This window comes from Panthera onca, chromosome A1, assembly GCF_046562875.1.
Source record: "Panthera onca isolate mPanOnc1 chromosome A1, mPanOnc1 haplotype 2, whole genome shotgun sequence".
Lineage (NCBI taxonomy): Eukaryota > Metazoa > Chordata > Mammalia > Carnivora > Felidae > Panthera > Panthera onca.
The window spans coordinates 100,867,176-101,443,891 of record NC_138339.1 but is presented as its reverse complement, the minus strand read 5'-3'; the positions used below and the strand labels follow the sequence as shown (position 1 = coordinate 101,443,891).

Below are 576,716 nucleotides of genomic sequence, written 5' to 3'. Positions count from 1 at the left end.
ACTGTGCGGGCATTCGTGCAGTCCCAAGTGGGAACACCTCTGCCCAACTCTCAGTCTTGAGCAAGAACTTTTTGAGTCCTGGCAGCCGAAATGGACTGCCTGGAGGACAAAGGGGCATTTTCTAGACACTGCAAATGAACGTTTCCTCGGTAAATCACGGCAATTTTCTCAGCCCTGGTAAGGCTGGGCTGAGGTTTGGGCGAGCAGTCTGTGGGGAGAGGGAGGGTGCTCTGTATTGGAGAGAGGCAGTCCAGCACGGGCCCGGTGCTTCCCTGTATGTCCTTGCCGAACGTGCCAAACTGCTAGGCTAACAGTCGTCCGACCTTGTGCCACTTCTGTAGCTGTAGCTAGTCATGTAGACAATTATGTAGGTCAAGGTGACTGCAGGGTGGCTAGTGTATTGTCCACTTGCTCCCTGGTGGAGTGGGGAGTGGCTTGCTTACTGCTTGATGTAAAATGTGCTGAGCTCCTGGCCCTGGGTTCCTTCACTGTGGCTACATGCATAGCTACCTTCTGGGACCATCACATCTCCCCAGGGGACCTAGGGATAGGGAATCTGCTCCATGAGAGTCGCTCCCTGCAGATCTTGCTGTTTGCGTGCTGTCAGTGATAAATTGACTTGAGTCTCCCTATCTACTTGCAGTACCTTTGGAGTTGTGGCAAGCCAGCCTACTTGCTTGCTGTATTAGTCTTCTGTTGCTGCTGTAACAAATTACCACAAATACAGTAGTAACACAAATTTATTATCTTACAGCACTGGAGATCAGAAATCTGAAATGAATCCTATGGGGCTAAAATCAAGGTGTCAGCAAGCCTACCTTCTTTCTGAAGTCTCCAGGAGAGAATCTGTTCTCTTGTTCCTTCCAGTTTCCAGAAGCTACCTGTCTTCCTTGGCTCAGGGCCCCTTCCTCCATCTTCAAAGTACATTACTCTGACTTCTGCTTCTAACATCCCTTTTTCTGCCTCCTTGATCTTGCCTCCATTTCATAGGCACCCTTGTGATTATATCGAGCCCACCCAGATAATACAGGATAATATCGCCATCTCAAGATCCTTAATCACATCTGCAAAGTTCCTTTCACCATGTAAGGGAACATATTCACAAATTCCGAGGATTATGACATGGACATCTTTTGAGGGCCATTATTCAGCCCATTACAATTGCCTTGTCGTCTCCCGTGGGATCTTGCTACTTCTTGCCATTCTCTAGAATGTTACTCCCTGCCTAATACTCCAGAACCCAGTGCTGATAGGCAGCACACACTCAAGACAAAGCAGGGGAATCTTTCATGCCGGGCTTTAGTCGATGATGTGGTAAAAGCGTCGGCTGAGCCAAACTCAGAGGCCTGGTACATATCAAATGAAGATCCACGAGGGCAGAGAACCTTGCTTGATTTGTTTACCAATCAGCCCCCATGCCTCGAACTGTATCTTCTGGAACACGTAAGTGTGTAATAAATATTTGTTGAATGAACGCATTTGTTCAACTTGCTTGTTGCCAATTGTCGATGTCTACTCATACATAAAGTTTTAAAATGACTCACCGCAGAAAACCCCTTATCTATGTGACGTCTCTGCTTCCCCAGCCTTAGGTCTCAAGGTGGGGTGCCTGGTGGTGCCTTGATCAGAATAGACAACAGGGATGAAGGAGCGGGTTTTGAAGGAAACTAGGTTATGTTTTGCACTCACTGAGTTTGAAGTGCTGTTAAGTCAACCAGGTTGAAATGTCAAATGGGAAGTTGGAAGTGTGGCAGAGAAACATGGCAAGGTTAGAAATATATGTATAGGAGCCAACCATGGAATAGAAGTAGATGAAGGTATAAGATTGATGAAGCTGCCAGAGGAAAGGCTGTAGGGAGAAAAGAGACCTGATTTGGTTAATTCTTCAGCATCTTAATTCTAGATTGATGGTCAAGAACATTTTGGGGTAATATTCATACACTTTAATGATCACAGCCACTGACACGTTTTCAGGTTCAGGTCATATTCCTTAGCCATGACACCTTATTTCCTGTCTCCTTCTAGCTCCAATCCGTCTGCCAGGACAGAGGTTCCCTGTGTTTCGCTTACCCACTCCCACTTTAAAAATCTTGCCTGTGGGGTGCCTGGGTGGCTCAGTCGGTTGAGCGTCTGACTTCAGCTCAGGTCATGATCTCACGGTTCGTGGGTTCAAGCCCCGCATTGGGCTGTGTTGACAGCTCAGAGCCTGGAGCCTCTTCGGATTCTGTATCTCCCTCTCTCTCTGCCCCTCCCTCACTCAAGCTCTGTCTCTGTCTCTCTCAAAAGTAAATAAACATTAAAAAAATTTTTTTAAAATCTTGCCTGTGATTCTCATCCCACCTTGTGACTGACTTGAGCAGTTGTCCACCTGTTCCCTTCTCTTCTTGCACCCTCTGCCTCTGCCACCAGTCACACCGCTGGGCTTTGAGTGACCAAACACCAGATTGCCAGACTCAGACAGCTTCTGCATGGCAGTGTTTGCTTGGATTTACAACTACCACCACCCCAACCCCAACCAGACACCAGGCTGTGAACTGCACGGGTCACTCAGTCCAGATTTCTATCTGTAACTATAAGCAAAGAGTTTTTTAATCACAGATTTCATTGAGACAAAATGAATTGGCGAATACTAGCCTCATGATGAAAACGAAACTATGTGTGGTGAACGTGAACACACTGCGAACAATCATAGAGAAGGGTCCTGCTACTGATTCCACTCCTCAAAAAGGGAGCTGGCAAAAGCCCATAGCCAGTGTGGTAGCCAGCTTTCAAGATGGCCTCCAATGATCCTTACCTCCTGGTCTTCACACTCGTCTATTGTTTCCTTCCACACTGTAACAGTGTGAGTCTGTATGACCAACGGAACATGGCAGAGGAGGTGACATATCATTTTCACTACGAGGTTATAAAAGGTACAGAGGCTTCCATTTTAATCTCTCTCTTGAATCATTCACTCTGGGGAAAGCCATTGCCATGTTGTGAGGATACGCTGTAGAGAAACCCATGTGACGAGGAACTGAGGCCACCAGCGAATAGCCATGGGAGTGAGCCACCTTGCAAGCTGCTCCTCCAGCCCCAGTCAATGACTTGACTGCAAGCCAGAAACACCAGCTAAACTGCTATTGCATTTCTGACCTACAGAAACTGTGAGATAATAACCGTTCGTTGTTAAGCCATTAAGTTTTTTACAAGCTTATTTATTTTGAGAGTTGGGGGGTGGGGCAGAGAGAGAGAGAGAAATTCCCAGTGGGGCTCCATGCCCAGCTCAGAGCCCAAATCGGGGCTGAGTCCCATGACTGTGAGACCATGACTTGAGCCGAAACCAAGAGTCAGATACTCAACCGACTGAGCCACCCAGACACCCCAAGCCATCAAGTTCTGAGGGCAATTTGTTGAGCAGCAATAGGTAATTAATATAACCAGGAATGGAGACAACTCCTGACTTACTCCTCCTCTGGAGGTCCTAGTCAACTAACTTTCCTCTCTGCCTCGCTGCTCTTGCCATAGGATGGTCTATACTGAGGTAGGAGCATCTTTGCACCAAAAAGCTCAAAATTTTTGAGCCTCAGTCCCTGGGCTTGAATGTTTCAGATGGAATCAAATGCAAATTGCTTACAAGATTTGAAAAAAGCCCAGCTATTTTAACTGGTAACCAAAGTAGATTCATGCTAACACGAGACTCTACTTTTTTACTGATCAGGAAAAGTAAGGCTTAAAAAAAATATTCATACTTCATGGTGAAAAGGTGGTTCAACTTTTCTGAAATGTACTAAGGACATTCAAAACTTTTCATGCTCTTTGATGCAGAGTTGGTTATACTTCTAGAACTAGATCTTATGAAAGCAATCTGAAACGTATAGCTAAAGATGTTTCCTGAAGCATTTATAGTAGCAGAACAGTAGACACAACCTTTGTCCTGTATTAGAGGATTTGCTTTTTTTTTTTTTAATTATGGTACGTCCACTTCATTTGAAATTGTGTTACTATTAAAAAGTAAGCTTATAAAGTTTTTTATTATGTGGGCCAATGTTTAAGTAGAAAGGCGGGATACAAAATTATAAATGCAATATACTTTCTAGTCTAAAAATGTAAACATAGGGGCGTCTGGGTGGCTCCACTGGTTAAGTGTCTGACTCTTGATTTCAGCTCAGGTCATGATCTCACAGTCATAAGATCGCTCTCTGGCATCAGGTTCCGAGCTGGGCATGGAGACTGCTTAAGATTCTCTCTCTCCCTCTCTCTCTCTCTGCCCCTCCACCACTCATGCATGCTCATGTGCTCTCTCTCGCTCTCTCTCAAAAATATAAATAAATATAAATAAATATAAATATAGATAAAAGACTGGAAAGAAATGTGCTAAAATATTATCATCACCTACTGTTTGAATACTCCATCCAGGCAAGGATTTGGGATAATTATTTTCATCTTTATACTTTTAGAATTCTCACTTTAATAGGAATTAGTTATTATGCCAAGAAAACAAAATGTTTAAAAATTGCAAATGTAGTAAAGATTGTGAAAGAAAGAAAGAAAGAAAGAAAGAAAGAAAGAAAGGAAATATAATCTTAAAGCCTCTAGCATTTTTCATTGCCTTTTATCCATAAGCTACAATACTTTGGGTGATGTATGAACGACTCATTGAAAACTCCTGGCCCATGCATGTTCACATTTCCTCTTCTTTCAGGTAGGGGACTAAGGGACATTCTCCAATGAGACAGTGGAATGGGAAACAAGTGCGTCATGAGACCACAAGAGTCCTTGTGGCATTCCAACGACAAAGTACCCAGGGTGAGGTGCTCTGAAGGAAGCCCTGTTAACTCAGGATTCTGTTTTCTTTATGTAAGGATGGAAGTAGGAAGATATAATGCAATTATAAAAAGTTGGTCATCGACTCTGAAAACGACTCAAATTACTGACAGCTTAAAGCAATCAACGCTAGGAAAGCCATAATTATCCCAATACTGTAAAGGTTTGGGGTTTAAAAAAAAAAAAAGAAAGAGTTCTTGCAATCTATGTCTTTCTGTCTGGATCTCTCTGGTTACATAACTAGAAAAGGGCCTGCACAGGAATGAATCGCAGATGGCTCTGCTCAGTGTTTGCTTTGAAGTCGGTTCAACTCGATTTATCTGGTCCGTGGTTTGAGGATGGGTGGAAGGCTCCAACAACACAACAGTGTCCGGGCCTCAAATTAGGGACAGAGCAACCATTTCCTGGGCACAGTGTGTGACGAAAGGATTTTCCCTTTCGGGGTGCTGATTCTGATCCTGCTAGCTGTAGGAGAGGGGTGGAAGGTATTGCTTCCTTGTCTGCTGGTCCTGGAGCCTAGAGGCAGCTGAGACAGCTTCTTACCCTGCTGTGGGAAGGCTGCGGCTCTAAGCATGAACCAGGCTTGGCCAGACTGGTCCCTTCCAACCAGGGAGACATCAAGACCACTCTTAGCAGGACAAGGTCGAGTGGGGCCTGGGGTTCAGCCTCCATTGTGGGTCTCCGTAGTTACAGCTTGTTGCTCTGTTCATTTTCTCTCGGGTAGTTAATTATATCATTTCTCTCGGCAGTTTTCTGAAGGGAATAATTGACTCAAGAAGCCGGAGTGTCAAATATTTGTGGAGGGCGACGTGAGGTGACTGTGGGAGGCAGCAAAAGTGAGAAGGCCCCATTGAGAATGGTGGACCCACTGAAGGCCAGGACCAGGAAGGCAGCAGAAGTCACCTAGTTCAGGAGCCACGGATACAGATGCCCACAGTGACAGAGTAGGTCACCTAAAAGCAGGAACTTGGCAGGTCTGATACAGCCTGGAGCAGAGGGGGGCTATGGATTGGAGAATGCGTACCCTTTCTAATAGCATACAAAACAAACAATCTTAATAAACAAATTACAGGTCAAAATAAACACAGTTGCAGGTTGGATTTGTCCCAAGGGTCAGCAACTTGATATTCTTGGGTGGTCACACCCCTTTGATGTACAGATAATAAACAGGTCTGGGGAGACAACTCATTCAGTCAGTGATGAGCTGGCCTCAGAACCCAGGTTTCCTGGCTCCCTGGCCAGTGGCCTTCTGGTCCGAATCTCTGCAGAGAAAACTGCCTTGATGGCAGCCCCCCCCCACTCCCCCATAAGGGTCAGGACAGCAATTTGATAGCAAAACTGCACCCTACCAACCTCTTTCTGGAAATGGCCAGCCTCAAAAAACCCTCTGCCTCTAACATGAAACAATCTTTTTTTTTAAATGTCCCCACAGCTCACTTGCTACCCTGCAGCAAGTGAGCCAATGAAGGTCCACCACATATACCTGAAGACCAATTAGAAAGTCTCCTTGAGGGTTGCCTGGGTGGCTCTATTGCTTAAGTGTCTGACTTTGGCTCAGGTCATGATCTCACGGTCTGTGAGTTTGAGCCCCACATCGGGCTCTGTGCTGACAGCTCAGAGCCTGGAGCCTGCTTTGGATTCCGTGTCTCCCTCTCTCCCTGCCCCTCCCCTGCTCACGCTCTGTCTCTTTCTCTGTCTCAAAAATAAATAAAGATTTTAAAAAATGAAGAAAGTCCCCTTGCTTCCAAAATTCCCACCTTAACAGAACACTTGCCAATCAGAGACTGTCTCAGTATCTCCTCTTTCTACTCTGTAAAGCAACTGTCCTTTCCTACTACCTTTCAACCCCTGCTGAAAAACAAGCGACCTGCAGAAGGGTTCCCTTGCTGTAAGTTTATGAATCAAAACCCTGAGTTCATTTTGTCCTGGCCTTGGCTTTGTCTCTGACAGCGTTGTGTGACTGGACTGGAGCCCTCAGGGATTTTGTCCCGTATCTGTCTATTCCTGGCAGAGTAGATAAAATCGGTCCCCCATCACCAGCAAGCTTTCCAAAACAGTCCACATTCCTGGGATGCCAGCTGGCAATTTCTGCTTCCCCCTGTCCTGGAGCTGCAGAAGAGGCGCCTGAGCCCACAGCACCCTGGGAATGGCGTCGGTCCCTCGGGCTTTGCACAGAGGCTCCTATGCAAAGCTCCTCCTGGAGCCCCACCACACCCTGGCCAGCACTACCCCCTCATAATCCTCGCCTGGGACCTGTGAGCCAGCCAGTCACATAACCTCTCTGCACTGCTGTTTTTCTTCAACTGTGAGAACAAAAATGCAGCCACTCAACATCTACTCACTAAATATTTTCTCTGGTGCTCAAGCTGAGTAAAAGCCTTAGTGATCAAGACTCCCCGCCTCTCCCTCGCCTGTGAGAAACTGCTGAGGGTCACAATTACATTTATTGAGCACTTACTATTTCCCAGGCACAGAGCTAAGCACGTGATACTCTTCCTCTCACCTGATTCTCATGAAAACCCAATAAGCGAGGCATTCTTGTCTCCTTTGTGCCAGTGATGAAACTGAGACTCAGAGAAGTTTAGCGAGTCGCCCAGGATCACACAGGGGCAGAGTTAAGATTTGAACCTAGGTTTAAGCTGGATCCTTGACCACTTTCCTATATGGCATAACAGCCTTTCTCGGGGACGCTCAGCCTCTCCCCTACCTCCATCCTACACCACGGACCACAGTTCCATGTCACTGCCTTCTTCTAAACCCAGACCAGCCTGGTATGAGGCTCTGGGGTGTGGAGAGAGAACAGAACCTTTAAGTCCTTTGTAGGTCCTAAGACATGTAACTTCTAAAGGTACCACTTCAATGACAGCAACTATATTAAAATGTTTCCACAACCCATCTTAAATATAAATGCCATTAAAAACATTCTGAAGGTAATTTTATAAGTTTTCTTTTGAAATCATTTTTTAAATTTTTTAAATTTTAATGTTTATTTATTTTTGAGAAGCAGAGAGAGACAGAACACGAGTGGGGGAGGGGCAGAGAGAGAAGGAGACACAGAAGCCGAAGCAGGCTCTGGGCTCTGAGCTGTCAGCACAGAGCCCGATGCAGGGCTCAAACCCACGGACTGCAAGATCATGACCTGAGCCGAAGTGGCAAGCTTAAACAACTGAGCCACCCAGGCGCCCTTTTTTAATTTTTACTTGGTCATTTTATTTTCTTATTTTGAAATCAATTTAATCATTCATTCTGAAACATTTTGCTTGAAAAGCCCTAGGCACTGGGCTTATAGAGTACTTAAATGACTTAAATTTTTTTTTTAATGTTTATCATTTTTGAGAGAGAGAGAAAGCAGGCGAGGGGTAGAGAGAGTGAGACACAGAATCCAAAACAGGCTCCAGGCTCTGAGCTGTCAGCACAGAGCATGACATGGGGCTCGAACCCACAAACCGTGAGATCGTGACCTGAGCCAAAGTTGGACGCTTAACCGACTGAGCCACCCAGGTGCCCCTGAAGTGACTTTTTAAAAATTCTTGGGTTGTGGAGAGAGTACCTCCATAGGGTTCCATGCCCTCACCAATGCGTGAACTTTTGAGTCAATTTCCAGAAGCATTATTTTTGCCTCCTGAGCTGACGGCACTAAATCCTTTCCATGAGTGCCTTCTGGGAATTTCTGCCCGTCTACTGTTTTGGAGTTTTTTTTAGCCTTTTGGTGCTGTGGGAGGGGAGTAACTGAAAACAACCATGGTTTGGGTGGTGCATCCCAAGTCCTCCGTGACTGCAGCCATGGGCGCCCTCCTCCCTGAGGGAGGGTCAAAGACTGGCAAGGATGCATTTTGGAGACACTGACACTACTTTATCTCTGGGATGGTGTATTCGCTGGCTATAGCAAAACACCACAGACTGGGCGGCTTACAGCACAGAAATGTACTTGTCCACAGTTCTGGAGGCTGCAGGGCAGAGATCAAGTGGCTTTCTCGAAGGGCCATGAGGGCAAGACCTGCTCCAGGTGTCTCTCCTCAGCTTGCAGACGGCTGCCCTCTTGCTGCCCTTTACCAAGTTATCCCGTTGTTCTTGCACATCCCCAGTTTCTGTCTGCTTGTCCTAATCTCCTCTTCTTACAAGAAGGACACCAGATTGGATTAGGGTCGCTCTAATGGCTTCATTTCGATCATCTCTTTGAAGACCCTATTTCCAAATATGGTCACTTTCTGAAGTACTGAAAGTTAGGATGGTAACATATGAACTTGGGTGTGAGGCACAGTTCAGCCTATGACAGATGGGGTTTGGTTTAAAATGCCCTGATGGTGCTCAGAGGCATTCCCTCTACCTTTGCCTAGACCTCAAGAGAAGGCTCCACCCCACTCACATCAGAGCTGGAGTGAGTTCTAGAGCTTCTGCCCTGTGTGTGCTTATTAAGCTCTTGGCTAAATAAATGCCTTAACTCAACATCCAGTGCTGTGGTTATTATCCCCACTTTGCACATCAGAAAACAGAGAGGTTAAGCAATCTGCCCAAGATTAGTCAGCTAATAAATGGCAGGGCTAGGACATGAAATGAAGCAGGCCATGCTCTTAGCCTCTACAGTATGTGGGTTTGTAAAAGCCCTTTATGGGCAGGGAATAGCCTTTCATTTGCAAAGGATTTGGTTTGCTCATGCTGTGTGTGTGTGTGTGTGTGTGTGTGTGTGTGTGTGCGCACGTAATGGAGAGAGGTGATAAACAACTTCTTGTTTTGTGTTTTGTTTTGTTCTATGTAGAGTGGTTCAGAGACTTGCCCAAGAGATCACCCATAGTCAGGCCTTTGGTTTCAAAGATGGAGGCCAGAGAGGCAATTTGGCATGATGGCCTAGCAGTAGGGAGGTAATAGGGACTGTGAGCTTGAGGTTAAGAGAAAAGGGCCCTCTGCCCAGGACTGCCTCCCAAGATCTGGAAGGGGTCGGTACAGACAGCATCAGGGTGGGTAGAGGCTGAACCCACTCACATACTCAGACCCCAAGGTGGAAGGATCAGGATGCCCAGTGCCTATGGAAATAGACACTGATTCCTGTGACTCTGGAACCCTACACGACAGTCCCTGAGGCCAAGCCTGGCATAAAGGGAAGCATCTTCAAGAAGAACCACCCTCCTTTGAATGCTGACTGACAGATGAGGATACATCCTCCTGTCTCGCAAGCCCAAGGGTTCTGACCTAAGAAGGGGGAGGGGGGGCGGGGGAGGAGACACAGAACCCTGACAACTGGTCCTGGGATTCTCCACATCTGGTCAAGTGGGTTTGTGTATAGCAGGTTTATTTTGATTTAGAGAAATAAATGTGACATTTCTTATCATTCGAGTGCCATGACGCAATTCACATTGCACATTTATTCTGGCTCCTTTCCAATTTTTCCCATCTTGTTCAAGCTGTGGGATCCCAAACTGGGTGTGACAGATTAGTGAGGAGTGTGCAGAAAGGGGCTTAGAATTCACACTGACCAACCCAACTGTTTCCTGGTCCGATCACAGAAGTAGCTAATATGTGAGTGTCACCTGTGTATTTAGCGGTCTCATCAAAATGTGGTCATTTCCCAAACCAGGCATTAGGCTTCTCCTAAATGGAAACCAGGGCTTTACCTCGGCTCTCTCACCCCATCTTGTAACAGCCCAGAGCCCAACGCCTGGAGAAAGCTTCTATGTGGAAAGACAAATGTGTTTAAGATTTGAATGATCTTTGTGCACAGGCTTATTTTCTGGGTAATGACGGATCTGCCCCTACAATGGGCACTAATCCCAGCCAACTGTGATCTAACCAGGGATTTTAGGCCAGAAGCATCATAAGCAGAAATTATCTGGCATCTCTCAGCAGGTGCTAGACAAGAAGTACCGTGGAAGTTGCTGGCAGCTTTCTACTTATCCCTGACTTGCCAGACTCTCACCTGGCTCAGTGGAGAAAGGACTGCTTTACAAACCAAAAGAGTTGGATTTTGAGTTATTTAACCTTGGATGAATTCCTTGAGCAAATTACTTAGCCTCTCTTAACCCTGTTTCCTGGTTTTTTAAATGGGGAAAAGAGCAATTCCTTTAAGGCATTTCTAAGAGGATTAAATGATGTCACTTATGCAAAGCCCAGTCATCATTGGCTGCCCTACCTCATCCTGCTGCCCCCCCTCCGCCCCATCCATTCCTCAGGGATAAGACCAGCATCCAGAAACACTTCTGAGAAGAAAGTAAGCACTGGAAAGCATTCGTAGAGGAAAGATAACTGCTTGGAGACTCTGGACCTCACACCGAAGAAAGGGCACAAAGATTTGGGACGAGGAACGCAGCCCATTTGGGGATTGGGAATTGCGTCTGAGAGCCCCAGGCTCTGCTTACCTCCACCGGAGAGCCATCTAGGTGAAAGGCAGCTCAACAGTGCAGGCCTGCATGGGGCAGCATGGCAGGCTGGTTGAGATCATAGACCTGAGTTTAAATCCTCACTCTGCCGCTTACCACCTTATGACCTTGGATATGTCACGTAACCTATCTGAGCTTACGTTATACCCTGTAAAATAAATAGTTTGAAACACTAGCACAGTGTCTGGCATCTAGTCGGCACTCAGAGGCATTTTGGTGGTTAAGAGCTTGGACTTAGGAGCCTGGCTCTTCCCCTCACTGACTTACTAACCATGGTCAAGTAACCACCCTCTCACTGCCTCAGTTTCTTTCTTCGCAAGACAGGGACAGTAATACTACCTAATACTCTTAGTTTGGGTGTCTCCAGAAGCTCTGAGACCATGATTTGAGAGCAAGGAGTTTATTTGGGAGGTGCTTCTAGGGAACACTGGTAGGGAAATAGAGAAGTGAAACACAAAAGGAAAGGAAACTAGCAAAGGGTTAACCTCTGTGGTCAGCTGGAGCTTCTTAGCACTGGGGAGATGGGAGAGTGTAGAATGTCACCCCAGATATTCCCAACCAAAGGTCAAGGAAGCTTGGGGCGCCTGGGTGGCTCAGTCAGTTAAGCGTCCGACTCTTGATTTCAGCTCAGGTCATGATCTCACAATTCGTGAGCTCGAGCTCCCCGCTGACGGCATGGAGCCTGCTTGGGATTCTCTCTCTCCCTCTCTCTGCCCTCCCCCCATTTGCACTCTTTCTCTCCCTCTCTCAAGATAAAAATAAACAAATAAATAGGCAAGGAAGCTAGAGTGTTTATCCACCAAATGTCCATCGGTCATTGGTTGAAGGCTGTTTCTGAAGATCTTAACTCTCAGCATCCCCAGAGTCTTGCGTGTGAGTTAAGTGTGCTCCCCAAACCAGGGGAAACAAAGACTATTTAAGCAAAGAATTTCAGGTGCTTGCAGCAATAGTCTGCAGGATAGGGGAGAATGACAGCAGATATGGTCAGGGCACCAGCAGCATCTGCTATCCTACCTCACAGGGCTGTTATCATGATTTAATAAAATAAACATGTAAAGTTCTTAGGACAATGCCTGGCATGGAGTAATGACTCTCCCAGATGACATGCACACTAAACAGGTTCAAATAATCTTTCACTTAAATACATTTCAAAGTACTTGTGAATATTCTTCATTGTTTCGTATTTAATGGAAGGGAATAATTAGGAAAAAATAATTAAGTTCAAAAATATTTATGCACCATCCACCGTGCCTGCGTTCCCATAATAATCAATAGAAATAAAGACTTTAGACATCTGAGGCAAGGCTTTACTCCTATCACCTCTTCCTAAGCATATCCTTTTGCTTGTTATCCTTTAAAAAATGTTTTCTTTATTTCTGACTTCTTCCTGACTTCATTTTGCAGTTTGCATGCGGGGTTGTTGGTAATCTTTGAACCACCATGGAGTATATGAATCGCCAAAATCATGGAGACAGGCAAATCCCACTTTTCAATTCGATGAATAAAGGTGTCAAAGAAAAAATGGTCACAAAGAGCTCTCAGCAAGCCTACTCATCAGCAGGAAAGATTCACACTCTTCTCCCATATTATTAACCTAGTCCTTCATCGTTAAATATGAACAGACCATCAAGAACCAACCGATCTTTGGGAGAAAAAAAGTCAATGGCACAAAAGAGGAACAAAAGGAGCAAATAGAATAATCTACACAGAGGGAACAGACAAAATGCAGGAAATAACAGGACGTCTACAACTGCATATTCATATGTTTAGAGAAACTTGAGAAGTCATTGTAAGCACAAAACAAGAACAAGTTGCTATAAAAAAGGAAGGAAAATAATGAACAGTAACAAGAGTGCTTGGATATTAAAAAGATACTTAGATGCAAATCTAGCAAAGCATATGCAGGACTTGCAGGCTAAAACGCAGAGTGCTCTATGAAGCATAAATTTAAGGAGTCTTGGGCATCACTATCACTATGAAAGAACTTAGACCTGAGATGGAAACTTGGTGTGTCTAGAGCTGTGAGATTTTGGCAAATTCATCTCAAATATCTACCACAGATGCATTTTTGTCATGGCTGAGTCGAAGCTGTTGCCAGATAATTCTAACATCTCTATCATCTCAGTGTTGGCGTCTTTTGCTTGTCTTTCTTCATTCAGTCTGAGATCTTCCTGGCTCTTGTATGCCAAATAATTTTCAATGGAAACTTGGATGTTTTTGTATTATATTATGAGACTGGGTCTCATTTATACCTTCTGCTCTATCTACCCCTGCCCCCCCCCCCACCTTTTTAAACACTATTCCAGCAGGTAAAGGAGGTGAGGGTACATCGCCCTGTTACTTACAGATGGAGGGAGGAGTCCAGGTTCCTCATGTGGACTCTAGTGACATGGGGAAGGGCCTCTTCTTCACTGCTGTGTGGGAATGGGGATTCTGGGTCCCCATGTGGTCTCTACAAACACTGAAGTGGGGGTGACCACGTTGCCTGTAGCAATTGTGAAAGTCCTGACTCTCTACTCTCTACTAGGCCTCCTCTGACCCCATCCCAGTGGGAAGGAGGGGGGGATGTCTCATTACTGCCAGGTGGGGTAAAAGTCCAAGCTCCCCATGTGGTCTCCACGGACACCGCAGGGGTGGAGATTAAAGTCCTAGCTCCCTATTTGGCCTCCTCTGACTCCATCCAAGAGGGTTTGGGGGATGCCTCAATACAGCCTTGTAAGAGTGGGAGTGTAGGCCTTTGGGTAGGGTTGGGCCCCGGTTTTTTCTATGTTGTTTGGCTAGAGTCGGGTGGTTACTATCCAAGTTTTCTCTTTTGCTAGGCTGCACCTTTCCTGGTCCTTCGGCTAGACAGAGCAGGAGTTTGTTGGGGTCTTTTATGTCCGCACCCATTGGCATTTCTTTGGTGCCCCAAGTCTAGGATGTATAAGGGAATAAGAAAACTGAGCTAACTCACTTCTGTGTCATTCCTGGGTCCTCGTGTCCCTAGCTGGGCTGCCTTTTCTCCTCCACCTTTCATAGTCTCTTTGTGCTCGTTTCATATAGAATGCCAGGGTTTTCGTTGCATTTAGTATCAGGAACAGGAAAAAATGCATCTGTTCTATCTTTCCTGATATCCAAGTCACTCAGTTTCCATTTTAAAGTAACTAGTATAATTAAGAGTTTCATTTCAAGGGCACCTGGATGGCTCAGTCGGCTAAGCGTCTGACTTTGGCTTAGGTCATGATCTCGCGGTTCATGAATTTGAACCCTGGGTCGGGCTCCAGGCTGACAGCTCAGAGCCTGGAGCCTGCTTTGGATTCTGTGTCTCTCTCTGTCTTCTCTCTGCCCCTCCTATGCTTGCGCTCTGGCTCTCTCTCTCTCTCAAAAATAAATAAACATTAAAAATTTTTAAATAAAAAAAAAGAATTTCAGTTCAAGGCTTAGAAAATCCAACTGCTAAGAAATAGTCATGACTTTATGAGAACCCATAAAACTGGTGTTTGGGGGCCAAAACTAACTTTTCGAACAGAGAGAGACTCTATGTAAGTTTTCACGCAATGTTATTGTTTTGTTTGGGGGACCACTTTTGACCTGTGATAGATACGACATGTCATAAAAAAAATATTAAAAGGGCCAGGTCGTCACTGTGCTTTAGACGATCTGATGATATAAGTAAAGGAGGTTTTATTATATTTTGGAGTACTTTGAGGTTTTAGGATTCTATTGCCTGGATGCTTCGAGTCGGAGGTAGGTTATTCTAGGCCAGGCACACTCCATCTGAGTGGTCTGCTTCATATCCCCAATCAATTAGGTCATTGACATGTGTGCGTGTCAGGAATAAACACTGCCAGTCTCAAAGAGTGGGGGGATAAAGTTCCCTAGGTCACCCTGACATGGAACGGCTTCCATCTGGTTTGGGTTAGAGACAAACAGCTGACTAGATAGCTTAATGAACCCCCAAGATAGTTCCATAAAGAGAAAGTGATGATCAGGAGGTTCAGTTTCCATTCTGGGATTCCCACAAATATTTCAGAAAAGATCCAATTGCTTTCTGAAGGTTGCAGAAATTAAACCTTCTCTGTTGGAAAGGCCCCCTCCCCACCTTTAAAAAAAAAAAAAAAAAAAAAGCCCTCTGGGACTGCCGGGGTGAAACTCAGATTCGGATGATGACGACGAAGAAATCTCACGCTCCAGTCAATATTTTGCTGGTGCTGTTCTGGTCCAAGGGCTCTGTGTACTTGAGCAACGGGTGTGAGTCCTGGGACAGGGGAAAGGGAAGGAAAATGAAAAAGCAACCCAAAGTGCGTTCCGCCAGAGTTGACAGCAACTCTCCTTGACACACATCGATTTTCCTCCCCAAACAGTCCTGACAGAGCGTTTTAGCATCAACTAGATATTCCCAGAGAGTGCTTATAACCCTTTAGAGATCATTGTTTTCTTATGTCAATATGCATATTACCGGCAAAGACCTCACTTGCTCAGAAAAAAATGAAGTGCTGTTCACCCTCCGAGCAGCTGGCTCTGATTTTATTTCATAAGGCGCTAGTTTCCAAATCTTATGAAATGCTGCATCTTGGCGATGCAGGAAAATATCGGTGTGTGGATTCTCAGTTCCCATACACCTACCCAATGGCACAAACAATGGGTTTAAAGATATGCACACCAAGTGGGCCAAGTGGGTAGTCTTGGTAGCAAGATCCTTTCCTAACAAGTAGCTCCCTGGCCAGGATCAAGCAGTCCAAGCAAATGCAAACACTGACATTCCGAGATTCAAAGGGCAGCCCCTTCAGCAGTCTTCCTATCCTTGCCAAACAGGTCTCTAGTAACGGGACAGGACCACATCCAGAGGATATGTGCAACACTTGACTTTATGTTTTGCTATACCTTCTTCAAAGGGAGGCCAGTGTTCTTCGAGTTTCTGAAGACAGCGTAAAAACACTACAGTATGTAAAATAACACGCTTTCTACTCTCAAAGAGCAGACTCCCAATGTGAGTGATGATACAAGGAAGGAGCATCCAATAAGACTTAGAGGAAGAGAACAGTCGATGGGCAAACACAACAGCATGTGCCGTTTTTGTATTTTAATTTTTTTTAATGTTTGGTTATTTTTGAGAGAGGGAGAGCACGAGCGGGGGAGAGGCAGAGAGAGCAAAGGAGACACAGAATCTGAAGCAGGCTCCGGGCTCCAAGCTGTCAGCACAGAGCCCGAGGCGGGGCTGGAACTCGGGACGGCAAGATCGTGACCTGAGCCGAAGTCAGATGCTTACTGGACTGAGCCACCCAGGCACCTCCTGCGTGTGCCGTTTTTATAGCAAGGTGCCGGTAAGTGTGTAGAAGGAGACAAAAATGAGCCAGACGGCAATCTATGCACAGTGAACCAGATCTCCACGCCATCACACATGATAACTGAATATTCCCTCCATGGCCTACAGCATTTACCACTTGCCAAGGGAGAGAAGGTGGAGTGGTGGGTAAAGCACAGCTCTAGAGGCAGGCAGACTGCTTTTGAATCCCAATTCATTACTTCCTAGCTATGGGAAATAGTGCTGGTCGCCTAATTTCAGAACCTCCATGTTCTTATCTATAATATAGGTATACATGCATCCATGTAGCATTTATTCAATGCCTATTGTGTGTCAAGGATTGCACTAGATCCCGTGTAATACAGAAATGAATAATACTTCTGGTGTGTTCTGATTTAAATGAAATAATATACAGAAATGCTTAGGCACTATTACTTCCTTTCTCTTTCTTAATCCTTTAAGGGATGTAGAAGTAGTTTATTCCCAAATAATCACTTGTTCATTAAAAGATAAATTACAGGGGCGCCTGGGTGGCTCAGTCGGTTAAGCATCCGACTTCGGCTCAGGTCATGATCTCGCGGTCTGTGAGTTCGAGCCCCGCGTCAGGCTCTGTGCTGACCGCTCAGAGCCTGGAGCCTGTTTCGGATTCTGTGTCTCCCTCTCTCTCTGCCCCTCCCCCGTTCATGCTCTGTCTCTCTCTGTCTCAAAAATAAATAAAAATGTTAAAAATTTTTTTTAAAAAAAGATAAATTACAGAGATATCTACCTCTAATACACAAAGAGCTTCAATCCATGGACTTCTCTTGGGGAAATTTGGCATCTCAAATGTCAGGACCTGTCACCAGGGCTTGAAATGAAGGGATGGAGGGAACTCTAAAGGCTTCCCATCATCCACCTGCCCTGACCACTCCCAACTCTGAATCTAACTGTGGCCTGGCAGCGGGGATAGAGTACAGAAAGTGGAGGAGGTGTTGGGTCACTTCCCTGAGCTATTAAGTAGCCATGTGATGGAAAGGAAGTCATTTAAGCCAAAAGTAACAGCAGCCATCACCTACCGAATGCCTCAAAAGTGCTCCCACTAGACTACAAACTCCTTGAGATAAGGACTTACTTATTTGTGTCCCTCCTTCAGTGACTACCAAAGTACAAATAGCTGGCACTCGAACCACATTTGCTGAACGTAAATTGGGATCATTTTGCCTTGGCCATGTTGTAGGGTTTTTATGAAGATCAAATAAGGCCATTCCTACAAAAACTCTTTGAGGTTGTAAAATACCATGCAGATGTAAGGAATTAATATCTGCCTGTTTCGGGCCTGAGAAGGAAGTAGCAAAAAGGGAGAAGAAATGGGAAGGATGAAAGGGAGCTGGGGGTGGGGCGCTTGGATTTGAAAGCAATCCGAAGCCGCTCTGAGCTGGAGGTTTCAATTGCTTCAAGAATAAGGGCTGATTCCCACACAGCCTGACTGTCTTTCAGTGGCTATGGCTGAAGACCTGCTCAAAGATACTCTATCCTATGACCAGTTTTGGGGTATTGGGAAAAGGAATTACGACAGTCATATAATATGATGGAATACCACATTTCAAAGGTCATGCTTCAGGGAGACTGTGAATGACATAAGGAGATGATTAAGAACAAATTAAGTCTTTTAAAAAATAAGGCAATTAGAATCTTAATTTTAATAAAAATAAATGAATAGATGAAAGCATATGGAAGCAAGGAAAAAAACACTGAAAGGACGTATACCAATAAGTTAACAGTAATACATTATTACAAATAGTCATAATAATTATAAAGAATCTTCTTGTCTTATTTATACTTGTATATGTTCCACATAACCTTCAATAAACTCGTATGACTTTTATAATTGGAAATACATCTGTGCGTGTATACATGGATATTCTCTTCTTTGTTGGTTCTTGCATCCCTTTCAGGAACTGATTTAGATCCAAATCAGTTGTTCCAGGAACCAAATCATCAGGAACTGAATCAGACGTTCCATCCAAGTCCCAGTTGGCAAAAATGAAACCCATAACTCAGCTTCTTGATTTTGTCAGCTGCAGGCTAGATTGGACTTGCTCCCCTTTCCCCTGGAAGTCGGATGCCTGGGTTCTAGTCACAGGTCTCTCCAAACAGCTGTGCATCCTTAGGTACATCACTGCCCATCTCTGGGCTCCGCTCCTCCTCCGTCAAATGAAGAAGCTGGACTCTGGGGATCTGGGGATCTGGGACCACCTGGACAGTTTTTATACCATTTACCACCTTTTCCTAGCTTTTCCTCTATGCATATGTGTTCCATTTCACTCCCCCTAACAGTTCTTCCACAGGAAAAGAAGCAAAGCGCAGAAGAGGCTTGTTGAGTGTTTCTTGACACCTGCCATTGCCGGTTGGAAGACCTGGTTGGCTAGAGCGGAGGGCTCTGCTTGTTGGGCAGGTCAATAAGCAGGAGCCGGCCCCGCTCCCACTCTCACCCCACAGTCAGAGCCCTGGCATCAGAATGGCAACCCACATTTGGTTCACGTGGGACACACTGTTAGTCAGGGAAAGGCAAGCATGAATACAAAAGGCCTCTCTTCTATGAGCCAGCAATAGCACTGCTAGGAATCTACCCAAAGGATACAGGAGTGCTGATGCCTAGGGGCACTTGCACCCCAATGTTCATAGCAGCACTTTCAACAACAGCCAAATTATGGAAAGAGCCCAAATGTCCATCAACTGACGAATGGTTATAGAAGATGTGGTTTATATATACAATGGAATACTACTTGGCAATGAGAAAGAATGAAGCCTGGCCATTTGCAGCAACGTGGATGGAACTGGAGGGTGTTATGCTAAGTGAAATAAGTTAGAAGAGAGAGACAGATACCATATGTTTTCACTCATATGTGGATCCTGAGAAACTGAACAGAAGACCATGGGGGAGGGGAAGGGAGAGAAAGAAAAAAAGTTACAGAGAGGGAGGGAGGCAAATCATAACAGGCTTAAGGACTGAGAACAAACTAAGGGTAGATGGACGCTGGGGGAGTGGGCAAAGTGGGTGATGGGCAGGGAAGAGGGCACTTGTTGGGATGAGCACTGGGTGTTATATGGAAACCAATTAGACAATAAATTATATTTAAAAAAACAAAAACAAAACAACAAGGCCTCTCCTCCAAGAGGCCTCTCTTTCCTCCAAGCATGTTTGAGTGTCTGCTTTTGGGTCTGTGTCTGTCTGCTGTCTGTAGTTGGCAGAGCTGGTCTTGGGGAAGGCCTGGCACTTGTGACCAAAAGGTCAGTCTCCTTCCTGCTCCAGGCTAGAAGCAGCACAAATTGTTCTGATCAAGGAGCAATAACATGGCATGACCCCAGAGCCCCCCGCCCCCCCCCACCAGCAGCCTGAGGGGGGCACCCAGTCCTCCTCTGCCTCCATCGTCATGGCCTGTGGCCACTCGGCCTCGACAGCCTCATGCCTCACATCTCCCAGCTCTGGCCTCCTTTCAAAGGCCCTTTATTAAACCACCAACTATTTGCTGTCGAGACATTTAGGATGAAATCATTGTGTTAAACAAATAAACGTAGCTTCGTCCAGATTTCTGCTCTGGGGGCAGAGTAGGAAAATAATTTCTGTCTGCTCGCCACAAAAGCGGCTGGAAAGGCCCAAAGAAAAATATTATTTTTACTCCATTGTGTGAAATATTGTCCTGGGGATCTGACGCACTGAGCGTTTGAAGAGTTTGCGCTGGCAGGTTTCAAGGGTCCCCTGGGTCGGCCCCCTGGGATTGTTTTCTGCATTAATAAACTTAGCATGATGTGTGTTAAAAGGAATATTCTGTTTGCTTTGTAAATAAGGGATGTCAAACAAGAAGCAGAAGCCTTACAGACATTAGGTGATGTGTTCTCAGAGCAGGGAGAGGAAGGCAGGGAGGGAGAGGCACCCTGGAAAAAAATGGGCATTACTGGGGCTCCCTGAACTGGGCTGAGGCCATGTTGGGAAAACAAATCAGCCTGTTTGAGTCCAAACCAGGCCATTTCCTCACTGATCCTGGTGGGAAAGCTGCACACTTTGCCCTGAACCAGCAGGATACAGGCTTGGGAAGGAAAGTTCTCAAGTGTCTGTCAGCTGTGTGGTGGAGGGGAGATGATGGCGCCTGGCAGAGGCCCTCCCCCAACCCACACCCACCCCCACCCCTCGTAGAGAAGTTTCTTGGCTTGTCAGGATCTCCCAGAGCTGGCGGGCAGGAGGGGGTGGAGGTTAAAGCCATATCTTTGGGGATGATGATCTGACTATCGCTCCCTCTATCTCTCTCATATGCCTTTCTCAGATGTCACTGCAGCCCCTGAACTAGTTCCCCTGTCAAATTCCTGACAGGCCCTCAGGGATGCTGACATCGTGGGAGACACATCACCCTCGCCCTGTGATCCCTGCCTCTGTGGGGAACCTGAAGGAGGCCGGGCAGGATGTGTACCGTCTCTGGCTCAAGTATTTGCTATTTTCACAGGTGCCTCCCCCTGGCCCCACAGCCCCCTCCGTTGTCCAATGCAATGTTATTGAAGGCTCCCCAGACCTCCCAGGCGTTTTCATTTCCACCCGCTGCCCTGCTGGCCTCTTCTCTTTCTCCCTAAGTTCTCCATCTCTCTCAGCCGTGCAGGGAGGACTCCCTGGAAGCGCATTTCTATTCTGGAAAGTCCTGATTCTCTCCTGCTTGGAAGTTCACGCCGATTCTTGAGACTTTGGAGGAAGACGAGGGCAGACGATGCAGAGATCTGTTCTGTGAGAATCACAGACTCAGAGCCCTAAGGGTGCAGACACAGACACGAGGGGGGCTGGATCCCCAGAATGAAGAGCTTTCACCGTTGCGGCTTTCCGAGCCCACCCCCAAGCCGTTCTACTGGAGTTACTTTGGGGTAAGGCTCAAACCTCGAAACGTTTCTAAGGTTTGGCGAGTCCGATGGAGGAGATTCCAGGGCAACAACTAAGCCACACAGTGGTCTCACCCACACGCTTACTTCATGGAAGAGTAACTCGTGTGTCTGCGGTCCCTGTATTAGTTTCCTGTGGCTGCTGTAACTAACGCCGCGAGCTGGTGACTTAAACAACACAAATTTATTCTCCCAGATTTTGGCAAGAAGTTCAAAATCAAGGTAACGGCAAGGCTATGCTCCCTCTGCAAGCTGCAGGAAGGCTCCTTCCCTGCGCCTTCCAGCTTCTGGTGGCTGTTAGCATTTCTTGACGGTGGCTGCCTCTCTCTCTGCCCTGTCTTCCCATGGTCTCCTCCCCTGTGAGGCTCTCTGTGTTCTCCTCTGCCATCTGTCTTTCCTCCTTTTGTGTCTTTCTTATAAGGACATTTGTGATGGCATGTAGATCCCATCCGGATACACCAAGGTAAGTTCCTCCTCTCAAAATCACTAATCACATCTTTTCCTATATAAGGTAATATCCATTCTTCTACTATATAAGGTAATTTTCTCAGGTTATGAGGATTAGGACATGACATACCTTTTGCAGGGGGCCACCATTCAGCCCACTACAGCCCCTCGGTCAATGGCAGAGTCAAGACCAGAACCTGGGTCTTTTGCTTTGCCACAGAACATGTTTACTACTACATCAAGCCTCTGGGCCACACACAACCCTTTGAAGCAGCCTAGTGTAGAACTTATGTTCAGAATTTAAAGCAACAGACCTGAGTTTGAAACCCCAGCATTTACTTAAGTTTACTACTGTCTCCAAGTCTGTAAATTGGGGATAACTGTATAGCCTTGTATGAAGGATTAAATAAGAGAATGTGTATAAAGCACTTGGCAGCATCAGGCACATGGTAAAGGTTTAATGTTAGTTATCAATAGTATTTTTGTTCTGGCAGGGGTTAAATATTTTATCATTAAAAATTATAAGAAGGAGAAAATATTTGCAAATCACATATCTGACAAGGGAGTAGTATCCAGGATATATAGAGAACTCCTAAAATTCAACAATACAAATAAACAACCTAATTCAAAAATAGTCCAAGGACATGAATAGACTTTTCTCCAAAGAAGATATATACAGGTGGCCAAGAAGCACATGAAAAGATGCTCAACACCATTAATCATTAGGGAAATGCTAAACAAAACTACAAGATACCACCTCATACCCACTGGGATAGCCATTGTCAAAACAACAGAAAATAACAAATGTTGACAAGGATGTGGAGAAACTGGAACGCTTGCACGTGGCGAGGCCGCTGTGGAAAACAGTCTGGTGTTTCCTCAAATAATTAAAAATGGAACTACCATAGGATCCAGCAATCCCATGTCTGGGTACATACCCAAAAGAATTTAAAGCAGGGTCTCAAATCGATATTTGTAAATTCACATTCGTAGCAGCATTATGAACAATAACCAAGCCATGGAAGCAACCCAAGCGCCCATCAGTGGGTAATGGACAAGCAAAATGTGGTATCTACATACAGTGGAATATTATTCAGCCTTAAAAAGGAAGGAATTCTGACATTTGCTACAGCATGGATGACCCTTGAGGACATTATGCTGAAATAAGCCCGTCACAAAGAGATACACACTATATGATTCCATTTATATGAGGTACGGAGAACAGTCAAATCCATAGGGATAGAAAGTAGAATGGTAGCTGCTAGGGGCTGGGGGAGAGAGGAATGGGGAATTATTGTTTAATGGGTATGTAGAGAGTTTCAGGTTTGCAAAAGGAAAAAAGTGCTGGCGATGGATGGTGATGACGGTTGCACAACAATGGGGGGAAGAAAACAAACTACAAATGCAACAAGTATATTGCTAATGCAACATTAGCAACCTATGAACTTGACTGAGATTGAACAAGGAAGGTAAAGGTCCTGGAAGCCCCACCTGGGAGGTAGGGGGAGATGAGCCACACCGTGAAAGTTCCTCTCTCTGGCTTCGTTGCTAAGTGGCCTCCAAGGAGCTGGGCTGCCAGCTGCACAGCATTCCTGTGACCCTCAGCAGTAGCCACGCCAGCCTGCTGTTCTCCCACCGCTAGCCTGCTTTAGGACCATCCACCTGGCTGAGGAGGATGAGCCGAAGAAAGGCAGAGAGACCTGAATGGTACCCTGAGAACTGTCAGAAATGAGAGGTTGTATCATCCAAGAGCTAGGAGCTAAGACACTGAAGGATTTCACGTCACTTTTGAAAAACACTGTCCCATGGCCAGTATTAAAGGGAGAGTTCCTTGTGGCCAGAGTTCAGAACAAATCTCTCAGCATCATGGGGTTGTGACCTTCCCCATCGTGTTGCCGTTGTTGGCAGTCAGCATGATCATACTGAAAGATCTATGTTAAAAGGTGACCAACTCATGTCCTTGTCTCCCCCTCTGACACTTCCACTATGCAGCCCCCCCCTCCCAAACGCACACATACTGCCAATGAGTCCCCCAGTGAAGCCCCAGCAATTCATCTGAAAATACTCTCGGCTATTTGCTTCTGTTGGAGCTCTCACGATGGACAGAGATCTCCAACTTGCCCACCCATAGCCCAGAGAGAATTTGAAAACTGCAGAATGCCATGCAACACCCTGACTGAACATGCAGCTTCCCTGAGATAGACGAGGTATGAGCAGGCCACCCAAGTACTTCACATCCGGGGACCAACTCCTGTGACCTGGTGGTCTGCCCTATGGTCAGAATAAACCAGGCAAGGAGGTAAAAGCAGCTTTGGAAGGCTCAGGAATCTTCCTGCAACTGTCTCCCACGGTTTTCTTTTCCTAATCTTGCTCCATGAGCAGCGGGTTACCAGAAATCCAATCTGGCTCTGGAGGAAAGTTCAAGATGGTAAGATAGGGGAGAAGCCTGAGTGTTAGGATCACTCCACCTACCCTCACAGCTAGAGAAAGCCAGGCTGGTTTCAGCCTCTTTCCCAAGCTTCATACCAGAAGGCAGCCCGCACCAAAACCCACGCCCAGAGAAAGCTTGTCCTGTGCACATAGTATATAATCAAAACAGAGTAAAAACATTCTCCCTCTAGGATGTTGAATATAGGTCCACTTTCCACTTCTTTTCCCTTCTCTCTTTAACTGGTTGTCTTTTCATATAAATTTCAAAGCTGTAGCCAAACAAGCTTTAACACCATACCAGTAAGGGCTCTTAAAGATATTGTGGGAAAAAGAGACCAAGACTCAGTAGTTTCCAGGCTCTATCATATCATCTTCATGCAGCTACCTTTAATGATGCCTCTGGCTGTTCTCTGCATTGCGGTCTCTGCCTACAGGCTAACCAAAGCTTGGCCACTGCAGGAGTAATGACAGCTTAAAGTAGCTTGAGCTTTGGATGTAATCAGAATCATGATGTGGTGACAGTGTTTCCAAGCTTGTTCAAAATAATGCTAGAGCACCATTCGGTTTCTTAAAACTGCCGCAACCTTCCCTGGGGATCTTGCCTTCAGCGCACCCTGGAGGACGGGAGTTTTAGTCATAAAGTATTCAGGGGCGAAGTGGTTCCAGCACCAAGACATGGGTTAAACTGGACCAGTTCTAAGAAGCCTTTCAAGTAAATATCTGGGGGCGTATGGATCTTCAGTTTAAACGGAGGGAAGGCTAGGGGTCACACTCAAGCAGCCTCCGCCAGGGAAGGAGACACCCAAGGGATGACCAGATCTCAGGGCTCAAGATTTCCTGTTTGCAGACAGCGGAACTTTTTTTTCTTCTCTATATATCTAGCTTTATTTTTTTTATTAAGCAGGGTCATAAATTACGCATAACAAAATTCACCCTTTTAATTGTACAGTTTTGAATGTTTTGACAAGCACACCAATTAGGTAACCACTACAATCAAGATATTAATCAGCTCAATCATTCCCCCCACACATATCTAAAATTCTCCCATACCATTTTGTAGTTGGTCTTAGTCTGTTTGGGCTGCTATAACAAAATACCAGAGACTGGGTGGCTTATAAACAACAAACACTTGTTTCTCACAGTTCTGAAGTCTGAGAAGTCTGAGATCATGGCACTGGCAGATGTGGTATCTGGTGAGGGCTTCCTGTTTCACAGATGGCCATGTTTTAACTGTGTTCTCATATGGTAGAAAGGGGCAAGGTAGCTTTCTCAGGCTGTGTTTTTTTTTTTTTTTTATAATAGATAAACTCTACCCCCAACGTGGCGCTCAAACTTATGACTCCAAGATCAAGAGTCACATGATCTACCAACTGAGCCAGCCAGGTGCCCCTCAGGCTGCTTTTATAAGGTCACAGTCCCATTCATCGGGGCTCCACCCTTATGACGAAATCACCTCCCAGAGGCCCACCTCCAAATACCATCACCTTGGGAGTTAGGTTTCAACATATGAATTGTGGGGAGTCATAGACATTCTGACCATAGCAGTAGTCAAACCTCTTTTCCCACCTCCAGGCCCTGGCAACCACTGCCTTTTCTGGTACATCATATGAATAAAATCATACATTATGCCGTCTTTTGAGTCTGGCTCCTTTTGCTTAACATAAGCATTGAAATTCACCCACGTTATTGCGGGACGCCTGGGTGGCTCAGTAGGCTGACTGTCGACTCTTGATTTTGGCTCAGGTCATGATCTCATGGTTCGTGTTTTTAAGCCCCGAGTTGGGCTCCACGCTGACTCCCATTTTCTGTCTCCCATTCTCTGTCTCCCACTTTCTCTGCCCCTCCCTCATTCACTCTCTCTCTTTCAAAAATAAATAAATAAACTTAAAAAAAAAAGAAATTCACCCACATTATTGGCAGTTTCAGTAATGTGTTATTTTTAATTTTTGAAAATAATTTTAATTATGGAATTATTTGTATTATTTGTATGTTTATTTTTTCACCAGTTGAAGGACATTTTTTTCCCCTAGGTTTTGGTGATCACGAATAAAGCCACTATAAAAATTCATATACAGGTTTTCGCGTGGACATAGATTTTCACTTCACTTGGGTAAGTATGTGAGAGTGAGGTTACTGCATCATATGGTAAAAGTGTATTGAACTTTAACTGAGGGGCTTTGAATTGAATTGAATTGAATTTGAATTGAATTCAAAACTGCCACAGGGCTTCCCAAAGCAACTGTTCCCCTTTTGCATTCCCAACAAAAATGGGTCAGAGATCCATTTACTATATATGTTCGGCAGCACTCAGTGTTGTTACTTATACTTTCTTTTAAACATACAACAATCCTATTCTTTACCAAAGGAAGGCGAGCCAGCAAGAATGTGTGACTTATCCAGCTGACCAAATAGCCAAGCTAGAATTTGAACTCAGAACCGTAAACAGTTCTAAACTAAGGGTACCCAGTATTTTAACTTGCTTTAATCTCATCTCCTACATAGCTCCATGATAGTCAAATAACTCAATAAGAAAAAAAAATAGCTCAATTAAAAAATGAGCATGGAATTTGAATAGACATTTCTTCAAAGAAGGTATACAAATGACCAATGAGCACTTGGAAAGACGCTCAACATTGTTAACCATCAGAGATGCAAGCTGAAACTACAAGGAGGTATCATATCATATTAGCCAGGATGGCTATAAAAATTTAAAAAAAAAACACAGAAACTAACAAGTGTTGGTAAAGAAATAGAGAAATTGGAACCTTCGTGCATTGCTGATGGGAATGTAAAATGGTGCAGTCACTTTGGAAAACAATATGGAAGCCCCTCAAAAAGTTAAACACAGTTACTCTATAACTCAGTAATACCCACTCCTAGCTATATCCCCAAGAGAACTGAAACCAGATCTTCACGCAAAAACTTGTACACGAAAGTTCATAGCAGCACTATTCATAATAGCCAAGAAGTGGAAACAACCCAAGTGTTCCTCAACAGATGAGTGGATAAACAAAATGTGGTATACTCGTGCAAGAAAATATTGTCCTGCCACGAAAAGGAATGAAGTTCTGATACATACTACATGAGTGAACCTTGAGAACAGTATGCTAATACATCTCAATAAAGCTGTTATTAAGAAAAAAAGTGTTTATGTGTCAATATCCCAACTTGAGGAAAAGCATGGGGAGAGGAACCAAACTTGGGGATGAAAGACTCAACTTCACCCCTTATTTGCTCTATGACCTTGTAAAAAATGCCCTTAACCCATTTGACGCTTGGTTTCCTCATTTGAAATATAGGGAAAATGAATCCCCCTCGAAGTGTTTTCTGTCAGAGAAGATACTGTCTGTAAACCTACAGATTGCTATTTCATTGTTAGCTGTAACATGAAGGTCTTGAATTTTTCTCTGAAATGGTAATTCTCTTTCTGTAAGATCTGAGCTGCTTAAGAATAGCCGAGTCAGTTTTGTAGATTCTGTTCCTTGCCACCGGCCCTCAGTGCTTAACAGTGTTTAGTAGAGTAAATACTCCATAAACTTACTCACCCGTTGAGCAGCAGTTGTAGGCCTGGGTTATAAACATAAACAAGACTTAACTGTCCCCTCAGGAAGGTCAGTCAATTGGGGGAGGAATAGGAGACCAGATATCTGAATTTATAACTATAAAGCAGGTACATGTTATTGTAGTAAGATGAGCAGGTGATTATGTGTGCACATCCAACCTTTCCAACATATGTCTCCTGGAAATAAAAGTTGAGGACTTTGATGGATTGGGGAATCTGTGTCTCTCGCCGTTGAATCCCACATATTTCCAACAGAAGGAAAGGGTTGAACATGGTTCAAAAGGATTTCTAAAAATGTATGATGTTAGCTATTTAAGGAAATAAAAACATCACTAACATATGATTGCTAGTAGAATGGGAACTTGAAAAATATCATATTTCCGCAGCGAGGGGCCATTCTTAGCTCACCCGCTTTCCTGGTAACCTCTCGATTATTTTGTCTTAAAAACCCTAATAAAAACATCATGTAATTCCTTCCAATAGTGGGTTCAAAGCAAAGCAATGGAGTGGATCAGCTATGTATTTTCTCGGTTATTCATAGGGCTAAAGCCCCACGAGGGAGGCATTAGATGGACCTACTTCTATTAGGTCATATGTTGTTTATAATGAGTTTCTGAAAATCCAGTTGTCTTTTCTCAGGACCCCAGGATGTTATTACCAAAAACATACATTTCAGAACCTCTCCACCTCCCAAACCCTGCTCAAAAGGAGCCTTGCTGTATCTCTGGAGTCTCAATATTGAAATATTTCCGTTGATGAGTACTTGGCATAGCAGGTTTCAAAACCTTGGTGTTCGGAATCGCTTGCTAATGTTTTCTTAAATTACATCCTCTTGTGGGTCCATCAAATCCTGTAGTTATTACAAATAAATAAATGGAGTTTCTCTTCATGATGTAAACCAGCTTTCAATGAAGTCATCGAGGGGAAGTTTAGTTTGGATGAGAGCGTCGCCTACCCAGGGCAAGCGCTGCTTTCCGCTCGCTGGGAGCTGGAGGCGCTGGTCAGCAGCTGCTCTCAGGCGACCGAGTAGAGCAAACTCCTGCTGTTTCATTTCTTGTTGTAACTTCCAGCAGGGAATTCCGTATTTTCAAATGCTCCTTTTCCCAAAAGTCCTGTGTGTGTGGTGACCACGGCCCAGCCACCCTGGAGCTGCTTGAAGACAGACAGTGTATTGGTGCTCACTCCCCACATCTCCACCCCAATGTGGACCATGCTGGAGGCCCTAGGGCAATCCTACAGCGTGTAGGTGCCCCCAAAGCTGATGTGTCTTGCCCTAAGCCACAAGGCCCCAGTCTTCCCCAAGCACAATGGGAAATCCATTATTGAGGATGAAAGGGAGGTGGGATAAGAAGGTTGACTCCCAGGAGAGCAGCAGAGACTCTCGGGGCTCATCCTAGGTACACTTCTGGGACACCACCTGGGAGGTAGACATTCTGGTGGACCCACCTCATGGGGAGTGGTAAGCAGGCAGTGTCCTGAATACCTGCGGGCAGCCCCACCCTCCACGGTGGCACGAGGCAGAAGGTACCCCCATATCGGCGTGGAAGTAATTCCCACTCACGGACACAGTTTGGGTCTGGAGAGCTGTCTCACAGTATTTCTTGGCTGGATAATTTCCTTTTCTGCTTCTTGAAATGTAAGGCAGGGTCTCCTCTGTGCAGGGCCTCTCTTTCCCGCCTCTCCCCCACAAAAATGCTTTCCCTATGTGCCTAGTAATAGGGAAATATACTTCTTAAATCATAATAGAGAAGTGTTGTCTAGGATTTGGGGCATAATTGAGAGCCAGAAATATAAGGTTAATGCTGTTGCTTCAGTGATATGTATAGATTGTTGTTGCGTTTCTTCATTCTTTTCCTTATTCATATGGTGGAAACTGCTACCTTATAAGGGTGTCAAACAGCTCCTGGACTCAGGGTCTTGCCTTTTGATTGCCTTCAGATTTGCATCGGTAGCTAAATGGAAATTAATCAGAGCTAGATAGCTTAAGGCTATCAAGTGGCTTCAGAGTAAAAGGCTGATTTTAAGTGAGGAGTTTGCTATTGTGTTGTTCCATAACCAAGTAAGAGAAAGAGAAATGAAAATGCCGAATTCACCAGTGCCCCTATTCTCTCAATATAAATGCGCCTGCTGGGATTCAATAGAAAGCGAAAGGCAGCACAGTGCAGTGGTTAGGAACATGTGCCCTGAAATCAGAGAGATTTGAGCTCAAATCCCTGCTCTGTACATTTACCACCATTTATCTTGGGAAACTCACCACTTTGAGCCTCAGATTGCACATCTCCAAGACCAGGATCAACACTACCTACCCCACATCAGCAGGTAAGGTTTGATAGCGTGCTTATAACAATTGGCACATGGCAGGCTCCCAGTGATCAGTCATTAAGCTTCGCTTCACCTTGAAGTTCAGCTTTGCCGCCTACCCAGGAACCAAGGCTTCACACCATTATACACATTGTCTTCCCCCCTCTGGAAGGTAAGACCCGCAAGGCAGAGATTTTCATTTCCTTTATTTATAACCATTTCCTCAGTACCCACGACAATGTTCGAAACCTGGGAGGTCCTCAAGAACTAAATAAATTCACTCATTCGTTTGGTTTCCATGCAACAAATTTTCACTGAATACCTACGCGCCAGGCAACGTGTGCTAGACAATGTGCGCGACTCAAAATAACAGGTCCCTTGAGGGACGATGAGATACCATCTCGTGTAGAGATGTGAGGCTCAGGCAAAAGAACTAAAGGTTGCTTTCAGGGAGTGCCCAAGAGCAACACTGGGTGGTGTGAGAGCCAACAGAGACCTTCACACGACAAGGGGCTGGTGGGATGAGCGGGTCAGTATGGGCTTTGCATAGAAGCAGGTGTGGAGTTAGGGCTCCAGCCTCCTCCTAAAGAAGGCAACACCAGGGTACATCGTAGAGGGCTCAGTCAGGTACCTGGGTCTCTTTATGGGTCCAGTAAGACTAGTTCTGAGGGCTGGTAATATGCTCACAAGTTTTTGAGAAATGATTGGAAAGCAATTAGTAATTCTATTTTTTATTCCGATTGCTAACAAAAGAAAAAGTTCCACGTCTTGGTAAATACTGATCAGCAATCCCATAAACTCATAAAAAACAAAACTCTATTTCACATGACAAGTTTTCTGCCCCTGGAAAATTTGCAGAATGACCAAAGGAGAGAGTAAACTGATCTTGAACTTCATGGGCTCATGATCCACCAGTAAACGTACTGGCATTTTTACAGCCCCAAGCATCCCTGCCCCTTGTTGGTTTTTAGAATGTTCCCGCCTTCACCTTATCAGGTCTGAGACCTGACAAGCTCCTTCCTTCCTTCCTTCCTTCCTTCCTTCCTTCCTTCCTTCCTTCCTTCCTTCCTTTTTAAGATTTATTTATTTGTGAGAGAGAGAGAACAAGAAGGGAAGGGGCAGAGAGAGAGAGAGGGACAGAAGATCCGCAGTGAGCTCTTGCACTGACAGCAGCGAGCCCAACGTGGGGTTCAAACTCACGAGGCATGAGATCATGACCTAAGCTCAAGTCAGAGGCTCAACCAACTGAGCCACCCAGGTGCCTCTGACAGGCCTCTTTCTAATTTTCCCTGATATGAGATGCTTGCCTTTTGCCTTGATTCTTTGATTTCCCTCCTTTTCCTGACAAGAACATCACTGGGTCCCAAACTCCACGGGCTGAACCACAGGGTGAGTTGGGGCTCAGTGGGCTAGAGGCATTCCTGCAGAGTCCCTTGTGTTTCCTGATGGCCTGCCTCCTTTCCCCACAGCCCTTTGTCTCACCTCCACATCTGAGTGATGGCCAGGGCAAAGCCCATGATGCCTACATCTACATTTACTGCCTGGGTGCTTACCCATCACCCCAAGAAGCCAGACGTCCCCAACGGCCCTCTCACTAGGACTCATCCCCACAGAGCCAGGTATATTTCCACTTGAGCCAAGTATATCCCCCCAACTCCCCACCTTGCACACTCCCAGACACCTTCACCCGATGCTCTCTGGAATGCACAGCCAATCATCAATAGAATCCCCCAAATCCTCTATTTCTCCTCTAAACGTTCCTTCACCTTCTGCTTCAGGTGGGAGCCTGATCCCCTCTAAAGGAACTGCTTCCCTACAGCTCCCTCAGGGGTTCTGACACAGGGACAGATGTCTTCTTCCTTTCCAGAGGACTGTCTCTTCTCCTTCAAACATCAGACTATGGCCTCCAGGTCATTCCTTGAAGATTCTGCCCCAGGTTCATGATCTCTCTCTGCAACATCACTCCTGCCCTGATTCAATGTCCTGGCCCCTTAGTTATTTGATTTCTTTTCTTCCAGTGATCTTGTCCTATGCAGACCTCCCATATTCTCGATTCCAACCTTCCCCCACTACCAGTTACCACTCCTATATTTCTAGCTCACTCCTCTAATCTTCCAACACCAATAAATCCTGGAATCCACCAGGATCCCCAACTTACATCCCTTCTTACCACCCTTCCTCTGCCACATAGCATCACCTCCCTCCTTACCCAGCACAGAGCCCATGATCTGTTGCACATCCTAACTCCCTTCCCCCTCACCTTGCTTAGGGCTCAACAGGAAAAAACCCAACCCTGTTAAATCCAATTCTCCACCCACTGATCATCTGCTCTCAAGCACGTAAAACATGCCATACTCTCTTAGATTTTATTTTCCAATGAGGAATATCTTAGACAAGGATTGCAGCACAAATAGTATTTTGGGAGATGATCCTAAGAAACATCAGAAGAGTCAGGAAGTAAGACAGGGGATGAAAGAAAACCAATAAAGGATCACTAATAAGCAAGTTATCTCTGTGGACAACTGGGGAATCCCAGTGGGGAATGCTGCCCAATGTGTTGAACACGCCTCAAAACTACCCCAGCTGAATGCTGTGGGAGCTGGCGTATTTATCCACCAAAGCCCTGTCCATCATTGGTTGAGAACTGCTTCAGAGGCACAGTAAGTCTTTAGCGCACCCTGATTACGCAGTGTGTAGGCAGCGGCATGCTCCCATAGCCAGAACAAAGCCCTCAGGCAGCACACTGGAAATGCATGCAGTCATTGTGGGAAGGTGAGTGCCTGCAGGTCACCCCCCACCCCAAGCAACGTCTGCACTTACTGACCAGTTTCCACCTGAGATAGGCCATTAATGCTACCTGACAATCTTGCATTCCTCCAGGCAACTACGTCCCTCTCTCACACGCTCCTGGAAAACTCTTTCTCACTTCTTCCTCGCTCCTTAAACTTCCAAGCTCCCCCAGCCTTTGACCTTGCTTCTTCCTTCATGGAAATAACCAAAGCCATCAGAACACAAGTGCATCCCCTCCCACCAGCACACCCACTCTACCTGCCCCTGTACCTATTCCTTCTGCCATCCTCCTATTGACCGTGAATGAGCTCAGCATTATCATCTCAAACACTGAGCCCTCCACCTGGGTGCCATTAGCCCCATCCCTTCTCCCTACTCAAGGTCAGCACCCCTGTATTTGCTTCGCCCTGCCTGCCTCATCTGTGTTCCTGTATTAGCATCCAAACCTTCTGTAACTTCTCCCATCTCAAAACAAAACAAAAACGAAATCCAGAGACCAATCCAGGCACTGCCCATTTCTTTACTCTCCTTTACAGCAAAACTCTTGAAAAAATTTGTGTATTCCTGCTGTCTCTAATTCCTTTTTTCCCATTCGCTTTATCTAACTTAGAAACAATTTACCATGAAAGTTTTCAATCATACATAAAAATAAAGAATATTATAATGAACCCCATAATCACATCACCCAAATTTAATAATTATGAATGCGATACTTACTTGCTTCATTCTTTTTTTCCCTTGCTGAAGTATTTCAAAGCAATCACAGATAACATGACATTTCACTGTTCAATATTTTGAAATACATCTGTAAAGACATGAAAAATTTTCTTACATAACTTTAATAGTAGGTAAGAACAATGAGGTAACACCATTGTAATATATATTGTGTAACAATAATTACGCCTGTTCTCTCCTAAAACCAACCCTGCCCAGGTTTTTTTGTCCCCACTATTCCACACAAACTTTCTTACCTTAACATTCATGACCAATAAGCCCAATGGCCATTTCTCCCTGGTAGGAGAAATGCTTGGCATTTGCTTCGCATTAGGCACTCCCTTAGAACACAGGACTTTCAGTGCTAAGACACGGAGAGGCCTGGGCAAATCAGGACAGTTGGTTGCCCTATTTCTCAGTTTTTATCCTCCTCAACTTTTCAGGAGCAATTGACAGAGGTGATTACTCCTTTCTTCTTGAACAACACTCTTTTCTTGTCTACTGGGACCCCACTCTCCCTTGGCTGTCCCACTCCCTCTCTGGCCTCTGTGCACCTGTCCGACCTCTGAATGTTGGCACAGCCCAGAAGTCTCTGTTCACAGGCCCTTTTCGTCTTTCCTCACTTTCAAGTCTTTAAATACCACGTACACACTGATAACTCGCGGTTTTCTATCTCCAACCCAGACCTCTTGCCTACATGCAGACTCTTATTCAACTGACTCCTTGGCATCTTCCCTTGGAAGTCTCAAAGGCATCTCAGGCTTCGGAGTTCAAAACCAAATTCTTGATCTCTCTTTGAAAACCACCTCTTCTTACAGCCCTCTTTATGACAGTAAATGGCAAATGCCTTCTTCTATCTACTCAGAGTAAAAATCTTGGAGTCATCTTTGACTCCTCTCTCTTACGCTTACTAAAATCTACTAGCAAATCTTATTTTCTTTCAAAAATCGGTGACAGTCTAAGGACTCACTTTCCCCATTTGCTCAAATTATTGCAACAGTCTGCTAACTGGTGCCCCTCTGTCATTCATTGATCCCTTTTACCATGCTAAGATGTTCTGAGTTTTATGTCCTTATGTTAAAGCTTGAGAAATGTAAGAATCATGTATTAATAGAGGTGTGAAAGTATTTCCCCATGATTCTATCCTAGAGGGATAAATTGGGTCATAGGCATAATATTGACGCTCTTTAAACATTTGATTTTACAAAGAATCTATCCTAGGCTGTGTCTAGAGAGCCATAATTAAAAGATTGAGTTGTCTAAGACTGTGGAATACTTTTTCCACATTTCTCTATTTTTTAGAAGAAGCTATATTGCACATGAAACAAATAACTGGGTCATGTCCATTTCAATCCTGTTTTACTGACACAGACTTTAATAATTTTTAGAATACTTTATAAACTTGTATTAAAATGCACATTTCTCATATTAAGAAGCCGGAGAATATGAGAGGAACCCAACTGCTGGCCTCTATTCAGTGTGCCCACCCCTTGAAGCCAAATTTTCTGGAGGTAGGGGTGCCTAACTGTAGCAACTATTCTTATGTTTTAGCTCTTCATTACGAATAGTGCCTCTCACAAAGTGATTTCTCTGCTGTCCCAGCAGATCATTAATTTTAGCATTGCATTGCGGTCTCTATTTTAGAAACCTTTCTTTAAAAAGAATCACTCCTAATTTTTAGAGGAATTCCTGAAAAACTAACATGACAATTGTTTCATTGCCATGAAAAATAATATGTTTCTAATTATCTTTCCCCAGAAGCTCCCCAGCAAACACAGCTGTGATTATTCATAATTCTCAATAATCAATAAAATATTGGCCAAGCACTTTATTACTAGGATTACATGCAAAGAGGCATGGAGAATGTTATCTGTGGTGTAGCCACCAAGAGTTCTAATGGAATACCTCCTGCCACCACAAAATCGTGCTGAATACTATAGAGACAGACTTCCCTTCTCCTAAAACCGTGCTGACTTGCTCTGCACATATAAAAAGCCGAGTTAATCGTCCGAGAAACCAGTGGGGAAAGAGCAGCTCCTTGAGGCAGGCTGTGTCTTCTGTCCGGACCTCCTCCCTCCTCCTTCTGGAGAAAGGGCAGACTGTGCCTTGGCCGTCACACTTCCTCCATTCTTTCCAATTCCCGGAAGTCACAACATGCCTCCACGTGCAGTTACCCAGCTCCTGATCATGGAACTGGGCTCAGTCTTCCGAGGCTGTCACGATAACTGTGATCTCTTCCACAACGTGAAAGGACTTCCACCAATTCCTAACTGCCCGCGGAACTCTTCCCTGGGTTTCTTCGGCCATATGTCCTCAGGGGGGCCTGAGCCGTTGGAAAACTTACAATGTGGCCCAGCAGGACCCGTGTCTTTGGTCCAGCGTGATCACGGAAGACTTTTTTCAGCCATCGGGGTTCAACACTGTTTAGAAAAACGCAAGTGGCAAGAGAGGCCACAGCAAAGCAAACAGCCCACTGAATGATGTCGCCTGACACGCTCTCCCCAGGACAATGCAACTGGCTGCATGTGCAGGATGGTGGGCATGTGCTCATGGGAAACACATCCTCTGTAGATGCTGATGAATCACACAGAGGTTCTGTGCCACCCTTCTCATACCTGAAGCGCTAATCACCCATTATTATCTTTTGACAGGAGAAAATGGCTGAAGACCCCCCCCCCCCCACACACAACTAAGAAGGTTTACGAAGCCTGCCTTACCTAATTTGACTCAGATTCACTGTATAAATACTCCATGTCACTTTCTCTCCACAGAAACAATCAAGTCTGGGGTGCCTGGGTGGCTCAGTCTGTTAAGCACCCGACTTCGGCTCAGGTCACAAACTTGCAGTCCATGGGTTTGAACCCCGCAACAGGCTCTGTGCTGACAGCTCAGAGCCTGGAACCCGCTTCATATTCTGTGTCTCCCTCTCTCTCTGCCCCTCCCCCACTTGTGCTCTGTCTCTCTCTCTAAAATAAATAAACATTAAAAAATTTTAAAAAAAAGAAAGAATCAAGTCTGCATAACCAAACTGAGCCAGACAGCTAGTAGCAGTTTCAGATATTCTTTTTTTTTTTTCATCTTTTTTTTTTATTTTTGAGGGAGAGAGAGAAAGTGGGGGAGGGGCAGAGAGAGGGGGACAGAAGATCCAAAGCGGGCTCTGGATTGACAGCAGCAAGCCCCATGCAGGGCTCGAACTCATGAACCATGAAATCACAACCTGAGTCGAAGTCAGACGCTCAACCAACTGAGCCACACAGGCACGCCTTCAGATATTCCTTTGGCTCATATTAGATATCACCTCTGCCAGAACTCCCATAAAATTAAGGTTTCATTGTAAATACACAATCATTTCACTACAGATAACTGGACACCCTCTTTCAGAGAGAAGCTATTGTTCAGTTTAGTTTGTTTCAAGTGAGTTTCTGTATTTCAAAGGAAAGAAACAGTGGCTGATTTTTTGTCTACCTAGCATCTGTTCCCTTTTCCTAATTAGCAGTCTGATTTCTTTTTTGGGAAATAACTCTTTCCCCCGTGTGTAGTTTGGGTGGGACTACTACCTGCTGTCACAGAAGCTGAGAGACTAAATACTATTTTCTCCTATGGCATATCCTCGATAAAAACCCAACCAACTGGATGCCTCTTCTCAAGACCGTGACTCTTGAGTGACCCAAGGGTGGCAACCTTGCCTTATCCAGACCATTACAGCTATGGCATCATTCCCAGACCACAGGCTTCCTCACTCTGGAGCAGTCTTGGTTTCCACCTGCCTCCATGCCCGTTTCTTCAGGCTCCCCGTCAACCTGGGAACACCAGAGAGCTGCTAAAAAATTCCCATTCTCTTGGGTCATCCAGAATTCCTGCCTCTTGCCTACACCACAGCACTCTGACTCACCCACTAACACAATTGAGGAAAACATACTTCTGACCCCACAAACACCTTCTCTTCGGCCTGCGGGCAACAGAGAAGCTCAGTGAGCTGCTGATTAGTAGGGTTACATGTGTCCATAAATGTGCAGATAGGTGGCTGGGCCTGCTCTACTGGCACTCCGTGTGGACCATACGATGGCAGGGCTCTGATAGGAATCACTGGAATATTCTTAACCCACTTGACCGACCCGGGCTCTGCTTGTCAGTTAAAAAAGTAAATCAAGAGCCTTCGTTTATTATTAACCAACCTAAACTACGTGGGTCCGGTTGAGACAGCACAACTTAGTGGCATCAGACTTTCAGCACGCCTGCTTACGAGCCTTTGGGGGGTTGAAATTTCCCTTTCCCTCCCAGAACTAGTATTATAAAAGGCTTCCCATGTTACCTGTCCTTCAGGGTCATGCGTGGGAATAAAAATGTTCCTGGACGTGCTCATCTGAAATGGGTGAAAGGTTCGGGAATACCCACGTGGTAGGCAGGAAAGAATGCCATTCACCAAGGCAGCAAAGCACAAAGTCGTGAGCGGGAGGCGGGCATGGAGGGACATGAGGCTCACGGCCAGGAGTCCTCAGCATGTGGCCACAGTGAGTGCCTGAGCGGCCACTTATATGAGGTTTATACCCCGAGAAATCCTCACACCTCACAGCTCGATAGATGTGTGGATTCCACACCAGGCCACTTGTGTGGCAGTGCCTGCTGAAGAGGGGACAGGCCGAAGAAGGGCAAACTGAGGGGTCCTATCTATCAGATGATAGAGGCATCTCTTGGCTCAAGGCTTCGGCTTATGACAGCAGCAAAACAAAACAAGACAAACACACAAAAACAAATGGCCCAAGTTGGCATTTTGCTGAGCCTTATTCATCAGTCTGTGCCTCAAACCAGCCGCCCTGGTGCTTTCCAACAGTTGAGAAATACGGCTCCCACAGGGAGTGGCTCACAGGACCAGTGTTGCCAGAGACAGGGTGGGGATTTGAGATCTCTGTCTAGATCAACCAAACCCCAAAGACCAAATACGTAGTGCAGGCACGTAGAGGAACATTCAGAACTGAATACCCATTGGAGTCTCGACGAATGGACACTGAAGCACAGAGATGTGGCCAGAAGGTAGGAGAAAAGATGCACCAATAGGTCCGTCCAAACCGCGGGTCTGAGGTGTGCAAATATTTGAACAAGGTTCCCAGCTGGCTCAGGGAGGGAAACAAGAAGGAAATGGGGCTGTTTCCTGGAGACTTGAGTTCATTACTTCTTTTTTTTTTTAATTCCATTTTTTCATGGAGATAAAATTCACCGTTTTAAAGTGTACAATTGAGTGAGTTTTGTATACTCTTAATGTTGAGTAACCATCACCACTAATTCCAGAAAATTTCTATCACCCCAAAAAGAAACCCCATGCCCACTAGCAGTCATTCCCCCATGTTCCTCCCCCCAACTCCAGGCAATCACAAATCTACCTTCTGATTGTGTGAATTTGCCTCTCTGGGTATTTCATCTGAATGGAATCATACAATCTGTGGCCTTTTGTGTCTGGCTTCTTCCACTGAGAGTGCTTCCAAGGTTTGTCCTTGTTCTAGCACATGTCCACACTTACTCTCTTCACAGCTGAGTAATATTCCAGTGCGTGGACATACCGCATTTGTTGCCCCATTCAGTAGTTCATGAACATACGGATTGTTTCCACTTTTTGGCTACTGTGGATAGTGTTGCTGTGAACATCTGTGTACAAGTTTGATTGTGAAGATATGTTTTCAGTTCTCTTGGGTATATACCTAGGAGTGGAATGGCTGGGTCCTAGAGTCCCTTTACATCTTAAAACTCTTATCTTCAGGGAAGGAGTATGGGGAAAAATGGCAACAGTGCCGTCCTTGGCTGCCACGCTCTTGGATGTGAGGCCAGAGGTGCAGAGGGAGGGTGCCATGTGACGGTGTGACGTGAGCCCTTGGTGCCTGCAGGAGTGTGGTGGTGACCACAGTTTCTCCCTGAAAAGGGCAAGTAGAAGGTGACGTGGCAAAGGAAGCCAGGTGAGAATCCGAGCGAGGACCCTTGCAGGGAATATCCACTGCCTCCTGCTTGTCAGCTCAGCTCCTCCCAGGGGTCTGCTGTCCTATCCACATTCCTTCCACTGCTGTTCTTTCCAGAAGCAGCAAAACATGGGTCAGGTAGTCAGGGGAATAGGTGCAAAGAACTGATAAGATTTTGTAAGATACCACCCTGATGTCTTCGTTGGGCTGCTAAAGCCAACTACATAGATTATGTGGCTTATAAACAATAGAAATTTATTTCTCACCATTCTAGAAGCTGAAAGCCCAAGGTCAGGGTGCCATCATGGTGGGGTTCTGGTGACAGTCCTCTCCCAGGTTGCAGACCACCATTTTCTCACTGTGACCTCACGTGGCAGAGGGAACGTTTCTTCAGTCTCTTTTACAAGGGCGTTGATCCTATTCGCAGGGCCCCACCCCGTGACCTAATCTTTCTTCCCTTTGTCATTATGCTCTGTGGTGACAGTCCAGAGTTTGGACGCCCTGCAAACACTCTGCCTTGGTCCAGCTCATGTCCAAATTTCCCTTCTGACACAAGAGCAATTTAGTGATGTTCCTGGCACCTTGTGAAACAATGCACGCTATGACATTTCTGACCTAAAACAATGCTCTTCTGTGCCTTCCCCTTCCTTCCCTCTGCAAACTGCTACCCTGGCCAAAATTGGCCAGAAGAGAAGGCACACCTTTCTGCCAATTCTAAGTTTATCTTCTTCTGACTTGTCAGGTTATTTGAGTTCCTTTCCTCCTATAAATCCCAAAGGCACCGTTGCAGTAGTTCAAATGGATTCTCACCCTAAAAGTGCAGATGCCGAGGAAACCCACAGGATGACGACAAGGCTGGTCTTCTGTTGTGGTGGTAGTGAAGACTGAATGTTGTTTGTAGAGCTAATTAAAATGAAAAACAGAGAGTCTCCCTAATGTTAGGTTTGAAGGTAGCTGTCTGGGGGGAGATTTGCCTTATCGTGCGCCTCCAGTCGGCACAGATCTAGCCTAGGTGGCTCACAAAGCTGGAGGTAAAAGGGCCCTACTCATTTTAAACACCGTTTTCCAATGCCTAACTTTACATGGTGGTTGCTCTGCTAGGAGAAAGGGATACAAAAGTGATTAAAACACTATTCTTGTCCTCAAGGAATTTATAATATTAGTAGAAATATGTGAGGGAATCTGGTATGTCGGGCAAAAGAGAAAAGTTGAAGATTCCAGGGAAGATTTTGGGGAAAAGGGGACAGAGCCAGTACAGGCCAAGATCACTTAGCCTCATCGAGCTCCCTGAGGCTGGAAAGTCAGCAAGCCATATTCCTTCTGCTTTGACCACTGCGGTGGGAGGGGGAGAGGGAAGACTAGTTCTGTGGATCTAATGAGCCCACCTGCACCTTTCCTTGTGGCCTTAAACTCCGCAGATAGTCCCCTCTCTAAACGCTACTAAAACCACAAACCCTAGATAATTCCTAGGGTGGAATTATTTGCTTGGAAGGCTAGTGGCTTCTTTCAGAAAAGTGTCTATCTCTATACTGATTGAATCAATTGAATCCCTGCAGTCTATGGTAGGGATTCTACTGTATTCTAATTCTAAAGGCATTGATGACCCAAATATTTATATATCTTTTAAAATTTTTTAAAGCTTATTTCTTGTTGAGAGAGACAGAGACATCATGAGTGGAGGAGGGTCAGAGAGAGAGGATCCCAAACAGCCTGCATGCTGCCAGCACAGAGCCTGATGTGGGGCTCGAACTCAGGGAACCGTGAAATCATGACAGTGAAATCAAGAGTCGGACGCCTAACCAACTGAGCCACCCAGGCATCCCCAAATATTTATATTAATACATTTAAGCAAGAGGGTGCTGGGGTGCAGTAAGAGCGTCTATAAAAGGCAGTTCCCTCACAGGCCCCGCAGCAGGAAGAGCACAGGGCCAGCCTGGAAGGGACCACCACAGCGTACTGTAGCTTGGAGGCATTTCTTCTACCAACAGTTGGGACTTCAGCAAATTTTTCAGTTCCTTGTCAAGTGCTCTGAAGCATTTCAGTCCCAGAGCCGTGTCTGGGGTCAGCTCTGGTGCTGTCCGCTGTCGGTCTGGGAGACACTATGGGGATGACGGGCCATCGGGGAAAAGGTGCTTTGTGAAGGACACAGCACGTCGTCACTGACTGCTTTGGAGTAATGTTTTACGTCCTTGGGAACGTTCATCTGAAACTACCTGGTAAACATGGACCTTCTCGCAGCTGCTGGAAGGTAAGCATCCCTCTTTGAGGAGACTGAAGGAATTCTCCCAGAGTCTGAGGGTGAGCTCCAGAGGCAGGACTGGAAATCCATTCGTGGCCCCAGTTTCTTGAAACGCTGTTCACTTGCTTCACACCCTCATCCTCCTCTTGGAGAAGCAGGGAAGGCAAAGCCAGGAGGCTTGCACTGCTTAAACTGTTAACTAGCATTTTCCCGAAATGTGTTTCTGGTTAGTTTAAAGAAGGATAAACAAGATTTAATAGCTGGCAATGAATCACATTTTTTTTTCTCCCTAAATGCTATTTGGATCCACTCAAACGCCTGTCATTCTACTTTTGTACAAATAAATAAATCTCCTTTTCTTTGGTGCATTTTTCTCTGTCCTGCATTTCCTAAAATACAATTTGTTTGACGGATGAGTTAAGCAGTTCTGAGGTTTGTTTTTGGCTCTGTAGGCAACTGGGTTGTTTTCTCATCATAATTCAGTAGGACAAGGTTACCACCCCACAAACACTAACACCTCATTTAGAACCAGAAGCACCCACCCCCCCCCCCCCCACACACACACAGAAGAAAGCAGTTGCTGGTGTTCTTGGTATAAGTTTCCGTTTACATCTGTAGTTTCCTTGCATCGACATCTCTGCCCTGCCCCTCCCCTTTCCTCCTGTTTTAGTTTTGCGGGGGGTTCGGGCATGCACACACATTCTGAAGTGTCACTGCAGACAGACAGAAAGTAAACTTGAAAGGAAGGACAAGGAGGCCCGTCATGTGCTCAGGCTTGGGGTTCTGGACCAGAAACCTGACAAATAGGGACCAACCTCACTATAACCTGAAAGCAAAATTACCCAGAGTATTTTTTTTCTGCAACGCAAACCACATAATCATGATTTTTTCTTTACGTGAAAAAGTTGCACAGGAACTAACCTTATGTGTTTTTGAAAGTCATTGTACTGGAGGGAAACAAATGTTCTCCGCATAGTCTCAGAATCAAGGTGACGTTTCTCTTGGTTTCCAGTCACCAGCTGAACAGAGAAGTGCCTTTTAAATAACTGCCCATCATAAGAAAAGATGAGCCAGGTCTAGAAAAGTATGTCAAAGTTCTCGTTTTTAAGTTCTCACTAGTGCAGGGTCTGTGAGCCTGTTTCAAATGATCTATCAGTGCTTCTCATAATCAGAAATGTCATTGCCCAGGAAAGAGGCAGAAGATTCCAAGAGAGGGAGGCAAACCCAGAACCCAGAGGTGGGCTCCTTTTTCTGCTGCTTTGCTGGGTGGCTGGGGAATGAAGAGGAAGGAGCAGGTTTCCACCCAAGAGTTGCCCTGCCGACCTCCCTCTCTCCCATTCCAGCTGTCCAAGCTTCTCCACAAAGTCTGGAAGCAATATGGCCTCACCTGAAGATTATTTCCCCAAGGTTTTCAGATTTTTTTCAATTACAATACTGTTTGAGTCTGCTTTTTAGTACTTGCTATATTGTATTGCAATAATCTGTTCGCAAGCCTATAATTATCTCCAGAGTAAGGACATTACCATCTTTGGATCTCCTGGTATCTATCACAGAGCATGTAATAACACAAATGAGTGGGGGCATGAAGGAAAGAATACTCAACAGCACTGACTAATAATCGAGTTCCTAAAAAATGGCAATAATGAGATGTAATAGTCCATTTCCCTTTCCAACCGTCATTTATCAGCCATCTATAATGAAATATGTAATTTTTAAAAAGTAACATTAAGGCTATGATTCCTAGTAAGTTTCGTGAAGTTTTGAAAACTGCTTCATGGGATGCCCACTGGGCCTGGGGTTTAGGAAATGCAAACTAGGAGTTCTTGGCCCAGGCCAGTCATTCTCAAACTTGAGTGTGCATCAGAATCACCCAAAGGGCTTCTTAGAACAGATTGCTGGGCCTCACTCGCAGAGGTTCTGGTCCAGTAGGTTTGGGGAAATGCTGATGCTGCTGGTCTGGGGACCACAATTCGATGAGAGAACAAGCAGGGGTGGTGGGTGCTGAGTCTGTAGTTCTTATGCTGACCAAACTGCATGACATCTAATAGGCCATTCGCCCATCTCGTGGTGGCTCGGGTAGGTGGGAAGGACAATGAATGGTATCTCTAACCCACAGAGTACTTCAGAGCACGAACGCTGGGTCACTTACACAATCACGCCTTTCTCAACCCGTTTTATAGGGATTGAGGCTAATGGTGGGAAAAGAAGTAAAAATGATGATGCTTTGGAAAATCAGAAGTACTACACAGAAATGTGCTGTTTTAACCTCGCAAAGATCTTCACTTTGTACTGGGCTTTCCCACTGGGGCTTGCCTGCATTGGCCTTCTTAGCATAGAAATACCGACGTTAATTTAGTGGAACAAACTCCCTGCGTTAGGAAACGTGAAAAATGGCTGAAAACATTCACGTACCGGGGTTTACGTCCTGGGGGAAGTACACAATTTTCCGGGTATTCTATTAAACTGATACAGAAGGACTGGCATCTGTTCAGTATCTGTGCATATGTCTCTACCCAATGATGCTACAGCCACCAGGGTTGTTTCCTGGGGATCTGCTGGCAGCCCTGACTCCGACATTAATCAACTTGACATCTGGAACCAACCTGAGGCACCCCATCTGATTGTCACAGATGCCTTTACTTTTCAGCTGTCAGCGAAGAGATTATTCAGTTAAGGATGCCAGGTCTACACCACACAATCTGTGTGGAGGAGGGCCGAGTGGTGTATTAAAAAGAGAGCTGAATAATCTGGGAGTGTGGGCAAGACAAAAATTTCCCTCGGTAATCTGTCAACTCAGACCTACACCAGGAAAGCATTTTGCCTGCAGCAGCAAAATTACTGTGGTCGGGGAGACCAGGCTAGATTATGCTCTACATATCCTTGGAGTGCATATTTTGCCCATTTTTGCAAACTACAATCCTCCTTGAGCTAACTAAATAACAGCAGCAGCTACTTTCAAAACCGTTTAGCCCCCCTTGGTCTGTTGCAGCCAGGCCTGCATTCTTCAGGAGTCTGGGGAAAGATGTGGACACCTCTTCTTGGGTGAGTTTCAAAGAAGACTGGACACTGCTTAGAGACTAGCAACCTAGTCACTGTCATTATCACGACAGCGGCATGGGATGGGGCTGATAGGCACAATCTCAGTTACATACCTTTTTGATTTTAGCATCCCACGTGTTCTAATATGGAAAATGAGGCCCAGGACATTATCCAGAAGAACTGCTTGTTGGCAATTGCTCTGTGATGTGTTCGGATGAAGCAGGCAATAAGGAGTCAAATTTCACTTCATGAGGGAGAAAAAAAAAAAAAAAAAAAAAAAGCTCTGTAGATAACACTGTAAATCAGCCAGGAGACAAATGTCTGCCTGGATTGTCACCCACCATTTCACAGCATTGATTTCTCAAAGCCTGAAACCGTAAAGGACCCAATCCAGAGCGGAAGGGCATCTTGGCGTCCCATGTTTGCTGATTTAATTTTCCTCTCTGAACACACGCAGCCCCATAATTAGAACATTTACCAACCATAAATACAATTTAAACTCTGTACATGTGTGCCTACATGTGCGGAGAAGTTTAAGCCGAGATACGGTTTCAATAAAAACAATCCTTCTGCGCTGATTAGAATGTGTAAAGAGGAAATCTGTTTATACCACAATCTACTCAAAACTTGTGTTGGCAGCAACACTCTTGGCTAATAAATGTCAATAGCAAAGCTACATGGAGAGTATGAATTAAACTGCTCACAATCTGGAGATTCAGAGCTCAGTCTAGAGTGATATGTCCAACTAATTCCACTACGTCTGTCGTGAAGAAATGCCATCCATAAGCCCTTGGCGAAAACACAGACTGCTAACGGACGGGGCCTGCTTAGCGATGTTTGTCCTGCTGTTGAGTTCAAGTCCACCCTCAAAAGGAAAGGAGTTCTCAGAGGAAACTACAGAGCCCTGCAATGTTTTGGAAGGGGGTTCATATTTATTCACCTTCTCTTAAAAATAACACTGGTAGCACGAGGAATGAGATTATCAGAATGATTAAAAACCAACAGGGCATTTAATTTTTTTGATCCTCTATTTCTCATTTCCTGTTGATTTTATAAGAATTAGCAATCGGGGTACCTGGGTGGCTCAGTCGGTTGGGCGTCCAACTTCGGCTCAGGTCATGATCTCGTGGTCTGTGAGTTCGAGCCCCATGTTTGGCTCTGTGCTGACAGCTCAGAGCCTGGAGCCTGCTTCGGATTCTGTGTCTCCCTCTCTCTGACCCTCCCCCATTCATGCTCTGTCTCTCTCTCTGTCAAAAATAAATAAACATTAAAAAAATTTTTTTAAAGAATTAGCAATCGAACACTGTCCATTGAGTCCATCTACACACCTATTCATCCGGAAAAATAGCAGCCCTGGTCTGATCAGTGCAACATCCCCTGACTGTCGACAGGACTCAGGACAGCCCTTCATCATACTCAAGAACTGGAAGGGAGAGGAAAAACACAAGTCGAGGAACTGAAGGTGGTGAAAAATCACAAGGGACTAATGGGCACCATATGCAAGGGTAGAGTGAAGGTGTGGGATGAGACAGCCCCCTGGGAGGGGTAAATGTGTCCCTACTGTAGCGAACTTTTAAAGAACCACCTTAGGATAAAGTAGGCATGACCAGCCATACAGGTGAGAGTCATAGAAAGATTTCTGGGTGATCAACAGCCTTCTCCTTCAGGTTGGCTAGGGAGTAATCTACATTTTTTGAGCTGGAAGGAAAGGAGTGGGGGCAGCTTACCTGTAATAATGATAATAAAAACAACAATAATAACAGCAAATATGTGCTACATGCCAGACACTGTTCTAAGCCCTTGACATTTATTAACTCATTAAATCATAACAAAAACAACCCTAGGAAGTATTACTACCACCCCCATTTTACAGATGAAGAAACCGAAGAACTGACGTGCAAGAACTTCCCAAGGTCATCCAGTCAGTGAACGGTGAAAGCAGACTAAGGCAGCTCATTCAGAGCCACATGCTTTAGCTTGAGTCTCTGCTGCCTCTCGAAAGCGCTGATACCCAGTATATTGAGCACTGTTCTAAGCAGTCTCCAGATATCCTTGCTTATAACGAGCACTCCATTCTGCCTCTTGACATGGCTGACAAAAGTCAACTGAGTATACCATGTCCCCTGTACCCTTTGCTTTTGTCCCGTTACGCTTGCTCTAAGTCTGGAGTCGGCCAGAAGCCCTGTTACACTCCAGAGTGACTAAGTTTGTATTTGTGTGGCCCTAGCCTGTCAGATGGAATGCAAATGCAGCCCCACCCTCAGACCAAGTGCCTATCCTTCTCCAGGTTTTTCAGGCATTCACTCAGATCTGACTTGCGGTTGAGGAAGGCTGTGTGCACCCATGGAAAGACAAAGACAGAGTACAGGCAATTTTTTTCTGGTAATTCAGATTCAAGAAAACCTCCAGACAGCAGTCAGGTCATTGACAGAGCACTTGCAATATATTTAATCGGTTCTTTCACTTGTGTTATTTCACTTAACCCTCATAACAACTCAGTGAGGCAGCCAATGTGATCTCTGATTTTAGTGGGAAAAAGACTTAAGATTCAAGAAAAGGTTACGTGACTTGATCATACATCAAGTAAAAAATACAGCTGGGACTCAAAATCCATGTCTATATCACGGTGCTGAACTCAAAACAATCTTTCCTTCAGCACTTTGTAAATAACAACAGCAGCTGTAACTAACTAATCTAACTAACCAGAGCCTTGCCCTCAGCTGATAGGATAAGAGCAATTAGTAGCTGGAATGGACACCTTGGCTATATTCGTTCGGGCAGCCAGGACGTCCACACAAGGTGGGGTAGGTTCCACGTAGCTTCAGGCCCATAACCCCTCTTCTAGGATGAGATCTGTCTCCACACCCCGCCCTGGAGTGCATTTCTAGGGAGCTGGAGGCAAAGGGTCTTCAACAAGGGGCCCTCCTCTGTAAAATACCATTCCTCTTGTTCTCCTGAAAGCCCTGGTTAGCTGACCTTTCAGGCACGATGAAAGATAGCTTTTTTTGGTTTATTTTCCCCAGACAGTTGGAGGAATGTTGTTCTGGGCCAGTGTTCAGTGGGTTTGTGTTTTTGTTGCTGTGTGGTGCTTTGCTATAGTGGTATTACCATATTTTGGAAGTTTTCTAAACCACTGCCCATGCACCCAGGGGTGACTATTAAAATGATGAGAACATTTTTATAAATCATAAAAATAAATACATGTACAAAAGCACAGTTAGTAAAATGGACAAAGCTAACTCAGCTTAAAAAAAAAAAAAACACCTGAAAGTATTTCTTTCAGAATCTGAGTTTTGTGCCTAAAAGGAAGTCCATGGGGAAAAAAGTATACATTTTAAGGGAAAAAAAACAAGTGAACGTGAATAACACGATAAATGGTAAATGCTGACTTGGATTGTATATTTTATCTTTGTATCTAGATGGAAGAAATACAGATATAAAAAAGCAAGCATGTATGCATTAAGAATAACTATAATGCTATGTCTTATTTATGTATAATCATTCTTTTGCTAGAATCAAACCATGCATGACAATTTTTTTCTTTTTAAGTTGCTTTTTAAAAAATGCTCGTTTTGTTCTTTCTCATCCAATAGCTATGATCTTTATCATATCTGAAGGCCTATCAGCATAAGAGATTATGGCCAGAACCTGCTAAGAACATTCAGAAGCTAGAACTTCTGGACTGTCTGCTCACCCCCTCTTTCTCCTTCTCCCATCCACTGCTTCCACCCACGCCATCCACTGCTCTGCCAAGATCTCAGCCTCTACTAGTTGAGGGCTTCCCTGGCTGCACATAAACCAAATCCTTGTCTCCCTGGACATCCCTGAAAACACACATAAGTGGTTTCCCAAAACAGAAGAAACTGATTGCCAAATACTCCATGTGCTGGGCAAAATTTCAATGAGCAAATGAATACATAGAGGAAATAAAAATTAAGTGCTTAATAGTTCATTAATGGGTAACTGTTTACAGGTTGACAGTCATTTTAAAACGTCTGTTTTCCTTTAGAGATTTTAGGGGCAGGCAGGGCTTTTGGCCTTCATGTGGGGAGGGGGAGACCGGAAAATGAGTGTGGAGAGCTTCTCACTTGTGGGGCTCCTCCAGGCTCTTTAAGGCTAGCCAACTAGTAGTGCTGACCCTGGCCTGGGTTCCTGTCTCCTAGCACAGGGGCAGGGCAGATTCAATGGCATAGGGTCATTATGGATGATTACAGTTATAGATCTTGGGCAAGATCTAAGGAAAGCAGGCTTCAGACCAGTTGAACTTAAACTAGCTTTGTTCTCAATGCCAAAGTAGATGGGCTGTGAGAGTCACCCTACTACATCCCACATTGTTAGTGGTGGGGGAATGTCTTCCCACAGTGTAATACTATGCAGAGGCAGGTGGTCCTAGAGTGAGCCTTCTGCCACCTATAGAATTGATAAGACTATGATCACTAATGGAACATTCAGTTCTCTGTGTGTGTGGTCTGAAAAATCAAACCAAAGCCTGTGTTACGGGGAGGTGGGGGGAGAGGGCCGACAGAATCAAAACAGCAACTGTAACCAAATTTTTTTTTTTAACTATGTCAAACGCATGTGGAGTATTAGAATCAAACAGTTTTCTCAAGGAGAAACAATTATTTTGCTTTCAAACACCAACCAGGTAAAAACAGTCTCAAAACCAATTAGAAATGCAGGGGCTTTTCCACCGTGGTTATTCTTTCCAGTCACATACAAAATTACAAGTACTTTCTAGAAATTACTCACACACAATTAAGTCCTTTAGATTCATCCTGTGATGGGGGCAGTCTTATTGGGCAATGTTTGTCCTGGAACAGCTGTTGAGATCCTAGCAGGAGAAAAGCCCACATGATTCTTTAGCTCATAATCCGGTTAGTTTATTTTCTCGAGATTACCTGTGGGCATCATGTTGATGCAAATAGTAACACAAGTAGCTCCTGGATGACAGCCAGAAAATGGAGCTCCCCCTAACCTCACCACAGGTGGAGAACGATCAGACAATATATTTGGACTTTCCCTCCCCACCACACTCCTACAAACACACAGACATACACCATGAACTCCAGATTTGCCCTTAATGTCATCTCCTGGTGCCACTGCAAGCACAGAAGGGGCAGGAAAAGAAAGACAATAGCTGAGCCACACCCCGTCTGGCTACTGACTTCCTAGCCTCCTCTTCTAGCTTTCTCTCTGACAGGACCTCAGCATCACTTGGGTCTTGGGAAGCTGGTGGCTTCCTCATTCTGTTCCCTCAGCAATACTATGCAAGCTCTTCCTACTGCCTCCTACTCCTACTTTCTGCTTCCTACTAGATAAGGATATTCTAAGTTTTCTAAGTCTCTTCTCCCGGAGCAAATTAGAGGCTCCAAAAGGGCAGGCAACACATCTGTTCCTTCTGTGCCCATCATTATTGCTAGTGCAGTACTAAGCAAGAGCAGTCTCTCAAAAATAAACTGTGTGAGGAGTCTCTCTGGTGTAATTTTTGGTCAGTTGTACTTGATGGATAAGAAGGACAAAAGAAAACGTCAGGGGATGCCTGAGTGGCTCAAACAGTTAAGCATCTTGATTTCGGCTGAGGTCATGATCTCACAGTTCATGGGATCGAGCCCCACGTTGGGCTCTGCACTAACAGCACAGAGCCTGCTTGGGATTCATTCTCTCCCTCTCTCTCTCTCTGCCCCTCCCTCACTTGTGCTCTCTCTCAAAACAAATAAATAAACTTAAAAAAAAAAGAGGGGGGCCTGGGTGGCTCAGTTGCTTAAGCAACCAACTCTTGATTTCTGCTCAGGTCATGATCTCACGGTTCGTGAGTTCGAGCCCTGCATTGGGTTAGCGTCAACAATGAGGAGCCTGCTTGGGACTTTCTTCCTCTCTCTCTGCCCCTACCCTCCACCCCCCCCTGCCCCCGTCTCTTTCTAAATAAATAAATGAACTTTAAAAAAAGAATTAAAAAAAGAGAAACATCAAGAAAGACAGTAAGTCAGCCACTACTAAGAAACCCTGTTAAACTAAAACCCTGTTTTTATGATTTCCCTGAATATGTGAGCACTGTACTCTCAGATAATTCTGTTGTCTTTCCTCATGCTTCATGGCTATGCTGACCATGAATACAAAGTAGAATTTTAACTTTAAAATCATTCCTTTTCAGGACAAACCTTTCAGTCCATCTTCATGAATTGACTAAAACTAGCTTCTAGAGTTGGGATCTTTTCAAACTCTCTGTAGATTTATTTTCAGTAAAAGGTACTGAAAATGCCACAAAATAAAATGCTCAAGGATCTCAAAAGAGAGCCTGTCCCCTATAATTCAGACCTATATCCAAGTAGTTATATAAATTCTTGCCCTTTGTCACAAATCAGTGGATTATTTGGTTTTTTTGAGCTTTAAGGGGTGGAGTAGGTTGGGATTTTCGCTCCTTTTACCCCTGGAATATTTTGATTCTTAAAAATTTTTCAATTATTCATCATCAGTTTCTGCATAAGTAAAATGAAGTAGGGAATTGACCATGGAGTAGGAATTCAGGGCTTGCCAGCAGACGGGGATGGGGGTGGGGAGGGCTTATTTCCTTTCACCTTTGGAAGAGATGGACACTTTATCTGTGGGGACACAGGTTCTGGCCTTAGATCTCTGTTTTCCCACATTTACCCAGGAGCAGGCCTCCACCCTAATAGAGTTAGCAAAGGTCACTTCTCAAATCCTTAACACTAAGACTTGGGTCTTCCTTTGCAGAGGAGTCATTTACTGATTTTTATGGCCTCCCACAGACAACTATGACAGTTCCTCATACTAAGGTTAAAAGAACAATTGAATATTGCTCCCTTTACCAAAACAGCCTCAGTTACATTCTCCACTGTTTGTAAAACATTGCAGTTGTCTCCTCTCCCAACTTTTCCTCCCCTTGAAAGAGTAAGTTAGCATGGGATGCAGAGGAAATGGCTGATTTCTGCCGAGACACTGGGATAATAACCCAAACCTCAGACGCGAGCCCTGACCAGTCACCGCACCCTAACCTGGGCTCGGGGCCTGCTCCGCAGACCAGACCTGGAAGAAGCCTGGCCACGGGAGATGAGGCTGCCACCAACCTGCGGCTTTTCACCGCCGGCATGGATTAAGTAACACCCGCAAAATCAGCATTTGCACACATGCCAGGGGCTGATTACCAGCCTCTCCGCCAGGGCTGCGGACTCGATTTCAGAGCAATTTCTCCCATTACTCAGCCCCAGGACAGCCGGCCGCGTCTCCAGGCACACTCCCGGGCGTGCGGAGGCCACTCCGCAGCCACCTCGCGGCTCTGGGCTCCTCGCCCCCCACCCACGACGGGCACCTGCAGGCGCCCAAGGCGGGTCTAAAACGAGACCACCAGCCACCGGCACCGCGTCCCGCCGGCGATTCACGCGCCCTGATCTCTTTCCGCGCCCCCCAGTCTTGGGAAGGAGACCTCGCCTTCCTGGGAGCACCAAATCGTCTCCCTGCCGCCCGCGAAACGGCCAGATGGCCGCTGAGCCTTCTGCGCCTCCATCCATCCTCGATCTGCGAAACACGCCGTCAGAGACCTTCCCACCCAGGCTCCCGCCACTTCCCTGCGGTTTCGCGGTCTGTCACTTGGGAAACAGGGCCCGCAGCTCGGGAAGGCGGTGCAGACAAAAGAGACGCAAATTCGTCTTCCGGGCAGGAGGAGTGGCTGCTGGGGGTCACCCGCTGTCAGACTAGCCCACCCCGCGGAAGCCAGAAGGCGGCAGGGCTTCCCCCTAGTGCGACACGACTGCTCCCGCGACCCGCGCGTCTGCGTCTGTGGCCATCACCAGAAACCAATTGGTTTTCAAACAGTTAAGATAAACCTAGGATCTTAATTTCCTTTATGGGACCGACCACGCGGCTGTGTAAATGTCTCCTGACAGACGTAATGGAGGGTTATTAGCAGTACAAAGCCTGTCGGACCCGTAGCATTAGTTCAAGGGGATACTTCGGTGTTGCACCAAAATTGCTGTGCATGTAAACCAATTTCCCCGACAGAAGGGTAAACACAGACTCGTTTGAACCGCGAGATGAAAACAGATGGGATATCGCAAACAGTTCCCCCAAATACAACAGACTTCTGGGCCAATTACACGTGGTTAGCTCTGAATGACAGAGGAAATAGTTTTCTTTGCTGCTGAATGTCACAAAAGTCACCTAAAGGCACAGAAGGAGGCCGGTTTGTTTTTGCGAAACTTGCTAAAATTAATCTGTGCTGGAGTCACTTGTGAAACGCAGAACCACCGCCCCCCCCCCCTCCCCGCCGCCTTCGTGAAGGCCAGACCCCCGTGTTGGGATCCCGAGGCTAGGACTTCGAAGTGTGCCTCCGCCACTCGCCACTCGGAAAACTGGGAAAGGGAAGGAAAATCGAGCAGGCGCTTGCCAACCCAGAGGGCCTAAGGAGTGCGCTGGAGGGGGGGGGGGGGGGGTCCTAGCCTCCTCCCCGCGGCCCATCTCGCCGCCCCCTCTCTCCACCCCCCGGGTGTGCACGCCTCCCTCGGCACTCCCGCCTCGGGCCTGGCAAAGCAAGAAAACAGAACAAGAAGTGTGCTATCGATCCTGGCCGACCGGGTCAGGGCTGCGCCACGTGCTTCTTAGCACGGAGCGCGGCCGAGGGCTCAAGGGACCGGCCGCCAGCCGAAACCCTCCCGAAACATCCCGAGCGACCACCAGAGCAGGCCACCGGGCTGGGGGGCAGAGGCCTGGCTCCAGCGGGTTGGGGGTGGGAGGGCGGCGCGTCGCAGCCGGGCCTTTCCACCGCCCGCCCCCGCCCCCGCCCCCGTCCCCACCCCCGTCCCCGCCCCCGCCAGCCCCGAGCTCCGGGCCCGCGCGGGGCGCGGAGACCGAGGGAAGGCGGCGCGCAGGGCCGGGCCTGCACCCCAGTGACGGAATCTCGAGGACGGAAGGCCACGGAGACCCGCTGCCCGGCCGGCCTGCGACGCCTGCGGGCTAATGCCGGGGCGGGGGTGGAGGAGAGAGCGCCGCGCGGGGTGCGCCTACTCCCGAGGCCCGGTCTGGCGCGCCCAAGGGCCCGGGTCACCGCGCTGCCGGGCTCCGGAAGCCGTGCTGGCGGGGCCGCAGGGCGGGAGGCCGGGTCCTGGGGCCGCCCGGCCGGAGGAAGCGGCTCGGGTCGCGCCGCCCCGCGCGCCCGGGAGCCGCGTGCAGGGTTCAGCCGTGTTTCGGTTGCCCTCTGACCTGACCCTGGGCGCACAAAGGCCTCCTGGGTGCGCAGCCATGGCCCAGCCTTCCAGTCGCTGCCAAATTAATGAGCCCACGTCAGGTTGGGTTTACAGCTCGGCCGGGACGCAGCCGAGTGGAAAATGAGCCCGGGGCCTCTCGGGAGGTACCCGCACTAGTGCAGAGGCGGTCTGGCGTCCTTGAGGCCGGGGAAGCCGCGGCCCGCACGGTGCCGCCTTCAGCTCTCTACTCAGCTGCTTTCGCGGTCTCCTGAGGAAACAGGCCCGCCCCTGGGGAAACCTGCCAGCGTCTCCCCCGCTTTATTAAAACAACACAGAGCCCACATTTAACATCCCAGCAGCACAGGCCAGGCATTCTGGACACACGTCGTTGGGTTGTGGCTTGGCGACCCTTTGGTGTCTTTGCGGCGACCTTGGCTGCCAGGCTTTGGGAACCGAGTCTGCCTTCCCGGGAATGAGTTCCTCCTGGAGGTCCCGGGTGCCTCTCATGAGTATAGGTATATGCCCCAAGAGAGCGGGGAATGCTTCCTCTCTTCCAAAAGCAAGGCTCTTAGGGGAAGCATTTTCAATGGCTGTTGGATGCGGGTCTTAAAAGCCAAAGATGAGTCGAAAAGGGATTTGGTGTTTGAGCACGAGTCCATCTGCTAGTTCATCCTGAAGTCTAGGAGACTGGCTGTGCTGAGGGCTCTGTGTTCTTATTGGTCTTTAAACGCGGTGGGGGGGATGCAGTTCAAGAAAAATGACTAAACCTGAAGCTGATAAGGCTTAAGTCATTGATTTACCGTATTCCTTCCAGATTTTTCAAATATGCTAAAAGAAAGCACTTTTATTTAAAAATACTCAAAAGGTCAGAAGAGTGATGCTCTTCAGAAGCGCTCTTTCCCTGCAGCTTTGTCTGCTGTTGTCTGCTGTTGAGAACCAGGAAGGTTAGGAACTGGAAAGAACTGGGTGGCTTCTCGCTGAATCATGCCACTCCTGCAGCTTCCCCATCCTTGCTTCAGAGAGCATGCCTTTCAGAAGGGGGGGGGGGGCTGCTACACACCCCTTTTCTTCATACACCCCTCCCCACCTTAACCATAAGTTCCTTGTCTCTATTCCACGCACAGCCCCCCTGCACCCATCCTGTGGGCACTTCACAGCCTTGCAGACCTGGCTACCCTGTCTAAGCCCATCCCTTCCTCAGAAATCTCAGTGTACGTAGGTCAAGTTGCCTTTCTGATGGCAAGCAGCCATGACCTTTAAAGTGGCAAGTATCTCAAAGAGCGCACGCCAATAAACTATGATGTACTATAATTATCTTTTTTTGGTAAACTGTTTCCTCAACTGAAATTTAACAACTTGGGGACAGGGACCAAGACCAGGTGTTGGTATTGTGTCAGTACAGAGTCAGATCAAGAAATGTTATCTATCTTGGGGTGCCCGGGTGGCTCAGGTGGTGGGTTAAGCATCCGACTTTGGCTCAGGTCATGATCTCACAGTTCTTGAGTTCAAGCCCCGCGTCAGGCTCTGCGCTGACAGCTCAGAGCCTGGAGCCTGCTTCAGATTCTGGGTGTCCCTCTTCTCTGCCCCTCCCCCACTCACACTCTGTCTCTCTTTCTCTCAAAAATAAATAGACATTTTTTAAATTTTAAAACAGAAATGTTACCTATGTTGATTCCACAGTTAAAATTAATACAGTCCCCTCAAAAATGCTAATAACTACAGTGGTGATAGTGAGCAGAGGCACCCAACTTTTCCCTCACCATTCCTACTTGATTCTACTTTATGTCAGCAAACTTGCTTCTCTTCTGAACCCACAGTGAGATAGTACCGCTAGAGAAATGGAAATTTTGATTGGAGGAGGCGAGAGGGTGTGGGGAAAAGGAGAAGAAACTTAGGAAGCAGGGGATTTTGAGAAATAATAGGGATGGGCATCAATACAAAGTGAGGGTCCCTAAGGAAACAGGAGGGCACCAAGGAATTGGGGAATGAGAAGACCACCCAAAGGTGGGCCAGAGAGAAAGAGATGTGGACCAATACCAAGAACAACTTTCACCAACCTAAAGGCAATGGTAGTATTGTGGCTAAGAGCTCATGTTTGCTATTCTCTGTCTGTATGCCCCTAAACAGGTTATAAAACCCTATGAGCTTTCGGTTTCTTCACCTGTGAAATGAGGATGGTAATAGCACTTATATCACATAGTTATGAGGATTAAATAAAATAACATGCAGTTTCACCTGTGGCCTCATGTCAGTCCTTTCTGCTTTTATGTTACAACTTACCAAATTGGCAGATTATGAAGTAGGGGAAAGTAGTCTTTCCCCTTGAAATATAAGAAAGTGAAGAAGAATCACCCAGCTATTTTAAGGAAAACCTTTACCAAATGATAAAAACCAAAATGGAAAAATAAGTAACTGGGAGAAGTTGGAGAAAGTTTAAACACACACGCGAGTGCACACACACACACACACACACCCTCCAAGTAAAATCCTTGGAGAGATGAGAGAAAGTATTTCATCCACGGAATTAGAAAAGGATATTGTAAAAGAGAAACATTAAGAGAACAAGACAGAAATTTCAGGAATTAAAAATACAGTAGCAAAAACAAAATCAGTAAAAGAGTCTAGAAGAAGCTGAAGATATCTTTCAGGAAAGAACAAAAAGACAAAGAGATGAAAAATAGGGGAAAAATGGTAAGAAACCTAGAAGATCAATACAGTAAGTCCAACATTCAAGTAATTCCAGGAAGAAAGTACAGAGATAATAGAGAGGGATTTTTAAAAAATGTTTATTTATTTTTGAGTGAGAGAACACGAGTGGGGGAGGGGCAGAGAGGGAGACACAGAATCCAAAGCAGGCTCCAGGCTCTGAGCTGTCAGCACAGGGCCTGATGCATGAACCGCGAGATCATGACCTGAGCCAAAGTTGGATGCTTAACCAACTGAGCCACCCAGGTGTCCTGAGGGGGATTTTTTCCCCACAAAGAAACAGCACAAGAAAATTTCCCAGAACTTACTTGGGTAAGTTCTCAGACTAGAAGGACTAGCTGGGTCTAGCATAAGAAATGATGAAAGATCATACCAAAGGACATATCATGAAATTTTAGAAACTCATCAATAACTAGAAACTCCAAAATTCTTCCAGAAAGAAAACCAGGTCCCATACCAAAAACCAGTGATCAGAATGGCATTGAACTTCTCAAAAATAACACTGGAAGTGACTAGAAAATAGAGCAATGCCTTACAATTCTAAGGAAAAATTTCTAGTCTAGAATTCTATATCCAGCAAAATACCCATCAAGTGTGCTGATAAAGACATTTTCAAACACGCAAAATTCTCAAAATTTTATCTCCATGTACCCTGTAACACACATCGCTGACCCACCCAACAGCCATCTCCAACTTTCTTTCATATTATTTTTTAATCATATAGCCATGTGCTTCTGGGAAACCAAATCTCTACCCAGCCCCAGAGAGAAGCCTTGAATAATTTAAGCCAACAACTTGTAATTTCCTACTTTGGGTCAATAACTGGCTTAGAAATGGGCATGTAACCCAACTCAGGTCAATTAAATCTGAGGAAAAGTCTACTGGGGTATAGGAAGATTTTCTTCACCTTAAAAAAGGGCGTATGGAAAGGACTTAACTCTTTCAGCCAGCTTCTTTGTGAGGACCTGATGCTCTAGGTTGCCATGGTTATCTTATCAAAGAGAAAATCCAAATGCCAAGGATGGCAGAGAAAGTGAAAATAACCCAGGTACTTGATGATGTCATTGAGCCACTGCATTCATCAAACCTGAAACTAGCCAATATCCAGACCCTTTGTTATGTGAGTGCCAGAATGCAACTCTGTGTACTCTGTGTGCTCATCTCTCAAGCTGAATTGTATGCTAAAAGCAATATTGGGGTGCCTGGGTGGCTCAGTCGGTTGAACATCTGACTTCAGCTCAGGTCATGATCTCACAGTTTGTGGGTTCGAGCCCCGCATCGGGCTCTGCACTGATGGCTCAGAGGCCGGAGCCTGCTTCGAATTCTGTGTCTCCCTCTCTCTCTGCTCCTCCCCTGCTCATGCTGTCTCTCTCTCTCCTTCAAAAATAAATAAAAACATTAAAAAAAATTTTTTAATTGAAAAAAAGCAATACTAACTAAGAAAAATACCTACCACTGATTGAGTAGTTAGGTATTATTCTGTGATCTTTTGATTAATGGCTATAGTAAGCCAGTGAAGCAAATATATTACGCCCATTTTGTAAATGAGGAGATATAGGCTCAAACAAGTAGGTGAATGAGCCAGATTTGTACCCAACACTTTCTGACTCTAAGGCCTGAGTAACTCTGATGCTATGCTCAGGATTTATCAGATGATACTCAAACATAGGATTGGCACCTGTGTGTATCAGACATGGAAAAATATTGGGAAACAATACACTGATCTCAAATTGCACTTAATAACCACTTTTAGTTCACTCAGTTACTTGTCAGTATAGTTCAGGTTTGTGGTAACCAATCCCCAAGCTAGCCTCCACCAATCCTCACTTCCTAGTGTACAAGCTTCTGTGCACTCCACTCCCATGATGAGCTGGCTAACCAACAGAATATTGCAGATATGACAATGTGTAACGCAACTTCCAAGGCTAGGTCATAAAAGACATTGTGGTTTCTCTCTTGCTTTCTCTTGGATCATTCAATTTGGGGAAGGTCAATCACCAAGCCATGCGCCCTGAAGAAGACCTATGGCAAAGCCCATGTGTCAGGAAACTGAAACGTCCTGCCGATATCCATGTGAGTAATCCATCTTGGAAGTGGGTGACTACAGATGACTGTAGCCCTGGCCAACCCTTTTTTAACATTTTTTTTAATGTTTATTCATTTTTGAGAGGGAGAGACAGAGACAGAGCGTGAGTGGGGGAGGAGCAGAGAGAGAGGGAGACACAGCATCCAAAGCAGACTCCAGGCTCTGAGCTGTCAGCACAGAGCCCAATGTGGGGCTCGAACCCACGAACCATGAGATCCTGACCTGAGCCGAAGTCGGACGCTTAACCAACTGAGCCACACAGGCACCCCGCTGGCCAACATTTGCCTACAATTTCATGAAAGACCTTAAGCCAGAACCATCCAGCAAAGTCACTCCTAAATTCCTGACTCACAGAAACTGTGAGATAATAAATGTTTACTGTTTTAAGCTGCTTAGTTTTGGGGTGATTTGGTACACAGCAATGGATAAATTAACACACTGAGTACTTAAGTAAATGTTCTCTTAACTTTAAAGGCAAAAGGGGATTAGACTTGTTTATTACTTTCTGTTTTTCAAGAAGACATATATGGTCCTCATTACAGCTCTGTGGAAAAGGCAGGGGAAGTGTCATTTCAGAAAACTGATCATCAGACACACTTGCTTAAGGTACTTAAGTTATCCAGGTACAAAACTAATAGAAAAGCATTCTGGGTCTCTTTCACTAAGCCTTTCCAGTATCCCTGTTTAGAAGTTGGCTTAGTCTGAAAGAGCCTAAGAATCAGCACAAAGAAAAAATCCCCAGAGGGTCCCTAACTTTAAAATCTTTCCTAAGAGGCAGCTGGCATTATATAACACTCCTGCCGCTCCCAGCCTCACAGCCTCTCTGGTTCTCAAAGCATAGAAGAGTTTATGGTCTTGGATCTTGCCCAAAACTGTAGATAGCCATCAATTTTGAGAACATTTATATATTCTGAGCAGTGAAACTGTTAATGGCTATGGTGTTTATGGCTCGGGCTTAAATAGGAAACTAATAAAGATAAAATCTCTGCTTGATAAGGGTGCTCAACCCCCCGTCAGTGGCAAGTTTCCTGTTGCACAGTGAGGTCTAGGAGTCCATCTTTGAGCCCCGGGTCCAGTCACAGAAAATGCAATTAGGAGGGTGTCAAAACTAACGTGGCTAATGTGTTTTTCACAGAACCAATATTGAGATGGTGGTAAGTGCTGCTTTTGGACAATAATGAGTGAGTGAGTGAGTGAGTGAGTGAGTCTGCTTTTTGTTAAGCATAAGCCGTATAGAGTTTGTTTTGGTTTCCTGTTGACTTTGAAAGAGCAAGCAGTATCTCTGGGGCCAAAATGGCTCTGACAGAAACGTCAGTTGCTGACCTTGGCTTGAGTTGGGGCAAATCTTTGCAAATGAAGTCTTCTCTTTGCTCCAGAGATAGTAAAGTTGTCATACATGCAGACTTTTAGGAGTAATCATCTACAGCAGGGAACTTGGCACAAGGGAAGCCCAAGTTTGTTTCTTAGAAGTGATCCGCCTGAAAGTCTAAAATGGACTGCAAAGCACATACCCATCTGCAGTAGATGTTGCTACAGGTGTAGGATGTTGTGGTTTCTAACATCTTACACGTGTTCTCTAAACAATACTTCAAGTGTCTTTTTGTTTCTGGCCTGTGTGGTTTCCTGCCTTTCCAGCAGCTACTCCTATGTAGAAGGGCAGCTGCCTGCAAAGTATGACTGACAATTCTGTATAAAGACGCACACGCAGAAAACGCTGCTGTCTCTGAAAGCAGCTCACCCTGAACTTGGAGTATGATGGAGCCTGCAGCACTTGTCCAAGAAGCTGAAATAAGCACAGTGTTATTGCTGTCCGGACCTGGGTGGCTTCCGGGCACCTGGAGGACTTCCTGCAGTTCCCGAGCCCTTGAGCTCTGCAGCAGACTGAGTCGTAGAAATCTGAATTCAAAATATCAGAGGGCAGAGGGGAAGGAAGGCCCCCCTTAGGTGAGACCTCTTGCCACCACTTCAGAGCCCATGCAGGGAATGTCCAGGGGTTTCTGTGTGAATCATCCAAAGAACACGTCAGGCGAGCTTCGGCTCTGGAGCTACAGTCCTGGGAACCAGAGGGATTGCTGGGACACAGCTAGGTGACACATGCCAGGGTGGAGCTTAAGATACTAGACAGTCAGGTGGTACCTTAAAAGGCAAAACACAGGCAATCCTGAGGCCTGTGTACATAGTCGGTTCATTAAAACTTTCATCCTACATCTGCCAAGGGTCCTCCTTTCCCTTCACCATATAAATATCCACTTGAGACTACTCAACTCCCTTGTGGGGACTCCTTCCCATTTCAGGTTTGCAGGATACTCATTCAGGTCTTATCTGCCTTACATAAAAGCTTCAAGGGGAGTGTGTGTGTGTGTGTGTGTGTGTGTGTGTGTGTGTGTGCATGTGTGTAAGCAGGTAGCTGGTAGGCCCCCCATGTAAACTTCCCTTTTGAGAACTAACCCTGTTGGGAACTCTTAGCTTTGAAAACTTTACAGTCTTTTTTTCTCTTTCGTTCCCTTGCAAAAAAGTGATGGAAATGGGAGGCACATTAAACTATCTCCCTGCAGGGATATGGTCATCCACTGGCTTCTAAGAAAAGTGACTTGGCAGAATTCTCATCTCTGACCCATGGGCTGGGCAGTCCTTACAGGACTAATGAAATGTGTGTTTCCCCCTTCGTCCTGGAGTTGTGAAGGAAACCAGAGAAAGGAGAGATCAAAAGGGGTAGCTGGTGGGAGGGGTGGGTGCAATTCCTGGCTGTGCCACAGGGTTACCGAGGGTGCATTTATTAGAGTTTCAGGTCCTCCACTTCCATTCCCAGTCAGTGTCTTTCCCTCTCCCACTTTTAGGCTCTCCATTGTTACCCAGCAAGCAACGACAAACGAATAGGGTGGAGTGATATACTGAGAGGCTAAAATCCTTCCTGAGACTCTTGGATTGTAAGTATAGACCCAAGGGCAGAGGACTTCCTTAGGACCTCTAACCAATACGGCAGTGGTATGAATCAAGGATTCAACCTACAGATCAGATATTAGAGGAAACTGACAAAGGTATCATTTTCCTTTCAATTTAGCAACTTACAGTAGGTCCTAGACTCTATTCATGTCAAGCACTCATGGAAAGTTTTCTCTGTAGAACAATTTTTTTTTCTTGAAAAAATACATCAGATTACGTGGATTTCCAGTTTAGAGTAACCAGCTGAATACACAGATTTGCCTCTACTCCCTCCAGACACTCCACTAAAGGGACAACTAAGGGATTAAACATAAGAACAAAAAGCAAAAGTAAACAAAGAGAAAAGGGGAAACAATAACTACATTTCAGAAGCTGGAAAGCATTTTGAGGGGTCGTAATGATTTAGCAGACCCAAGAAAGTAGGAAAAAGCTGAGAGGGCATCTAATTTATATCCATGGAATCCCCAGAATGTCCAAGAATTGACAGTACTGGTTACCCCTGGAAATGGAGACAATGCCGGGGCTAAAATCCAGAGGGTTGGGGAGCCTGGGTGGCTCAGTCGGTTGGGCGGCCGACTTCGGCTCAGGTCATGATCTCGCGGTCCGTGGGTTCGAGCCCCGCGTCGGGCTCTGTGCTGACATCTCAGAGCCTGGAGCCTGTTTCGGATTCTGTGTCTCCCTCTTTCTCTGACCCTCCCCTGTTCATGCTCTCTCTCTGTCTCAAAAATAAATAAATGTTAAAAAATAAAATAAAATCCAGAGGGTTGGTTAAGTTTGTTTAAGCAGCGGTGAGACACCCCATGTCTCCTCCACCACCTGAACAGAAACCCAGGAACTCATTCCCTGAAGAGAATAAGACCAGGATGTGTTGGACTTGAGAACCACAAGAACAGTTGGGATGGGAAAAGCGTCCTGAACATAGGGTGACTAAGTGAAGACTGACACGGTGTTGAAATCAACTTCACAGTATTTTGGCCTCCTAATTAGAAAAGACTCCTCTGGGGAATCTGGCAAGCTCAAGAGAAAAGACCCACAGACTGACATCAGGGATCTGCCTGTGAAACGGCCTAAGCAGAACACCACACTGACAAGCTCAGTCTGACAAATCCTGTCTTGCATAGAGGGTTTCCTATCAGCTTTTGTAGCGCCCTAGTCTTACATATGGACAAAGAGCCAAGATCACCGGCATTTGAGAAAGACTTTTAATAGGAAAGAACGAGGCCAAATCAACAAACCAATATACTTCCAGCTTGGAAGAAAATCATGCAGGGAGATGAAACCTTAAACAAATTATCACATACCTAAAACAAGAACAAGATGTTATATGTAAAAATCAGAACATTTGGAGAATTAAAACTGGGAAGGAAAAATGAAAATCTCAGTAAAAGGTTAAAAAATGAAGTTGAGAAATATCCCTGAAGGTAAAACAAAGACCTAGAAAATTGGAAAGATATAGAAAGACATTTAGAGGACCAGCCCGGGACATCCATCTTCTGATGAGTAGAAGTGCTGGAAAAAGACAAAGAAAACAGAAAGAGATCATCCAACAGCTCATTGAAGTCAACAGAACTAGAGACCTATCAGGTATTGGCCACAATGGATAAAAATAGATCCACACCTAGGCTTATCATTGCGAAACTTTAACACTTTAGGGCAAAGCAAAGATCCTAAAATACAGGCACAAAGTACCAAGAATCAGTATAGAATCTGATTTATCAACAGCAACACTAGAAATACGAAGGCCGAAGAAATATCTTCCATTCCTGAGAGAAAATTATTCCCAACCTAGAATTTTCTACCCGGTCGCAACATTAATCAAATAGAGTAGTAAAATACATATATGCAGTTCAGAAATGCAGAAATGCAGTTCTCAAAATATTTACCATTGACTTTCTCAGAAAGCTACTGGAGGATGTATTCCGCCACAACAAATTAATAAATCATTTGAAGGCATGAGGTCCAAGAAACAGGGAATTCAACATGAGACAGAGGCTAAGGTAACCCCCAAGTTCATTAATGCCACAGTATGTTGTGGAGAAAAGGAAAAGCAATCATGGTAGACTATGATAGTAGTTGTAAGCTATTGACAGCACTTTAAATGATCATAAATTGGAAATGTACACATTGATCTAACTAAACGTCTGTGAAACTATTTGGGAAGACGATGGGTCCTGTAAACCTGGGTCATGGGAGGCAGGGAGAAACAGTGTTAGATCCATATCTTCCATTGTAGGAAGTCAACAGATGATGTTTAAAAGTGAAAATTCCGTAAGTAGCAATAAAATTGTGTGCTTTAGAGATACGGATGCAAATTGCACGTAACTGTTTGGAAAAGGCGAGTGGGTTTGCCCTCCGAAGGTGGGATGTGGGAGGGACAGAAAGGCTTCTGTTTTTTGTGCCAGTCTTATACAATCCCTTGCCTCTCTACATGCGTGCACATGGACCTTTGATGAAAGTAAAAACTAAATACAAAGCAACATCATCACAGGGCTTCTGGATACATCCCTGAAGACTGCTTGATAGTGAGCCCAGATCAACAGGTCCTGCTCTCTGAGAGCCATGGCGGTCTCAGGCATCAACCTGTTTTTGTTCTAACGTGAAACTCGTGTTACTTCCAGGACTTCCTAATCCATTGTGATGCTCCTCCATCCTCTGCAAGGCGAAGCTAATGAGTAAGAGATAGCGCTGGAAGGCACAGCGCTGAATCTCTTCCCAGAGCAACAGGAGACAGGCCAGTGAAGGCCTCTTTAGCAAGGAACAAGGCAGCAATGGTGGGCAGCTGACAGCATCATAGTCTGAGTTCAGGACCTCTTTTACTTTCCACGTTTTCTTATGAAAGTTCTCACATTTAGTAATCTTATCCCGAAAACCCTGCTAACGATTTAGACTACTGCTGACTCTTTCAAGCATTTTCGACTCATTTCAGCAGTCCGAAATATCTCACTCAAAAGCACAGTCGCTATGAAGTTGTCCAGTTTGAGGTACCACAGGCAACACACCCAGACATAAACAGTCCTGACGACAGTGCGGTGAGGCCTCCAAGGATGGACTTCCAGACTCATTTCTGGTTCACCTGTCAGGATGCAGCCACTGAACAGCTGCCCCAAGGAAGCACCCCTTTCCCAGAAGTGATAGAAACAGAGTAACTAGTGGGAGTATTCCAATCCACAAGGCTTGGGGAAATTGAAGGAGGGTGTCTTTTGCTTTCTTTCAAAGAGAAAAATGTAGAGGGAACACCCAAAAACAGAGCCAGAGGAAAAGTTTACTTTTTCTTTAAGAGATTTGAAGGTAAACTTCAGGGGAAAACCTTATCCCATTTTGCAAACAAATTTGGAAATCCTATCCTGTTTACAGAATCTCCCTGACACCAAATTTTTGCAAGACATTGTGCTGATTACTCTGGGGAATGTAAAAATGAATTGAAAGGGGACTTGCCTTTAGAATTTTACCTGGTCCAGGGACGCCTGGATGGCTCCATTGGTTAAGCATCTGACTTCGGCTCAGGTCATGATCTCACATTTCGTGAGTTTGAGCCCCGTATCTGGCTCTGTGCTGACAGCTCAGAGCCTGGAGCCTGCTTTGAGTTCTGTATCTCCCTTTCTCTCTCTCTGCCCATTCCCTTGCTCTCTCTCTCTCTCTCTCTCAAAAATAAATAAACATTAAAAAATAATTTAAGAATTTTACCTGGTCTGAAATTCCTATGAGAGAAATGGATTTTCTCTCAATGTAGATTTTAGGTAAATACTTTCCAATTATGTGTAATTTAGATGGACATCTCCATCACCAATGTCTCCTTTGGGCTGTAAATTCATTCTGATATTGGGAATACTTACAATGTGATTAGGTGTGAATGGCCTTTGTTGGTTTAGAGAGATGTTGAAGATGATTAAAATAACAGAGAACATGATTTTCCACATGCACTAAGTAAAAAGATAAAGTCATTATCTCTAAACACCCCATGTGATAGTCTAGATCAGTTTAAATGGGCACACTTTGCAGGAGCATTTCTAGAAACTAGCCTCTGATTTCTCCCGTTGTCCTTCTCAGGGCTACCACGTGATGCTACGTGGTTGGAATAATTTTAGATGATCACTTTGGCTTTAAATTTGCAGTCTACTGCATCCTTCTCCCTCTCTGTTAAAACAAATTTTCACATTTTTATTTTCTAATCAGGTCATTTGATGGAGATAATAAGTATAATGAAGTATAAATATGAAGATAATGAAGTATAAGCCTGAGACGCATAAATAGACTTGACTTGTTATCCTGCAGTTTATGGTCCAAATTCATCCTTGGTGAGGACACAAAAAGTACTGTGCTACCTCAGGGCCTAATTCACAAAGGCAAAGCCTATGACCCTGAGGACCCAGATTCTTCTGCAAGTTTATCTTCCCGAGACATCTCCGACATCTCAGACTTTGTGCCCCATGGGCAGGCAGTGCAGAGTAAAAGTATCTAGGTTCATTTGCCTATAAATGGCAAGTGAAATCCCAAGCGGAAACTCTGGCTGGGATGTTTCCAATGAAAATCCACTAGAGCAGGGGAAAGGAGGGTTTGCTCCTGTGCTTGCGGAGAAATATCTGGCAACAGCCCCCACCAAGTGCTCTCGGAGAGGACTGCTCTGCTCATGACTAGTTCTGTCAGCACAGAATACATGCCACCTTCATGTCCACATAATAAATGAAATGTTACTGTGCTAGGGGGGTTTGGAACTCAGACTGAGTCAGTTTCCAGGCTGTGGTCAATGTTGCTGTTTTAAACTGTAAGAGACCAGGGTGCCTGGGTGGCTCAGTCAGTTAAGCATCCGAGTTCAGCTCAGGTCATGATCTCACAGTTTGTGGGTTTGAGCCCCACCTCGGGCTCTGTGCTGACAGCTCAGAGCCTGGAGCCTGCTTGGGATTCTGTCTCCCTCTCTATCCGCCCCTCCGCTGCTCACACTCTGTCTCTCTCTCTCTCTCTCTCTCAAAAATAAATAAACATTAAGAAAAAAAGATTTTTAATAAAGTGTAAGAGACCAGGAGAATTCTTTGCCCTGTCCTCTGTCTGCGAGGTTTGAACACAGTTTTGTTTGTTTGTTTGTTTTTCCTTCTTGAACCTAGAGGAGTATTAGTCTGGATTTGTGAGACAAAATGTCAAGTTGTTTACATTTTTAATTCACAAATAGAAGATTTGTACTATAAATTATTGGAACTAGAAAATGTAAGCAAATGGCATATATACTTACGAGTAACTCTGCACTCATTTCTAGTTTAAAACCGTTTCTTTAAACCTCATGCCTTTTACATCATGTTGTTCATTTGTTTGAGCGGTATTTTAATGTTTCTAACTGCCAGGGCTGTTTCTGAAGGGCCAGAAGTGTTGTTTCAACAGAGTTTCTCCCCGGGTGGTTATGAAAGTGAGCTAGGTTTGTAGTCTCCCCAAAGCTGACGGGTTAGGGGGCCTCACTTCTGTTTAGCAAGGAAGGCTCGTGTGGAACATTCTGCTGATATGTAGTATAATCTGATGTGAAAGTTTAACAGCTACCAGGAAAAAGAAAGTTTTATTGAGTGTTAACAGCAGTGCTGTGGGGTTGTATTCTCAGCAAGGAATTTTTAAAAACACACACGGTAGGAAGATCACAGGAAGTTCTCCAACAGATCCAGTAGTAAGACAGCACCGACTGGGTCAGGAATCAGGCCGGAAGCTCAGGCAGAAGCATCTAGAACTGGGCATCTGACAATGCCCACAGCAACACAGCCTCCACAAAGTGGCAAGTTTTGCTGAGGCAAGCTCCTGAACAGTGGCAGTTGGTATTTAAACCAATTTGTATCCAAACTGGAGGGAGACAATGATCCCCACCTCCCTTTCTCCATAGGTCTGTTTTATTTTCATGCAGGTATTCATTCACTCAACAAACACTTAGGAAGCAGCTGTTATATTCCAGGCACTGTTCTAGGATTGGGCATTCAGTGATTGAAAGAAGCCCCAACTCCTGCCCTATGGCACTTATATTCCAGGGGCACGAACTCAGAGAATGTCAGAACTAGAGGCAATCATGTTCAGAAGTTACAAACCCAAATGGCTACAGGGGCCAAACGTGGAGTAAAAATGCACAAAAGTAATAGGAAGGGGTGGTAAGTAGCGAACCAGAGTGTATGTCCCCAAAGGCATCCAAATACAGTACAGTTTTTTTCTTTCTTAGTACAATGTACAGTCCAAACAAAATACCTTGGAGCAGGAGAGGCCTCTCATGGCTGCTATTTGACTCTCAAGCAGCCTCAAACCAGAAATCAAAACCCAGAAAGATATGTGCCTTACTCAAGGTCACGTAGCCAGGCAGTGGCAAAGCTAAAGCCAGAACTCAGCCGCCCTGGTCCAGTGCTGGTTCACTACGCCACGCTCCCTCTGGTTCCACAGCTCAGCTCCTTGAGGCATCTCAGAAAGTTACTGGCATCTGACATGGTCTTGGGGAACAACTCATTCACTCTCTCAATAATTGTCTATAAAGCTCAAGAGTGTTGAACAAGACCAACATCAGAAATGGGCCTCAACCTCCCAGACCTTACGAGCATGCTGCTTCAGCAAACTACACGTATAATCAGCAGGAAACAATAAATCCCTTTTTCTCCTTTGAGCACTTCTGAGGCAGTAGTTATGACTCCAAGCCCAGATACACACATGTGCTTAACCTGGAGAAGAAATAAATGTAATATCACATAATTGATATCATGTGTCCTTAAAATTAACCTAGCTCAACAATTGGTATACAAAGATTTATTGTAGAACAGTACCTAGGTACGTAGCAGTCGATCAATACAGGCTTGTCAGCCGTAAGTATTCATGTGTTACGCACTCTAAACTGCTAAGCAGATACATAAACTTGTTCCCCATTTGGCTACTTCCTAACAGGTTCAGCAGTTGCACAATCAAGTGCCAGGACTACCCATTCACTGCACAAATATTGATGGAATGCCTGCCTACCATGTGTAAGACTTTGTGTTAGAGGCGCCTGGGTGGCTCAGTTGGCTAATTGTCCGACTCTTGATTTCAGCTCAGGTCATGATCTCAGAGTCGTGGGATGGAGCCCTGTGTTGGCTCTGTGCTGGCTGTGGAGACTGCGTAAGATTCCTTGTCTCTCCCTCTACCCCTCCCCAGCGCTCAGCTCTCGAAAGGAAGGAAGGAAGGAAGGAAGAAAGAAAGAAAGAAAAGGTAAAAGAGAAGAGATTACATGTGTTATAGTGCACTTGTAAGTGTTATGGTATTCAAGGATTAGTGTTTAGAGGTGCCTGGGTGGCTCCATCAGTCAAGTGTCCAACTCTTGATTTAGGCTCAGGTCATGATCTCATGGTTCATGGGATCGAGCCTCGCGTCAGGCCCTGTGCTGACAGCTCAGAGCCTGCTTGCGATTCTCTCTCTCCCTCTCTCTATGCCCCTCCCCTGCTCGCACATGTGTGCATGTGTGCTCTCTCTGTGTCAAAATAAATAAACTTTTTTTAAAAAGGATTAATGTTTATGAACCAAAGGTAAGTTGGAAACTATTTTTTGCTAAAAGTTTCCAAAGTGTAGGAGAATCCTTTGGAAATTGCTAAAGTTAGGTCTCCTAGGCCAGCAATTCAGTTCGTACCACCTGCTACAACTGGAAGTAGAATGGCCAGAGAGGTACGATCCACAGTGATTCATGGGCTATGGCTGATGGTTTGGGTGGATGACCAGGGACTTGCAAGGAACATGATTGGAAAATTGGTGACAAGGAGATCTGAGGAAGAAGTATGTGGACAGGCTTCTCTGAATGGCAGAGGGTGAGAGATATTTGTATCTTATGTGAATGCTCACAGAAAGGTGACTTCAGGTGGAGAGGATAACCCATTCTGTGGACATCAAGCAGCATCATTCTCCAGCCACTCGTGGCACTGCCCAATGGGCTCCTGAACAACATGGCCACAGTAGGAATGAAAGGAGGAAGGTTACACGTGGACTCAGCAACATGAACTTCCACCTACCAAGCTGCTGAGTGCCCAAACCTCCAAGAGCCCTTTAGTTCCTAATATGCCACAAATTCCTCAGGGGAATCAGCCAGATACGTGATGATGAGTTAATTACATTGGACTATTTCCATAATGCAAGGGGCAGCACTTCATTCTTCTGAGAATGGATGCTTACTCTACCCGCCTGTGATGTTTCTTTCTGAGCTATTATCCACTTACAGAGCAACTTATCCACTGCCATGACATTCTAAACAGCATTGTTTCTGACAAAGGAATTCGTTTCATAACAAATGATGTTGCAGCAATGGACACATGCTCATGATATTCACTAGTCTTGTCATGCTCCCCATCAGCTTAAAGTAAGTAGTTGGCTTAATGAAATAGTAGAATAGCCTTTTTTAATTTTTTTTTTTAATTCCAGTATAATTAACTTACAGTATTATGTTAGTTTCAGGTGTACAATATAATGATTCAACAATTCCATACATTATTCAGTGCTCATTGTGATAAATGTGCTCTTAATGCCCTTCACCTATTCCATCCATCCCCCTACCCACCTCCCTTCTGGTAACCATTGCTTTGTTCTCTATAGTTAAGAGTCTGTTTTTTGTCTGTCTTTCTTCCCCCTTTATTTGTTCATTTTTTTGTTTGTTTGTTTCTTAAGTTCCACATATGAGTGAAATCGTGTGGTATTTGTCTTTCTCTGGCTGACTTCTTTCACTTAGCATTATACCCTCTAGATCCATCTACAGTAAAATCTTGGTTTGTGAGCATAATTCATTCTGGAAACATGCTTGTAATCCAAAGCACTTGTATATCAAAGCGAATTTCAAGAACCACTGGCTCAGCTGTGATCAAGTGACATTCGGCATCGTGTACTACTCATATTGCAAGACATTGCTCGTTTCTCAATTTAAAAGTTATCAGAAATGTTTGCTTGTCTTGCAAACCATTCACAGAACAAGTTACTCGCACACCAAGGTTTTACTGTATGTTGTGGCAAGTGGCAAGATTTCATTCTCTTTAATGGCTGAGTCATGTTCCGTTGTATAGCCTTTTGAAGAGGCTATTCCATCAGTTGTGATGGCAGGTAGGTAATAATGCCTTGCAGGGCTGGGACAATGTCCTCCAGGATGAAATATATGCTCCAAATTGATGTCCAATATATGATGATTTTCCTCCCCTAGTCAGGATTCATGGGTCTGGCAATCAAGGGGTGGGATTATCCCTAGTGATTCACTAGCAACGTTGCTTTATTTGCACCCCTGCAATTGGGCTCTAGTGGTGTAGGAGTTTCAGCTCAAAAGGAACTAAAGGTGGAAACTGCTTCCACCAAGGGACACAACAATGATTCTACTGAACTAGTAGTTTAGACAACCACCTGAACACGGTGTGTTCCTTGTGCCAGTGGCTTAACGAGCAAAGAAGAGAAAAATAGAAACATCACTTGAGCACTGTACTGTCTCAAGTGATCGATCCTGAAAATCATGGGGGAATTTGGATTATTATACCGTAGGGATATAGGAGATGCTCTGGGGGTACCTCTTACCGTTCTTATGTCCTAGGATTAAAGTCCACAGAAAAATGCACGCCAAGTCAGGCAGGACCACTAGTGATCCTGAACTTCAGGAAAGAAGGTTTGAGTTCCCTCCACCAGCCAGGAAACCACCACCAGCTAAAGTGCTTGCTTAGGGTAAAGGAAATGGGTAGTGGAAGAAAGAAATGATATATCAGCGATGACCAGGTGACTATTTCATAAACGAGGATTCTCATGGTTTGAGTGTTTCCTCCTCACCTAGATATGTTTGTATATTTATTAACCAAACATTTTTGTTTTCTTGCCCTCTCTCATCCCCATAGCACCTGACCTACAACGTGCTGTGCAGTAATTAACTTTATACACCAATATTTAAGTTACGGGGATTGTGTATCAGCTTTCACCCCAAACCAAAAGAGGGACTTGGCATTCTCTTCCGAGGGAAGTATTACCATGCTTTGGTTGTATGTGCAATGGTGGCATCATGCCAGGCCGAAGCACAACTTCGTTGTGGTTTTCTTTTTAAAAATTTTTTTAATGTTTTATTTATTTTTAAGACAGAGAGAGACAGAACATGAGTGGGGGGGGGGGCACAGAGAGAGGGGGAGACACAGAATCCGAAGCAGGCTCCAGGCTCCAAGCTGTCAGCACAGAGCCCGACGTGGGGCTCGAACTCATGAACGGTGAGATCATGACCCGAGCCGAAGTCGGACGCTCAGCCGACTGAGCCACCCGGGTGCCCCTGTTGCAGTTTTCATTTGGAGATAAAATATGGCTTAAGGAGCTGTGAATCATGCATGTGAGCTGACAAAGGGTTGATTGAGGTGGCTTCGTAATGTGTCAATGTGGCTACACTGACTTCTCTTTCCCAGAGGCTCATCCCTGCATGTTTCCAGTTAGACTGTGTCACAAGGGAGATTCTTGGGTGAGATTTGGAGGCCAGAAGTGGCTGCCACTGTTGCTGATCTCCTGGTTCGCCCTGTAGGTGTTCACAACAGCCAGGCCTGCAACTAGTCCAGCCTTCCCTGACTCTACCTCTCAGCTTCTCTGACTCCTGGGTCACGCGTGTGTTAGGTCCATGAAGAACATCAGCTTGTCCTGCACACACTCCTACCATCCAGGCCAGAGGCGGCCAGAAGGGCCAGCTTGTGCTGTGGGTTCTGCCTTATCCAGCTCTATTCCACTGTGCACCCATCTTGCCTTTCCAACTGTCCACTCTTTGGACTTGAACTTCTAGCATCAGTCGCCAAGATGGCCCTATAAAACCTGCTTAACCAGCTCCCACAATTGCTTAAGATCAAATCTCTGTAACAAATCCCTTACCACTCATATATCATCTTGTGCTTTTGCTTCTCTGATTGAACCCTGACTGGTACAGTGGCTTAAAGAATAGGGGAGTGTATTTTCTTCACATGTAACCGTTCAAAGGTGAGCAACCCAGGTGGGTGGCCCAGCTTTGCTTCACATGAGCATTTAGGGACCCCAATTCCTTCCACTGTTTTGTATCATCATCCTAGGACACTGTCTTCACCCACCCGGCTACAGCTGTCTCCACACCCAAATTCCAGTGAGCAGAAAGAGACAAGAGGGTATAAACTCAACATATAAGACCTGGCCCTGGAGGTGGCACACATCACTTTTGTTCACATTCTGTAAATGAGAACTTCATCACATGGCCTTACCCAACACCAAGGAAGACTAGAAAATCTAATCTACTGAAGTGGTCATGTGCCCAGAAAGAAAGAGAAAAGGTATTCTGATGAGCAACTAACTTCTTTTACTACATGTATATAGACTAGTTTTAATTATGTAAATATTACCATGTTTAACAGATAATATTAACATATATATTATAAATTATATAATAATATATAATACTATATATGCTACGTACAATAAAAATACATAATAAAAAGTAATAGATAGTATTACGTAATGTGATGCTGACCCCCAAGTCCTAAAAATAGAATAAAAGAACCACTAAAAATGAGCTGAGTTACACTGCAAACCAAAGCCAGGAGCAGCCAAGTGCAATGAAAAATTGAATTGAATGCTTCCAGATTTAAGCTTTTTTGTGCCAATAAATAAATAAATAAACTACTACTATAACAACAAACCCCAGGATCCTTCCCAACTAAAAATCATAATTGATTACAAGTTGTTGCCTATAGTATTGAATTACATTTTGCCTTACCAACTAAATGCCTCAGTAGTTAAAATGATTTTGTTTGAGATTCACATGGATTAAATAGCCTAGAACACATCCACCCTAGACTTAATCTAAGAGAGAGGAGATTTGGTTCAAATGTTGCTTCTCAGCATGTCAGGAAATGTTTTCTTCAATTAAGTAATCTTATTTTAGAGTTAACTCTGTGCCAAGAAAATAAACAATATATCTTTCATGAACACATCCACTCTGTTGTATAAAAACTTTTATTTTCTGGGAGGCTGCTCTTGGAATTTGTACACATAATGAGATCAGAGCTGGAAAAATCCTGTTTTCTTTAGTATTTAATGGCTTTAGAAACTATAAGGGAGCCATGTGACACAGTATATTGACAGAGCTCTGTGAACAAGTGAATATCAAAGATCAACAGATAATCTCCCCCCCCCCCCAAAAAAAAACCCCTGCAGTTTTACAGTAACACTGCATTAAGTACAGTGGGATGTTTCCACTCAATCTTGAGCTGCGTAAAAATTAGTTTCAAGAGAATCTGTTGCTGATCACAGACCAAATGCTGTTATGCTTTCAACACATTTTAAGGGATTAAGCATTATGGCTATGGACTTCCAAAGATCAAGTTGCAAGAAGGGAAGGCAGGCAAAACCCTGAGGATCCAAGTGCCTGCCTGCCTAAAGGATGGCACTGTGGAAGGCAGAATGCTAAAGGACCCTTTATTGGAGGTCTCTGCCCCCACCCCCTAGGATGGTTCTCGCCGGAGGCCTGGAGCAGGAGTTGACCCTCCTGCCCCACCTCCTACTGTTCCCAACATCCTCTGTTTCCAACACACTCTGTTATGCTCCAGCAATACCAAATGATTCACACATCCCCAGATGTCCAATGCAGCTTCTCTCTTCCACACTCATGTCTCTACTGTTCTCCACCACGAAAACTCCTCAGTGTCCTACCACCACTCAGCTCCAGAATCACCTCTTCTGTGAAGGCCAGGCAAGCTAATTATACTCTCTTCTTCAATGTTTTTTTCAATGTTTTTTTTCTTCCACCTCACACCTGTCAGAATGGCCAACATTAACAACTCACGCAACAACAAATGTTGGTGAGGATGCAGAGAGAGAGGATCTCTTTTGCACTGCTGGTGGGAATGCAAGCTGCTGCAGCCACTCTGGAAGACAGTATGGAGGTTCCTCAAAAAATTAAAAATAGAACTACCCTACAACCCAGCAATTGCACTACTAGCCATTTATCCAAGGCATACAGGTGTGCTGTTTCAAAGGGACACACGCACCCCCATGTTTCTAGCAGCACTAGCAACAATAGCCAAAGTATAGAAAGAGCCCAAATGTCCAACGATGGATGAATGGATAAAGAAGATGTGGTATGTATATACAATGGAGTATTACTCGGCAATCAAAAAGAATGAAATCTTGCCATTTGCAACTACGTGGATGGAACTGGAGGGTATTATGCTAAGGGAAATTAGTCAGAGAAAGACAAATATCTTATGACTTCACTCATATGAGGACTTTAAGAGACAAAACAGATGAACATAAGGGAAGGGAAACAAAAATAATATATAGAAACAGGGAGGGGGACAAAACAGAAGAGACTCATAAATATGGAGAACAAACGGAGGAATACTGGAGGGGTTGTGGGAAGGGGGATGGGCTAGGGTACTAAGCCCTACTAATGGGTACTAATTAGGGTACTAATGGGTAAGAGGTACTAAGGAATGTACTCCTGAAATCATTGTTGCTCTATATGCTAACTAACTTGGATCTAAATTTTAAAAAAACTTTTTTTTAGTAAATAAATAAAGTAGGGGCGCCTGGGTGGCTCAGTCGGTTGAGCGTCCGACTTCGGCTCAGGTCATGATCTCGCGGTCTGTGGGTTCGAGCCCCGCGTCGGGCTCTGTGCTGACGGCTCAGAGCCTGGAGCCTGTTTCAGATTCTGTGTCTCCCTCTCTCTGACCCTCCCCCGTTCATGCTCTGTCTCTCTCTGTCTCAAAAATAAATAAACGTTAAAAAATTAAAAAAAAAAAAAAAGTAAAATAAGACTGGAAAAAAAAGAATGGAGTATACACCACAATTAACCTATATATAAAAATGATATGTGGAAGGGTAGACTCAAACATGGCAAATATACAGAGGATTTTCAAATAAAAATTCCTAAGAAACAACAAAAAAAAGTGTTTTTTTTAATCTTACTGTCCTCCCTGCTAATGAGCTTCTGAAAAGCAAGAAGCCCTTTTGATATTGTTTCTCTTCCATTCTCTTTGCCTGACAGAGCCAGACTCATGGTGGATACATAGTATGTGTTTGTGAAATAAACAAGGAAATGTTAAATCTACAAAAGTGGGATGAGGGAACTTCCTGATTAGCCAAATGTGGCTCTCTTTTTGACATAGTAAAGGGCCAGCCCTAGAACTCACGGAGGAAGAAGGAAAGAGAAATCTCTCTGATCTTTTACATTCTCTCCTCGATCTGTACCTGGGTCAACCAAGACGAATAGTTAGCTTCCCTCATATTTCCTTGGTCACCCATGGAATGCATTAATAAGCATTTGCTAGTAGGAACTACCCAGCAAACCCTCCCTCCTTAGAACCACGGTGGTACATTGCCTTTAAGGACACGTGCCAGGGTAAACACTAGGTGAAATAGCAGCACAGAAGAAAACTTTCTCAGACCTTCATGGAAGAGCTTTAATCTCTTCAGAAGTAAGAGTTGACTTTGCTTTGCCTAGTTTTTTTGGTTTTTTGTTTTTTTAAGCACAGTTTAGCCGGAAAATTGGGACAGAGCATGGGAGGTCCAGCCATAACAGACTCATCAGGCCCATATGCACTGTTCCATCACCCCCAATGACTGTTCCATGGACCTCTCCAAGAGGTAGTGACCAAGATGAAAAGCAAAGAACCCTGGGATGTGGATCAGGAGAACTGTGGCTAAGACCCGGCTCTGCAACTATGTGTGCAACCTTTGGCGATCCTCTTACTTCCTTGGGCCTCAGTTTTCTCACCTTTGAATGGGAGCTACAATATCCAATCAACTACTTGATCATGAGGTGCTCAGCTTTGAAAAAGTTAGCTCCCACCAAATCTTTTAAAATTTAAAAATGCCATACCACTGCAAGGCTTGTCTCCTACTTCTCCCTTGTGAATACTCTACCTGTCAGCCACCTGGACTTTTCACTAGCCCATAAACACACTGTGTTCACCCACACCCTGCCCCCTCAGCTTCCTTTCACCTATGGAACACTTTTCCTCCATTAAAATTCTCCTGCTTGGCTAACACAGCCCACGACATCATGCACACATCAGGTATCCCCTGACATGGTGTGATCAAAAGGAACTCCTCTGTGATGTCCTTTCCCAGAACTCATAACTCTGTTCTACCACGAGAAAAACATCAGACAAACCCAGACTGGGGGACACGTCATGTGGCCAGTACTCCTCAAGACTCTCAAGGTCGTGAAAATAAGCAAAGACTGAGAAACTGTATCAGACCAGAGAAGACTGAAGAGCCATGACAACTAAATGCAATGTGGTCCCCTCACATGGATCCTGAAACAGAAAGAGGACAGTGACAGAAGAATTGGTGACATCCCTAAAAGTGTGGCGTGTCGGCAATAGCGACGTATCGATATGTCAACGTATCAATGTTGGCTTCTTAGTTTTATCAAGTGTACTGTGGAAATGTAAGACGTGAAGAATGGGGAAAACCAAGCGAGACATGTGTGAGAGCACTTCGTGCAATTTTTATAACTTTCTGTGCATTTAAACTTAGTCTAGAATTTAAAAATGTATTAAATAAAATTCCACACTTCCCCTTCGAGCTTCATCCAAATATCCACCCCCCCTCGTGGTGCCTTACTGAATCCTCCATTTAGCTGTGACCTTTCCTTCTTCTAAACCCTTCTGGTATGTTGCTTCCTCCTTAAACGACATTCTATACGTTACAGTGTTTGTGTACTGTTCAACCCCCCCCCCCATACTCATAAATATGCACATACTGATTTGCAAGCAACTTGAAGGTGATTTTTTTTTTTAATCTGTAGGGCCTAGCAGAGTTCCTGACATGTGATAAATATCTAATGAGTGTTTATGAATGGATGGATGGATGGATGAACTGCAGCGGCCTATGCCGTGAAAGTGTCAAGTTACTGCAGCATTGTCCATCCTACCCAGGCTTAGCTGGACGAGACATTTTCTCAAAACAGGACTCACTGTGTGGACGCAGCCAACGTCTGTGAATAAAGGTATGGCCATATATTTGCAAAACACTTGCATTCTAGACTTTTAAAGCGATTGAGAAACCACGACTTCTTAATCTTCACACACCGCCTGCCCCCCTCACATGAGATGCTTTCAGCATAATTTAGTAATCCAAACTGTACATACCACAGGAGATTTGAAAAGTGCCTAATTAAAGACACAATGCTGTGCTCACCTTATCCTGGGCTTAAATCCACTGAAATCAGTGAGCATTTGGATTCAGAGAAGGAAGAATTGAGGCATTTTTAGAGCTGTGGATTTGAAGGGATTTGGGGCATCAGTACACTAGGCTCGAATGAGAAAAACAGGCTCAAAATCAGGAATAAATAAGATGGTTGGAAGCCAAACAGGATGTCAGAATTAAGAAAGAAAATTGGAAACGAATGAAAGCATTACGCGGAACCCCTAAATCAAGGATAGAGGAGAGGCCAGCATGCAGGGAGAGGGGTGGTATAACTGAAAGAGATAGAAAAAAAATGTTGTCTTAGCCTAATTTCCTCCTTTCTAAAAAGCAGAGTTTCTGTTAAGTTTCTCAACAGAATTAACAGAAGACCGTGGGGGAAAGGGAGGGGGAAAATAGCTGCAAACAGAGAGAGAAGGAGGCAAACCATAAGAGACTCTTTAAATACAGAGAACAAACTGAGGGCTGATGGAGGGGGGGCGCGGGTGAGGGGGAAAAATGGGCCACGGGCAGTGAGGAGGCCACTTGTTGGGATGAGCACTGGGTGTTGTATGGAAGAGATGAATCACGGGAATCTACCCCCAAAACCAAGAGCACACCGTATATACTGTATGTTAGCCAATTTGACAATATATTGAAAAATAATAATAATAAATAAATAAAAAGCAGAGTTTGAGACACTGCTTTCCATGCAGGTGGTTGACTTTTTTTTTTTTTTAAACTGGGTTTACTTTCAGATGTGAACCCAAAGAAGAGGAATGGAAAACTGAGAAGCATGGACCTGGGCGGTTCGTGTTCTCACTGTGCAGAGAACTGAACTTTGGATGTAACCTGCACGTGATCATGAGACGTGGCTATTATAGTCACGCAAGTGGTAACGGTTAACGGTGGTTTAGCTAATTTTTATATGTTTTAGAGAAGAGCTTCAAAAGCAAATGTTATAGGTCAGGAAATTCTGGGACCATGAGGAGATGGTAAACCGCGCTAACCAATGCACTCCTCCTGTGACTTGGTGCTGCTTGAAAGGCTGCCTTCTCTGCCAGCCAGCCGGGCCCAAGAGGCAGCCGGACGCCCACAGCGAGCATCGTCACTTTCACTCCTCAACTGACTCAAGAAAAGCACAAGCCTTGGAAAAACAGCAACTGCTACCACTATGGTGTTGGTGGGAGGGGATCCATGTGTCCTCCCAGATTCTCGTATGTCACAGTGACCTGCTCTGTGACAGCTACCTTGCAAAAGCTGATTCCGCATTACACGATTGTAACGATTGCTTGATTGCGTCGCTTCAGCCTTTTCCTCTGAGCTGTTCATCCAGACATGGTGAGATTAGGGGGCTTGAGGCTTCAGAGGTCAAAAAAGAACTCCAGCTGTCAGAAACAGAACTCTTCAGAGACAGCGGGTCCGGACCTCTATTAGCATCACTGCTGCTGCTATTGTTTCTGTGGTGTGGTGGCCCAGACTCTCAACGTGCCTCGGGGCCATCAGTTCTTTTTCTTTTGCGGTCTGCAGCCGTCTTCTTGGTGCGGGGCGATTGGAGAAAGGTGATTTGCTGGAGTTCTCCGCGGCTGCTGTAGCAGCCCGAACCCAGGCCGGCTCAGAAACACCGCCCCAAGGTGTGCGTTTGGGGCCCCCAAGGCACTGGGAGTCAGTGCTAGCAAGTAGTTAGTGCCACTGGGCCTCAAGGTTGACCAGAGACCCCCTGCCTTTCCCAGGACCTCCCCACACGTGCACACCCTGGGAAAGAAGCCTGCACTTGGACTCAGTGACCCATTCCTGCTTCCAAATGGCCAAGCGACCTCAGGTAACTCATCATCTCCTCAGACCTCAGTTTCCTCGTCTATAAATTGTGAGTGGAGGATTAGAAGGTCTTTCGGCTCCAAGATGTTATGATGTAAAACTCTTGCCAAGACAAATGTCTTAAGTTTGTTTTCTTGTATGTCCACACCTCCCTCTTCTATATTTGTTCCACACACGGAAGATATCTGATGCCTCACCCTTCCTCGCCCTCGCCAGACACTTGAGAAAATCTGGCATGTTTCGTTTTTAAAAGAGCTTCAGCCGTATTTTCTACACAGTTGACACCCCTTTGCCAGTAAAATCCCTCCCACTTCTTCAAATCATAGGAATAAGCATTGCATCTGGAAGATAGCTGATTCTCATCAGGTTCCTTCAATCTTGTATCAAATTCGGTAACCTTAGACATCTTTTTCTCTGTGGACCAGGAGATGGACGCCAGCCTATCTATCTCTGATTTACATCAAGGGAATTTGAAGTAGGATGTTTCTCATGGGGGAAAAAAAATGTGCTTTGAGAATTCCTTTGCCTATTCTGGCCCAACAGAATTTCAGGTGACAACCTGTGGGCAGAGTTGCAAACCTACATTTTTATTTCCATAGATGTTATTTATCATCGGGAAGTTGTGGGAAGTTGGTCGGGGACAGTGGTTAAAAGCATATCCCAACCAGGGGTGCCTGGGTGGCTCAGTTGGTTAAGCATCTGACTTTAGCTCAGAACATGATCTCACAGTTTGTGAGTTCAAGCCCTGCATTGGGCTCTCTGCTCTCATTGCAGAGCCTACTTGAGATTCTGTCTCCCTCCCCCACTCATATTCTCTCTCTCTCAAAAAAAAACATTTTATTTAATGTTTATTAAGTGCTTTATTTATTATTAAAATAAGCATCTCCCAACCAATCTTAAAAGAGAGTTAAGGGGCACCTGGGTGGCTTAGTCGGTTGAGTGTCTGACTTCAGCTCAGGTCATGATCTCACACTCCGTGAGTTCAAGCCCCGTGTCGGGCTCTGTGCTAACAGCTCAGAGCCTGGAGCCTGCTTCAGATTCTGTGTCTCCCCCTTTCTCTGCCCCTCCCCTGCTCATGCTCTGTCTCTCTCTGTCTCAGAAGTAAAAATAAAAACATTAAAAAAAAAAAAGAAAGTTAAAAATGAACTCTTGAAGATAGCTCTCTTCATCTAAAATCCACCAGAAGTATGAATCCTGATGGCCACATCAGCCTGAAGATACAGAACATCACAATGACACAGGATGTTTGCCAGTTTAGTGAGAATGCTCCTTGAGCTGGTTTCCTCTGAAACCTGTGCCTGTTTGGAAGCCTTAGAAATGGCCCCCTACTGCTGTGCTCAGTTCTGATGTGTAGTATTATTTGCTGCTTGGCTGGTGCTGAACTGATCTTAATTATCTTCTTGGCCACGCAAGAAGAAAAGTGCAGTTGTTAAAATTAATCCATTATCACTGGGACAGCACCAACAACGAAGGTGCATAGAGCAGGACAGTCGGTTCGTCACAGCGTAAGAGAGGGGATTTAGTTTGACTTTCTGCGGAGACGTACTAACAACCTGGCTCTTTGGGATAGGAAACAACGCATGTGCACCAGGATGCCTTGACTTCAAAAGAGCTGAGGGCTAATGCAGAAGTGAGGAAAAGTAATATAGCAGCCAGGGATTTATTTATTTGTTATTTATTTTTTTAAATGTTTATTTACTTTTAAGAGAGACAGCATGCATGCTAGCTGGGCAAGGGCAGAGAGGGGAGAATGGGGGGACAGAGGCCAAGCAGGCTCTGCAATGACCGCAGAGAGCCCAGCGCAGGGCTCGAACTCACAAACTGCGAGATCCACGACGTGAGCCAAATTCGGATGCTTAATTGACTGAGCCAACCAGGCACCCTGCCAGTGTTTTTTTAGAAATGAGCACTGGGTATTATATGCAAGAGATGAATCACTGGGTTCTACTCCTGAAGCCAAGACTACACTGTATGTTAACAAACTTGAATTTTAAAAAGGGAAAAAAAGAAAGGAGTTGAAAAATCAGTGTGAGCTCTTCCTTATTTGTGTCCCAAGCATGTCCAGAACTTCCTTCCTTTTGGATTCTTTAAAATTTGTTTTGGCCCATGGATGATGCATGAAGAAGTTTCTTTTCAATACGAAAGTGAAAAAGCATTTCTCTGTGTTTCGACACCCTGAATGTGAATTCATTTTGTAGTTTCAACCCAGAGGAGCTGGTTCTATTCCCGGCTCCAGTAAGCGAGACATGGAACTTCCCTGGACCTTATTTTGTCATCTGGAAAAAACACAAAGGGTTTGGAATAGACCCTCTTTTGCAGCACTGGCTACATAATTTGCAGGTCCTGGTATAAAATGAAAATATAGGGCCTAATGTCCAAAAATGATTAAGACTTTCAAGAGAACAATAGAGTATTAAACCAAGTGTAGGGCCCCTCTATGCATGAGGCCGGGTTGACCAAAGAGGTCACACTCACAGGTCAAAGCTGGCCTTGATTTTTTTCTGGGCCTTGTCCAGCACCTAACTTCTCTGATATCAAGGCATTTTTTTTTTTTAATCTCCATGTGCACAGTCCTCATGCAAAAACAAAACAAAACAAAACAAAACAAAACAGAAAAGCAAAAGCAAAAACCTTGAGTTGCATTTTTTTGCTTGAAATCTATCTCACTTTTACTTTTTATGTTCCTTTGACCATAAGTTGTACCTCAGCCCTTCCTGACTTCGTTTTATTCTCCAAGATGGATTTTCTTCTTTCCTGTCTAAAACATCCAAATGACCTTTGCTTCGGGCTTTTTCTAAATCACCATATGTTAGATAATTGTGCCCAAAGGAATTACTTCCAGAGTGGCCTAAACACAAAAGAAAAACACACAGCCAACTTTTTCTCTAGAGCAGTGCAAACATTTCCTTAAACCTAAGTGTCTCAAGAGGAAAATTGACAGAGTAAACCTTTCACCCAGCAAGTTGCCTGCATAGTGCTTGTACAGAATCCTTCTCGCATTTTTATATCCTTGATTTATCTACTGTTTTGCCAATAAAAGCAGTCATGTTCTTTGATTTAAGTTTTTTACAATGGAAAAGTGGCCAGAGAAAATGACTCAGTTGAGTGTTTTATTAACGGAAAGAACTGATACACCAGCAACAATCCAAGTTCTCTGCCCCTTCTCTATCATGTTACACCATAATATAGCACCTATCTGAGAAGTACACCATAATATAGCACCTATCTGAGAAGTAGGAGATTCCAAATTAAATGCTCCCAAATCAATAACTTTTCAGATATTAGTTCACTAAAATGCCAACCATAAAACAGATAGAACTTACAGCATTGAGAAGTGAAATCTACTCATATAATTTAACAAGCAACTACCAAAAAAGGGGATTCTCTTAACATCTTATAAGGAAAGAAGTTTGTTTTCTTGCAGGAGTTTTTCAGCTAGGTTCAAAAGACTGGAGTATCAGCCAACGAGATAAACTCCCCATACAAAATTTCACCATTACTTCAAATCACTGAAAAATCAGATGTATTCCTTAAAGTTAACTTGTAGAGGGGCGCCTGGGTGGCTCAGTTGGTTGAACATTGGACCCTTGATTTCGGCTCAGGTCATGATGCCAAGGTTGTGGGATTGAGCCCCATGTTGGGCTCTGCTCTGAGCGTGGAGCCTGCTTAAGATTCTCTCTCTCCCTCTGGCCCTCCCCCTCTCACAATTGCTCTCTTTCTCTCTCTCTTACAAAAAAACAAAACAAAACAAACAAACAAACAAAAAAAACCCCAGAAACTCAACAGATGAACATAGGGGAAGGGAAGGAAAAATAAGATAAAAACAGAGAGAGAGATAAGTCATAAGAGACTCCTAAATACAGAGAACAAACTGAGGGTTGCTGGAAGGGAGGTGGGTGGGGGGATGGATTAAATGGGTGACATGCATTAAGAAGGGCACTTTTAGGGGCACCTGGGTGGCTCAGTTGGTTGTGGCTGACTTCAGCTCAGGTCATGATCTCACAGTTTGTGAGTTTGAGCCCCACATGAGGCTCTGTGCTGACGGCTCGGAGTCTGGAGCCTGCTTCTGATTCTGTATCTCCCTCTCTCTCTGCCCCTCCCCCACTCCTGCCCTCTCTGTCTCTCTCTCTCTCTCAAAAATAAATAAACATTAAAAAAAATTAAAGAAAAAAAAGGAGAAGGGCACTTTTAGGGGCACCTGGGTCACTCGGTTAAGTGTGACTTCGGCTCAGGTCATGATCTAACAGTTTGTGAGTTCGAGCCCCATGTCGGGCTCTGTGCTGACAGCTCAGAGCCTGGAGCCTGCTCTGGATTCTGTGTCTCCATGTCTCTCTCTGCCCCTCCCCTGCTTATGCTCACTCTCTCTCTCTCTCTCTGTCTCTCTCAGAAATAAACACTAAAAAAATAAAAATAAAACATCAAAGAAGGGCATTCTTTGGGATAAGCGCTGAGTGTGATGTGTAAGAAATTAATCACTGGGTTCTACTCCTGAAGCCAAGACTACACTATAGGCGAACTAACTCAAATTTAAATTTTAAAAAATTCAATAATTTAAAAAAAAATCAAAACAAAAAAGTTAACTTGTGGAATTTTAAGAGGAGAAAGTGACTTCAAATCTATTCTGACAACTCAACCTCACAATAAATTTATTTGCTGTTAACGTTTGAGAAAACAACAAAAACAAAAACAAAGTTTGCGGTATTCTATTTATGATAAAAAATAAGTACATTTACTTTTTTCTTAATTATATAAAAATCAAAAGCCCTGTTGTCTCGAATATTCAATATCTGTTTTAAGGGACAGTTTAGGGCAAGGATGTTATAAACACTAACACAACCATCATCTAGTTCATGACAATGCCAAATATTTGAATACAAATATCCTTCAACATAGGAGCAAACAAGTCTACAAAACAATAAATACCTGTATTGAGAACTCAACCACTTCTCTGCCTAATGGCAGGATTGTATCTAAACTCCTGTATTAGTTGCCTAGGGCTGTTGTAACAAAGTACCACAAACTGGATGGTTTCAAACAATAGAAATTGATTTTCTTATAGTTCCGGAGGCTAGATGTCCAAAACCGAGGTGTCTGTGGGCCATGCTCTCTGAAGGCTCTGGCCCAGACCCTCCCTTGCCTCCTCCAGCTCCAGGGGTAACTGACCAGCCTTGCCACCCCGTGGCTCACAGCTGTATCCCTCCAATCCATGCCTCCCTCGTCACAGGGCCTTCTCCCTGGGTCTCTTCTCTATTTACAAGGACCAGTTGTGTGCGTCTGTGTGTTTGAGAAATAGAGCAGGGAGAGGGGCACAGGGAGAGGGAAAGAGAATCCCAAGCAGGCCCCCCGCTCAGGCCCTGGGCTCCATCCCACAACCCTGGAATCACGACATGAGCCGAAATCAAGAGTTGAAAACTCAACCCACTAAGCCACCCAGGCACCCCAAGGACCAGTTGTATAAATTTGCCCAGGCTGCTATCACAATATATGATTAGCTGCGTGGCTTAAACAACATTCTTTCTCACGGTTCTGGCTCTGGAGGCTCAAAGTTTGACATCAAGATGCTGGTCTATTCGGAAGGACATGAATTTGGAGGGACACTTTTTTTTTTAACTTTTTTAGTGTTTATTTATTTTTGAGGCACAGACAAAGACAGAGCATGAGCAGGGGAGGGGCAGAGAGAGAGGGAGACACAGAATCCGAAGCAGGCTCCAGGTTCTGACCTGTCAGCACAGAGCCCCATGCAGGGCTTGAACTCACGAACAGCGAGGTCATGACCTGAGCCAAAGTCAGATGCCTAACCAACTGAGCCACCCAGGTGCCACAGAGGGACACTTTCAACCTAGTACATCCCCCTAAACAAATGATCATCTCTTCTCTGTTTAAATGAAGTAAAATAAAACCAAAATGCCTTTATGAGGTGTTCCACAAAAGAAAAGCTCAGTGAATCCCCTGCACATCCATTCCATTCAGTCATCCACCCTATCATCACATTCAAAGTGTGATGTAGGGACCGCTTGGCCCAGTTCAACTTTGGGACGGGCTGATAAAAAATGCAGACGCTTAGGCTCCACCCCAGAGCCACCAAGTCAGAACTGTTATGTGTAGTGGCCAGGAACTTGCATTTTAAACAAGATCCCAAGGGTTTTGTGCACACTAAAATTTGAGAACCACTGATCTGTAGTGTCAGAAAAGTCTGCTTTACGTTTCCCATGGTGCCTCTTAAGTTCATTCCTTTTTTTTTTTTTTTCATTCTTTTCAGGTGAAATTGAGAACAGCTGGTCAACAATTTTTTTTTTTAATAGTTGAACACCATCCTAAAGGTACTTCTCATTCCTATTTCCCCCATGAAACCAAATAACACAAACTCAAACAATCTTCCTTTAGGATGTGTTCTCTAATCATGAACTCATTCACACGCTCTGGTCAAATTCCTGTCATCTCCAGAATCACAGACAATGCCTGTGGCCGTGGAAAGAGCTACCACTAATCATATTTCAGATTAGAAGAATTTGAAGCCCAAAGAGTCACACTGAAGCCATCCTATTCAAAGTTATTTCTAGCCATGAAAACAGGGTACGTAGGTAAGTATTAATAGCCCACGAGGTAGACCGCCTCTAATTCCTCCTTCCTTCCGGTCAGCCCTTTGTGTCAAATTTTATGAGTGGGAAAACAAACCTACCAGCGTATGGGCTGTCTGTGTTCTGAGCCCTGTGGTGGGGCATCAGGAGGAGATGAAGGCGGGAAGCCTGGGAAAGGGGGTCACCGGGGAGACAAAGGCAACTTTTCATCCGAAGTGGAGCTCTGGCAAGTCTTAAGAACCAGTCATTTCTTCTTGAGTAACACAAAAATAGCACCCGGGGAGAGCCAGGCACAGCATTCTGATTCTGCTGGAGCCAGAAGGTTTGAAAAAGTCTACTGGTGATACCTACTACTTCTCAGCCTTCAATTTTGCTCTCACTTGAAACAGAACTCCAGGGGGCGCCTGGGTGGCTTGGTAGGTTAAACGCCTGACTCTTGATTTTGGCTCGGGCCATAATATCATGGTTTGTGAGTTTGAGTCCCGCATTGGGATCTGCGCTGACAGTGAGGACCGCGCTTGGGGTTCTCTCTCTCCCTCCCTCCCTCTCTCTGCCCCTCCCGCACTCTCTCTCTTTCTCTCAAAACGAATAAAATAAAAATAAAAATAAAAAAAGAAATAGAACTCTGGGCTGCTCCTCCACATATGCATTCATCCAACATCCATCAACATCCCCCTGAGTACTCACAATTTAGACATGTAAAACCAGGGTTCCAACAGGTACTATGAATATGGGAATTTCCAAATAAGAAAGAAATTCGAAGAGTTAGGGGGAAGGAGGAAAATAGCAAGTGCTTTTCAGTTCTTCTAAAACCACATTCACCAGGGAAGAGAAATGATTCAAGTGAGCCCCTGTGTGTGTTTGGGGTGGTGGGCGGAGGTCAGATCACCTAAGCTAATGCCATTCACATATTTCCCATTCTACAGACAATTGTGACATTTTACTGAGAGGGTCTTTTTTAGTCTGACTAGAAAAGTTAATATTTTAATGGCTTATTCAAGCCAGAAAGCATTTATTAAGCACCCGTTATGAGCAAAACATTTTTTTAAATTAAGAATTGATTTAAAAATTAGAGGACACCATCAGCTTTTGAATATTTTATAGTTTATTTAGGAAAGAAGATACTTGTACTATTAGAGAATGCTATAGAAATTCAAGTTATCACAAATGAAAGATGCCATATAAACGGTATTTGCTAATTTGACATGAAAATTTTACTCTATTAATTTAAAAAAAAGGTTAGCTCCTCATATTAACAGAACAAGATTAAAGGTAAATTTCTTAAACATTATCCAGAAAAATAACAAGATCCTAGTATAACAAGTATCGATTTCTGGCATTTCACCTTCATATAAATGAAGTTATACTTCATCATAGAGTATGATTGCTCCTGGGAACCACAATAAGGAAGATAGTCTAGAACCTAGTCTTGAGGGAAATCCAGGATGATGTTGACAAGACGAGGAGAAACTTACAAGGAAGAGTGAGCTATACAAGCAAACGCACAGCAAGAAGGCTCAGGTGTAAAGAAGGCTGTAGGAAATCTGGACAGACTGCATAAAGAGATCATTTGGTAGAGCTGGAACTGCAAATAAAAACGTGAACACAAGGAGTGAAGTTCTTTCAAGACCAGATGAAATATTAGGTTGACCATATGAAACTTCCACTTGTTTGTAAGGCAGTTCAGCCCATTGTTTGGAATTTCATATGGTTCAGTGGAACTATGGAGTGTCTGCAACAATGAAGTGAAGAAACTGATGTCTGGGGAAGATTTATCGGGAGCAGGATTTATCTGAAGATTATGAAGCAGGAATGTGGCTGTACTTGAGACTGGGAGACAATTAGGATGTTTTCTAGTAACCTGGGCATAAGGTGGTTGGAATTTGGACCTGGTTTGGCTGTGAATATGGAAAGGAAGAGACAAATCTCAGAGGCAGCAGACCGTGTGAGACAATTAACAGTCTCTGTCAGAGTTGTAGCCTAGTGGGAAAGTCTCTTCTAAGTGGGAAAGTTCATTTTGTAAAATGAACAGTTGTTTTGAAAATAATAACTAAGGGAAAATCCAGATTTTCAAAGATCAGGTTTTCTGCAACCACCATATATCTACAAAGGGAAAGGAAGGAAGAAAATATCCCTTTTCCCCAAACTGTGCTCTGGCCCCTGGAATTTGGAAGTGTTCAATGAGTCAGGGAGGCACTGAAGACTTGTTGTGTGGGCAGACTGGTTGTGGAATCTTAGAACTGGAAGGTATCTTGCAAGAGTACTGTGTATCTTATTAAACATAGTGTGAACTGAGAGACTTTCTGGAAGGAGATTTCTCCCAGTGAAAGAAGTGATTGTCTAAGTGAATCTTCATTTCCATCTCTGTCTCCAAACCCGAGACATCTCCAGAGTTGCATCTTCTCCTGGAAGTATCACTCTTTGATTCCAACAGCCTTTGCCGTGCCTGGATCCCTGGAGCACTCTGTTTCTCCTTTACAATTCAGCCGGGGCACAAGTAAACCCTGTCTCTTCAGTGTCTCTTCATGCAGGTAAGAACAGGCTGTCATTCAGAAAGGATTTAGCTGAATACGATGGGAGTACCCAAACAGAATATAGGCAACATCATTCATAGTCAGGTTTTCAAGGCATGCAGAGAACTGTGAGTCAACACGGATAACAGTGGGGGAGGGGGGCTAGCACTACATCAAAAACACCCTCCTGCCCAGTGTCCTGACCATCTTTGCCAAGGCATAGCTCAGGGCAGAGCTGTGTCCTAACCTCCGGGAGCCTGGCCCTCTCCTACCAAAGTGGAGCTTCTAAAGACTGAACAAAAGACACTAGTCTCCTGAGTCAGGCGCTGGGGGGTTCCATGAACACTCGCTATTAGCAGAGGGTAGAGTCTATTCTTCTTTGTTGTCCCCTTGCCCAACATAGTACTTGGCACATGTTGGGGTTCAATGTAATGTCTCCTGGGAGGAAATTCCAAACTTTTCCTCATACAAGCAATCAGAGCGAAGTCTTCCCACTTAATTCCAGCTTCAGATTCGAAGGCCATACTTTTCTCAAATTGTTGGGATTGTGATGACGGGCTTCATGACTTGAGTTAGCTGCCTCACCCACTTCTGGAGCACTGCAGGGCCTTTCTCTTAGGAAAAGCTCCTTCTTCATAACCTGGACAATTCTGCTTATCAGAGTTCTACAACCACATGTCCACGAAGCAGGAGTCCCCACACACTCCGAAAACAGGGGCTGACTCAGACTCCGCCCGAGATCAGCAGACCAACCTCTTCACTTGGTAAGAATGAAGCCGAGGCCCAGAGAATGAGGAGTAACTTTCCCAGGCTCTCATGGCTGGTCAGTGGCAGAGATGCACCTGGGGAACAGCCAGGTCTGTGCTTCACCCCACTCCTCACTGTTTTGCTCCTCTACTCGTTTTTACTAGAACAAAGACCTCGGGGAAGCTATGGGAGGCTGCTTTCACCTGGGGCCCACAAGCGGCCCCCACTCTCCCTCTCCTGACCACAGAGTCTGATGGGCCTCTTCTCAGTTCCCAGATGCTGGACCACTCCTGTGTGCTCACCCAGAACCCTTGCATTTTAAGATGAAAAAACAGATACTGCCCAAGCCTGGGCTCACCTGTGAAGGCCTCTGGGCCCTGGAAGAACGTCAAGTTGTTTTCTATGGGGTCCCAGAGTATCAGAAAGCACCTGTTGAAAGTAATGCTGTCTTATTTGTGTGTGTATGTTTGTATTTTACTGTTTTCTGTTTCACTTGGGTTTTCCCTCCATTGGCCCACCTCCACCTTCCTGAATAAATATAGACAGGCCCTCTGAATGCCTGATCCCTAGGTTTTGAACACAGAGACCAGAAAAGCCTGTAACACTATGCCTTGGGGCTACCTTTACTGAGTATGGGCCCTGATACGTTGAAATTAGTGCTTACCTCAAGAGGATCAATATTGTATTAGAAAAACCTTTTAATACTTACTCATCCAACTCTAAAAATAACATATGCTTCTTAGATCACAATTAGGGGACTGGGGTGTATGAGAAAAGGGAGATAAATATAAAGGAGTCTTTAAAATATAATTCTACTGCCACTGTTAATGTTTTAGGTTATTTCTTTTTCTATCTTTCTTTAAAGTTCATTTATTTATTCTTAGAAATAGAGAGAGAGGGGGAGGACAGAGAGAAAGAGAAAGAGAAAGAGAGAGAGAGAGAGAGAGAGAGAGAGAGAGAGAGAGAGAGAATCCCAAGCAAGCTCCACACTCAGTGCAGAGCCTGATGTGAGGCTCTCTCAACCGCAAGATCACCACCTGAACCGATATCAAGAGTCGGATACTTAACCGACTGTGCAACCCAGGTGCCCCTCTTTTCTATCTTTTTAAACACACACACACACGCACACACACACACACACACACACTCACATACACACACACACAGAACTATCATACAGTTTCAGGGAAAGTGATAGTTAAGAATGAATCCAAGTCTCAGGTCAAGAATAGGCAGAAAAAGAGGCTGGCACATCCCAGGAACTGTTAGCACATGTATAAAGATAGGAAATGAAAAAGCTTCATTTTTAAACTCGAATAAGGAAACAGCATGTGGTATTCATGTTATCATTGTAACTGACTCTTCTCAGTGGGAAAAAAAAAAAAAAAACGGTATCAGTTAGCTCATTGGTTAGGATAAAACTCAGCGAAGCCGTGGCTCTGACTATATAGCCAGCTTCAGTTCTTTCGCTTGGGGTGGACCATGCCCCTTCTAAGGGTCATCGTGCTTGTCAGACGGGGCCATGGCAGAGGCCAGGGCTGTCGCTGTCTGAACACAGGAAGTCACATCTGAAGGGGAAGCTCTGGGCTGGCACAAGTGTGCTAACCTTTCGTCCATGTCGTCGGGTTTAATATGTTAACTTTGTAGTGACAGTTTCTTCTTTGAGCTCAGGGTTCATAAGAAGTGTTACTGGTCCTTGATGTTCCCAGTCGAGGATAGTAAGGAAAACAGAGCCCTGAAAGCTCACATTGAGTGAAGCAAAGACGGCGCTGGGGGGTCAAGCCAGGGCCCCACCTCCTCCCCAGCTCGACAGAACTGAACGGCTATTCATAGCGGCTGGAGCACTTCCAAGCTGTGAGTGTAAATTTACTTGTATCATCTTTGCAGAGAGGAACTGTGTAGTCCCTCGTGCCTCCCGGTTGATTCGGATCGACTGTTTATTTGTTTAGTCCTGTAATGATATTATCCACAGGGCTAGAGCCACACAGGGCGGAGGAGGAATTCCTGGAGGAGGGAGGCTGCCTGTGTTTACTGCCCTGTCAGCCCTTCACGACAAAAGACAAAAGTTGCTGTAATTTGTGTGTTCCCACACGCACGATCCATATGGACAATATCGAGTCTAGGTGCTGAGGAAGAAAAAAAGAGGATTCCCAGAAATCAAGATGCCAGCTGCCTTGTGAGAAATGCAGGGGCTCAGCGTGAGCCTCTGATTACACACCACACTTCCAGAGCTGGAAGGAATTCTGAGATGTTATCCATAAGCAGAGGAAAAAGGACCCATCAACTCTTGACTGACTTAGGCTTTGTGTTGTCTTGGAGTTTGAGCCTTTTTTTTTTTTCTTTTTTTTTCTCAAGCTCAGCAGGTTTCTCATGGCAAGGCCTATTTGGGGGGGGGGGGGGGAGGAACCATGATTTCCCTTTTCCTCAGTACATTTATTTATAGCTTAGTTTCAATGCAGCACTTAGCTGTGGGCGTATTATCAGCGCCAATTCTAGTTCATCTCCTCGATGTCAGACTGAAACCCCTCAAATGTGCTGCCAGTTGGTTCCTGATTGCTTTTCTGGAAGCTCTGCAGCTCTGAAAGCTTTTTACCTCAGGAACGTGCTCTCTCCATCCAAGAAACACACTACTTGAAAGGACAAAATGAATCAACACAGTCAGCATTGTCACTCACTGGGCTGGCAAATGGTACTCTGCTGAAGGGCAACCGTGCCCAACGTCCTCGACGACGGTGGGCCCGCTCTGGCCCTGCCACGTGGATGCTACCATCACAGTTTGATCGGTGCCACCTGAGAGTGTCACACAACTGACTGATGCTCCGATGGTGAAGGGCCCTGTGGTGAGGGCCGAATGGAAAATGGGATGGATGGCTGCCACAGGCCTTGAGAAACAGCACTTAGGGACATGCCCAAACCACCTCGGCAGAGTGATGCAACACTGCTAGGTGCCAGGGGACTGATGGCACAGCGGGCAACCTCGAATGACCCGAGCCCATGTTGAGTAATGGGCACGGCAATCGCGGATAACAGATCACAAATAGTAGCGGTCCCCGAAAGTAGCCATCTGAGGCTCCCAAACAATGGAGACATTTCATGACATACGAGACAGAAAGGAATGTGAAGAGCCCCCCTCTGTCTTCCTGGCTGCAGTATTCACCAGAACAACCTCCTCCAACCGACACAGACACCTTCATTCTTTATCTAGTGAAAGCCAAACCGTGTATATGGAATAGGATGGGATAAAGGGAAAAAGTGCTTAACAAGTGACCAAAGGTCCATTACTCATTCTTAGTGCCCCACAATTCATAGAAGAGGTAGTGGTTGAGAGGCAGATGCGTGACCGGTTTTAACGTCAGGCTGGTACCCACCAGTCTCTGCGTAGGAAGGAAAACCTGGAAAAACCACCTCACTTTGCTTACTGGGTGTGCTTGGAAGGCAAGGATGGGAGGCGAGGGGAGAAACTTAGCCCAGAACAAAGCAAACAACCCTATTAAACAGAGGGGCTGTTAATAAAAGCGAAAGAGAGACAGCGCGTGTATTTTTAACGACCAGGACTAGGGTGCCCTGTGCAAACATAAACAGCTCCCTGCCTGCGGGGCCTAGACGACCTCCAGTCCTGGACTTTGGGTTCCCGGCCACCCCCTCCTAAGGGTGCCCGGTCCTGCCAAAAATCATTTACAAATAAAGAGCCCTCAGAAATGTGCCCTACCTTCGGCCAAAGAGGAGAACCTCTTTTCCAATAAATATTTGGCCGGCAAGGGGGGAGGGGAGCCAAGAGTAACAAAGGGAGCCAGCGGCCCGGGTTTGTTTGGATTGCCCGGCCGGCGCAGGAGCGGCCGGGCGCAGCTGACCACGGGTACAGCTAGGTTAATTTCCACATGGAGCTGCAGAAACCCTATCCGCGGGTTGCGAAGCGTGGGTCAGCCAAGGCATGTTAATCTGTTTAGCATGTGCGCCGCGCGGAGGAGCCAGACCACCGGGGCGCAGGAGGCGCGGCCGCAGCCGCGCTGCTCCGGGGAGTTAATAAAGAGCTGAAGGCAAGGAAGGGTAGCGGGGTTGTGGCGGCTCGGAGCCAGCCGCGCCCGCGGGCCCCGGGGAGGGCGAGGCCGCCTGCTGCCAGCCGCTCGCGGCCCGCAGGCCCTCCCCGGCTCCGCGCGCCCCAGAGGCTGAGCGAGCCCCGGGCCCGGCCGAGGCTGGGCGCGCAGCGGCGCGGGGCAGGGGCGCGGGGACCCGACCCGCAGGCCCAGGAGAGCCGCGCGGGCCACCCCACCCCCCCACGCCCCCGGAGCGCGGTTAGGGGGTGGGGAAGCCTCTTCTCCGCCCTCGCGCCGGTGGGGAGCAGGGGAGCGAGGGGTTAGCCGTTTAGAACATTTTTAACTAATCAAAATATTTGCTGATGAGTATTTATTTTTACAAGAACTCAGTTTGGCTGCAGACTTCCAGAGCAACAATATGGGCTGCCGTATTAGGTTTGTGCCGCAGCCAAGTGCGGTTGGGCTTGTTGAATCTGCGCGCCAGAGATCACTCGCGCCGGAGATGTTTCCCTGTTCTGGGGAAGAAGCTTTCCCAAGACCGTCTTTCTGCAGATGGCGTTTAGAACACAACCACATGTCTCCCAAAGCACGGGAGGCTTCGTGGATTAGGTTTGGGCTGAATGAGAAGAGGAATGCACGCCCTTTCCTAGCCAAGCAACAAAAGGGGAAACAGAGGGAAATGTCCCAGCCTTGAGAAAGTAAAGCCAATGGCCAGAGGTTCCAGTGCAAACACAAACACAAGTGGATTAACACAACACGTCTACCTCAATACAGCCTTCTAACGTGCTAATCTTTCCCATCTCTTTTTCTTCCTCCCAATACTCGAGCAAGACTCACTTTTCACTTTACTGAAGTAAACTTGTTGAGTCTAGTCAAAATTGATTAAGCCATCTACTTCATTCAAGTCATTGCAGAGCGACTGGCCACTATCCGGGAGAAGTCATGAAAGGTTGAGGTGAGTCAAGTTTGAAAACGGACTAATGAGCGTTCATAGTACACAGCCTTGGATGGCAAAGATATCTGCAAAAGTACTGGACTATACTTTTTTAAATGCTCTTGACTGAGAACTGGATTGAAATCTCCCACTTCATAGCAGTAATTAAGAAATTGGACTTATAATGAAGAAAATGGGCTGCTCTTGCGCGAACTCCTAATAGTTAACGTGAACAATTTAACAATCCATTTGAGAGTGCTTCCTAGAAAAGACTCCTCAGTGGCTCTGCCTCCGGGAAGTTGGGCAGAGGTTTTTCTGGAAGGGGACCTGTAGGGAATCCCTGCCAAAAAGTGCCTGCAGAAAGTATAAATGAGCAGATTTACGTGAAGTTGGATCAGAGAAGCAGAAAGTAAATTTGCCCGTCATGAAGAAGACAACTTCCCAAGTGCAGGATGGCATAGGACTGGTTGGAATGTATATACAGAAGAAAAATATCTGAAAAGTTCTAGAGATTCTAAGCTAAGTATCACTTGCCAATGCAATCTGGTAGTTTTCAGAAGCAAACAGAGTACTAGGATGATGAAAGCAAAATAAACTGTTAGGAACCAACAACCCACGTCTCCCTTTCTTCTGTATTAGAGTTTCTTGTTCAGTCTGGGGAGCCACAACCAAAGAGATTTGGCGAACGACGATGGTCTCCTTTCTCTCCCTTCTCTCTTCTCTACTTCTTTCACTGGCTTGGTTTACACTGGTCATTAAGTGTCAGTGTCCTGATCTTAATGACTTAATGACAGTTGCCACCTAATTTTGGGCCAAATACTCGACAAATCAAAGTAGAATCATCTATGTCTCCAAGAAGTGTGAAAAGAGCCTGTGGCTTCTTTTGATCAAAGAGATCCATGGCCCTGAATTTTAAACAGAAATGGGAAGACGGCACTAATAAAAATTACCTGCACTTTAGAGTATTTTGAAACTGGTTGGCAGAGATGAAGAGACTAAGGAAAGTACATTTCAGAGAGAAAAAAAATTGTAGCTGAGGAAGTTAAATTCTTCAGAATCAAAGAAGTGAACGGGTTTCAGTATTTCCAACTCAGATTTCCTTTACTCAGCGACCCCAGCCAAAAGAGGACACTTTGCTCCTGCCAGTCAATAAAAAGATATCGGGGCTCTTGGGTGGCTTGATTTTGGCTCAGGTCATGATCTCAGGTTTGTGGTCGAGCCCCAGGTCAGGATCCTTATGGAGTGTGAAGCCAGCTTAAGATTTCTTTCTCTTTCTCTCTCTCCCTCTCTCTCTCTCTCTCTCTCTCTCTCTCTCTCTCTTCCTCCCCTGACCCCCACCCCCCATGTGCCCCTCTCCCCCACTCCAGTGTGCACTCTCTCTCACTAAAATTTACAAAGAAAAGAAAGAGACATCAATACAGTGCCTGGATGTCCAGTAAGCCAAAGAGACTGCCTATCTGGAAAGTGGCATATTCCTATGCCCAAGCTGAGGCTTCTGATGCCCCCTTCTGCTCCATATGAGAGTCAGACTGGGCTGCTATAACAAAATACCATAGACTGGGTGGCTTCCACAAAAGATATTTCTTTCTCACAGTTCTGGAGGCTGGGAAGTCCAAGATCAAAGTGCCAGTGGATTCAGTTCCGGGGGAAGGCCCCCTTCTCAGCTTACAGACTTCTCCCTGTGTCTCCACATGGACATAGAGAGTGAGTTCCAGTCGCTTTCTCTTCTTATAAGGACACTAACCCATCACAGGGGGCCCCCTCCTCATGACCTCATCTAAAGTTCTGTAGAGGGCAGCTGTAGAACTGGCAGGATGGGGCACAGGCTGGCAATCTCACCCTACCTTCAAGGCACAGGCCAAGACCCAACAAAAAGTCCACCTCCCTCTTTGAAGCTTTCTCTGTCTTCCTTTTTGAACCCCTCATTCCTCTTTTAAAATCTTTATGGCACTTATTTTTGTCGTCCTTGTTTATTTCCCAGCATAAGCTACTTTGGATTAGTTGTGTGTTTTTTTTTTTTTTTTTTGTTTTTGTTTTTGTTTTTGTTTTTGTTTTTTGATGAGTGATATTACATGGCCCCAACTGGAATGTTATAGCAGTAACAGCAGTGATATGATGATGACAGTAGTTAACATCGACTAGGCCTGTCTCTTGTGCCAGTGCTTTCCATGCATCGTATCATATAATTTTCACAATAAATCTATGAGGTAGGTATTATTAGTGCCCTTTCACAAATGAGAAAAACTGTGTTTTGGGGAGGTTAAATAGCTTATTCACCAGGTTAGTAAGTGGCAGAGCTGGGTCTCAAACCACTGGCCTCCTGAGCCTGAGCTCTTAACCAATGCACTGTCATATAAACCCCCCCCCTCTCTTTTTTTTTAATTTTAGAGAGAGAGGGAGGGAGAGGAGAGAGAGAGAGAGCTAGCACAAGTGGGGGAGGAGCAGAGGGGGAGAGAGACAGAGAATCTCAAGCTGGCTCCACACTCAGCAAGGAGCCCATGCAGTGCTCAATCCCATGACTGAGACCAGGACCTGAACCAGAATCAAGAGTTGGACACTCAACTGACTGAGCCACCCAGGAGCCCCTAAGCCCCTTCCGAAGCACACAGTGCTCCCACCAAATGTTTCTGGAGGGTGATAATGTAATATTTCATTTCAATTCCCCTGAGATTAAAAAAAAAAAAAAAAAAAACGAAAATTTGGGGATATTGACTCATTCCTTACTTAGAAAAAAAAAAAAAGCTGTATTTCCAGTCTCTACAACATATTAATTCTTGTCCCCTCCCATTTTTTAAACTAAGGTATTTTTCCATCACACATGACTTGATTCTGTTGTGCACCTTCCCCGAGCCTGCGTCATTCTGTTTTGCTGCAATGAGTGATTGATAGCTTTAATTTTTAAATGTATTAAACACCAGACTGGTGGGAAAATTTACTTACCCCATTTGTCATCCTAAAAAATTTAAGGCTGATGAAATACAGAAAAAGAATTAGGCTTACATGGAACTGAGTTTCCCAAGGCCCCCAGTAGGTAGGTGGACGGGGGCAGGAAATGAACCCAAGGCTTCCTGAAGAGCTCCAAGGGAAGAGAGTGCAGAAACCCAGTTAAAATGCCCAATGGGTCTGGGAATGACCTCCTACTATAACAGTCCTTGGAGTAAGGGTTGAATAACCATCAATCAGAGAGAAAAGAAAAAAGAACGGGTCTTGATTAGCTCATGGGTCTCACGCCTATAAAATGGAACTGGTAAGACTGGTGCTTCTCTTCTAAATAAATATGCTGTCAAACTGAGGGGTAAATCTGGTCAAGTACCCTGGAGGCCTCCAAGGAAAGCAGCATGGAAAAATTCTTTTCTAAAATGATGACGTCTCATTCCATCACCAGAAAGTATTTCTTCCTAAATAATGTGATTGGTGAACTGAATAGCTTTCACATCAGGACAGATTCATGTCATTCAAATACGCCATTTGTCTAGGGCTCCAAATAGAAAAGCGGATCAATCCTCCAGAATTTCTCCAACACCAAGTGCCCTTATGTGGGCCAAGCTTGCTTGGAAAGGAGAACAGAATGACGTTGCCCAGTGAATCCCCCCCAGCTTCACATTCCGAAAGTGTCCTATTAAATGAGCCCAAGCAGTTGCTTCTGAAATCATAAATTCCAAAGACAATGAAAGTTGCAATCACAAGGGGTAACAGAAGCCAAACACATTAGGAACATGTTCCTTGAGCAAATAGCATAATTCCGGACACGCGGGAACACATGGTTTGCCTCAAACATGTTTCATTTTGTCATCGCACTGAGTGCACAGTATTTCTCTTTGGGTGCAAGAGTGATTGATTTCGTTGGGAGAATTGTTTGCAAGAACATGAAAGTTGCCAAAGCAAACACGTTGGAGGGAAGTGTGGAGAAGGGGAGTAAGAGTATTTGGAGTAGATCTGGGTTTGGGAAGTTCATGCAGAGGTGAGACACTGAGATGTAGAACAAATAAAAACATTCTGCACACTTCATCTACATAAATTATGTTCAGAAATCCATTCTGTGTAGACATTAGCTGTGCAGCTACAACTCTCCCTAGTGTGCCTCCAGAATGTGGGCACAAGGCCAATTTTTAAGTGAATGATTTGTAACTTTTCCTCCACATAAATTAATCTATTAATATTTAAATCATCCTGATTTTAATCCACAAAAGTCATGTAGCCATTGTAAAGAAAAAAAAAAACCCTATAATCTATTTGTCTTTTATGATAGAATTCTATTACTGACTTGTATTAATAGATAGTCTCCAGTTATGTTGACAAAATGGAAAACGTTAAGAATATTTCCTTTGATCTGTTTTTCTGCTATGGAAAAAAATAAAAAATAAAAATCTACCTACATAATACACAGCACCATTTACAACCATGTGATTTTGAAATATTCCTTTTGGTGATTTACTTTACATGCAAATGTTATGTTAGACATGAGAAATTTTTTTAGCTCTTATCTGCCTCTAGGTATTAGCTTCAAAGGGGTGTAAATGTGTTATACTCACGCGGTCACATTACAAACCAGCAGATGAAATTTTTTGTTTACTCCATTAGCATTTTCTTTTTCATATAGCTATTCTTAGAGTGCAAAAAGACAACTTCTGAGAATTAGCAACAGACTATCTGAATAAACATTCTCATTTAAAGCTGATACTCTAACTACAAAATAAATCATTTTAAAAATGGGACTAGAGACTTTTGAAGTGACTCTGTAAAGACCCAGCACAGCTCTGTGCACAGGAAGGTTCTCATCACTCATGTTAAGGCACCGTCTCTCTCCCACCTCTTGTCCTTCCGCCCAGCTAGTACCTCATGGAAGGGCAGGAGGTCACTTGTATTAGCTATCTATTCCTGCATAACAAATTACCTCCAAACTTAGCAGTTTAAAACAACAACATTTATTATCCTGCAGTCTGTATAGGTTGGGACTCGGAGCACAGCTTAAGTGGACCCTCTAGCTCTGGATCTCTCACGTGGCTACAATCATCTCCAGGCTCAACTGGGAAGGATCCACTTCCTAGCTCATTCACACGGCTGTTGGCAAGATTCAGTTCCTTGCTGATTGGTGGACTGAGGCCTCCCTAAGTTCCTCCCCGTGTGGGCCTCTTTGTTAAGCATGTCACAACATATCAGCTGGCTTCAGCAGAGTCAGCAAGCAAGGGGGCAAGAGAGAGGGCCAGCAAGAGAGAAAAAGTACCAGCAAGATGGAAAACACAGTCTCATACCCTGAGCATGGAAGCGACGTCCCATCGCTTTTGCTGCAACCCCTTTGATGGAAGCGCGTCACTTGGGAGATTACATCATTGAGAGCAATGTCAGAAGCTCTGGACATATTCCTGGTGACTATTAGGGGTATACTTTGCTTGTATCTTAGGCCCCACTTTATAGTCTCGAACAGTGGTTCTCACAGTGTGACTCCAGAACCAGCAGCATCACTTGGGAATTTGTTAGGATTACAAATCCTTAAGGCCTGATTCAGTCCTATCGCATCAAACAGTCTGGTTGATTCCAAATGATTGTGAGCACGCTAAAGTGTGAAAAGCATTGCCTTTAAAATGAAGGAAGCAGAACTCATTTGGACCTCCCAAATTCTCTCTTGTAAGACCTAGATCTCAGTGATGTTAAGGTCTGCCCACATTGTCAGCATACTCATAGCCGCTGATGGTTTTGTAATGATGGTGATTTGCAACATAAACCAGAAGACATCTTATAAGGTATGGCATATGGCCTAGCCAGAAGAGTTCTTTTGGTTTTTCTTTATCTTGGATTTCAGTGTTTCAATGTATTGCACCTAACCCCACAGGCTGGTACTTTGTAGGTTCTGGAACCACGGGGAACTGGCCCACTTGAACAAAGCTTCACAACAGCTAATCCACGAAAAACAAACAAACCAAAAAAACCCTCATCTGGTTGTTTAAACACCAGATTTTTCAAGCACGTTGATTCTCTAAGCGAGTTCTTCTTAAACTCTGTACCTGCTCTCAAAAAGAAAAATGTTTTAGTGGCCACAGGTGTGCTCCTAAAGTCTGAGGAGGTTAAGAAGGCTAATTCTATATTCTGGGTACTCCTAGTAGGAGTGCAGTCTCTGAGGTGAGTGAGCATCATAGCTATGGACTGCTGTGGCAAAATCTCCACTCTTCCCCAGTCATGTCCATTTGGTTTCTCTAACATCCCCTCAAACTCATCATCTTTGGGAGGCCTCCATGCATTATGGAAAGAATATAGACTATGGGCCTGGAAGATCTGGATTCAAATCTAAGCTCTGCCACTCAGTACCTGTGTGATCTCAGGCAAATTACTTAACCTCTCAGAGCCTTTATTTCCTAATGTAAGAGGCCAAACACCTATCTCCTTGGTTTAACGTATAAATTAAAAGCAAGAGGATACAAAAAGTTCCCAGAACCTAGCAAGTATGTAATAAATGTTATTCTACCTTCACCTCCCTTTGCTTCCCCTTAGTGCCTCGCATAATGTGTTGTACATCTTAGGCTTTCCGTAAATGTTAGAGAATCCAGAGCTGTGTCCTCAGACAGGCTGGGCATTTTCAGGAAGTAGACAGTAAAGCACACAGTTAGCCAACAAATGTACTAGTCCACTGATGATGCACAGAGTGAGCAGATTCTTAATATCTTTGTAGGAGAGATTCGCCTAAAGAATCATTCTGATTGTTTACATGATGTATTGAATTTATTAATGTGAATAGTTAACTCAACAACCCTATGGAATTGTATCGGTGATAGTGTCCTGTTCCATACAGCAGAGTAATAATGCGTCTAATGACACCTCCATGTAGTAATGTCTAAGACCTCAACCGCTCCCTTGGCACATGGGTGGTGAATATGGGAAATGAGCTCCAGTGTTATCACCTGACACCTCTTTCCCAGATTTCTATGGATATAACTGAGTTTACCCCCCTACATATACTCTAATTTTGAAGAGCATGGCCCTATTTGGGCAACGATATGGCCATATGCTGAAGAAAAAGCCAAAATGACAGCTATTCCAATCCTATGGACTTACCATAAGTTAGTTGTATCAGTAAACACACACACACACACACACACACACACACACACGCCAAAGTGATAAAAATAAAAGAAAACACAATATGGCAAATCTTCTAGTCCAGTTCTACAATATTCTTAAATTAAAAAAAAAAAAGGTCTTGTAGTATCAGTTCCCTGCCTTATAGAGAACTTTAAAGTATCATAATGTCCCAAAGACATATATTCACTAGTTTTCAATTATTAATTTGTAATTGTATGGGTGTAAATTTTGCTTTCTTAATAGAAATCAACTTCTGGGAAGCAAATAAATGAGAGTATGAAGAAAAGTATACTCAGTTTGAATCGAAAGGCCTTACAAAAATCATGTGCCAGCAACTAAAATAAGGTCTTCCCTCATGTCAAGTAAACAGAGATTATAGATACATCTACATTTGTCTATGACTTTTGGTCAGACTAATCAATAGGTATCCAGCATAGCAGTACAAATGTCAGATATCCGAGAGTATAGGTTATTATAACTCTTCCATTCTAGTTGAACAGTGTAGACACGTTAAGCTAAATTTTATGGTTACAGCAGTCTCTCACCTTTACTGGTTTGCCCACCAACTCCAAATTATTTTACCTAGATTGTTCATCTGGTAGATTGGCCAACTTATTCATAAGTCAAAAAATATTTATTGAATGCTAATTATGTGCGAGGTGTTGTGGGTAAACGAAGAATTACAAGGCATAGCCATACTTTTAAACAACTTAAAACACAGTGGATACTTAATAGTCGACACTTCATAAAAACTCCTATGGAATTAATACAATTAAGTAGTACTAATAATAAACTCTTCAAGTTTAGAGAGAGAAATCCTTCACTGAAGGCAAGGAAGAGTAATGGAGCCCAGATTCTAGAATCAGAACCTTATCCTAGCTCATCCACTTACAATATATGATAATGACAAATTGCTTAAACTTTCCATACTTTAGTTTTCCTCTGTGAAAAACAGGGTTATCCTCCTGTAGGATGTTTGTGAGAATTAAATGAGATGAGTTACATAATATATTTAGCAAAGCACTTAGCACAGAGTGCACCATATGGATTAACTATGTAGTAACAGTATTCATTCATGGAGTATTTGTATTCACGGAGAGGAGAAACAACTCAGCAGGGTCATAGGATGGAGACTACGGAGAGAAGAGGAAAAAGATATTACAGCTATGGAGAATGATATTATCAAAAGTGTGAAAGGCCCAGGTGTGAAAGATCGTGAACAAAAGGCAAACTTAATACTTCATTGCAGAACCAATAAAGAGCCACTTCCAGTTCTTGAGCAGCAGTGCGACACGATTAAGAGGTCTTTGTAAAGTTCACCTGCAGTGTATATTGGGCAATGGGGATACTGGCAATAAGGAGGCTAGAGTGGAAAAAGTATTTCAGTGGTATAGACACAGGGCAATAGGGACCTGATCTCTGATTGTAACAGTGGGAGTGGATAAGGGAGAAAAGGCAAGTCTTTGCAAAGGAAGGATTGATCAAGTGTGGTGAATAACTGGGTGGGAGAATTAAGGTGATGGCAGAATAAACGATGATTCTGAAAATGGTAAGCCTGGATTAATAGGAAAATGGAGTATTATGAATGGAAGCAAAACAGTCAAGAAGGGAAGCCAATTCTAGAATGATGCTGATCTTACAGAAGTAAAGGTTGAGGCTTTTAAGTGGATCGGTCGAGTAAAGTTGAGAATTTAGTACCACAGCATGGAGAAGATGTCTGTACGTGGTACCCTGGTGCACCATCGGAATTTGTTCTCCCTGTGCCTCATTCATTACCTTCTTCACTTTTCCCAACTGGCCCCAGAAGGCAGTCTTGCCTTCTACCTCTTTATCCCCTTCCACCACTATCCGGATGGAAATTAAAAACATTCTGCAGATGTCTGACCTGTCTCTAAAACCACATTCTTCTCCTTTCACCATTCAGAAAGTTATAGCTCCCACAGAACTTTCCCATTTTGGAGTCAATATAATAGAAATACGCTGAAACATGCTTCAACAGCTAACCACATAACTCAACTGAAAAGACCCTTAGTCCACCTTTTCCTTCCTCTTTACATCCAAAATGGTTCTAGGCACGGCCAAAGAAACCTCAGATTTGGTAATCAGACAAGGAGTGTCTGTTGGTTACTTTATATGCATTTGGCTGAGTCCGTGTGATGAGGCTCCAGTATTCATTTACCTGCTCACTGAAAAAAATTCTGCCCTTTCATGCTGCTATTTTTAATACATTGTATTCCCATGTATATATAATTTTTCTTCCTTAAGATTCATGTCAAGCATTACTTCTCCAGAGGCTTCCACGACCCTTCCACACATAGTTATTTCTTTCTCTGTGATCTTCTACTAATCAGTTCACACTTCTATTAAAGCACATCACATAATATTTTAATTAATATATATATCTTTGTTCACCCCCCTCCCCAGATATATTCTTCTTCTTTGTACCCACAGCACATTGCGCCATGACTGGGACACGGTAGATGCCCACCACATGCAGGATAAATAAATGAATGAATGATCAGGTGTAGGTCTTTGGCTTCCCTTGATCACTTGTTTTGGTTACAATATCATATCTTAATGTGATTTTTATTTGTATTTTCTTCAAATCGTATGCCATTTTATGCCTGTACTGCAATATAGGCCCAAGTATCTGGTAACAAATTCCCAAGTTTTGACACTTTAAAGGCATTTCACAGGAAGCGGTTTTAGTTTGTTATAAATTTTTTGTGTATTTTGTTGAATTTAAAATAAAAATGCTCATAATTTCTTCAAGAATTTCTGTTCAGGGGTACCTGGGTGGCTCAGTCTGGTTAGGTGCTCAACTTCAGCTCAGGTCATGACCTCGCGGTTCATGGGTTACAGCCCTGCATCGGGCTCTGTGCTGACAGCACGCAGCCCACTTCAGATCCTCTGTTTCCCCTCTCTCTGCCTCTTTCCTGCTGGCTCTCTCTCTCTCAAAATAAATAAACTTAAAAAAAAAAGAACTTCTGTTCAAACTGAGCAAAGCATACCCCAATGTTTATAGCAGCACTTTCAACAATAGCCAAATTACGGAAAGAGCCTAAATGTCCTTCAATTGATGAATGGGTAAAGAAGTTTGGGTTTATATATACAATGGAATACTACTTGCCAATGAGAAAGAATGAAATCAGGCCATTTGTAGCAACATGGATGGAACTGGAGGGTGTTATGCTAAGTGAAATAAGTCAGGCAGAGAAAGACAGATACCATATGTTTTCACTCATATGTGGATCCTGAGAAACTTAACAGAAGACCATGGGGGAGGGGAAAGGGGGAAAAAGTTACAGAGAGAGAGGGAGGCAAACCATAAGAGACTCTTAAATACTGAGAACAAACTGAGGGTTGATGGGGGGTGGGAGGGAGGGGAGGGTGGGTGATGGGTATTGAGGAGGGCACCTGTTGGGATGAGCACTGGGTGTTGTATGGAAACCAATTTGACAATAAATTATATTTAATATAAAAAAAACAAATTGAGCAAAGCAACATGTTTTAAGTTGCTTTAAGATAAACTGCAGGCAAATCAAAAAGTGAACAAAAAGTTAATATTAATTACTGGAGACTTTTTTTACGATACACCCAGATTTTTGTCAGACACCCATGATCTGGTTCCTCTGTTCAGCTCTCTTCGATTCTGTGTGGTCCCTTCTGGCTTATTTAAAAAGTGAGAGGCCCATCTATGTGAGCAGGTAGATGAATGGGTGAGTAAAAGAAGCCAGTCTCTCTCTCCACATACAGATCTCCAAAAATAATAGGATACATGTGTGTAAAAGTGGTAAACCACTAATAATATTTAGAACTCCACAATTCCTAGTGGAAATAAAATAATAAAGCAGTAAAGCATTCAAGAATAAGAACAAGTACCATGGTTAAAACATTGGCATCAGAACTCAAAGCTTGTCTGAAACCCAATCACTCATGATTTGGTCTGCTTACAGTAGGAATTTAGATTGCTTTTGTGTCATGGTCCACTCAGAGATAAGCAGGCCAGACCTCCTGGCCAGGATCTGCATTAAGACTGTGCTATTAATTATGCGCCTGCTGAACACACTCATTGTCAATGGGAACTTTTAACAACTGAACTACCAACAGAATTGGTTGAGTCCCCCTTATGCTTTGGTAGGGGGGGTAAGAAAATTGCAACCATGTCTAGAGTTAACAAATATCTCACTTGCAATAGCTCAAAATTACAAAATAGGTAGGGTAATGTGTCCTGCTTGGCTTAGAAGGACATTAATAAGTGCTACTCTTTAAACACTCAATACTTTGTTTAACATACTATTTCCAAAATAAGGCACACATTTCCAAGAACCATCCTTAAAGCCTGACTCTAGAAATAAGCCAAATTTTTTAAACCTTCGAGAGAGGGTCGCCTGGGTGGCTCAGTCGGTTAAGCGGCCGACTTCGGCTCAGGTCATGATCTCGCGGTCCGTGAGTTCAAGCCCCGCGTCGGGCTCTGTGCTGACTACTCAGAGCCTGGAGCCTGTTTCGGATTCTGTGTCTCCCTCTCTCTCTGACCCTCCCCCATTCATGCTCTGTCTCTCTCTGTCTGTCTCAAAAATAAATAAACGTTAAAAAAAATTTAAAATAAAATAAAATAAGATAAACCTTCAAGAGAACTCATGTATACAAATGAGTGTTTCCCTCTAAGCAATCACTCGGGGAGGCCATATCAATACCAATGATGCTATCATTCCCAAGAACATTTTGAGAAATCTCCTTTTGTAACTAGTTTATTCAAGATGGTAAATCTTCAGGGACATTTTGTTGTTTTTCCAAAAAAATATATCTGACCCAACTTGGTCATCTGTTTTATTCACCGTATTTGACTGTCAGTGACATTTGGCTAATTGAAAAAATCAAATCCACCCTCAAAGAATGAAATCTGTCTAAAAACGGGCAATGTTTTAAAAATTTATTTCAGAGAGAGAGAGAGAGAGCACACAAGTGGGGGAGAGGGGGAGACGGAGAAAGAAAGAATCTTAAGCAGGCTCCACACACTCACTGTGGAGCCATTTGTGGGGCTTGATCCCACAACCCTGGGATCATGACCTAAGCCAAAATCAAGAGTCAGACATTCAACTAACTGAGCCACCCAGGTGCCCATCAGGCAAAAACTTTCCTGTTCCAAAAAGTTTTCAGCATTGGGCCTATCAATAGAAAATACAATTTTAAAATGATCAGTCTTTTAAACATCACATTTAAAACACCTGTTGGAAGGACAGAGCCAAATTCATTGCCATAATTAATTATGAGAAATCGAACAATGAAAGCTCTTGTCACACCCAGAGAGTTTTATTAATGAAATACTGACTGATTGCTTATTTTGTACTGATTTTTTCAAATTTTTATTAAAAAAAAAAGTAATAGACTCACAAGAATTTGCGAAAATAGCACGTGAAGTTCCACATTCTCTTTGCTCACCTTTCTCCAATGGCAATATTTTATGGAATTGCAGTACACTATCAAAACCAGGAAAGTGATGCTGTGTAACACTGTTAAGTAGGTTATATAGGAAGACTTTATGATGTTCGTGTGTGTGTAGTCCTATGCAATTTTATCCCATGTACAGATTCATGTAACCACGATAATCAGAGTACGGAACTCTTCCATCACTACAAAAAGAACCCCCTCTTGCCACCCTTTTATATATGACCCTTCCCTAATTTCCCTGTTGTAGGCAACCACCAATCTGTTTCCCTCTTGACCGTTTCGTCATTTCAATAATGTTATACAAATCATATCATACAGTAACCTTTTGACATTGGCTTTTTCACTAAGCATAATGCCTTTGAAATCCAGTTTGTTGCATGCATTAACACTTTATTCCTCTCTGACGCTGAGTATTCTTCCATTGTATGAACATCCCAGAGATATTCACCCATTGAAGGAAATGTAGATTGTCTTTATTTTATTTTTTTGTATAACAAATAAAGCTGCTATGGACATTTTTAAAGATTTTTCTGTGAACATAAACTTTCATTTCTCTGGGATAATGCCCTAGAGTATGTGTGCTAGGCTCTATAGTATGTACATATTTAGTTTGTAAGTAACTGATAGACTATTTTCCAGAGTAACTGTACCATGGTATAGTCATACCAGTAACGTATGAGAGATCCAATTTCTCTGCATCTTCACCAGCAATTGATATTATTGTTATTTTTTACTTTAAGTGTGTAGTTCCCTTTAGTTTTTTATTTAAAAAAATTTTAGTATTTATGAGAGACAGAGAGAGACAGATCGTGAGTGGGGGAGGGGCAGAGAGAGGGAGACCGAATCCAAAGCAGGCTCCAGACTCTGAGCTGTCAGCACAGAGCCCAATGCCGGGCTCGAACCCACGGACTGTGAGATCATGACCTGAGCTGAAGTCGGAGGTTCAACCGACTGAGCCATCCAGGCGCCCCAGGAGTTCTCTTTCTCATTTTCAGAAATTACTGGTCCAGTTTATATGACTGGTACTATCATAATTCAGGAGGGATAACTTTGTCTTCTAAATGGCTTCCTGAGTATGAACTTCTAGATTCATTTTATATTTATATTAATTTTTAGATTTAAGATCATAAAAATATGTTTTCTCTACTTCAAATTTACCTGTGTCCAGTAATAAGCAATCGAAACCTCACTTCAGTCACTTCCACTTGGTCTCGTAATTTCTCCCATGGCACAAACATACCCATACCTAAAAATGCTGTCTTTCCTGGGAAAAAAATCCTACTAGCTGCACTGTCTTGCTTTTACTGGGGGAGGAGAGCACTGGTTGCCTCTGGTTGAATTCATGAGAGAGCTGGCTTTGTGGCTGGATTGCTGGGGATGCTGGGAGAGAGCAAGACAAGCGAATTCTGCAGGTTTGCTGTGCTTCCTTCATTTCCAGAAAATAGCTTTTCTCTGGTCAACGTTAACTGGCCTATATAATGATCCATAAAAAAAAAAAAAGAGTATAGACTGCTAAGTTAGTTGCAAAATGAACACTTTACTTCAAACAGAATTCAAAGTGCACTTGACAGGCTGTTTCATTAAGTACTTGCCTGTCTAAGGTAGAAAAAACTAGATGTAATTCACTTTTCCCCTCAAGTTCATGCCATTCTTTGTGAAGAGGCCCAAAGTACTTACTTACTACTAGTATTAGGGGCTAAAACAGCAAGTAGGAAATAGAATCCAATCACAAAAGCAGCATATGGCTTCTGCTCTCCTTACACGTACCCACAACTGCACACCGAAAATTACGTACCTGAACGTTACTACAGTTAAAACACTTCATCATATTTATTTACTTCCTTGTAATCGTAAAATTACCTCTGCTGGTTGATAATGATGTGTTTTGGTGGCTGTTGGGAGTTTTGGGGAAGAAAGAGTGTTTGTTTTTAATTTAATTTTGTTTGGTTTTAATTTCAGAGTAGGGTAAAACTTTCTAGTCTGCCCACGCTTCCTGACCTATACAATTTGACTTACCATTTATATTGTCTTATAAATAAAAGTTTGAACAGATGAATCTCAAAAACTTGCTGATGCGTAAGAGAAGCCAAACAAAAGACCACTATACACTGTGTGACTCCACTGATAAGAAGCTTGAGAACATTTAAAACTAACCTATGGTCACCTTTTGGGATGAGCACTGGGTGTTGTATGGAAACCAATTTGACAATAAGTTTCATATATTGAAAAAATAAAAAAAAATAAAAAAATAAAAATAAATAAATAAAACTAACCTATGGTGATAGGAATGAGCATGGTGGGTGGGGGTAGGGTAGTACTGACTGGAAGCAAGCATGGAGAAGTTTTCTGGGATGGTGAAAGTGTTCTGCAACTTGATCTAAGTAGTGGTTACACAGGTGTGTGTGTGTGTGTGTGTGCACGCGCGCACGCAATCACGTGTGTACACACACAAACTTCACCAAGTTGAATGCTTAGGACTTGAGCACTTTACTACAGAATTCTTTAATTAAAACATAAATTAGCAACTGAAATGAAAGAATAAGAGGCTTGATGATAAAAATCACAGAATAGATTTTGGTTTTTCATTTCAAAGACTCCAAAATTTTTTTAATTTTGCAAATTATAATTTTCCTCAATGCAAGTGAGCCATGCTTCTCATCTCTTTCTTCTTTTCTGCCTCTCCCAGCTTCTTAACTAGTTAGATTTATGTTGCTAAGTCATGCATATTGTAACTGTTAAATTAAAATATTGTGAAGTGGGGTGTGGAAGCAATAAAACTCTATTAAGATCCGTTTAGGCCTTTAAAAATTCCATGATTCCTTTCACTCACATGACATCTTTCATTCCTCTTTTTGAAGTTTGGATCCAAGGAATTTTGCATGCTGTGGGCTGGCATTTAGTTAATAGCATCTTTAGCTGAGGTTCCATTTTCTAAATTAACAAGATCAAGAACAGTGACCTGATATTTCTTTGTACATCTGGCTCTTTTCCAAAAAGGAGGATTAGGGAGCAAAAGATAGAGAAAGTGAGAAAGTGAGGAAGGAAGGGAGGAAGGAAGGGAGGGACCAAGGGAAGAAAAGAAGGAAGGAAGAAAGGAAGGAGGAGAAAGAGAGAGAGGGAGGAAGGAAGGGAGGGAGTGAGGAAATCTAACCATTTTGGTCACCTTTATTCTAGGGCAGAATGTGTCTCAAATTTTTTGTTAAATATCACATTTTTGACCGTCTAACAAAATGTACAAACAACCTCACACACATACACACAACCTGTAGTTGCAATATACCTTCTATTTCTCATTTCTCTTGTTTCCCTAACTTCTTGTGCTTGAATCCATGAAAAAAAAAATAATAAAGAAAAGAATTTCCATATAAACCATAGGGATAGAATCAACTGCTTGCTTAAGGAGTTGAGCCAAGTCAGGTTTAACTTCTTAAAGACTATTTAGAGATGGGCAAAGAGGGCAGAAAGAAGGCTGAAAAGTAGGGGAAGAATCGGTCTAGGCACGTAGTACGTGCTCAATACATATTTCTTTAGAAAAAGACCGGTGACAAACAAATACAAATTATTTATGCAAGTAAAGAACTGCTACAGCAAAGTGTGAGATCAAGACAGTGGATCAGGAGGGCAGCTGACACCCCCATTCCCAGATGCTCCACTTGGAAATTTCATGTTTAAAAACTGGGTGGGGAGACGTAAGACCAAGCTATTCATAGGCAATGTGAGAAATAAGGAGAGACAGATGGGGAGAAAAATATGGAGCTTACCGAAAGCACAGGGGTGCTTTCCAAGCCGGGAAGAGGGAACTAGGAGCCTCTTTCCACTTGGCTGCCCCCAACTTCTCTGCTGTGCTGCGCATTCTAACGCAGTTGGCTGAGCCTTCGGCGTGGGACGCGGGCGAAGGGGCTAGGGACGGGTGGGAAAGCAGGGCCGGGCAACAGGTGGGGACGTGGTGGACTTTTGTCTCCGGGAAGGAAATCGGCTGCACTGAAAGGGCGGAAAGCAGTGGCGTGCAGGACTTGAGTCTGCGGGGTCCCGGGCGTCGTCGCCATCACCCCGGGCTTCTCTAATTAGAGAAGGGATGCAGGGTGGCATTAGTTCCCAAACGTTTTAATCGAGCCTCTTTTCAATGGCCAGGGATAAATGTAGCCACTGTTACTCTGTGCTGAATGGGTCGCAAAGGCTCCCGCCCGGCCCCCAGCGTGGCCATTCAGGGTTCTTTTCACAGCCTCTAAGCGTTTCAGTCCCCGGGCCTAGCGACACTCCAGAGCGCTCCTAATTAGTCTAATTAGAAAGGTGGATTGATAAATGGAAGGAAGACAGAGTTGGGTTAGGAAGATGCTCAATGCTGCCAATCTCGGCTGGGTCGTCGCTTATTCTCTCCGGAAAGAAAAGAGCGCAAAAAAGAAGGTTGGAGCCGGAGCCCGCCCGCCCGCGCGAAGGTTCGGCTCTGGCCGGATCCGCGGGCCGGGCGGTCCTTGACCCCGCGCTTCCCGCCCACCGCCCGCCGGAGCCCCGCAGCGGGCACCACCGCTTCCCTTAGGAGCGCGTCAGAGCCGCGGCCTTCCAGCCTCCGCCGCGCAAGACCCGGAGGAAGGACAGCGGACGAGCGGCGCACAGCCTCCCGCCTCAGGCCGGCGCCTCTCGGCCCCACCGGGTCCCGCGGCCACCCCTTCCTCGCCGGGAAAACCGTGCGGAGGCGCGGCCTGCGTGGCGCAGCTGCGGGACCCGCGAGGGTAGCGACTGGAAGCTCCGCGCGGGGCCTCTGCGTCCGGCCGCGCCACGTGGCCGCTCCCGCGCCCTCCCGCCACCGGCCATGCGTGTCGTGTGAGAAACGCCTCATCCCGATGAAGCCGGCACCCCAAGAAGGAAGTAACTTTGGTTTGGGGACGAGGCTTCACTGCGCGCCGCTGCCGGGCGTCGGGCGGTGTGCGTCCGAGGTTTCCTTGCGGTTCTCCGGAAGCAGGCCCCTCACCCGCGCCGCCGCCCTCGGGGTCCTGGGCGCGGCCGCGCGCGCCGGGACGCCGGGCACGGACCGGCCCCCCGGCCCCGCGCATTCCTGCGCTCGCGCGGACGGCGGGAGGCCGGGAAGGGAGCAGTGCGGGTGGCTTCAAGAACACTGAACCTTTAATTGGGCTATAAATCAGGCAGGGGAGTGCGGTGGAGTTTGTGCAGGTGTAAAAACAGAGGGGAAAGCCCGGGCCGAGCAGCCACAGCGCCCGGGCAGGTCAGAACCTCCAGCAAACTAACATCTTGATAAGTCCGCTGACAACAAAATAAACAGTGGAGAGGGCCGGGGAGGCGGGGAGCGCTGTCAGCCGCGGTCCGCGCGCAGCAGCACAGAGGCTGTCTGCTAGGGGAAAGCAGGCCTCTCTTGGTTTTTGTCTGGGGCTTTGGCGGGGCGGGGGGGGTGGGGGCGGGCTAGGGAGGAAGGAGAAGCAAAATTCTCTCCCTTCTCGCCCTCTGGATTTCAGCATCGCATCTTAGTGGACAGAGGGCCCCGGGACTGTTAGACGGTGAAGGTTTGGGGAGTGCGCGCTGCCTCACCGACTGCCGCTACGTCCGGGTGCCTGAGCTGTCGGCGACCGCGGGCCTGGCCGTGGCTCGACGGACGCGCGGCCCTGTGCGATCGACAACGGGTCTCTGTGCCCCCTCCCAGACGCGGCGCCACGGGGAGACGAGCCACCGGCTCCGGCTTCATTTCAACGACTGACGTTGGGAAAACACTGCCGCGCCCCTGGCCCAAGGAGGTAACACACCAAGTAGAAAGAGCGATCAAAAATTAATTCGGTGCACTGCTCGGGAGCAAAACCCTGTCAAAACCTTATCGAGACGTTGGCACAAGCAGCAAACGGATTCACAGGCAAAGGAAAACAATACAAGTCTCGTTAGATCGTTTTTCTGGACATTGTTTAAAGTCTGAAAGGGACCAAATCGTTTCAAAATGTTGCCAGTAAAAATTATCCTATGTGGAATGCAACTAATCCTTTTAGGTTCCTGTCAACTGTTTCCACAAAAGGAATCCGATTTTTCAAATCAAAGATCCAAAAGTCTTTGGGGAGAGATTTATTACATGCCAGAGCTTTAGTTACAGAATAGAGTTACAATAACAACTCGCACCCACCAACTCCCTAAAATAAGGGATCCCTTCCCAGATAATCCTAAAGAAGTGTGGGGGATGGCTTGCTGGAGCCCTGCTATGTATTGGGGGAGGGGAGGGAGATGGAGGGGAAGAGGAGGAAAGCTAAGAAATCTTAAATTCCTGACATAGGAAAACAGAACACACAGTGCCTCAGCATTTTATTTTTATCCTCTCTACCCCTGGTAACTTTTGAAGAAGAAAACAAAACCCAAACTTGGTGACTTGCCCTCCCAGTTCCTTGGTGATGACAACTTAAAGGTGAGGTTAATGCTTGAACTGACTACGGAAAAACTCTGGGGTGCCTAGGCACCCCCAGTGGTGTGGAATCTGGACTCTCTGGGTTTGCATATTGATGTGTCTACAATTTCTGCAAGTGGAAAAATATTTATTTTAAGGTTTGTAAAAGAATACAAGAAAAATAGACTGTGTTTTATTTTTTTTAATTTTCTTTGATTTGTAATAAAATGGTTAAGCATGTGAAAAAAAAGGGTCTGAGGGTTTTTCACTGTGATTCTATTTAACTCTTCACAAACCCATGTGAACATAAACTCATTCCATGTAGGTCACAGTCTCAGTTCACAGGACTATGAGCATTTTGTGATGTGCGCCTCCTCCCTTTAATTTCTTCTTCTCTTCACAGAGAAGAAATAGTGGCTGAGGATACCACTACTAGGTGATCTATTAGTAAAAAGCCTTAAAAACTTGGGAGGAAACTCAAATTTATATTTATCTGCACGGAGGAGTTTGGCACTCCAAACCACATGGACACTTAATATGCTTTAGGTGTTTTGTGAGTAAACTGCCAAACTAGAAAGATACTGTCAATAACCAGACAACCTCTGTTTCGTTTACAGACTACCAAGTTTGAAAGAGTTATGTTAAATGAAAAAACTGAAAGAAAATTATCTTCCTACTCTTCCCTTCACCTTGCTGTTTTCCTGCTGCACTGGCTTGCTCCTCTTGTTCCACGAGTGTATGCTTATGTGGTGGCAGGAATTCTTTCATTTAACGTGGGAATAAAGGGATTTGCAATGAAGCAGGTGCTCAATAAATACTGCAGACTAATCCCACTTTACCAAGGCTTAGAGGTTAAAGAGATGATCAGTAGATACGCAACTAGAGAAAAGAAATAGAGCAAGAGACTAGAAGAGTGGATTTAAAGCACTACTGGTTTGTTTATTTTAGAAGGGAGGAGACAGTCATCTCTACAAATACACAACTGGCCGAAGAGAAAACACAAGGCCATCTCTTCTCATTTTTTCCAGAAAGGCTTAGGTAACAATTGATTTCATACATAGAGAGGGGATTTTGAAGAAAGAGGAGTTTTTACAGATAGCCAAAGATTTCTCTTAAGTAATTTAAGAATTTGGGTCTCCTCCAAAGTTTAGAAGTCTTACTTTTTATTTCCGGGAAGAATAAGGAGGTCGGAAAGAAGCCTTAGAGGAATCATCAATCTATACAATTGTATAGGTTTTATGTTCTCCAAAATATGTTCCCATAAATGGTCTTATTGTAGTCTCACAACCTATCCTCAAGCTCCCCAAAACTACAAATGAGTGTAAAAACTGATCTAACATTTAGTTTCAAACTAGTCTTATTTATTCTGTTGTGGGATTTGGAGAATTTTTTGGTTTGTGTTCCCCCCCCCCCTACTTCATAGTCAATCATTAAAAATCTCATCATGGTAATTTTCATATATATGAAGCTTTGCATTAAAATGGTACAAAGCAGAAATAGAGAACCAAGTTGTTTTTCATTCATAATAATACTTCATTGTTGACATTTCAGAAAATGTGTTGTGTCCTTTTATTGCTGAAAATCTCTGCCTTTTACTTATATTAATGGGAATTCCGAAACAAGTGTATACAGAGGCTTCTGCTTTCGGCCATAACTAATATGTGCCACTGCTGTGTCTTTACTAGTCTGTTATTAATCAGTCAGTAGTTGCAAATAAGAGAGAACCCTCAATTTGTGCCTGGCTCCCTCTGGGACAGAGAGGGCCAGGCAAGGCCCCAGGGCCTCTGATCCACCACCTTGGGCCTGCCCAGAACCTCCCCTGGTGCTCAACAGACTCACTGGGCCTATGGACACATTCCATATATAGCTTGCATTCTTAACACATTAGACAGATTCTCCTTTAACTGTAAGATCCTAAATGCAGGGAAACACCCCAATGAAAAATCAAGTCAGTTTCAAAAAAATAACAAAAATAATCTCCCAAACTGTCTCCTGATTTCAAATTCAGGACCAGAACTTTCCAGGTTCTCTAAATATTAACTGCCTGCTTTTATTCCTGAAATGGGATTTTGTTATCTTTTACAGTGTAAAATCTAAAAGAAGAACTGTTTCTGGTTTTACAAAAATACTCCTCTAGAAAATCAATGTTACCTTCCATTAAGCACTGTCCCTTGAAAAGACCACTATAAACACTGTCCTTTACAGTCTGCAGCTCACTGTTAGGTGCAATCCTTGCACTGACTCCAGCTTGGATGTTCTCATAAGGGACAAAGCATTGGCCCCAACAACTGCCCGAGGAGGCTAGGGTTTAATAATGCTTCTGGTGGCAACTGGCAAGGATGCTTTGGCATCAAGAAAAAGATGTGATTCCAGCAGGTGGTCTGGAATTCCCTCCCCGCCTAAGCATTTTAGGGAAACCTCTGGCCAGGCAGTTCTGAGCTCCAGGTGGGATTGTCCCTCAGGAGGCTCCAATGCAGTGGATTAATTGTGCAAGGGCTAAAAGGACTGGCTTAGCCCACATCATACACAGCTGTTCAAAGACAGAAAAATCTTCAAGAGTGTGTCTGGACAGAGGGGAGAGGGTACATTCTGAGAAAAGTGATTTTCTTTCTCATTAAATGTTAAATCAGTTGATCTGACTCTTATTCTTTTTTTTTCCACTTAGAGACAATATGACCTTAAGTGTGGTTCTAAAGACCTGCTTAGCAAAATTTCTGTCAGTGTGGCAGAATTTCAACCATTAAAAATTAGGGAGAAAAGCAGAGGAAATGGGCAAATAGTACAAAGGTGAAAAGGTGAGGTAGGTTTGTGTGTGTGTGTGTGTGTGTGTGTGTGTGAGTGATACTTTAAGGGAGATTGCTAATGCACAAAAGATTGGAAGAGTGCTGTCATGTGGCACTAGGTAGAGGAAGCTGACATTTCTGAAATAACTTGACTGGAGATTGCAAATGTATCTACATGAAGGGGCTGGGGTATCTCCTGAGTAGAGGAAGGAGGGAGGAGGATCTAGCAAGGAAACAAAAAGCGCATAAAAAACAAATGGCTCTTCTACACAGTGACCTCTAAGGCAATTGCCCTGCCACAGTGGGTGTTTAATAAATCACAATGACGGCCACAAAGTGGCAGTGTGATGTGAAGGGCATAAAATGGGATTTAAATACTGAAGTCCCAGTAGCTGTGACCTTGGGCAAGTCATTTCATATCTTTTCAACCTTAATATCCTTATTTGTAAAATGAGATCAGTAATAATTCTTATTGTCACTATTTCAGTGTGGTTGAGAGAAATACTAATGAAAATCCTTTTTAAACGCTAATGTGTGCTGAGGGTAATGACTGGAATAGATGGGCGGTTCCTAAGGAACTGGTGATACCCGCTTCTTGATCTGATGCTGGTTGCAAGGGTATGTTTGCCTTGTGAAAAGTCATTGAGATTTGTGCATTTTTCTGTATGTGTATTGTACTTCCTAAAATGTTTACTTTTTAAAAGTGAGAATAGCTCAAAATGGCTTTTAAAGTCAGGATGATGATGATAAAGAGCAGGAAATGATAAGTGTGGGCCAGAAACTCAGAGGCTTTATCTCATTTCTCTTCTGAGCCATCTTACCACACCTGGAGGCTCAGAACTCAAAAAGGGAATTGATGATAATAATCCATTATTTTCTATGTGTGTTTACTTGTTACTGAATAGTGTTTTCCTGGTAAAGAAGCAAGAGGAATGAACCAAGAAGCTTCCTGCGTGCCAGAGCGGTCAACAATAAAAAGAAAAGAGCCCAAGCTGTTCACGTCAAGGGAAAGATGTGATTAGAGAGATGTGACATGCAAAGAAATTATCTGAAAAGTGAATTCAGTTGGGAAAGTACAAGTCCCAAAGAGCCATGAGCAGCTGGTCATGATCAGATTCTCCATCTTCCTGTCAAATGTAATCGTATCCAAATTGGCAGGGTATTTATTGCTAAAGTCGAAGGGCCAGATTTTACACTAAACATATTTACACATTTACATTCGTGGCCCTATAAACAGTCCACATTTCACTGGCCGTGACATCAAACACATTTACCAACAAAAAGCATATGCCTAATTACAAAATCATAGGGGAGAAGAGAGGCAAGTGGCAGCTGATGGGCAATGAGCGGTCATGCCTCTGTGTGTGTGTGTGTGTGTGTGTGTGTGTGTGTGTGTGCGCGCGTGAGTGCGTGTGGCCCAGCTGCAACACCAGGAAACAGGGAGAGACAGGAATGGATGCTGACAATGCCGGGCCCACTTTACTTATCCTCTGCTTCCCAGGCCGTTCCTTGTCTGGTTCAGTTCTAAAGGGGGCAGGGGATCCCTGGCACGCCAATGTGTCCTGCGGTCATCCCCTTGAAGGATCCCAGAGAGACCATAGTGACTGCTGGGCAGATTTCTGATTTGGATTGAGTTTGATGTAGATATGAACTTAAAGTTGTCCCCACATGACTTTTCTCAGTCAGTAATAAAAATAAGTGTGAGCAAAATGTGTAGCCAGCAGAAAAATTTTAAACGAAAACTAGAGTCGTTAACTCCTGGCTCTGGGTACTAAGATCTGATCCTTACTCATCTATAGCAGTTATAATAACACAGTTAGCTGCTCCAAGCTTGGTCTTCGGTCAAGCAAGGAAATCAGAGCCACCAGGGCCAGAGAGAGAAAAACAAAACAGGCACAGCCGCTGGCCTCAGACAGCCTTTAATAAATGACACAGGCTGGTAGTCCATCAAAATAATCACCTTCCATCAGAAAAAAACACCTCCCCCAGCTCTCTCAGAGGACAGGGTACAGGAAGGAATGGTGGGCTTTCAAAAAAAAAAATAATAATAATAAAACCTGAAAGGCTGAAGCTTTTCCCAAATGGATGCTTATTACATTCACTGTAAGAATTTTGATAGTAAATATACCCCAAATACAGTTCCACCAGCAGAAAGTTTGGGCAGGAAAGGCCCACTGAGTAGGGGACCGGGAAGGAGAGCTGAGCAAACATCCAGATGCCTCAGTGAGAGAAAATGGGAGAGGTTCTGATCATTTTTTCCTTCCCCTCCCCAGTTTCTTTTTCTTTTCTTAAGAGGAAAGGAAGTGGCTCTTAAATAAATGCACAGGATGCGGACGGAGAGGAAACATGTTGTTGAGCAGAAGCGCTAGCTTCTTATTTTAAAGAAATAAAATAATTACCCAATAGAGAAAAAAAGAAATCAACCAAGAAACGATCTAAGGTCATGACATCATGTGTGGTACAAGGAGCAATTCAATCCATAAGGGCTTCATTACCCCGGCAATAGATAACATTTGGCTAAATCTAGCTGCAGAGTAAATCTCCGCAGCACAACAGAGCCCTGAATGGAGAGGCTCCTTTTTGTGTGGTCCTTCTCCGGGAGCTGCCTGAACCATTAGCCCCAATATATCCCTCTCCCTATTAACTGCAATTCCCTCCCGACTGAGCTTCGGTCATTTGTCTCCAGGCTCTACGGGGGCGTTTGATGAGCAGAGAAACAAGGCGAAGGGGAGAAAAGCGTCGGGTTAATGAGTTGTAGCAAATCCACACTTTGTAGTTGGGAGGAGGAGAGCTGGTGGCCAATGTTTGTCCAACCGGTTTATTTTTCGAGACCCAGCCTATTGAGGAAGGCTTGTTCAAGCAAGCTTCGTCCTTACAAACACACAAACATCCTTCTGTTTGCCTTCAAAGAAAAGAGGACCAGAGCTGGATTTGCATGCGAATGAGGAGCCCCGGGAGGAGACGTCCTTGCCCATCAAAGGCCTCCGTAGCCCGGCAGCCCCGCGGCCTTTGTTCCAGCACCTGCTCGTCCACTCAGCCAACCGGGCGAGCCTCGCGTTCCCGGCCGCCCGGTAGTCCGCCACCGCTCACTCCCTGCCCGGCTCGCCGCCTTCGCTCCCCACTATCTCGTCCGTCTCCGGGCCAGCAACACCTACCGTGGAAGCCCAAACCCGGAAGGTGATGAAGCAAAACGCGACAGTGAGCAGGCCGGTTGAGCTTACTTTTTCTTAGGGTTCAGGGGCGCACCACAGGCTTGCGGTCTCTCTAGCTGGCTTGGGTGATGCGGGACCCCACCTCCAGACGCCAAAGGAGGCCAGCGCTGAATTGCACAGTGCCTTGTTACCATTCTCTTAAAAGCGCGGACAACCTGGGGGCGGGGGAGGGGGTAGAGTCCGTCCTGGCACTTTTTAGAGTTGCGGGAATTTGAACAGAGAGAAGGAGTAGCTGGGATTCCCCGCTGTTCGGGACATCCAAGTATCATGCAAATAATAGTAATACCCATGGCCCCGTTCTTTCACTCTCTCCTCCAAATGACTTTCAGCTCTAAGTTTCAGATCTGTGACTTACAGAAGGCTGCGAGGCATGCGAGCGGTGCCTGGGCCGTCTGGGTTCCGCCTGCTAACTCGTCTCCACCCCGGGCAGCTGTGGCATCTGGACGTTCTCGGTTCCAAAGTCCTCTCTCTTAGCCGTGCTAGGGCAAACGTAACTTTTGTATATAAGATTTTGATCTAATAATATTTCAGTTTGTATCTATATACTTAGTAGTAAACTATGAGGGTATGTTTAAACTCTTAATCTATTCCAAATATTTGATAGGAAAAAAACCCAGAACTTAATTTTTGAGGCTGTGAGAGTCCATTTTTTCCCCTCCCTAAAAGGGGACAAGAGGACAGGGCATCAAGAGTGAATGTCACTGCAAAAATATTGGCCTATAAGTCAGTCTTCGTTAACTTGATTGGTTAGTTGTGCAGATCTTCAGGTATATACCTGTCCAGATTTTTTGAAAAATACCTTAATAAACATATTCAACCTCCTCTGCAACTCACTAATATTATTTAAATTACATATTACATATGCTTTACTTTTATTTGGAGCCTACGATAACATCTATAGTCATCAAAACTAGAGACTCACGTTTTTTCAAAGAACTAGAAATTGCCTGCAACACGTAGTTATTGAAAACACTTAAAGTTTGAAAAAAGATAGCCTAAGTCATGAAAATTGTATAAATACCTCAATAAACACCTGATACATTTTCATTTTTATTCTTAGTGTGTACTACCCTAAAATTGAAGATTTCTCTTACATACCTTAAGTTAAACATTTAAATTAGAATTTCAATGTTAAGTTTGCCTTTTAGAATAAAAATTTCCTTATTCAATTCCTGAAATCCCTTCTGTCAGGAGAGTGGTGGTTTCAAATACAATTTATTTTATATGTGTAAATATTCAGGACTTCAAAGCTACTTAAGTGTTGATCATCTCTAAAAATTTTAAACTAAAAGTTACCTATTTGCTTGTGTTGCTTTCATTACAATATAATGTGTTGCAGAGCTTTTACAGATATATGCAATATTGTGCTCAAAAGCGAGTGGAAATCAAATGAAGTGGGAAACTGACAAAGTTCCATAAAATTATCTGAGGGTAACTGTGGCATTAATTTTAAATAGCCTCAATGCTCTTCAAAATGGGATGGAATGAGATTTGAAAATGTATACCAAAGTAACTTCTTCAACTTGTAATCATTTAGAAGTAGTTTCTGGTTTCTTGCAATAGCTTTGACCTAGGAAGTATAACTGAAAAATCATGGCATGATGCTTTTGTTAAATTCTCTTTGAAAATAAAATGTCCTATTCTATATTGGGTTCCTACACAACTCCCATAGAAATTTCCTTAACAAAAGAGAAAATAAACTAAGCAGGGGACGACTGAAGCCAACTTTTTGGTGGATTTTCTTTGAAAATTAAGCATTTTATTTCTGAAAAAGTGTAAAAATCTTACATTAGAATAGTACAATAATAATTGCCAGTAAAATTTACAATACTCCTTGTAAAGAATACGCAGTAAGTACAAAATAAAAAATCCGCATGTCTATTATGATACAAAACACAGGTTAAAATAAGAAATGATAATTTTGACTTTTTTTCCTTGTGTAAACATGTTAATCATTTTTTCCTTTTCATGAAAAAGTACACCAGACAAGTGTCCTCAAATAAAAACTATTGCTTCGCTGGCACTCTTCAGGACCTTTACTGTTTGTGTATCATTCTTTTGAACATTACTGATATTTTTAACGCCTGGACCTGAGAATCTCTAGACCTCAAAAAGGCTTAGATTTTTTAGAGAAACGTTTCCCACAAGTCAAGGAAGCCCCTTGTGCCTAGGCCAAGGGAGTGCCCCCACCAGTACCCTCTTCCTCCGCACCCCGGGTCGGGGCCTGCAGCATAGGGCGACTTTGCATAAATAGAGGGACCCGCAGAGCCAAAAAGCGCGTCCCCGCTGCTGCCAAACTCAGTCTTGTCTGAGAGTCCCAAGCGGCGAAAATGGGGGCGCGAGGTCGGGAGGGGCCGCGCCGGGAGAAGTGTACCAAACGCCAAACCAGCAAGATGAAAGAAAAAAAAAAAAAAAAAAAAGAGCCGGGATTCCTACCTTCTCTTTCCCAAGCGCGCTAACATAGCGTTATTAACAATTTGAAATCCTAGCAGTAAAGTTCTCGACACTGGACAGGGCAGTCCCTTGGTGCAGAGTCCCCAGCGCGGCGGACGAGGAGACCGAGGAGGCGGCGGCGGCCGCGGCGGCCACGAGGGAGCGGGTGAGCGCGGCGGCCGGGCCTACGGCCGCCTGAGCCGCGCAGCCGCCGCCGCCGCCGCCGCCGCCGCCGCCGGATCCCGGCGCGGGCGCGGACGGGGTCCCCGCAGAGGGTGAAGGCGAGGCCTGCACGGCGACGGCTGCTTGCGCAGCGGCGGCGGCGGCGGCCGGGCCCAGGCTGCCTCCGATGATGCTCTCGATGGAGAAGGGCGAGCGCGCCAGCGCCGAGGCGCCCGGGCCGCCGGCCTTGGCAGCCGAGGCCTGCAAGGGGGCGGGCAGGGCGGCGCCGAGCGGGTGCGGCCGGTAGCCGAAGGCGGTCCGGGCCAGCTCCGCGGCCGCGCCGTGCGGCGGCGGGGGCGGCGGGGGCGGCGGGGGCGAGTGCGGGTGGAAGGCGGCGGCGGCGGCGGCGGCCGCGGCGGCGGCGAAGAGGGCCGAGGGCGGCGCGTAGGGCGGCAGCTGCAGGCCGTAGCCGCAGCCGTAGGGGCCGTAGCCGTAGGCGTGCGGGGGCGGCGGGGGCGCGGGCGGGAAGAGCGCCGCGGCCGCCGCGGGGTCGCCCGCGCCCGCCGCGCCCCCTGCGCTGCGCAGCAGCAGCGACTCGGCGGCCGCGGCGTTGGGCGGGAGCAGCGGCTGCCGCTTGAAGCGCTTCCTCCGGCGCAGGAAGCTGCCGTTGTCGAACATGTCGGCGGACTCGGGGTCCAGCGTCCAGTAGTTGCCTTTGCCGGGGTTGCCGGGCTCGCGGGGGATCTTGACGAAGCAGTCGTTGAGCGAGAGGTTGTGGCGGATGCTGTTCTGCCAGGCGGGGAACTTCTCCCGGTAGTAGGGGAAGCGGCCGCTGATGAACTCGCAGATCTCGCTCAGCGTCAGCCGCTTCTTGGGGCTCTGCAGGATGGCCATGGTGATGAGCGCGATGTACGAGTAGGGCGGCTTCACCAGGGGGTTCTTGGCGCCGCCGCCCGCGGTCCCGCCGCCGCCGCCGCCGCCCGAGCCCGAGCCCGCGCCGCCGCCCCCGCCGGCCCCGGCCCCCGCCACTGGGGCTGGGCCCGGGGGCGCCGGGGAGGCCACTGAGCGCGGGGCCAGCAGGATGTCATCGTCGTCGTCGTCCTCCTCCTCCAGGTCCTCCAGCTCGTCCTCTCCGGCGTAGGAGCGCCGCCGCCGCCGCCGCTGCGCGGGGACCGCCAGGCGGGACACGCCGCCGCTGCCCTCGTCGTCGTCCTCTTCCTCGTCGTCTTCGTCCTCGCCCTCCCCTACCACGTCGATGTCTGTCTCCTCCGCGAGGCCGGAGGCATCGGACATCTCCGTGCTCAGGGTCATAGCTGTAGCGCGGCAGCGGCGAGGCGGCGCATAGGGGCGCCGGGCTCCGGGCTCCCGCCGCGCCCCAGCCCGGGTCCCGGGCGGCGGGCCCGGCACGGGGGCGCCACGCTGGGGGCGCCGCCGCCGCTGGAGCTGCGCGGGAGCTGCCGGGCTGCGGCAGAGGCTTTTTGCGCCGCGACTTTGTAACTCCTGCGCCGCCGCGAGAGCCGCAAGGTCTCTGCACTCGATGGACTCCGCGCGCACCGGTCCCAGGCGGGGGGACTTGACCTTCCCCTTGCGGAGCGGGGCCTCGCACGATCAGTGAGGAGGGGGTGGCGAGGCCCCGGGCGAGCAAGTCAGAGTGTCGGGCGCCCGGGACGGTGCGGGACGGGTGAGAGTCTAGGGACCGAGCTCGGCGAGGCGAGGGCTGAGTCCAGGAGAGGGCGGACCTTTCCTCGGCTTATAGCAGGAGGCCTGTCACATGGTGTGCACGTCAGAGCGCTACCGAGGGAAGGGAAAGAAAGCCTAGGAAATCAGCCCTGCTCGGGAGAGAAAGTTTGCCCGTAGGAGGGAGCAGCAACTGAGAAGATGGGGGGAGGAGAGAGGACCCCACCACTCTTTACTACTTCTTGTCAAAGGGGTTGGGACCCGAATTACGTGCTGGCCCGCGGTGCTCTGGACCTAGGGCCACTGCACGAGTTGGAATTCCCAGGCTCCTTCCCTTCAATTAGCCCTCAATCCTAACTTCACAAGCACTCCCGTGACGCGACAGTTTGACCAGTCAGATGGCCTGTAGGAGACGTCCAGCCCAGAGGTAACTCCCCTCCCCCAATCGTCCGAGGTGGTCCCTGGGGAATGGCTCTGAGATCTGTTGGGTTGTCCCATCTCCCCCAGATTGGGCCAGCAGCTCCCCCATCGAATCTGTAGAGAAACCCCCCCCCCCCCCCAGTTTAAGCACAATAATAATTGTTTACTGACCTTTTAACCTGTCCCCTTCGGTTCTTCTCCAAAGACGTTTGTTTTCCGCCATCTGTTAATAAAAATGTGGTTAGGCTGGCGTTTTAGTCACTTATCTGCAACTGAATGCCCTAGAAACTTGACAGCTAAACTAAGCCCCTCTAATGAGAGGATCTGACAAATTTCATGGGAATAAAGAAAGTAATCATTGAATGCAGAAAAGAAATAGAAAATGTTAGTGAAAAACAAAATACATTTTTAAAAACTGCACCCTAGGAGCAACTCATAAAAAGCTCTTTCATAATGGGTAAGGGACTCTAAAGTTCTTAGTAAGAGGAACATTCTAATCAACACTTCACAGTAATCTCAAAATACTTAAATAACTACAACATATACACATAATCAGGCTTAATAGGAACTATATTAATTAAAACTTTCAAACCAGCTTTAGAAATGTTTTTGGGAAACCTAAATATTTCCAATAGCTACTGCTGAAAAAGAAACGAAATAATATTTTAAAATAAGATTCAAGTTCTTTTCAACCCAATTTTCCTTTTTAGGTCACAAGGTAGTGGAAATAATTTAAATATGATATTATTTTGAGTATACCCATCTTTGTCATCAACTCTAATCATTGTGGCTGGTGTAAGAATCCCAATAGCTTGTGGAATTCACACTCACATAGCCATACTTTTTCGATATTTGCATTTCCTAAAACACTTCTATTTCAAAGTAGGGACCTGCCTCCAAATTACAGCTTTCTGATTAAAATAACCACTTGACAAAAACTAAGTATCAAAAATCAATGGCTTTTTGTAGGAACAATCATCAGCTACCTTTGTGTATATCATTTTATCCACCAGGTTTTTCACATTTTCAAACGTTTTATTACTCCCCTTATCCATCACAGAGTCTCAAAAATAAACTGTCCCCCCCACCTAAGACTTATTTTAAAATCGAGTTTTTGTTGCCTAGGAGAGCTAACCACCAGTTACACTTACAAATGACCCATAAAGTCCATCATAGATCTTTGACAGATCTACGAGAACGCCTCAAATTGTAAATAAATTATTTTCCACTGAGTCTCGTTTGAAAAATGATTGAACCATTTAATTATTGTAAGGCGCTCAGCATTAACCTGAGCCAACATTAATCAGCACTATTAATCAGGCATCACATTGCTTTGTTGATGTAGCCAGGATTCCTTACCAAGGCGTTCACTTTTACATTAGGAAGTTTAAGTTTTATAAGTACCCAGTCAATAGCTAAATAAACACCATGATTTGCACTAGACTGAGGATTGGTGTGTGGCGAGGTATTTGAAGGTAAAACGGAGGGGAGGAATTTGTTCGCAGACCATTAGTTACTTTAGGTGATCAGACCCCATTCCCCTACCCTGAACTTGTCTGGCCAAGGAGGGCGCTGAGATTGACTTTGCGTTCCGTTTGTACCTTTGTCCAAAGCTCCCTCCCCGAAGGGTTAAAGGGATCTTCCCTGGAAACGTTTGAAAAACGTGGCAAATTATCTTCTGGCCACTCAAGGATAAGTGTTAGGATTTAAAGAAGGTCAGAGCTGAAGATCAACCCAGGAGGAGTGCTGCGGGGACAGTGTTAACAGAGATTTGGGTGAGCTTTATACTCGAGCCCCAGATTTGGACGTGTCACTTGCTTTGTTTGCTTTAGTGAAACTACACTTTTGTACGCGGCCTGTAGCTCCCGGCTCTTTAAATTCCCAGAGCGCGGAAACCCAAGTGTTTCATTTCCCGCGTGGTCCTCCTTTGCGCCCCTCGTCCCCTCCCCGCGGGCGTCCCTCCCAAACGTGCTCCCAGCTCTCAGCCCCGGCTGGGGAATATCCACCGCCACGCTCTCAAGCTGGCACAAGGGACGAGAAACTATTCTGTGAGGAGGGCTGGGGGCGACGCGGCGATCTCCCTCTCGTGTGCTCCGCTGGCGTGCACGCTGAACGCGCTGGGCGCCCGCCTGGCCGGGTGGTGCCCACGTGGGGGAGGGCTGCCCCCTGGCGGCGGCGCAGCGCCCTGCTGACCGCGCCGCAGGCCCGGATCCCGAGCTGGGAGGCAGCAGGCGTTTTGCGAGTGTGGCTAGTGGGCTCCGGGCCTTCCCTCCCACTGGCCGTCGGACGGCCAGGGTTTTTGTTTCTTGAGGCCCCACCTTTCCTTCTCGGGAGCGGCCGAGCAGGAGCAGAGGCCTTTCCCTGAACCGCAGGTTTCTGCTGTTTTCACTTGGATGGTTTGGGCGCTCCACAAGTCACCCGCCCGAGAGAGCCGTTATTGGGATTGTGCGGCAGCAGGAATCGGGGAGGTGGCGGGACCTTCCACTGGTGGGGGGGGGGGGGGGTCGGCGCCTTGCACTCGGTCCCCTCACAGAACCTCCTTTTGTGGGTGAAGGCTAGCAGAGACCTGGGGGAGTAAACTCCCCATTTGGGACCTTGGACTCCAGCTCTCTCTGCCCCAGAGCATCCCAAGAGTTTACCCATGAATGTGTATACGAACGTGTTTCCCAACTCGGCGGACGCTTGGGGCTGCGTCTCTCCTGGAATCATTCCACAAGTCTGTACTGAGATACCACTTTGTGCCTAGAGCTCTGGTTCTGGAGAGAAAGAATAAAACTGGAGTCCGTGGTGTGAGGGGTCCCGTGGGGGAGCCAGGTAGATGGGCAATTGTTAGGCCCAATGACAAGTGCTTTCTCAGTCCCTCGGCCACAACAGCGGTGCCTGGGAGCCGTTCTTTAACCGGACACTGTCCTTCCCCGTGGCTCTACGCATCTTCCTTTTCTGGAACCTCAAACGTCTGGAGGCCAAAGGGCATTCTATTCCTCGTTGTTTTTTTTTTTTAATTGTTTTTTTTAAATTGTTTTCCAGTGTGTGTTAAAATATACATAGCATAAAATTTACCCTTTATTTTTACTTTTTAACTTTTTTTCTTGTGACTAGGCTCAGAGCCTTATATGTATTAAGTAATGTATAACATGAATATATACACAAACATCCCATCGGTGGCATAGCACAGTAGTAAAAATTTACCACTTTATACAATTCAGAGGCATTAAGTCACGTTGAGGCAACAATCATATTATCCATTTCCAGAATTTTTCCATCATCCCAAACTGAAACTCTGTACCCATTAAACAGTAACTTCAGGGGCGCTTGGGTGGCTCAGTCGGTTAAGCCGCCGACTTCCGCTCAGGTCATGATCTCACGGGTCAGTGAGTTCGAGCCCCGCGTCCGGCTCTGTGCTGACCGCTCAGAACCTGGAGCCTGTTTCAGATTCGGTGTCTCCCTCTCTCTGACCCTCCCCCGTTCATGCTCTGTCTCTGTCTCAAACATAAATAAACGCTAAAAAAATTTTTTTAAACAGGAACTCCGTTCCTCCCACCCAAACCCCAGCCCCTGGCAACCATGATTCCACTTTCTCTATGAATTTGAGTATTCTGGCTGTCTCACAAAATAGAAAAATACAGTGTTTGTCCTTTGTGACTGGCTTATTTCACTTACAGTATCTTCAAAGTTCATCCATGTTGTAGCATGTATCAAAATGTCATTCATTTTTAAGGCTGAATAATACTCTTTTCTATATATACACATTTTGCTTATCCATTCATCTGCCAACGGACATTGGGTTATTTTTCTCCTTTTCTGTTCCTTTTCAAATCTCCATGCACCTAGCTCTTTGTAACACCATGCATGCAGTGGCCATTCAATAAAGGTTTGTCATTTTCCTACACCCTTTTCACCCCAGAAATCCTCAAAGGAACCCCATTGTCCTAAGAAAACACACACATTAGTGAAGTCACAGCAACAGTCTTCCCACACCCTTCTAGATTTGTAACCTCACCTTGCTCACGATTTTGAGACTTTCTTTTTTTTTTTAAGATTTTTTTAAGTTTATTTATTTATTTTAGTGGGGGAGGGGCAGAGAGAGAGGGAGATAGAGAATCCCAAGCAGATATTCTGTCACCACAGAGCCCAACGATGAGCTTGAACCCATGAACTGCAAGATCATGACCTGAACTGAAATTAAAAGTCGGATGCTTAACCGACTGAGCCACCCAGGCACCCCAACGTTGAGACTTTCAGATTCACACTCTGCACATTATCTTCAATTTTAAAGAGTTTTTTTTTAAAAAAGTAAGAGTTAAGACTCCACCAGAATTGTGAATATTTCCCCCTGATGCGTGCGTGCACGTGCACGCACACACACACACACACACACACACACACACATTTTATATCCCTTTCCTGCCTTCTTACCTGTCTTAAAGCCTTAGAGGCCCCAGATGATCTTGAAATGTTTCTCTGGCTGTCCAGGTCCTTCCACTTCAGCATTCTCTAGTGGTTTAATATTCCTTCCATGAAAAAGACCTCTCTGACCTCAGCCGTAGCAATCTCTTACTCAACACATCCCCAAAGGCAAGGGAATTAAAAGCAAAAGTGAATTACTGGGACCTTATGAAGATAAAAAGCTTCTGCACAGCAAAGGAAACAACCAACAAAACTAAAAGGCAACCAACGGAATGGGAAAAGATATGTGCAAATGACCTATCGGACAAAGGGCTAGTATCCAAAATCTATAAAGAGCTCACCAAACTCCACACCCGAAAAACAAATAACCCAGTGAAGAAATGGGCAGAAAACATGAATAGACACTTCTCCAGAGAAGACATCCGGATGGCCAACAGGCACATGAAAAGATGTTCAACGTCTCTCCTTATCAGGGAAATACAAATCAAAACCACACTCAGATATCACCTCACACCAGTCAGAGTGGCCAAAATGAACAAATCAGGAGACTATAGATGCTGGAGAGGATGTGGAGAAACGGGAACCCTCTTGCACTGTTGGTGGGAATGCAAATTGGTGCAGCTGCTCTGGAAAGCAGTGTGGAGGTTCCTCAGAAAATTAAAAATAGACCTACCCCATGACCCAGCAATAGCACTGCTAGGAATTTACCCCAAGGATACAGGAGTACTGATGCCTAGGGGCACTTGTACCCCAATGTTTATAGCAGCACTCTCAACAATAGCCAAATTATGGAAAGAGCCTAAATGTCCATCAACTGATGAATGGATAAAGAAATTGTGGTTTATATACACAATGGAGTACTACGTGGCAATGAGAAAGAATGAAATATGGCCTTTTGTAGCAACGTGGATGGAACTGGAGAGTGTGATGCTAAGTGAAGTAAGCCATACAGAGAAAGACAGATACCATACGGTTTCACTCTTATGTGGATCCTGAGAAACTTAACAGAAACCCATGGGGGAGGGGAAGAAAAAAAAAAAAGAGGTTAGAGTGGGAGAGAGCTAAAGCATAAGAGACTGTTAAAAACTGAGAACAAACTGATGGGGGGTGGGAGGGAGGGGAGGGTGGGTGGTGGGTATTGAGGAGGGCACCTTTTGGGATGAGCACTGGGTGTTATATGGAAACCAATTTGACAATAAATTTCATATATTAAAAAAAAATATTCCTTCCATGAGGGTTGGTTCATACATGCCACTGAGCTAATGTCAAGGTCACAACTGGTGAAGTGGGTACCATATGATGGCTGCGGAAACAGCCATGGATAGTTGCCTCTAGTTGTTATAGAGGCCACGAAGGCAGAGTGGAGCCCTCCATATTCATGTCGCAGTTCCAGAAGCCTCTCCCAACAAAGGACTCCATGGGCCAGACTCTTTGCACCCCCTAAATCTGCTTCTTTGGAGCCAGTTACGTAGTCTGAAAATAAGTTCAAGGCAAGGTGTTACTGGCTGAGAGTAGTTAGTACCTCTCCTAAGGGTAGGTACATTTTAACAAAAAACATTTGATAAAATGTCATAATCCAGTTTCAAATGGGGGTCTTCACGCAGTGTAGTTGGAAGTTAGAGTCCTTTGTGAAGAAGGTATTTTAGTGGCCTTCTGGGTCTTATTAAGCAGTCTTATGCTTGCACAACAGCTCCTTAAACAAGCATTTCATGTCCTGAGCAAGATTCAGAAATCCTCAAGAATTCAGAATGTCAGCAAAGGTCTAAATCTGTGTTTTATAACAGCAAAATTATTTATACTGACTTAGGAATTTTCATTACCGCAGCTAACCTGGACTAGCCCTCCTGCCCCAACACACACCAGCACAGAGACTTATTTAGCTCTGATCTCAGTGGCTTGAGGCGGCACGTTTAAATTTTGTATCCCAAAATGAAAACTTCAGAAGATATTTTTATCAGGAATTTAACTGCAAAATACACACATCTCCATTCCAGAGAGGACTCCTCCTTTGGGGGGTTACCTTCAATACAACACTCTCAAGAGAACATGTTCATAGCATCACCTGGGTGGCTCAATGGATTAAGTGGCTGACTTCAGCTGAGGTCATAATCTCGCGGTTCGCGAGTCCAAACCCTGTGACCAGCTCTGTGCTGACAGCTCAGAGCCTGAAGCCTGCTTTGGTTTCTGTCTCCCTCTCAAAAATAAATAAACATTTAAAAAAAGAGAATATGTTTGTAGCTCTGTAATCTTCTCATGTTTACTTACATTGTTTAATAAGTTAATTTCTTGGAAATAGACATGTTATTTTTAATTCTAACATAAGAATTAAAAAATAGTATTACCATATCTAGAAAGAATGCATTTATTATTATTTTTTATTTGTAGGTCACCCAGGGGCTCTCTGTGAAGAGAAATCTCTCTGCTTGGGAAGAATGGGGCTCTTTAAAGTGATTTTAGGGATGCAGCATTGAAAATAAAAAGGATCCTTTATAAAACCATGAGAAAGCCTTGTCACTTATTACAATTTTTTGTGTGTTTAAAATACATAGTGACCAACCGTAGCTATCGCACACACGTGCATGCACACACACACATGCACGTGCACACACATACACTCTATTGCTTGGTGTCCAGGCTTAATCCAAGACTGAACTATCATCCCTCTGCTTTACATATGCAAACACACCAAAAGATCTCAATATCCACCCTCAGGGGCAACCCTTCACCTGACACCACAGTCTGGCACCAATGTGGCGGTGGGGGGTTAGTTGCCGTGGAATACAAACATAGTCCCCTGTGCAGAAGGTGGTCTTAAAAGTTTCCACTAGAGGAACATGTGAGCAAATTGTCTTTACTAGAAAGCTCTGATTGGCTAACTTTCTAGAGCAGAAAAAACTGAGAAAGGATCTGAACCCAAAATCTACAGAAGAGTAAAGAAAAATAATGACCACTGGTAATAAAAGACATGCAAATTGGAAAAAGGTGAAATGCCATTTTCCTCGGTCAAATTAGCAAAGAACATGAACATGATGGGTGTAATGGTAAGAACTCAATCATACACTTCCTGTGTAAAGTGTAGTGACACAAAACTTCTAGCAAACAATTTGGCAGTTGTATCTTCAGTGCCCATTCTCTCTGTTATCATTCATTCTAGGGCTCCATCCTAAGAAAACAACCAGAAATATAAACAAAGATTTATGTACAAGATTGTTTGTTGTACTGATTTTTTTAAGGGAAAAAAATTGGGAACATGCTAAATGCTCAAGAGTTCAACGTTTTACTATATATCCTTAAAATGGAATCATTTGCAATCATTAAAAATTAGGTCTGTGACTGGAAGTCCTAATCAGAGCAATCAGGCAAGAAAAAGAAATGAAAGGCATCCAAATTGATAAGTATATGTGCTGCCGAAGCGAGCACGTCCAAATTGATAAGGAAGAAGTAAAACTTTCACTCTTTGCAGATAACATGATACTATATATAGAACCCCCTAAAGACTACCAAAAAAACCCCAAAACTACTAGAACTAATACATGAATTCAGGAAAGTTGCAGGATACAAAATTAATATACAGAAATCCATTACATTTGTACACACTAATAATGAAGCAGCAGAAAGAGAAATTAAGGAAACAATCCCATTTACAATTATACTAAAAATTGGGGCACCTGGGTGGCTCAGTCAGTTAAGCATCTGACTCTTGATTTTGGCCCAGGTCATGATCTTAAGGTCGTAAGATAGAGCCCCATGTGGGGCTCCTCACTGAGCGTGGAGCCTGCTTAAGATTCCCTCCCTCTGCCCCTCCCCTGCTTGCACTCTTTCTCTCTTAAAAATAAAAATTAAATAGGGGCGCCTGGGTGGCGCAGTCGGTTAAGCGTCCGACTTCAGCCAGGTCACGATCTCGCGGTCCGTGAGTTCGAGCCCCGCGTCAGGCTCTGGGCTGATGGCTCGGAGCCTGGAGCCTGTTTCCGATTCTGTGTCTCCCTCTCTCTCTGCCCCTCCCCCGTTCATGCTCTGTCTCTCTCTGTCCCAAAAATAAAATAAAAAACGTTGAAAAAAAAAATTAAAAAAAAAAAAATAAAAATTAAATAAATAAAAGTAATTTTTTAAATTTACAATTGCATCAAAAATAACAAAATACCAAACAAACAAACAAACAAACTACCTAGGAATAAACTTAACTAAGGAAGTGAAAGACCTAAAATCCAAAAACTATAAAACATTGATTAAAGAAATTGAAGATGACACAAACAAATAGAAAGATAGTCCATGTTTGGGGCGCCTGGGTGGCTCAGTCGGTTAAGCATCTGACTTCGGCTCAGGTCATGATCTCGCGGTCCGTGAGTTCGAGCCCCGCGTCGGGCTCTGTGCTGACAGCTCAGAGCCTGGAGCCTGTTTCAGATTCTGTGTCTCCCTCTCTCTGACCCTCCCCCGTTCATGCTCTGTCTCTCTCTGTCTCAAAAAAAAAAAATAAACGTTAAAAAAAGAAATTTAAAAAAGAAAGATAGTCCATGTTCATGAGTTGGAAGAATTAAATGTCCATACTACCCAAAGCCATTTAATGCAATCCCTATCAAAACACCAACATTTTTCACAGAAACTAGATCAAGTAATACTAAAATTTATTTTTTTTAATTTTTTTTTTGACGTTTATTTATTTTTGAGACAGAGAAAGACAGAGCATGAACAGGGGAGGAGCAGAGAGAGAGGGAGACACAGAATTTGAAACAGGCTCCAGGCTCTGAGCCATCAGCCCAGAGCCCGACGCGGGGCTTGAACTCACAGACTGTGAGATCATGACCTGAGCCGAAGTCGGACGCTTAACCGACCAAGCCACCCAGGCGCCCCAATACTAAAATTTATATGGAACCACCGAAGACCCTGAATAGCCAAAACAATCTTGAGAAAGAAGTACAAAGCTGTAGTAATCAAAACAGTATGGTGCTGGCAACAAAATAGACACCTAGATCAATAGAGAACCCAGAAATAAAGCCATGCTTATATAATTAATTAATCTAAGACAAAAGAGGCTAGGATATACAACAGGAGAAAGCCATTCTCTTCAACATTTGGTTCTGGGAAAAGTGAACAGAAACTAGACCACTTTCTTACACAGAAATAAACTCAAAATGGATTAAAGACCACCAAATGTGAAACCTGAAGCCATAAAACTCCCAGAAGGAAACACGGGTGGTAATTTCTTTGACATCAGCTGGAGAAAGATTTTTCTAGATGTCTCCACAGGCAAAGGAAACAAAAGCAAAATTAAACTACTGGGACTACACAAAAATAAAAAGCTTTTGCACAGTGAAGGAAACCATTAATAAAACAAAAAGGCAACCTACTGAATGGGAGAAGACATTTCCAAATGATATATCCAATAAGGGGTTAATATCCAAAATAAATAAAGAACTTATACAAGTGGATATCAGAAAAACACACAATTAAAAAATGGGCAGAGGACCTGAATAGACATTTTCCCAAAGAAGACATACAGATGGCCAACAGACACATGAAAAGATACTTAACATCTCTCATCATTAGGAAAATTCAAATTAAAACCACAATGAGATATCACCTTACAACCTTTCAGAATGGCTAGAATCCAAATGACAAGAAACAACAAATGAGGATGATGAGGATGTGGAGGAAAAGGAACCCTCGTGTACAATTGGTGGGAATGCAATTTGGTGCAGCCGCTGTGGAAAACAGTATGAAAGTTCTTCAAAACATTAAAAATAGAAATACTATATTATCCAGTAATTCCACTACCAGGTATTTACTCAAAGAAAATGAAAACGCTAATTCAAAAAGACATATACACCCCATTTTCATTGCAGCATTATTTACAATAGCCAAGATATGGAAGCAACCCAACAGATGAGTGGATAAAAGAGATGTGGTATATATGTACAGTGGAATAATACTCAACCATAAAAAAGAATGAAATCCTGCCATGTGTAACAAGATGGAAGGACCTCGAGCATATAACGCTAAGTGAAATAAGTCAGTCAGAGAAAGATAAATACCATATGATTTCACTTATACGTGGATTTTAAGAAACAAAACACAGATTCAAAAATAGAATAAACTTTGGTTGCCAGAGGGGAGGTGGATGGGAGAATGAGTGAAAGAGATAAAAGGGATTAAGAGCACATACTTTTCTTTTTCTAATCCAAAATGTGTTTAATGGGGGGGGGGGGGGTGGTTGCCAGGCTGTCTTGGTCTGTGAAGCACGTGACCCTTGATCTTGGGGTTGTGAGTTCTAGCCCCACCTTCAGGGTAGAGATTTTACTTAAAAATAAAACTTAAATGTTTTTATTGGGATGGTTTCCCATCATCTTGATTCTGGGGGGTTATTAGTGTGCTACTTCCGTCTGAAGGAGCATCCTTCTATAAGTCTTGCTTTTCCTCCTGTAGGCTGGCAATGGAAAGTGGAGCAGCCAACACGCAAAACTACAGTTTGTGCATGGGCTAAAGACAATCGCGATTTTATGAGCATTTCACATCCATGAAGTAGGAATTGGGGCTACGCACCAGGCACTTCTTCTTCCGCTTCCTCTCCTCCTCTCCTGGGGAGGGGTGGAGGAGGTCCTTGGAGAGAGGCATGTTTTCGTGGGGAAGATGTCCCTTCATGAAAGGCAGAATACACTTATCTTGATGAGCATTGACTAATGTATAGGATTGTTGAAGTGCACACCTGAAACTAATATAACACTGTTTGTTAATTACACTTCAATAAAAACATTAGGTCTGCAAACAATCTTAATAACTTGAAAAGGTCTTAAGACTAATGGTAAAGGAAAAGTTCAGATAGAAAATTACACATAATATCTTACCAATTTTTAAATATGCTATACATGTAAATAGTGTGGCTGGAAGGAAATACAATAAAAGGTCAGTTGGTTATTTCTGAGAGGTGGGATTATGGTGATTTTTATTTTGGTATTTATATTTTACTTTTCTATCTTTTCCTCATTTTTCACAATGAGCAATCTCCAAATTGCTGAGCTGTGACCTGAGGAGCATAATTAGTGTAAAAGAAAGACTATAGTCTAAACAGTTTATATCATCTGACGGGTGACTATTGGAACAGACACTAAGAATTTAAAACATTTTTTTTTATTTTTTTTAACGTTTATTTATTTTTGAGACAGAGAGAGACAGAGCATGAATGGGGGAGGGTCAGAGAGAGGGAGACACAGAATTTGAAACAGGCTCCGGGCTCTGAGCTGTCAGCACAGGGGTCCGATGCGGGGCTCGAACTCACGGACTGCGAGATCGTGACCTGAGCCGAAGTCGGCGCTCAACCGACTGAGCCACCCAGGCGCCCCAAAACATTTTTTAATGCTTATTTATCTTTGAGAGACAGAGAGAGACAGAGCATGAGTGGGGGAGGGGGAGAGAGAGAGGGAGACACAGAATTCAAAGCAGGTTCCAGGCTCTGAGCTGTCAGCACAGAGCCCGATGTGGGGCTCGAACACACGAACCGTGAGATCATGACCTGAGCCAAAGTCGGACACCTAAACAAATGAGTCACCCAGGCACCCCCAGACACTAAGAATTTTAAATAAACATGATAAATATCTTAAGGAGAAAAGGGAAATTATTAGTAAGATCAAGCAAGAAAGAAAAATAATTTTCGAAAAACCCTAGTGGAAATATTAAGTATGAAGAATGCAATAGATGAAATAAAGAACAAAGAGATGGAATAAATAGCAGAATGGAGACAGCTGAAGTATGGATTGGGTTTGAAGATCAGTGTGAGGAAGTCTCCCAAAAGCAGCTGGAAAGGACACAATTCTAGCTCGAGGCGCTTTGTAATTTTAGCAGGAGAGAGACAGACCATAAGAAATAAACAAAATGAATACATGAATTAATGAATGACTTCTCTAGTATGCTAGAAGTTAATAGATGTTGTGGGGAAAACAGTGAACAAAGACTGGAATAATGATACAGTTGGGTATTTAGGGAAGGAGAATTCCAAGCAGAAGGAACGATTAGGGCAAAAGCCCTGAGGCAGGAACATACCTGGTCATATTTAAGGAGTAGCAAGTAGGCCAGAGCAATCTAGTGGAGTGAGCAAGGTGGGTAGTGGACCAAAATCATAAAATAGGAAATGAGGTCAAAGGGGTATGGGATGGGAGGAGGAGATCATGTAGGTAGGCATTATAAAGACTTGGGTTTTTACTCTAAATGAAACAAGGAGCTGTTGACAGAGCAGTCACCTGCTAGAATTCATCCTTAAATCCTATAAAGGATTCATCCGGTTGCTCTGTTAAGAATATCCTGTATCAGGGGGTACCTGGGTGGCTCTGTCAGTTAAGCGTCCCACATCGGGCTCTGTGCTGACTTCAGCTCAGGTCATGATCTCGCGGTTTGTGAGTTCCAGTCCCATATCAGGCTCTTTGCTGACAGCTCGGAGCCTGGAGCCTGCTTCGGATTCTGTGTGGCCCCCTCTCTCTCTGCCCCTCCCCTACTCTCTCTCTCCCAAGAGTAAATAAACATAAAAAAAAAAGAATACCCCGTATCAGGGTGCCTGGGCTGAGTGTCCAACTCTTGATTTTGGCTCAGGTCATGATCTCAGGGATTGTGGGATCAAGCCCCGCTTCTGGCTTCACACTGAGCATGGAGCATACTTGGGATTCCCTCCCTCTCTCCCTCTCTCTCTTTTCCTCTGGTCCTCTCTCTCTCAAAAAAAAAAAAAAAAAAGAAGAAGAAGAAGAAGAAGAAAGAAAGAAAGAAAGAAAGAGAGAAAAAGGAAAAGAAAAAGAAAATCCTGTATCAAGCAAGGGAAGAAAGCCATTGCAGCAATGCGGGTGAGACCCAATGGCAGCAGAGCATAAACCAGGTGGGTAGCAGCAGAGAGGTGGTGAGAAGTATCTCGATTCTGGATGTATTCTGAAGATGGCGCCTACATGACTTCCTGACATATTGATTACAACCTGTATTCAGATGTTAAGGATAATCACCCATTTGGTCCTTTTGCGACATTTTTTATATCGCTCCATCTTAACTTTTTTTTTTAATTCTTTTACCTTCTGTCATCACCTAAATGTTGGCGTTCTCCAAGACTGTGTCTACAACTCTACTCCATTCTATATTCTATGCCTTGGTGAGACCATCTACCCTCATAGCATTATCTGTTGCTATCATCAAGTCATTTGAAAATTCCTATCCCCTTCCTAGTCTTCTCATGTTCTGCCGGGTCTTGCTTCTAGCTGTCTGCTGGACATGTCTACCTGAACTGTGGGCTGGGAACTCAAATGTTCTTTTCTGACTCTGGAACCCCCTACTTCTATGTATGCCCAATAACTTCTTTGTTAAGCATCTTGCCATTCTGCCAGCAAGAACGGGTCAAGACATCCAGTTACCATGGACTCCTTCCTCACTTTTTTTTTAACATTTATTTATTTTTGAGAGAGAGAGAGAGCACGCATGTGAGTGGAGGAGGGACAGAGAGAGAGAGGGACACACAGAATCCAAAGCAGGCTCCAGGCTCTGAGCTGTCAGCACAGATATGGGGGCTCAAACTCATGAACCATGAGATCATGACCTGAGCCAAAGTCCGATGCTTAACCACCAAATGAGCCACCCAGGCGCCCCTCCTTCGTCACTTCTTAATGTCCGCTTTGCTACCAAGTCCTTTCAGTTTTACCTGCTACAAGGCCTGGCTCAAATGCCACATCCTCAGTGGAACTGGACTCGATTTCAATATTTTAAAGTAGCTTCTCCTTGCACTTTTATAGTTTTAGGCTTTACATTTAGGTCAGTGATCCATGTGGCATAACTGTATGTCGCATGTATGTGGCATGCGATTAGAGGCTTATTTCTATTTTGTTTTGTTTTGTTTACGTATGTATCTCCAATTGTCCCAGCACTGTTTGTTGACAGGATATGTACTGAATTTCTTTAGAATATCTGGTGAGAAAGTATAATGGTACAACTACTTTGAAAAACAATTTGGCAGAATCTTTAAATGGAATATTACTTGGCAATCAAAAAGAACAACATCTTGCCATTTGCAACAACGTGGATGGAACTATAGGGTATTATGCTAAGTGAAATAAGCCAGTCAGAGAAAGACAAATATCCTATGATTTCACTCATTTGTGGAATTTAAGAAACACAACAGATGAACACAGGGGAAGGGAAGGAAAAACAAAATAAGATAAAAACAGAGAGGAGGCAAACCATAAGAGACTCTTAAATACAGAGAACAAACTGAGGGTTGCTCGAGAGGAGGTGAGTGGGGGGAGGGGGCTAAATGGGGGATGGGCATTAAGAAGGGCACTTGTTGGGATGCACACTGGGTGTTATATGTAAGTGACGAATCACTGGGTTCTACCCCTGAAACCAGTACAACACAGTATGTTAACTAACTTGAATTTAAATAAGTAATTTTTTTAAGTCAAAGGTACACCTGCTACATGACCCAATGATTCCACTTCTAGCTATGTACCCAAGAGAAACAAAAGTATACAGCTATTTAAAGACTTGTATATGAATGTTCCCAGCAGCTTTATCAGCAATAGCCCAAAACCGAATGCCCATCTCCAGGTAAATGAAAAAACAAACTGTGGCACATCTATACAGTGGAATACTACTCATCAATAAAAAGGAATGAACTAACGATACATGCAACAACATGGATGCATTTCCAAATCATTACGACAAACAAAGGCAGCCAGACAAAAATGAATTACATTCTGTATGACTCCATGTATACGAAACTCTAAAAAAAAATGCAAACAAATCTAGAGTGACATAAAGCATATCAGCGGCTGCCTAGAGATGGTGGGGGGAATGGAAGCAGGGATTACACAGGGACACAAGGAAAATCTGGGAGTAATGAATATGTTCACTGTCTTGACTGTGGTGATAATTTCACTGATGTATACATGTCAAAATGTGCCAAATTGTACCTTTTAAATTCATCTCTTCTGAATCTTTTTTTTTTTTTTTAATTTTTATTTATGTAGGGGCACTTGGGTGGCTCAGTTGGTTAAGCATCTGACTCTTAATTTTGGCTCAGGTCATGATCTCACAGTTCATGGGTTCAAGCCCCATATCGGGCTCTGCACTGACAGCGTGGAGCCTGCTTGGGATACTGTCTCTCTCCTCTCTCTGCCCCTCTTGCTCTCTCTCTCTTGCTCTCTCTCTCTCTCTCTCTCAAAATAAATAAACTTACAAAAAATAAAATAAATGTTTATTTTTGAGAGCACGCGAGCATGCATGCACAAGTGAGCAAGGAGGGGCAGAGAGAGAAGGAAAAAGAGAGAATCCCAAGCAGAAAGAGAGGAAGAGACAATGCCAAGCAGGCTCCACACTGTCAGTGTAGAGCCTGATGCAGGGCTCGAACCCATGCACCGTGAGATCATGACCTGAGCCGAAATCAAGAGTCAGATGCATAACTGACTAAGCCACCCAGGTGCCCCTCTTCTGCATGTTCCGTTGCATCCATAGTGTTCTGACTTGGGTGAGATATAGGTGACCTCTTTTAGAAGATATGTAGTAGCCATTTTTGTATCCATATACAGTGTTTAACACATTTCCGGCCATGCTGTGTTTCGCAAGGCTTTGCTGATATGAAACAAATACAGATAAATCAATGGCTCTGCTGTAAAAAACTGTAATTAGCTAGATGGGGATAATGACTATTGTAAGGAAGTTAATTTTTCTTGGATACATTTATGAGTTTAATGCAATGTTAATAAAAATTATCACGGCTTTTTAAAACTTCATTCAGACTATACCAAAGAATAAATGAGTGAGAATGGTCAAGGAAGCTTTGGCAAACAAGAGTGGCAATGAAGCTTGTCTTAACAGATATTACTAAGTAGCTGCAATAATCAAAATAATGGGGATCTCACATCAGAGTAAAGCAACGGTGCAAACTGTTATGTCCACAAACAAGCCCTAAACTGTGAACACAGTCTTAGTATATGACGCACATGTGGTACCACAGGTTAGAGAGGAAAGGAAGGAGTTATTCAGTAAATGGTATAGGATAGCCTGATTAACTTCTCTTGAGTGAAAAAAAAAAAAAATTAGGTATTTTGCCCATATACCAAAGTAAATTATAGGTAAATTAAACTGGGGGTTATTTAGAAGTAGGTACAGGAGGACGCCTGGGTGGCTCAGTCAATTAAGCATCTGACTCTTGATTTCAGCTCAGGTCATTATCTCACCAGTTCCTGAGATCAAGCCCCCAGTTGGGCTCTGTGCTGACAGTGGGTAGCCAGCTTGGGATTCTCCCTCTCTCTCTCTCTCTCTCTCAAAAATAAACTTAAAAGAAAAATAGGCAATAAACATTTGAAAACTGTTTCATCTTGTTTATAATTTAACGGCTAGTAATTAAAGAAATTCAAATTAGGCAGATATTATTTTTCCACCAAATGGGCAAAAAAGTTACGTAAGGCTGGCCAGGAATGAGGAAATAGGCACTCCCAAGGTTTGCTGATGGGACTGAAGGGCAATTGGCAGGATGTAGAACCAGCCTCGGAGTGTCTATACTGTTGTTTGCTCCGTGATTCCACTTCTAAGGATCCATTCTAAAGAAATAATCATTTATATTCAAGGTGCTTTATCCAAACAATCCCCCCACAGGAATGTGAGCTCTGTGGAGGCAGGAATTGTATCATCTTTGTTTACAGCTATATCCCAATGATAAAGCAGAGCCAGGCACAGAGAAAGCACCCCCAAAATATTGTTGAATGGATATTTTCACTTTCTAAAGTTTTTATTATGAAGTATTTTAGGTAAATGAAAAAGGTATATATTTTTTAAACGCATTAGTGATTTATTTTGGCAGGTGGGAGGAGAGGAGCAGAGAGAGGGAGAGAGAGAATCCCAAGCAGGCTCCAGCTGTCAGCACAGACTCCGACTCAGGGCTTCATCTCATGAACCATGAAATCATGCCCTGAGTTGAAATTAAGAGTCAGATTCTTGGGGCACCTGGGTGGCTCAGTTGGTTGAGCATCCGACATCAGCTTGGGTCATGATCTCATGGTTTGTGAGTTCGAGTCCTGCATCAAGCTCTGTGCTGACAGCTCGGAGCCTGCAGCCTGCTTCAGATTCTGTCTCCCTCTCTCTCTGCTCCTCCCCCCACCCCACTGTCTCTGTCTGCTTCAAAAATAAATAAACATTAAAAAAAAAATTTTAAAACAGAGTCAGATTCTTAACCGACTGAGCCACCCAGGTGCCCCCAAAATGTATATTTTTTGAAAATACAAAACACCCAAGTATCCACTGCTTGATTTAGAAAAGAAAACATTACCATTATGGCTGAAGTCCCCTGTTGCATGTATTAAAGTAGGAAAAGGACAAAAATACAAAGCAAATTCACCATAACCTTCTGATCAGGCCAAAAATTCTACACAAAATGTTCCTTTTTCTCTCGTTTTTTAAATAAAAAATTACAGTGAAACACACATAAACATAAAATTTACCATCCTAACCAATTTCAAGAGTACAGTTCAGGGGCATGCAGAACATTCACATTGTTGCGTCAAGGTTATCACCATCCACCCACAGAACTCTTTTTGTCTTGCAAAACTGAGACTCTGCATCCGTTTAACAGTACTTCCCATTCCTCCCTCCCCCAGCCCCTGGTAACCACTTGTTCTACTCCCTCTGTATATTTTATTACCCCAGGTACCTCATATAAGTAGAATTATACAATATTTGTCCTTTTGTGTCTAGCTTTTTTCACTTAGCCTATCCTCAAGATTCACCCATGTTGTAGGATATATCAGAATGTCTTTCCTTTTTCAGGCTGAGCAATATTCCATCGCGTGTATGTACCACATTTTGTTTATCAATTCATCTGTGGATGGACACTTGGGGGTGCTTCCACACTTTGGCTACTGTGAATAATGCTGCCTTGAATGTAGGTATACAGATATATCTTTGAGTCTCTGAATTCTTTTGGGAATATACTCTGAGGTCGAATTGCTAGATTAAATGGTAATTCTGATTTTGGTTTTTTAAGGAACTGCCATACTGTGTTCCATAATGGCTATACCATTTTATAATCTCACCGACAGTGCACAAGGGTTCCAATTTCTCCACATGCTCACCAACACTTGTTATTTTAATAGTAGTCATCCTAACAGGTATGAGGTGGGAATTCATCCCTTGTGTCTCCTGCACAATGCCTATCAGTGTGGACAAGCACGTGCTTGAAAGAAAAACTATACTCAGGAAGTTTTCAGGTAACAGAACTACAACCTCATGAGGTCTTTCCAGGGAAGTCAAAAAAGGGCTTGTAACACACCCACACCCACCCACACGCACCCACTCACACACCATTAAACAGAACCTCTTTCTTGTTATCTGGAAGACTTCTTCAGCAAGCATGGTGGCCATTACCACTAGGGACAATATTCTTCCCAAGCAAGGCTGAAGTGTGGGGAATAAAACTCCCCCAGCCCTTAGCAGGACTTGAAAGGACACAGGCAGGGACTTAACAGGACCACGAAACTTTTGGGAATAACGTATACGTTCACTATCTTGATTATGGTAATGGTTATATATCAAACTGTACATTTTAAATATGTGATTATATTGGATGTCCACTATTCCTCAATAAAGCTGTTTTTTTTTTTTAATTCCCCCAGTCCCTAACAAAATTTAGAATTGCTCAAAATGAATTTTATCAAAAAATAATGAAAGGTTGGGGTGCCTGGGTGGCCCAGTTGGTTAAGTGTCTGACTTGATTTCGGTTTAAGCCATGATCTCATGGTTCATGAGTTCGAGCCCCATTTTGTGCTCTGTGCTGACAGCTGGAGCCTTCTTTGGCTTCTCTCTTGCCCCCTCTCTTTACCCCTTCCCCACTCACAAGTATGCATGTGTGCACTCTCTCTCAAAATAAATAAATAAACATTAAAAGAAAACAATGAAAAGCAAAGCACAAAACTGAGAAGAAGAGCAAGCTAGGAAATAATTGGGCAGATTTACAAACTGCATTTTCCTTACGTTTGATACCTTGAGCCTGAATAAACACAGCTCCTCAGTGCGGGTTGGTCCATGCCTCCCTTTCTGACCCTGATTATGAGGTATTCAGACATGTAAATTGTGGGTTACCAGTGCTGCCTAGTTTGGTTGAGATTTCACAAGCTGCCTCAGTCTGCTTCCCAATTCCTTTTTCTGGAACAGCCAATACTTCCTGCCCCCCACAACAGGTTGGCACTTTTGCTTTATTTTTTCCTGGATTCTGTGCCCCAGATGAGGAAAGTGTTGCCTTTTGGGATTCAAAGATTCCTTCTCTGCTCCAGGAAAACCGCATTAACCTTGCTAGTAAACTCTTACTCACCTCAGAAGTTGTTCCAAAATTCCTACCCTCACCCCTGAGCCACTGTTGTCTGTCCTGTTCAGTTCGTCTGAAACTCACCCATTCGTGGTCTATTAAATTGACTTATGGCAGGGCCACCTACTGCTCCTAATATCTGAGCCTAATGTCATGAAGGGTCAGGAGAAGTGGTGACCATCATGCAGAATCTAAGGTACCTAATGGTTTCAATAAAATACCAGCCACATAAGGTACAAACATTTTGTGAAAAAAGATAATTTTAAAGACACGTTGCCAACTACTATGTAGCAAATTACCACAAAATTCATTAGCTTGAAACAACCTTTTATTATACTCATGACATGTGCAAGTCAGAAATTCATACAGGGGTTCATAGGTCTCTACTACAATATCCAGGGACTCAGTCGGAAAATTTGAAAGCTGGGGTGACCGAGGGCTGGGGACAGGAATCATTTGGAAGCGCGTTTATTTAACATTTCTAGCAGCTGATGCTAGCTGTCAGCTGGGATTGGCAGTTAGAACACCACCATATGACCTTTCCAAGTGGCCTGAACATCCTCACAGCTGACCAGTCTCCAAGAGAACCAATGGAGACTTTATTGCCTTCTGTAATCTAGCCTAGGAAGCTATATAAGTAGTCACAAGTCCCCCAGATTCAAGGAGAACTGTATTGCTTTGTTAGGGCTTCCATAAGAAAGCATCACAGACTGGAACTCGAACAACAGAAATGTATTGTCTCACAGTTCTGGAAACTAGATGTCCACAAGGTATCAGCAGGGTTGGTTCCCTCTCCAGGTTGTGAGAGAAAGATCTCTTCTAGGCCTCCCTCCTTGGCTTGTACATGGGCATCTTCTCTCTGTGTCTCTTCACATCACTGTCCCTCTTTGTGTGCCCGTGTGCCCAAATTTCCTCCTTTTTATGACACTAGTCATACTGGATTAGGACCCACCCTAATGACTTTAACTTGATGACCTCCATCTCCAAATAAGACCACATTCTGAGGTGCTGAGGATTAGGACCTCAACATAGGAATTTTGAGGGAAACACAATTTAATTTGTAAGAGGAATATAGACCCCAACTCTCAATGGGCAGAGTGCCAAAGTCACCCCCTAAAAAGTGTGCGTGGGAGATATTATTACTACCATCTTTGGAAAATACAGTCTAACACATCATGATACATAATGCTTAATGATGAGAATCTATGAGAGTTTATGTTATTCGTTTCATGTAAGTCAGCTCACAACATAATAAAACAATGATTTGGGGGAGAGCGATTTTCATGTGTTTCATATTTTTATGACAGTCAGAGAGCTCAAATGCCAAGTGTTTGGTTCCAAACAAGACACCTGGAAAATCTGTGGCTTGACTTTTCCAAGGCAATGAAGGCATGTGCTTCAAAAACTAGTGCTTCCCAACAGAATTTCTGGCAAATTATTATTTCTGGCTCAAGGATTTGCTCCACTTTAAGCTCCTTTACTGATGTGCTTATTTGTAGTAGACACTCAGTATTAGTGCCTATAGTTCACCCTTGACCAATCTTGTCTTCACTCAGAGGAATTCATGCCTATCCATTTTATTTTCCAGTAATTTTAAAGTAAATTTAAACATGTATTTTTATCAAGTTTTAGGAAACACATATTAATAAGTGCCTACTATAACTGTAAATCTTATCACGCCTCATTTGTTGCCACTATTGTTACTACGTGAATTGACTTACAGTGCAAAAAATCAGGTGGGGCTTCTGCCAAACCCAGACTGGCAGTGATAACACTTACTGGCCCAATGCACATCAGCAAATGTTCTGCAACAAGTATTGAATAAAGATTGCACAAAAACCAGTCTCGAAAATCTAAACATTCCTTTTGAAAGTGGGGAAGACACCCAGTTACTCCACAATCCACTGGGCTAGTCTCCAAATTGCTTTTCCAGAACTACCCACTCTTGCCACTTCACTCTTCCTAGCCTCTTTTCTCCTGGTCAGCCTCTCCCTCCCTGCCCACCTGGGCAGCACACATCACAGGGCCCACTCAGACCTACTGAATTAGTCCAAGTTCCCCAGGTAATTCTGGTCATCAGCTAGGTCTGCCAACCACAGATCCGTGTGATCAGATTCAACTTCCTTAAGCTTAGCCTAAAAAGCTGTCACCTCTGCTCAAGCCACTGTCACATCCTCTGCCACTCCCCATCTCATGATTTACCCCCTAACAATACTCAGTAGGTTGCTTCCCCCCAGCCCCCACCTCAGACCCTGCCTAGGTTGAAACCCTCCACCCACCTTGACAGCCAAACAATCTATTTCCCCTCCAAAATCCAGCTCCAGTGTCTGCTTCCATGAAGGCTTCTCTGACCATGAAGCCAACCCTCATCCAGTGTTAATCCTTCTCTGCATTTCCGCTGCACCGAGTATACAAACAGCAATCAGCACAGTGTAGAAATATACTTGCTTGCCTTTCTCCCCTGTGAAAGTATGATCCACTTGAAGGCAGGTTCGATGTCATTTCCATCTTAGAATTCCCAGCATCTAACCCGGGGCTGAATTGAATCAGAATAAACTGGTTTTATGGGAGTACACAAAGAAGTCCTTTGTCAAGCAGGTCAAGTCTCCTTTGTACAAACTCCTTGATGTTACTGTGTTCAGTTAGGCTGCTGTGTGTGTGCTACTCTGCCTGGCTCTGACATGATCAATTCTTTCAGTATTTAACACAGTACACACAGGCTCTTTTCCTTGGCAAGAAGCAAGTCCCTATAAAGACGTTTAAGGGCACTAGCATTTAAGGAAAGACTCCCAAACCAGGGCTCTCCTGGTTTCTCCTAGCACAGACCCTTGAGTTCCATCCTCTCCCCTCATATTTCATGATCTTATTTCACATCCCAGACAACAGGGATCAATGTTTGCTTTACGTTGCCTGCCTCCTGCTAGCTCTTCTTTGCTTAGAATTTTGACCAAGATTGCAGCTGCAGCCTGTTAGTGACACTCCCAACTTGATGCCATCAATTTCCAGCCAACAAAAACTTCACAGATTATATAAAAACTCAGTCACACCAAGAATTTTGGCATTGCTCATCTAGAAACTGGGGATTTGGTATTGCCCAACATTCAGAGGACTGAAGTCCTTGCTTCTTAGGCTGGATGGTCTCTGGGAAGATGGCAAACAGAACCCTCAGATAACAGCCAGGATAACACAGTAGTGTTTCTCTGAGTTCAGGGTCCATCCAAGTCCCAGGAGGGCTTGTTACAACACAGATTGCTGCTTGTTACAACTCAATTACTGATTCAGGGCATCTGAGGTGTGGCCTAAAAGCTGCATTTCTAAAAAGTTCTCAGGTGGTGCTCATGGTGGCTGAGGGAATACGTTTTGAGAATGTGTGGTAGAGAATGTCTGGAGAGGAGGACGAGGCCATCAATCTGACTTGTTAAATCCAGAATAGATTTACCTGCATATTAGACATAGTAGGATCACCTGAGAAGATTTAAAAACTCTGCCCAAGCTGCAGCCCATTCCAAATCAGAATCTTTGAAAATGGGACAGAAGTATCAGTATTTTTTTTAAAACTTCCCAAATGCTCCCAGGGTGCAGGCAAATTTGACAACCACTGATGTAGACCAGCAGGTCTCAGACCTGGTTGCAAATTAGAGTCGCATGGGGAGCTCGTAAAACATATTCCTGCCAGGAACTTACCCTGAACCAATTAAGTCAGAATATCTGGGTGTGAGGCCTGGGCGGGTTGCCTTCATTCCTTTAGCCCTTCCTTCCTTCCTGTCCCGTTTTCCAGATTTTCCTAAAGTTTAAGCAGTGTCGGGGATTGAATTCTGGATGTCAATGTACCCCTATTAGAAATTGTCATTTCTGTTGCAGTTGATAAATCCCTTGTCTTAAACAGAAGAAACTGAGATAATGATTTTTATTTTTTTGAAACTAGAGAAGACTGGTCTGAGTGGCAGGAGGGAGGAGAGGAGAAGGGGAACAAATTCACCTTCAGGGTGGATCCCCTAGCATCAAGGCCACACCCTCTCTAAAAATTACCTAGGGCAGCAACACCTGTACGTGCATCAACAGCATCACTTGGGAGTCTGTTAGAAATGCATTCTCAGGTCCCTACCCCAGGAATTCTGAGGGTGGGGCTTTTGAACCTGTGCCTCCAACAAGCCTACCAGGTGATTTTGAGGTAGGTTAAGGTTTGGGCACCTCTGACCAGGAAGATAGCAGTGGGTGATTAAGATCTTAAGATTCTGATGTCGATTATTTTTTTTAAGACCGAGAACTCACAAGGGCATAAGTCGGGGAGAGGGGCAGAAGGGGAGAGAGAGAATCTCAAGCAGGCTCCATGCTCAGCATGGAGCCCGACACGGGACTCGATCACACGACCCTGGGATCATGACCTGAGCAGAAATCAAGAGTTGGACGTACAACTGACTGAGCCACCCGGGTACCACTCAATCTTTTTTTTCTTTTTCTTTTTTTAAACACACCACAGTACCTCTCAAAAGACAAGAGCGACATAGCAACAGCCATGCCAGGAGCCACCTGACTCAATGCCATGTGTCTCAGTGTGAGATGGAACCATCGAACCTCCACCATGCCCCTGCTGACTGTGGGTTTCCATCCCTGACCTTTTGGTCCAGAAGGTCCAGAAAGAAACTGGAAAAAAATTAGTGTATAATAAAGGTGATAGCTTAAATCAATGAGGGAAGTATGTACACATGGTCCCTGACTTATGGGGGTGTGACATAACAATTTTTTCAACATTAGAAGAGCCTTAACATGTGGTTTTGTGTTCTTACTATGACGGTCACAGGTAATCCCCAAATTTGAATAGTCATTTGCATTTAGTAGATGACTGCCCTTCCAATTTGATTAAAGTAACTTAGAAGGCTCTTCAGGGCTCCTGTTTGCCTGCCTTCTGTTCTCCATTTCCTCACCAGATGGGGTCATATAATCTCCAGTTGTTATGCAAGCCATAGCACATGAGCCTGTGCAGCCAGGAAGATGGAGGGCAGCCCTGCTGGACTGAACCCATCAATGTTGTACCAGGAGCCACAGCCTTCCTCTCAGCCCGGAGAACAACAAAATAGGAAGCAGCTCATTTTTTAAATTAATTTATTTTTGCCCAAAACCCTTTATCAAGGGTTAGCAAGACCCTCAGGCAGTATGAGGCCTCAGAGCTTGTCTGGGATGGAAAAAAGACCACATATGAAACGAGTAGTGACACCTGTAACTAACTGACCCATTTGCTGCTGTTCTTAGCAAAGAAGAGAACCTGCTTTCATTGAGCACATACTCTCAGGATTTTACATACATAATTTTCCTTCCAATAACATTGTAAAGTTAAGTGGTATTACTCTTACAGAAATACAAACATATAGGAAAGAAATTCAGAGAATGAATGATGTTCCTGAAACCCCACAGCTAGTAAACTGAGATTGGAAGCTCTCACTGTTACCCTGCCCTGCCCACAAGGGGTGCCTGTGCTATCTGCACAACACTTAAATGTCAGTCCTGGCTTCTTTCTATCACTGCATTACACTTCTTGATGTAAATGTTGAAAATAAACACAACTTTTAGGGGTACCTGCATGGCTCAGTGGGTTAAGCATCTGACTTTTGGTTTCGGCTCAGGTCATGATTTCACGGTGAGATTGAGCCCTGTGTCAGGCTCAGAGTCTGGAGCCTGCTTGGAATTCTCTCTCCCCCTCTCTCTCTGGCCCTCCCCCATGCTCACTCTAAATAAATAAGTAAGTAAGTAACACAATTTTTAAAAAGAAACCAGTATAAATGTGTGCTGGGTAATGAGTTGTTGGGATGCTCTGTAGAAATCAAAGGCATGAGCAAAGAAGAATTTATGAAGGGAAATGTAGCTGTAATGGCATCAGAAATCACTCTTTCCTAGAACCTTCTGGGATCTGTTTTCCCCTTGTTCTCCTGCTGTCCACCTTCCTACCCCAAGAGAACTTTCATCAACTCTCCAGCAAGGCCAGGTAGGACTAACATACCCAACCTCTTCGGGCACTGTGCTCTCCACCAATGACTGTTCCACCCCCTTCTCTCACACCCCATCCTAATTCCCACCTGCGCCTGAACAATCCATTTGACACGAGAGTGCCTGCTTCCCCAGAGCCCTGCCAGTATTGAGCACCATATTCTTTTTAAAGTCTTCACCATTAAAACAGTAAAACTAAAAATCTCATTATTTTAATTGGCATGTCCTTAGTCGCTGTTGAGGTTGAACATGTATATCCAAAAAATATTTGATTTTTTTTTCCTTTGCGAATTGCCCTTTCGTTTTTTTCTAAGTTTATTTCCTTTGAGAGACAGAGTGCATGTGATTGGGGGAGGGGCAGAGAGAGGGAGAGCCTGACTCTTGGCTCAAACTCATGAACTGTGAGATCCTGACCTAAGTCGAAATCAAGAGTCAGATGCTTAACCGTCTGAGCCAACCAGGCGCCCTGCCCTTTCACCTTCTTCACCCAATTTCTTTTGGGGACTGGTTCTTATTGATATATGAGGACCTTTATTTACTAAGGACATTCATCTTTTCCCATATATAAGCAAAGACTTTGTCCCAATTTGTATTTTGACTAGTTTCTGCAGCACTGGGGTTGTATGTGGTCACATCTATGGTTTCTTCATTCAGGGTCATTTTTAGAGAGATGTTCCCCATGCTACGATTTTTAAAATATATACTCATACCTTATTATATATAATTTGTATGTCTCACTTTTTACATTAAATCCATGTGAAAATTTTTTGTTCAGGTATGGAAAAGGATTCTAGACTTAACTCTCCTTCAAACGAATAGCCAGTTTGTTCTAATGCCATGTACTGAATGATAGACATCTTCAACTTCCAGTAAGGTTATGTCCCAATTACAATTTCACCATAAGTTGAAAATATCGTAAGTCAAAAATGCACTGAACACACCTAACCTAAGGAACATCCTAGCTTACTTAGTCTAGCCTACCTTAAATGTGCTCAGAAGACTTACATTAGCTTACAGGTGGGCAAGTAATCTAACACAAGGCTTATTTTATAATAAAGTGCTGAGTATCTCATGTAATTTATTAAATACCATACTGAAAGTGAAAACTGGGATGGTGGTTAGCACCCTTGAGATCAGGTGCCTGACAGGGAGCTGCAATTCCCTGCTACTGCCTAGCAGCACAAGAGAGTGCAGTACTGGGTACCATTAGCCAGGAAAAGATCACTATTCAAAATTCAAAGTACAGTTTCTACGGAATGCTATTACTTTAGCACCTTCTAATGTTGAAAAAATTGTTATGTCACACCATCATAAGTCAGGGACCATCTGTACATACTTCCCTCACTGATTTAAGGTATCACCTTTATTATACATCAACTTTTCTCATGTTTCTTTCTGGACCTTCTTTTGGTCTTTTTAGACCTTCAATTCTCATGCCCATACCACACTGGTTTAATTTCCGTAATTTTATGTTGGGTGGTATCTGGTAGAACTATTTCAATCCTTCTTTATTAACATTTAAAAAACATTTCTAGGGGCGCCTGGGTGGCTCAGTCAGTTAAGCATCCAACTTTGGCTCAGTTCGTGATCTCACAGTTTGAGAGTTCGAGCCCAGCATTGGACTCTGTGCTGACAGCTTGGAGTCTGGAGCCTGCTTCAGATTCTGTCTCCCTCTCTCTCTGCTCCCCTCCCTCCACTTGCAGTCTGTCTTCCTCTCTCAAAAATAAACATTAAAAAAATTAAAAGAAAAAACATTTAAAAAAACATTTCTAGACTATTGCACATTTATTTCTCCAACTGAATTTTGGAAATATTTTGTCAAAGCTTTACTTTTCCACTTACTGTTGTAGGAATACTTCTGTTCATCTCTCTAGCAGCTGTTCTTTCCATTATTCAATAATCATTGCCTGTGCCTACTGTTAACCTGGCAATGGGCTAAGCACTGGGGATATAAAAATCAGCTTGATGCAATTCTTGCCTTCAAGAGGCTTAAAATCACAGGTAGGAAAAGAAAATCAATGAATTTGGGTTATTCAGTCATGATTTCTCCTGTTGGGGAGTACTTTAAGGCTAAAGTCCAAGAAAAGACATTGATGTATCTTCTGAGAGAAGTGGCAGAAAATGAAAATAGCAAGAGGTGGCCAGCCAGTGCCTCACCACTGGGCCTGGTAAGTGACCTCAGGAAGGGTCCATGCTTACTGTGTAACATTGGAACCCTAAGATTCCAAAGATATGTTTTGGGAGTCTTAAAAGTCTACATTCCCTCTTAGCACTATCCAGTGAAGTCTGCATTTTCAGTTTCCCTATCCCATGCTAAAGCCTCCTGTCAGATTATGTTTCACCTGCTAGCAAGAGTGAGTATCCTGGTCTGTTACACAGCTCAAACCAGCATAAGTCAGGGACCATGTGTGCACATTCTTCTCACTGATTTAAGGTATGACCTTTATTATACACTGTATTTTTGTGTCTTTCAAAGCATTCTTTGCCTGTTTATATAATCCAAAATCCCCTACAGTCTTGTGAGGTGAGCAGATATCATAATTTCTACTTGAAAGGTATATAAATGGATGCTTTGCAGAGCTAGCACGTAAGTTACGTGATCTGCCCAAAGTGCTGGGTACAGAGCCAAACCTGGAAGGAAAGTTTCAGGTTCCTGGGCCAGTTCTCTTTCTAGCATACTCTATGGCCTACTGAGTAAGCCCAATCTTTCTGTTTAAGGCGTTTCTAATAGCACTATTCAACCTGCAAATGCGTAGGTCTAGAACTTCATTATATCTCTCCTCTACCCTTCACCCTCACCACTGTAAAGAAATGGGGGATCCCCTTGCTTTATACTTCTGCATCTAAAACAAGAGGTTGGGAAGAAAAGGAAAGATGCTAGAACAAGATTAGGGTGAGGATCTAGATGGAGGCCAAAGAAGTGGAGCAGAGGGGAAATGGGCCTTTCGGGGACCCCAAAAGGGTTGAAGGAGTTGAAGCTGTCACAGTTTCCTGCTAATTTATCTTCAAAGGCTCCCTGGTTAAATCCCCAGTCACTCCAACTCACTTCCTTTTTCACTGAGACCATTAGTAGCTTCTGAGCTTCTGAATTTCTCTCCTTCTCTGGGCAACTAAAGAATAGAATTCAGACTTAGTTTTTCACTTCCATAGATATACCTTTTAAAAATACACATACAGGGGCACCTGCGTGGCTCAGCTTGTTGAATGTCCAACTCTTCAATTCAGCTCAGGTCATGATCTCCTGGTCGGTGAGTTTGAGCTGCACATTGGGCTGTGCTGGCAGTGGGGAGCCTGCTTGGGAATCTCTCCCTCTCTCTCTCTCTCTCTCTGCCACTTCCCTGCTCCCACTCTCTTTCTCTCAAAAATAAACATTAAAAAAGAAGAAAGAAAAAAAGAAGAACTGGGACAGAAGATTAATCTGCAGCTCTTGCAACTGGGCATTTCATTACTGCAGCTGAGACTTAAAGGGAGGAGGAGCTTGGGGTTAATGTGGGGGAAACGGGCTGGATGCTGCCAAGACTAACATTAGGGATGGGTGGGGGCTGAGAACAGCTGTGGGGGAGTGTTCTTCCTTACCTCAGCATGGACCAGCTGGAGGGAATGAAAAGACAGAGGAGGTGGGGATCTGGGCCAAGGAAGGGGAAGGAGAAATATTAAGTCAAGCAATTGGGAGAGAATTACTATAGCAAATTCTAGGGTCAGAGGAGGGAAGGTTTGGCCTCTCATGCATGTGTGTGTTGATGGGGGGTGGGGAGGTGGGGGTGGTGGCAGTTAAGTGACCTAGGTAACTGAGCAAAGTCAGGCTTGTAAGCCACTGCAAAGCCTGCTCTTGCAAGTAATGTGTATACCATCTGTCTCTCTGTGCCAGGGGAAGCACTAATAAATGTTACATGTTGAAACTTTTGCATAGCTTGTACATAAAAATTCCATATGCCAATTGACTGGACTACATGAACACATCTGTCAAAAACAGGTCTCTTAGGCACAATTTAGGACATTCCAAAGCAGCTTTATAACCGTTTCAACCTCCAAATGGTATGAATTAACTCTCACAAGCCAGGTCCATTCTCTGAGTGGAGAACTGGGCTAAACGTCCAAATAATTCAAGTCAGAAACACTCTTTTGCCTTCATTATAGAGAGTATCAGTAGCAAGGTCTTTTTTCCCCCGAATTATACTGTTGATTGACTCAGTGTTTGATGTCACATTGTTAACATATGTTAACATGGCCAGAATGATAAAATACTTTATGTATAATGGGCTTCAAAAGGACGCTGTTTTTAACTTCTACAAGATTGTTACTCCACTAACATCTACAATTTCCAACCCACACTGACACCAGTAGGTGATTAGATCTCAGGTGCCAAGGAGATTTATTTTGAAAAAGCCATTATACAAGAATTCCTGAGATGACCCTTTTACATACAAGAATTCCTGAGATGACCCTTTTACATCCGTTCTCTCCCTGCAACAGGAGACGCATGAAGGAGGAACACAGCCTCTTGGGGGCAAAGCTTAGCTGTGAACTTCATGTGCTCAGTCTCAGCACTCATATTAACTCTAGGAACTGGAAACTTTTCTTCTTTTTACCTCATAGGGACTTTTGTTTCTGTTCTTACTTTTATGAAAGTATCTTCAGAAAAGCAAGTGTAAGTAATGAATGAATGGATGGGATGGATGAATGAACTAGATAATAGAATCAGGATCTTCAAATGTCTCAACATGAAGGAATAAGTGGAAGAGCCCAAGAGGACATGTAATAGGTGTGAATGAAAATCACACGTAAGTCTCAGAAAACTAGAACTGGATGGAGGAAGAACTCAACCTACCAACAGGACCTGTGAAGAAAGGCTTAGGGATTTCCGTTTATTACTCAATAGGTATCGGCAAGCTAGTCAGGCTGCCCTGGTGACTCTGCTAATAGGTGAACACCATCCAAAACAGGTGAAGAGATTGCCTTCCTCGATTTGGGCTCAGATACTATGTTCAGATAGACACCTAAGTTTAACAACAAATTGGAGTGGATCCAAATAGGGCAACCAGACAAGACATAGGGCCTGCCCCTAAAGAATGTGTGCGCAATAGGGGAACTGAGTCAAATGAATGGCAGTTCAAGGAACCTGTGGTTATGTTTAGCCTCAGAAAGGAAAAGCTTAGAGAAAGTAGTCAGTATAGAAAGAATAAAATTTCAGTTATCAAATACTTGAGGATCTGTTATAAAAGAGATTAAGTCTGTTTGGTATGGAAACATCGGAACCAATTAGTAAACTTCACTGGAAGATAGAGTTCACCTCAACGTGAGGGGGAGAAAGCTGCTTTTCTAAAAATTTTTTTTAATGTTTTATTTATTTTTGAGACAGAGAGAGAGCATGAACAGGGGAGGGCCAGAGAGAGAGGGAGACACAGAATCTGAAGAAGGCTCCAGGCTCTGGGCTGTCAGCATAGAACCCGACGAGGGGCTTGAACTCACAGACTGTGAGATCATGACCTGAGCCGAAGTCGGACGCTTAACCGACTGAGCCACCCAGGCGCCCCGAAAGTTGCTTTTTAGGCTACATGTTAGCATATCCACTCCCAGTGGGAGTGATAGTGCCCTCAAGAGACGTACTGTGCAAAGTATGGGATTACAAGGGTTTCAGGCCTTTCAAAGCTCCACCCTACTCAAGAAAAAAAAAATCTTTTTTTTGATTCTCAAAGGGTTTATTGGGGTTTCCTGGGTTAGGAAAAGGAGGGGACTCTTTTTGCTCCACACAAGGCAAGTTCTTCAGACATCATCTCCCTTCCTCTCCCCTCCCTCTCTCTTTTCCTCTTCCTCCCTCCCTCCCTTTCCTCCCAGTAGTTCCAAGAAAATCTTATTCCTTAGTATATAATTTCTCTTGTTGAGCTTTATTGGGCATCACGTGTGCAACACAGGCATTAACTTGGAAGATACACAAATGGATGCCAGATCAGTACTACATGGTGAATAGGGGGCTGTGATTTGAAGACTTTCTCTCAACTGCTCAATCTCAAAGTCATATTGTGAGTGGTGGCCTGCTGTACTGTTGGCTGCCATTGGCTGCCTTGAGGATGTTGTCTATGTTGGATGCTCGGTGCTAGTGTGTGACTTGAGCCTTGAGAAGCTTAAAAAAAAAAAAAAAGGCTTGTATTTCTTTTAAAAAACGGCTTGTATTTTGGGCCGCTTGGGTGGCTCAGTGGGCTAAGCGTCCAACTTCAGCTCAGGTCATGATCTCACAGTTCATGAGTTCGAGCCCCACATCAGGCACTCTGCTAACAGCTCAGAGCCAGGAGCCTGCTTCAGATTCTGTGTCTCGCTCTCTCCCTGCCCTTCCTCCACTCATGCTGTCTCACTCTCTCTCAAAAATAAATAAACATCAAAAAAAATTTTAATGGCTTGTATTTTACTATTTAATCCTACAAAAGTTAGTCAATCATCATTCACTATGCCAAGGGCTGAAAAGAAGTGTCAACAATATTTGAGTAAGCATCTAGCATCTAGTTAAAAGACATTTTCTCATATCAAGCAAAACTTAATACCTAGGAAATTTAATTTTCTTCAATTGTTACTGTTTTGCTGAAAAAAATAACCATTTTGAATGATTTCTTTTTAAATTGATTACATTGCTATTATTATATACTTCTAAAATTGCTAATATGTATATTGATTTGATACATTACAGTTTCTAAGTAAACTATATTAAAAGTTACTCAGCAAATATAGTTATAAAGTTAAATGCTAATAGCTTTTTCTTTTTTTAAGATTTTATTTTTAAATCTCTTCACCCAACGTAGGGCTCGAACTTACAACCCTGAGATCAAGAGTCACATGCTCTACCAACTGAGCCAGCCACGCGCCGCTGATTATCAATTTAACTAAAATTTTAACTTAAAATTTTACTTTGTTGTTCTTAACCCTGCATTAGTCAGCTTTATACTTACTCTTCTTATATATAAAGCACAAATATGCATATAGTAAATAAGCATACAGTGTCTGTGGTGTTTAAAATCTCATGGGCAGGTGATTAGGCAAAAACATGTCTGAAAGGCTCTTTAGAGGAATAATTGTTTTTGAATAATTTTTTAAAAGTTGAGAAACTGTGAATTAAAGGCATCGTAGGCTTTTTGGCATGAAAACATTTTGCTGTTGGTTTGCCAGGATGAATCTCAGCCAAAATTTGAAATGAGTTTATTCATCTTCTTTTCTTGTCCTCGTGTCCCCTTTCTTGCTTTTGTTCCACCCCAGGTTGTTGTCTATCTTCTAAAGACAGAATCCCATTGCTTAGCTCCAGTGGTGGTAGATGATCCAGGCTTGTCCAGCAGTGGACATGGCACTTGAGTCAGGCCAATCACAGTTAATCCTGGGACTCTTGCTGGAACTGAGAAGAGATCCTTTTCTGTTAAGAGTTACATTTGCCAGGCTGTGAGCCTGGAGCTGTGAAGTCTCTCTTTGGCATAACCTGTGCCAAGGCTACCAGAGAGTAAAACCAAAGGAGAGAGGCAGTATTCGGTGGTATCCCTGAAAACCTAGATCTAGCCAAGCCTGAAGCTATCATAGGAACCCCTGGAGTTCTTGATGTCTTTTGTGGCTTAAGCCAGATGGAGTTCTGTCTCCGTTACCAGCAACCAGAAGCGTTTTCACTTTGTAAAATCAACACTGCCCAGTTCATTAATTCCATGACTCTCTATCCAGGGTCCAGGAACCCCTCTTTGGTTTCTCACTCAAAGCTGCTTTTCCCATTTGGGGACTTAACCCATCACCTCTCCCTACTCAAACTCCACTCTCAGGGAGACTGTTATAGTTCTTGCTGGTTATGATTTTGCATCTGAGACACTAATCTTATAGCAGTATTTTTAGTGCAACTTTTATTTTCTTGGTTAAATTATGAATTAGTGTTTATTTGAAGAAATGTGTTTTATTTCCTTTTTGTAATGTTTGCTCTATATGTAAATATACATAAATTATGTGACATTCTATCATCAGCTCACCAGTCATTAAGTATGTACCATTAAGGTGCTACACACTGAAAGGCCATAAACTTAAATCTACATGAAATTCTACTCTGACCTCCCCGAAAAATGTCTATTGTTAATTTATGACAGATAAACAGAAGGTGAAACTGATTTGGTAATTTTATTATAAAGCATGTAAATACAAAAAAATTTTTTGTGTGCACAAGTTAGGGAGAGGGGGAGGGGGAGAGAGAGAGAATCTTAAGCAGTGTCCATGCCCAGCATGGAGCCTGACTCCGAGCTTGATCTCACCACCATGAAATCATGACCTGAACTGAAATCAAGAGTCAGACACATAACCAACTGAGCTACCCAGGCGCCCTAAATACAAATTTTTAAAAATTGAACTTTGGTATAGCAGCCAATATATTTTGGAATTTGTAAGGTTCTAATTAGTATATTCACAAGCAATTAAAGCTGTTCGGTATTCCTCATGAGTATTCCATTTAATAGTCCTATCCTCAAAAATCTGAAATTTAGTGATCTTTTTATTTTCAACAACTCCAATCCCAAAGGGTTTCCAAGGAAGGAAGGGAAATTTGGAAGCAACAAAAGATGGCTTCTTTATTCTGTGGGTGCACAATCAATTAACATTGTTCATCTTTTTGTGGACCCAAATCGTTGAAGAGCAGACCAAATAGCCTGGAGTGTGTCATTTTATCAGCCTCAGAAACTGATAGCCAAAAATGGGATTATTTAAAGAGATTTAATTCACTAGGAAGATTTAAGTTGGGTTACATTACACTTGAGGACAACCAAATGGATTCAAAAGGCATCTGAAAATATAGAATGGGGAATAAGGAGCCAGGATTTGTGATATAAATTCAAAAGTCAGCAGAAAGTCAACTGTGGAGGCTCAGAAAATGGCTGAACTCTTTGGCTCCAAGAGAGAAAAGGAGAAGGTCCTGTGGAAAGTCTAAGGAAAAGGAAAGAAGGAGAGCCTAAAAACATTTTTATTTTTTATTGTTTGGTTTTTGAGAGAGAGAGAATGAAGGTGAGTGGCAGAGAGGAAGATCTCACAACCATGAGCTCATGACCTGAGCTGAAATCAAGAGTCAGATACTTAACCTCCTGAGCCACCCAGGAGTCCCCCCGTAAAAAGATACTTGAAAAAATAAGGCAGGCCAGCATCAAGAAAAAAACAAAAAAACCAACCAAGAGCACAAGGCCATTTTGCCAGGGCCCATATCTTCACAGCTATTGAGAAGGTGAGAACGAAAGGCTTATAATTGAGATTTTGCTCAATAGGCAACAGGGCAATCTTTGCTTAGGTTATATGTTACATGTTAAGTCATCTAGTGCATAGGACTTCATTTTGATCCTGGTTGACGGAAGACAGATGTCTGGCATCTGGTTCTATGACCCAGCGTGGTCACTGTTTAGAGCCCCTGGCATTCACTCTTGGCCCAATCTCTGTGGGAACCATGACTTGACAAGAGTTGTGCACCCAGATGTTGGGGGAGTGGGCAGTAATATGAAATATTTCACTCAAATTACATGGAAGAAGATTTTTTTAAATTTTTTTGAAGATTTTATTTTTAAGTAATCTCTATATTCAACATGGGACTCAAACAACCCCAAGATCAAAAGTCACACGCTCTACTGGTCGACTGAGCCAGCAAAGCACCCCCCCTTTCGTTTTGATTTTTAATGGTACATATTTTTGGTACCTATTATCAGAGAGCAGTAATTTTGCTATACTCCAAATTTCTTATAAAAATTTTAGCGTGGAATATTACCTCTGTAACTAATAGTCTGTGGAAGTGTCATGCTTTATATTCTTAAACTAGCCATTTCGTTCATACCCAAGCTGCAGCTATCAGCTAAGTGGGGCCGAAAGCTCCTAAAGTGATCAACCTCACCCTCTTCAAAGTCTCCACTGATTTAATGAATAGACAAGTCCATCAAGAACAGCTCTGGATTATTTTTAGCCAAACCTATGTGTGAATTCCCTCTACCTCTCTCCCCCTTACCAGCCTCTTCACTTCACTCTGGCATTATCTTTTGTGGCTTTTTCCAAGTCTAACTTTCTCCTGTTTAACATCTTCATGACACCTCCACTCACTTTATAATAAAACTCAAGGTCCTTAGCATTGCCTCCAGGTTCCCTCATAATTGCTTTGTCTTTGTAGCCTTACCTCTTGCCACTGACCTCCATATTAAACTTCAAAAATTCATTCATATACTTTGCTCACAATTTTTGGCATACTCAAGTAACAAATGAACTAGCTATTTAATATTTTTTATATAGATCAATTTTAATTATTCCAATAGATTATTTTAAAAAGGAAACTTTGTATTTCTACCAAAAAGTCAGTTAGCAAGTTACCTTCAACTGCCATATAGCGAAGATAAAAGTTTAATTCTACCTAGATAATGCTGCCAGCTGAAGCTCTGAGATTAAGACAACTTTCCTCTTTTTTTTTTTTTTTAATGTATGTTTATTTTTGAGACATAGAGAGATGGTGCAAACAGGGGAGGGGCAGAAAGACAGGGACAGAGGATCTGAAGCAAGCTCTGTGCTAACAGCAGAAAGCCTGACGTGGGGCTTGAACTCACGAACTGCGAGATCATGACATGAGCAGAAATCGAGGTGGCCCCTTAATTGACTAAGCCATCTAGGTGCCCCCAAGGCTACTTTCTTTAAAAGGAAATTAGCAAATGTTACAAAGCTGTTACTTACTAGAGCCAGCCAAAAAAGATGTTCTTCTTACAAAAGATGCAGAAAAGAATTGGGAGGAGATTTCTATCACTATGTAATGACTTATCCACCATGAACCACCTAAATCACTAAAATCTGCTTAGTGAGGGAAGTGTCCCATGGTTTGGGAAATAATACTCTAGCTTGTCAAATTCCTTGTGGTTTGTGCCTCCTTATTCTTCTGTGCCTAAAATGCTCTCCTCTCACTCTTACTCAGATGATTCCTCTAACCCTTCAGACCAACGAAATACTCCCTGATGTGCAATTCCAGGAGAAGTGTGATGCCCTTCCTTCCTGCTGCCTCAGCATCCCATCTGTTTCAGAGCACAGAACACCACACTGCAATTAACAGTTTGTCTCTTCCACTAAACTGAGAACTTTTTAGGGCAGGGCTGCTTCTGTCATCTCTGAGGTCTCAGCACTACATGACCATTCCTAGCTAGTTCATGTTTCTTTATATATATGTGCACATAAATGAATAAATAAAATGTATGAAGATCAATCAATCCATAGAAGCATACTAAGACAATAGTTCTCAAATTTCTGGGGAAACTTGATAAAAACACAGAAGCCTAAGCCCTGGCCCCAGCCTCCTTCAGTGAGCGTGGCCCTCTAGCTACATTTGTTTCTTTGAGCTCTCCCAGAAATTGTGACTCACAGTCAAGTTTGAGGACCTTTACAGGTAAGCAAACAGGTTCAAATCTATTTGTCCAAGGACTGCAGTCGAAATGAAACTGGAATAACTGACCATAGTTTGTGAAGATTTCCTATTCAGTCTTTTAAAAAAATTGGGGGTCGGGGAGGCACCTGGTGGCTCAGTCAGTTAAGCGTCTAACTCTTGATTTCAGCTAGCTCATGATCCCATGGTTGGGAGATCGAGCCCCACATTGGAGTCTGCACTCAGGATGCAGCCTGCTTAAGATTCTCTCTCTTCCTCTCCCTCTGCCCCTCCCCCACTCACACTTTATCTCTCAAAAATAATAAAAAAATTTTAAAAATTTAAAGAAAATATGGAGCCCTTCACAAATTCGCATGTTATCCTTGCAGAGGGGCCATGCTACTCTTGTCTGTATTGTTCTAATTTTAGTTTAAGTACTGACGAAGTGAACGCTCAATTCAGTCTTGATAATGTATGTGAAAAGGCTATTTATAATGGAAATATGAAGCCATGATTCTGTTTTAGTGAGTACAATCAGTTTTATATACTGATTTGTACTCCTCCTCATTTGTTTGAATCAACAGCGAAGAACAATATCTAAAAATTAGCCACAGGGGGAACCTGGCTAGCTCAGTCAGTTAAGCGTCTGACTTTGGTTCAGGTCATGATTTCGTGGTTCATGGGTTCAAGCCCCACGTGGGGCTCTGTGCTGACAGGCCCAGAGCCTGGAGCCTGCTTCAGATTCTAGGACTCCCTCTCTCTCTGCCCCTACCCTGTTCACACTCTGTCTCTCTCTCTCTCTCTCTCTCTCTCTCAAAAATAAGTATTAAAAATTTTTTTTAATAATAAAAAAAATAAAAATTAACCATGATACTCAAATTATAACCATGATTTGTGCTTTCGACACAGATTTAATGCCAATGTCATTCTCTTCATGTATTCAGCAGATCTGAGCTCAAAACAGACTGTATGCTCAGAGAAAATAAGGGAGGATAACATTGAAATTTTCAGTTCTGTAAAACTCAGGAGGGTGAAAAATATTACTACCACCTGATTAATATTTTATAGCAAAAAATATTTATTATTGGAACAGAGACCCCAGAAATAAATCTACAATTATATGGTCAATTAATCTATGACAAAGGAGGTAAGAATATACAATGGGGAAATGACAGTCTTTTCAATAAATGGTGCTGGAAATACTGGACAGCTATAGTAAAAGAATTAAACCGGCCTACTTTCTAATAACATACCCAAAATCAAGCTCAAAATGGATTAAAGACCTCATCATGGGACTTAAAACCATAAAAATCCTCGAAGAAAACACAGGCAATAATTTCTCTGACATCAGACATATCAACATTTTCCTAGATATGTCTCTTGAAGCAAGAGCAACAAAAGCAAAAATAAACTATTGGGACTACACACACACACACACACACACACACACACACACACACAAAACTTCTGCACTGCAAGGAAAGCCACCAATAAAACAAAAAGACACCCTATATCAAATGAGAGAAGGTAATAGCAAATGACACATAAGAAGTTACTATCCAAACTTACATAAGTGAATATCAAAAAAACCCAAACAATCCGATTAAAAAAATGGGCAGAGGACCTGAATAGACATTTTCCCAAAGAAGATATACAGATGGCCAACAGACACATGAAACGATGCTCAACATCACTCATCATTAGGGGAATGCAAATCAGAATCACAAAAAAAATATTACCGCATGCCTGTCTTGTCAAAAAGATGAAAAACAAGTGTTGGTGAGAACGAAGAGGAAATGGAAACCTTGTGCACTGTTGGTGAGAATACAAACTGGTGCAGGCAATGTGGAAAATAGTATGGAGGTTCCTCAGGAAATTAAAAATAGAAATACGATATGATCCAATAATCCCACTATTGGGTATTTACCCAGGGAAAACAAAAACACTAACTTGAAAAGATCTATGCACCCCTATGTTAACTGCAGCATAATTTACAATAGCCAAGACATGGATATAACCTAAGTGTCCATCAAAAGAAAAATGGGTAAGGAAAATGTGTGTACACACACACACACAGGAATATTACACAGCCATAAAAAGGATGAAATTATGACATGGAAGGACCTAGGGTATGATGCTAAGTAAGTCAGACTGAGGAAGACAAATACCGTATGATTTCCTTCATAAATGGAATCTTCAAAAAAATGAATAAACAAACAAAAAGCAGAATCAGAACTATAAATACAGAGAACAAAATGATGATTGCCAGAGGGGAGAGTGAGTGGAGGGAGGAGAGGTAGGCAGAATGGGTAGAGGGGAGAGGGAGATAGTTATAGAATGAGCAAGTCACAGGATTAAAAGGCACACCATCATGAATACAGTCAATGATATTGTAATAGTGATGTAAAGGGACAGATGGTAGCTACACTTGTGGTGAACAGAGGGTAACATATAAACTTGTCAAATCACTAAGTTGTACACCTGAAACTAATGTAACATTGTGTGTCAACTCTACCTGAATAAAAAAAACAATAAGGGGTGCCTGGGTGGCTCAGTCCGTTGAGCATCTGACTTCGGCTCAGGTCATGATCTTGTGGTCTGTGGGTTCGAGCCCCACATTGGGCTCCCTGCTGTCAGCCTGTCAGTGAAAATCCCCCTTCCAATCCTCTGTCCCCCTCTCTCTGCCCCTCCCCCAAAGTAAATAAACATTTTTTAAAAATAACAATAAAATAACTGAAAAGGAAAACCTGAGATACAAAAATGTTGAGGAAGGGGCCCCTGGGTGGCTGGGTTAGTGAGCCTCCAACTTCAGATCAGGTCATGATCTCGCAGTTCGTGAGTTCGAGCCCTGTGTCAGGCAATGTGCTGACAGTGCAGAGCCTGGAACCTGCTTTGGATTCTGTGTCTCCTTCTCTCTCTCTGCCCCTCCCACATTTGCCCTCTCTCTCTCTCTCTCCCTCTCTCTTTCTCAAAAATAAACAGTTTTAAAAATCTTTTAAAAATTATGTAAGTAAAATAAATACGTAAAATATTTGAAATAATAGTGGTGCTATATTCACGGTATAAGGTAGCCTGGCACTCAGCATTTATTCAAATTTCTTTTAAGCTTACTTTCTGTACTATAAATGTTGAAAAGTTAAGAACTACATTTCCCAGATATCCTTGCAGTTAAGTGTCCTAGAAGTAAATGATTTCTGCCAATTAGGTACATGTAAGTAAGATCTGGAGTGTGGAAAACCAAAGCCTTCTTCCTGCTGCTTTGTTTTTTGGATGGCAAGCATGGTGGTGAATATAGGAGTTATTTTCTGCAGCAGCTTTTTAGAGCACAGTCATTGGCTTTGTGGGCGTTGAGTATTACAGTATCTTCTTGATTCTTACATTGTAGCTATGGTAGTCCATCCTTAACACTGATAATTCTAGTCCTGGGGTCTTGATTCTCCATCCACCTGACCGGTAGGGGCAATAGCAACAGCTCCCTTAACAGTCTAGCTCTGATATACTATCCTAGGACTCATTTCTGATGGTCTAGGCTAAAGTCCACTCTTCCAGCCTTTTAAATAATATTCTAAGCCCCAATTCCCTATACTAAATCCCTATATACTTAAAATAGCCAGATCTATTTATTGCAACTGAGTGCAGACTCATGCAATTAGCAAAGATATAAAAGCATCCCAATTAATCTATAGAATCTCAATAAAATTTTAAAATAATTTAACAAAACCTAACATGTATATGGAATAGAAGCCTGCAAATAGGTCAACTTCAAGAATGAAAAAAAGACAGTCATCCTACCATATATTAAAAATATTGAATCTATCACCCAAATGCAAACAACGAAATAATTATTTCTGATTTTTTTCATTCTTTTACATCAGTGATAAATGATACAGGAATATACAAAATGAAACGTCCTCTAGGTTTAAAATATGGATAGTTTTATTAACCAAATGAAGTTACTAATTATATGTTCATCTTTTAAGTTATTTTCTACCCTGACAACTTCTGTTTTGTCTATAAATAAATAAATAGTAATATATAAGCAGTATGACATATCTGACAAACAAATAGTGGGTGTCCTGACAGTTAATGTGAAGGGTGTAGACTTCAGGACAGCCCTTCAGCCAAAAGAATGAAATACCCCTGGGGGTGTGTAATGATCCTGGTTGGCACTAGACTGGAGCTTGGGAAAAGATCAAGTACTGAAACAAGAAGCTGAATCAGTTACAATTTGGTAGTCATGAAGTTATCCCAGAGTTTACATTTTAAAGTGTTTATAGATTTGGCTTCTGCAGTCAGATTGCTTTCTTTGAGCAAATAAAATCTTTTAAAAATTTTTCCCCAATAAATTGCAGAGTATATCGTTAAAGGTGCTAAAACGTAACCTAAAATAGAAAAGGCAAAACCACTTTTTCTATTAAAAAGTTAAGCTCTGCTGGCATTCTCTACCAGAAACACTGCTTCAAACTGTTGAATGATTTATTTACTTTTACTTCCTAAATTTGTGTTAACTCCACCCACTTCCCAGATATACCTTTAGAGTTTAAAATTATCCTCTGGCTCTCTGTGTCCTCTTCTCAAACCAAAGTTTAAACCACTTTAACCTGTAATACCTCTGCAGCTCCAAAATGATATAAAATGCACACAGTGTCAATCTCCTACATCGCCTTCCTTCTTCCTACTACTCCTTATTCTCTAAACCAAGAATACAAGTTCAGGGGCACCTGGATATCTCAGTCGGTTAAGAGTCTAACTTCAGGTCATGATATTGAGGGTTCCTGAGTTTCCTTTCTCTCAAAAGTAAACATTAAAAAAAAAAAAATACAAAAAACAAGTTCAGACTCCCAAGAAGAGCAAACAAGGATGTTGGATGTTGGCAAAGTTAATAAGTATTAAATTACAATATTTCTTTAAAAAGGGTATCAAGGGGCACCTGGGTGGCTCAGTCGGTTGAGCGTCCGACTTTGGCTCAGGTCATGATCTTGCGGTGTGTGAGTTCAAGCCCCGTGTCGGGCTCTGTGCTGACAGCTCGGAGCCTGGAGCCTGCTTCAGATTCTTTGTCTCCCTCTCTCTCTGCCCCTCCCTGCTCATGCTCGGTCTCTCTCTGTCTCAAAAATAAATAAAAACATTAGAAAAAATTTTTTTAAATAAAAAATAAAAAGGGTATCAAGTTTCCATTACTTTCTTGTTGGCAGTATTTTCCAGCCACTTAAAAGATACACAAATAAACAGTATATATATTTTTTCTGCAGGATTTTAGTTTCCTTGAAGTTCTCTATACTCCTGTTCTTTATATGCCAAGTCCTCTCCTGTCTTTATAAATTACAATTCCACAAACTCACTAAAGAAACTAAAGTTTACCAGTTTGCCGCTCCTCCTCCTCTTGTTGCCACATCAGTTTTAATACCAAAATGCTGAAAATAGCAACAAACTCCATCAGCCATACTGATGCACTGTTACTGTAGCACTTGCTTCTACTCTAGTAGAAGATACAATTCTCACTTTGATTTATCCTATTCACAAGAAGGCCCCTACTGAATCATCAGCATATAAGCATAGAGAAATTGAAGTACAACTAATAAATACTAGCAAATGTTGCAAGATAAAATGAAAGAAAACTGGCCTCTATAAAGCATTATTATCTTAAGGAATTTGAAAGACTTCATGAAGATAATAGAATTGGGGAGATTTACATAGCTGTGAAAGCCCTTAAAAATATTTTAGTGTGTTTAACAAACAGTATGCTAAATAGATAATCAGCAAAATTTGGATAACGTAGACTTCCATGCTTTGCTTTCATGACTCTCCAGGAGCTTCCTACCATTTATCATCCTTGTTTGACTGCAGACAATACATATTCTGAGAGCAACTTATTTTCAGTGGGCTTTTTTTCCCCCCAGCAATTAAACATTTAAAGTATTTTTTTTTTTTTTCTTATAAAAAAGTAATTGACCTCCTTGGTTCCACTCTGGTCTCAGAAATACAGACTATATTAGGTGACTGAGATTTTTTTAAAAGATGCTTTGGTGGCGCCTGGCTGGCTCAGATGCAGGAACATGGACTTTTGATCTTGGGGTTATGAGTTCCAGCTTCACATTGGGTGTAGACATCACCAAGAAAAATAAAAAAATAAAAAAAAAAAAAACAAACAGAAAGATGCTTTGGACATCCCTACGACTTCAGTAAATCTTTCCTTTTGAAGCACACTTTCCTCTCCCCATGTTCACTCAACTGCTTCTGTACCAGGGTTCTCTGCGAAACAAAAAAGCCCTCTGTTCCTCCTCCTCCTTTTCCCAGCACTCAACTTTCTGTATCTTTCTTCCGGAGAGACCTTATATATATAGAAGTTTTCTGAAACAAAATTCAGAATAAAATCAAAGTATGTATGTATTAATTTAATAACTGTTGATACTGTGCAATGGTTTGATAGAAGTTCACTTTATTATTTGTACTCTTATGTACTTGAAGTTTTCCACAATAATGTAAAAGGAATATTCAGTCTGGTATTCAAAAAGTTAGGGCTGGAATTATAAATTTGGGACTCATCAAACTAAAGATGACATTTAAAGCCATGGGAATGGATGAAAATGTTTAGGGAGAGTACAGGCAGAAAAGAACATAGGACTAAACTGTAAGCAACTCTAATATTTAAAAGTCAGAGAAATAAGATAAAGCAAAGCAGACTGAGATGCAGTGAGAGGAAATCAGGAAGTGAGAGGTTCTGGGAGCCTAGAGGAAAAAAACAAGTTTCAAAAATGTGGAACCAGCCAAGTATGTCAAATGCTACCTGAAGACTAAAATAAGAACTAGGAATCTACCTTTTGGAATTGTCAAGATGGAGGGTTAGACAATTCATTGGAAAGATTTTGCTACAAAAGCGAACACAAAAAGTAAGTAGTGGCTGGAGGGGAAGAGAGGTCAAAAAGAGTCTTTCATTTTCTTTTCTCTTGAGATACATGATAACGAGGCATTTTAGTGTGCAGGGAGGATGATCCAGTTCAAAGGGGGGGAAAAGAGATATAGGAGGGGATGCAACAGAAGAATCAAGGTCCTGAATGAAATACACAAAAGTACAAGTAGAGGGAATATTCTCCTGTGTGTAATAAGAAGGCAGGCAATATTTATAGGTTCAGATATACAGAGATGGTAGAACTGATGGAGGGAAGATGAGGTCATGTCAATCTTCACATCTTGATTCTCTACACTTTAGTTAGATGGCCAAAAATAAGTAAAGTAATATGGGAAGAACCTACCTCATAAGAGCACTCCTAAGAGTTCTTTGAGGATCCAGCTGCTAAAGAGCCAACACTCGACATTAACCTAGTAGAAAGTGTTATTAAGATTCCTAGTTGAATTATCCATTAACTCAACAAAATTATCAAACCACCATTTGCATTTAATAAAGTACCACAACTAAAAATAACGATGGAGGTAACTTAATGGGGCTGAGGGTGTGAGAGAAGGCTTTCCTGAGACATTTAAACCAAAAGCTACATGAGGTACAGCCATTAACTTGACAAAGGTGAGTTATATTAGAAGTTCAAGCAGGTTTAGAAACAAACGAAAAAAAGGTCCATTGTGGCTATCAGTCAATGGCCAGATCACAAAGCAACTAGAAGCATGGGAATAGTTATTCTCAGCGATTTCCAAGATCTCTTGTGGGTCAAAATGCGATCTTAATAAATATTAAACAAAGTAAATATTTACCTCTTGCTGAAGCTAACTTAAATCCAAGAGAGGTGAAAACAATTCATGGACTTTGATTAGACCATAAACTATAAACCAAGGAGAGCAAACAGGTTTCCCCCTTCTTACCTGCTCTATTGACAGAGGACATGTTGAATGCTTCAGTAAATGAGTCTTAGGTTTGTTCAAGCTAAGCAGTTAAGTGTGGGAGCCAGTAATTTTTATTTGCCCTAGACATCATAAATTATTCCTTTGTCAGCACTGATTAAGATAGTAACTTAGTAACTTTTTTTTGGAGTTAAAAAAAAACCCTTTCAGTTACTTTTTTTTAAAAGCCTTGTATATAAATATTAGCAGAATCTGAATTTCCTAACCATTCACAAAATAAGCAAATGTAGCAGAAGTCAAAATTCAAAATGTTCTTTTCTTACTATGAGGGCATCTTTCATATTTTTCAACATGATAAAAGTCTTAAAAATTAGAAAAGTACAAGACAGAAACATGGGAATCAAAGGAAAATAATAACCTGGGCTACTTCCAGAAAACAGGTGTCTAAAAGGTGAATCAGGTGACAGGCAGAAGAATCTTGGGTTTATGTAAATGCTCAGAAAACACTGACTTTGGCTCAGGTCATGATCTCATGGTTTGTGGGTTCGAGCCCTGCATCGGGCTCTGTGCTGACAGCTCAGAGCCTGGAGCCTGTTTCGGATTCTGTGTCTCCCTCTCTCTGTCCCTCCCCCATTCATGCTCTGTCTCTCTCTGTCTCAAAAATATATAAACGTTAAAAAAAAAAAAATTGAATAGGAAGTTTCAAATGTCCTCAATGTAACATGGAAGAAGGGGAAAAAATCTGTTCCTGAACAAAGACGTACTTTCAAAAAGGGGACTATTTCTATATATTTTGTAATATTTCTATAGCACTGACTGATGTTTGCACTGTCATCTTGACCTCTACAGTAACCCACATAGCCTAATAGTACATCTTTTTCTGTACTAAACTTGTCTTATATAGGAGCAACATTGTTTTCTAAGAAGATATCAACTGTTACAATTACCCTAACAAAGCAATACAGATGTCCTGTTTTCTTAGAGACACCACATTTTAACAAATGTACAGGTGAGAAGTATACAAAAAGATTCATCTTAATTAGAAATCTGCACCTACACAAGTTTCCCTGCTGTATAAATTGTATTTTTCTTAGAGATTTGGGACTCATTTTTGACCCTGCGAAGGCTTTTCATAGCTAAGACCACCAAAAGGCTGACCAGATAGCATTCTGACTTAAATCGCCATTTTAAAATATAAGTAGTTTGACGTTAACGTTGTCTTAAAGCTCGTCCTACCGTTCAGGAAATTTTAACTCATACCAAAAGTCTCTGTAAACACACTGGGCACAAATTCTCCCTTGATTGCACTACCTAGTTCAGAAACAAAGTTGGTTCAACTGTGAATCGCTAATTGTAAAATCCGTGCCAAATAAGGATCAAGGAGTCAACTTTTTGTTAAAGAAACGTAATCAAGTACAGGGGTCTCAGGTGAGACCTGCTACGCTTGCTGAAATGCAGATTACCCGGTTCCATCCCCAGTCCGAATGAACCGCTTTTGAGGAGTGAGACTCGGGGATGCATTCTGAACACTCAAGCCAGAAAACCTGTGAATCACGGTCCTGCAACCTACCCAAACCTCCTCTTAGCTTATTTTGACAACGTTTGGCCAAAATGTCTTGTCAAAGGCTTATTTCTACCGGAGGGTAAATTCTAAAACATTCAGACGACTGCTCCAATCTACACCATCCAGCGAGCGAGAGCGACCAAAGAGGTGAGCACACTCTGGGCGCCCCAAGCGTTTCCGCAGATGGGAAATGCCCTTTCTTCTGAAGGTAAAGAATTTGGGGATCGGGGCCGACTTACTCAACCCTAACTGTGCAAAGAACCGTTCTTTCTGACTCCTTTATGGCCTTTCCCAGGACCACTCGCGGTGCCTCCAGCACAGAGTCCCTCGGGAGGTCTCAACCTGGCCCGCGCTGACGAGAAATGTGACCCACGCGACCGTCACAAACGCCTCGGCCTGCAGCCGCGCGTGCGCAGCGAGCAGCTGAGCTCGCAGCCAAGTCCGTTTCCTGACTCTAGGAGGAAGCAGTGTTGCATCACTTCCGGCCTCCCTCTAGCTGCCATCTTGCGTCCCCGCGTGTGTGCGCCTAATCTCAGCTGGTCCACCCGAGACCCCCTGAGCGCCTACCCTAGTCCCCCGCGCGGTCCCATTTCCGCTCCAACAAGGTACAAAAAGGCTCTGGACGCCGGCGTGGGAGGAGGACGGGAACGGGGGCGGGAAGTGCCCGGAAGGAGCGAGACAGGGAGGGACAGGGCTGAGGAGAGGAAGGCGATGCGACGGACAGGCGCACCCACTCAGGCTGACTCTCGGGGGCGAGGTCGAGCCAGGGGCGGCTGCCCTGGGGGCGAGGCGACGCCGTCTCTTCCTCCACCTCGCGGCGGAACCCGAGGACAGGAGCCTCAGGTACCGCGAGGCTTGCGGAGAGTGGCCGGGCCGGGCCGGGCCGGGCGGGCCCTGGCTAGGCCGAGGCCGGGCCAGGGCCGGGGGTGGGGGGCCGGGGGTGATCAGGCATGGGTTAGCGCCCGTTTTTCGGGCCTGCAGGGAGGGGGGGAGTTGTGGAGGAGGGGTAGGAAGGTGGGTGCCCTTTGCGCTCCCCCAAAACTGAAATTGGGAGCTTTGCGGGGTGGATTGGGGATTCAGGCCTCGGCCTGTTAAGGACGTTTTTTCTTCTGCTCGTGTCTTGGGAAATAACGAGCGTAGAATGGTGGAGATAACTAGACCTTTTCTCGCTGAGGGTTTCCTGTTTTTCTAGATGAAAGAAACTATCATGAACCAGGAGAAACTCGCCAAACTGCAAGCACAAGTGCGCATTGGTGGGAAAGTAAGTTTTAATAATTTTTTGGGTGTTTTTTTTTTTTGTTGAAGTTTCCAGGTTTGGGTTTTTTTGGGGTTTGTTTTTTTGGTATTGTTGGCTTGTCACTGTCTCTAGAGGGCATTTCATCGAGCTCGCAAAGTGGGGTGGGGAGGAGGAGGCGGGGTTAAATGATACACAGTAGAGTGTATCAGTGGGACACGCATGTTGTATAGTAAAAAAAAAAAAAAGTGAATCTAGGTGAAGAGACCACTTATAAACATTTCTGTGAAAATGTTTTCATTGTTACAGTGTTTTAGTACAACAAAATGTTTTCTAAGTTGATTAGTAAGAAAATGTGTCATTTCAGTTAGATAATCCTTGTGGCCCTCCTACTCCTAACTTGTTTTGGCCTAAGTTGTATACCTTCAGTGCTGTGCTGATGCCTTTTTTTTTCTTTTTTCTTTCTCTCTCTCTCTCTCTCTGTTTTTTTTTTTTTTTTTTTTTTTTTTTTTTTTGTAAATAATTAAGGTAACTCTGAATTTAAGTTCCACCTGTCTTTTGAACTGCAGTTTACAATGTCAGGTTCTGGATAATTGTACTTGACAGGTAGAAGTTTGTGTTCCCTGCACATTAAGACCTTTCTGTAATGCTTTCTTAGCTAAATGCATTCCAGAGTAGTTGTATATTTTCTAGGATATTTGGAAGATACCTTTGTTAGAGGTACATCACAAAATTTAAGAGCAGTGACTATGGATTTGAAACTACTACCTAAGCAGATAAGCTCTCAATTTTGACTTTGTAAATATGCTAAAACTGAGAGAATGAGAATGATTGCTAGGTTTTTAGATAAGTTTTGGTTAATTGGGTTTTTTTCTGCTTGATACTGATTTTCAAGAGTATTCTTTTTTGAACTTGGAAATTTTTAGATTGTTTTCTGAGTAATTTACTTAAATCAGTAATTTACTTAAATCTGTCTCTAGACAGAGATCTACTTAGTTGTATTTTGCATTGTGTTAGCACATTCCTAGTATTTAACAAGGTGTGGTAGCTTGTCCCAACAGAGCGTGTCTTTACTTGGTAAAACTTGTAAAGCTTCCCTGCTACCAAGCTTGTTATCTATTAGTTTTTCCCAACTTTAAACATTTGCTTTCAAATAGAGTATTCTGTGAAATAGCCAAAAGTTTCACTTAGACTTAAATAAGGAGATGTGTATCTGTTAAATTCCTGGACTTTGCCAGCAACGAATGTGTCCTGATTTTTTTTTTTTTCCTGAAGCGGGTAGTCTTCAGGATCTGCACCTGCCAATTAACAAATAGTAGGTGTTTCTTGGCCGCCTTAGCAATTGTTAAAAGCTAGGTGTGGCCTTCAGGTCCCAGAGAAACTCATTATAGCCTTTGTGGGTCAGTGTTTGGATATTCTTACATTGGTGTTTTTAACTATCATTTCTTTTAGTACGAGTTTCACGAGAAATAACTTGAATAATGGGCTTGCGTGCTATCTTTCTGTGGTTACTCTGATCCTGTAAAAATGCTGTATTCAGTATCTGATCAGAACATTGATAATGACTTAATTATATCAGTAAAAATGGAACTCTACACATGTGAAGTGTGTGGAATGTATAGAAGGTGTGTCCATTTTGTTTTTATAATCTTACAGTAGCGGTTAGAGTGTCTTTTAGAGAGATTTAGAGACAATTATTTGGAAACCAGATAGCTACATGACTACATCAAGGTGAGGTCTATTCTTAAAGGCTTTTTTTGGGTCTGGTAACCAGTATTTTTTGTAGCTGTTGGTATTTTATTTGGTTTAACTATCATTATTTAAGCCTTTATTGTGCTCAGTCCTGAGAATATGAAATTTAAGAAGTTCATGGTCCCTGAGGGAGCTTTAATGGTAGTAGGGGAGATAGGCATCTTTTCTAAAAGAAAGATCTGTTTCATAGTGTAATGTACATAGTTTAGTAGAAGTGTTTCCGAAGTACAAGGGTGGGAATGATTTTGCTTGGGGACAGTTAATTACAGAGGTTTGGGAAGGCCTGAAAGAGGTTGGAACAGGGTTTTAAAGGACAAATAGGAACTGGTATGGAGGTTGGGGTATATTGAGGTAGGTGGGTGGTAGCCTTTCCCTAAAGAGCCTTATATACCGTGTAAAGGGTTTAAACTTTTTTTTTTTTTTTTTTTAAACTTTTAAATTTTTTTTTTTTTTCAACGTTTTTTATTTATTTTTGGGACAGAGAGAGACAGAGCACGAACGGGGGAGGGGCAGAGAGAGAGGGAAACACAGAATCGGAAACAGGCTCCAGGCTCCGAGCCATCAGCCCAGAGCCTGACGCGGGGCTCGAACTCACGCACCGCGAGATCATGACCTGGCTGAAGTCGGACGCTTAACCGACTGCGCCACCCAGGCGCCCCGGGTTTAAACTTTTTATAGCAGTAAACAGAATGGAAGCTTACATTCTAGTGAGGGGAGGCAGACAATAAAATGCATTTCTCTCTTATAGTAATATTTGTTATGAAGAAAAATAAAGCTGGATAGATAGAAGACGATGGCTGCTGGAGTTACTTTTTTACATGGGGTGGTTGGGAAAGGTCACTGATAACGGTGCCAAAAGAACAGAGATCTGTAGTAAGGGAGGAAGCCAGTGCAGATGCTAGAGGAAGAAGGGAACAGTATGTGCACAGGCTCTTTTCGGTCTGTTTAAGGAACTCAGACGAGGTTTCTGTGGCTGAAGATGAGAATACGTATGTGATAGAGATGTTGTCAAGAACAGCATAATAGGGGCAGAGCAGATCATGTAGGGGCCTTGTAGATTAAGATAAGAATTTCAGATTTTACTATTAGGTGTTACAGAAGTCTATATACAGACTCATTTGAATGTGTCATACATTGTCTTGCCTGTGACTATTAATGGATGTTGATTTTTCATCGGTTAATGTAAAAAAACCGAAAAGGTTAATAGTTCTGAATATGGAGCTTTTAATGAGGCCTAATTTAGGTTCATAATGCCACCTCTTTATCTGCTCTTCTGGAGCACATAATCTAAATAATAGGATTTTGAAAAGATAATTTGTTTATATCTGACAAAACGAGAAGTTATTAAGGATTTGTTACCCTCTTTTGGCTTCTGTCATTGCCTACTTGCTGCCTAAAACTTTATACTTAGAGTAATTTTCTTAAACAGACCAAAGGTCAGAAAGGAATTAGAAACTGTTTGTTATGATGTTTATGTGTGTTATCTTCTCCTCAATCAGGGAACTGCTCGCCGAAAGAAGAAGGTGGTTCATAGAACAGCTACAGCAGATGATAAAAAACTTCAGTTCTCCTTAAAGAAGTTAGGAGTAAACAATATCTCTGGTATTGAAGAAGTAAGTGTCGAATTTTATTTTTATTTTTTTAAGTGTATTTATTTTTTGAGAGAGCATGAGCGGGGCAGAGAATGAGAGAGAGAATCCCAAGCAGGCTCCTTGCTGTCCACCCTGAGCCCCATGCAGGGCTTGGTCTCATGAGCGTGAGAACCTGAGCCACAATCAAGAATTGGATGCTCAACCTAATGAGCCACCCAGGTTCCCCAAATTTTATTTCTTTATAGAACAAGATGTGGGTAGAAAAAAAATTTAATGCTCCTGAATTAAATGATTTTTTAAAATCTTTCACTCCATTAATAAATAGGAGGGAGATTGCTGAGTCTCAAAGTGATTAGATTGCACTTTCCATTTCAGGCAAAATAGCACCTGTGCTTCACAGTGGAATAGTGGATTACTTAGCCAGACTTCAGCTTTTGCTTAATAGAATGTTTGGCTTCAAAGGAATATTGGTGGGTGTTGCTAATTAAAACTTTTTTTCTTTAGGGGCGCCTGGGTGGCTCAGTCGGTTAAGCGTCCGACTTCGGCTCAGGTCATGATCTCACGGTTCGTGGGTTCGAGCCCCGCGTCGGGCTCTGTGCTGACAGCTCAGAGCCTGGAGCCTGTTTCAGATTCTGTGTCTCCTTCTCTCTGTGACCCTCCCCCGTTCATGCTCTGTCTCTCTCTGTCTCAAAAATAAATAAACATTAAAAAAAATTAAAAAAAAAAAAAAATAGAATAAAACTTTTTTTCTTTATAGGTGAATATGTTCACAAACCAAGGAACAGTGATCCACTTTAACAACCCTAAAGTTCAGGCATCCCTGGCTGCGAACACTTTCACCATTACAGGCCATGCTGAGACAAAGCAGCTGACAGAAATGTTACCCAGTATCTTAAACCAACTTGGTGCAGACAGTCTGACTAGTTTAAGAAGGCTGGCTGAAGCTCTGCCCAAACAATGTAAGTTTCCTAGTAGTGGTTTTGCCTAGCGTTACTGATTTGTCAGTAAATTTCTAAGATTTCAAGTAGATGTGAGTATCTTTACATTTGGACATGCCAGTTTTCCTCTAAAAAATAACGATTGTTACACTGCTTTTAAGTGTTCTTAGTGTGTTCAGTAAGTTAACTAGTATGCTGTGATTGATCATTAATACTTGATTCAGTGGATTGTTTTCTAACTTTCTTGCTTTGGATCTTAGAGTTAAAATTTTTTACCTTCATTAGCTGGAAATGATGAAAATGTTAGTTTGGGGCATTTTTGATAACTGACAGTTTAGAATTGATTAAAATATATTATAAATTATCAAATTTTTTACAACTGGTATCACCAGTAGTTTTAATAACTGGCCTGGCACTATTTGGGTATTTTTAATTATAATATAGGGATTTTGTTCAGGACTGAAAATCCTGCAGTTAAATAAGTGCATTAAGAAATGTAGGTATTTTATGCTGTGGTCCTTTTATTAAAATTTTGAAGAAAGTGGAAGCAAGATAGGCTTATGTGGTCCATTATTTAGTCATCCATGTTTTTCTAGACATTTTGCTAGACCTTTTATGTGTGTGTGTGTGTGTGTGTGTGTGTGTGTGTGTGTGTGTGTTTGTATAGAGAGAGGTGTGTGTGTATATGTATATGCTGGGGGAGAGGGTATCACAGTGAGAGACTTAAGAAAGAGGTTCTAGAAAGGCTTTCAGAGCTGAAGTAGGTTTTGGAAGTATCCCACTGAAAATCTTACAGGGCTAGTACTGTGAGGTCTCAACTCCTAAGTGTAGTTTACTTTTTTGTGTTTTAAAAAGTGGATGCTTACCACTAATCAAAGGCATTTAATTTTTTGATCCTTTTATGTTCATTTCAGTAAAGGTTTGTTGAGCATCTCCCTTATGCCATGAACAAAACAGCATTTGAGAAACAGCTTCTTGATTTGTCTCCCATAAGAAATTTTACCATGATTTGGTATATGGGTTTACCTCTACCCTGGGGGCATTCTGTTGTTCTCATACTACCTCAGGGCCTGTGGTGGCCAGAGGGCTTGAAATAAGGGTATGGAATTTGATTTGTTGGCTGTTAACAACATTCTCGTTCATTTGTAGACTGCCATGTTAATGCTTGTACTTAGGGATGAAATCCCAAATGTCACTGTTGTAATCGTGAATATAAACTGTAACAATGCTTGGCCTTTCATCTGTTTTTCTGGTTGATGTTTATTAAAAACTTAACAAGTATGTAACATATATATTTCGCTTTCACAGCTGTGGATGGAAAGGCACCACTTGCTACCGGAGAGGATGATGATGATGAAGTTCCAGGTAGGAACCTTCACTTGTGGTTAAATTAGAGAATCTTAGCAAGGAAGAATGAAAAATCTTTATACTCTAGGAAAGTACCTTGTCGGGGGAGGTAATAAGGTAAAGAACAGAAAATGTAGACATGAACCTCACTTCTTCAGAATGGAGAAAATAATTCAGAGTTATTTAACTAGGAGTTAAATTTGTAGACTTGGTTTTTTCTGATTGGAATCCCAAGTAGGTATAGGTATCTAACTTTAAATATTGAATAAAAAATGTATGTTGTCACATGAATATAATAACTAATAGATCACAAAAGAGACCCCTGTTTCCTACTTCGAGATCAATAAATTTATGAGAAGGCATGGAGAAATCGTTCAAGAGTCTTGGGGGTATGGTGTAACTATTCTAAAATCAGAAAAACTCTTGGCAATTAGGAGGGGTTTTTCTGTCTTAGCTGTTACTTGGTAAATCTCTTTAAAATCCATTGATGTGTAGGTTTGGCTTTTTTCAGAGTTTCTACCTTTTTCTTTTTCTAGATCTTGTGGAGAATTTTGATGAAGCTTCCAAGAATGAAGCAAACTGAATTGAGTCAACTTCTGAAGAAGATAAAACTTGAAGAAGTTACTGGGAGCTGCTATTTTATATTATGACTGCTTTTTAAAAATTTTGTTCATGGATCTGATAAAATCTAGATCTCTAATATTTTTAAGCCCAAGCCCCTTGGACACTGCAGCTCTTTTCAGTTTTTGCTTATACACAATTCATTCTTTGCAGCTAATTAAGCTGAAGAAGCCTGGGAATAAAGTTTGAAACAAGATTAATAAAGTTCTTTGCCTAGTATATGGTTTCATTTTTTATTTCACGGACACTAATTTGTACACAGAAAGCAAAGTTATTCATAGCTAATCATGGCATGTAATATGACTGGTAATCTTTGATGAAATTTGATTAAAGATTTTAAATGGCCATATAATGTAACACAGGTGATATAAAGTTATGTTTTAAAACTTTTCTCCAATCCTCAGGGCTACAGTGGTTTATGTAATGGGTATAACTATAAAATGAGAATGAAATACTCCTTTGAGCATGAGTTTTTTCTCTTAATACGGTCTATCTCTTAAATGTATACTAAGTGCCTTTAATATATTATTGCACTTAATTTTCTCTCATTTAATCCTCAGTCTATGAAGTAGGGAGGAGTAGCTCCATTTTTTAGTTGTAACTCAGTTACCTAAAAAGGAAAGGAATCTCTTAATAACCCTTGTAGGATATTCTGTAAGACACATGTAAAAAGTAGTGTTTGTATTAGGAATGCCACCTTATGTTAATTAAATTCAAGTGGTAACACTGTGGTAGGGCTACTTTTTTCTCTTTAAAAAAATTTACTGTATGTATTTATGTATTTTTTTATTTTAAGAAATCTCGGCACCCAACGTGGGGCTCAGACTTACAACTCCCAAGATCAAGAGATGCATGCTGTACAAACTGAGGCAGCCAGGTGGCTCCTCCCATTTTCTTTTTAAAATAACACAGTAAAAATGATGTGTACAGTTGCAAGAGATTTAACAAACAATACTTGTCCCTGCACCCCAATCAGGACATCATCCCAAAAATCTGTCTCAATGTAAGGCTACTTAAATTGTATTAGCAATCAATGTTGAAGTAACTTAAAATTTTACAAATGGCATTTAAAATAAATGTCATCTGCTTTAAGGCCAGATGAAAAAATAGTTTTAGCTTTTTCTTGCAACAATGAGAATGTTAAATTTCCATAATAATTTGCAAGTACCTTGTGAGGGTACTATGCAGCTATATCTAAAAGTCACTGTAAGTAAACTACAAAAATGAAATGCTTGTGTAGATAGTATTTGCATATTTAAACATTGTATTACTTTCCAAGGATGTGTCAGTCTTGTTAAAGTCCACTGCTACAGTAACGGACTCTGCAGTCTCCATGGTTTACAAAATTACAGAGAAGTCCATGTTTGCAGAGTATTGTGGGTCAGGTTAGGCTCTGCTACAAAGTTGCAGGTGCCAGACTCAGGGGTAGCCTCTATCTGGAGCATTTGGCTTCCCAGCAAATGAGAAAATGGGTCATTTGCTGGCTTTTAACACCGTTACTCAACAAATTTTGCTTGTATGTAACTGACCAAACAGAATGTCTAAAGGAGGACAGAAGATTGGGAAAGGCTAGAGGAGGCCTGAGGGTTTTCATTTCTGATCTACTCCCAGGTGAGTCTGATGCTGCAGGTGCATTGGCCATACTTGGAGTAGATGAGATTTTAAGTTAGTTTCCCAACTCATCTCAAGAAATGGAGTTGAAAGTGACAGGCTGACTTAGGCCTGTGAAGAATATGCTACTACCTGAATATCCTCCCAGGTGTTTGCCCAAGATCTGTACAGGAAAGGGGCTAAATGAGGAAATGCAATCGGTTTCCAGGCCAGGCCTACACAGGGCAACTTGCTTCTTTTAACAGATGCTGGGTAGGGTTAATTCTGTTGTGCCTGTAGTCAGAGACTCTCCGACAACCTCAAGAAAACTTCTTTGGTCCATTTTTTAAATGGTCTGGTGTGTGTTAGTGGCTATATAATAATAAGAAAAGTTCTTGTAACACCTTCACTATCAGGATTATGCTACAGTTACAAATGACTATTTTACTTGCTACAAAGATTTCTCTGTCACTCTTGATACGTGTGCTTTGCCTGCGGCTGGGGTCCACTTTACTGCAAGAACAGCATCTGATCAGAACATTGCTAGTCTCAGGACAGGGAAAAGAGAGCAAACAACCATCTGGCTCTGAAAACTTAGGAAGCGACGCACGTCATGAATCAAATTTCATCAGCCGGAGCAAGTCATGTGCATAGTCCAATCTGAGGGTCACGAGGCCTGGAGAAATGTACTCCTTCAGAGCAGGACAGCCAATACTTTTGAACAATACTGCAATCTACCATATCCTTACAATTTTTCTTTAATTGCCCACAGTTCTGGCGGCTATTATGTGTTAGGCTCTGTACCACTTGTTTTATATAATCTCATTGGTTATCATAATAATCTCGCCCCCCCCCCCCCAAAGAGCCATGTGGTACAGATAAGGAAGCCAACTTCAAGAGGTGAAAATAGTTTGTCAGATCAACACAGCCTGTTGTGTGGTAGCACGAGAGTCAAACCTAGGTCTGCTCTTTTGACCTCAGCAACTACTAGAAAGAATTTTAAGTCTTGGCTGGCTTAGAGGGGCAGATGATTCTCATCTGGTTGATCTTCTGGATGCTGTCACTACATGCTGGCAGGTGTCCACTAATTTTAAGACTAGTCCTGGGCCAAACTAGCTTTTAGCTGCATCAGAACCAAGGCTCGGCCAATGAAGAGATAGTGATCAAATTTTGATCTGAAAACTCTTGGGATTAATACCTTTTCTTTGTTGAAGTAGTTAAACTAGAGTACAGTTGTGTCGTCCTCCCAGTAACCCTGTGGTGCACAGGACAGAAAGCTACATTCTAAAATTTGGAAACAAGTTTAAAATGGGCTGAAGGTCACTAAAGGTTGGGTCTGATTTCTACTAATCATTTTTCTCCGTTACATAACACCGGATTCATGCTTTAGGAGGCCCCTCTGCCCAATAAGATACATATGTCAATTTTTTCTTTTCTTTTTTGGAGAGAAGTCTTAAGGTAACTAATAACAGGTTTTTAAGGCTTTTCCAAAACAATGATTAGAAAAGTCTTCTATTCACATAAATTTTCATCACTCCAATCAGCACGGTCTTGAATGCCATTTTTGCAGCATGTTTGGGGAATGCAGGCATAGTCAGCAAAGAAAACAGTATCACATCTCTAGGCTGAACACTTTGTGCACTGCAAAACTAGACAATTTTATTTATTTTTAAAATCGTTACTGTTAAAATGTCAAGGCGGCCTGGAAAAGATGCTCTTGGAAAAGAAAAAGCCCTTTGGGTCCTAAAAATATGAGTGAAAACTATCCAAGGGGAAAATTGCAGATGTCTATTAAAGATTCTACATGTTTTGGTGAAAGAATTCGTACTTTGAAAAGCCAAGAAGAGTACTGCCTCTCTCCATCGGTCTGAAAATAAACATACTGACACACTCCATAAATAAGGAAGGGGCCATATGAGTTTATGTGCTCAGTAAGCAGGGAAGAGAATCAGTGTTCGCTAATTGGCAGTTAGCAAGAAGACAAGGATCTGTTTATACTCTTGCCTTTTATTGTCAGTGCGTTGTTAGATAACACGCAACTCCCAGGAAGCGTTTCTGTTTCTACCTTCCATAATGGCCAGACAAAAGGTAGGAACGGATCTATTTAGTGAACGATATTTCTGATAAGTCTTTTACCCAGTGACCGGGGCATGAGGTATTAGAATTGTATCTACCACCATGGTTTCTAGACAAAACAGCCTTGCCAGTTTGTAAAGTGATGGGGTGCTGCAGTGTTTAAACCACCACGGAGAGCACCGCGGGAGGTAGAGAGGAGAGTGGTAGAGGAGGAGGAGTGAGGAAACACCCAAGGTTAAACAAACAAACAAGAATCTTTGAGACCCAAAGTGTTCAACAGACTTGCCTTTGATCTTTACCAAAATTTCCAAAGAAATCCAAAAGGAATTTGGTAACGGACAAGAGTTGCCCATCAGGATTATTTCCTTTGTTGAACTTTGCAAATCTGACTGTATTTGCTTATTAGGTAGAGAACTAACCTGCTTTAAAAATGCAAACTCCTGGACATGATGGAACTGCTTAATCACGGGTGTAAATATCCTTAGGAAGGTTTCTAAGTATATATTCATGTAAGTAGTTGAAATGCAAAGGTAGCTACTCCAAGAACTCACTAAAACATCAATTAAGCCAAAGTAATTTTGAGAAAGAACAAGCTGGAGGCATCAAAATCACAGATTTCAATATATACTTCAAAGCTATAGGAATCAAAACACTACGGCACTGACACAGAACAGACACATAGATCAATGCAACGGCATAGAGAACCCAGAAATAAACCCATGCTCATATGGGCAATCTACGACAAAGGAGGCAAGAATATACAGTGGGAGAAGACAGTCTCTTCAACAAATGGTGCTGGAAAAACTGGACAGCTACATACAAAAGAATGAAACTGGACCACTTTGCTTTTACGCCCTACACAAAAATAACCTCAAAATGGATTAAAGACCTAAATGTGAGACCTGAAACCATAAAACTCCTAGAAGAAAAACATGGGCAATAATTTCTTTGACCTGAAGCATAGAAACATTTTTTTAGATGGGTCTCCTGAGACAAGGGAAACAAAAGAAAAATAAACTATTGGGACTACATCAAAATGAAAAGCTTTTGCACAGTGAAGGAAACAAAAAGGCAACTTAATACATGGAAGAAGAAATTTGCCACCCAGTAAGAGATTAATATCCATAATATATAAAAAGAACTTAAACAACCAAACACGAAAACAAAACAAAGAAACAAACAAACAAAAAAAACAAACCACACACAAAAAAACAAAACAAACAAAAAACCCAATTTAAAAATAGAGGACTAAATAGACATTTTCCCAAAGAAGACATACAGATGGCCAACAGACATATGAAAAGATCCTGAATATCACTCATCATCAAGAATATGCAAATCAAACCCACGATATCACCTTACATCTGTCAGAATGCCTAGTATCAAAACGACAAGAAATAGGGGCCCTTGGGTGGTTCAGTTGGTTGAGCATCTGACTTCGGCTCAGGTCATGATCTCACAGTTTGTGAGTTCAAGCCCTACGTCAGGCTCTGTGTTGACAGCTTGGAGCCTGGACCCTGATGCAGATTCTGTGTCTCCCTCTCTCTCTCTGTCCCTTCCCTGCTCACGCTATATCTCTCTCAAAAATAAACATTGAAAAGAAGAAAAAGAAAGACGAGAAATAATAAGTGTTGGCAAGAATGTGAAGAAAAACAGAACTCTCATGTATTGTTGGTGGAAATATAAATTAGTGCACACACTGGAAAACAGTATGGAGGTTCCTCAAACAACTAAAAATAGAAATACCATGCCATCCAGTAATTCCACTCCTGGATATTTACCCAAAGAAAACAAAAACACTAATTCAAAAAAGATATATGCACCCTTGTGTTTGTGGCAGCATTATTTACATTAGCCAAGGTATGAAAACAACCCAAGTGTCCATAGGCAAATGAATAAAGAATATGTAGTATAGATACACAATGGAATATCAGCCACAAAAAAAAGAATGAACTTGTCATTTGTAACAACATGAGTGGAGCTAGAGGGTATTATACTAAGTGAAATAAGTCAGATAGAGAAAGATAAATACCATATGATTTCACTTCTGTGTGGAATCTGAAAACAACAAATACAAGTGAAATCTGAAAACAACAAAAACAAGTGAATAAACAAACAAAAAGCAGAAACAGATCCATAAATAGAACAAACTGATGGTTGCCAGAGGAGAGGGGGGTTAGGGGGATGGGAAAATGGGTGAAGGGGAGCGGGAGGTACAGGCTTCTGGTGATGGAACGAATACGTGTGGGGATGAAAGGCACAGCGCAGGGAGTCCGGTCAGTGGTGTTTTAAAAGGGCTGCATGCTGACACATGGCGGCTACACTTGTGGTGAGCATAGGAGAACACGTAGACTTGTGCAACCCCTCTGTTACACACCAGAAACTAATGTAACATTGTATGTCAAGTATACTTCAATTAAAAAAAAAAAAAAAAAAAAAACTTACAGCGAGAGGCGCCCGGGTGGTTCAGTTGGTTGAGCATCCGACTTCTGTTCAGGTCGCGATCTCGCGGTTCCTGAGTTCGAGCCCCGCATCGGGCTCTGGGCTGACAGCTCAGAGCCTGGAGCCTGCTTCGGATTCTGTGTCTTCCTCTCTCTCTGCTCCTCCCCTGCTCATGCTGTGTCTCTTTCTGCCTCAAAAATAAATATATAACATAAAAAAAATTGTTTTTTGAATTAGAGCAAAACAAAACAAAAAACCAAAAAACCTGTCAGTTATCATATATGTAAAGAGTGGGAATTTCCACAATCATGGAAATATGCAAACTAAGGCAATTTTTTTCCTCCTGAAACATTGTTTTGGCTACATATAAAACATTATCAGTTAACTTCATCACATAAATAATATCAAATTGGATGTTTATATCACCATAAAAAACCACATCAAGTACACCTATTGTCAGTTTTAGGGGATTCATCTGAATGATCATCACAGCCGTTTCTTGTGTCACACACCTTGTCCATGTATGTCCAAGTCTTCTGGTTGGAATATCAAGTTTTGTTGGAGGCCAATTAGATGAAGGCATTATTTCTAGTAAAAAGAATTCCTGCATGATAATGTTTTAAATATAATTCTGAATTTTAGTTATTAGTTGCTGGTAACTGTTCTTTAATTCTTTTTAAAATTTCTTTAACGTTTATTCATTTTTGAGAGACAGCGACAGAGCGTGAGCAGGGGAGGGGAGAGAGAGAGAGAGACACAGAATCAGAAGCAGGCTCCAGGCTCTGAGCTGTCAGCACAGAGCCCGACCCAGGGCTTGAACTCACGAACCGCAAGATCATGACCTGAGCCGAAGTCAGACGCTCAACCAACAGAGCCACCCAGGCACCACCCCCCCCTTTATTAAACTGTTCTTTAATTTTGACTATTTGGCCAGCTCACCCCCAGTAGGTAGCAGATTCCTCTTCACCATGACCACGAGCCGGCTTGCTGTTCCAAAGCAGGGAGGATGGCAAGCAGGTAGCGAGGTCTTCACACAAGAAGTCAAGTTGCAGAGAGGCTGTTTTACGTTGTCGATATGGCACATCTCGACTATTTGTAAGACAAGTGCTGGAGGAAGGCATATACATCCATGACCACGCACATCAAGCTTTCGTAATATAATAATAATCTGCTTTCTCCTTCCCCTTCTGCTTCTTTCCATGGGTCCTTTCCCCAGTATTTCTTCTCCTCGTTTTCTTTCTTTTTTTCTCCTCCATCCTCCAGACCTCTTTAGGCTTACTTAGCTTGCATGTCTTGCAATACTACTGGCGTTTGAGCAAATGAGTGTGGAGTTACTCCCGCCTGAGAAGCTATCAAAGGTGATTGAGAGGGAGTCAACACACCTGGGCTCTGGTTTGAGCTTTGCCAGGGATTGGTTCTGCGCAGCCCTTCCATTATTTTCTCAGCTAGAAATGGGAACAAAGAAAGCTCGCTGCAACAACTTCAAGGGGACATTGGTAAATTGGTATCATTGTGTGTGTGTGTGTGTGTGTGTGTGTGTGTGTGTGTGTGTGTGTGTGTGTTTCTAATTGGTATAGTTGTTTAAATGCAATGAATCAACTCATTCAAAAAAAGGAGTGGGAGGGGCGCCTGGGTGGGTCAGTCCATTAGGCGTCCGACTTCAGCTCAGGTCGATCTCGCGGTCCGTGAGTTCGAGCCCCGCGTCGGGCTCTGGGCTGATGGCTCAGAGCCTGGAGCCTGCTTCCAATTCTGTGTCTCCCTCTCTCTCTGCTCCTCCCCCGTTCATGCTCTGTCTCTCTCTGTCTGAAAAAAAAAAAAAAAAAAAAAAAGGAGTGGGAGGGGCGCCTGGGTGGCTCGGTCGGTTGAGCCTCCGACTTCGGCTCAGGTCATGATCTCATGGCCGTGAGTTCGAGCCCCGCGTCGGGCTCTGGGCTGACGGCTCAGAGCCTGCAGCCTGTTTCAGATTCTGTGTATCCCTCTCTCGCTGCCCCTCCCTTGTTCATGCTCTGTCTCTCTCTGTCTCAAAAATAAATAAACGTTGAAAAAAAAAATTTTTTTAAAAAGGAGTGGGAGCTTGTCAGAATACTGTGATGGTTTTTTAAAAAAATTTTAAACTATAAAATGTTGAAGTTCTGGGGCGCCTGGGTGGCTCAGTCGGTTAAGTGGCCGACTTCAGCTCAGGTCGTGATCTTGCGGTCCGTGAGTTCGAGCCCCGCGTCGGGCTCTGTGGTGACAGCTCAGAGCCTAGAGCCTGTTTCAGATTCTGTGTCTCCCTCTCTCTCTGCCCCTCCCCCGTTCATGCTCTGTCTCTCCCTGTCTCAAAAATAAATAAACATTAAAAATTTAAAATAAATAAATAAATAAATAAATAAATAAATAAAATGTTGAAGTTCAGATGTAAATAGCAGAAGGATAACCCTTGTATCCCCAAACATAGCTACACATAAAATAATGTATCTCCAGAAAATTCTGGTTTGGTGTATGACATGGTACACAGGCTGGAAATACTTTCAATTTAGGTAGGGAGTTGAGGGCTTTGTGAAAGTGCGTCTTGCAGCTTGAATGTTTTGTAGCTGAAGTGTGTTGATAATTAAGGGGCAGACAGTCTGCAGTTTGTATCCCTTAGTCCATAAGGTGCCTGGCATTGTGATTGTAGCTCACTTCTCTCAAGTCACTAATGATATTTAACACCCCACTCCACCTAATTTAATACTAAATTATACAGGAGCGCCTGGGTGGCTCAGTCGGTTGAGCAGCCGACTTCGGCTCAGGTCATGATCTCGCGGTCCGTGAGTTCGAGCCCCGCGTAGGGCTCTGTGCTGACAGCTCAGAGCCTGGAGCCTGTTTCAGATTCTGTGTCTCCCTCTCTCTGACCCTCCCCTGTTCATGCTCTCTCTCTGTCTCAAAAATAAATAAATTTTTAAAAAAATTTAAAAAAGATACTAAATTATACACTCTTCTGTATTGTTCACCATTTCCCTAGTCTCCCTAATTCCAACGGAAACTTCTTGAAGATAGAATCCACGTTCTGTGTGAACTTCAGAGTTGGGGAGAGTTGGAACCTTATCTAATCGTTTTACCAGCTCTCTGATCTGGGGCAAGACTTTCTGAGTCTCTGTTCAGAATGGTTATAACAACCACCTCTCAAGACTGTTGAAAAGAACGAAATAAAGATGAGATATATTTAATGTTCAGAGCAATGGCTGGCTCACACCACAAACCAATTGCCCTCTATCAGTAGACTCATCCCCAAATCACCCGTACTGGGAGACTCAGCCATTTTGGAAATAGATGGGGTATAAATACATTCTTGTTTGTTGAGTTAATAAATTGACATTGTTGAGTATGATTATTGGCCTGCCACATAGGGGACACAAATACTTGCAGATTTTATGAGTATCCCAAAAAGGGTCCCCAGACCAGTCACAGCAGCCATAACTCTGAGTACAAAGAATGCCGTGCAGAAAATCCGGAGGCACTGCCCAGTGGGAGGCCAGCCAGCATTGCCCTGTCACAGCAAAACACACAAGCACAAAGAACAAGTCTTCATCTCAGGGCAGAGTCTCATGTTGAGGGCATTGTTGACTAGCTCTGTATTGTCCATGGTTATCTTAGTGTGAAAGCAGGAGCCAAAATTACAGGACTTTAAACGTATGCTTTGAGTTAGAGTGGTGTTTTCTGTGTCTACAGTTTCTAATTTGATCTTCTGGGTAAGCAGCCTTAGGATTATTTTTTTTGATTTTACACTTAAGTGATCTCTACACCCAACATGGGGCTCAAATTTAAAACCCCAAGGTCAAGAGTTACATGCTCTACCAACTAAGCTAGACTGGTGTCCCTGTGTAACCAGCCTTACGATGAATGAGCATCGCTCTCCCAGTTGTGAAAATGAAGTTTTAAAATAAAGGAACAGATGAGCACCAGGTGATAAATGGGATTGTTGAATTACTATATTGTACACCTAATTTAACTAAATAAACTGGGGCACCTGGGTGGCTCAGTTGATTAAGCATCCAAAGTCAGCTCAGATCATGGTCTCATGGTTTGTGGGTTCAAGCCCCACATCGGGCTCTGTGCTGACAGCTCAGAGCCTGGAGCCTGCTTCGGATTCTGTGTCTCCCTCTCTCTCTCTGCCCCTCCCCTGCTTGTGCTCTCTCTCTCTCTCTCTCTGAAAAATAAACATTAAAATGTTTTAAAAATAATATGACTAGATAAACTAATATAACAAAAAGCTAAACTCTAAACTACTATAACAAAAAAATAAAAAAACAAATACAATGAAGAAACAGAGCCAGTGAGGTGAAATGGCTTCATTTCACCTGGTTTATGTTGATATAAATGGAATGATGTCACCTCAAACCCGGGCCTTCTGATTCTCTGCCCAGGACTACTTCTACTATGCTAGTGTTTCCCAAACCCTGGTTTTCAAACTATCTACCTCAGACTCACTGAAGGAGAGGCAGGTTCCTGCCCCCACCCCAGACCTACAGAATCAGAATGTCTAGTGAACGGGGCAGGGAGTCTGCGTATGACTGAGCACGTCAGGTCATTCGCATCCACACCAAAGTTTGAGAACCATGGCTCTGTGCCAAAGATGACACGCAGACCTGGGTCTTGGGTTCCAACCAGAAGTTCCAAAGGCTGGCACTTGGTGCTTTGGCGAACCCCAGGATCCTGCAACAGAAAGGCGGGAGATGCAAGCTGCCGCCCTTCAGAGTGGCCTGGCACCGTGGGAACTTGCCTGACTGGTTTTATTGGCACCTCATGAAGAGAAAAATAATGTTCAGACTGCTCTGGGTCATTTTTGTCAGAGTTCAGCAGCCCTACCTTCCCCAGACAAGGAGAGCCTTGGTATTTCTGAGGTAGGCCCTTGGCCAGGGTTCCTAAATATCTCTGAACCTTCTTCAGCGTCCTGAGGCTGCAGTTGTGACATTTCTGGGTCCCCACTGACAGAAGTTAGCATCCAAACCCCCTGTGGGAAAATAGTACATTTTATTTTATTTTTATTTAAAAAAATTTTTTTAATGCTTATTTATTTTTGAGAGAGAGAGAGAGAGAGAGACAGAGCATGAGTAGGGGAAGGGCACAGAGAGAGTGGGAGACACAGATCAGAAGGAGGTTCCAGGCTCTGAGCTGTCAGCACAGAGCCTGACACGGGGCTCGAACTCATGAACTTCGAGATCATGATCTGAGTGGAAGTTGGACCCTTAACCGACAGAGCCACCCAGGTGCCCCTCGTACATTTTAACAGAAGATAGATGGGATGGCATCTTTTCATGGGAGCAACTCCTAGACTCTAAGACTTCTGTCCCTTTGGAAGTAAATCAAATACAAATATTAATTCTTTTCTCTCCAACACCTAATAGTGTTAACAGTGTCAGGTAGCTGTGAATAGTCACATTATTGGTAAAGAAACTTAACCTTAGAGTCTCAATGTCACAGACAGTAAGTGGTAGAAACAGACACTAGAACTCAGACTTCCTGGTCCACAAAGCTCCAGAAGATTCTCTCTGCCGGATCACAAAACCCCTGTCAGCCCTTCCTCATTAAGCCAGAGTCTCCACCTCCTGAGTTCAATGTGAATTTGTCCTTCCCAAGTACCTATAACCTTTAAAATGTCCTTACTCTTGGGGCACCTGGGTGGCTCAGTCCGTTAAGCATCCGACTTCGGCTCAGGTCATGATCTCACAGTCTGTGAGTTCGAGCCCCGCGTCAGGCTCTGTGCTGACGGCTCAGAGCCTGGAGCCTGTTTCAGATTCTGTGTCTCCCTCTCTCTCTGACCCTCCCCCGTTCATGCTCTGTCTCTCTCTGTCTCAAAAATAAATAAACGTTAAAAAAAATTTTTTTTAAATGTCCTTACTCTTTGATTTAGAAATCTCACTTCGAGGACTCTCCCCCTGTGCATATAATAGGATATATAGAATAAAGCTGTATGTAGGAAGACTTTTTTTACATACTGTAATTTGTAATAGGAAATACTAAATGCTAAACAATGCTAAAACACTTCATTGACTTTAAATATTAAATACACATTTACTAAAGTGACTTAAAAACTACTCAGTTTTATATATGATGGGTTCTCAAAAGCATAAACTATTATATAAAAACGTTAAGGATGACAGGGCACCTGGGTGGCTCAGTCGGTTAAGTGTCTGACTTCAGCTCAGGTCATGATCTTGCACTTTGAGTCTGAGCCCCCCGTGGGATTCTGTGCTGACAGCTCAGAGCCTGGAGCCTGCTTCAGATTCTGTGTCTCCCTCTCTCTCTGCCCCTCCCCTGCTCGCACTCTGTCTCTCTCTCTCTCTCTCTGTCTCAAAAATAAATAAACATTAAAAAAAAAACAAAAAAAATAAATAAAAATAAAAACATTAAGGATGAAAGCAAAGGCTGGAGGAGTTACCTGTGGTCTTCTCCCTCCCGACTGTGGTTCATTTTCTTATCATTCCTTCATTGAGCAAATGTTCATGGAACATCTGTGTTGGGCAGTGTGCTAGACCCTGTAGATACAACAGTGAACAAGACAGATTGACAGAGTCCGGCCCTTGGTGAGCTTACAGTCTGGAGAACAATGTAATTTTTGGCAAGAGAGTTTGTATCAGAATCATGAGGAGGTACTTTTGAAGAGTTCACATATCCCATGCCTCCCTCCTGAAGACTGGCTCACTGAGTCCAGGATGGGTTTGGGGCACGGTAAAAATTTTTGAAAAGCTCCCTTGGTGACTGTGAAACACAGTCAGGATGAATGGGATGATAAATACTCTTCTAGAATAGAGACTTCCAAACTTTTACGATTGTATATGCCTTCAGTAACAAAATAAATAAATGAAATAAAATTGTCATTCCCCCATGGCATGCAAATACTTAGTGATAAATCTATACGTGTGCTAGTCCACCAAATATTATATGTATTGTAAAGCATTGTCTAAAATTAAAATTTAAGAAGGGTGAAATTAAATATACTATATAAAAATGAAAGTTCTAATTTTTTTTTTTTCCCCTGACCCCACTGGAGTCTCTTGCATACCCTGGGTGGTTCATTTGGAAATCACTTCTCTACTCTAAATGATAATGAGGCCGTGAGTGGCACACAAGAAAGGAAGTTACTTTTAAAAAGTCAGTGCTTATTTAGTGTGACAGTCCTGAAAGGTATTCAAAACCTAATGCAAAAACTAATCATTAAAATAGAATTAGACATCGCCTTAGATCAGTGCCATTACAATGGAATTAGAACAACACAGAATGCCTTCATTACCTCAGTGGCTGCTGCGTAACTGGAAATCATTCCACCGCAGGTCAGCAGAGGTGAGGGAACTTTCTCCCGGCCCTAAAATACATCGTCTTAACTAACAACCAAGAGGGAGGGAGAAGGAATCGTGCAGACTGAGAGATGAACAGAGGGGCTTACGTGAGGCCTGGACGCCTGAGGGTCTGCAATCACTCAGGACAAGCCTCGGGAAGTGGGCTTCTGAGGAGGTGGGGTAGGTGGGGAGAGGGGGCGCTGGAATGTGGAGATGGGGTGCCCAGGACAGTGGGCGTGTGCATTTCCTCGCTTGAGGCCGACTCCATGTGATGCAAGACCAACTTCCATACTGCAGAGGGCAGCAGAGAGCAGCAGTGAACCGGCCCTAATTCCACAGGAGGGAGGTGTTTTCAGCCCGCTAACCTGACGATCAGCACCGTAAGTTGCTCCGAGGTGGCCCTGACAGGAAGGACCAGAAGGACCAGGAGATACTCATGTCTGTCCCGTGCTACTCAGGAATGACTGGCTAGGACTTTTCAAGCGCCTGGGGGGAAATCTGCAGCCACTTGCCCCTGCCCCTGTGATTGTGTTTTCTCCTTTTGTAAGCAGCATGAGCGTTGTTTAAGCACCTTCCAATACGCTGTCTCATCAACTTTTGTGGGGAGTCTGTGAGGTGAATGGGATTTGTAGGACCATGTTATAGTCGAGGAAACAGATGCCCAGAGATGTGAACACCTGTCCAACCATCGAAAGCTAGTTAGTGGCAGAACGGGACTTAAACCTGAGTCTCCTAAAAGCAAATACTGGTTAACTTCTGCTCATCTCGCCTCCCTCAGAGTTCCTGGACAGTTTGCCAAGGAACCTGCAAATACGTCCTCTGTGAGAATTTAAATGTTTGTCTTCATTGTGAGGATCATCTGTAACGGTCATTATAAAAGCACATTCTGAATCCTTTGGACGGACCACAACCGAGGAATGGAATGTATCCCCAGAATCCTTATTTTTATTCTGCAATCTGTGTCTGTCTTTGAGTTGACACCAAGGGAAGTTCAGTGGACTTCATGGGGTGTTCTGTCACTGAGATAGAAACGTGGTGTCCTCTGAGGACACACGAAATACAGGCGTGTCAGGCTGAAAAGTAACTCACCCCATAACATCCACGTCCACGTTTCCAGTGGATGCGCACTGTGGCTCACTCTTTGAAAATATCAACTTTAAATATTGATTTAAAAAATCATTTTAAAAGGAAGTATGACCTGAAGAATGGTTCTGTACCAGAATACAACAATAATTGGCTTAGTTGCCCACTGAATACACACTGGTATCTTCAAATGAAGACAACGTTAGAGTTTTCAAGTGACATCTGCGTTGTCACTTAGAGTGTTGGTTAAGTGAAAGGTGTGTTTCTCCTGAACTACAAACAAAGGGATGTATCAACATTCCTGTTTTGTATGCAAACAGGTGTTCTCAGGAGTTGTTTTCAGACTCACCCAGACTATAGGACGCCTGGGTTGCCCAGTCGGTTGGACTGCCGACTACAGCTCAGGTCATGATCTCACGGTCTGTGAGTTCGAGCCCCGCGTCAGGCTCTGTGCTGACAGCTCAGAGCCTGGAGCCTGTGCGCGCGCTCTCTCTCTCTCTCTCTCAAAAATAATAAACATTAAAAAAAGAAAAAAGAAAAAAAGAAACAGACTACATTATAGGACCCAAAACTGAGCTAACATTTTTCTACCATTATCCCCCAATTGACAATTGTATCACTCATTCACTTACCCATCACTTTAAATTACTGTTACAAATCTGAATTCTACTACCTTTCTGGCAACTGATTTCTTTCTTTCTTTCTTTTTCTTCAGTTATATAGTCATCTATCACCCTGGAGTTTATACATTGTTTCATGGTTGTATGTGTTGAAATAACGGTTTAGTAAAAATTAAAATGATGGTAACCTGGTGAGAGTTGGGGCCTGCAGTAATTTTCCAAGTGTGCAGAGGTTCCTTCAGTACCCAGGTTGGAGGAATCCACCCCAGAGAGAGCTATCCTATCTCCCTGTTGCACGCCCTTCCCACTCCACGATGGCTCGCCTCTGAGAACTGCTTACAGATCTCTTTCCTTCCTCTTTTTTCTTCAGTGCAGTCAGCCCTGACTCCTCTCTTACTGTAACTCCACTCTTAGCTCCTGTGCCCGTCAGGGGCCTCTCTTTCTTGGGAAAAGTGTTGAGATCCTACTCTAGACTAGTTACCTTGTTTTACACCTGAAGACGCTGGGGCCTAGATGGATAAAGTGACTCTAGTTCAAGGGTAGTGGAGACTACAGCTGGCATTCCTGCACAGGGAAGCAGCAGTCATTACTCCCCATGGCCTGCTGGTCTCCTGTTCCTAACGTAGGAGGGAGTCTCGTTACAGAGTCTAGTGACGAAAGGCACTATGAGGAGAAAGTGATTACTGGTTCAGTCGACTCCTCGCCCGCCTGCCGACACGGTGCCCGAGACTTTCTTTGTCCTCCAGCAGGCACCTGTGACTAATGGCACAGTGGGCATAGTGGCGGCACCGGGCTGGAATCGTGAACCTAGGCTGGGATCTGCTAAGGCGGTCGTCAGCAACCTTGTGTGAGTCACCGCCCCTTTACAGGCCTCCATTTCCTGTTCTATAAAATGGTCAGGATCACAGTAGAATTCCGATGTCTCCCAATCTTCTCTAAATATGAGAGTCCCTTGGAGTGTTTCTTAAAAACCCAAATTCCTGGGCTCCGGCCCAGATCTGGAATACCCAGGGGAGATGCCTGGCAATGTGTGTTTAACAAGGGCTCCGGCTCATTGTTATCAGCAGGAAAATGCAGAACCAGATGAACCCTGGGGCCTCTGCCAACTTCAAGATTCTGTCAACAAAAGCCTCCAATTCACTACAAGTGTGGCTCTGAGAGGAAAGGCCTGCACTCAGGGTCAGCTCTCGCCCCTAACAGGATTGCTATCGGAGCTGTGAGTGAGTCAGCCAGCAGGGACTGAGGGACTAAGAGAACAAAATGGGTGAGCTTAATCAGAGGGATTAATTGAGAGAGGGCAAAGGCAGGCTTGCAAGGAGGGACAGAGGCTAGGGTGAGGAGCAGAAGTGAGCTTTTCTGGGTGACGGGTGGTGCCGGCTGGCCACATGGAGGAGGTCTGGCCTGGAGGGAGCCAGCTGCACTTTCTTCAAGGCTTTCGGTGTTTCCGTTTCAGAAGATGGGTATTTGTCCAGTGTGGCATGTAGATTAGTGGTGGCTGGGCTTCAGGGGGATCAACTGGGCTGCCCTGGTGACCTGTCCTAACTCTCTGGGACACCAAGTTCCATTTTCTGTTTTTTTTATTTTTTTAAGGTTTTATATATTTAAGTGATCTCTGCATGTAGTGTGGGGCTCGAACTCATGATCCTGAGATCAAGAGTTGCATGCTCTTTGGACTGACCCAGCCAGGTGCCCCCCATTTTCTGTCTTTATGGGCAGTGACACCATTCAGTCAGAAATAGACATGCAGAGGGGGCCCTTAGGTGGCTCAGTTAGTTAAGCCTCCGACTTCAGCTCAGGTCATGATCTCGCGGTCCGTGAGTTTGAGCCCCGAGTCGGGCTCTGGGCTGACAGCTCGGATCCTGGAACCTGTTTCAGATTCTTTGTCTCCCTCTCTCTCTCTGCCCCTCTCCGACTCATGCTCTATCTCTCTCTCTCTCAAAAATAAACATTAAAAAAAAGAAAGAAAGAAATAGACATGCAGAGATAAAGGGCATAAAGGAAAACTTATTCTGACACTTGTTAAAATGGTAAAGAAGACTTCATTTGAGACTATTTCAGTAGGAAGAGAGAGTGAACTCAACTCCACCTATAAGCAAAGACAACTGGGGATGTACAGCCAGTGAGCAGAGTGAGGGGGTCTATGGATGGAAAGTTACTAAGAGGAACTTGATTAGCCATCAAGGGTAGGGGGATCCTTGCTAATGCAGGCCAACATGACCAACTATCAAGGGCAAGGGATTCTTAGTAAACTGGCTTAGGAGATTTGTGCCAAGACTGGACTCAGCAGGCCAAGGTCAAGGGCAGTAGACCAAAGCCAAAGTCAAGGTCAAAACAAGAAGAGGGCTCAGAGGAGCTTGACTCAAGTTTGGTCAGGGGGTGAGATCTCCCATGGTTGAGATGAGGTAGTAAAAAGCTAGCAGGATTTGTCTCTGTCAAGCTAAAGAAGCTGACTGAGAGGAAGAACCATCCTTATGAAAATATGCAGGATTGAACTGGGGGCTGGTGTTGCTTGATAGAGGTAATGTTAATAATAATATAATAGTAATAATTATAGCTCTCATTTATTATCATGTGCTAGTGTGAACATTATCTCAAATCTTTAGAAAAACCCTCAGACAGTATTAGTTTTTTAATTTTTACAGGTGAGAAAACTTGGGCTTAGGAAAAGCATTGTCAAAGTCAGGAGTTGAATCCGGGTTCATCTGATTCTGAAACTCTCTTGTTTTCACTATGGCATAAATCTTATATAGAGCAGTTTGTAAAGTGAATGGATTTATAGAGTGAATGAATACATGAACACATGCACTTTTTTCCAGTCTAAAATAGTTCTCCAGATGAAAACATTCTTTTTGTCTCTGACAAGCCTTAAAAACTGCATGAGCCTCTTATCCACCCTAACTTGGCCTCTCTCTGTCACTGTCACGTGGCCTCAGCTTCAACAGTGTAGTTTTGTTTTGTTTCATGTGACTGAGATGCCTAATGGGTGGGGTTAACGGACTCGAAGCCTGGAAAACTCAGTGCACAGCTGAGCACATTGGAAACCCTGAAAACTGACGAGGACTGAAGGGTAGAGCGCAGATCTCCTTGGTGTGCGGATGCCCTGGGGTTACTACATCCTTTTGCCTGTTTCTGACGAAAGGCCACTGGTCAAAGTGAGAGAGAAGCCTTGTGACTTCTGCATGGAGAAGACTTCGTTCCTTTGTTCCTGCTGTCTGTGGTGAGACAGCTTGTCGCCAAGAACGCACCGGTGATTTGAATACCCCAATGGCTAGAAATATTAAGAGCTAATCCAAACCATCAGAATTGTTGGCTCCCACTCTAGCAAAGAAGGATAAACAAAATCTTTCTCAACTGGGAAATGGTTCAGGATTAATTTTCATGGCGTTTCCAGCCCATCAAAGATAAGCTTTCAACACCGGAATGTTTCACTCAAATTATGTTTCACTCAAATTTTTCTCACAGGCTTCATTGTTTTGTTAATCAAGCTTATCACAAGGGTAGCATCTTTGTATCTGTATTGCTAATTAGATTCTTTCAAACCATGTTGACATTTTGGTCGTTTTGAAACAATCTTTTTTTTTTTTTTTTTTTTCTTTTCATGCACTAGGTCATGTCTTATTAACCTTTTTGAAGATCTGGCTGTCTTTTTAGGGATGTTTGAATCATACCGATTTGTGTGCTTATAAAATATGCAGTGAGGACAGATCGACAGAAGGCTGGAATGGAGAAGAAGGAAATAAAGCGCGTGTTGTTAAGTTTCTATCTATGCCACAAACTATAAAAGGTCACACACATAAAATAATGGTATGGGCTATTACACCAGTTGTTTTCTGTTAGTCTCAGCTGATTGATGGTGATCCTATCAGCTAGGAATGCCTGCACCCTTTTCGATCCGTGGCAACCCTCACGGACATTTCCCCCACCTGCACCTACCGCGCCTGCCCTGGGGCTCCTATTATGTCTGCAAATTACAGCTCAACTACAACCACCAGGGAACAGCGAATAAAAACAAGATTTATTACTCACAAGTTCTGGAGGGTACATGGCACACCTGGGCTCATATGACCAGGTCAGTAGGAGAGAGAAAGGTAAAGAGAGAGAGCCTTCTTCATTTATGGGGTTGAGGATGCTGCCTTGTGTCTCAAGGCTTCCCTCCTGGAGAATTCTAACGCTAGAATTAAAATATAACCTAGTTCCTGGCATTATTATCTGATCCCCATTTAAAATAAACTCTTGTAGTTATATTTTGCTTCAAACAGGTCATCATTTATTTCACCAGCTCCTAGGTGTTTTTGAGGTTGACAGATTCTGGATCCTTTCTGGAGGGGTCAGTGTCACATTCGTACTGCATCATGACTGCCACTTGGCGGCCAGTTATTGTATGACACATCTCAGAGCATCTGATTGGTTAAAGCTCCATAACACACTTGCACTCTAGTCGCCAGGGGAGGCTGGGGTAAGGAGGGTGGGGAAGCTAAGGAAGAACGCACCCTGACTTGTTTGCTTCTCTAAAGGGAGGCGATTGGAGACATTGTCTTGGGAGCACAAAGGTATTGGTGAATCTAACTACACAAAATAAAATATATACGCTCTGAAAAAATTAACATAAAGCCCAAAGCTAGAACCCAAATGACAAATCAAATCAGTTTTGGGGATACACTGGAACACTATAAGATGAATCAACTGGTCTTCTGTTTACTTACATCTATGCCCAAAAGAAGAGAAAAAGAGTTCTAAGACAGTTATTTTTAAGGAAAAGGGAATAACAATTCATATTTTCTACTTACAAAGCTCCATGTGAATGCAGTTACCCATGACTACTAGGCAGCATACAAAGTTTTCAGATATTAAAAAGCTGTGTTGAAAAGGCATTGTTTCTCCACTGAATCGCAGCGGTAACTTCGTCTATATTAGCTGACACACAGGTGCAGATCCTTCTTTAGACTATATTCTATATCATTGGTTTATTTGTTTTGTCACTGCCTGTGTTAACTGCTGTAGCTTTATATGGTAAGTCTGGATATCTGACCATTTTACTCTTCTAACTTTGTTCTTCTTCAAGAAGAACTTCTTCAAGTTTTGTCAATTTTAGGCACCTGACGTTTGAGATGCCAATATTAATGTGGCCAAATCAACATCCTTTTGTTGATGTTTATGGTATCTTTTCCTAGTTTTTTACTTTCAATCTATCTTCATCCTTATATTTAAAGTTTGTTTCTTTAAAATAGCAAATGGTGATTCTTGCTTGGTTTCCTTAGTCCAGTCTCTCAACCTTTGTCTTTTCTTTGTTTTGTTTTTGTTTTTTAAGTAGGCTTCATACCCAGCATGGACCCCAATGCGGGGCTTGAACTCATGACCTTGAGATTAAGACATGATCTGAGATCAAGAGTCAGACACTTAACCAACTGAGTCACCCAGATGCCCACATCAACCTTTGTTTTTTAACTGTAATGTTTAGTCCTTGTACATTTAATGTCGAATTTAAGTTTACCATCTTGCTAGTTGTTTTCTATTTGTCCTATCTATGTTTCCATATTTCTTGCTTCCTCCTTCTTTCAAATCAATCAAGCATTTTTTTATTATTCCATTTTCTCTTCTTCTGCTTATCTACTTATGGCTCCTGGTCAGGGCTCTCCATAGGTATTGTGTTTGTTCCCCTTTTCCCCCTTCTTTTTTTTTATTTTTTTTTATTTTTTTTAACATTTATTTATTTTTGAGACAGAGAGAGAGAGAGACAGAGCATGAACGGGGGAGGGGCAGAGAGAGAGGGAGACACAGAATGGGAAGCAGGCTCCAGGCTCTGAGCCATCAGCCCAGAGCCCGACGCGGGGCTCGAACCCACGGACCGCGAGATCGTGACCTGAGCCGAAGTCGGACGCTTAATTGACTGAGCCACCCAGGTGCCCCCCCTTTTCCCCCTTCTTAACAGATGCTGGTGTTTCTCCCCACTCAGCCCAAGTGCTACAGAAGATACTGGCTCTCAGTTGAGTTGGGTATGACTGGTAGATGCTCAGCTAGTCTTAATCTCCATAGCTGGTTCAGGAACGAGCATGTAAGCCTGTCGTAAATGAGACTAGAGGAGTGGTTTTCTGGAAACTTCCGGAGAAGTTCTTCCTCACTCTTCTGGAAGGGGGATGGGACACCTCCTTCTCTCATTGAACTAGACAGAAATGGAGAAGCATATGGCCCTTGTTATTAGACACCACACCATGGCCCACCTTTAGGACAGGGCTGAATTGTGGCCCACAGAGTGCAGAGACCGAAATAACCTGGGTCTTACTTGACATTGTTGCTTTGCTATGTCAGCCAACTTTCAAGTCCTCCTAACTCCGGACTTCCTCCTATGTGAGCAAATACATTTACTTATTTGTTTAAGCCACCTCAAGTGGGTTTTATTTTACACCTGAAAGCATTCTGACAGATATGAGAAGTACACGTTACTTTTATATTCAGAAAAAATAAAGATAAAGGTCAGGGATTCTGACCTTGGCTTCCTGAAGCCACGGAAGTAAGTTTCTTTCCCAAATCAATTCCTATTTGACATCAACTTTTCTTATCAATTACTTCATATTGCGTTGAGGTTAGTGAATTTGTACTGCATTCTCTCCCTGACTAGATCCTGAGGTGCAGGGGCCGTGACTTCAGCACCTGGCACAAACCTTGACATTTGTGTTCTACTGTTTCTCATAAGCCAACAGCAGCTGCTGTATTTGACTTTTCCCCCATGTAGGAGGCTGTGTGAAAGCTGACCACACACAGTACATGGTGCTTTCTTGGGGAGGGCCCCAGTCATCTTATCGACACAGGGAAGGCAACAGTATCTTCTAAGAAGAACCTAGAATGGCACACAGGGAGTGGTTTATTCTCTGAAGGAGGAGGTAAGGCCAAACTCTGGCCCAAACGAGCTCTTCGCTAAATACCACCGACCTGTTCCTGCAGTGGCTGAAGGACCTCAGAGGCAGGAGATCACTGAGACAGGGGTACATGTGATTGACTTCATTTTTGTTGACAGTCTCCTTGGCAGAGGGGCAAACACAGCGTCACCACGTATGAGAAGATCAAAGTTTTCATAACAGGCACACATCATGGAAGAGGGTTACCCAGCCTTGTCCTTGTGGAGGAACCCATGAGCCAGTGTGAATTCTGGATGGCCAGTGCTTTAGTCAATATCCGTGTCCCGAAGGAAATCCTAGAACAAAGGAATAACAAGTTCTTTGGCATTTGTTGGTAATAGACTACTGTCCCGGGTGTTCAGGGCTCTTTTCTTATCCAAAACATAAGCAAAATAAGTTAACAACTGTATGGCATCAGAAATGCGTCTTTCAGAAACACAAATTAATAAAGGATGTGCAGTTATAACTAACAGCTCATTGAAGGACAAAAGCCGAGTTATTCATGTGTTATTCATGTTTACCTTTATAAAAGAGAGCATCGGGGCGCCTGGGTGGCGCAGTCGGTTAAGCGTCCGACTTCAGCCAGGTCACGATCTCGCGGTCCGTGAGTTCGAGCCCCGCGTCAGGCTCTGGGCTGATGGCTCGGAGCCTGGAGCCTGTTTCCGATTCTGTGTCTCCCTCTCTCTCTGCCCCTCCCCCGTTCATGCTCTGTCTCTCTCTGTCCCAAAAATAAATAAAAAACGTTGAAAAAAAAAATTTAAAAAAAAATAAAAATAAAAAAAATAAAAAAAAAAAATAAAAGAGAGCATGTACCAACAGGCTAGAGAGAAAGGATAAGCTAGGTTCTTTCTTAACATTACTTTGTAGACAGGGTGGCAATGTGAAAGGCAAATGTTAGAATGTGGTTTGGAACATGCTGGTTCTACCAGCCACAGCAAGGTTGGCACTCTTGGCTGTACATGAGAATCACCCAGGAAGCTATTACATGCCCCCTCTTGGCATCCCAGACGAATAAAACAGATTCTCCGGGAGACCCCGGCCTTAGCATTTTCAACCGCCCTCCAGATGATTCCATCGTGCATCCCAACTTGAGAACCAATTGTCCTTAGAGTGGAGCCTCTGCTACTCTCAGATCCTCTGCCCTCTGTTTCTCCTCAGGACATAGAGGGTTCTGTTGTGTCCATAAGGAGGACTAATGTGGGGACACAGCAGGACAATTAGTGTGTGATAAACCCAGTACCAGGCATTTTAGGGCCTTGAACATGCCTCAGTTAACCATTCATTTAAATTTATGTTTATTTTTGAGAGAGTGAGCAAGAGCGAGCGAGTGAGCAGGGGAGGGGCAGAGAGAGAGGGAGACACAGAGTCTGAAGCAGGCTCCAGGCTCTGAGCTGTCAGCACAGAGCCTGATGTGGGGTTCGAACCCATGAACCTTGAGATCATGACCTGGGCAGAAGTCCAATGCTCAACCAACTAAGCCATCCAGGAGCCCCGACACTTGGCATTTTTAACTTGTCCTCAGGATGTGTGGGACAACAGGAGATGATTTTGAACAAAACCAAACTCGCTGGGAGGAGTTTTGGGTTTTTTTTTTAAGTTTAAGAAAGAAATGGAGCACGTGTACACACACACACACACACACGCACACACACACACACACACGTGTGAGTGGTGGAGGGGCAGAGACAGGAGAGAGAGAATCCCAAGCAGGCTCTGCACTGTCAGTGCAGAGTCCGACTTGGGCCTCAATCCCATGAAATGTAAGATCATGATCTGAGCCCAAAACAAGAGTTGGACCCTTAAGTGAGCTGCCCAGGCTCCCCAGAGGCAGATTCTAAGTAAGATCTTCAAGGCAGGGCGGTGAAAATGTCCCTGTGGGGCCCCACCATTGCATCTCCTGAGTCCAACCCAAATCTAACATGGCGTATGAGCTCAATAAATGTGTATTGAAGGATTGAATGTTGAGGGGAAATTTTTTATTTCAAATATTTAACCTTTTGGACAAGAGACAGTGAACAGAAGACGGACTGAGTACCAATAAGGACTTTATGACACTTGCCATGAATTGATTCTGGTATATGTAATAGTTCCGACTATTCTCAGTGGATGTGAAAAAGAAACATAATGGACACATGTAAAATGTTGAGATGCTTTCCAGGTCCACAATGTAATATGAGCAAATATGTCTGAATGGAGAGCAACTTCACTGAATTTATGAATAAAAAATAAAACATGGGGCAAAGGTATCAAACGGTGGTCTATCCTTTTCACAGGGACAACTCAGAAAGCAATGGGTTTGGGATGGTCTACTGTGAATGTAATAATTATGTATCCAATTGCAATTTCAATTCCATTAAATATAAAATCACCAATAATCAAGTTTCTTGTTCGGAGTCACTGACGAGGTTATGCAGGTGAATTTTATTCCTGTGCACACAGCTAGCATTACATAGCTCTCACTCCAGCAAAAAGGCTTAACTGTCTTAAGAGGAAAATCTGTACAAAAAAGAAGGTTCCTTTAACCAAAGAATATTTATATAGTTCTCTTTAGGTTGTAGCCCTTTTATTAAATGATTGTATTTTCTCTCTAAATGTACATCTAAAAGGTTTCAATCATGTTACGGTCCTTTTTTATATCGCGGTTATCTTTTATTTTAAAACCAATATATATATTTATAATACTCCTTCAGTGGAATTAAAGAGCATTTAATTGACGTTTATTGAAGGGCTGACTTTTCTTTCATGGAGGACTTTTCCTACTGAAAAACTTATTTACAAGAGAAAAATATTCTAAATATACTTCTAAAAATGACAATCAAATCTTTGTTGATTGACTCACATTTGATTTATTTTAATTATACTGTTTGATCTAATGGAGTATCCTAGCAGGACAGAAGGGTTAAACCAAAATCTTAAAGTAATTCCTCAATAATCTTATAAAATTAAAAAAAAAAAACTAGCATGCAAACAGAAAAAGTACTTTATTTATAACATCATTTTGTAAACAATCACACTGTGCATTTTTGAATTCAACAATAACAAATTTTTTTCTATAGATTTATAGCAAACCTATGTGAAGTCAATGAGTTAATACAAGAGTGAAGACAAATAGGGTAGAATAACTTTTGAAACTGTTAAATTACAGCACTTGATACAAAGACAGATAACTATCTGTACCATAAAAATTTACATGCCACAAAACATTAATTTATAACTTTAAATATGCAGTAAAACACATTTATAAAAAAGCATCAATATTAATTTTATTATAAACCAGTGAATTGCTGAGAGGAATATTTATTAAAACTTACCAAAACCAGTAAATTTTGCAACTGAGGTAAAAATTTATAAGTAAACAAAACTATCATTTATAAGAGCCAAAAAGTAAAAGAAAGGGCAGACGACACTTCTTGATGACTGTGTCTACTCCTTGATATTCTGAAGCAGCTTCAGCAAATGTGACTCAATAACCTGTTGAACTAGAAGAGATAGGTTATCAAGACCACAGCATGCTGATTACACAATTTTAAACAGAACTATCAAATTCAACTTAACATCAACTTTTTCTTTTCTTTCTTTTACATTTTTTAAGTGTTTACTTTTGAGAGAGAGACAGAGAGCGAGTGGGGGGTGGGGCAGAGAGAGAGAGGGAGACACAGAATCTGAAGCAGGTGCCAGGCTCTGAGCTGTCAGCACAGAGCCCCACGTGGGGCTCGAACTCACGGACCGCGAGATCATGACCTGAGCTGAAGTTGGCTGCTTAACCGACTGAGCGACCCAGGCACCCCCATCAACTTTTTCTTAAAATAGTTATTCATCATATTCTGAGGATATACCCTAGTAATATATACTCATAGTCTGAGGGTGATACGATTGCATGCAATACTTAACGCACTTAAAACTTAGTCTGTCATGGACTTAGTAATTGTCTAAGTTACTGGATTCTGTTCTTGCACAAAGTTTGTTCTAAAGAACAGAGAAAGGGCAACCAGAATGCATTTTGTAAATAATTTGTTACAAAATGTTAAACAAACCTTGTACATAAATAGGTGTGCACTCTAGCAACTAGTTATTTGGGTTGGTGAAAAGTAACAGTAACAAACTCTTTTTTTTGGTAAGAATTTGTTGATTTTGCCCATAGTTAAAAGTATATGTCAGGAGTTAGGATAACATGTCATGTTTTAGGACAAGTGATGAAAATGGTTTAGACCACAGTTTGTACTATTTATATAGCTTTACTAACTAAAATACAATCTGACAGGGGCGCCTGGGTGGCTCAGTTGGTTGAGCAGCCGACTTCGGCTCAGGTCATGATCTCGCGGTCCGTGAGTTCGAGCCCCGCGTCGGGCTCTGTGCTGACAGCTCAGAGCCTGGAGCCTGTTTCAGATTCTGTGTCTCCTTCTCTCTGACCCTTCCCCGTTCATGCTCTGTCTCTCTCTGTCTCAAAAATAAATAAACGTTAAAAAAAAATTAAAAAAATATATAATCTGACAGTTCTAAAATACTTACCACCTCTATAGCCCAAGGCTACAGCTAAATCCATAGAATTATACCCAGAGTCAGTTTCAATTGTGGGGTCAGCTCCATTTTCTGTATCAAAACAGAAAAATCTGCATAAATAAAATGAAAATGTAGACATGTTTGTCTATTACTGGCTCATGTGCAAACAGCAGGACAGATTTTCAGCAAAGTGGAGGGTATCTTCAGGATGGTCTGACAAAGTACGAAGGGCAGAGATTTCACTTCGGTGGGTCAGAGGGAAGACACTTCAAACAAATAGGCATCCTCTCCAAAAGCTGAAACTCATCAACAACTACAGCGAGAACTTCTGCATAAAGACGCCACGGGTCGAGGAAACAACTGTGGATTCACACGTGATCCTCCAAAGGAAAGCAACAAAGACAAATGCTCCAAGCACAGGTGTGCGGTGTGCTGGAGCTGCTTCTCACACGGGCAACTCTCTGGTAGCACGTGTTCCAGAAGGATTCACGTGTTTAATAGTAATTAATGATTCTCCTGAGTAATACCAAGGGAGGCCGCCTTGTAAGAAGTTAAAATAAACCCCTCACATGGTATTTTCTAAATATTTTCACTTTTAAAAATGGCTTACCTAAGAGCATTTTTACACATTTAACATGATTTCCATGTACAGCATAAAGCAAAGGTGTTCCTCCATTCTGCAAAAGGAAAAGGTCATTTAGTTTTCAAGGTGAGCAAGATTCGAGTAATTCAATGTTGCCGTTGAGGAGTTTTACTAAGAAATGGACATGTAAAAGTAGTTTAAGGCAATTTTCATGTTTTGTGAAGAATACTTAAATCAGATGTCACAAGTGAGTTTACACCATTAACTTTTTCTTCCAGGTGTTTAAGTTAATGATTTTTCCAAATGTTTAGTGAAATGTATTATGTCTCTCCAAACTAAGTAAATCCTAGAGTTTATTACAGTATTTTAAAATCAGTAGCATAAACTCACCCAATCATATTCATTCACATCAACTCCACAATCAAGCAGCATTTTGACAATATCTGTGTAGCCTTTACTACAGGCCAATGATAGTGCACTTTCTCGACCTTTTCCTAAAAGCTGGGGATCAGCACCCTGGAGTGGTAAGTGGAGAGAAAAGACTTTTCAATTCATGTAAACAAGAATACTGTTGTTTCTGTCACTAAGAATTCAGTTCAATACTTTGGTCAGGTAACGTTCTGGGGTAAATAACGTAAATTTCTACTCATGGATGCCTTCCTTCCTCCCTTTATCTCGGTCCTAACTGTCCTTCTGCTCTGGAGTCAAATTACATCTCCTCCACGAAGCTGGTCCTAGAGAGCTGACGGTACTTTTGCTCCCACTGTACCTCAAGGGAGTTGGGCATTAAATTCTCTCTTGCTGTTTCACGTACGATTGGTCTTGTCTGCCCAGCTAGATCCAGGTTCCACAAGAACATGAAAAGCATGTAAAATTGTTTTGGATCCTCTACCATTGCATCTAGTTGGCTGAAGATACAAAATCTTTACTACAGACTTAAGTAACTGTACATATACATTTTCTGAGGCATTTTCCTTACATTCTGAAGTAGAAACTCTACCACAGCTATTTGCCCGTGTGCTGCAGCCCACATCAGAGGAGTAAATCCTTCTTCATCCGTGTGATTGATAACATTTTCTATTTAAAAGAAAAGCAATTTTTGTCATCTAATTTAACAACCAACTATTAATATCATTAAGAAAATACTGGCATTCTAAAAAGTTGATACTACTACTCACTGAAGTTCACTTTCTGCCGACTTATTTGCTGAAGTCCTATTAAGTGTTGTTGCAGGGTGCAGTGTGAATGTATTAAAATGTGCTTCGGTATACACAGCTCAGTTCGAACAGCGTGTTTCTACTGCACATGACGTAACGCTAGGTACAAGGCAGTCCACAAAAGACTGGACTCGGGATCAGGAGACCATAGTCTGAATCCTGCCTCTGTCACTTTACAGGACTATGATTCTGGGCATATCATTTAATTTCTCCAATACATGGAATAATACTTTGCTTATCTCAATGAGTAGTTGGGAGAAACACAATAGAAGCGAGATTATATAATAGCCCTTACAATTATATAAATATATATTATAAAACCTCCAAAACCTTATTAAAATTATCTTCTACTCTATAGCTAACATTGATATTTTTTTCATTCTTGGTGGTTTACTAACATAATTGGGATGAAGACAGAATAATCTGAAACACAGTCCCATGCAATTCTACCTTGAACCCCATTTTGTTTCCTAGATTCACCTTACTAGTTATAAAGTCCACAGGTTTCCCCTAAGTTTATTTAGTAGACAGAATGAAACCTTCAAATATTTATGAACAAAAAGAAATATAATACTGAAGTATGTCTTATAAGAAAATGACATGATGAAAAAAAACCCACCTCTTTTATCATGCACCCTGTACTCAATCAGTAATGTTGGGATAACTGGCTAACTTTATGAAAAAGGAAAATAAAAGTAAAGCTTGACCTTTACCTCCTTATACCAAAACATTCCATATGCGTCAAAGATTGAAATGTGAAAAAAACCAAACCACAGAAATTGTAGAATAAGATGTGAGTGAATTTATTTGTAATTTTGAAGTAGAAAATCATTTCAAAGCAGGATATAAAACTCAAAAGTTGCAAGGAAAAAAATAAATTTACCACTACAAAATGTTAAAATTTTGTTTGAAAACATCAGAATCAAAGGAAAATGACAAACTAGAAAAAAAAATGCAACATAAACAACAGAGTGAATTTCTTTAATTTAGATAAGAGTTCACATAAATCAACACATATCAGGCAGTTCACACACAAAAAAGCTTAAATAGACCATAATTTAAAAAACTGAAACAAAACCAGTATGAGAGACTATTTTTTCACCCATGAGATTAGCAAAGATTAAAGTCTGATAATATCTTGTGTCAGGGTATGGGGAAACAGAAACTCTAACTCTGGTGTAGGGACAGGACAAATATCTGGCAATATATATATAAATAAAAATTCACATTTCTTTTGACCCGGCAAATATACTTGTAGGAATTTACATACTTAAAAGGAATGTAAGCAAGACTATTATTTAAGAGCAAGAAATTGGAATCACCTCCAAGAGGATTAGTTAAAAAATAAAAACATGCGGGGCACCTGGGTGGCTCAGCCGGTTAAGTGTCCGACTTTGGCTCAGGTCATGATCTCGCGGTCTGTGGGCGTGAGACCTGTGTCAGGCTCTGTTGCTGGCAGCTCAGAGCCTGCAGCCTGTTTCAGGTTCTGTGTCTCCCTCTCTCTCTGCCCTTCCCCTGCTCATGCTCTGTCTCCCTCTGTCTCTCAAAAATAAATAAATGTTTAAAAAAATTAAAAAAAAACAAAACATGGTACATATGTATGCAGCAATACAGTGCAAAATCATAGACCTGTTAAACTATTAAAAAGAATGAAACAGATCTTTATGTGCTTATATGGAAAGATGTCCAAAATATTAAGTGAAAAAAAGGAAAGTGTAATACGGTGTGTACAATACTTTCCCTCTTGTGTAAACAACAAAAAAGCACATATATATTCTCATACAGAACTCCAAAAATAAACAGAAATGTTTTCTAGAAAAGTTTCCTGAAAATATAAGAAATTTATAATATTTGCTTTTGGGAACAAGGCTGGGATGGTATGGGAAGCTGTGACTTTTATACTTTATATACTTTTTGTTTGTCTGTTTTTTACTACCTATTGGGTTATCTGCCTGGTGAGATTATGCAACTATTTTTTTTGTCTTTATACTTTCCTGTATTAAAATAAAACAACAAAAATCTAATAAACCCTACAAAATTTAAGTACGTTTAAAAGAACAGGCTATTACCTTGTTCAATCCGAGTAGCTAGGTAAAGCATCTCTCCCTGAGCAGCCAACTGGTGAACAGATAGAGCTGAAACAATACCATAAAAAGCTTCACAGTTTTCGACTTATAGGGTACACTTTCATCACGTCAGTATTCATATGTGTGCAGCAATTTTCTTTTCTAAAATAAAAACTCTCATTTTATTGTTTAAAAAAAATGTAACTTAAAATATACCTATATCTGAGGATCGGTATGTGTTTAAGGCAATTCTGACAGCTACAAAGTATTATTAGCAATGAACAGGCAAATTGTTATGATCAACTATTAATGCAAATCGCCACTGATCTTATCAATCAAAGAAACAGTTTAGGTATTTAATTTTTAAAATGCTAACTCAATATCCAAACTTAGGAGGATGTTGGGTCTAAAACCACACAAAGATATACCTTCTGTCTCTTTATAGACTGAATCCTCTGAAATCCCAAAGACCGTTATTTCAAGACTCCACGGGTTTTCTTCTAACCCATGGGAATTAGTAAGTTGAAAACTAACTTTGAGAGTAAATTCTTGAATGCAGACTTCATTGTGGCTAATCAGCTGTGTGACCTTGAGTAAATAATTAAATGTTTTTGTCTATAAAATGAGGGAGGGGAACTGCATAATCTCTAGGTGTTTCTTTTTAGCTCAAAAATAATATGGTTGGACTATTTTAAGACAATATCTTTATTTCATTCATTCATTCATTTATTTATATTTAAAAGTTTATATATTTATTTTAAGAGAAAGAGAAGGGCAGAGGGAGAGAGAGAGAGACAGACAGACAGACAGACAGACAGAGAGGATCCCAACCAGGCTCCTCAATATCAGTGCAGACCCCCAGGTGGGGCTTGATCCCGTGAGTGAGATCATGACCTGAAGTCAAGAGTTGGAAACTTAATGGACCCACCCAGGCAACCCTCATTTATTTATTTTAAGACAACATCTTTATTTTACAACAAAACTAAACAGGCACTGTTCTGTGAGAGTTCATCTTAGAAATTAGTATCACTTGATCCTTGACTTCAGTAATATGACTGAGTGGCCTTAATAGAAAGGAAAGCAATTAGAAAGCACATGGAAATATAGTAAGTAGAAACTTTGGCTAATAGGTGAAGTAAGAATCATGGACTCCTCCTGCTTAACTGCTAGGGCATGCCATTCAAAATTAGGAGAGATACAGTGTTTCCAAAGTAAAAACAAATATTTCACCATGCTTTAGAATACAGATGCATTTACATTACATATTCGATACAGTTCCTAACGTCAAACTGCTAACTGGTTTTCTTTCATTAACATACCCATACTACATTTTTCTGATTTGTATAGAAAAGCTTCATTTTATTTCCTCTAGAATGATTCCATTTTTAAAAATTGTGGCTTCAAGGTTTTAAAAAGAGAAATTTCATATTCATGTTATTATAGTCAAATTCTAAATTACAAATCACTCAGCTTTTACTACAAATCACTTGCTGATCACTGATCTAGTTTAAAAGTAAAATGTGAAGTAAAAATACTCTCTTACTTTGCACATAGTTCAGAATAAAAGATTGTTTTTTTATAGTTAAACTATAAAGGTTTTAATAGTGCCTGGGTGGCTCAGTCGGTTAGGTGTCTGACTTTGGCTCAGGTCTGATCTCGTCGTTCCGTGAGTTCCAGCCCCACGTAGGGTTCTGTGCTGACAGCTCAGAGCCTGGAGCCTGCTTCAGATTCTGTGTCTCCCTCTCTCTCTGCCCCTCCCCTGCTCACACTCTGTCTCTCTCTCTCACACAAAAATAAACATTAAAAAAAAAAACTATAAAGGTTTTAAGAATGAAAACCTGTAAAAATCTGTATGTGTATGAATATAAACCTGTATTTGTATAAACCTATACAAAATCTGTATTAAAATCTATACTTTTTCTCAACATAGAAATATAAAACATGAAATATGTGACTCTGCAGTAATATTGTGAAATTTTAAATTACTAAAACTATCAAGACATCACTTTCCAAATAGGATATGCATTTAAAGAAAATAATGTTTCAAGGCCAAACTCTTGAAAGCATTATACCAGTAATAAGAATATTTTAACAACTCAGTGGGAAATACTTACAATTTGCTAAGAGAGGTGTGGTCGAGACCTCATTTCCTCTGTGTTTGTTGGTTAAAGTAGTTGATTGTTTTATGGGTGAGAAGTGCTTTGTTGTAGAGGGAGTGTAGACATGCCTTACTTGAATTCCCGGAGAAGGAGATGTATGGATATTGCATTCAGCTAAGTAAAATAAATTTAAACACATTAACACAATATTTTAATGATAAAACATTTCAGAGTTCTATGTCAATGTTTACATTAAAAGAGAAATACACGAGGTACATCTTCAACTGTTTCTCAAGTGATATTAAATTATTCTTTGCTATTAAAAAATCTATATCATCATAGTGAAAGTTCCAGGAAAAATCTGTATTAATTTTGAACAATTTTATTTTGAAATTAGCTTTTTTATTCAGTAGATTGTTATAAAAATAAATCTACAATATGATGGCAGACTTCACTGCATTAATGCATGGGAAACTGAGGCCAATCAAATATTCATGGAAGAGGGAATATTAAGCTAATTCATTTCTTAAAAGGCACGAATAATTTTTCTTCTATCATTTAAAAAGGTACAAATAAGAAACTTTAATTTCTAAATAAAGGTTAAGCTAGAAAATTTTAAAAAATCAACATACACTATAGACATCACAAAACATGAAAATTATTTAATTTCGGTTTCTGTGAGATTCTAGAAAATCATATTAAAAGATGACTTCCAAACTCTCTTCCCAAACTCAAAATCTCATGATCAGAAAGGAAAAACCAAAACAAAAAACAAAAAAAAACAAAACCATACACAAAAAACACAAAAAAAACAAAAACAGAACAAATGCACATATTTATACCATAACTTGCAACCTTTAAATAGGACAGATGCCACTTCCAGGTCAGAGTTAACCTGATCTTGAATATTTTTACTATCCTCTTCATTTAAGGACTTCACAAATCGAGAACACACGTTCATATCAAATCGGTTAGGTAATATGAATTTCATTCCCATGGCAACACCCTGAGCTGATCCTTCCTCTGCATTTGAGTCCAGCTGATGTTCTATTTTAATGTCTGGCGTGCCAGTTAGACTGTAAGTGCTGGGACACTCTTCCACTATCAGCTGGGCTCCAATATCCAGATTTGTTGATGTAGCCATGATTTCAACTGTAGTTTCAATGATTAAAACATTCCTTCATGATTTCCTCTTTGTTTTATAGGAGTGGTATCCAGTGTGTTCTTGGAATTTAGATATTGAAAAATCTGAAAGAAAAAAATTAAAAAGATTATATCAACTTAGGTAATAATACACAAAATAATCATTTTTCAATCAAGTATGCACATAGTGCTCTTACAAGCCCCTATACATAACAGTAAGCATACAATGTTTGGAGGCAGACACCGGAGTATGAATCCAAGCTTCACCACTTCTTGGCTGTATGAACCTGTACGTTTTTGTTTTTTTTTTTTTTAACATTTTTTATTTATTTTTGGGACAGAGAGAGACAGAGCATGAACGGGGGAGGGGCAGAGAGAGAGGGAGACACAGAATCGGAAACAGGCTCCAGGCTCCGAGCCATCAGCCCAGAGCCTGACGCGGGGCTCGAACTCACGGACCGCGAGATCGTGACCTGGCTGAAGTCGGACGCTTAACCGACTGCGCCACCCAGGCGCCCCGAACCTGTACGTTATTCAACCTCTCTAAGTCTCAGTCTCATCTGTAAAATGGGGGTATCGCCACTAATTGCATAGGATCTTGGTAAAGACCAAATGAGATACAGGCATATTTTTTACCTTCATCACCAGGTTCCAACACGTTTTACTCTTTTCTCCCTTCTCCTATTCCTCAACATTGGTAAGTGGACAGAAGATCAAGCTAACAATGAAAATAAACTTTCATGGTTTTTCACCAACTTAGACCAAAAAGATGAAAGCTATGAACCACGAAGAGGGCTCACACCAGAACACAACCATGCTAGCACCTTGATCTTGGATTGCCCAGCCTTCAGAACTAACCGAAGTTCCTGCTACAGGCGAAGCCCAGAGAAGGGTGGGAGGCACTTCATCAAGATGGAAAGAAGCTAGTTTCTGTTGGGAGAAAACCTTGTAAAAAATTCTCACAGCACCTTTCTCTCAAAAATTGGGCATTTGTTATTTTCATAGTTCAAGTGGGTGACCTTTTCATTGACTGATAGATTTAAACAACCTTCTAAATTTATTTATTAGATTTTTAAGTGCTTATTTATTTGAGAAAGAGAGAGAGAGAATGACAGGGGAAGGGGCAGAGAAAGGGGGATAGAGGACACAAAACGGGCTCCATGCTGACAGCAGAAAGCCTGATGCGGGGCTTGAACTCATAAACTGTGAGATCATGACCTGACCGGAAGTCTGACACTTAACCGACTGAGCTACCCAGTAGCTCCAAACCACTAATTTTAAACCACTTCTAATTTTAAAGTGCCAAGACTTCATTCCATAAACTAAAACGGCTAAAACATTAAAAAAATTTGATGTGAAAACTTTAACCTCTTACCTGTAGTTCATTTTTTAACATGCTATGTTTATAAGTGGTTCTCAGTTTGAATTTAAGATAAAATTCATTGTATCCATGTCTATTGGCATCTATAACACCTGATTCTTGGACAGGTAAAGGCTTTACAAAGCTTTGGTTATGATGTACTGAAGATACACTTCTCAGTTTTTGTTTAGTTAAAATGTTAGCAACTTAATATAGGCTCTTATGAAAATTTCCTGAGGGACGACCCATCTCCCACAGACTCCTACCCAGAGCTGGCCTAAATGCAATCCCCTGAGCTCTCTTAGCACACTGCATTTATTTCCATTTTGGCATTTACCATTCCTTTGAATGTTTCCACTTAAACTCCCAAGAAACTGAAAACTTCTCTAGGCTGGGGGCCACTCTTACTAATCTTTGCATACAAAACAGAGCTTGATCCCATCAGGTGCTCCAGAAATGTTTTCTGATATGAAGTTTAACACTGTTTCATATTATTTCCTATCCTAAAATGACCCTGCGAGATGCCCAACAGGGGCTTGCTAATTAGATCTGGCATTCTGGTCTCAACATCACTACTAGCTAGCTGTGCAACAATGGAAAGACAAGTCATATACGTTTTCTGAGACTCGTTGTATTAATCTATACAACGAAGACGGTTGAAATAGGCATCTCTAATATTCTTTCTAGCTCCAAACATCTTCCATGTCATAATATAGGCGGAATTACCCTCTTCGAGAAGGGGAGAACTGGGGCGAGGAGGGAGTGAAAACAGAACGCTGGTCCTGCCAATACGCTAGACGAGATGAGCCAAAATTGATGGGTTAAGCTAAGATTTTGAAGACTTGGAGAAGGAGAGGTGAAAATAGGATTGAGAGTAAGAGGCAGTGAGAAGAAGACGATGGCCAAAGGAGAGCTCGGATCACCTCGATGGGTCAGAGCCCAGGGATGAAGGGAGAAAACCTAATGAGATACACATTCCGCAGTGGATCCTAGTAACAGGTGTCCCTTGGCTCTTCCTACTCCTGAAACTGTCCACCAAGGAAAGGAAGGTGCTATGAAAATGACACCTCACAGGCGACAGGTGTCCCAGGGCAGAAGCCCCGTGAAAGGGACACTGTAGGGAGGGAAGTCCGCTCGGGAGCCACCCGCCAGCTCGGCCCGAAAAGTCGCTCAGGCGGAAACTCTGGTTCACCCCCGGCGGGAGGGTCCGGGGGACAGGGGCCGGAAGACTACTGGATGGGCGCGCAGGGCCTCGCGACTACCTTCGACAGCCGACAGCCAGTCGGGCCTTTCCATCTGCGGCCACAGATTCACTGCAGGCCCCCAAACCCCGGCTTGTTTTGACCGCGACGTCACTTCCGATTTCTTCTTTCGGGGTTTGGCCAAAAAACGTTCCGCGTCACCGCAGCCGAGAGGACTTCCAGGTTTTTTCCCCCGCCGCTGCACAGTCTTTGCTGCCCAAGTACTACGGACACTGGGTCACTTCAGCAGGAACCGTCTGGGTCTCTAGAGCAACACCCGTCCAGTACTGGGATCACGTCTCCTCCTCCCCCATCGTCCCGCCCCCCTGACCCGCCCCTACGACTCCTGGCCGCGTAAGTCACGTGAGCATACGCCCTAACGTCACTTTTGTGCGACCGGCCAGGTAGTTCTGCCCTCTCTGTGTCTCGGCGGCGCCGTGTAGAGTCCGCGTGATCTTCCGCGAGTGAGCCTTAATAGTCCGGGTGGGGGCTGGCCGAATCCAAGAAATTCTCCTTGGACACAAAGTGCCCCGGCGGACCCGCGGGGCCTATCGGAGGTAGGTGAAGGCAGCTCCTGGTGGGCGCAGTCCGGACTCACGTCGGGCCTGCTTTGCTATCTCGCGTGCTCCTCTGGGGCTTCCCAGTCTTCGCAGACGGGCTGAAACTCTTTAACCAACCTCTCAGGATCCTCACCGCTTAGCTTCGACCCATATTTGCCCCTTCTACGACCACATTCTCGCTTGTGCACCGTTATTAATCCGCATCCCTCCGAGGCAGTGGGCAAATTTCCATCTCTGTCTTTGCTAATGATGTTCCCTCGGTTTCGAATGCTGCCCTCACCCCGTGTGCTTGTGCTCATCTTAAGAGGTCAGTCTATTTTGATCTTATACGTCAAGGCCGAGCTGAAATGCACTGTGAATCTTTCTGGGAGCCTCCCGGTTAGAATTAAAAATCTTTTTTGAGCGCTTAGTACTTTCTACGTTACTTATAGCATATATCTGTTATTCTGCGTCGGATTGTAGTAGTGTCTATTCATTTAGTTTCAGTTTCTCAGGCTCTGACCTCTCCCTGATCATTTTCTTATTGATTTTCACATCATTTCTTGCCTGCATGCCTTTGTATTGTGTCGTGTCCCCCCTCTCCCTCTCCTCCAGTGCTGTATCTCACTTTTATCTGGCAAACCACTACTATTCCTTACTTGTAAACATTTAAAGCTTTAAACTGTTTCTCTCGAGGCAGAGTTAGGTATTCCTTTGCCGATATTCTAGTAAGGGATGGCTTTGCCTGTATGCCAGTAAGGGAAGGAGCCACAGGCTAAATCTGGGCAAGTGATGGTTTCTTTTCGCCTGCCAGTGAGCCTAGAATTGTTTTACAGGTAACTTTTTGCAGTCTGATGCTAGGAAGCACTTTGAACCCGAAGTGAGTAAAATGTTATTCCCCGCCTCCATAAATCTCATTCTTTTCATTTATAAACATAAAATTGTACTCATAATTATTTGGGAGGCGGTTAGTAAAAAATTGGGATTTTTTTTCTTGCTTGCTTTCTTGTAACCAATGATTCTCCATTTTGCCTGTTGGCCAGCAAAGCTTAAGATACTTATCTTCTGGTTCCTTGCAGAAGAAGTTTGTTGACTCTTGCTGTGTAGTAATGTTCATATTACAGACACCATTTGTGATTTTAATTTCGTGTTTTTCCATAGAACCCAACACAATGCTTTCTTTCCTTCCTTCCACAAGTTTTCTTTGAGCACTTAAAAAAAAAAATCTTCCAGGTACAAAATATTCAGTTTAGTAGGAAAAAGAGATCATTACAAATGCAATTTTACTATGCACAGTGACAGAAATATGCAGAGTGAAGTAGGATTAGTTCACAGAAGGTTTCCTGGGGGATGTGATTCTTGAGTTGAGCTTTAAATGATAAACAGCAAGTGGGTAGATGGAGATCATTCCTGGCAAAAGAGGACAAATGAGCAAAGAATGAGAGAAGAAAGAGAATTCTGTGTTAAAAGGGAGTAACAAAGAAGTGAAGCTGGAAAGGTAAGCAAGGGCCAGATCACATGCCATGTTAGGGAGCTTCGACCTTTATTTTCAGGCAAGGTTGGGCTTTGTAGCAAAAGCTGGATCTTGCTGATGGCTATTTAAAGGATGAATGAGGGAGTCAGGAGCCCTTATACTGCACCATATCAGTAGATGAGAAGATCTGATTAGGGCAGTGGAACTTGGTAGAGTGGACATGATGGAGGTTTAGAAAGATCTGGGAGGTAAACTCATCTTAACTACTTGGATGTTAAAAGTGAAGAGGAAGGACAAGTCAAAGCTGATTCCATAGTCCTAGATTCTGCCAATCACCACCTAAAATGGAGAATATTGGAGTGTGTGAAAGCACTGACCCATATCTGTTTTACTCAACATAGTATCTCCAGAGCCTAGAACAGTGCAGGTACTTGAATGAACAGAAACGTTTCCTTCCTTTGAATCATTGATTGCTGTGTTTCATCAAAATAGCCTTTAGCATATGCCATCCCTATTCATTTTGGTATTACTCATGCACTGTTACCAGGCTTTTTGGGATAGACAATGAGTTGCACCACTGATAACATGAATCTCTTTTACAGCTGAATAGTTCTGGAGAGATGTTTTGGCTTAATTCTATGTTAGTTAAAAGTTTTAATTCATTTTTATCCTACTGTTTAAAAAAATATTTATTTATTTCTTCTTAGAGATGGGGGCAGAGAGGAGAGAGGGAGACAGAGAGAATCCCAAGCAGGTTCCCCTGTCAGCACAGAGCCCTTTGTGGGGCTGAATCCCAAGAACCAGGAGAACATGACTTGAGCTGAAATCAAGAGTTGGACACTTAATGAGTCAGCCACTCAGGAGCCCCTTTTCTTAAATTTAATTTTAAGCTTCTCCGGGTTGTCTGGGTGGCTCAATCAGTTAAGCGTCCCACTTTGGCTCAGGTCATGATGTCACCGGTCGTGAGCTCGAGCCCCGCGTCGGGCTCTGTGCTGACAGCCCAGAGCCTGAGGCCTGTTTCAGATTCTGTCTCTCTCTCTCTGCCCCTCGCCTGTGTGCTCGCTCTCTCTCTCGCAAAGAGTAAATAAACATTAAAAAGGAATTTAAAAAATTTTTAATTTTAAGCTTTTCCATTAGAATACTAACTTTGTTTTCCTTCTTGGTATTTCTAAGGCTTTCAGGAAGTCAAGACCTTAGACTGTGTTCTTACAGATTGAATGTTATCTTAAATTTGGTTTCAGGAAACTTTTCTATTTGCAGTTTCACCTTAATGCTTTCTGTTGTTAAGAAATAAACAATCCAAGCCAGTGCACTTCTGCTTTGGCTACTGGATGGATGGTTGAGCCAGACTTACTTCCAAGTGTTGTAAATTGGCTGGTTAGATGTGAGAATATTTGTGTACAGCTTCTGTGTATAGCTGAGTAGAGGGTGCACTCTGGTAGTCCTATCTGTATTCTACCTGCTTCCTTAAGGTTGTCTCTTCTGTGTTATAGTTAAATGGTTTATTGGTCACTAATCCTATAAGCTACCACACAGCCTTTTGAAAAGACACAAAGTGAAAGTTATACAGGTTTAAGAATAACGTGTATTTAAAATGTTTTCTTTTTCAGACATAAAGCAGAGTCACTGTAATTATTTCTAACATCAATTTCAAACTATTTATTCTTGGATAACAGCCCAATTATAAGAAATTATGGCTGGTTATAAGCCTGTAGCTATTCAGACGTATCCTATACTTGGTGAAAAAATCACCCAAGACACACTGTACTGGAACAACTATAAGGTAAGTGGAGACAGTAACGAGGGGGTTGTACTGATGCTCATTTCTCCAGCATATGTTATACTTTGGATACTCTAATAGAGAGCTAATAACTAAAAGGAATCAATCACCAGTTCATAATTTGGGTAGAAAATTAGGTAGCTGATGTTTTTGCTTAGAATTTTTTATAAAAGTCCCTACTGTTTAATCATTTTAATCATACAAGGACCTAGCGCAGAATAGATGATTAATGAATGCCAAATGAATTAAATCTTAGAATTTGAATCTCATGTGAGAAAATTTTTTTTGCCTTTGCAAAACTAAGGAGAAAGTGATGCAGAATTAATTCTGCTAGACTATCTATGAAGCTTGAACATTATTTTTTTTAAAAGATGAACAACTAAATAGAAAAGTGGAAAAAGATTGGGATTGGGAGGTTAATGGAACAAGAAATTTAAATGACCAATAAATGTATAAAAGAGCTGTGGTTTCACTCATAAAGAAATGTCAGTTACCACAATAATTTGGATACTACTTTCATCTGTTATATTGACACAAATGAAAAATTTTGATCACTGCTACTTGAGGGAGGAAAATTGATACAGACTTTCTGGAGGGCAGTTTTGCATTATCTATCGTGATAAAAATACCTTTTGGCCATGTAAGTTCCACAGTTTGAAACTTACCCAAAGATTACAGTCCCCTAAATTTGCTGAGATACAGGTATATAGTTGTTGATTAAAGTATTATTTGTAATGCTAGAAATTCTGGGAAAACCTATGTCCCTTAGTAGTGGACCGGTAAAGTAAATTATGATGTACCCTATAACGGACGGCAAATCTATTGATCATATGAAAAATTAGCTGAGATGTGTAATTGAGTGAAAGGAAGTGAGGTTCAGAATAGCCTGCATGGTGTGATCTTTCTGTCAGTTACAGAATACATGGTTAAATGTATGCTGGCATAGGCATAACGTTTTCTCCCCAGTAATAATCACAGAAAACTCCACAACTGAAGAGAAAGAGTGGAGTATGGTTTTCCAGCCATATAGTTATTTACTTTAATGACAGCCAGGATGGTCTGGGTGATGTTATTTGGACCTTTTTTGCCTTTTCATACTTCTGTATTAGATACAACCTAGCAAATGTTACTAAGAACAAAGTGAAACGATTGAGTAAGAAATTATGTAATGCTTGAACAGTCTTACCAGTTGTAACTCTGTTAATACTTTGTATTTTGTTTTGTTAAGACCCCTGTTCAGATCAAGGAGTTTGGTGCAGTGTCAAAAGTAGACTTTTCTCCGCAGCCTCCATATAATTATGCTGTCACAGCTTCCTCGAGGGTAAATATAATATTACATTTATTTTTCTTTTGTGTCTTTGTATGTACGACTGATCTAGAGGCGTTTGGTTAAGTACTGTGTTTTTATCTTTTCATAGATTCACATTTATGGCCGATATTCTCAAGAACCTATAAAAACCTTTTCCCGATTTAAAGACACAGCATACTGTGCGACTTTTCGTCAGGATGGTAGACTGCTTGTAGCTGGCAGTGAAGATGGTGGAGTTCAGCTTTTTGATATAACGGGGAGAGCTCCCCTCAGGCACTTTGAAGGCCATACTAAGTAAGAGCCAGGGTTGAAACATTTAAAAACAACTTTTTTTTAACTGAGGTATAATTAACAAAACATTATGTTAGTTTCAGTTGTATGTTCGATGTTTGTGTATGTTGCAAAATAATAAGTCTAGTTAACATCTGTCACCATATTGTTACAGACAGTTGGTTTTTATGTGTTCTTTGTTGTTTTGTTGTTGTAAGCTTTTTTGGTTTCTTTTTTTGGGGCTTTGAATAAAAACATAGAGCAGTTCTGTGAAGATTATGTACCTGTATGTACTTTATTTCATGATTGTTCAAGGACAGAGTGCTTAATCTAGGCCAGTCCTATGGTCCAGTTTGATGGGGCTCATGAATTCTGTAGAATTGTTTGTGACATTTGAAGAAATGTATGTTTTTCCGGGAAGATTTCCTATAGCTTTCATTTAATTTCTTAGTGACTTCTGTGATCAGTCAAGGTTATAAACCACTGATCTAAAGGCACCTCACAACTATGAATGAGAACTCTATAGGCTGAACTATAGTGGAGGTTCTCATTTTGAAGGCAAGTTGGAAGGTTGATTGTTTCTTCTTGAATTTAATATTTTCCCCTTGATAAATGGTCAGGGCAATTTTATATTATAACTTTATATCAGAATTACCAATTTCAATTCTGACATTTGTTACTGATTTAAAAATCTGAAGTGTTTTTTACAGTGTATTATCAGAAAGGTCTTTTCTCATAAGTGAAACATTTAAAATATAACAGAAATTCACTTAACATGATCCTACTTAGTGTCAAGTCTTCGAATTTTGTAAAGAACTACCCATTTTGAAATATTTTTTTAAAGTAAGTTTATTTATTTTGGGAGAGGGGGGAGACAGAGAATCCCAAGCAGGCTCTGTTGCTGTCAGCACAGAGCCTGACGTGGGACTCGATCCTAGAGACCGTGAGGTCATGGCCTGAGCTGAATTCAAGAATCAGAAGCTTAACTGACTGAGCCACGCAGGTGCCCCTGAAAATTTTTTTTAAGTGTTTATCCATTTATTTTGAGAGAGAGAGGGTGTGAGTGAGCGGGGGAGGGGCAGAGAGAGCATCCCAAGCATGTTCTGTGCTGTCAGCGCTCAACCAACTGAGCCACCCAGGTGCCCGTCCCCCATTTTGAAAGTTTTTAAATTAAAAGTACCTTTGCTCCAACATTTAGAACGTTTACCTTTATTGAGCAGTTTTGTAGAATTGTTAACATATAGAAAATAACTTGTAAGGCTGTTGAATATTATTAACTTCATAGTGTAAGGGTATTTAGAATTTTAAATTGGCTTAGGGACGGATATCTGTTTTAAAGATTTTTCTCTCATGATTTCCCCCTACAATTACTCCCTAAAACTGAGCTTTTTTTGTTATTTGGGGAAAAGCAGAGTTTTATGTTTTATGTTAGTTTTTTTCTTGCTATTTAACATATTGATCCTTAATTTTTTAGAGCAGTTCATACAGTCGATTTTACAGCTGACAAATATCATGTGGTCTCTGGGGCTGATGATTATACAGTTAAATTGTGGGATATTCCAAACTCCAAAGAAATTCTGACATTCAAAGAACATTCTGATTATGTGAGGTGTGGATGTGCTAGCAAACTGAACCCAGATCTCTTTGTAACAGGTTGGTGAACTATTTTTCCCTCCTGAAGTTGATCGTTTTATTGCGATATAATTTGACGCTGCTTTGGGACTCTTTTGGGATAGAGCAATGTAAAAAATTTTATAAAGGAATATGTTTCTGTCTATCCAATTCTTTTCTTTTTCTTCTTTGGTGATTGTTCTTATTGTCTTCCAAGTGTGTTTGGAAACATAAGGCTTCCTTGAAAACATGAGTGTCGGAACTCTGGTTTAGTACTCTGGTTTTCACAGAGCCTCCAAGCAGCTGAGAAACAAAGATAATGGAGTTCAGTCTTTGTGGGTGCTTGTGCAGAGGTTCCCAGCTGATTGAGTAGTGACAATAACTTGAAGATGGGAATAGTTTAAGGTCCTATATGATATAGTATGGTATAGTAATGCTTTTTCAGAAATAATCAGTGGTCCCAGAGTTTGTAGGTACTTTGTCATCATGAACATACATAGGTGTCTTTAAATTTTATCTAAGCCCTTTCTCCTTTTCAAATTTGTTTGTATACACACACGTATATTTAGTTTTTGTTGATTTGAGTAACGAAACTCACCTAATACCAAAATTGACATTTTAGGGTCATACGATCATACCCTGAAGATGTTTGACGCACGAACCAATAAGAGTGTGATCTCTGTTGAGCATGGGCAGCCAGTGGAGAGTGTCCTGCTCTTTCCCTCTGGAGGTCTTCTGGTATCAGCAGGTATTTTAAAAATTGCTTTTACCTATATAGTTGGTTTTGAGTCACTTATGTCTTTATCAGTTACTTTTTATAATTTAATATTGTGCACTTGAATTACATACCTAGGTTTTGCTCAATTGATAAACAGGACAAGCAAGCAGTTATTATTTATTGACTACCTAATGTGAGCCAGGTACTGGGCTCTTATATACAAATTATTAAGCCTAGAAGTGAGTGAGTTTTCTCCCTATTTTGCAACTAAGGAAATAAATAAAAGTTTTTAAAGTAATTGGTCCACGATAGAGTGGCAGATCTGAAATCCCAGAACTCGAGAGCCTGCATTGTGTATATAAGCCAGAAATCCAGGTTGTATGCCTGTTATTCCTACCTAAGAGATCTTAGGTTGAAAGAGATCACAGTTCTTTCAATTCTAGGATCAGGCTTGTCTTTTTTTATGTCTCTTTTGACTGAAGTGACTTTGTCCAGAAAATAGCCAGTAGTTCTGGAGGAGGGTATAATGTGGCGTTCAAAAGGGGTCTTGGTACGTTTTTCATCAAGCTGGAACTGAGGCATTTTTCTGTAATGTTGATCCTAGAGCATTTTCAAAATGAGAATGGAAGAAATAAATCGGCTTCTTTGATTTATCAAGTCAAAGTTAATGTGTTGACATTAGAATACAAAGGTGGTGTGTATAATTCATAGCACGTATATGGCTGTGTGTATAGATTTTTTTTCTTAATTCTAAAACCCGAATAGAAATTACCCTGTTTTGTACTTCTTCCCCAGTACCTGTTTAGTTTCAAAATAAATTGATGACATTGTCAGATGTATCCATTTTTCTTGATGTTATTTTGAGAAATGGAAACAAGCTGAATGGGGAGAATGGACACGTGTATGCTAATCTCCACTGTGTCACTAGCTAATTGTATGACCTTGGAAAATCCCTTAACTCCTGTAGACTTTGAAAATGAGAGTTTGGATAGGATCACTTGTTTTAAACTGTGCTCTCATGAGCTGCCACATGCAGTGAGACAGGGACTATGAATTGGCTCACAGGCCCGGTTTCCCAGTCAGGATAGGTAAGATCTTTGCTCCCCCCTCTCCAACTCATTCTTCAATTTTACCTTCTAGACTTCTGTGTAACTTTTCATTGAAATAGAAGATGCTATAGTAAAAGAATTCTTTTTAAACTATTAGATTAAATTGCCTTTAAGGACGCTTCTAACTCTTAGAGTAGAAGTGATAGGGAAATTTTTCAGTTTTGTTGGGATTCACAAACTTTTTAGGAAATAAAACTTTATTATTCATTTCTGTAGTGACACATTTCTTTTGCAGAATGATTTTATTACAATTTTCTTAAAATCCATTTTGGTTATACTTTTTATTTTGTAGGCAGTTCTGTGAACTTTACAGGTATGCAATAATTTTTCGTTGTAACAGTTCTTCGTGGTAGGAACTATTTGTTATCATCAGTTACAAACTCAATAAATGATAGAGACAGCATTGAAACCAGGCAGTTTTGCAGAACCCTTCACTTCACCTCCATGCTGTGCAGTGTCTAGTAAAGAATGCTTTTCAAATCTTGAAAATATTGAATGTATAGGCAGAATTTCAAACTAATGATTATTTCTTTCTATAGGAGGTCGTTATGTTAAAATCTGGGACATACTAAAAGGAGGACAGTTGCTAGTATCTTTGAAAAATCATCATAAAACTGTGACATGTTTATATCTGAGCAGCTCTGGACAGAGGTTACTCTCTGGGTCACTGGATAGGTTAGCATTTTAATTTTCTTTCCTTATCATTGGTATTGTAGAAATATTTACTGCTTGAGAAAATGAGTTATTTCTGCAGTATTTGTAATGAAATAAATGTTCTGTCAAATGATTTCTTTGAAAATCTATTGAGTTGAAAATAGTTTTGACCTTTTATTTACAATACAGTAAACTTATTTTCTCACTTGACAAAATTTAGTGCGTTAACTTGCATACTTAAGGAATTTTATTGAACCATTTGAACGTTAATCTTTAAAATAGTCTATGTTATTCTGTGGCTTTAAAAAATCCTTTGTGTATATATTTGTATATTTTAAAAGATTTCTTCTGAGTGTATGTATATATTCTAGCATATATTCTTCAAAAGTTAAAATTGTATGTGAAAATTTGTATACTTTAACGTGATTCAAATATTCCTTTTTTATATAAGCTGTAGTATTCCATTAGTTAAAGTTCTAGAACAGTGCTGGCCAACAGAAATAAGATGTGGGCTACATATGTAGTTTTAAATATTGTAGTAGCCACAGAAAGGCAAAAGGAACTAGGTAAAATTAATTTAATAATAAATTTCATTTAGTTCAGTGTATCTAAAATATCATTTCAACACGTAATCCGTGTAAAAATTATTACCGAGAGACTAGAGACAAATTAAGCATCCAATATGTGCCCTATGATGTGGTAATTTATAGTGATTAAAGTGAAATATAGTTTTGTTTAACAGAAAAATGTTTTAATACTGCCTCAGTTTTAAAATTAAAATAAGTTAATTAAAATCAAGTAAAATTGAAAATTTGGCTCTTAATTTTCATAACCACCCTTCAAGTGCTCAGTAGCATGTGGCTAGAACTATGGCACAGTTCTTGTAGTTACTTACATTCGTTTGTTTTTGGTCATTTTGTTTCCATATTTCCTATTTTCACTATTATGGAAAGCCTTGGTTTTTCAGGATGCTTAATACATATTTTAAAAGCTAGAAAATATTTTAGACAGAAAGGACCTATTTATTATGTAAATAGGTAGCAGATTCTCTGAAATGGTGTTACTAGGCAATTTGGGACTCGAGTTTAAAAAAAACTTTTTTTAAATGTATGTTTGTTTATTTTTTTGAGAGAGAGAGAGGGAGAGACAGAGACAGAGACAGAGACAGTGCAAGTGGGGGGTGAGGCAGAAAGAGAGGGAGACACAGAATCTGAAGCAGCCTCCAGGCTCTGAGCCGTCAGCACAGAGCCTGACGCGGGGCTTGAACTCATGGATTGCAAGATCGTGTCCTGAGCTGAAGTCGGATGCTTAACCAACTGAGCCACCCAGGCGCCCCTGGGACTCAGGTTTTAGATGTGTCCCTCAAAAATCAAGTGTGAGTTGGCTCTGTTCACGGTTCTCAGCCCACAGTGACTTGTGTCTCCAAGAGGATGCGCGGCAGCAGCTGGAGACATTTTGGGTTGTTGGCACCAGTTGGGAGTGGTGAGCTGCTGGCCTGCAGTGGGTAGCGGTTCAGGATGCTGCTGAGCTTCCTGCAGTGCACAGAACAGCCTCCACAACAAAGACTGATCTGGCCCATGGTGCAGAGCATGCTAACGTTGAGAAACCCTGCTCTTTTGACTTCCAGTGGGCTTTGATACTTTTTCTTTACTCTCACGTGTCATCTTCAGGCTATGTTGGTTCGCGGTCTGTTCTTCTGGTGACTACTCAGGTCTTTATACAGACATGGCTAGTACCAACAGTTCAGTTGTAAAAGATTCAGTGATGAATTAGTTTGCAGTTGATATTATTAATCGTTATTTTCCTTCATTGATGTGTAAAATATAATAGTTATATATTTCTAAAAAGTAGAAAATTTGCATTTATACTCTTTTCCAAGGTGATTTATGACAAACCTTTCCTTTTTATCAGGAAGGTGAAAATATATAGCACGACTTCCTATAAAGTAGTCCACAGTTTTGATTACGCAGCTTCAATTTTGAGTCTTGCACTTGCAGTAAGTATTTTTAGCCCTTTTTAAAGCTGTCACTAACATTGTTGAGTGAAACTGAAATGGAATTTTACAGTTTATCTTTGTATTTGAATAAATCTTATTTTCTTCTTGCCACATGAAATAGTTAAGACAGTTGCTATTATATGACTTGTCCCAGTAATTTAGTATGAATTGAGATTTAGGTCTTGTTCACCATATAGCTTCAAACCGAGTACAGCTGTAGGCATTAACTCTAAAGACAGGATCTGGGAAATTGTTAAATCTCTTTTCAACACATTTAACTTAGGGTTAACATACTCTAGAAAGTCACATTGGCTCTCTGAGGGGGATAAAAAAAGAGGAGAGAGAGAAGGAGATAACAAAGTGAATGTGCTTGTCTTTGTTGATGCTCTTTCTGGAATGTCCACTGTCAAGTTTCATGAGCTGTGGAAGAAGAGGAAATTTGAATACATCATATAGAAATCTGAATTAGAAGAGGAAAAGCTTATTATAAAATATTCTCTTGGCCAGACTGTGGAAAGTCATGCCATCGCACAATCCTTTTCCTAGTAAGAGGATGTAGGAAAAAAATTATTTTAGAAGTTCCCCAAGATGTCATTAATTCTGTATTATTATACAAAGTGCCAGTGTAATTTACACTGGATATAACGTGTTCTATCAGTAAAATCATATCCTGGAAGAAAAAATGATTTGTTCTGACTTTTTGCATAGATCATTGTTAGGCAAAGTATCTCTATCTGAATGGAACTCTTGTGAAAGTGCGGATAAGCAGAAAACGCTTTATAAATGGTGTTTTGAAGAAAAAGTAAGATAAATGATGTGTTAGGAATAGACTAACTTATATTTCTAATTGCTTTTAGCATGAAGATGAGACAATAGTTGTGGGAATGACCAATGGAATACTAAGTGTTAAACATAGGAAATCTGAAGCAAAGAAGGATTCTCTTCCAAGGAGAAGAAGGCCTGCATATCGAACTTTTATTAAAGGAAAAAATTACATGAAGCAACGGGTATTTGTATATTTCTTACTTTTTTTTTAGATGGTGTAGTTTGTTAGAGTAGCCAACTCCGTCCCTGCATGTTACTGGAACATGTAGTTCACATGGCATTTAGCTTTATTTTGCTTTTGTCTACATTAGCTCTCTCTCCAGATTGCTAGATTGGGAACATTATTAATAAGTAGTGGGGAATAAGGAGTACTTTAATATCCTGAATCATTATAATGTTACAGTATTTTACTGTATTCAAAAATAATATCTTTCATATGGTATCTGATTGAATGTCCTAAACAACCCTGAACAGTAGCAGAACCAATTATGTGCCCATTTGGCATCTGAGGAGATGGAGATACAAAGAAGTTACGATCTATGTAGCATTTCGTTACTAGTTACCAGAGTTGTTGGGACTAGATCTGTTTCTCACATCCTTGGTTTCTCTTTCTGCCAGGTCACGTAGGCTGCCACGTAAAGAGAACTGAAATGAGTAATATTTGCCCAGAGTGAGGTGTTGTGTATATGTTATAAGTTAAGTCATAGGAGAGTTAATAATACATTGATGTGGCAAAGTATTCCATTTTCAATTAGTCTGCATTCTTGGCATATGCCTGGTATTTATTACACAGTTCAGGGTCACCCTGGTGTAAAAAAGTACCACTATGAAAAAATTTGTTTTCAATGCAACTCTATACAGAAACTGATTTTTCTTTATAAATTTTCTTTGTAATATAGGATGACATTTTGATCAACAGGCCATCAAAGAAACACCTAGAATTATATGACAGGGATCTGAAAAATTTCCGGGTCTCTAAAGCACTTGACAGAGTCCTTGAGGTAAGTGAGGAGCATGTATACATACATACAATATGCTGTGTGTGTGTGTGTGTGTGTGTGTGTGTGTCTGTGTGTCTGTGTTTTAAATTTTATTTTTATTTCTAGTAAGACTTTAGTTTTTTAGAACAGTTTTAGATTCACAGCAAAATTGAGGGAAAGGTACAGAGATTTCCCATATATTCCCTGCCCTACACATACATAGCCTCTCCTATTACTAGCATCCCCCACCAAAATGGTACATTTGTTACAGTTGATGAACCCGTAAGGAGCATATTTTTAAAACACTCATTTTATTACTTGTCTTGTGCATTACCATTACTCCAAACTGTAAAGATAAAAACCTATTTAACTTCGGTAATTGTTATTGAGTTCCAAGACTATGATCTTTTTCCTTTGATGTCTTATCTGCTCATGTTGACTCTGAAAATTTTTCTAGCCTAGTTGTACAATAAAGACACCTGAGATTACAGTTTCCATCATAAAGGAGCTAAATCGAAGAGGAGTCCTTGCAAATGCCCTTGCAGGCCGGGATGAAAAGGAAATAAGTCGTGTTCTTAATTTTTTGATACGGTATGTTTTATGTCATGAAACCTGTATTTTGCATCGGAAATCCTTCTTTATCTCAAATGAGAGACATTTACTTTTAGATTGACCTTTGTAGACAACTGAAGGAACAATTCAGTAAATCTTTTTTAAGGATTTTTTGGGAAAGATTGCAAGTTTCAGTAAACAATTTTTGCTTTTTAGGAATCTTTCTCAGCCAAGATTTGCCCCTGTTTTGATCAATGCTGCTGAAATAATTATTGGTGAGTAGTTGTTAAAACCTGAAAAATCCAAGCATGCTTGCAACAATAGAGGTGTCAGATAATGAAATCAAATAGATTACAATATCTTGTTTTATCAATTCTCCAGTAGAGATTATCATGAAGAAAACAAACAACATTAGCAAAACAATGCATTTTAAAGGAAGTAAAATGTTTACAGTTGTTCTGAATTGCTGAGAATAATTATAATTAAAGAACTTTTGTCTTTGGGCGCCTGGGTGGCTCAGTCGGTTGGGCGTCCGACTTCAGCTCAGGTCACGATCTCGTGGTCCGTGAGTTCGAGCCCCACGTCGAGCTCTGGGCTGATGGCTCGGAGCCTGGAGCCTGCTTCTGATTCTGTGTCTCCCTCTCTCTCTGCCCCTCCCCCATTCATGCTCTGTCTCTCTCTGTCTCAAAAATAAATAAACGTTAAAAAAAATTAAAAAAAAAAAAAAGAACTTTGTCTTAGACATCACTAATGATGACTATTTTTTAATGAGAAAATGAAATAAGAACCTCTACAATTTACTTTCTGTAATTATTTCTTTTTGAATATATTTATTCAGTTGGACTGTTTACTTTCTGTAAATCATAAATTGTAAAATAAGTACAGATTTTTCAGTACCTTTGTAGGTAATATTTTTACACTTTTCCTAAACATTGGCTATTCGTTTATTGTTTAGAAAGATACTTACCATTAATGTGTTTTATTTCTCTTTCCAGATATATATCTTCCTGTGATTGGTCAGTCACCCGTAGTTGACAAAAAGTTTTTATTACTTCAAGGACTTGTAGAGAAAGAGATTGATTACCAAAGAGAACTACTAGAAACCTTGGGGATGATGGATATGCTCTTTGCCACTATGACAAGGAAAGAAAGCACTTCTGTGTGGCAGCATGCATCTGATGGATTTCTAGAGAACAAGAAGATGGAATCATAGTGTCTGCTTAAAGAGACCTGTAAGAACTGCTAATTTGAAATCGATTTGATTCTATTAATTATTTGAAAGAGAATCTCTTTGATAGATTAAAAACTACCCCAAAACTATTCACAGAAGGAGTTTTATGGAAGAGACCTGAATAACTATAATTGGAAAATAAGAACCTATTTTAAGACATGGTTTACCATGGTTTACCAAATATGTACTATATTTTGAATTATTCCATGGCATCTTCTGCTGGAAGATCTCCGTTATCTTGGTCATAGTGTAGTGTTCACCTTGGACAAATTGATACTAATTTTAATACAGCGAAGTGGTGTATGAACATCTGGGCAGGCATTCAGTATCTGGAATGGGTTTCAGCTGGAATCCTGCTAAAGGAACAGTGCTTTATTTTGTATTTCTGTCCTGGAAAAACAACAACGGCAACAACACAACAAATGGCAACAACAAATAAATTCTCTCTTCACTCTCATCGGTGCCCTTGGGATTTTCAGGCTTGGCTCCGTCTGCTTGACATCATCATTTATCATGGGTCCCATGTTCTGCTTCCACTGGTAGTGGGACTGCCTCTGCTCCACTTGCAGCAAATCAGTGGCCAGCTCTGAACAGTTTAACTCTGAACTAGTTAGATATGTATTCAGAAAGTGTGAGGAGGCAGCTTTGATACCTAACAATTGTATTCTCCATTCCACATACTCTTTTTATTCCGTGAATCGTGACCATCCTTGTCAGAACAAGGTCTCCAGATCTTAGTGGACCACGTTTTCTTCCATCTCAATATGTTGTTTTTCTACCCAGTTTTCAGCTTGCCTCAGGTCAAAGGAGTGATAAAATTTGTCATTTCTCTTGTAAGAATTAGCCTTTCATCTTGTTGTATATGTTTGGAGCTTATCCTGTAGCTCACGACCCTTCTGAAAACCATTTTCTCTGATCTGTATTTATATTTTTATCCCTCAATTTCCATATTCATCTTGTGCTTCAGAACCCAAGCTAGAGTAGCTTGCTTTGGAAAATAGTTGTATTTTTTTTTAAGTTCAATGTAAGTCACGTTTTTTTATAAAGATATTCTTATTTTCTTCTTGTATTTCTGAGATGTATCAATTCTTGATGGATAGTTCCTGGCTAGTGAATGCTGGCACACACATTTCACACTTGCTACCTCTCCCGCCTTCCCATTCTTTTTCCACCTCATGTGTTAATTATCTGTAAGGAAACATGCCTTGGGTTAGAAGGACCCTTAGTTAAAGGAAGATTCTATAATGGGAATCTCCTCTTAAAATTTAGTTCTGTGAATTCAGATTTTTTTTTTTTTTAAAGCAGAAAAAAAAGTTTCTGTGGTCTGGTAAGAGCATGTGCTTAAAAATAAGGTGTAGTTTCCCTTTTATGAATTGACTTATGTAAACATACAGCACACTGGCTTATGAGAAACCAGGAGTTTGCTTCCCTGAGTAATTATGAGATTAGATGAGGTCAGAAACTGTCTTCATGTTGAAATAATTTATTTAAATAAACATCATATGTAAAGGCTTTTAAAAATACTTCTTAAGTATGGTGGTAATTTGTGTACTAGTAAAAATTGAGAGGATGAAATTCTGTCTAAAACTAGCTGCCATCAAGTGTGTGACATGTGATAAGGGTTTTCCCATATATTATTAGTTTTTAAATGTTTATTTATTTTGAGGGGCGCCTGGGTGGCGCAGTCGGTTAAGCGTCCGACCTCAGCCAGGTCACGATCTCGCGGTCCGTGAGTTCGAGCCCCGCGTCAGGCTCTGGGCTGATGGCTCGGAGCCTGGAGCCTGTTTCCGATTCTGTGTCTCCCTCTCTTTCTGCCCCTCCCCCGTTCATGCTCTGTCTCTCTCTGTCCCAAAAATAAATAAAAAACGTTGAAAAAAAAAATTAAAATGTTTATTTATTTTGAGAGAGAGAGAATGCGAGCAGCGGAGGGGCAGAGAGAGAGAATTCCAAGCAGGCTCTGTGTTGTCAGCACAGAGCCTGACGCGGGGCTCAATCTCACAAACACTGAGATCCTGACCTGAGCTGAGATGGGGAGTCAAATGCTTAACTGACTGAGCCCCCCAGGCGCCCCTCCCATAAGTCATTTTATTCAGTTCTCATCACAACCCTTCCACTGTTGGCGTTCTCATTTAATGCTGAATTAGCTACAGTAGTTAACCTACTCTTAAATTCCCCAAGCTTGAGTTCCTCGTCCTCCTGGCACTGTGAACTGGCCTGGCCTCTGGCCCAAAACTACTGCTTCCCTTTGAGAGGACTTCACTGAGTGCTGCAGTTCTTAGATGAAATATATAGTGAAGGTGAGTTTTTACATTCATTGGGACAAGTTAGTATTTGTTATTTAAAGTATTTAAACACAATTGGCATGTTAGCCATATTATGGTATGTAACATTGGCCTTTGGATTCTAATTTAAAATGCCTAAATGATCTTAGACTCCTGAATTTTAGTTTAAAAGTACTTTATTTATTTTTTTTAATTTTTTTTAATGTTTTATTTATTTTTGACAGAGAGAGAGAGAGAGAGAGAGAGAGACAGAGCATGAGTGGGGGAGGGTCAGAGAGAGAGGGAGACACAGAATCCAAAGCAGGCTCCAGGTTCTGAGCCATCAGCACAGAGCCCGATGTGGGGCTCGAACTCACAGACCGTGAGATCATGACCTGAACTGAAGTCGGACACTCAACCGACTGAGCCACCCAGATGCCTCTAGTTTAAAAGTACTTGGGGCGCCTGGGTGGCGCAGTCGGTTGAGCGTCCGACTTCAGCCAGGTCACGATCTCGCGGTCCGTGAGTTCGAGCCCCGCATCAGGCTCTGGGCTGATGGCTCGGAGCCTGGAGCCTGTTTCCGATTCTGTGTCTCCCTCTCTCTCTGCCCCTCCCCCGTTCATGCTCTGTCTCTCTCTGTGCCAAAAATAAATAAAAAATGTTGAAAAAAAAAAAAATTAAAAAAAAAGTACTTTAACATGTTACTAAGCCTGCAAAAATATTGACATGTTCCAGAGAATTAAGGAAGTCACCGTACATTTAATTTATTATATTTATAAGAGGTACTTTGGAGAGCTTTGCTTGTTGGGTCAAGCATTTGAAGCGCTGTTTTCAAGAAAAATCTTTTAAGTGTATAAATGTTGTTAAGTCGTTTAAAGGAATTTGGATTGTAAATGGGTTTGTTTAAAGAAATTTAAATTTTAGTCTGTTCCACTTAAGTCTGCTCTCTCAAACATGAATTAAAGGCCCCCTTGGAAGTGATTATTAAAATGTACTAGTCTTCTGGATGAAGTTAAAACTTTAAGAAAAGTTTTCAAATGCTTGACTTTAACAAGTAACTATAAATTGTCTTTCCTAGGAACAAAATGCTCCCTTCAGGCACTAAAAGATACTTAATGGTAAATAGGCTACATGCCTATTTCCCCTGATTAAAGTAACTAGACTAGGTGTGGTGTATTTGGCTCATTCCCTGTGTAAGCAGGGGGTTGTAATTAGGATTTATAATCAAATTCTTGATCTAAGAAAATGTGGGATTCAAAGAATGCTGTTGGGATTATCAGCAGAGAAAGCTGGTCTGCAGAGAGAAAGGAGAATGAAACCTAAGTCCAGAGAAAATAAGCAAGACAAGGCCATCCTGCCTCAGCAGTTCAGGCTAGAGAAGAGAGAAACCATCATTGTTACCAGCAGTTTCTTTTTCCCTTCTGGCTGTCCCTTAGGGGTTCCCTCAAGAGTCCGTGAGAGTCTTTGGAATCCTTCTAATAAATTCTTTTTGTTTAGATGAGTTTGAGTGGTTTCCTTTATTCACAACCAAATGGTTCCAAAGACTAATTCACTAATCCTGAAAACTTATTGAAACACGTACATTAGAGTCAGGGAATTGGCAGATATAGCCATGAGCAAAATAGACAAAATCCCTATTCTCTTGGAACTAATATTCTACTTGGGAGAGGCAGATGTTCAGTAAACAAGTAAAATATGTCACGGGTCAGATGGTGATAAATGATCCGGAGAAAAATCAGGCAGAAGAGGGAGATAGGAAATGATATGTGTGTGTTGGGGGTGAGTAGGTGGGTTGCAGTTTTAAACAGAAGTGAGGGAAGGCATCACCAGGGTGGCATTTGGGCAAAGGCCTTAAGGAAATGGAGAGATCCTTACTGACATTTAGGGGACAGGGTGGCAAGATCCTGAGGCAGAAGCATGCCTGGTGAGTTCAGGATAGCAAGGTGCTGGCTTAACTGACATGAAGCAAGGGAAACGAGTTGTACGACAGTCATCAGGAATGAGATGATGCATTTAGGCAGCTCTTTGAGGGAACTTTACCATTAAGGGGAGCAGAAAAACAGATCGGCTGGAGGGATAGGAGGTCAAGGCAGTTTTCTGAAAAAATTAATGAGGTCTAATTGGTATGCTATAAATTGCACATTTTAAAAGTTCAGTCTTAACGTGTTTTGACCTGTACACCCATAAGACCATCACTGCAAGCAAGGTAATGAGTATGTGTCACCCTCAAAAATTTCCTCCTGCCCTTCTGTGAACCTTAGGTCCCACCCGCTCAGACAACCACTGCTCTACTCTCTGCCACTATAGGTTCATAGATCAGTTTGCATTTGGTACAATTTTACACAAATGGGATCATAGAATTTAGGTTGGGGCGGGGCTGGCTCTCACTTAGCATAACTGTTTTGAGATTCGTAATTCATTTGAGATTTAAACTTGAAAAAAATTACAGAATGTATGCTGATGCAGATAATCCGGCAGACAAAAAAACTAGTGTTCTAGGAGAGAGGCAGGCCGATTGCCGGGGCAGTGTTTTGGGGAGGGACTTGGGGTCGAGGGCCCAAATGGAAGGACTGGCTTAGATAAGAGAATGAACAGTTCAGGCCTGGTTCAAGAGGAAAGACAAAACATGGGCACAGATGCCATTAAGTGTGTAGATGTGATGATGTTTAGGGTTTGTGGAAATTCCTTACTGGGTACCTTTACTGGAAACAAGATAACCAATAAAAAAGTTTGGAGGAGGAAGTTAGAGGAGAGAACAGAAGATATGAAATACTCCTAGAAATCGCTCAGAGGGAGCCACCTGCCTAGGTTTGAATCTTGGCCACTCACTACCTTTGTGACTTTGAGCAAGTTATTTTACCATTTTGTATTCACTTCATCAGTTCATCAGACAAGATCACAGGGAGTGGTTGTGAGAATTAAGTGAAAGTACCTGGAATATTTCTGTTGTTAGCTATTATTATTTTGGGGAGAATGGGTGGACTACAGAATTAAGTAGGATTACCAGCAGCACTAAGGGCCTACGTGAAGTTAGTGTCATGGATTTGAAGCAAGGCCAACTGGCATGGTTGTGTTTCTCTCTTCACGTTTGGCTAATAGGATGCAGATGCGGGGTGCCCTGAGACACGGACTCAGCCAGCATTGAGGTTTTCATTGGTGAATGCAAAATAATAGAGAAAGGGACAATAGCTTTTGAGATTTATGTCGTGTAGTTATGATGGACCACAGATGCAAGATGGGTAAGGAAACGAAGGAGTGAGGATAGTGAAAACATAACTGGATCACTGGGCTATTTGTGTGGAGTTGAAGAGTTACAGTTTGTTTGCTGGAGGTGGTGAGATAGACACATGGAAGGTGGTGGTCCAAGAGCCAAGAATTATAACAGGAGGAATGTTAAAGAAAGTGACAGAAAGCCAGGAGCTAGAATGTTCAAGAAATGGTGGGGAGTGGCCACTGATCAGTGGTGACCAACAAGGGGGAGGATTAGGTCTGCAGTCAGATGGCATGAAAGTCAAAGGTGAGGCTTTCTTGGGGGAGTAGTGAGGGAGAACGATCCAGAAACCGCATTGAGGATCACCCACCCACCCACCTGTTAGGGCTGCCATAGGAGGGGTCTGGGAATATGAGTAGCACTTAGGCAAACTATAGAGGAATCTTGCTAAAAGTAACACACAAGCAACTGGCCTTCCCCTCACTCCTGCCTTCCAAATCATGTGTGAATATAACTAATTGGTGGAACTCAGTTTTGCATCCAGAGCACTATCTACAAAGAAATCTGGGAAATGTGGTTTTTAACTTTCCAGCTCTGTAGCTCTGAAGGCACCCCAGAAGGAGGACGGAGCAGAGGATAAGGAAGGCAATCCCTACAATATTCTTCCCTACCTGTTCTGCACATCTTTAAATATACAGGTACGCCCTCACTTCTAAACCAACAGGACCATGCCACACTTGCTGTCGTGCATTTCAGTTTTCCCCTTTGTGTCGCAGACTGCTCCATCTTGCTGCACATAGTTCTGCTGTGTTCCATTTTATGCTGGCCTCCTATATCACTGTGGATATAGACGTGTCATAAGCAATTTAACCAATGGATACAAGCTACAAAGGTTATGTTATTTTTCTGATATCTCCAACTCAGAAGTTTTCTGCAAGCTGTCTTTTTTGCCTGTTGAGAATTTTAATCAGGTGAACTTGACACTGCATTAGGACAACTTAACCTAGCTCTCCCTTAGTCCACGAGGTGGCAGTATTATTTCGAATACCATGAGAAACCCGTTTCCACAGTCCTTTCTCTGAATCAAGCTGGTGTTCCTAGGTAGAAAGGTGAGTTCTCTCAGAAAACAACCAAGCTATTTGGCTAGTGCCATGTTGACAGAATGACTTTCAAAGCCCTTCTTTGAATTAAAGATTAACCTTTTCAGCAATGTAGAATAATGGAAAAGAGCATACCCTGTGATCCTGGGCAAGTCCCAGCTACTCCGGGCCTCAGCTTCCCTATCTGTCAAATGGGACTAACATCACTTCTCTTGCAGGATTGTTGCAAGAGTAAATGCAGTGATATAAAAAGTACCTTACCTGCTTAACTGTGTTTGTCACATGTTTGTGATTATGAGAAGTCTATTTGCCCTGCACTAGTTGGGAGTGTTTTCTTAGTTCCCGATTATTAACATCATTTGGACTAGTTAGATAAGGGTTGATTTGAAATTTTCTTTGATACTCTGTTATAAAGGATGTTTTTTAAATAAATTAATCCCATAGAATATAAAATGAGGGGTATAGTTACTTGAGGACTTGAGACAGGCTGCTCGCAAGCATTTTGAAAGTAAACAGTATGATTTGCAATGTATGCAAATAAGACATTAACCATGTTATTTACAAAAGTGAAATGTTAGTTTCCATTGGGTCATTAGGGTTAAAACTTTTTAATGTTTATTTATTTATTTTGTTAGGGGAGAGAGAGAGAAGGGGCAGAGAGAAAGAGGAGAGAGAGAATTCCAAGCAGGCTCTGTGCCATCAGCTGTGCAGGTCAGATCATGACCTGAGCAGAAACTAAGAGTTGGATGCTTAACCAACTGAGCCAGCCACTCCGGTGCTCCTCATTGGATCATTAGTGTTATAGCAGAAATTTTAAATAGAGTCGTCTATGTCTTTAACAGTACTTATTAATGCAGGCGTTCCTTTATTCATATCAACTGTATTAGCTGGGACTGTGTGATGACTTTATTGGCTAAAAGGCTAGAAATATAAACTGTTAATTTAATGAGGCTTGGAAGTTTTCTATAAACATAACTATAAAACAATGGACTCCTATACAAGATATATTTTTTCAAGTTTTTAAAAATAAGGACATAACTGACATACAACATTCTATTAGTTTCGGGTGTACTAAGAGATATATTCTTGACAAAGTGCTTCCAATTAAAACAAAAAAATACCTGAGTCAAAAGCAGTTTCCTCATAGGAAACAAATGGAAAGCTGTGGACAGATTTTTTTTTTTTACTGTTGTCCACTCAGGATAAAAGATTTTGAGCCTCACTTGCCTAGCCCATTCTTAATTCCTAGTGAGAAAAGATCTAGGTGAACAAAAAATTGAAAAAGAATAAAATAGAAAACTGCAGTGAAATTTACTAACCATAGCATACATGGATTTCCTTTTTCTGTATTTTCTAAGAAACTACCGTGAGCTTGTGCACATGGTTTTCCCATAAGATCATTATTCATAAACTTAAACATAACCTAGCAGTTTTATTTACTTGTGAGTACAAGTAAATACACTTACTTAAGATAGTGTAAGTCAGTATGTTATTAATGATAGGAAACTCTACGGAGTTTATAATCATGTATAAGTCTGCTTTAACAATAAGTATGAGGGTGATCAAAACTAGAAAATTATAGACAATAATAATAATGGCTAACATTAAATATACTTACCAACGTACTGTTCTCACCAATGTACATATATCAACTTACTAGTTATTTAATCTTTACAACCACTCTGGAGTAGGTACTATTACTATCTCCATCAAAATTACTATTTTGCAATTATGTATTTCTCTACTATATAGAGTAATACAAAGGAAACACAATTAAAAACAAGGTGGTGACTATGTTAGGTGATGGATGGATTAATTAGCTTAGTTGTAGTAATCACTTCACTGTACATGTACATCAAATCATCACTTTGTATACCTTAAATATATATATAATTTTTATTTGTCAATTATACCTCCCTAAAGCTGGAAAGGAAAAAGGATAGGGGCGCCTGGGTGGCTCAGTCGATTGGGCATCCGACTTCAGCTCATCATGATCTTGTGGTTCACAGGTTTAAGACCCACATCAGGCTCTGTGCTGTCAGCTCAGAGCCTGGAACCTGCTTCATATTTTTGCGTCTCCTCTCTCTCTCTCTGTCCCTCCCCTGCTCATGCTTTGTCTCTCTCAAAAATAAATAGCCTGAGCCAAAGTCGGATGCTTAATGGACTGAGCCACCCAAACACCCCTAACTTTAAAAAATTAAAAAAAAAGAATGAGCCACTTAAAAAAAAAAGAAAAAGAAAAAACAAGGAACAAGAGTAACCACAGACGTAGAAGAAATTTAAACAACTTAGAAGAGTGACAAAACTTTATACAAATATATATATATATAGATAGATATTTCTTTTTTAAAGTTTATTTATTTTGAGAGAGAGACAGAGTGGGAAGGGGCAGAGAGAGAATCCCAAGCAGGCTGCACACTCAGCGGTGAGGCCAACACTGAGCATGATCTCACAAACTGTGAGATCATGACCTGAGCTGAAATCCAGAGTTGGACACTCAACTGAATGAGCCAGCCAGGTGCCCCTATACAAATATATTTAAAAAGCTGGGTTACATGGATTTTCTAAAAAGTTTTCATTTAAATTCCAGCTGGCATACGATGTAATATTAGTTTCAGATGTACAAGTTGATTCATCACTAACACATAACACCTTGTGTTCATCATGACAAGTACACTCCTTGATCCCCCCCCAACCACCTCCCCTCTGGTAACCCTCAGTTTGTTCTCTATATTGAGAGTCTGTTTCCTGGTTTTCCTCTTTTTCCACACCACCACATTTGTTGTTTTGTTTCTTAAATTCCACATGAGTGAAATCATATGGTATTTGTCTTTTTCTGATTGAGTTATTTTGCTTAATATTCTCTAGTTCCATTCATGTCATTGCCAATGGCAAGATTTCATTCTTTTTTTTATGGCTGAGTAATATTCCAGTGTGTGTGTGCGTGTGTGTGTGTGTGTGTGTGTGTGTGTCTGTGTGTGTCTGTGTGTGCGTGCGCATGTTTATACATAAAATATATACCACATCTTCTTTATCCATTCATCAGTTGATGGACACCTGGGGTGTTTCCATAGTTCAGCTACTGTCAATATGCTGCAATAAACATTGGAGTGCATGTATCCCTTCGAATTAGTGTTTTATATCTTTTGGGTAACTACCTAGTAGTGCAATTGCTGGATCATAGGGTAGTTCTATTTTTTTTTAAGTTTTTAAATTTGTTTTGAAAGAGAGGGAATGAGCATGGGAGGGGCAGAGAGGATCTGAAGCAAGCTCTGTGCTGATAGCAGAGAGCCTGATGTGGGGCTTAAACTCACGAACCGTGAGATCATGACCTGAGCCAAAGTCAGACATTTATTTAACTGACTGAGCCACCCAGGCGCCTCAGGGTAGTTCTATTTTTAACTTTTTCAGGAACCTCCATACTGTTTTCCAGAATGGTTGGCTAGTTTGCATTCTAAAACAATAGTGCGGGAGGGCTCCCCTTTCTCCATATACCTGTATACTTTTCTTGAAAATATAAACGAACAAAATAGGTCCCAAAAAGAAAGAAAAAATGAAACAGAACACTGGCCAGGGAGGTAATTCAGAACATAACCTGAGAAGCTTTGGACTTAAATGTTTTATTAGTGAATTGCTGAAAACTGTCAAGGAACAGAAAATCCTGACATAGAAGTTAGAAGTTAGAGAAGAAAACTTTCAGCGTAACTTTCTGAAACCAGCATGACACAAATATCAACAAACTGATCTAGAAGTTAGAGAAGAAAACTTTCAACGTAACTTTCTGAAGCCAGCATGACACAAATATCAACAAATCTTTTTGGTACGTTGTACTATTAAGGTGTTTGATGTTCCTCCTCTGAGACAGGTTATAGTTCTTCACACACAGACATCTGGCATGTCTCTAGGACTTGAGACGCGCCCCCTGCCGGTTGGATGATATATCCCCACCCTGGAAGTCATGACGTGGTCATGTAATTTGCCTTGGCCTATGAAATAAGGACAGAATTGACATCATGCCATTTGTAAGCAGCAGTTTTAAAATCCAATTCATCGTTCACCAAGTCTCTCTCTCTTCCATGATAACCAGCAATATGCCAGATAAGCTCATCCCAGAGGGAATATGACATGGAGAAAAGACAGTAGATATATGGTATGAGTAAGAATCAAACCTCTGATACTCTAAGCTACTGAGATTTGGGAATTGCTTGTTATCACAGCATAACCTAGCCCACCCTGACTGATAAACTCTTCTTCCCCAACAGCAAAAGAATAAAAATAAAAAAATAAATAAACAAAATTCACTTATGAACAAAAATGTTAAATCTGTAATTAATAAGGAAAATATTTCAGGCACACATTGTAGGGATGATGTGAGTCTCCCAAGTAAGTCTCTATGCAGGTAGGAGTGTTCCCCACTGATGACTTGGAGACTTCCCACTTTATGCATGTAGGTTGCCATCTAAAGAAAAGGTAACAGTGATTAGTTTGTAAAATGTGTAAGTAACATTGTTCCTTCTCTCCACCAACCTTCTGTATCAGTATCAAAAAAAAAAGTTAAAGATCCAAGGGCTTCATCAAAACACCCTTAAGTGGGAAACTGCTTCTTAGAATTGAGATAAGGATGAAGGGTTCATTTAATGAAAGTTCCCAGGGCTCATTGCCTTATATAATGTCATGGTATGATGCTTCCCATGAGCGCATAGGAAGTGCATATGACTCTTATTTTGAAAGTGGAGAAATTGAAGTCACTAACAGGGAAACTCTGATACGGATTCAGATAACCAAGCTCCTGATGCAGTTTGATTGGCAGATGTTTTCTGGTTTTGTTACAAATAAATCTATTGCCTAAGTCAGTGAGTTTCTACTAAAGATACTCTAATGGTCACCGCAGTTTGTTGTTGTTGTTTTTTCTTTATCCTCTATGTAATAATGGATGTGGTGATTTCTAAATCATTAAAAGATGAACACATCGAGCTTTTGTTAAGAATCCTGGAGAACTGGTTGTCCCTGTAAATATAACATTGTCTCTTGCATTGCTATAAGCAGACCATGTGATCAGTGATGGATATTCTTAGAAAATAGGATATGGACGTCATTTGATAGTCAGAGGAACACTAATTTAATGTTCAGCTCAACCAATATAAACTGTGATGTCAACAGTCCGAATAGCAACATAGACTAGTTTATCTCTGGATTTCTTTCTTAACAATATAGGAGATAAGGGTATGAATCTCCTCAATCCATCCTGGAAAAACAGGAGAACAATATTTAAAATCTGAGTCAGCCCCTTAAATAGTAGCTGACATAAGGTTGAATGGGTAAGACAAGTTGTGAGAGTACAGGGGCCATATCTGCCTTACACACAGGGTTTGGCATACAGTAAGTGCTAAGTGTTTGCTGTTTGAAGGCTGAATTCTGAGGAGGCAAATGTCAGACCTGAGATAAGTGTGAGCAGGGATGCTAGGGAGGGAGGTGGCTTGCTCTCTTGGGACTAAACAAGAAATTAAGTCCTTGGTCTCCGGGGAACTAAACAAAAATGGAAGAAGCTTCAAGGACAGAAGGTTTTAAAACCCCAGAGTTATTTTATTTTGAAATCATTTTAGACTTACAGAAAAGTTCCAAGAATAGTGCAGCTTCTCTGAGCTTCCCCAGTGTTAACTTCTGTTGCTAACCACAGTACAAGTACCAAAACAAGGAAATTAACATCGGTGCCATGCTATTAACTAAAATACACCGGTTTCTCCAGTTTTGTTCCTGATGTCCTTTTTCTGTCCTCGGATCCAACCCAGAATCCTACATTGCATATAGTTGTGTCTAATATCCTCTAGTCTGTGATGGTTCCTTAGTCTTGTCTTTCATGACCTTGAAACTTTTGGTGAATACTGGTCAGTTATTTTGGAGAATGTGTCTCCATTTGGGGTTGTCTGGTGTTTTCTCATGATTAGATTAGGCTGCATGTTTTGGGCGAGAATATCAGAGAAGTGATACTGTGTTTCTCTTGGAGTGTCACATCAAGTCCACACGATGTCCATATGCCCTATTACTGCTAACATTGCTTTGATCCCTTAATTAAGGCATTCTAGGCCAGGTTTCTCCACCATTGTTATTTTTCCATTTGTATTTGAGAAATATTTGAGATTATTCAAATATCCTGTTTAAGCTTAAACATTTACTAATTTCACCTACTAGTTGAGGTTTGGATTTGCAATTCCCTGACGATTAGTGATGTTGAGTGTCTTTTCATGTACCTGTTGGCCTGTGTGTGTCTTTGGGAAAATGTCTATTCAGATTGTCTGCCTATTTTTAAATCTTTATTTATTTTTTTTTAATGTTTATTTATTTTGAGGGGGGAGAGGAGGGGAGAGGCAGAGACAGAGGAGACAGAGGATCTGAGGTGGGCTCTTCACTGAGGGCAGATAGCCAGATGCAGGCCTTGAACCCACACACAGAGAGATCGTGACCTGGGCCAAAGTCGGATGCTTAACCAACTGAGCCACCCAGGCGCCCCTGCCTATTTTAAAATACGTTGATTTGTTTTTTGCTTTTGTTGCATGAGCTTCTTCCTTATATATTTTCAGATAGTAACTGCTTACCAAATAGATAGTTTGCAAATATTCAGGGACAAGCTCTTTGTGAGGGACCAATTAAAGAAGGATCTGCACAACTTCTATTTTTTAAAGTTTATTTTTGAGAGAGAGAGAAGGGAGGGGGAACACACGCATATGAGGGGGGAAGAGCAGGGAGAGGGAGAGAGAGAATTCCAAGCAGACTCTGCTCTGCCAGCAGAGAGCCCTGTGTGGGGCTGGATAGCACAAACTGCAAGATCCTGACCTGAGTTGAAATCAAGAGATGGACGCTTAACTGACTGAGCCACTCAGGCGCCTGCAAAACTTGTTTCTTTTAAGTGATTTATTACTAACTTCTACTTCAAATGTTATCATTTTTAATTTTTTTTAAGTTTACTTATTTATTTTGAGAGACGATGGGCAGGGGAGGTGGCAGAAAGAGAAGGGGAGAAAGAATTCCAAGCAGGCTCCGCACTGTCAGTGCAGAGCCCAACACAGGGCTCAGTGCCCGGGCTCAATTCTATGAACTGTGAAATCGTGACCTGAGCCGAGATCAAGAGTTGGACGCTTAACTGACTGAGCCACCCAGGGGCCCCTATCATTTTTAGTCTTAGGTAGTATGATGCTAATTTAACAAAGAAGAAAATATTCCATTAATAATGGGTTCAATGGCTGCTCAACTTATGTGTGCTATTGCTGTCAAGAAATGTGATTTAATTTCCATACTTCATGAAGTTTTTGTCCCCGTGTGTGAGTTTTTAACCTGTGAACCACTAATAGACTTTCAGGTGGCCAAGAACTCCCTGGAAAGTAAATTCAAAATTTGGTGAATATGAGTGAATGTGTATTATTTTGGGGCGAAGATCTGAGGTTTTTTCAGATTTTCAGATCTGTTTGTGACCACACTCCTTTTTCCCCTGAAGCCTTATACTTTAATTAATGTAGTGAACAAACACAGATCATTCTTTCTTCCTTACTCAAACTTCAACTGCTGGGTTTGGCAACATTTACACAGGACAGAATAAACGTTAATTCAGGTTGATCATTTTGGTTGGAGAAAAACATGTCCCTACAATGAACAAAAGATGGTAAGTGTCCCTTTTATGTTGCCAACTGCAGAGATTTGGATCAGCATTGTACCATGAGGTATGTTTAATTTATAGAGAAACAATTACGTTTTGATGCCAACAGAAAAGCAAGTAAGTGTTTGGTATGATTAATGATACTTTGCACTTGGGGCTTTAATCTTGCCGTGTGATGTTTACTTATGATGGTTTATACAATTTGTCATACTGTCAGTATCAAAGGTGAAGGCCAAGTGCACTATGTTAAAGGTTTTCTGGGATACCATTTCCATTCTCCTCTTTAACGCTCTTAACCTGTTTCTTAGCACAGTTTATGTTAGGTGAAAGAAGAATGTAATGTTTTATAATGAGGAATATTTAAGGACTTTATATTTGCCGTTAAAGTCATTTCAGTGGCACATTTTAACAGTGCCAAAATGACTTGCAAAAGAAATAGATACTCAGCTCCACAAGTGTGACTAGAGCAGGGGAGCTGTGTGAGAATGATGGCAAATGAGACCTGTTGATAATATTTTCAGTAATCTTGGAGTATATCATAAGTGTTTGGGGGTGGGGTGGAGGGTGCGCCTGGGTGGCTTAATTGGTTAAGCGTCTGACTTTGGCACAGGTCATGATCTCAGTTTGTGGGTTCGAACCCCACACTGGGCTCTGTGCTGGCAGCTCGGAGCCTGGAGCCTGCTTCCATTCTCTGTCTCTCTCTCTGTCCCTCCCCCACTTGTACTCTATCTCAAAAATAAAATAAACATTAAAAAATTTAAAGAAAGTGTTCTTGGGGGTTAATAGAAATTATAGGAGGATATGTTTATCTGTAGAACCAAATCATGTCTTGCACAGAAACTGAAAGGCAAGTGCCATTCTGTTTCCTTTGGCTTATTTATCTCCTGACCTCTGTGTGATTTCACTGGCAGTTTCTCCTCACTCCTTTGTCTGTATTTCCTTGCACTTCACAAGGTGCAACTAATTCTGAAGTCCTCAAAGATTAAAAGATAAAGGCAAGAGAGTTTATATCTACCACCTTCATGTTGCTGACGACTATGAAGTGTTTCAAAATGTTGTACATCTATTTTTTTTTTTTTTGAGCCTCTATCTGGAGCTTCCAGGAGTCTGTTTTGCATGTTGTAGGTCCCCCACTAATAAGTCTTGGTAGGGTGGAAAAGAGAGAATTTAAAGATAAAGGGTACTCTCTTGTTAGAAAAGTTGGCATTTGAATGGGAGCATATCTTTTGCAGATTAACTAAGACTGTTGGGTCCCTGGCTTCTCAACTATAAAACAAACCAAAATAAAGCATAATTATATTGGGGCAGGGTTTGGAAGACAAAATAGAACAAGATAATGAGTCTAAATAGGGGCCCACTAGATGATGTTCCTTCTTGCTTTAGACTGCAGAGCTGAATTAGTAAGTCCCTGCTAGAAGGTTGAGGGGTGAAGGTATCATTGAAGCCAATGTTGTTTATTAAACAAACAGTTATGTGTTTCTTCTGCCAAATCTTATACTAGGCATCAGAGAATCAAAGATGATTAAAGCATACTCCCGACCTTAGTCAACTCTCAGCTGAGGGACATGGAAGCAGACACAGACCATCCAAAGGCCACACAAGTAAGTTCAGTGACCAAGAACTATGCGGAGTCGGACAGAAGGGCAGATAAAGGCATCTGGCTCAACCTGGCCTGGAGGGTGGGGTTGCTGCTCAAAGTTTTCTGGAGGGAGAGACTGAACGAAGGTGTAGGAGATCAGCAGAAAAACACAGATCTGCAGACTGGCTTTCAGAATTTATATGGCTGAGCAGACCAAGATGTGACGGCTGAGATTGGTGGTGGACCACATGGACCGGGGCAGGCACGGTCATCGTGGTGACTGGGGTTGTTTTGACCATCAAGAAATATGTGACTCCTAAGTTCTTCTGAAACTCCCTGCATGAGGCCATACAGGTTAGTTGTTGTGAGTCCGGGCTGCGCTTGAATCTGGGCTTTACCACTTACTAGTTTCTTTTCTGGTAAAGAGGAGATACTACCGGTAGCCGATAGCATCTCTAGTGTTGCGAGGATTAAATGAGCTAATGGAAGAAAAGGCCTTAGAACAGTGCCTGGTATACGTTAAGCATGGTGTTAGCTGCCATTATCATGAGTCTGAGGCTGTGACCCATAGTGCAGATCCTTGTGGCACTGGTGGCCAAGGAGAGAGTGGCTTTCTATAAACCATTGCCAAGAGCAGCTCTGAAGAAGGGAGTGCAGGTTATTTCGGTGTTTCCCAAGGCAGAGGTGGGGAGGAACCTAACAGAAATACCAAGGTAGCATTTTCAAAATATACACGTTAGGGATGTATCCTGGAGCTGCTGAATCAGTATGTTCAGGGGTGAGGCCCAGGCGTGAGTAAAGGGAAAAGGCTTCCAGGTGATATGTCAGCTCAGTGCTGTCTCTGCCTCCCCTTAGGATAACAGTGTGACCAGGGAAAATGTTTAGTGTAGGTGCGTGTCAGGCACAATGTGGTGCGGGGGAGTTTCCTTGAATACACAGAATAAATCAAATTGTCTTCCTTTCCACCCTGCAATCTGATGTGCAAATGTCAAGACAGGGAGAGGCAAAAGATGAAAGGGGCAGAGCTTTGCAACCAAAGGGTTTAGGGCAGAATGCCCGGTGCTTTAGGAACTGTGCTTAGGTTAAAACAAGAGATGGTCTGAGGGACTGTTGCAGAGCCTTTGTGTTGTGACATCACAACCACCCAGGGAAGGGATCTATGTAGGGTAACTCCCCTGGAGGAGGGGACACAGAGGGGACTGGCCAGGCCTCAGTGCATCTCCACATCTGTTTGCCGGGAAATACTCTCAAATAAGCACACTGGCCACGGTGCCCTTAAGGAGGTACAACCTAGTGACTAAATGATGAAACATAAAAGAGGAAAAGACAGAACACTTGTTAGGTGTCTAGAATCTCAGAATGTCAAATGTCCCACAAGGAGAATCCTACAAATGTCACTTACCATTGTTGGGGAGATTTACTTCCTATGGCTTCACTCCTGGCTCTGGGGTGTTAGTGACATTCAGTCCACCATCATGGCCTGGCCTGCAAGCTGCTCTCTCTCAGAGGTCCCCTGGAGGCCCACTAGGTGACCTTCTATTTGCTGAAATGGCTCTTGTCAGGGCATTCAGTATCATGTTGGATAGGGGTGGTCACAAAAAAGACACTAAGAGTCCTTAAGGAGCTTAGAGTCCAGCAGAAAAGACACAAGTAACAGTGAAGGCTACCACTTACCAGGTTCTGGCTGGGTACTAGGCTCCAGTCCTTACCACAATCTTAAAAATTCCTGTAAGACTCATGGAACGATCTTCACTTTAAGGGGGATGAAAGCATGTCTTAATGAGATAAAGTAACTTACTGGACGAACACAGTTAGCAAGTGGCAAGTTAGGTGGGACGACAAAGTCCACGCTGTTCTTTCGGCTCGACCACATCGCATGTTAGCCAGCAAGGTGACAACCAACTCAGGAGCACAACGTGGTAATTATTATTACAGTGGTATCTTCAAAGCACCAAGGGCAAATGGATGAGAAGGGGCAAGGATGACTTCTAGAGCATACGCAGAATAGAATTCTACCCTGTTTTGGGAGCACTGGGAGCACACACTTGCATGTTACTGAATCTTCTAGAAAACTGTAGAAGGTTGGAGGTTTCTGGATGGAGCAGAACCTGATGTGTTTTTGGTTTTTTTTTTTTTTTTTTGAGTTCAGGTATATCACTACCAAAATTATCAATTAACTACTTAGAATTTAAAAAGTTGTGGTAGGGGCTCCTGGGTGGCCTCGTTGCTTAAGCATCCAACTCTTGACTTCGGCTCAAGTCGTGATCTCACAGTTTGTGAATGCAAGCTCTTCATCGGGGTCCGTGCTGACAATGCAGAGCCTGCATGGGATTCTCTCTCCCTCTCTCTCTCCCCCTCTCCCCTCAAAATAAATAAACTTAAATTGCGGTAAAAATACATAGTAAAATTTATTCTCAAACGTTTTAGATGTACAGTTCAGTAGTATTATCTTCACTTGGTTGTGCAACCAATCAATGGCCTTCTTTTAGAAGTAACTAGATACTCATGTTTTTCTCATTTTTCACTCGTATTCCTTTCTATGCTTTTAAAGCTCTATTTAAGTTTATTCATTTTACTACCTATGTCTTTGTTACTGGCAGGCAATTTGCTAATTTCTTTCTCCTGTTTTCAATTTTTTATCTCCCTTGTTTTCAAAAACCTTCCTAGTGGAACCTAATTATTTAATGGAAATGGTTAAATCCTCTTCTTTACTCCTGAAAGCCTTGTATTAATAGGAACAGCAATGTGCCAGCTTAGAAAAGTTACATGTTTCAAACCTACTGTAATTGACAAGGGTAGTCACGCAGATGTAGGTAGAAGTTGTTGGGTGGGGACTTTCCAAAGAGTGTCTATAAAAAAAGTTGCCTGGTCTGGGAGGTATGCCTCTTTTCCCTTGCTCCTTCATCCTTCTTGCTGTGTGGAGCATGGATATGATGGCTGGTACTACAGCAACCATGTTGCAATTATGAGGCCACCCGAGGATGGAAGCCAGTGCTAAAGATGGTGAAGCAAGAAGGGCAAAGGAGCCTGAGGCCCTGATGAAGATGAAGTCATTGAAATAGCCTAGATCTGTGTAATTCTGGACTCCTTTGACATGAAAGAGAATTAAATCTCTATCTTGTTTAAGACACTGTGATCCGAGTTTTCTGTTATATGCAGCTAAACCGAATCCTAACGTGATCTAATCTGGATGGGCTAATCTCACCTTTGCATGAATGCTGCATGTTTATGAGAATCCCTGTCTTCACTCTCATTGGTTGTCTGGCTTAGGTTCTCCCTTCTGCCTTTTCCATCCTTCAAGACTCACTTTCTCTGTGAGCAACCTGGGCTACTCTAGCCTTCATCCGCTTCTGTACTCTGAGTTCCCAGGCTTTGACGTGCCACACAATTCAGCAGGAGGCTGTATCGGAGCCCTGATCACTACTGGCCATCCACGTGGGCCTGTCCCAACTCCAATGTCAGCTCCTGAAGGGCTGGGTGATGCCTTTTACTTGTGTTCCTAATCTGGGTACACCCTCCTTGTCTAATCAGGAATTTCATTTTCTTTTCATCCTGACCCCTATTAATAATTTTCTGTTCTTTCTTCCCAGTGATACTGTAAATGGCAAAATTCTTTCCCCTCTCTATGATGCTACAAATAATTTACTTACTGCTTCTGATTTTTAAAGATTACAGAAGAAACACATGAACACTGTTAAAAAAATGTAACAGTAAGATGTATGTAACTGTAAAATGAAAAGACTGTTCACAAATCCCCCAATCCTACTCCTCTCCCAAGAGATAATCACTATTAACAGCTTTTTGGGTGGCTTTCTAGACTGATTACAATGCATTTGCAAATATATATTGATCCACAAAGTTTACTATTTTTTATTTTTATTTATTTATTTATTTTTTTAAAATTTTTTAACGTTTATTTATTTTTGAGACAGAGAGAGACAGAGCATGAACGGGGGAGGGTCGGAGAGAGAGGGAGACACAGAATCTGAAACAGGCTCCAGGCTCTGAGCTGTCAGCACAGAGACCGACGCGGGGCTTGAACTCACGGACCGTGAGATCATGACCTGAGCCGAAGTCGGACGCTCAACCGACTGAGCCACCCAGGCGCCCCAAGTTTACTATTTTTTAAATAAAAATGGGCTTCTAGTAAACATACTGTTTTGCAATTTGCTTTTCTCACTTAGTCATATAACCCTGGACATCTTTCCACGTTAGTACATTCAGAGCCACATTATTATTTTCTTAAACAAATAGTAGAGGTGTACCATAATTATCTAACCAAATACCCATATGAGCAATTAGGTTGTTTCCAATTTTTGCTCGCAAAAACGGTACCTGAGCATAGTTGTGTATACATGTTCCTGCCCTTGCAGGTATCTTTAGGATAGATTCTGAGAAGCAGACTTATGTGTCCTTGAATTCTGTGTTTAAAAATATTGTATGTTTTTGGGTGGGGGATGGGTTAAATGGGTGATGGGTTAAGGAGAACACTAGTAATGATGACCACTGGGAGTTGTATGTAAGTGATGAATCACTAAATTCTATACCTGAAACTAATATTACACTGTATGTTGACCAATTGGAATTTAAATAAAAACTTGAAAAAAATATCGTTCCTTTTTTTTTCCATTTTTTTAAAGTAGGCTTCATTTCCAGGGTGGAGCCTAATGTGGGACTTGAACTTACAACCCTGAGATCAAGACCTGAGCTGAGATCAAATTTGACACTTAACCACCTGAACCACCCAGGTGCCCCTTTTTTTCATTTTCAAAAATGAGATAGAATGCAGAATATTGTATATGTTTAAGGTGTATAACATGTCAATTTGCAACATTTATATGTTGCAATATATTACTATCCTACTGTCAGCTTAACACCTATCACGACACAGTTATAATTTCTTTTTTGTCTTTTATAATTTTTTTGTTGTGAGAACATTTGAGATACAGTCTTTTGGCAATTTGAAGTATATAATAAAATATTATTGACTATAATCACTACCCTGTGCATTAGATCCTCAGAAGTTACTCATTTTCTAATTGTAACTTTGTACCCTTTGGCCAACTTCTCATAATTTCTTCACCTCCCAGTCCCTGGTACCACCATTCTAGTCCCTGTTTCTATGCAAGTTCAGCTCTTTCTAGATTTCACATATAAATCAGATCATGCAGTATTTGTCTCCCTCTGACTTCTCTTAGTATAATGCCCTCAATGTCCATCCACGTTGCTGCAAAGGGGCAGGATTTCCTTCTTCCTCATGGCTGATTATTATTCTGTTATGTGCGTGTGTGTGTGTGTGTGTACATATATGTGTATATGTATCTGCATCTCACATCTTCTTTATGCATTCATCCATTGATGGACACTTAGATCATTTCCGTATTTTGGCTACTGTGAATAATGGTGCAATGAACATGGGAGTGCAGAGATATTTTTGAAATCCCGTTTTCATTTCCTTTGGTTATATACCAAGGACTGGGATTGTTAAATTATAAAAAGATTTAATTTTTTGAGGAACCTCCAACTATTTTCCATAGTGGCTGTGTCAATTTACATTCTCACCAGTGTACAAGGGTTCCCCTATGTCCACATTCTTACCAACACTTGTTATCTTGTCTCTTTATCTTGTCTCTTATCTCTGGGATGACTGTAACTTTGATGCTGAGTGTGTTTTTAGGTACCTGTTGGCCATCTGGATGACTTCCTTGGGAAAAGATCTATTCCGTTCCTCGGCCCATTTTAAAATCAGATTGTTTTTTTGCTATTGAGCTGTATGAAAAAATTGTCTCTTTGATAATTTCTTTTACTCTTTCCCTCTTCTCCTGGAACTCTTTCTAGTGGGACGTTGGATATGCGAGATTAATCCTGCAACAATTTTGTTTTTGATTTTATATTTTCTGTGAACTTGGCTTTTTTTTTTTTTTTTTAACTTTCTGGGATTTTTCATCAATTTTATCTTCAACATCCTGTGTTGAATTTTCAAACTGAATTTTGAATTTTATTTTATTTTAAAAATGTTTATTTTGAGAGAGAGAGAGAGAGAAAGTGTGTGTGTGTGTGTGTGTGTGTGTGTGTGTGTGTGTGTTTATGGAAAAGGGGCAGAAAGAAAGAGAGAATCTGAAGCAGGGTCTGCACCACCACTATGAAGCTCAATGCGGGGCTTGATCTGACAAATCATGAGATCATGACCTGTGCTGAAATCAAGAGTCTGACGCTTAACTTACTGAGTCACCCAGGCACTTCTGAATTTTGAATTTTAAACTTTACTATGAATTTTTAAATTATATTTTTAATTTCCATGTATACCTTCTTGTCCTCCCCCTGTTCCATTTTCACAGCATTTTGTTCTTGTTCAATAGGTACTTTAAATCTATCTATTTCTGGAATACACAAATGAGAACTTATAAGAACTTTTTTTCCACCTGTAGTTTAATTCTTAATTTCTGAAGTTTAATTTTATAGCTTAACTTGGATGGGTTTTGTCACGTTGTGGTTTTCTACATGACTAGCTGTCCATATTTGAGGTAGTATCCAGGCATTAGTGGTTTTAAAAGCTCCCTACATATTCCAGTGGTCTAGAGCAGTGGGTAGGCAAACTATAGCTTGTAGGGTCAAATTCAGCCCACCATCTATTTTTATAAATACAATTTTTGGAACACAGACACCGGTCATTTGTTTACATACTGTCAATCCCTGATTTTGTGCTATAGCTACAGAGTTGAGTGGTTGTGACAGAGACCATCAAACCCACTCAGATGAAGAAATTTTCTATCTGGCCCTTTACAGAAAATGTTTGCAGACTCCTGTTCTAGCGGAAGAAGGCAGAGGCTGTCTTGTAAGCTCTCTGAGCTTGTCCACAGCTTCTGTCATGCCTGCTGCTCAACTACCGCATATGGCTGAAATTAGCTTTTTTAAATGAAAAACAACTAATTTTTTGCAGTATGAGATAGTACCAGAGAGTAATACATTTTAATATTGATTTTTAAGAGAGAGAGAGACAGAGTGTGAGTGGGGGAAGGGCAGAGAAAGAGGGAGACACAGAACCTGAAGCATGCTCCAGGCTCTGAACTGCCAGCACAGAGCCTGATGCAGGGCGTGAACCCACGAACCATGAGATCATGACCTGAGCTAAAGTCGGATGCTTAACGGACTGAGCCAGCCAGGGACCCCAAGAGTGATAACTTAAAGACATTTTCCTTGATAGAAGAAAATTAACTGCCTTTTAGGGTGGGGTTCTGAGTAGGACACTTTAAAATTAAGTGTCTATTTAAAATAGTCTATTTTTCTACCCTATGACCCAGCAATAGCACTGCTAGGAATTTACCCAAGGGATACAGGAGTACTGATGCATAGGGGCACTTGTACCCCAATGTTTATAGCAGCACTCTCAACAATAGCCAAATTATGGAAAGAGCCTAAATGTCCATCAACTGATGAATGGATAAAGAAATTGTGGTTTATATACACAATGGAATACTACGTGGCAATGAGAAAGAATGAAATATGGCCTTTTGTAGCAACGTGGATGGAACTGGAGAGTGTGATGCTAAGTGAAATAAGCCATACAGAGAAAGACAGATACCATATGGTTTCACTCTTAATGTGGATCCTGAGAAACTTAACAGAAACCCATGGGGGAGGGGAAGGAAAAAAAAAAAAAAGAGGTTAGAGTGGGAGAGAGCCAAAGCATAGGAGACTGTTAAAAACAGAACAAACTGAGGGTTGATGGGGGGTGGGAGGGAGGGGAGGGTGGGTGATGGGTATTGAGGAGGGCACCTGTTGGGATGAGCACTGGGTGTTGTATGGAAACCAATTTGACAATAAATTTCATATATTGAAAAAAAAATAGTCTATTTTTAGACTCTCCATTTTTTCCAAGTCTTTCAATTTTCCTTTGTATATTATGGCTGATTCTTAAGTCTTTTTGTCTGAGTTGGAGTACCAGGGCTTGTGTAAGCTTACCTGCTCTCCATACCTCCCCAGGGTGCTGAAGAAAGAGTTCTCAAAGTGTCCCATTGAAGGGAGTGTGGGAATGAGATCTTTTCAGAATTAAAAACAGACAACAAAGTTCCCATGCATTATTGCACTTATCACCGACTGCCTTGCTCTTCTGAGTTGGATTCAGAAATTGCAAAATAGTTCACTCAGCCAATTAAAAAAAAAAAAAAATTCTTGGATCCTTTAGTGGCAAAAGTCCGAGTTACTGAGATAAAATATTTTTTATGTAGGTTTTGTTATTGTTGGGGGAGGTTAAATAATTCATAGCAATTTTATTTATAGATTTTCCTGTCTTTTCTCTCCCTCTGCCTACCCTTTTTAAATGGAAAAACAGGATTTTGATCCTCTTTAATGAGTAATAGCTGCCCAGAGCTATACGTGCATTTTGAGACTTCCAAATGATGTCATGTGCAGAACACCGACACTTCATTCTCACCATCTGGCATGTCACCAGAAGTCTTCAACATAATTACAGCCCATGTGACTGTGGCACACACATTAGTTCCCACCTATATTATCAGTGATGAGTTCTATCTCCCTAATTAAAAAGGTGTTGTTATCTCAATGATCAACTCTGTTTTTTAAGAGCTTTGTCTTTTAACTGTGAAAACTTGCTGCAGGCTGGGATTTCATATGTTTGTGCAAGTGATCAGCAGGTGTTAGGGGACTGGAGACAAGCTAGCTTTTGAGTTATGTGGCCCCAAATCTTATACGTGAGCATTCCAGTAAGGTTCCTGGAAACAAACTTGCTAACCGGTGGAAGGTTTATAGATGTCTGCATTTGGGGATAGTAGCTAGCTGGCCTGCTTTGTACAGTCTTGCCCTGGAGACCAAAAAGGGGCCTTTGAGTTGGTTTAAAATTTAAGAAGTCAGGTACAAACTGGGGAGAGCTGGAGCCATTTTTGGAAAGGAAAAAAAGCTAACAAATGGATGATGCAAATAACAATCACTTTGTGAGATGAAGCCTGTTCTAGACCCTATGGAAAACCTCTGTGTTTCCTTGGGTGAATCAAGGAGAGGATTTACTGGCCCTTCACAAGTCAAAAAGGCCTGGCTTTCATGGGGTGCTTGCGGGGGCTCAGTCGGTTGAGCATCTGACTTCTGTTCAGATCACCACCTCACAGTTGGTGGGTTTGAGCCCCGTGTCGGGCTCTGTGCTGACAGCTCAGAGCCTGGAGCCTGCTTTGGATTCTGTCTCCCTCTCTCTCTGCCCCTCCCCCACTCACTGTCTCTCAAAAATGAATAAACAAAACAAAATAAGAAAAACAAAAAGGCCTGGCCTTCCCGAAGGGCAGGGAATTATCAACCAACAGCTAGTTTCCTACGAAGTTTGCGTTGGGAGGGTTAGAAAAGAACAGAGTAACTGATGACCTGTGAAGCTGGAGAAAATAAAAAACAAAACACAAAACGTGCCTGTGCTAGAGGCTACATACTTCCCAAACCGGCCTTGCGTTTCAGAGGGTCCTGAAACAGCACGGTCCAAAAGAACCTTCTGTGATGATGAAATGTTGTAATATGTGTTGTCCAAGACTAACACGTGGCTATCAAGCCATCAAGATATGGCTAGTGCAACGAGGAACTGATTTTTCAATTTTATTTCATTTCAATTAATTTAAACAGCCACATGTGACTGATGGCTACCATACTGGACAGTAAAGAAATCAGAAATCAGTATTTTTTTGTGTGGAGGTTACTGTATTTAATAATAGTGATGAAGGTGACACTTTTTAGCCATGAGTGGCCGCATCTGAATATTTCGGAACGGATTAGAATTGGTGTTTCTTGTAAAATGAAATCTCATCGTTGTATCTTCTTTTAAGAAAATCCCCCGAGTAGTTTCTAAAAAGTGGTGCTGGATCAGGAGGGTAAAAAAATACGTGGGTCTGAAAGATCAGTTTTGCAAAGGAAGGGTCTCTAGACAGTGTAAAGCTCTGAAGGTGGCTCGGAGGTAGAATAAATCTCTGCTGGTAGAATTTTTGGGCCTCAGGAATGCGCTGAAGGGGAACAAAATTTTGTCAGTGGAGCATTCCCAGGGGTCCTCAAATCCTGTGGGAAGTGTTGAACTAATTATACAACTGATTACATTCAAGAGGCAATTTATAGCTCCCCCAGTATCTTTTTTCTCATGTAAATATCAATATCTAAATATCAACCACAACAGGCTCCATCTGCTTTCCTTAAAATACCTGGGATTAAAATGTACTTTGAATACACAGGCACATTATGACTTTGGTGGGCCCCAGGCCCTTTTGCTTTCACGAGTCCTTGCCTCCATAAAACAATTCAATTTTATTATTTTGGGGCGCCTGGGTGGCTCAGTCGGTTGGGCGTCTGACTTTGGGTCAGGTCATGATCTCACAGCTCATGGGTTCGAGCGCCGCGTGGGGCTCTGTACTGAGAGCTCAGAGCCTGGAGCCTGCCTCGGATTGTGTATCTCCATCTCTCTCTACCCCTCCTCCGCTCCTGTTCTGTCTCAAAAATAAACAAACATTAAAAAATTTTTTTCATAAAAAAATTATTTTCATTGTTATATATACATTAATATTATATATTAAAACATTTCACCCGACCTAAAAGTTCATGTTTTTCCTTCTGATTTTAAAAGAAGTTACAACATGTTCTTTGGCCCCTAAAAGTACTGTAGGCTCTGGGCACTGAACAGCTGTACCTAGTGGAGAAGTTAGGCCTGTTGGAGAGGCCTCACGTTTAAAACTGGCTGGCAATGGCCTGTTCCTTCTTAAAAGATTGCAAAATACCTTTGGTGCATAGTTGGTGCACAATACATGTTAACTGATTAAAAAAAATTCAGAGATGTTGGGGCACCTGGGTGACTCAGTCAGTTAAGGGTCCGACTCTTGATCTCAGCTCCGGTCTTGATTTCAGGGTCCTGAGTTCAAGCCCTGCGCTGGGTTTGAAGCCTACTGAAAGCAACAACAATAAAAAACACAAACAAAAATGTTCAAAAACATCAAGACTCTTCTTGTAACAAGGTGACTACTTCTCTACTTTTGTCCCTAATGACCATTCTGGATCTGTTACTTTGCTACTCAGACCGGCGCCATCGTGGTCATGTGGGGCTTGTCACAAATGCAGAGCATCAGCCTCCAACTGATGTGGAGTCAAAATTTGCATTTTGACAAAATCCACAGGTGATTCACACGTACCTTGCACTGAAGCATCACTGGCTGGCAATTTAAAAAGGATTGTACATCTGGGGTGCCTGCGTGGCTCAGTCGGTTAAGTGTCTGACTCTGGCTTAGGCCATCATCTCACAGTTTGTGGGTTCAAGCCCCACATCAGGCTCTGTGCTGACAGCTCAGAGCCTGGAACCTGCTTCGGATTCTGTGTCTCCCTCTCTCTCTGCCCTTTCCTCGCTTGCATTCTGTCTCTCAAAAGTTAACAAACATTAAAAAAAAAAAAAAAAAAAAAACAGATTGTACATCATCAGCAGAAATGGAAGAGCTGATTCCTCATATAATTGAGGGCTGGCTCTCATCCTTCTCTAGTGGCAATAAATTCAGTTGTTAGACCAGGTGTTCCCCATCTTTGGCATCACCTGGGAGTCTTAGAAAATACCAATGTGCCACTTCCAACCCTAGGGATTCTGAAATAATTGGTCTGAGGTGGGATTGTGGGAACCAAAGTTTGTTAGTGCTTCCCAGGTAATGTTCATGTGTAGCCATACTGAAAACTGAGCCCTTTTCCACAAGATTTGTCCCCTGGTTGTGATCCAGTTGGCTTTTTTTTTTTCTGTGTTCCTGACCTTCTCAACATGAGCAACCAAGTGTACATTCCAGAACTAGTCTCTTACCTCAGAGTCTGACATGCTCTATTAATTATTTCAACGCTCTGAAGTATTCTAATTTACCCATATTCTGATTATTAGTTGCCACCATTTCCTGTATCCTTATAATGTATCCCATAATAACCTTCATTTAATTTTCACCATGCTGAAGAATTTTTATGCCCATTTACAGATGAGGAAATGGAGGCTAGAAGGTTTGGATCTTCCAAGGCCATCCTTTCTCACGCTAAAATTTGTACCCCCTCCCTCACCCTTACCTCTATGGTCTTCTAGTATCTTGCTGTTATTTAAAAAAAAAAAAAAAAAAAAAAAAAGGTTAAGTTCCTAACATATATGACTCAACATTAGATTTACAATTTTTCAATCTTTGAGAATTATTGGAAAATAGAATGAAGGGCAGGAAAGAATTAAGAATTAAGTAGATAATCAAACCTGGAGCAGTTAGAAACCACTAAAACAAAGTTTGAAAATTGTGATAGAAGTTTTCCATCCTATATAACTGATGGGATAGTTCACTTGAAGAAAACCAAGTATTAAATACCCCCAGAGCTAGAGTCTGTATACAAATATTAAATACTCCACAGGTGCCCTGTGTTAGGACTGTAGAGATTTCTGGGATAAGAAACAGTCTTTGCCCTTGAGATGTCAAGAGTGGATAAGAACCTGTTACAGTCCCACATAGGACAGTGAATATAGTAAAGGACTAAGTTGTGTGATAAGGTCGTTACACTTTGGCAAAGTTCAGAGGCTGGCAGGAACCAGGACAATGAAGAAGAAAAGGCTCATGGAGGAGGTCTATAAGGATGAATGGAGACTGAATAAGAAAGACAGAACTGAGTTGGGATAGTGGCATAATCCTCAGCAGGACGTTAGAAATTGAACTGAATTACCAACCTGGTTTCTTGTTGGCAGAATGTCCCTTGTCTGGGGACTGACAATACATAGGTAGTCTTTGGATTCTCAACAAATGCTGCCCCAGCCAAGCTTAGTACTTTCTCTGAGTGTCCGGAGTAACCTGTCCCTGGTGTAGCAAAATCAATCAGACGCAAAGGGTTATTTACACTACTGATAGCTTCCTTGCCTCATACATTCACGGGCTTCTTTCAAGGTTGCTGAAGTACACTTTGCTTAATATTTGAACCTAGAGAAGTTGAAAGCCAAGTGCTTATTTAAATATTGATCAGGCTCAGTGCTTGAGAGAAGGCAAGAAAACTGCAGACAGTATGATTAGATGTCCTCAGCTGGTAAAGGTTCCCCAATGACTAGTTTTGCTTCTTTTTAGTGGGGAAGGGGTTTTGGATAATTTCCTCTAATACTTGTTCCTCCTGCTACATGTTCTTACTTCTTTCTACATATCTAACATAACTAAGAAAAGGGAGGAAGGACAAGGAAAAAATAGTGATTCAATACTACGGATGTAAAAAGACTATTAACGACAAGGTCACTAACACATGGATGTTTTTGCTTACCAGAGTTTGGGAACCGTTTTTGTCTGGTAAGTTGATTCAATTCGTCTCCAGCAGACATTTTACAGTTGGAAAAAAAAATTTTTTTTTGAAAATATTGTTTGTATCTTGAGTACCTTGAGGTCTTGGCATGGGCAGGACCGTCTTTAAAAGGCAGTGCCTGAGGCCAGGCCTTGGGTTCATCCCAGTGGGAAATAGAATCAGCTGGGACTGCACCTCGGGGAAGGGGTTAGGCCAATCGGGGGCCCCTTTATGAAGGCAGGACGCCAGACCTTTGCCTTGGAACAGGACTAAGGACTTCAGAGGCGGGATCCTGTTGTTCTGCTATCTTCTTCAGGAACTCGGTCAGCAGATCGGGTGAGACAAGGTGAGGCTGCAAAGAGGCACAAGTGGCCCAGACGCAGGACAGGTGTTGCAGACAGCTGGGAACAGGTCGGGGGAGGGGAGCTCCTCCTGGCTGATTGTCTTGGTGGCCGGCTTCCTCCAACCACACACCCCTGTCCGGCTCTGTGGGCGATAGGTCTTCGTAGGAAAAACAAGGAGATTCGTGGTGCTCACAAGAAAAGTCCCTTTGGTAACTTTGCCTTTAAAGTTGGTCTCAAGTCTGTGTTTTGGAGGCCTGGCTGACGGAGAAGCTTCTGTGCTCGGGGTTATGAGGAGCTAACCGGAAAAGCGCCTTGGATGGTAAGGGAGCCCCTCCCGCGCAGTTTTTCGTTGTGAAAACAGGTTACGGTTCTCATGAGAAATTTGTGAGTTACAAGGACTTGCAAGGCAGCCACTAGCCCGCACGAACGCGGAGGCAACGGTGGCTCGCACAGCCCGAGGACACAGGGACGTGAGCTTCAAGAAGAAAGGGGGCGTCTGGTTTTCAAGTAACACTTGGGCCACGGCCTGTCACCGGTGTGGTGGCTTTTAAGTGAAGAGCCTGCGCCTCCCCTGGGCATGGCCGGCTCCCTCCTCAGGCGGCGCCGAAGCGAGGTCCGTGGGGGGCCCAGGGAGCGCGGGCGCCGCACCCGGGACGCGACCTCGCCCTCCCCCGGCCCCGCAGGGGCCGCGCCAGCCTCCGCCCGACTGGGCGCTCCGGGATGGGGGAGGGAAGGCGAGGCGCGCCGGGAGGCGGGTGGGGGTGGCGGCGGAGACAGCGCGGTCGGGCCGCTTCAGGTTTCGTCCTGGAGCCGGTGGCGGGCGCGGCGGCGGGCGGGCCCGGCCATGTGATGCCGGGGCCGGGAGGTGGGCAGGCGGGGATCCAGTGGCAGCCGGCAGGCGCGGAGGGAGCGGGGGCGGCCCGAGCTGCGGGCGCAGCCAGCCGGCTCCGGGAGCGCGCCCGCGGCTCCGCCCCCTCCGCGCTGGCTCCAGCCTCCGGGGCGGCCGGGCGTTGGCAGCTTCGGGGAAAGCCTTCCCGGCTCCGGGCGGCGGCGGCGGCGGGCAGGGGCGCGTTCCAGACGCCCTCGGGCAGGGCGCGGGCTGCAGCGTCTTGGTGGGGTTCCGGAGGCTGTGGGGGCCCTGGCTCCAGGTAAGTGCTCTTGGGGGCTCCATCCCCCGCGTCTCCTGGTAGCTCAGGGCAGAAAAGTTTGCTCCCCTCGCTCGAGTTCTCTAGCCCAGAAATACTCTCTCCAGGGTACTGGGGGACGCGAGGGGCAACAGAGGTGGAAAGGTGGGTGCCGCTGTGGGTTTAGTGGCGCGAGGGATCCTGCCGCCTCATTGCCCCTGGAGGACGGCAACAAGTGCAAAGGGCCGCACCGTCCGGCGCGGCGGCGGCCGCTGTGGAGCCTGGGGTGGTTTGCGCCGGGCGGCCGGGAGCGCACCGAGAAGGCTGTGGCCCCTCTCGTTGCCGCTGGGGGGTCCCGGGATGGGCGGGTGGAGGCCCGGTCGGGGTCCTTTGAGAGCCACGGAGATGCACTCCTGCGGTGGAGATGGGGGTGGGGGGCGGCTCGAAAGCTGGTTCCCCATTGGTGTCTTTGCTCCAGCGTGAGGGTCCTTGGTGGGGCTGGGCTCCCAGAGGGCAGACCTCACGGTACCAGCGCTAGCACTCTTTCATATGGAGACATTTGCTGTATTTTCAAAGGCAGCTGCAGACGTTTGATTACGAGGGGCGGTCGGCGTTCCGTCGGATTTTATTCTTACGGGTTTGTGTGCCTCTTGAACATCTGGGATGTGGGTGGGTGGTACCCTAACCTTCTCCTGCTTAGAGTTTCCGGAGGGGGTCACAACGATGGGCTTGTGCTCGGCCGAGGAGGCATCCTTTCCTGTCGAGGCTGGGTAGAAGCTGGGTGCTGGGGCCGCCTTGGAAACCCAGCTCTGGTTTCCCAGACGCCCATTAGAGTTCCAGGAGAGAATCCATCTGCCTCCCTAGGAGCCCACAGTGACCCCCTATTGGTTACAGCTGGGTGGGTCACGGAAAGGCAGCAACATCTGTGTTTGCCCAGCTTCCTGAAATGACCCCTGCCTGGGTCTAGACCAATCTCTGCAGACCCGGAATTACGGTGGTTTACCACCAGACCCGCGCCAGTTGGGAAAGAAAAAAAAACGCAAACCTTATAAAAAACAAAACAAAACGACACAAAACCTCGCCCCCCAGTGCCCTCCTCATTTATGGTCCTGGGGGTCTGTGATTTCCCGAAGCTTTCTCATCCTCTGTTCCTAGGCCCTGGAGCTGTCAGGGAAAGCGAAATCCTGTTTTCAGAACAGAAAGGAGACCTGTCTTTACTAGGTTTTGTGGGTTGCTGTTTGCACATGACCATGCAACCAGAGTGAGAACTTAGGGGAAGGTTTCTGTATAAATTCTGGGTTTTACATATATCTTAATAAAACATCTCTATTTGCCTCCTCCTGATTAATGGCCGACCTAACTCCTTTGGAGTGTTTGGAGGACAAGAAATGAATACTGCAGAAACCTTTTGGAATTGCTTTCTACAGCATAGTATTCCAGTGTAAGGGTCTGTAGGGAACTTTGTGTGATTATTGTGCTCATTAACTTTGATTAAATAGGAATTCGGATCACGTCAGACCTCTGCTTTAGTGGTTGGGAAACTGAGGCACACAGCTTCTGGGTGTGTGACTCGAATGTCCTGGCTAATAGGAGAATGGAGAACAGAATTAGTGTTTGTTTTGCTTTTGACAGTTTTCTTCCTTATCTATCACAACCGTATAACCTGGTCAACCAAGAACAGGTTATGTAACATGTCCTTAGACTTTGCTTTGAAGCACCTGTCCTGCCCTTTAAGAAGTTTAGAAGCACTTAAAGAGGGAAATGGTAATAAAGGCTCGATGAAATTTCATCAGTGGCCTCATTTGGGGTTAACACCTTTTTTTTTTTTTTTTTTTTTTTTTTTAACATGTGTGCAGTGCATAAGAGTTGAGAATATTTTCTCGTACTTTTAAAATGTTGTGTGGTGGCTAAGACGAATTAGGTAGAAACTTGAGGTGAGCTCTGATACATGACCTTGGGTGTATGCCATATGAGAAAAGGAAAAGTATCCTCAAAAGGTATTAAAGCTGGAACACAATACGTTTATGTTTGGCATTGTGTATAAAAACAAGTACTATATTGGTACTTAAGCTCTAACTTGAAGTCTGGCCAGAGTTTATTACTAAGCAGACTGTACCGAAAAATGAATGCTATAAATATTGGAAAACCCTGATTGGGGTTTGGCTACAATGGTATTGCCAAATTATTCTGGTAAATGATGGTAAAGCCCAAATTACTCTAAAACTCCTAGGCTGACTAATTGTATTATGTGTTAATTTACTGATTAGATAGGACAGATGTAGTTGATAAAGGTTTTGTGTAATTGCATTTGTACTTTCATTGTTTTAGTTGAACAGAGAAGCAACGGGATAATTTTTTCATGTGACTTTAAGATTTGTTACAAAGAGGGACGCCTGGGTGGCTCAGTGGGTTGCGTGTCTGACTTCAACTCAGGTCATGATCTCTCAGTTTGTGGGTTCAATCCCTGTGTCGGGCTCTGTGCTGACAGACCCTGCTTTGGATTCTGTGTTTCCTTCTCTCGCTGCCCTCCCTCTCACCACCCCCCACCCCCAGCTTGTGCTCTTTTAAAAATGAATAAATGTTAAAAAATAATAATAAAAAAGATTTGCTAGGAAGAGATGGGTCAGGTTGGGTAATTGTTATTTTGGGTTCTAAATTTCTGTGGATTTCACATCTAAGGCAATACTGGTCTAAGTTCAGAGTTTTTAGGGTCTGTTGTATTTTGAGCGGACTTTTGCACACTTGATGCTAAGACTTTTGGTAAAATGTCAGGTGCCTTTATGTGATAGTACATCTTAATCAACTGTAATTTTGTCCTTAATTTGATCTTGGCACAATAGTGATTTGCTTATTTCTAGCATTATTGCTCCTGGACTACTTCTCCTGGATAACCAAGATAATGAGATTTGACATAATTTTTTAAATGAGGGAAAGCAAAAACGTCACGTAATTGAATATTGGGCATTTGTTCCAGTGATATTTGTTTGAACTCTTTTATCATATGTACTTCTATCCTTCAGAGGTGATTTCTCCTTAATTTTTTTTCCTGAATTTGAGGTTTGACTTTTTTTTTTTTAAACTTAAAAATGTTTACTTATTTTTGAGAGAGCACCAGTGGGGTACTGGCAGGGAGAGAGGGAGACACAGGATCTGAAGCAGGCTCCAGGCTCTGAGCTGTCAGCACAGAGCCCGACGCGGGGCTTGAACTCATGACCAATGAGACCATGACCGGAGCCAAAATCGGCTGGTTCACCAACTGAGCCACCCAGGCGCCCCTAAAAGTTGTTTTTCATGTTTTATTTATTTTTTAGAGAAGGAGAGAGAGAGAAAGCACGTGCGTGCGCCTGCAAGCAAGTGGGTTTGGGGTAAAGAGAGGGGGGCAGAGGATCTAAAGTGGGCTCTACGCCGACAGCAGCAAGTCCCAGCCCGAGGTGGGACCCAAACTCCTCCAAACCTTTGATCATGACCCCAGCTGAAGTCAGACACTCAACTGAGTGAGGCGCCCCTTGAGGTTTGACTTGTGTAGGAAGTTCATGTAAAAGTAAGGTTTCTTGAGAGGAAAACCTTGTATCTATGAGTGAAGGCCAGCATTGGTGGAGACCAGCAATGACCGGTTTACTTTCCTTGATAGCGTGTCTAGAAGAGACCCTCTAAACCAGTCCTCAGGTAAGATTCTGCCGTGTTTCAAGAGGCAGGCTTTGTTTGAGAGGTGTGCACGTGACCATTTTACCTTCTTGAAAAATACCTCAAGGGTTAACTAAGTCTGTATATTAAAATTCATAGACCTTCCCTTCATATGTTAATTGAGAGGTAAATTGCCTGCTAATGACTTCATGGTTGAGCTCCTAATTTCATTGGCAAACACGAGTTACCATGCCCTTGTGCTTAAAGGCTTGCTCCTTTTCTTACGTTACTTTATAACTTCTTTAAAACGGTAACAAAGCGAATAGCAGTGGGGGCTCTGGAGCCAGACTGTCTAGTTAGCCCGCCTTGGCTCTGTCCTGGTTGTATGATGCTTCTCTGCCTGAGGTTTTCCATGGGTAACATGGGGATAATCATTGTAACCTGCCCCTTCGGGTTGTTGTGAGAGTCAGTGAGTTAATTCACAGCCTTTCTAGAAGTGCCTGGCAGAGAGGAAGTTCTAGAAAGCATTGGTGATGATATTTGTAACAAATGGTAAATAGGCAATTACAAAGTTTTAGCTTTAGCAGGTTTTCCAGGTTTCAGAAAGCAGTGAGAGGTCAGTGTGAAGGCGCCTAAGTCAGGAGTCCGGGATGGAGATGGCCTGTGATCTCCCAGCTGTATGAGTGTGGCCAAGTATGACCCCTCACGGGGTCTCCATTTCCTCCTCTGGTAAAACAGAGTAGACTGGATGGTCTCTAAGGACCTGCCAGTTGTCACAGTGTAAACTAATAAAATTCGGAAGGTGGGCATTTGTCAGTTCAGCCTTATTATCTTGGGCAACGCTGCCAGGAATGTACTGTCCCCAGGGTTGATACAGTACCTGCAGTAGTCTGTGAGCATTTTGATGGGATGTGGACTATTAAGACCATTAACTTCCCTCCTCTTCTTCCCCAGACGGTCATAGGTTGAAAAGACTGTATTATCTTTCTGGACTTAGTCCAGAGAGATTTTACACATCAAAGTCTAGATCCCATGCATGCAGGTCATAGGCCACCCTGCTCCCTTTATTCCAAAGAGCTCCCTGTATTTTAAAGCGGTAATACAGCTCTTGGAAGCCGAGAGATAAGCTGGTGGATGTTTTCTGAATTTTATGATAAAGATTCCACACCTGATAAACAGGAAAGCCCCAGCAGGAATACTGTATGCTCCAGGACTTGGAGCACAGGAGGTCTTATTAAGGACTTAAAAGTAGTGGTGAAGGGGCACCTGGGTGGCTTAGTCGGTTGAGTGTCTGACTTCAGCTCAGGTCATGATCTCATGGTTCGTGAGTGAGAGTCCTGTGTCAGGCTCTGTGCTGACAGTTCAGGGCCTGGAGCCTGCTTTGGATTCTGTGTCTCCCACTCTCTCTACCCCTTAGCCACTCGTGCTCTGACTCTGTCTCAAAAATAATAAAAAAAAAGTATTGGTGAAGATCAAGAGGTTCCACTGGGGCAAATTTCTGTCTTGTGTGGTCCCCTCCCACCGTTTGTGTTGTCTCCTGGCTCTTTGTCAGTTTTCCTCCTTTTCTTCAGCCTCCTGGTTTGCTGTATGACCAGATGTTAGTTTCAAATGGTAGGAGATGCTCAGTGATGGAAATTGTGGCTCCTTACTTTGAGCCCCAACCCAGGATTCCAAGCTTGGTGGTTTGTTGTTATCACCTGAATTTCGAATCTCTGGTGGGCCTAGCCTTTAAAAACACATTTTTTTTTAATGTTTATTTTTGAGAGAGACAGAGTGTGAGTGGGGGAGGGGGAAAGAACCCGAAGCAGGCTCCAGGCTCTGCCATGTCAGCACAGAGACTGATGAGGCGCTTAAACTCACAAGTTGTGAGATCATGACCTGAGCCGAAGTCAGGTGCTCAACTGAGGCGGTCCTGGCCTTTTTTATAAAGGTGATAGACCTGGGTTTGCTATCTATTTCCTAACCTTGAGGGGTTTCTGGCATTCTACTTTTGAAAATTTTCAGTAAGGGATTTTTCTCATGGACTTCCTTTTCCCTATGGGCATGTCATTTGTCCCCTGCTGCCTCTTGTGGACCCTCTACTTACATTAACTACAACTAATAACTGCCTATGGAATAGGCTGTATGCCTGCTAACCGCTCTCACCTCACGTTTGGTCTCTTTTCTGTTCTCCTTAAAATCTGTTGCAGTCTTCAAAGCAAGCTCAAGCTTACTTCTTCTCAAGCTTCTTTTTTACTAATCTTTTGACCAGATTAATACAACTGAACTCTTTCCCTTCCGAACTCGTTAATACATGGCTGGTCGCTCATATTTATCACTGATCACCTGCCCCTGCTTTCCTTTTGGGCTCCTATGTGTTAGTCTTGACTTTCCGACCTAACTGTAATCTCAGTGAAAGCAGGAGCCCTGATTTAAGCTGCCTTGTAGCATGTTCAGGTTGGTAATTTTGCTCTCATGTCTAGAAGTCCTTTTAGTTTACAGCATTCCTGCAAGGGCTAATGGCAATGTTTTCCTGTGTATCAGGTATGGGTTGCATTAGAAAATACTGGGATGCAGAGGAAGAGAGGTAAAGGTTGCTCAGGACATTAAATGACTAGTCTTAGATGTAAATGGGCAGTTGCACAGGCCTCTTAAGAAATTGTTCAGGGGTGCCTGAGTGACTGAGTTGGTTAAGCATCTGACTCTTGGATTTGGCTCAGTTCATGATTTTGTGTTGGTGGGTTGGAGCCCCATGTTGGCCTCTGTGCTGTCAGTGAGGAACCTGCTGGGGATTCTCCCTCAGCCCCTGCTCTCTCTCCCTCTCCTTTTTTCTCCTATAATAAATTAACTTAAAAAATTGTATGTTCAGTCTGGGAAAATAAATTTCTTGGCTAAAGTCAGAGTCTTAGGATTGAGAGAAACCTGAAAGTTATTCTTTAGTTTCTAGCAGGTGCACCATCCCCCTGTGTAGCTTACTACTGAATATTTGACTGCTTGAATACTGTCCTTGAATACTTGGAGTGATGGGGAGCTAATAATCACAAAGACCCCCCCCCCCCAATCTAACTTTTCTCCCCCTCAAGTTGATAGATAAATACAAGCGTATGTATTGAGAGTGTACAACATGATGACTTATTATATATGTTGGGGAAGGATAATACTTATCTCATACAGTGAAGTTCTTAGTGTATGTGGTGAGAATGCTTAAGATCTTCTCTCAGGAAGTCTCAAGTAGACAATACTGGATTAACTCCAATACCATATTAATTATAGTTAGCATGCTGGATATTAGATCCTCAGAACTTAGTCTTGAAGGTCAAAAGGTACAAATTTTGAGTTGTGTGTTCCCATTTCCTCATTTCTCCCAGCCCCTGGCAACCGTCATTCAATTCTGTTACAATTAAACTGGCTTTTTATTAAAAAAAAGATTCCACATGTTATTGATAGTTTACACTATTTGTCCATGCCTTGCTTATTTCACTTGCATAATGCATTCCAGATTCATTGTTGTTGTTGCAAAAGGCAAGACTTTGCCTTTCTCATGGCTGAGTAGTATTCCATTGTGTATATATACCTTACTTTCTTCACCCATTCATCGGTTGGTAGAAACTTAGGTTGAATTTTGTCAAATGCTTTCTTTGAATCTTTTGAGGTCAGATTTTTATGAAAGCATTGTATCACATTTATTGACCTTTTTATTTAATGTGTTGATCACTATAGATGCTTTTTTTTTTTTAATTTCCACATACTGCGATTCCCTCTTCCACTCCCCAACTTTCTTCTTGTCACTGATACCTACTTTTATATCATAACGTTTGGAAAAGATACTTGATATTTCAGTTATCTTCAATTTGTCAGGACACATTTTGTTTTTTTAAAAAACGATCTATACTTGAGTAGACTGTGTGTGCTTGAATAATGTGTATTTTGCTGCTGTTGAATGGAATGTTTGTATATGTTAGGTCCTTTTGGCCTACGGTGTACTTAAGATCCACTCTTTCCTTAGTGATTTTTTTCTGTCTGGATCTATTTATTGTTGGAAATGGGTTATTGAAGTCTCCTAGTACTATTGCTTTGCTGTCTATTTCTGTCTTCATACCTGTAAAATTAATGTTTAGGCTTTCTGATAGTAGGTACACATAAAATTGTTAAATCTTGTTGATCAATGATTTATATTATTGTATAATGACCTTACTTACCTCTCATTATAAATTTTGATCTAACCTTTGTGTCCTAAGTATAGGGATCCCTGCTTTTCTTCAGTTTCCATTTGTGTGGAATGTCTTTCTGTCCTTGCACTGTTAGCCTGTGAGTATTCTTCAAGGTTGAATCTTCTAGGCACCCATACTTGGGTCTTAGTTTTTTTTTTTGTTTATTCATTCAGCTGCACTGTTTAAAATGTAAACCATTTACATTTAGAGTACTGTAGAGTCCTTATTGCTAGAGAAAAACAACTTCTTGACATTTACTTAATTGCTTCCTGATTATTTTCTAGTTGCTTTTTTCTCTTCTCATGTAGTCCCCCTTGGTGAATTGATAGGGCTTTCAGGGGTTCTCCTATGCTTTTCCATGTGGGGTGAAATCCCTCTAGGGGATTGTTATTGGCACCAAGCTACTCTGGACTGGCAGGATGGAATGAATGACACAGGTCAGATGCTTCCTATGCTCTATATGGCCATCCTCCATTTTTTAGCTCCATAGGATTTCTCTTGCTTTTTAGGAGAGTGCAAAACTTTCCCAGAGTTATTTTTGTTGGTTTGTAGTTGTTTGTTCTTGGGGGATAAATGTTGGCACCGCCTAGTTCTCCGTCTTGTTGACATCACCTCCCTGTCCCCAGTGTATCTTTGGAAAGATTAGGTTGCTATACTTAATGAAGGAGAGAATTGTTTTTATCATAGTTTGTTGATGAGGGACCATTCTGAACAATTGACTTTCATGACATCCCCTTAGATTTAAAAACATGAATTAGTAGCCTGCTTTCAAGTCTTCTAAATTAGAAAAGAAAAACCTGTTCAGCTTTGCTTAAGTAACAGGATTTTGAATCCTCTCCCCACCCCGGGATACTGAATATACCCCAGTTTGCTATGGTTCTTAAAGTCCAGTACTTTCAGATGCTGTTTGACAGCACAGAGCATGGTAGAACCATTCACACTCTTGGCTAACTGTCCCACCCCTGTCCCCTTCTAGGAAGGTGGTAAAGCCTCATGGTTAGGATTACTAGCTTCAGGTCAGAGCCGAGGACACTTCTGGCTCCACTCCTTCCTACCTTGTCTTGGGGAAGTCACTTAAACTTTAAATTCTGATTTTAGCTATTACTCTCATAGTTTTGTGAGGAGAACTCCATAAGATAGTCTATGGAAAGTGCTTAGCACAGAACCTAGGATAGAATGATTGCTTGGGGCGCCTGTGTGGCTCATTCGGTTAAGTGTCTGACTTCTGCTCAGGTCATGATCTCACAGTTGGAGTTTGAGCGCTGCAGTCGGGCTCTGTGCTGACAGCTCAGAGCCTGGAGCCTGCTTTGGATTCTGTGTCTCCTCCTCTCTCTGACCCTCCCATGCTCATGGTCTGTCTCTCTCTGTCAATAATAAATACATGTTAAAAAACCTAAAACTAAAAAAAAAAAATGATTGCTCAAATGAAGGCATTTCAACTATGGTATTTCTAAATAGCATTACTGACTCTTGATGGTCCGTTATCTCATAATTACCAAGTTTGTTTGTTTTTTTAAACACCTGTTGTTCTGAGCAGACTTGGGCAATTGGTTTCTTAGTCGTATGAACAGAACTGAATTTCTCAAAATGAATTTCCTGTATTTGGCTCTTTACTCTAACCTTTCAAGGTGTTTTAGATGGTTAAACTTACTACTTTTAGTTCTAAGTTTTGCAATGGTTTTATGAGTGTTTCTTTAATGCCTTAATGAAATAATAACACTATTATCTAGGCTAAAATCCTAGTCCTGAAGGCAGGGTAATTTGGTGTTTCTGTACAAATTTCAGATTGACGTCTACCAATTTCTGGTAGAGTTCAACTAGTTACTGTTGTACTAGGATCGAAGTTTTAACCTTCCATCTTTCATTAGAAACTACACAATGGAGCAAGGTTATTCTCAAGTGACTTCATCTTAGGAAATCCACACTGGTTCCAAGTGGCCACTGTTTCTTCTTTGAGGTATTCAGACATTAGTCTTCTAATAATCTGCTGTGGCAACTTGTTTAGGATCAAAAGAGACCTCTTGGGTCTACAGCTTGTAGAATCTGCCTGTTTGAAAATTGGAATGACTGGGGCATCTGGGTGGCTCAGTCGGTTAAGTGTCCAACTTGGGCTCAGGTTATGATCTCACCGCTCCTGAGTTTGAGCCCTGCGTTGGGCTCTGTGCTAACAGCTCAGAGCCTGGTGCCTGCTTTGGATTCTGTGTCTCCCTCTCCGCCCCTCTCCTGCTCACACTCTGTCTCTGTCTCTCTCAAAGGTAAATAAACATTAAAAAAAAAAGAAAATTGGAATGACAGGTCCCTGTCTTACAGGTGAAACCCACCATTTTCCATAGTTGCTGATTATGGCTGGGAAATCACATAGGATTCTTAGTTTTTTTTTAAAATCATCATTATTTTTTTAATGTTTATTTATTCTTGAGAGAGAAAAACTGAGTGTGAGAAGGGGAGGGGCAGAGAGAGAGGGAGACAAAATCTGAAGCAGGCTCCAGATTCTGAGCTGTCAGCATAGAGGCTGATGTGGGGCTTAAACCCACAAACCACGAGATCATGACTTGAGCCAAAGTTGGATGCTTCACCAACTGAGTCACTTAGGCACCCCTTAATTTAAATTTTATTTATTTATTTATTTATTTACTTATTTTCACGTACAGTGAAATAATAGTTGGGTATATAACATAAGCTCCTTCTAATCTATATTTTTGTACCTTTTTGGGTAAATACCTAATAGTGCAATTGATGGATTTTAGGGTAGTTCTTCTTTTTAATTTTTTGAGGGACCTCCCCTCTCTAGAGTGGCTGCACCAGTTTGCATTCCCACCTATGTGCAAGAGGGTCCCCTTTACTCCATATCCTCGCCAACACTATTTGTTTCTTGCATTGGTAATTTTCGCCATTGGGCCAGGTGTGAGGTAGTATCTCATTGTGGTTTGGATTTGTATTTTCCTGATGGTGAGTGGTGATGAACATCTTTTCATTTGTCTGTCAGCCCTCTGAATGTCGTCTCACATAGGATTCTTCTTATCTCCATGTGTCTAGCAGCCTGGAACTTAAAGCAATTTAATGGTTTCTTCCCGAAGGAGTTTCCACTTAGAGATGTTCTTTATGTCCTCCTCAACTGGAAAATCATTTCCCTCAAAGAGGAGATGAATTTTAAATAGAGAAAAATCCTCTGTATCATTCATTTCATACCAGTCCTAAGCAGACCTGTTTATCTCTTCTCTGATGTTCTGGCTTAAAAAATAAATGGAAATAAAAATCTTAGTGTTTTTCTTTTTCTTTTTTCTTTTTCCTTTTTCCTTTTTTCTTTTTACTCCTCACTCTCCTCAGGTTATTTGGGGCTTTGGTTTGCCTGGCCTAACTCTTCAGAGCCTGACAGGCTAATTCTTTGAGTAAAAGAAGCAGAAAAGGGAGTAAAAAAACTATTCTTACCTTTGTGTGGAAAACACACCAAACTAGGAATCAGGAGGCCTGCCTTTAGTCTTGAGCTCATAGACTGTGAAGGTCTCTCCATCCATCCAGAGAATGCCTATCCTTTCCAAATGGGAGGTTCTTGGTTTTTCCTATGAACTGATCTCTTTAGGCAGTGATTTCATTGAAAGGTGGGTGGTGGCACATGGGATGAAATGGTAGGGCAATTAAGGCCCGGTTTTATCATTCAGTAGAAAGTATAATCTATCTCCCTCTTGTTCAGAAAAAGCCACTTTCATAAGAATCAACTCCGCTGACATTTTTGTGTAGGGCTTTCTTGTACTTGCCAGATTTGTAACTAGTCAGAAATTCTCACAGATGGATTTCCGGAAGTACCTTTTGTACGAGTTACCACAGTCCTTAGAAACTTAGAGTTTCCTGCTGTCCACGCCTCATTCTTAGAGGCAAGTGACAACACACACAGCCTGTTTTCAACATTTTAATAGGTTTTTAACTGATGGATTATTAAGGGGGAATACAGTAGAAGCAACTGGTTGGTTTTTTTTTTTTTGGCACCCTAAGTTGTTCAATAAAACTTGCTTTGTTTCTTTTGATCACCAGAACTATTGAGAGTCTCCTCATTGAAAATCAGTGTTAAGAATCTTTCAAATCTTAGCCATTGGATCTAATTATTACTTGAGGGTTACCTAGGTACAAATTTGGACTGAAATAGTTTATTATGAGATAAAGGTCTCATGTCTTTTTTTTTTTTTTTTAGCTTCATAAAATTTTACTTGTCTCTTTTTACATAAGATTTTAATCTATTGCACATATAAATTGTTTTGCAATAAAAATGAATAATCAAGGCCTTCTTATCTACAGAAAGTCTCAAATTAACTTTTTACTTGGCTCGTCTTACAAAAACAGGAATTTATAGTACGGAAAGCCCAACTTTACCATGAACAGTTGAAGAAAAATCACATCTTGAAGAATGCCAAGCATAATTTGGATACTTCAGAATATGCCATTTTGAAAAAGAGAATGACCTGTGTCTGTCATGTGCACCTGAATCCCTCTATCATTCTCTCTAGTTCCTGATGGATTATGGCTGGGAAATCAAGGTGTGTCTTTTTTGTATTAAAATGAAGAATAAGGGTTCCTGCATGGCTCAGTCATTAGGCATCTAACTTTGGCTCAGGTTATGATCTCATGGTTCGTGAGCTTGAGCCTCTCTTGTCTCTCTCTCCCTGTCTACCTCTCTCTCTGCCCCTTGTGAGATTCGCCCCCCGCCGCCCCCCTCCCCCTTCTCTCCCCCGGTCTCTCTGCCTCTCACTCACTTGAGCCCTCTCTCTCTTTCTCAAAAAATAAATAAAGAAGAATGAGCATTTTTTCCTTTCACATTGATAGTAGGAAAATTTATCTTCATAGGCTGTTAGGGCATCTTTGTTGATAAGCAGAAATTAAAAGTAACAAAATGTCAATTTTGTGCTATTTTTTTGAAGCTTCATTTATTAGAGCTAGTGTGTGAGCAAATGGGAGAAGCGCAGAGAGAGAGCAAGAGAAAGACTCCCAAGTAGGCTCCATGCTAACAGCATGCGGGACTCGAACTTTCTAACCATGAGATCATGACCTGAGCTGAAATCCAGAGTGGGATGACCAACTGACTGAGCCACCCAGGTGCCCCTGTGACATTCATTTAAGTGTGGTGGTAGGTTCTGTGCAAGAAGAAAGTTTTTAAAGTCTGAGTATAACAGAGGCTGGAACAGAAGCGGAATTTGGGTTGAAATCTTAGCACTGCTACTGACTTACCAGGTGGGTCATGTGATCTCTTTGATCATTGATGGCCTTACTTCAAATCCATGGGGTTGGGTCAAGCCCTTCTCTTTGGTGTGTCCCATTCCTAGGCTTTGTTCTGTGGAGGTAATCATGGTGTCTTAGGTATCCCTTTGATTACTAGCCTAATGCTTGGTTCTCATTGCATTTTAAGGCACTTAGTTGGCAGCATCTAAATTGTTAAGGAAGTTGGGTTTGTAGTGTTGTATCTATCACAGGGAGAAATGCTTGCTCATAGCTTGAGATTTCCCATGTTGTTGTTTGTAACTCACTGCTCATGAAATATTTAATCAGCCAGTAGTAATCTAGCAATTACTTCATTTATTAAAAAATTTTTTTAAATGTTAGAGAAACAGAGTGCAAGCTGGGGAGGGGCAGAGAGAGAGGGAGACACAGAATCCGAAGCAGGCTCCAGGCTCTGAGCTGTCAGCACAGAGCCCGATATGGGGCTCTGACTCACAAACAGTGAGGTCATGACCTGAGCCAAAGTTTGACGTTTTACCAACTGAGCCACCCAGGTGCCCCACAATGACTGTAAATTGAATTCTAAGATGACTGGAAGTGGATCTTAATTTGACTTTAGAGGATGGACCTTAATTTACTTATATGTCCATTCATCTAGGCTAGGTGCAGAATATGTCCTGAAATGCACAGCGTTTTTGATGTCGAATTTTAGCTAAAATAAAGGTTGTAATTCATTTTCTTTCCTTTCCTCTCTCTTTTCTCCGTTCTTCATTCTCCCTTTCCTTCCATCTTCCCTACTTTTGTTCCTAACACTTAATTTGGTTTTACTGTTTTCCACAAGAGGTATAGCAAATATCTAAAACCTCTTCTATTTCATGTATCTCCTATTTATACTAAAGAAAACACACTTGTCCTCATAAAAATAGTGATGTTTTTAAGGGATGACGTTCTTTCTAGTTTTCATTGAACCTCCTGATAAAGATAACTTGTTGATGTTTTGGAAATGGGACTTTATTGTGCTGGGAACTTTACTTGGTGGTTATAGGGGCTCTAAATCCTCTTATCCAGGTGTACTTTGCAAAGTATTTCCACTCTGGAGTGTTGGAGAGTTACTCTTGAGTTTTGACCCTTCACTGATTGAGGTTAGTATCATGTAACTATTAATTCCTACAAGGGAGGCACATACTGGATACTGGAGGCTTAGTGGTAAGAGGCTTATTACAACCAAATCAGCACCCATTAATACAAATAAATACGTTGTGGTGTGAGATGGTGTGGGGCAGGGCATTCTCAGCAGCCTGGTATGATGGGGACCAAAGTATCGTCCATTTTTTTCCCGCCATTCCAGTGTTCTAAATCTATATTATGAATATGTATTTGTGTCAGTGATAATGAAAATAAGCAAATTTAAGAAATAAACATTTTAATGAAATTCTGTACTTCATTGTAGTTCACACATAAAATTGGAATGCCTGTCAATTGGCAAAATTCCATCACAAACACTTGAACTTCAAAACTTACTGTGTTACTCATGCACCCCAATGTTTACAGCAGCACTGTTAACAATAGCCAAAGTATGGAAACAGCCCAAATATTCACTGACAGATGAATGGATAAAGAAGATGTTGTGTGTGTGTGTGTGTGTGTGTGTGTGTGTGTGTATGTATACGCACACACACACAATGGATTACTTCTCTACAATCAAAAAGAATGAAATACTGCTATTTGCAACAAAGTGGATGGAACTAGAGGGTATTATGCTAGGTGAAATTAGAGAAAGACAAATATCATATGACTTCACTCGTGGAATTTAAGATACGAAACAGATGAACATAAGGGAAGGGAAGCAAAAATAATATAAAAACAGTTGGGGACACAACATCAGAGACTTAAATATAGAGAACAAACTGAGGGTTACTGGAGGGGTAGTGGGTGGGTGGGATGGGCTGAATGTGCAAGGGGTATTAAGGAAGACACTTGTTGAGATGAGCACTGGGTGTTACACATAGGGGATGAATCCCTCGAATCTACTCCTGAAATCATTGTTGCACTGTATGCTAACGAACTTTGATGTAAATTTAAGAACAATAACCTATAAAAAATTAAAAAAAAAACCTTATTGTGCTACCTAAAGAAGAAACCCTTTCAAATTTGGGGTTATGTTGTAAATGTTTAACTTAGCCACGGGTTAGAAAGTTGGGTGTTAGAAAAGACTTCTTTGTTCCAATTTATTTTGGCAATATGCTTGTAATAACTTTACATCTTGAATTTATATGGGAAAACCTAGCTTTGTGTACATCCTAATTACAGACATTTGAAAATTGAAACAATTTTAAAGAATTCGGGAAATTTTGAGAAAGGTCTTTGTGTTGTGCTTCATGTCAAGATCAAACGGATTCTCAAGTTTCTACTGGGAACAGTCTCAGGCTAAGCACTGCACCACTCTGAATTACATCGATGGCCACAGCTGTAGCCAAAACTGAACTCGAGGAGGTAAACGATAGTGCCATTGAACAGTAGTGTTGTTCATATGCCAAGTACATGCTGGTTTTTACCTGTTTTGGGGCATAGGATCTTTGGAATAACTCAGTAATGAAAATTGAAATTCCTGTGTGCCACAACTGAACCCCAGTAAACTTATGGAGCATTTCAAGTTGCATAGCATTTAAAAGATACTGATGGAATGAATCACCACCTCATGTGTTGTTTTGACAGGAAATGTATCATGTCTCAATAATTTCCTTAAAAATTTTTCCTGCCAGGTGCCTGTTTTCTTCTTGTAAATGTATGCCCACAGAATTCCAAATATGTGGTTGATATTTCCCACTGATGCATTTTGACAGCTCCTCTTTCTTCTTGAGAATAGCTACTGTACTTATGTTTGTAACGAATTTAAGGCTTCCTACAGGGAAGTGAGAAGGTTTAGCTGTTTTGGAGACTGATGTCCAGCCTGGATGGGTTTGTGTGGTGAGATCTTTTTACAAAGAAAGGGTTAAAAGTGTTGGGGCGCCTTGTTGGCTCAGTGGGTTGAACGTCTGACTTCAGGTCATGATCTTGTGGTTCACGAATGCACGCCCCACATCGGGCTCTGTTCTGATAGCTCCGAGCCTGGAGTCTGCTTCAGATTCTGTGTCTCCCTCTCTCCCTGCCCCTCCCCAACTTGCATGCATTCTCCCTCTGTCTCTCTCCCTCTCTTAAAAATAAATAAACATTAAAAAAAATTATTAAAAAGTAAGTGTTGACAGTCGCGGTCTAATGCCAGATGTACATGAAGTATTACTCATCTATGGGAGAGATTAGGGGGGTATCTTAATTTCCTACTTTTTAAAAATTTATTTTAATTCCAGTATAGTTAACATACAGTGTCCTATTAGTTTCAGGTGTTCAATGTAGTGATTCAACAGTTTTATACATTGCTCAGTGCTGCTCATTATAACTGTACTGTTTAATCCCCATCCCCCATTTCATCCATCCCCCATTTCATCCATCCCCCACCCACCTCCCCTTTGGTAGCCATCTGTTTGTTCACTATAGTTAATCTGTTTCTTGGTTTGTGTGTCTCTTGTTTTTTCCCCCTTTGTTCATTTGTTTTGTTTCTTCACTTCCACATGAGTGAAATCATACGGTATTTATCTTTCTCTGGTTATTTTGCTTAGCATTATACTTTCCAGATCTATCCACATTGCTGCAAATGGCAATTATTTCATTCTTTTTTATGGCTGAATAAAAAGCCATTATATATATTCATTTATCAGTAGACACATTGGCTGCTACCATAATTTGGCTAGTAGGAATACTCCTATAAACATAGGGGTGCTTATGCCCTTTCTTTCTTTCTTTTTTTTTTTTTTTTTGGATATATTCTTTTGAATTCGTGTTTTGGTATTCCTTGGGTAAAAACCCAGTAGTGCAATTACTGGATTGTAGGGTAGTTCTATTGTTAAATTTCTGAGGACCCTCCATACTGTTTTCCGGAGTGGCTGCACCAGTTTGCATTCCCACCAACAGTGCAAGAAGGTTCCTCTTTCTCTGTATCCTCACTAACTCCTGTTGTTTCTTGTGTTGTTGATTTTAACCATTCTGACAGGTGTGAGGTATCTCATTGTGGTTTTGATTTACATTTCCCTGATGATGAGTAATGTTGATTATGTTTTCATAGGTCTGTTGGCCATCTGGATGTCTTCTTTGGAAAACTGTTCATGTCTTCTGCCCATTTTTTAATTGGAATATTTGTTTTTTGGGTGTTCCTTATATCTTTTGGATACTAACCCTTTATTGGATGTGTCATTTGCAAATATCTTCTCCCATTCAGTAGGTTGTCCTTCAGTTGTTCGTTTCTTTTGCTGTGCAGATGCTTTTTATTTTGATGTAGTCCCAGTAGTTTATTTTCTTTGCCTCAGAAGACATATACAGAAAAATACTACTATGGCCAATGTCAAGTTACTTACCTGTGCTCTCTTGTAGGATGTTTATGGTTTCAGGTCTCACATTTCTGTCTTACATCCATTTTGAGGTTATTTTTGTGTATGATGTAAGAAAGTGGTCCAGGTTCATTTTTCTGCATGTTGCTGTCCAGTTTTCCCAGCACCATTTGTTGAAGAGGCTGTTTTTTCCCATTGCATATTCTTGGTTCTTTTGTCAAAGATTAATTGAGCATATAATCTTGGCCCTTTTCTGGGCTTTCTGCCCTTTTCTACTGATCTATGTGTCTATTTTTGCGCCAGCGTTTTACTGTTTGGACTACTGCAACTCCAGCTTTTTTGTTTTTCAACATTGGTTTGGGTATTTGGTGTCTTGAGGTTCCATATACGTTTTAGAATTGTTTGTTGTAGTTCTGAAAAAAAAAATGATGGTATTTTGATAGGGATTGCATTAAATCTGCACATTGCTTTGGGTATTATGAACTTTTTTTTTTTTTTTTTTTTTTTTGCGGGGGGTGGTAGTAGGGACATTTTAACGATATTCTTACAAACCATGAGTGTGGAATACCTTTCCATTTGTGTTGTCTTCAGTTTCTTTCATTACTGGTTTATAGTTTGTACAGTACAAGTCTTGCACCTCCTTGGTTAAGTTTATATCCTATTTTTGGTGCAATTGTAAATGGGGTTGCTTTCTTATGTTTTCTATCTGTTGCTTCATTATTAGTGTATAGAAATTCAGTGGATTTCTGAACATTGATTTAGTGTCCTGCGACTTGACTGAATTCATTGATCAGTTTGAGTTGTTTTTTAGTGGAGTCTTTAGGGTTTTCTGTACATACTACCATGTCATCTGCAGATAGTGAACGTTTTACTTGTTCTTACCAATTTGGATGCCTTTTATCCTTTCCTATTTTATACACACAAGTAATTAAGCACAATGCTCTTTTACAATAAGCATGAGTTCCCTTGAAGTAAAATAAATGAAAAAATATCAAGGAGGTACCTATGTTAAGCCAGGTGCTATTCAAGGCAATATGAGAGATACAGAAAATTAGAGCCCCTGACAGAGGACGTGTGGGTAACCCCTCACAGGGCAGCTGGTGTGGCATCTGTCTGTAAAGGTGAGGGTTTCATGCTCTGATCTGCTTAGATCTGGGGGCTCTGGGAGGGAGGGGTAGCCACCATAGAAAACAGGCTTTCTTGACCTTCCAGTAGAAATAGGTGCAGAAATCTAGGAAATTACATGAATGTGTGCAAAAATTTTTAATTTAGTAACTTGGGCATTGTATTTTAAGGACATTGATGTGTTTGCCTTTGGATATTTAGTTCCGTGTATTTGACTAGTAAGAGTGTATCTGTATATGTATCTAAGTTTATGCACATTTTATTACTATAATAAAAACACCCATAAATTTTTATCAGCAAATTATCACCCACAGCCTTTTATAGTCTGCCTACATATTTTCGTATGATTTATATTGAGTGATTTCCTAACTCTTCCCTTCTTTGGTAGGATAGATATATTCCTTATATTAATTGAGTATAGAATTACTGTATTTAAAGTATAGTTTATAGTGGTTCATTCTTTTAAATAAAACAGTGGTTTCTTCCAAAAGTGGTAACCTTTATGGCAGGATTACATGGTATAAGTTGTGAGCCTTGTGTTCATAGACTTTTAAAGACATGTAACTCTGTAGTGTGCATATCCCACATAACTTTGAAGATGATAGGTTTTTATGAAGGCATGCCTCTTGGGGTTGGCATCTAATTAGAGCCAGCCCTCCTCCTACAAACAGCAGTATAAGCTTTAACTGTGCTTAGAAAATTAGTTTTCTGTTTTAGGTTTTCTACATTTGTATAGGGGAAAAAAAAAGAATTTATTGGCAAACCAAGGTCCTGTTCTTGTATCCTTAATGGGGGTTGAATGTCAAAGCCATAGTATGGTTAAAGTGAGATGCCTATATGGGAAACGGTTAATGCTCTTGAAAAGGGCAAGTCAAGGATGCTAGCCCTGTAGGATGCGGAGTGACGGGAGGGGGAGAGCAGAGGAGGCATGAGCTGGCTCTGATGGGCACCCGACCTGCACCTTATTCCACCTCTGTTCCTTAGCTTCCCCTCGGCACTCATCTGCAGGGGTCAGGCAGGTACTTGGTCACAAGCCCACAGCAGTACTCCTGCCTCAGCCCTCGCTTTCCTCATCCATTACCTTGTGTGATTCTGTGAGCAGTATATAATAGATGCATATATGATGTGAAAAGCCTGTATGAAAGTGAAGCAGCCTTATTCTTTTATGGACCTTGTGCCAGAATGCCATTTAACTATCAGTTAGGCAGAGCTTTGATCTTTTAAGTGCCAGAGAGAATTTCTGCCAGCAGAGCTCTGAAGATCCTATACTCCATTTAACAGAACTTCCTTCAGTGTTATGGTTAACAAAAACACAAAACAGTTGTAGGAAACTAGAATAAATCCTTAACTGGAGATACTCCATGAGATTTTGGGTGTAAAGCTAGTTTAACTTGGTGGATTTTCTTTTTTTTTAACTTCTAGTTTCCTCATCTATGAAATGGAGATAATACCAGCTCTCTGGGTAAAACTGGATAGTTGGCCCATCAAATGAAGTTATAAATGGGAATACTTCGGTTTTACATTTTTGGATCATTTAAAATTTCTAAACCCTACACAGTGGTAACTTTGCACGAAGAGTGATTTATGGCCCAGATTTACTATTGCTGTACCTGCTGTAAATATACATGTGGAAAAGCAGACACTGTGATCATTTGGTACCATGCCAGCTCCTGTGTCTTTCTGTTAATTTAATACTTGGGCATTTAATAACATGAAAGAAAAACGTGGAGCCAAATCAAATTAGGGAGCAAAGTCTCAAAGAGGACCATTCTGTAAGAGAGGGACTAATGAGTGGCCTTGTTCTGGTAGGAATCCCTTGTTCTGTACTTGAGGTTGTAAAAAACAAAACAAAACAAAACAAAACAAAAACCTGTAAACAAAAATAAAGAAAAACACTTTAAAACCCATGTTTTTTTTTTTTCTTCTATTGTACAGCTAGAGTATACAGCCATTTGAGAAAGCATTAGTGAGGATTTTGTTAGAGCACATTTCCCCTCTCTTCAGGAAAAACAAACTACCACCAAGAGAGGTTTTGTCAGTACTCTCATTTATTGGTGGGAATATATACATTTAAATGGTTTGTAAATGGCTGCCACTTTTGTTAAGAAATAAAGTTTCATGGGTCCCAAGCATTAGTATGTGTTAGTCCTTCAAAACCAGTGGACAAAAAACGATCTTCTCTTTAATCGGTGGTCAAATGAACAGGTGAAGACAGTAAAGAATTTTTGATCCTCTCATCTGGTTTTGGAGTCCTAATCAGTTATAACAATTCATCAGGTTCCTATGCTGGAAACATTTTGGGCTAAGTACATGTTGACTATCTTGGAGTCTTGAGTTGGGATGCCTCTCTGGGAAGGATTTGGCTCTTGAACATCTTTTTAAAAAATTTCACTCATAGGGGCGCCTGGGTGGCTCAGACAGTTAAGCTTCTGATTTCAGCTCAGGTCATGATATCATGGTTCTTGACTTTGAGCCCTGTAGTGGGTTCTGTGTTGACAGCTTGGAGCCTGCTTTGGATTCTATGTCTCCCTCCCCTGCTTGCCCTCTAGCTCTCTTCATCTCTCTCAAATAAAAACTTAAAAAAATTTAAAAATCTCACTTGTAGGTCTTGGGTGGTAGGCACATAGTGTTTCTACTGCCTTAGTTGAAGCCTTGTTCTCATTAGCCCACAATTGCCATGGGCAATGGGAAATAGAGCCCCTGTGTAAGTATCTTTGTGCAGTTTGGAAAATGAAGCTTCTGAGGTTTATCCAACGATCCAAGCAGTTTCTGTAGCATTTGAGGGCCCTATTACAGAGAGTGTCAGATGAGCTTTTCATCAGGCACAGAAAGATCCCTTTGTTGTTGGTGTTTTTTTTTTTAAGCAATTACTGTGTTTTATTTTATTTTTTTAGATTTTTATTTTTATTTTTAAAAATTTATTTATTATGAAATTTATTGTCAAATTGGCTTCCATACAACACCCAGTGCTCATCCCAACAGGTGCCCTCCTCAGTGCCCATCACCCACCCGCCTCTCCCTCCTGACCCCCATCAACCCTCAGTTTATTCTCAGTTTTTAAGAGTCTCTTATGGTTTGGCTCTCTCCCTAACTTTTTATTTTCCCTTCCCCTCCCCCATGGTCTTCTGTTAAGTTTCTCAGGATCCACGTAAGAGTGAAAACATAGGGTATCTGTCTTTCTCTGACAGAAAGACCCCTTTGTGTAATTCAGTTTGAAATTCTGGAGTTGCTATTAACAATGAAGATGGTAACTATTAGTTACTTTTCCTTTGGCATTGTGCTTACAGCTTTATGAATTATTTTCTTTAATTCCTTGAACAACTTCACCATTGGTTTTGCAGATGAGGAAACTAAGGAAAAGGTAGGCGGTACTTTCTAGGTCCAGCATTTTATTGATCACTGGACTGTGGGACTCCCTTCTTTCTTAACTTTGCCATGGTGTGTCTTAGAAGGCTAGAAGGGGGAAATCCAACTTGTCTACATAATAGATTATGCTGTATCAACTAAACCGACGTTTTCACTGCCTCTCTATTTTCAAATTTGCCTTCACAGTGACACTAAGTGCCTCATGTTTTACACTTGTTTCAACCTATGTAAGACACTTGTCTGTATTTTATTTGATTTATATAGTTTGACATCTTAAATATTTCCAGGATAGATTGCAAAAAAAATTTTTTTTCCCCATTTTGTCAACTGATTTTGAAGGACTAACATATTGGTTGATTAATTATGACCATTTGAAGTTCATGGCTATTTTTTAGAGGAAACACTCCAAACTAGGCACAGAATTCTAATGTCAATATCTGTATAGTTCCTAGGACTTTGTATGCATTCTGCAAGGCTGTTTACATTTTAAATAATTTTGAACTTGGTGACTGCTCATTTAGGCACGCCTGAGGACTTCCCTACTTTTTACTCTTGATCACTCTGTACTTGGTCTTCATTGACTTGCATTCTGTCCCCTCAGGCCTCTTCAGTTTGCACTGGTTTCCCAAGGGTGGGAAGTCGTCACCCCATTCTCGAACCTGCCAGGGCGCACATTAAAAGGTTATGTTTTCTGCAGGGGAACACTACATAAAATGGCTTTAGTCAGTCTGGTTTTTGCTGTCACCATGTACCAGCAATTCTGAACAGTAACTTAAAGTTACTTGCCACCAAATTTCTTCTGTTGGTCTAAATTCTAAATAATTGTTATAGTAACTTGCATTTTAATATCTATATAAACTTCAAATTAGCACATTTTGATGGTTTATCCCTTAATTTTCATATTGAATACAATGTCAATTAGGCTAACTTCCATTTATTCAATTGATCCCTAATGCAGGTTACATAAGTTCTGAGAGTAGGTTAAAAAAGATTTGGCATCATCCAAACTTGATTATGGTTCAATTTGGGGGTCTGAGATGTGTAGTACTATTTAATGGTGTATATAAACAACGGATTTGAAATAAGCAATGTTAGCACAGTGATGGTAAAAACCAAGAGATTAAACTTGAGATATTTTTTAATTCTGTCCTACCATGAGACCAAGTGGAGTTTGTTCAAAATGTAAAGCAGTGAGTGGAGAAAAGGGAACCCTTGTGCCCTGTTGGAGGGAATGCAAACTGGTACAGCCTCTGTAGAAAACAGTATGGAGGTTCCTCAAAAAAATTGGAAGTAGAATTATTATGTGATCCAGTAATTCCACTATGGGGTATTTACTCAAAGAGTATGAAAACACTAATTTGAAAAGATGTAAGTAATGCTGCAATAAACATTGGGGTTCATATAACTACATTATGGAAGCAGACTAAATGTCCATCAATAGATGAATGGACAAAGAAGATGTGATACGCACACACACACACAAACACACACACACTCTGTAATAGTACTCAGCCATAAAGAGTAATGAAATCTTGTCATTTGCCACAACATGGATGGACCTTGAGGGTATAATGCTAAGTGAAATAAGTCAGAGGACAACAAATATGCATGTTATTTTATGCATATGTGGAATTTGAGAAGCCAATGAACAAAGAAAAAGGAGACAAAAGGCAGACTCTTAAATATAGAGAAGAAATTGATGATAGAGGGGAGATAGGTGGGCAGGGGCCAATGGGGGAAGTAGGTGATGGGGATTAAGAGCACACTTACTGTGATGAGTAATGTATAGAATTGTTGAATCACTATATTGTACCGCTGAAACTAATATGACACTGTATTATACAGGAATTAAAATCTGAGTAAGTAAATTGCAAAGCAATGAAGGAGTTTAATACTGTTTCATAGATGAATATACTATACTTGAACTTGAATAATACTTTGAAATTGAAATTTCATTAAAAATTTTTTTTAACGTTTATTTATTATTGGGAGACACAGAATGAGCATGGGAGGGGCTGAGAGAGAGCCTCAGAATCTGAGCAGGCTCCAGGCTCTGAGCTGTCAGCACAGAGACTGATGTGGGGCTCGAACTCACGAGCTGTGAGATCATGACCTGAGCTGAAGTCGGACGCTTAACCGACTGAGCCACCCAGGCGCCCCTGAAATTTCACTTTTTAGATGGTTTTGGAAACTAAAAGATGAATGTAGGAAAAATGTTAGGATTGGCACAATCTGTAGTTGGCTTCATTGGATCTTTGGAAGGCATCTAAAAGTTTTGTTGACATTTTCTTTATTTTTGCTGGCATGATTAAATATTTGTACTTAACTGAGACTTTCACAGCATTTCTTGCCATTATGCGTTTTTAAAAAGATTGTTACTGAAACAACTGTTGTGTAGAAAAGGGGCTATTAACTGACCTGCTTTAGGTATCAAATACATTAGGTGTGGCACGGCCAGTGTCCCTCTGAATGTTGCTCTTGTATCTTCCCATCAGGCATTAATTTAAAGTTCGAGAGAATCTACATTACAGATAAGCATGTAACCTAGCAGACCTCGAGTTGGTTGACATGGAATTTGTCCTATGGCCTGTTCTGTGTTCCCCATGACAGTCCAGGCTTCACCATTTCTCTGGATTACTGTATTTACTGGCTTCCTGTGCTCACATCCTTCCACCTCCTCCTGCTGCCACCGCCACCATCCATGTGCTCCTCTCTCAGGGCAAATTCTCTGAAATACAAACCTTAGCATGTCTGTTCTCTGCTTAGAATCCTTCACTTGGTCCTCTTGTTTTTCATTCCGCAGGACCCTTCAGAGTCTGGCTCTCGAATTCCTCTTCGGCCTTCCTCTGTCAGACAGCTCTCCTGAGAGCTCCTTGAACACCCCTTGATGCTTGCTTCTCTGCCTTTGTGTCTGCTTTTCCCTTGGCTAGCCATTCCCTTTCCTCTTCACTTCCTTACTCTCTGCACAAACCTGGCTAATGTCTGTCTTGTTTTTGAAGAGTTTCTTTTTAAGTAATCTCTGCACCTTCTGTGGGGCTTGAACTTATGACCCCGAGATCAAGAGTTGCATGCTCTACCAACTGAGCCAGCCAGGTGTCCCATGACTTCCGTTGTTAATGAGTCATAGGTCCACTCCCTCCCTCCTTGTCCTTAGCAGGTAGCTGCATCCACTGCATCAGAGGACGTTGATGTTGTCCTCAATGACATTGTTGTCTTTTGCCTCTCCCACTACACCATGGGCTCCCAGCATCTAGGTCAGTGTCTGTTGCGAATTGGGTGCTCTCAGTAGTGCACAGAGGAATGAACTGACAACCACAGATTCTAGTCATCTGAATTACATTGTCTGCAAAAGGCTGTATGACCTGGGCAGTGCTTTCTAGTTTACATAGAATCACAGATCTTCCTGGTCATTAGAACCATCTGGGGAGTTTTTGAAATGTAGTTTCCTGTGCACTTAGAACACTTGAGTTAGACTATCTGGCAGGTGGGACTTGGGAATCTATCAAACTCGACTGGCATAGAGTTTATTCTTGCCTGGAAAGCTTTTTATGAAAATCATGGTTAATTATTGATAGTTTCCCTCTGTCCATTAGCTTGCTGTTCTATCCAAGAAAGAGATGTTAGTAATCTTAGAGAGTTACTTCTGTATAAGAAAACAAAAATCTGTCTACCCTTTCACAGTTTAGAGAGGGCTCCTATTAACCTGTGAGTTAATCCTCAATTCTGGGAGGTAGGAAGATGGGTCAGATTTTAGCATGTGAGGTTGATACTTGATCAGGGTCATGTTTCCTACAGGTATTTAGTTAACGAGGTTGTTAGGACTCCCAGTAACCTTGGGGAGTTTGATCCATGTTTCTTCCATTCCTATGATTCCAGATGGCCTCCCCACCCCCTTCCTGCTGGCATTTAGCATTTCCTGTTCAGGGCCATCCCCTGTGTCTGTGGTCACTGGGTATCTACATCCTTGATTCTGGTGCCATATTTGAGCACTAGGCAAGGGGCATCTGTTACTGATGTGAATTGGTATAAATGGTGACACTTCCCACTTGGTGGGTCTGAAACTGAACCCCTTACTGCTCCACCCCAAATGGCACCTTCCCCTAATCCAAAAGTCCAGGAATCTGTTCCTAGTGTTCACTCTTCTTTATTCCTGGTGTAACTTGACTTTTTAAATAGCCTTAATTCTGTCACATCCTTTCCTCACTGTTACCGATGCAGTTGAGACCCTGATCTTATTGTATCTAGATTGCTGCTACATTACCTGCCTTTGATTTGGTACCCTAAAAATGTATTTTCTGTACTGGCACCAGAATGATCCATCTGAAAAAAGAATTGATTGCTCCCTCTTTAGGTAGGATCTCCAGTTGCTCCCTATTCTTACATGGAAAAAACTTCATGGTATTCAGTCCACCATTCAAGGCTTTCCACTATTTGACCAGCCTTGCAGCCTCACCCTTTAGTGCTACCTCTCCATCTTGGAGTGTTCCCTTTGTCCAAGTTGGTGCTTCTGTTTGACAGCTCACTGGGCATAGCCTGCCGAGCCTTGCCCCCCTGCCTTGGCTCTGTTGTCGATTCAGCCCTAAACATCCTTCTTCTTGCTCCTGGTCCTCGTGACCTGTATATTACTCTCCTTTACCTGGCTAACTCTTGCTCTGGAAGATATATTTACAGGTATCAGTACCTTTAGGGAATCTCTTAGATCCTCCTGTTTTAACTAGAATATAGCTAAGGTAACTTTAAAGAGACCTAATCAGAGGTTTAAATAAGACAAGAATTTATTCTGTAGAAGAGTCTAAGCTGGAGAGATGGGTGGCTCTCACTGTGAGGTTATGTTCCTTCTGTCTTGTTGCTACGCTGTCTGCAGGGCCTTATTTTCATTGGCATGACTGTACTTGACTCCCTCCCACAGAGAAAGAGGTTGTGGAGGCCACACTCCTTCCTTTGAGGAGCCTGATGGACACTGTATGCATGACTCCTGTTCACATCTCATTAGCCTGAACTTCCCTGAATGCCCACACCTAATTCCAGGGCAGGCTGGGTAATAGCGTCCTTAGCTTAGCAGTTTTTAATAAAATGTGACCCACACATGTAATAGAAAGTTCCTAATAACCATATTAAGAAAAAGAAACAGATGAAAATAACCCATTATAGTTAGCCCAGCGTATTTAAACTAGCATGTCCCTTGCAGGATTAGCTACCTTCAGATATTCAGTAAATACACGTGGTAGTGGCTACAAAATTGGGTAGTACAGCTTTTGCTGGCTATGTGTGCAGCTAAAGTTGAAGGTTCCTCCCATGGAAATTAAGGGGAGAATGGTATCTGGGATCACCTGGGTAGTTGGTCATATTTCTTGGTAACCAGTGGTTGTTTCCCTTTCTTACTTGATATTACTGCAAGGCATTGCCTGTGACACATTGTGCATATACTTACCTGATTGAGTCTGTCATTTGCATTGAGTATTTTTAAGAGCAAAGATTAAGTTTTTTTTCTCTATGTCCTAGTATAGTATTGGGCACATTTTGATTATTCAATAAATGTTAAGTGAATAAAGTAACTGAACTGGGATTTCATTTAATTCCTCAGCTGTTTTCATTATTCTTGGGCAGATGCTTATAAATCTACTCATTGGTAGGGTAACACTTTCTTGTGTGTCAAAAGTTATATTGTCCTTCAGGGGATGAATATACTGTGATTTTATTTGATAGATTTCCTGTGAGGTCAGATTCACAGGTGCTTTGGGATAGAATGACAGATTCTTGGTTCCGCAGATCATGTTTTAGAAAATAGGTCCAGTGTGCAGAAATCTATTTTCTGTGAAATAGTGAATCTTCTGGTGATGGTGCCTCTGTACTGTGAAAGAACAGCATAGAGCTGTTTGCATGCAACCTCTTGCATTGAGAGTTCCTGTTCAGTCCTTGGGGAAATAGGCCATTTCCAGGCAATACTACAAATCTGTTGTTGGTAGAGGACAGAGGAAAATACTTTACATGTGAAGCACAGTATTCCCAGAAGTCAACAATTGAGCAGAACTTATCAATGATTGTTAGAATTAAGTGGGACATGAATGTACCTTCTCATTAAATGAAGCACGGAACGGAATGTTCACTAAACAAGGTAAATTGTGGATGTTACGGGCTGTTCCTATCTTGTACAAGCCAGTCCTGCATCCCTAGTCAGGTGGCTGCAGGAATGCCTTTCTTGGGCTGGTTCCTGACATGGGTGGCCCTTCTTTCTGGAGAATGGAGGGCATGGATAGAAGGGTAAGTGCACAGGACTGTGTCTCCTCTCACTTTTCATCAACACCTCCCTTTGCCCCTTGCTCTGTCATTGTTCCACACCTCCCTTCTCCAGCATAACTTTTCCTCCCTATCCCAGGAGTAGCTTTTGGGATGAGTTTCCTAGCTTAGTCACATTTTGTGAGAATCTCCTTTCCATCATTCTGTGGCTTGCTTCAAAAACATATTTATAACCGTAATAAGAGCTAGGCATTATTTTGATGCCCATTTTTTAGGTAAAGGAACAGAGGCTTAGCCCAAGTGACTTGGCTGGGGTCACAAGCTGATGAGTTGCTGAACTAGACATACACACATCTGAATCTAAATCATAGGCTTTTAACTGTCGTATGGTCCTTCTTCCTAAATATAACTTCTGTGACTTTTCCCCTCTATTTGATACATATATTATTTGTAGTAGAATGGGGAGAGTGATGGGGTGGGACAGGGACCCAGGAGCATCTGATCTAGAAGCAAAAGAATTGAAGGTTTGGACAACAACAATGACTTATTGGTGGTAGAGCAAGGAGGAGACAGAAATATCAAGCTCAGATTCTGAGTACTGGGAGAGCTTTCATTGTGACTCTATTTACGATTGCGTTGTACAATATGTTAAAAAACACTCACCGTGGGATTATTCCTGGGTTGCAAGGGTGGTTCAATATCCATAAGTCAATCAACATGATACATCACATCAAGAGAAAGGATAAAAACCACATGATCATTTCAATGGATGCAGAAAAAGCATTTGACAAAGTATAACATCCATTCGTGATAAAAACCCTTAATAAAGTAGTTTTCAAGGCAACCTAGTTAAACATAATAAAAGCTACAAATTAAAAACCCACAGCTAATATCATCCTAAATGGGAAAAAACTGGGAGCTTTTCCTCTATGGTCAGGAACAAGATTGGGATGTCCAGTCTCCCTACTGCTTTTCAGCATAGTACAGGAAGTCTTAGCCACATCAGTCAGATACTAATAAGAAATAAACGGCATCCAAATTGTCAAGGAAGAAGCAAAACTTTCGCTATCTGCAGATGACCTGTTACTCTGTGTAAAAAATCTGAAAGACTCCCCCAAAACTATTAAAACTGATAAAGGAATTCAGTAAAGTCACAGAATACAAAACCAATGTACAGGAATCTTTAGCATTTCTATACACTATTAATGAAGCAGCAGAAAGAGAAATTAAGGAATCAATCTCACTTATAATTGCACCCAAAACTGTAAGATCCCTAAGAATAAACCTAACAAAGGTGAAAGACCTGTACTCTGAAAATGATAAAATACTGATGAAAGAAATTGAAGAGGACGCAAAGACCTGGAAAGACATTCCATGGTCATGGATTGGAAGAACAAATATTGTTAAGAGGTCTATACTACCCAAAGCAATCTACACATCTAATGCAACCCTTATCAAAGTACTAACAGTGTTTTTCACAGAGCTTGAACAAACCTAAAACTTGTATGGAACCCCAAAAGACCCTGAATAGCCAAAGCAACCTTGAGAAAGAAAAACCTGGAGGCATCACACTTCCGGACTTCAAGTCATATACAAAACTGTACTAATCAAAACAGTATGGTACCGGCACAAAAATAGACACACAGATCAATAGGACAGAGTAGAAAACTCAGAAATGAATCCACAGCTGTATGGCCAATTAATTTTTGACAAAGCAGGTAAGAATATCTGGTGGAAAAAGACTGTCTCTTCAACAAATGGTGTTAGGAAAACTGGACACCTACATGCAAAAGAATGAACCTGGACCACTTTCTTACATCATACACAAAAAAAATGGATTAAAGATCTAAATATGAGACCTGAAACCATAAAAGTCCTAGAGGAGAACACAGATAGTAATCTCTTTGGCATTGGTTATAATGACTTCTTTCTAGATATGACTCCTCAGGCAAGGGAACAAAAACAAAAATGAACTATTGGGACTTCATCAAAATAAAAAGCTTCTGCACGGGGAAGGAAAACAATCAGCAAAACTGAAAGGCAAGCTATGAAATGGGAGAAGATATTTGCAAATAACATGGGATAAAGAGCTAGTATACAAAATATATTACAAACTTAAAGTCAACACCCCCAACATGAATAACCCATTTAAAAAAGGTAGAAGACATGAACAGACATTGTTCCAAAGAAGACCTACAGATGGCTAACAGCCCCATAAAAAGATGCTCAACATCACTTACCAGAGAAATGGAAATCAAAACTACAATGAGATAACACCTCAGACCTCAACACCCATCAGAATGGCTAAAGTCAACAACACAAGAAACAACAGGTGTTGGCAAGGATATGGAGAAAGGGGAACGCTGTGAACTGTTGGGGGGAATGCAAACTGGTGCAGCCACTCTGGAAAACAGTATGGAGGTTTCTCAGAAAGTTAAGAAGGGATCTACTCTATAATCCCACAATTGCTCTAATGTATATTACCTGAGGAATACCAAAATAATAATTCAAAGGAGAATACATGCACCCTGGTGTTTATAGCAGCAGTATCTAAAATAGCCAAATTATGTCAAGAGTCCAAGTGTCCATCAGTTGATGAATAAAGGAGATGTAGAATAAGCACACACGCACATAAACACACACACACACACACACACACACACACACACACACACACTGGAATATTGCTTTTCTATAAAAAAAGGAAATCTTTCCATTTGTAAGAACATGGATGGAGCTACCTGAGAGTGTTAAGCTAAGTGAAATAAGTCAAGGAAAGACAAATTCCATATGATTTCACTCATGTGGAATTTAAGAAACAAACGAGGCAAGAGGAAAAAAGGGGAGGCAAAGGGGCAAATCAAGAAATAGACTCTTAATTATGGAGAACTGATGGGGGGCCAGGGGGACGGGTAAAATAGGTGATGAGGATTAAGGAGTGTACTTTGATGAGCACTGGGTGACAAATGGAAATGTTGAATCCATTGTATGCCTGAAATGAATACGGTACTGTATGTTAACTACCTGTAATTTAAATCAAAACTTAAAAAAAAAAAAAAAGATGGAGTTGTAGCCATAAGGTAGTTCAGCCTTGTTTTAGTGATCAAGCAATTGGCGCTCAGAGACATGAGATTATTTTCTGCTATATGTGCACATAGTAAAATAAATAGAGGATCGCATACTTGAATGGGTCCTTAGTCCAAGTTGACTTCATTCAGCTACATTGTTTTAGTGCTGCCTTTCATTAGTTTGTAACCAACTCGTTAGTTTCCATTTTATGTTTTTCTGTTTGTTACCAGTAATAAATTATCTTTGGAAAGTAACCCAAGGGGAAGTGGACTTGGTTGAGGAATAGTAGCAGGATAGTGGAGGAACTGGCATAGGAATTGGTTTTGCAGCTGCCTAGGGAGTAAAAGTGAAGGATGAGCTAATCCAGCAGGTGGTGGTAGTGAAGGAGACTGTGGGTGTGCCCCCGGTCCCTCTGCAGTAAGATGGGGGGCAGACTACTGAGGCTGGACTTGCCAAATTCTTCTCCCCACACCTTGCCGTGGCCCTCACACAGGCCCAGTGTCTCATTTGGGGTGGAGTGTTTCAGCTCCCATGGCTCCCTGAATGTGAGTGGAGGAAGGAGAAGTGTATAATTCCACCACTAAGATTGTGGCAGGAGGGAGTGTGTTCTTGGAATGCTAAATAGGAACTCTGATTTGCACGTGGAAATGTGGGTAAATATGCTTAGGACAACATCCACGGGTCAGCATGTGAGGTCAAAAGGCTCTCTGGTTGGTTGTGGAGGGCTTGAGTGAGGTAAGGTTTCATGGGAGCCCAGCTGTGGGCATTCACAAACATGGGACTTTTCCTCTCCCTTTGGGTCTGGCGGTGGAGAACGATCTTGGCATTATGGTCCAGATGAGGTATGTAAAAGAAAGATGTGGTTTTAATTCCTAGCTCTACTCTGGTGACTTAAGGACCTCAGTGTTTTCTCTTCCATAAATTGAGCATAATACCTACTTCATTACTGTGCAGAATAAATAAGTAACATGTTAAGAGGCAACTCAAACTCGATACAGTAGGAATGGAGGGAAAGCAGTTGTATCAGAAGAGCAAGGTCTTGTCTTGAAACAGAACACATCGTTGTACTAAGGTCGTAGTATTTGGAGGAAGCGGGTGGACATGATGGAGGGTGTTACAGGTCTTCCTCAAGCTGCCCTTGTCACGTCACGCTCTGAAGTGTTAGCAGATAGGACCGTGTGTATAGTAAACTTCAAGTCAATGACAGCTTGTTTCATGATAACATAATTGAAAGCACAAAGTATATACATGGAGCATTCTTTATTTTTCCACTTCTTAAATTAGTAATATTTTCACTATTCAGTATCCTTCCCAAAATTGTTTTCAGTAGCTGCACGCAGTTCTCTTAGTGTTCTCTTCTTAATGTGGGACCTTGAGGTTATTTCCCACACGTTACTCACCTTATGTGTGAAGTGCAACTCCTTAGAAGGGAAGAGGCAGATCTGTGTTATAATGATAGTTGTAAATTCTGAGTTAGAATCAGGGGCTGCAACCATGGCTGGCCCCAGCTTCCCATCCTCTATTGTACTCAAGTCTGCCATTGACCTATTTGTCTCTAGAACCAGGGATTTGCTCTACTGACCTTGGTTCTTTTGACATCAAGCACAGAGTGGGTGATTGGTAGAGGTTTATGGGAAAAGACTGAGGATAGAAGTTTTGATGTACAGAGAGGTTTGAGAGCCTCCAGTCGACGTTTTGCTCTGTGTTCAACTGACTGCTTCAAATTTTCAGGGATGAGGAGTGAGTATAAAAAAATCTCTTCCCTCAAGAAGGAGAGATAACACAAACAGGAAAAAGAAATTACAGAATTCAGTAAAAAAAAATAATAAGTTGAAATTCTGGTTAGGAGTTCAAGCTAGGAGAATTCTTACTGCTGGAGTAATCAAGTGTAATGGAGCAGTCCAAACAAGATGGGATTTAGGAATCACCCACTTAGATAAAAGGGGGGAATAAGGAGTGGGTGCTTTACGCGGGAGAACCAGTGTGAACAAAACTGCGGTGATGGGAATCACTGTGGACCATGAGAGACATAGTGTGGTAATCTGGGGAAGTAGAAAGAAATTGTATTAGATATCCAGGTAGGGTAGGGCTATGTTAAGGAGGGTTGGAAGCCAAACAGAATTAGACAGAGGCATAATAAGCAATAAAGAGTCTCTGTAGGTTCAAGAGTGACATGAGGAAAGTGGTTGAACTGGAAATTCAAAGGTGGTGTCAGAAATAACTTTGAGAAGGTCACTTATAACTATGCAAATACTTGGTAATATTGTACATATCTGCTACCTTTAAGTTTCCATGAAGCTCATTTAATCCTTACATGCCCAGGAATGTGTAGCAATTATATTCTCTCTCTTTTTTTTTTTTATTTTTAAGTAAGCTTTGCATTCAACATGGGGCTTCAACTCACAACCCTGAGGTCAAGAGTTGCATGCCCTACTGACTGAGCCAGCTAGATACTCCTGTATTCCCCATTTTATGCATGAGGAAATGGAGCTTCCAAGTGGTTGACATCTCAGTCACACAATTAAAAAATGGCAGACTTAGGAACCCAAATGTTGCTCTGAGCCCCTGGTTTTCCAGCAATGGATTGTGGTGTGGGGGACAGGTCATATCATAAGGCCTTGTTGGAGGAACAGTTTCCAGGAAAGAAAAGAATAGCATCCAAGTGGAACTTATGTGTACCAGGTGCTTTATGTAAGTTTGATTTCCTCACCCTAACAAAGCTCTTGATATCCTAACTTCACTTGACACATAAACAGGTGAGGCTCAAAGAGGTTAAATAACTTGCCCAAAGTTATGCACCTACTTAGAGGCAGAATGGGAGCTCTAATCCAGTGTATGAGCCTCTTTCCTACCTTGGCTCTGTTCACTACTTCTGTGCACCTATTTCTATTTATTGCTTTGCTCAAGAATGTGAGCAAATGGGTTGGTTTTTTTTTTTTTTAAAGGTATACATGTACAAGATGAAATAATATTAGAATGAGTATGACTAAAGCAGGTCTCTTGGCTTAATATCACATTGTAGATTATGGAGGGGAGTGTGTTTAATAAGAGTAAATATTAGGAAATTACAAAAACTTATTAGGAAAAGATTAAACTTCGATCTCTTTCAGGTTTTGTGCTTGTACTTGTTTGTATTCACCCCTTAACCTTCAAGATGGAGACTGAAATGGTTGGCAGGGTGCAATGTGCAGTTTATGTCTCTAGTGTCAGCTCTGGTCACCTAGTACCTTGTGCACAGCTCTGTAGAAGAAATTTTAATGCTTACACTTAGTTTTCAGTGTCCTCTGTCCTCCATGCACGTGCTAGAATGCATGTCTTCTCCCCAGGCCCCTCTGTTCTCCCCTTCGGTCTGCTTAACTTGTATTACCTTGTGCTTATACCTTGTATTACCCTGTCAGGGAACTTTTCCCCTTATTTCCCAGGAAGATGGCACAGGGGTGCACCATACACATGGAACTGGGAGCGGGATACCGGATTAGGCCACTCAGGGTAGAAGGGCTGGTTTGTAGAGGGAAACTCTTAGGACCTAAGCTGGGGAGTACCTCAGTCACAGTTCTTGGGTGTGAACAACAAAAAATTTGGTTTATACATATGATGGTAATTGCCCTCATGTTATTATTTTTTTTAAGAGTGGACCCCTGCTTAAGTACCCTACCCATGTCCCTATTCCTGACTGCATGGGGCAAAGAGAGAAAATGAATGCCCATTGGCTTCTGTAAGGACAATGGGATGCTGCTTCCTATCAAAGCTGTATACAACGGTGGATGCAGGGGGTTCCTTAGGGGGGAGTGCCAGTGGCTAACAAGGGAAGGATGCTAGACAACCAGTGCCCTGCAGATGTCTATTCTAGAGAAGAAAGGAAGGAAGCCTTATATGAGACTTCTAGTTCACAGTGGCGTTGAATGGCAGGTACAGAAGTGATGTCCTTCTCTAGGCAGTGGGGAGCCCCTGAGGGGTTTAGAGTAGGCTAAGGGGCTAGTACCTGAAGAGCAGTACTTGAAGTTAAATGTTTCGTTCTTAGGCCGAGTGGACTGGAGAGAGCTGGGGCTGAAGGGAGAGAGGCCAGTTGGGAGATTAGTGCCAGTGTGCAGTCAACACAGAGCTGGAAATCTGGAATTTACCATGAGTCATCAGTAGATCAGGGATTAGAACTCACTGACCTTGAGTGAGTCATCAGACTTTCCTTGCCTCAGGTGTCTGCAGCCCACTCGGGAAACACTGTCGGGATGAACTCATCAAAATCTTTGGTTCAGATTCACATTAGCCATGGTTTCATTTCTAGCATGGAGCTTGTTTCCACCCTTTCTGTGTCTCATCCTTTTCTAGCCATTGCTCGCTTTTCTTTTTCTGAAATGAAAAGTTGAGGTGTGTTAAAACGTGAAGTTCACCGTAATCTGAGGACATCCTTGCTTTGTTAGGGAAAGATTTCACCTCCAGATTGTGCATTCATTGGGTCTTCAGCACGTTTTTGAGCCAGGAACAAGGCTGTGAAAGGTTGTTTGAATACTGATGTAGAATCACAGTGGGCAGGGAAAGCCATCTATTTGGATTATGAACAGAATCCCTACAGTGGCCTATTCATGTCAATGTTAATTGTGATCATTTGAGTGGACTTGGACAGCCTTTTAGAAAACAGGGAAAAACGCCTTCAACAAAGCTCTTTTCATGGATGGCTCTTACGATACACTTGATTGCACGGCCCTTACGTAGCAGTTTGTATTTTTTTCCGGGGGTAGATTTAGGATTCTAGTTTGTGCAATAGGAGTTTGGCCTCGCTATGACTCACAGGTCAACACAATAAACTCCTATTTGAAGGCTTACCAGAGCTATGGCTTTCTGTAGGTTTTTAAATGATTTTTAACCTGTATTTTTTAAAAAATGGTTTATCTATTTTTAAGAGGGCACAAGTGGACACGGGGCAGAGAGAGTGGGACAGAGGATCAAAACGGGCTCCATGCTGACAGCAGCAAGCCCGATGTGAGGCTCGAACTCAAGAACCGTGAGATCATTACCTGAGCCGAAGTGGGATGTTCAGCCGAGCCACCCAGGTGCCCCAACCTGTGTTTTCATTTTGAGAGATTATTTGTAGAAATCCTCATATTGGAGTTATACTTCACAAAGAGGTTTCACACATGACCTTGTTTTGTCTCTTTAGTCATGTACAGGCTAACTTCAGTCAGATTTTCAGTGGAGTTTGTTGGAAAAAAGATTGCTTTGTCCGGACCTCAAAAACTTACAAGTGGTGTTTCATTGTCCCTTTATTTGAATAGCTCATAATGCATTATGCACGCTAATTCATAATTCCTCCTTTGGGGAGCCCCAAAGCCCTGTGTGTAGGCAGTGGAAAATATTTTTTTGCTGCTGCAGTATTTACACACGGAGAAACCCAAGTCCTGAGGCAAAGGTGGGCGGGGCCTGGGGAAGCAGCCCGGCTGCTGCCCTGTTCTTAGTCTGTCCTCTTCCTTGACTGTTAGAAAACCCCAACTCCTGTCCCTTTGGAAAATAAATACTTCCAAGGAAAATAGCCTTGTAAACCAGATTCTGCCTGGGGGACAGAACCCTAAGAGTGAAGAGTAAGAGGTAGTTTTATCATGAAATGGTTGATGTGGTTTCATCTCTCTGTTCTGTCGCCCTGCATGTAGTCGGAACCTGGTCAGTCAACACGATGGCATGTTTCTGTGTCCAAAACCACTTTTTGGATGTACCCACCTGGTTGCTTGGATGCTTTCCAGGGGTTAGGGTAGGATGGCATTTGCTGTTCCAGCTTAGGCTGTGCCAGAGGTACAGGAACAGCGGCCGTTTGTCTTTTTTAGACTGCCACGTCCCCAAGGACAAGGGCATGGCCTTTACTCCTAATTCATGTAACCTCTTTTATAGTCCCAGTGTGCTCTCTTAGGAGTGAGTCAGTAAAAGGACTTGCTGGGGGCAGAATAAACTGCAGGGGCGCCTGGGTGGCTCATTGGGTTAAGCGTCTGACTTAGGCTCAGGTCATGATGTGGCGGTTCGTGGGTTCGAGCCCCGTGTTGGGCTCTGTGCTGACAGCTTTGGAGTTTGGAGAGCCTCCTTCGGATTCTGTGTCTCCCTTGCCCTCTGCCCTCCCGCCCTCTTCCCCTCTCTCTCTCTCAAAAATAAATACAAATTAGAAAAACATGTGACCCGTCTGCACATGTGGGCATTTCAAACTTAATGTGCCCCAAACTGGGTTCCTGGTTTCCTTTCCTACACCTCGGCCACCCACACTACTCCCTATGTCTGTTAATGGCAATACCACCTTCAGCACACGATGCCAGTTTGGGAGACCTTCTCTTTTTCTCTCATCCCACTTCTAATTGTCAGGGAATCCTGTTGATTCTACCTTGGGAACGTGTCCAGAACTCAATTAGTGAGACCCCCTGGTCTCAGCCACCATCTCTTGTCTGTATTATCGCAAGGGCCTCCAAACAAGCCCCTTGCTCTGCCCTTGGCTCTTCTCAGCCAGGCTGTGGCATAGGGATTAACCGTTTAGTATACAGGTCTGGTCACGTCACTCCTCAGCTCACAGCCTCAAGTGGATCTTCTTCACGCTCAGAGAAACCGAGGTCCATGTGATGACCTACAAGGCCTTATCTGATCAGGTGCTCATTTTTCCTCTGTGCCCAGCCTTTATTCTCCTTTACATGCATACTGATTCCTTGATCTCACTCCTGGGGTGTGTGTTCTCGCTTTGCTTCCGGATTTCCCGCTCTCTGCTTCTTGTGAGACTCCTCCCAGATAGCTGCACTGCTCTCTCCTGCCTCTTATGTCTTTGCTCACATGTCACCTTTGTAGCTACATCCACCCAGACCACTACATTGGAAATGGCGCCCCACTGTCCACCCCTCCACTCTCTTCTCTTTTCCTCTATTTAAAAAATAGTACATATCACTATGAAGTATACTATAAAATATTCCGTGTTGTTTGTAAACTGTACTGTAAGCTTCGGAAGGACTGGGACTTTTGTTTCTTGTTCAATTGTATGTCCTTTGCACATAATGTCCTCATGCCCAGCAGATGGTCAGATATCATTTAATGAATAAGCAATGTTTACAAAAACACTTTTGCCCTCCCGTCCTAGTCACATCAAATGACTGGGTTTAATCTCGTAGGTAAATTTTGATATGCACAGAGCACGGCAAAGGATACAAGAGAATAGGGTTCAGCTGGAAGATAAGATAAACCCTCGACATGAGCAAAAAGTACTAAGATACAATTGTTAGATGATTGAATAAATAAAAGATCTAGGGGAGGTCATTGGGAAAATGGCAAGAGGGAGGGACTCTGGAATTTGATCCTGGGTGTCAGTACTATTCTATTCTAAGTATTTTGCCTACTGGATTCCATTTGATCCTCACAACAGGTATTGTGAGACAGGTAAGTAGCCCAAGGTCACAGAGCTAGTGGGTGTTTGAGCCAAGATTCAAACCCTAGTGTCCCATGCCACAGTGTTAGAGTATTCAGGGTGTGAATCATGGAGGTAAAAGGTTTGGGATGAGCCAGCTTTGTAGAGCCTGGGTTTCTGATCCATGGGGAAGCCAATCTGGGTCCAAGTGGGATTTCTTTGTTGAAGTGGTGAGCGATGGGTTATAGGTAGGATGAACAATAACGTGGAAGGCTTTGGATGCTTGTTGCAGAGCTGGCATTTGATCTGACAGGCACCAGAGGGTAAGGTTTGTTCTTGAGCAGGGGAGTAAAATGATGGAAATAATTGTGACTATTTAACTTGGCATTGATATACAAGATAGGTTAGAAGTGGGAAGGGCATACCGCTGGTGACCACTCAGCACACTATTTGGGATATCCTGGCAGGGGGAGGTGAAAGGAATGGGATGCTGGATTAAGAGATGGGAGAGACGGACTCCAAACAGTGACTATTTCGTGAATGAGTGAGTGGGGGGAATGAGGAAGGAAGAGCGGTCAGAAACCATCTGGGATTATAAACCTGAGTGGTGTTACTGTTTTTAACACAATTGGTACCATTAGGAAAGGTAGACTAGTTAGGTCCTGGTATACTGAGAAGTTCTTGAAACAGTGATATGAGGAAAAACAGGGCAGGAACAATTTTCCTCTAGGGAAGACCTACAGGAGTAGAGAATTGTTGATCAATAGTCTTCAGACATTGTGAGATAAAGGGGGTGGCCCCAGTTCTGTATAGTTTCAGAGATCATTGTAGGACAAATGGGTAAAATTTGGGACAAGGCATATTTGCTTTAAAATAAGGAATTCAAAGTATCACCAAGGAGGAGGTTCACTTAGAGTAACTGATCTGATCTTCTACACAGCTCTGCAAAGTAGATACTACCATCCCATTTTTTACAGATAAATAAACTGAGACCTTGAAGCAAGCAGCTTTTAAAAGCGTAGAGCCTGGGGCGCCTGGGTGGCTCAGTCGGTTGAGCGGCCGACTTCGGCTCAGGTCACGATCTCGCTGTCCGTGAGTTCGAGCCCCGCGTCGGGCTCTGTGCTGACAGCTCAGAGCCTGGAGCCTGTTTCAGATTCTGTGTCTCCCTCTCTCTGACCCTCCCCTGTTCATGCTCTGTCTCTCTCTGTCTCAAAAATAAATAAACGTTAAAAAAAAAAAAATAAAAAAAAAATAAAAGCGTAGAGCCAGGGGCGCCTGGGTGACTCAGTCGGTTGAGCGTCTGACTTGGGCTCTCATCCTCGTCCTGCCACTCGTGGGTTCCTGCCCCACATCCGGCACTGTGCTGACAGCTGGGAGCCTGGAGCCTGCCTCAGATTCCGTCTCCATCTCTCTGCCCCTCCCCCTGCTCAAGCGCGCACGCGCGCACTCTCTCAAATGTAAATTAAAAAAAAAAAAACACTAAAAAATTTTTTAAAAAGTGTAGAACCAAGATATGTTATTGATTTTCCTTTTGTGGTTGAATTTGTTTTTAAGATTAAAAAAAATTAAAACCTAAAACTTTAACTGTTAAATAAAAGTTCAGATTAAATATACATTTAAATTAAATACCACTTAAAATTTAAAAACGTAAACACTTTCAAAATGTGTCTTATTTGTAAAGTTTATTATAAGTCAGAGGGGTATTTTTACAAACTTGAAGACTGGGGCGCCTGGGTGGCGCAGTCGGTTAAGCGTCCGACTTCAGCCAGGTCACGATCTCGCGGTCTGTGAGTTCGAGCCTCGCGTCGGGCTCTGGGCTGATGGCTCGGAGCCTGGAGCCTGTTTCCAATTCTGTGTGTCTCCCTCTCTCTCTGCCCCTCCCCCGTTCATGCTCTGTCTCTCTCTGTCCCAAAAATAAATAAAAAACGTTGAAAAAAAAATTAAAAAAAAAAAAACTTGAAGACTTTTTTTTATCACTCTCTGCAATCCCATGTTATAACCAATATGAACAATTTTCTATTTTTACATTTTTCTCCGTCATAATACAAAATATATAGTTTTCATGAATAAAATGAAACCACACAATAGACATGACTTGGTAAAGTACCTTTTTAAGATACTCTGTGCTTTGGTATATCTAGATGTAGAATTGTTGGGACTCCATTTATTTTCAAAATCTGAGAATTTATCAACTGATAGAAATTCTCCAAAAGTCTCTTAAAATACTGTTTGTCCTCTATTATCTCTTCTTTCTCAGTGTGGGCCTCCTATAAAAAAGATTCTGGACTTTTTCATTCCATATTTCATGTATCTTAACATCTTTCGTATCTTTCACCTATTCTAACTCTGTGCTGTATTCTGGATAAATTCTTAATATCAAAGTTCTAATTCACTGATGATCTCTTGACTTTCCATTTTTGCTATTTAACCTATCCAGTGAATTTTCAAACACTCTACCTGTTACTTTCTGAAATTCTGTTTGCTTCTTAGTCAAGTCAGCCTAGTTTTTGTTAAGTGAGCTGGGGGCAGATCGTATTCTCATCCTAAGTTTTCAATTATTTTTTAGCATCTTTATTGAAACATACTTAGATTGCCGAATGTTTGGTTAGTCTATTGCTTGAGCTTCAGAAAGTCTAATTTTCTGTTCTCCTGTCTTTCTCATATTCAGTAGTCTTGTCAAGTGTCTGAAAAGTTTGCATTGTGAGCCTATGACCAATGACCCTTGAACTGGGGGAGCCCTGGAATTCTGAGTTAACCCTGAATGCATGCATAACCATAAATGTATCTTATATGTAAATTTTGTAGTTGAAGATTTACAGAGAACTTTCTTCCACCGCCGCCCCCCCCCCCCCCCCCCCCCCCCCCCCCGCCCCAGCCAAGTTAAGGCTTAGGCTGAAACAGAACAATTTCTTCTCTATTTCTTTTGCTACTGGTCATAATTTTTTATTGGACTAAGTAAAAGCGTAGCCCTTTGCTGTACTGGTGGATGCGGAAGTTTCAGTTAGGATACTCAACCACACAGGGATACATAACTTTGTCTCTTGACGTCCCTGGCAGTTAAAATCCAGTCATCTTGGCTGAGACTGGCAAACCTTCTCAGGGCAAATATTCTCAATAGGTCATTACAACATTTTTTTTTTTTTTTTTTTTTTTTTGATGAGTCATAATTTTAGGACTGAGGAGATCTCCTTTACTGAGAGTTGAACTACACACTTGAAGTAGCTCTTAAAAATAGTCTAGTGAATGTTTTAAGCAGTAGGGTCCTCAGGTTATTTAATCCATCATATAGGCAGAAAGGAGGTCTGTGTTTAAAAACATTTACCAAGTATTTGTCAGCTTCTAAGAAGGAGCACATCCTGCTCATTCAGGATTAATACCTTTCCTATGTTCTCTCCTAGCACCCAGCACTTCTGTTTACTCTAATGTTACATGGTAACATTACATGGTAACATTACATTGTAATACATGGTATTAGCTGTTTACTTGTGTGCTTTGTCCAGTAAACTAGGAGTTCCCTAGGGTAGGGACCCTGGTGTATTCACATTAGAATTACTCGTGCTGATCACAGGGCAGAAGGGAGGGGGACACAGAAATAGGAACACAGCAGTAAAGGGAGAACGACTCTGGCGCGTGACTCAGGTCGTTGGGATTAATGGGACCCAGATCACAGGAGCAGAGATGGACAAGGGAATATGTGCAGAGCCAGAAAGAAAGCATTCTAACGGCCTAATCTATGACTAGTTGGTGAAAGGTATTGATTTCAAAATAGGGAATGATAGCTTCTGCTCAGAGTAGCCTCCTATGGATGGAGAAAAATGGAAAGAACTGCTCAAGTTGTAAACAGCTAATACAGTCAGAGGAAGTGGAAACAGGAGAGCATACCCTGGTGTGAGCTCACGACTGAGGTGGACAATGAATGTAGTCTGGAATTGTCAGTTACACTGTCAATCATAACTTGTTTACTAGGTGCATTTTAAACCTGGGGTATTTTGTATAGTGTCTGTGTTCTACTAAATGCTGTGGGAACTTAACCAAAATGAAGTTTCCTCCCATAAATCTAAATTTATAGGTTACACACTTAGACAAGTCTGTGATGCATTTAGGTATGTGTGTATACTCGGGCTGGGAACTGTGTACTTCCTCTAATTTGGCTAATAGGCCTATTTTTGCCCCAAGCTGTGTGTCCTGCTACCTTACTTTTTCCCCCTCAGTTAGTGTTTTGGATCAAGGTATGGCCTGCTGGTGGGAAAGATGGAGACTTTATATTCCTCACTGTCTATTACCCTATGAACTTGGATTATATTACTCATTTAGTGACCTTGAATCTAGAGGAGAATAGGAACATGAAGAAGCAGATGAGAAGTGAGTTCGTTATGTGTTTGTGTGTGCACCTGTGTGTACGTTGGAACAGGGTTGAGATGAACTTGAGCCCTGTTGATGAGAAGTCCTCATGTGAGAAGTACTGGTGAAACACTGACCATATATTTGGCATTGTCTTTGTCTCTTCAGGCTGCTGTAACACAATGCTAAAGACCGGGTGGCTTAGAAACAAGAATTTATTTCTTACATCTCTGGAGCCTGGAAGTCCAAGTTCAGGGTGCTAGCCTGTTCTGAGTGAGGGCCCTCTTCTGGGTTAGAGGCTTATCATTGCATTCTCACATGGCAGAAGGAGCTTAGGGAGTTCTGTGGTTTTCTTTTCTTTTTTTTTTTCTTAAGGCCAGTGCCATTATGGAGGCTCCACCCTCCTAACCTGACCACCTCCTACAGGCCCCGCCTACTCATACCATTACGTTGGGGGTTAGGACTTCAACCTGAATGTTAGTGGGGGACACAAACACTCAGACCACAGCAGGTCTGTACACACCTGCCTGTTTTGTTGTTGTTCATATTGGCTTTTTAGACTGCATTTGTTGTCCAGAACAGATAGAGGGTAGTTCAGTTCATGGCTGGTGAAGATTTGCCTTGATTTGGTATTTACTGCCTCAGGTTTCCCAAAGTGTGACCTTCGTTTCCTAATAACTTTGTAAGTGTGCGTTTTTCAAAATATGAGGCTGACTGTTGCTTTAGGCAACACATTGTTGCGTGAGAGCCATAGAAAACATCTGAGAAGGGGACTCTGAGCTTTCTTGAGGGCTTGAGTAAATACTGTGAAGGCTGAAAAACCAAGTTGTACCTGCCTCACAACAGGCGTTGCAGTTTTTTGGAGCACATCCAGTCTTAAGTTCAGGTTCAGGTTGCCTAGAAAGACAGAGCCTTCCTTATTCTTTGGTTTCTCCTGGTGAGGGCTATCAACAAGGAACTTAAACACCATAAAATAAAAGCTTTCACCCCAACAGAATCTATGTAGAATTAGGTATTAAAACTTTTTTCCACAGTAACTTGAAATGTTGAGGCCTAGCATTCTTATTGATAATGAATATATACATATATATATGTGTATATATATATATATATATATACATATATATACATATATATATTATGAAGTAGATGTTGGGTAATTTCTTTTTTTTTTTTAAATTTTTTTTTTCAACGTTTTTTATTTATTTTTGGGACAGAGAGAGACATAGCATGAACGGGGGAGGGGCAGAGAGAGAGGGAGACACAGAATCGGAAACAGGCTCCAGGCTCCGAGCCATCAGCCCAGAGCCTGACGCGGGGCTCGAACTCATGGACCGTGAGATCGTGACCTGGCTGAAGTCGGACACTTAACCGACTGCGCCACCCAGGCGCCCCGGGTAATTTCTAATTTAAGCAAAAATATCTAGGAATTTTAAGGCAGGCATAGAAAAAATTCATTCATTTCCTAGGCAGTTACACCTGGGATAGTACTATGCCGTTAACTGGTATTATTTTCTAGAAGTAGCAACTTGTATTCCTCTTGTGAGGAATGTCCTTCCAGGAGACATTTTGAAGCTGGCTAGCCTCTTTGAGGGAAAGGGACACCTAAGCCATTAGGAGCAAAATAAAAAATCTGTCCAAATTGCCAAGAAGGACATGGGACAATTCTTCAGTTATACAGGACTGTCCTTCTTACAGGACGTTGAACATCCCTGACCACTTGGTGCCAGATACCAGGATCTGTTCTCCCAGCTCTTCTGATACTCTGGTTTCTTTCCCCCATCCCTGCAAGCACCCACAGGTCCCAAGTGGGACGGGGGGAAGACCTAAAACATAAGCCCCCTTGATGAGTCTTTCTGCTGCCCTTGAAGTGCCAACCAGTGACTTGGTAACTTCCAAAGACAATGGCCCCTTCTGAGTCCTCATTCTCTTTGACTTGACTACAGTCCTTTGTAAGCTGTAAGCATTATTTATTATTGCTGAGCCATTAGGCTTTTGAATGTTGCTGAGCTGTTTGTGTGTTTGAACTTGTCTCTGTACATTTTTAGACCTCATGCTTTATTTAAAACATTGCCTTGAATATTAAATAACAAACACTTAAATTGTTGACTATTTTTTATGTTATTGCAATATTTTAATACTTATCCTATAAGAACTTTTTTAAAAAATTTTTAAAATTTATTTTTGAGAGGGAGAGTGACAGCACAAGTGGGGGAGGGGTGGAGAGAGGGAGACACAGAATCGAAGCAGGTTCCAGGCTCTGAGCTGTCAGCACAGAGCCCGACACGGGGCTTGAATTTATGGACTGTGAGATCATGACCTGAGCCGAAGTTGGATGCTCAACCAGTTGAGCCTCCAGGCACCTCAGAACTTCTGTTTTAATCTTGAATCCCAGGTGGTGGATTGCACAAAGTCCTTGTTTGGTATGTAATAGAAATTTGTGACTATAATTAGCTTATGTAGGTAACATTGCTTCAGAGCACAAGAGTGTGCCTAGATTTGAATCAGAATAACAAAATAATTTTGACCGTTTTCACCCAGTGAAAATATTTGAATACCAGTTCTCCCTATGTTCCTGCTTTAAGACAGCTCATGATCCCTTTGCCCAGTGGAGGTTTTTAAAAAAACTTTATGTTATGTTATGTTATGACTTCACCGCAAAGCTCTTTCCTTTTTGTAACTTGTGGAACGTTTACTGTTTCATGTGGTCATGTTCACTTTTTACCTCCCGGTAACAGCTCCATTGGCTCTTATCAGGCCGATTCTTCCACCAACGTGGAAATGGCTGAGAGCCAGCGACTTCTTAAGTTAGGGATCCAGTAGGTCCTTCTCTGATTTTAGTGTGCTTTCTTCATTTATCCACAGCATTTGCTGCCTTGTCCATCCATCCCTCTTGGATTTTGTCACATTAGTCCCCTTTCAAATTTCTGACCTAGAAGTGGAGACTTTAAGTTAGGAGGATGGGATCTGGGACCAGACTGCCTGGGTTTAAATCTTGGCTCTGCCACCTAATACTTGTGTGACCTTGGACAAGGTACACAACCTCTCTGTCCCTCAGTTTTCTTATGTGTAAAATGGGGATGGTATTCCATGTAAAATAGGAGGTATTCCATGTGGCTCTGAGAAGTAGGTGAATTTAAACAGCACACAGAACCTTGTCTGACACAATAAATCGTGCTCAGTTAATCCCAGCCTTGTTGGTTATTTCTCTATTCTTAGTGTCTTTCGTGAGCTCTTCTACCTTGCTTTCTCTTGACATTCTCTAAGTCTCTACGCAAAGCCTTTTCGAATTTCTGTGTATCTACCACCTTAATCCTCTCATTTACTCCCAGTGACTCAAACTACTGTGTTACCAGTATATCTTTCAAGCCCAGACCTCTCTGTCTTGATGAGTAATCACATCTCAAACTCGTTATGGCTAGTAGTCCTTTCTCCCCCTCCACATCTTCCACTTCTCCTTTTTATTTTCCCTATCTTGGTCAATGTCACTAAATACCTGGCTCCCCAGACTAAGAACCAAGGAGTCACCCTAGAATCCTCCTAGTCCTTATCCCCTACATCTGGTTTAGCGTTAAGGCCTGTCCGTTTTGTCCCTTAATCTCTTAAATTTATCTTTGCCCTCCCTATGCTACTGTTTTTCGTTCAGGCTCTCTGTCTCTCTCACCTGAGTGACAGCAATGGTGTTGATCTGTTGCTCTGACTGCAGAATCCCTCCTCCACCTACTCTTACAGTGGCCTCTTGAAAGCACAGTTCAGGTCACATCCTTCTCGTGCATTAAAGCCGCTCACTGGCGTGAAGCTCACATAACTTACTAAGGTGTATCATGGGGACCCTGAACGTGTTTCCATCCTTCTGTCCTGGAGGTGTTTGTCCCTCCGTGAACAACCCTTTCGTACTACATGGGGTTCTGCCTGTTCCTTCTTGGGCTTGAAAGGTTGTTCCATTTCATCGTGTACCTGGTGAATGTCTGTTGTCCGCCTCGGTGATTTTCAACAGAGATCTGTGTTGGCATTTGGGGTGGGACCTTTCTTTATGCAGGGTTGACCTGGCATTATAGCAGCTCCCTTTCCCCTTCTGCTTTTTCCCTATCCTGCTGACCCAGTCATTTGAGAACCAGAAAAGCTGTCCTGCCCTGTTTCTAAATGCCTTTTGGGATAGGAGTGCCCCTAGTTGACAAACTATATAAAAGGCTCAGGTCAGGCTCTGTCTCCTTGGGGAGCCCTGTTGATACCCCAACTACTGACAGAGGGGAGTGTTTGTGCCTCTCTCTACTGCTAGAACCCCATAAGGGTTTTGTGGTCTTCCTGTCTTCCTCTGTCCATGGGGCAGACATTCTGGTGCCTAGGGGCTTTCTATATCCTTGGTATTGTCTTTTCTATAGGTTATTTACCTACTTCACATCTGTAAGCCCTTTCTTGTCGAATAGATTGATATGTACCTGAAAGGAGACACTTTTTTCCTCCCTCAGTACTAAGCATATAGGAAGTTGTGAGTACATGTGCTGAACTAAATTAAACATTTTGAGACTAGTCCTATTTCTAAGGCCAAGTCTCATTTCTTTTCATCTTTGCTTGAAGGTCATAATTCTAAATGTTAAATGATCATTCTAGAGTTTCTCCAGGTTTTACACATAGATCCACTAGTTTTATTATCTAGAATTAGGTATACTAATTTAGCTATACCAGTTAAAAAATGTCTTAATTTTTCTTTGAGTTGGCATAGAATGTTAAACTAGTTATGGATGTACAACATAGTGATTCAATAGTTCTGAGCAATACCCAGTGTTTACCATGATAAGTGTATTCACCCTACGTGAATATAATACTGACTGTATTCTTTGTGCATACTTTTCATCTCCTTGACTTGTTTCACAGCTGGAAACTTGTACCTCATAATCCCCTTCCCCTGTTTTGCTTCTCCTTCCACCCCTCTGACAACCACCAGTTTTTTGTTGTTGTGTTTGTGAGTCTTTTTTTCTTTGTTGTTGTTGTGTTTTTTAGATTCCACCTAAGTGACATCATGTGGTTATATACTGTATTTCTATAATGCAGTAAGCTGGAGAAAAGAAAATGTTAAAAAAAAAAAAAACTAAGAGAAAATGAATTCAGAGCACCGACTATATGTATCAAAGAAAAATCCATCTATAAATAGACCTAAGCAGAGTAAATTTAGGGTGTCCAGGGTCAAGTGTATTTCCTTGCTTTATTAAAAAGTGTGGGAAATAAAAAACAGAAATGAGAAGCTGGTGAAGACACCAGGGTCTGATAAATCCAATGAGGTCATTTGTCCAAGTAAAGAACTATCAGTACCAATTGGGTCCTCCCTAAACTTGTTTGTGGAAGCAAAAGTAAAGCAAATTACAGGAAAAGCTGGAGTATATTTTGTTAAATTCTGACCAAAAGGAGACATGAAGTTGGTGTTATTAAGTTTCTGGCAGGTGACTTTTGGCCCCTGAAAGTCTGTTGTTCACTTCTGTCACAGGTTTGGTGTGTTTTCGAGATGGATGATGTATAAAAGTAAGGGGCCAATGACCTTTACTCCTTCCAAACCTGTTAGTTCAGCCTGTCAGACTCATCACTTTTTCCTAAATAGCACAAGTCCATGTCCTTTTTTTCATGCTGGTCCTTCTCCCTGCCCCCCCACCCCCCATTACATTTATAACTCATTTGTCACTGATGCTTGCCTAACACAATCATGTTCTGTCAGGTCGATGGTGTATTACTCCTTAAAACTTTTAGGTTTTCATGGATATAGATATTCCCCGAACCAAACTGTGAGTTCATCAGTGATGGGGGTGGTGTTTTATGTAAGTGAATCTTTCTCATGACAGCCTCCGTGGTGCTTTGCACGGAGCAGGTGACAGTAAATTGACTTCTGGACATGATAGAGGGACCTCAGAGACCTACTGCGAATGAGGACATTGACGCCTTTGATAGGCTGTATCTTGCCCAAGATGCTGAGTGATAGAGCTTTGCACTGATGACGAAGGATGCAACTAAACAGATCGATCGCAAAAGTGAGATAGGAAAAGCAATGTTGAACTGATATATAAAAAGGCTTGGAATGCAAATACATCCTGCAAAATACAAGTGAGTGTGCCAGTTTTGGTGGAACATTGTGTTAGCAGCTGGCTCACACCCCTCTGGGTACTTCATAAACATTCTCTCATTCAGGCTGCACCATTTCAGACTGACTCCCCTTCTTCCTGCCCACTCCCACCACTCCCACTGGTTTGAATTAATGGGATCTGTTGAATAGTTACTGTATTTTCTAATCTTCAAACCTCTGCCTGCACTCTTTCTTTCATAGGAAATTTATTGTCAAATTGGTTTTCATACAACACCCAGGGCTCATCCCAACCGGTGCCCTCCTCAATGCCCATCACCCATCCTCCCCGTCCTTCCACCCCCATCAAACCTCAGTTTAGGGGCGCCTGGGTGGCTCAGTCGGTTAAGCGTCTGACTTCAGCTCAGGTCACGATCTCGCGGTCTGTGAGTTCGAGCCCCGCGTCGGGCTCTGGGCTGATGGCTCGGAGCCTGGAGCCTGCTTCTGATTCTGTGTTTCCCTCTCTCTCTGCCCCTCCCCCGTTCATGCTCTGTCTCTCTGTCCCAAAAATAAATAAACGTTAAAAAAAAAAATTAAAAAAAAAACCACCTCAGTTTATTCTGTTTTTAAGTCTCTTATGGTTTGGCTCTCTCCCTCTCTGACTTTTTTTTTCTCTTCCCCTCCCCCATGGTCTTCTGTTAAGTTTCTCAGGATCCACGTAAGAGTGAAAACCTATGGCATCTGTCTTTCTCTGTATGGCTTATCTCACTTAGCATCACACTCTCCACTTCCATCCATGTTGCTGCAAAAGGCCATATTTCATTCTTTCTCATTGCCATGTAGTACTCCATTGTGTATATAAACCACAATTTCTTTATCCATTCATCAGTTGATGGACATTTAGGCTCTTTCCATAATTTGGCTATTGTTGAGAGTGCTGCTATAAACATTGGGGTACAAGTGCCCCTATGCATCAGTACTCCTTAACAGGCTTCTTTCTTTCTTCCTTTTTAAAAAAAAATTTTTTTTAACATTTATTTATTTTTGAGACAGAGACAGAGCATGAACAGGGGAGGGTCAGAGAGAGAGGGAGACACAGAATCCGAAACAGGCTCCAGGCTCTGAGCTGTCAGCACAGAGCCCGATGCGGGGCTCGAACTCACGGACTGTGAGATCATGACCTGAGCTGAAGTCGGACGCTTAACCGACTGAGCCACCCAGGCACTCCAGGCTTATTTCTAAAATGCTCTCTTCTTACCCATTTTCACTGTGCCCACACTGAAGCTTTTTCCTTAGACTTGGCCTTCCCTCCCAGTTGTTCATGTGTTCTTTCCTCCTTCTCCAGTTAGCATAACAGTTGTGAAATATAGATATAATTCTACACTTCTAGGTTTGTTGACAGAGCTGTGACTCATCATTTCCAAGTGAAGGTTTAAAACAGAGATGGTTGTCGAGTTGTGTCAGTAGGAATAGCTCTACCCTTTGAATTCTCTGACCGTAGTGGGGGGAGTATTCATTCAGCTGTGTAAAATCACACACCGGCCTGGCATAATACTATTCAGAATTCTTGATGCTTGGAGATTCCTCTGGGCTGGGGTGAGGCTGAGCTGGGTGGACCCATTTCAGAGGAGCCTGGCCCCACTTAGTGCTGACTCATCTTGTTAAGTCTGATATTTAGAGGTCTTTCAAAATACTCAAATGCTTAAGAAACCCTTTATATAAGCTTGATAAATGAAGCTAGCCTTTGAGTGCTCTTGATGGGCACTAAGTGTTTTCTGTTATTACTGTCAGCTGTCTCAATCCTCTCAAGAGGCTTATGAGGTGTAGGCACTATTACTCAGGGATGAGTGACTGCCCCAGGGAGGGGAACTTCAGGCCCAAGTCACACAGTTAGAATAGGGCAGAGGTGGAGTTCATATACAGGCTGCTTCTGAGGCTCTCCTCTTATGAGGTGTTGGCTACTTGTTAGCCAAGCAACTTGCTATCTTTGAGACCAAAGTTATGTGACACAAGGACCTTGTGCTGTGGCTAAGGAGAACATGGGCTGGATAGGTCAGATGGGCTGGATTCACACGCCCGCTTGGCCGCTTGTGGCTGCTTGATCTCTAAGTGGTGCAACTTTGCCGAGCTTCTCTTTCTTCCTGTGAAGTGCAGAGGGCGACACTAGATACTGTCTTACCTGGGGAGAGCAGGTATCAGGGACGTTCCCTACAGGGAATCTCCTTAAAAGGAGGGCCAAGGTCTCATAGGAAACAGTGGTAGAAAAGAAAGTTGCCTGGGGTTCTATTATGAAAAGGAGTATCCCCTATAAAACTTTGTATTTGACTTCTGTGGCTAGCACGCAGCACAGCATCATGGGTAGGAGTACAAGCTTTGAAGCAGGAAGTTTGAATACCTGTTCTACCATGTGTAGCGTGACCTAGTGCCTTGCAGTTTTTTTTTTTTTTAATTTCTTTTTTTTAACGTTTATTTATTTTTGAGACAGAGAGAGACAGAGCATGAACGGGGGAGGGTCAGAGAGAGAGGGAGACACAGAATCGGAAGCAGGTTCCAGGCTCTGAGCCATCAGCCCAGAGCCCCACGTGGGGCTCGACGCGGGGCTCGACGCGGGGCTCGACCCCACAGACCGTGAGATCGTGACCTGAGTTGAAGTCGGACGACCAACCGACTGAGCCACCCAGGCGCCCCGTGCCTTGCAGTTTTCAACTCTAATTCTTATTCTTAGGAGGGACATCAAGTGTAGTGTGTGGGGGGAGGTGCGGGGTGGGGGGAGAGGGAGAGAGGAGGGGAGTGATGGTGGGGGCGTTTATGGTTTTTGTCTGCCAAATTTGTTAATTGCAGAGCAGGACCTTCATGTTATCACACTGTATTTTCTTTCTTTCTTTCTTTCTTTCTTTCTTTCTTTCTTTCTTTCTTTCTTTCTCTCTCTCTCTCTCTCTCTCTCTCTTAGAGTGTAATTTCTTAGAAAATTACTACATTTCAAACTTTCTTTAAATGCACCTTACATCTTTATTCTAATTAGCATTTTACATCAAACAATGAAACAAACATGCAAAAATAAAGCTCTCATACAAAATACATGCATATCATACTGTATTTTCGAAGAGCTATCGTGAGGGTTATTTTTATTAGAATTAGTTAACAAGTTCTTCCGTTTTCTCATAGGATAAAGAGGAGAAGAAATTCTTCCTTTAATACTGCGATGATCTTTAAGGCTTTATCTCCTTATGATTTCTTTTTTCACTTGTTAGTGGATCTCTGCCACATTCTCATTGATCAGTAGGATCATGATTTGAGAAGTTAGCCAATATTGAAAAATACTATTCTCGATTTTATTTAACCTAATTTCATCTTTAAAAAAAGATTTCCAATTTTATCTTGATAGGTATTTTATATTTATAATACCCAGTAACCACCTCAAGACCAAAACATGTAACTACAAAACATCTAAAGTACAAGGGGGACTGGGTGGAGAACAGATGCTAGCCTTAAGTAAGGGGGCGGGAACTGAAGAATAAACGTGGGAGGGAGTTGTTCCTAATCTTCATGGTGGTCAGTTGATTCAAGAATCATTCTTAGGTTGCGGCACCTGGGTGGCTCAGTCTGTTAAGCGTCTGACTTCAGCTCTGGTCGTGCTCTCGCGGTTTGTGGGTTCGAGCCCCGCGTTCGTGTTCTGTGCTGACAGCTCGGATCCTGCACCCTGCTTCGGATTCTGTGCCTCCTTCTCTCTCTGCCCCTCCCCCACTTGTGCTCTGTCTCTATCAAAAAGAAATAAATGTAAAAAAAAAAAATTAAAACAATTATTCTTAGGTTTGGGTAACTTTTGCTTCAGTGTAACCTTACAACTGCAGGGATTTGTAAATGAAGATTCAGGCAAGTAAGACTTCCTCCATGGTTCCTCTCATGGCTGCTGTGAGGCTTCTCTGAGGTGTTGGTAAAATACATAGCACAGTGCCTAACCACATCATTAGCCTTCCAAGTATAGTTACTAACAGTATTAGTAAATATTTGACCATTATTTGTTAATAGGTTTTGTAAGAGGTGTACCAGCCAAAGTTTTTGGCATGTTCAAACACAAAGTTCAAGTCATAGATTTTATATGGAGTTAGTCTTAGAAACCCAGAATTTCATAAAGTCAAGAATGATTATTTACTGTGAAAGTTGAATGTTATATTTTCTCTTATTTTTAAGTTGGAATATTCTCTTCACCTTTTAAATGGTCTAATTTTTATTAGAAGTAACTAGCAAAATGAAGATCCTGAAACATTAGGCATTCTTTCTGGTATGTGTGAAATATTGAATATTTTGCATCATGATGTTCTTTTTATAAGAATTTTTTCCTCTGTTTTGGGAGCAAACTTAAAAATTGTGGCTGTGTACCAAGACCCCCTATCATTCTCTGGTGTCTGCAAGAAAGACTGGAAATTGGCCTTAAAATTCCCAAGACACGTTTTTGAAAAATAAAATATTTTTCTTTCAACGTTTTTTATTTATTTTTGGGACAGAGAGAGACAGAGCATGGACGGGGGAGGGGCAGAGAGAGAGGGAGACACAGAATCGGAAACAGGCTCCAGGCTCCGAGCCATCAGCCCAGAGCCTGACGCGGGGCTCGAACTCACGGACCGCGAGATCATGACCTGGCTGAAGTCGGACGCTTAACCGACTGCGCCACCCAGGCGCCCCTGGTCCCAAACTTTCTAAAAGCCCCTATCAGAGACAGAATCATTTGAGGTACATGTATTATATACTCAAATACTCGAAGTTCAAACTGATATAGGTATAAAAAACCGTATTCTCATTTGAATGTTTCCAAAACTGATGCTTCCTAAATAGTCAAGAGCAGCAAGGTCTGTGCTCACTTGCAGAGATGCATGGCTAAATCATATTGTGCCTCCTTTATTATCAAGGTTAATAACAAAACCAGTTTGTATTTGCTAGACAAGTTCTACACACACCAGCTTTTCACCACACAAATATCATGGTCTACCTTTCCTAATTTGAGTTCTCCATTTGGATTTTCTAAAATTCTTAGGCTCGAGTACTATTTTAATATTTTATTTTTCGGGGCGCCTGGGTGGCGCAGTCGGTTAAGCGTCCGACTTCAGCCAGGTCACAATCTCGCGGTCCGTGAGTTCGAGCCCCGCGTCAGGCTCTGGGCTGATGGCTCGGAGCCTGGAGCCTGTTTCCGATTCTGTGTCTCCCTCTCTCTCTGCCCCTCCCCCGTCCATGCTCTGTCTCTCTCTGTCCCAAAAATAAATAAAAAACGTTGAAAAAAAAAATTAAAAAAAAAAAAAAAAGTTTGGGACCAAGGCTGAGAACTGTGGGGACTTTAGTTTTAGTTTATTTTTTATTTATTTATTTTAACGTTTATTTATTTTTGAGACAGAGAGAGACAGAGCATGAACGGGGGAGGGGCAGAGAGAGAGAGAGAGGGAGACACAGAATCTGAAACAGGCTCCAGGCTCTGAGCTGTCAGCACAGAGCCCAACTCGGGGCTCGAACTCACAGACCGTGAGATCATGACCTGAGCCGAAGTCGGACACTCAACCGACTGAGCCACCCAGGCGCCCCTGGATCCCTCTTAGCTTTAAAGAGGTGTGACCTTGCACTCTGCAGTCCAGCTCGCAGGCCCCTGTCACCTAGAACCTCAGCAAGGGGGGTGGGTGGAGCTCGGGAAACCCCACAGCTTATTCCTTAGTCTAGTAAGCCTGCATTGAGACCCCTGTGGGAAAAGTACCCGCAGCCTGGCAAGTGGGGACAAAGGCTTACCTAGAAGGAACAGATTCGCAAGATGTCATGTACCCTTACTAAGTTAAAAAAAAAAAAAAAGTGTGTATCCTTATTTTTTTAATTTATAAATTGTACTACGCAACAGTATATTTTTTCAAACTTACTCCACATTTAAAAACCTGTGAAGATTAAATGCAATTAATAACCCTTTTTGTTCTCACTAAAAACATTGATGTACAATACATGTCAGCGGAAGTAATAAAACAAATGGGTCATTATTTTGAAAACGTTGGTTTAAAATACTCTATAACCCTTCTTTTTAATTTTTTAAGTTTTTTGTTATTTTAATTTGAGAGAGAGAGAGAGAGAGACAGAGACAAAGCACAAATGAGGAAGGGGCAGAGAGAGAGGGAGACACAGAATCTGAAGCAGGCTCCAGGCTCTGAGCTGTCAGCACAGAGCCCCATATGGGGCTCCAACCCGCGAACTGGGTGATCAAGACCTGAGCTGAAGTCAGCCACTTAATCAACTGAGCCACCCAGGTGCCCCTACTCTGTAACCCTTCTGTTTGAATGTCTGGTTCAAAGCACTTTGACTTTGAATTTGGATTTAATGTGTGTCACAGCTGAAGAGAACCTCATTATGATATATACATTCTAATACAAGTGCAGTGCTGGCTAAGCTTAAAAATTCGGGGCTTTATGTATTAATCCCATCCACTAATTATACAAGTTTATTAATTTTTTTAAACATTTTTATTTATTTTTGAGACAGGGAGAGACAGAGCATGAACAGGAGAGGGTCAGAGAGAGGGAGACACAGAATCTGAAACAGGCTCCAGGCTCTGAGCTGTCAGCACAGAGCCCGACACGGGGGCTCGAACTCACGGACCACGAGATCATGACCTGAGCCGAAGTCGGCCGCTCAACCGACTGAGCCACCCAGGCGCCCCACAAGTTTATTAATTTTTAAAAGTGGCTGCATGGGGCACCTGTGTGACTCAGTCAGCTAAGCACCTGACTCTGGATACTGGTTTAGGTTGTGATCTAGCAGTTGTGAGACTGAGCCCCACATCGGGCTCTGCACTGACTCTGGAGCCTGCTTGGGATTCTCACCCTGTCCCCCTTCTCTGTGCTCCTCTCTGGCTTTCTCTCTCTCTCACATACACATGCTCTCTCCTACAAATAAAAATTAAAAAAAAAAATAAGGTGGCTGCAAACTCCCATCTTCCCTGATGTCAGTCGGTTCTCCTATAATTTAGAAGTTGTTACGTTTTAAAAATACAAAACCTGTGAAACACTCAGTTTCAAAGATTTATATAGATTAGAAGGCTTTTTCCCCCCAAGAATTTGAAGCCTGCAGATATGAGGGCTTTATTAAGTTGTAAAGTTTATTATTTTTTTATATGAAATTTATTGTCAAATTGGTTTCCATACAACACCCAGCGCTCGTCCCAAAAGATGCCCTCTTCAATACCCATCACCCACCCTCCCCTCCCTCCCACCCCCCATCAGCCCTCAGTTTGTTCTCATTTTTTAAGTCTCTTATGCTTTTAAGTTGCAAACTTTAATTACTGCAAGAAAGTGACAAAACAGTGGTAACATGTACTAATATTCTTTTTGAAAATGTTATGATGGCATATACTATCTGACAGTTGAATTTCCTTTAAGAATTTTCACTTACTGAAATATCACCCGTTCTTGATGGAAAGGCCTATATGTATTTGGAAAAATGGATGTTTTTACAGACATGTCATAAACAGCCACTTTTTGTAGAAAAATGAGACCACTTCTATTTCGGGAAGAGAAAATTGTGTAGGACATATTAAATAAAGTGGGACAGTTTTTTAAAAGACTTTGCCACAGTATAACCAATACGACTCAATATGGTGTATGGATTTTTATGGTCCTTAGCAATGTCATTACAGAAATTGTAGATTGGACTGTGTTTGAAATTCATTACGATACTTTGCCCATGGATGACACAAGGAATGAATTTCACTTACGGTGCCTTTTAAGGTTCTTATCCAAGCAGCTGCCCTACCTAGTGGTTGTAGTTGAGTGCTTTTCCCTTAGGAGATTACTCTTTATTAAAGAAGTAATTCACTCTTCAGATTAAGTCCATATTCTCTTCACAAGTGGTTTCTTGGTTTCTCTCCCTCTCTCCCTCTGTACCCCTCCTTCCCACCTTCCCTTCGTTTCTGCAAGCAGAGGAGAGGGGCAGAGAGCGGGAGTCCCAAGCAGGCTTCATACTCAACACTGAGCCTGAAGCAGGGCTTGATCTCACGACCCTGGCACCATCACCTGAGCCAAAATCAAGACTCAGATGCACAACTGACTGGCACCATCCAGGTGCCCCAGAAGTGTTTTTTTGTAGATGTATTATCAGATAAAATCTAGAAAGCTGAGTAAGGGAAAACATCTGCACTTCTACGAGTGTATGGCAAACCTCTTACACAGATGATGTATTCTAAGATTCATTAAAATACTCCATAGTCTTCAAAGTTTTGTTCATAAAGGAATGCACTTATATTATTTTCTGTGCATTTCGGTCCTTTTGAAACCACATTGACTGTAGAATGCACTCTTGCTATTAAGCAAAAATTTTAAAAGGTTGTAATTGTATCAAGTTTTGTTAAAGTTTTTTAAAAGATCACAATGGTTTATGGCATGCCTGTAAACACAGGTTAAAAACAGTTGGTGATACCTTGAAGCACATCACACATTTAGGGTAAGGGATCGTGGTATATGCTATTGGGTGTACTTTCAAAATTTACATACCTGAAAGCTGATTTTTTTGCGGGGAGGGGGGGGTGGGTGGAGATTATAAGGCATTGTTCTTAGTCATTTTAATTTCCCAGTAGGGCTGATGAATAATTCGTATTTAGGAATGAGAGACTGATTTGTCATATTCTTGTTAGTATTGTCTTCCATTTGAAGATTCCTTCCTGGAATTCTTAAGCCATTCATCTAATTTATGAGGCAAGTTTTATTAAGAACTGATGATAATAGGTAAGCCCATTTAAGTGGGTCTACATAAACGGCCACAGGGCACAGTGTGTTGGTAATGAGCTTGGTCTTCTCTCAGGATAACTTAGGGAGTATAACTTGTGACCTAGGAGGGTGCCAGTGGCAGCGTGAGTATGAAGTATTAATAAACCTGAAGTTAAAAGTTGTTACAAAAAAAAAAAAAACTTTCTGTATTTTTCTTCTTGCCAAGTGTATACTTGGGGTATTATTGCACTAAACGTCCCAATTCAGGTTGCTATGTGCCCTGTCACCCATCGCCGAGGTACTGCAGCTGGTGTGGCCTGGGAAGGCAGAGCCAGGATTGGCCTGGTGAGCAGAACTCGGGTAGTGGTTGGATCTCTGTCTTGCCGCATTCACAGTTCTCATCCAGCCCACTCCTTACTTTGTCCCGGTTTTTAGGGCTCTCTTGTTGAGCTGTGCATTTTTTGAGTGCCGAACCACCTCCTGGTCATCTTTGTGGATTGTTTGGCCCACTGTAGGTGTTCATTGAACGTCTTGAATGATGGTTGCTTTTTTTCCCTAAGTTTCAAGGTGGTTTCTGGATGTGGGTTTTACAGGGGCAGGCATGCAGTTGGTGGAGAGGTTGGTAACTGGAGTACATACCCGCCCTCCTGAGATCACATGACTGAAACCTTTGCCCTCTGGATGTTCAGCAAAGAAGTGTCTTGCTCCTGAGGTCTCCTGCCTCATTTGGACAGCGGTGAACTCTAACCTCAGAGACCTCTATTATTCAAGTAGTTAAGGCAAAACTTTGAGCACGTTTATGTTGACTTTCCTGGCTTTTGGAAATATTTCTCTCAAGAGCAGTCAATAGAATATTACCTGGGGTGGATAGGTTTCCTTTAGGTGTGGAAATTAACGTGAGAGAAGAAAAGGGGGGTGGTATTTGATACAGATGGAATCTCTTTTCTGTAGTTCATGGTTTTGTCTCTGCAATTTTCCCATCTATCGTTACTTCTCCCCTCTGGATAACTGAAGGGAGGGACACAGTTCTGGTTGGCTACGCAGTGTCTTCTGTAATAACGGTTGTCATTCGTTATTTTCCTTGCAGATGTGGAAGCCATGGAGTTGAGCTGCAGCGATGTTCCTCTATACGTAAGTCTCTAAGTGTTGGATTTCAGGTCTAAATGACCCTTTCTTACACTCAAAACCCGTGTGACTAAAGTGGAGAGAAAGGTTTTGCATGCTGTTTGAGGCTTAAAAAAAAAAACAAAAACCAAAAAACCAAAAAACGTGAACTGTCTTGCTTCAAGTATGTGTATGGACCCTTTTAAAAGTCATTGGCTCTTGGCTCTGAAGTCTGGGTTTTAATGATACTTATCTGAGTAATTTTATTTAAACTGTATAACTTCTGGACTCACAAACACCCATTTCATTCATGTGAATGGTTTTCGAATGTTGTATTTTAGGATATACCGATAATGGTCAAGAATGTCTTCTAGGTGCGTCTTTGGATAACGTTCAGTGGCATTTGTGTCAGCTAAAATCATGAAATAGGAATTCAAAGGGCAAAGTGCTGGGACATCCACAGAATAGGTGGAGGATTGGGTGACAGAGATGCCCATGAGATGCCTAGACAGGTGTTTCTTCTGCATTGAGGGAAGATTCTGCTCTTCTGCACAGTTAACTGAGTGTAACAGAGAAGTCAGTGGATGCTCCCTTCACATATAAAATGGGATAAGGGGGAGCGTGGGTGGCTCAGTCAGTTGAGCGTCTGACTTCAGCTTGGGTCATGATCTCACAGTCTGTGAGTTCGAGCCCCATGTCGGGCTCTGTGCTGACAGCTCAGAGCCTGGAGCCTGCTTCGGGTTCTGTGTTTCCCTCTCTCTCTGACCCTCCCCCGTTCATGCTGTGTCTCTCTCTGTCTCAAAAATAAATAAACGTTAAAAAAAAATGGGATAGGACTTCATCCCCCCCCACCCCCCTTATTTCCTTGAAATCTGACTGAGTTGGTATAGCGTGGGCATGGATGGGTGTGTGGGACCTGTGGTTTCAGGTAACTTCTGAATCATCGACTCATGGAATTCAGCAAGAGTACTGCATCTAGACTAAGAATATGACCTCAATTTAGGTTATCCTTAATAGAATGAAGTGTCAGGGAACTAGAACACACAATCAGAATCTTCAGTTAAAAGCTGTTGATCCATTTCATTGCCCTCTCAACCTTAGATATACTCCACTCTCTTCTATAGAGAAAAACTGAATGATACTACTACTCTGTGCTTGATGTCAAAAGAACCAAGGTCGGTAGAGCAAGTCCCTGGTTCTAGAGTCAAATAGGTCAATGGCAGACTTGAGTACGATAGAGGATGGGAAGCTGGGGCCAGCCATGGTTGCAGCTCCTGATTCTAACTCAGAATTTACAACTATTGTTGTAACACAGAACTGCCTCTTCCCTTCTAAGGAGTTGCACTTCACACATCAGATGAGTAATGTGTGGGAAATAACCTCAAGGTCCCACATTAAGAAGAGAATACTACGAGAACTGCACGCAGCTACTGAAAACAATTTTGGGAAGGATACTGAATAGTGAAAACATTACTAATTTAAGAAGTGGAAAAATAAAGAATGCTCCATGTATATACTTTGTGCTTTCAATTATGTTATCATGAAACAAGCTGTCGTTGACTTGAAGTTTACTATATACCCGGTCCTATCTGCTAACCCTTCAGATAGTGACAGTGACAAGGGCAGCTTGAGGAAGGCCTGTAACACCCTCCATCATGTCCACCCGCTTCCTCCAAATATTACAACCGTAGTAGTATCCTACCTACTAGATTATCATCAGACTAAGGAAGAGTCAGTACCCATAGCCTAAGGAAAGAAGGGATTTAAAAAGACCAGACAAAAGTAAAAATAATTTTGTCTAATAAACAGAATATACTAATGGGAATGAAAGGGAGTAAGTGAAAGGTGTTAAGAAAACGTTACTCATAATCTGAGTACCTATAGATGTTTTATTAAAATGACACTTTGTCATTTCTAAAGTGCAGTTTTTTTCCACCCTCATTTTAACATCTCTGAAGCTGAGATGCTCTTACATGCACTGTGCATTCCAGCATATGTCACGGTATAGTTATTACCTATGTGTGCGTGTCCTTGCTTACAATGCTCAAATGGTTGTCACTTAAGATTACATGTGTGCCTGGGAATGCACGCTGGTGCAGCCACTCTGGAAAACAGTATGGAGGTTCCTCAAAAAACTAAAAATAGAACTACCCTACGACCCAGCAATTGCACTACTAGGCATTTATCCAAGGGATACAGGTGTGCTGTTTCAAAGGGACACATGCACACTCATGTTTATAGCAGCACTACCTACAATAGCCAAAGTGTGGAAAGAGCCCAAATGTCCATCGATGGATGAATGGATAAAGAAGATGTGGTGTATATATACAATGGCGTAGTACTTAGCAATCAAAAAGAATGAAATCTTGCCATTTGCAACTATGTGGATGGAACTGGAGGGTACGATGCTAAGCAGAATTAGAGAAAGACAAAAATCATATGACTTCATTGGTGTGCACAGAAGTGCACCTGATAGGACTGAAGAGGTGCGGTGAGGTAAGGGAGAGAACTAAAGATAACTCTGAAGAAGTCTGGCTGCACTTTGCAAGTATGTGGATGGAACTAGAGGGTATTATGCTAAGTGATATTAGAGAAAGACAAACATCATATGACTTCACTCATATGAGGACTTTAAGATACAAAACAGAAGAACATAAGGGAACGGAAACAAAAATAATATGAAAACGGGGACAAAACAAAAGAGACTCAAAAATATGGACAACAAACGGAGGGTTACTGGAAGGGTTGTGGGAGGGGGGATGAGCTAAATGGGTAAGGGGCACTAAGGAATCTACTCCTGAAATCATTGTTGCACTATATGCTAACTAATTTGGATGTAAAAAAAAGATTACGTGTGTGCCTTGCTGGTATAATAAAAACAAATCTAAAATAAATTTCTACCAAATTAATAACATGTAAACAGAGCACACATAAGAACTATACTAAAAGTTATTTTTGTGCTTTGGGGTAGACCTCTTCTCTGCTTTTCTATCTTCAGAGGTTTGATAAATATTGTAGCTTCTAGTTTATTAAATTCTGGTTTATAAATGTTTAATTTTTAAAATTCATACATGAATTAAATGCTTTCAAAATGATTCCATTACAATTTGGCATTAAAAAGTTAAGTTGTTATGGGGGTGCCTGGGTGGCTCAGTCAGTTAAGCATGCCACTTGGCTCAGGTCATGATCTCCCAGTTCGTGGGTTCGAGCCCTACATCAGGCTCTGTGCTGACAGCTCAGAGCCTGGAGCCTCCTTCCCATTCTGTGTCTCCCTCTCTGCCCCTCCCCCACTAGTGCTCTGTCTCTCAAAAATAAACATTAAAAAATTACACAGTAACACGGAAGACTTGGAAACAGCAGCATGGTACACGATAAAATCTGTCGAAATCTAGAAGTTCTTGCAATGAGTATAAGATAAAATTCAAACATGTAATGATTAGAAATTTTTTAGTGGAATATAAAATGGAATTTATAACGGTATATTATGTATACATTTATGTATACATACAGAAATTGTATATTATGTATATTTAACATGACACTTGATATGTATAATTGTATGTTATGTATATTTAGCATGACTCTTACTTGATATGTATATAGATTGTAACCTAATTCTTTTAACCCACTTAAACATTTATGTCACTATTACAAATTGATCTCAGCCAGTTTGACTCGTTGGACATATGTAGTAAGAGGTCAGAGAGTGTATATTATAGTAAAAACAAGTCTAAATTCAATTTCTACCAAATTAATAACATGTAAACAGAGCACATGTAAGAACTGTAGTAAAACTTGTTTTTGTTTTTTGGGGTAGACCTGTTCTCTGCTTTCTGTCTTCAGAGGTTTGATAAATATTTACTTGTAGCTTCTAGTTTAATAAAGTCTCATTTATAAATGTTTAATTTTTAAAATTCATATTTATATTTCATAAATTATAAAAATAGGAAATACCAAGAAAAATTAAAACCTTATGCTTAACCCTGTCATCAGTATAAGCACTGTTGATATTTGGTATGTTTTTCCAGAGTTCTATCTATATCTGTGTTGACTTTTATTGACATTAATGCATTAATTATTAAGGCATATATTTAGATGATTTTTTATTTGATGGCAATATATTGGGTCTCTTTATTTTGATACTTCTATGTGCTAACAATCCTATTATGATTGGTTATTTTACAAAAATCATCTTTGGCAAGTGTATAATGTAAAATCCAAATAAAACTAGAAAGTTTAAAGGACTGACAACATACTGAGATACTTTCAAATTTGAAAATAATAATTGTATGCTAATGAAAAATCTCATTAAAATGGGCTCTAAAAAATAGGAATTGTAAGATTTATCTGAAGGAAGATTAGACCACATAAATGGAGTGATAATTATGGAGGAAAAAAATTGATAGAAATTATTCCCAACTTTGACTCACCCTCTACAAAAAGGCACCTTGTTCAGGTGATATATACATATTTTCCCGTTCCTTTGATTATAAGCTGTTTCGACGTGAGAATTTATTGTTCAAAAGTCTTTGCTTCTTGGTCACTAAAGAGAACTCTTACTTACAAAAATGGTAGACTTCTTTTATAACTTCTAGTAGATTTTTGATGCTCTTTAGGGTTTTCTGTACTTAGTACCTTGTCATCTGCAAATAGTGGAAGTTTTACTACTTCTTTTCCAATTTGGATGCCTTTTATTTTTTTATTTTTTGTTGTCTGAATGCCGTGGAGAGGACTTTGAGTACTGTGTTGAGTAAAAAGTGGTGACAGTGGACATCCTTGTCTTGTTTATGACTTTATTAGAAAAGCTCTCAGTTTTTTGCCATTGAATATGATGTTAGCTATGGTTTTTTCATATATGCCCTTTATTATGTTGAGGTATATTCCCCCTAAACCTATTTTGTTGAGGGTTTTTATATATATATACACATACATATATATATATTTACACATATATATACATATATATATATGTATATATATATGTGTATATATATATGTATATATACACATATGTACATATATATACACATCTTAATGTTTATTTATTTTGAGAGAGAGAGTAGATGCACACAGGGAAGGGGGCAGAGAGAGAGAGAGAGTGAGAGAATCCCAAGTAGGCTCTGTACTGTCCGTGCAGAGTCCATTGTGGGGCTGGAACTCAGAAACCATGAGATCATGACCTGAGCTGAAACGAAGTGTCAGGTGCCTAACTGACTGAGCCACCCAGGTGCTCCTGTTGAGCGGTTTTGTCATGCATGGACGTTGTACTTTCCTTCTTTCTTTCTTTTTTTTTTTTTTTTTTTAATCTTTATTTATTTTTGTCAGCGAGACACCGAGCATGAGCATGGGAGGGGCAGAGAGAGAGGGAGACACAGAATCAGAAGCAGGCTCCAGGTTCTGGGCTGTCAGCACAGAGCCTGACACAGGGCTCGAACTCACGAACCGCAAGATCATGACCTGAGCCGAAGTCAGATGCTTAACCGACTGAGCCACCCAGGTGCCTCAGATGTTGTACTTTCAAATACCATACAATTTCCCTCGTATGGAATTCAAGGAACAAAACAAATGAACAAAGAAAACAAGAGACAAACCAAAAAAAAAAAAAAAGCCTCTTAAATACAGAGAACAAACTGATGGTTACGGGGTAGGAGTTGTTGGGGAGGATGAAATAGGTGAAGAAGATTAAAAGCACACTTACCATGAAGAGCAGTGAGTAGTGGATAGAATTGTTGGATCACTATATTGTACACCTGATACTAATATAGTACTCAGTGTTAACTATACTGGCATTAAAATTTAAAAAAAGATGAAGAGATATCTCTATACCTATAGAAAATCTGTGGATATAAGAATTCTTTTTTCCCCCATGCATTTTGTTTGGATCCATGAAGAAAACTTCCATGTTTCCTTTTTAAAGTTTCATTTTTCTAGGTCTTTGACTATTGTTTTCTCTTTCTAAAACTGCTATTTCAAGGTTAGACTGTTTTGTCCTTCCTGTAGTCTGACTTCTAGAAGCATTTTTAATTTTATATTGAAGTGTTCTATATTGTCGAGTCTGTTTTTCTTTTTTGCCTGCACAATTGTTGTTCCCATTCCTTTGTGTTAGTTTCTCTGTAATATTTTTGAATCTTGGTCTATTTCTTATGCCCATATAGTTTCATCATCTTGGGTATTTTATTGTGAGCACAAAGAAAGAAATTAACATATTTTTCTCTATTTCAGGAATTCGTTTCAGAGGGTGTGATAATTTTTGATTCTGTCTGGTGTGCTATAGAACTTTATAGATTTTTTGAAAACTATTTCCGCTTGCTTATTTTTAGGAAGGGAGACAGTGTTGGGGATGCAAGGATATTCCTCAGCTTAGTCACAGACTGCCTCTAATTTTTAAAATGAACAATGGAGGTTCATTGACTTGCTTTTGCAGGAAAAGAGAAACACTGCCCCGTAATAAGATTAGAGAAGAAGCAGGGGTTGGCAGCTGGTAGCCAAGAGTTTTTATAATACCGATTTGCAGACTGTGGGGATGTGGGCCTTGCAAATCCAATTTTCAGCCTCTGAGCAGCTTCCTGCATCTGTGTTCTAAGGGGGCACTAAAGGAGCCGCTTTGGAAGGTCAGGCTGTTTGTTCACGATAGAGGAAAATAGCAGACACATGCAGTCTGGCTTGAGGTCTAGGCTTAAGGTGTAGACTGAGTTGACAACATGCTTTGGGGAGGAAGAGGAGGAGGAGGAGGAGGAGTGTTAGGCTAGCAAAGAGTTGTAGTGATGAACCTCATGACGTTTGAAAGCCTGGAAGAGTGTCAATTATAATTAATTGATGTAAGATGTTCTTTTTTTTTTCTTTTTTCTTTTTTTTTTTTTTGAGAAACAGCGTGTGCATGCACATGTGTATGGGGAAAGGGCAGAGGAACAGGGAGAGAGAATCTGAAGCAGGCTCCACGCCCAGCTTGGCGCTCGCTCTCACAAACTGTGGGATAATGACCTGAGCCTAAATCAAGAGTTGGATGTTTCCCTGACTTGAGCCTGCCAGGTGTCCCAAAGATGTTCTCTGTCGTAAACCATCTTTATTTTTTATAATTTTTTTTCTAATGTTTGTTTATTTTTGAGACAGAGCACGAGTGGGGGAGGGGCAGGGAGACAGGGAGACAGAATCTGAAGCAGGCTCCAGGCTCTTGAGCTGTCTGCACAGAACCTGATATGGGGCTTGAACCCGTCGACTGCGAGATCATGACCTGAGCTGAGGTCGGATGCTCAACCGACTGAGCCACCCAGGCGCCCCTGTCTTAAACCTTCTTAATTGACACCACTTGGGAGCTTGAAAGTCCTGTATTGGAAGCCATTAAGTTATTTTTATTTTTTTAGTTTGTTGTTTTTAGTCCTTTGTTTCCTAGTTTGTACATAAAAAGATCGGAAATGATGCAAGTAGAGCTTAAGAGGTGAGATTTTGCTTACTTGGTATTTGATTGAATTTTGAAAGAGGAAGAGATTTTGCATCCGCAAGCCAAATAGTGTTTTTGCTGTTCGGTGTTTTTGACTACTTGTTAAATTGAGTTGTCTCAAAGTTTTTGTAGATTAATAAATGTCATAAAACAGATACATGTTAAACTTGTTAATCTAGGAACTTGCTTTTTTCCACATTTTATTTTTATGTAAGTTATTATTAGCCCTAATCTTCCCCAAAACAGCTCAGTGCTGTGAATAAAACAGACGAGCTCTTCCTTGGGAACTTGTTGACTGCAAGGGCTTTTTTCGCAATGAAAATAGCTTTATTCTAGATAAACTTAGTTAAATAACACTTGCTCATTACAAAAAAAATAAGCACAAATTATTAGCAATTACTTTTTGCAAAATTTGTACATAACACTGTTCCATGAAAGGAATCCTATGGAAAATCTGTTAGGATCTTTAGCAGATCTCAGTAATCATTCCTCTCCATTTTATACCTCCTTTTCTGTCCTCCCTGGTAACTGCTGTTGTTGAAAGTTGATGCATTTTTGTCAGCAGCATTATAATCCCTTGTGAACTTGTTGGCAAAAAGAATTTGAGACCTTTACCTCCGACCTACTGAATCAGACATTCTGGTTGGGGGGGTGGGGCAGCAATCTGCATTTTAAAGCCACTTTGAGGTAGTTCTGCACACTAAAGTTTGAGAACCACACTTACTGTATATATTTACACATTGTTGCATGCTCCTACAGCCCTGTACGTCAATTTAGACACAAGCTTTAACAAAATCATTAAAAAACCTAGATCATATTTGGACTTCTGTATCTTTTCCAACTAAGCAATACTTGGTAGAAACTCCTCTAAATCATTAGACATAGTTCAAAGTCATTCTGTTTAATGAGTGGGTGTGGACCACTGTGGTGTCGTCCACCTCTGTGGATGAGTATTTACTCTGTTCTTGACAACCATTCACTAGATATGTTTGTCTATATGTCTTCCTATATTCATATTTTTGTCTCTATAGGATAGATTCTTAGAGGGTGCATATTTCAAATCTTAATGAATTGCCTTGCAAATGAGATAGAACACTTAGCATTTCATTAAATAACTTCCTGGTATATTTAATATCTTCTGTGTTTAGCTTCAATAACTAGTAATTATGAAATCAGTTCTCATTTTCATCGCGCAAAGAAAGGAAGTATATTCACTCTTGTACGCTTTAAGAAAGTTCAAAAATTTCTTGACTTATTATTATTTTTTTGCTATGGTGCTTCATTTCTACTGGTTCCCAAATTCTGGTTAATGGGAGTATCTAATCCATGGAGATGTTTATAACATCTGCAGAGGGTGTGTCTGTGAATCTTTGCGTGTGAGCTGTTGCTCTCTTCCACCCTTCAGGCATGTTAATCGTAGCAACTGACTGAGAAGTGTCTCATCATTTCTTTCTCTGGAGGCTGCGAATTGTTTAACTGTTGGGCAGTGCATTGTTGCCAGCTGGATCTAAGCTGCTTCCCTCTTCCCTTAGTACTTGGTTATTCTTCCCACTTCATGGTATCCTGCTGTGTTTGGTCTCAAGAATATTGGTTGCTACTGGGCTCATTGTGTAGATTAATTGAAAGTGTAATCTGATGTTTAGAGATGTGATTAGGTCGTTAGGTAACTGAGCGAAACTTCCCCCAGTCAAGCACTTTTATTTCTGGGGCTTGGAGTAACTTCCTTGAGTCCTTGACCGAGTGTAGTCTTCTTGGTCCCAGCCTTATGGGGGGAGGACCTGAGGACAGGTCCCAGGGCCTGTTTCCTAGCCGAGGGAGGCAGCTTCCTATGGAGGCGGTGACTTACGGCTTTGTTCCCTGCTCACCTGGCAGACGCCTCCTTCCTGATTCCTGCAGACTCCCTCTGGCTTCTGGTTCCTGTTGAAGGAAATCCTGTCCTCCAGATGCTGCCCCTTCTCTGCTTATGGCTCTGCATCCCTGATGGCTGCCTGTGACTGGTCTCTCTTGACTATTATGTCAATGATAGTAAGGGAGCGTATCTTTGAGACTTTGGCCTTGCCACCCTCCCTTGGAGATGAGCAAGTTAAGGTTCCTAGGGGGAGTGACTTACCTGACTGATGAAACTGAGTTGGTTTGACATTAAGAATTTTTACTGCTGTATTAGAAGTCGTAAAATACTTGTACTCTGAGAGAGGTAGAGCCCACAGTAAGTCTGGGGTTTTCCCATTTCACTGGGTAATTAAAATGACCTTCCTGTTGTCCTGTCACCTCCAGTGGTTTTTCCCACTGGCCAGCACCCACAGGCACCATTTTGTTACTGCCCTGCAGTCTCTCTTGAGCTTTAATCGTGAAGAATGGTGCCACTTCCCCCATTTTTTTTTTTTTTTTTTTTTTTTTTGGTCTTGCTAGAGGATCCTGCCTATAACTACGTCTAGGCAAGCCCTGGCCCTCTAAAACTAATTTACTCAAAAAAAAAAAAATCTGGGCTCAGTAATTGTTTTTCATTTGCCTCATTAAGTTTTCCAGCTCGAATTAATAGAAATTTCATTAGCTCAGGTGTCAGAGGGCATGGGTGAAGGTGTCTTTTGGCACATACCAATAAATTCTGGCTTTGAGAATGGAATCAGGAAGAGCTTTTGCCTCAAAACCACTTGCAGATCACATGTTGACTGTGTGAAAATTTATTTTTAGCAAATTAAGTCTCCTGATGTCAACACAGCAGCTTGTGCATCTCAGCCGTCACCTGTTGCCTGGTTTCTGCCATCACTGTTTTAGCTGGGCTCACTTAGGCTCTTGGTTTCTGCTAACTGGACTTTGTCCTGCCTGGTCCCCCTTTTACCTTTTTGCCTTTTGTCCTCTTGTCCCTGTGAGAGGGCAGGCAAACTCCAAAGCAACATGTTCCACCCGTGGTACAGGAGATCCATGGTAACTGCTTTATCCTGCCTGGCCAGCAGCCACCAGATGTCCATTCCTGGACGTCCCGAGCTCCTTCACTGCTGCAAGAGACGGCTCGATGGTATGGCAGGAGCAAAGGGGAAAACCACTTCTCAGACATCAGCAAAACCTATGACTTACAATGTTACATCAGTCCTCCGTTAGCTTCATCCCTGTCCCTTTCCTCTTAGCTCAGTGACAGTTTCTGGTACCCCTTCTGTCACCACTGATAAGACCTACGTCTGACAAAAGGCTCCAAGGTAAAATGAACAGCTATGGGAAACTGCTGGCAGACTCAGCCCCAGCACCCCCCCCCCCCCCGGAAGGAATTTCTTTGTGGGTAGGCTGGGGGCTATGGGTAAATTAGTACCACATGTCATAAAGTCTGATTATCTCTCTCCCATATTTCAGTGACAGCCTCCAATTTGGGTAATATGCAGCCTTGTATTTTTTAACGCAGAATGTGAAGTAATTGACGTTTTTGTTCTAGTTGATTTTAAAATATATTACCATTTTAAGAATTTTAGACATGCATATGGGTCAGATTTTTCTCTCAGAGAACCCTCAGAAGATATAAGATGTGGTTTAGTTAAAATGTTTGAGTAACACGTTCTAGAAAGGGAGCTGTTACAGAAGTGCTGTTACAGAAGTAATTCTGTATTATCAAAAACTCTTCCCTCTGACCCGTGAAGATGTGCACGTGTATGGTTTGAATAGGTTGTTTTTAACTCCTGACTTATTCCTCTTCAAAGTTTGATACGCTTTTGGCTTTAACCTTTTTTCTATCAAAACTGATCTCATGAACTTCACCAATTTTGTTCTTGCTTAGTCAGAAGTGTTTAAGTCCCCAATTAATACAGTGCACTATTCTAGGCACTTAGGATATAGCCCAGAGGGAAACAGGTTTCGAGGATCCTGCTCTCCTAGAACCCACTTGACAGTAGAGAGATGGACAATAAATAGGTAAACAAATAAAAACATAGGACATTGAGTTAGTGGTGTGTTAAGGCAACACAACGTGATATGATAGAGAATGCTGTGTGTTGTGAGATAGGGTGAGAGCCAGGATCCCCCATAGTGTTCCAGAAAGATCAGGAAGCCCAAAGGGCCCTGAAGTAGGAGTTGACTTCACATATTTAGGGGACAGCAAAAGACCCATGAGAGAAGAGGAATGCCAGGTCATGGAAAGCTTTGGAAGCCAATGTAATGAAATGATAAGTTGGTGGGCGTCAAGGTGGGGCAGTTGCCCAACGTGATTCTTAGTGTTCATGAACTCTGCTGGTTCTTCTCAAGTTCTTTATTCATCTATTGTGTTTTCTTCTCTTCTTTTTATGTGAGTGTTCCCAGGGCCCACCCCTTTCTTCTCTCTTTCTAGGCAAGCTTACCTTTCCTTGTTGTTTGAACCACAGGACCTCTTTGAAGGCTGCCACATGAGGATCCTTCTCCTAACCTCTGCCCAGGCCACACCTTCTATTTCCAGCTGGCCCGTTTGCTGTATCCATTCATTTAATGAGCACTGGCTTCAAATCCAGACTGTTATATTTTAAACAGTTTTTCAAATTCTCCTCCAAACCAAAACCCAGTCCAATTTCCTGATTGCTGTTCCCTTACCATCATTCTTCCAGGCATGGTGACTTTACATGTGAGTTTTCCTAATTCTTGCATTCCTTCATTCTCTTTAGTTGATCAGTCATCAAGATGTGCTGATGATTACGGTGGTCTCTTTTCTCTCCTCAGCCATTATGCAAATTCATCTCTGGGTTGTTGCCTTTAACCTCTTCAGATCTGCCGTTTCCTTAGACTTTGTGATTGTTTTATTTTCCCCCTCAAATATTATCTCCTGCATTCATCTCTGGCTTTGCAGCCATATACCCTATCTGTTCTAATCTTACAAGTTCTCTATCTTGGTGGGCTTTCTTTTCTTAGAGCAGGACTTTACCCAAGCTACTCTGGTTCCATAACCAGGAATATCTCGAGGGTAGGAGTGGGATACATTATTGTATGTAAGTTATGACACTGGAAAGCTATACATTTGGTACCTTCTTGGAAGTTTTCTTTTTTCTTTTTAAGTGTGTGTGTGTGTGTGTGTTTGAGAGAGAGCACTAGTAAGTGGGGGAGGGGCAGGGAAAGAGAGAATCCCAAGCAGGCTCTGTGCTGTCGGCACAGAGCCTGATGTGGGGCTTGAACTCACTGTGAGGTCATGACCTGAGTGGAGATCGAGTTGACCCTTAACCAACTGAGCCACCCAGGCACCCCTTCTTGGAAGTTTCGTAAGACTTGTTTGCACTTTTTGGGTTATCATTTTGGAAGATGCTCCTGCCCCCTGGATATTTCAGTTACCAGGATGTATTACCTCCTGGTACCTTGGGTATAGCCTGTGCCTGAAAGGCTGGACTTTCCAAAGGTGAGGATAATTGAGAGCACAATAGCTCAACTCTGTGTCCTGTGGACACAGGTTACTACACTTCATTATATCAAAATACCTAGTGTTGTGTCCAATATACTACAGCCTTTCAATAAACATTTGCTGACTGAATTCCTCGAAAACCTTTGAGGGGGAAGTAAGCTTGTTCTCTGATCATAGCAACATTCGGGACAATGGCTGTGGTCACCGGGGAGAGGATCCAGCTGAGAAAATGCTAATTAAAGATGGTGCTTGGTCACATCTGTGATGGTATAAACCACCCCCCCCCCCCCACCATAAACAACAGCTGTACTGTTCTCAGGGCCTCCTGCGTGTCACACTTATTCCTGCTCTCAGACCTTGTACGTGTTGTTTCCTCTACTTGGCACGCTCTTGTTCCCTCTTCCATTGTATGATTAAATTCTTACTCATTATGCAAGTTTTAGCTCAAATGGGACATCAAACTTACCATTTTAGGTTTTTGAGGATGTTGTGTTATGGCTGGGTTTAATCTCTTTCATTAAGCTTGAAAACGATTAGGACAGGAGACACTTAAAATGCTATTTTTTTTTGTCAACTGATTTTCCAATACCAGTCCAGTGCCATCGTCAATAAATATTTGTTAAATGAATGTACGGTTCTAACTTAGTTCGACCCAAGCGCAGTGGCCAAGGTTCATGCAGTATATTCTTTAGTTTTATTGTTTGCTTATTTCTGTACTGTTTTATCATTTTGCCAGCAGGTATTTGGCTGTCCCTATTTTGGGATGGGGACAGTCGTGTTATTTTTTTTGGACTCCAGGTACACAAAAGTCAGAGCAAAGTTCACATTAGGAGGGGCTGTCCCAGCGGTGATAAAGTTTGGAGGTTTTGAGGGGAACGTGTCCTATGTAGTTTAACTACATTTTGGAGGCACTGTATGGAATCTGTAAAAATGATGAAACGCAAGATTAATTTTTTGTGAGGTAGATATTCCTTGCCGAGAATTAGAATTTAACAATGAGGAAGTTCTGACAAAGTAGTGGGGAATTAAAATTTGTCTAACTGGAGATTCCTAAAGAGTTTCCTAACTCATTATCTGTGAAAACTGTCAGATGAACTGAACCCCCTTCTTTAGCATTCTTTAGCAATATCTCCCGTCTCTCAGTTATTATGCTCCACGTCTTTGGAAATAAGTCCTTGCATGACTACCTTACCTGTTGAGAGCACCTTGTACTGCCGCGAAAAGTGTTTTTACACCTTAGCTATTTCGTTAGAGCCATACAGTGCTATTTAATGGAGGAGGTGAACTGAGAGATGTTAAATGACTTGCCTGGGTACATTTGTGCATGCATTAATACACTTGACAAATTAAATGTGCCAGGTTAGGTAAGATAACAGGCAGGAGCAGGTCCTGGTTTTGTGAGGCCTGAGTTGATGTGATTTGAAGTGTTCTCTTTCAGAAAAGGAATAAAAAAATTAAAAAAAAAACCAAACGCATATTAGATTAAATATTTATGAGAAACGACAGCATTTTTAAAAGCCGAGAAATTCCATATTTATTCGCAATCCAGACTCCCCTTTGCCAAATCCTGAAAAATGCCCTCACACACTCCAGGGCCACCCGACAGGCAAAGGAAGGGTGTCCTAGGGGAAATGGAATGGAAAGACAGCACACTCAATTAATGGCAGTTAGAACATCTCCCACTTAACTCCAGCCTAGAATAGAAACTAATTTTTTTTTTCTGTAACATTTCACCCACCACTCTTTACATAAACACTCAGCCACAACCTGATTTCCCAGTAGTCAATGTTGTTTTCCTCTGATGGTCATGGTGACCACCCCTGACTTTGATAGATCAAACTATCACATTTAAAGTGTATTACTACTGGGGGGCACTCAGTTGGTTAAGCATCTGACTCTTGATCTTGGCTCAGGTTATGATCTCATGGTCTTGGGATCGAACGCTGTGTTGGGCTTCATGCTGAGTGCAGAGCCTGCTTAAGATTCTGTCTCTCCCTCTGCTTCTCCCCTCACCTCATGAACACATGGTCTTTATTTCTCTCTTAAAAAAAAGAAAAAAGTGTGTGTGTGTGGGGGGGGTGATATTACTATCGGAAGTTTAGAAATAAATATAAGGCTTAGGACCCTCCTGTGGCCTTGGAAGAGGCCTTGTAAAGCAGGGGCCCTGAAGCTTAAGCTTGGGTAGCTTTATGGTAAATGTGCCCAGCACAGGGTATATAAACATGGAAGGAGCCGGCTGCCCTGCCCTCAACACTTCATTAGTTAGGGAGGCAGAATAATCCCAGAAAGTGAATAGTGAGAAATGGTTGGATAAAGATAGGCTGAAGGTGCTTCTGAAACCACCAGAGGGGCTCAGGGAACACTTCTCAGAGAACCTGGATTCAGAAGGGCAAATGGATGTTGCCAGCAGACTGGTAGAACAAAAATGGTTCAGACAGAGGGTGTGGTCTGAGAAGGCTCATGGGTTTGTCAGAACCTTGTGAATGGAAGAGAGGTCTGGGGTAGCTTTGGAGGGCAGGTGCTGGTGTAGATCATGCCTTGAGTGATAATGATGGGGGCATTGAAACCCAGGTCATTTGACTGCCCCACTATATCACATTATGTGGTGGTTACATGCATTCTCATGTTCTCATACTTAATTTTGCAGACATTTTCTTATAAGTGCAGAAGCGAAGAACATCTGCCTCTTGGGACAGATGGTGCAACTATTGAGGGCAGAAAGCAGCAGCCTGAGTTCCTTCTCTGGAGCTCTGTTTGAGAGTAACAGTGACACTTGTCTTTCTGGATCAGGTAGCATGGATGTGGGGACTTTTGGGGGACACCTGTTTTCCTAGGGACTTGTCTTTTACCTTTACTTTTTTGAAGATGAGTAACAGGAAGGGAACCTCTAGAGAGAGATTTAGGGAGAAAGCTCATTAAGCAACTTAGAAACAGTTGCCAGGGTAGACCGTGTCAAAGACTAAAAGTTGATCATCTTTAAACATTTCTGAAAACTTGAGTGCCAACTTAGAATTTGAAATGACCAGGTTTTGGAGCAACGTATAGATAATGTCTGGTCTGGGGTCATATGGGATGTAGGAAATTGGGTGGGTGGGAGAGAATTAAAAAATGTAGGTCAGTAAAATTAAATATTTCAGCATGTGATCAAAGTGTTTGTCAGTTAGAATATGGTTGTAGTTATTAAATGTGACTTTCTAGAAAAAGGCAACAACTTCTTGTATTGCCTTGAGAACAGGTAACCCTTGTATTCCCTTCTCAGTAGCCATGTACCCACCCCCACAAAAAAATGAAACTAATGAAGTACTCATTGTCAGCACGGATGTTCACATTAATGCTTTAATGATAGAGTTTTATTAAATCTGTTTTAAATGTACTTGGCCACTCATAAATTAGATTAAGAATATCTGTAGGTCAAACAAGAATCACATATTTGTCATTTAATCTCATAAAATCTTATGTGAAAGAGATAATGCATATTTTGGTAAGAAAGTGAAAACACCTGGCATGAATTAGAGTAAAAAAAATTATCCCAAGGGGTAGTGGTATAAACATGAGTTGTAGGACTTTTTTTTTTGTATGAAATCCAACATTGGCTTTCATAATACTGCAGTTTACTTTTATTATTGTGACTTTTCAGGTGATTTACACCTTCATTACTTAACAAAGAATACAGTAGTAAAGGGGTTTTGGGGAAGTTACCTGTAAACAGAATCATATTAGCAGGAGAGTACACTCTTGAACAAAACCCAGTGGTGAAAACTTTTGATAATCATGCTACATGCTGTGTTTGAGTTCAGATTTTTATGGACTATGCTTGTTTTAAGTGACAGCCCTCTATACATCTTTGTTTGCTGTTGAATTTTAAAAATATATTTATACGTAAGTGGTGGAGGATTAAATATGAAAATAAAGGGTACTGTGTCAAGACCACTGATTGAACTTAATAGTAAGCTTTCCCCCAGGCAAAACTGGTTAAAAAAAAAATAAAAGGCTAAATTGTCGTAGGTATAAGTTGGTGTATGACAAGTTGGTGGTGGAATTTCTGTGGGTAGCTGTCATTGTGCTTTCAGTGGAAGTTGGAATGACTGGGAGGGGCATTCATTAAACTGCATGTGGTCCTGATGAGAATACAGAATAGTCCCTGAAACATTTTTGACGGCAGATAATTGAAAGTATCTTCAATCTCCATCAAGGAACCCCCCGCCCCCCCCCCCCCCCCCCAGCCAATCCCCCACCCTTGACTCCTAGAAGTCTCCAGGAGTTATGTGAGTGGAGTGATAGAGCTTGTGATCTTGGGCTTTTGGGTTTTTTCATTCAGCATAATGTCCTTATGATCCATCCCAACTGCTGTGTGTATCAGCAGTTCATTCTTCTTTGTTGATGAGTAGTATTCTGTGGTATGGACGCACCAGTTTCTTCAACCTTTCTCATAATGTAGGACATGTTGGTTGCTTCCAAGTGTTGGCTACTGTAAGTCTGCTGTGTATAGTTCTTTGTGTGGGCATGATTTTCATTTCTCTAGGATGAATGTCCAGCTGTGTGATTGCCGGATTCTATGCTAAGTACATGCTTTAGCTTTCAAAGGAACTGCCAAGCTGTCTTCCATTGTGGCTGTACCGCATTACTTTTGCTTCAACAGTAGACGGGAGATCAACATTCTTTGTATCTGTGTCTGTATGTTGCATGGTTGCTGTTTTTTCTTTCGGGTTTTATTGAGAAATAATTGATTTACATCACTGGATAAGTTGAAAGTGTACTGCATGATGCTTTGATATACATACGGTGCAATGATGACTACAGTAGGCGTAGCTAATATCCACCTTCTCGTATACATAGTTACTTACAGGAAGTCAAGGTGGTGTATGGGGCTGTGGAGGCTGAACCACTTTGTTGATAAGTATCGTTTTCCTGCCTCTCCCTTTCTTTTCTGCTCCTGTCCTGATCCTGTTCCTTAAGAGTTAACTCTTAATTCAGAGGACTGTTAGGTACCTGGAGGTGTTTTTCAGACTGGTAGCTATGACTCTCCGATGCTTAGTCTCTGCAGAGCTATGCATACTAGAATTTGGATCCTGACCTGGTCACCTGAAACCTGATGCCTTCTGTTCTTCCTGGGTCTGACTCCTCCTTAGACCCCCGGTTCTCTCCTTGGAATGTGTGGTGCCCCACCTTGTCCTCCAGTGTTACAGCATCGCATGCCCTACTGTGCATGGGCCCTTGGCCAGAGTTGGACCTTCAAGTTAGCATTCTTCTCAGCCTTGTCCCCTTTTGGTCTCATCCTGTAGCTGCCTGGGATCAGAGAGAGAGGCAAATTGAGAAGTTGGAATGTCTTGGGGGGTGATTTATTCTTGGGTTAATGGCGATAGTGTATGTATGTAAAGTGTGTAAGGAAGAAGTAGTTGGTACAAGTAAAGTGGCTCTGCGTTGGCTACCCAGCGTGGGGAGGAATATTACTTCTGCCTCAGTGTAGGAAATGACTTTGCTTTCTCAGTGCAGGGAGAGGAGAAGGACTTGACAGAGTAGGCTGGCTTGGGAGTTCCAAAGGACAGGCATACAAACTATCTTATAGCATTGAATCTGAACAGAAATTGGGAAGTTCTAGATGGGTGGATGTAAATTACTAACATATGTGTTGTAGAATAGAGCCATATGTTCAGTTTAACCATGCCTGAACAGTATGCAGGAGCAAGCTCACTTATTTTGAAAAAAATTTAAAAAGAAAAACTGACATAAGTTTTGTTTTTATGTTTCCTATGAGTGACCCTCTATTAACCAAAGAAATCCATCCATTATTCTCTAAACAAAATTGAAACAAAACAAGCATTATATCAAAGGCATGAATTTTTATATTTTCTAGTATGAAAAGGTTGTATGTATTTCTGGAATATAGAAGTTGATGAGTAATCCCTACTGGCTGGTAGTAAACTGAAACACTAAAATGATAAGACTAGAAGACAACTGAGAAACTAATTACCCAATCGAGTTTCACTTTGGGAAAGTTAAATTTACTCAATAATTACAAAGACCCTAGTGCCTATGTGAGAATAGCTGCCCTAATCCCCTGGAAGTGGTAATTCTGCCTGATGGGTTGTGAGTAGCTTTGGAGTTTTTATTGCAACTTCCTTTGTTTGGGATGGTAATTGGTTAAAATGTTTTTGTTGTTGTGTTTTTTATTTCATACAACAATAATTCTGGCTCATGTTTGGCTTTTGAACATCAGTAACAATAGGTATGGGAATCATTTTTATAGATCCACTTTGTGATCCTGCCTAGTGCTGAGGTTCTAACCAACACCTGGCCCTACCACCTTATATAGGGTGTGCTTACTCTTCTCCCAGCAGGGAGTGGGTCTTGTCCAGGTCATAGAATGAGTGACCAAGTTAGAGCATTCTGATTCTGGTGATGTTACCTTTTAGAAGTTTTCATTTTATAGGGTAGCCCACTTATGGAGCACACTGTATAATTAAAGTCCGTATAATATTTCCCCCATTTTTACTTTGTGAAAACTTTTTTATTTGGCAGTATTTTTAGGCTGAAGAATTGAGTTTTTGCATATACTTCAGTGTATTTTCTGTAATGTTAACCTCTTAAATAATCGTGATACAAATATCAGAAATTAGAAATGGATTGGTACAGTAGCATTAACTACATTGCAGAACTAACTTGGCATTTCAGTTTCCCCACTATGGTCCTTTTTCTCTTCCAGTATCCAGTTTCTCAGTGTTGTGTGTGTGTGTGTGTTTATGTCTTTGACAATTACGAGGAATAGTGGTCAGATACTTTGAGAGTGTCCTTCAATTCAGCTTTTGTGATGTTTTCTTATGATTAGACTCAGGTTTTAGATTTTTGGGAAGGGTATCACAGAGGTGAAGTACCTTTCTCATTGCATGGTATCAGGAGGTACCTGATACCATTATGTCTAATTACAGGTGATGTCAATTTTGATCACTTGGTTAGGGCGGTGTCTAACAGGTTTCTCCCTAGTAAAGTTAGTATTTTTTTTTTTTTTTAATTTTTTTTTTTTAACGTTTATTTATTTTTGAGACAGAGACAAAGCATGAACGGGGGAGGGTCAGAGAGAGAGGGAGACACAGAATCTGAAACAGGCTCCAGGCTCTGAGCAGTCAGCCCAGAGCCCGACGCGGGGCTCGAACTCACGGACCGTGAGATCGTGACCTGAGCCGAAGTCGGACGCTTAACCGACTGAGCCACCCAGGCGCCCCAAGTTAGTATTTTTTCTTATTCCATACTCTATTTGTTAAAAGTGAGTCACTGTTAAAGTTAGTAGAATAATTAATGCATATCTTATAGGAGAGAATTTTAGATGATCACCAAAACCAACTACATAATTTGTAGGGTCCAAAAGAAAGTGAAAATGTGGGACCCCATGTTCAAAATTAATAAAAAATTTCAAGATGGAAGTGGCGGAGAAGAAACCAAACTGTGAGCCCTTCTGTGCATGGAACACTGCAGCTGCACAGACTGCACACCCATCAGAATGGCCCTGAGGCCATTCAGTATCCTGTTTGTCCTTAACTTGCCCACTAATTTTATCATTCCTTCATAGATCTTCCTGTAGAAATTATTACTATGGGTGTTTGAATAGCGACCTTGTTTTTTTCTTGTTGGTTCTATTCTATATTGATTGGAGTTCTTAGGTAAGGAAGTCCATAACATATGGATTCCACAATATTTGTTGTATTCTTTGGGTTATAACCAAATACTGTCATTTATCTGCTCAAGTTATTTCAGCTTTAGAGATTGAGAGCTCTTTCAGATGGACTCCTCTGTCTCTTTGAAATGCTTCCATCTGTTTTTGTTGTTGGGAACTTCTTTTTTAGTACCATGAGATGCTTCCGATTGCTCTTGTATTTTCCCTGACTCAGCCTTTTCTCCAAGGAGACTTGTTTCTTTTTTATTGGAGAATGGGATATAGAAACCAAGATCTAAGCGTTAGTTGTGCTCATTGCCACTGGAGTGTTACTGCTTCCACACTTTCTCGGTGGACAGAGCTTGGGAATGTATACAGTAATCCATTATACAAACATAACTATGTTTTTATGTTTACCTGTCTGATATATGAAAATGAACATGACCTCCTATCCATGACTGCAGTCTAGTGCTATGGAGTTTGCTGTAGTATTCACCCTTTGATTATGACTCTTCGTGTGTTTGACAGTGAGAAATTTGGCTGTGTTTAACTACACATGTTTACTCATTATTCTAACTTAGTGCTTTTGTAATTGCTAATCTGTACTCCTGTGAGACTATAAATTTTCCAGCTTGAGGACAGGATTTATGTCCAACATAGCTTGTTCTTTGTCACTGAAGTGTTTTTATTATCAATGATTGTTGAACTTTGTTAAACCTGATCTCAATAAATGTACAAAAAGTATTTTTCATCTGTAGTCTGTTAACCTGGTGAATTATATTGATATTTGAATGTTGAACCAGTTTTGAATTCTTGAGATAAACCCCACTTGGTTGTGATGTGTTATCCTTTTTATGTATGGCTGGTTTTCATTTCCTAGTATTTGTTGGGTTTTGTTTTTACGTTTGTGAGGAACACTGGTCTGTAGCTTTTTTTTCTCGTAATGAGTTTGTCAGGATTTGGGAGTAATGGAATTCCTTTCTCATCTGAAGAAAGATTCCACATATGTAGACTAGGAAATCTTTTGGTTCATATAAAATGAGGTAATAAAATAAAAAAAAAAGGAGGTAACGATAAAAAAAATACTGTGAAACTATAAATAGTCTACCTTTAAAAAAATTTTCTTTACATTTATTTATTTTTGAGAGACAGAGCACAAGTGGGGGAGGGGCAGAGAGAGAAGGAGACACAGAATCTTGAAGCAGGCTCCAGGCTCTGAGCTGTCAGCACAGAACCCGACAAAGGGCTTGAACTCACAGACCGCGAGATCATGTCCTGAGCCAAAGTCGGACGCCCAACTGACTGAGCCATCCAGGCTTCCCTAAATAGTCTACCTTTTTGACTGAAGTGCAAGTGAAGATCTCTTGATCCTTGTTCACTTTTCTCTGCTTCTTGGTGAGATGGACACTTTCTTCTCGCGGTATGTGACTTGATGCCTACAGTGCACCCAGGGCTAGTGCCAATGTATATCTTGCTGCTGAAGCTGTGCCAAAGGGCACTCTCTGAAAGTTTCAGCAAGCCTGGGCTCAATTTGCATGGAATTTTGCATGCATGTTAACTAGTGGAGGGAAATGGGCAAAAAACTATTTGGAACAGGCACAGAGTTCAGTGAACTTTTCCCTTGAAATTGTCCACGTGCTTCCATTATACACAGAACAGTAGGAAAGTCCTCATTAGGCTAGCAGAACTGAGGCGTATTCCCACCACTTGCGTTCCAGGCTCTTAACCTAGTTCACAAATTGCCCATCTCTGATTGCCTCTTGGAGGAAAAATGGAGGGAAATAAATTTTAGGGATAATATAAACTTTGTTCTGAAATCGGAGTTTACTACTTCATTGATTTCAGAGGTATGATTATTGAAATAAACATACAGTGAACATTTGTTTCAAGGGGTTCCTTTGGTCACTATTTATTGTGGTTTACCCAGATAACTCATTCCACTTCTACTTGCAAATGGGGAAGGTGCAGTAGTCCTAAGAAAATAAAATAAGTATATGAAATACAAATTTTTATGCAAATGCCATATTTGAGGAGGCAGTTATTATGAAAAAACTCTTAAGCCTTCCTACAAAGGCTTTTTACATGTCTGTATTTCCCAGGGGCCAGATTGGTGACACAGGCAAATTCTAGGGGATCACTTTCAACATACTTTCAAATGCATCCAGCCATTCTTCCAGGACCTCTCTTGGTCTTTTTTATCTTCGTTCATAATTGCTTTGTAAAATTCTTTGTTTTCATTGACCCCATCCCTCCAAGCTACTGATGTAGTGTTGCCACAAGGCTAAGTGTCAAATCATAGATGCTGTAGTTTGCTTGCTGATACCACTTAATTTTGCTTCTTGGGACAGGTGAAGGTTGATTTGTGGCAGGGAGTGGTAGGGTAAGGGCACAGGAAGAGGAAATTGAGTCACTAGTGTCTTTCCAGTCCTGTTGACTTGGTTTTTGGAATAAATAGAAGCTTCTAGTAAAACAATTTGAGATGTGATATTGACATGTTTGTGAACATCATCACCACTCAGAAGTTTGGAGAATAGGGAGCCATGATGGTATTTTTTGAAGGAGGGAGAAAGTCATCCAAGGATTTAGTCATTCTGAATACCTCTTATATTTGTAAGGTGGAATTCTGTAGCTTGGAAATGGCCATTTTCATGGTAAATCAAATATTTGTGGTTCTTGAAGGAATACAGGGTAGTAATATATGCAGATTATAGGTTGATGTGTTCCTTCCTCTATTTGGCATTATTTGTTTTGCCCTGAGTAAGTGTGTGCGCGCATGTGCAAATTCGAAATTGCAAATGGATGTCCTTAAAGAAAAATTTATGTCATTATTTCTTCACCAGGGAAAATGAAAGAAAGAAAAAGGCTGAGAATAAACTAGATTTTAGATCTAGTAAGTGGCTTCAGCTTGGAGATACAGGTGGACCTCCTGGTGAGATGGACCTGGATTAGCATTTTAACATCAAGGAAGTAATTCAACTTCTCTGGGTCTTGATTCTCATTTATAGAATGAGGGGAGTAAGTGCTTGTAAAGTGCCTGCATCATTGACTAGCATATATAGTTAATTATCATTCATTGTCTCTCTCTCTTTTTTTTAAATGTTTATTTATTTTAAAGTTTTATTTGTTTTTGAAAGAGAGACAGAGAGTGAGTGGGGGAGGGGCAGAGAGAGAGGGGGGGAGAGAGAGAATCCCAAGCAGGCTCTGCACTGTCAGCATGGAGCCCCAGGTGGGGCTTGAACCCACACACTGTGAGATCATGACCTGAGCTGAAACGAAGAGTCGGACTCTTAACCGACTGAGCCACCCAGGCGCCCCAAATGTTTATTTATTTTTGAGAGACAGAGACAGAGTGCAAGCGGAGGAGGGGCAGAGAGAGAGGGAGACACAGAATCTGAAGCAGGCTCCAAGCCCTGAGCCGTCAGCATGGAACCCAACGCGGGGCTCAAGCTCACAGGCCGTGAAATCATGATGTGAGCCCAAGTTGGACGTTCAACTGACTGAGCCACCCCGGCGCCCCATCATTCGTTGTCTCTTGAACTAGGTAGTGATTAGGATCACTTGATGAGAAATCAAGTGTGGGGGCAGGACTTGAAGAGAAACAAAGTCAGCTTCTAAGTTTGGGAATTGTGATACAGTGAGATGGGCAAGACTTGAGGAAGACTTGAGCTTTCTCACTTGGAACACAGTGGAGATGTTGAAGGTGTGAAGAGACAGCAAACAGATGTGCCCTTTTCTGAGAGGCACTGAGGAAGATCACTGGGCATTGAAATGTGTCAGGGAGTAATTCTTCCATTGTCGGAAAGGAATGCCCAGGGAGGTCCAAGGTCAAAGAGGATAGTATGTACAAAAGCTTATTTTGAGGACATTCTTTGTTTTATCATCAGTATGATGATATCCTACATCAGCATAACTTTTGGGCCATATATATGTCCCTGTGTTGTTTTTTTTTTTTTTTTTTTAAGTTAATTTATTTAGTTTGAAAGAGACAGCATGAGTTGCAGAAGGTGAGAAAGGGAATCCCAAGCAGGGCTTGCACTGTGAGTGAAGATCTGGACACAAGGCTTGATTCCACAAGGCTTAACTCACTGAGCCACCCAGATGCCCCTGTCTCTGTGTTGACGTACCTGTATTATTTAGATAAACTCACATGGAATCTCATGCACAAATCTTAAGAGTATACAGGGTAAATTTTTACAAACACATATTTGTATCATCACCCAAATCAAGATAGAGAACATTGTCCAGCACATTTTTGTGCCCCGTCCCAGTTGTTTTTATGAATGCTATCGGGACTATCGTTGTAGATTATTTTCATGAATTAAGAGATTTTGACTAAACATTCTCTTCCTAACACGTTAGTATTGAGAAAGTAAATACAAGATACAAAAATATTTAGCTGAGACAGAAAAGAGTGAGCTCTCTGATTATATTTCCTAACATTTCCTTATACAAAGTGAATGCTTGTTCATGAAGTGAATTCATTTCTTACCACTCTCACGAAAACACTTCTTCCATTGTGTGGGTCAGGCTGTGGTACTCTGATTTAGACAAAATAGACAACAAGTGGTGAGAAGATGGCTTGAAACCCAAACTCAAACGAGCAAGGAACCACAGTCAGAGTCTTAACTGTCATCTGTGGAGTCTGGGTTTGGTGCTGCTGCTGCTGAACTGTGTGGCTGATTCCCTTTGCAGTCACCCCCTGCTGATTCCGCGATTTCTGTCTCTGATCTCCCTATCTTGATGTCACTCGCCCCAAATTTAGAATCTGAAATGGGACATGATGGGCTGAGCCTGGGTCATATGACTGTCAAAGGCCAGCAGAGGAAATGTCCGTTTTTGTATTGTGAGGTAGGGTCTTGCTTGCCACGAAGACTCAAACATCGGATGATTCTCTAAAAATAGGAAGAGGTTTGGATGTCATTTAGACAAAAACGAAACCAAGCGCAACTGAAAGGCAAACTGTCTATCATACTTTAAAGCTTACTTCTGTTATTTTAGAACACAGCATATCTGAAGTGTTATGTGTTAGGTAGCAGATGCTGCTATCTCAATATGCTATTGACTTGTGTGGGGAGCTGTTAACGGATCTCCTAAAGTTCGTCTCTTAGGAGTAATGCCTTGAGTTTTCAAGTAAAAGTATCTAGGTGTCCTTGGTCTTGAACAAAAGTATGCTGGGATTGAAAAGATGTCTCCCCCCATCCTGTAACTGTGTGGTGACATGTGCTGATCAGAATTTCCTTTTGATGTGTTCAGATAGTATCAGTTACCAGAGCCCAAGAGATGGGCTAACAAAACTGTTAACGGCTTCATTTATTACAAAGAGGGAGGAGATTTTCTTCTGATACAAGCTATAGGCTTGTTTTGGAATGAAGACTAATAATTTAATTCATTTGGCCTTAAGAAATTCAACAGTATCAAGATGAGGGTTTTTTTTTTTTTTAATGACAAGCTATGATGAACCAGGCACCTGTGATTCCTCAATGTCTCAATAGCTACACCTCTCAACTGAGAATTGTTGCTTTCTTTGCTCTGATGGCAAGTCTGGAGAATTTTATGACAATTATGAGTATACTGGGTATGTCAGTGTATAGTATTTCGAGTGCTGAGGGCCCGTTTTGAGGTCCAGTGTTGTTCTTGCTTATGTTATTTGTGTTAGGAGTCTACATGGTTATCCAACCTGTTGCAGTCTGGATTTTGCTTGCGCTTATTTTGCTGGAGCCGAGTTGGGGGTTGATAATACTTCTGATATCAACACTTGGAGTACTCAGCATTGGTGTCCTGTTCACCCAGTGTTGCTTGCTAGACAGCTCTCTGGCCCCAAAGACCACCTGTGCCAGTGATTGTGATCATGAGCCTGCTTTTGTTTTGATCCCCTTTGTTGTGTAAACACCATTGCTCTCCTGACTGGCCAACCCCAGCAGTTGCAGGTTCTTAGTTAATATTCTTGAGACTGTTCTGGAGTGCGTGTCTTTCAACACTATCCATAGTCACATCATGGCTTCATTATGAAGGTCGTTTGAAGGGCTATTAGAGAAAATGTCGGTTTTAGCCAAGTTAATTGGTGTTGAAATATTTAATATTTCTTAGCACAAGGGGAAAAAAATCTCGATTCTAAGGCTTTGTGAATAATTATAAAGTTGATGTGGGTGATGTAGAGCTCATTACTGAAAGATACTCTACACTTCCTGTGCTCTGAATTTCTAAATGTTTCCCTCTATAAAAAGTGTACCGCTGCTATTTGAGTGACCTGTTTACATACTTACAGTATGTTCTTTATTTGAACAGTTGGTGAATCTAGAGCATTTACTGAGACAGAGGATGCAGAATGAAGTGCAAGAAACCCCCCCCCCCCCAACAAAGAACGAACAAAAAACCCCTGAAAAACTGACCCAAGCAAATACATGCTCAGGTAGTTTGTGTAAATGGATATGAAGGGACTGCATACATTAATAGTTTGTCGTTCTACTCAACTTTGTAAGTGCAGGCCTGTTGTGACATTAACATGACAAATTATTTGGTGTCTTTGATTTGTCTGCATCCTAGAGAAGCCCTACTTTATTTAAGTCTGATATATAACAGTGTTACATTAGTTTCAGGTGTACAATTAGTGGTTCGAAGTTCTATATGTTAGTCGGTGCTTATCCTGGTAAGTGTGCTCTTAATCCCTTTCACCTATTTCACCTGTTCCCCTACCCATCTCCCCTCTGGTAGTCCTCTGCTTGTTCTCAATATTCAAGAGTTGTTTTTTTTAATCTCTTTTTTCCTCATCTGTTTTGCTTCTTAAATTTCACGTATGAGTGAAATGTGGTATTTGTCCTTCTCTGGCTGACTTACTTCACTTAGCATTATATTCTCTAGATCCACTCGTGGTGTTGGCAATGGCAAGATGTCATTGTGTTTTTTTTTTTTCTTCCCCAAGTTTCTGATACCTACTAATCAGTATAAACCCCAACACAATACATCATGATTTTGTGCATTTAGAGGGGAGATAGTTCCCGGATAAGTAGAAAATTGTGTGGATGACTTCTGGAAGACCTTGATTCTCAGCAGCTTTATAGTGAAACATTTCATTTAGAAGTCTGGACTTTTTTTTCTTCAGTTTGCTGTAATCTACGTTCACTGAGTATAACTTGTATTGATCGTTGGGACCCTGTTTGTTCTAGGGTTCTGGGTTATTCTTGCTATCCCCACCGACCTCGGGACTGAACAGTGCCCAGGGACAAGACCTATAGCAGCTCCATTACCTCCTGCTCCAGTAAATACAGAGAAGGGGGATCAAGCTCAGATGCTGCTTGGCCTGACCAAGAATCTGGCTTCACATGATTGTGGTAGGGGCCTCAGTTCCAGAAGATGAAAAGATCAAATCTGCAAGGCCGACCACTAAGTAGTCCCTATACCAAGCACAGATGGCATTCTTTGTTTCGTGGCTGAGTAAGATTCTATTGTATATATGTATCTACCACATCTTCTTTACCCATTCATCTATGGATGGACCCTTGGATTGCTTCCGTATTTTGGCTGTTGTAAATGATGCTGCAATAATCATAGAGTGCATATATCTTTTTGAATTCGTGTTTTTGTATTCTTTGGATTAATACCCCATAGTGTGATTACTGGATCATATGGTAACTCTTGTTAAAATTTTTTGAGGAACCTTCGTACTGTTTTCCAGAGTGGCTGCACCAGTTTGCATTCCCAACAACAGTGCAGGAGGGTTCCTTTTTCTCCACATCCCTGCCCACACTCATTCGTTCTTGTGTTTGTTTTTTTTTTTTAATTTTTTTTTTTAACGTTTATTTATTTTTGAGACAGAGAGAGACAAAGCATGAACGGGGGAGGGTCAGAGAGAGAGGGAGACACAGAATCTGAAACAGGCTCCAGGCTCTGAGCAGTCAGCCCAGAGCCCGACGCGGGGCTCGAACTCACGGACCGTGAGATCGTGACCTGAGCCGAAGTCGGACGCTTAACTGACTGAGCCACCCAGGCGCCCCCGTTCTTATGTTTTTGATTTTAGCCATTCTGACAGATGTGAGGGGTAACTCATTCGAGTTTTGATTTGCTTTTCCCTGATTATTAGTGGTGTTGAGCATCTTGTCAGCCTGAGGTGGTTTGCCCCTCCTCCTCCTGTCCTTTCTTGGTCACCTGACTGGTTTTCTGGTCATGCTCATGTCGGTTGAATCGTCTAACTCCTTTATTTCCCTCTTGTCCTTAATCTTGTCCTCTTCACATTGTGGTTGATCTCTCTGTTCTCTCTCATGTAGCCACCTCTCTGGGTTTCTGCCTTCCCCTTTCCGGGAGATCTCTTTATTAGAATATCAACATTGTATTTGAGAAAACTGGAATGATGACAGTAACTTAGGTTGTGTCCAATATAACCACATCACTGATAACGTAGAAAGTGGTCATTTTTTAAAAATTTTTAAATATTTATTTTTGAGAGAGAAAGGAGACAGAATGTGAGCAGGGGAGGATCAGAGAGAGAGAGAGAGAGAGCAAGAGACCGACAGAATCTGAAGCGGGCTCTAGGCTCTGAGCTGTCAGCACAGAGCCCAATGCGGAGTTCGAACTCACGAACTGTGAGATGATGACCTGGGCTGAAGCCGGACGCTTAACTGACTGAGCCACTCAGGCACCCCCAAAAGTGGTCATGTTCTTATGCTTCGGTGATTGTTTTCTCATTATTGCTTTCAGTAAGGAAAGTAAAATTTTGAGTGCTAACTGCATGTGAGGCATTGCCCTGAATGCTGAAAATTTCAAATAGAAGAGAGCTCTTAGTTTTCTGGGCATGAGATATCATAGAAGAAAGATGAATTGTAATGATCATGTGTTAGCCTGTGAAAGAATCCTATTAGTAAGTTTATTGTTGTATTAATTACAGTGGCAAAGAACTATTGTTACGGGTCATGGAAATGATGTTGTTACACTGAAAATCGGATTAATTAAAATGGAATTTTTCGATATACTAGTTAGGAAGAGTTTAGAGCTCCTCAAGCTATATTCCAATATACAGAAGAAATATTGTTTCTTCACTTATTTCTAAGAAAGATGTATCCTCCTGACCCCTTGTCTGCTGGGCAGTAGAACACAAAAGGAGTCTACTGCAGTATATGTTGTCTGATGAAATGATATAAGTAAATAGTTGCTTTATGTTTTGTATGCTCACTTATTTAGATAAAGTTTTCAATTTCTCAGGTATGTGGCCTCATCTCTTCCTTTCTAGGGTACTTTGTGCAGGTCTGGGGAACAGAGTGGGGATTGGGTGTCCTCTGCCTTCATGCCACTTCTCAATGACCTTTTCTGTTTGTGGGTGTCTGGCTGGTATCTGCAGCTATGTAGGTTGTGGGCTGGTCTCTTTGAGCTTTGTCAAGCCCCAGTTGTGGTCCTCAGCTGACCTTGACTCCATCTCTCAGCCCTTGCTAACACTTTTTGGGACCTCTCCAGATCTATCACCTCCTCAATCCAGTGCGTGGCCTAGGACCTCACCATTGTACATCTCTGCTGTGAGTTATCTTTTGTTTAGCTAGGTCTCTTGCTTCTTGATTCACTTCTTTCTCCATCCTTCTTAGGAGTACACAGTCACTTCTGGTCCCATCCACACCATACTAGAACTCAAATTGGCTATACAGTGGGTTAAATGTTAGTCTCAGTCTTGAAGTGTCCTGGAACTTATCTGAAACCTTTTCCTTGTTAGGGTCAAAAATAAGAAGGGAGATCAGAGTGCACATGTTTGACCACCCCTGTCTTCTTGTAATCCCCTGATCCCAGAAGGAGTTGAATTTTAGGCTTTACCCTATTGAAGGTTCTTTCTGTAGTTGGTAGCAAGCATCATCCCTAGCCTTAATAAGAAGCAGCTTTGCCTTCCATAGAAGACACCGCAATCTGAAATTTTCAAGCTCTGTTCTTGATAAAGCCGACTTTTCCAGCCCATTGTCTTGATGTAAAATCACGTTTTCAATGTCAGAAGCAGATAGTTCTCTTTTGTTTTCTGCTGTCACAGTGCTAAAATGTCCTGTCTCCTCAGGACAAGCATCCATAGCTTCAGGTTGACAAGGGAAAGATGACACAAGGCTTCAGGTTGACAAGGGAAAGATGACACACAAACTGTGTGTGTGTGTGTGTGTGTGTGTGTGTGTGTGTGTGTGTGTGTTGAGGGTGGTGGAGAAGTCACCATCAAAGTATTACCTTTGTCATACTAGTCATACTAGGTATCAGTAACTAACTGTTTGCAAGTTGGAAGACACATATATCACATGCATAGAGGGTACATGTTCCCAGAAACAAAGCCTCAATACCTCAATAACAAGGCAAATTATATTCTTACATATGAAGAAAGCATTAGCTGGGGATTATATTCCTGCCTAAGTACTAGATAGGACTCCTTGCCAGGTGGCATTGAAGAAAAGCTACAGACCACCAGGTGACAGGAAAGATGTCTTGCAGGAGAGTGGACAGTTGCAGGTTCTCATATCGATCCTGCCTGTTGGACCATCTACCTCAGAGGCAAATGGGTTAAAGTAAGAATGTGTTGTTCTAAAAGACAAATGACTTGATGTATGTCAAAATATTTTGAGTGTGGCAGTTGCCTTAAATAGTAAGCATGAATATTGAAAATAATGGTAATAAGCTTTTTTAGTTGTCACTTGAGATTTTAGAGCTCATTTAGTCATCATTATATTTTACAGATAGGAGTAAATGACCACATGAGTAGATATGACAGGTGGTCCCTGGAGGGAACATAACTTTATTTTTGGTTGAATTAATCAATGAAGAGAGCAGAGTAAACTAAGGCGGTTACAAGAGAGTAGAGCAAGAGCTTGTGATGCAATGGAAGGCAGGGGAGGGGAGAGATTCAAAAAATGAGAGGTCATACGCGTTAGCAAAGAGGTTAGTTACATAAGATTATTTTTGAGGTTAGTTACAGAAGATTGAAGATGTCAGTGAGGGTGTTTAGCTACCAGTTGGAGGTATGGTAGGATGTCGGCTGGATTGCAGTGAGTTAGAAAGGGAGACCGGGATTACAGACCTTGACTGTCACAGGAAATAGCGAGAGCATATAAGATGAAGGAAGAATTTGACTCTGAAATGGTATTGGACTTGAACGTGTTGATAATCTCATGAGGGTCCCAGTTGAAATGCAAGGGGAAGAGGGTGTACGATGGGTGGAATGGTACAATCTGACAAATTGGGAGTAGATGCACAGCCAGACCTTGAGGGGAAATGTCCTCCTCTGAGACTTAAAAGTGTGAACCAGGGTCACAGGCTGAACTGAGGTCCTGGGTCCAGATTTTCCAACCCTATTCATTATTCTTCCTTCTGACTAACTTCTTCTTATAAATGGGACATATATATCTCAAAGTGGATATTCAAGAAAACGAAAAGGCTTCCTATGCCCAAATTGAACATATATTTTGTCATTTTGCTGACCATCTTAGGATTTGAAGAACCTTTGGGGGAATTTGAAAGGCCCTTGCCTTTGAAAATAGCAGCTTTCTACAAAATGTGATAGTTCTCCAATTTCCTCAAACCAAGAGGCTTGAACTCATTAATCATTAGCTTTAAAATAGAGATTAGAGCATTTCATTGCTTACATTCTCACTAAGGTCTTTGTTTTGAGAACCTGGAGAGCAGGAAACTGTGGGATCTGGGTTTCTTTGTTTTTGCTTTTTCCTTTTTCCCTCGGGCTGTGAAGAGCAAGAGAGTTCCACAGGAGCAGTTCTCGACAGTGTGCCAGGGAGGATAGGGACCCTGGAGCATGAGACAGTCTCCTGCCTCAGTGTCCATGAAGACATTTAATAGTATGAGCTTATACTTCAGGGATTTGTGGATACCCATTGGCCAAAGACTTCATTCTCCAGCTCCACTGGTAGTGAATTACAGAGTCACGGCTTACACCAACCTATGCTGTTGAAACCAGAAAACTAGTTGGTGACCTCTTTGAGAAGTAAAGTAAAATCATTCTTGAGTCCTGTTGAATCTTCAGAAAGGGGAAAATCTGAAGTGTTGAAAGTGCCTGTGGGTTTGGTGTGTTGGTCAGTGACTCTGGGTTTACTTCCCTTCAGAATCTACCTCTGCTTGAGTGCTGTGTGTCTAGAATGAGCCCGAATTAGGTTTATCTGGCTGGTCGCTTTTGATTTTGAAAATACCGTGTTTAAAGCCTTTATTTTTATTAATGGTGTCTTTTTTTTTTTTTTTTTTAAACCAGGCAGCTCGTGGTTAGTCTTCTGACTTTAGCATGGAACTGTTGCGTGAAATTTTGTCTCATCTGTTGGTATACTCCTTGTCTGAGATGTCCCTGGTGTAAAGGGCTTAGGAACTGTTCTGTCATGTGCCCTGTGCTGGCCCCACCCTCACCTGGAAGATTTTCTGTAGACCTAGACACAGAGTCAGTGTTTATTGATCATATCCAGAAGCCTATCAACAATGGTCTTCTGTAGCCATTCACTGTTAGTTGAGAAATAATTAAGCAGTAGCATACAAATCTGTCCGGCATATGTGGACTCAGAGATAGAAAAGCTTGCTTCTCTGCTGGACTGTTTAGTAGACTAAGCAAAAAGATTCATTGTGAGTGTGTAACAAAAGCTTTTCAGAAAGGAGAGAGGGCGAGAGATAATTAATATTCTTGAACATCCCCTGCATACCAGACACTGTGCTCGCTGTTTTGTAAACCTTTTATCTAATTCCCATGACTTACCCAGTGTGCTAAGTATGTTTTTTTTCCCCTCTCAAAGGCTCAGAGAGATTATAAATGATGTGTCCAAAGTTGCACAGCTATTTAATGGATTCCCTGAGACCATCAGACTGGAAGGGCTTCTCAAGTGTGTAGAGTGGATGAATGAAACACCGTTGGCCCAGTTCTCTTGACCAGCAGCCCGAGCGAGTTTCCGTGTTACCATTTAGTCTCTTACCTCACCTTATATTTTTCAAAATGTACAGTGCTTTATTTTTTTTAGGAAGACCCACTATGAGTAGGACATGAAAACAATGGGTGTGAATTTTCTTGCACTCATTTAGTGTTGGACATTTGATTCCTAATTTAAACATAACAGTGCTACTCCTGACATGTTGAAGTTCCAGAAAGGCTCTGACAAAAACCAGACAGGCATTTTATGGTAAATCCCTACTCAGAGACCATGAATTTTATGGTGTGTGTGTGTGTGTGTGTGTGTGTACATAGATTACATAGATAGATTTATATATAAACAAGACTAACTGTGTTCTGAAGTAGCTGTTCTTTGGTGGTCTGGTCTAGTGAACAGATGAGGATAATCTCTCTTGTTTAATGTAGACAGTCCTTAACAATAATTTAATCTACTAATTAGCCAAAATATTCTTTTTCAAGAACATTAATTTGCTAGTCTCCATTTTTTAAATTTTTTTTTTTTTCAACGTTTTTTATTTATTTTTGGGACAGAGAGAGACAGAGCATGAACGGGGGAGGGGCAGAGAGAGAGGGAGACACAGAATCGGAAACAGGCTCCAGGCTCCGAGCCATCAGCCCAGAGCCTGACGCGGGGCTCGAACTCACGGACCGCGAGATCGTGACCTGGCTGAAGTCGGACGCTTAACCGACTGCGCCACCCAGGCGCCCCTAGTCTCCATTTTTTATATCGCAGGAGCTATATTTCAATACACGGTTTAATTTTAAGAATGTTTTACGTTATTTTCAAAGTGTTCAGGAAAGAGATTAATGTAATTGTTGTCCAGGAATAATTTCTGTACCTGTCCTAGGCCACTTTACTCTTAACTTCTCCATAGACCAGGAAAATGGGTGTCACTCTCTTATATTTGGAAAAAAAGAATATTTCTTGAGAAAAAGAATTCCCTACTTGATAAAAACAGTTTTTCACATCTCTGGTCTAATTATACTCTTTTAAGCTCATGATAAGGATCAGTTAGGGCTTATTTGTATGTTCTTATAAATGGTGGGGGAGGGGAAGACCAAACAAAACCGAAAACCAGTTCCCTTATAAGCTCAGGAGAAAGTTCCTTGTTCCCAAATCCGTTTAAGAGGATAAGCCATTCTAAATCTTTTCAGACACCTCTCAGAAGCGCTATCCTAATATCCAGAGGTGGGGAGGGTATTTTAAACCCTAAATGAGCAAACCAAACTGGCCTGGCGACTGCTTAGTCACACTCTAATCGGTCTAGAAATGGTTCTGGCATGGGCGTGATGGTTAGAAGTGCTCAGTTACAACCAAATCCTGGCTTCTCTGGAGTGGATTTCAGAGATTGCATTTGGTTACCTCCTGCAAATATTAGACAAGAAAATGGTATCTGCCATCTCCACTCCTTTTAAGTACCTTCTCTCCAGCTCTGGAGTGCCTTGATTTGTGTCCAGTGGCCCACACAGGTGTCCTTGCTAGCATTTGTAGGGATAGTGCAGACAGGCCTGGGTGTCCTCCGCATGATTTACCCACCCCTATTTTCATTTTTAAATTTTTTTTTTAAAGTTATTTATTTTTGAGAGAGAGAGAGAGAGACAGAGCGCAAGCAGGGGAGGGGCAGAGAAAGAGGGAGACACAGAATCCGAAGCACGCTCCAGGCTCTGAGCTGTCAGCACAGACCCCAATGTGGGGCTTGAACCCACAAACCGTGAGATCATGACCTGAGCCAAAGTTGGACACTCAACTGATTGAGCCACCCAGGTGCCCCTTGACTCATCCCTGTTAAAAATTTTCTTTCTCTGTTCCAGTCCTTCAGAATGCACCTGCTAGGTGAAAATTATTAAAATAATGAAAACTAAAATAACTGAAAAAACTTTTTGGAGAAACATAGGTGTATTTTAGATAAAGAATCACACAGAACAGAATATAATCTGGACATGAGTAGGCTTTCAGTTCCAAGTGGTCGGTTGTTCTTGTTTTTGGTCAAGTTTATTAAGGTATAATGTGCCTATGGTAAAATTCATCCTTCCTAGTAAACACTTCTTACTTTTGACAAGTGCATTTAGTTCTCTAAGTAGCACCACAATCCAGGTATAAAACATTTTTATCACCCTCAAAATTGCCTGTGCTGCTCCTTGGTTGTAGCCGGTGCCTCTCCTAACCCCAATCTTGGGCAATCTTGCACCCCCCCCCCCCCCCCCAGCCTATGTCTTCACCTTTTGCGTCACGTCTTGTCAATCATGTGGCCCTTTGAGTCTGGCTTTTGGCATTCAGCATAACGTGTTTGAGATTCATCCATTTGTTGCCTGTCTCAGTAGTTCATTCCTTTGTACTCCTGAGTAGTATGCCACTGTGTGGAGATACTGCAGTTGATTTATTCACCGATTGAAGGATATTTGAGGTATTGTCACTTTTCAGTGATTATGGATAGAGCTACTGTAACCATTTGTATAGTTCTTACATGACTGTAGGTTCACAACAATGTCTGCATAAATACCTAGGACTAGGATTGCACGTGACCAGTTTACCAAAGGGTGATTACTAAATTTCCTTGAAATTTCATGATTTTTCTCTTAATTGTAGATGTGATGCATGTTCATTGTAGAAATATTGAAAAATACCAAAAAGAATGAAGAAGGTAAAACAAAACAAAACCTGAATCTCCTCTATCTTTCATTATCATCTGCTTATATGCATAATTACTTGAACAAAAATATTTATTTTGTGACCTAGTTTTAACAATATTTTACTGTGTCATTAAATATTATTTATCATAATTTCAAATGACTTCATAATACCAAGAAGTGAACTTGGTGAACTTGGTGAACTGATAGAGGATATGTTTTGGTACAGGAGAACTTAGACTTTGTCAGCTATAGCTGTTTGCACATAGCTAATCCTATTCTCACAGCCCTATATTACATGAAATCATTGAGGAACACTTAGAACGAGTATGACCAATTGCCTTTCTGTGGATGTGACCTTTAAGTTTGAGACTTATGGGTATGAATAGAATTTTGGTCCTCCCTGCTTAATTTTTTCCCTTAGGTGAACTTGGTAACGATTAGCAATGATTTAAAGGGTGACTGTATTTCTTCATTTTGGCCACTCTGACTGGCGTGAGGTGGTATCTGAGTGTGGTTTTGATTTGTATTTCCCTGATAAGGAGTGACGTTGAACATCTTTTCATGTGCCTGTTGGCCATCCGGATGTCTTCTTTAGAGAAGTGTCTATTCATGTTTTCTGCCCATTTCTTCACTGGGTTATTTGTTTTTCGGGTGTGGAGTTTGATGAGCTCTTTATAGATTTTGGATACTAGCCCTTTGTCCGATGTGTCATTTGCAAATATCTTTTCCCATTCCGTTGGTTGCCTTTTAGTTTTGTTGGTTGTTTCCTTTGCTGTGCAGAAGCTTTTTATCTTCATAAGGTCCCAGTAATTCACTTTTGCTTTTAATTCCCTTGCCTTTGGGGATGTGCCGAGTAAGAGATTGCTACGGCTGAGGTCAGAGAGGTCTTTTCCTGCTTTCTCCTCTAAAGTTTTGATGGTTTCCTGTCTCACATTCAGGTCCTTTATCCATTTTGAGTTTATTTTTGTGAATGGTGTGAGAAAGTGGTCTAGTTTCAACCTTCTGCATGTTGCTGTCCAGTTCTCCCAGCACCATTTGTTAAAGAGACTGTCTTTTTTCCATTGGATGTTCTTTCCTGCTTTGTCAAAGATGAGTTGGCCATACGTTTGTGGGTCTAGTTCTGGGGTTTCTATTCTATTCCATTGGTCTATGTGTCTGTTTTTATGCCAATACCATGCTGTCTTGATGATGACAGCTTTGAAGAAATCAGGAGACTATAGATGCTGGAGAGGATGTGGAGAAACAGGAACCCTCTTGCACTGTTGGTGGGAATGCAAATTGGTGCAGCCGCTCTGGAAAGCAGTGTGGAGGTTCCTCAGAAAATTAAAAATAGACCTACCCTATGACCCAGCAATAGCACTGCTAGGAATTTATCCAAGGGATACAGGAGTACTGATGCATAGGGGCACCTGTACCCCAATGTTTATAGCGGCACTCTCAACAATAGCCAAATTATGGAAAGAGCCTAAATGTCCATCAACTGATGAATGGATAAAGAAATTGTGGTTTATATACACAATGGAATACTACGTGGCAATGAGAAAAAATGAAATATGGCCTTTTGTAGCAACATGGATGGAACTGGAGAGTGTGATGCTAAGTGAAATAAGCCATACAGAGAAAGACAGATACCATATGTTTTCACTCTTATGTGGATCCTGAGAAATGTAACAGAAACCCATGGGGGAGGGGAAGGAAAAAAAAAAAAAAAGAGGTTAGAGTGGGAGAGAGCCAAAGCATTAGAGACTGTTAAAAACTGAGAACAAACTGAGGGTTGATGGGGGGTGGGAGGGAGGGCAGGGTGGGTGATGGGTATTGAGGAGGGCACCTTTTGGGATGAGCACTGGGTGTTGTATGGAAACCAATTTGACAGTAAATTTCATATATTAAAAAAATAAAAAAATAAAAAAAAATAAATAAATAAATAAAAAGTGAAAAAAAATAAATAAAATTTTTATTGGAGTGTAAAAAAAAAAAAAAAAAAAAAAGAAATCATTAAGGGGCGCCTGGGTAGCTCAGTCGGTTTAGCATCCAACTCTTCGTTTCGGCTCTGGTTGTGATCCCAGGGTTGTGGGATCAAGCCCCACGTTGGGCTCCATGCTGAGCATGGGCTCTAAAAATAAAAATAAAAAAAGAAATCTTTAAAAATAAAAAGTCTCCAAGAATCATTGTTAATCTAGTAATCAAAGTGATAGACTTGGGCAATGTGAGTTATTCCCCCCACTGGACCGCGCTTGGTTGCAAAGACCGAATCCTTCCTGGTTGAAACGCAGGGGGAAAGATGTGCATGATTCTCAGTGCAGTGTACCTCTCGATGGAGTGAAAAGCTCACTGCCAGAAGAGAGGAGGGCATGGTTCAGTCTCAAGAATGGAAAGGAAGTCCTCTGAAGCTTCCAGGCTCTGAACTCCCTCGTTTCAATGTACGGCTAGCAATCTTGTCAACAAAACTCCTGTTAAATAGATACCAGTTCATTGTCCTGCTTATGGACACATTCTCTAGAGCCCAGCTATGGCAGTAACGAAAACCAATGTCTTTTAAAAGAGTTGATTGAGTGCTTAACTTTAGTTTTATTTTTGTTAGGGAAGCACTTAAAAAGAATCTAGTACATGCCTTCCAGTTAATTGGGAAGTAAAGAGTTTTAATGGAAAATTGATGGGTTGACTAGTAGGCAAATTAGTTTGTTGCTGGAGTCCATCAAGAGAGCATGTGATAAATTTACTAAGCACAATGTAAGGTACGAGGAATACGGCCAGTGAGAATTTTGTGCCGAGTGGAGTTTCAAGGCAGCTTTGTGTTTGGCGACTTTATCTAGCTCTTAAAGAAAGGAGAGAACAATGGTCTTTATGGAAACTGTATTTGGGTACCTTTTAAGCAAATTGGGCATTTTTGAGTACTCAGTGTTGTCACTAACCTTTTAAAGCTGTCCTGTATTCCTGCTGCTCAAGTGTCATTTCCCGTCAGTTCTGAGTGATTTTAATCTAAACACATTAAGCTTCAGTCCATTCTTCCTGCATAGAGATAGAGAGCTCGATCTGAAAAGACTAGCAGAGCTCTTACACAAGGAGGTCTGTGTTTGCACTCAAAAATGAAAGCATGTAAATCAGTCTTGTAATGGTTTTCAAAACTGTTCTGAATGACATTTGACATTTAGAAATTGGAAACATTTAAAGAATTCATTGCTTCATATTTTGTCTCTGTACATGTTTCTTTAATTGATAGGTTCTTAGGTCAAATATTATTCTGTCAGGATCATTAGAGAGCTCATTTTGTTATCCATGTTATTTGGTATAATTACAGCAGGAAGAGTTGAGATTGGACCTCAGGGAGAAGTTCCTGAAAAGCTAAGTAAGACTGGGGGTACCAAGAAGAGAGGGAGATCTTTTTTTAGAAACCTATAAAGCAAAATTTAAAGTGCTCTCTGTGGATGAGTCTGTCTCTGTGCTCAGAACTAGGGGGATGTGCACAAAATGCACTTGTGACTACTTCCACTTAATGCTTTTGTGATGCTCTGAATCCCAGCAAAAGGAAAATGTCCTATGTATTTAATGCAAGTTTGAACCACTTATCGTGGAATCTTGTGTGTAGAAATTCTCTCTGACAACAGGAACAGATGGTCATCTACTCTTGTTAAATTGGTGGAGAGAAAACTCTTCACCAGATCATGAAAAGAGTCCATAATTGGACAGTTGTAATTATTACAAATTTTAATTGTCTAAAAATCTGTCTCTCATAATTCTCTCCATTAGTTTTGCCCCTGAGACGTTGTGTAGGAACAGTGCTCTTTCTTGTCCATAATCCTTCAAAAGTTTGAGCACGGCTTTTATGTCTCCCCATTAAGTGTTCTCTTTGCCAGAGTAAACTCCCAAAGCTCCCGTGATGTAGGTTTGACAGCTGTTATCACCCTGGTGGCTCTAATTAAACAGAAAACCCCCGCAGGCTTTGGTTAAAGCAGAGGACAATGGAACCATTTTCTTCCTCTTCTGGACACTGTCCTGTAGTCTCAGGTAGTCTTAGCTTGATGTGGGCAGCTGCGTCACACTGTCAACTGTCCTGAGGTCACTGCCTTCCCAAATCTCTAGATCCTTTCCACATCAGTGGTGGTCATCTGGTGTTCTTCCATTTTCTGTCGTGCTGCTGAGTTTTAAGTGCACTACTTGAATTCATAGTTGGGAAATTCATCTTGTTAGTGTCGGCCCTGTTTTATTTTATTTTATTTTATTTTATTTTATTTTATTTTATTTTATTTTATTTTATTTTATTTATCTCATCTCATCTCATCTCATCTCATCTCATCTCATCTCATCTTATTATTATTTTATTTTACTTTATTTTATTTTTTGTTTTTTAAAATTTTCATCCAAATTAGTTAGCATATAGTGCAACAATGATTTCAGGAGTAGATTCCTTAGTGCCCCTTACCCATTTAGCCCATCCCCCCTCCCACAACCCCTCCAGGAACCGTCTGTTTGTTCTCCATATTTATGAGTCTCTTCTGTTTTGTCCCCCTCCCTGTTTTTATATTATTTTTGTGTCCCTTCCCTTATGTTCATCTGTTTTGTCTCTTAAAGTCCTCATATGAGTGAAGTCATATGATATTTGTCTTTCTCTGAGTAATTTCACTTAGCATAATACCACTAGTTCTATCCATGTAGTTGCAAATGGCAGGATTTCATTCTTTTTGAGGGCTGAGTAATACTCCATTGTATGTATATGTGTGTGTGTGTGTGTGTATACACACACACACACACACACACACACACACATATATATACCACCTCTTTCTCTCTCTATATATATATGTACATACATATACACACATATATACACGTATATATGTATATATATACATATATATGTATATATGTATATATGTGTATATATATGTATATATATGTGTGTATATATATGTATATATATATACACATACACATATGTATATATGTATGTGTGTGTGTGTGTATATATATATATACACACACACACACACATACATATATATACATATATATACCACCTCTTCTTTATCCATTCATCCATCGATGGACATTTGGGCTCTTTCCATACTTTGGCTATTGTTGATAGTGCTGCTATAAATATGGGGGTGCACGTGTCCCTTCGAAACAGCACACCTGTATCCCTTGGATAAATGCCTGGTAGTGCTATTGCTGGGTCGTAGGGTAGTTCTATTTCAGTTTTTTGAGGAACCTCCATACTGTTTTCCAGAGTGGCTGCACCAGCTTGCATTCCCAGGCCCTGTTCTTTTTGAGTCTTGACTTACTGATGCTTCCAACTTTGCTCCTGCCATTTGTCTATTCGATAGGGACATCTATGTCTTCATTAGTAAACCTGTAGAACAAGATAGAACCCTTCTTGTCTTTTGGAAAGATTGCTCATTCTTAATTATTGCTTTTATCAAAATGTAGTAAGGAAATGGTTGGACTAGTAGCTCACTGAAACATGGGTCACAGTTGGTGGTTTCCCTTTGTGGTGCCTCTACAAATCTTGAATCAATTCCTTAGCTTTACAAGGTAAAATTCAATTTTTCTTTAAAGTCAGGTGTGACAGGTAAAGCTATTATTGAAAAATTTAAAATATGATTTTAAATTATAAAATGTTAGAAGTAGAACATTGTGGAAAATAATTAAATAAAGCCCTCTTTGATATTATCATGTAGAGTTAAGACAAGTTGAAAGGTTACTGTTTTTTCCCTTTTGTTCTGAATGCTAAACTATATTCATAGCCACAGAGAGTTAGTGTGCATCTAGCAAGGAACATGTGGTACTGAGTGTTCTAGCTGAGGAGGAGAAGGATCCCATTGGGAATCCTGATGAGATCCAACAGGGAGCTGCCCAATTATTCTGGGTTAAGTGTGTTCTGCAAATAATGTTTTCTGTCATTGCTCTTTCCATCATTTATCTTGCATTTCAAAGGAAAAGTTTTTCTTTTCTTTTCTTTTCTTTTCTTTTCTTTTCTTTTCTTTTCTTTTCAATTTTAGCGAGGTGAAGGAATGAGCAGGGGAGAGGGGCAGAGGGAGAGAGAATCTTAAGCAGGCTCCACTCTCAGTATGGAGCCTGATGTAGGATGGATCCCATGACCCTGGGATCCTGACCTGAGCCAAAATCAAGGGTCAGATGGTCAACTGATTGAGCCACCCAGGTGCCCCTTGAAGGGAACAGTTTTGATGCTTTGGATGGTTGACCAAAGGTGTGTGACCTGAAAGGAAGAGTTTCGATGCTTTGGATGGTTGAGCAAAGATAGGTGACCTTGCCCCAGAAACAAGGTAGGAGTCTGGTGCTGGGTGTTAACATGTGAGTTTTACAGCACCTGAAGGTGCAATTAAGGAATGGAGAATAAAGATCAGAAAATTAGGAAATGATGACAAGCCCTGAGCATTATGAAGGACTTTGTAAAGGTCATTGCAACCTGGCAGGATTCATCCACAAGTACATAGAGGATGAAGCATGTCTTGGTCTCCAAGAAAGAGCATGTTGGCTTTGCCAGTGTCCATTCTCTATAAGGACTTGACTGTGAGAGGTTAAGGACTGCCTGGGTCAGTCTCCTATCTAGCTGTGTGACCTGCATAAGTTAGCTCAGCACTCCCTGCCTCAGTTCCCTTGTTTGTCAAATGGGGATGAGAATAAAACACCTACCTCAAAAGATGGTTGTGGGATTAAATGAGATGATCTTTTGAAAGCAGTTGGTACTGGATTTGGTGGATGAGTAAAGATTAATATGTGTTGCTGTAATGCGGATGAGCATGGATAGTGCTGATTTTATTTTTGAGATAGTCGTGTTGTAAAGGGGGTGTGGTTGCACATGCGTCCTTAGGGAGCTCTGCAGTATTTCCTCTAGGTATCTGCTGTCAGACCAGGTGAAATACTCAGAAGAGCTGGCTAAGTCATCTTGTCTGGGGGGTAACACAATGATCAAGTGTTGAAAACTTGCCTCTCTTTAGGTTGTCTATTTACAAAAGCTATTTAGATCATCATTCTCTTCAGAATATGTTAAATTTCTCATTTACTTGTCACTGATCAAATTTCCGGTGGGCTCTTGCTTTCTGATAGGGAGGCATGTATTTTTCTTCTTTCCAGTAAGATGTCCACATTACAGTAAATAGTTTGACTCAAATTGTGTAGGCCATTTCTTTTAACTTTAGAGACAGGAACTTAATGAGTTGGGGACTCGTCTTTTTTGGGACTTGTAAATACAAATCATTTACACACTTGTTTTAATCTTGGAATAGTAGCAAGTAGTACATAGGAGATAAACCTGAATACAAATCCTAGCTGTGGCCTTCAGATTTGTCCTGAGTCATTACTTACTTTATTCATTTATAAAGTCAGAATTACAGAACCCACCCTTGCAATGTATTGTGAGGATTAAATATATTTTCTACGAGTGGTACATAGTGGTATTCAATGAAACATAGCTATACAAAATCATTATATTAATCCTGGATGAAAATCAATTTTTCTGAGTTTCAAGATTAAATGAAAATATAAACATAAATGGTATTTTCAGTTGATGGCTAAGTTTATAGCTTATAGTTCTGTTTATAAGTTTGTAAAATAAAATTTAGTGAAATCAACTCAACTTATTCTTCCATCCAAAGTTTTTTAAACAGTAAAGTGTCCAGGCAGAGTTATGTTCTTACAGAGCATTGGTTGGAATACAAATGCTTCTCACCTGTTAACAAGTGTGCCAGCAAGGCTGGGAGGGAGATGGGTAGGTGGGGACACCCTGCTTGCCTTATGGGATCCCAGTGTTACCTTGCATCTGTAGGTACATTTAAGGCAAAACAAAGGAAATGGAAATAAGTTTTTTTTTCAGAAAACGCATACCAAAGGATTGATGGCTTTGTAATGGATGTAGCCTGCAATCATTACAGGTTAAAAGAATCTTCTGTGAAGCAGAATTTCTTTAAAGATTAATGTTTTCATTGGCTTAAAACTCTAGATTTGAAAAAAGAGAAATTGATTCTTGAGGTGCCCCCAAATTAACCATGTGTTTAGAATCTTTTGGTCTTTTTAGTTAGTGTGGGTTGAGTCTTTATTTTTATTTTTTTGATTTGAGAATAGTTGACACACAATGTGACATTAGTTTCAGATGTACAGCACAGTGATTTGACAAGTTTGTATATTCTGCCCTGTTCACTGAAAGGGTAGCTACCATCTGTCCTGTCCTAGTGCTTTTACAATATCATTGAATGTATTCCTTAAGCCGTGCTTTCTACTGCTATGATTTATTCATTCCATAACTGGAAGTCTGTATCTCCCACTCCTCTTCACCCATTTTGCCCACCTCTTTCCCCTCCGGCAACCAGTTTTTTTCTTTCTATTTATAGTTCTCATTCTGCTTTTTTTTTTTTTTTTAAGGTTTATTTATTTTTGGGACAGAGAGAGACAGAGCATGAGCAGGGGAGGGGCAGAAAGAGAGGGAGACACAGAATCGGAAGCAGGCTCCAGGCTCCGAGCCATCAGCCCAGAGCCCGACGCGGGGCTCGAACTCGCGGACCGCAAGATCGTCACCTGAGCTGAAGTCGGACGCTTAACCGACTGAGCCACCCAGGCGCCCCTCATTCTGCTTTTTTAAATACATTTTTCTTTGTTTGTTTTTTTGTTTTCACTCCACTAGATTTGACTCATGAGTGAAATCGTAAGGTATTTGTCTTTCTCAGTGTGACTTATTTTACTTCATCAAATACACTCTAGGTCCAACCATGTTATCTCAAATGGCACTAGCTCATCTTTTTTAATGGTTGGTGTTATTCCATTGAATATGTACACCACAGCTTCCTTACCCATTTGTCTATCCATGGATACTTAGGTTGCTTCCATATCTTGTTTATTGTAAATAATTCTGCAATAAACATACGGGTGCTATGTCTTTTTGAACTAGTGTTTTCATTTTCTTTGAGTAAATACCCAATAGCGGAATTACTGGATCATATGGTATTTCTGTTATTAATTTTTTCGGGAACCTTCATACTGGTTTTCACAGTGGCTGGACCAGTTTGCATTCCCATCAACAGTGCACGAGGGTTCCTTTTTCTCTGTATCCTTGCCAACACTTTTTTTTCTTGTCTTTGTGATTTTAGTCATTCAGGTAGGTGTAAGGTAATATCTCATTGTGGTTTTAATTCACATTTCCATGGTGATTAGTGATGTTGAGCATCTTTCTTGTGTCAGGCCATTGGTATGTTGTCTTTGGAGAAATGTTCATTCAGTTCCTCTGCCCATTTATTAATTGGGTTGTTTGCTTATTTGGGGTTGAGTTGTATGTCACTTACACATTTTGTATACTAACCCTTTCTCAGATACATCATTTGCAAATATCTTCTCCCATTTAGTAGGTTGCCTTTTCATTTTGTTGGTTTCTTTTGCTGTGCAAATGCTTTTTATTTTGATGTAGTCCTAGTATTTTAATTTTGCTTTTGTTTCCCTTGCTTGAGGACACATATCTAGAAAATGTTGATATGGCCAATGTCAGAGAAATTACTGCCTGACATATCTGGACAGACTGAAGACAAGTAATGAAACTGAATTGGTAAACAAAAAACTATGACAAAAGCCCAGGACCAAATGTGTTTTCTTTAATCAAACAGTTGAAGACCAATATCTTGGATATTTTTGGAACAGTTTGTATTATTGAACTAGGTTTTTTTTTTTTTTATTTTAATCCTCAGTTGAAATTCCATAATTTTTATCCCTTCTCTTCCTTTAGCCTTCTAAACAAAACACCTCAAATCTGAGAAATGTAGAAAGCTCTTAATGTTCTGTGTGTCAAAAATAATCCATTTTTAACAACCGCATGCTCCACATGCTCAATATTTAGCATATTGGGTTTCAATGGGAATACACTGGTTTCTGTAATTATTGGAAACATGTTGACATTGACTCAGGGGAGTTAGATGTGCTTTCCTTAGGAACACATGGTTCTGGAGGTGTGTTGTTTGGGTGAAAGGTATAACTAGTTAAAAAATACAAATGAATCTGGCTATCCTATTAAGAATGAGATAATTCAGGGCTTATAATAACTTAAGGATTTCTTCAGTTACGAGTCTTTTTTTAATTTTTTTTTTAACGTTTATTTATTTTTGAGACAGAGAGAGACAGAGCATGAACAGAGGAGGGGCAGAGAGAGAGAGAGGGAGACACAGAATCAGAAGCAGGCTCCAGGCTCTGAGCCATCAGCCCAGAGCCCAACGCGGGGCTCGAACTCACGGACCGTGAGATCGTGACCTGAGCTGAAGTCGGATGCTTAACCAACTGAGCCACCCAGGCGCCCCCAGTTACAAGTCTTTAAAAATGCAAATCACGACAAGTCTTCTGCTTGGATATTAAATAATTTTTTCAGGGAGAAGGGGTCTTGTGTCGAGTACTCATTTGGGCTTCAGGAAACAATGGGAACGTTGTGGGAGAGTCAATGGCTGGCAGGTTTCGTATTGTCACTCCTTCAGGAGGAGACTCCGAGTTAGTTACCACGTGGCCAGCAAACTCTTTTTTGAATTGTTGGTTTTTGAAGGGATAGGATAGTTATGGAATGATAATTGTTATGCCTCTGATAAGTAAGTCGTAAAATTGTGTACCTTTGGAAAACTTGTAACATTTCTCACTTGTGCTGTACTTGTGGGTAATCTCCACAGATTCAAGGTAGATCGCGTACTTTATGGTGTCAGAAATCTCCTTTCTCATTAGGAACGACATTCAAAATAATGAAATTTTCCTTTATTATATGAACAGTTCCTTACTGATGAAGCAATAAGGGGGGCAGGCAGGCACCATGTGCTTTTGAAAATAGTCACATGAGTGTGATGACATTGCTTGCCCATTTACAGCGCAGGCTTGGACTCACAACCCCAAGATCAGGAGCCGCAAGCCCCACTGAGCTGGCCAGCTGACCCCGAAGTGTAGTATTCTTCAGTGTTGATGAAACTGACCTGGGAAGTGACACTGGAAGCTCTTCCATTTCTCTTGGAATCCACTTTTATGCCAGAACCCGTGGCAGGGATTGAGCCGATAACCGAACATACCTTGCTTCTCTTGGGCACGTGGCTGTACAGTGTGTCCCCGTTACTCTTTGTAGCTGAGTTCTTGACCATGAAATGGTAGCTGCAGAGGTGGGTGCCCTGTTCAGGCCTGGACAGCTGTGATGATCCATATTCTTCTCTCCTTTTGGCTGGAATAGAGAAGCTAACTTGGGATCCATGGGTTGCAGGTGGCAGGGCCACACGGTGGTGGGAATGTGGGTCCCCGGAAGGCTATTTGGAAGCAGTGTGTGCTTGGGGCTATTAGGTGAGCAGGAAATGTGCTTTTACTCTTTGACTCCAACCAGCCTTCACGTTCTCCATTACAGTTACCTTCCGACTTAGCCTCTGCCTTTGAGGAGCTGCAGCACCTCCCTTCATTTCATTCCTGTGTTTGGGGACAAAGCCCTGGTTTTTGCCAACAGATTGGCCTTTTTCTATGACCTACCTGTTGTGTTTGCTTCTCATTCACTCCATTCTCATTCCTTTGTCTTCCTTTATTTAAAACACACACAAAACTTGCAAATCTTGCAATTCACCTCTCAGCTTCCATGCTCAGCCTTTCAAAGTCTCTTTGCCCAATCTGAAATAACTCCCTGGACACTTGGCATTATTCTATTTTAAATTCTCTGTGTAGCACCTACAATTTTTTGATTTTTTTTTTATTGTGTCTTCCCTGAAGACTCTAAACGTTGAGAGCAGGTGTTGGCTCCATGCACTGCTGCCTCCCTTATTCCTCAAACAGTGTGTGCAATGTACTCTAATACAGACTTGGTAAATACTTGATGAATGAAGTATGAAACCATATCTTTAGATAAGAAAAACGTAGGATATTAGGGGCGCCTGGGTGGCTCAGTTGGTTAAGCGTCCGACTTCGGCCAAGGTCACGATCTCATGGTTCGTGGGTTCGAGCCCCGTGTCGGACTCTGTGCTGACAGCTCAGAGCCTGAAGCCGGCTTCGGATTCTGTGTCTCCCTCTCTCTCTGCTCCTCCACCACTCATGCTCTGTCTCTCTCTCTTAAAAATAAATAAACATTTAAAAAAAATGGATGTAATTTAGAAATGAGCAAGAAGAATTACCTTTTTTGAGTTCATACTGTTGGCAGGTGCAGGCATTCATTATCTCCTTCCGCCCTCACTAATTTCCAAAGAAGGAATATCTGCTGTTAATCTCATTTTGCAGATGAGGGAAGGAATTGATGTACACAGAAGTTAAGCCACTTGTTTAAAGCTAAACAATGATTAGTGGTAGAGGTAGGAATGGGATCCAAGGTTGTCTGACTGCAGACCAGGGCCCGGGTGCATCACCACCATGTTCTCCTGCCCTCATGATGTCACCGAGTGAAAATAAGGATGAAAGGAAAACAGTAAAATGGAGGCTTATATTTTGGGTGGAAGAAAAAGACTTGAAAGCAGGAAGAGCTAAGTACTATCAGAGAGGTTGACATGAGATGACTCAGAGCTCAGAGGGTATATCCTGCCTTCAAGAGGTGCCGTACAGACTACATGGGGTCAGGATGGGCAGAAGGGATCGGGGCAGAGTGCTCCCCAGTGACGGGAGGGTGTGAAGTGCTGGGAGTTTCATTTCACGGTCTTTAGAAAGAGGAACAAAACATTGCTGGGCAAATTACTACTAGAATTTGTAAGTAAAAGAGAAATGGAGATTATAGTATCTATGACAAGGTTCCATAGAGTACAGATGGGGTAGTGATTGAGCATAGAGCATAGGTAACATTTCTTCGTACTCTCATGGCCTGTTGCTTGCACCACTTCTTATTCCAGAAAAAGTCAGATGCACAACTGAGATAGATTAATATCCTAGAGAAGGAGTGCCCTCTTAATCCCCTAGCAGACAATTCAAGCATCCAGTTCCTGAAGAATGCGGTAACTGATAGCCTGCCTAAGTCTGTTAGAGTGAACCATCTTAAGGATTAAAAATACTTCTAGTTTTTTTGTTTTTGTTTTTTAAGTTACTGTTGCTGTACGTGAGAAGGAAATTATGAAGTAGAGGTTTATGTAGTATCTTTTTAATGGGGGTATAGTGCTTATTTTACCTTCCTACTTTTAATTCTGTGAATCCTCTTGCTGCCATAAAGAGGATTTGGTGATCACCGTAACTCGAGTCAAAGAATTTAGCCTTTTGGGCACGATATCTTCATCTGCAAAATGAAGGTACTGATACCAGACCACCACTCTCTCTGGTATTTTCAGAAAACGGGAAGAATGTGCCTGGCACGCAATATTCAAAATAAGTTATTTCAGCGGACCAAGAATACTAATAACATTGTTTTTAGTATGACTACATTAGCAGCTAGCCAGTTTAGTAAGTTCTCAAGTGTCAGGTGCTGGGCAAGGGTCAATAATCCCCAATTTAGTTGAGTCTTACCTGCTAGGTGAATTGTTTTTATGTCCATTTTACAGCTGGGGTAGCTGAGGCTGCTGAGATTGGAACTCAGGTCTAATTTAATTCTCGGTGCCTCATGCTCAACCTTTATATTCCTTCCACTAACACATCAGGATGTGGGTGGAGATCCTGACTGACATTTCTTGTCTACTTTTTCAGCCACATTGAGCCAGACACATGTTTTCCTAACTTCGGGGAAAGTTTTCACTACTCTTAAAGTTTATTTTTTGAATTTATTTTGAGAGAGAGGGAGGAGGGAGGGTGGAAGAGAGAAAGAGAAAGAAAGAGAGGAAGAGAAAGGGGGAGGGTCAGAGAGAGAGAGAGAGGGAGAGAGAGAATCCCAAGCAGGCTCTGAGCCGTCAGCACAGAACCCAATGCAGGGCTCGAACTCAGAAACTGCAAGATCATGAACTGAGCTGAAATCAAGAGTTGGACGCTTAACTGACTGAGCCACCCAGGAGCCCTTTCCGTGTTCTTTAGAAATTACTGAACTGTAGAGGACTGTGGGAGAGGCTATATCCCAAGAAAGGCCAACTTCTCTGGTGTCCTTTCTGGTGTATCTACCTCTGCCCTGTAGATAAATGTTGATATGATTGTGTCACTCTGCTGCTCAAAATCCTGCCCCCCGCCCCAGTGATTTCCCATCCCTTAGGCCCTCCATGAGCTGGCCACTGCCTTCATGTCCAGCTTCCTCTCTGGTCCTGTTCACCCCTCAAGTTTTGACAGCCTGGCCACAGTAAACTCTTGCTTCCCAAGGAACCATTCTGTAGCCAGTCTTCATGCTTTCCCTTGACCAAGTCCCATCCCTCCTCTGGGGGGAGGACTTTGCCAGCATCCTGTGGTGTACCTGGAGACTCCTCCCAACTGTGCAGAGTCCCTGGCAGTAATTTATGTGGTGTTGAAGCTTTTCTCTGGCCCTGAGGCTGTGAGCTCTCTGAAGTTAGGGTCAGGTCTTGTTCTCTTACTACCCTCTGTGCCCGGCACAATTCAGGGATTTGTTGAATGAAGGGAGAAGAAAGCATAAAATAATTTAAATGTGGTCACAATATTCATGCTTTTTGAACACAGATCTTTTCTTTTAAAAAAAAATTTTTTTTAACGTTTATTTATTTTTGAGACAGAGAGAGACAGAGCATGAATGGGGGAGGGTCAGAGAGAGGGAGACACAGAATCTGAAACAGGCTCCAGGCTCTGAGCTGTCAGCACAGAGCCCGACGCGGGGCTCAAACTCACGGACCGCGAGATCATGACCTGAGCCGAAGTCGTTCGCTCAACCGACCGAGCCACCCAGGCGCCCCAACAGATCTTTTCTTCTAAGTATTCAAAGTACAGTAAAACCTTGATTTACAAGCATAATTTGTTCCAGAAACATGCTTGTAATCCAAAGCACTTGTATATCAAAGCGAATTTTAAGTACCATTGGCCCAGTTGTGATCATGTGATGTTTGGCGTTACGTACTACTTGCATTGCAAGACATTGCTCATTTATCAAGTTGAAATTTATTAGAAAGATTGCTTCGTCTTGCGGAACACTTGTGGAACAAGTTAATTGCAATCCAGGGTTTTACTGTATATTCATGTGTAATTTAAGACTACATTAAGTTAGGTGTGGTGAGGCTGTTGGAGTCCGTCAGCAAGGGGCCAGCTCCTCCAGAAGCCCCACCGAGGCAGGATGTGGCAGGAGTTAGGAAGCAAGCAGAGCCTATCTGGCAGAGATGGGTTTGAGTCCTAGTTTACCCCTGAACTTCCAGATCGCTGTGGTCAGAGTACTTTACCTCTCAAAGCCTCAGTTTCCTCCACCATGAAGATGATGGTTTCTATCTTGAAGAATGATTATAAGGACTTAATGAGATAATTAGTATGGTGTCTGATACATTCACGTGCACAGTACTATTAAGACACAAAGGGTGTTTTGCCATGGTTTTATCCTTATGGGTTACTAAGCAACCTCATTTAATAAGTTGATAGATACTGTTGCTGTCACATTGAATTTCCATGTTAGGATGCGAGAAATTTTGTATTAAGTGTGAGACAAAACAAAGTTGGACTCTTTCTTGAAGTTACTTTAGTAACGTTTCTAAGAGGGCTTTCTCAGTGGTGAAGTATCTGCACATAGGTACCTTTCATAATAAGGTTCGTAAAACATGTTTATATTGGTCAACTAAAGGTTTATAGTTGGTCTTATCACAAAAGTTAATATACTGTAGAAGTTAGGGTTAGAGGATGATCAAAACTATTTTGTGTTTACATTGAAAAGCCTTCTGACCACAACCCCAGTTTGATCATTCGATGTAAATTGCTAATAAAGTCCAAGGGAGAGATAAATGGAAGCTCTCTCTCTTTCTGTCCGTCCCCATCCATCCATCCATCCATCCATCCATCCATCCATCCATCCATCCATTTGCCTGTGTATCTGCAAGAAATGGAAGGAAGAGCCTTGAACTACAGGCCAGCTCTTCCACAAGAACCCGTATGGTACAATAACTACCCACTTTCTGACATTGGAAAGTATCCATTTCTGCACTTGTGTCTCCCAAATCATCTCAGTGGCGCAGGGTTGCTCAAGGTGCTATAGTTGATGATAAGCAGTGCTGAATAGAAGATGTGGTTTCCTGGGAAACTGATGTATTCGCCTCTTCTTAGCAGTGAAAATCCTATCAAGAGCCTCTGTGATATGGCAGAAAATGCCGGGTAGTTTCTTGCCTGGTGTCTGCAATGGGCCTCTCTGATTTCACCCTTGTCCCATTATGGTCTCATCTCAACAAAGCAGCCAGAGGGATCCTTTTGGAGTGAAACTTAGATCTTGTCACCTTTTACACAGAGTTCTGCAGTGGTTTCCCACTGGAGTTGACACCTATGTCCTTAAGACAGCTTTACTTGTTCCTGACCTTGCCTCCCATTCCTCTCCTCTTCTGCTTCAACCGCCATGTTTCCTGTCTCAAGCAATCCAGGCACGTGTCATTTTAGGGCCTTTGCACTTTCAGTCTCTGAACATGAAATTCTCTTTCACCTCTACATGATTCACTCTGAGTTTATTCAGCTCTCTGATAGAACATCAGCTCACTGGGGGCATTTTCCTACTTTCCCATTTAAGATATCTCTTTACCCTACCTTACTTTTCTGAGCTCTTGCAAATCCCTCGCATATCAGACATTTGATTATTTCCTGTCTCTGTCTCCACTAGAATGATAGTGAAGGCAGGTAGTTTGTTGTAACCACAGCACCTGTACCATGCAGTAGATCTCTTCAATGGATGAATGTATGGGGAAACATGGTGGTTGGTTCTGCCTCCCTTGTGAACTATGGACACACCATTCCCTCACCTTCTGTGTCATTGGGGGTTGTGATGGTCAAATGGGACAGCCTATACAGAAGTGCCTTATGAACAGTGATCACTAAGAAAATGCAAGGTGTTATTCTTACCCAGATTAATTACATACTTAGGCTTTGGGATTGGTTCTTTGTGTTGGTTGCTACAGATGTTCAGGTCTTGCTGGGCGATGTGCTGAATTAGGAAGAAAGAATGGATTCCAATTGACTTTTGGCTGAACGTTGCCTTTGGTGAAGCCAATATTTGGCAGCTTTGTATGTAGGTCCTATATTTCACTGGCAGAGGACTCTGAACAGTTGACCTGAAGATATAGAGAAAGTTCAAAGTATGGGGCTAAAAAGGACAAGGCCAGAAAAATGGGCTCCTGTATTCTAAAGCCACTGTCAATTCTAAAGTGGGACTGGGAATGGGAAAGGAATCGCTTAGTGTGCCCTCTCCTCCCAACACTGCTGTGTATGACGCAGGAGAGATGGACTTACGGTGGGGGGTGTGTGGCCATTAATTGGACGTGGGTAGTTTGGAAAAGCACATTCTGTGATGTGTCACAAGGAGACACTTCCCATAGTGCGTCTTTTGCCCTCAGTTCTTTTTTTTTCTTTTGTAATCTTAAATCAATTTTATTTAATATAGAGTGTTTTATTAGTTTCAGGTAGAAGTACGATGAGTCAACAATTCTCTGTGTTACTCAGTGCTCATCCTGCTAAGTGCACTCTTAATCCCCTTCACCTATTTTTCCCTTGGACCTACCTCCCCTCTGGCAACCACCAGTTGTCTATATTTAAGAGTCTGTTTTGTTTCTTTCTTCTTTTTTTATTTGTTCGTTTGTTTTTTCAAATTCCACATGTAAGTGAAATCCTATGGTATTTGTGTTTCTCCGACTGACCTACTACGCTTAGCACTCCATCCTCTAGGTCCATCCATGTTGTTGCAAATGGGAAGAACTCATTTTTAAAAAATTTAAAATTCCAGTGTACTTAACATATGTTGTTATATTAGTTTCAGGTGCATGAGATAGTGATTCACCAGTTCCATGTATGGAAGTGCCCTCAGTTCTTGATTTTGATCAGATGAAATATTCTTTGCAAGCATCAAAATTCAGCTCTTGCCTGCCCACCCCCTTCCTTTTTACCCAAGGTGTTTCCAGATTGCAGTTCCTGGTAGGGTGGATATATCTCTCTTCTTGTTTTCCTGTATTTTCCATCTTGCCCCTTTTCTGCTTCAATTAAAGTGTTAGTTGCTTTGTTCTTCTAGCCCTTCCTCCTCTTGCCATTGCCATCACTCCCCAGCCCGTTGCTGCTGCTGTTTTCTCCTTTCCCTCCCCACTGAGCCCTCATCCTTTTCTCTTCGTTCATTGCCTCCCACACCCTCTTCTGGAGCTAGGGCTATATGGGGTTTTTGGGTGCTCTTTCCTCATTGCCCTGTGCCCTCAGTTTCTGTGGCCTCATGTTTGCCATGCTGCGGCTTGGCCGGCTTTTACCTGCACTTGTTCCCATTCAAGCAGGAGAAGAGTAAAGAGGAGAGGCGTGGGTCCTGGACTCATGGTGTGTACTTTGACAGAGGGGATGAGAATGGAGGAAGAGAAGAGGCAAGAGCATGAGGAGAGATGGATGTTGTGCAGTGAGCTTTGGGGAACTTGGACAGCGTTGATTGATTCTGCTTCTGACTCGTTTCCATAAAAGCCTTTCTTTCCGAGTTCCTGGAGGAGGAGCACGGGGTGAGGTAGTAAATCTTCCAACTAGTGGCTTGGAGCACGTGAAAAGCATTGGATGGAGGGTGAAGACCTGGGCCCCTGCCCTGGGTCTGCAATGCGGTGGGACCCGGAACAAGGCACCTGCTGGTACGGCGTTCAGTTTCCTCACCTTGAAGTCAGATATTTATCAGATGAGCTCTGAGGCTTCTTAGAGCCCTGTATTTTGTAAATTTCTGAATCCTTACTTCTCTGTGCAGGCATTCCTCATTCTTGTATCTTTGTGCTAGTCATTACTTGGTAGGACAATCAGTACTGTTGTTTAAGAATGGCCTCTGTGTGTGTGTGTGCATGTGTGTGCGTTTGCGTGTCGTTGGTAGAGAGTAGAATTTGTGTTCTGGCACAGATGCTGGTCAGATGAGGAGGAGAAAGGGCACTGTTCCATTCTTTTGTACCCTCATAAGAGGGACTTCCTGTGGAATGCTGGACCTACGTGTTCTACCCTGAAATAAGAATACAGACCGTTGTGTCCCTGTTATTTGCCCAGGAGTTATCAATTCACGGAAACTTAGGGTTCTTTGTATCGCTGATAGTCTTGGTTTTGGTTTGGCACATTCAGTGCTGTCTGTGGACCCACACTGACTTTCACATGAGACCTGGTTTGTCATACATTTGTAGACCTCAAGCATTGAAAAATAACCAAATGATATTATTGTCTGCTTAAGTTCAACCCACATCTTCGGCTCAGGTCATGATCTCACGGTTCGTGGGTTTGAGCCCCACGTCAGGCTCTGTGCCGACACCTCAGAGCCTGGAGCCTGCTTCGGATTAATTGTCTCCCTCTCTCTCTCTCTGCCCCTCCCCTGTGCACATTCTCTCTCTCTCTCTCTCTCTCTCTCTCTCTCTCTCTCTCAAACTTAAAAAATTTTTTCAGAGCCTGGAGCCTGCTTTGGATTCTGTGTCTCCCTCTCTCTCTGCCCCTCACCTGTGCACATTCTCTCTCTGTTTCTCTCAAAAGTAAATAAACTTAAAAAAAATTTCTTTTTTTAAGTCACCTGGGGGCGGGGGGCACCTGGGTGGCTCAGTCACTTAAGTGTCCGACTTCGGCTCAGGTCATGATCTCACAGTTCATGAGTTTGAGCCCCGCATCGGGCTCTGTGCTGACAGCTCAGAGCCTGGAGCCTGCTTTGGATTCTGTGTCTCCCTCTCTCTCTGCCCCTTCCCTGCTCATGCTGTCTCTTTCTCTCTCTCAAAAATAAATAAACCACAAAAAAAAAAAATTAAAATTCCCCATAATACTTTGGGAAGAAAAGTGTTTTCCTTTGGGGGAAAAAAGTTTTCCTTTGAGGAAAAAAAATGGTTTTCCTTCAGGAAAAAAGTTTTAATGTCGTCTGTTTAGTGTCTGTAAGGCCCCTCTGACTCTAGGATCCCCTCTGGTGGTCTATATTGGAAGATCAAGTTCCCCCACCCTCATTTTCTTTTTTCTTTTTATTTTTTTCTATTTTTAAAGGTTTATCTATTTTTGAGAGAGAGAGAGAGAGAGTGTGAGAGAGAGAGAGAGAGAGAGAATGCTAGCTCACCACGTATGAGTGGGGAAGGTGCACAGAGAGGGAGACAGAGAATCCCAAGTAGGCTCTGCACTGTCAGCACAGAGCTCGACAAGGTTCTTGAACTCACGAACCAGGAGATCATGACCTGAGCTGAAGTCGGACACTTAACCGACTGAGCCACCCAGGCGCCTTATGGGGAACTTTAATATACAAAATGGACATAACTTCTTTATTATAAATGTATTCTTCAAATATATATTAAATTTATTAATTCACTGAGAACAGTGACTTAGCCTGGCAGTTCAGGTCCTTTCCAGTGTATTAAAATTTGGTAATTAATACATTTAAGCGAATGAAAGGTTTTTAGATTTAAAAATAATTAGAAACCTACTTTCCACAGTGAAATTTAAATGGGATGCTTGTGAACTCTCACCGTGTCTGTTAGTCTCTGTTAGAATCCATAGTTCCCTGATCTTAGTTTGAAAACCACTAAGGTAGAGAATGAAAATGAATTAACCATCAACCCAAGGAGCTAGGAAACTGAACCAAAAGAATAAGGGAGCGATTAGATTTTTTTTTTTTAATTTGAGGGAGGGGAGGGGCAGAGATGGAGAGAGAATCTTAAACACGCTGAGTGTGGAGCCAGATGTGGGATTCAATCCCATAGCCCTGGGATCATGACCTGAACCAAAGTCAAGAGTTGAGAGCTCAACTGACTGAGCCACCCAGGCCACACCAAGTGAGAGATTAATTTAAACACACACACACACACACACACACACACACACACACCCCAAAATACCACTTGTCTAGACCCACGTATTCTTTTCATACTAAAGCTATTAATCTAGAATTCTATACCAGGTATCATAGATTCTAGATGTGCAAGACTAGATCAGTCCTTATTTGGCTCTGTCCTCTATTACAATGCATAAAGAAGCAAAACAAAAACAAACAAGCCCTATGTTCTGGTTGTGCTTATTCCTTAAGCTAATGCAATCTTTGTCATCTTTGGACATCTGTGATCCTGACAAGGCTCTCACTGTAGAACTGAACTGTGTGCCCTGTCCTTCCCTCCATTGTTCTGTGCTTTCCCCCTTGGGGCCTGCAGAACATGTCAGAGCCCCTGTCTGCATGATAGACCCTCAGATATTTCTAACAGTGAACATTTAACCATGATTCTTCTCTTCTTTGGCAAAACAGTCCCAGTTCCTTCAATTGTTCTTCATATGACAACATGGTTTCTCTGTCCCTTTGGCATCCTTGTCCTTTTCCTCTGAATGTATTGTCAGTTTTGTCTATATTTAAGTATTCCATGGCCCACGTATGTCTGATGGAGAGCAGAGCCAGACCATACCCATTTAGTGGAGTTAATAGATTTTCATCCATGCAGGGTAGGGTAGAGTTAGCATTTTTGGGTGGTGGTCTCAGTGATAAGTCATGCTTAGTTAATTAGTGAAAATCCTAATACACGTCCAGTTAAACTGCAATTTACTTCATTATTTTTTTTATTTTTTTAATGTTTATTTCTGAGAGAGCAAACACAACTGTGAGAGGGGGAGAGAGAGAGAGAGAGAGAGAGAGAGAGACACACACACACACACACACACACACACACACACACACACACACACACAGAATCCGAAGCAGGTTCCAGGCTCTGAGCTGTCAGCACAGAGCCGGACACGGGGCTCGGAACCATGAACCATGGGATCATGACCTGAGCCATAGTCGGATGCTTAGCCGACTGAGCCACCCAGGCATCCCTCCTTTATTTCTTGTTTATGCACTGGCTTGTTTTGGAACCAAGCACAGGACCTTTCTTCCTCAAGAATTACTGGGATGATACAAGAGTAGATGTTACAACTAGAATTTTCTTACATCTAAGCCAGTACATTTTCTGCTATGGTCTGCTTGAAGTGTCATAAATTATTCAGTTTCTAGGAATGCTTTGTTTTCATACATCTGTGAGTAAGTCGGTCTTTTTTTATTCTATTTTTTATTAAAAAATTTTTTTTAATGTTTATTTTTGGGAGGTGGGGGAGTAGCAGAGAGAGGGAGACACAGAATCTGAAGCAGGCTCCAGGCCCTGAACTATCAGCACAGAGCCCGACGTGAGGCTTGAACTCACAGAGAGATCATGACCTGAGCCGAAGTCAGATGCTTAAGTGACTGTACCACCCAGATGCCCCAAGTTAGTGATTTTAAAAGGAAGCAAACTAAGGAGGTTTTTAAAGCCTACTTCGGTTTTTTTCTTGAGGAATTTGGAGTAATTTACGGACCCCTGTCATGAATTTTGGTTTCTTACTCAATTTAGCTTTGATACAGAAACAAAGGCTATTTCACTTCTGTAGTGGTAAATCATTACATCAAGTGTGAAAGTCATGGAGAATTTTTGACTTGTGTGTTTATATTTACCTGACTTTATTGCAGAGGTATGAAAAATGGGTGGCTTTTAAATATTAACATATGCATTTAATTTATGGTAAATATTCCTTTTAGTAAATAACTGTTAAGTATGTAATTCAGATCTTTTAAATACTTGACGGTTTTTTTGTCTTTGTGTTCTATCAGCTGCTGAGAGAGACATGGTGAAGTCTAACATTGTGATTATGGATTGGTCCAGCTCTTGGGCTTGTTAATTTCTTTTTTTTTTATACAGATTTAATGGTATGATAACCTACTTTTCAACTGAAGATGATACAGACTTCCTCTTTCCAAGTCTTACTATGTCTTTAAAAATCTACTTTTTCTGATACTATTTTGGCCATACTAGCTTTCTTTCAGTTGGTACATCTTTTTACCTTTTTTTTTTTTTAATGTTTATTTATTTTTGAGAGAGAGAGAGTGTGAGCAAGGGAGGAGCAGAGAGCAGAGAGAGGGAGACACAGAATCCAAGGCAGGTTCCAGGCTCTGAGCTGTCAGCACAGAGCCTGACGTGGGACTTAAATTCATAAACCACAGGATCATGACCTGAGCCAAAGTCGGAAGCTTAACCGGCTGAGCCACCCAAGCGCACCTATCTTTTTACTTTTAAACTTTCTGTGTTATTTTTATTTTTGAGGTAAAAGATTCCCTTCTGACCGTGTTAGTTCTTATTTGGATCAGTTCATTTACACTTAATATACTTGCTGGTATATTTGGATTTATATCCTATAACCATCTATTTGACATACGTTTTTGTTTCTCCCATCTTTCTGATTAATAAAATATTTTTAATTGAGTTTTTCTTTTATAACTTGTTAATTATATGTTTTCATACTAATGTTTACTTGCAACTTAAAACATGTATATTTGACATGAGCATAATAAGCTATTACTTTTAACATTTGCCCCAAACTGGTAGATACTTGAATTCCATTTACCTTTCACATTATTGTCGACAGACATAGTTCCACAAATATTATAAACACCATGACATAGTTACTGTTTGGTGCGTTAGATACTCATTATATCTACTATTTGGTATCTCCTTTTGGGTGTCTGTTTATGTTTTAGATCCTTTTATTTCTGCTTGAATAATTCCCTTTAGTATTTCTTTCAGTGCTGACCTGCTGGTGATGAATTCCTCAGAATTTGTCTGAAACATTTTAATTTCAGCTTCATTTTTAAGAATGTTTGACGGGCATAGAATTTTAGGACATCCATTATTTTCTTTCATCACTTGAAAGATACCATTCTGTTGTCTGAGTGGTTCTCTTCTTTCTGGAATTTTAACGCATTTTGTCCTTTTTTCCATAGTTCTCTGATGCCTTTAAGAAAAGGACTTTGTGGGGCGCCAGGGTGGCTCAGTCGATTAAGCATCTGACTTTGGTTCATGTCATGATCTCACGGTTTGTGAGTTTGAGCTCCACGTCGGGCTCTGTGCTGACGGCTCAGAGCCTGGAGCCTGCTTTGGATTCTGTGTCTCCCTCTCTCTCTGCCCCTTCCCCACTCACACTCTGTTTATGTCTCTCAAAATTGAATAAACATTAAAAAAAAAAAGGCTTGAATTGGAAAATCTGTGGCTAAATATAAAGAACTTAAAAAAAAAAAGAATAGGACTTTGTAATTTTTCTGTCTTTATTTTCTAGTTGTTGTTGGCAGGAACGCTGGCCCGCTGTGGACTGTTTCGTACTGTCTGGAAATAGAAGCCATTCCTACTTGAAAGGCTCTTTCTGAAGAAATGTCTTAGAAGCCTTTGAAGTCATTTTGGTTTATCTTCACCAAGAAAAAAATGATACTCTGATAGCCCCCTCAAATTTAACCAATTTGCATTCACCTATATTTTGTTGATTTAGTTTTGCTTTGGGATAAGAAATTTGAATGGTCTTGAGATTTTATACTACACAAAAGGTGGCTTGAACATGCTTTGAAGTCATTGGTTCCTAAACTTTTTGAACCATATGTTTCTGTACACTCAGAAGAATATCTAACTAAAAGAGTTTCTCCCCAGATGAATGCCTGAAACCCTGCATACATTTTGAGGTGCCTAAGGAGCATTGCTTTTCCCTCCCCTCTCCACTCCTCCTCTCCCTGTGGATTTCAGGGTGAGAATCATCGTGTTAAGTACATGAAACAGAGGTCGAGGTGAATGTAAAGGTGTAGTAAGTCACTAAATGCTTGAGCACTGCTGTTGGTATGGTCACATGTTGGGGAGAAAAGCGTGCTGGGCCTGGGATGGCAAGATGAGGATTTGGGTTTGTGGTTCTGCCACTCACTGGACCTCATAGTACCGGGGTTTTCATTTTGACAGTGGGAGTCATGGTAATCTTTCCTAGGACTTGCTGTGGGAATAAGATGAGAAAATACACAATAAAGCACTTTGTAAATCATGAAACACTGTGCGTATAAAAGATAATATGTGTGTTTCGGGGCGCCTGGGTGGCTCAGCCGGTTAAGCGCCCGACTTCAGCTCAGGTCATGATCTCGCGGTCTGTGAGTTCGAGCCCCGCGTCGGGCTCTGTGCTGACAGCTCAGAGCCTGGAGCCTGTTTCAGATTCTGTGTCTCCCTCTCTCTCTGTCCCTCCCCTGTTCATGCTCTGTCTCTCTCTGTCTCAAAAATAAATAAACGTTTAAAAAAAAATTAAAAAAAAAAAGATAATATGTGTGTTTAGATGTGTCTAGATCTATAATATGTGCACACACATACAGGAAATAATTTCTGCATTTTCTCATGTCTGTTGAAAGAAGTGCTTAAACAGAGAAACGTAGAAGAGAAGGCTTAGTGCCTGTAGTAGTTTCTTTGGCATTGTGCTTGAAGAATGGAAAGCAGATGACCTAACTTGGAGCTTGGGGCAGAAATCAAGACACTCTATACTGTCCATCTGGTTCTGGAGTCTTGATCTAGTTAGTGGTAACTAGTTCCTGTACTTGTATTTACTTATGAAATTGGATAATACACTTGAGAAAATTTTCAAGAATCTCCAAACATATTTAACACTGCTCTTCAGAGAAGGTTTTATGCAGAATTATTTTTTGTTGTAAACAAGACAGGTTTCAGATCAAATCAAGTATCAGATCAAATTTGATAATTGACTTAGGGCATTATGTTGATATTAGCATAATGGCTTTCATTGACATATATTAGTAAACTTTCAGTACAGTATTTGGTATCTTAGTTAACATGTACCCTTATTGTAGTTGCATCATAAAAATTACTCTAGGGGCGCCTGGGTGGCTCGTCGGTTAAGCGTCCGACTTCGGCTCAGGTCATGATCTCACGGTCTGTGGGTTCGAGCCCTGCATCGGGCTCTATGCTGACAGCTCAGAGCCTGGAGCCTGCTTCCGATTCTGTGTCTCCCTCTCTCTCTGGCCCTCCCCTGCTCATGTTCTGTCTCTCTCTGTCGCAAAAATAAATAAAAACATTAAAAAAAATTAAAAAAATAAAAATAAAAATTACTCTATATAAAGACTATGCAGTAGTACATGTTTTACATGTAAAACAGTAGTACATGTTTTACATGTAAAACAGTAGTACATGTTTTACTGTCCTATAAAAAGATGACCAATGTTATTATTAAGTTCCCATTTCTATTTAGTTATGTAAAGTTAGAGTTGAATTATATGCATACTTTTGAGAATATGAGGAAATCCATAAACCTTTCCTCAGAAGAATGGACACATACACATAAAAAGAGAGTTTGGCTTATAATTTTTAAGGGGTTCCTAGACCAGCTGAAACCTATTTATGGATTCTTCCTGTGGCCCCAAATTAAGAAACCCCACTATAAAAAGATGCATACTTTGTTCTCATTGTCATAATTTGAAACTATAGTATTTATTGCCTATTCATGCCAGATACTTTAGAAACTAGGTGGTTAAGTTTGTTGAGCAAACAACACTGTTACTAACCAAATAGAATTACACATACATTGTCTATAGAGGGTGAGAGTTAAGACTATAAGGAGAGCATTAGCACAGGGATATTCAGTGATCATAATACAGGCACCAAGTTACTCAAGGTATTTAGAGACCTAGATCAATGAAAAAATATTGAGAATGTGCACATTGGTGTCAATCATTTCCATCTGAAACATTCATCGGAAGAGGAATAAAAAAGTTGCGTGACAGAAATAGTATTAAATCTTACATCTTCAATGTTCAGAGAGGAAAGGGACTGATTCTCATGTTCATCTAAACTGGTGGACTTGAGAAAGTGAAAATTTTGAACTGCTTAAGGCAAACATGAATGGAAAAAGGAAGACCAGAGTTCTTAAAGTTGAAGTTGGATCTTACTGCTAGCAATGTTGACAGTATTTAGTAGTACACTTTAATAAAAGTGGGCAATAAATGTCACTGGTAAGGGAAAAAAGGTTAATGATATTAAGGAGGAACTGTTTACTATCCATAAATTTGGAAATAAAAGCTTTGGCAAGGTTGCAACGAAAAGAATACTCGTGACCAGCACAGGTGGCCATGAACTTTGAGAGAACATTATTGGAGAGCAGTTCGGCAATTTGTGACCAGCTTTCACACTTTTGGAACCCTTTCTGGAATTTTGTTCTACAAAAGTAAAGCATGATGTACCTGAAAAGGTTTGGTGGAATATTGTTAACAATGTTAACCTAGAAACGGTCTTAAAGTACAACATTACAAGTAGACCGCCTTCTGACTTTATGTGCTTATGGATTTTTGTGTTTAATATGGAATTAATTGGAAATTGAGACATGTGGAATGAGGCTTTCTTTTCCCCCCTAATAGAGGCTTTTGTTCCAAAACAATTTGCTGGGTCACCTGTTCTTTCCGCACTGGCTTCACATGTCCCCTTTATTACATACTTTTTATGCGTCTGCTTCTGGACTTCATACTTAGTCGTCTGTCTTTGTGCCCCTGTCATGCTATTTAAATTATTATGGTTCTTTTGTATGCTTTGCTTTGAGCTGGGGCAAATTCAGACCCCGCCCTGCGTAGCCCAAGCATAGCATTATCTTTCTCCCAACTGTTTCTAGTCTTGTGTATCTGTTCTTCCAGATGCACTTTAAAATAAGCTCACTCCTGGGGCGCCGGGTGGCGCAGTCGGTTAAGCGTCCGACTTCAGCCAGGTCACGATCTCACGGTCCGTGAGTTCGAGCCCCGCGTCAGGCTCTGGGCTGATGGCTCGGAGCCTGGAGCCTGTTTCCGATTCTGTGTCTCCCTCTCTCTGTCCCTCCCCCATTCATGCTCTGTCTCTCTCTGTCCCAAAAATAAATAAACGTTGAAAAAAAAATTAAAAAAATAAAAAAAAAATAAAATAAAATAAGCTCACTCCATTTGAAAAATTAAGTTTGGGTTTTGACTACAGCATGTTAAATGTTTGGGTTTACCTGGGGAGATATTTTTGCCTGTTAAGCCTCTTACTGTGTCCACAATTTTCAGTGAAATGAGTGTGCGTTGTTTTTAAACTTGGGATAGAGTGAGCTGGCAGAAAGGTGATGACACATGTTTAGCATTTCTCCCTAGAAGCACAGCAATTCTGATAGTGATGTAGACGAATTCACTTGGGAAAGCTTAAAGTTTTAATTGTCCAAAACAAAGTATGAAATGACTCCAAGTGGGGAAACGATGGAGGCACACGGGAATTCTGTAAGTTGGAATTTATCTTTTCCATTAATAAAATCAATGACCCTTTAAGAAAAAGAGCAGGTTTTCGGTGGCCACAGTGGTTAGAAAGACCCCAATCTGACCCCCAAATCGTCCCTGGGTCCTGATTATTTACACTGTACTTGTTTTTCAGAACATTTTCTGAAACCTATTTTTCCTGTTGTGTGTCGCTTCATCCGAATCTCCTTCGAACTCTAACTTCCCTGAATGAAAATGTTCATGTTCTTTAGTATTCATATTTCCTTTTTCTGGCATCTTCTCCTGCCAACCCTCCATCCCATTCTATCCCATTGGGGTTCTCTCTTAGTTTCTGCATCACCCCCTTCCCTCCTCCTCCCATAATACTTTCTGTGTCTTTCTGGTCTCCTTGTGATTAGCAAATAAGAGGGCTGCTTTCATTGCTGAGTAGTATTGTTCATGCTAAGACTCTGGGCATCTCTCTTTAATGGATATGTCTTATTTCTGGCCTGTTGTTGTTTATCTTCTTGTATCAATGTAGAGCATGGTGTGGTCTCAAAAGGAAGGCATACCTAAATTGTAAAACTGTTCTGTTCGGGGGTGAATTGCTTTGGAAAGGGTTGCAGCTAAACTCGTTTATAAATTGTGGGTGGTCCTTGTTCACCCAACCAAATAAAATAGTAATGTGATGGTTGTTTTGACCAGATCCAGATTAGATATCCTTTTGATCTATGGAAAACTTTGATTTGTTTATACAATTTGTTTTCTTTATCAAAAAAAAAAAAAATACCAGTCAGGTCAGATTCTGTTCGCAGACAATTAACAGTCTCTTTAGCAACCAGGAACATGACTAACACAAGCTGTCCTTCCTTTTTTAGGAAATGGAATTTCATCGAAGTTTCCTCTCTGTCATGTCAGACATTTGTTACTGTTTTTTTACTTTTCAGATCCTCTTCCTGAACTTTTTTGGAAGCTGTCGTATGGTGCATTTTTCTTGGTGTGTTACTTTCTATTGACGATATTTGTGTATGTTTGCACACACTCACATGCAGAGAAAGGACAATCCAAAATTATAAACTCGTGTTTTTTTCCATGAAACCACAATTTGTGCTGATACCAATTCATAATTAATGATAATATTTCAGGGGCACCTGGGTGGCTCAGTTGGTTAAGTGTCCAACTATGGGTCAAGTCATGATCTCGTGTTCATGGGTTCGAGACCTGCACTGGGCTCTGTGCTGACAGTTCAGAGCCTGGAGTCTGCTTCAGATTCTGTGTCTTCTACTCTCACTGTTCCTCCCCTACTCTCGCTCTGTCTCTCAAAAATAAATAAAGATTAAAATTAAAAAAAAAGATAATGTGTTTTTTTTTTTTTTAACATTTATTCATTTTTGAGAGTGAGAGAGACAGAGCATGAGCAGGGGAGGGGCAGAGAGAGAGGGAGACACAGAATCTGAAGCAGGCTCCAGGCTCCAAGCTGTCAGCACAGGGCCCAATGCGGGGCTTGAACTCATGGACCTTGAGATCATGACCTGAGCCGAAGTCAGATGCTCAACCGACTGAGCCACCCAGGGACCCTAGATAATGTTTCATGTGTATGATGGATTACAAACTGCCAGGAAAACAGCCGTTTTATTTTTAAAGTTTAGATGAAATATCCATGTGATTATTGGAGAAAGGAGTTATGCACTGATTTTGTTTCTGCTACTGATTGGCATAGTCCTTGATATCCTACAGAATATAGTGCTGAGACCCATCAAAGGCAAACAGATGTTAAGGAGACTGTGTAGAATTTCCTCTATTTCCTTTCCTCCCCTATCACGGGGGGAGGAACTTGCCAAGAGCAGGTTTGTTTTTGTTGGGCAAGCACACAAAAGCCCAGATGCTTCTCTGCACTGGCCCAAGCTCTGGAGGCCCTCCAAAGTGGGGGACCCTTTCCACCTCCTAGTTTCCATTATGCTGCCACTCCCATAGGCTGGGTGGAATGTACCATCTCTCTGGAGGACTCTCTTGGTATTGTTTGCGTGTGTGTGTGTGTGTGTGTGTGTGTGTGTGTGTGTGTGTGTGTTTGTGTGGAGGGAGTGTCCTGAATCCTCAGAGTCTTCAAGCATCCCAAGATGGTCTGGCAATCTTGTCCATTACTGCCTCTCCCTCGGTTGTAGCAGTGCTGATCTAGTCCCTCCACATAGCCTCTGGATGGTGACATACCGAAGAGTCCTCACCTGCTGCCTGCTTCCTTGGCATACCTTCTTTCCTTGGAGTGTGCCTCTGGGACCCAAAGGCAGCTCCTCTCCTTTGGACCGGGGTACTTAGCAGGCTTTGTGCCAACCAGAAGCTCTCAGGAGAAAGTGTAAGGCCAGGCCGGATGAGAAAGAGGACCTGGAATTCCCTCAGAGAAGAAAATAGCACTTGGAAACAGCACAACGAGTGTGGGAGCATGTGGTGCAATTTATTTGGCAAAGTTCGTGAGTGTTTAAAGTTCTTACCACCTACTGTGATCCACTCTAGGGTAAGGCAATAACTAACAATAATTGTTTTGAGGGGCACCTGGGTGGCTCGGTCGGTTGAGTGTCGGACTTCGGCTCAGGTCATGATCTCACCGTTCCTGAGTTCAAGCCCCGCGTCGGGCTCTGTGCTGACAAATTGGAGCCTGGAGCCTGCTTTGGATTCTGTGTTTCCCTCTCTCTCTGTTCCTCCACCTCTTGCATAAAATAAACACATGCTAAAAAAATTTTAAAAAATAATTGTTTTGAACCTTTGTACTATGGTTGTATATTAGGAACAGGAAAAAAAAAATAGAATCAATGATGTTTCTTAGGTAGGAAATAAAGGACAACAAAGTTGAATCACATTTCTATAACTAGTAAATTTTAAAAGATTGCTTTCCTATGCTTTGGACTTCTTCAGTTTTAAAAACAGAACAAACCAGCTCTGACACCCATACTTTAATATATCAGAAAGCACCTGTCATTGAAAGTATTTGTTATCGGAAATGAGGATTTGTGATGTTTGAGTCTCAGCCACGTGAAATGAACATTAACAATGCTGTTTGGGACCCCAGCCCTTTTGACTGTGTTTTTTTTAGAGCCAGGGCAACAAAGTGTGACGATGCCTCAACTTAACTCATTTTTTAGGGGCAGATGACCGTCTATGCAAAGTTTGGCAAAAATGTTTATCTTCCTGAAGATGCCGAGTTTTACTTTATTTATGATGGATCTCATCAGAGACACATCGTGATTGCACGGCGCATTGAGAATAATGTTCTCCAATCCAGCGTTCCAGGTAAGGTATAATCTTCACTCTGCATTTGAGAATTCTGTCTGGAAGCCTCTTTCCTCCAGGGACATAGGCTGGGAAGAGGACCAAGAGGAGCAAGTAAACAGTGCTCCAAGTGGGATGGGTTTGGGTCAGAGGTGGAGAGAGGGTAAGGTAGGGGAGGGGACGGAGCCCATGAGAAGGCACACAGTGGGTTATCCCGCTGAGGTTCTTCCAGCTCTGTCAGCCTTGCCTTCGACTGAGCAGACCCACCCTGCTGGCCGCACCCAACTTTCACAGTGGGCTGTGCTTTGGGCATAGTTGAATGGAGGACTCCCTGTATCTTAGGATCACCTCCTATTATCCTACGGCCTACGGTCAGGGTGGCTCAGGCAGACCTGAGACGTGACCAGTAGGTTTTCATTCTCCCTGCCTACTTCGCCTGCACTGAGTCTGCTAGCCCTAGTGTCTGCCTGTCTCCCGCTTGCTCCTTTTGGTGTCTGGGGTTCCTTCCATGGCACTCTGTGTATCTAGACTTGTCTTTACCAGATCTCAGGCTCCATAACTTTGTCTTCCCACCACCCAAATGTTCGTGTTCAGAAACTTGTCATTCTCCTACGTGTCTTCTTTGATTACTGTGGTGACAGATGACAAGTTAATATTTCATGTTAGTGTTTGTTAAGAACTAATAGTTCTCAGATGCAGCTGTTTTTGCAATTTCATTGGAATGTGGCTTATGTATCTGAGACATCAAGTTGCAGCCACAGAGCGTAATGAAGGTGTTATTATTTGCAGGGGGGGGGAGGATTTTGCTGTTTGGTTTATTGATGGATTGGTTTTCTTTAACCTCAATGCGTCTTTTAGGCCCTCTAAATTGCATTGTGGAGGGAACCTTCAGTTCTTTAATGGGTAAGTTGGCCTCATTTTTAGAGGAAAGATACTTTTTTTTAAAAAAAGTATTTCATATTTTTAGATAGAGATGGTGTGAGTAGGGGAGAGGGGGAGACAGGAAGAATCTGAAGCAGGCTCTACATGGAGCATAGAGCCAGACATGGGGCTGGAATTGCAAGACCCTGGCATCATTGCCTGAACTGAAATAAAGAGACACTCATCTGATTGAGCCACCCAGGTGCCCCTCGAGAAAGGATATTTCTTTCTTTCTTTTTTTTTTTTTAATTTTTTTTAACATTTATTTATTTTTGAGAGCGTGCACAAGTGGGGGAATGGCAGAGAGAGAGGGAGACACAGAATCTGAAGCAGGTTCCAGGCTCTGAGCTGTCAGTACAGAGCCAGACGTGGGGCTTGAACTCACAAACTGTGAGATCATGACCTGAGCCGAAGTCGGACGTTTAACCGACTGAGCCACCCAGGCGCCCCTAGAGGAAGGATATTTCTAAGTGCTTCTGCTGTGTATCTGTTACATGTGGGAAGAAGGTAGACAGTAAACATGCGAACAACCCATAGTGAGAATTGCAGAGAGGTGCGAAGGCCCTTCAGCCCTACCTCAGCCTGGTCATCAGATCAATCTGTTGTCGCATTTCTGACGCCATGGGCAATTTTAAGCACTTCTCTCTCTGGTCCAGTAACTTCCATCCTTAGAAGAAAAAAAGCCAACCCTCTTTAATGGCACAGAGTCACTTTGTCTCTTTCTCTTTAGCCTTTGTCTTTCTGCTTTGACTTTTACGTTGATGTCTTTACTGCCTTTTGCTCCCCCCCTCCTTGCTTGATTTTCTCTCAGGAGGCGTCTAGTGGGGGAAGAATGAAAATAACGAAAGTGCAATCCTAATATCAAAACTTCTATCATTTTCTTTACTTGGATGCAGGGGTTAGCCTTCTTCCCCTTCCTTGTATGTTAAAATCTTTTTGATGGTAATGTCGCCTGTTTTGAAGTGAGAGGTCTTACCTTAGTTTTAACAGAATCCGTACAGGCAGGTGACAGTCCCTGTTTCTGAACCTTAAATGTCTGCTGTTGCAGCTTTCCCATGGTAGCTTCTAGGAAGTATGTAGAGTAGATTTCTGTAGTATGTACTGGAAGCTTATAGTCTGGGGGTGGGGGTTGCTATTTGGTGCCCACACCAGTAGATCATTTTTAAAGAGGTGATGTGAAATGGCACTGGTTCTCAGTAAACTGGGATGCTCTTGTTCCTGTGAAGGCTCCTATTAGCCATTTGCTTGGCTATGATTATAATAATCACAGAAGTTGGGTGGGACTAATTCCTGGAGCTTCTGTCAAGTGCAGCATGAAAATGTACCTGGAGAGTGGTTCACCCACCCGGACAAGATGAAGGGGGAGTATAAGGAGGGACAGGTGGCAGGATTCGATGACCACCCACAAGAGAAATACTAAGAGCACTTCCAAGAGACAGAAGCTATTCTCAGAGGTGGCAGGGGTGGGGGGCAATGAACAACATACGTAAGTATTTCTGATGAGTTGTCTTCACTTACCCTAACTCGTAATTCGAAGGACCTCTGTGGAGCTACTTTATAAAACTATCGTCTAAATAAATACCTAAAAATGCAAGAGTCAGGAGGAAGTGTCAGAGCAGGAAAGGGCCACGGCCTTTAAAGTGACAAAGTTGAATGAAGTGTTTGGGGTAGGAGTACGAGGTGAAGGTGTGCCAAATAACAGTGTTGGATAATGATAGGAGAATAAACACTGAAGTGCTCAGAGCTTAAAAAGGTTAGTTTTCAAATAGGGCGTTATGGAAAGAAAATGGAACCTGTTTTAATTTGTCCCCACAAGCCCAGCAACGTTTAAAGATAACTGGCTTCATTTCCCCTCTGCCTTGCTCTCCTGGAGCACGTGGTCTGCTTGGGCAGTGCAACGAAACTAGTGACCCCTGCCTGGGTGAGCACCTCATGTAGACCTTAGGTGAACTATTTCCTGTCTCGTTGTCCAGGCCACGGGCTTCAGGAGATGGTGATGGTGTCTGTGTGCCTCTGCTCAGAAGGTTACTCCCCTGTGATCATGGGCTCTGGCTCCGTGACCTACGTGGACAACATGGCCTGCAGGCTGGCTCGTTTGCTGGTCACCCAGGCTGATCGCCTCACAGCCGGTAGTCATCAGACCTTGCTGACTCCATTTGCCCTGACGGCGGGAGCTTTGCCTGCTTTGGATGAGGAGCTCGTGCTGGCTCTGACCCATCTGGAGATGCCTCTTGGGTGGACTGTCTTGGGAAATTACTCACTTGAAGGTGGGTCCTCACCAGAATATTCAGATCTCTTTTCTGTATGTGCTTTACAATTTGTTGTCTGTCTCTGTGGGTTGATTTTCCTGCCCGTTTTTTGACCTGATCCTCACTCTGATATGGCTGGATTCCTTGAGATCCTGGGGCACTCGTCTCTGGGCTGGTTGATGCTATTCGGCTCTATTCGAGGCGGGGAAGAACTTTGCCTCAAAGAGGGAAGGACTGTTGCTTGGTGGTAGGGTCTTGCACCAGTTCCTTTGGGCTATGGCTCTACTTCCCTTGGCATCTGTTCTTGCCATGAGCTTGCTGCACTATTTACAAGTAAATAAAGTCATCAGGCAAGGAATAATAGGCAGTCAGCTCTGAGCAACTGAGCTATGGGAGTATGGCCATGCAGGAAATAAAATCACTATGTTGACATCTTTAAAATGCCATTGTCACTGAGAGTATCCAGATGTTTGTGCTAACTTTTGGAGATACCTCTGGAATGGTTCCTGTTTATTGAAAGACTGTGTAGACTCTTTTTTTTTTTTTTAATGTTTATGTATTTTTAAGAGAGGTAAATGGTGAGCAGGGGATGGGCAGAGAGAAGAGGGACTGAGGATCCGAAGCAGGCACCATGCTGACAGCAGACAGCCCAATGCGGGGCTCGAACTCATGAATTGTGAGATCATGCGTTATGTCAAAGTAACACGCTCAGCCGATAGAGCCACCTAGGTACCCCAAGACTGAATAATTGGCTCTCAACACCGACCTTCTGTGTGTGAACAAAGATAGGTGTTTTGTGTAAGTCCATGCAAGGCATGAGGCTAAACTGTTCGATAGATACTTCTTATGGTTATTACCAGTCACAAAATTTTATTAGAAATAGATGTTGTTAGTGGCACCTGGGTGGCTTACTCGGTTAGGCCTCCGACTTCAGCTCAGGTCATTATCTTGTGGTTCACGAGTTTGAGCCCCGTGTCGGGCTCTGCTGACAGCTCAGAGCCTGGAACCTGCTTCAGATTCTGTGTCTTCCTCTCTCTGTGCCTCTCCCCCACTCATTCTCGTTCTCTCTCTCAAAAATAAAAAAAAACAATAAAAAATTAAAAAGAAATAGATGTTCTATATTTTATTAAATACACATATACTATTGTCTTTGTATATTGCATGCTTTAGTTTAATGGCTGGATGATGCTGTTTTCAAGAGTTTCTGCTTCCTGATAACTTCTGCTTACAGGTTGGTTTACATTTGATCATGCATAAGATGCAGTGCACTAATCTAGGTAAAGGGGTATGATTTTTGTAAACAGAATCATAAGGCCATTAGCCACAGAGAGGATCTCCATTTCTTTCTTTCCATCAGGGTTAAAGTAAAGCTCTAAGGGGGAAATTAAACATGTTTCTTACTCCTTAAGACCTTGGATGAGGTAAGTCACTATCCTAGTTCAGGGTTGAGCCACGTCTGACTCCTGTGTGCTGTACCTAGCTGTATGGTAGCTGATTGATATGTATGAAGGGGTGGGTGCCGGGGGGAAGTAGGACTTATCTCTTCCCCTTGCCATTATCTCCAAGGACCTACCAAATGGCTTGGAACATATCAAATGTTCAAGAAGTATTTGTTGTATGACTGAAGGTTGTATTTTGGGACCTTCAAAAGAAAGTCACATCCTAGATACCACTATTGTAATTCATACATATGTGTGAATATATGTGTATATGTGTATGCATGTGTACATAAACACGTATACACATGAGTATGTTCCTGTACATTCACACATACACATGTGAATTCACATATACATGTATATACCTATATATTCATTTGTGTATATATGTGTTTTCTGGCTAAGGAACTTCCTTTTCTTAAGCCTCCTGGCTTTTTACCTAAAGTCTAATATTGGAGGGTATTTTACTTCTTGGAAGGCAGATTCGTTTTGGCAAAGGCATAAAGTGTTCATAATTTCTCACCAGTCACTACACTCGGGCACAAGTAAAGTGCTCCAAAGCCTCCAGGAGCAGCGATGCTGGTCAGAAGCAGGGCTCCTTCCCTAGCCCAGGGCCTCCCTCAGTATAGCAGCTTGGAGCCTGCAGCGTTGTAACTTGTGGTCCTGTAAGTGACAAATTGTTGAAGGTTAGGTTAATTGCACATGAATAACTTAAACTGTAAGAGCCTTCAAAATGGGATTCATGTTACCGCATGCTATATTTTCATCCAAACATTTAGGAATGAATTAAGATTTCCTAACCTTTCATCTGTGGATTGGCAATAGTACATGCATACAATTTTCTGTGTTGGGGGTGTATATATACTCAGTCATTTTGCTGATGTACATAGTAAAATAAGTTGGGAAAACACTAGGCTAATCCCCAAGTTGGCAAGGGTTCCCTTACAGCCATTTTTATTGCTATTTGGAAATGTATTCACATTCTCTAAGCTTCCCTTGGCCATGATCTTTGGTTTATCTGTATCTTTATAGTAGACAGAGTTATGTCTCCTTTGCATGGTGAGATATAGATGGGAAAACAATTCTAGTGTCATAAAGAATCTATGTTTCGGAGCTGGGTTCAAATCCTGCGCCTGTTGCTTCCTGGCTATGAGAAATTCTGGGCAAGTTACTTCAGTTCTAATGTCATAGAGTTTTAATTTCTAAAATGAAGCATTATAGTACCCACCTCATTGGCTGGTTAAAACGATTCAATTAGATAATATATAGTGAATCTTGTATAACAGCGTCTGAACATACTACATTCTCAGTAGGATATGATTTTCATGTGTGACTGTGAATGGATTTCCATATGTAGAATATATTGTTTGTACATATGTAGGATGCAGATTACTTGGTCTGGCCAAATGAGACTACAGACAAAGGATAAAATACAGGTATTGTAAACATTTCCTTGACAATTTCTGGGAACTTTTCTTGACTTTCTCTTGGAATGGTTGACACTGCTTGAGGTAACATTGCCTGCAGCCTAGACTTCTGATGGAACTTCTCTATAGCATCACTGTTCAGGGATGGGGTTAACAACCCTTTTTCTTTTGGCTCATCTGAGTGGATGAATTCTCCTACCCTGTCTTCAAGTTCAAGTTCACCGATCCCGACTTCCCTTTGATCCTGTCTGTTGTTGAATGCCTATTGAATCTTTTGTTGTCTTCTTTTTTTCTGTTTTTTTTTTATAGTAGGCTCCACATCCAGCATGGAGCCCAATGAAGGGATTGAACTCACAACCCTGAGATCAAGACCTGAGTCAAGATCAAGAGTCAAATGCTTAATAAACTGAGCCACTCAGGTGCCCCTGCTGTTGAATCTTTTTATTGAATTTTCATTTCATTTGTTGTATTCTTGAGCTCTAGGATTTCTGGTTGGTACTTGTTTGTGTTGTTGTTGTTGTTGTTGTTGTTGTTGTTGTTGAAATTAACACAATGTTCACATATTGCTCTCCTGACCTGGGAGAGGATCATTTTGACCATTATTTTGAACTCTCTATTGGATAAATCACTTCATTCCATTAAGGTTGGTTTCTGGGAATTTATCTTGTTTGGTTTGGAACCTATTCTCCTGTTTCTTCATTTTCTTTGACTCTCTTAGATGAAACAGACACCTCTCCCAGCCTTGACAGACCGGTCTCCTGTAGATGAAGTTCGTTAATCAGTCTAGCCCAAGTTCCTGGTTGCCTCTCAAACATGAGTGATTTCCCAGGATGTTATCTTTGTTCTTAGCGGCTCCCGGTAGTTGAGGTAGTGCTTAGGCCCATCAGTATCCTGAAAGGGAGGATCTCAGTTACCACCTAGATGCTGGCTGATTAGAAACCTGATTCTTAGGCCTAAGCTTGGAGAATATGCAGTCAAATGCCTTGCAGGGAAAGAATGGCAGGTGGGCATTTTTTGTTGGCTCTCTCTGAGCTGAACCCTGGGGGGATAGTTGCATCTAGTCCTTCTGTGTGCACCCATTAATAACGATTTTTTTTAATCCAGTGCAGTCCTCTGGGAGTCATGAATGCAAGCCACATTGGCTCTGAAAACTAGGCAATCTGGAGAGCTGTCTCTTGGGTGGCAGCTGTAAAACCTGGGGTGCCAGATGTGTGTACAAGTTGCTTCCAGAGAGATGCTGGTGACCTGGCTTTAATTTTCAAATGAACCAAAGCAAGATCATGGGGGGAATTGCCCATTGGCTCCCTTGGGGTCCAGGGAGGATCACAGTCAGCTCCTAGATGCATGCTAATTGGAAAGTGGACCCTTATGCAGCAGTTTATAAAGTATGCACTCAAATCCCTTCCAGGGAAAGACTGGGAGATGTGTCTTTATGCCTGCTTCCTCTGTGCTGAGCCCTGAGGGCATAGTTGTGCTGAGTGCTCCTCTGTTAAGAACTGTGTCTTTGTTTGCTACAGTCCTGTAGGACTCACGGATGCAAACCACATTGGCTTTCACAGCCAGGTGAAAGCTTTAAAAGTTGGGGTGCTAGATGTGACCCAGACCTTCCATTCCTTAGGGAGAAGCTGGGAGTTGGGGTTCCCTCTTGATTGTATTGTGTTTTGCCAAGGCTAGAATTCATGATGAGTGTGTCTCAGCCTTTTGTACCTGTTCCGATGTGGGTGTTTTCTCATGCACCCTGTGCATGGGAGTCATTCACTTAGTTCTTGGATTTCTCTCAAGGAATTACTGTGTGTGTAGCTTTACATTTGGTCCTTCCATGGATGGAGGTGTGTCCTGTGTCAACAAATTGGTCCCTCGTTTTCAATTTAGCAGAGGTTTAATCTGAGCAGTTTAAATCTTTTACGTGCTCAATACATCTTTTCCTAAGGTATCTATTTTATTAGTGTTGTTTGTCTTCAAGGTACAAAAATAATAAACTAAGGAGCTGTGGCATAAGGCCTACTGAAGTTTATTGTGCGTTAAGTGATAGTGGCATCATTAGTTGGAAACAACTTTTTTTTCCTAGTAATTATTTCTCCTACCACTTACCCAGAAACAATGTAAAGCTTCACCACTGGCACTTAAAAATTCTTTGGGTTTATTTATTTATGTTTTTTTGCCGGATAAATGGATGTGCTGAATGAGAATTTATTTCTATAATGACTTCGTTTTGGAAGAATCTGATGGAAACCTTACTGGGAAGGATTACTGTATTTCTTTGCTTTTTGCATTTTGTAATCCCTCACTTTCTTGCCTTTTTAATCACTGAGCGTTATCTTGAAGGCCTCAGATCCTGGAGGAGGGCCAGTCTGAGCAGAGTGTTGTGTCTCGTAAAGAAAAGCGGAGACTTTTCTTGGCCCCGCTTCTTACCCATCAGTACTCACAGTGCAACTTTATCATATGTTCTAAGGAAGGAAGTATCCCTTGTTTTATTTAATTTTGTGTCATAAATAAAATTGAATTTCTATTTCATAAAATTAAACCCATTTCTTCCTGTGAAATAGCTTTCATGATAAAAGCATTTGCAGGATCTCAGGACCCTATATTTGCAGTAAAACTTGGAGTATAGTCATATATTCAATAAGATGCTACAGTTGATCTTTTTTGTTTGTTTTGGGTATTTTGCTTGGTGGGTTTTTGTTGTTTTGTTCTTTTCTTTTTATTGGACAGAGAGCTTTTCTCAGTGATTGGCATCATTTTGACAATTAGATTAACTGGGATAAAACCCTTGGTTTCTTTCTGTTGGTGCTCAGATAACTCGTGAGGTAGTCTTCCCTTCCTGCTCAACTGTATCATTTACTTCAGCTGTGTTCCCAGAAGCCTGACATGGCTGGGAAAGCACCAACCTTGCCATCCCTAGTGAGAAAGCTACCATTTGAGTAAAGAGCCCAAAGGGACTAGAAATACTATCTTGGAAGACTGATGGCATTGCCTTTAGGAATATAATAGCTCCTATCCCAACCTACAGAATAAGTAGATGTTGTCTTGCTTAAGCTTTCTGATATAAGAAAAATAAGCCCACTCACGTTAAAAACAAACTCATGTCAAGATTCTCTCTCTCAGCATATATTTACATTTATAAACCAATATGTATGGGGCGCCTGGCTAGCTCAGTGTGGAGTGTGCGACTCTTGACCTCAAGGTTATGAGTTTGAGCCCCACATTGGGTGTGGAGATCGCTTAAAAGTAAAATCTTAAAAAAAAAAATAGATATACCAATATATAGCAACAATTTCCAGATTCAAGACCTTTTTTGCCAAAGTAAATTATTAGGAAAAGCGAATTTGGACTTTTCTGTAGTTCTCTAGGTAAAATAATGCATATGTTCAAAGGATTCATTATAGGTACAAATTTTTAGTTATGGGAAAGATGGAACTCTTTATTATTCCAATTATGAAAACATAAAATCTTTTTTTCGAGTTTCATTGAGACAGTTGACATGTATCACTGTGTAAGTTTAAGGTGTACAATGTGTTGATTTGATACATGTATGTATTACAAAATGATGACGGCTATAGCATTATGTAACAACTACATCCTGTTACATCATTACCATTTCCTTTTTGTGGTGGGAACATTTAAGAAAAGTGATACGTTGAATCGAATCTGCAGGGCATACATTGTATACTTTTTGAATAAAAAAGGAAAATTCTGTCTGTTACATTGTTCTATCAAGTTTAAAGAGTCAAACTTTATTCTTGCCTTTATAGGTGATGACATGAATGGAAGAAAGTTCTAGGGAAAGCCAACTGAGTTTTTGAAACTTTTCTGCAGGGGTGTCTTTGATCTAAACACAACTGCTCTGTTTAGGGAACCAGCTTCTCTTTCTGGAGCCGTCCCCCCAAAAAGTAATGGGTGGAACTGGTAATCCCCACTGAAAGCAGCTTAGATAATTTATTAATTTAATTATTGATTTTGAAGATGAGAATCTTTGAGAATCCAGTAATTAAAGGAATGTGCTGGTTGCCAAGTACACGTTGTAAGGGTAAGTCTAAGTACTAGTGCTCTGTGCAAAAACCAGTCACATTGTGGTTAATCTTGACTTACAGGAAAAGTAGAAGCCTAGTCAGGGACCATAAGTTTAATGGAGAGGTCATGCTCTTACGAAGAAGGATCCTTGGCGTGGTGCTCTGTTTTGTTAATAGGATCTTCGTAAATTAGTTGGAGAATCTTTGTTTTTCTACACTTGACAACTAAGGAGGGGAAAAGGAAAAGAAATGCAGAAGGCTAAAAGAACGTTGGAAGGAAGTTTACAAAAGTGTGGGTCATTCAGTAATGGTTAAAACATGTCTTGATTGTTTAGTGTTACTTTAAGGGGTTTAAAGAGCAGTTTTATTTTAGGAAAAGCCATTAATTGAGAAATAAAGTTTTTTTTATTATTATTATTAAAATTTTTTTTTAATGTTTACTTTTGAGAAACAGAGAGAGACAGAGTGTGAGCAGGTAAGGGGCAGAGAAAGAGGGAGACAGAAAATCTGAAGCAGGTTCCAGGCTCTGAGCTGTCAGCACAGAGCCCGATGCGGGGCTCTAACTCACAGACTATGAGATCATGACCTGAGCGAAGTCGGACACTTAATCAACTGAGCCACCCAGGCGCCCTGAGAATTAAAGGTTCTTAACTAAAGACTCAGTGGAAAGTGTCACTTTTCTGTGACATCTACATCATGCTTGAAGCCACACACCCAGAATCCTCACCTTTCTAGGCAAGAGTAGAAGGAAATGTGTGGGCCAGCAATGTTTGACAAAGGAAAATATCTGTTGACCTTTCTTTGAATAGAGGAAAGAGAACTGTAACCAGTAAGAAGCAAGATTTGTTTAACATTTGAAATAGAGCTTGGCCGGCGTTTTTATCCTTGAGTACAATTTGCTGGCTGCAGAAATAGAAAAAAATAGAGCAAGGCTCAGGAGCATCGCCCTGTTGGTTGGCCTTGACTTGTGTTCTAGGTCTTAGTAGCCAGGAGATGGCATAATGAACTTGAAGACTGACTTAGTGTCCCAAAGACTGTGATAGGTCAGTTTTGCTTTTGAGCCCCGAAGCTTTGCACTGGATGGCAAATTTTAAATAACATCAGCTGGTGTCCTACCAGTGGATAGGAAACCCATAAAGGACAGATTTCTTACAAAATACAGGTTTTCAGTTTAAACAAGATTGAGGAGTATGGAAATTAATGCATGACAGGTATCCACTAACTCTGAGGTTTTAATTGTTTTTCTTGGAAATCTTGACATTTTTCAAGCAGTTACATATACACTCAATATTACTTTCTAGCCTTGTGTTACTTCTGATAGTATCTCATGGAACAAACATCTCCGCACTTCCTTTTCTGACATTTTAAGCTGAAATTCAATTCCTCCAGTTGCTAAGGTAACCTACTGCATGAATGCTAGTGGTGGAGAGAATGTTTTTTAGAATAGGTTCCATGATAAGGGGGGTGGGAGGGAGGGTAGGGTAGGTGATGGCTATTGAAGAGGGCATATTTTGGGATGAGCACTGGGTGTTGTATGGAAACCAATTTGACAATAAATTTGATAAAAAAAAAAAAAGAGTTGGAAAAAAATAGAATAGGTTCCATGTTAAATTGGTAAAAGTGTTACACATTACTTAGGCTTGTATACAAATATGCATCATTTGTGACATTTTCAGTCTTTATTTTTAAGATTTTGTTTTTAAGTAATGTCTACACCCAATGTAGGGCTTGAACTCACAACCCTGAGATCAAGAGTTGCGTGCTCTGCTGGCTGAGCCAGCCAGGCCTCCTGAAGTTTTAAATCTTTAAGAATGTTTTCTACGTCTTCCACCTACCCGCCCCCCCCCCCCACCCCTGCTTTTTAAGCCTTTTATTGTTAAGGAATGGGTTTTCTGGCAGTTAAGAATTTAATACGGAATTGAACTCTCAAGGAAAAGGAACCCCTCATCAAGTAATTTGAATTTATTTTTCAGTTAAAGCCTTATTAAGCACATTGTCTGTTTAAGGTATTATATTTTAAAGATGAGAAGGCAGCTGAAAGATTTCCTTAAATAATAAGCTTCCTACTTTTACCTGGCATTAATGGCCCTTAGACTGGAATTGAGAATTATCTATTAGTTCTCACATAAGAGATAGAACAGAGGGTTGTATTCAGGTTACTTTCTCCGTCTCTCATAGTTTTCAAGGGAAAACAATGTAAGTGGAAGCTCCTGCTTTTTCAAACGCCCTGCCCTAATGTGCTTCCTAAAGGATTTAGGACAATGGAAGGTTTTGGGATTTACCTCTGGGTGGCCATGTCCCATCCCTGCTTCTCTCATCTGGAAACCCTTCAAACAGCAGGATACATATGACTGTTTTGATTGCACTCAGGGGACTAACACTGAATTTGCAAATGATGGTATCCAAGGATTCTGCTAATACTCAAGGGAAAAAAAATAAAATTTTTGCTTTTTTCCCTAGATTTCTTGAAGAGGATTTGAATGTTAGCAGCTGTTCTTGTGTTACTTTATTTAAAAAAATAAATAATTGGCTTTAAAACTACCAAAGCTTGCAGATTAAAGGCTGATGGTGGAACAGGTAGGTGGGGCAGACTTGGAAAGGAGGTGGGCAGTGAGGCAGAAGTGAGGAGATGTTCTTAGGGAAATAACCAACCTGTGTCCTTTGGCAGTGACCTGCTGTATGTGGTCCCAGTGAACTGTGAAAGGCCTTGCCGTGACTCTTTAAATGTGGGCCTTTATGTGATCATGAGGCTATATAGGTAGAACCACCCGCCCCCCCCCAATCTTTTGTAATCCTGCCCTGGGTTCTAGTTCATAGTGGTACTCACATACTTGCTTTCTCTGCCCTACCTTTGTAGCGGTAGAAACTTTAATTTGCAGACCTGTCATGAGACAGTGGTGTGTGTGTGTGTGTCTGTGTGTGTCTGTGTGTGTGTGTGTGTGTGTGTGTGTGTGTGTGTCTGTGTGTCTGTGTGTTGACCTATCTGGCCAACATGTGCACAGTGGGGTATGAGCCTGCATCCTTAGGAGTGGTGTGGCTTAGTTCTTTATGCTTGGTTTCCTGACTCTTGCTTGGTTGACTTAAGTTCTATCTTCACTGCCCTTCTTGTTTTTGCCATCTTTTACAGAATCATTTCTTTGCCTTTAAGAATTTGAGTTTTGGGGGTGGAAAAGCCTGGGTTCAGATTCCTGGTGCTCCATTTAGTATCTGAATGAGCTTGGACAATTAGTTGATGGTGTCATATCTCAGTTTCTGCTCTTCTTCAATGGGGATAATAATAGGCCTTACCTTGTGCAATGGCTGTCAGGGTCAAATAAGATAACGTATGTAAGTCACATAATAAATGTTAGGGGGAAACAAGGGATGTAACGTTCTTACGGTCACCGGCAACTGACAAGCATGAAATAAAAAGGGTGGTTGTGCTGGTCCGTTTCTTTGCTTTCGTTCGTCTGTCAACAGCTGCTCATGTGGACTTCTCGTGATCTCTTTCAACCTCCTCACCCTCACCCCAGGCACAGAGCACCTTAAACACTGGTTTCTTACTCGGCGTATTCCATCTAGCTTCCTCTTCTAGGCTCACCAGAATATCCCTAGCTGAACATGCCCCTCGTGCTGAAAGATGGGATGAGGTCTCCCCACTGGTGGGGTAACTCACAACCATTGAGTTAAATATTTCTCAGTCTAGCCCTTTGTACAGAATTCTGGCTTCCAGTGCGTGGGAGGGCAGTGAGTGGACCCTGCCCAGCTGTAGACCACAGCTTGCCTGGTTGTGCTTCAACTCGGACTCCCAGTGCAGATTTCAAAAGGCCATTGCCAAGATTTGATGAGTCTACAGTTTTTCTGCTTGTCAATAATACAGTTAGATGGTACTGTATTTTCATTTCTCTCCCAAACAGAACAGCATGCTTGGAGGGTCCCTTGGGGGGGGGGGGGGGGGCTGGCAATTCCACAGGCTCCCCTGCAGTGCGAGGGGAAAGAACGCTCAGTGCCATAGTAGGCTGTCAGCAAATGCAAAGAAGTGAATACATGGAGAACACGAATAAGAGCTTGGAGAAATATTAACAGATGATGAAAAAAAATCTAGTGCACAGGCTGGAAGGGGGGTATGACCTAATTGTTGCTTATGGCACCTAAGAACCTCCTGCTGCCCAAGGCATGGGGCTCTAGCACATTTGTCTTAATGGCTCATCTTGTGTCCTGCATCGATGCAGTTACAGCACCCTCCTAAGCAGACGGCTGGTTCTCTTAATTGACGCTTTTAAATTATAACCAGAGGGGGGCGCCTGGGTGGCGCAGTCGGTTAAGCGTCCGACTTCAGCCAGGTCACGATCTCGCGGTCCGTGAGTTCGAGCCCCGCGTCAGGCTCTGGGCTGATGGCTCGGAGCCTGGAGCCTGATTCCGATTCTGTGTCTCCCTCTCTCTCTGACCCTCCCCCGTTCATGCTCTGTCTCTCTCTGTCCCAAAAATAAATAAAAAACGTTGAAAAAAAAATTTTTAAATTATAACCAGAGGAAAACTGTTTTGCAGTATATCATGGCTCTCTTTAGTGACAGTTGTACTTTTTCTATGAAAAAGATCAGATAAATGTGTACTACTGGTAAGTCGTGTCCCCCCCCCCCCCAGTACTGGCTTTCATAGTTCATGAGAACCCTGCCTCATGTGTTATTTTCATTACATCACCCTGACAATCCTGGGTAGTAGGTTGGGAAGGTAACACTTTGCTTCTCCAGATCAAGCAACTTACAACTTGAAAATTTAAGTGGCCTTTCCAGAGCCACATCTCTCTCAGTGTTGAAATCCAGATTGTTCAGTTCTTTTGTCTGTCCACCTTTGTGCTATACACTGTTGTGTCTGGATTCTGAACACAGAATATTGACGCCCACCTTGTATAATTCAGTTTGGATATGTCCCCCAGATAGTGAAGGCCAGAAATTGGTGCCCATCGTTGAGTCCTGATAAGGACTTTGTAGTGTTTCAGTGTGTTAGTCCTAGTTCCATAAGGTAAAGTGTAACCAACCTTTAAGAGCTGCAGACTCCATAAAGTGCCTTCCAGCATTGTGTATCGCAGTGTGAATTTTATGGAATGATACTGTGTGATCGATGTGTTCCCAGATTTGCGGTCAGCGGTTGTAACTGGGGTGTCTCCTATATGTCCGATGCAGAAAGTTAAATTTCAGGAAGCTAAAACCCACCCTTATGGTTGTTACTCTCCTCCTGCCTTGGGCTTTATGACCCAGCCAAGCCTGCCATGTTGGTACTGTGCTCTTTCTTATCTTTCCTATGAACCTGTGTATACTTGCCGTTCCTATCCTAGACCCAACAATCTCTGATCTTACTTGTGGAAGGCTGATTTTTACTTGACACACCCAAGTCCTGATGAGATCACTTAAATGAAAGCTACCATAATACATGATTTTTCCTCCCATTTTGTTGAGAGTCCTGGGGCGGGGGGAAATGAGATTGTGTCATGTCATATATTCTCACCTGTGCTACATAGAATTTTTGGCAATACTTTTTTCATTCTCTTTACTTTCTGTTCATCATTTTGGCATTGTATAAACACCTGTAAAATTTCAGATCATGATACATGATAGAGGTTGATTATCCTGCAGGGTAGTTTCCTTATAGGTCCAATAGTTTCCTTATTTCTATTCATACTCTTTCTGTCTAAGCCTAGACCTGTAGCTCATCATACAGTGACTTCAAGGGCCAGATATTTATTCTGAACAGAAGTGGGTTGACAGCATGCTATTGGAAGACAAGGGACCGTGCCCATCTTTGCAGCCACCGGGTCCGGCATTTAGTACTAGGTTCATTCAATGTTTGTTTACTTAGTGGCTTAAATGCAAAAATTGAGGCCTCCATCAGTATGTATGTGGTTTTGGAAATGAGAGGACAACTTATTTTAATGATTGGGTTATATGTGAATTAAAAAATGTCTCTTGTTATTCATAAACTTAAAGTGTTGAAGACATTTCAATGACTCCACTCACAAGTTACGGAATATTATTAAGTCCTACAATGTAGAAGTACTTCTGAATTGTATTTAAAAATATTTGCTTCTAGATTATTGTCTCTATCACACTTATTTTTAATATCTTGCTTACAGCATTTAAGGATATGTCTTGGTTTGGCAGCAAATATAGAATAAAAATACCTTGCATCAGTTACAAACTTCTTTTTGTTATTGGTGACATGTTTTAGATAATCTTTTTAAAATTTATTTTTTATTCTCATTAACACGCGGTGTAGCCTTGACTTTAGGAGTACAACCCACTGTTTCATCTCTTATATTTGACACCTAGCGTTCATCCTGAAAAGTGCCCTCCTTAATGCCTGTCACCCATTTAGCCACCCCGCTCTCCTCTATCAGCCCTCAGTTCTCTGTATTTAAGAGTCTGTTAGGGTTTGCCTCCCTCTGTTTTTATCTTCTTTTTCCTTCCCTTCTCCTGTTTTCATCAGTAGAGTTTCTCAAATTCCACATATGAGTGAAGTCCTATGATATCTGTCTTTCTCTGACTTATTTTGCTTTAGCTAATAGATCTTAAGAGATGACTGGGAAGACCGTGGTATAAAAAGAAAGCAGAGCTTGGCATTTTGTTAACCACTTACTTATTGAAAATACCAGATCTTAACCCTGACGTTGCAAGAATCGCTTGGGAATCTTTAGGAAAAAGCTAATGCTTGGGTGCCACCACCAGAAATTCTGTTTTAATTGTCCTGGGGAGAGGCTTAAACACAGCTCTCTGCACGTGGGGGGAGAGACATACGGGTGCCATCAGATCCCAGAAGAAGCAAAGTCTCACGGTCCCCTATTTCTCCCAGAGAGATAACACTGACTTGTACAGTAGTCCTTCCTTGCTTTTCCTTGAAGTTCTACTCCCTGTGTATTCCTGAAAAGTATGCCTTTTCACTTTTTTTCTTCTGTGACTTTTCCCCAACATTGTATTTCTTAGTTTTTTTTCTTTCATTTTTTTTTTTTTTTTTTTTTTAACGAGAGAGTGAGAAAGAAGTGAGCACACAAAGAGGGAAAGGGGCAGAGGCAGAGAGAGAGAGAGAGACAGACAGACAGACAGACTCCTAAGGAGGCTTTGTGTTCAGGGCAGAGACTGTTTTGGGGCTTGATCTCAGGACCCTGGGATCATGACCTGAGCTGAAATCAAGAGCCAGACCCTCAACCAACTGAGCCACCCAGGCACCCTTATATTTCTTTCTTTCTTTTTTTTTTTTCTGTATTAGTCTGATTTTCAGTTGTTAGGATACTAGTGTGATTATTCTACAGTTGAACCTATTGTTGATGGATGTTGAAATCACTTCTACTTTTGACAATTTTACATCTCTTTGTGTGTTTGCTGGTGTACAAAGCCTAGTCCTAGGAGGGTTTATTAAGTGGGAGTGGAATTGCTCAGTCAGATACAACATAAGCTTGGGTAAATTTAATAGATGATCCCAGTGTGTTTTCCAAAATGGTTATGCCGATTTACGTTTCCTGTAGCAGTGACTGAATTTCTGAGGGCTTGATCATTTATTTTTCAGTCTTGCAACCTGAACTTTCTGCTAATGTCAAGGCATAGACGGACCTTGTGAAGCTATAACGGTCCCAGATTTGGAGTGAACAGTATATAAAGTCACTCTCCTTTAGCAACAGCCACACTGTCTCTGCTCCTGTGCTCACGCGCTCTGGGAGGTCCCTTGGTGTATACCGGATTTCATGGATGCTGGATCCCTGGTCATTCAGGGCCAGGATGAACACTCTCAGGAACTTGTGCCTTTGATGTGACAGCCTCATTTTCGAGGCAGAGAAACTGAGGTATGGCACAGCCAGAGGCTTGGGCTTTGTACCTCCTCCTCTGTCTGGGGCAGATGAGCCTCCCTTTTTGCTGTGACGGGAAATGCTGGTTGAATGTCACAGCCTGCTCACTTCTTGTTTTGTGCCTGGGTGATCTTGCTCCCAGGATGTGACAGGTCATATCTTCTACTGTTTGCCATTAGAACAATTACTAGTAATTCTGTTTTAGAAACATTAGTGCACGTAACTCCTGGCACCAGCCAGACAGGATGAGGCATATTTATTTGGTTAAAAAAAACATTTTAAACACCCTCCTTCCCATGTCTGCCAAATTGTATAACCTCTTTTCACAGCTTGTTTTCCTGACCGCTGTTAAGAATCTGAAACTCTATAACAAGCAGAATTATTTATATATGTCACAGTGTTTCCTATTTCAGGCTGTTTGCCTGATTCTAGGCTCTGAACTTTCCTACTGAATGAGAAAGCTCTCTCTCAAAACATTTTGGTCAGTTTCTTACTTGTTTTCCCCAAAGAACAGAAGATCCTCTCTTCCCCTGCCTTCCCACCTTCCCAGGAAGTGGGGAGTTTGGGAGGAAAGGACAGTTTGAGCAGTGAGCAGTTCAGTCCCACAAGTTTGCTGTGCTCTCTTAAGAAGTAGATGTGAGATTGGAGCCTGAGGAAGGGAGTAGGGAGCTGGATTAGCAGAACAGTCCTGGAAAGTGCTCCAGAGGAGGGAACTTCTCCCCACACCTGCACTGTCAGCCAGATTAAATACACTGAGCTACTTCCCAGGTTCAAGGGCTTGTGTGTCACTGCCCCCAGGCAGTGTAGGGGAGTTGCATTTAAATGATTGACACCATACTTGAGTTTATCAATGGTTTGATTTTAAAGGGAATGCAGGGACATCTAGGTGGCTCAGTTGGTTAAGTGTTGGACACTTAGTTTAGGCTCAAATCATAATCTCACAGTTCCTGAGATTGAGCCCCACATCGGGTCCTACACTTACAGTGCAGAGCCTGCTTGGGATTCTCTCTTCGCCCCTACCCTTACTTGTACTCTCTTGCGCTCTCAAAATAAATAAACTTAAAAAAAAAAAAAAAAAAAAAAGACCTGGCTTAGGTTTAGATATTCCGTTTTTGTTCTTTTTCTTGGAAGAAAATTGTATCCCATAGAACCATGTGATATTTGTCACCAGATTCAAATTGGGATCTAGGACTTGGAAATTCCATCCTAGAGTAGCTGGTTATGATCTAATGCTGACATACGTGTTCGGGAGTGTCCTTGTGCATGTGTGTTGGTTTCATTACCAGATCCTAACTGGTCTCTTCCTCATTTTTAAGAAGGGGGGATAAATGGAAATGTTCTCAAACATGCCTTGTTGGGAACCTGTTCAGAAGGAAAATCCGACTTTCTAATAAAATGAGTTTAAAGGATAAAATAAACATCACTTCTTCAATAGCCTTTTGAAGGTATCAAGTATATTAAACAGATACCTAGCAGGGGTACACACTTCGTTTTTAGTTGTTTTGACATTTCAGTTGTCCTCTTATGGGGCCAGGGGGTCTGTGCTGTGTCACACAGACAGACAGGGAGCAAATGCACTGTGAAGTGCTTTTCACTCCGAGGACTTACTTACATATTTGAGATAGAAGGCTTTATGGGGACGCAAAAATAATGTAAAAATAAGAAGGGGGACAAAACATAAGAGCCTCAAACACAGAGAACCAACTGAGGGTTGCTGGAGGGGTTGTGGGTGGGGGGATGCGCTAAAAGGGGAAGGAGCATTAAAGAAGACACTTGTGGGGATGAGCACTGGGTGTTACGCATAGGGGTTGAATCACTGGAATCTACTCCTGAAGTCCTTCTTGCACTGTATGCTCACTAACTTGGATGTAAATTAAAAAAATAAATAAATTAAAAAAATGAATTGCAACTAGAAAAAAACTTTTTTTTTTTTTTTTAAAGGCTGTACATTCTTGATCTAGATAAATAATATAAACCCCTAGGGGCATCTGGGTGCCTCAATTGGTTGAGTGTCCAACTCTTGATCTCAGCTCAAGTCATGATCTCACAGTTCATGAGTTCACGCCCTGCATCGGGTTCTACAATGATGGTGCAGAGCCTGCTTGGGATTGTGTCTCTCCTTCTCTCTGCCCCTCCCCTACTTGTGAGCACTCTTTCTCGCTCTCAGAATAACGTTAAGAAATAACGTTAAGGAAAACCCCACTAAAGATAAAAACAAAGCAGTTTTCTTCTGCTTTTCTTGTAGTGGAGTATTTCCTTCTAATTGTTTGAAATTCAGATGTTGTTGGATGCTCGCTCTCCAAGTAGCATCAGCACAGCCTGCTGGGGAAAGAAAGCTGAGTTAACTCCCTACCCTGGAAAGTCAGAACGACACCTTTACACGGCCTTACCAGGCTCTTTAAGGGGGGAGGGCAGGGTTGGAATGTCATGAGAACTTGAAGTTGGGCTTAATGATGGTCTTCTAAGGCAGAGGAGTGGTGGTAGGCGGGGAAGGGAGTTGGATTAGGACTGGATAAGGATCATGATATCATAAAGCTTGGTTTCAGGGTTTAAGCTTCTTGATGCTTTTTGCAGAACAGTTGATGGGTCTTGAAGGGATGATGAATATACCATCGTTTGCCCAGGGAAGAGTCTCCTGGGGTTGGTTACTGGTGGGGTTATGTTAAGGAAGACAATGGAAAAGTGAAGTCATGTTCACGGAGACTGTGAACTGTGTGGAGAAGTAGGTAGTCTTTGTCCTCGGTGTCAAGACTCCATGAGAGTATGTAGTTTTTGTTCACAGATTTTAGTCGAGGTGTCAGAGGCGGAACTAAGGACGGTATGTGCTCCAAATAGCACCTGCAGTCATCTATGAAAAGCTAACTTTTATGGGTAACTTTTATGGGTACTCAACAGGGAAAGGGCCCCCTTGGTCATATATTCGTTCATTCAACAGGCAGCTCTTTCTAGAGCATATACGTGTGGTTGACACTACACTGGGGTAGAAGACATAGGTCCCTCCCCTGCTGGCCTTTCTCTTCGGTACGATGCAGTGTGCTCTGTACCTCTTTCCTATTAGAACTTCAGCCAGTAACATGACTCAACTTAAGGGGTACATATGATTCAAATTCTTACTGCATGCTTATTCCAACAGATACTGAGTGTTAGGATTTTCAGGTTTAGTTTGTGAAGGCTAGGTTTGTTTCAAGGGGCGTCTTGATGCCTAGGGAGTTCATGAGCCTACTTTTTTTTTTTTTTAACGTAAGCATATTTACTCTTCTCTGTATGTCCAGTGTAATCTTTACCATGAGCCATCTGTGTTCCAAGCACTGGGTATTGCAGTAGAAACATCGGTGTACAAACTGTACAAATCAGGCACTTTTAACATAGACAAATCATGGAGATTCTAACAGTTGCTGTTCAACTCACAAATACTGGATGACTCAGTTTGTCACATACTACGCTGGGTGTTGAGATTAAAAAACAAAATTCCTCAGTCTGTACACTGATACACACAGGAGACAACCATAATGTAAAGTAGCAAACACCACGGTGAAAACTCAGATACACAGATCAATCAGGAACCTTCTGTCAAGGGGCGTGTGAAAAGGCACAGGCTGACTTTTTTAAGCAGAGCGCCAAAGTGGCTTTGCCAGCCCTGAAACGATCTAACAGATGGGTGAAAGCACTTCTATGAAGTTTGGGAAAGACCATGGTCTCAAGTATTCTGGACACAGGAAACCCATTGCTGACCCAGCTTCTCATCAGGGGCGGAGCACCTCTGAGGATGAAGAGTGGGAACGGGGGCTCCTTTACAGTTGGGGCCTCCGAGAGTCTGCCCTACTGAAATAGCAGAATCTCCTTAAAGGGCACCTTGGAGTGTTTCTGAAGGGCGGTGGTGTGCTCCTAGCACTTGTTTTCCTGGACGAGTTTAGTGCACATGGGAAAAGGGACGTGAGTGTGCACTGTAGTGGGTGGGAGCAGCACTGGGCTACCGATGAGCCAGCACTGGGCCAGATTGTCTCCAGCACCTACTGGCTGCCTAACTTTGGACAAATCACTTGACGTGTCCACATATATAAAATGAGGTGTTTGGATTAGATGCTTTTGACGCTTCCTTCCAGTTCTAACATTCTGTATTATGTCTAAAGACATGGTTATCTTGGATGAAACGTATAAGACAAAGTTTGTGAATAGAGGAACTAATATCCTGTGTTTTCCTTTTCAGTGTCTTTATGCAGAGAGTCTCTTCTACACCTGGCTATGAGATGGGGCCTGCCTAAGCTGTCTCGTTTCCTCTTGTGTCTCCCTGGGGGAGTCCAGGCTTTGGCTTTACCCAATGAAGAAGGTGCCACCCCATTAGACTTAGCTTTACGTGCCGGATACTCCGAGCTGGTTGAAGACATCACAAAGTGAGTTTGGCTACTTGTTAGATTGATTCTCTCTTAACCTATTTCTATAAAGTGTTCCAAGTATTGTGGAAAAATAGAAATAAACCAAATCACAAGCTAATGTTGGTTTATGTTTTACCATTAGTTCCCATGTATAAAGTACAGAGTATGTGAGCAGATAGACAGATGTATTTATTACCAACATTTCATGGGGGGAGTTAGGGGAAAAAGTCTTGAAAGGCTCAGAGGGAGCTATAATAAAGAGAAAAGTTGGCAAAACACTAGCCTAAACCCTACTTACCTTTCAGGTTTCAGCGTAAATAGGACTTCTTTAAAAAAAAAAAACTAAACTAAAAATAAAAAGCACTTCTTCAGAGACACCATCTACATTAGGGCCTTTTGTGATCATGATTAATTTATAATATGGTGGTTAAAATTATTAACAATATTAAAAAATTTTTTTAATGTTTTTATTTATTTTTGAAGGAGAGAGAGACTGAGCATGAGTGGGGAAAGAGCAGAGAGAGAGGGAAACACAGAATCCAAATCGAGCTCCAGGCTCTGAACTGTCAGCACAGAGCCCAAATGCAGGGCTCGAACTCACGAACTGTGAGATCATGATGAGCCAAAGTTGGACACTTAACCAACTGAGCCACCCAGGCGCCCCAAGATTATTGACAGTATTATTTAGAATTTTATATGCAGTCATCATTTGTTGCCTAGGTCTCCATCCTGTATCACTTAAGGGCTGAAACTATTTGTTTACCCATTGTAGTATTTCTGATACATTTTCAGTATATAATGCTCACTGAAAGAATATAAATTATTGAATCAACCGAGCCAGCCAGGCACCCTAAATTTTTGTTGAATCAATGATAAATGAACCCTAAAATACTGTGTGGTTATTAGGATTTAGTGAAGTAATGTAAAAGAAACAATAATGTAAAAGGGCTGTAAAGTTTGCTCTGTTGATGACATCAGCACTGTCAATGAAGGAAGGATGTGTCGTTTTTTTCTTACAATGGTTCAGATTGGTCGTTATTCTGAAGAAAGGGAGATTCGTATATAGTGGTTTCCTTGACTTAACCAGGTGTTGAAAAATGGGAAAGTGCATTGAAAATTACATATAAATATTAAATATATTCAGAGTATTATTACCTGGTGTATCTTAATGGACTGGTTTTTCTTGTTTGGCTTATGAAACTCAATGTGATTAATTTATAATTTTATGCTGCATAAATGGATATTGGCATAGAAGTCAGAGCTTTTTGTTTATTTTTGTCCTACTTCAGTCACGTGACTGCCAACCGAGGAAAAAAAGCCAATCCAAAAGGTCTTTTCTTGGGTCTAATATGACCCCACTTGCTTGGCTAAAAAGGCCAAAGCAGGACTACTTTCTTTGACTTGGTCATTGTGGGGGGTTCAGATTTAGATCAAAGCCCAGGAGGCTGACTTCATCGTGGGTAGCTTGGTACCTTTCACCTGTCTCCAGGACCAGAAGATATTATGTTAGCATGGGGAGTTGTTTTCTAAAGATTCTGGAGTTGATACTAGTAATTCATGCTAAGAATTTGGAGAGATACCCACATCTTAGAATGTAAGTGCTCTTAGTAGATCTCTTTTTGTTGCTCCATATGATGGAGTTAATATTTATTTGATTGGAAGTATATTCTCTTTTTGTGAAGCAAATATTCATTAACAAGATGAGGTCATGTAAGAGGAGGAAAGAGGCATAGAACTAATTCTGTGAAGTGAGGAATCGGTGGGGGATGTGACAACCTGCTGAGGTGAGCTCCTATCGGGAAGCGCTAGCATTTTCCTCCGAAGGCTCCTTTACTGTTGCAATTACATGACCTTGTGAGCTGTCCAGAATATTACGATACTAACCGTACAGCCTGCATGTAGCTAATGAATGTGCAGTTGTTCTTGGCCAAAACAAAACAGAAAATTAGTTTATATTCAAGAATTCAGCTTGGGAATATTGTTTCTTTGTTTATGGGTGTTTTCAAGAATAGAACAAGATCAAATTTATGCTTTTTTAATTTGCCTGATAAAATGATTTATAACAGTGGACCAGTGTGTTATGAATATCCCACTTGTTTGTACCATCTGAACCTCGCTGTGCTCCCTGGAGATCATATCTATTTTCCACTGTAATCACCTAATAAGCTGTTGGCTGCCAGCTAATTTGTTCTATTACACATGACCCCGTTAAAGCAAGAGGCATCTTTTTGAGTTAAGGAGAGAATACAATATTGAGGGAAAATACTGTGTTTAAAAGTCAGTAGTTTCATTAGTTACATAAATATCTTTAAAATATGTAGTATACGTGAATAGCTTTTCAACTGACATCTTCTCTAGGTAGAAAATTTAGCTTTATGAAAGGATCTGTTTACATGATCATATGTACTTGTTGTCAGTGGGTGGCTTGCATGGATCATTTGCCAGTTGGATTTCTAATACTGGGTGCAGTGAGGGTACTGGGATCTTGGAGTTGATATCTCTGAAATTGCCAGTGGGTTTTGATATGTGACATTTCAGTTTCCAGGGCAGACGTTTCCCCGACTTTTCCCGGGTGCAGCTCAGTGAAGATGCCTTCCTGCAGTATATTCACTCCTCAGAAATGCTGACCTTGACTCTGAACCACACGGCTGAGCATTTGTTGGAGGGAGATATTAAACTCTTCAGGAAATACTTTTGGGACAGAGCCTTTCTCCTCCAGGTATGTGTCCCTTCATTTTGGTATGTAATAGCTGATACTCCTTGAGAGTATAGACAGCAGGCTTATTCTTTTGGAGGGTAGCACTTCATTTTTTTATAGCGGAGCTTTGGACATGAAATTGGAGACTGTGTTACATTGGTAGAATGAAGATTATTGCATAATATTTTGGAGGTAGAACATAGTAACTTGTGTAAGGATTTATTTTCCAGGAGCCAGCGTCCCCAGTGTTGGATTTTAATTATCTAATACTGGATATTTTGTATTCATTTATTGATTTTACTGAATTTTTTTTAATGTTTATTTATTTATTTTGAGAGAGAAAGCATGAGTGGGATGACGGGCAGATAGAGAGAGAATTCCAAGCAGGTTCCATCCACACTGTTAGTGCAGAGCCTGATGTGGGGCTTAATCCCACGAACCATGAGATCATGGTCTGAGCTGAAATTAAGAGTTGGCCTATTAACTGACTGAGCCACCTAGGTGTCCCTGATTTTACTTAATTCTTATTTAAAACCATTACATTTAAGGCTGTTATACATGAAGAATACCGACTTCTGGGCTTTCTTAAGACTTAGATGTAGTTAAGCATTGTCCCAGCATGTAGATTCTTCTTGAATGGGAATGGTCGTTTGAAATCCGTTCCTTTTCAAAGGCTGGCTCAAACACCAGCTTTCAGTGACATCATAGCATGCTCAGCTCAGAGTTTAAAATGTTTCATCTTTATTATTTTTTATTTTTATGTAGAATCTGGAGCAATATAAAGAATATTTATATCTTTTAATTATCATGAAGCAAAATGTTACTTTGAGTAAAAGGCTTGAGTCTGTCTAGTTGACAGTGCTCCAGGGTATAATGGATTCACTCACGAGATCCCCTGATGTCCTGTGTTCCCAAGTGTTTGCTTCATATAATTAAACTGCAGTTTTAGTAAAAACAAAACAAAAAAATCCCCCAAAACACAAAACATTGCTATCAAAGATTATGGTTGGCTTAGTCCATATAGGGTTTTATCTAAAGAAGTAAAATGAAGAGTATCTGGGTGGCTCAGTTGGTTAAGCATCTGATTTCAGCTCAGGTCATGATCTCATGGTTCATGGGATTGAGCCCCATGATAGGCTCTGTGCTGACAGCTCAGAGCCTGGAACTTGCTTTGGATTCTGTGTCTCCCTCTCTCTCCCCCTCCCTCACTCATGCTCGCTTGCTCTCTCTCTCTCAAAAGTAAATAAACATTTAAAAAAATTAAAGAAATAATATGAAACATGCTCCTCATTGTGAACTACATCCCTTTGTTGGGTTTTAGGAAATGTATCATTTTCTGGCATACAGTGTTGCCTCGTTTGCTTAAGGATGCTTGTCATTTTAAGACAGTAAAGCCATCAGCCATTCCTGTGGCTTCTCACCCAAGCCCCCAGGGGTAGATATTCTGACCAGGCCAAGCCATGGCCTTGAAGAGCAGCATTGCTCTCGATGTGCTCAGCTCCCTGCACCCGTGCAGGGACACAGCTCAGGAGCACGCGTGTCCTTAGATGGGGTGTTCTGGTCACAGCGCAGCATCTGGTGACAAAACTCTTAAAAGCAATAGAGCCTACCCTGCGTATAGCAAAAATCATGACCATTTGTTTCATTATAAAAAGCCATCAACTTCTGAGGCTGGATTCATGATTTCTCATGACACATTTGAGATAATACTGAGGGCCTGGAAGATGTAAGATGAGTAGATACCGATGTTCAGTAATTGATGGTAGTGGACTCAGAGTAACAGAGACCAAATGGAGATTGCTTTCCAGTTTCTTGGAGATTGTCATTTTATGAGAAGGGCTCAACGGAAGAATAGAAGCGGTGTGGCTGGGTGGTGAGCAGAGGAACAGGAAAGGAAGAGAGCAGAGATTCATGAGCTTACTGTGATTTATAAGAAAGAAAGTCATAGTTCATGCTTTGGATCCATTTGGGTCCATTATCCATCCATTGGATCATAGCTCCTACGACCACAACCTTTGGGGTTTTGAAGAGTTGACAATGATGTAGGTGTCTTTTGTTATGTTAATGAGGTGACTCTCCGAAAGTAGCTAGTGTTGGGCACTGTGATTAGGGGGTTGGAACTTTCTTTCATTCTACCCTCTGACCTGGGTGGGGGCTGCCGGCAGGAGATGGAGATTGCCCGTGGCCAATGATTTAATGAATCATGCCTATGTAATGAAGCCTCCTTGAGAACCCAAAAGGCCAGGGCTCCGGACAGCTTGTGGGTTGGTCACCTGGGGTGGTGATGGGAGTGGTATGCTCCATGACAACACGGAGGCTCTTTGCCCTTTGCCTGTACCTTACCCCACGTCCCTGAGTTACATGCTTTTGCAATAAGCCGACAATCTTGTAGGTACACTGTTGCTCTGAGGTCTGAGAGCCCCTCTAGCAAATTAATCACATCCAAGATGGGGAGGTTGTGGGAATCCTGATTTATAGCCTTTTGGTCAGAAGCACAAATAACAGCTTGGACTTACAAGTGGCATCTGAAGTGGAGGTAGGCCAGTCTTGGATGGTGTCAGAGAATTGCTCCTTCGTAAGGAAGCTTCCCCCGCTTTCCCGCCCCAGCCTGGAATTGGGTCCAGAACCCTAATAGACATCCAAGTAGTTCATCCTCACCCGTGCTACAAAATGTTTCCATGGTATTCTTGAATTTACTGTCTTCAGGGGTACTTCTTTCTGGTTTGATTCTATTTTATTTATTTATTTTATTTTATTTAAAAAAAAAAATTTTTTTTTTAACGTTTATTTATTTTTGCGACAGAGAGAGACAGAGCATGAATGGGGGAGGGTCAGAGAGAGAGGGAGACACAGAATCTGAAACAGGCTCCAGGCTCTGAGCTGTCAGCACAGAGCCCGACGCGGGGCTCGAACTGACGGACTGCGAGATCATGACCTGAGCCGAAGTCGGATGCCTAACCCAACTGAGCCACCCAGGCACCCCTGGTTTGATTCTATTTTAAATGAAAACAGGTGATGACTGTTACAGGTTGTCCCTGCTAAAGCTTTATCATTTGGGGGAACAAATATAAAATATATGTACAGTAGTAAAGTATTCATGTTTTGTTAAATCTTAGATGTGGGAAAGTCTATTTTTTTTTTTTTTTTTTTTTAATGTAAAAGTCGTAGAAATGACTTTCAGGTACTAATTTATTCTCAAGGAACTGAATCATTCATAGCCTTTGTCTTGTCAAAGAGGCGTCTTCAGTCTTGGGATTTGGTCAGTGCTTAGTTACCTGCAGCCCTTCTAGAACAACAACCGTTAAACCTTGCTGCAGAAGCCTGAGGCTGCTTTACATAGACTAGAGCTATGCAGGAAGCGATCCCATTTAGACACCCCACTTGTTAAGAGTTATAAAGGACTCATCTTAGCACTCTGTAGTATAGCTGACACTAGGTTACTGATAATTGGCAATAATCATTAAGTGTTAAAAATGCCAAGTTGGTGCTAAATATCCAAATAGTAAAGATATTAGGAAATTAGATAATAGGCAAAATCTTAGCTCTATTTTCCAATCATGATTTCATTTTCTCCTCGTGACAGAGTTTTTGCTATTAACCAGAATACTGAGAATTTAGTTCTTGAACTTGGCTAACATTAATAATAATTTCAGCTAGGAAATTAAAGTGTTCCAAGATTGCATCGAAATTTGGTCAGGAGAATAAAAACTGTTTTAATACCTGCCATTTACAAAAAAAAGAGTAAGTATTTGCTTACTTCAGGTTTTGTTTTGTAATCAGAAACCAGCATTGTCTGATGCCCTTTTCACACAGGCTTGCCCATTGCCCTCACTGAAAGACTAGGATTTCAGTGTTAGGGCTAACCCGGATAATCACATGGGCTGGTGGTTGTGTTTGGCCTTGAGCCTGCATGGCGGGATCTCCTAAGACCCTAATCCCTCTTGATTTCATCTCCTTAGCACCTCCCAGTATGTACCTGGTCTGGTCCACCCTTTAATTCCATGGTGGACCCTAGAAGAGAGAATACTGCATCTTGGGGATAAGGCTGGCAGGAGTTAACAGCTGTAGAGGGTAGGTGACTCAATGCTTGTTCCCTGCCCGCTTTGTGGTTTGGTTAAGTATGTATATTTCCATGGGCTGCAATGTTAGGATGTTTTATCGTTTGGCAGGTCAACATGTCATTCTGTGGCTCTTTTCATTTTACTGGCCATGAGGTATCTATTTGAAAAGGAAATGCGGAGGGCTCCAGGGCGGCAGCTACTCTCTAAGGCCACCAGCTTGGTCTCAGCCTGGGCAGCCTGCACCAGCATATGGTGGCTTGCAGCCCAAGACAAGTGGTCATCCTGGGCCCTCCCTCTCTCTGTGTCTTATGGCATGGGCAGAGGTTGTTCAGGATGGGCACCTGCATAAACAGTGGCTCTTCTTTACAGTTTCACCGTTTTCTATTCTTCTGTCCCTTTTTGGTTCATGGATTATTTTCCTGAGGACCTTCCTCTTGTGACATGGGGAAGCAAACAGTAGAGGATTAGTGGCAGGGACGCTTGCACCCCATGCCTCGGGGTTTCCCCCAGTGTCTCTCATCGTCTTCTTGGGGTGCTGCCTCTGTGTACTCCCAGTGGCTTTGCACACCCTGTCTTTCCAGACCTCCCCAGGCCGTGTCTGTCTCTGTTCAAGACCCATGGTTGAGATTTCCATCTCCTTGTCGCATATCTGAACCCTCCACTGGTTTTCGCTGATTTTTTCTTCTTTCTTAGGCTCTGGAAGATCAAGAAGCCAGGCCGGAGGAAAGACAAGACATGCCTTCCAGTGCTGCAGAAACTGAAGAAGGTATGGAAGCTCCTTGCCCCTCCCTGAGGAACCCAGAGAATACTCAGAAGTAACAAGTTAAACTGGTGGTGACAGTAGGTAGTGAAGCATAGTAGAAACCGATTCTTTCCTTTGGCTTTCTATTTAAGAATATTTTTTATTTTTTTGAAATTAGGTGTGAGGATAGGGTTATATATATTTGGGGGCATGATTACATTATCTATTTAATTTCAGGATGGTGGAGGGGCATTACAAAATATCTGTTATGTAAAGGGACAGTAGTGTGATAGGCCTGAAAACCAAGACTCTTGCCTCTAAGTCACCATCATTGACAGCTGGTTAATACATATTTTTTTAATAAATAATTTTTTTCTTGGGGCACCTGGATGGCGCAGTCGGTTAAGCGTCCGACTTCAGCCAGGTCACGATCTCGCGGTCCGTGAGTTCGAGCCCCGCGTCAGGCTCTGGGCTGATGGCTCAGAGCCTGGAGCCTGTTTCCGATTCTGTGTCTCCCTCTCTCTCTGCCCCTCCCCCGTTCATGCTCTGTCTCTCTCTGTCCCAAAAAAAAAAAAAAATAATAATAATAATAATAATAATAATTTTTTTCTTAAGTTTATTTACTTTTGAGAGAGAGACAGAGCACGAGCGGGGGCGGGGGGGGGGGGGGAGGGAGGAATAGAGAGAGAAGAAGACGCAGAATCCAAAGCAGGTTCCAGGCTCCGAGCTGTCAGCACAGAGCCCGATACGGGGCTTGAATCCATGAACCACGAGATCATGACCTGAGCCGAAATCGGACACTTAACCATCTGAGCCATGTGGGTGCCGTCTGGTTAATATTTTTGATTCTGCTTGTAACTGCCACTTAGACTCGTTGCATGGCAGGTTATTTGTCAGGTGTTAAACTCTTAAACTCTTTGCCCCCATGTTTGTTAAAAAGGAGTCTTGGATGAGGAAGTTTTGTAGCAAGTTGTTGGAAGTCTGTATGCCCAACCATATTGCACACGCTCTTGGGTTAAGCTGACCAGTTTCCTGCTCAAGCTGGATCTGCTTGGGCCCCTATGGAGTTGCCCTCACTTATGTATCCTGTAGATGATGTGCTGGTGGCACTGAGGAAGCTGAGGCTTGTCCTGCCTAAGGAGGCCATGGGTAACTTTATGCTTCCTCCTGAAGACCTGTAGGAAAACTTCTTTCTCGTTGCATGTCAGGAAAGCCGGCTTCTCCTGAGCATTTGGCTGGCTTTCACTGCTCTAACTGTAACTTAACAGGTTTTTTGTTTTTTCCTTGAAGCTGGTTGAAAAAAAACAATAAAAACTTGGAGCTAAGGTTCTCACCTACAAATATGTATGGTACTGCTAAATTAATTTTTATATCACCCTTATTTATTAAGCTTTCACCCTTGCCTTTTCCTTGTGGTTTTTACTTGTATGTTTTTCTTCTCTTTCTAATCTACCTTTAAACTAATTTAGAACAAAGTTGAATCTGAATAAGTGTTTGAATTCTTGCCCTTAAGGGCTGGCAGTTGGAATTGGGACAGAAAAACATGTTGCCTCAGCACATTATGATAAGTGAAACAGGAGTCATATGCAAACTCTGTGGCTTCTGACAGTTATCAGGGAAAGCTTCCTGGAGGAGGCGACCCTGGAACTGTCATCAAATGGAGGGAAGGGAATTTGAGGCAATGGAAATATTTGTAATACAGAGTTTTGAACCACAGGATGAATTGAGGGAAATGCTGATCATTTTGTAGTTCTGTCAATTTCGTGTGTGTGTGTGTGTGTGTGTGTGTGTGTGTGTGTGTGTGTGTGTGTTGCTAGTGACACAGGCTTGAGAGGGAGGCATAGCAATATGGCTTATACACAAGGCAAGGAACTGGAACCTCCACCCTGACAGCTGTGAGAGCTGTTTCAAGCAAATGAGATTATTATTTTCAAAAGGTCACTCTGTGAGAATGTGAAGAATGGGTTGGAGAGGTTGGAGGCAGGGGTGGTCGCTGCTGTAAGTAATACAGAGGAGGGTCTGCACCACAGCAGTGTGATGATAGTGGAGAGGTGGGGACAGATACTGCCCTAAGGGTATAGGATGTCAGGTGGGTGTCAGCAGTGAGGGACGAAGTTGATTCCTCCAGTCCCTAACTAGGTTAAACCTTACAGGAAGGTCTGTGTTCCTAACTGGGTTAGACCTTACAGGAAGCAGCTTCATGACAAAGCAAAAAGTTACTCCTTTGTATATGGGTTAAATTTAATGGGTCTAGGAGCAGCCAAGGTAAGGTACCTGAGGTCCTGCAACCAATAAGCAAAATAATTTGGACAGAAACTCAAGCGCTCCAACTCCAAAAAATTTGTGTGTGTCGTGTATAGACCTTCTAGGCAATGCTTTGATTTGTGTATGCTTGGAGGACGTATTAGAAACTGCACGCTCCAGCAGAGAGCAGTATTCAACTAAAGTGGAAATATTCCATTAATTTTTGTCCATTCTTGAACCTGTAGACCACTCAACCGGAAGAAGGAAACATTGTGAATGTAAAAGTATGCTTCTTTTCCTTCTTCTTTAAACCCCAAAAGCAAACCTTCCCTTTGTGGTCTACTAGGAGATTCTTAAGAGGTTATGTTTTTCTGTTCCTCCTGGGACAGTGGAGTGGGAGGCTCCACGCTTGTATCTGTAGTTGCCATTGATTAAAAGATGACAATGTTATGCCGGAGATCAGCTTTGCAGTCTCTGTTAGTGTAATAAATGGTGTCATCATTGTCTTTGAGCCAATTATGTTTCCATAGTTTCATGATTGTACTCGTACTCCCAGCAGGATGGGATGTTATTCGAAATGAACTAAATAAAAAGCCTTCTCATTTTTAATGTGCTGAGATGAATATGCTAATGATTAGTATTTATTAATCTACCAACTGACACTGTTTTGTCCCTTGCCGCCTTCGTTCTTGTTTGATCTCCTATGCTAGGATTTCCCAAGGAGCGTTGTACAAAACGCCCATGTTGGGAGATGCTTTGATAAATCAGGATTCTTGGACCAAATAGGTTAAAAAATGCACTGTAAGAGACCTTCATTCATTCTGGAGATTGAGAGTACATTAAATGTTTTTCAGCTTCTAGTTAACTTGTTGCAGTCAAGACCCCCGGGTGACCTTATTCGATAGTTCTCCAAGTGGTTCATGCCAAGAATCCCCTTTTAACGGTGCTTACACCATCTCATGGAGATGGTCTGTGGAAGGAACTTGAGGGATGTTGCCCTTCCTCATTTCTACCGTTCCTGCCCTTTCTGGACTGTATTTCCTCCCCTTTCACTATCAATCACATGGATCCTCTCCATCCATTAGTACGGTAATGCTCCCACTGGGAGCTGGGTAAGGGAGGTGTTTTTAAAACTCCTCATGTCATCTTGAATATTGAGAACACTTGTGACTTGCCACCCCCTCCGCCCCCCCCCCCCCCACGCTGTACTTTCTGATGTTGTTTGGCAGGTTGATGCTGCTTAGCGTCTGTGGGGCATAGACAGCAAACAGAACCATTGTAATACCACTGACCAGTATATGACTCCATTTTCTTTTCTATTCTGTAGTTTAAAAACAAAACCCTATGTGATTTGCTAACTGTCTTGACTTCTGTGTTAAATAGTCCCTTACTTTGTTGGCTTCTCTCCATTAATTATGTTCCACGTTTTCATTAACAAGGAAGTGGCGAGTCGGGACTGGAGCTTGAGTTCTCATCACAAAGGACAGAAGGCAGAATCTTTTCCTGCAGGCTGAAACAGCAGTTCACAGCAGGGCGGAGAGGTTTCCTTTTCATGACCCCGCGACAAAGGCGGGAGAGGCTATGGATCCAAACACAAGGCACTGTCTAGGCAGGCAGATGTGAGCCCTGCAGGCTCATCTACTTATTCATTCTGTAAACATTTGAGTGTTCACTTTATGGCAGGCAGTGTTCTAAGCACTGGTGACATAGCAGTAGCTAAAAAGGCAGAGAGGAAAAAAAACCCGATCTCAAGCAGTTTACTTGTATATAATTGCACGCTAATATTTGTTGAGTGCCAGACCCTGTTCTAGGTGCTGGGGACGCGGCTGTGCGCTGACCACAATTTGTGCATTCCAGTGATCACTGAGAGGGACATTGCTAGGAGTCAGGAGTATATTTGCCCAGTTGTATACATGAGAAAATAGCAGCACAGAGGGGTCACATAACTTGTCTGACCTGATACTTGCTCAGGCAGTCAGAAGTGTGGCACCTCAATTCTCTTACCTGTCCCACTATCCAATAGCCAGTACCCTTATATAATGGAACACTTGCCTATTTCATCCTCGGGCTGCCGATGGAGAGTTCTCTCCAGCGTTTGTATAATGGAAACGTGTAGAATTGGAAGCATTGCCTTGAAATCAGCTCTCTTCCACATGGCTGACCTGTCTCATAAAGTCCTTCCAAGGATTTATGACCCACAGGCACAGGCACATCTTGATGACACACACCAGCTACAGGCAGACTCTGCTGAAACCTCAGCCCCACCATGATCTGGCTGCTGAACATTCTGCAGGTTATTCAGCTGTGTTTTCTTTTGCGCCACATGGTGCAGCTGGGGGGTATCATTTAATACTTCATCGTACGGCTTAAGTGAGAAAATACAGGTAGAGTCCCTGGACCAGTGTCTGACCACAGATGCTTAGCCACTGCCAGTGCATAGCAATGCTAGCTTGTTACAAGTGCAAGTTATAAGCTGGGCTGGGATGGCGTTAGTGGCAGTCATGCACGTGTTGGGATATCAAGACACAGCTCTTCCTGTCAGAGTAACGAGGTAAGCAGCTCTTTCATCTGAGAGTTCCTTCGATGAGGTTGCAGCCCTTCCCTCTGTGCTCTGGGTGAGTGAAAGGTGAGGAGGGAGCTGGGTGGGGGATCCTCCTTATTGGAATACTTGCGGTGAGTTACTGGGCAAACAAGGGAGCTTTTATGTGTGCATGGTTTCCCTTCCAAGAGTCTTCATTTTATTTTATTTTATTTAAAAAAAAAATTTTTTTTTTTAACGTTTATTCATTTTTGAGACAGAGAGAGACAGAGCATGAACAGGGGAGGGGCAGAGAGAGAGGGAGACACAGAATCCGAAACAGGCTCCAGGCTCTGAGTGGTCAGCACAGAGCCTGACGCGGGGCTTGAACCCACGGACCGCGAGATCGTGACCTGAGCCGAAGTCGGCCGCTTAACCGACTGAGCCACCCAGGCGCCCCAAGAGTCTTCGTTTTAAATACTGTAACCAAATGTCTTTTTAGAAGTGTTGAATACAGTCCCAAGGTTTGTTAAGACGCAGGTCCTTTAAGCCAGGATGGCTGGGAACTGAGGTGTAGGGGTTTCAGGACCGCAGTCAAGGAGGCTGTTCTGTGGGGATTGGTTACTCAGTTGGACACAGAGTTGTTACCTTAACCCTAGTGTGGAGTGTCCCTCCAAGGACTTGATCAGGGTTTTTCACCTGAAGTCAAGTATTTAGGCTTTTTGAAGACCGTTACAAATCATACCCAGAGAATGTACTTTCCAGCCCGAGGAAGTGATTTGAAATTGTTCATCTTAAAGAATAGCTCAGCTTTTTCTATACTTTCTTTAGAGACTGGCCTTGCCCATCTTCTTTCTCCTCCCCACAGAAGAGAGTGGGTTTCATCATTAGAGGACCAGGGATAAAAATAGGATATCAACCTGATATGATGTTCCTTTTGTTTGTTATTATTATTATTATTGTAGTTTTTTCTCACACGTAAGGAAAAATTCTTCTCCTTGCCTCTCCAAATGATTACAGAATTAAAGAGTAGCAGTGTGAGCTGGAAAGAATCTCCGATTCTTCAGAACTCACCTAGATGTAACAACTTCTGTTGAGATGTGCCACGGACACTGGCTCCAGCTGGGTTAGATTGGCAGGCTAGCGGCAAGGACTTGCATGAACTGAGCTTACTTGTATTAGGAGTCTAATACAATGGAAATAAGCTTAAGTTGAAACCCTACAGCTAAAGAGTTTCTTTCCCAAGTTGAATTAGAATCTAAGTGGGAAGCCAGAGGCACACAAGAGTAATTCACAAGACAAAACTGCATGTCATTTATACCTTTCAAATATGACTTGCCTCATTTTATTCAAGCAGTTGAGTAAATCAGAAAAATTATTTCCTGACCTCAGTTGGAGATGTAATGATTGAGAGCTTCTGCTTATTAGATGTTTGTAGCTAAAATTTTGGGCTGAGGGTATCTTTTTTTTTTTTTTTTTTTTTAAATACCCATGACCAAGTTCTTCATTCTTTGAAATTTTATGGACAGCGGATGATGCACCCTGGAGATCTAAAAAAAGAAAACAAAAAACCACAAAACCCACCCAAAACTATTTCGTAAAGACATATTAAGCATAGTTACCACATGACCCAACAATTACACTCCTAGATACATCCTCAAGCAGAATGAAAACCTACATCTCCATAATAAAATGTATGTGCAGGTGTTCATAGCAGCCTTATTTGTAACTGCCAAAAAGTGGGAACAAACCCGAATATCAGTTTAGGAGCGAATATACAAAATGTGGTCCATCCACATGATTGAACGGCGTTTGGCAATAAAAAGGGATGGGCTACTAGTACATGACAACATGAACGAACCTTAAAAATAGGAAATATCCAGAACAGACAAATCCATTAAGAAAGAATGAAGATTAGTGGTTGCCTTTGGCTGGGGTAGGAATGCAGGCAGTTAGGGAGAAATGGGCATTGAGTGCTAATGGGTATAGGGCTTCTTACTGGGCGTAATGAAAATGTTCACAAATTGTGATGATTGCACAACTCCGAATATGTCAGAAATAATTATATGCTTTAAATGGGTGATTAGTATGATATTTTACCTTAAAGCTGTTGAAAGGTACTTCTGTAGGGGAAGAAATGTATACTAAAACATTAACAATGGTTTTATTATTTCTTTTGATATTTACAAAATGTTTAAATTACTTTGGTGGCCCAAAAAAGTGTCTTAAGTAATTTGAAAACATTTTGAAAAAGATGTCTTAAAGTCTTTTTGAAAGGACACAGAGCACGCATATGAAAATTATATTGTAAAACAACCCTACATTTGGAATTGCTTTAGGGCAAGAATCTCTTCTCTCACCTTGATGTCCTCTCCCCGGCTGATCATGTGTCTCAGCCAGTGATCCAGGTAATGTTGTGGACTTGTATGGACTGTTACGGCTCCTAGAAGAATGGGGCTCATGCTGGTATTTCTGTAGACAAGTGCCTTATCCTTTCTCCCAGTCCATATTTATATTGGGAAGTCCAAAAGATAGTTTTTCCTAGTATTCCCACTTTTAGGAAAAAATGGAATAATTGGGATGGTGAAACAAGAGGTCACAGTGTTAAATGGTCTCCGAATTAAGAGTCGGAAGGAAGGCTTCTCAGATTTGTTCATTTCGCCATTTTAGTTCTCTGGCATTTACGAATCAGACATGCACACTAGGGTAAAACATTAAAGTGATACATGGAAGTGATGTTGTTATATAAGGGAAACACCAGTGCGTGACTGGAAGTGAAAGGGTGACTTTTGGACTTAGCTGGAGGGGTGGGAGGAAGCCGAGGGAAAAGCATTCATCCGTCTAATCAGTCTGGCAGGTTAGAAGTTGCAATCAACAGTGATGGTTTTGAAAGTGTTTGAATTAGTATTTCAAACAAGTGAACCACTTTCCCTTCCCCGTCCTGACCTACAGTTTGCCTCATGATCCACTACATCTCATTAGCTCTTTCGGGCCACCAGATTTCGGTGGAGGAGAGAAGCATTTATTCAGTGCCTTTAATATGCTAGGCACTCGGCTTGGCATTGGGGATTCAAATGTTGGGCCCAAATCAATTTGGACCCAGTCTCCCTAGAACTCATTCTGTTGGGAGAATAGGATCCATTCAAAGACTCTGAACCACTCTGAGTTCCTTTGGACCTTTGTGGAGGAGGCATTGCAAGCTGAGAGCATGACCTGTATTTTCCAGTTGTACTTTTGATGATGCCTTGCAAATCTAACCTAGTTACTGACTTGGTTGTGGACAGCAGAACCTGAACCAGGGATGAACAGCAGTAGTTGGCTGGCTGGCTCTGATCAGGACTTTTTTTTTTTTTTTTTTTTTTTTTGCCTCCTTCTTGGGAGGAGGCGCAGCAAAGGGTAGTTAAAGGAGAATACTGGTGTAAGCTTTTGCTTTGCTTGAATGTAGCCTCTGGGCTCCCATTTTTCAAAAGGGGACAGTAAGACTTAACACAGAGCGAGATCTATTAGGCTCATCTCTTTCTTAACAAAACACTGCTAGTAATCTTAGAGCTCCTTAGCCCTGTTTTGTGAAAACCCTATTTGCCTGCATAGTGTCGCTGGTGAGCATGACTATCAGAGATTATTTCTTCCGTTATAGTTTGGAAGTAAGAAAACATGTTTATTAAGTTTGGTAAATCAGATTTAGAGGGGATAATCCTTCTGGGTGGGCTGGGAAGGCAAGATTAATAGGCCTTTAAAAGAGAATAGTTCGAAGTTACTGATATCATTATCTGCTGGAGGTTGCTATAGCAATAACTGGTTTGATTGCCCTGTGCAATTGATGGTACAGGGGAGTACGTGTAAAAGGATCCTGGTAATTTAGCAGAGACTCTCCTGGAACAACGTGATTAAACTCCAGTAGAATGAGTGCCAACTTCTTTAAAAGCTCTAGGATGAAGTTGTGTATAGTCCTAGATTAATTAATGATACATTATCATCCTGAATCTGTACACTGTCACAAATATTTGTAATGGTGTTTGGATAAAGGTTTTATAACTCTGAAAGTTATTTTTAAAGTGACGAAGTACAAATTTTAAAAAGACGTGCCCCTTTTGATATAGTTTGTGGTTTTTGCATTAATGAGATTAGATTGTGTCTGAAACAAAAGAACAATGCAACAGATTTTACAGAAAACTGTAGGCTGACAGTGTGCAAAGCCTGGAATTTGGAGAGTGGCAGGAAGCTGGAATCTGAACATACGATCAGGGTGGCACATCTTTTGTCATTGCAGGCTGGGTTTTACCAGGCACTAGGGCCTTCTTCATTAGCACAATCTTGAATAAAATGTGTGCTGCCCCTTTTAATCACTGCTGTAGGTACATAATTGTTTAGAAATGCGGAATGCTAATTTAAGAGCATATGGTCTGAAATGGCTTTAAAGGAATATTTTCTAGTGCCAAAAGAAAAACGTGTGTGATTCTCTTGGAGTCTATGCACAAGTGTCTGTTGAAACTTTGGTTCTCGGACTCCTCCCCTTCTTTAATATGCTGCTATTTTCCCCCACCTAGCCAAATTTTAGGGTTTGGGCATGTGTGTTTCCAAACAAAATCCCTAATACTTTCTACAGGTCCTTCCATCACTTTATGCATCTGTATAACAGGACAGAAAGCTTTATGTTAGTGTTTTGAATTTCGGCACTTGAGCAGCGGGCTTTTAGAGGGTGAAATTGGCTCCTTTTGGCATTCCTAGCTCTGACCATGTTCCGCAGACGCTACTCTGCTGCCACCTGGAGGCCCCATGTGGGCTCTGCATCTAAAGGTAGGTAGGGATCCAGAGAACAGAAGCTGCTCAGGCTGGGTGTCCGAGTGTCCCTCATCCCTGCTGAGGTCAGTTGACATGACCACGTGGAATTGAAGCTGTTAGCTTAGCATTTTTCATTATAGGTCTTGTAAGGATTATGAATGCAAGGACAGTAAACTATTGGGGGACATAAATATCTCCTTACTTGTTAGTAAACCCAAGGTTTATGTTAGCAAATTAAAAAAAAAACCCATCATGACAGTGAGAGAGTTGACTGCTGTGCTCTGTCCTTGACCTATTGTAATTTTTTAGGAAGTGCAGTCTACTGTGTCTAAGCAAAAACATGAATGAAACTCCTAGCTTTGGTGCCTGGCAGTAAGAAGAGCTTGCGTAAATACCCCTGGAGGCCTGGAGCCTCAGGTGACTTCAATTAATAGGAATGGCTAAGTGGAGTGGCAAATAGCTAGTTAAATCAGGGGGGTTTCCTCAGAATCAGCATTGGGGCTGGCCATGGTGGCAGGGCAGCTGAGGGAGGGTTCAGGGGCGGCCGTGGGCCCACGCTGTTGTATGTTAATACAATTGGTGGTGAAGATTCTTAGCCATCTGCCCTTGGTAAGAGTGTCCAACACTTATTTTCCCCAGGCCCCAGCCTGCTTTTGGTGGTTACATGTCAACAACAGTGACTCTTGTTTATGGGCAACTGAGTGGGAAGAGAACCAGTCAGCACCCAGAGAAAAATACTCCGTAAATAAGACTTCCTGTTTATCCCAGAACATCCCGACCACTCATATTTCCAGGAAAGCCTTTATTCAGAAAGAGGGCGCTCAGTGTGCCTGTGGCCTGTCCGTGCTCAGCCTGGCATCATCTGTGGTGGGAGCGCAAGGGTTTTGCTAGCACTGTGGGCTTTTAAGGATGCCTGAGGAAAGGCCACAGCTCATCTGGAATGAATTAGGCTCTTTTGAAACATAAAATGTGTGGTATTTGAGGAACTAGACGTGGGATTTCCTCAGGTAGGTACTCGTCATGTCCTTAGAATCCGGGCTATTTTGAAGAGCCTTCGTTCTGTGAGCCGCCTTCCTTCTGAAGCCAGGGCATTTGTTTATTTAATGGTGGTTTTTTTTTTCCCTCAGGATTTCCTGCAGGAGGTCCGGGGCTTGTTTGCCTCTTGGTCCACATAAAAACTACCAGAGTGTGGTAGTTGGGCTGTCAGATACTCTGCTCGGTGGAGAGGTGATTTTTAAGAAGCTTCATCTAAAAACCTAGCTCCACACGGAACGTTCCTGGGCTACACAATTATATCTAGTCATCTAGTTTTTGTTTCCTTCGTTGTCTTTTAATGAAAGCTCCCACTGGCTGATCCTGATGAGGATTATTCCTTTTGCAGAGATTAAGAATTTGGTGTCTGGCGGATCATCACTGGAAAAGGAAGACGATGTAAAGGTAACGGGTCTCCTCCCCTCCTTTCTCCTTCCCACCTTTTCTCCACAGCTGAATTAGAAGGGAAGGTCCAGTGGTGACAAAACATTTTAAAAGAACCAAATTTGAAAACAAGTAAAGCCCCAGGGGCATGCCCCAAGTCACATGCAGAGTAACTTGCAATTCAGTTTCCTTTGCAGTCTCTTGATGACCAAAGCTGGCTGTCTTTCTGGGTCGCAGTTGTGTATGCAGGACCGTTGTATGTACATTTTCCAAAATAAGTTTTTCCTTGAAGACTGAGAGCTATGGAGGTTTGCCAGCAATGTGACAACTGGACCTGAGAGCCAGCCTCCGGGAATAAAATCACCTGTGGGGAGCGGTCAGGTGTGCTTCACCGTAGGGCCTGGTCCTTTCCTTAAGGCAGCTCTTCCATAATGCTAATTAAGTCCAAGACTAGCTTCCTGTTGATGTGCCGTGATACACGTGAAATGTCTTGATTTTTTTTTTTTTCTGAGATGATACAGAAACATGAACAGAATTGTGGCACAGTAAGTAATTTTTTAACATCCCTGACTTTATCGATATTTTCCAGTGTGTGGAAAGCCCGGTGGTTCAACCGAAGGAACACGAAGACCGGGACAGTCTAGACGCGGGTATGTTCTGAAATGCCACTTTCCCCTGTACTCACAGGAGTATGCCAGTCCTGGGTATGCATGGGACAAAACAAAGCTTCCTTCCTGGGAGCTTTGGCTAGTTTGTGAACATGATGGACGTAAATTTTCCTTGCAGCAACAGTTCTAATATTAGGAGTTGAGAGGTTGAATAATATCCACTTATGATCCTTTAAAAAACAAATGAAGACAAAGCCATGAAGGCTTTTCCTGAGCAGTTGAACTCTGAGCCAGACTCTGTCTTGGGACTCGCACTGTGTTGCTTATGTTGTTACTTCTGTGAGGTAGGCTCCGCTTGCTTCAGGTGAAGTGACAGGGGTCCTTGAGAGCAGGTGATGGAATGGAGACTCCTAACTTCATTCTGCCTGGCCCCGGAATCCCAAGCTTACCACCCTCCCATTTGGATACCCACTTGGGCGGCCCTCAGAGCTGAGCCTCTGTGGTCCTCTCCCTGGCCTCAGGAAAGACCAGATGCTTGTCACTGGGTGCGGAACGTGGCATAAAGAGATCCCTTGGCAGGGTGAATGTAGTTTTTCCCGGGGACTGGACATTCTCATCTGTCCACAAGTTCTAGTTCACAAGTCTCTATGGCTTCTCCCCAGATCTCCTTGGCCATCTTCCAATTCTTGAGGGCTAATCTGGACCCCAGGGTTCTGCTTTGAGTTAGAGCCTGACGAAGCAGTTGGAGGCTGGGGGACATACATAAACTGGGCTCTCAGCTGATGTCTCGTCTCGGCCCCTGGGTGGTCTGAGCAGACCTCTGGGGCTCAGTGCAAGGCAGATACGCACCAGCTTTCCCAGTTGTCTTCTTTAGACTAGGCGAAGCCGGGGCAGTTTGCGCACCTGGAAAGCACCCAGGCAGAGTAGTGTGAAGTGTTGCGAGGGTGCAGTGGAGGTGCTATTGGCCTCGGTGGCGAAGTGCTCAGACCGATGGGAAAGGCAGGGAAACGGAGACAGTGCCCAGGCTGAGTTTAATGGTGAAGGTGGGTGGGCCCGGGAGCCTAGTGGCGTAGGGGTCTCCCTGGAGGCCAGTGGGTATTGGCACATTTGGCAGGCACAGGCAGAGCAGTGACAGCAGTTGGGGAGGCGTGAAGAGTAGAACACGGCGAGGAGGAAGTACCGTCAGCGTCCGTTGGCTGTGCTGCTGGTAGCTTGGCCGCGAGCCAGACGTGTTTCCAGGGTCTCCCTGAATGAGGTACTACTGCAGTTGGGACAGAAACTGAGATTCTTCCGAGCAGTGTGCACACCTTTAAGATTGCTGCTATATAAGGTAAGGGTACTGCTTGACTTGCAGAAGAGGGGAAGAGGAAGGAGAAATGAAAGCAAACATCTCCGTTTAAATGACTGTTGTAGGCCATTAAAGCCAGGATCCTAGCCCTTGCTCACGCGTACAGGATGTCTCATCTACAAATTGCATCATGCCCCCAGGAACGTTAGCTGTGAAGAATGTTTACCAAAACACACTGCTGGTGGGGGAGGAATGTCGGCTGTTACAGGGGTTCAATAGCAAGAGGAGACTAATTTTCAGCCTTGAAGGCTCCATTCTCACACTGGTGCACGTGCTGGGTTAGAAGACATGTGGTAAGGAGACAGTAGTGGTCTGAGTGGTCTGACCTCATCAGTGTGTTTGGTCAGTCACAACGTTGTGTCTGAGGAGGATTGTAATGAATGCTTTGAGACAAACTTGGACTTTAGTCCAGTGAGTTATGAAAAGGGCTGTGAATGATTGTGCCTGTGCTAACGTTTGCTTTTTGTTCAGTTAAATTAAAGTCACCTGACTTGATGCCAAGAAGGCTCCCTTTTAAAAGAGCCTTCTGGGACAGAAGGGGGAAGGAAGCAGTGAGCAATAGTTGGATGGTAAGCCCGAGTCTGGAATCTGAAATGGCTTTTCCCCAAGGTCACTTCCAAACTATTGTGTTATTTTATATGTGCTTACATTCTGCTCAGTCTGCAGGACACGCTGATTAATGTGGGGTTGAGATACATGTGTTGGCTGACTTGGATTATTCAAAATAGTATGACGTTAGTTTTGCATGCTCTCATAAACTACAGCAGTGCTGTTCCAGTAGAACTTTCTGTGATGGCGGACATGTCTTATATCTACATTGTTTGCAATGGTAACCAGTAGCCATAGGTCTATTGAGTGTATGGTCTGTGACTCAGGAATTGATATATATACATTTTAAAAAATTTATCGCCCTGGAAATTCCCATTCTATCGTTGGCCATCAGAGCATCAAGAATTATACTGGCTGTTAGTTCCTACACTGAAAATGGCTGTTGATTGCAGGGATGATGTCTTGGGTGGGTAACAGCTGGTTAGCTCGTCCGAGCCAGTGCCTCTGAGCCCCTCAGGGAGTACTAAGAGGACTTTTGGGAGTGATGGCCCTGCTCTCTGTGGATGCTGTAAGAACCTCCAAGGGGAGGCTCTCAGTTGAAGGGCTGGGATCCAATTCTGTTGCCGTCAGAGTGAAGAGAGGAACTTCTCAACGTGTATTTCCTTCACATTGAGGACAGGTAGAATGGAGAGAGCGGGCAGAGCATTTGGAGGAAATGGATTGAGAGAACATAGATGAAATGGGCCAATGGAGAAATGAAGAAGGAAGAAAGGGTCCATTTGGCTCAAGTACACAGGACTGAATGTGATTAAGAAATAGAAGCTGGGCGGTGGGCCACAGCAAGCGCTGTGCTGAGGAGAACAGAAGTGGACAGCGGTGGGGATGTGGGGGGATGTGGGAGGATGGTGAGCCTCGGCCACCCTCCTGGAGCTCCACCTGCAAACAAAAATGCATAAAGCATCGCTGCGCCAGCCAGGTTGCACGTGGCATGACCCGTTGCTGTCATGCAAACTCTACTTTTAAAAGGTTGAATTTGAAAAAATACAACTGCCTGGTTAGAAATTAAGATTTCCAGTGGAAAGATAAGTTTGTTCTTGAAGACTGTGAAACAAGAGTGCCGGTATCTCAGGTGAATTATAGAAGGTCCTGGAAGAGAACACTCCTGCTAGCCTAGCAAGGGATACTCAAGAGTGTGAGTGGAGTTGTGTGTGTCACACCAGATTCGGTGACACTTGCACGGATATGGATTTTTCTGCAATAATTGATCAGCCATGTCCTGCATTGAGCAAAGATTGTTTAAAAATTACAGCTCAAGCTGTAATAGTCACATATTATATGACTATTTAGATGGAGAAAATGGGTAGGTGAACTAGACTTGTTAAAATAAGAACCAGGTGAGCATGTTTTAGCTTTCCTTATGGGACCTGGTAGTAGGGAGGTAGAGATGGAGGGGAGCTCTAGATGGAATTGGCTGGCATCATCGGCCTTGCTTGACAGTCCCAGGACCTTGAATCTCTGGGCATGAAGCAAAGCTGTTCCAGGTTTGGCTGGCTGGCAGAGAGTGGGCTTCCTGAAGTGCCAGAGAAGATTTGAAATAGAATGTCGTGCCAAGTAGACTTGTGGATAAAATAATCTTTCTAAATTATGGAAGTTGTAAATGCTCACAGTAGAAAAATTTGAAAGCTTATAAAAAGTAGGAAAAGAGAAAAACACCCCTGGAATTCTCCCACCCCAGAGCAGGTGCCCTTCAACTTTGGTGTATTCCTACCAGTATTTTTATTACACATCCATTTTTTTTACATAGTTGGGGTCATGTAAATAACAGAATTCTGTGTCCTGGTTTATTCATTTAACATTACATGCTATAAGTAAGCTCTATTTTAGTAGGTAGCTTAAAATGATTCTGTACATTTTTTTCCTACACAAAAATGGGTTACTTTTCTAAAATGAAAGAGAAAGTATCTTAGATGATGCCAACAAGTACTTATCAGTGAGAAGAAAAAGGCTTTTTTAAATAATATATGTGGTTTGATTTTATAGAGTGACCTGATTTTCATTTTATGCTGAGGCTCGAATCCCAATTAGTCTTGAATAATTCTTGTATCACTTCATTGCTATTACTGTTGTTACTTATATGTAACATGAGAAAAAGAAAACCTTTTAGTTAGTATGTGTTGGGACTGGGAGGGGTGGATATCAGGGAGACACACGAACCAAAGCTGGTGTAGAAAGAAACCCGGCCCGATTACCCATCCCCCCTCCCCCCAAAAAACCCATCCAGACCAATTGTGAAGACAAGGAAGCAGAAATAGACAGAAACAAACAGTAGGAAGTGCAGTGTTTCAGATGGCCTAACCTAGACAGCACAGACTTTCATGACTACGGAAAATACTCAAAAGGAGAAACAAAGGCCTTACGCAGGAAGCTTAGGAAAAAATGTGAGCGAGGGGAACCTGGAAGGAAATGATTGGAAGATCCAAAGGATCAGCCCCTCTAGAACAAAATGTTTGGTGTAATACAAACTTCTTACAGGATCCTCATTTGTGGCTCTATTTGGGAGAGGTCCAGGTCCGTGGATTTCAGTGGTAAGATGCATGGAGGCCATATAGTCATTCATGTTAGTTTGGCATAAACCACCAAATAAGTAGGGCTAATCAGGTTAGTCTTTGGTTTCTTATGTTAACTAAAAGTTTAGAAATGGAATTCAGGTTGCTAAGTTATAAAAGCATATAAAACAGCACTTTTAAGTTGTTTGTGAAAATAGTTTTGAGATGGTTCCAAATGGCGCAGAATCTTAAGATCTAGCACCCATGTCAGTGGAAGCTGGCTGTCTCTTGGCTGTTATTTAATAATAAATGTGTATCTATGTTGAGATCTGAAGAATGTTAAATGAAACATGAAGGAATATTTAAAAAGTGTCAGGGAGAAGGGAGCTTAGCAGAGCTTGTAACCTTCTGAAAAAGAAGTTTTGAAATTTTTGGCAGATCTCTCTCTATGCCCCAAGCTACAGAAGCTTCTGTGGATTCCTTTTTTTAGGCCGGGGATGGGAGGGGTGTGTCATTTCTTTGCCACAAGCCAAAACTTATCAGTGATTTGATTTTTGAAACAAAGGGGCTGGGGCTTTAGATGGACAAATAACCCAGAAAGACCATTGGGGATGCACAGTTATTTGTAAAAACGGACTCATTGTAGTCCTGTTGATTTCAGTGAATTTTTTTTTTTTTTTTTTTTTTTTTTTTTTTTTTACTATGCTTTTTGAGGTTTTAAACACTGTTTTTGGTAGAAGAATTTACTGACTTACTAGAATTCCGCTGAGTGTATGTAATAAGCTCAATTTGGGTGTTTTACCATGAGTGTTCTGCCTGTTCTCTTTGTGCCTTCACTGTTTGGACACATTCTCCTCGTGGAATGTGAATGAAGCATTGTTCTTTCAATTAGACGATAGGAATATTTATTGGCAGAAATGTATTCCATAAATTAAAGAATTTGGGGAGTTTTAGGTTAATCTATACTATAATCTAGGAAGCATGTACACGCTAAAACCTTACTGGAGGTGTAGAGTATCATGCTGCTTTTCTTTGGATTAAAAAACAAAAACTGTTAAACTGAAAGTCCCAAATCTCTTATGAGCCTTATGCTCTGCCGATTAGCTCATAAATGTAAAAAAGGCAAAATAAAAGTGAATGAAGATGAAGAGTTGCATAGGTACTCTGTTACCCTGCGGTTCTAAACTCAGCCTACACATTGGGATTACCTTGGAGCTTTATACTGAAACCTGTATCCATCCCCATAGAAATCTGACTTACTTGGTCTGGACTGTAGCCTGCACTTAAAGAGTTCTACACTTTCCCCAGGTGATTCTCAATTGTGGCTGGAGGTTGGGAACCATGACATACGTCCTCAGGGGAGCTCTGCTTTCCTGGAATCACCCCTGACTTCCTGGGTTTTCCATATTTTTGGAGTTGGGGAAATGGTGGTTCTACTTTTATTGTAGTAGATTGCAAAAGCAATTAACGGAAGCCAATTTGTACTGGGTTTGCAGACTCCCAATGATTATCACCATCAATAGCCTCATCGATCTCTGGGGAATGTAAAACCTTTGGGAAAAAAAATTACTGAGAAAATTTCCCAATCACTTGAACCTAAATGAGATGGTTAACATTTAAAGATTAATCACTTTAAAATATTAAGAAGGAATCCTGTGATTGTGACTTGCTTTCAGAGTCATTTATTGGACTTTGAGGTGCACAGATGGGGATGAAGGGAATTGGGTTTACGCTCATGTAATAAGGGCTTTACAAGGATGCCTGATGTTTGGCATTAGTACCTATAGCACTAACCGAACTACCTTTTTCTTTCTCTTCGCAAACAAATTTAATTTCTGAAATGTAACTGAGGGAGGGGAAAAAATGGCAGTTTTTTCTCTGAATTCTAAATGTTCTTTTTGTCGTTGCTGTCTTTCATTTTATTTTTCGTCATGATAGGTATATTCTTTAATCCCCATCTCCTATTTCCCCCCCCCCCCCCAACCTACCCTCTGGTAATGATCAGTTTGTTCTCTGTAGTTGATTCTGTTTATTGGTTTGTCTCTCACACTCTTTTTTCCTTTGCTTGTTTTATTTCTTAAATTCCACGTGTAAGTGAGATCATAAGGTATTTGTCTTTCTCTGACTGACTTATTTTGCTTAGTATTATACTCTTTAGCTCTGTGTTGTTGCAAATGGCAAGATTTTTTTGTGGCTGAATAATTTTTTATTTTATGCACCCTCTACCCACCCACCCTGCCCACATCTTCTTTATCCATTCATCAGTTGATGAACACTTGTGCTGTTTCCATACTTTGGCTATTGGAGATACTGTTGCAATAAAACTAGGAATACATATATCCCTTTGAAGTAGCGTTTTTGTATTTTTTGGGTACTCAATAGTGTGATTACTGGATGATAGAGTAGTTCAATTTTAAATTTCTTGACGAACTGCCATACTTTTCCAGAGTGGCTGTACAAGGTCGCATTCCCACCAACAGTAAACAAGGGTTCCGTTTTCTCCACTTCTTGCCAACACGTTGTTTCCTGTGTTTTTCATTTTACCCAATCTCATAGGTGTAAGGTGGTATCTCATTGTGGTTTAGATATGCATTTCCGTGATGATGAGTGATATTGAACATCTTTTCATCTGTCTGTTGGCTATCTGGGTCTTCTTTGGAGAAATGTCTGTTCATGTCTTCTGCCCATTCTTTTTTTTTTTTTTTTTTTTTAAGTTGGGCTGTTTGTTTTTTGGGTACTGAGTTGTATCTGTTTTTTTATATAGTCTGGATACTAACCGTTTATTGGATATGTCATTTCCAAATATTTTCTCCCATTTGTAGGCTGTCTTTTAGTTTTTTTAATGGTTTCCTTTATGCTGCAGAAACTTTTTATTTTGATGTAGTCCCAATGGTTTATTTTTGTTTTTGTTTCCCTTGCCTCAGGAGACATACCTAGAGAAATGTTGCTTTGGCTGATGTCGGAGAAATTACTGCCTGTGCTCTCTTCAAGGATTTGTATGGTTTCAGGTCTCACATTTAGGTCCCTAATCCATTTTGAATTTATTTTTAAATTCAAATGATGTAATAAAGTGGTCGACTTTCATTCTTTTCCATGTGGCTGTCTACTTTTCCTGACACCCTTTGTTGAAAAGACCATCTTTTTCCCATTTACGTATGAATTGTAAATTTTCATTCTCCAAAATAAGATTCTCAACTCCGAATAAACGAAGTGAGGCTCCATCCCTAAAGATTCTATTTTGATGGTTTAAGTCAAATGATTAGATACAGAATTCAAGCAAAAATAAAATATTAAAGAAAGTAAAACTAATTTATAAAACATGAAAACAAATGAAAACTGGGAAATGTATTCTGGAAATAAACTTAACATTTTTATAAGAAGAGTTAAAATTCCACCCATAAATTTCTTTCTCTTGTGTTGAAATACTCGAGTATAGTGTATACAGACGTCGAGTATAAAAATTGCTCTCACAGAAGAATCACTGGGCTCTGGGCCTGACAGCAGAGTACGTGTGCTTATGTGAGTTGAGGCTTGGTTTTAATTGAGTACCAGTGGCTAATCCCTTGGAAGGGACTTCAGGGCAATTAAGTAAGAGCTTGTATTGCTGGCATGAAAGCTAACAATTTACTGGGACACACTGCTTTAACTTTCAGAGTGGCTAATTGAGAGGACCCTTTTATGAAACATGGCCCCTTTCTTCCAATATGAGCAAGAAAGCCAACAGAATTTATTCTTCACAGTATGAGATCCTGTGGAAGAATGTATAGAGCCAAAATACAGAGAAGTGGTACAACCACAAATTGAATAGGAGACCCAGTAGTAAATCTGTGTCTTTATAATATTTTAAACAACTTTAACTTCACTCTGTGATTTTTTTTTTTTTTTTTGATACCTAGAACTTGAGAAGAAAACTGTGAGTAAGCTAGCTGGGTTTCATCCATGCTCTTGAGATCTGTCTGCGGATAAGATTTCTGTGATCCGATTGAGGTAGGCTCACGGAGGTACCCTCAGTTGCACGTGAGAGCCTCTCCCTAGGGTTACCTCTTGGGAACCTCTTAATTCCAAAGAGACACTATTTGTTTATGAAAAATTAAAATTAGTTTCAGGATATCATCTTTAATGTTTAATTAGCTCTGTTGGTAACTTCACATAATAACTTAAAAGAAAGCGGAGTTTTAAGCATGACTTGACTTCTCCGTATCTCATTAAGTAAGTGATTCAGTCTTTTAGCATGAATTCCACAAACGTTTAATGAACATAGATTCTGTACTTTACCTCATCCTTTAAAAATGTTTTAAGCTTTATTTTTTAGAATAGCTTCAGATTTACAGAAAAATTCTAAAGATAGTACAGAGAGTTCCCACACGCCCCTCTTCCCCATTAACATTGTATATTATGGTACACGTTTTTAAAATTGATTGATGCATTGTTATTAACAAAAGTCCATGCTTTATTTAGATTGCTTTAGTTTTTACCTGATTTCCTTTCTGTGTCCCAGGATCCTATCCAGGATGCCATATTGTATTTAGTTACCATGTTTCCTTAGGCTCCTCTTGGCTGTGAGAATTTCTCAAGACTTTCCTGGTTTTTAATAATCTTGACAGTTTTAGGAGTACTGGTCAAGTGTTAGGTATAATTTCCCTCAATTGTTATTTTTCTAAATTTTTTTTCCATTATTAAAATTGGGGTTATGGGTTTGGGGAGGAATACCACAGAGGCAAAATGCCATTGTCATCACCTCATTGGTGTATGCTATCATTACTTTCACTGTTAATGACGACCTTGATTATCTGGCAGAGGTGGGTTTGGTCAGCTTTATTCACTGTAAAATGATTCTTGCCCACTACTCTTTGCATACTATACTCTTTGGAAGGAAGTCATGATGTTCAGCCCATACTTGAGGGGTGGGGTGTCATCTGTATACACCCTTGTGTGCTAATAAATAATTTGGAATTCTCCTACTTGGGGGACTTATACCCTTCCTTACCTGTTTATTCAATCATTTATGTCAGTATAGATTTTTGGATATTTATTGGATACTTGAGATAATAATCTAGTCCTGCTTTATTGTTCAGAAGTGGTCTCACTCTGGCAATGGAGGAACTCTTCCAGTTGGCTTCTTTGTCCTTTGTACATATTTCTGTCATTGTGGGGTTTTGTTGTTGTTGTTTTAGGGGAGTGAACATACTCTTTAAGATACTCTGATGGTGGATACATGACACTGAATTTGTTAAAACTCAGAGAACTTAATGGCATACAGAGTGAACTTTAATATGGGCAAATAAAAAAAATAAGTTGGAGGATCCTATGATGGAGACAGAATGTGACAAAACAATTTAACTGTACTAAAAATGTATGAAATGCCTTACTGTAGGGGATGAGGAGAGTTCAGACCTCAATAACTTTGGAAATGAGTAGAGTCTGTAAGATTAAAGGAAAAGAAGCGGTATGTAAACATTGTCCTCTAGGTGATGGAATTGTTGGTCCCGGGGATACAGGTTAACAATTATACCACTGTAAAGTACCCTGGAAATGAACAATTAAGCAAATGGATTATAGATAAGATTGTTATGTTGGAGTCAGAGTTGGTAGATAACCAAGGAGAGGAGGCTAGAATGATCTTTGTGCTAATGAATTAGAGTTGGACACATCAGTATGTACTCATGATTAGTTAACATGGACACGCATAGTTGCTTATAGAAATATTTGTAGATGAATGTGTATGCATACGTTAGGGCACACATGTAGGTATCTCCTTACTCTTTCTGATGACAGGGCCTAGTAGTAACAATACTCTAGTTAGCATATGTAAGATGAGCCACCCTTTATTTAAAACTAGGATTCTCCATTCTGTTTTGTGGGAATTTTAGCTTTAGAACTATGGCATGGATAGATTTAAGTTTACATTAGAACTAATTGTTTAAGTTTTTTGCCCATTTTATATCTCCTAGTTAACTTTTGGACATGCAAATAATCATATAAAAGTCCATAGAAGAATAAGTTGAACTTTGAATGTTAAAATTGACTTTAAAAAGTAGGTTTGTAAATAAGTTTGTGGCACATAAGAAACTTTTTTGGGAAGATTTGGGAAAATTGGAATTGGAATTGGAATTATCAGAAAAAACCTAAAATGTAGATGTTGCTCTCCCTAAGTGTCGTGGCTCTTTCTATCATGAAGGATCCCTTTGTCCTGAGGCTATGACAAGAAACTTGACTATCTGTCCACCCTTGCTCTGTCCAGCCTCGTGGCTCATATCCTCACCCCTAGGACCTCTCACATCCAGTGTCCACAGCTGCCTCTCCATAATAGAGTCAAAATTCCTCATAATTCGTTGTTCAGAAAAACCAAGTGCTCATACTTTTTTCCTTTTAGGTTATGCCAAGGATTTCAAGGTCTAAAACAAAAATAGATCCACCAAGAGTCTTTTTTTTTTTTTTCCTTAAGAGTATCATCTGAATAGAAATTGATCATTTTAGCTTTATTAACTGCTAGGGGAAGCATTGACAATATAATTCATTTTTTTAAAAAATGTATGTATGTATGTATGTATGTATGTATTCATTTATTGTTAAATTGGCTTCTATAAAACACCCAGTGCTCATCCCAACAAGTGCTGTTTCGAAGGGACACATGCACCCCAATGTTGATAGCAGCGTTATCAACAATAGCCAAAGTATGGAAAGAGCCCAAATGTCCTTCGATGGATGAATGGATAAAGAAGATGTGGTATATGTATACAATGGACTATTGCTTGGCTACCAAAAAGAATGAAATCTTGTCATTTGCAACTATGTGGATGGAACTGGAGGGTATTATGCTAAGTGAAATTAGAGAAAGACAAACATCATATGACTTCACTCATATGAGGACTTGAAGAGACAAAACAGATGAACATAAGGGAAGGGATACAAAAATAATATAAAAACAGGGAGGGGGACAAAACAGAAGAGACTCATAAATATGTAGAACAAACAGAGGGTTACTGGAAGGGGTGTGGGGGGGATGGGCTAAATGGATAAAGGGCACTAAGGAATCTACTCCTGAAATCATTGTTGTACTATATGCTAACTAATTTGGATGTAAATTAAAAAATAAAATTAAAAAAATAGTAAAAAAAAAATTAAAAAAAACCTATTTATTTATTTAAATATAATTTGTCAAATTGGCTTCCATAAAACACCCAGTGCTCACCCCAACACTTGCCCTCCTCATTGCCCATCACTCACTTTCCCCTCCCCGCCCCCCACCCATTTGTTTGTTCTCTGTATTTAAGAGTCTCGTATGGTTTGCCTCCCTCCCTCTCTGTAACTTTTTTTTTTTCCCCCTTACCCTCCCCCATGGTCTTTGGTTAAGTTTCTCAGGATCCACATATGAGTGAAAACATATGCTATCTATTTTTCTCTGACTTATTCCATTTAGCATAATACCCTCCAGTTCCATCCACATTGCTGCAAATGGCCAGATTTCATTCTTTGTCGTTGCCAAGTACTATTCCGTTGTAAATATAAACCACATCTCCTTTATCCATTCATCAGTTGATGGACATTTGGGCTCTTTCCATAATTTGGCTTTTGTTTGAAAGTGCTGCTTTAAACATTGGGGTACAAGTACCCCTATGCATCAGCACTCCTGTATCCCTTGGGTAAATTCCTAACAGTGGTATTGCTGGGTCATAGGGTAGTTCTATTTTTAATTTTTTGAGGAACCTCCACACTGTTTTCCAGAATGGCTGCACCAATTTGCATTCCCACCACCAGTGCAAGAGGGTTCCCGTTTCTCCGCATCCTCTCCAGCATCTATAGTCTCCTGATTTGTTCATTTTAGCCACTCTAACCGGCGTGAGGTGGTATCTGAGTGTGGTTTTGATTTGTATTTCCCTAATGGAGTGACATTGAGCATCCTTTCATGTGTCTGTTGGCTATCTGGATGTCTTTGGAAAAGTGTCTATTCGTGTCTTCTGCCCATTTCTTCACTGGATTATTTGTTTAAAAAAACCTGTATTTATTTTGAGAGAGAGTGTGTGAGTGGGGGAGGAGGGAGACAGAGAATTCTAAGCAGCCTCCATGCTGTCATCACAGAGCCCAACCTGGACTTGATCTCAGTGACTCTGAGATCATGACCTGAGCCAAAGCCAAGAATCAGACACTAACCGACTGAGCCACCCAGGTGCCCCTGACATGGTAATTCTTGAATATGTTGCTTCATGTAGAAATGTGCTTTCCTGTCCTAAATGTTCTGGATATTTTCTTCTTACACTATATGTGGATATTGTCATAATACAAGTAATGTCATCCTGATGGATTTCTAGGGTATACCCAGTTTTTCCCCTTAGTGCGGTGATAAAAAAGCTTTTGAAAGGGCATGCAGGTTTTTTACTCAAATAAGTCAAGGTAATTAAGGTAGATAAGAAATAAAAAGTACTCTTATGTATAAAATAAGATGGCTTTAGGAAATGGTGGCATCCTAGAATTCTAATTTATGGTAACAGTGTTTGTCCCATGCTCCCAGTTGATGTCTGTTTTATAGGAAATCAATTTTATGGGCTCTGTTTATACACAATGCAGAAGTAGAGAGAAAAATTGTAATTCAAATGTCTGGCTGGCTCCACTCATGATGCCATGTCCCTGAGTGTGACACTGCCGATGTGAATGTCCTGTGCCCACTGTCCTTCTCAGAGCACATCTTGAGCCCATGGATAGGAGCTGTGCTTTTAAAGATCCTTATTTTCTGTATAGCATGGCCTCCCAGTAAGAGCCAAGCATTTCACTTGGTGCATAACCAGAGTCACAATGTTCTCCAACAAAGAACTGCTTGTGTTGGACTCCAACGGATGACACGGTGCCTTCTAAAGGATTTTGAGGAAGATTCTGACCATCCCAGGCTCCATTACATTGCCTCTTCTGGCTGAAGTGAGCCAGGGTAGGCTTGTCCTGACATTAGGGGTTTTTGCCTCCAGTTCTTTGTGTTTTTTTTTGTTTGTTTGTTTTAAAAAAAATTTTTTTTTTTTAACATTTATTCATTTTTGAAAGGCAGAGAGAGACAGAGTGTGAATGGGGGAGGGGCAGAGAGAGAGGGAGACACAGAAACAGAAGCAGGCTCCAGGCTCCAGGCTCCGAGCTATCAGCACAGAGCCCGACACGGGGCTCGAACTCACGGACCGCGAGATCATGACCTGAGCCGAAGTCGGCCACTTAACCGACTGAGCCACCCAGGCGCCCCTCTTTGTGTTTTTTAATGACTTTCCCCCAGAATGCTGTCTAGCAGTGTTAGAAACTATGGTCTCTGGTTGTTAGACAATGGAGCATAATAGGAAAAAAAAAATCTTCCTTCTCTTTCAGTCTTGGTATGATTGTCTGGGAACTTCTTTGTACATTAGCGTGTCTCACCTTAAGAGTGTAAATGCTCTGCTGGCTGAGCTAGCCAGGTACGCTGGCAGGTCTCAGTTTAGAAAAAGCTATCACTCCGGAGGTAAACATAAGAATACTTTAGTGTCTATAATGTAGAAGAGAAATACGGCGAAAGGGAAACTTTATTTAAGAGAACGTAATGAAAACTTAAGTTCTTTACTAGTGCCCCATTTGATTCTCACCACTCTTTGTAGTATGGATGTTATGACCTCCTTTTGTATGAAACAAGTGAGGGTCAGAAAGTAACTTGGTTAGGGTTGCTAAATAAGTGACAGAGCCACTGTCTAAGCCTAGATACATAATGGCTCCCCAAACCCATGGTTTTTCTTTTCAGCATCTGACTGCTTAAGAATATGAGTATGACACGGGCGCCTGGGTGGCTCAGTTGGTTAAGCGTCCCACTTTGGCTCAGGTCATGGTCTCGCAGTCTGTGAGTTCGAGCCCCGCGTCGGGCTCTGTGCTGACAGCCGAGGGCCTGGATCCTGTTTCGGATTCTGTGTCTCCCTCTCTCTCTGCCCCTCCCATGCTCATGCTCTGTCTCTCTCTATTTCTCATTAATAAATAAACGTTAAAAAAATTTAAAAAAAAGAAAATGGGTATGACACAGCTCTCGCACTCCAGGAATTTTGGGGCTTATTGGAGGATGAGAAAATTGTACAGATATTGTAATTCAAATCAAAATATAAATACCCTCTGAGGAAGATTAATTTTACCAAGATTGAAAGGTAGGTAGCATGCCATCATGACACAAGGAGAATGAAGGGAAGCTTCCCTTCTCTGTGGGTCTTGCAGAGAGCTGAAACTTCAGCAGCATCTGCCCTGCATGTTTGTCACCCAATGGAGGTAATTTTCTAAACAAAGGATTTTCTAGTTACAGGAGGCACAGTAAAGCTGATGAAATCATTCACACCCGGGCATCATAATAGTTGTATGATAGCGGGTGAGAAAGTGGCCCTTGGGGGACCTACCATTGAATTCCTCCACCTGCAGTTGGAATCAGCCAGAGAAAGCAAAGAATTTAAGCCATTGAATGTGAACGAGATATAAATAACATCTTGAATTGATTTAAATGCAGTCATATTGGTATGACAGGGGACAAAGTTGAGTACTCCAGGAAACATGATAAATGACCCAGATTTGGGAGAAGTTCTTTGGTGAGCAAGAAAATGAACTGGCCTAAAAATAGAGGGATGCAAACAATATTTTCTCTTTAATTTTATGTGGTAACTCAATGTTATATAGCTGGTCAGTGGCAGTAATTTCGTTCTTTAAAAATATTGGTGCATCAAATAAGAATAGAAAATATTGTTAGGCTTCTCACATGTATTTTTTGGGTAGTTCTATTTTATTGTCAGAATAATTTTCACATCAATAATCAAGTGATATGCAATTGGTCACCAAGGACTGTGCTTTGGGGAAAACTAGATTAAGATGGATCTACTTGGCATCTCAGCTACTAGAAATGTGTTTTACAAAGACTTTATCATGTTTCTCTTGGGATTGTCCTGACTTTCTTCTTATCTGTCACCAATGGTCAAGAAGGGAGCAGCTCTAGTAGTTTGTTGACCTGGGATTGATCCTGGTTAAGTGGCTCTAAAACTTTTTTTTTTTTAATTTTTTTTTTTTAACGTTTATTTATTTTTGAGACAGAGAGAGACAGAGCACGAACGGGGGAGGGTCAGAGAGAGAGGGAGACACAGAATCTGAAACAGGCTCCAGGCTCTGAGCAGTCAGCACAGGGCCTGACGCGGGGCTCGAACTCACATACCGCGAGATCGTGACCTGAGCCGAAGTTGGACGCTTAACTGACTGAGCCACCGAGGCGCCCCAAGTGGCTCTAAAACTTAACCACGCATGGCAAATGAGAAAGATAATATTATCTCCTGGTCCAACACTTTCATTTCAGTTTGATGATTGTCTAAACAGGTGGACGTTCCCTTTCTTTGGTCTGCAGACATCTCTGAGGCATCCAAGGATCTATGTACATCCGAAGTATTGCCTGGAACCTTGGAGAACAGTGGGCTTGGTCCACTCACCAGTACTGTTTTATTTTGTCAAATAAAGATACTATTGTGATGAGTAAAACACAACGATACTTTAAAACACTTGGGGCGCCTGGGTGGCTCAGTCGGTTAAGCGTCCGACTTCAGCTCAGGTCACGATCTCACAGTCCGTGAGTTCGAGCCCCGCGTCGGGCTCTGGGCCGATGGCTCAGAGCCTGGAGCCTGCTTCCGATTCTGTGTCTCCCTCTCTCTCTGCCCCTCGCCCGTTCATGCTCTGTCTCTCTCTGTCTCAAAAATAAATAAACGTTAAAAAAAAATTTAAAAAAAAAAAAAAATAAAAAATAAAACACTTAACATAAAGCTACAGGAAGTCTTGTGAAGCTACCTATTTTCTGTGGCGTAGGGAATGTGGTCATTGGTACTCTAATAGCATTGTATGGTAGCTACAGAAGAGTGTATAGCACTCTTCTACACCTGAAACTAATATAACATTGTGTATCACCTATAGCTGATTAAAAAATTTTTTTTAAACACCTATTTTCAATCAGGATATTAAAAATACTACAGAATGACATGTAAAGCTTCTCTATCCACAGGTTAAGTAAGTGTACATCATTCATTCATCACATGCCCATAGCGTCCCTGGCACGTTTCTAAGCTTTAAAACCTAGAGAATGAATAGAAACACTCACCTTCAAGATTTTATTTTCTTGCTCAAGATCCATGTGGACTAAAACTCTCTTACCTGGTACAAGGCTTGAGAATAATTTATTCTTAGAATTGCACCTAGCTAATTAAGAAAAGTATTTTTCAAATAAAAGGCCACAAAGTAAAACATGTATTAATGTTTATTTTGACTCCGTTGTAATGCTTACGACTGTCTCCTAGTTGCATTTTGTTGTATTTGTATGTGGTATTTATGTAGCAAACCATATAAAAACACAACCGCGATTCATGTAATTCTAATTTTGATTTGAATTGGAAATTAAGTGGTTTCTCCCCTTGATCCAGTTCCATCTGGCCCTCTCACCTACTCCCCACCCAATCAGACGGGATTAGCTATTATGGAGCAGATTACGCATCTCTTTCTGACAGCGTGGCATGATCAAGTCAACAATTTGGGAAATCATTGTGGTGAAAAGGAATATTAATTATGACACCTATTGCTATGCTTCAGATCTGCAGAGTCACGCAGGCCTTCATATCGTTTCCACAGTCTTAGTTTATTTGGGTGGCAGATGACGTCACAAAAGAAAACACACCATTTCCTGCTATCAATGATACAAAATAAATGCTTAGAAGAGGCTCCCCTCTGAGACTTGGCGTGTGTTTTTTTTTTCTGCCACAGCTCTTGGCTGCTTTGCTTGAACTTCTGTGGGTCCCATGTATCGGTGTGCTTGTGGAGAGCAGGGAAGTGACTTTGCGTAGTGTTCGGTTTAGGTGGAGGTGGTGATGGGCTTGTACTGAATGCTAATTACCAGAGGCTCATTAAGCGGAACCTGTAGGAACTCTTGGTTTGTGGTAACTTAGTCACTAGCTCTGTTGAGAGGGACTGTAGGGTTAGAGCCAAGCTCTAAAGGTACCCCAATCCTAAAGATTGAAGCCAAACTTAGTGACAGCTGAAGAATGCCCCCAATTGTGCTGAACACTAGTAGAGGACTTTGCATGTATTTAATGAGTAGAATTGTCTGTAACAGTAAAAGCTTCCAGCTACTGTAGCATTAAAAGTGTAGGGAGACTAGATTGTTAAATGAATTATCAGAGTTGTTTCGGCCCTAGAATCTGAAAATCTGCTGACACTGTCAATGCTATGAAAGAACAGATTGCTCTGGAAAACTCCTCGCCTTGAGTGTGATGGCTTTTATTTGCCTGTGTACTGAGCTCTCTGGCTGTCCACACTTGTAAACCTCAACCTTTACATCACTGTGCAGGGTGGCTTTTCTGTAAACGATACTCCAGCTCCAGAACAAAACAAGTGCATTTGGAGGCTTTTCTTGAAGCACAGGCCGCTCTTTTTGAATTCAGTTACCTTTCTTCTTAATTTCCATTTCCAGCCACAAGAAGAGGGGAGTTAATGATTCATTTGCTCCCAGTGACCTTTTGAATAACTGGACTGTGATGTACCAGTACAACCCTTAGCTGCCTCTCTCTCCTCTTTCACTTCCTTCGTTTGGCTTTAATATTTACAGCCTCCTTCTCAGTCTACATGCCTGGACGCCTAAAGGAAGCAAAACGTTTATTGCCTCTCCCTCCCCGTGTTCGGGAGCTTTTCACCCAGCCCCATTCCTTCCTTTGACATCACACGGTAGACTCGCCTCCTGGTGGGGGACGCCCACAGTTCTTCCTGAGTCTCTCCTGTTGAATCTGTTGATTTAAGCAAAACAAAAAGATGGATTCGGACTCGGACTCCCCCTTTAACTACTCATGGCCTTCCTTCCCCAAAATGAAGATTCGGCGGAGGGCGTCCAAGCAAGGTAGATCCCGGAATCTTTTATTTCCCTCAGAGCCAAGCTAGGGATTTTCGTATTCTTACCTTTCTTTTCCTCATTGCTTTGCCAGACTGTTGTCTGATGAACTGCAAGTTTATACATGTCTTTATAAAACTCTAACTCTAAAAATACTTTGCAGATAGGCTTCTGAGGTAAACCTACGGGTTCTTAGGTTCCTTTCACTTTGACTCTGCCTTTGTGCTGAATTATGCACGTGCAATTCTCTTTTTTAAAAAAAAGTGTGTGGGAGGGAGTTTAGTACAAGGTAAATGTTTCAGACTCACTTTATCGGAGTTACCTTGGAGTTACCTTGATAATGGAGAGTCCTGTTAATTTAAAGAACTGTGTACATATTCAGTATCCAGTTTCTGCTTCTTTGGTATTTGTTTTCAAGTGGGTGGTTTTTTTGTTTGTGTTTGTTTTTAATTCTTTGCCTAAGAAAAGTGTTCCATTTTATACTGTTGATTTTATAGTCGTTCTAAGAAAGGGATTTTAAGGAAGCGATTTAAACAAGAAAGCCTGTGCATCTCCAGGGGATATAGTCCTACATTAAAAAGTTTATTACTAATTAGCAAGAGTACAAAACGCTTTACTGTCGGAGGAAAAGTCATTTATTTGTAGCATGATTAATAACGCAGTCAGTTTATACCACTTATTCCCCCTTGCAACTCATTCTTATCGTACAGTCCTTGGAAATCTAGGGACAAGTTAGTGTTAGGGTGTAGTGAGGTATCCTGAATATTTACTGCCCCATCCCCGGCCCTCAGCAGGTGACAATTGTTGTTTTCTGAGGTTTACCAGAGCAGGAAAGGTAGTCCTCCATTCTGCCCCTTATCTTAGGTGGGGAGTTATGTGGTTATGTTTTTAATTCAAGGACAAGGGAACATTTTCATGAGCTTGAAGGCAGAAGAGCTGTTTCTGAAAGCGGACTGTCCCTGTAGCATTGTTAGGGAGCAGAATTTTGTATTCTCTAGAACAGCATGACCTACGGAATCACCCTGGGCAAATTTTGGCTGAGAAAAATGGAGGCTGGCAGTTGTCAATATAGCTGGTTTGCCTCAAGGACCTTTTTCCTTCTAAAATAAAATAGAGGGGTGATATTTGTGTGTGTGTGTGTGTGTGTGTGTGTGTGTGTGTCCCCTTTCTCTTTGGCTGGGGTCAAGGCCACCCCCAGGATTAACATTGGTTAGACATCCAGAGGTGGTAGAAAGCCTCAACCTTAACAAAGTCCCCTTACGGCTCTGCTACGATCCTTGAAAATCTCGTACTGGGGACTTAAAAAATGTTGTACAACATTCCACTTTTCTGTTTGAGTTTTAAAACTTAATTTCTTCTTTGGGGCAAGGGACCATGATAAATGCAACTTACCATTAAATCGTTCAGGAGGAAAAACTTTACCTAAGAGAGAGCACAAGCACATGCATGTAAAAGCAAGCTCAGGCATATACAGAAAATGGAGTAAAATGTTAACAATAGATAAATCTGGGTAACGATAATATAATGGTGTTCTTTGTGCTATTTTTCTAACTTGTCTGGAAGTTTGAAATTACATCCAAATAATTAAAAAAAATGTTTTTAATGTTTATTTTTGAGAGAGACAGACACACAGACAGAGTGAGCTGGACAGGGGCAGAGAGACAGGGAGACACAGGATGTGAAGCAGGCTTCAGGCTCTGAGCTGTTAGCACAGAGCCCGATGTGGGGCTCCAACTCACAAACTGTGAGATTATGACCTGAGCCGAAGTCGGATGCTTAACTGACTGAGCCACCCAAGCGCCCCCCACCACCCCGAATAATTTTTTATAAACTTCTAAATTACTTAAAGTGGGGAGATACACTATGTCATTAATTCTTTGGAGCGTTACTCTGGTATGGTGAGAACTGCTTGAAGGCAGGTTGCTGTTCTGTAGGATTATTAGATCTTTGTGCTTGTTTAACCTCATTCCAGCTTGGGGAATAATCTTCGTATGTTTTTGTGCCTGGTAGACTGAGTGGATGTCTGTGTTTCTGGGGACCTGCATAGCCTCACAACTGGGAGAGATGTGGGATTAACGATGAGGAGGCCGGTGGAGAAGTTTGTGAGTCCACTGGGGGTGTAGGGCACACATTAATCACGCTGCCCTTTGAAATCTAAAATTGGAACACAGCCAGTGTGAGGTACAGCAAAAAGTCACAACATAGCTATGTTAAACTATATTAAACTCAGTTAAAGTGAAAGCTGGTATTTGGGATTCGAAAATCATAAACTATTTGCAGATAATAAATGACAAGTGGAAATAAAATTGATAGCAGAGAATCGTCTGTGTCTTCTGCTTGCTTTTTTCATTAAATGATGATGGCTGATGGGGGCCTGGGTGGCTGAGTTGGTTAAGCATCCAACTCTTGATTTCAGTTCAGGTCATGATCTCATGGTTTGTGAGATCAAGTACCCATGTCGGGCTCTGTGCTGTTAGTGCAGAGTCTGCTTGGGATTCTTTCTGTGCCTTTCCCCTGCTTGTGCATGTGTGCATGCTCTCTCTCTCTCTTTCTCTCAAAATAAATACACTTAAATGATGACAGCCTAGCTGTGAAGATTGGGTTTGGTCACACTGCAGTGTTGGCTCGACAGAGTCCCAGAACCATATGCCTTAGAGGTGACCTGGTCTCCCTGCCTTGTTTTATAGATGAGGGTTATGGGCCCAAAGAGGTGAAGTGATGGAGAATTATGTGTTCAACAGGCATTTCCAGAATAGCAGGCATTGTCGTAGAAGGTGGGGCAAAGTGGTGAACTGGACAGGTACCGTCCCTGCTTACAGGGATCTTAGCACTAAGGATGGATTGCACATCTCACAACACCTGGGCATGCTATGTCTGTATACCAGAAGAAACACCAGGAAACTGGATTTTTTTCAGCCCAGTGGCCTGTTTGTGCCAGAACTGTGGTCTCTGGTCTCTTGTAGGGTGACCTAATTATCATAGGTCTTTAAAACTAAGGTGGCTTGTATTTCTTGCTCTTTCTTCTAGTTATCACCAACAGCATTCTTAGAAGCTAAGTTCTGGTCACTTGGGAAGTCAGGAAGGAGGTTTGGAGACTTGGGATTTCTGCCTTATTAGCAAACTTCTCATATTTTGTTGGTAATACTGTTGTTTTTGGTAAATATTTATTTTGAGATAGAGTGCACAGTCAGGGAAGGAGGAGAGAGAGAGAAAGAGAGTGAGAGGAGAGAGAGAGAGAGAAAGACCTAGAATAAGCAGGCTCCAGGCTCTGAGGTGTCAGCACAAAGCCCGATGCAGGGCTTGAACTTGTGAACCATGAGACCATGACCTGAGCCGAAGTTGGCTGCTTAACCAAGTGAGCCATCCAGGCACCCGAGAAATATTCTCTTTTATTCACTCTGATTTCTCTGTCCTGATCCCCCTAGTTAGTATTCTGTCTTTTAATACTCCATCTTGTCCTTATTATCACCATTCTCTAATAGACACACATACACATTCCTGGCTTGTTTAGAGAGCTGGGAAAATAGAGAAGGTTTGGTAAAAACAGGAAAGCGAGATGAGCAGAAACCCACCAATACCTACATTAACTAAAAAGTGAATATAGTGCTTTCTTCCCCTCATGCTGTCAGCATGGAAGAGAAAAGGACTAACTTAGAAGCAGTGCCTTTGGAAATGGCCACGTCTAGAAGGGAATGTGACGTAAGCGGAGGGTGCAAGCATTTAAAAAACAAGCTGCCTCAGAAGTATCCTGGGATTCTTGAAAGTTGCCCCTTGTCATTTCATGGCCAGGACAGGCTGTACTGGGAGCTGTGTGGTTAATGATTGGGGTGGGCTAGAATCCTTGACCGTTCTGCTTCAGAGACTCGAGGAATGCCTGGACTCTTGTTTCGTTGGTTTCGGTAGGAGATTGAACCAAGGAAATTAATGTTTATAAATCAAAGGTGAAAAAATCCAGGGATTGGACCTTACCTAAGTTAACCATAATTATTCTTCAGTCTTTAAGATGTATTCTTTAATTCGCATCACCAGGGCCCAGAAAATGTTCAGCTGTTCTTTGTGTGTTTCATCCACTTAGGCAACTTCTGTCACTCTCCTACTCCAGCTTATGTCCTGTGCCTCTCTAATTACACAAAGTATGAAAGAGGGCTTTTGCCCCCCTGTTTGCTCGTGAAAAACTGGTCTGTCATTGCCAAAGGAGGCAGTGCCTATCAGAAAGCTTCACAATCTTGGAGACCTTAGACAGTACCATGTTTTCTGTAGCTATAGTCAAAATAAGATTTGTGTGGCACTTAATTAATCATCATAGCCACTGTTAACTAAGCTGTGGTAGGCGCCGTACATAAATGATACCTGATTCTCAAAATAACTCTGCCAGGTGGCTACTACCTCTGGCTTCCAAGCGAGGAAACTGAAGCTCAGTGAGTTTTAAAGTGATTCCTGTGGCTGTGCTGGGAAGTGCAGGGAACAGTAACCAATGGTGGAATAAGGAAGGAGAGTGAATACATAAGTGATGTCCAGATAAAGTGTTTTTCACATGACTTAGTTTGTAAAAGATCTGTATGTTAAATAGGTGTACTTATCTGCTTCATTTATTTGTATTGGGGGCTGTGAGGCTCATAGTAGGGAAATGAGGGGTCCAAGATCAGAGCTAATAAGTGAAGAGCCAGTCCTACATCAAGGACATTGACTTGAGAGGTTTCGTTCCTCTCGGGTTGTTGTACCCCGCTTGGTGGAGGAGAACTCCCGTGAGTAGCTCCCTACATTCAAAGGGTGCCATTTTGTCTCGCCATATTAGCTACTCCCTCTTCTGTGAATCATTGACTAGAAAGAGAAGTAGCAGTGAAAACCTGGGAGGAGCAAAGTGGTAGAGGGGTTTCTACGTCTTCGTAGATCCGTTCCCTTATGTATATAGTAGTGCCACACATTGTCGTTTGGGTGGGAAGAGATGAACACATATGTGCCGTGCTAGGTGCTGGGCTGAGGAGAGAAAGAGGCAGGGTGCCTTGAGAAGAGGATGGGATGGGGGAGCTTCCAGTGTGTCCTGGAAAGTTCACAGGTTTGTATCAGACAGAAAGATGAAGTTAGAGGGAGTGAGTTTGCTGGCAACGGACACAGAATCATCCCAGCACTGTTTGGGCCTTTCCTGTGAGCTCATTGAGGAGGGCAGGTACATAGCCTGAAAAATAATCCCCTGATGCAGTGAGTATTCAAAGTATGATGACATTTCAACAGGTTGAAAGGTAATTTTTAAAGGCGAATGACTTGTATATCATGGCTTTACTCGTTCTGGTCCATGTTTTCCTTTCTTCCTTTCACGAAGTTTCTTTGAACATACGTGTAGACTTCCGTGTGCCTGTGTGTATTCAGTGCTGGAATTCCCCAAAAAGATGCCTGACCACCATCGGGGGAATAGGTCACCACAGAAATCCTTATTGAGGAAGAGAAACATTTTATTGAAGGTGACATAACCTGCTAAGATTTTGTTGGTTCACAATGAAGATACTGTCTAACTGGAGAGCAGGGTGGTTTTAATTTCAGAGTCTGCTTGGAAACCTTGGTCGGCAGAGGAAAGGATGCCAGTTACGAGCCCTTTGCCAAACAACATAGGGAGCCTCATGGCTCCCTTTAGTTAAACAAATACTTGGCCACATTTTTGAAACTGATTTTTTTTTCTTTTTGGGGGGGTGGTTTAAATTCTTGGGCGAGGTGATTTCTACACTAATCCCTGTAAGTGGAAGGGAGGAACTATTCGAATTTATCACCCCATGTTAAGGGACTCCTCCCTACCTCTCAACTTTGGGGCAAGAACTAGTAGTTGTTTATTCAGATATATTAAGGCAGAAAGTGATAAATCCCGTAGAAGTCAGGAAAAATTACTGTTGAAGTTCAAGGCAAAGAGAGCAGTTCAAGCTGAGGGATGTTGGTTTGAAAGGGCTGTCATTTTAATAGCCTGTGGTGACCTGGTGGGGTTTTAATAGGTAAGTGATCCCTCCAAAGGGGCAGAGTCAGACTACAAAGAATGTATTAAAGTGATGGAACATATCCCAGACTCATACACTGTTGACTCCTGGGGTTATGGACATGAAGAGTGACGGCAAATGTTGCATGGGCCTAGATAATTATTCTTGTCGGCCTACCATCCTCCTTCCCTTTGCTGAACATTCAGATTATTTCGAGGGTGGCCCCTCCACTGTTCTGGCCATAGGTCCAAATGATGCTGGCACCTTCTCATGTGACCTTGCCTTCTTTGATGCGGTGGGCTGGGCATCATCCCACTCAGATTGAACCAATCATAGTGCCTCTCCTTGGTCATTGAGAGTCCCTCTTTGGGATTCTTCAGATTGGGGTTAGGAGGGACATATTGCCTTTCATGGGAGGCAGTGCTGGAAGGTGGGAGTAGAGGCCGTTTGCTGGGAGAAAGCAGTCTGTGGTAGGAGGAAACCCTGAGGACTACGTGTAAAGAGAGAAGCAGTTGCGTGATAAGGTCCTGCTAGGTTCCAGGCCCTTGCTCTCTTCTCTGAGGTCCTGTTGTGGCCCAGGTGCCTCCCTCTCAAGGCTTGGTTGTTAAATTCCCTTGGTTCTGTGACATGTCCTCACATGCTTTCAGTAAATCTTTTGTCTCCCTCTTTTATTTTTATGAGATTATGTGTGTAATCTCTCAACTTGTTCTGTAAGACACAGCTTGAAGGTTTTTTTTTGCTTGTTTGTTTTTCTGCAAGACCTCTGAATTCCCTGAGTTCATCATTCTTAAAAATTTTTAGAATTTATTTTCTCATTATAAGTGTACTCTTTAATCCCCATCTCCTTTTCCCCCCATCTATCCATCCACCTCCCCTCTGGTAACCATCGGTTGGTTCTCTGTAGTTAGGGCTCTCTTTCTTTTTTTTTTTTTTTAATGTTTTTTTTTTTTAGTGTGTGTGTGTGTGTGTGTGAGAGAGAGAGAGAGAGAGAGAGAGAGGGAGGGAGGGAGGGAGGGAGGGAGGGGCAGGCAGAGGGGCAGAGAGAGGGAGTAAGAGATTTCTAAGCAGGCTCCTCACTGTCAGCACAGAGCCTGATGCGGGGTTTGATTCCATGAAGCGTGAGATCATGACCTGGGCTGAAATCAGGAGTCAGACACTTAACCCATTGAGCCACCCAGGTGCCCTGTGGAGTCCGTTTCTTGATTTGTCTGTCGTTTTTGTTCCTTCACTCATTTATTTTGTTTCTCAAATTTCACATATGAGCGAGCTCATATGGCATTTGTCTGTCTCTGACTTTCTTTGCTAAGGATTATAACCCCTTGCTCCATCCATGTTGTTCCAAATGACAAGATTTCATTCTTTTTAATGGCTGAGTGATAGTCCATTATGTATATACAGCACATCTTTTTTATCCATTCATTGATTGATGGACAGCTGGGCTGCTTCCACAATTTGGAACGAATGATGCTGCAGTAAACTTATCCTTGCCACTTTGGCTTTTGCATGTTTTTATCATAGCCCCTTCATTGGTGCGTTGCAGCTAGTATTGAATGTCTCACGCTAAGACAGTGAATTCCTTGAGGACAGAGCCGGGTGACCTGTTTTCACAACTCTACTGCTTGGATCACAGAAGTAAATATTTAAAGCATATTTTGGCACAAATTTATTCACACTATACCCAGATACTTTTTCATTTTGTCTTGGTTCCTTTATTTTGCCTGTAATAGAACTGATATTGTTATGAAGTCCTATACTCCAGACGGTGGGGAGGAGAAAGGATGTATTTTAGTCTAATACAGAAAACTTGGTATGATGTAATAATAGAAACCATTATTTTTGCTGTTCAGTCTCTCCAAGTAAAATATCCAGTTTATCCAATTTCTTTCTGATCCTCCTCTTTCTGGCCAAGCTGGTATAGAATGTGATTTTTCTGGTGAGGATGGGGGCATTTAGAAGAGGCCTAATTTTTGAATGTCCCGTGGGTCCTCCTGGTATCTGCTACAGATCTGCTGGCCTGGGCTCTTCCCTAAGGCATGAATGTTTTTTATGGGGTGCCATGACATCTTTGACCAATGTCCTGCAACTGTATCCTCTCCCTGGTGTTAGTCTAGATTTCTCCTGGTGACTTCTCCTTCACTGACTTGGCCTCACTCTTGTTTTATACTATATAAAACTTGGGATATCTGTCCCAGGCTGCTGGCTCGGGTGTTTCTCTAGAGATATCTGCTCCAGGGTCCTTTCCTTGGTGCTGTGGCGGGCCCATGGCAGGCCACAAGTACTCTACTCAGCCATTAATACTCCTCTCACAGGCCTGTGGGATCTTAGGGACCCATTCCCCCCACTTAGGCAAGTGGGAGCAGCTTGGGAAAGCTGGCCCTGCTGCCTGACCTCACTCTCCCACTAAGTGTTCTTGGCAGTGGTTTCCCTTGTGATGGTGTGGGGCAGTCTGCAAGGTGGTCTCCTTCAGAGCCCCATGTGGAAGTACGAACGCCCATCAACGCTGAGTTCCCCCCAGGCAAGGAAACCACATGTCTCATTTCTTTGATCTCTTTTGTCCCTGCAAATGAAAACCCTGTTATGAATTCTAACAAATGTCATATCCAGCTATCATTCATACTAATTTACCCAGGGGTTCCCAGAGTTGCTCAGGATTCTGAATCCTTTCAGAAATCAAGTAGAGTTTCCCATCTGGGAGAAACCCAGAACAGTTAGGAGGAATGCCAAGCAGTGCTTGGCTTTCATCATTGATTGATTGATTCATTCATTCATTCAATCGACATGTTGTTGTTGAGCACACAAAAATAAGTGAGAGGTATTTGGAAGCTGGTAAGAGAGTAGATTTTAAAAGTTCTCATCACAAGAAAAAATATGTGTATGAGGATGGATGTTAACTGGACTTATTGTGAGCATTTTGTAATATATACAAATATCAAGTCCTTGTTATTCACCTGAAACTAATGTCATTGATCCCCCCCAAAAGTGAAAGGATTTACGTTTTAGTGAGAATTCTCCATTTCATTAACATAGTTCCTTTTTGGTAGTGGAACTTAGTTACTTTTGGGGATTTTAAGTGGGGCAAAAACACATAGCTCTACAGATGGGTGCTGGGGAATTGGAGCTCCATGTGACTTCTGAAATGGATATAATCATTTTTATGTGCCATTGGTTTTTTTTTTTTCTATAAGATAATCCAGGATATGAATTATTCATAGGGTTTCTTGTGATGATGACATATAGGAGCATCTTCCTTATCAGTTAGTTTGTATTTTTTCTCTACAGTTAACAGGAAAGGTCTTGTCAAAGTCCTGCCAGTTTATTTGACGTCTTTCACTTCTGTCCTGGTGGTTGTATGATGTGCTCTTTTTTTCCCCCTTCGGTTTACTTGTTGCTCCTTTGTGTAGACTAACTTGATTTAGGCCTCAGCTACATCAAGAAGGAAAGGAATTGCTGGGCCACCTGGCTGGCTCAGTCGGAGGAGCGTGAAACTGTTGATCTTAGGGTCTCAAGTTCGAGCCCCATGTTGAGCGTAGAGATGACTTAAAAAAAAAAAATAAAAATTTTTAAAAAAGGAAAGGAATTGCTGGTTAAGTCTAATCACAACACATGACTGAACATGTCCCAGATAGCTTGGGAGAAGCCAGGGTGGAAAGGGTGGAAAAAAGTTACATAGTTGAACTGCTTTTGCACACATAAACATAGGTGCTCTTGAAGGCTACTTTGTGTTACTATAATTAGGAATGAGAACTTGGAAAGATTTGGGAGAAAATTGTTACTGTTCTCCAAGAACAATGTTTTCTTGCTCTCTTCAGCCTTCTCTGCATCTCCCCCCCCACCCCCCCGCCTCTGGTGTATGACTAGGAAAAGGCCTATTCTCATCTTGGATAATTTTGATAATGAGGTCTTTCAGAACAGCAGAATAGGGCTTCTTTTAGGATCTGATTTTAGAGTACCAAGTTGTAACTTGTTATTTAGAAAGGCTTTTAAATTGTTGTTCTGAGGGAGAGGGCTAGAAAAACAGCTTTCACCTCAGCACCTTTGGAATCCCTTGACTTTTGTCCTTAGCTCTTACTGTTAACAGAATAGGTCGAGAGGTCTGATCTTATCCCAGGGCTCCCTTTTCTTTCACAGGATCCCAGGAGGCTGAGGACGTTCTGAGGATGAAGTAGGCATTTGGACCAATGTTAGAACCACTCTATTTTGGTAGATAGAGGTTCCCTGGATTCTCCCAGGCATGCCTTGGTGTACACGCACATCTTCGGAGTAACTTCATTTTACATTATGACCCACAGGAAATTCCTGGGCTGGGGATAATTTTAGAATGTGGATGGCTCTTTTCTGTAACCTCAAGTCCAACTCAGAAGGATGAGGCCAAGAGATTTTTCCAGGCCAAGACTAATATCAGGAAAATCCTAACAGAAACTTAGAGGAAGAATAAGCAAGGAGATAAATGGCAGTCTAGCCCTGAAAATGTTCCTTTTCACTTAGGACGGTGAGTGTTTTTCATCCTTGTGGAACACCCGGAGACCATTGACAGAAAGGGCTACTGTAAGTTTCAGAATTTGGCAAAAGTTCTCTTTCAAGTTGGGAATCAGGGGCTAGTGTGCTGCAGTGAGAAAGGCTGTCTCATTGGGCCCCAATTGCATTCTGGTTCTGTCACTTAATAGCTTTAGTGGGTTAGTCATTCTCTTTGGGCCTCACCTTCCTTGTCTACAAAGCCAACATGATAACATCTCAGGTGGCTAGGGAGAGTTGGGCTCGCAGATGGGCCAGAACAGTCCTATGTACTCCTGCAGAAAACACTTCCAATTAATGCATTTACACGGGTATTACCTGATACGGTCGGTTTACCGATTACCTGGTATTTTGCCTGAGATTCCACAGCCGTTCTTTCACATCGGCACATTTTTAAGACACAGCCTATTTCTTCCTTTGTTTTACATGTAAAAACGGTTACTGTTAGAACTCGAGAAAATATGGAAAGTAAAGAGTTGAAATTAAAAGCCACTTTGTTGTACTCCATTACCTAGAAGAGAGCAGCTAACATCTCCGTGTATCTTTCCAGTCTTGCTCTCAGTTACCTTGTACGTTGTTGCGTGGCTGAACAAAATGAAATCCTCTACTTACTGTTCTATGAATGTTTTCTCAGTGAGACTCAGACTGTCTTATTCCGGCAGCAGATCTACAGAGGCAGAAAGCATGGGCTCAGGAAGTGAACAAACACACGTAGGCACAAGTCATATTGTAACACATTAATGAAAGTTCCTAATGGGAAAATGCCAGACATTGCTGAAATGCCATTTTATTTAGCTCAAGTGGGATACTCAGTAAGCCCAGTTATTAAATAAAGTATTTTGAACCATCTAGCAGAGTGCCTGTGTGGAGCTGCCGTTGACTAGTTTGGGGAAGTTATTTAAATGGCACCACAGTTTCTCACTCTGTAAAAATGGAAATAAGAAATAGTACTGTTTCAAAGGATCGTTCTGAGGATCAAATGAGCCATTAAATGGAAATGATACAGTGCCTGGTTTAGAGAAAGCTTCGTATCAGTGTTATCTGTAATAGCAGTGTTATCTAGTATAATTACCTGTTATGGAGCAGGTGTTTAATAGATGCTGATTCTTGGAGTACCTAGTGTTTTTCTTGTCTCCATTTTAATGTTTTGGGTTTCTTTCCCCTGATCTTCCTAGTACCTTTACCTTGCAAATCTGCCTGATCGTCCATTGTTCCTTTAATAAAAGAGTGATCACCCGGTTTTTTTTTTTTTTAAATGTTTATTTATTTTTGAGACAGAGAGAGAGCATGAATGGGGGAGGATCAGAGAGAGGGAGACACAGAATCCGAAACAGGCTCCAGGCTCTGAGCTGTCAGCACAGAGCCCGACGCGGGGCCTGAACTCACTGACCTCGAGATCATGACCTGAGCCGAAGCCGGCCGCTCAACCTACTGAGCCACCCAGGCGCCCCCACCCGGTTTTTAAAATAAAGAGAAGAGGAATTCTTGGGCTGCCACTGCCCGCGGGCACGTCGGATGGTGTTGCACAGGAAGCGCCTGCCACCTGCAGTGTTCTGCACAATGGGAGAATCTGTTTTTAGCTCAGACCCCAACCAGGAAGTTGCTTGTCCTACCAGGAGGAATGAAATAAAACTTCTGTCTCCAGAGTGTGATACATCAGATAGGACAAAACACAGAGGGGAACAGGCAGGAAGGGCTCAGAGAAGGAGAACAGCTTGTGGCTGTTTAGAGCCTGGTTAGGGGACCTCCTGGGGAAGTGGTCTTATAATGACTGTACTTAAAGATATTTTTAAGAGCCTGAGATGGAGGCTGAGGGACCTGGGCAGGGCCCAACAGGTAGCACGGTGGCTGGTATTCAGTAGACACTCAGTAAATGTTGGAAAAGGGAATGAAGGAATGAATGGAAAAAATAAGAAAGCAATACTCCCCTCACAACCAGGTGTAGAGCAAGAACAGCTGAGCAGCTCGCAAGAAAACTTCCACAATCTGAGGAAATTTGTCAGGTGGGAAAGGAATAGTCTCTTAGTTGTACCTGGTACAAGGTTTCTCTTCTTAATGAAGAGTATTCACGCCTTCAGATAATATTTATTAAGTATCTCTTATGTACTTGACATAGTTCTAGGCCCTGGGGATATAGTGGAGAAAGCATTCAATGTCACTATTCTGAGGGAGTTTACATTCTAGTAGAAGGAAACACAATATATAATAAATACATAATGTGTTAGGTGATGATTAATGGTATAAGGGAAAAGAGAGCAGGTGGTTGGGGGAGGTGTTGTTTTATATACCTAATGGCCTGGGAGAGCCTGTTGGATAAGATAACATTTGAGTAAAGAGCTGATGAAAGCGAGGAAGCAAAGCATCTGGTTATCTAGGGGAAGAACAATCCTGGTAGAGAGTATAGCAAGTGCAAATGGCCGGAGGCGTGGAATAGCAAGGGCAGTGTAGCTGGAGTAGAGTGATTGGTAGGCTTCAGAGAGGTTGGGTGAGGTGGAGAAAGGGCAGATGGGATAAGTCTGATACTGTGATTTATAGTAGGAAGTACATATTTGGGCTTTCTCCTGTTTCTGGCAAAGAGTTCCTAAAACTCTTAGAATGTCCTAAGTAGTGAACGTGATAAAGACGTGACTTTTGGACCTAAGATTTGGGGGCTAGTTGCCAGGAGAACGGGCCGTGTGATTACAAGGTTGGAACTTTTAGTGCCCCCCCCCCCCAGCCCTGCCCCTGCCTCCAGGGAGGGGGAAATGGGCTGAAGATTGAGTTCAGTCACCAATGGCCAAAGAAAATTTTTTTAATGTTTGTTTATTTTTGAGAGACAGAACACGTGCACGTGCAAGAGAGAGAGAGAGCAGGCGAGCTGTAGAGGAGAAGAGAGAGAGGGAAACAGAATCCAAAGCAGGCTCCAGGCTCCCAGCTGTCAGCGCAAAGCCTGACTCGGGACTCAAACTCATGAACCGCGAGATCATGACCTGAGTCAAAGTGAGAGTTTTAACTTACTGAGCCACCCACGCATCCTACCAATGGCCGAAGATTTAATCAATTTAATCATTTCAGAGAGCTTCTGGATGGAAAACAGGAAGAGGTGTCAAGATAGCATTGCACTGAGAGAACATAGAAGGTCCCCATGCCTTGCCCTATGCATCTCTTCCACGTAGCTGTTCCTGAGTTATATTCACTTCTAATAAACCAGAAGTTGAATTAGTAAAATGCTATTCTCAGGTCTTTGAACCTCTCAGGCAAATTAATCACACCTAAGGAGAGGGGCTCGAGGCAACTTCTGATTTATAGCTAGTTGGTCGGAAGTGTAGGTGACAAGCTGGACTTGCCTCCGGTTGAACCGGGGGTGGGGAGCAGTCTCCTAAGGACTGAGCTTTTAACCTGTGGATTCCGATGTTATCTCTGGGTGGAGAGTGTCAGAACTGAGTTTGATTGTAGAACGCTCCATTGGTGTCTGCGAGTTGCTTGCATGTGTGGGGATATACCTTCCTCAGACACGCCCTGCCCGTGTTAAAGTGGGTCCTAGAGCCATCTTAGTAAGTAAGGCACGGTAGGTTGGAGTAAAGTTTGGCTTGTACTCAAAATGAGATGGGTAGCTCCTGGAGAATTTTGCAGAGTCAAGACATGATTTGGTTTTCTTTGTAAAGAGATTGCCTTTGTATGTTGCAGAGGGCAGGTCGTCAAGGGCAGAAAAGTGGAAGCGAGGGGGCCAGTTAAGGGGACAGTGATCTTGCAATGGGCTGAGCACGAGATGGTGGTGACTCACCTTGGCAGGGCAGTGGCTGGAGGTGGAAGGAAAAAAAAGGCCGGACTGTGGATCTGTTGGGTTGTGAAAGAGAACAGTCAAGGCGACTCCAAGGAAAGGCAGAGTTGCCCTTCACTGTGAGGAGCACGTGGAGAAGGGAGAAAGTCAGGAGTTCTGTTTTGCCCTCGCGGATGTCGGACAACTCTGTGGAGATGTTAAGGACATGGTTGTGATTCAGGGGAGAGGTTGGGGTCGGAGGTGAAACTATAGGAGTCATTATCATACAGTGATCTGTGAGACCATGTTGTTAGATGATCCAGGGGATGTGGGAGAGGGAGAGAGAAAGGTAGAGGGAATGTGACGATTGATCTTAGGACCCTGCAACCTGCCAAAATTTAGAAGATGAGGGAGACTGAGAAGGGAAGGTGAGAGAGATTGAGAGAGAGAGAGAGAGAGAGAAAAGGCAGGTTTGTCCTGGAGGCAGAGGGGAAAAGAGCAAAGAGCTGTGTCAAATGCTATCCTAGGTCACATAAGGTGAGCAGGGAGAACTGACCACTAAGTTCTGGGGGCACAGTCTCAGTGGGGTGGAGGTGCCGGGAACTGAACTCTCAAACATCCTTTACCCATCTCATGGTAGTTAGTCATTCTCAATAAATCCTTCTCTATGCATCAACTGCTGGGTTTAAAGCCCAGTTAAACGAATGGATGAGGGAAAGAAACCAACCTGCCCGGCCAATGTAAAGAGATACCGGGACCGAGAGGCCCTCTGCTGACCATGGCAGGCAAGAGCTGGGCCCCCAGAGTGGGCCAAACCAGGTCAGCAGCACATTTGCAAAAGGCTGCCTTAGCCGGCCTGGTTCGTGTCTGGGTGTGGGTCTCTTACATAACCAGGCAACTGGGCTGCATTTTCCTTAAGCTGCAAGGCCCTTAGCTTAGGGAGGGAGGGTTGGATTTCATTAGAACTCAGGTTGCAGAGGCCCTGCACTGGTCCGTGCTATTAACTATTCCCTGCCCACTTGGAGGTAGTTGTAAATATCAGAAATAAGAGAGGTATTTGCAGCTGCTTTTCCCCTCTCCCCCTTACTAGCTCCCCTCCTTGTGGGTGAAATACATTTATTCACATTTGTCTCTCGTGTCACCAAACCAGAGCGTCTAGTATAGCAAAGAAGTGCTGATGCAAACTTCTGTTTCAGGGGAGTCCTTGTAGAGTTCCATAGATCACATTACAGAGCAGGGAGCATAATGGGAGACGAGAATGCTGGGGACCCACTTGGCGTTGGTGTTTATTCTCTAGGCACTCTGCAGTGAGAACCTGGCCCAAGGCCACTTGATCATGTTGGAACATCATAGTTTCTGAAATCCTTCCTTTGTTCTTGGGAAACACTGTCTCTGATTGTCTGACTTTATTCTTTGTTCTTTTATAATCTCCCCTCTTTCGTGAGCTTTCATGCTTGAGTTGCTGGAGGTAAATCATATGGACAGTTGTTTAACTTTGTTTTTTGGTTGCCATTTTCAGGATGAACTTGGCAAAATTTCTTAACGTGAGCTAAATCTGAAGTGCGGGAGTTACAACATTTTAAAAGCTCTTCGTGTAGGAAATGGAATGTTTTGAAAATTCCAATTTCCTAGGGTTGGTTTTAAACATGTAGAGTTATAACCAAGGTAGACATATTATTAAAGAAGCAAAACTATGGTAAAGTATCAAAACCATACGACCTCATTTACTTGTATGGTAGTAGCGAGCATTTATATAGGGCTTACTTTGTGTCAGATCGTGTCCAATCAGTTAAAATATTAAATCACTTCATCCTGATGATCATCCTAGGAGATAGGTTATCATACCTGTTTTACAGATCAGGAAATGGAGGTGTGGAGAGGTTGAGTAACTCGCCCAGGGTCACACAGCTAATACATGGTGAAGTAGGGCTTTGAATTCAAGCAGCCCAATACCTTTGCTCTTAATAAACTGGAGTACGTTGTTCCTTGCCAGGTTAAAATTTGCAGCCATTTGGATGGGCATCGAGTTTTGCTTACCTTTTATACAGTCTTTGAAGTACTGGGTTTACTACCCAGTAAAAATAAATGTTATCGACAGAACTGTAAAGTTAACTTTCTGCTAAGAAAAACGGTCTTAAAAAGAGCCTAATTTAAGACAAAGAGCTGATTTTCTTATTGCAAATTATTTCTGTATGCTAATTGAGAAAGGATCTGAAGGATGTTCTTTTTTGGGGCAGCAGTTTTTCTGTTAATTTACCACTAAATTGAAAGGTATGAAATGTATCTTAAATCTTGAAAAGATAAGAAAAGCTATTGTAGCTTTTTTCTTTTAATTTCTTTTATTTTTCTTTAAATGACTGAGGCAAAAAGAAATTAGCCACTTGGCTATATGTAGCTGGTGATTATTTGAAAGTATTTTTGAAGACTTTTTTTTTTCCCTACTAAATTTTACTCTGGTTTGAAGCTCATTAGATATGGTGACTAGCGTTGAAGTTAATAAAGGAGAGGAGGTCTTGTAAGTGTGTCATCTTCTGGTTTGTTCTTCTGTGTTCATTTCTACATCCAATTATCCTTTGGTAGTCTTTGGCAAGTTGGGACTCTGGATGCTTTATGGAAAAAGTCTTAGGGGTCAGTCTTCTAAATTGTTGCATTGAGTGACCCAGAAAACCTACGTGGCAGATTGTGGATGAGAGATCTAGAGAGGAAACAGATTTTCCATTGTCACTACTGTCTTCTGATTTTGTACAGTTATGTTCTCTCCCCCAACCCCCACAAAGATTGATTGTCTCTGTGGAGTCATTACCTGAGTGACAGGATGATGAGCTGGTCTAGGCAGCTTTTCCAAAGTGTAGGGTAAGTTCTCCTGGGCACTGTTGGTCTTGGAGATTGGATCCCAAGCTAACATGAGATGGCATTGAATCACATAATAAGGCAGGTATTTGCTTTGCATTTTTCTTTTGGTCGCTCTGCTGATTCAAGGAGAAAGTTCATTTTGCACACTGCTTCTTGACCACATTTCCAATCCTTGCTAATTTCCCTTCATCACAATGAGCGAGCGGCCCTTGCATGGTGTCAGCGTTGATGGGCAACTGTTCTGTCAGAAGGTAGTTACATGGTTTTAGTGTGTATAATTCTCTTCGGCTTTTTGTGGGGAATACTAGCTTTCTGTTTATAGTGAACATAAAGTGTTTCTTTCAGACTTCATTGTATTCAGAGTAAAAAGGTGAGTCAATCTAAAAACAAGTACTAGAGAACATAATAACACAGGTAGTAAGTAGCTATGGCAAAATTGTGAATTTGGTAGAGGAATGACACAATCTTGGGAAATACTGGTATAATATCTGCTGTAATTTTTAAAGCCTTCTTTTTTTTTTTAATTTTTTTTTTAACGTTTATTTATTTTTGAGACAGAGAGAGACAGAGCATGAATGGGGGAGGGTCAGAGAGAGAGGGAGACACAGAATCTGAAACAGGCTCCAGGCTCTGAGCCATCAGCACAGAGCCTGACGCGGGGCTTGAACTCACGAACCGCGAGATCATGACCTGAGCTGAAGTCGGCTGCTTAACTGACTGAGCCACCCAGGTGCCCCTCTGCTGTAATTTTTACAGCAGATCCTGTTTCTTGTTTGAAATTACTGGGACTAGATTGGTTTTAGAATTTAGCATTTTCAGATCTTTTTGGAATAATGCTTATATACATATGATATGACTGGCAATGCCATTCTCCAGTGTGGTAATATTTCTGCAGCAGAATGCATGAGTATTCACACCAGATGAGGTAAATAAAAACTATGCATGGCCTCATATGGATTCAGGTCAGATTTTGCACCAAATATGTCTGTGAACCAAATTGATACAGAAAAGTTTTGATTTTAAGAGCTTTCTCGATTTCAGAATTGGAGATAAGAGATTATGCACCTGTCTTTGTTAACAAGTGACATCGTTTTCTAAAACACTAGTCAAATTATGAAGAAAACAAATTAAACCCCAGTTTGGTCAAAGTAACCAAAGGAACTCGGCCATCTTTCAGTTTATTTTACTGCTTGGTTTGATCTTACACATTCTGATCTGCTGCATAGGGCCAGGTAGATTTGTTTGTGGGGGGGGAGGGGGGGAGGTGAATGCAAGGATAACAAAAGTAGTTCTTAGTTCTGCTCATCTTTGAAGTGAGGGTCAGAGTTTTGCCAACAAAGCTCTTTCTCTTGGTAGTTCCTAACATGGCTTTTGGGTGACTGGTCAGTACATTCACTGGTACCACACAATTTGTGGTGCTGTTGCTTTTGGTTCTATGTTTTTAAGATAGAATCTATCAATTGTTTGCAACTGTTTTGTTGAATGCCTTGTTCTTAGTCTAGTTACCAATGAAGTCTTAAATTTGCCGGTGATAGAAGTGGCTAAAAAAGGGCATAACCGGCCCCCCAAATGTGATGGCAGAAATACCAGGTGCGTTATGGTGTGTGGACTTAAAACATTCTAGAGCAGTTAGAGGGCATGTTGAGTTATTTATGATTGTTTTTCACACATTCTGTAAAATGACCTATAAGCAGGTATTTTCTTCAGAACACACTGAAAGTGTTTTGTCAGGTTCTTGATTTATAATCTTTGGAACATGCTTTTTTTTTAAAAATTTTGCGTAATTACAATGAAAATGTATGGTAATTGATCATGAAGATTAAGCTTGTGAAGAATTTGTGGGTGTGTGTTATAGTGCTAGCTATTTAAGTAAATTGATAAAAGAAGACGTTATGGATATAAGAAAATGCGTCCCATTTACACTGTATATTTACTCAAGGAGCTTGATGAAATTTCATTTTGGCCTTCTGTGGTGAACAGGTAGGTTAAGAAATAGAATCTAAAGCTGATGCTGTTTGGCTCATACAATTGATATATTTTTGTCACTTGCATTATGTCATCCAGCAGTTTCTAAGAAAGAACAATTTTTTATCCTAGTACATCAGCCCAACAGTTAATAATTTTTTTTTTTCATTTTCTCATGCACTCTCATGGGCTTACCTGGGTTATATGTTACGATACAGATAGGACGGGCAGGGAGATCATTGCCATTTCTGGTGAAATGGCAACACTATGCATTTTGTACCCACTCTAGAACACTTGCTGGAGTGTCAGGGAAGATGACATTTGCTATAAATAAAACTTTGAATCCACACTATTAGAGTCATTTACAGACATGGGTCTTCTATTATTAATATAGCACTAACAGTATTAATAATATTAATATTATACCTTATGGTTAGTATCAATAATCTCACATTGAACATGCTTGAAATAGCTATTAATAACGAAATATAGTATCAGTGACAATTAATATTTATTGACCTCTTGCTAAATGCTAGGCATGTGTTTAGTGCCTTACATGTTTGAACTCCTGTAACCCTCATACCCTATGGCAGGGAAAGCACGATGAAGATCAGCTTTTATAGAAGAAGAAACTCTGTTAAGGTATTGGGACATTAAGTAATTTAACCACAGTCACAGGAAATGAAGCATTCTGGCTCCACTGTGTTTTATTGCCTTCAACCTTAGGTTCCCTACAAATACGGTTGCACCGCACTCTTTGGGATTCAACCTTAAGCAACCTCATCTATTTGTAACAAAGCTGAGAACATAGAAGCAAGTGAAAACAATTCTGTAATTAAAATAGCAACACTCTCTTTAAGAGTGTGCACAGTCAGGCTGTACAGAACTACTGGACGTTGTACTATTTTAGGTCTGTTAGTAAAGGGTATGGAGCCCGGACACTGGAGTGGAATCCAGGGGTTGTAGTTCAGGCACTGATGCTTCCAAGTTATTAAGTGAGATGAATGTTAATCTGTTAGAAATTGAAAGCACGGGGCGCCTGGGTGGCTGACTCGGTTAAGCGGCCGACTTCGGCTCAGGTCATGATCTCACGGTCCGTGAGTTCGAGCCCCACGTCAGGCTCTGTGCTGACAGCTCAGAGCCTGGAGCCTGTTTCAGATTCTGTGTCTCCTTCTCTCTGACCCTCCCCCGTTCATGCTCTGTCTCTCTCTGTCTCAAAAATAAATAAACGTTAAAAAAATTTTTTTTTAAATAAAAAAAAATTGAAAGCAAAAATCTGATGATTTTATAGAAATCTCTTTTGATTGGAAAAACAGTGCTTGAAATGGGCACATATTTATCTATTCATGTCTTCTGCCCATCTCTTCACTGGATTATTTGTTTTTCGGGTGTGGAGTTTGGTGGGTTCTTTATGGATTTTGGATACTAGCCCTTATTCCGATATGTCATTTGCAAATATCTTCTCCCATTCTGTCAGTTGCCTTTTAGTTTTTTTGATTGTTTCCTTTGCTGTGCAGAAGCTTTTTATCTTGATGAGGGCCCAATAGTTCGTTTTTGCTTTTGTTCTCCTTGTCTCCAGAGACCTGTCTAGTAAGAAGTTGCTGCAGCCGAGGTCAAAGAGGTTGCTGCCTGTTTTCTCCATATTTATCTCGTACTGTTCTGTAGGCTTTAAATAACTGGGAAGGTTTGGATGTAGAATAGAAAATACATGCATGTAGATCTTAACATGTGAATGAATGTGTTTAAAAAACACAATCTGCGCTTGTTTTTGTTGTTGTTTTACGGTTTGATTAAGAAGGTAAAGTTTGACTGTAAAATAAGTTCCATCTACTCTTTTCTGTCCCATTTTCATTTTTCTGCTAGATCACTCTTTTGATGTCTTCAAAAAATCCAAGCGTTCCCCAGCATTCTCTGCTGCAGGCCAGCTCTCTGACGTGCTGAATGGTGGCGATGAAGTTTATGCCAACTGTATGGTGATAGATCAGGTAAGGTGTGACTGATGTTACAAGAGGGATCTTGCTCTCTTTCCAAACGCTGAGTACCTGGGAAATATATTCAGCCTTGGTTTGCAGCTCTCAAGATTTCAGCCTGAGGGTGGCCCTGGTGATGCTCCAGTGGAGCCTCCTCATATGAGCATTTAACTTAAGTCCTCCTTTCCATTCACAGCACGCATTAACCCATCATGAAGCACTATAGAGAGGGATCGTGAGACACTGTCAAATGAGAAGAGTGTGAGAGCTCTTGTCTTACAGCCAAAATAGGAAATGACAGTTGGAAGCTTATATATATATACGTATAATATATATATATATATATATATATATATATATATATATATATACACACGTATAATATATATATATATATATATATACACACACACACACACACACACACACATATGTGTATATATATATGTGTGTATATATATATATATATACACACATATATATACATAATATATATATTAAACATTTATTTATTTTTGAGAGGCAGAGACAGTGTGAGCAGGGGAGGGGCAGAGAAAAAGAGGTTGACACAATCTGAAGCAGGCTCCAGACTCCCAGCTGTCGGCACAGAGTCCAACATGGGGCTCAAACTGACGAACTGTGAGATCATGACCTGGGTTGAAGTCAGCTGCTTACCCAACTCAGCTACCCAGGCACCCCGGGAAACTAATATCTTCTTTACAGCTTTTCAAAGTAACAGTGTGTGTACAACCTGATTCGACAATAGTTGTATTCAAATCCAGCAAACAGTTATGAGCGAGAGCTTGAAGCTAGCCCCATACAATGTTGCCATATAAATCACTTCTTTAATCCTTACAACGCACCTATTAACATATGCTAAGGTTATATAGCTTCATTATTTTTTTTAAATTTTTTTTTTTTTCAACGTTTTTTATTTATTTTTGGGACAGAGAGAGACAGAGCATGAACGGGGGAGGGGCAGAGAGAGAGAGGGAGACACAGAATCGGAAACAGGCTCCAGGCTCCGAGCCATCAGCCCAGAGCCTGACGCGGGGCTCGAACTCACGGACCGCGAGATCGTGACCTGGCTGAAGTCGGACGCTTAACCGACTGCGCCACCCAGGCGCCCCTATAGCTTCATTATTAAAAGAGAATGGTATCATACTCCTGGGAAGTTGGAACCCTTTAGAATGCCCCACCTATTCTCTGGCAGAGATTGGTGAGTTAGATCTCATAGAGGCATGTGGTTTGAATGATCCTCAGATTTTAATATTTATAAAAATTAATACATAGTTTTAGATCTGAAGATTACTCTGCACACTAATTTATGGACAATTTTAGGCTTTTTCAAGGGTAATTTTGACAGCATATAATTTTTGCCTTATCCACAGACTTCAAAACCTAATGTCCAGAAAAGGTGCATCATATATATGCTTATTGAGCCCCTTTTTGTTATTGTTAGCATGCATATTGCTTATAGATGTTTTCTGTGATACATACTTTTCTGTCTAGTAGGTCTCAATTTCACCCCGAGTCAGGTATTTTGTTTTTTTTTTTCCTTTTGTGTTAAAATCATTGTTACCTCAAATCATTGTTAAATCATAAATGGCAGAGATTGGGATGATACTCAAAATGACAGAGGAACCAATAAATCAGAATGGAAATTAGTTGTAAATAGCTGGTATAGGTTTTTTTTTTTTTTTTTTTTTTTTGGCATAAAGCAGCTGAGTGTCAACCCTAGTTACAGAAATCTAGGATGAAACAGAGTTTAGGACAAACAGGGAGTTCTGGGGACATTCTTTGAAGACACAGGGAAATTGGGTTTGGCGTGCTGTAGCGACATTCTGATTCTGATGGTTGTGGTATTTTCTCAGCATTTAAATGAAATACTACTTGAGTTCTTTTGGCTCTGAGCCTTAGTGAATACTGCAATATTTCCTTTTACTTCAAGTAGCTAAAACTGTACATGACTCAGTATTATGTGCAGGACCCTTGTGTTCTTGCATTAAGCATGCACAACTTCCCAAACCAAAGATGAGGTTAGGATAGAATTTTGTTTGGGGAGATCTTGAGATAAGTATTGCTTTAGTAATGTGAAGTGTGAATTTCAAGAGAACTCAAATAGCGTAATCGATAAACTGAAATGGGGCAGAGGATTGCTGGATTTGTGCAATGAAAACAGAACTAAAACTACAAGTATGGATACAAATCACAAAGTTCACTCTGTCAGTGGGGCATAGTTATATGGTTTCTTTCACTTTTCCTACATCGATTTGAATAGCAAGGATAATATAAGAAGTCCAAATTCTGCATATTTGAAATAATTGCTATCAGTATCTGAGAAGAATCTTGTTTAATTTCCTTCATCTGCCCCAGCCTGGCACAGAAATCTAACTAGATTGTGATGAGAATCTTATTTGTGATGCTGTTTCCAGTGAATTCTCAAAGTTATCAACCTATCTGATGAGGAGATATACATGGTAGAAACTATTTTGCAAATTACTCTGTTATATAAACTACTTTGAAAAAAATCCATTTTATTTGGACATCATTTCAAACCATAATTTAGTACAAAGAATACATGTTTACTCTTTATCAAAATTCCCCAAATGTTAATATTTTACCACATTTTAGTGTAAATATACTCTGAGCATGTGTTTGTAGATGCAAATGATGAAAATAAGTACATAAATATTAACCATTTAAGGCAAGTTGAAAATATGGTGCTCTTTTACCCCTCAGTCTTTCATAGTCTATTTCCTAAAAAACATGGTTATCCTCTTACCAAGCACCTATAGTTACTGAAATCAGGAAATCACCATTAACATAGCATTAACTGTCTACAGACCTCACTCACTTTTACAGATTGACTCAATAATGTTCTTTGTAGCAAAAGAATATTCAGTTAAATGTCTCGCATTTAGTTGTCCTTTCTCTTTAAATCTCCTATAGTTTGCAACATGTCCTTAGTCTTTGTCTTTCATGAAGTTGATAATTTTGAATGTCCTTCAGTTTTGGTTTCTCTGATAATTCCTCACAGCTGGGTTCAGGCTACGTGTGGTTGGCAGGAATATTAAAGAAAGGATGTTGTGTTCTTCTCAGTGCATTGTATCAGGAGGCACATGACACTAATTTATCCCATTACTGGTGATGTTATCTTTGATTTGCCAAGTTTGTTTTCAGTAAAATTACTCTCTCCTTTTAAAATATTAAGCGTCTTGCAGGGAGAGAGTTTGAGTCTGTACATCTCCTGTTACTTAACAAACTCTGAACTGCTGGTTTGAGCATTCCTTGATTATTGTTTTTGCCGTAGTGAATTATTATGATGATGAAGATTTAGGACTCCACCTTTCCTCCTTTTACTTCATTCCCCCTGTACTACCCTGTCACCAGTTTCACCCTCTTTCTTATTACTGTTTTGTCACCTGGAAGTAACTCCTTTGATTACTGCCACCCCAGATCACTGATGCTTTTAAGCCCCTTCCTTAGAACAAGGGCTTTGATCAACCAGGATTTTTTTTTTTTTTTTTTCATATGTGTAGGTTGCCCTTTCTTTTTCCAATGATGGTTTTAGGTCAGTCTCAGGCCCTCCACTATCTCCCTGTTTACTCTGCCATGCAGAATTTTCCAGACAGCTCTCATTTTCTGCACAGGCTTATGGCAGGAGTCTAACAGGTTGTTTGCTGAAATTTGGCATTAGCATTATTTTTTACTGATAATTTGAAGTTTGGGGCATTTTATGTCTTTTAGTTAAGTCCCTGCATCTTATGTAGTTTTATTCTTATTTTAGTTTGTAATTTGTTTTGTTTTTTTTGAGACTAGGATTTATGTGACCACCACTACCTTGGTTATCCAGATTCCAGGGACCTAAATCCTAAATTTTCTAAGGTTTAAGACATTTTGATGAAAATAAAGTAGACACAGTATATAACCATTCTGTCATTGCCTACTCTTTAATTTTGGCTCAAGTATTTAAAATACATCCCTTTTTTTGAGTCAGTGGCTCATAAAATGTTAAAAGCATAGTCCATTTTGGGTTTTGTAGTAAAGAACAACTTTAAAAAGTACTCAGGTGGTCTTCTTCCTTTTGTGAATTATGGGATAGCACCCAAGTGGACAAAAACACCATGAAAGAATTTCTCCTTACATAAAACGAGAACAAACAAAACAAGGTAAATAAGGTGGAAGGTTGTTAAATTGGGGAAACTTTATTCTCTGTTCCGCCAGTCTTTCCTACTTTTGCTCCGCAAATATTTTTCTTTCAACTACTAGGTTGGCGATTTGGATATTAACTACATTAACATAGAAGGTATCACTACAAACACCTGCCCTGAATCGATGGGTTCTACTCTGGGACCTCAGAGCTGCAAGCATATCCTTGCTGCGGAAACCAGCCATGGAAAATACCCGCTAAGTGAGAAGAAGGAAGTGGCCTCAAGTACTGAAGCTCGGCAGTCCTTCGCATCACCTTCTGGTTCATATGCTTCCGATTTTAATCTTTCTTTTGGTCTTCATGGATTTGAAAAGGAACAAAGTCACCTAAAGAAAAGAAGGTAAGGGGAAAAAAAAGTAAGATACTATATTCTGAAGGAAAAGTGTAGAATATCAAAAAACTTTGTAGCTCAACTTGTGAAATTATATTTTAGTAGATTTTATTGTCCCATCCACTTTGATCTCTACATCAAAATATTACCCCCTTTTACATTCCTATATTCCTTGCTTTAAAAGTAAGACACTTATGAAAATGGACAAAAAAAAAAAATAATAGAGGAAAAGCACAATGAGATAGCATTCTACATTACTTGATAGGCAAAAATTTTTAAAGTGTAACAATACCACATTTTGTTGAAAATGTATACAGTGGAAATCCCAAATACAGTTGATAGGAGTGAAAATTGCATTGTAACTTTGGAAAATAATTTGGCATTATCTAGTAAAGACATTCTATGTCTTGTAGAAAATGTAGGAATGAGGAGAAAGGACTTGCGATCCCCCAGAAAGCACCATTTTGGCTCTGGGATGGCTGTGGGACCCTTCTTTGAGTGGGTGCCAGGTTAGGAGTGTGTAACAGGATTGATGATGAGCTCAAAGTGAAACGCACCTCACTCATTAAAAAGTCAATAACAAGCTGAGAGGCTGGCAACTTCTCATGAAGGAGAAATTTGAGGGCACACAATAAAAACTGGGGTTAACACAGGGACCTGAATTCTAAATTTTCTAAGGTTTAAGACATTTTGGTGAAAATTAAATAGACCCAGCATATAACCATTATGTTACTGAAACTTAACTGTTTTGAGAAGCTACAAGGGGAAAGTAAGCAATGCAACATTTATTTTAAAATGCCCAACAGCAACAAAAAAAAGATGAATGAAGTTTCATTCTAAAACTTGCCTTTTTTGTTTTACCACCATCCACAGTAAGAAATACTTTTCACACCATGACCCCATGCCACAAACATACACAAAAACAGTAAAGAAATGTCATATGAAATAACATGTGGAATGTATTCTGTTATTTTCTATTATATACTATTTTAAAAGAAAATTTGGGTCACAACCTACAATATATTTCATATTTCACTAATGGGATTTTTAAAAATAGCCTTATAAAACATTGACCGAGAGGTGATCCCGAAGAATATTGTTCATGAGGGGCGCCTGGGTAGCTCAGTCGGTTAAGGGACTTTTGCTCAGATAATGATCTCGTGGTTCATGAGTTCGAGCCCCCATCGGGCTCTGTGCTGACAGCTCAGAGCCTGGAGCCTGCTTCAGATTCTGGGCCACCCTTTCTCTCTGCCCCTTCCCTATTCGCACTCTGTCTCTCTCTCACACAAAAATAAATAAACACTAAAAAATTTTTTATAAAAAAAAAGAATATTGTTCATGATACCAAATATCTTAGCTTAACAGCTTAATGAAGAAAAATAGTAGCCCAATTGAAATTAGTAGAAAAAGGAATGTTTTAATGTATAGCATGCAAAATAAGATAATAATCACTGATAGTTGTAGCTTATACTCACAGCAATGGAGAAATGTTGTATGTAACTGGAAAGGCTTATGTTAAATTACGATAGGATTGCAGGCAGCCAACCATTTGAACTTAATGTTTATTAATACAGAGATCACAAGTTAAAAGCAAATAGAGGGGGACAAGACATTAGACCTTTATCCCCTAAGGTCTCTGTCTACTCTCTGACTACCACTGAATTAAGGAAACTACATAGCACCTTAATATATCTATAATTACATTGTAGTAACATTCAGAGCACAAGTATTTGCCAGAAAGTGTTTCTTCACACCAAGCCTTAGTTTTTGTTTTTGTTTTTTTTTGTTTTTGTTTTTGTTTTTTTGTTTTGTTTTGTTTTTTTTTTTTTTTTTATGAGAAATCACTTTTTGGACTTCAACATTTGCACTGAATTACAGTGTGAAGTCCACCCCCGGTGTGTTCTGTGCTCAATGCCAAGGTGAAATCCCTCCATGGGTTCTGAAAGGAGAAAACCCCACTTTGGAACAGCTCACTGATGCCAGTTGTGGCTTTCATTTCTATGTAAGTGTCGAAATTGATCACGTTGGTATTCAGTGGCCATTAAGTAGCCTATGGATTTTTAAGAAAAAGAACCAACATGGACTAATTCAAAGTTTCATATTCTGCTTCATATTTCATAAGCGAGATGGTTTTATTGTGTTGTCATTAACATTTTAACTCCAGTACTGCAACAATGAAAGAAAAACACATTTGAAAATGCATTGAGCATTAACATGCCTATAGAAGCACTTGGCTTCAAAGTTTGAGTGGTTTAAAATGTAAATATTATGGAATGAGCCAGGAATATGGAAGGTCACATTCTTTCCTTTTAATTTTATGGTTATTAAAGTGAAAATAGGAAAGAAAAGCAGTAGGTTAGCAGAATTATTACCTGCTTCTGAGGGGGAATTCTCACCTAAAATCTCTAAAAATGATGATCTAACGTGACGCATTTGGGACCCCGCTTGATTCATGTTGACTCCTGTCTTTTTTTTTTTTCTTTGTCAAATTTTTATTTTAATTCTAGTTAGTTAATACACAGTGCAGTATTGTTTCAGGAGAACTGAGTGATTGACCACTTAGATATAATAGCCAGTGCTCATCATGACAAGTGCCCCTGTTAATGCCCATCACCCATCTAGCCCACCCCCATCCACCTCCCTCTTATTGTTAAGAGTCTCTCATATTGACTCTTTTCTCGACAACAGTCAGTTCTGAGGCGTGAACTGCAGTCTGTCCCTGATTGTCCCCGAGCTTTCCAGCCCCATGCTGCCTATTCCCCACAGGCCTCCCAAAGAGCCCAGTGGTTTTGTTTCATCCACAGTTTTAGTATTTGAAGGATACGTAAGGCCAGTAATAATTAGATTTATGAAATAAGTAAGGCAGAACCAACTTAGAGCAGGTTTTGTTAAAGTACTTGAAATGGCGTTTGTTAGGTAGCAATGTTCATTTGGGGAAACATAAAATTTAGTTTGAGAAGAAGAGATTTCGGGGGGAGAAAAAAATTATACGTTTTGTTAGAAACAAAATGAGTCTGCATTGCATCTTCAGCCAAGGAGAATTTGAATTGAGAGAAACAGAAACCAGTGACTGTGTCGGTCAGTCTGTAGGCTTACGTGATGTTTACTTACTTGTGCTTTAGTTCCAGCCTCGATGCCCTGGATGCCGACAGTGAAGGGGAGGGGCATTCTGAACATTCACACGTTTGCTACACTCCAGTGTCTCAGAGTTCCTCAAGAACCGGGATCCCTAGTGGGGATGAATTGGACTCTTTTGAGACCACCCCTGAACCAGATTTTAGTATCTCCAGGACCGAGTCCCTTTCTTTATCAAGTAACCTGCAGTTGAAGGTATTCTTAATGCTATTAATTTGGTTTATTGTTAGCACGGAAGCCATGTTCTCTAAAGCAGTCCATCTCTATGTGAAGGACAGGTTATGTTTCATTCGCCTGTGTGAACAATTTTGTTTGTTTGTTTGTTTCTTTTTGGAGACTCAGGAGCTGTGTGACTGAGTCTGTCTTTTTAATCTCTCCCACTCCATTTCATTCGTATAGTGCTTCAAATGACTGATTTATATTAAATTAATTTGCCATCAGTACATAGAATCTTCCACATCCTTGGAAAACTTTACTGCCTCATACAATGATTTATGCCACCGTTCCTTAAGCAAAGGGAGAAAAACTGGCAAGAGGAAGTGGATTTAAGTGCTCAGCCTCGTTTGGGCTCACATACATTTTTACTTGGCTCCAGTGTCGAGGTAAATATTACTAAGGCAAAGGTGGTATTTGTTGAGCCTTCCCGGCTGCACCAAGTAACGTGGGACACTGTAAACTCTGTCACTTTTCCTGTAGGAGATGACTTTTCTCTCTCATAGACATTTTCACATTGCAGTTTTGTTGTGGTTGTTTGTTTCGTTTTAGATTTTAAAGAATGAACTCTTTTAACCTGGCAGACAAAGCCTTTTTGTGTTTCCACATAAGTTTTCTTCCTTTTGGATTTCTTTTGTCTATTTGTTTTCTTTTTCCGTTGAGTTTACTACTGTAAAATAATGTGCCCTGTGCCCAAACTTCTCTTCCTGTGAACCTCTGATAGTTATGATAATGCTCTGTTTTTGTAGTGTGCTTTGCAGTATATGAAGCATGTGTTACATTTGTACAAAATACATCATTTTCTCTTAGGACATAAATATTACCTTTTAGTTTTTGAGTAAATGAGGTTCTGGAGATATTAGATGTCTTGTCCAGGTTGCCCATGCTTGGTGATAGATCCATCGTTCGGTCCAGGCCTTCTGACTACCTTTCCTGAACCCTTTCCCCCAGCTCTTAGGCCTGTAGAGCAGTCATAATCTTTTGAACCTGAATGTCATGTGATATTTCTGGATGGTGAGAAATGGGTATGGTCGTTCATGTAGATACTTCTTCTGCACTTTGAATGGAATGATGAAAAACTTCTCATTACTTGGAGGGAAAAGTAATTCGGTCTTTCTTAATCAGTTCCAGGTTGTTCGCTTTTCAGGAAGACTCTGCCTTATAAAACGTATCTTGCCTTGCTTCTGTAATTACCCTATGTAACTTTTTGCCAAAGAGTTCTGGCTAATTTTCAAAGTTCCATTGTTAGGGGAAATAATTACTATGTATGACTTAAATGCAGAGGGTGGCATTTGGCTAGGGCCCTTTGTGGCCAGTCACCATTAGGGGTATAGGACAGCTCTGGGTGGCCTTTCTGATATCTAGAACCGGCGAGCCCTCCCTAATAAGAAATTCAGCAGCCAAGTCTCAAGGCCCTTTGAAACAGAGGCAGGCTTCTGTTTTCAACTTGCCTCCAGGCCCATTAACTAAACCAGTGAACTTAGGGAAACCATATGTTTTCATCTAGGGAGAATGGAAGCTCCCAGCGCTTGTGAAGGACAGTTGCTGATGGCTTAATTTTAGTAACAAATTTTGTATTACTTTCTTTTAACTCTAAGTGATAGCTTAAAAATGGATAAGTGGGATCAATCCTAAGGATCCTAGGTCCCAACTGGGTGAGAGTTGGGTACATAAATGGCTTTAATGCTATTCTATTCCATATTGATTTAACTTTTCTGGAACACATAAGGTAACCATGTTTTAATTATCTTGCCACCTTGCATTGTCACATATGTTGCAAATATAGAAATAGTGTGTAATTGGGAAGGAAGTAACAAAAATAGTAGGTCACTTAAAAAATAAAATTAAAGATCTATAAATCAGTGATACTCAAATAGCATTTCAGGAAGTGCTAGATGGAAGGCCTGTTGAAAGATGGGCACAGACCAAAAGGATTTGTAAATTGACCTGATGCATTCTTCCTGAGAGGCTACAGCTAACATTATAAGTTTAAATAGCTGTTGGGAAATTAAAAACCCCATGTAAGTGACTATTTCTCTACCTTCTAATAATTATGAAATAAAAAGCTATAAGTTAATATGGAATTTTGCTTAGATACTACAGTACAAAATAACAAAAAACCTGACAACTCGGTTGAAAAAAAAGTGACCCACTGTTGAATATGCAGGGAAAAAAATCATTTGACTTGATTTTTCACTTTTAACCAACCTGATTAGAATGTCATATTTGTATTTAAAGTGTATATGGGCAGGGAGACGCTCGAGTTTACTAAAGCATTCAAAAGACAGTACAATTTTAAAAGTTGTGATAGGCAAACAAGAACAAATGATGAGATCACATCAGAAATATTCACACTGAGTCTTTTCACAGGGACGCTGACTTACTAACATTTGTGGTGAACACATACTCTCAAGTCCTGTGTAGAATTTTTTTTTTTAAACTTTGTTATGATCTCTTCTAGGAATCATTACTTTCTGGAGTCCGCTCACGTTCTTATTCCTGCTCATCGCCCAAAATTTCTTTAGGAAAAACTCGGTTGGTGCGTGATTTTACGTTGTGCGGTTCTAGTGAAGGTAAGCATTATTTACCATTTGGCTTTGAAAGCATTCTCTTCCAGAGCAGGTTTTCAGTCAGGAAAGGTATATAAAATATATAAAAGCAGCACGCAGGAATTTTCAGTTCCATTTTCATAATTGATTTTTCAAAGCTTAGCACAATCCTTTTCTCACTGTGTTTTAGTCCAGTTACAGATTTGATGATGAAATTAAAAAATATGCACAGACCACTCTGTGGCTCTGTTCTTTGAATGAAATGTTTTCCTCCAGGATGGTAGTGTAAGCTAGAGTTTATTCTAGGTTCATTATTATGAGAGCTTCAGAGGATTTGAAGCAAATTATAAAAAATTACTTTGCCTTAGTTTAAATTGCTGAAATAATTTACTTAAAGGCAAGGTTTGGCAAGATAGATTTTTTTCCCCCTTCTTTTTATTTAGCGGGGGACTTGAGACCGTTGAAATAAAAGAAAATAGTTGGAACCTGAGTAAAGGTATCTCAACACTCTTTGTGGCGGTGTAAACAGTCAGAAATAAAACTTCTAGAAAAGGGTGCAATAAAACCCTTCAGAAAAGGGTGCAAATCATAAGCATACAGTTTGACAAATTTTTAAAACTGAATTCAAATTACATATATAATGATTATGGGCAATTCAGAGCTGTGCTTGTAGCCCCTTTCAGCCACCACCCCCATTTTCTGCTGTATTTTGAAACAAAGGTATTGCTATACATAATATATTATGTAGTAACTATATTTAAAGGCATATCTGGAAGTATGCCAATATGTAATACAGAGCCTTAAAATAAAATGTTTGTCATTGCATTAATGCTTTTTTGTCTATCATCCTTAAGAATCTTAAAATATTCAGAAAGCGAGAGGTGCCTGAGTATTCTTAGTTTCCCATTGTAGAATATTTATTTCATAAGTTTCCTTCTCTTCATTTTTACTTACTCTTTAAAAATTTTTTTAATGTTTATTCATTTTTGAGAGAGAGAGAGCACGAGTGTGAGTGGAGGAGGGGCAGAGAGGGAAACACTAAATCCGAAGCAGGCTCCAGGCTCTGAGCTGTCAGCACAGAGCCCAATGCGGAGCTCGAACCCACAGACCAAAGATCATGACCTGAGCCGAAGTCAGACGCTTAACTGACTGAGCCACCCAGGTGCCCCGTTTTTACCTATTCTTTATTACGTTGTTGTTGTTGGTATTTGCATGTCACGTAAAACAGTCTTAAAAACATGATCTTTGTGGTTGGAACTGCCATCCTAAAACAATGACTTATATATGGGAGATGATCCATAATTATTTGTTGAATGAATATCCTGAGCAAGATACACAGAGCACAAAACAACTGCTAGGTGTTTTTGTTTTTGTTTGTCCTCATTCTCTCTGGGAATCTTTACTGGAAGAGGAGAAAGCAAGACCGATAATAAATGTCAGTTTAAATTTATGGAATGAGAAGATGGAGAAAAGGATTAAGAAAGAAAGGAAAAAGATGGATTGAATTTGCCCTGGGTGTGTGTGCGTGTGCATGTGCGTGTACACACGCATGCACACGCACACACACACATCATGAGTCTTTCTGAGATCTCCAGTTCTGCTTAACCTTAGTTTTGGTTGGGATTCCTTTAATGGCAGCCTGACGTCTTTTCACTGCTTGTCCTAGATGGCAAAATAACTTCACACTGTAACTATTTAGACAATGCTTCTAAATCTTTGCAGTGTGCAAAATGGCAGCCTTGACATTATATATGTGGTATGACTGGTTTTTAAAGTCACTTCAGAAGTTGGAAGTTGTTGACCAGATGACTGAGAGGAATTTGATCGTTTATAAGGGAAAAGAGCTCTGATTTATGAATTCATTAATGAATATGGAAGGGTATCTTTGCCTTACATACAATCCTTAAATCTTGGCAGTTGAGTTGGAAGGAATAAAAAACTGACCTGGATTTTTTTGACTTTTCTGTTAATAAAGTCTTACTTTAGACAGTATATTTAAAAATAGGGGCCTTTCAATGAAGTTTGGTCTCCAGAAGGTAAGAATCACAAATAGGCAATGTAGGTTGAAGGTAAACAGCACATACAAAAATTCCAATGGGTAAACCATAGGATATGAGGAATAAATGAACTCTTAAGGATGAAGGAATAGTTTTAACTTTGTGTGTGAATGTGATCAAAGCATAAGAGTGAAAGCTTAACTAGTTCAAAGATGGAATGTTTCATTGTTTAGTTTGCTTAGATTCATCAGAGGTAAATCGACATTTACATTACCTTAAGGTCTCTCTTGGTGAGTTGGAATAGCGCCAAAACCTTTTTCTATTTGAACAGAATCCAAGTCCTCTTTCCCCCCAGTGGGAAGCCCCTTTATATTAGCTACATTGCAGATATACAAAGATCGGATTCAGCCCTTTTCATTCCTATTTGCGATGTTTTCTCATCCTTGTCATGTCTAAGAGGTTACTTACTATTGTTTCTCATGATTTTTTTCTTTTGTTTTTGGCCAACGGTATGATGGGGTGGCAACATTATTTAATGCTTGTATACACAAAATCCTGTCCTACAATTCCCTTTGGTACATTGTGTGTTTAGATAGACAGGAATATTGTCAGTAATTAAAACCTCACCAGGAAGGACACAAGTGTTCTAGTTTTAAGAATTTGAGGAGTGACGTGCATGTACTTGTCAAAATCATTGTGCGCTGTTATTTGTCCAGTCACCTGAGTCTGGTTCCATTAGTTTCTTAATTATCTTGGACATGTGGCTAAATCTCTTGGTACCTTAGCATGTTTACAAGAAGCATAACGATTTCTTTCTCATGACTTAATTTGAGGAATACTTAGCAATAGTGGTAAAATCCTTCAAATTTTTCAAAGCAGATTTTTTGTTACCTGCAAGATAGCATTAGATTTAACATTGATACTTACACATTTCAGGGATATGCGTTGATTAGTTTTGTCCCTTATTTATCTGACCCATTTCCCTTTGCAAGCTGGTTTTGCTTTTTCGCTCTTGTGGATTGTAGAGGTAAAGATTTGTCCTTGCTCTGTAAATGATGTGTTCCACAGGGGCCACGCCCTCCTTCAGTCTCTGTCACTGTCGAAGTCAGTGTCTGTGTTCCATCCTTGTAATGGGTACTCCAGTTCCGGAAAGAAGCTGGCGCTTACCTGCTCGCATGAGCCTACTCCTTCTGTCTCCCATCTCCCCTGCCCCCAGGTCCAGCGGGGAAAGTGATTCTCCCTTTCCTACCACAGAGCACATCTCTGAACTGGTTGCTGCTAGGATTTTATGAAGACGTTGCAGCTCTGTTAAAACGAACTCTCCCTTATGCTGATCTTTGAGACTTTTCTTTTGAGCTTCACTAAAGAAGCAGCTAAGATGTGTACTGATTGTGTATGTTGGGGGAATTAGTGTTACAAATAAGTGATGAAGCTCTCATGAGCCATATCCAAAGAGACAATTACTGCCGTGCTGACACTGTTTGCTGCTGCTTGCTGATGCTAACTTAGTTCATAAAGTCATTAAATGTTGCCCTGTGTTGGCCTCCTCCCTGTCCTCTCCAAACTAGGGGCAGTGAGGATATCCAGAGCAATGCCGTACTTAGGTAAAATAACTTGTTTTCTCATTATTTTCTAACTGGCGGTGTGAATAATGATGCAATATGGTTGAGTGTGTGCATTTCAGACTAACGCATGACTACTGGTTTGTCTGCCTTAGTTTTCATTTTATTGTTCTGTGTCTTGTAGAGCAAAGAGCTTACAGCTTACCGGAGCCACCAAGAGACAAAAGGTATTTTAACTGTTCCAAATGTCCTGAGGGCCTCCTTGCCATCTTTGGAAATGTTTGCGTATGACTTTTGAGATCCCTTCGATAGTTTGTGAGAGTTTCTGTGTAATAAGCCTACATGAATCCTTTGCTCCCTCTGAAATCTGTATTGGTACAGGTTGGCCAGTGTGTTCCTTCGAGTGCCCAGATATGCGGGCCTCAGCCCTGGGGACAGAGTGTTCTTTCTTCGGTTATTTCTAAGGACAAACACCTCCAATGTACTGGACCAAGAGGCGCAGCAGTGTGAGGGTGACCTGCCTCAGAGGGGCATTAGGTTCTTCCTAGGTCTGTCTGCCCTGACAGCAGACTTGCTGCGGGAGCAGGCCCCTGGTTGGTCACATGTACAAAGTGCATAACCACCTCTGCCGTATGTCTTTATGGCTATTGCCGAGAGAGGTTGGTTCTCTCTGGAACAGGAAGAACAAGTGATACAGAAAGTCCTATAAGCGTTAACAGTTTTCCGAGGGATGGGCAGATCTGAAAGCTGCAAACCTAAGCTTCCCTTTTCCCTAAGCTGCTGCTTTTGGTGGAGTCAGGCTTGGGAAGCTGACCAGCAAGCAGGCGGGATTGTCGAGTTCTGCTTGTCCTTCAGTAACTGCTCGTAAGTCACACGGGGAAACAGCCCCAGGGTTATGTGCAACACCAGTGCCAGAAACGACATAAACGTTTGGCTGGAAGAAACAAGGTGAAAAAAGAGGAAAGTGGCTTTAACTTGAGTGACAATAATGCTAAAACTGGAACCTTTTAATATATACATCGAGATGGAATGTTTTGTTTTATTTTAATTTTTTTTAAATGTTTATTTGGAGAGAGACAGAGACAGACAGTCTTCCTCCTGTCACCTATTTAATAATTGGAGAAGTAATAGACTGATGGTAAAGATTTTTTTTTTTAATTCAAAAATACTTCTTCTCCACTAGGAGAGGGGTTTAAGACTGAAAAAGCCAATGTCTTAATTGGTTAAATATTAGTCTGTAAAATACTTTAACTTGGATGGGATGTGTGGAGAGGGTCCCTTTCTCATTTCTCATTTTGTCACTCCTGTGTTTTTCTTCTTCAGTCTGTGTCTGTCTGCATCCTGAAGCGTCTGACTTTCTCAGTCTATCCCCGGATGTATCCAGTAGAGTAGATCTTTGACCTCAGTCTGTGCCCAACACCTTTTGGATGCTCGAGCATTGCTGATGCTTTGCTTTGGTCATGTTGTACTTACTGGAGGGGATCGCCTCCTTTGGAGTTCTCTTATTTATGTTAATCGCTTAGTTTCTGGAAAAGAATGCAGCCGGCTGAAAGGGGGCTCACTCCAGAATGTGTAGGCTCTTTTCTGCAGGAGTGGACACTTTGTATGTACCAACTTTTTTTTTTTTTTATGCACAAAATATAGTAGTATTTAATTCTCCCAAAACGTTAGTGTATATAGTAGCTGACAAATACAGTTTAATACTCTGAATATGAGTATATAATTCGTTTTTTAAGTTTTTATTTAAATTCCAGTTAGTAAACATGCAGTGTGATATTAAATTCAGGCTGTACCAACTTGTTAATGATTATATGGCATGACATTTATTTTATTGACACCATCTATCTTGAGTGTGTTACACTTACTACTTTATATATTAAAAAAAAAAAAAATCTGAGCATCTGAATGTCCACAAAGAAGTCTCACTGTGTCAATTTTCAATTGGATATTGGGAATTCCTTTTAACACTTAGGATGTTTAGTTCTTTGAAAAATAGATAGATATTATAGGTTTAAAGATTAAAGTACTGAAGATCCATATTCTTGAGATACTTAAAATTATCTTTATTGAAAAGGTAATGCCATGAGAACCTCTGAAGAATGGGGTTTGTAAAACTTGATTGTGGATGATTCTATTGATCATCAAATCAACAATAGAGGTTGGGCATCTTGTTCTGGGATTTGAAGAGTTTAATTTTTTTTTTCCAGATTCTTAGAAATTGAAAAGCTATTTAAATTATGTTATGAAAGCAGTTGGGGACTTTTCCCTTCTCTGTTCTTTCCTAACGTAACTAATTGTTACATAGGTGAATACCACATAGTTTGAGTTGACACACGGAATCTGCCAGAACTTCCACATTTGCCCACAGGTTACGCTATGTGATTCATTTTCATAATGTGATAGTGGAATGTGTCCATGATATTCACATTTCTGCCATGTTTGTTTGTTTTAGTTATTTATTTTGAGAGAAGGTGAGCGGGGGAGGAGCAGAGAGTGAGGGAGACAGAGAATTCCAAGCAGACACTGTGCCGTCAGCACGGAGCCTGACATGGGGCTCGATCTCAACGACCGTGAGATCATGACTTGAGCTGAAATCAAGAGTCAGACACTTAATGAACTCAGCCCACCAGGCGACCGTGTTTCTTAGTTTTTTAATACTGAGTGTTACAGGTGGTTTTTGTTTGTTTACTTGGTCATGTCTCAGGTCTTCTCAGTTTTTGAATTTAAAGAGTAAGGGGTATGACTTCATATTCATTTTGTAGTTTTGTAAAGGATATGTGGAAATTGTGGTGCATTTAAAGGTTTTAATTTTTTTTTTAATGTTTATATTTAAGAGGGAGAGAAAGAGCACACATGAGGAGGAGAGGAAGGTGCAGAGTGAGAGGGAGACAGAGGATCCAGTGCAGGGCTCAAACTCACAAACCATGAATGAGATCGTGACCTGAGCCCAGGTTAGATGCATAATGACTGAGCTACCCAAGTGCCCTGCATTTGAAAGTTTTAAATCAAAACAGAAGCATTGCTTTTGATAGGTTCTTCTGTAGCACGGAGAATTGGGAATAGAGTTGGATAAACAGAATGTTCTTTTATTTGAGAGAGTTGATTTCTGTTTCTGCTGTGAGGTAGGTAGAAGGGAGGACTTGAGGACCTCACAATCCACATTGACCTTACCATTCTTTAATTCTGAGACTGAGGTCTCCTCAGCAGATTATTCTTATCTTAGACACTGGATGGCACTTGGTGGGGTCACAAGAGGTATTCCAGAGATAATTCTTTCTAAGGTCTCAAACGCGTTTTTCCCCTGAATTCCAAAAGTGAGTCTGTCATGAGTGTTGCAAATGAGGATGCTTAAGAAACGAGAGATACGGAAATTTATAAATCTGTTAACTGGTCAGTTACCTAAGAAGGTAGTTGTGGAAGTAGAAAGGAAATAAGAAGGTCCAAGTTGCTTCTGTCACTCTGCATAGTCCTAGGGTATCGTCACTTCCATCCTGCCTCTTTGCTTTCTAGCTTTTTCAACGGTTTTCTCTAAGTATCAAACCCAGTTGCACTTATTGTACAGAATTTAAATAGCACGACATACTCTGCCCTGCTTGTGCCTTTAGATCTGTAGGACCAAGAGGCACTTAGGAAGCCATGTGTCATCTTTTCTAAACATGTTCATAGGTTTGAACTCCTGATTACCTAACATAAATAACTGTATTAATAATGTGTATCTAATATAAATAAATAACAAAGTTTCATTTAATATGTGTCAGGTAAGTACATCATATATTTAAGTGTGAGAAGGGGCCTTAGAAATAATTGGAAGTCTAAGCCTAGCATTAATCAGATGAAAAACTAAAGTCCTAGGACTTGTCATTGTATTCATTGTCATGAAATGTGATCATATATTTTGGTACATATCATCAGTAACATGATAGCTTTTGAAAAGTGTGTCCCAGAGATGAATGTGTTACCCACTAATGTGGATGAATGAGAAGTTTGGGAGATGGGAGAGACTTGGGTTACAGAATGTTCTACAGAAGTGTTACCTGGTTTTACATAATACTTGGTTGATCTTTAATATAGTCATTCTCTTCCTCCCACCCCCTTTATAATAATATTAGAAGTATAAGACTATCAGAGAAAGTTTCAGGGGAAATAGAACTCCTCATAGCTGGGACTTTTTTTTTTTCCTCTAAAGAATGATTATATGGATTAGGGGAAAATAAATGATGATCAGTGTGTTCACAGATAGCATACCGTTATTTTCAGATTGCCTTGTATTGTGGGGAATTATCCACAGCCTTCTTTCTTTTACAACCCAGGGAGTCTCAGATTGCAAATAGCTGGTTGAGTGGGAGAGACTGAACCAAGAGGCAGACAGTCTGTTTCTCAAACTCTATTATCAAAGGAAATGTGTATTTGCTGACTATCATCTCTATGTTCTAAAAATAAATAAAATCCAGTTTCATATTGCTGGTTATTTGGCTTTTATGTGCCCTAGGAAATTGCTGTTTGCATAGTAAATAGGGAGTTGAGGGTTTGTAGAGTGAAGGTGTAAGTCTAAGGTTTCCTTTATTTCTCTAGTATTTTATTAAGAAAAAAAAGAAATATACAGAAAAGTTAAAAGAATTGTATGCTGAATACCCATTTCTACTACTTAGATTCTATAATTGATATCATGGTGAGATAGTTGCTTTATCACACATCCATTATCCATCTATAAAATATATTTTTATTAGAGTCTATCTTTATCTTTACAGTAACCTTTAAAACCTGAAAAACGTGTATACACACGTGTGTACATAAATGCTATTTTTTACTCCCTCTTTAAGTTCTGATAAGCCATGATAACAGATTCTTTTTTGTAGAATTCAGCAAGAAGAATGGGATAAATATATTATACCTGCCAAGTCAGAGTCTGAAAAATACAAAGTGAGCCGAACTTTCAGCTTTCTCATGAATAGGATGACAAGCCCTCGGAATAAATCCAAGGTAACTCAAGTTCTGTGCCTTTTGTGTTTAAAGAGTAGCTGGTTCCACTTTTCAGCAATTAGTATAGTTTCCACTGGCCCTTGAAGATCCCTTATCTTAGCTTTTGTGTACACATATTCAAAGACCTCTACGTTTTTTTCTGAAATATTGTCCAAGTCACTAGAAGTGCAAGACAAATGCAGCCTGTGCACATTTCCATTGTGGCGTCACGACACTCCTCCACGAACGGCATTTACGTTCAGACAGAAAGTGTAGAGACTGTGTATGGCTTCTACGAGTACGTTGGCTCTCAGCATTTCTCTTTTCTCATTTTTCCCCACTTGGCTGTTGGTGCTGTATCTGAAGACAAAAAGCAAGGACGCCAAAGACAAAGAGAAACTGAGCCGACATCAGTTTGTCCCTGGAACATTCTCTGGGGTTCTACAGTGTTTGGTTTGTGATAAAACGCTCCTGGGGAAGGAGTCATTCCAGTGTTCCAGTAAGTTCTCCGACCCAGTGCGTGCCATCTTTGTACTTCGCCTCCCCAGACAGTAAACTCCCCTTGAACAGGGCCATTGTTAAGCATGTTTACATAATCCTTCATAGTAGCACCGCACATGCGGTTTAATGACTTACCCAAGCAGTGACCCGTGATGGTTAGAGTCAGTGCTTTTTGTCCACAAGTGATAGCCTCCCAGAACCCCAGACCCGTGTATCTCACTGATTGCTTGACGTCTCTATGTGGGTGTCTAAATAGGTTCTCAAATGTCGCAGGTCCAAAATGGAGCTCTGCTCTGTTCCTTGGCCCGTCTGCAGGCTGCCCCTCTCAGTTCATGGCAGCTCTATCATGGCAGCCAGATGCTCCTGCCAAAAACTCTTGAGGTCTTTCTTTATGCCTCTTCATCTCTCATATTCCACATCCAGTCCTTCAGCAATCCTCTGGGGCGATCTTCACAATATGTATGAAAGCCAGCCACCTTTCATCCTGCTGCTGGTATCACCCTCGTCTAAAGCTACCATTTCAGTCACTTTCTAATTGGTTTCTTTGCGTTTCTACCACAAATGGTGCAGTTCGGAAAACATCTGTTCTCAAAACATGAACCATAGTGAGCGTGTGAAGGCACATATCCTTATGTTCCAGATCCTCCAGTGTGGCTTCCTACCATCCCCCAAGGAAGGCCAAAGCCCTGAAAATTAGTGCAAGGCCCCAGGGTCTTCCCTGTCATCCTCTCCCCCTTCCTCCCTCTGTTCCAGCCACTCTGGCATCTTTGCTCTTCTCTCAGCCTGCCAGGCATGCTGTTCCCAGAGGGCCTTTCCTGGCTCTTCCTTCTGCCTGCAGTGCTCCTCCCTCAGGTCAGCTGCAGGGATTGCCCCTTCACCTCCTTTGGGTGTGCTCGGATAACCTCTTCAGGCCTTTCTTGACCACCTTATGTTTGGCTCATACTGGTTACTCAGAGCAACCCTGTCTATGGGCATCATTGCCTTGAGAGTCCCTTGTCTCCTAGACCAACAAGACAAAAACCATCTTCAAAATCCACATGCAAGAAGGCTGTCCTTCGTTCTGGGTTGATGGTGGAAGTTGACACCTTGGACCCATTGATTCCTCTTTGCTGTTGTCCCCCAACTGGATACCATTCAGTCCCTCACTTCCTTTACTCTGAATACTTTTACCAGCTTCCTCTCGGTCAAACACCACTTTCTTCTTGCCCATCTGTGCTTAAGGACTTCTCTCTCTTTTTGTTCACTGGATTAGCCCACACTTTCCAGACAGATGTGTTTGGTTGCCTGTGTGCTGAATAGTCCTATAGGTGGTTCCTTCCTCAGCCTCAGTTTATAGCCAGCGGCCTCACCTGGCATGTGTTCTCTTGCCTCTTTCCCTTGCTTATGATGATCTTCCTCCTCTTAGTTTCCCCAGCTCCTCTGTATCTGTCTTGATTTCTTGCCCCATCTTGGGAGGTGTTCCCTGACCACCATGTCTGAAAATTTTGCACACCACATGTATGAGCTATTTACCTCTTCCGTTTAATGTAATGTACACCCTCCTGTTTTTAACTACTAAAATAGACTTCAAGGACTTTAATCAGACAGTGGTTCTTCTGTATTCCCTGCAGCAGCTGTCACAAAGCCCAGCCTTTGGGTACTCATGTGTAGTTAATGCTTATGGGGGGGGAGGGGGGCAGGCTCCCTGAAAGGTAAACTTCTGTAGCACAGGACATGTTGGTTCACACAGAGTTGGTCAAGTGGATGGCCATGAGACTTTTTGTGGAAGATGGAAATGGCTGAAAACATAGAGGATGTAGTTAGCTTTTAAAATAGTCATTATTTAAAAAAAAAATGCAGTAGGACTCATAAAGGATACAAGGTTTAAGGAGAAATTTAAAACTATCCAAAATCTTAACAGCTAGAAAAGATGGCTATTCGTATTTTAATGGAGTCCTTTCTAATAATAAAAAAGTTAGCTGTTAATGCTGGTGTTTTTATATGAAATGTGTTTGATTACTCTTAACTTACTATACATTTAACTTTTTCCCCAATTTTTTTTACAACAAATAATGTTGTAGGTGGCATTCTTTTGCATATAACACTGTCCACATCTTTGATTATTGTCTTAAATTCTAGCATCAGTAGGTGTTAAATTTCCTCTTTAACCCACAGTTTTTAAAAAGTTTTAGGACTTACAGTTTTTAAGGAGAGGAGTGTTGGGGGTTTAAACTTTGATTATTAAGTTTTTTACATGGGGCAAAATATTGTGACATGTGTAAGCTGCTGTTATTAGGAAATAATCCTATTTTATGGGTGTATTTTTGTTTTTAATTATGAAGATTACTATTTCTAATCTGAAAACCATGATATGATATAAAACAAAACATAATAGTCAAAATTTTGGTGTTTGTATTCTTTTTTGTTAAAGCCTAAGTTGCTACTTTTTCACAAATTCCTTTGTTTATAAATAGATTTCACTGCTTATGTTTAGATATTACATTATTTGGTGCACAGAAGTTCACAAATCACAGCTTTGTTGAAGATTTGACTTTGATAAATATAAAATAACCTTTTTAATGCCATTATATGCTTTGGGCATTGAATTTTACTTTGTCTGAAATTAATATTCCTTTTGCTTTCCTTTTCTTTGAATTTTCCCTTACCATTTCTTTGTTTTTAATTTGGAATATGTGTCTTTAATTTAGACGTAATCTGGAATTGAGAGCTAGTATTTTATACCAAGGCTTTTTTTTTTTTTTCTTATTTACTCAATTTTACAGCTGTCACTTATCTTTTATAGTTCTTTGCTGTTTTCCTTGATGTTTGATTTTGCTTTTTATACCATGTGTTGTTGATGTTGTTTTTTAAATGTTTGTTTTATTTTGAGAGAGAGAGCATTCCAACTGGGATAGGGCAGAGAGAGAGAGAGAGAGAGAGAGAGAGTCCCAAGCAGGCTCCGAGCTGTCAGTGCAGAGCCTGATGCGGAGCTTGATCCCGCAAATCGTGAGATCATGACCTGAGCCAGAATCAAGAGTCGGACCCTTAACCCACAGAGCCGGCCAGGACCCTGCCATGTGTTGTTGGTTTTTATGTTACCTGGGGATTTGGCAAGATAAGCTAGCTCTTTCAATATCTGCTAGTGGTAACTTTTACGGCTTATAATTGAATATTCTCTAATTTCTCTTATATTTACCCTTTTCTCTGTTAGAGCTTATTGGTATACTGAATTATTGAATTGCTATTTTAATGTTGTATGATCTTTCAAGAATAGCTTTCTGTTTCAAGAATAATTTGATACCTATATTCAGTTCTCTGTCTCTACTTTCAAAATGTTTTTAGATGTTTTTTGTTTAGCTGGTTTCACTGCATTGTGAAAAATGCATTTGTGAAATGCAAATTTCATTGTGAAATGAAAATGCATTGTGAAATGCATTGAAAAATGCATTGTGAAAAAAACCATTGCTCGTTTTTTTTTCTTTTTTAAAATAAAGTTCGATCACTTCTCGAACCCTTAATTTCTATTCTGCTCTTTAATAGTCTTAAGTAGTGTTTCAGATAAATAAATATTTTTTCAAAAGGGTCATTGGAGTGATCTGTTTTCTGAAACCTTGTGTATCTAAGTAGATAGATCTTTGTGTCTTTCACACACAAAGGGATTGATGTAGCTAAATAAATTCCTAGACCAAAACCTTTGCCCCCAGTACCCTGTCAACATTGGTCCATGAATTTTGGGCATTAAATATTATAGTGGAAAAGTTTGGGGCCTGTCTGACCTTCTTTCTTTATTGGTGACCTGCTTTTTCTGCCTACATGCTTGAGAACTTTAAATTTTTAAATCCTATAGATGTTGTCAGAATATGTCTGTAGAATAGGTGTCGTTTAATTCCTAGGAAACCGTGAGACCTTTTGATTTGCCTTTTGTAGTTCTTTTTTAGCTTGATAAAAGTTTTTGTCAAGTTGTAGCTTTGACTGTTGCTTCTGATGTAATTTTTCTGATTTCTTCCTTGGAGAAGTATGATCTCTATTCCCTTTTTTGTATGACATGTTCTATTTTATAATTATACCCCTCTTTTCCTCTACATTCTGGAGGGAATCTTTCAAGTCTAATTTCCTGGTGCTGCTTTGATAGTTTTGTTAAATTGATTCTCCTCAGTTCGTTCTCATTTCTGCTCTCTTGTCTCACAAAGCTCCTTCCCCCTGTCATCTTGCAGGCCTATTGTGCTGCTCTGTTCTCCCTCCGTGGCCCTGTGGTCCTATTTTATGTCTATTTTGTGTATCTAAGTTTTTCCTCTCTGTTTCTAGATTTAATGGTATTCAGTGGCTCACTTTTCCTGTGAGTTTTCAGTCTAAATTTTTGTTGGGCTCATCCTGTCTACTTTTTCCCTTTCCTTTTGCTCACTTGTTTTGGAATGAGGAGAGAGCCCTCTGATTTCCACACTTGCCACCAGGACCAGTATGTGGGTAATTCTGACCTCTGCTCATTGGCCTTTGAGGTGTTGGCTAAAATGCCTCTGCAGACCTACAGCCGGAGGAAGCTGGGCTCATTTCTCAGTGGGTTATAGGTACTTGACGAGAATGGCTTGGATGGATCTAAATGTGACTTTCTACCCACAAGGAAGGATCCTTTTAATAAAGATTGTGTTAAGCTGTAGGCTCCTCGTCTACCGTGTGTGGGGTGGGCAAGGAGGTGGTGGCTGATGGTGTGGAGGCTGGAGGGCGGGCGGGCAGGGCAGGATGGCAGCGGCCTGGCAGAAAGTGGTCCCCACATGCAGAGACTGCTCTCTCTGAACACACCCTGCGTCTCTGAGCCAGCGGGCAGAAAGGGGCAGGCAAACTCTTGCCTTTTAGCGAGGTTGAGGCCACATGTTTTATGGAGTAAGACAAGCGAGTTGATAATTTGTCTCTTTTAATTTGGCCACCTGTAGTTAGCAGGATTTCCTGTCGGAGGCTGACAGGACTTGATTTTCAGCACTGTTGTGAGTCTTCCTTCTTTCATTTTGCGAGGCATTTTACCTGGCGTGGGAGTTGGCACTTGCCGCCAGCCGGATGTCAGAAATCCATTGCAGTGTCGGGCGTATAGTAGTCAATGAGTTCTCAGGCAGACACAGAGTGTATATCCTGTATAATTGCAGGTTTTGTAATTGGTAAGACTGCGGCAGAAGGGGAAAAATACCTCCAAGGAAATGAAAATATTAGCCATGTGCTTGTGCTCAAGTGGTGGGGCTACGTGTGATTTAGTTATTTTTTCCCCTATATTTTCTAAATATTTTTATATGCTATTTTTACCGCAACCAGCAAACACACAGTGTGGCCTTACTCATTCTTCCCTTTCAGACTGTAATGCAAATGTACACAAGGGCTGTAAAGACGCTGCCCCTCCATGTACCAAGGTAATCTCTCATTTGTTTTTCATGTGCATATATAGCTCTGTTGCTTCCTGTTACCTGTTTAGGTTCTTTTTTTTTTTTTTTTTTTTTTTTTATCACGGTCTAGATTTGTTTCTAAAGTGATCATTATAGTGATAAAAGAACACGTTCTAAGTGCATCGTCGTTTCCTTAACTATATCCCTTTGGAAGTAGGGAAAGCTCAGATGTGGCCACCTGTGTCACAAGGTGGAAGTGGGTTAGCCTTTCTGTCGAGACGTGCTCGGTTTATGAGTGCAGACCTTAAGCATAAGGGTATGAAGTCTAGAGCAGTAATTCTCAAATAGAAAATAGCAGCATCACACCCGGAAGACCTATCTCTGAGCCCCATTCTCAGAATTGCTGATCCAGTAGAGTCCAGGTGGGGTCGGAGAATTTGTATTTTTTTTTTTTTTTTTACGTTTATTTATTTTTGAGACAGAGAGAGACAGAGCATGAACGGGGGAGGGTCAGAGAGAGGGAGACACAGAATCTGAAACAGGCTCCAGGCTCTGAGCTGTCAGCAAAGAGCCTGACGCGGGGCTTGAACTCACGGACCGCGAGATCATGACCTGAGCTGAAGTCGGCCGCTTAACTGGCTGAGCCACCCAGGCGCCCCAGAGAATTTGTATTTTTAACAAGTTCCCAGGTGGTACTGCTGTGCCGGGACCATGCTGTGAGGCCCGCTAGAATAAAGGAATGTTCTCTGAGTTTGGGAGTGGGCTTGAGGGAACGGGCGCATCTGTCCCATCTCTTCCTTTGTTTCCCACTCTAACGTCCTGTTAGAAATGCGAGTGAGCATGCCGACACTTCAGGGGGAACCTTGGGGTCTCTGACTTCTGTGATCAATGGAAACACACGTCGCGTCAGGTCACAGAGTTAAGGATGATGTTTCAGCAGCCAGGGGTGTTGTGTCCTGTAGACAGGAAGAGTAGCCAAGAGTAGGAAGAGCAAGTGGGAGAAAGGCAGCCCCGACAGGAATTCCTCTCTCAGCCTCAGGCTGGACGCACATGTTGGACATTTCTAGTTGCCATAGATGTTAAATAAAGCTGGGATATTCATGAGATGTGTTCATGAGGTACGCCCTCATTACAACTCATCATTGCACGTCTCATCATTATAACATGTTTCTTTGTTGCTTTTAGTGTCTTTTGCTTTGAATTCTTGGTTTGAAATAAAATAACAGAAATGATACAGATAAGAGTCCTGTATAAATGGGTGGACATTCTTATAGTCAAATGGAATTTAATCTTATTTTCCATGTTTCCAATGTTCTTTATTAGAAATTCCAAGAGAAACATAACAAGAACAAGCTGCAGACCACCCTTGGAAGTAAGTGACATAGAAATGACAATTGCATACATATCATACTTTATTCCAGTGTAAAATACCTGCTCCTTTGTTACTTCCTTTGCCCAATTACTTCTTCCTTCCTAACACATGGTTAGTGTAATATTTAGTTACAAGGAGGTCAAGAACAGTATAAACTTCCATGCCAGCCTAATAACCTTTGTTCTGTATGTACTATATGATATTTTAAGGAGGACTATATGGGGGGACCTATTAGGATATTGTCTCAATTATAAGATATGATGTAGTGTAATATGCGCTATTGATTTAATAACAACCCTCGGGGGAAAAGAGAGATATGACATTAGATGTACATAACTTGGTTTTCCTAGCAGTAACCCCTATTTACCTATACAATTACCTATCACATACTTTAGAATCAAGGTGAGGGATAGAATACTCAAGTTTGGAGTCTACAGTCCCTGATGTCCCTTATTCTAGTGACCTGGTCCTGCTTATTAGCTGGGCTTGAGGCTGGGATCTTATCAGCTCCTTTAGCATGACTGAAATTTCAAGGCATGCTGGCATTTTCCTCGCATAGGGCTAGTCTTGGTGCTTATGTTTTTTCCTTTAATTGCTTAAATTTATTGCTTAAATTTAAACAATTTCTCTTGGAAGTAATCAGCAGCCTCTGAAAGTAGTTTATATTGCACGCAAGAACCAGGGACCATAATCTCCTAAATTGGAAAATCCTTTCATCTATTGTGAGAGATTTTGGAATTTGTTCTGCCTCAAATACTGCATTGCTTTCCATATGACAGGCATTTTTTTTTTTTTTTAGAAAATTTTTTTTAACGTTTATTTATTTTTGAGACAAAGAGAGACAGAGCGTGAACGGGGGAGGGTCAGAGAGAGGGAGACACAGAATCTGAAACAGGCTCCAGGCTCTGAGCTGTCAGCACAGAGCCCGACGCGGGGCGCGAACTCACCGACCGCGAGATCATGACCTGAGCCGAAGTCGGCTGCTTAACCGACTGAGCCACCCAGGCGCCCATGACAGGCATTTTTAAGTTTGGGGTCACTTTTCATTTTAATGCTCCAACAATGTGACCAGTGTTTCCAAAATCACCTGAATCAGGGGACAATAAAATATGCAGAGTTACGATGACATGAGATTGGATGTGATGTTACATAGATGCCGCTGGTGCAGACGGTAACAGCTGTGACATCACTTACCCTCTGCTTTGGCAGAAGTCCCTTTGGTTGTAGTTGTGAGGCTCTTCTCAATTTCATAAGGTTAAGCATGAAAATATAAAGCATCTTGGGGCGCCTGGGTGGCTCGGTTGGTTGAGCGTCCAACTTTGGCTCAGGTCATGATCTCATAGTTTGTGGGTTTGAGCCCCGCATCGGGCTCTGTGCTGACAGCTCAGAGCCTGGAGTCTGCTTCGGATTCTGCGTCTCCCTCTCTCTCTGCCCCTCCCCCGCACTCACTCACTGTCTCTCTCTGTCTCTCTCAAAGATAAATAAACATGAAAAAAAATTCAAAAAGAAGATATAAAGCATCTTATAACTGACAAAAATTCCATCTCTGTACTTGGAAGCCATGAAGATAAAACCAAATCATACATGTGTAAAATCCTTCATGATATTCCGGGGCTCTATATAAGTATTCATTCTCCTTTACTTGAGAAGGTGTTTGCTATATCTCTGAAACTGTTAAGACTGAAATGTTTTCCGAGGTCATGTATGGTACACATCAAATGTAAAACCATATATGCCTGTCACAATTTAGAATTGACGAGAAAGGCATTGAGGCACCCTTTGGTTTTCATTCAGTACGTGACAGCGAAGAGCTCAGCTTGACTTGGAGGTTTCATTTGCCTGAAGTTATCACCCATAAAGAATAGACTCCCCAGCATCATTCCAATCCACTGACATGCCATGTGTGTGTATGACTGTTTATACATACAATATGCATTCTAATAGTGCTAATAACACCTTGGATCTATTTAAAGCTGGCTCTAAGGAGTACAAGCAGTAGTTTATGGGAAAGCTGTCTCAGTGTTTCCCCATTCCATTTTCTTGTTTGTGTAATCCCAGCCGCCCAGTCTCCAAGTGGATATGCTAAAGCAGGTCTGCCACATGGGTGTCAGGAGGGTGTGAAATGGAAGGGACATTTGAAGCAGGTGTCAGGATGTGGCAAGAAGACTGGTTTCAAGGCTGGACATGTGATGTATTAGAAGCAGCCATTCGAGTGTTTCGCTTCTTGGCTTTTTACATGACTGCTGGTAATTACTGCCCTCTGTGAAAACCACATGAAGCGCTCATTTTGATTTCTAGATTCTTCATTCCGAGACATCCCGCAACCTGGTCTCTCCTTGCACCCTTCTTCCTCCATGCCTATTGGATTGCCCACGGGGAGAAAAGAAACTTCAGTGCAGGTCCATCCATTGTCCAGAAGTGTTCCAGGCACTACCTTGGAAAGGTAAGGCTTAATGTGATTTCTCATCTTAATATCTCAGAGCCACCATTGGAGCTGACTCTTCTCTCTCTCTCCTCCAGCTTCAGAAGGTCAGGGCTGTCCTTGGAGTCTGAGAGTGACGGGAACAACTGGAGAAGCAGGTCTCATTCCGATGAGCTTTTACAGTCTATGGGCTCTTCTCCTTCCACGGAGTCCTTTTTAATGGAAGGTGAGGAGAAGACACGTTTGTTTCTGTGGTGAATTGCCAAGTGGAATATTTTCTGAAGGATGTAAAATTGAAACACTCTTTTTTCTTAAAAAAGAATTCTGTTTCATGGTGTCTTTTTGGTATAGGTTCTTTTGATAAAAGAAGGAAAATTTAACCCTAGTGGATACTCCCATGTAGTGACTGAGTATAAATGATGTATTGAATAGACATGTCATAAAGATAAGAGAATGAAATACATTCTGTGCTTGTTGTTGTTTAAAAAGCTCTAGAACTGCTGATGAATTGGAATCAGGATCACACATTAAAAATATATACTTAGTTATGGGGTGCCTGGGTGGCTCAGTCGGTTAGGCGTCCAACTTGGGCTTAGGTCATGATCTCACAGTTTGTGAATTCGAGCCCGCCGTCAGGCTCTGTGTTCACAGCCTGGAGCCTCCTTCTGATTCTGTCTCTCTCTCTCTGCCCCTCCCCTGCTCATGCTCTGTCTGTCTCTCTCTCTCAAAAATAAATAAAAATTTATATGTATATATATATATGTATACACACACACACACACACACACACACACACACACTCAGTTAAGAGGGTACTCACCTAGATTTCTGAGATACTTACCACTATCTGTTACCCTCTACTTCTAGAGGAATAAAAGCATGTTTTAAAGCATATTTTGTAAGATAGGATTTATTCTGGTGAACTGCCTGTTGTATCCAAGCTATATCAACCAGTGAAGGAGGACCCAAGGAAAGGAGAGCAGTGACAAGAGAAAGGGGTGGACACTGCCCAGGGAATCTTTTGCTTTTATTTTGAACTTGGATCTTTAAATCCATTGTTGTCTCATCTCGACTGAGCTGGACTCTGTCTCAGGAGTGCTGTTTGGGCATGTAGGATTTAGTTTTCCTGGAAGGCGTGTGTGTGTGTGTGTGTGTGTGTGTGTGTGTGTGTGTGTGTGTGTGTGTGTGATGTCAAGCTCTGCAAAAAAACCCAAAAAAACAAAAACTGTACTCATAGGACTTGAGCCCATGTACCCTTCTTTCAAGTTTATATTAAGGACAGCAAGCCACATCAAGAACAAAGACAACATTCAGATATGAGTAAACAGTATGGAGTTCCCTGGGGCAAAAGAAATTGTGTGTTCAAGATTCTGTAATCATTTTATGGACTCAAAAGGTTACCAAAAATAAAACTATAGTACAGCAAGCCCAAACAAAGAAAAGAATCTTTAAATGTCTTTTTTTTTTCCCCCTGCATACATAAACCATCACTGTTTTAATGATTCTTTGCTTTCATGAGAGCTGCCTTGACTTGGACCCTTTCACCAGTTTGGTTTTCAGGGGTTTCTTCTCCACATCAACAGTATTTTGGCTTAGTTGTTACTGTGTTGACAGTAGGTTTATTTCCTGTGTGTTTTGTGTGTGACTCCACTTCTGGCTTCTCTGTTCTACCTACATCCTAGATGTCGTGGATTCTTCTCTGTGGAGTGACCTCAGCAGTGATGCCCAGGAGCTGGAGGCAGAATCTTGGAGCCTGGTGGTAGATCCCTCGTTTTGCAGTAAGCAGGGGAAGGATGTCATCAAAAGACAGGATGTCATTTTTGGTAAGCATTTAAAATATGCTCTTGGGGCTGATGCATTGTGGTATAGGGGAAAGACCATGAAATTTGCAGTCCCCTGGACCTGGGTTCAAATCCTTGTTCTATCTCTTTTTATCTACTTGATCTCAGACAAATGATTTAACTTGCCTGGATCTTAGTTTCTCTGTCTTTATTTTTAAAAAAAAAATTTTTTTTTAAACATTTATTTATTTTTGAGACAGAGAGCATGAACAGGGGAAGGTCAGAGAAAGAGGGAGGCACAGAATCTGAAACAGGCTCCAGGCTCTGAGCTGTCAGCACAGAGCCTGACGCGGGGCCCGAACCCACGGACAGTGAGATCGTGACCTGAGCCGAAGTTGGTGCTTAACCAACTGAGCCACCCAGGGGCCCCAGTTTCTCTGTCTTTAAAATGGGGAAAACAGTGGGGCGCCTGGGTGGCTCAGTTGGTTAGGCGTCTGACTTTGGCTCAGGTCATGATCTCACAGTTTGTGAGTTCAAGCCCTGCGTCCGGCTCTGTGCTGACAGCTCAGAGACTGGAGCCTGCTTCAGATTCTGTGTCTCCTTCTCTCTCCACCCTGCCCATGCTCAAGCTCTGTCTCTCTCTCTCTGTCTTTCCTCAAAATAAATAAACATAAAAAAAAATTGCTTTTTAAATGGGGATAATGATATTCAGGTCTAACTGTTGTGAGGCTTAACTGAGGCATCGTATGTACCTGGTACAAAGCAAATTTTATGTCTCATACCTTTTAAAGTTTACTTAAATGTGGCCTATACGACTTTACTTCTCTTTTAAGAACCACGGGAAATTTTCACATACTTTCATGTAGGGCAGATGGGTTTCTTTTACTTAGTGTATTGTTTTTGAGGTTCATCCTTACTGTTTATCAATACTTCATTCCTTTTTATGGCTGTATGTTATTTCATTGTAAATATACTACATTTTGTTTCATTATCAGTTTGAAGGTCATTTTAGCAGTTGAGGGTCCTTTTGGGCCGTTTGCACTTTTTGGATCATGTAGTAACTTTATGTTTAACCTTAAGACGACCTGCCAGACTGTTTTCCAAAGCAGCTGCACTGTTTGGCATGCCTGCCGGTGAGGTACTGAGGATTTTGCTTTCCCCACATCCTTACTAACTCTTTGTTATCGCCCACCCTTTTTATCACAGTTTGCCTAGTGTGTGTCACGTGGTGTCCCATTTTGGTTTTGATGTGCATGTTCCTGCTGGCTAATCAGGTCAAACATCTTTCCATGTGCTTATTGGTCATCTGTCTATATCTTTGGAGAAATATCTTTTCAAATCTTTCGCACATATTGAAGTGGGCTTTTTGTTTTTTGTTTGTCTTTTTACTCTTGAGTTGTAATAGATCTTTTTCATCTCTGGACGCAAGTCCCTTTTGAGATATTTTTCTTGCATTGCCTTTTTTTTTTTTTTCCAGTCCGTTTACTGGAAATCCCAATACTGATGTTTCCCTAGAAGCTTAATAGTGTCATTGGCAGGCACACTTTATTAAAAATTGCTGTGTGAAAATCAAGGTCATTGTTTCCATGTTCCTTGTGGTATTTACATCATCGTTGCCATAGCCGTGCAACCTGATCATACACATTTTTCCTGAACATCTCCACTTGGTAGAAGTTCTCTCTTTCCGTAGACATTGCCTTTTAATTCTGTTCATCTGTGCTAAGATCTGAAATTCCTCCCCCCTAGTTTCTGTCTATGGGTTCCTCCAACGTAAAAAGTCTGATCTGTCTCCCTAGGCCTGCCCTTGGGAGTATTAGCACCAGTATTAGCCCCTCTTGTATGCCAGGCATTAAGTCTAGAAACCAGGGAAATAGCCGTGAACAAAATGTACAGATTTTCTTCTCGTGTGAACTTGTTGGGGGGAGACACTACAGTGTAGGACAGAAAATCTGTAAAATACTCAATAGAGTGTGTGTGGTAAGTGCTGAGAAGAAAACAGAGTAGTGGGCCATATCGAACATGGGGACATGGGCATTAAATGTTGGGGTCTACAGGGAGATTTGAGAGACCAGTAATACTTCAAGAGAGCTGGGGGACTTGGGGAAGGAGTTAGACCTGGGGAGAAAACATACCAGGTGGTTGGAACAGCAACCATGGAGGTTTTGAAATAGCATGTGACATTTTCTCATTCTCTGGGCTGTCTTTTCATTTTCTCCATGGTTTCTCTTCCTTGATCATCACACTTTTTATTTTCTCCTGGAGAAAGTGGAATTTTGGCAACAGATCCAACGACTGTTATATGCATTAAGGAGCCTTATTATTTCAATTCAGTTTAATTTAACGAAGTGCTGCTACTCAACGCAAAAACCAAAAAGCCAAAAAAGAAAGAAAGAAAAAAACCAGGCAAACTAAGTTATATTTTCATAGAGCATTTAGGGGAATGGAAGACCTGGTTCCTAGCTAAAGGTGCCTAGTTCATTACATTATGCTAGCTAATTATGTCTCAGTTTTAGATGAACGGGATTCTTATGTATGGGACTTCACTTATGTGTATCATCTTCACATATCTGGAAAAAAGAAAATGGTTTAGTATTTCGAGCTTGCATTAATTGTTGAGTCAATGCTGACTTCTATGGTGGAGGAATATCACTGTTCCAAAACGTCACCTCTTTTTTTGTTTTTTGGTTTTGTTTAATTTGTATAACGCTTAGTGTTTAGCCACTGATGTCAGTGGGTGGAGCACTTGCTCATTAAAGCTTGTGTCTTCGCATGTGTTTCAGAGCTGATGCAAACAGAGATGCATCACATCCAGACCCTGCTCATCATGTCCGAGATCTTCAGGAAAGGGATGAAGGAGGAGCTCCAGCTTGATCACAGCACCGTGGATAAAATCTTTCCTTGCTTAGATGAGTTACTTGAAATCCACAGGCATTTCTTTTCTAGTATGAAGGAGCGAAGGCAGGAGTCCTGTGCTGGTGATGACAGAAATTTCATCATCAATCGCATTGGAGACATTCTGGTACAACAGGTGAGAGAGGTTTTTAAAGGCCCTAATGTCAGACACCTGGAGGTTTGCAGACTTTCCACAATGTGAAAGTCTATGAAGAACTGGAATTGATTTTTTTTTTTAAACCATTATTGGCAGATGAGATTGCTTGGTTTTCTTCTGTTGGATATGCCTTTGTGTGCCTGATAGCCAAGAGCTTTGACAGCCAGGGACTGACTTGTGTGTGTCTCCAAACCTGGTGGGATCATCGTTGTCACTGTCTCCACCAGGAGTCACAGCCATAAATAAGTCTATTAGGAAAATTCTGCTTAGACTTTTTGATCTATGATAACACGTTCCCCCCCCCCCCCCCCCCCCCCCCCCCCGAGCCTGTGATGGTCATGGCAGTATCTGCAAGACAGATGCTGGCTCATCTTAGGAAGAGTGAGGAAGATCTGTTATCGTTAAAGCCTTGGTGTTCACGCCTGGGGGACAAGACAGCAAATCTCACTAAAAGGAGACAGTTTTAGGTGCTCGGGATGGTTGAAGCATCATGAGAATGGTTTGTGTGACTCTACTAATAGATAAGAAAACCAAAACTGATAATTCCTTTTGGCCTTCTGGTCTCTTTGAAAGGGCTTTTCTATGAAAAAACCTGCTAATAGAGAAGTTAAGTAGCTTACCCTCCGTGATCACAATCGGGCAAGCACTTTGAGGGTACCTCCATGTATATTACCTCCTTTACCTGCACACCTCTATAAGGTAAATCTTATCTTCCCCATTGTACAAATACAAAAACTGACGCATGGGGAAAGTAATAACTTAGTCAAGTTCACACATCTCCTAAGTAGCATAACTGGGACTTAAATCACAATCTGCTCTTTTAACAATGAATTAGGGATATGATTTCTTGAGGCCTCCATAGTGACATCTGCAGAAGCTTTTTATCCTCACTAGGTTTTAGGTCCCAGTAAAGCAGGGATTCTTATCAATTTGATGACTACTGTATTTCAGCACCTAGAACAGTGCTTGGTACCATGAATATTATTGAATGAATGGATCCCTTAGGAACAAAATGCCAGAAATTCACTTGAGTGCCACGTTTTGCCGTCCCTTGTAGAGCTTGGGGAAAGGCATGGAGATGCATCCTTTCTGACCTTCATTTGACTTTCTCTAGATAAATTCCACAATGTCATCTTCTCCAAAAGACTGATTTTGAAACCATTTCACCCTGTAGCCCACAATAACAGAGTTCAGCTGTTGGTTCATTTACTAAAAATGGGGGAGTTAAGGTCATTGATGTAAATGTAGTTAAATACAGATACTTTTGAGGCACAAAACAAAAACCCCACTTAACTGTGCAGTAACTGCTTCTCCATGTCTAAGGATGTAAAAGCCACATCAGTAACCAGTTTTTATTTTATTTTATTTTATTTTATTTTATTTTATTTTATTTTATTTTATTTTATTTTTTTAATTTATGGTTGTTTATTTTTGAGAGAGACAGAGACACCATGATTGGGGGAGGGGCAGAGAGAGAGAGAGGGAGAGAGAGAATCCCAAGCAGGCTCTATACTGTTAGCACAGAGCCACATGTGGGGCTGGAACTCAGGAAACCGTGACATCATGAACTGAGCTGAAACCAAGTCAGACACTTAACCAACTGAGCACCCATGCCCCCCCTACAAGTTTTTAATCAAAGAGTAATCTGCTTTGCAGATTGTCTATAAAGTCATAGACCTGCCTCATAATTCATCTGAAACATACAATGCCAAGAGACTGTAAAGTCCTTTGCAAGACAATTTGAGTAAAAATGTAAAAATGTGTCTGTGAACTTCAATTTGAGTGAGTTCAAAACTGAAGCACAAGATTTTTTTTTTTGTCATTTGAAATTATTTACATCTCTTTTCTTGATAGAAATGCTGTATTTTTAAATTCTCATTTAGAACACTTTTGTTCTTATGTTTGTAGTTGCCATGTTTTATATCTCTACCCATTCCGTTCTTATTTAATTGTGTGTATAAGCAGGACTGACATTGGGAACGAGGTTTGGGAAGTTGGCTGTCACATAGGAAGAGCCTGGTGTGCTGCTTTTGGATGAAGTGCACCCTTCTCCTTCGGGGAGAGATTCTTGGTTATTCAGAGAAAAGGGTTTAAGCCTCCTTTGGCATTTCTGTTGTTGGCATGCATAGTGGGGGGTGGCAAGGGGTCTCCTCCCAGTACCGTAAAAAGTTGTTTCCCGAGGGAGCACATTAGCTACATCCTCAGACAAGGGATGCGGGTGTGGGAACCAAGGAAGCATTAGCTGTTTAAGGGATTTGGGAGAGAAGACTTCAAAGGAATCCCTCACTTTTTAGCCATGGAGAACCTTTTTCAGGAGGCTAGACTGGAATGTGATGCTAATTGAGTCAGTGGAAATGTTGGTGTTGGTCCGAAATGATGAGTATGAGGAACATGGTTGATATCAAGCTGTAGTTTGCCAACCTCAGGTACCTAAGAATCTCCTGAAGCCTGTTAAAAATGAAGACTTCTGTGTTCCAACACCCTAGTGGTTTTGTTTTGATAGGTTTGGGGTGGGACCTGAGATTTGGCATTTAAAATTTTTTAATTTTGGGGGTGCCTACGTGGCTCGGTCAGTTGGTTAAGCATCCAGCTTCAGCTCAGGTCATGATCTCATGGTCTGTGAGTTCGAGCCCCGCGTCGGGCTCTGTGCTGACAGCTCAGAGCCTGGAGCCTGCTTCGGATTCTGTGTCTCCCTCTCTCTGCCCTTCCCCAGCTTGCACTCTGTCTCTCTCTCTCTCTCCTTCAAAAATAAATAAACATGCAAACAATTGAAAAAAATATTTAATTTTTTAAATTATTTTTCCCCGATGCTAACATCTTGCAAAATTATAGTATCGTAATCAGGATACTGACAATGATTCAATCAAGTCACAGACCATTTCCATCATCACAAGTACTTTATAGCCACACCTACTTCCCTCCTGCGCCCACCTCCTTAATTGCTGGCAACAACTAATCTCTATTTCTGTAATTTTGTCATTTCAGTAATGTTAGATAAATTACATGTGTGTTACATATAAATTACATATGTACTATGTAATCTCCCTTGGATTGGCTTCTTTCAGCCAATTAAAAAAGAATCATCTAGGTGGTTGGGTAGTTCAGTAGTTAATTCCTTTTTATTGTTGAGTAGTAGTCTGTGGTATGGAAATACCACGTGTGTTTAATCACTCACTTGTAGAAGGACATCTTGCTATTTCTAGTCCTTGGCTATTAGAAGTAAAGCTGGTTTAAAAAAAATTTTTTTTTAATGTTTATTTATTTTGAGAGAGAGAAAGAGTAACTGTGAGCAGGGGAGGGTAACAGAGAGAGGTGAGAGAGAATTCCAAGCAGGCCCCGAGCTCTCAGGGCAGAGCCCGATGCAGGGCTCAAACTCGTGAACTGTGAGATCTTGACCTGAGCCGAAATCAAGAGTTGGACGCTTACCTGTCTGAGCCACCCAGGTGCCCCAGAAGTAAAGTTGTTTTAAACATTCATGTACAGATTTGTGTGCAAACTTAAGTTTTTCAGTTCTCTGGGATAAATGTCTGGGGTCTCAATTCATGACTTGCAGGGTGGTTGCATGCTTAATTTTGTAAGAAACTGCCAACTGTTTTCCAGAGTGATTGTATTATTGTACATCCCTGTAAACAATGTACAATAATCCAGTTTTTCTGCATTCTCACTAGTACTTGGTGGTGTTACTATTTTTTTTTAATTTTACCTATCCTGAAAGATATGTAATGATAAGTCATCGTGGTTTAAGTTAAAATTCCCCCATAGCTGATGATGTTAAACATCTTTCATGTCCTTATCTGCCCTGTGTATATCCTCTTTGATGAAAGGTTGGCTCCTGTCTTTTGCCCATTTTCTAATGGGATTGTTTGTTTTCTTACTATAGAATATTGCAGTTTCTTAATGTAGTCTAGGTGCTAGTCATCTGTCAGGTATGTGATTTGCAGACATTAAGTCTGTAACTTATTTTCTCATTTTCTGAGTTTGATGAAGTCCATTATTTTGGTTTTTCCTTGTAAGGGTCATGCTTTTGGTGTCAAATCTAAGAACTTTTTGTCTAGACTGAGATCTCAAAAGATTTTCTCCCATTTTTTTTTCTAAAAGTTTTACAGTTTTATGTTTTACATTTAAGTCTGTAGTCCATTTTGAGTTAATTTTTGTTTAGAATATGAGACACAGGTCAAGATTCACTTCTTGTTTTTAGTCTCTGGATGTCCATTTCCCCCAGTGCTTTTCCCCCTTTGTTAGAAGAGCCATCCTTCCTTCATTGAATTGCCTTTGCTCCCCTGTCAAAATTCCATTGGGCATTTTGGGTTCCTATTCTGTTCCACTGATCTATGTGTCCATTATTTCACATAGTCTTAATTATTGTAGCTATATAATCAATCTTGAAATTGGGTGGACTGAGTCCTTCTACTTAATTCTTTTTCAAAATTGTTTTTAGCTATTCTATTTTTTTCTATAAATTCTAGAATAACCTTGTCTGTATTTAAAAACTTGCTGGGATTCTAACGAGGATTGCATTAAACTTGTATATCAATTTGGGAAAAATGATGTCTTTACTATCTTGAGGCTCCCAGTCTATGAATATGGTATCTCTCTCCCTCCATTGATTTACATCTTCTTTCATTTTTTTTTTTTTTTACTAGCACTGTATAGTTTTCAGCATATGAGGCCTGTATGTATCTTGTTAGATTTGTACTTAAGTTTTATTTATTTATTTATTTATTTATTTATTTATTTATTTATTTATTTTGAGCAATTGTAGTTAATTTAAAGATCTCTTGAGATACTGGCCTCAAGCACAGATAAAACTATAAGCAAAGATGAAGACATCAGAGATGGTGATGTAAATTTGAAGTGCTTTCCTGGGGTTAGGGAGTGAGGTGTTTTCTGGTTTCTGTTGCTATAATCCTGAATGTGTCAAAGTCTGAAACACTGGCATTCAGGTAATTCAGTTTGTTCCCTTATGATTCTAATATGGTTACCATGTAGATTTTTCTCCAGAGATGTTTCCACAAATTAAGCTTATTGAAATATCCAGCCCACATCTCTACTTTGGTCCATCAGTTAATAAATTGGCGTTCTGATTATTCATCTTTCCCTTTTACCTGCCTCTGGACCCATTTGTGATGTGCTGACAAAAATCAAATTCCCAACTGAGGACTGAATCCATGGACATGATCAGTTCGCCTATGTCAATGTCAACCTGCGAGAGGTCAAACCTTCTTGAGGCAAATATTGCCACATAGCTTTTCTTTTTTTTTTTTTTTATTTTTTTTTATTTTTAAAATATTTGTTTATTTTTGAAGAGAGAGAGTGAGCAAGCATGAGCAGGGGAGGGGCAGAGAGAGAGGGAGACACAGAATCCGGAGCAGGCTCCAGGTTCTGAACCGTCAGCACAGAGCCCAACGCGGGGCTCGAACCCACGAGCCATGAGATCATGACCTGAGCTGAAGTTGGACCTTAACCGACTGAGCGACCCAGGTGCCCCACATAGCGTTTCTTCAGCCTAGAAAAGTAAAAAACAAAAAACAAAACAAAACCAAAAAAACCCCAACAACAATAGGTTCAAATGATAAAGTTGCACAAACAGCTCAAAAAGAATAAAAATGACAAATGTTTAAAACAATAAAACCATGGTAGATTGGTGTCTTCCCCTTACCTCTTGACAACTTTGTTTTAGTTTAATGTAAAAAGTGGGGAAAAGAAGGGACTGTGTTCAGAAATTTCATATTCTTTATTTGCCAAGAATATATTGAAATACTTGAAAATTGCATGTTCTTTTTAGTGTTTATAACTAATTAAATTTGTAAACCATCACTGAAATGTTACTCTTCTCAGTTTTCAGAAGAAAATGCAAATAAAATGAAGAAAGTATATGGAGAATTCTGTAGCCATCACAAAGAAGCCGTTAGCCTCTTTAAAGAACTCCAACAAAATAAAAAGTTTCAGAATTTTATTAAGGCAAGTATTTTAAAGCTGTTACAAAGTGGAAAACCAGCATGGGAAGTAGTTGATGCTTGCTTGTTATATGACCTTAACAAGTTTCACATCTAGATGCTGTTTTTCAGGGGAAAGAGAAGAAAGTGATAGGTTTGTGGCAAAGGTGGAAGGTCTGTTTTTCGGTCTTTGTGAAATATTTCTCCCAAAACATTTCCTTTTGTATTTTATATTTGTAATGTGTCCTCCAAGCTTCTGACCACCTTTGTGATATCCTGGGAAGCTATTTCCTGTCCTGACAAGTTATAAATCAGAAGAACCTTAGTAAAAATATAGAATCCACCCCACTCCTACTGGATTAATTTGAAGTAAATCCAGAACATCATATAATTTCACATGTATGTAATATGTATCTCTAAACAATGCATCTTTTAAAAATTACAATGGTACTATCACAGCTAATAGGTTAACAATTATTCTTTAATATCTTCAGACAGCTGGTCAGATTCCCTAAGAATCTCATGAAATTGGATTGCTTAAGTGAGAATCTGATTAAAGTTGACATATTGTGTATCGGAATTGTAGCTTTTAAATCTGTTTTAATTTGAATGTTCCCCATCCCCTTATTTATTAATTTTTTGGTGTCCAATTTGTTGAAGAAATTTGTCCTTTAGAGTTCCATGGATTCTGCATTTTTTCTACCATTTTAGGAATGCTACCAGATTCTCCCCCTTTCCCCCCTCCCCTGCCCCACTGCACATTTGTTTTGAGAACTTGAAAACTTAACAGTGTAACATTTTTAGGAAAAAAGTTGCCCTGATTAGAGGGAACTGTAAGTGCCATGATGAATAATAACCAATGTAGAGGATGATTGTTTAGAAAAACAAATATTTAACTGTAAACTCACACTCAAAATGTGACTTTGACTTGTGAATATTTTCCAGAACTTTTACTCTTCATAAATCTTAATACTTACTGGCATGTGCTTAATTTTGGAATTAACTACAAATACATCACAGTAACTTGAAACTCCTTAAGCTTGAAGAACTAGGTTATTGAAATTAATGACAAAGTATATGATTTAGTGGCAATTAATCAAGTTTTAATGAATGATCATACATATTACACTGTATCTGAATAAAATGATACAGTTGCAGATTCTTGGTTTTATTACACTCAGTCCTAAAAAGAAAATAGTTTGTGTATATAAAAACGTATACATATATATTTTTAAGCTTCGAAATAGTAACCTTTTGGCGCGACGCCGAGGAATCCCAGAATGCATTCTGCTAGTCACTCAGCGTATCACAAAATACCCTGTCCTGGTGGAAAGGATTTTGCAGTACACAAAGGGTGAGTAATAAGTTCCAGGGTAAACATTTGCCTCTTGCATTAATTTTAAACATAGCTGAGGTATTGCCAAAGGATATAAATGCTTGTGGCCTGTGATTCATGAAACCTGTTTGTTAGGGAAAAACTTGTAGAGCCTTGAGTTTTGGGTCCATTTTGAGAAGTTATCTTTTATAATGTAGCCTGGGCAATCTTCTGAATTTCTCCAAGCAGCCCGAGCTACGCAGCATTCTTCATACTTCAACTCTGCCTATCCCTTCTTCAATTTCCCTACATCCACATCTTCATAATACCTTTCCTTCCTCCTCTTCCTCTTCGCTTACCAGTAAGTCTGATGAGCCATATGCCATTGATCCTATCACCAAATGTCAAGCCTTCCAAGCAGTGAATTATTAGAATGAGAACAATTCATGAGGGAGCTTTTTTTTCTTTTCTTCCCCACCCTGTCAAATCATCACGTCCCAGGGGGTAACATCTGGGCATCCTTTAAGAGGCTAATAATGTATATGGCTGGGCCATAAGCTCCTTAAGGCATCTGGAAGGATTGTGTCTATCTGGTTCTTTTCTCCTCTCCTTCTAGCACCTTCTTCAACGCTAGTGTTGTGACTGGTACAGAATAGGTTATCAATAAATACAAACATACCAGAGCAATGGATGAGTACATAAAAATTCCTGTTCTTCAAGCTAGCTTATTGATCTTGAGTAAATTATTCTTTGGATGGTAGCATTGTAGGTTAACTAACACTGGGGTTTGGAATTATGTAAACTTGCATTGCCATTGAATATACTTGGTTTAGCAGGTCATTAGTTGGGCATGTTTGTTAAATGAGCCTCGTTTTTCTCCACTACCAAGTGAGACTTATAATCCTTAGGGAATTGTTGTGATGGTTAAATGAGATGGTTGCATAAAATGCCCAGTGCAGAGCCTGGTGTAAACAGAGTGGAAGCTGTTTTTATTACCTTAGTTATGATTGATGGACTTGTTGCTGATGAAAACCGTAATGAGATCTTAAGTACCCTGTCTAAAAATGTGAACGTCTAACATCCTTTTGGGGCAGTGGGGGGGGAAGCAGTCTAGGTGAGTAGAAAAGCATGAGTTAGTGTTCCCTTTTTTTTTGGTCATGTTAAGGACTAAGTTCACGCTGGAATGGGGGCAGCTATTCCTTGATCCCATTTTTACCACTCCGTGTAATTTAACGTAAAGGGAAATACAAGAACAGTGTGAAGAGAAAAGCCTCATAAATGTTGTTCTCAGCAAAAATAATGAAAACACACCTGAGGCTTTCCATTGGTATGATGTTCGTATGAAGTGTAAAGTTTTAATACGGTGTGTCAGACACTAAAATCTGTCAGATTGTGTTAGGTCAGCTATCACTACTCCAAGAATCACCCCGTGCCAAGTTCTTGGTAGAGTGATTAACAGTCATTACCTACTGTGTGTCAGAAATGATGAGTGTGACTTATGGCTCTTCAGGTATAGCCGTCATAGTGACTGAATGGACACTGCTTCCTTAGGTCAGACCCCCCAGTGGTCCATCCTCTCTCTGGCTTCTGGGAACGTTGGTTCATGTGGCTCTATTATGGCTGTGCTTCTCATACTTCATTCGGCAGAGTCCTTTCCTGCATATCTTGTTTGCGCGCACATTCTGCTTCAGTTAGGTCTGAGGTGAAGCCCAAGGAATCATTCTGACAAGACTCCAAGAGAGGCCCATGCTGCTTCATTTCATGTAGCCCGCCATTACAGGACAGGAATTTGTCCCTCCTCGTCAAATGACTGAGCCTTTTCTTGGCCTTACATGTTACCTTATAACTCCACCTTGCGTTTCTTTACTCACCTTTCATATTTATAAAATAGGTTCTTTAGAGAGAAGCATATTTTGAGGGGGAGGGGCTGCTTAGTGGTTGGTAAGTGTAGGAAAGAAGATACTTTCAGACAGTGAGAAAGAAAGTATCTTCCTTGTTGAGGAGCCCTGTCAGGATCTGTTGGTTGGTTTTCTGAAAAAAAAAAAAAAAAAAAAAAAAAAAAAAAAAAAAAAAAAAAATCCTTGGTGTATCTAGGACATTTAGAACCTGGAAACGTTTAGACTGTTTGAGGACTTGTTCTCCTCTCATGTGACTGCTATTTCTGTGTGTTTATTTCTGTTCTTTCTAGGCTTTCATGCTCTCAGCCAGTTTTCCTTCTCTCCTTCCAGCACCTTCTGACCTCCTGAAACTTTCAGTTCTACTGACCTCAATAAACATTAACCGGGTGTTCTTTGTCATCAAATAAGAAAATTGTTAAATCCAGTTTCATCTGGAGTCCTAGGATCCTGTTCCAGAAACTCCTCCAGAGTTTTTTCATAAGATAACTTAGAGATAAGAGCAGATGGCCAGTGTTTCAAAGAATAACAACTGGAATCGATGATTACTGTGACTGACCTACTAACTTCGACCCACTAAGCACAGTGTTTTTATGCCATTTTTTTAGGTTGAAAGTGTTAAAATATATTTTATTAATACATGCATCTTGATGCTAATGCAGTTCTAAAATATAATATAGAATATTTTTTATGGAGGGGGAGGGATCCAGGAAGGCAAATGAGTCTGGGGCCTGTTCAAATCACCTTGTTGTTGAAATCACTCTGTCTTGAAAGGATTCTAATTTGGGCCTGCAGCCTGGTTAAATTGTAAGGGATTCGGTGAAGGGGTTATTTGATTACCTGTGCCTGGAAAGGTGGAAAGAAAGCCAAGGTGAGTATCTAACACATTCAGTGTTCTTGGGGAAGGTCATAGCAGTCTCTAGAACTCAGACATCTTACAGTGTTTCAGGTTAAGCACATCTGATAAGTACATCGTTTAACAGTTCTTTTTGGGAGGAAGGGTACAGACTGATAATAAAGCATCTGAACTTAATCCAGTGTTTTCATCGTGTGATTTTTGCCACTTGTATGATTTTAATTGCATTTAACACACAAAAAACTGTCTTCCTCAGCACAATGGCTAATTTTATAGTGTTCTTTCTTTTTCCCATGCAGAAAGAAGTGAAGAACATAAAGACTTGTGCAAAGCTCTGTGCTTAATTAAAGACATGATTGCCGCTGTGGATTTAAAAGTCAGCGAGTATGAGAAAAACCAAAAATGGCTTGAGATCTTGAATAAGATCGAAAACAAAACCTACACAAAGCTCAAAAATGGCCACGTGTTTAGGAAACAAGCACTGATAAGTAAAGAAAGGACTCTGTTATATGATGGCCTTGTTTACTGGAAAACTGCCACAGGTCGTTTCAAAGGTATTGGGGCTCCAGCAGACCTGTTTTTCTTCTTTCACATGTTACTCATGTAACAGGACATGTTTTCAAAAGGAAAAGTGGTCCCGAGGTGGCAGATGCACACAGGCCCCCTGGGACGTGGAAGGATCCCTGTGGGATCCGGTCGTCACCTTCACTAGGCAAATACCACGAATCTTTGGGGGGCGTGTGGTGCCCCAGGCAAAAGCCTTCATAAATATTTTATGAATTTGCAGTTTGGAACGTTTGAATCAAAGGCACTGAGAATCCTGCTAATGGCTGGCATGGAAATAGTCGTCAGGCACATGCAGTGTGTTGAAAACGAGGCAATATGCCTGTACATTTAGCGTCTGTGCACCAGGCCAGCCAGGGGCTGTCATGCCATCGAGGGGAAACATGAGCTCTGAATGTCATCTTTCTTACTGAGTAAAAAGATGCAGAAATACCCATGCTGGCAGTGGTGCAAACTCTTCCTCAGTGCTTCTGTTTGCCATTTACTGGCATTAATCTGACCCTATTAATCTAGTTAGACTCTAAAACCGCTTATTCAGATTCTGAAGGTCTGATTCTGTAGGTACCATCTTGCCTGATGCAGGCTGGCTCCACCCTGATCGCATGTGATAGAATCGCCTTGGGAGCTTAAAAAAAATTACTGATGTTCGAGTCTTCTCCCAGAGATTCTGATTTTATCGGTCTGGGGATGAAGTCCAAGTGTAGGGGTGCTTAAATGCTCCCAGGTGAGTCTGCTGTGCAGCCAGGGTTAGGAACCACTGGTCTGTTATCCCTGTTTTTAGTATATCTTAGTAACTTGCTCAGGTAAGAAGAGGAAGAAGTTATTCAAAGGGTCTAGTTACTCAAAGGTAACCCTTGGGAGGATTATCAGGTTTTCATGGTGTTTGCATCTAACGACTGAGATGGGATTTGTTGGTCCACAATGTTGCAACCACACATTAACCACAATTTGAACATTAACCAAACGAAAACATTAACCAGTCTGTAGATCACGTTGCAGCAAGTCCTTTGCTCTTGGTCATTTCCCTGAATCAGCAGTTGGATAACTCTGTTAGGATGTTGAGTAGGCTAGAGAAGATGAGTTGCCGTGAACAATTTGTGGAAATAGAAGATCACAAACTCGCTCAGGTCTAGATGGAGCAAGACAGCAGACTTGTATACCTAATTCAAGGCAGAAACTGCGCTCCAACAGTTATAGTTAAGCTTCTTTTTCTAAAGGTAACCACTTGCTCCATTCTATTAGAACTTTTGTTTATTGGATATTTTTTTTCCCATCCGAATACTACAGTATTACATTTTGCTGGAGATTTAGCTCTGCCTATAGTGATACAGACCTGCATGCATAAACACAGCTAATCTAAGTTGTCTGTAAAGTTCATCTTTGGCTACCCTAATACAGGCATTTTTATAGAAGTTCCATACTTAGACTAAATGTTAGTCTATTTTTAATAAGTTTATTTAAGTTTCAACCATGAAATAAGAGTATTTGATAAAGGCATTTGAACTGTGGTTAGCTTCATTAATACTAGTAATATCTTTCCTTTGAAGATACCCTGGCTCTCCTCCTAACTGATGTGCTGCTCTTTTTACAAGAAAAAGACCAGAAATACATCTTTGCAGCTGTTGTAAGTATATGGCCGTGTGATGCATATTTTAAATGGTTGATTCACTTATTAAACAAATGTAAAAGTATTCAAGTACTTTGGTGCTGGTTGGTGGACAGGCACTATCCTTAGCCCCTCAGGTGACCCTCTATCATCTGGCTATCTTGGCATTTCTTCCAGATCTTCCCCACCATGCCTTCCCAGCCACTCAAATGTTAATGCTGGGAATGGTGGGTTTCTTCTGGACTCTTGTTCTGTTTCCATTGGTCGGTCCCTACTGTACCCGTTGCCATCCCACTTCATAACTGTCATGATGTTCCTCCTGCCAAACAAGAGAACACCATTGTGATATCTAAACTTTAAAGAAGCTTCTTCATTGTTTCTACTATAATGACCACCAATTACTACGATTATTCAGACAACATTAATCTTTATAGTGTGTTATATTAATTTCATTGCTGGCACAGAGTTAGACTAAAAGTAAAACCAGTATTTTATAACATTTTTTATGCAGCATCTTGTGGTCCGAATGAGTCCCTTTAAGAAGAAAGATGTCCTCAATTAACTCTGTCAGCATTAAGGAGCATCAGGCCCTGTTAAAGGAAAGAATCCAGATGCAGTACTGGTGTGGGCATTGTAATGGTGGCTCTCTAAAATGGTTCATATTTATCACCCATTGACGAATAGGACATTTGGGTACTACTCGTAGATATCATCAATTCTAACCGGTTTTAGCAAATTCAAGGCTTAGTGAAGTTTCTGTTAGGCGGTTCAGAGAAAACAAAGAAGCCTGCCTGCTCAGTCAGTGGTGGATTTGGTGGAGGAAGAGGCTGGTGGAATGCCTCACCTACCCATTTGTGCTTGTCACCTTGGCCCAATAGCCTCCTTCCCCCTGTTTGGCACATTGCTCTCATCGGCACCCTGAGGCCAAGTTGTATAAAGGTCAGAGATTGTTTCACAAAGCTACTGCAGAAAATAGCAAGAGATCTTAAGCAAGTCCCCATGGCCCTGATGCATTTGAACTGTATATATTGCAGATTTCATGACAACCTACTGATTTGTGTAGCAACCTCTCTATGCTATTATTTGGGGTGCTCTGAACAGAGAGAAAGTAAGTGGGAAGGTGAAACCATTTGGCTTGTCCTATGGGAGGTGAGGACCATGGTAGAAGAGAAAAATTCATTCTACACCTTTATAGAAACAAAAGTTGTTCAAAACTAAAGAGCTGAAAGAGAAGCAGATCATAAGAGAACCTAACCCCGTGCATTGAAGGAATAAAAGCAAATAAGGTCTTTGGTCGTATTTCCATTATTTAACGAAGGATATTAGCAGTGTCCATACAGGCCAAATGACCTGCCGACAGGTCAAAGCTTAGATGCAGCATAAAGATAACCCTCTTCTTTTCTAGGACAACATAGCATATAGATTCAGATCAAGTTGTGATTCTCACCTGATAGTAGGACTTGAACTGTGGATTTGTCCCTCCTGTGCGACCTCTTGAAGAGTTAGCTGTGCCAGCTTTAGACCACATTTGCCATTAAGTGGGATGTTAGGAATAAAGTCCACCAAATCCAGAATGAAGGCAGCCACACCTTCGCCCCTTTTGGTAGAAGGTGTTTGACTACAGACAACAGTAAGATGATACCGATGCTGTTTCACGGAGATGCTAGCCTGACACATAGCGGCTTTCCCTTGTCAATGTCAGCATAAGAGAAGGCATTATGTGTAAGCGGTCAAGGGCACTGTGCTGTTACAACATACACTTTTGAGTTGCATCATACACATTTAGTTGACATAGCCCTTGTGTCTTAAATATCTTCTGGCTAACACCTTGAGGGAATTGCTGTATTAGCTAAGGTTATACAAATGTCTGGATTTCCTAGTTCTCACCTTGGTATTATAAGAAGCTAGCTTCCTGCTAATACCTGTGGGTGAGTTTCTCTGCTCTTTGTACTGCTAGAAAAACTTCTTTAGTAAATGCTTCACTTGCTACATGTTACAAAAGACATGATGAATTTGGAAATGGCCAGATGATAAGTAGCTGAAAATAGCAAAAGAATGGAGTAGTGTCCCTAGAAGAAATTTTGTTTTTAAAGAGGACTCAGCTGGAAATGGGAGTAGGGCCTAAATCTATGAAATGAATAGGAAAACATAGAGATGTTCGTTAAATCCTAGATGACTGAGTACTGAGTCTAGGAGGATCTCTTGAATATTAAAGAAGGTAATTTCAAAATGAGCAATTAAAAATACAAAGTGAGCATGGTAATGTGCAACTTTAAAATAGGCAGCAACGTTAAGATCTTGTTACCACAGTGGGATTTCGAAGGGAATTACTTGTGGAATCAGACACTTCATGGAATCACACATGGAGGGGGTGTGATACCAGGGCTAAATGTAGCAGCTCCTTTTCCTCTTTCTTTGTGGCAGAGGCGATCGCCCTGCCTGCGGGGATTGGCAGGCAACACCCAGGTGTAAACTGAGAGGGGGCTTGGGATCAAGGATCCCATAGCAAGTGGTAGAGACTGTAGTGAACTGGTGAGAACATGACCTGTGTCACAGAGGTGTTTAAATGAATCAGTGTGTTTAAATGAATCCATGAGCCCAGGATTGCCAGTCTGCTTTTTCCAAGAACCCACAAATCTGCAGGTTTAAAACATGAGGAATCCCTCAGATTTTAAAAGTTGGCAACTATTTAAAATGTGGTTTTAAAATGCTGAGGCACAAACAGAACATTTCTGCAGGCTGGGTTAGGAATTGGCATCACCTATTTTTAACATCTCTCTCTAAGGCAGACCTGTTACTTCCATTCCTAGAGATTTAATTTGAATTCTCAATCATCTCTAGTGTTCATGTGTGATTAATACAAATAACGATGCTTCCTGGTCTGATGGGTCATTCAGTTAATGGTACTTTCTACCTGCTTACCTATTTTTCATTTTAAAATTACCTGACCTTACCACCTCCCCTCCTTATGCAATGCTAACCAATTGGTTCAGATAATTTCATTCTTGCTAATGTCTTCTGCTATTGAAACCTACTCTGCCTTTTATATGCAGAGGCCATTTACCTTGAAAGCTGAGGAACCTAACCCCGTGCATTGAAGGAAGGAAAGCAAATAAGGTCTTTGGTCGTATTTCCATTATTTAACGAAGGATATTATCAGTGTTCAGGCACTCTCCCTAATTAGAGAGGGCAGTATTCAAAAAGTTGTTGGTTTTTGTTTTTGTTTTTGTTTTTTTGCTGCTCTAAGAAGAATGGGGGGCACCTGGTGGCTCAGTCAGCTAAGCATCCAGCTCTTAATTTGGCTCAGGTCATGATCTCACGGTTCATGAGACTAAGACCTGCACTGGGCTCTGTGGTGACAGCGTGGAGCCTGCTTGGAATTCTCCCCGCCCCACCCCTGTTTCTCTCTCTATCTCTGTTTCTTTCTCCCTCTCCCCTACTATGTGTGTTCTTTCTCTTTCTCTCAAAATAAATAAATAAACATTTGGGGAAAATTAGAATGAGATGAAGAGATACTGTGGGCACGCCCTTGCACACAACTTTAGATGTGGTATAGCTGTGTGATGCTGGGAGAGCAGACAGGTTGGCACTAAGGAGTCGGCCATGAGAGATATAGTGGCATGTTCTCGGTAAAGATGTTGTTCATTCCATGAAGGAGAAGCCAAACCACGTTCTGCTACCAACTCTGAACAGTGGTGGAAGCCGCAAGCCATAGAAGATTCTTCATACTTCCCCCCCAAAACTGTTTATCTCCTGCAGGCATTTATTTATTTATTTTTTGGTTATTCTTTCAGCTACGGTTCCTTTCCCAGGTTAGTTATTATTCTCTTACTCATCATTGAATCCCCAGGGCTTAGCAATGGGACATCGAAAGATCATAATAAATGTTGGTAGAAGAGGTGGTTTCATCATGGCTTATATGCCAAATTTTAGCCTTTCTTCCTCTTCAGCTAAGTCCAGTTCTGCAGACAGTTATTGAAAGCCTGCACCATGCCAAACAATGTACTAGGCGTATAAGTATGAATCAGACTCGTTCCTGCCTGCCGGTGGCTCCCGTTGTTGGTGGGAGGAAGAGACAATGGCAGGGCACACTACAGAAGTTGAGTTGGTATGCTCTGTACTTCGACAGCAGAAGACCCTGCTTATACTCAGGGAGTCTGAGGTCGGGCTTCCTCCTTCCCACTGTCACTTTCAAGGACCACCCTAAATACTGCTAAATCCAGTGGACTCTTAGGTGGTCCACCCTCTCTCATCTCCTTGTGATATTTGATAAGCTATTTTCTGTCCCACGCCCTTCTAGAAAAATCCCTCAATCCCTGACTGTGGCATTTTGATAGTCTTAGCGCTCGGATCATTCTGCATTTTAAAAGGGTGTCCTCTGACGCCACCCATTCTTAAGGACGAACATTCCCCTTTATCCTTTTCTTCCCATCCTCTCTTCAGCACACCCTTGCCATTGGAGATCTGAGCAGCTTCCACAGAGCTTCTGAAAGGTTGAAGTGAACTCATTTGCCTAACACTCGTGCTTTCTTCGGCTCATGTGTTTGGTGAGACCCTTAGTTTTGGTGGGTTGCTGTTTCACCTGTACCTCTTCCTATCTCATGTAGGATCAGAAGCCATCAGTTATTTCCCTTCAGAAGCTTATTGCTAGAGAAGTTGCTAATGAGGAAAGAGGAATGTTTCTAATCAGTGCTTCATCTGCCGGTCCTGAGATGTATGAAATTCATACCAACTCCAAGGAGGAACGGAATAACTGGATGAGACGAATCCAACAGGCAGTAGAAAGGTAACCTTTCCTTCTGTCCATATGCCAGGGGATGGACTCGTCCACTTGGGGAAAGTATTCTAACCATGTTTCCTCTGCATGAACACTTTGCCTCAGCCGGACTGGTCTGCTCCCTGCCCCCGCCCCTGCCTGTGATAGCCCCTCATCTGCAGCTTTGTTCTCTGCGCCTCCCTGCATGTAAAGCCCTACCTCCCCTCCGCCTGTGTGAATCCTGCTCATCTCTGGTGCAGCTCATGGCTTCCCTCCTTCGTGAAGACCTTCAGTTCCAGTGGTCTCTTCCTTACCCGGAATTCTTTAACACCTGCTCTCTACAGCATTTACTTGGTGCCTGTCGTATATTGCCTTGTAGCCGCTACCTTTTTCGTGTATATATGTGTATTAGATTGGAAGCTCCTCGAGGGCAGGGGCCATGCTTTTTGTTTTTGTGTGTGCCTAATTCTGAAGAATCATTCAATAAACATTTTTAGATTGGTCGATCTAAGTGTTCAAAGTCAATTTCCTTGTCATTACTAGTGTTTTTATAAACTGGAGGGGGTGAGGATGATCATCCTTAATGGTGATTTGATTAATCTGTTTTGAGTGATGTTTTATAAAATTCCTCCACCTCCACTGCACCATACTCAAGCTGGCACCCTACCTCTGTCCCCTCCAACTCCCTCTACTCTGTCCCATTGCGAAGTACCCAAATGTAGTAGAAAGCAAAACTTACTATTTTAGTCGGACCTAATGCTAGTGTTGATAGTGTGGGGCATAGAGGTGTGAGCACATGAGTGCATTTGTGTATGTGTGTTTGTTGGAATATTCGAGTCATCCTGTACTGCTGACTTGGAGAGCTATGTCGTACGTGCTAGGTCTTTTATATACGCAAGAAAACCAAGTATCTCAGCTAGAGGGCACGAAGAATTCTCTTTATGCTGAATTTTTCTTCTCTGAATAATGCCACCTTCAAGTCCCCATGTCTTACTAATGAACCGAAAGATACTTGAATTTGGTTTTCAGTGGTCTGTCTTAACTATTGTCTTTTAAAGTTGCCCAGAAGAAGAAGGGGGAAGGACAAGTGAATCTGATGAGGAGAGGCGGAAAGCTGAAGCAAGAGTGGCCAGAATTCAGCAATGTCAAGGTACTGTGCACACATCTCTGACTCCCTGGCCGTGGTGTTCTCCTTGGGTGTTGGGCAAGGCCAGGTGTCACGAATGGGGGTTATGATTAAAGCATGAATTCCGTGAACCTGAGGTCCACCCATCACTTTTGAGAACAAAAAATGGGTTTCAGGAGTGTTCAAACAAGAGGACCGTCTCTTTCCTTCCTCCTTAGTGATTTAAAAATCTATAACAAATTTTCAGAAATAATTATCCACGTAACATGTACGAAACAGTAACTGTGGGCAGGGCAGTTTTGGTACAGATGCGCCCTGGGGTCATCGTCTGGTGCTGTAATTTTAGGTCCCAGCACTGGAAGGTCACACTTGTGTGACTCTGGGCAAGGAACCCATTAACTCTGGTCATCAGTTTCCACGTCTTTGAATTGAGGAAATTAGATTAGCTCAGTGATTCCCATCTCTGGCTAGACATCAGAATTACTCTGGGAGTTTTGTAAAAATTCTGATGCCTGGGCCCTACCCTCACCTGTTTCCCTTGGGCTCTATGGGAGGTGGTTGTGGATGGATTTTAAATTCTGCCCAGGTGGTACCGAGGCAGACTGAGGACCCCTGGATTAGATGCTGACGGCGGTCCCTTTAAACCGTAAGAATCACGTGATACATTGACATCAGAGGAAAATGGTACATGCCAAGATTATCAAAGACCTTGGATGTTGAGAAACCAAAACCTAAACCAGTAGGTGTGGTCTTAAGCAAGACTGAAGCCTGAGTAGCTTTGCATTGTTTTCCCTTGCGGGTATCGGTCATCATGGACACTGCCACCCCACCTCGATTTTCATTCCTCAGCTTTGTGTTTAGTCTTATTGGAAAACAAGCTGAACAAAGAATAGTTTTGCAAGTCTTTCTGGAATTAGAGGCAGGGGAAAGGAACACGCATCCGAGCGCAATAAATGTACAGGAAAGACCATGGAAGCTACAGTCACTAAGTGGAAGAGTTAGGGTTTGAACCCGGTTGTGTCCCGCTCAACAACTTGTACTTGACCTGTGAGACCATACTGACGAGCAACATCGTGTTCTTCTAGCTTGGATTTTCATACAGTTGTTGTATTCCTCTGCCAACCTTCTGTGCTAAATGCCATTTCGTAGAAATCCTCAGTAACCAAGACCAACAAATTTGCACATGTTTGGAGGAGAAGCTGCATATCTATGCTGAGCTCGGAGAATTGAGTGGACTTGAGGATGTCCATCTAGAGCCCCACCTCCTCATTAAGCCTGACCCAGGAGAGCCTCCCCAGGCATCCTCATTAGTGGCAGCGGCACTGAAAGAAGGTAAGCTGCTTCCAAAACTATTTGCTTTGACAGGCTCAGAAAATGTTCGAGTACCTTCTGGGTGTGCCCAGCGCTGTGGTCTTGGTGCCGAGCACACAGAGCAATGAGACAGAGGCTCAACTGTGCTACAATTCATACTCCAGAAATAGCGAAGTAAAAGAAAATACATGTGTCAGGTCGTGTCAAGTACTATGAAGGAAAAAAAGCGCCCCTCGGTAGATGAATGGATAAAGAAGACACATACATATACACAATAGAATAAACAGGATAAAGAAGACACATATATGTGCGTACATATACAGAATAGAATTTTAGCCGTAAAAAGGAATGAGATCTGGCCACTTGCAGCAGTGTGGACGGACGGAAGGGTGTAATGCTTAGTGAAGCTAAGTCAGAGAAAAACAAATACCATGTGATTTCACGCCTATGTGGAATTTAGGAAACAAATGAACAACGACAAAAAAAAAAGACTCTTAAATACAGAGGACAAACTGGTGGCTGTCAGAAGGGAGATGGGTGGCAGAATGGGTGAAGTAGGTGAGGGGGGGATTAAGAACACACTTCCAGTGCTTAGCAGTGAGTAAAGTATAGAATTGTTGAATCACTCTACTGTTCACCTGAAACTAATGTGATGTGGTGTGTTAATGATACTTCAATAAAAAACGAGGCAGTCTTATTTGAGAAACTGTGGAGGACAGTTGCTTCAAGGTAGATTGTCATAAAGTCTGAACCCTATTTTTTTTTTTTTTTTTAAAAAAAGATGAACAGGAGAGGGAGTACAGAGATCGAGTGGGGAGGTTCTCTTTGCGTTAAAGTGACCAAGAAAGGCCTCTTTGGTAAGGTGATATGTAAGCAGACATAAGGGAAGTGAAAAAGCCAGGTAGACATCTGGGGAAAGAATGTTGCAGACACAGAGAAGAGAGGATGCAAAGGTTCCAAGGCAGGTGAGTGCCAAGCCTGAGGAATGGCCAGGAGGACTGTGCAGGTAGAGTGAAGGGAGGGGTGGTGAGTGGCTGATGAGTCAGAGCCAACTAGCGCTCAGATTACAGGGACCAGATGGAGGTCAGTAAGGAGTTTGGATTTCATTCTGAGGGGCATGGGAAGCATTAGAGGGTTTGAGTAGCACATTGACTTGATGTGTGATTTAAAAGGAGCCCCCCGGAGGGTTCCTGGGTGGCTCAGTCAGTTAAGCGTCCGACTTTGGCTCAGGTCATAATCTCATGCTTCCTGAACTCGAGCCCTGCATCGGGCTCTGCACTGAGAATGTGAAGTCTGCTTTGGATCTTCTGTCTCCCTCTCTGTCAAAAATAAACAAACATTGAAGAAAAAAAAAGTCTAGGAGCACCGGGGTGGCTCATTAGGTTGAGCGTCCGACTTCGGCTCATGTCATGATCTCACAGTTTGTGAGTTTGAGCCCCAGCATCGGGCTCTGTGCTGACAGCTCAGAGCCTGGAGCCTGCTTCAGATTCTGTGTCTCCCTCTGTCTCTGTGACCCTCCCCCACTCGCGCTCTATCTCTGCCTCAAAAATAAAGAAACCTAATTTAAAAAAATTTTTAAAAAAGTCTAGGATATAACTGGGGGTTTGACCGAGGTAGGGTGGGGGATGAGATCACTGGGGAAATGAGAAAGTCAAGGAGACATGAGGCCAAGGTATTGGAAGGTCTATGTTCATAAAACTGAAATTCCTGAGAATTCTGACAAGAGTGGCATTGGGGAAATGGAGAGAACTTGCACCAGGTGCTAAATTGTTCAAGGAGTCTGTAGATGAGTGACAACAAGGAGGGGTAGTGAGTGGTATAATCGGATGCCATGAAACTAAAGGAAAAAAGGGGTCTGGGGGTGAGGGATAATAGTTTGGAGGTGACAGGGACAATGGGTTTGAGAGAGAAAACAAGATGAATAACTGCAACAGAGATCCTATGCCCCACAAAGCCTAAACTATTTAAAATGTGCTCCTTGGCAGAAAAAGCTTGCCAAGCCCTGGCTCAGGGTCTCAGAATATTATCTCTGGAGGAGAATTTAGAAACCAGGGCATTCTATCATCTTGATTTGATGAGGAAACCGACGTCATGAGAAGGGCATAGAGGTTGTCTGAAGAGGGGTCAACTGATGGGTTCATTCATCCATTCATTCATTCAGCCTTGACCCTGTGCTTTGTTGGTGGTGCTGATGGAAGTAATCCTTTCATAACTTCTGGTTAGGTACGGGCTCCCAGTTACGGAATGACAAAATCACAGGGATAAAAGGTAGAGCCTAGGGAATCTAATCAGTGGTATTGCATGGTATTTCATGGTGACAGATGATAGCTATCCTTGCGGTGAGCGCAGCATAATGTAGAGAATTGTGGACTAGCTATGGTACACACCTGAAACTAATACAACATTGTCAACTACACTTCAATAAAAAAAAAAAAAAAGAGGGCGATAAAAACTTCTAATTGGGGGGAAGACAGGCAGTACCTAAGGAAACAAAGTAATTTCAGAAAGTCACAAGAAAATAAGATTGGGGTGAGGTGAAGGCTCTGTGTTAGAGAAGCCAGGGAAGACCTCTTTGAGGGGATGATTTTTTTGACATGAGAACGGAAAGGTGAGAAGAAGCCAGCTGTCTGGAGATACGGGGGAGAACCACTCCTGGGCAAGGACCGAGTGGGCACAATGCCCTCGTGTGTGGAGTGAGCGTGGCATGTTCAAGGGAAGAAGTAAGGCAGGGCGGCAGCACTCAGGGAAGTAGATGAGGTGAGGTTGCCTGGGTGAGCAGAGATAGATGTTTGTAGGCTCTGGTTAAAGAAATATCTTATTCCACGCTTGATGGGAAGTTACTGGTGGCTTTTAATCATGGGTGTGGCACGATCACACGTCTCCAGAAGATTACTGGCTGCCGGCAGGGGAGCAGAGTGAGGGAGACCCGTTTGCCAGAGATGGTTGGGAGGCAGTTACAGGAGCTGATGGCGGTTGTTGGGACTGTTGACAGTGGAAGTAGAGGGAAGTGGATCAATGCAAGGTATATTTTAGAAATAAAGCTACAAGTACTTTCGAGTGACCCTCTCGTCCTTGATAATATCTTTATTGGGTAAGTCACCCCCTCTCAATTTTTAGCCGGTGGCTTTCACCTCTTCTGCCATCAGAACTGTGAGCGATGCCTGCTGTTAGGTCCCTCTGCCTTAATTCATTTGGCCCTCTGTGTTGTGTAGGCGCTCAGGAATAGGAGGGGACCCAGCTGCTTAAGAGAACACCAAACAGTTGAGGGAGGTACTGCCTGACCCACCCTGCGTCGCTGTTCATCAGTACTCCGAGATCTAGCAGGAATTCTTCTAATTAATTAATCAATTAATTTAGAGACAGAGTGAGTGGGGGAGGGGCAGAGACAAAGGGAGAGAGAGAATCCCAAGCAGGTTCCCACACGGTCAGCAAGAACGCCCAGTGTGGGGCTCGAACTCATGAACTGTGAAATCATGGCCTGAGCTGAAACCAAGAGTCAGATGCTTAATGGACTGAGCCGCCCAGGAACCCCTAGCAGGAATTCTTAATCAGGGTGAGGTCTTTATCTCTGGGGGGAAAATAAAAAACAGTTCAGTAATGCACCTTGAATGGTCAGTCTCCCTAGGTGGTTGCTTTACTGGATGGCTTTTCTTCTCTTTCTCCTCTTTTGTCTCTATCTCTTGAATCCCATTCATCCTTCAAGATTCTACTCAGTTGTCATTTCCTTTAATAACTTCTTCCTAATTCCACCGGCTAATGCAACTGTTTTGCTCCTTAGCATTCCTGGAGCATTTTATGGTACTCTAATAACTGGATGATAGAACTCAGCACTGATCACATGCTACCTTGTATATAGTTACTTGCAGGTGTCTGTTTCCTCTTTCGGTCTCAAACTCTCCTAATTAGTTAATCACATGCCCAGGAGCCCCTAGAACAGCGTAGGTGCTCAATGAGCATTTGCTAAATTCCAACACTGGACACGATGTTTTAGACATATTTATAGGGCCTTTAAAACTGTACCATTCACATGCTAGTTGAAAGCATTTAGCATAAATAAAAACCTCACTTTCTTGGTGTAGTGTTTCCCAGTCTTACCAGATCCTAAGAGCAGCCTTTTGTGCTTGTTTAAAATGCAAATTCTTTGTCTTTTGCCTTGGAGAATCTGATCTAGTAGGTCTAGGTAAATTTTGGAAATCTGCATTTTTTAAGGTACAGTTGGGGAAATTCTGTTTTGAAGAAGAGTTAGTCTCTCTGACTAGTAGGTTTTAAAACGTTCATGCCTGAAATCATATTTAAATTAATTGAATTACAAAAAGTTTTTCAGCATACTTAATGTAACTGAAAGTTAAATTTGAGACTTTTTTATATAGCACATCTTTTTATTAATTCTCTATCATAAAATGATGCTAAAAGTATTGGTATAGGTCGCCTTTTGGCAAACTTTTTTCTGTAAAGAGCCAGATAGTAAATACTTGAGGCTTTGCAGGCCACATACGGTTTCTGGGACACATTCTTTTTTGTGCATGTGTGTGCGTGTATTGTGTATTTTAACAACTCTTTAAAATATAAAAACCATTTTTAGCTCCCGGGCCGTATAAAAATAGACACAGGCCAAATAGAGTTTGCCAACCCTTGGTCTAGATTAAACTACGTGTATTTGGTTTTTAAATTTTGTCTTCTTTCTCCTTTTTAGCCGAGAGCCTGCAGGTTGCAGTGAAGGCCTCACAGACGGGCGAGGCATGCCAGTCATCCGAGGAAGGTTGCGGAGAATCTGCCTTGACAGATACGCTGGGTCCCCCTGACGTGCCAGGATCTTCTACAGCTTGTAAGTGAAAGTACAGGCCTTTGCCGTGAGCCTGAACACAATCTCTGGAGCATAGAGTGGTCATGGGAAATGAAGGCAACGACTCTGTCCCTATTTGGAGGAGACTTGATGTATTTTTTTAAATCCGAGAAAACCTGAGAATAAATATGCTAGCCTGATTTATTTACGATAACGGCACTGGCATTCCCAGGACGAGGATTTCAAGAATAGTTGGTGGGTTCTACTGCTCTCATACCCAGGCAAGCTTTGTACCTTCCCTAAACCTGACCCTGCTTCATTTTTGATTTGACTTACTGAGTACAATTTGGAATATGGTTTTGAAAGAACTTTTAAACTTTCGGTTGTTTGGAAATGGGTCTCTGCAGTTCATGAGAGAACAAACCCTTGAACTTAACCTCCTGTAGGCGTCCTCACCTGAGAAGCCATACGCCAGAAAGCTAGGCTGCAACACATTCCCCTCTGAGGGTTTGGTGATGTGGTTAAAGGCAGAAGTGCCAAAAATTCTTGATCGGCGTCATCATACGCTTTGGTTCAGATCAGAATTCGTTTATAAAAAGCCCTGTTGCATATATTTTAAATACAGAAAGACGGCATGTAGAGAATTAGGTGATTTCTCAGAACCCCATGATGTTCTATACGGAAGCTGAATATTTACTTCCCTACAGCTTTCTGAGAGAAGAGCATAGAGGGTTTATTTTTCCTTGTATTTGGGTGATAAAAACCTTACTTCCACCAGCCTTATTATGCACAAGATAAAACGTCTTTAGTAGCTAGAGATGAGAGAGGATTAAATTGTCCTTGAATTTCTTTATCAACATCCCATGGTTGATCAAGATACACGGACGCAGTACAGTTTTAAAATTCTGTCCATTTTTGAAATCACTAATAATTATCTTGCTCCCTCAAATTTCGCTTTATCCCATCCTGCATTTCTAGTTTCAGAAAGTGCACATATGTTTTTCATTTTGACACAACCCAGATTCATCAAGGGAGTTGTACTGCCCTGGGTGATTTCCTTTTAAAAGAAAAAAACTCATTATGCCATTGAGGGAGTTCTGTCTAAAAATACAGGAGGGCTCTGCTGCTCTCAGCCTCCCCCCAGGGGCAGCCAGAGAGGAGAGGCTCCCCGTGGCTCCTGCAGCTGCTCAGGGGCACATGGCTGTACCTTCCCTCCCTGTTCTCCCGTCTGTACCTGTATCTCCCAGGATTTGGGAGAGTGTCCGGGGACACCCATGACATCTGTCAAAACCATTAGACTATTTGCCCTGATACCAGGATCCATGTAGGCAGGGGCAGGTTGATAGGGTCCTGTACCCCCAAAGACCTAGTCGTTTGTGGGCTGGGTTGGAGGATGGTGCTGTAAGACTTAGATTCTCTTTATAAGGTTGGCCAGGGCAAATACTGTTTTTAATGAGGGTCTGTCACTGACTGGGTCAGTTCTTTGTTTCACTTGGAGGAGTGGGTCCTTCTAAGTCAGGCCCATGCCAATCTGAGGTCATCCGCCAAGCAAGGCCTTCAATTTTTAGTTCTCAATATACCTAATAAGGTGGGTCACTCTAGTCTCCTGAAAAAGTTCTGGAGACCTGAAATTGAATAAGAAACAGAGGCACCTGATAATTTGGCTCACCATGGGGTTCTTTGCCCATTGCTGGTTCTCATTTGTATGGGGTGGTGGGGAGGGAGAATGTGAGAAGGGCTAATTCTTTGGTAACGTCTTGGGTATCTCTCTAAGAAGTAAGGATAATACCAAGTAGTGGAACCATTTTTTGAGTGGTGGAAAATTTCTGTAGCATGTCCCTTCACTATAAGTGAAAAGCAGTCACTGACTTGGGCAAAATGAAGTTAATTTTTAGCTGGTTTAATTTGAAGCAGTTTCAGCTTAAACAAAAAATTCTTTGTAATAGAAGTGGCCTTTGGGGTCCTGGGGATTTGCATTTAGAAAAGGCAAAAAAAGCATTTCCTCCATCAGAAAGAAAGTTTCAAGATGGCATTGTGTGATAAACAGTGTCCCAAAGCGAATATTTCACCAGGGTCCTGACTGGACATGATTCTAATGAAATGGTGTGTGTGAAACTGCTTTGGAAAGTCTAGTTTAAATCAGTGTAAGGTGAGCACAGTCTAAGTTTTAACTGAGTTCACGTGGGTAAAGAAATCAAATTGTACCAGCAGAGATCTAATGGATGGAGTGAAATCCGTGTTTGGTACTTAAAAATATTTCTGGTCTAGAAATATTTCTGTGTTTCATAGGTTAAATACACAGTATTTACAACTGTTATGAATCTAGATTATAAACAAGTGTTATGAGAAAAAAAACACTTGGAAATTGTTTTTCAAGAGTCATTTGGAGACAGGGACAGCTTCCTTTTTGTAGGACTATGAGCTCAAAGTATTCACCATCTTCACGCTGCTCAGAAAGATATTTCACTCCTGCTGTTGGATTACTCCTTCTAAGCCTTCTTTATGGTCTGCTGTTCTTACACGGGCCGCAGAGGAGCCTTTCACCGAGCTGTCTCCTTAGACCGGGGTCTGCCAGCCCTTGCTTTTTGTTTTCCAGTGCCTGTTTTCAATTTCCCTCTCCCCAGCAGCTTTATCCTAGTAAGTGAAAGTGAGATGTAGCATATACCCCTCTCGGTATCACCAGCCTCACATGAGCACCTGTCTGCAAAAAAGAAAAATTAAAAGATGGGTGATAATTGCTGCCGTTTGTCAGTTTGGTATCTAATAGCATGTAAGCTCCCCGAGGGCAGGGACACTGTGCTTTGCATTGTTTCAGCACCTTGTATGAGAGTATGTGATACGTGGGATTTTGTGTTCCTTATTTTGAAGTACGTGTCGGCTGCGTGCGAAAGAACCCGGTGCGCTGGCTGCTGTTTGATGATGTCCTTTTTGTTTCTGTCTCAATGGTGTGCTTCCAGCACTAGTCACAGAAAGGACAGGAGGAAGAGGCTGTTGGGATGTGGATCCTGGGACCCAGGGTGTGGGAACCGACCTGGCGGTCTCTGATGCAGGGGAGAAGGTATTGTGAACTGATTTGTTAGTAAATGGCACCAGTTACTTTGTGTAATAAAATAACCACAGGTCCTGGTCTGTCCGTGGCAGCGAGTGGTATGAAAGCATTCTTCTGCATTGTTCTCGATTTCGGTACTCATATTTAAGCTTTCTCACTTAAATCCTCTTAAAATGTTCTCACTCTTCCTATTCATGTAGGTGTAAACAAAGAAATGATTGGAAAGTTATTAAACGGTTTTAAAACTCGATTGTTTGTGTGTCTGCGCACTCTTACTTCTGGTCTCCCTTCTGCTCTCCGCCCTGCAAACCTCTGCCTTTTCACCTGCTACACTTAGCAACTCTTGGCTGAGAGGTGCCCCTGGCATCTGTCGGGGTCTCTAGGCAACCAAGGGACACTAAAGCGGCAGAAAGAATTTTGACTTGAAATACTGTTGCTGCTTGCACGTTCTTTTATCTTCCTCTCATTTCGGGTTGTTTTCCTGTCTCCGCCCACATTGTCACCTACTTTTTTTTTTGTGAGACTTCTAATCAACCTCACCATTTGTTTGCTTGGGGCAAACTGGTTCTAAACGCCTCTCCTTTTTGGACACAGTTTACATGTAGTATATACCACTCTTTGAAAAATTAAATCATGAAACTTCCTATTCCCTTCAAGTGAGCCTGGGATGTCAGAAAAAGGGAATAAGAATATGAATCTGGGAGGTGCTGAGTGGCCTCCCCAGGGTTGGCTGGGGCTCGAGAGTTTTAGTTTTCTCTAATTTCAAATTAGGCACATTACCATGCACCAATATGTGCTAATGTGGAAAAATGACAGATGTCCTCTCTTTGTGTACTAATGTACGTATTATATATTTTTGCAAATATTATATGTGACTGAGACTTCAAGTCCAAAGATTTTTTTAAAAATCCATAAAAAATATGGCTGTGATTTAGTGTTGTTGTTGTTGTTGTTGTTTTAAAGATCTTCATAGGCCAAAATAAAAAAAGGAATGCAGTATTTTACTTCACTGACTGTAAGCTTTCTGACTTATTTTTTTCTTAAAATGTACCTGCTTTTCTTCCTTTTCAGTGTGGACTTCACTTTTCAGTCTGTAGCTTCCAACTGCTTTTGTCATAGAGGCAGAGAGGGAGGGTAAGAGGGCTGGTTAGCTAGGAATAGTTTTTTTCTTGAACGGACCCTGTGGTGACTCCCACTCCCAAGGTCTTTTTTCCTTCCAGGATGCAGTCACAGGTAAGTGAAATGAGGTGTGAAGGTTCCTCGTTGGATGAACCTATCTGGAAGAACTTTCATAAGGCATTTGAGAAAATGAACTGACAAATAGGGCAGAATCACCTGAAATCAGACGTAGGAAAAAAGTGTGCAATGGATATGTTGTAATTAGCTTCCTTAATCAGGTAAGGCTTAACACAAAAATTGGAAAGAAATTTAAAAATGGGTGCTGCAAAGGGTGCAGCATCCTGTGTGTAACTCAACAGCTGCAACTCTGTACACTCACCACAAGGTGGTGGACTGACTCCGTGAAAAATACGACATTGACCCTTTCTGTCCTTTCCAACTTCGCGGTTCTGGAGAATAAGTAACCGCATGTAGCATAATCCAACTCATTTCTATGTTTCTGATTTTTATAGAGTATAAAAATTCTATACCGTGCGATTTTCTTATTACAAAGGCAATGGACTGTGCAGCAAGGACAGAACCACAAGAGCAGAGAGAACTCTAGAACTCGCTAGAGAATGGGAGTTTTTAGCCCATTTGCGGGGGTGGAGGGGACTTGGGTACAGGTCTAATGACTCTAAACTTCATGTCCTTTTCCCTCCCTTATCCTTCCTGTATTAGAGGTTATGCTTAGTGATGAAATCTTTTATGGCCCGGGAAGAGTGTGGGAGAGGGGTAAGAAGGGATGTGGCTATTTCATTAAAGCTTCACTAGCCTGAACTAACTGAATTTAACAAGTCCAAAGTTACCTGAGAACATTACCACGGCTGACTGTTCCTTGTGGTTTCAATTTAAAGCTACTCAGATAAGAGAAAGCAGTATACAAGATAGGCTCTAGGCGGGCATGGAATCTGATGATCTCCTATAGCGTAAAGAGTGCAGTACATAGCGAGTGCTCAGTATTTATTTATAGAATGCAGTGTGAGTATCCATTAGATGCCAGGCTTCGTTGTTAAATGTGCAGTTACAGGACTGAATGCACATAAGAACTCCTGCTGCTTGTTGCCTTACATCCTAGTGAAAGAAGACAGACGATACCTGAACAGACAATTGTTCAGTTCAATTCTGGAAACTGGAAATCCTTACTACCTACATGTGTCTCTAATGTGTGCATTAGAGAGACAATGAGACATAGAACCCATCCCCCAGGAGCAGATGGTCTCCAGCCTCACTGATGGCCTCTGCTGTTAGTGCGTTTACTAAGGCAATCCCAGACGGTTCCAGTGAACTCAGAGTAGGATCTGGAGCCGGCCAGCTAGGTGCTCATCCTTGAGCCACCTCTGAGTCTGATTTCCTCTCCCAACCATTGACTGTCTTGGCTTTGTGAATCTTAAACATGGATATAGGGAGCAAGAAGTCAGGAGTGATGTTCTCTAGCTTCCAAATCTGGCCTCCAGAATGCAGGGAGCCAGCCTGGTCTGAGGGCCAGCTTCAGCCTGGGCACCGAGAGCTCACGTGACAGTGTGGTGTCCACAAGGTAAATATCATCACTTATGGAGAGAGTACAGAACTTACCAGCTGTCATCCCTTGTTTAAGGAGATGTTTGGGGGAAGTTACCATGTATGTCACATACAGAGTTTGCACAAATGGGGCTCTCGCTGAGCGGTTGTTTAATTCTGTAGGCTTTGATTTCTGGCAAGGAAAGAGGGTCATCATAGAAGACTTTTGAGGGAGTGAAGTGATTTACCTGAGGTCATACATTTTGGAACACTAAGTGTAGCTTTTCAAAAGTAGTGCGATTTCATTTTCTTGTTCTTTACATATTTTAGGTGGAATATAGAAGTTTCCCAGGTTCTTCACAGTCAGAGGTAAGCTGACCTTACCTGAAATATACCTGAAATATACCTATTCAGCATACCTGAAATATATCCTCATCCTCTTGTTATTTTTGGATAACGAATGCTTTTTCAAGAATTTGACTTTCACGATCTTATTTTCCAGATTATACAAGCGATACAGAATTTAACCCGGCTCTTATATAGCCTTCAGGTAACTGTGCTCCTCTATTCTTTGACCTTGTGAATGTTTTCTCTTAATGCAATTCATTTTATTTGATGACTCCCGGCCATTACAAATTAGAACATACGAGAGGCAGTCAATGATCTTAAAAGAATGCCAATTCCCGAAGTGTAATTCCTCTAGTTGCATTGAACTTCACCTGGTTTTGTAATCACAAGGCAACACCACTACTTTTTGTAACATTCTTCTCTGAAAGCATAAAACGGTTCATATCTTTAAAAAATATTGATGACTGTGACCTGGCCTGAAACTTACAGTGAAACTCTTAGGTGAGTGTAGCATGACTTCACATTTTCTGGTGAAAACTTAAATTCACACCTAAACTTTTTTCACTTCCACATGTGGGCTTGGGCCTTTTGAGCACTTAAATAATTCATGTGCTCCTTCATTCGTTAGTTTGTTCATCCCCCCAGCATTTATTGAGTGCCTTCTCTCTGCTTGGCGCTACGCTAAGGGCTGAGCACACAAAGGCAGATGAACCACAAGGCCTATTGTCGAATGGCTCACTGTCTTTCAAGGAAAGCAGGCACAAAAAATGCTTGCATTGAGGATTATGGGGTTGGATGATCCCTTAGGTCATGCACAAGAAAGGCCAAATACATCTGATTGCTCAATTTATGATTAAAAGCATTTTGATGATATAAAAGCAATGTTAACGTCATGGATAAATTGGAAGAAAAATTTGAGGATGTGAGTAAATAAAATGGCTTGTGATTCTATAGAGAGAATTATCCTTGTTACATTGGTGTATATCCCTCTAGTTTTTAAAAATTATTTGATACATACTCTTCCATAACATGTACCTTGCTACATGTTCAGCTCTTACTCTGTAGCACAGTATTTAGTGGCTGTATAATATTCAAGTCTATGGAATTTGTCCAGTTCTTTTTATTATTATTAGCTTTTAAAGTTTATTATTTTGAGAGAGAGAGAGAGAGAGAGAAACAAGGTGAGCAGGGGAGGGGCAGAGAGAGAATCCCAAGCAGGCACTTGTCAGTGTCTACACCGTCAGTGCAGAGCCCGATGCGGGGCTTGGACTCACGAACTGCAAAAGCATGACCAGAGCCGAAATGAAAAGTCTGATGCATAACCAGCTGAGCCACCCATGTGCCCCAGAATTTGTCCGATTCTTCATAGCTATACTGCTGTAGGAAGTCTGTTAGATATTCTTGTATATTAACCTCTTAACATAGCTGCGTGTTTCTTTAGGATAAATGGCTAAAATTATTTTTTTTAGGTTTTTAATAGGTATTACCCAAATAATCCTATCAACACACCCTCTCTCCTTCTCCTCAGTTTAAAAATAGGTCAAGGTGTCTGATGATCTTAATTTTCATTTCTTTGATTACTGTTGAAACTAAACTCCCCCCGGCCACTGGTTTAGTAGCCATTCATGCTTCGTATCTTTTACCTGTTGAATATTAATAGAAAATAAAGTTGGGTGCCAGGGTGGCTCAGTCATTAAGCATCTGACTTTGGCTCAGGTCACGATCTCACAGTTTTTGAGTTGGAGTCCCACCACATCGGGTGAACACAAGTCCCGCTTCAGGTAAAAACCTGAGCCCTGGATGAGCCTCACTTCTCTCTCGTTGTCTGCCCCTTATAGGGTTCTCTCTCTCTCTCTCTCTCTCTCTCTCTCTCTCTCTCTCTCTCTGCCCCTTGCTCATTTTTGCCCTGTCTCTCTCTCTCTCTCTAAAAAGAAAAAAGTTAAGTATGACTGTAAGTTTTCACCAGAAAAAAGTGTAAAGTCATGCTCCATTTAATGTTTTCTGACATGTATTTTGACTGCATCAAGACTTCTTTTATGTCTTATTGATCATGTATCTATTGTTCTGGTAGCACCGCCTTAATAATTAAAATTTTGGATTCTATTTGAATATATTATGGTGATGGTCTCTTCTTGTTCTTTTCTTTACTCATCTATGTATTCTTTCATAAGAGATTTGACTCACTCTGGCAAGTTTCTTACCCTTGTACCAGGACTGATTAATTAAAATTTCCTATTGATGAATGAATTTGGGTAGAATTTTCACCTCTGCAGTAATTACTGTCCTCTTAGGGAAAATGCTGTTAGTCATCTCTTATTTTAGATAAAAGGAAGATGTTTTTGTTTCAACAGTTCTATTCTTTAGAATACTCCAGGTAGAAAGTTAAAATTTGAAAGTAATGATATTATGGTTATTCTTCAGTACTTACATCATTTTATTTTCTTGGCTTATGCTTTGTCTTCTGGAAATGTATTAAGTAACTGTGGCAATAGCAAGCATCCTTGTGCTGTTCAAGATGTAGTGGGAGTACCTTTGGCATCTGACATTAAATATGCTGGTCTGGGATAGCTGGTCTTTGAGTTGATTGATCATGTAAAACAAACGTCCCTTTTATATTTTAACGGGAAAATGGATATAGTTTGAGGATAGTTCATTAACTTTTGGGAGATGAAACACTGAGTATCCCAGCTTGTGTTGCCTGATGAAGACACTGACAGGTCACTGGTCTTCTTGTCAACCTTGCATGGGACCCTGTGTGGGTTCAACGTTCAGAAAAGCTGACCTAAATGACCTGATGTTTGCACCACATGAGATTGAAGGGAGGTATTGAATTCTCCAGTGTCTTCTCTTAACCTCAGGTTTTGAGCTTGTTTGAGGATGTGGCCCTGAAAGATTTCTATTCATGGAGCGTTCATCTCTTGTAAAGCTGTATCTCTTACATATGATTGAAATTTTTACCTGAGCATTTTCAAATCAGATGAAAATGAAACTTGATCCCTATATTAGGAGAGCAGAGCTGGAGATAAGGTATGGGGAAGGTGGAAGGGAGAAGACAAAGAAAAGTTGAGAGAGTAAATTGGGAATTTTCCTAAATTTGAAAGCAAGTGCTGTTCTCTTTGCCAAATGTAAGGGTCAACTGTACGTGTGAAAATGAATATCCAGTCTCCACATTCCACCTGGATGCTAGAGACGAGAGTGGTCTCATCTCAAATGCTAAGTAGATGTGAGGAATGCTTCATGGTAGTCCTTAACTAGCCTGGTGTAAACTTTTCATGAGCACTGTACTTTCCTGTGGTAGTTTGGGCATATAAAATACTGGATGTTCGTTTGTTTTCCTATACTGATGCCCTTGAAATTTATTAGAATTAATAAACGTACAGTCTACAGTTGAACTAAGTCAGCAGAATCCTGAATGGTTTCTTATTTATGTGCTAATTATTTCATATTTAAAGATAAAGTAATTACTATTTTCAATGATAATCATTCTCTTTTTAATAACTTCTTAAAGATCTTAAATATTCATGCCAATTTTGGAATTGTTTAAGTTTTCAAAGTTAAAAACATGAATTTTATTTCAGAAGGCCCCAGCAAGTACATTTTTGAATCTTATTTCAAGACAAGTGCCAATTTAAAATTTACTTGAGTTCTTTAACCTTCAAAAGTGCAGGGAATTGTTGATCTAACGAAGAACTACTAGTCAAATCCCCATCTTACCAGCATCTGTTACATGGGCAGTTTTCAAAATTCTTAGGAAAGAAAAATGTGAATTTATTCCTAGGAGACTAATAATTTCTCATAATGAGTCAAAACACACATACATACCCAGTATGTGGCCATTTTCAATTTGTCCCTTTTGTGCTTCTTTGTGCTTTAAATGGGAACTTTTAAAATTAAAAGCTTCCAAGGGCATTCACTGAGTTGTTTTTTTCTTTCTTTCTTTCTTTTTTGGTTTTGTGGAATCCTTCCAAATCTTGGCAATTATTTCCTGTGAATGCTGCCAAACTTTTCATAGGCAGATACCGTAACTCCAAATGTTTTTTTAATCTGGTTGGTAATGTCCTCTGGGCTTTAGAGTATCTATGTTCCCTTAATCATTCCAGCCTCCTGTTAGCAATCTATTAAACAAATGAATTTCAGCTTAGGACTTTACGTATGACCTTCCTGCTATAATACAAAGAAATAACAGTAACGAGATAGCTTTACCACTTACGTATCTCCTAAATATGAAATTAACGGCTGTTCTCGGGCATTATGTTATAAAAAGATTATTTACCAAAAGTCTCCAAGTGGTTGACTTTTATTTTTATGTTTTCATGTATGTAATGTAGCTTAAGTAATTTCTGGTTTGGGACTCAAAGGGTACTACCAGGTTTATATAGAATCTTAAATTCTCATGAATTATTGAGTGGAGAGACCTCAGAGAATGAGACATAGAGCAGGAATGCAGTCTTGTGAATTTATGTACTGAATTCTTATTCAAAAGACTTGCTTAAATATTACCAAATAGCCAGCAACAAACCACATTTCCAAAAGAAGGGATGAGTATTGCTTTTGTGCTTTTTTTTTCTTTTGTATATTCCCAAATGGTACTGCTAGGCAATGTGGATAAGCATATTTGGAAGGTTAAGGTCAGTCTTTGAAGATAACTTAGAAAAAGGACAGAACATTAAGGGGAAATAATTTGGTTGTGCTTTTTGTGTCTAGAGGTAGTTCCCACCCAAAGCCCAAGCCCGCGGAAGCCATGACCGTTTTCCTCTCCCCTGCTCTGACAGGCAGCCTTGACCATTCAGGATAGCCACATCCAGGTCCACAAGCTGGTTCTCCGGCAACAGGAGAGCCTCTCCCCAGGCCCGTCTTTTCGAGGGGGCCCGCTCTTTCAGGACCAGGAGAAGGCCCGCCACCTGGAGAAGCAGCGGGAAGAGCTGGCCAACATCCACAAGCTCCAGTACGAGTTCCAGCAGGATCAGCGGCGCTGGCACCGCAGGTGCGACCAGCAGCAGCGGGAGCAGGAGGCCAAGGCGAGCCGGCTGTGGGAGCGCGAGAGGGAGTGCCAGTCCCAGGAGGAGATGCTGCTGAGGAACCGCGGGGAGCTGGACCAGCAGCTCCAGGAGTACCAGCAGAACCTGGAGCGGCTGAGGGAGGGCCAGCGCCTGGTGGAGAGGGAGAGGGAGAGGATGCGGGTCCAGCAGAGCCTGCTGTGTGGCTGGAAACACAGTCGGCAGAGTAGCCTTCCCGCAGCATTTTCTCCAGGAAGCACAGAGGTACGGGCCTTCCGTGCTTGTGGAATTGGTGTGTAAGGCAGCTTCTCAAAGACAGGTTCAGTCGTGGTCATTCCTGCGACATTGACCGGATCCGGTGTCTGCCGTTTTGCTGTGGCGTTAAGAGCTCACAAGAGTTAATCTATAGGTAGCAGAAATGAGGAACCTGGTGCCTGGGTGTCCCGGTCAGTTAAGCGTGGGACTTCAGCTCAGGTCACGATCTCATGGTTCATGTGTTCAAGCCCCGCGTCGGGCTCTGCGCCAACAGCTCAGAGCCTGGAACCTGCTTCAGACTCTTCTCCCTCGCTCACTGCCCCTCCCTCGCTCACACTCTGGTCTCTCAAAAACGAATAAACTTTAAAAAAAATATTAAAAAAAAAAGAAATGAAGAACTTTTAGGGAGACAGGCATAGAAATCTTGGCTCACGCTACAGAAATTTGAAAAACCTAGGTCCTATTTGGATCAAGGGCTCGTTGTACCCTGTGATGCCCTTATGCAAGGGAAGAAACACAGAAACAAGTCTTCCAGGAAGGCAAGGTTTGTCCTAAGGCATGCTCACCGTGAGCATGCTGCCTTTCCTGTACTTGAAAGACCTCTTTTCTTGATCGCGCCTTCAGAGTTTTATATAGATATACCTTTTAGCGGATTAATTAGCTGTTAATGTGCATCTTTGGGTACTGAATTCAGCAGGTATGAATTACTGTTACTCTAATTTTATTGTTTTGTACATTGACGTATTAAATTTGAAACCTGTTTGTTTCACTAATAGTTAACATGAGTATGCTAATTAGTGGCTGGGCCGGATATAAAATCTTTTTAAAGATGGTCTTCCATTCATACACCTTCTACTCATGTTTGACAGTGCCCCTTGTTCCGGGAATTTGCTGCACTCTGTGCACATAAATACTTTTTACCGATAGTGCATAAAGTTGTAAAACGTGATAAGATTATAAGAAAGATCTGTGATGCATATGATTTTCCTTTCGAGTTGGCTGAATTACATTCATGGCAAATACCTCGCGTATGTGCATGTATTTTCAACAATTTATTTAGCCAAATTGAAAAATGTTGTGCTCTCTGAAAGTGGTAGCATGCCCGCTAGGTTCTTTTGTTTGTTTTTTGCTTTTGTTTTGTTTTTAAAGATAGGCTGGACACGGCGAGTTGAAGTTTTGGTCCGAGCTCATTAAAAGGGGGTGGGAAGAGGTCTAATGCTCTTATTAAAATCTTGATGGCTAGAACTATTAGAAATAAATACTTTACGAAATGTGCACAAATTGCTGGAGAAATTATTGTACTTTTTTGCATTTTCTTACACAGGTAATGGAACTTAATCGATCCGAGAGTTTGTGTCATGAAAATTCATTCTTCATTAATGAAGCTTTAGTACAAATGTCACTTAACACTTACAACAAATCGACTCCATCGGGTGTCCATCAGGATGCCACTTATCCCCAGAATATATCTAATTCGGATTTGGTAAGGACTAGTGAAAATCAAGTAGACCTCCACCTGGACGTTTCTCAGCCCTTGGATGTCAACCATGAACTGTGGACAGCTGCTGGGTCCTGTCATCAGATACCCGCTCTCCACCAAAGCAGCAAGGATTCTTGTACAAATGGTAATTAATGCTTTAAACATCATCTGTATAGTTTCAGCAAGAAGCTGTTTGTCTGAATGGTTGGCTCTTCTTCAGAGTGAATCAAAGCGAGCCCTAGAAAGGGAATAAACTGGTTCTGATGAGCTGGAGTTTGTGGCATAAACTTCTTTTTGGTGAAGTCTGGGCCATCTTCTAGCCAAGTCGGAACATGGTTAGAGGGCTTTGAGGATGTCACCAAGGTGTAAGAACCAGACAGTGTTTTCAGATCTGTGGGTTAAATGATAGATACCAAGTTGCTTCACTTTTAAGGTAAAGTTATTCCTCACTGTAGACCCTACCACGTCCCGATACTCATACTCGGCTCTCAGAAATAAAAGATATAGACAGGGTTTGTGTTAGGACTTTATGGCCTATCAGGGCAATTTCCTGTAACGTTAGTGAAATCTCTCCTGCTATTAAACACCTCAAAATGAAACTGTTAACATCATTTGTCATTGTTAAAAAAAAAAAGTGTTGTGTCTCCATAAGTACCTCATAATAACACAATTTGCTAATCCCATTAAAGCATTTGCCAAATATAAATGAAAGGCAGCTCCAGTTACCAACTCCACATGAATCCAAGTGATTTAAATCTATGTCTATTATAAATTGTTTTCTAGGGGATATGAAGTAGGGAATGAGAAGAACTTGAAACCTCTCTACTGAAAAACAGATGGCACGCAATAGAATAAACAAATGGCTGGCCACATGGATGTGAAATAAATCACTGACAGCAAAATCTTTCAGAAACATAAAACAAGCAATAGTGTAGAGATCTTCAGAACTTGACACAGATTTGTTTCTATACTTTATATATATTCTTAGTTTGGTAGTGGGATAATTTCTCAGCGAAGGAAAGTTTCGAAGGTACTCAGCCTCTCTGAACTAGAGAGTGACAATTCCAACACTGCCTGAGAGCTGATAGGTGACGGATCCAAAAGTTGTGAATTTTTAATAGTGGATGATAATTTGCCTTATTTCGTGACTGCTGTAACATTCTGATTTCTTGTCAGTGTGTAGGAGAGAATGAAATCCTTCTTTGAAGCTTCATTTCAAACATCCTTTGAATAAAAACAAATAAAATGGAATGGTTCATTGAGATTTTTTTAAATAGGTAGAATTTAGAGAACGTGACCCCTTTATTATCTTGCAACTTTAGTATTGTGGAGACCCCGTTGAAGAATGCTTTCTCTAGGTGACTGTTGCTTTGCTGTGTTGATTCATTAAGTTGCTTTTGACAGTGTTTTTAATGTTGTTGGCAGTGTGGTTTCGCATACCGGCTTTGGTATAATTCAAAAACTCAGTGTGAGTTAAACCACATTCAGCTTTTGTTTAAAAGCGGCATCTCTCTCTTTTTGTATAGCTCCCATCTTTTTCTTTTGACTTGTGCTTCAAAGGATGAAGCTTTTAAACATTTGGCAGCACCCTTGCAGGAGATAGAAAATGTACTAAGGAAATAAACAGTGATTATATCCAAAACCAGCCTCTCCACATGTAAGAAATTAGAGATAGCTGAGGGAAATGCTGAGAAAATGTACTTATGCTTCATTTATCGTGTGTCCGGCATAGGCCAAGGACACCGAGGACATTGGCAAAAGAGAGGAAAATCAACCTTGGCCTGAATCTCTCAGGAACATCCTGGTGTGTGTGTAAGTAGGGATTAGATCAGAATGCAATGTGTGCTGTTAATCACTAGAGTTTTGCAACTAGTCAAAAAAAAAAAAAAAACCAACCCTGTTTATATTTGTTGAGGTAAACGTGATAAGCACTTTCTGGAGGAGAGACGGGGAAGAGATTAGGAGGTGATAGAGAAGTGGAATGAAAATTGGATATACTTTCTTAAGAGGGTTGTCAGGGCCAGATAAAATGGTTCCAACCACTCTCAAGCTTTCACAGCTTTTAAATTTGAAAGTAGCACAAAATAAGCTGCCCATGGTGCTCTCGCCTGACTCCCGCACCCTGGGGTGGGGCAAGGGGGAGGCTCTGGGCTGGCAGAGGCGGAGGCGGGCCCAGGATATACGGATGGAGAGAATCCCAGTCCGGTGCCCGAATTAAGGACGAGGCAGCGTCAGCGTTCCCTGGCACATTTTGCCGCTGAATCTCTGGGTTAGTGGTCATTCAGTGACCACCACTGAGGACCTGTGGCTCACGATATCCTGATGAACATTTGCCTCTAATGCTCTTGGCTGATGTGTTTGTTAAATGTGCATTTAGCCATGTTTCATTAATGCCGTGCTGAGGATTTTACCCTTAGGCTTTAAGGTCAGCCGTATTAAGACACCTACTTAAAGAACCGTTTGCTCTTTTGTGTGCTTCGATACCGTGTCCATATGATCAGCTCAGATGAGCGGAAATGTGAATTTCTAGCACAGTAAGCCGGACGGAAAAAGTTGTGTGTCAATTAAATTCTTGCATGTGTTTAGACGTCCCATAGATGGGAATTTTCATTGGTTTGTTCAGTTCAGTTTCACCGGCCACTTTATCGTGCTCTGGTTGTAATTGGATTTTGAACTACCCTTCCACCACTTGCCTCCACCACCAATTATATGACACCGCATTTCAAGGACTGGACTACGGTTCTCCATGGAGAAATCATTTAATGCAACAGTCCACTGAGATGCCTCTGTTCTTATCTCCATTTGGGAGGAGGACCTGAGGTATAGTGACTTGGTCCCACAGCTGGTGAATGGTAGAGCCCCAGATGGAGCCCAAGAAGACTGGCTCTGGAGCCCATGCTCTTCACCATTACACTGCACATTGTTAATTTCTAGAAAGCTGTTTTGAATTGTACTTTTTATAGAAGTTGGAGTAGAAGTGGAATAAATGTTGCCATAATGCCTGGCAGGATGTTCACAATTACAGCCAGTTGTGGTGGTGGTTTTCTTCTCCTTCCTTCCTTTTTAGCATTACCATTTGGAAAATGTTTCTAGATATTTGGGATCGTGGTGGCCAGTGCTTGCATGGATTCTGAGCATCTTCAGATACCATAAATACCCTTCAGCTTCACTGTTTTCCCATAAAACACGTTTTCTTTTTTTTTTTCTAGTTTTATTTTATTTTATTTTATTTTATTTTATTTTATTTTATTTTTTTCCCAATATATGAAGTATATTGTCAAATTGGTTTCCATACAACACCCAGTGCTCATCCCTAAAGGTGCCCTCCTCAATACCCATCACCCACCCTCCCCTCCCTCCCACCCCCCATCAACCCTCAGATAAAACACATTTTCTTAAAGAGCATTTGTTTCTCTAATGTTACATAATAAAAACTCCATGTTGGGGCGCCTGGGTGGCTCAGTCGGTTAAACATCCAACTCTTAATATTGTTCAGGTCGTGATCTCAAGGTCATGAGATCGAGCCCCGTGTTGTGCTCTGTGCTGTGTGTGGAGCCTGCTTGGGATCCTTTCTCTCTCTGCCCTTCCTTTGCTCGTGTTCTCCTTCTGTCTCTCAAAATAAACAAACTATTAAAAAATAATAATAACTCCATGTTATTTGTAAATATTTTTTAAGTCAGCACCTTAAAGAACTCTACTCTCCAATTTTGGAAGTTGTTTTCGTGAACACAATTCTTGGGTATTTGAATATTGAATCCAAATTGGAGTTTGATTTTATTTATGGTGGAAGAGATGTTTGTTTTAAGAACTTAATCTGTACTCAGGGACACAAACTACTAGAAGACTATAAGACTACAGAAAATTTGAATTTCTTTAAACAATATAGTCCCTGTAGGACAAGTGCTGTGTAATTGGACCCATGAAATGCTCAACTTTACTATTCTTCTTAAAGGCAAAACAGATAATTTATTTCTGTGATTTTTTTTCTTTTTTTTTTTTTTTTTGCCTCTTACCTTTAGAATTCTAGAACTATTTGGTGTCTCTATTACTTTACATTTGATTTTTTTTTCATTAAATACCAGGCAAAACACTCTATGGTATGGAAATTAGTATGAAATCTTCTTAGTCTCCCTTTTCAGTTATATTTTTATCTGTACCTCACTATTTCGAGATTGCCTGGAAAGTTTCTTTTCAATATAGTTAAAGCATTATGGTTTTGCCATGCACATGATAAAATTTAAATCAAGAGCCAAATTTTATGCGTTAGTCATGTTGCTATTGGAAGAAGAATAATTTTATTAAATTTGGATTCCAAAAGAGTGTTTCCCTTTATTACACATTAGGATTTGGTGCCCATCAAAGTATTATCAAAATTCAAAGCATTGTATTCAGAATATTTCATCTTGGCAATGTTGTTTTTAATACAGCTGTGTTAAACTTTCATTGGTGTGTTTTTTACATAAGGAAAGAAAACAGAAAAATTTCCAAATAAAAAGCTAAACTGTAGTTAGTATTTAGGTAACAGTTTTTAAGAAGTGAGTGTATGATAATTTCTCATGTTTTTAAAATAACCCCTAATTCAGAAATGCGCACCCTATTTGTGTAATCTGTGTGGAAAGAAGGTTGGCCAACGACCTTCAGGCAGTTTCTCAAAAAAAGTGAAATTGGCAATGGAGAGTATAAACTTCAAGGACCAAGGTGTATTTGAAAGGAGGGGTGTATTAGTTTGCTAGGGCTGGTATAATAAAGTACCAGACAGGGAGGCTTAAACAACAGAAACTGATTTCTTCGTGGTCGTGTTTCTAGTGCTGCCAGTCTGAGATGGAGATGTTGACAGGGTTCGTTTTGCTGAGGGCATCTCTCCTGGCCTTCTAGAGTGCTGTCCTCCTCCTGTGTCTTTGCTTTGGTTTGTTCCCATGCATGTCTGTGTCCTAATCTCCTCCTCTTTTAAGGACACCAGTAATAATGGTTTAGGTGATGACCAATCACCTAGGTCATGCTGATGACCTCGCTTACCTCTTTGAAAGCTCTATCTCCAAATATATTATGAGGTAATGGGGGTTAGGAGTTGAGTATGTGAGTTTGGAGGTGGGAAATACAGTTCAGCCCTTAACACAGGGTAAAATCATTGTTTTTCTCATGGCAATAGTTGTAGGTATCGTGAAGGCTTTTAATTTTTTTTAACGTACCAGAGTTGAACTATAATTTAACTACATTGTGAGCCTTATTTACTTGGTTGGGGGAGTGAATTGAACTTGGAAAATTGTGCTAAATAATCTATATCTGCTTATTGATGTATTATCAATCTTGGACGTCAACACATAGAAAGTGGGTCAGAAAATACTGAGTCTATAGATTCGTTGGACCATATTTCCAAACAAAGGTCCTAATTAAGGAGCTTTGGGAATTTTGAGCTCTCTCTCCGAATGAGAGGGATAGTAAATGCTTTTATTTTGAGTTGCTTAAATGAACCAAAAATGGAAGGGTTGAGAACATTCATTATGACATCAACTTATTGTCTAGATAGATCTATGGGAGTTTATAGAAGTCAACACTGGGAAGTCACTGGGCAACTCTTTTTCCTGTGGAATTTTGACTATCACTTTGGGAACATTTTAAAGGAAATCACAGTATTACTTGCTCTCGGTAATCCACGCCATGGCAAGACTATAAAGAATTGGACTCAGAGGCTTAATTTTAATGTTTCTCACTGACAAGTGTAGATGATTGACTTTCTCCTTTTGCAGATTTTGTACCAGGAAAGGGAAACATGCCATTTGCTTGTAGAGCCTGGTGAGCCCCCGGTGCTGACTGCCAACTTCCTGATTGCATAGTTCTCTGGGGGAAGGTTGGCTGTGTGAGCCAACTGGGCCAAGGCCATCCCGCCTTAGCACGTAGAGCCCAGTACACAGCAGGAGAGTAAAACAGCAGGTGGGTGGATTCAGAGGCAGCCAGCCAGCCATGTGGCTGCCTGTTCATTCCCACCCTGGGTTCCAATTTGGTTTCAACAAGCTGCTGAAGTGAGTCCACTCGGTATGAATGATTCCAGAGGTTAGGCCTAGCCTTGGGTCATCCTTAGCTTAAAACACGAAAAAAAAAAAATACTTCCATGTAAATAGAGACATAAATGTACATATCAACATAAATGTCGTCTATGGTCTACACATTTTACCTTTCCAGTACAGTGTGGCTTTATTTTCACAGTGATTAAGGGTTGGGTTTGGAAGGGAAGTTTGAAACCGTTCATGTATTTAACATACCTGAAGGATAAGCGGTGGTCCTGTCAGTCTCATTGAGTCATGAGACAGTGATCCAAAACTAGCAAAGGTTTCCCTTCCACAGATCAGAATTTGGGACTCCTGTTATCACCCCTCTGTCTGTCTTGCAATGGAGGTTCCATTTGGTAGGGCTTGCTTCAAATGTGAAGTGTTCAGCTGAGGACTGTTAATTTATGTCTGCCTAAGAAGAATATGACCATCTGGCTCAGTAGGTGGCAAACTTTTTCTTAAAGGACAACGCAGTGAATGTTTCTGTCTTTCCGGGATATCAGGTCTTTGTCGCATATGGTCAGCTCTGCCATGGTAGCTCAGAAGCAGCCACAGACAATGTGTAAAAAATGAGATTAGCTGTGTTCCAGTGAAAGTTTATTTATAAAAGTAAGTTTTTTTTTTTTAATCCACTTCAGTTGAAAAGGTTATACTCCTCATTTTGGAATTCCATCTCAATTCACTTGTGGTTGAATTAATAATGTAATATGGCACTTCATGCCACTTAAAAACATTTGAATTCATGGTCTTATTTGTTCTTTACAGCAGTCTTGTGACAGTTAATGTTGCTGTTTTTCAAATAAGGCGACTTTTGTCTGTTACTTTTTGTTGAGTCTCTGTGAAAAGATGAATTTAGAAAGATAGAGTTGAAAGGTTGGAGTGTAAGGCTGGTGGCTTAAAAGTTGGAGAGACTCCCCGCAGCCCCCTACTGTCCTGACCTCAGATCCACATTCCTGTGATTATGTCATGGAGGGCTATCCTCTAACTATGAGGCTACATTTGGAGAAGTAAGGTGTCATAGGTGGGATTGGTTGCTGAAACCATGGTTACTATAGATGACTGTGCCTCATGGTTTCTGAAAAAATGCAATAAAAGTATGAATCCCTCTGTTCAAAGATTCTCATTTGGTAGGACATGGGTGAGGCTACACATTGGTGTATCTAAATTCTCCTTAGGTGATTGCAGAGCAGCCAGCCTGTACCCTTTCCCTGGTGTGCTGGGCATGATGTTCAAGAACCTCAGTTGAAACAGTAACTCTCATTCCTATGGCTACATGATTTCTAAGCCTTCGTTTCCCATCTGTACAAATTGGAAGGAAGTGTTAACAGAACTAAAGGGGAAAAAAAGGCGTGGCATGTCTTGGGATCTGAAGAGTATCTGCTTCCTTCCTACCTTCTGGAAATAGTTCTGATTGTGATTCAGGGCTGGTGTGCTGTTTCCTAAATGTCACTAAAGCCAATAAGATTTATTTGTTTTTCTTTATTTTTTTTAATTAAAATTTTTTTTAATGTCTATTCAGTTTTGAGAGACTGCGTGAGCAGGGGATGGGCAGAGAAGGAGGAAGACACAGAATCCGAAGCAGGCTCCAGACTCAGAGCTTTCAATGCAGAGCCCTACATGGGGCTCAAACTCACGAACCGTGAGATCATGACCTGAGCTGAAGTCGGCCGCTTAACTGACTGACCTACCCAGGTGCCCCATAATTGTTTTTGTTTTGTTTTTTGTTTTTTAGAGAACAAGTGCGACTGAGGAAGAGGGGCAGAAGGGAGAGGGGAGAGAGACAGAGGGAGAATCTCAAGCACACTCTGTGCTCAGCATGAAGCCCAACACAGGGCTTAATCCCATAATACTGGGATCATAACCTAATCCAAAATCAAGAGTCAGATACTTGGGGTGCCTGGGTGGCTCAGTCAGCTAAGCGTCTGACTTCAGCTCAGATCATGATCTCATGGTTTGTGAATTTGAGCCCTGCATTGGGTTCCCTGCTGTCAGTGCAGAGCCTGCTTCAGATCCTCTGTCTCCCTCTCTCTTCCCTTCTCTCCCATTTCAAAAATGAATAAACATTAAAAAAAAAAAGTCAGATGCTGAACCAACTGAGCCACCCAGGTGCCCCCCAGTAAGATTTAGATTGTGAACAAAAAATACCTAAATTGGGGAACTTTTTTAAAACTCAGAATGGAAATCACTTATTAAGGGTAACCGTGTTTCTGTATCGGTCTGAGAGGAGGTGTTTGTTACATGTCACCAGAACTATCCTGCGTGGTAGTCTCAACAGCCAAGGGTTTAGCTTCCCTTTGTTCTTTTCTGTAGAGGAAGAATTTACATCAGTCAGCTGTGTTTCCAGAACCAACTGAAAGAAATAACTCTGGCAACAAGACTGAAAAATCTCCATTTGGGATACAGAGCTGCCATAGCTACAGAATATCCAACCCTAATTGGTTGCATCATGTCAGTATGTGCCCCGGAAATCTTGTACTTGAGTTCCCTGAGTAGGTTTTTCTACTAGAAAGAAGTGTTGAGAACGGCCAACAGTATTTTAGTTTGAATCATTCCTCACTTTAAAATTTAAAAATAGGGCTTCGGCTTATGATCTTAATCTCCTTTTGAGTTTGGTTACTCTGAATCAACTTGTTCTTATTAGTCCTGGATAAACTGATAAAAATCAAGGTTCAGAATTACCAGGAAGTACCTCTTATTAGCACTCATCATAATTTGAATTAATTACATGTGTAATAATTTAATGTCTGTCTGCTCCAGTATAGAATGAGCTTCATGGGGTTGGGGAACTACATGTGTCTCCTTTGTTAAATGCTCTATCAGAAGCACCAAGCACACGGTTTGGCATATAATGAACATTTGATAAATATTTACGACCTGAATGAAGGAGTTAAGGCCCGTACTCTTTAGCAGAAGTGATGGAGACTGTGAGCTTGAGCCACACAGCTGGACTCTACTGAGACATTGGAAGAGGTTGAGAAAAGACAGAGTTAGATGAGTATCTGGCCAGCTAACTGGATGCACTGAGTTTCAAAACGTGTAAGACAGGTGTATATTAGATGTCAGGACAACTGTATGCTTGCTCCTTGCCTTTAATACATGACTTGGATTCTAGGCAACAAACTTTAAGAGTTATCAACTTTTCTTCCTTACTAATGTTGAAATGAATTTGTTTACTGATGTACAGTCCTATTTAACAGATTGTACAACTCTAGAGCATCTTTTTATGTGAGGTTTTTTTTTCCGTTTAGAACATTATGTATAGTCCCATCCAGCCTTGGATAGCAAATGAAAACTGAAAAAGTGAAAATGTATTCTTTGTAAAATGCTTTAATTTATTCTAAACAAGTAGAAATGAATCCTTGCTGTCGTTTAGGAAGGTGGCACAGAAACAGTTTAACATTTAACTATTTTATCAGTAACTTAGCCTATCTGTTCATTGGGGTATTTCTTTTTTAACCATAAAGTAGCTCAAACACCAGTAAATGAAACATGGGCAGTTAGCTCAACATCAGCGAAATACTTTCTTAAACGCTTTTTGTTTTGCTAAATCCTATTTAACAGTCCAGTGTATTTCCCCAGACAAAACAAATAGTATTTGCTTAGTTAAATTTACTCCTAGAATGGGATCCAATTTCTCTGGCATGACTTTCTACTTGTCTGACTTAAAATATTGCCTGAAAGATCACATATTTATCATTACAATCTTAAAATTAAGTGTGGTGGCATCTTAAGAAATTTATCCCTTTGCTTTAGTCCAAACTGAAAGGCACCATATTTTCTCAAATGGTCAATTCCCAGACATAGCTGGCTGAGGGGGGACATCTTGTCCTGTTGTTTTGCACAGATTTGAGCCAGATAATAATAATACAAAAAAAAAAAAAAAAAAAAAAAGCCTGGGCCCGAGTTTTGATCTCTGGAGATGTTAATTTGCCATGATAAATCACTGTTGAGTTTCCTTGGATAAGGGACCAGAGTATCCATTCTCTTTCTGGATGAGAGATTAATTCAATTTAATTTGAAATGTTAATGCTTGGTTTGAAGATTTACCTAAGGAAAAATGTAATCTTACAAAGTTTCCAGTTATGCAGGGCAGGACTCTGGGCCTTTCACCGAACAATTTCACAGTAAGGCTGTGCAAAATTTAATTATTTTCATGATGACTCTTTTCCATAGCTCTCTTTGTGCAAATTTCATTACGCTCCAGCTTTTTCTTCCTAAAACATAACATGCTGGATGTTTGGATTAAATACAGAATATTTGGATCATCGGCCAAAAATATAGGACACTCTGCTTCTCTAGTGAATTGAGGCCATTTTGTAAGAAATGGTGCTGTAAGGCTTTGGAAGTAACGTTTACAAGCAAAACATTGGCAGAGTTTTAATTTTATTTAATGACCTGCTTCCTACCAGTGATCTTGGCACCCTGTGCAATGATTTGCAATCAATTAATCACACAGAATGTTGTAACACTGCAGTAAGGGCATTGCACTCTGAGAGTCTCATAAATCCACCAGCGACAGAAAACAGAAATTGCAAGCTCAAAGACCTCTTCATGAAAAACCCCAAATGGGGAGGTGATTTTAACGTTGTGTTTTCTGACATGTCCTTGAAAGCCTCAGTACTTTCTTGTAGATGGTGAGTTCCTGTAGTTCCCACTTCTCAAAGATGGTTTGGCCCTAACTGGACTGTCAGTGCAGGAGTCTGGAAGTGTTTGCCTCATTCACTTTAGACACTAGTCTTTCAGATGAGGGAATTCTGGATTCTTCTGAATTACTGTAGGAGGCTATGAATTCAAGGCAATAACGTTCAACTGCAGTAGGCCGTGTTTTTGAAGTCTTTGTAGGAATGATTCAGGAAGGACGCATGTTTCCATCCTGGGAATATGCTGACATTTGCTAGAGGCAGATGGCAGAAGATGGGATGGTGTGATATTACAAGTCAGAGACTTGACATACTTGACTTTGCCAGAAGCTTCTGGAATCTGCGTGTTTAGGATCTTAAGCTTATATTCTTGTCATTTCAGATGTGCCCTTGCAGTTAACTGCTTAGCTATGCTGGGAGTTTTTTTTTTTTCTTCTTCTTATTTTAGCATAGTAAATATGGAACTATTAAACATTCTTAAAATTATATAAGCCTGAACTCTTGGATGTGTGCATATTGTGTTGTCTTTACTTGCTTCCATATGGTTCTGTTTTGCGGATGTTCTTATAACAAGAATATGGAAGCTTAATGTATATCCCATCTGATTAAAATTGAACCCTCTTTTAAGAAACCGAAGTTTTCAGAGCTGTATTACTTCCCATGAGTAGGTTAAACTTCTGACTCTTGACAAATTTATTCCTCCCAAAGCTATACTATGTTTGATTATTTGTGAAATTATCCAGATTGGCAAGTAGAGCTCATCCTCTATTTTTAGATGCTTGGCGCTTCTGTTCAGCGTGAGCTCTAAAATACGCTCCCAAAGTTTTGCATATGCAAACGCCTCTTCGTTGGCACATAGATGGGATGGAGAGAACGTAACAAACATTTTGGCCAAAATGTGATGGTCTGTTAGTCGGCATGTAGTAATGAGGCCACATTTTGGATCCAAGCTCCAGTGTGAAAAAGTGCAGTCGTACCCTGATGTCTCTCTCTGGGGACTGCAGGCTCAACTCCCAGCCCTCTTGAAAGGAGAGTGCGGCAATCCTGGAAGTCAGGGCTGGGGGGTGGCTCTTAGCTTGCCTTTAGGGTACTCCACTGAACTGTCTTCACACATTTAAAAAAGATTTTTTTTTTTCAGTTATTTCAAGCTGATCAAATAGCCTGAGGGTAATGCATTGTTAAATATCAGGTACTAAATTCATCTTTTGTGAGCCTCCGCTGCTCTGAGATGCTTTAATCAATGGAGAAAGCATGAAACTGAACTGTGTGAGCCTGAGAGCAAAGGAAGTATTGGGAAAAACCACATTAAAATTCCTCTCCTCTGAGAAGTTGTCATTCTTCCTGGTAAGAGTATGGAAGGATTTTTGCAAATGGTATTGCTAGTAAATTGAAATATTTTCCCTTTATGCTTGTCAGATAAGAGATACAGATATATTAATAGATAAATATTGCAGATATGTTTGTCAGAGTCAATCTCTTACCTACTACTTAGGATTGAGTCACACTCACCCACAATTAAAATATTTTCTCAAACAAATTTATAGGACTTCTATAAATTGATAATACTTTAGGTGATAGTATTGGGAATTTTTAGTTTTTTTAGATTATCTGCAAGTTGTGTTTTGTTTTGTTTTGTTTTGTTTTTGGAGAATCCATTGGCCCACTTTGAGAATGTATGGTTCAGGAAAGTTCCAGAAAATGTGTTTCCTGAAGGGCTTGATTAAATGACTTAATCAACACTGACCCAGAAAAGAGTTGAAACCTGCCTGGCAATACCATTTTGGGCCAGAATGACCAAGGCCAGATATGTTCCTGAGATAAAAGTAGGTGATAGAATATTCTCCTGTTTCTCAAACTCACTTTTGAAGATAGTAGAAGATAAAGGATCCACCATCTCCCACCTCCTAAACCAAGTTTCAGGAAAAATAGACTGAACGTGTATTTTCTTATGTAACGAACTTTACCTGAGTTAATCAGTTAATCAGTGCTTCATTTTTAAGTGAGGGATTTGAATGCATACATGAACAAATGAATGCACGAGGCAATGTCGTTGACTAATTTTGAACAGTGGAGATGACTGACTGGCATAGTGGTTAAGACAGAGAAGGGTTGGAAATTATGCCTCAGTTCATAGTCTAGATCTGTCATTTATTACCTATGAAATTTTAAGCAAGTAGTTAACTTGATATGTTTGTTTCCTTATATATAAAATTGGACTTCTGATAGTATCTGCTTTGTCCTTGGTAGGGGATTACATAAGACAAAGCATAAAATACCTGGAATTTTGGAGGTGCTCAGTATACACTTACTACTCTACCTTGTGTTAAGCTATAAATCCTTAGGAAGACTTGAGCCACTGTACTCCTTCCAGGTGGTTGCTTTGGTGGCCTGAAAGACTTCATCTCATTTGGGTTTTGAGCTAAGAAGACCCATCTCAAAACATGATGCATAATTCTACTGGCTGTTACTAGGTGTTACTAGATAGGCGGTTCTCATAATAATAATATTGGGAAATGCTGGCTTGGGGACTCTCCAACCTTTTCAAAACTTTTATCGTGCTCATGGATATCCAAAGGTGGCGCTTCGCCAACCTTGGCATTTAACCACAGCATCCTCCTCTGGGGCCTAGTGTTTGGCAGGGCTACTGTTCCTTTAAATATACTGGAAAAAACACTGATGTAAGTGGATGTTGAAATAAATGCATTGCCCGGGGCGTACCCTTCAAATACATTTTTTCTCCCTTGGGAACAGTTGAGATCCAAATGGCATATCCCAGCATGATTTACCACATGGGTTGTCTTTTGAAAACCGAAGCCAGCATGGGTTTAAGATAGAGCTTTGTGTAGCCCCCAGGTCAGCACTTGAGCCTGTGGTTAAGGGTTTGCGTCCAGTCCTCTTAGAGACTTTTTGGGTTCTCTTCCTTGGGTGTTTCCAAAGGATCTGTGTGTTGAAAGGCGGTCCTCCCTGAAGGAGCACGGGAGGCTATGTGTTTGGGGCTGGAGGTCTGATCTGGCTTTGAACCTCTCAGCCGCCTCTCCTACTACATCCTTTCCCCACTGTGGTACAGTGGTCAGAAGTTCTCCTTGTTACGTGAAAGGCCAGAGCCCTCCTATTTTTTGTGCATCTGCTTCCTCTGTCAGGAACATCTTCTCTTCTACCCTTTTCTTCCAACCTGGCTAACTCTTGCTCACCTTTCAAGACTTAGCTCCGGGGTCACTTAGTTCTAGATGCCTTTCCAGACCCTCTTTGTCTGAGTTAGGAACCTCTCGTGTATAACGTTGTGTGTCCAATGCACCCTTTTCCTCCTTTGTACCATATTTCATATGTGTTTTCCCTTTAGACTAGATGATGCTTCATATGGTTTATTTTGTTTGAGTTATAACTTACATACAGTGAAATGCCCAGATATTAAGTCTATTCAATTAATTTTGTGGAAAGAATATCAAGGTGCAGAGTATTTCCATCACTCCAGAAAGCTCTCTTCTACCCCTTTCCAACCAATCCCTACCCCCCCGAAGCAACCACTCCTCTGCTTTTCATCATCATAGGTTAATTTTGCTTATTATAGAATGGAATGGAATCAGATACTGTGTGCCTTCTTGTGTTCAGTTCTTTTCATTCAGCATGCTTTTGAGATGCATCTATGACCTTGCATCTCCTTTTATTATTCATCCCCTTTTATTCCTGAGGAATCTTGCCTTGATGGATTTACCACAGTTACCCATTCTTCTGTTGATGGACACCTGGCTTATTTCTCATTTTTGGCTATTATGAATAAAGCTGCTCTGAACATTCCTGTACAGGGCTTTGTGTGTGTGTGTGAATTATGTTTTCATTCCTCTTGTGTAAATACCTAGGAGTAGAATTATTTCTGGAGTAGGTGCCTGTTTCAATTTTAAGAAACTAAAAGCATTTTCAAAGTGATTATACAGACTATAAACTTGTTGACTGTGGAGTTGAGGTCTTATTCAGCTTGGTTTCCCTTATGTCCAGCCCAGTGCAGAGCATACACTAAGCACTCAGTGAAGAGCAAATGGAAAAGAAGCTCAAACCAGTTTTCATTCTGATATACTCTCTACTAATTGACAAAAAAAAAAAAAAAAAAAAAAAAAAAAAAAAAGCCCATTAACGGAATGGAACCTGATGGTCTTAAATGTGGTTTTCTTCCAGGCAGGCAAACATAGGGGAATATAGTTCCCTTCTCACTCTGCTCCTGGAGCTACCCCTTCTTGCAGGATAGCAACACATATAGGATGTGCAGGTGAAGCCGAGAATGTAGATTGATAGGCAGTCATACAAGGGTCCCGGTCACTGTGGTTGCCATGATTGTTTCTCAGGTAAGAACTCCTAACCCTTCCCTCCAAGACCCTCCACAGGCTACTCTTTCATCGCATCCCCCACCTCAACTCACCTGCGCAAACTCATGGTTCAGCCAAGCTTGACAACTTTCCCTTTTTATGGCATCTAGCATTTTCTCCCCTTTGTCAGAGTTGCCAATTCCAGCTGGAATACCTCCACACAGGGCCGTCTCTCCCTGTTGACATCCTGGTCGGCCTTCAAGGCTCACTTCAGATGTATCGTCCCTGAAGTTGTCCTACCCACCAAACCTGGAAGCTCACTGTCTGGAGGTTCTGTGAAGGGGTGTAGAGCTGTGGACTATATTCATCCGGCCCTGAATGCCTTTCAACTGTGTGGTCATGGGCTTTCTCAGGACACCGTACTCAGTGGTCCTCAGATGTCTGTAAGGAATGAGGGCTGCTGGTCACTAAGGGACCAACTGAGGCTGCCCTTCATGATCCTTGCTCTTGGTGGCTGATTCCATGAAAGAAGTTTCATGTCATGCTATGGCTTCTTGAGACGAGTTGTTTAGGGAAGAAAGAGGTCTATCCAGAAGGAGGAAGATCTAGTGCCAGCTTGGGGATACATGTCACCTGGCAGATACTGAAAGGGAAATTGGCTTTCTTTAGGCCCAGTGTTAGTCACAGGTCATATGTCAACAGGACAAGTATTAACAGCAAGAGCAGCTTCTTACGACGTTAGTATCCATAAGAAAATTTAAAAACAATTTTCTTTAGAGGGAGATGGCTCCAAGGAGGAGAGCCGTGAATCCTGTGATATGTGTGTTTTCTTTTGATTGCTGTTTTGGTAAAATCCTTATTTTGTCTCTGTTCTGCAAACTGCCTTCTTTTCAAACCATACAATTTCTAAAAACATTTTAAGTTTAATTTCCAGAAATGTAATACAGTTATCTTTACTCTGATAACAAACATAAATGTGAAAAGAATGCCGAGGGTGTGAAAATCTGCCTTGAACAAAACATTTTTTTTCTATATATTATGTTGTGCTTTTAAAATTATAATCATTTTTGAGTGGCATAAACTCAGAGCTACAGTTGGAAAATATATTTTGGAGTTTGGTTTCTTGGCAAATGTTACTTCAAACAAATAAGACTTACAAAAATAATGTTTCTCATTTCTAAAAAGAAAAAAAATTGTGTTGCTATGAAAACTGTAAATACCAATTTCTCAGAACAGAAAAGGCATGTTAGTTGTTTGACATCATGTAATTTTGTAGTTGATCAAGAAAAAAATACACTCATTTGTAGACCTTTGAAGAATTGGACACCAATTTTTTTGAAGTCCAATAATGTGATTATTAAGAAGTAGTTAGAACCAGTTAGCTTGGATGTATTTAATTGCCTGCTTCTGGTTTAAAGAAATACACTGGATCTTGTATGCTTAAGAATTTTAACAGATGCTTTTCCCTTGACTGAGTAAGTAGTAAATGCAGCATTAAAATTCTGCCTTATTCACCTGGCAGTAAAGTGAATTCACTTCTTCTCTTTCACAGTGGGTAGGGTCATGAAGCAGGCAGTTTCCAGAAAGTCAGCCTAATTGGCATAGTTCTTAGGAGCCCCTGGTCTGTCTTTCAGAGGGATTCAGTGTCATGAAAATACTGACCTATCCCTGAGTTGGAGACCTACATGTCATTTGATTCAGTGCACTCTTAGAAAAGTTGTACCTGCTTCTTAACAGGGACTCCAGGATGTGATGATCTTAATTTTGATTTAAAAATTGAGCTTGATGTTTTGTTTCTGTTTTTTTTTTTTTTTTTTTTTGCCTATCTAAACATATTGTGGACAATTTCAAACACGTACATAATTAAACAGTATGACAACCACTTAGTTACCATGATAAACTTGAAAAACTTAGGAACTTCTGGCCAATTGTGTTTCACCCAGACACTTAACCCCAACACGCCCAGTATTATTTTGAAGCAGTATTTAAAAGTCATGTGTACGTATTTATTAATGCATAACATTTCAGTATTTATCTCTAAGAGATAGGGCTCTCTTTTTAAAACTATTATCACACCAAGGGAAAAATTGAACAAAAATTCCATAGTATCAACATATAGTCAGTATTTAAATTTCCAATTGTGTGTGTGTGAGTGTGTGTACTCTTTCTAGTTTGATTTTTTTTGACTCAGAATCCAAGTATTATATAATATATATTATATAACATATATAATCTATAATAATATAAGACCACATATTATAATTGGTTGCTGTGTATTTTAATGCATTTTTAATATAAAAGTTTTAACTATGAAAAATTCAAACTTACAGAAAAGTAAAGAAAAAAATATGTATCAGGCATGCATTTAACAAATGTTAACCTGTTGCCATATTTGCTTCAGACATTTCTTTGCCTTTTTTTTTTTAGAATATTCAATATAGCGTCCCTCCCCTTATTTTTCCTTTTTTTCCCCATTTAAACAATATTCTATAATTGGTGCATATCATTTCTATAATTCTATAATTGGTGCATGTCATTTCTATAGTATGTTTTTATGTTCTTGCTACATACATGTATGTGTAAATATATATTTTTGTTTTTATATTCTATATAATGTTTGTCTTTTTGCAACTATTTTTTTCCCACTCAATGTGCATATTCATACATGTAGTTCAAATAGTTCATTTTAAACTACTGTATACTATTCCTTTATAGAATAAATGCCAGCTTATTTGTTACTAGTGAACAGTTAGGATGTTTCCAATTTTTTTACTCCTACAAATGATTCTCAGTAAATATCCTTTTATGCATTCCCCTTGTGTATATGAATGAGAGTTTATTTACATGATAACACCTAAAAGTGATGGGGATGTCTTTGGTTTTGCTGGGTATTATTTCTCTCTAAAGTTAAATAATTCAATTATCAGCATCTATATATGAGATTTCCACTTTCTCCAGAACTTCCCCAACACTCAGTATTGTTAGGTTTCTAAATTTTGCCTATCTCATGGGTATGAAATGGTAACTCCCATTCTTATAATTTGTACTTCCCTAATTACTCGTGAGATTTAGTGTCTTTTTGTATTTATTTGCCATTTAGGTTTCCTCTTTGGTGAAGTGACTATTTTTAAAGGTGTTTTTCTAACAACGGATTTTGGAATTTCAGGTGTTCAGTATTACTTATGCAGGCAAATTAATTGTTTTCCAATGGGTTCAATATGGTTTTAACTTTGAGAAATAGTTGTAGGAGAAATCATATTTACAGTTATATGTAGATACTTTAAGATTGCAAAAGGACATTTGTGACAGAGCTAAGGTCTTTCAGGATGGAGAAAAATCAGCCATATGTGCAGAAACTACTTAAAATAATGTTGTTTTTGACTATTCTATTTTACTGAGGCTTTCACCATATATCTTCTTCATTTGCTTACTTTTTTCCTACCTCCCAACTATGTTTTCCTCCATAGCTTGTGTACCTCTCAGTAACTGACCGATATTAGTTTCCACACACTCAACACGTCCGATATCTATCTGCTTCATTTTCTGTCCTTGAAATTTCCCTTCCAGGATCCTCTGTCCTCCTTTTCCAATAAGCCCTTGTTGTTCCATGCCTGCTATATAGGTGTCACCCTTCATACTCCTCCTGTGACAGATCCCGTGTGCTCAGTCTCATTTTTTATCTTTTACGACCTATTCCTTTATGTGGTGGATCTTGCCTCCAAATGTTCCCAAGAAAAGCTGTAATGAGAGCACATTTTTTTCCAAATAATTAACTTGAAATGTATTTTTCACATCATTTATTTTTGCTTTTATACTTGGTTTTTGTCATATATTTAGGCTTAGAATTCCAGATCAAAAATTATTCTCCTTCAGGGGCACCTCCATGGCTCAGTCAGTAAAGTGTCTGACTCTTGATTTCAGCTCGGATCATGATGTCATGGTCTTGAGCTCGAGGCCTGCATAGAGCCCCCGTGTCAGACTCTGTGCTGAATGTGGAACCTTCTTAAGATTCTCTTCTCCCTCCCTCTGCCCCTCTCCCTTGCACCCTCTCTCTTTCTCAAAAAATAATTTATTCTCCTTCAGAATTTTGAACGGTTTGATTATTCTGCTTCTTAGGGTTTCTGTTGAGAAGTCTGATGTCATTCTTATTTCTAATTCTTTGTGACCTGTTCTCAATTTTGGAAGCCTTTGCAGTTCTCTCTTTATCCCTTGTTGGATGAATTGTATTATATGTCTTCGTGTGGTCTTTTGTTAAAACCATTCTTACTGGTTACTTGAGACATTTTCTTTGATTGTGGGAAATTTTCTTTAAAAAAATCTTCTCATCATTATTATCTTATTGGAACTGTTTCTCGTTCATAGTTGGACCTCTTGGGTTCTCTGATTTTTCTGCTTATTCCGCCCCCGCCACCACTTCTATTCCCATTTCTTAATGTTTTTGTTTTCCTTTCTGGGAGATTTTCTTATCCTTAACCTCCTACTAGTCCATTGACTTTTTTTTTTTTTTAATTCAGCTAGCATATTTTTAATTTGAAGAGATTTTCCTTGTTCTCTTATAGTTGATATGTTATGGAATCTTGCTTTGTAGTTGAATGTCTTTTAAATATTTCTTTGAAGATATTAGAGATTTTCTTGAGCTTCCTGTATTCTTGAGTTCTGTTTTTTTAAGTTAGGCTTGTGTCTGTATATGCATTAGGCTCTCCCTTTCATATTCCATAGTATACCTACCATTGTGTATTGCTGTGAGAATTGAGTTGAATGTTTCACTCAAAGTCAACTAATGTTAGTGGCTTAAAGACAGAAGCCCTATAATGCAATTCTATCTTGACTACATCCATTTGATTTTGCTGAGAAGGCAAGGGTTAGGCTAAATGAAAATTTAAGGTCCTTTCAACACATAAGCATTCGAAACTGGTGATTATCAGGACTTTGAGTAGATAAATTTTTTGTATCAGGTATTCACTAATTCCTTTGGCAATATGTTTTTATACCTACTATTATTATAAACTGAAATCAACTTTGATATTGTCAGACTAAATGTATTACCTTCTATTTCTTAAATGTTACATCTTAGTTCTAGTAAACTCAAAAGGCTGAAGAATAGGAATCTAAATTACAAGAGAAACTTATCAATTCTTTGCCATCAACAAATACACCCAGGGTATAAAAGATCTTTTCTGATTATGGTTCACTTGGGAGATGTTAAATTTTCTAGGCAAAAGCAAAGGGACATATTTGAATCTGTATCATATCTTATAGGTAGCTATAAACTCAAATGAACCTAATTTATTTTATGAAACAGAGTCACATAAATTGTCTATCTTTCTAAATAGATAAAAACCCATACGCACACACTTGCCAATGACTTGTCATACAGTCGCATTAAAATTGATGTAAACACATTCAGCATCCAGAGGAGGCCCCTAATTTATTGCCACAGTGTTCCATTTTTTTTTTTTTCAGATGTATAGGAGCTACGCTGTTGGAATAACAGAGAACCCTTTATAATTTTGTAGTCCAAATATATGTGAGGCTATGCACTTTAAAAAATATACCATGGAACATTTCAAATGTATACAAAAGTAGAATTGTTTAATGAGTTCTCAGCTCTAATGATGACCAACACACAGACAAGCCAATCCTGGTTCATCAGTGCTCTTATCTCTCTCTCACACTGGGTTATCTTAAAGCAAATCCAGGATATCCTATGATTTCATTTCAAAATACTTGAGTGTCTTTCTTTAAAAGGCAAGAAGTGTTTTTTTTTAAGCATCACCACAATATCTTTATTACACCTAAAAAAACTTTATACTTGAAACCATACTGCCAGTACATGAATTTCTCTGTCTCAACTTTTTCCCCTTGGTTTGTTTGACCCAAATAATTTCATATATTGTATTTGGCTTGTATATCTCTTAGATCTCTTTTAATCTAAATTTCTCCTGCCCCCCCCCCTTTTTTTAAGTCTTATAATTATTTGAAAAGACAGTGTTGTTTTTTTTTTGAAAAGACATTTATTTCCTGGAAGAAAATCATTTTTTTAAAATGTCCTACATTCTCAATTTTTCTGCTTGCTTTCCTATAGTGTTATTTAACGTATTATTCTTCCCCTCGTGTTTTCTATAAACTGGGTAGTTGGAATAAGTGTTTGGTGTTTGACTAGATAGAGGCTTTTTTGACCTGAAGAATCTTCACAGATCGAATTATATGTTTCCTATATTGTCCACGTTATACATTTCCTGTTGCATCCTATCACGAGGCCAACCATGTCTGTTTATTTTTTTATGATATTATATTTGATCTGTGGGTTCAAATAGTGTCAGCTTGATCCATCCATTACAAAGCTCTCCATCTGCTTTTCTCCTAATAACTTGAGCAGCCACTGTCGATAATTGCCCGTGTTCACCAGAAGGACATCATGTACAAGGTTAAGAGTTTCTGAATTTGGAAAACCTCACTTATTTTCAACTTCCTGCCCCTGACCTATCCTGACATCTTGGTCATTTGCTGTTTCTTTCTTAATGTATAATAGATTTGCCTTTTTTTTTTTTTTTTTTTTTTTACGGTACCGGTTCCCCAAATACGTTATGTGGAACATACCAAGCACACTGTGAGAAAGTCCCCCTCAGTTCGGAGGGTGCCACATACTGTTTTTCCCCCTCAGAGATTTATGATACAGGTGAGCTGATTAAAGGTCTGAGGAATCTGTTAAGCAACTTGATTTGCCCACAGTTTCATCAGCTTCCTTGACCACTGTATTCATTCTTCTGTCATTAATACCTGTTAGTATCTTGTTTAGAGAAACACTTTGAAACGCATCCTAAAGAAGAGAGGAAGGCAGTGGCACTTGCCCCATCCTCTCACGGGGCTTGCTAATGTTAAGGTCGTGAGTCCATAACGTTGGCACCTTATGGGGAGAAAGGAGAGCGAGAGCAAATCAAAGTTCATGTAACAGACTTGGTTCATCATACCATGTCTTGTGTTAATCTCGTCTTCATTGTATCGGTTGCTTCAGTTGTTTTGTTTCTTGTCAGTGTTACCTACATAACTCCAGGTGATTCAAATGTTAATTACTGATAAGACAATAAAGTCCAGCTATAACAGTTACAATTTAAAAAATTATAACTGTTTGCTTTTATATGCTATAAATTTCTTCATGCACACGGACCCCCAGAGCACATTTGTTATTTTAGTTCAGGTGCATTACTGTAGATGAGGAGTAGTAAGGAATCCTAAGACGGACCCCCAGAGCACATTTCTGTTATTTTAGTTCAGGTGCATTACTGTAGATGGGGAGTAGTAAGGAATCCTAACACTAATGGAGACTGTTGGTTTCAGATGCCAACGCCGGGTTCGTTTTCATGCCAGAGGTTCACATTGTGCTTGTGCCTCACTGTGGAAAATAGGGTCGAGCAAAATTAGTGACATAGACCAATTTTCCTTTGCTCTGAAGATACCTCAAGTTCTGTACAAGAAATGTTTTCCATTAGAAGAAAAATGCCGTGTATTAACGCTCCTGAGAAAAAATAGTGATCGCCAGTAATGCCATCAGGAAACGATTTTTTCAATGTTTCACAGTGTAAGCATGAATCAATCATCAAACAGGGACTACAACTTATTCTGCAGACTTGGAACATTAATCAAAAATTTTTTTGAGGTGGAGTTATTCTAGGAAAGTGTGAATTTTGATTTTAGGAACATGCATAAGGGATATGGTAATCAGAAGCACAAGTCAGAACACTTCATTAAAATAAACAAGAACAGAGCCAAGGCCCAGAAGACACGAAGCTCTGTGTTGTGAGTTTTGTTTGGGAGAATGGAATGGGATGAGACACACAGGGCTGAGCAAGGCATCATCAATGATCCCGACAGTCGACTCAGTGTGCTTTCTGTAGCACTGGGTGCTGGGTGCCTGGCCATTGGCCATACGTTGAGTTAAATTCTAGATGTCCCCAGTTGATATTTATGATAAAAGTTATACTGGTGCTTTTAAATTTAAATGAAGCTTAAAAATTATCATAATTTAAGATGCTTTTCTATTCAGAAAATCCAGAAAAGGCAAATATTACACTAATTATTTAAACATGATAGACAACTCCTTTTGACTTGTCACAGACTTTTTCTTCCTGACAAGTTACTCTTAAGTCTGCTGTTCTTTGAAGGGAAGATTGTGTGCAGGTTTTGACTGTAAACATTATCTTCTCAATAGGTAGTTTTCCAAATACTGTCCACTGAAGATTCTATGTTGGCTCAATCAGATAGGTGTTGTTGAGAAGAATGAAGGTAGAGGGGTGGGGCATAGGTCTGGAAATTACCTTAAAAACATTATCTTAGGTGCAACTTAAGGTAATACATTTGTATTTCTTGAGCATAAAGCAGTTCACAAACATCCATTTGTTGTTCCCTCAGAATATTATTTGGTGAAGCACTAAGCCAAAGTCCAAATGTATAAATTCTCATACAGTAGAAGTTCAAGAGGCCAGAAAGGTGATTTCAGTCACGTCCTTCATGAACTGAAGCCCAAACAGGAGAAATGACTTGCCCAAGGTTACGATTTACCTTGTGGTTTATTTAACTCTCGGGTTAGGAGGCGCTTCGTTCATTTTTAATATGGCACATGGTCGCATGGTACACTTTGAGTTTATAGAAAAGAACCACTTATCCAGTTGGCTCAGAAGAATGATGGTGAGCCGATGGAAGGAAGGCTCATTTTGCATCCTACTAGTATCAGCTTTTCAGGAGCTGATTTCTATAGTTGTAAGTCATCCTACACCCCACATTCTCTTTCCTGATTGTCTAAAATTCCAACAGCAGGTGAGAAGTGTGAAAATGGTCAGTGTAAACGTTCGCCAACAGGTTGCAACTAAGGGCTGAAAACGGAGATTTAGGCAACTGTCTGTGGATATGTATCAGTGTGTGGTGTGGGGCATATCGCTTGGTAGCACGGGGCTTTTTGCCCCCCACTCCAAAATGTGGGTACTTAGAATTTTTTAAAACTTCATTAGCAGGTGGACTTAGACCCCACATTGGACCTATGGAAATTTCTTGTTAAGGGTGAAGTTGTTTGGTGTGAAAATTTTCAGTTAGGTAGAAGAAAACCCTGCCCCAAGATTTTATTTCTCTACTATGTTTAGCCAGGCTATGGGGATTCGATGTGTTTCTGCTTCTTCGTCTTTATTTTAAGGTCATGGTCATTCTGTTTAGTTTCCACAAGTATGGTAAAGATCAAATTGCATCTTTTATGTCAATGGACAGGGAAAGTTGTATTGAGATACTAGATGGAAAGGTTCCTTGTAGTCTGAAGTTTTGTTTCATTATAATAGCATTTGCTTTTTAGTCGACCAAATTAGGATTCCATTAAATTAATATTTCTTTGCTTATTAAAAAACCAGGTATCCTATTTTTATGTTCAGCAGTTTATAGGGATTTTGATCACAAAATTGGGTGATTTTTATTCCTCAAGAATTCTGCTTTCTGAATCAGTGAGGTTTTATTTTAACAAATGTTTTTTTCAGTTTAAGATTCCATAATGATCATATTCTCTAGGGTAAAAAGTGTGGAAAAAGGTGGCTGACCTTGAGAAGTATACAGTTGCTGTGCTGGTGCTCTTTCAGGGTTGAAATGGAATCATAAAATCAGAAATCATGGAACGGTTTCCAGTTTCAAAGATGGGTTGTCTGACCTTGCCTAAATAGTTCAGGCGGAAATCAAGGAGAAAATGGAGAAGGAAATTGAGTTCACCTTCAGGTGACATACATCCACAACAACCTCCATGAATACATCTAGGATGCCAACATGGGTCTGTCACTTTAGGGTCCAGCAAGCTATTTTTCACCTAGAGATGTTCCTCTGTATTTTTATTGTTATCTGAAAAAGTTGTCATTAAATGTCTATACTCCCTTACGCACACACATACATACACATATACACACCAATTAAAAACTAACCCCCCCCCCCCAACATTTATTCTTGGATCTCTGTCTTCCTGAGCTAGAGCCTACAGTTTAAAAGAATTCTGATAAACGTTTGGTTCTTTGGCTGTTCTTAAGCCTTCTCCTGAAACCATTAAGAGGACTTCCCAGATCCCTAGACTCACCACCAGTATTTTGGATTCTTTGCTACATGTCTCACACCCCCAGGGGAAGGAAACTTACAGGGATTAAGGGCTTGCATTGTGCCGGGCATTGTCACGTTTGTCCGCAATCACCTCCCAACCACCTCATTCAATGCATGGTTGTTCCTTCTCCATGTGGTATTTCTTGTACCCTGGCTGGACCTTCTGTTGGCAAGGGGGCAGGAATACAGTGGCTTACATGAGCTGTTCTTCAATCTACGAGCATCTGATAGATGCAAGTTTTGAGGTGTATATGTGTTAGGTTGTGTAATACTAAACGTGAGTAGCATAACTGAGAATATTTTTTTTTTTAGAGGTTAAATGGCTTTATTCATTCAATGCCTGGGGAAAGGAGTTGAAAGCGTGAACGTGTGTTGTGACCACAGGCAAGCATACTTTGTCTCCAAATGTGATAAAAGAGCAGAGAGCATTCTAGGTTGATCTGTGTTGCCCTAATAGAGAAATCATTGCGGGGGCAGGACGGTTTGTGGTGTTTACCTGATTAAATGAAGGAGGTTCCCAATTTTATAATAATCATTGTATCCGTTTCTTGGAGCTTGGAATGTCTCTCTCGTTCTTAATTTCTTTTTTGCTAAGTGATTCTTCAACATGTGGTACTTAGGGAGGATAAGTATTAAACATTCAAAGTCTCTTTATGTGGTAAAGACGGTCAAGCTGTTTCTATCGCCATGAGAAATGGGAATCCTGAGACTCTTGATTGGATGTGCAAGTGGCAGTGGTCCTCTGAGTTCAAATCTAGATTAGTTCTTAATTGTGTGATGTGGGGCAAGGAATTTAAGTAGCCTGAGCTTTCGTTTCCCAAACTGTAAACTGTGGGTTACAACATTTTGAGGCTTAAAAGAGCGATGGCTGTATCAGACCTGGAAAACTTGTGCCCAGAAGTCACGCTTTGCTCGGGGGTATTTAGAAGCATCTTCACTAGTTACGTGTTCAGTAGTTAGTGAGTTCGAGTATTCGAGGTACAGGATTTGGAATCAGGGTTAGTAAAATCGAGTCACCCAAATGTAAAAGAATTTTATTCTTTGGGCCCCATGGGCATCTAGAGGCCGGGCAGGCCTAAGCTTTTGAGCAGAGCTAGGGAGTACAGCCTGACCTCTTCTTTCCCTCCCCTCTCCCCGGGGTCCCCCTCAGCTTCACAGGCCCACGTCAGCTCCTCCAGGTGACTTGTGTTTATTTTCTGGGGCTCTGGCTGCCGCTCTTCCAGTGGGCCTGCCTCTTCCTGGAAGAAGTGATGAACGGACACGTAACCAAGTGTCCCACGTCCCTGAAGACAGAGCAGCGTGAGGACGCTTTACTCTTCCCGCCAGGCCTTGCTTCCTGCCTTCCCTACCAGCTAAAGGTCGTTGGCAGGAGGGCAGGAGCCACAAGCATTTTTGTCATTAGAATCCTACCAGTTATGGGTATCCATCTAAATAATAGAGTCTCGGAGTCAAATGTGGCGATGTTTATAATGACCTCTCGTTGATGACTGAAGAAGGAGTGGGTGGGCTTCAGGCTATCCATCTTTCTCGCCTGGGTTTCCACGCATACTCCGCCTTTTGCACGGACCGAAGCGGGTCATTTGTGACTTTGCTATATAAGTGAGCCTCAGGAAGGGTGGTCGGTAGAACAAGCGAAGTGAAAATGGTTTGCAGCAACAGCCTTTCTTTTCTTCAAGTAGGAACCCCTCTTTGCCTTCCCTTACGCCGTGTACTAGAGGGTTTTTAGCAGAAAAAGGGAAAATAGACGATGCCCTGCTGTTGCTAGGTAACCAGAAAAAAGAACCCAGCCGTACTTGATACGGGAACAGTTTTCTCTAGCTAAGGGGTTTGTAGAGTGTTAATTAGATTTGCATAATGGTGAGGCTGGCCGGTCTCCATCCTTCAACTCCTTTTTCCCCCACCCCTTGCCCACATTAATAAAATCCCAGCTATATTATTTGAGTCTTGAGGTCAGTTCTTGACTTTGAGATATTCTGAGGGGAGGGGCTGTGCAGATGCAAATATAGTTCATCGCCCATAGCTAGAGTATATACCGTATTTCTAAGACCTTGAACCTGTTTTTAAAACATAAGTGGGCACCCTTGTTCCACAGTAGCAGTGTTTTATCGGCCCGCAAATGGTGACAAGTCTTTATTCACTTGACACTCCCTTAGGATTATTTTGTCAGGGTTATTCTTAGCCGTAGGAGACATTTGAACGCACACCCAGCCACATCTTGACGATACATTGATTAAGTCATTTGATGTGATTGCATTTTGTCCCTTTCTCCTTGGACTCTGGGATTCTCTCTGTGGCTGAATATATGGGCACTGCATGTCCCAGGCTCAGAGAGCTCTGAGTTACAGTGTCACCTGCCTTGGAGGCCTCGAGCGGATCCTCCTGACCTGTGCCGTCTGTCTGTTGCAGATTTGAACATCTCTCAGACTGAGTTTCCAGCCTCCCAGGACTCACATCCACATGGCTCTCAGGGGCAGACATTTACGGCCGAAGCAAAGCTAAATCTTCAGACATTGACTGGACAAGACCAGGAGACTGGAGATGACGCTGAAGAAAACATTGTTTACCTCTAATTGTGTTATTATTTTTCCGAGCAAAACACAACACTGGCATTTAGTGGAGATTTTTTTTTTTCATTTCCTGATGTTCGTGTGAATGTGTCTAAATTGCTGTAAGAGTAATATTTAATATTTCATGCAAGTTCAGTTTTTGGGCATGGGTCCAAATAAATTATTGAAAGCAGTTCTGTTTGTGTAATCATTAACTTATCACACCTAATTTCAGATTTCTGGAGGAGAAATTAACTTGAATAAGCAGAAATATTTTCAAAGTTGTTGTGACTCTCGAGTAAAATTCCATATTGCATTTTCTGCTGGATCATCTGGTTTTTGAAATGCCTTCCTTGAGATCTAGAAGAAGCAATGTGGACGGAAAGAGTGATATCCATGATGGGCAGACTTTCACAGCCACAGCAGGTGATGATGGAGAGTGGCCTCAGTGGCCCCAAAGGCAGAGGCGGATGTGGGAAAGTCCCTTTCTTGGCTGGTTTTCACGCACTAATTTCTCTCTGGGGAGTCACAGGGGCGGGTCCTAGTGGTGATCTGTTACAGTCACCATGTCACCAACATGTCCAGTTGGGGGGGAACCTGCTCCAACCGGGCAACCACTCTGCGGTGGACAGTCTGGACTCTTAGGACCTGGGCCACATGCTTTGCAGACTCACTTTTGTGGTCGTGATGCGGATTGTTTTTCAAGCCAAGGTTCCTCACCGTCCTTCAACAGGGCCTTGAGGCAGAGCCCTAGCCAGTCCATTTTGATGTAAATAGTGAAGCTTAGGTTCACGTGCTTCTCACGGTTGGCCCTGTGTCCTCAGGCCCTGAGAACAAGAACAATTATCACTCCATAGAAGGACCTCTGCCTTCAAGGACAAAAGCTCTCTGGGCAAGGCTTGCGGCCTGGCCTGTCGGTGCTCTCCCCCAAAGGAACACAGGCACATCCTGATTTCAGAGTGATACAGGTCTCTCGGTAAGAAAAGAAACCAGGAAATATTTTCAGCTCGTTCTTCAGAAATATTTGTATCTGTTTTGCCCAGAGTCAAAAAATATCTTTCACCTCACTTTTGTGCTTTGGAATTTTAATAGTGTGTAAGACATTAGTAAAATAGACGTTTCACACACCATCACTATCTCCCCTTACTAAAAGTGAAAAGGAAGGAGTACTAAACTCACCCAAATTGCAACACTTGCGAGGAGGGAGCTGTGATAGGAAGGGAAAAAATTAGGGGGCCCCGGGGTGGCTCAGTCGGTTAAGCCTCTGACTCTTGATTTCGGCTCAGGTTATGATCTCACGGCTTGTGATTTCGAGGCCCACAACAGGCTCTGTGACAGTGCAGAACCTGCTTGGGATTCTGTCTCCCCCTCTCTCTGCCCCTCTCCTGCTTGCTCTCTCTCAAAATAAATCAACTTAAAAAAGAAGGGAAAAATGTCACCCGGACTCCATTGTTTGGTCAGTTGAATACATCTTTTATATCTTCACATAGGCAAGTCAAATCTTAGTTTTAAAAAAAAAGCCATTTGGGGGATTACTCTTTCTGACTCTTGCTGCTTCTGGCCATTTTGGTCACAATCCTAACAGATGAAGAGAGTGGTTTCCAAGAATGGATATAACTTATTAAAATTTTTGTCAATCATTTCACCTCCAGGCTGAGCTCCTAAACTAATCAGGCGCATCTTCCCTTCCTAAAGGCATCTAAAGAGAAAAACCTGTCTTTCCCCTCTCTCCAACAAAGCCTAGTCCCGAATCGTATATCCCTTGAATCTGGAACATATTGATATTTCAGTCTAAATCCTTGCTCTGATAACTATAGATATCTTCTCTTTTCCCCTGACGTTGGATATAGAAATATCCGCCTGTGAAAATAGGAATAGATGTTCAGAATCCTCACATGGGTCTTTAAAAATAGGTGTGCTCAGTTGATTTTCTAGCCCTGCACACTTTGGGTCTTCATGTAGCTACCCTGGGGAAGTCTTAATATCTTTTGAGAGGACTACATCCTTGGGTTTCTCGTGCCAATTGTCTTACTATTATGACCTTTCATCTGAATAGAAGTTGCAAAGCTTTTGTTGATCGGTTCTTCCTTTTCACTCTGTCCTTACAGTGCCCTGAATTTAGATCTCAATGGAGGTCACTCTGTGCCTCCCAAAGAAACTCACGAATCCTAGGAGAAGACCGCCCTATTTTCCAGCCTCATAAATGAGTTTCTTCTAAAGAACCTACTCTTCACACCCACCGACGAGATTCAAGGAAGCATTCATTCCTTGAGACATGTGCTGCGGAAAGAAAGGCAACCATGGGGCTCTGTCCTTTGCAGGCTGCGGGAATTAACGTGCCTCCCCACTTGTGGTCCAAGCTACTCTGCCTTTCATCAGGACTGCCCAATTGCTGGAGTCCTGCAACGCTCCCAACCCACTCATGGTTGGAGCCCTGTCCATTCAGAAAAGGGCCACGGTGTTTGCTGCAGAGGCGGTGGTTGTGGTGTGTGTTGTGAAAAAGGGGGAGCGTGATTAAATCCTGGGATGACCGACAAAGGAGGGAAAAGGAGCATGTATCCGTTCCTGGGACCTGGGACCCCCCCTTTCCTCCTCAGAACCAACCCGAGGTTATCTGTGTCCGGCCACCTCTGTCTCGGTCGGGGAGAGGCACAGTCGTGGAGAGCATGGACATTGGAGCCAGATCTTCCCCTTGCTGTGTGTCCCGGGTGTGTCACTTCACCTGTCTAGGTCTCAAGTTGCCTCACCTACACAAGAGGGATGATGACCTTATAGAATTGTGAGGCTTGAGTGCTTAATAGACGCGATATGCTTAGAACAGAGCCTGGGGCATAGTTGTTAATAATAACATACGCTAGTTATTATTAAATCGTTAAATAATCTTGGAGTGATTTCTAAGCCTGGTGCCAGTCCTCAGGCAGATTGTGCCTGCACAGCCAGAAACCACGAATAGGGAAGTGACGTGCCTGGAGATGGCCAGTCACAAGGCCGGACTAAGGTTTCCTAATAAGGTTAGCGTTCGTCTTACTTGCGTCTCTAAACCTTCGCTCCGTGCGGTTTTTCTTTAGACACTTGACTGCTAGAGGCCAAACAATCTGCTAGGACCAAAATAAAGATGAATTAGCCTGCAAGCTGTTGGAGAAGACAGACACATGAACAGATGTGGAGAAGTACAGGTAGCTGGGGGCCTCCTAGGAAAAGCCTGTCGGGGGTCAGTAGGATGTGGAGTGGAGGGAGTTGGTTGTCTTAAAGTGGAAGATGCCTAAAGGAAGTCAGAGACGGGGAAAGATGATGTGAGCAAGGAAGCCAACCCAAACAAAAGGCCAGAGACACGAAATAAAAGCCACGAGAGACACCGGAGCACACGTTGGGAAGTACTCAAGAGCAAGCTCCTCCCCTATGGCTTAAGGTGTCCAGTGAGAACACCCGTCTACCTTCACCTCTTTCAAACACTCTTGTCCAAGTTGCGAGGAAACACGGAAGTTTCTCTCTCTCACCCCAGGAACTGATTGGGTTCCACACAAAGCCAGGTTCCGGAGGAGTATGCCTCCTCCTTATCCCCTCACCCTTCCACACCCACTTCTACCATAAAAGCAATTGGGTTCTGCCCGACTGAGTATCTGCCTACCAGATGGTAAGCCACAAGAAACCAAGAGTAAAGGGGGCCCTGCGACCACTTGAAGATGTTTATTGGAGCAGAGGCATCCAGAAGGATGCCTCAGGGTGCTTCTGGGGGATAAACTGATGACGTTCATGAGTCAAAGCAGAGTTAAGTGGAGGGAAAGGGGGCAAGAAGACTCGCTTGGCTCTTCTGCTTTGTTTTCTTATCTCCGTTTTATTAAGGTTTTATTTTGTTGTTTTATTTGGAACATATTCCTCTGTTTCCTCATTTTGCCAGACTCTCTGAATTGGTTTCTATGCATCAGATGAAACAGCCACCTCTCCCCGTCTTGAAGGTAGTTGAGAGTTTGCAAAGACCTGTCAGTGTCCCAAAGAGGGTGTCGGCTCCTAGATTCAAGCTGACTGGAAGCCAGACTCTCAGGCAGCTCACTCCCACCCTTTGCTTTCGCTGGGCAGTGGGCGCGACTTCTGTAGGTTTTCAAAGAAAGCTAAGTGTTCGGGGTGCTCATCCGTCGGGTGTAAGTCTTAAAAGGTGGGGTTGCAGTTGTGAGGCTACAAACCCCTCATTCCTCAGGGAGAGCCTCCAGGTTTTGAGTTTTTCCCACTTGTGTGTTGGCGCATCAGGAGTGGGGATTTGGGCAGGCCTGTGTGTCACAGCCTCTCCTGCCTGCCTCCAAATGACTGTCTTCTCATTTGCCATGTGAAGCAACTGCTCAACTGGTTTTCAGAGGGACTCGCTGCAGAGGTGAATGTAGACTTGCTCCTGGGGGAAGAGGAAAGTTCAGGATCTTCCTAGCCGAAGACTCTCCTGTTTTATTTTCTTTGTCAGCTCTGATGCTGCTCCTCGCTCTGCCTTCATCTACCACTTAGGGCTTTGTGGAGAATAGAAAAGAAAAAAAATTTTAAGGATGTAGAGGGGATACCTGGAAGGAATATTCCAGAATGATGTGGTGATGAACACCCAGAGTTCACCGTGTTCTTTCCTGATTGCCTTTCATGCACGGATGTCCCTCTGCCAGTGTGAAAGAGGCAGTAAAAAGATAAGGCAAAGTCAAATAGGTTCGAGTTCTGCTTACTGAACTCCCCCCCGCCCCCCCGCCCCACGTCCGTGGGGTTGCACAGTGCCAGAGGGCACCATAGAGCACCCATGCTCGTGGAATCCCATGTGAGTGAAATCTCTTGGAGTTCTACAATCCTGCAACCTTGCTTCCGAGATCAGTTTGCTTACGTATGAAATGGGGATGATAAGAACAGTCATGCCTTGTAGGCGTGTTGCAAGAGCTAAGTGAATTAATGCCAGGACAGTAAATGCCACACAGGATAGCCAGTCTAGAAGTGATGGCCGTTGTTATATGCTGGTGACAGTGGTCCGGAGAAGGTGAGTTTGGGCATGCTCAGGAACTAAAATAGCTGCGGAAGTATGATTTCAGTTTTTCATAGCCCATTATCCTTTGCATTGAGAGACACCCAAGATCAAAGCCTGTGATGATGCTGTACTCAGAGTGACAGCTTCATGATACTTATTGAATGAAGGGAGGAGGGGATGAGGAAGAATCTTTGGAAATCTCAGATCGAAGAAGGGACAGGAATTGAGCTAGAACCCTGATCTCATTTCCATTCCATTTCTTTACCTCTTGCTTGTGAGTTCAAAGCAATCGCTTCAAGGTGATGACTGAATATCACTTGGGATGAAGTGATTTGAAGTAACTTGAAGGGGGACCTTGGTTCAGTCGTTCTGTAGAAACTTCATGGCTGAGAAACTTCAACGTTGCCATGAATTGAATCCTAGTTGTCTGCCTAAAAGTCAAGAGTTTTAGATACTGCCAGCAGCCAAGAGTCTCATAGAGACTCTTGCCTGAGGACAAAAAATGAGTTTGGTAACATTATAATACTTTCTCCATTCATGTCAGTAGATACTATAGCTACATTAGAGAACTGGCCCTTATTCCTGGAAGAGCTCCCACTGCCACATCCCTCAGTGACACCCCCACCCTCCACCCCCAAGCTTCTGGTTCTACTTGGCTCGGTCCCCAGGCAGCTGGAGATAAGCCATCCCCAGGGCCAATGTATCCAGGGTCCACAGAGTTTCAGTCACCGGAGAAGGTTTGGGAAGTTCCTCTCCTTGTTCAGAGACTCAGTTGATTGACCCATTTTATATCATAAGAGGGATTTGTCTACTAAAATACATTTTTATGCACATGAGAGTTTGTCTAAGTTCTCGTCTTCTCTCTCCTCAGCTGGTTTTGGGTTGTTTTCCTCTTCAAAGAAGGACGCTGTGAAGGGGAAGAGAGCTAGAACTCTGATAAATGGTTTACTCCTTATTAGCTCCCACGTTAAGCATTTAATGACAGAAGCCAGTATGAACTCAAATGCCATTTGGGCCTGGCTTCATTCTCCTGTGCTCTCTCTATTACTCCTCCCCACCTCCTCCAATACCACGTATAATATCTGAGCAGATTTTCTGGGTAGTTGTCAGTGTTAATTTTTATAATCTCTGCCATAACAGCTTCGAAGAAAAACACACATAAAGTCAGTATCAAGGAGAATTTCTCTGTAGGCCATGGAGCTAAAACAGACTCTCAGAAATGTGCTTGATGTTCCCCTGGGCAGCATTCACGGCCTCCTTGGAAAGCCTTACTCCACCTCTCTGCTCCCGGGAAGCTGCAATTTGGGGAACAAGTTGGCAGGTACCAGCAAGGGACAATAGGCTTTGAATTAAGCTTCGTAAAGCCAGAAGCTTAGGAAACACACCTTCTGATGAGTTTCTTTTTAACACTTGTGTTTCTTCTAACAGTTTGCCCTGCAAACAATAACTGTACATTCCATCAAGATAACTGGAGCCATTAATCTTCTGTAGCACAGGAGTTTCTGGTACCATGAAGATAGTAACGGGATTTTTTTTTCGGCAATACTTTGAAAAATGACTGTTATTTTGTATTCCTGGTTTCAGGCAGTTGATTTCCACGATAGTGATGCTGAATGTGATATCATAACTTGGTCTCTCCATGTAAACGCCTTCTACGCAAAGTTCTCATTGGATCAAACCCTGAAATTAACGCAGAATTATTTTGGTAAGGGCCATACTTTGAGCCATTCGCTTCGAAGAAGATTTTTGAATGCAGAGACTGAGCCTGGTGAGCATCGTTGCTATGGAGACCATGTGAGAGTTGGATTAATTAAGGCCTGAACAGATGTTGGGAAGTGTGCGGAATGCACTGTTTTCTGCTAGTAATTAAGGAGAGTACATGTGTACATGAGAGAGGAGGAAAAAAAAGAGAGACAATCAGAGGCAACGCAGTCAGACAGATAGATGTGCTTGGCCCTGGAGATGTAACATTTCCTCAAGCAAAAGGTACGGCCGATAACTCTGCTGACACTACTCTTGTTCTCCACCCATGCCAGACAGAATAATTGCTCGAAACGGCCAAGCAGTCCGTCCATTATTTGTTGGATCTGATTTATAAGAGGCATAGGAATATACAAAAACATGTCCTCAAGTCGGTGAGTTCACGTAACCCATCTGGCTGTACACTCGAAAAATCCAACGGGGCTGTACAAATGGGTTTTGAGCGACCTGGCAGGGAAGCCAAGTTTGAAGACTGGGGCTATATTAGCTGTCCAACCTGCCAGGGGTATTGTCATCTGTGAACTGGCAGCCAATAAAGAGGCTGGCTGCCCAGGGCCCTGGAGAAATTGCCATGGGAATGCCTTCAAGATTAGAAAGTTAATGCGACATCCATCTAGTTCAGGTTCAATTTGGGGGATATTTGTTTTAGTGTGACATCTGTTGATTTTTAAAACAGTGTATTTCTGTCTTCTCTTGAATAATACTACTGTTAGGTTTAGGTTCGAGTTCAGCAAATCAGGTTCCATTTGAATCCTGCGTAGTGAATCCCCAATGACCAATGTCCCCATGTTGCCTGCCTCCTCCTGGTCTGCAGGAAGGAGATAATGCATCGAAATTGTGCTAAGACTTTTATGCTGGGCTATCAGCAGTTTGACGAGGACTGGTAGCTTTTGAAGTATTTGTTTGTTTGTTTGTTTGTTTCGGGTTTTTTTTGTTTTGTCTCCCAGCTGTGGAAGGAGCATTGTCTGAAAATGGGGAATCAGAAAACATCACAGAAGTGCTTTGCTTCCTGGGGGACGGTGTCCTAGCGCTTCAAACTCAGCCCCTTCTTACCCCCAGACCGTGGAGATGAGTCGGAATGGAAGGAGGTAGTGGGAAACTGCCTGGACTGGGTGGCAGGGAGGGAGAGGGAGAGAGAAGGGCAATGCTGCCCTCTCATGGGACTTTTGCCCAGTCTTGCCGTGCCACTGATGACGTCTTGGTTCAGAAGATCAGACACTTTACACCTGTGGGTTATTGTGAGCTATAGAGATAGGGAAGCGGACGGATTGGACCAATGTGAATGTATCATTACCCCAGAGGGAAAAATGCAAGTTTGCAACTTCATTTCTGGATTGCCCTCTCCCCATGTGACCTGTAGTTCCCTCACCCTTAAACTTGATTGCTGAATCTGTTGTGGTTTTCACCTTTCCTCTTCTCTGAGGATTAGCTCCCTTTATCTCCTGGAGGAAAGCACTTCCTGAGGCTAGAGAACTCAAAAGGATTAGTGTTTGCTCTTTGAATCAACTGTAGTCTGTTTCTGTGTCTCTGGTTATTAATAAGAAAAATCACCCTTTGCAAATAAAATTCTTTTCTATTTTTTTCTTCTCTCCAGCGCGCATAGCTAAATAAGAGGGAAATATATTCTGGGTAATTTGTTTACTGAAAAAGAAATCGGGGAGTGAGAAGATAACAACCATAGTGGTTTGATGCCTTTGGAAAGACATCTGTTAAGTGCTTTGGTAACAGACCAACAATGGAAACCTTGCAACACACAATAAAAATAGAGGCAGGATAGAAAGTGAATTCAAGAGAAAAATCTACTTTTCCCCCAAGGGATTTAGGTCCTATTATCCATCCATCCAGTATAAACATCTGCCAAGCTCAGGACTCTGCTCGATGTGGGGCACAAGATATCCTAAAATGCCCGCCCTCTAGCAGATCACCACGTAAGCCAGTGAAGACCTCTACCAGCGGTGAGGGGGCAATATAGTTCAGGCAGCGTCATGAAGTGGTCAAATCCCAGTAATGAAATGAGCGGCCCCGGCATATTATTTCAACAGTTTTAGGAGTTGAAGTAAGTGGGGAGACTCCTGAGGGGGAGGTGTGAGGAGAGACTTTGTGGCTGGCAAGTATTTTGGTTTGTTTTTTGTCCCCTGGGAGGGTCTTGAAATGTGTGGTTCAAGCCCATCTCAACGGTACAGGGACAACAGCTTGCCTCAGGAGCTGTTTGGAGATGTGTGGAGGGTTTTTTGTTGCCACAATAACTGGGAAGAATTACTGGCATTCAGTGGAGAGGAGAAGAGAAGTTAAAAGTCCTGGGTAGGACAGTCATTCTCCAAAAGCCCACTGAGAAACGAAGATCACAGTCCTGCCGTTTAAGTGTTTTCTTTATTTGCAATGGCATTACCAAGGTGGGAAAGCTTTTAGACCTTTGATACATTAGTCAAAAGTGACTCTGGGGGCGCCTGGGTGGGTCAGTCAGTTAAGCGTCTGACTTCAGCTCAGGTCATGATCTTGAGGTTCTTGAGTTCAAGCCCCGTGTGGGGCTCTGTGCTGACAGCTCAGAGCCTGGAACCTGCTTCAGATTCTTTATCTCCCTCTCTCTCTGCCCCTCCCTGCTTGCACTCTCTCTCTCTCTCAAAAAGAAATAAACACTAAAAAAACATTTTTTTTAAAGTGACTGTATAGATACTTGTAACAAAGAGCATTTTCATTTTTAACCAGACTTCAGATTTTTTAAGGAGAGTATCCTGAAAATTCAGAGAACCTTAGTATAAATGTTCTTCAAAAAATGATTTCCTTAACATTGTCAATGAAGAGTGATAGACAAGACCAACACAAAACTCAAGTTAAGGAGGCTCTGACATTTTTATAAAACACATCCTAACTTTAGCTGACATTTAAATTAAAAACCCCAGCAGTACAGCACGGAGCTGATTGATTTGGAGAGCATGGCTATGAGATAATGAGGGCTCTGCCATACTCTTCCTAGTGAGGGGTAATAAATGATCTATTCCTGGCCAAAAGCAGAAGAGCTGACACACTTTCTGTGTTTGAACTGCAGAAATTTGCATTGCATGGAGCCTGAAAGTCATTCAAATAGTGCTTTCCTTTGCTCCTTGTAGCATATTTTCATGCTAATCTTGATAACAAACAGAGAAAAGACCCTGGTTGGCGGTTCATGTGTCAGAGACACTAATGGTTGCTTTTGAAAACTTCCCAATGTGCTTTAGACACAGCAACCTTGCCGAAAAGACGAGCAAAAATTGGTTCCTAAGTGGGTTGATCCTGTCTTGACCCGCCAAATGTGGGAGTTTCAAAAAGCTTAGGTCAGAAGGTTCAACCAACCCCTCCTCATCTGGAAACGTGTCCTCTGTTTTGGGGAGCGCGCTTACTTTGTATTGCTGGGAGGCACCATATAATCAGATGGCTGTAAGAGAGCAGTGGCTGGGACTGAATGGCGAGCTCTGGCCCTTCTTGATTGCCACAAAACTCTAGTCCTTTAGTTTTACCCATCAGTACTATGGTCCATCCTCCCGCTGAAGACTGACGGAGACTTAACTTGATGATCAACCCCAAGATCCTTCTTGTAGTGGATCCTAACTTGTAGTGGACTTAACTTGATGATCAACCCCAAGATCCTTCTGAATGGAACCACTCTAGGTGACATTTGTCTGGAAGTCGGGCTGGCAGAGGCCGTCTGGAAGCCCAATAAAAATTAACAGGACAAGAGAAACTTCAGTTTCCTTTCAGAAAAGTGGATGCTCCTTTCATTTGTTACATCGAGATACAAGCACAAGAAGGCTAGCCTAAGAGTCACATGGAAAAGCACGAAATGTGGTCAGCGGTGAAATTTGTGCTTTTAATCAGGTGCCATCATTCACTGGTCTAAATTAACTTCAGTTATGACCCTTGTTAAAAGGCCTTTGACTCTCAAAAACAAGATATTTTGCCACCAAAGATGACTCTTTGTACTTTCCTTGGGAGAAGGTGCTGCTCCTGACATGTAGAAAAACTCATTCCCTTGGGAACCTAGTTTATCAACAAAGGCAAAAAAGAGGGTGAAGCAGAATAGTTCCTTCAGCCCTTGTATCCTCATTGGAGATTTTCTAAATTGATCTTTGTGAGTAATTCTTGGGGTATTTATCTTAATTTGCTCCTTGGAGAAATATTTAATTATCATTTTTTTTTGCCTTAGGTGCTTCTTTTTTTTTTTAATTTGTTTTTAACATTTTTTATTTTTGAGACAGAGAGAGACAGAGCATGAACAGGGGAGGGGCAGAGAGAGAGGGAGACACAGAATCCGAAACAGGCTCCAGGCTCTGAGTGGTCAGCACAGAGCCCGACGCGGGGCTCGAACCCACGGACTGTGAGATCATGACCCGAGCCGAAGTCAGACCCTTAACCGACCAAGCCACCCAGGCGCCCCATGCCTTAGGTGCTTCTTAAGTTGGTTGCTGTTAAACTGTGTCTGAAAATAAATCCTTTCCTCCTTGATTTTCCCTCTGGGATCCATTGAGAGACTGACTTCCAGGCAGCTTCGTGAAAGACAAGCGTCCATCGACTGTTCCTAAGGAGCTGTAGGAACTCTGCTAATTGCCAGAGGCTCTGCGTGTTGGCTGGCAGTTCTGTGCAGCCCATTGGGCACGAGTCTCCCACCCTTTGCTCCGACCCTGACTGCAAGGGAAGAAAGGGCTTTGGGGGACTGTGGAGTTCTGACTGCCAGTGACAAGCCTGCTAATGGACCCGTGTGGGCAGCATCAGGTCACAAACTAGCATCTAGGAATGGCTGGCGTAACTCCAGTGAGCCCTGCTCATGTAGAGTGTTGGGGTTTATGCTGCCACTGTGGGTATTTTACCTCCTGGACCTTCAGCTGAGTTTATATTGAAGTTCCAAGTACTCCTCCAGGGGGAGCAATCTGAAGGTCCCAACTAAGTATGGGGTACCAAGAAGTAATTTAAGGGTAACTCGTCCCAGACTTGTTAGTTGGGCGCTCAGGGGCTGCAGTGTGCCAGAGAGAATCCCAGCCTTGCAGAAAGAAACTGAGCCACGTCACCTTCTCTACTTTATAGAAATAGCTTAAATAGGGTACAGGAGTAGAACCAGGGGCCTTAATTCAAGGCGAATGCAAAACAGGGTCTAGAGGAGTGATTATGAGCCTGGGTTCTGGAGTCAGACTACACAGGCCCAGGGCTCCTGCATACTACTTACATGACCTCAAGTGAGTTATTGGGTGGCCTTTCTGTGCCTCAGTTTTTCACTTGTCAGCTGAAGATAACAATAGTGTCTACCCCATAAGGTTATGTTGAGGTACATATGGAGCTCTTAGAGGGTACACAGAAAATTCTCAGTAAACCTCCATGATTATATTAATAGTCATTATTGGAGCTCACTTTTACATGCTTCGTTTCGGTGATGGTATTCACCGAATCCCCACCACTCCCTTGAAATGACTTTTTCAGAGGTCCCTTGATCTGAGAAGTTGGAAGTGGATTGCAGACCCCTCAATAATTCTTGCCACATCATCAAG

General features: G+C 41.8%; 5 protein-coding genes, 1 long non-coding RNA gene, 1 other non-coding gene and 1 pseudogene across 12 annotated transcripts; 3 read left to right on the top strand and 5 right to left on the bottom strand.

Annotated features, from left to right (window-relative positions):
- Positions 1 to 33,336: 33,336 nt before the first annotated feature.
- On the bottom strand, positions 33,337 to 46,254 carry LOC132681271 (uncharacterized). Of its 2 annotated transcripts, none has more exons than XR_009610969.3 (3): positions 46,156 to 46,254; positions 44,941 to 45,071; positions 33,337 to 33,695 (listed from the first exon to the last, which is right to left on the bottom strand). It is a non-coding gene; the product is annotated as an uncharacterized LOC132681271 (long non-coding RNA). The 2 variants fall into 2 exon arrangements; XR_013554076.2 differs by lacking the exon at positions 46,156 to 46,254 and adding an exon at positions 45,903 to 46,067.
- A 74,477-nt stretch (positions 46,255 to 120,731) lies between these two features.
- Positions 120,732 to 123,886, bottom strand: FOXD1 (forkhead box D1). The gene has a single exon (XM_060635557.3). It carries the CDS (start codon positions 123,290 to 123,292, stop codon positions 121,856 to 121,858), a length of 1,437 nt encoding a protein of 478 aa, XP_060491540.3. The 5' UTR covers positions 123,293 to 123,886; the 3' UTR covers positions 120,732 to 121,855.
- Positions 123,887 to 134,608: 10,722 nt separating this feature from the next.
- On the bottom strand, positions 134,609 to 170,984 carry LOC132681269 (small ribosomal subunit protein eS27-like; annotated as a pseudogene). Its single transcript, XR_013556451.2, has 3 exons — positions 170,740 to 170,984; positions 168,396 to 168,462; positions 134,609 to 135,191 (listed from the first exon to the last, which is right to left on the bottom strand). The product of XR_013556451.2 is annotated as a small ribosomal subunit protein eS27-like (transcript).
- Positions 161,492 to 161,596, bottom strand: LOC132682533 (U6 spliceosomal RNA). The gene has a single exon (XR_009611719.1). It is a non-coding gene; the product is annotated as a U6 spliceosomal RNA (small nuclear RNA).
- Positions 170,985 to 178,203, top strand: BTF3 (basic transcription factor 3). Of its 2 annotated transcripts, none has more exons than XM_078449037.1 (6): positions 170,985 to 171,105; positions 171,693 to 171,761; positions 174,986 to 175,099; positions 175,836 to 176,037; positions 177,325 to 177,381; positions 177,900 to 178,203. In XM_078449037.1, the coding sequence occupies exons 2-6, from the start codon at positions 171,693 to 171,695 to the stop codon at positions 177,944 to 177,946; spliced, it is 489 nt and encodes a 162-aa protein (XP_078305163.1). In that variant the 5' UTR covers positions 170,985 to 171,105; the 3' UTR covers positions 177,947 to 178,203. The 2 variants fall into 2 exon arrangements, with proteins under 2 accessions (XP_078305163.1, XP_078305160.1); XM_078449034.2 differs by lacking the exon at positions 170,985 to 171,105 and adding an exon at positions 171,139 to 171,343.
- Positions 178,204 to 202,950: 24,747 nt separating this feature from the next.
- Positions 202,951 to 214,516, bottom strand: ANKRA2 (ankyrin repeat family A member 2). Of its 2 annotated transcripts, XM_078449026.2 has the most exons (9): positions 214,217 to 214,516; positions 211,307 to 211,699; positions 210,467 to 210,625; positions 208,356 to 208,421; positions 206,049 to 206,146; positions 205,460 to 205,585; positions 205,097 to 205,163; positions 204,496 to 204,576; positions 202,951 to 203,465 (listed from the first exon to the last, which is right to left on the bottom strand). In XM_078449026.2, the coding sequence occupies exons 2-9, from the start codon at positions 211,593 to 211,595 to the stop codon at positions 203,410 to 203,412; spliced, it is 942 nt and encodes a 313-aa protein (XP_078305152.1). In that variant the 5' UTR covers positions 211,596 to 211,699; positions 214,217 to 214,516; the 3' UTR covers positions 202,951 to 203,409. The 2 variants fall into 2 exon arrangements, with proteins under 2 accessions (XP_078305152.1, XP_078305155.1); XM_078449029.2 differs by lacking the exon at positions 205,097 to 205,163.
- A 94-nt stretch (positions 214,517 to 214,610) lies between these two features.
- UTP15 (UTP15 small subunit processome component) lies at positions 214,611 to 230,312 on the top strand. The gene is made up of 13 exons (XM_060635553.3): positions 214,611 to 214,752; positions 217,819 to 217,991; positions 219,217 to 219,309; positions 219,407 to 219,591; positions 221,042 to 221,220; positions 221,801 to 221,926; positions 223,545 to 223,680; positions 225,571 to 225,655; positions 226,513 to 226,662; positions 227,380 to 227,481; positions 227,918 to 228,051; positions 228,229 to 228,287; positions 229,008 to 230,312. The coding sequence occupies exons 2-13, from the start codon at positions 217,902 to 217,904 to the stop codon at positions 229,223 to 229,225; spliced, it is 1,557 nt and encodes a 518-aa protein (XP_060491536.3). The 5' UTR covers positions 214,611 to 214,752; positions 217,819 to 217,901; the 3' UTR covers positions 229,226 to 230,312.
- A 29,238-nt stretch (positions 230,313 to 259,550) lies between these two features.
- Positions 259,551 to 564,648, top strand: ARHGEF28 (Rho guanine nucleotide exchange factor 28). 2 transcript variants are annotated; one of them, XM_078449013.2, is made up of 36 exons: positions 259,551 to 259,824; positions 318,592 to 318,635; positions 385,699 to 385,846; positions 388,720 to 389,013; positions 407,892 to 408,075; positions 410,596 to 410,776; positions 415,510 to 415,582; positions 426,484 to 426,539; positions 427,108 to 427,168; positions 466,338 to 466,459; positions 470,717 to 470,997; positions 474,111 to 474,318; positions 476,798 to 476,909; positions 480,629 to 480,671; positions 485,301 to 485,424; positions 485,770 to 485,902; positions 491,221 to 491,276; positions 492,573 to 492,621; positions 494,920 to 495,064; positions 495,142 to 495,269; positions 496,726 to 496,866; positions 499,605 to 499,852; positions 505,712 to 505,834; positions 507,046 to 507,163; positions 510,175 to 510,429; positions 511,987 to 512,063; positions 516,653 to 516,831; positions 517,860 to 517,951; positions 519,077 to 519,259; positions 523,932 to 524,063; positions 526,979 to 527,079; positions 530,059 to 530,097; positions 530,231 to 530,278; positions 534,849 to 535,337; positions 536,653 to 536,953; positions 564,316 to 564,648. In XM_078449013.2, exons 2-36 carry the CDS (start codon positions 318,603 to 318,605, stop codon positions 564,477 to 564,479), a joined length of 5,121 nt encoding a protein of 1,706 aa, XP_078305139.2. In that variant the 5' UTR covers positions 259,551 to 259,824; positions 318,592 to 318,602; the 3' UTR covers positions 564,480 to 564,648. The 2 variants fall into 2 exon arrangements, with proteins under 2 accessions (XP_078305139.2, XP_060491534.3); XM_060635551.3 differs by lacking the exons at positions 259,551 to 259,824; positions 318,592 to 318,635; positions 385,699 to 385,846; ... (4 more) ...; positions 426,484 to 426,539; positions 427,108 to 427,168 and adding an exon at positions 445,251 to 445,454.
- The last annotated feature ends 12,068 nt before the right edge of the window (positions 564,649 to 576,716 follow it).

Bases quoted from the DNA above. Each gene is read 5' to 3' on its own strand.
- FOXD1 (XM_060635557.3), bottom strand. From the start codon at position 123,292: ATGACCCTGAGCACGGAGATGTCCGATGCCTCCGGCCTCGCGGAGGAG.
- BTF3 (XM_078449034.2), top strand. From the start codon at position 171,212: ATGCGACGGACAGGCGCACCCACTCAGGCTGACTCTCGGGGGCGAGGT. The intron at 171,762-174,985 runs GTAAGTTTTAAT...CTCCTCAATCAG, and splicing joins AAGTGCGCATTGGTGGGAAA to GGAACTGCTCGCCGAAAGAA. The intron at 177,382-177,899 runs GTAGGAACCTTC...TTCTTTTTCTAG, and splicing joins TGATGATGATGAAGTTCCAG to ATCTTGTGGAGAATTTTGAT.
- ANKRA2 (XM_078449026.2), bottom strand. From the start codon at position 211,595: ATGGCTACATCAACAAATCTGGATATTGGAGCCCAGCTGATAGTGGAA. The intron at 208,422-210,466 runs GTAAGTATTTCC...GTATTGTTTCAG, and splicing joins CACACCTCTCTTAGCAAATT to CTCTATCTGTTCACCAGTTG. The intron at 206,147-208,355 runs GTAATAGCCTGT...TCTTTTAAATAG, and splicing joins AGCTACTCGGATTGAACAAG to AAAATGTTATCAATCACACG.
- UTP15 (XM_060635553.3), top strand. From the start codon at position 217,902: ATGGCTGGTTATAAGCCTGTAGCTATTCAGACGTATCCTATACTTGGT. The intron at 219,310-219,406 runs GTAAATATAATA...ATCTTTTCATAG, and splicing joins CTGTCACAGCTTCCTCGAGG to ATTCACATTTATGGCCGATA. The intron at 223,681-225,570 runs GTTAGCATTTTA...CCTTTTTATCAG, and splicing joins CTCTCTGGGTCACTGGATAG to GAAGGTGAAAATATATAGCA.
- ARHGEF28 (XM_078449013.2), top strand. From the start codon at position 318,603: ATGGAGTTGAGCTGCAGCGATGTTCCTCTATAC. The intron at 485,903-491,220 runs GTAAGTTCTCCG...CTTCCCTTTCAG, and splicing joins GGAGTCATTCCAGTGTTCCA to ACTGTAATGCAAATGTACAC. The intron at 505,835-507,045 runs GCAAGTATTTTA...TATATTTTTAAG, and splicing joins AGTTTCAGAATTTTATTAAG to CTTCGAAATAGTAACCTTTT.